The 570,169-nt window shown below is 49.4% G+C and overlaps 13 protein-coding genes and 1 long non-coding RNA gene across 41 annotated transcripts in view; 7 read left to right on the top strand and 7 right to left on the bottom strand.

Moving 5' to 3' along the window:
* LOC123355754 (tyrosine-protein kinase ZAP-70) overlaps window positions 1-53,047 on the bottom strand; it is an 84,297-nt gene extending 31,250 nt beyond the window's left edge. For 2 of the 4 annotated variants that reach the window (XM_044998390.1, XR_006575194.1), the window contains exon 1: window positions 52,725-53,047. In XM_044998390.1, the coding sequence (XP_044854325.1) occupies window positions 52,725-52,874 (150 nt within the window). In that variant the 5' untranslated portion in view covers window positions 52,875-53,047. Of the gene's footprint in view, window positions 1-12,254; window positions 12,377-52,724 lie in introns of those variants that run through there. The other 2 variants (XM_044998394.1, XM_044998392.1) reach the window with 2 other exon arrangements.
* The window catches only part of ADAMTS10 (ADAM metallopeptidase with thrombospondin type 1 motif 10), a 132,913-nt gene extending 9,536 nt beyond the window's left edge, over window positions 1-123,377 (top strand). Inside the window, exons 3-27 of one of the 3 annotated variants that reach the window (XM_044998388.1) lie at window positions 21,768-22,045; window positions 39,056-39,394; window positions 50,826-51,190; window positions 59,723-59,882; window positions 64,653-64,870; window positions 66,854-66,937; window positions 67,489-67,634; window positions 72,426-72,469; window positions 73,981-74,086; window positions 78,180-78,326; window positions 82,396-82,526; window positions 88,613-88,716; window positions 91,234-91,379; window positions 91,546-91,609; window positions 92,821-92,923; window positions 107,800-107,933; window positions 109,458-109,581; window positions 110,094-110,174; window positions 112,811-112,974; window positions 113,429-113,555; window positions 114,518-114,647; window positions 115,785-115,989; window positions 119,090-119,266; window positions 120,811-120,967; window positions 121,477-123,377. In XM_044998388.1, the coding sequence (XP_044854323.1) occupies window positions 39,307-39,394; window positions 50,826-51,190; window positions 59,723-59,882; window positions 64,653-64,870; window positions 66,854-66,937; window positions 67,489-67,634; window positions 72,426-72,469; window positions 73,981-74,086; window positions 78,180-78,326; window positions 82,396-82,526; window positions 88,613-88,716; window positions 91,234-91,379; window positions 91,546-91,609; window positions 92,821-92,923; window positions 107,800-107,933; window positions 109,458-109,581; window positions 110,094-110,174; window positions 112,811-112,974; window positions 113,429-113,555; window positions 114,518-114,647; window positions 115,785-115,989; window positions 119,090-119,266; window positions 120,811-120,967; window positions 121,477-121,586 (3,315 nt within the window). In that variant the 5' untranslated portion in view covers window positions 21,768-22,045; window positions 39,056-39,306 and the 3' untranslated portion in view covers window positions 121,587-123,377. Of the gene's footprint in view, window positions 1-21,767; window positions 22,046-39,055; window positions 39,395-50,825; window positions 51,191-57,222; window positions 57,492-59,722; window positions 59,883-64,652; window positions 64,871-66,853; window positions 66,938-67,488; window positions 67,635-72,425; window positions 72,470-73,980; window positions 74,087-78,179; window positions 78,327-82,395; window positions 82,538-88,608; window positions 88,717-91,233; window positions 91,380-91,545; window positions 91,610-92,820; window positions 92,924-107,799; window positions 107,934-109,457; window positions 109,582-110,093; window positions 110,175-112,810; window positions 112,975-113,428; window positions 113,556-114,517; window positions 114,648-115,784; window positions 115,990-119,089; window positions 119,267-120,810; window positions 120,968-121,476 lie in introns of those variants that run through there. The other 2 variants (XM_044998387.1, XM_044998389.1) reach the window with 2 other exon arrangements.
* Window positions 123,378-129,923: 6,546 nt separating this feature from the next.
* On the top strand, window positions 129,924-180,063 carry MYO1F (myosin IF). 2 transcript variants are annotated; one of them, XM_044999104.1, is made up of 28 exons: window positions 129,924-130,088; window positions 141,719-141,856; window positions 150,796-150,885; window positions 151,790-151,884; window positions 155,738-155,825; window positions 156,435-156,524; window positions 157,596-157,727; window positions 158,250-158,384; window positions 160,210-160,342; window positions 160,870-161,066; window positions 162,099-162,179; window positions 162,798-162,884; window positions 163,371-163,457; window positions 163,888-164,055; window positions 164,957-165,042; window positions 165,956-166,037; window positions 166,126-166,232; window positions 167,188-167,286; window positions 167,469-167,613; window positions 168,826-168,940; window positions 170,464-170,633; window positions 171,217-171,362; window positions 171,820-171,966; window positions 173,135-173,283; window positions 174,406-174,489; window positions 175,423-175,624; window positions 176,205-176,371; window positions 178,620-180,063. In XM_044999104.1, the coding sequence occupies exons 1-28, from the start codon at window positions 130,086-130,088 to the stop codon at window positions 178,694-178,696; spliced, it is 3,300 nt and encodes a 1,099-aa protein (XP_044855039.1). In that variant the 5' UTR covers window positions 129,924-130,085; the 3' UTR covers window positions 178,697-180,063. The 2 variants fall into 2 exon arrangements, with proteins under 2 accessions (XP_044855039.1, XP_044855040.1); XM_044999105.1 differs by lacking the exon at window positions 129,924-130,088 and having other exon boundaries at window positions 141,771-141,856; window positions 150,791-150,885.
* A 6,196-nt stretch (window positions 180,064-186,259) lies between these two features.
* ZNF414 (zinc finger protein 414) lies at window positions 186,260-212,655 on the top strand. Of its 6 annotated transcripts, XM_044998922.1 has the most exons (9): window positions 189,049-189,203; window positions 202,326-202,479; window positions 203,989-204,099; window positions 205,322-205,429; window positions 207,371-207,476; window positions 208,204-208,742; window positions 209,777-209,827; window positions 211,163-211,321; window positions 212,182-212,655. In XM_044998922.1, exons 1-9 carry the CDS (start codon window positions 189,201-189,203, stop codon window positions 212,256-212,258), a joined length of 1,308 nt encoding a protein of 435 aa, XP_044854857.1. In that variant the 5' UTR covers window positions 189,049-189,200; the 3' UTR covers window positions 212,259-212,655. The 6 variants fall into 6 exon arrangements, with proteins under 6 accessions (XP_044854860.1, XP_044854857.1, XP_044854858.1 ...); XM_044998923.1 differs by lacking the exon at window positions 209,777-209,827; XM_044998925.1 differs by lacking the exons at window positions 189,049-189,203; window positions 209,777-209,827; window positions 211,163-211,321; window positions 212,182-212,655 and adding an exon at window positions 186,260-186,409 and having other exon boundaries at window positions 203,992-204,099; window positions 208,204-209,770.
* A 6,633-nt stretch (window positions 212,656-219,288) lies between these two features.
* LOC123355996 (acidic leucine-rich nuclear phosphoprotein 32 family member B) lies at window positions 219,289-233,035 on the bottom strand. Of its 2 annotated transcripts, none has more exons than XM_044998904.1 (7): window positions 232,893-233,035; window positions 226,494-226,643; window positions 224,630-224,752; window positions 223,896-224,097; window positions 223,394-223,512; window positions 222,810-222,855; window positions 219,289-221,256 (listed from the first exon to the last, which is right to left on the bottom strand). In XM_044998904.1, exons 1-7 carry the CDS (start codon window positions 232,944-232,946, stop codon window positions 221,168-221,170), a joined length of 783 nt encoding a protein of 260 aa, XP_044854839.1. In that variant the 5' UTR covers window positions 232,947-233,035; the 3' UTR covers window positions 219,289-221,167. The 2 variants fall into 2 exon arrangements, with proteins under 2 accessions (XP_044854839.1, XP_044854840.1); XM_044998905.1 differs by having other exon boundaries at window positions 223,394-223,509.
* Window positions 233,036-254,294: 21,259 nt separating this feature from the next.
* Window positions 254,295-275,876, top strand: ACER1 (alkaline ceramidase 1). The gene is made up of 6 exons (XM_044998970.1): window positions 254,295-254,387; window positions 265,932-266,046; window positions 266,785-266,923; window positions 270,888-271,025; window positions 273,123-273,260; window positions 275,708-275,876. Exons 1-6 carry the CDS (start codon window positions 254,295-254,297, stop codon window positions 275,874-275,876), a joined length of 792 nt encoding a protein of 263 aa, XP_044854905.1.
* On the bottom strand, window positions 263,861-298,880 carry LOC123356035. Its single transcript, XR_006575277.1, has 5 exons — window positions 298,807-298,880; window positions 294,923-294,969; window positions 274,970-275,064; window positions 273,247-273,390; window positions 263,861-264,278 (listed from the first exon to the last, which is right to left on the bottom strand). It is a non-coding gene; the product is annotated as an uncharacterized LOC123356035 (long non-coding RNA).
* Window positions 298,881-301,954: 3,074 nt separating this feature from the next.
* Window positions 301,955-360,928, top strand: MLLT1 (MLLT1 super elongation complex subunit). Of its 5 annotated transcripts, none has more exons than XM_044998973.1 (14): window positions 301,955-302,024; window positions 306,966-307,146; window positions 317,844-317,926; window positions 331,967-332,110; window positions 334,394-334,519; window positions 336,781-337,326; window positions 346,404-346,491; window positions 348,030-348,141; window positions 350,611-350,710; window positions 353,116-353,187; window positions 354,023-354,085; window positions 355,835-355,906; window positions 356,461-357,404; window positions 358,480-360,928. In XM_044998973.1, exons 1-13 carry the CDS (start codon window positions 302,013-302,015, stop codon window positions 356,587-356,589), a joined length of 1,728 nt encoding a protein of 575 aa, XP_044854908.1. In that variant the 5' UTR covers window positions 301,955-302,012; the 3' UTR covers window positions 356,590-357,404; window positions 358,480-360,928. The 5 variants fall into 5 exon arrangements, with proteins under 5 accessions (XP_044854908.1, XP_044854907.1, XP_044854906.1 ...); XM_044998972.1 differs by having other exon boundaries at window positions 346,395-346,491; window positions 356,461-356,814; XM_044998971.1 differs by having other exon boundaries at window positions 346,395-346,491.
* A 4,176-nt stretch (window positions 360,929-365,104) lies between these two features.
* Window positions 365,105-421,021, bottom strand: ACSBG2 (acyl-CoA synthetase bubblegum family member 2). 7 transcript variants are annotated; one of them, XM_044998270.1, is made up of 15 exons: window positions 420,994-421,021; window positions 390,369-390,486; window positions 384,040-384,119; window positions 383,252-383,490; window positions 381,950-382,038; window positions 380,948-381,068; window positions 380,014-380,094; window positions 379,027-379,176; window positions 375,030-375,206; window positions 373,937-374,118; window positions 373,489-373,722; window positions 371,473-371,690; window positions 369,604-369,743; window positions 368,262-368,508; window positions 365,105-367,048 (listed from the first exon to the last, which is right to left on the bottom strand). In XM_044998270.1, exons 1-15 carry the CDS (start codon window positions 421,004-421,006, stop codon window positions 366,939-366,941), a joined length of 2,199 nt encoding a protein of 732 aa, XP_044854205.1. In that variant the 5' UTR covers window positions 421,007-421,021; the 3' UTR covers window positions 365,105-366,938. The 7 variants fall into 7 exon arrangements, with proteins under 7 accessions (XP_044854205.1, XP_044854206.1, XP_044854207.1 ...); XM_044998271.1 differs by lacking the exon at window positions 420,994-421,021 and adding an exon at window positions 401,993-402,119; XM_044998272.1 differs by lacking the exon at window positions 420,994-421,021 and adding an exon at window positions 401,997-402,063 and having other exon boundaries at window positions 390,369-390,489.
* Window positions 421,022-422,343: 1,322 nt separating this feature from the next.
* RFX2 (regulatory factor X2) lies at window positions 422,344-520,249 on the top strand. 5 transcript variants are annotated; one of them, XM_044998276.1, is made up of 18 exons: window positions 422,344-422,540; window positions 467,683-467,792; window positions 471,340-471,429; window positions 472,171-472,250; window positions 473,652-473,916; window positions 483,599-483,673; window positions 489,194-489,375; window positions 493,949-494,068; window positions 496,805-496,920; window positions 498,828-498,946; window positions 499,264-499,376; window positions 503,145-503,296; window positions 505,532-505,629; window positions 506,697-506,846; window positions 508,076-508,284; window positions 508,754-508,907; window positions 516,476-516,518; window positions 516,797-520,249. In XM_044998276.1, the coding sequence occupies exons 2-18, from the start codon at window positions 467,688-467,690 to the stop codon at window positions 516,904-516,906; spliced, it is 2,181 nt and encodes a 726-aa protein (XP_044854211.1). In that variant the 5' UTR covers window positions 422,344-422,540; window positions 467,683-467,687; the 3' UTR covers window positions 516,907-520,249. The 5 variants fall into 5 exon arrangements, with proteins under 5 accessions (XP_044854211.1, XP_044854210.1, XP_044854213.1 ...); XM_044998275.1 differs by having other exon boundaries at window positions 467,680-467,792; XM_044998278.1 differs by having other exon boundaries at window positions 422,346-422,540; window positions 467,680-467,792; window positions 473,652-473,742; window positions 516,797-520,247.
* Window positions 520,250-524,440: 4,191 nt separating this feature from the next.
* LOC123356085 (CD209 antigen-like protein E) lies at window positions 524,441-529,926 on the bottom strand. The gene is made up of 6 exons (XM_044999061.1): window positions 529,848-529,926; window positions 529,119-529,223; window positions 528,081-528,245; window positions 527,581-527,732; window positions 526,253-526,362; window positions 524,441-524,636 (listed from the first exon to the last, which is right to left on the bottom strand). The coding sequence occupies exons 1-6, from the start codon at window positions 529,924-529,926 to the stop codon at window positions 524,441-524,443; spliced, it is 807 nt and encodes a 268-aa protein (XP_044854996.1).
* A 6,591-nt stretch (window positions 529,927-536,517) lies between these two features.
* On the top strand, window positions 536,518-544,819 carry LOC123355724 (la-related protein 6-like). The gene is made up of 4 exons (XM_044998312.1): window positions 536,518-536,705; window positions 537,041-537,217; window positions 539,422-539,632; window positions 542,650-544,819. Exons 2-4 carry the CDS (start codon window positions 537,051-537,053, stop codon window positions 543,709-543,711), a joined length of 1,440 nt encoding a protein of 479 aa, XP_044854247.1. The 5' UTR covers window positions 536,518-536,705; window positions 537,041-537,050; the 3' UTR covers window positions 543,712-544,819.
* A 3,651-nt stretch (window positions 544,820-548,470) lies between these two features.
* PRR22 (proline rich 22) lies at window positions 548,471-552,773 on the bottom strand. Its single transcript, XM_044998953.1, has 3 exons — window positions 551,869-552,773; window positions 551,566-551,628; window positions 548,471-549,816 (listed from the first exon to the last, which is right to left on the bottom strand). Exons 1-3 carry the CDS (start codon window positions 551,990-551,992, stop codon window positions 548,642-548,644), a joined length of 1,362 nt encoding a protein of 453 aa, XP_044854888.1. The 5' UTR covers window positions 551,993-552,773; the 3' UTR covers window positions 548,471-548,641.
* Window positions 552,774-567,431: 14,658 nt separating this feature from the next.
* DUS3L (dihydrouridine synthase 3 like) overlaps window positions 567,432-570,169 on the bottom strand; it is a 13,844-nt gene continuing 11,106 nt past the window's right edge. Inside the window, exons 11-13 of one of the 2 annotated variants that reach the window (XM_044998951.1) lie at window positions 569,580-569,768; window positions 569,328-569,456; window positions 567,432-567,631 (exon numbers count right to left, since the gene is read on the bottom strand). In XM_044998951.1, the coding sequence (XP_044854886.1) occupies window positions 567,559-567,631; window positions 569,328-569,456; window positions 569,580-569,768 (391 nt within the window). In that variant the 3' untranslated portion in view covers window positions 567,432-567,558. Of the gene's footprint in view, window positions 567,632-569,327; window positions 569,457-569,579; window positions 569,769-570,169 lie in introns of those variants that run through there. The other variant, XM_044998952.1, reaches the window with a different exon arrangement.

Here is a 570,169-nt window from a genome sequence, read left to right as displayed (position 1 = left end):
GCCAGCAGATCCAGGCGTGACACTACCTTTTTTCGATAGCTTGTTTGTCACTAAGCAGTGGTGCTGTTCACGTTTATGAATACAGACGGTTGAGTGGCTGGAATGGAAGCCATTGCCAGCCGGGGCGAAAGCCAGCAGAGCCTGGGGTGCATTCATCAGTTCTCTCGTCTTTGTATGGAATAAACCTTTAAAAAGTTGCTGTTTTAAAAAGAAGTGGACACCTGGCCCCCCAATGCAGCTGCCCCTGGCAAACGAAGGAGCCAGGCATCCTGATTGTGCTGTTATTTATTTCAGTTGGCATCTCAGTATCAGAAAAATGTCAACGAACTAGCAAAAATTCAGAGAGGAGCATTAAAACTGCTGAAGGGCTGGCGGGACTGATTTATGAGTATAATTCTCGTGAACTAACTATGCACATGGTGTGTTGGCCAAGCATGACTGAGGGGAAAATGTGATAGCCAACTCCAAGTGTCTGAAGAGCGTGATCGCTAAGGAGAGAGAGGAGGCAGTTTGTTAACCTATTCCAAGGGGATATTATTAGTAGGAATGTCCTGGTATTAAAGAAAGGAAAATGTAGGCTGGTTATCAGGAAACATTTCCATTTGAGCATGGAACTGTCTCCCCGAGGAAGTGGTGGAAGTCCTATTACTTGAGTCATTTGGAACTGGACTAGAAAATATACTGTAGGGAATAATCCCACATTGGCAGGTACTGGATGGGATGAGCTAATAGGACTTTCCCATATCTGATTTCTGCAATTCTATGAGTTCCACCTGGGGAAAATGATTCTCCGGATTTCTAATCTTGGCCTGAGTGTAATGTGAGGCTCGGCGAATGCTCTGTAGAAAACTCTGGAAAAGGTTCCATGGAGAGATGTTCTGCTTCCATAAGTTGGAATTCTGTCATCTTTTCTGCTGGCTGTTAAAGGGCTTGAACTGACAGCCCTGAAGAACAAGCTCCCCCTTCCCTGGAAGGCGGCTCAGCCCTGACCTACAAGTGGAGAAAATCGAGTTCAGCCTCAGTGATCTGATCAGTCCTTAGCCTTTGCGTTCTCTGTGCTGCTGGCCCCGGGTGTCTGGCTTGAGTTACTCCAAACCCTTCTTTGCTAAGATATTTATTGCCATTCTGGAGCCAAGTCAATCTTCCTAAGCTTTCCCCATGGCCCTGCATGCTTGGCACCCTAGGCAAACTCACCGGGGCCGTTAGCACCGCATGTTTGCAGTGGGACATCCGCTCATAACAGGTCCCAGCCCCATTCTACTGCCGCACAGAGGCTGCAGCTAAAATCAGCAGCCAAGGGTTAACGTTCTCCCCAGCAAACCCTCAGACCTCTGTCATCTCCAGCCACACCCTCCTGCAGTGCCCAGCAACGTCCAGTTATTTCACCAATGTGCAGGCTGCTCCTTGGCTCATCTGGTAATAACCCATGAAAACGAACTCTCCTGGGGGAACATTATTGCTCAAGGAACTGGGTTTTCGCCACAGAGCCTTTCACCTCCAGGTCACTGGATTGAAACCAGTCCTGATGAGACATGATTGGCTGTTCCAGGCTGACAGCTGTTTGGTAGCCCATGGGGGAAATATGTTTGTTGCCTCGGTCTGATTCATAGTGGACTCGCGTCCCCATCGCAACAATTAGGTTGACACAACAATCTAGTTGACACCCCCCAACACACACCCAGAAGAGAGTCCAAGAACTGAATTGACTAAGGGGACTGAACTTGCCCTTTGTGGGAATCCTTCCAGGTCACAGTGAAGTGTGTTGGTTGGAGGGCATGTTGAAGCTTGCCCTGCTGCAGCCTGGTTGGTGGTGGTTTTGTGCATAGAGAGAGGACTTTGGGGTCCGATTCTCAAAAGCACTCAGCATTGGCTTAACTCGGCACCCAGTAACGTCAAGGTTAAAACTCCCCCTGACTTCAGCAAGAGCTGCATACAGCATTGCGTGCATCTGAAAATCCCCGGCCGTCTCTGGCACCCCTCAGTCCAGAAGGAGGAAGCTGGATTGCGGGAGGAGGGGATGCAGTTCTTTATAACCATGGGGCCTTTAGCCAGTCTCTTGTTCATTCATGTGCCCGGGCAGAGTTCCTCTGGGCAGTGTCCTTTGGACCTGTTCTCTGCCCGGTGTCCCCCTCTGCACCCCCTTGCCTATCTTGACATTCATTGTCCTCCATAATCTGTTGCTTTTTGGACTCTGTGGCCCTCCCTTATTTGAGGGGGGGGTGGGACAGTTGTCGTTTTGGTAGGCTCCACCCACCAACTCAGGGCTCAAGAAGGCTGGCACCTTTGTCCAATGCCAAATTCACTTAAAAAACCAAAGAACGCTTTAAATAATGATCATATGGCCATGCTGACATCTCACCTAGGGTGACCAGATGTCCCGATTTTGGGGGCTATTTTTATATAGGCTCCTATTGCCCCCCACCCCCCATCCTGATTTGTTACACTTGCTGTCTGGTCACCCTAATCTCACTTCTGGTTTCGCGCTCTCTGTGTGTGATCACAATCTCTCCAGATAAGGAACAGGCCATATATGTGCATTTATACACACGAAATGTTCAGCGTCTCAGCTTTTTCCACACAAACATCCCGGGGGGTGGGGGAGGGGGTTATGACTTTCACTGTGAAGTGTCACAGTGTTGAAATGAGAAATTCTTCTCGGTTTTCCATTTGCCCTAGTGACCTCAAAGAGGCTCCAGTCTGGTCTGCTGGTGAAACGCGCCGTCGGAGGCGCTTTAAGCAGAACGACGGGAGGGAGGCAGACGGAGTAACAGAAAGGCAGGGAGAATGTGATGAATCTGTCTTTGTCTTTTTAAAATTGACACCACTGGCGTCATGAGAAGCAGGGGTGGATGAACCAGTCTGGATAGTTTCTTACGAGACGTTGCCTTAATGGCCTCTTGAAGGACTTTGTCAAAAACATTTGGAAAGTCCAAATAAACGTATTCATTCATCAATTTTACGGTCTCATGGGACCCCAACGATCATCTAGTCTCACCTGCTGTCTAACAGAGGCCAAAACCTTTCAGGGAGGGTAGAATCAGATCAACCCACCACATTAATTTCACACATGCCACCAGACATTCATTCTGGACTAGTACAAGATTTGAACCCATGCCCTATAGGCGATGGGCACCATCCCCGTATCCCACCTGATGAGCTGTTCATCTCCCCTCTCCTGCTCTTTGTCATTTCATTCTTCCTCCACAATGATTTTGCCACACACAAAAGATTTCTAAGCACTTTGGGATGGTACATTTTTGGCTGAATAATCATTGGTGCTAATCCTCCTGAAAAGTCGAGATTCGTTAACATTTTCACTAATGGCCAGCAACTGTCCAGATACTGGCGGCTAATGGATAACATAGCCCCAGGAATCTGCAGGCTCAGTTGTTTTACTATGCAGCCTGCGGAGGTTTGCTTACCCCGAACGCTGTCTGAATTGGGATTGTTCCAGGAGCCCCTGGAAGAATCCAGCTCATCCCGTAGAATCTATCTCCCGACTGGGCCTTGTGGAATTCTGCAAGCAGCCCTGCCAAGTCTCGCTGCAGATGAAATGGAAGGTGCAATGTCCTGCTTTGGTTTTAACCCTTATGTTTTGAAGGATTTTTCAGTATGTGTCAAGGGGAGTGTTAATTCCTCTCCTCCTCTTTGTGAAAACTCGCTATATTTCAGCGCTCCCAGCTGGAGAGCCCTGGAAGGAGCTAGAGAAGAAGGGCCCTTGAGAGCCAGGGGTCCTTTCCCATTGACAGACAGATTCAGGGTAGATTATACCAGATACCACGGGAAATTTGTATTTCAGAAACATTCACTCAGTATTTTTCTTTACTGGCTGCCCGACATGTCTCTGTCATGTGGCTGTGCACTACCTTAGAGGCAGGTGAAGTGATTACTTGTTCTGCAAAGCACTTTGGGGTCCTTCAGGATAAAAGGTGTATTTATTTATATAGCAAGAGAGAATAATAATCATAATAATTAATAATGTACTGGGATAGAAGAGACAGGCACTGCCCCAAGGTGCTGCACCTACGTGCCTCCGGCCTGGACTGTTTTTGCATAATTACCCCCGCCTGTAAACCATCCCGGCTTCCCTTAGGCTCCAGATTAACATCCTAGCTGCAGTCCACCCGCATCCTAGCAATTGCAGGATCAGGGGTGTAGGTCTGGTCTGTGCTAGGTAGTGTCAGTTGGCACAGCCTTGCATGCATCCGCACTTAATTCTGCGTCCTGCTCACACAGCTATTCCCCTACTCCCGAGCGACGTACAACCCTCTACCAGCAGAGTGCCAATGTGGACGTAGAAGTACCAGTATGAGCAGTCCTCCGACAACAATCCCACAGTGCAACTGTCCCTTCAGCACTGCACTGCCTGGTAAAGGCTTTGAATCCTGCTGCCCATGGGTGTCATATGTACTTCTGGGCAGTAACACTGACAGACTCCAGTAATCAGCAGGTGGGCTTGAACCTGAGGTCTATGGAGCTTCGGGCATCAGTCTCTACTGCGTGAGCTAAAAGCCACGGGGCTCTTAGCCAGAGCTGCAGCAGACTCATTAATTTCTAGATCAGTGGTTCTCAACTGAGGTATACGTACCCCTGGGGGTACACAGAGCTCTTCCAAGGGGTACAGCAACTCATCTAGCCGTTTGCCTAGTTTTACAATAGGCTACATAAAAAGCACTAGCAAAGCCAGTACAAACAAAAATTTCATCCAGACAGTGACTTGTTTATACTGCTCTATACACTAGAATGTAAGTACAATCTTTATATTCCAGCTGATTTATTTTATAACGATAGGGTAAATGAGAGAGTCAGCAATTTCTCCGTACTAGTGCGCTGAGACGCTTGTGTGTTTTTGCGTCTGATGTTGTAAGCAAGTCGTTTTGAAGTGAGGTGAGACGTGGAGGTCCGCAAGGCAAATCAGACTCCTGAAAGGGGGACAGGAGTCCGGAAAGCTGGAGTGCTACTGCTCTAAGTGCCACTAGAGGGGGACAAAGCACCACATCCAGCAGCCATGGGTTACACAAGCCTCCCATTTTAAAAGCTCAGTGGGTTGCTGCCAGCAACGATCTGTTACCTGCTCCATAGGTGCTGGAACCGGGGGCGCTGCCGCACCCCCTGGCTTGAAGTGGTTTCCATCAGATACAGGCTTTACAGTTTGGTTCAATGGCTCTCAGCTCCCCCAGTGTAGAAATTGTTCCAGCGCCCCTGCTGCTATCTTTCTCATCTCTGCAAGCATGGCCCCTGCTCAGCCTCCTGCTGCTGCATGGCCCAGGAGTGAGATTCTGGATCGTCTTGGGCTGTGGGCAGAGTAGCATGCGCAGGCCCAGCTGCGGCACTCCCGCAGGATGGGGGGAAGTCGGTGGGAGCTAAGCCCCTTGCAAGAAAGGCTCAAAATCATGTATGGCCAGGGTCAAACGTGCAAATTCCTGGGTTCACAACTGCAGTGAAGTGGGCAGAGCTTGTGTGACTGTTTCTGCTCCCGAGGGCAGATGTGACACTTCCTTCTGGCTCTTGAAAAATAAGTCGTATTGTCCTGAAACCAAAGGAAATTTAACCAGGATCCGCTTTCCACTGATGCCACTGGGAATTTTGCCATGCCCTTTGATGGGAGCAATATCAGCCCTGAAATGAGCTACCACCAAAGTCATGTTTTACCATCAGATTCCCATGCGGAATTTGGCCTAGGAGCATTAAATGTCTTTAAAAAAATCCAAGGGAAGATTTTTAGCCAGCGCCAGCCAACCATGCGTTTTCCATTGGACAGTAGCTGAACTTCCAAGGTGACTTTGTGTCTGTTCGTTCATGTATTATCCGTGCACTTGTGGAACTTGAGAAAAGTTGAATAAAGATGCAGGGCCAGATTCACCAGTGCAGTGCCGCAGAGGCGCTGGAACTGGGGATGCTACCACACCCCCTGGCTTGAAGTGGTTTCCATCATATGCAGGGTTCACAGTTTGGTTCGATGGCTCTCAGCCCCCCCCCCCACTATACAAATTGTTCCAGCCCCCCTGCACTCCAACTGCTTTGCACTGCCCCGGCAGTTATAAATCCACATTAGCTGGTCAATTCCCCAGGCTCATGGCTCCTTTGTGTCAGCAGAGCATGGTAAAGCAGCCAGCGCGTACTGGTGAACGTGACCCTGATTAGTTATAAACCCAAAGAACTCTCCTGCACCTGGTCTGGTGCTTGAACGATAGGCCTCCCCCGGAGAAATACCTTGCAGCAGGGAGTCCCAGGTCTTGACTTGAGCTTGCACTCCAGGGTTAAAAATAGCAGTGGAGACATTCCCGATTTGGACTATGAAACCCAGGCTCTAAGGCTCTCTGCTGCAGTGGTTTTGTTGCATTGTCGCCATACCATAAGGAAATTAGGCACCTGAATCCCACTGAAAGTCAATGGGCCCCTAATTCCTTTCGGCTCGTTTGACATCCCAGCCTATGTGGGAGTTGTGTGGAGAACTAGATGAAAAATGGTTTTCCTGTCCTGTGAAAATTTTCAATATATCAAAAAACTTTCCCAACCTGAATTGGGACAAAAAGGCCAAATCTCAAAAATGTCAGGAGGGGAATGTTCAGGTCAATTGAAATGTTTCATTTAAGATTGAGACACACAGGTGGGTGAGGTGATGTCTCACCAACAGAAGTTGGTTCAATAAAAGATATTGCTTCAGGCACCTTGTCTGTCTAATATCCTGGGACCAACATGGCTACAACTACACCCAAGAACATAAGAGCGGCCAGACTGGGTCAACCAAATGTCCATCTAGCCCAGTCTCCTGTCTTCCGACAGTGGCCAACGCCAGGTGCCCCAGAGGGAATAAACAGAACAGGGAATCATCAAGTGATCCATCCCCTGTCGCCCATTCCCAGCTTCTGGCAAACCGAAGTCATTTCAATGTTGACAGTTTTTATTTTTAAATTGTTAGTCTCATTTTTAATTTTGAAAGGAAAAGTCATTTTAAACTAGAACGCTGGAGATTTTTGTTTATAAATGTTGAAATGTTCTGTTTTGACCATTTGGAAACTTTTTTTGACTTTTATTTTCTAGCCATAAAATTAGTCGAAACTGGCCATTTTCCGCAAAAAGTTTCCAATTCAACTCATTGGTGTTTGTCGACCCAAAACCCACTGTGTTTGAAAAAAGCCCAGCCAGGTCTCTCTGGGAGTGCTCAGCACCCTTGAAAATCAGGCCATTGATTTAGGTGCCATAATATGGAAGGACGGGATGTTCAAAAAGCCTATGGGAGTTAGGCACTCAGTCCTACTGAAATTTAATGGGAGCTGGTTCCTTCGGATCTCTTGAAGAATCCTACGCTAGTTGCCTAACATTAGTGGGCTGGGTTTGCAAACAGTGAGGCCAGATTAAGAACAATTCAAGGCAGCAGCGAATGTAGGGCCTGACTTTCATTTACACCAAGGGGCCTTAATATAAATAAGAATCAAACTTCCTGTGCTTAGTCTGCTTTGAAATACTGAGGCTGGTTACGGAGCCGTGGGGGATGGGTAGTGCACAGAGGAGAGACCTGAAAGCTTCGATTTTGGTTGAGGTTCTAATGGGGGCAAACGAAAGAGCAAGCCAGCGCAGAACTAATCATCAGCTGGGACTAACAGCAAAAACAGATCAGCTGAGCCCACCGGGGCTGCTCCTTGAAGACCCTTAAGTCATACGCTTAATTTATAGTTGAGGCGCAGCTTAATCGGCAGCCAACACAAGTAGTGCAAGAGCTGACTAATATTCACACCCGTAGCGAGTGATCTTTAGATGCAGGCTGGGACCCCGGTCAGTAGATCCTCGGGTCATTGCGAGGGCTGACTCCCCACATCCAAATTGTTGCCCTGGGAGCCTGGAGGAGAGCACACCACTGACGCCGTTTTCTAAGCAGAAGATTTTTTTTCCCTTTCTTGTTCATCTCCAAAGATGCGTGTAAAACTCACATTAACGCACACGCTTAAAAGACACGTTCGTGGGCTCTCCCCTTTTTTTTTTAGAGGGCAGCGTTAAGACACCAGGGGGAAAAGTTTCAAACTTCATCAGCTCTGCTGCACTTGCAAAACGTTCTGGGCACTCACATGCAAGCGGATGTTTGCACGAGACCAGCATGCATTTGTGCAAAGCAGGTGACTCCGTGAAAACGGATGTTGGTGTACGCTAGTTGCTGTTTCTTGTGTGAAAGTGTCCGTTTTGAGTGTGCAAATGTGCTGTTAATTTTTTGCAGGCGGGGCCCATCATTTGTGGAAGTGGCTTGGATGCTGAATTTTGAAGTATCCAGCCCTTAACATCTGCTGCATGGCAAAGGCTGAGAAACATTTTTAGCCCTGATTCAGGGAAACTATTAAGCATGTGCTTAAGTTTCATTGTGCTTACGCCCCAGGAAGCCAATCTTACGTGCTGCCTTGAGTTGGGATGGTCTCCTGTCCGCATTGGCCATTCTTAAGGCTTAGACACAGCTGCTCATGGACTAAATTCCCATTGCCAGTCTGCCCTGCAGTCCTCTTGCTGCATGTTGTGCACATGCCCAGGGTATGTCTACACGCAGAGCTGGGTGGGGGGGTGATTCGCAGCTCGAGGAGACCTACTGGTCCTAGCTCGCATCGCACCAACGTGTAGCCACAGCTTCACAAGCAGCGGGAGGGGCTAGCTATGGTCTGGGATGAAGTATCCCAGGGGAATCTCAGATCCCCCCCATAGATCCCACCTCCTGTGCTGCAAACCACACCCTAGCAAGGAGGATCTCTCTGTGCCCAAACAGCTGACAATGCCACAGCAGAACTGTCATCGCGGCAACCCTAACTAGTTGATCTCGGGGATACTTTGAAATAGTAAAATGCTTTGTGATAGTTGATGGTCTGACAGACAAATAACCAGCCTGTCTGAGTTGTTGTACTGCCCAGAGATGACAGCCGATTACAACCCAGCTCCACGCCAGCAGCTAGCTGGAGGCAACACATTAAAAATGGCAGGGATCTTCGAGGACCTAACATTGAGAGTGCTTCTGTTACATCTCGTTGGCCCATGCACAGAGTGAGGGCATGTGCTGTGATGGTGGTCAGGCCTCAAAGCTACGTCCCCCTGGGCTGGGTCAGTACTGGACTGGGAGATTTTTAAGGGACGTCAGGCTCATGAACTGGCATTTCCAGTTCACTAGGAGGCCCTGTTCCCTTTGGATCAGCAGCGAAGCCATGCTCCTCCAGGGCAGTAGGGATGCTAGGGGTGGAGACTTTCAGAAAAGGCGCATAGCCTGGGCCATCATGTGTGGTCATCAAAGGTCCATGGTGATTCTTACATAAACAGGGGTGTTTAACCACCATGTACGTGGCAAAATATCCACTTGGATAAGAACATTTTTTCTGCCTCTCCCTGCAGTTTCACGTGGCATCATTCACTTGCTGAGTTTTGTTCTCTGTTAAGAACGGTTGCTGTCTCACCCCAGAGCGGGCTGCATTTCATTGGTAGCTGAAGCAACCCCAGTGCAGTGTGTGAGGTAAAAGGCATTGAAAGATCAGTCTCACTGGACAATGCAGATTTATCTTAGAGACTTAGCTGGCCTCTATCACGGCAGTATCCAAGCCCCCCACAATCTTTAATATGTTTATTTTCACAGCCCCCCTCTGAGGTAAAGCAGGGCTGTTCGCCTTTTTCAGAGGAGAACTGAGGCACCAAGTGTCTGATATAAGCTCACACAGGGAGTTTGGAGTAGAGCAGGGAATTGGACTCTGATCTCCCAAGACCTAGGCTGATGTTCTAACCACTGGCCCATCCTCCTTCTTTAGGACCTGTCCTTTCCAGGAGAGCGTCTAGCATTCCTTCTTTTCTCCCGCTGCAACTAATGAATAAGTGACATGAACCTCATTCTCCTCTCCCCCATACCGGCTGCTTGTATCTACAGTAGAACCTCAGAGTTATGAACACCAGAGTTACGAACTGACCGGCCAACCACACCCCTCATTTGGAACCGGAAGTGCACAGTCAGACAGCAGCGGAGATCAAAAAAAAGCAAGTACAGTACAGTAGTAATGTAAAAAGTGGGTAAATGTAAACTACTATCAAAATAAAGGGAACGCGGCGTTTTTCGTCTGCATAGTAATGTTTCAAAGCTGAATAAGTCAGGGTTCAGTTGTAAACTTTTTGAAGAACAACCATATGTTTTTGTTCAGTTACGAACAATTCAGAGTTCTGAACAGCCTCCATTCCCGATGTGTTCATAACTGTGAGGTTCTACTGTACTTTTCTCTAGTCTAATACTCAGACCGTAATCTCTCTCGGTCAGGGACCAACGTTTCCTTCCAAGGATGTAAGGTGCCTTGCAAATGGGCCCTCGATCAGGGCCTGGGGGTGGTATTGCAATAGAAACGAAATCATTGATGATAATTAGTCAGGATGAACTAAATTTAAAAATACAGATTAACCACTGGGAGGCAGAGGGAATGATCCCAGACAGACACATGATACACTATGCAGCAGAAGTCATAATGCTGACAGTCCGTATGTTGCAGTCTGTCTAATACTTCGTGATGGAAGCTGGGATTAACAACGGTTCATAGAAAAGCAGGTGCTCTACAACATATGTGGAATTTCAAGTTATTTCATATTGATTCCCCACATTCTGTCTAGAAAGCCACATCCCAGTGGCCCCAAAACTGGTGTCCTGCAACACACTTACATAGGTCTTCACCTAGATGGATATCAGCAAATACAAGCTTCTCTCTCTTTCTCCCCCCCCCCCCCCCGTCCTCCCCCTGGTAAAATGGTTCAACCCTGACCTACAAGGCCATCATTAGGGGTGACAAATGGTTCAGTCCCAATGGCCTGGCCGGTCCCTGACCTCTTTGCTTCCTGTGCTGCTGGCCCCATGCGGCCAAGGTTTGTGTTAGTCAAGACCCAGCCTTGCTAAGAGATTTACTGCCATTCTTGAGCCAAGCCAATCTTCCCAAGCCTCTTCGGTGCTGCCTGACGCAGTGCAAAACGTGACATGGCCCTTAACCCGTGTCCCATGAACGTCATGATTACAGGCTAACTTCTCAGTGGGACATCTGCTCATAACAGGTCCCAGCACAGAGGCTGCAGCAGAGATAGGTAACCAAGAAAACCCTCTGCCCACTCCTTCATTTCCCAGGCATTGGCCAATTAAAGGACAAATGTGCCCAGGGCATTGGTTGGTTAAAAGACAGGTGCCAAAGGACAGGAGTGACCTTGTCCTGTTTTGTCTCCTAATTATTGTCTTGGTGGAAAAGAACCTTTATAAAATGTCATAAAACCCCCAAGTTAACACTTAATGCAATTGTGGCTTAATGCCGATTTGTTTATGAAATTGTGTCTTCCTCAATTGTGGTGCCAAAGCATGTTACAGGAATATCAGCATGGCATACAGGAAGCTTTGCCATTCTTCCACACCAGTGGAGAAAGGATAATGAATGGAAAAAATATAGAAATCAGGCACAGTTGACAAAAATCTGCTTTGATCACCTAATCCCACCCCCCTGCCAAGATAGGAGCCTTCCCTGTGATCTTTTCTCCAGTTCTTTGTCCTGATCTACTTATAACTGACCCACCTTGATGGGGTTTCCACTGCTTCCCTTGGGAGCTTATTCCACGGTCTAACAAATCTGACCATTAAGAAACGTTTCCGGAAACTTAACGTCAAATTTCTTTCGTTCCATTTTTTTCCATAACCCAAGCTCGAATTGATGGGATTTTGCAATGTTTCCTGTCTTCAATAGACAAGTGCAGAACAAGATGAGATGGCAAATAAATTTAGGGAAATAGATGAAAATTTGCCAACAGCCTGTCTTGTGGAGTATAGTTTGTCGATATTTGTAGGTGGAGAACCTACGAAGGCCCCCTCTTTAAAGGTGTCAGGGAATCTCAGCCATGCTCTCCTTCCTGTATTGCTAACTGGGACCAGGGCTTCTGGCTAGATCCAAGTTAGATGGGAGAAAAGGCTCTGGAGGTGAGTCCTGGTATGGAAAAGTTTGAGAGCGACTGGGTAAAAGGATGTCAGGCCATTTTAATCCCTACCCCAAGCTGTCTACCTCCCCTCTGTTTTAAAAGAAAACTCAGGGGGCCTGAAACACTCGAACCTTCCTCCAGTTTTGTTGTGCTGCACCACTCCTGAAATCAACAGAGCAACCCTAGGGTGAAACTGGAGCCATGCAGCGGTGAATCAGGCTCAGTGCATTCGCAGTGATACTTAACAGGCCCTCAGTGCTCTGAGGACGTAGAGAAAGATATAAGAGAAGGGACCACGCACTGTAGCTTACCTGACTCTGCAGATGGGGCGAGGGTCTCGGCTGGATTTCTTTACATCAAATACGCAGAACGAAAGCGAACGATATTCCTGGGTGTAAAAGCAACGTAATGGCTTCAGAAGAGAGCGAGAGGGAAACAGGCCACATCCCATCCCCTCTGCTGACTGACATTCGCAAACCCCCGCCTATAGGTTTCTTTGAAATGTGACCTATTTCCTTGTCGCAAAGACAGGAAAGGAAAGAAGAGAAAAAAGCTCTGCAGCGTTGAAGGGGTACAGAGTTCTGAGAACCAGCCCGGCATGGTTGCATAACTGCCTGGTGCAGAGGAAAACAAAATCAAATGTGCCCTGCCTGGAGAGCAAAGTTCATCCACGGAGCAGATGCCATCCGGGAAATGGGCCCTTTGGCACAAATGCACCTTGCTAACATGCCACGGCCCTTCACTTGGAAATCACTGGGGGGCTAGAGCACAGGGAATCTGCACCTGGCCGCTCCACTGAGACCGCCAGGAAAGGGCCATTTGTATTGCCCCGCTACGGCTTTTTGGGATCTGACACCCGTTGTAACGATGCTGGTTCTGGCGGGACCCAACTGAGAGTGCCAATTCAGGACAAATTGCTTAAAGCAGGGCAGGTACGGCCCAAGGCTGGGGTTTTTCCACCTCTAAGGCAAACCAAACCAGACAGACAGAGAGGACTTTGGATTCACCCCACTGGCTAACCACAAGTCGCACAAGCAATTCCCTTAGATACTCCAGTTTGCTAGTATCACCACCAGTGCCACTCATTATGGGGATGAATGGTTATGAAAACCAATGCCCCAGTAAAAGAAAAAAGGTTCTCTTGATCCCAAAGGACCAAGCCCCAGACCCAGGTCAATATACAAATCAGATCTTACCCACAAATCACGCTGTTGCCAACCCTTTAGAATCTAAAGGTTTATTCAGGTGAGAGCTAGAATTGGTTAAATGGAATCAATTACATACAGTAATGGCAAAGTTATTGGTTCAGGCTTGTAGCAGTGAGCGAATAAACTGCAGGTTCAAATCAACTCTCTGGAACATCCCCAGCTGGGATGGCTCCTCAGTCCTTTGTGTAGAGCTTCTGTTTGTAGCAAAGTCCCTCCCGAGACAAGATGGAGGAGCTGCAGCAGCTTTTTATAGTCTCTTGCCATGTGGTCTCTGCTTTCTTTGTCCCAAGGACGAGCTGTCCATCACACGGCATGGAAAAACCTCAGAGTTCTGCCTAGAGGCATGTCCCTGCATGTCTTGCTGAGTCACAAGGTGTATCTGCTGTCTCTCAGTGGGTCAGTTGTGTAGCTGATGGTCCTTAATGGGCCATCAAGCAGGCTAGGCAGAGCTGACACCAACTTGTCTGGGGTGTAACCCAGAAGCACAGCACAAGTTTGAAATACAGACAGTATAGAACCAATACCTATAACTTTAAATACAAAAATGACTCATGCACACAGAGAGCATAATCATAACCAGCAAACCACAACCTGGTCTTAGACACCTTATTTGACCCCCTTTATACAAGATTTGGTGCCACGACAGGAGCTTGGTTGCCACAATGATCTATATGGTTACAGTTCATGTCAATAACGTCACACCTGTCCACTAAGAGCTGATCTGAGATCCACCAAATCCATTTCACGCTGAACAGCCTCAGATGGGAAAGACTTACAGTTACCCCTGCACTGGCTGTAAATCCCTGTCTGAGAGGTGAAAGGCTCCACATCCCATTACTGATCCAGCCATCTCGACTCTATTTGTCAGCAGGCAGACCTCGCCTCCTTATGAGAAAAGCTCTATGTACCTTTACAGACGGTAGCAGTAATAACCGTAGCTCATTGCGAGCACCCAGAAGGCACGTCGGGAGGATCTCATTCTGATCAGTGCCTCTTTCTCCGTGGTCTCAGAACAGTGACCAAGCTTTGGCTTTGTCCATCTTCCGTGCTGCTGCATGGAAAAGACCCAGGATAACGGTCCCAGTCCTTTGGCTCACAAATCCCCTTGCTGCCGTTTCACTGAGCATGCTGCAGGTATTTCACATCCTGGTTCCCCCAGAGCCCCACTGGTGCTGAAGGAGGCAACGGCTCCTTGCCTTGGAAATCTTGGTCCTGTGGATGCATTTTGGTCTATCCTGTTCCTCCTTCAGATGGCTTTGTTGAGCCCTCTCTGAAAAGGCGCGCAGCAAAGGCCCTGTCTACACCACAGTCACGGTGTGGGGAACAGAGTTTAGCACCTTTTGCCACCAAAATCCCAGCCTTTGAGGATGTAGGAGATGCTGCATTGGCTCTTAGTTGTATTTGGATTTGGGATTTGGTCCTCTTCATAGGCCGCCTTCCACAGAGGGCAGCACAAGCTTCTGAACAGATCTGACTCAATCCACTAGAGGGCAGTGGTCACATAGTCCCTTCCACCATACGAAAACCAGCCTGGGCCTCCCCAGTGACCGACATGGTCAAATAACTTCTGGGTTTGGTTTCTGTCTGTTTAAGGAAGGGGGCTGAGATGTTTAGTGGAGGGGTTCTGAACCTGGGCGGGTCACAACCACCCTGCCCTTCTCAGATTGGTCCGAGCTATATCCCAGCTAGATTTGGAGAGTGATTCCGGGGGGAGTCCCGGTATGGAAGAGGGGAGAGGGTGCAGGTATGGAAAATGTTGAGATACACTGGTCCAGTAGTTTGAGGTTTAATCCACTGATGTTTTAAGGTCCTCGGACGCGTGCAAACAAGGTCCTAGGACGGAAAGCATATGACAGACCAGCTACCCATGAATGTTTCTCCTCACCACCCCCACCCCCATGGGGTTTTATTGCCAGGTTTCAATCTGGGATTTCTTTTCTCACATTTAATTCTGCAGCAGCATGAGATTGTGACCACCAGCCTATATTAAAGGTTTAACACTAAACACAGGACTGCTACGCTGCATACCATCCCCACTCAAAACTTCATAGCCTCAGTAGAGATAGGACCCAGATCTTCCTGCTTACCAAGGAAGCAGTGCATTTGCGCTAAAGGGAAGCCAGGGATATCTCTCGGTAGTATAGGACAGTGGCTCTCAACCAGACTATTGTATCCTTTTAGGAGTCTGATTTCTCTTGTGTACTCCCCAAGTTTCACTTCACTTAAAAACTACTTGCTTACAAAACCAGACATAAAAATACAGAAGTGTCACAGCGCACCATTACTGAACGATTGCTGACGACTTTATTTTTACCATGTAATTATGAAAAAAATCAATTGGAATATAAATATTGTACTTATGTTTCCATGTACAGTGTATATAGAGCAGCATCAACAAGTTGTCTATATGAAATTTTCATTTGTACTGACTTCGTTAGTGCTTTTTGTCTAAAATAGGGAAATATCTAGATGAGTCGATGGACCCCCTGGAAGACCTCTGCGTACCCTCTGGCGGTATGTGTACCTCTGATGCACAGCTGGGCAATTCTGATTCCTCCAGGAGAGGGCAGTGGTGTGTATGCACATAAACACACACACACACACACACACACACACACTGCTCATGTCTCTGCAAACACGTTCACAGCCCAGTTACTGACTAAGCCCTAATTACACAACACATCACAACCACACCAGTCAGTCCCACAGCCCCTGCAACAAGATGACAGAAACATACATCCAGAACTTGGCAGCAGAATGCATACTTTAGCAAGAAATGTTCACAGTCCTGCAAGCCTTCCAACAAAATATAGCAGGGTGACATATTTTCATACATTAATCCCAGACCCATCAATATAATCCATAAATGATTCCCATATGTTTGCCCATCACCCTCCTCTGTCTTGTGCTTTATAAATCACCGTCTCCAGCGACGCTGTGTAAATCAGCCTTGCTACCTCCCATTCTGTTGCCTTAAAACAGTTCTCTCTGCCACCACTGAGAGCTGAGACGCCTTCCTTAATTCAGTGCGCTTCAAGCCAGAACTATGATTAAGGATGCACGCGGCTGGATTAGCTGCCGTGTCCAACGGCCTCAGCCAGAGCCTGTCCACTGGATCTCGTGGGCTTTGGGTCTGGCCTCCTGCAGATTCTTGGATTTTTAACAACCCAGCGTCCTCTCAAGTTGCCCCAGGAGACCGTCCACGTGCATCGATATCTATGCTTTGGCCAGCTGAGGAAGACAAGATGATATCCATGAATCAGGGCCTCATGGGGGAAAAAGTAACGCACAAAAAAACTCAGGGGAACCGGGTCATCTGGATTCAAAATCAACAGGCTGATGAGGTGAGGAAGGGAAGCCTAGTGGTTGGGGAACTAGCCAGGGGTTTGGGAGGCTTGGGTGGCAAATCACATTGTTTCTTTGGGCCTCAGTTCCCCGTCTATGAAATGGGGATGTCCTACCTGCTGGGTGTTGAGGATAAATCCATTAACAATTACGAGGTGCGTAGAGATTCTGGTAACTGAGATGGTATAAGTACCATAGCATGCCATAAGTACCAGGCCTCGGGGTCAACTCACTCTGATTGCACACACTGGTGGAAACGGAGCCGCTCCCGATATACATTGGGAGATCAGAGTCAGGCTTTGGTCTGATTATCCCAAAGGGCGCTGCGGTAAGGGGTGTTCTTAAAGGGTCCCGGTGCTGCTGAAATCCTTTCCTGGGAACTGATCAAAGGACGCAGAGGAAGGAAGCCAGCTTTGTATAACAGGAAAAATGGAGGTATTTGCACATGAGGGAAGTGAACCATCAAGCTGAATTTCAATGTGCGCAAGGGACTACCGCCATCTCAGTGTGTTATTACGTGCAGGATGCTGCACAGTACAGGGACCCGAGGGTGATTGAACATACCAACCTTACTGTCAGCCTGAGCCAGTCATTGCCTGTTTAGCCTCAGCCAAGGACCCTTTCTCTCCATGGTATTCGCCTGCACATTTGTCCTTGTTCAAAGCCCCCATTAGGCCGGGGCAATAAACCACGTCCCCTTCCGGCCACCCTGTCAAAGCCATTGGTCATTCGATAACACTTCCAGACTGGGTCTTTGTTCTCCCTAGTGACAATACAACTTTGGAGGTGTAGTTCGGGTGACGTCAAGTGACCTGCACCAAACACATTTAATCACCTCCATGACAAGGAATACCTGAGATTAATGAAACTGATCGCATTTTTTTTTAAATGGGATCTATTTCTCCCTATTGGTGCTGTTAGCTTGCTTCCTTTTTGCATTTCTCTCAGCTCAGGCTATGAAAATCAAGGATGTGAGTTTCACTTTTTTTTGGTAGTCAGTTTCACTTGCAAGGGCTCAGCCCTGCAACTTTTGGGTGGCAAAGGTTGCTGGGAGCGCGAGTTGCTGCTGCTGCTGTTTATTACAATAGCACCTAAAGGTCCCAAGCAGGTCCTCGTTGTGCTGGGTGCTGTACAAACATAAAAAAATCCATGACTTGAGATGCTGACAATTTAGATGGCACATGAAGTGTGGAGAAAGTACAGTCAGGTGATCGGGATGTTGGCTGGCGCATACGTTAGGTCCAAGGCTTTTTGGCTGAGGGGATAGCTGGGTAGACGGGGATAACTGAAGGTGGTAGAGACCATGATCTCAGCACAGAAAGACCTGGTTCCTGATTTTATTTCGCTGTGCAATAAAACGATCACAACACAGCACCAGGCCTCTGCATCACACCCTTCTTTGTGTCGTCTTGTCGGGATGCCACATTCCAACAAAAGGACGCAATGTCGTGACACTGTGTTGCAGAGCAACATCGCAAGACCTCAAATACTATCAGGGGCTCTTTAATTACCCTACAAGCCAGAGCTGTGGGGCAGCCCCCTGAAAACTCAGGAGCACCCCACAGATTTGGGAGCAATCTGAGAACAGTAGCCAGTGATGATGACAGCCGTGTGCGTCATCAGGCTGCATGTGATCGTGTTTACAACCTTTCTAGAGGGACGGGATCGGACTCCGTACAGCTGCTCTGCGGGGACTCCGCGTTTCACTACAGGTGACAACTAAGCAGTCCGGACCTTAGAGCAAAAGTTTCTGTTCAGGCCAAATGCAATGTCATGTGGGGAAAATGTGAGAAATCCTGAGGGCATTTGAAATAACCTGAATCCTTATGTGACTATTGCCAGTTGTGGCCACACGAGGGCGCAGTGTAAACTGCTTTTTAGGGCCTTGCTGATTCTTTGGCTCGAAACTGCGAGGGTCCAAGCTAGTGAGGTTGCAGCAAAGCCAGCGGAGTGGGATTTTGGGTGTCTCCTGGAAACGGGCCCCAAATTCTTCATTGCGAGAGGGAGAGGCTCCCGAAACAACGGTGCGCGTAGTTAGTCGAACGGCAAGGTTTGCGTTCCAGTCCTCCCCGACATCTTCATTTTGTCACCGCTGCCCTCTACTGGAGAGAATCTGAACTGTACAACTGTGTGTCTGCCGCCAAGCACTGCTCTCAGCTTGAGGGAGGTTCTCCGTTTGCTTTAGCGGCAGAGGCCTGTGCTTTGGAAGGAGCCGGAACTGAATTCTATCCCTGCTGCTGCGGATTTGCAGGATAGTCACAACCAGGAAGCTCCTGGATGCTCCAGCATGAGTCACCTTAGGCCTGGCCAGTTCCTAGGGTTGGCGGCGCTATTACCAGGGGCGAGAGGGGCTCTGGTTCATGCCAGCCGGGAAACCCACTCCTCCCTTGGTCTGTGAGTGACAGCCAGTGCCAGCCAGGTGCCCTGCGAGGAGAGGGAGACTGCGTGGGCAGAAGACAGAGTCCCCCAGGATGGCTCTGTGCTCAGATGCAGGGCTAGGAGGCTTTGAGCATAAGGCGGATGATGGTACGTTAACCCTGCCCCCTTGTATGTTACAATATGGTCTCTAGCGGCATCTCTGGAGATCAGTTGAGATGCCACAAAATCCAACCTCCAATACAAGGAGAATCTCTTCCCCCAAGGGGGGAAAACAAGTATCGGGGGGAGAGAAAGCAGGGCAGCAAATCCCTGGGCAGGAAAGGTGTATGTCTGAAACCTCCTTTCCTTGCAATGATACATGAAGTGTGCTTGATGGCAAGCTTTAGCAGAGAGAAGTCATTCGAAAGTCCTTTGCTGGCTTCAGGCCACGGTCAGTGCAATTAGCGAGTTTTCCCCTGGCCAGCAGCAGTTCCATTCAACAATTAAACCCCCAAATACTTTGTTTAGCTGCTCTTTTATGCATGTACTTTGGGGGCTTGCACAATGGCCAAAGCAGCGTGAACTGTATGGAGAGGAAGGAAGGAAGCCACTCTTCCCACCCACCAAGGGAGCTGGCCAGGACTCCAACCCAGCAAGCACCTCCTCTTTGAATTGCTTTTATTCAAGAAATGGCCAATTCCTTTGGGCTTTTAATGTCCGTAAATGAAAAGGCATTTTCTTGCCAGGCGTTTTCTGTGCTCCAGTGTCGCCTGGTGCAGAGACGCCGGCGGCTCCGACCTCTGCTGTCCATGCTTCCAAAGTAGCCATGTGTGTGTTACCTACCCGCCAGAACGTCAGCCTCTTGCTGGGGCTTTCAGAAGGAAATCCTGGCTGGGTTCTATACAGACATCAGGGTCCTTGGCTGAAGGGTGAATAGGCAGAACCAGCCAAGCCACTTGGATTAAAGGATGTCTTCCAGTCCCCAGAGTAGGGCTTTTATCTTGTATCGCAGCGGCTGTCAACCTTTCCAGATGACCGCCCCCCTTTCAGGAGTCTGATTTGTCTTGCGTACCCCAAGTTTCACCTCGTTTAAAAACAATTTGCTTACAAAATCAGACATGAAAATACAAAAGCGTCAGAGCGCGCTACTACTGAGAAACTGCTTTCGTTCTCATTTTTACCATCTCATTCTAAAATAAATCAACTGGAATATAAATATGGTACTTACGTTTCAGTGTACAGCACACAGAGCAGTATAAACAAGTCATTGTCTGGATGGAAATTTTAGTCTGTACTGACTTCGCTAGTGCTTTTTATGTAGCCTGTTGTAAAACTAAGCAACTATCTAGATGAGTCGATGGACCCCCTGGAAGAGCTCTGTGTACCCTCAGGGGTATGGGTACCTCTGGTTGAGAACCACTAGTGGGGCTTGTATGCCCACTAAGTCACTGCACCTGATGGCTCTTTTCTCCAACATGCCATGGTTTGAGCTAGGAGTGTGGTGGGCTGCGGGATTTTGGGAGGCAGGCACCCTTTGCTGCAGGGTAAGGGGCTGCAGTCCTTCATTCCCCAGTTCACCCTCTCTGTCTGCTCCTGATGATCCCCAGCAGTCACAAAACCCTGCAGCCTGTGTTTCCACACTGGTCGGGATAGGCCATGTGGCCAAAGTGACCCCTCTGAGGCAATAGGGAAACAGAAGGAAATTCAGAGCTAACCTTGCCAGGCTAGCAAGCGATTTAAGTAGCACTGTCACTAGCAGCAGAGAATGTGCTGGGTCAGCTGGGCCCTGAACTTTTCCAGCAGGCTGGTGGGGGAGACTTGAATTGTGGACAAGGCTGAGCTGAAAGGGTGGCAGTCCCCCAAATGATGGACCATCAAACTCAGTGTTTGGGTATTGAACTCCAATGCCTAGTAATGAGTTGGAGAAAGGATGTTTTTGTTAAAGAACCAACCCTTTTCGTAAAGGGGTGAGAGCTCATGATACAATTCCTCGGAATGGTCCAGGGACGACCAGATTTGATGTTTCTGATATTTCTATGGTTAAATCTTCAGTGAAAAAGAATCGTAGGCGTTTGGGAGGGGAGGGCCTTTTCTTTATTCATTGTGGAAAAGGAAAGCAGCCCAATTTTTAAAAGATCTATTGCACATCACAGATCCATTCCTCTACTTCAGAGGCTCTCAACTTTTCCAGACGACCATCCCTCTTTCAGGAGTCTGATTTGTCTTGCGTACCCCCAAGTTTCACCTCACTTAAAAACTGCTTGCTTACAAAAATCAGATATAAACATACAAAAGTGTCACAGAACCCTACTACTGAAAAATGGCCGACTTTCCCATTTTTGCCATATAATTATAAAATCAATCAATTGGAATATAAATATTGTACTTGCCTTTCAGTGTTATAGAGTTGTATAAACAAGTCATTGTATGAACTTTTAGTCTGTACTGACTTTTCTAGTGCTTTTTATGTAGCCTGTTGTAAAACAACGCAAATATCTGGATGAGTTGATGGAGCCCCTGGAAGAGCTCTGCGTACCCTCAGGGGTACACATACCCCTGGTTGAGAACCGCTGCTCTAGTTTCCTGGTCATTCAGTATTATAATTATTTACCATCTGTAATTACAGTCGCCCTTAGGAGCGCCCGTCATGGAGCAGAACCCCACCATGATAGGCCTGGTACAAACACAGTGCAAAAAGTGGGTCCCATTAATTCAAGTCAGGGATGGAGTGTTTCCTTTTAGAACAGGGAAACTGAGTAGTTTTATTTTGTAGCAGGAAAGGCCTGCCTTCTTTAGTGATTTCATCAGTCTGGGCAGGGCTTTTATGGCCTTGTGGGGTTTTGACTTTTTTGTGTGTGTGTGTGTATCCCTGGCAAAATTCCTGAGTGAGCGGTGATTTTTTTTTTTTAACAGCCCCTATCCATGCTGCCTGCAAGCTGCTCTCTGATTACCGCTCACTTCCTGAAAGGAGACTTTTCAGCAAAGCCTCTCACTCAAGAGCTGCCGACCTCTGACAGAAGAAGGCTATTCTGCTGTGACTTGAGGAAGAACGACACACACACCCGCAGCCTGGAAAGTTTCTGACACACGCAGGAGGGAGAGAGACGCTTTTGGCTGCGGCTGGGAAGAAGAAGAGACCCTGACAGACTAGAAGGGGGGAACAGAAGAAAGAGGGGGAAAAGATAACCAAGGTAATTCGCTTTCTTAATAACGAAATCTTTGCAGAGCAAATTCTCAGAGGTTGGGCTTGTGGGGGTTATGGGAGGGGGGTTATGCAGATGTTCTTTGAAATCCAAACGGTCTCCGGTTGAAGGAATGAGGCTGAGGAATACTGCATGCTGGAAAAACATTTATGAGAATGAAAACCATGTTCACCCGTCTCCAACATTCAGAGTTTCCATAAAACCTCTGGGTTGTGTTTCAGAGCGGCTGCAAACAGCAGGAGTCAGGCATTTGCTCTCGCTTGCTCCCTGGCTCTCCCAAACACACCAGTCAACTGCTAAGCCTTCTGATTGCACGCTTGTTTGTTCTAAAAGCGGAGTCCCTGTTGCAAAGCGGCTATGGGGTGAAACTCTCAATTACCAAGCCCCAAAGCTGTAATCGGGCTGCAGAATTATATGTTCTTAGCTGCCCTGGTTCCTGAGAATAAGCACACATTGCTTTCTCTCTCTCTCTCTCTCTCTCTCTCAACTTCATGAGCTGCCAAGGCTTCCTTTCCCTCTTCTACTATGTGGCTTATAAACTGTCTGCCCCCAAAAAGCTACAGTGCCGCTAATTTTGTGAGCCAGCATCAGGCATTTGGCAGTTCGGACTGGTCATATGTTTCTCTGCCTTGATTATATTTTTAAAGGTGTTTTTTTTCTAATTTAATCCTCCGGACCATGTTATTTTAAACATCAAGGTAAATGTTAGCTATGGTGAAATGCCAGCAGATTATCTCATTAGGGTTGGTGGAGCTGCACTATAAATAGGAAGGCGTTTATAAAATAACCTTGGCGATCACTTCCAGCAAAATGAAATCAAGAGAGGCACTGAATGCTGGACTGGTGTGAGCACTGTGGAAGGGCTGCTACCCTCTGACTTGGGCGCCAACTAGGGGCGTGCGGCAAGATTTAAATTTTCAAACTGGGGCCAGAGCTGTTCTCAGCAGCGATTTGGTCCAGTATCACATTGGCTGTAAGCCTTGAGTTTCTCTAATGGCAGCCGATACCGATTTCCATGGGAGAAGACTCGCTCTCATCCTCGGACACACCAGCCAGACGGGATTTCTATCCCGGGTTTATCCATTTCCGTCAGTAGGGTTTAGACTTTGACAGCTCAGGGTCTGGCGTCAGCTGTGCGGAGGGTCACCAGGGTTCTTGGGGTCTGTGATTTCTGTTGGTCTTTTGGTTTGGATCCATCATAGAAGCTTGGAAGCTGTGGGAAAGGGAAAGGACTTATTGGGCCATCTAGTCAATTTCCCCAGCCGGCGCAAGATTCCTCCTGACCGTCTGTTCGCCAGGGCTTTTCTCAGTCTCGTTTTAAATGTCTCCATCAGTGACACTCTCTCCACTTCTCTTGGGAGACTGTTCCGCTGAATGATAGTTTGCAGTGTTGTTGCTGTATCTGTGGTGGTCCCAGCCGGTCCCGTGCTTCCACAGAATTATAGACAGGTGTCATTTGCTATGGGGCAAGGGGGCAGTTGATCCCCTAAACCTTGGTTTGCCCCTGTGCGACTTTTATAGGTCTATATGCTTCATTACGTCTTCCACCCGTACCCCCACCAGGACTTGCATGACATAATATCACATATTATGTTCTCTTTGCTGCCACAGCTTTGTCCTCGCCCAGAATTTTTCTGAAATGATCCCCTGATTATAGACCTCGCTGGCAGGGAGAGTTCCTTATATTAAACATACCACGTGTTTCCTTTGCTCCGTTTCATCCAATTATCCTCAGTTACACCCCACTGGGCCTCCCTGTACGTTCCTTTCCCCTCCTTGATGCTTACACCTTCCAGACACTTATTTGGTTCTCCGGCCCTACTCGCTCTTCGCCGTATGGTCAAAATCACACACATTTTGTGCTTGTGAGCTTCTGGGTGAACCAGCCCCTTTGCCCAGTTCACAAGGACAAGGCACCGGAGGCAGAAGACTTGTCATTTGGGCACGGAATGCCCCAAACAAAACCCACGATAAAGAGAGCTGTTAGATTCAGGGAGGGCATTAGCTGCCCCGGGGTATACAGATCCCCCCCTCCCATACAAGGAATATAAATGTGCTTTAAGCAGCCACGTGGAATAACCAGCAATGCTTGATTTCCTGTACCTAAAATGTAGAGGTCACAGGTGTTAGTTTAGGCAGCCGGCAACACCAAGTGAAAAGAACCCATTGGCCCTAAGAGGGGTCACCGAGCCCCTGACAATGGAGGAATAAAATGCTCTGCCGCTCAGGAGGAGTGGGGTGACCCAGAGGGGGAGGGGAGCATTTATGGCCACGGTCAGTCCTGGCTGCCCACCGGGTGAGGACAGTGCGGCTTCGAGGCAGCCTCAACCAGTGGGGGAGTCTTTTGACTTCAGCGGGAATTGTATTGGGGCCCAGTGAGCAGAGAACATCAGTTAGTGGGATGGTTCCGCCCCCCCTTAACTCTGAAAACCTCCATAGACCAACTCTGAGTTCATTCCGAGCCAGAAATGCCACGGGAAGTGCCTCTCCGCCGTTTGTCACTTCCCAAACCCCTGTGTCCCGGAAGCACAGGGGCAGTGCCAATCAGATTAAAACCCCCAGGAAGCGAACCAAAGTTCCTCAGCTTTCAGAAAGGTGCAAGGCAGATTTGGATTTTTATGGTGACGTTTAGGCTCAGATGTCTGGGTGATGCAGGAACCAGAAAGAACAGCTTGACTCTCAGATTCCGGGCAAGGTTTGCGGGGTGGCTAGTTAGGAAAACCATCTTCTGGTTTGTAAGCCGATCAGATCTGATGTGGAATCATTCCAACGTGAGAAACACGGGAATCCACAGGGCCATTTTTAGGGTCAGTCTCCAAAGCTGAATCACATTGAAACTGTCTTCAGACCTAATCCAAGGTGTTAATAGTAACTGAGATGAGAAATACTTAGCTTGATGGTATCCCTTCACAATCAGCATAACTTCATTGAAGTTAGTGGAGCTGCTACATCAGTTGACACCAGCTGAGGATCTGACTGTACTCCGGTGATGCTGGTTGTTTGTTTTTTGGTTTCGCTCAGCATGGGCACTGAAAACATGGGCCAATGCTGTCGCTTTTGGGTTTCCAACACTTCTTCACACAACGCACAGTCAATCTGTGGAACTCCTTGCCAGAGGATGTTGTGAAGGCCAAGCCTGTAACAGGTGTGATAGACCCAGGACAGTTGGGTACAACAAAGTAGTCAAAGGCAGATATACTGGCCCCTGGATTAGCAGTTTTCTGTTCCCTGACTGACCAGAGCAGGGGCTGCTATAGACTAATGAGAACACCTGACTCCAATTAACCTGCAAAGAGTCAGGTGAGTCCATTAAGGTAATGTGAACACCTGACTCTAATTAAGGCCCTGCTGATACTATACAAAGGGCTCACTCCAGTCAGGCGAGGGAAAGCCAGGGAGCCAGAGGAGAGGAAGTGCGGCTGAAGGGCTGGTTAATGAAGACATCCCAAACCATTGGTAAGGGAGCTCTAAGGTAAGGGAGAAGCAGGAGAGCTGTGGGGAAGGTGCCCAGGGAAATGTAGCAACTCTGGCAGTGAAAGGTCGGCTGCCAACAGCTGCTGCCATTAGGGTCCCTGGGCCGGAACCCAGAGTAGAGGGGGGGCCTGGGTTCCCCCCAACCTGCCACTACAGGAACAGCTCCTGGGAAGGGAAGACAGGCCCCTGTCAGGACAGGAGGCTAAACTGTTCTGAAATAAGCCCTAGAGACAACAGAGACTGTGGGAGTTCTCTCACCAACCTCCTTGCTGCCTTATGAAAAGGGCTCAGTAGACTGTAACCCTGGCCCTAGAGAGGGAAGGGCTACGTGGAGGGTCGCAATGAGCCACTGAGCCTAAACTGCCTAGAAGTGCGGGACCCACAGTGACAAGGTCAGAGCTCTGCCACACAGGGTTCAAAAAAGAACTAGATACATTCATGGAGGATAGGTCCATCAATGGCGATTAGCCAGGGGTAGTGTCCCTAGCCTCTCTTTGCCAGAAGCTGGGAATGGACAACAGCAGATGGTTCACTTGATGATCACCTGTTCTGTTCATTCCCTCTGGAGCACCTGGCATTGGCCACCGTCAGAAGACAGGATACTGGGCTAGATGGGCCTGTGGTCTGACCCAAGATGACTGTTCTTCTGTTCCATTTTCAGTTAATTTTTAAAGAAAAAACAAATCACTAACAGGATTCTGCTCCTTTTAGGTTTGCAAAACCCTTCTGAATGCAAAACCTACATAGATATTGGTCCTAACATGAGTTGATCTTAGTGCCCGCAATACCCGGAGTTTTGCCATGCAATGGCACCAGGATTTCACCCTTCAGTTGAAACAAGAACAAAAGAACTAGTTCAGTCCTCTCTCCAGCTATCAGCCCCGTATTCCAAAGTGATGAACCGCGGTGTCTCGTTGGTGACTGGGCATAGATAGCCTTTGGGTTGCAGCTACCTCGTTAGAAACCTACATGTTTTGGCAAGTCAAAGCATTCTCTGCCGTGTCTCATCAAATCTAAATCGTTTGGCTGACATGCGTCCTCCAGGAGACAGCCCACAGACGGGGGAGAAAAGGACCCTAAAATCTTGGCAGGTGAGAGCCATCGGAGCTGACCGCTCATGCGCCCATCAGGAGAGAGATTTGGAGCTCAGAGCGGGAGGCAAGAGACATGACCTGCAAACCCCATGACTCCATGAGATTCATATAGAAGCCAGGGCCCAGCAGTGTGACTCCCCATTCCCTCTGCAATGCTTCCAGGGCAGCACTCCTCCTCACGGCCGTACCGTCGCTGGCTCTCCTGCTGCTCTAAGGTACCTTTCCCCTGCCCTCCAGAAGCTGCTTGGGCCAGCGTTGACTCCAGCCTTGATTTCCACTCAGCAATCTATTGGGAGTTGAAGAGCGTGGGTGTTCCTTCCCTCACGCTCCTCTCTACTTCCAGCTCCCTCCGTCCGACACGCTCCCCTCATGATGCGTGGGACTTTCAGCCACCATCTGTCTGCATCTGACTTGGATGGTGTACACCTCAGGGCAGTGACAACACACGTTTGCACAGGGCCAAGCCAGAAAAATAATAGTGAGAGTTGCAGTGCCATGGAGAAGGAAGCCCTCGGTCAAGCAAGCCCACCCTCAACTAGTGGGGGACCGGTTCCCCGCAGTGTATTGTCCAGGCCATTTGTAAGTGATGTAAACAATGAAAGCAGTGACCAGTTCCCTCCTGTCAGCCTCGCAGATCTCAGCAGTAAGAAGCTTTTCCTGCTATTTAGTGTAGATTTTCCTTTGCTTAATTTCATCCCATAGGTCCTAGAGCGGTGATACTCACTCAGAACCCCCTAACCGCGCCCCTCAGCCCCTCCCTAGTGTTACTTTAGTCAGCTAGCACATCCCAGAATAGTCAGAGATTCTAAGGGCAGAAGGGATGGTTGTGATCAGCCTAACCTCCTGCATAACATGGGCCATAGGATGTCCATGAAATTAATTTCTGTTTGAGCAGAGCCTACAGTACAGTCTTGATCCAAAAATTGCCAGTGGTGGAGAATTTACCAGTACCCCTGGTAAATTGTTCCAGTGGTTACTTACCCTCCTGTTAAAAACTCGTACCTTATTTCTAGACTTTCTGCTTCCAGACATTGGATCTTATTATATCTTTGTCTGCTAGATTGTGGAGCCCAGGATCAAAGTTGACTAGATGACCTCCTGAGGTCTCTTTCAACCCTGATATTCCACAATTCTATGATTCTATTATTCTAAGTTCTGTTCACCAAGCAGGTACTTATGGTCTGTTATCAAGTCACCCCTTAACCTTCTCTTGGTTAAGCTAAATAGGTTGAGCTCCCAGAGTCTCTCACTAGAAGGCCGATTTTCTCATCCTTCGATGATTCCCGTGGCTCTTCCCTGAACCCTCTCCGATTTATCAACATCCTTCTTGAGTTATGGCCACCAAACTGGACACGGTATTTCAGCAGCGGTCGAACCAGTGCCAAGAGGAATAACAGCCTTCCTACTTGCGCGTGCCCTGTGTGTGTATCCAAGGGTGACATTAGCTCTTTTGGCCCCAGCCCTGGGAGCTCCTGTTCGGCTGATTATCCTCCATGATTCCCCAGAGGTCAGAGTCGCTGCATCCCAGCCCAGTCTCAGGTTTTGAGTACAGCCGTGCACCCACTTTAATCTGGCTCCACTTGCTGCCTTGGAGCATCACTGTCCAGCATGAAACAGCTGCTGCGCTCCACTCCAGAGGGGGCGAAGTGATCGCCGTGCATGGCGGTTAAAATACATAGGGATGACAGGCGCGGTGGAGTTGCAAGGCACTGCCCTAGCTCTCGTCCTGTGTCCCCGCGTCGGGCTCGGCACTGAAGTTCTTCGTCTGAAGTAAATCAGCGGGACTTGTGCTTGAAAGAAGAGATCGAGACGCGCTGTGGTGGGCCGGTCACTGTGCCACCCGGCGAGCCTGTGGGCTTGAATCTCCATGGCCCTGCACCTTATGCAGGTATTAACACCCGGGCACAGGGGGCGTATAAGGCTACCATGGTCGTCTATATTGCACAGGTGCTGATGGCTGCACAAGGCTCTAGGCAGTGGAGAATCAGGCCATGAGATTTTGTTTGTAGGAGGGGCGGGTGGGGGTGTTTCGCTGCCTGTGTAGAACCATGAATGCTCCATCCTTTTCCGAGCCTTGACACAGTTATTGCGAGCAAAGGAGAGCCGGCGACACTGCTGGGTTTCACGGATGCTGCGGGTGGCCAAGGAAGGGGGATGGGGGCAGTGAGAGGAGTGGGAGGGAAGCTGCCTTCACTGACACCCAAGAAGGTGGTGAGTCCATATTTCCTGCCCACACCGAACCCCATAAACTGTAAGGAGCATAGTGGGGCCATTCACAGTTGCACACAGTGCAGCTTATGTCAGAGGACGGGATGCCAGAGCCGGCGAGCCCACTGAACTGCAAACTATTAAGCAGTCAAAGCTCCAGTTTATGGGAGCGGGTGCAGGGGCCACAGAGCTGGTGTGGAGGCCCTGAGTGCCAAATGATCAGTCTGCACAGTTGAACGGTAACGACTCGAGCAGGTGTTTGTGGCTCTGGATCCGGTGGAAATAGGGTTTGCTGATTTTTTTTTTATTATGGTTGTATCCTGAAGCTCTCTTTGTCAGGTGAGACTGTAATAAACACATGCGTGCACACACACGCACACATTCCATCTGTCCCATGTTCTCACACACACACACAAACACACACGTTCCATCTGTCCCATGTTCTCAGACACACACACACACACACACACACACACACACACACACGTTCCATCTGTCCCATGTTCTCTCTCCACACACACACACACACACACACACACACACACACACACGTTCCATCTGTCCCATGTTCTCACACACACACACATGTTCCATCTGTCCCATGTTCTCTCTCTCACACACACACACACACACACACGTTCCATCTGTCCCATGTTCTCTCTCTCTCACACACACACACACACACACACACGTTCCATCTGTCCCATGTGTTCACTCACACACACACACACACACACACGTTCCATCTGTCCCATGTTCTGACCCACACACACACATGGAATCACCGAATCGTAGGACTGGAAGGGACCTCGAGAGATCAGCTAGTCCAGCCCCCTGCACTCCTGGCAGGACCAAGTCTTACATATACATGTCAGATGGGCAGGGCTAGATTTTCAAAAGAACTCAGGGTCAGATTTTCAAGTGCTCGGCCCTTATAATTGTGTAGCACACCCAGCACAGGTGGCAGACACAGACACGTGTGTAGAGAGATTTATCTGTGTAGATGGAATACATACCTAGTCATGCAGGCATGGGCGTGGCATATACACGGACAAACACATGTAGTTGGTACACACACACAGAGACATACATGTGTTTAGGTGGCACACATGCAAAGATGGTGCACAAGAATATAGATGGCACACATACGTGTGCATGGATGACACACACACAGGCAGAGATGGCACATACCCTTGTATGTGTAGATGGCACACACGGACTTACACTCTTATGCATAGATGGCACACATGTGCATAGAGGCATGCACATGTGTGGATGGCACACGGACATATAAGTGTCGGTGGCACCTACACACGCACAAGCCGATGTGTTGATGGCCCACACGCTTGTACAAAGGTGGCGTGTGTGTACCCACGCTTCGATGGCATGCGCACACGCCGATGGCAGATACGGTCGCTCAGTGACTGCCTGTTCTTTTCTTTTTTTTCACTGCCGTTTTGTAACGGCTGAAGCCAGTGAGGAGTGTGGTGGCTGGGGGCCAGCAAGTCTGGGTCACATGGAACGGCTCCAAGCCATTGCATAACTCCTGTCTGAGAGGGGACCTGCCTGGGAACGCTTAGCTTCATCTCCTTAAAGAAAAAGACGTCCCGAGGCCGGTGTCTCCTTGGAGGGCAGGAGCTTCCTGCATCACTCAGTCCACAGCTGTCTTATCTCTGGCCTAGGGGGTTAACCTGGGTGGACCAAGGACTAGGGTTCAGACTGGGTGCGGACGCTGCCATGTGAGGCAGGACAGGAGGCACTGCCCCCACATCTACAGCACCTCCCAGATCAGGCTCTCAAAGCACTGTACAAGGGAGCTGGACAAGTAACATGATCCCCGTGGGACAGATGAGGAAAGCAAGGCAGACAGGTCAAGTGACGCCTCCAAGGTCACAGAGCGGGTCAGTGGCAGAGCAGGAAAGAGATCCCAGGACTCCCTTGCCCCCTGTCCTGGACTCGGCTGCCTCCCACTAAAATGCGGTGCCTTCTGCCCCAGGCCTGGGGGAATCAAAGCCCTGGTCTCCTGGCTGGCGTTCTCTCCCCAGCGAGGGCTGAGTTCTTAATGACTTCTCCGTTGGCTCCTTGCTTGAGGCTGTGTGGGGAGGGAGGGAAGCGAAGGGTAACTGCCTTCTCACCTGTGGAGCCCGAACGGGCCTGCCGGGAGCTTAGGAGAATGAACCCAAACGCGTTAAACTCCCCGTGCTGGCCGGCAGCCAGGGCAGCCCCGGAGAGCTGCGCCTGTCCAGCGTTGCCCAGCTGGACTCACCAACGCCTTCAGTATCTTCCTAGAGAGCCAGGAGCGTGCAGGACGCAGGGAGACAGCGGAGCAGGAGCCATGAGAAATGGGATCTGCTCGGAGGGCTCCATGTCAAAGGCAAGCAGGCAGGTTGGTCTTGAGAGGCTTTTTCTAACCCAGCTATTCCCTTCAAGTCCTTATGCCCTCACCTTGGCAGGCAGGAGACTCTCCGGCTCTGAGCCTGCTGGTGTCTCCTGCGATCCTCCTTCTCTTTCAGCTCCTTATAGCCCTCCTGCACCCCCAGAGAAACGGATCCCAGCGCAACCAACCGGGCTGTTGCGGCCAGTCCAGGCGCTCAGATACTGCCATGATCGGCATCAGCAGAACCCCTCAGCTAGACAGCCACCTGCAAGGTGACACCACCACCCAGGGGTATAGGAGACTCCAGACAGACGTGCACACCATTCACTTCTGGGGCTGATACTTTCATTTCCCTGATGTGTGAGTGGCAGGCCGGTTGCCTTGTTCCGCCAAGCTGGAGCCAACAACTTGCTACATTTGAGGCATGTGAGACCTTCGCAATGAGAGGCAAAGCTACTTGATGGGGTTTGGATTTGGTTAAAAACTCAGAAAAGGGCTCATTTCCCTCAACAAAATAACTAAAACAAAATTCAATTTTAAAATTCCCATGTTTTATGAATTTTTCACTTCAATACAGACCGGTCTAGCTGTGCGTCTCATCCTGCCGAACGGATTCAGTCGCATGGAGCCAAACGGCCAGTCGGATTCAGTCGCATGGTGCCGAACGGCCAGTTGGAGTTGGTGACTTGGTGGTATTGCACCATGCTACCAAGCCCAGCAGGACAGCCTGTTTCTCCTTTCAAAGAGCAGAGAACAAAGATGCACAGTTGGTTGATAGGAATGAGTTTGTCACATGTCTGGGAAATTTATGTTTAAAATAATAATCATCCTAATAAAGAGAGGCTTGACAAGGGGGTGCAGCCCTTGAGGATGGTGTCCTCTCTGTGGTGGGTTCACTGGTAGCTTAGGGGTGCTGTGCAGGTGGGCCATGAGGAACGAATTAAGGGCTGTCTCTGAAGATCCAACCATGACCTCCCTTCAGCTACTGCCTGGCAAAGCTAATAGCGGCTCTGGCTTTTGGCTTTCAAGAAATGCCAATCCCCCGTTAAGCAATTTGGAGTTCTCTTGATCACAAATTTCTCAGCTTTCACATTTTATCTGAGTGATCCCTGCAGGTTTTTTCCTTTCATAGGAACACAGAAATCAGACCAATGGCCCAGCTCAGTGGCTTATTTCCATCAGTGGACACAACTCCAGTCTTCAGAGCTGATAATGAACAATTATGCAATAATCTGTGATATTGGCCTTGGTTACTCTATAACCCTGAGCAGAGTAACACAGACTAGGTTTGGGACTGCAGTTTGGGACAACACAGAACTATCCTTCCTTCACCTTTTGACTGGATTGGTCCATGTCTGGGAGCCATATTTCAGCAAAGGCTCCAAACCAGAATTGCTAATGAAAGGCTGGTTTTCAGAGAGAAGAGATTATGATAATCGCTGGATGAGTCTATGGCTATTTGGGTGAACTCTGAACCTCTCCTGCTGCAAGGTCTTTGCTTTGCAACAGTCCTGGGTCCTTCCTCGGTTCAAGTCCTTGTTCACCTACAGTAGCATCTTTCTGGTCTTGGTCATTAGCAGTAGTGATAGGAGTGGAGCAGATTGATGGGGCAGTTTGGTTTACGGTGATTGTTTATGATGAGAAATCTTGGAGTAAGGAAACTATCCGGCTGGATGGTGCCTACCTCTGGTACTTATGGCCCTGAGCACCTCAATCTTTCAGGCATTGATCCTCCCAGCACCCCTGTGTTTTGGGGAAGTGCTATTTTACTGAGGCACAGAGAGACTAAGACTATGTCTACATTCCCACTTTTGTCGGTCAGGGGTGTGAAAAATACACTCACATAAGTTTCACTGACAAAAGCGCTGATGTGGACGGCGTTATGTCGGCAGGAGAGGCTCTCCCACCGACACAGTTTCCGCCGCTCGTTGGGGGTGGTTTAATTACGCCGGCAGGAGAGCACTCTCCGTCGGCACAGAGCAGCTACACCGGAGACCTTGCAGAGTTACAGCTGTGCTGCTGTGAGGTCCAGAGTGTAGATATCGCCTGGGTGATTTGCCCAAGGTGACCCAGGAAGTGTGTGACAGAGCAGGGAATTGGAGCCAGGTCCCACAAGTTCCAGTCTAGCACCTTAAACCCCTGGAACATCCTCCTCCTCTGGGCTGTGTGCTCCCGATCTAATTATATCGACCACCCGCACTGGATCTGGGCAGCAGACTCGGGGCATTAACTGAGTGCTCTGTGGTTGAGTTCCTCTGGTTTTGAGAGTGTATCCAGCCTGCATGAACTGTTACTGCATTGCGACGGCGTAGACAAAGGCCAGGTATGACCCATTCATTCATTATTTAGCTAAGAGAACAACACTGTCTGGAAGTTCTGATTCTGGAGCTTTATGTTCGCCTTGTTTTCAGCAGCTGACGCTGCACATCAGGGAAGGTGTGTTGGTGGAAGGGGGATGGGGAGGGGCTGGCAAGAGGGGCTCACAAGTATTTCCTCCCACCGGGGCATGCTGGAAGCAGAAATCTGCCTTTGTCTTTATTTCTCGAAAAGGGAAAGGGACACCTGAGCTCATAAATTGCAACCGCTGGATGAGAAACCTGGAACCAGCAAGCCCCTGCGTCTTTAAAAGCATTTAAGTTCCTCTCCTCTGCACTAGGAGGCACCTTGAACCTTCCTCTTGGGCCAAATCAGAGCCCATCTGCTTTCTATTACCTTCCATCCAGCTGCCTCTGAAGCCAAAAAGCCAGGCTTTCAGGGAATTCTGTCTGCAGACCCGATGTTGAAATTAGTAACAGTTGTCCTTTCTGTCTGTCTGTCTGTCTTTCTGTCTTTCTTTCTTTCGAGCCAGGGATCCAAACAGCCGCCTTGTACTCATGCCACAGCCCAAGAGTTCACACAGCGAAATCCACCTTGGCACCCGCCGCGGGGAGTGTTCGCTCTCAGGCAGCGCCTGCCAAGTACAATGAATTCCTAGGAAAGGAGCAAATCGGAACCGACCCAAGTGAGGCAGGCACGAGACCCGGAGAGGTCACGCTGTACCCTGGACTTCTTGCTTACTGCTGGACATGGCCCCGCCTCGTAAGATCCGAAGAGACTGCTGCACCCCCCCCCACCCCCCCGTGCACAGATCCGGGGTCTTCCTGCCTGTTTGTGCCTGTGTATTATTGACATCCTGAAAGCTAAAGCTTGACACGAACGTTATGGAAAACTTTATACATATTAAAGAAACTGAGGAGCCCGCTGGTCTTCCAGCTTCCCTCCTCCTCCCCTTCTTTCCCTCCCATGATAAAGGGTCATTGGGGGTCTCAGAGGTGGAGTGCTGTGGAAACGGGGATGCTTTTCACCCCCCTGGGCATGAGGGAATCAGTGCTTGGGCCCTCTCCCCCTCTGCCGTTCAGGGGAATTTTACAGCTCTAATTCCCAACCTGTGGTGCTAAAAACAGGCTTTCCTCCCTGTGAGGTCAAGGGTTGATGGGCTCTCCCTGCTCTCTAGCCTCTCCCAGGCTTTGATGCCTTTGGGGATGAGGGCGCTGCTAACATACATGAGAGGGAGAGGGAGGGAAAGATGGAGGGGATAGGAGGGAGGTCAGAAGTCATGACCGCTGCAGCTCAGGGTCCTGGAGATGTGGAAGAGTGACAGGAAATAATAGCCGCTTTGAGGAAGCTGGTTCAACAACGGAAAAACAAGACAAATTAGGAGTGTAAAGCCCAGAGGAAATATACTTCAGCCGAGAGGCTTTCTGTCCAGAAACCCTGGAAGTAGGACAAAGTTTAAGAGCTGGAATCTCAAAGCTTAATAGAGTCTAAAAATGCTGACTTAGGAGAGCCAGAGCATGCTGGGCTCTTGCTTCCCTTCTCGCTTGTGCAGTTTCAATCACACAGCTTTAAGGGGAATCACGACGGACAAGCTCTGAGGTTTTGCGTCAGTTTGGCTGCATGATTACGATTGCTGCTCTCTTAAATTGACTCTCCGTTCACCGGTACAGCTGGAGGTCGTGTTGCGATGTGGCAACGTCACTAGGTTGGACGCCGCTACGTCACTGCCTCGTGATCCCACAGCATGGGCCTCATCGGCCTTACATCATTGAGAGGTGGGATCAGGGATAGTCCTGCCTACCAGCCCCCCAGATTTCTCTGTTCTTGGTGACCAGAGGAACCCAAGGTCAAGCTTTGGCCAGCTATTCTTCGGCCATGTACTTATTTCACTGAGGCTATGGCATAATTGGGAGATGATGGTTTCTGCGTAGGATGCGACGGGCATGGACAGTTGTGTTCTATCTGCATACACTTGGCATTTGAACCCAGGGTTTCTAATAGTCTTCTCGACATGTGTGAGACGATAAAACCTTGTAGGACTCCTCCGATGAGAACCCAAGAGACAGAACTGAAGATACCCATTACAACTCGGTGGGTTTGGACTGAGAGGAGAGCCTGGTGCCAGGAATGCACTTCCCCGCTGTCCATAGCAAAGAAGCGATCGTTTAATAACACAACCAAGGTCATCTCTGACCCATACTTGGCCTGCCATTTAAAGGGATACAAAATGTTGATGGCAGTCAGGTGTGGTTGGAATCGTAGCTTCTCATCCACCTTATTTAGAAATGGGAGGTTAGACACCAGCCTACAGATAGACATACTGGATAGTTGGCCAAGTGTGTGTCAAGTGATCATTTCTTAATTACTAGCTGGAGTTTTCCAGGCTTTGAGAGGGAAGACATCTACATTCATCCAAGGAGACATAAATTAACCAAGGAGCCCAAGAGTCCTTAATAAGCCAAACAGGGCATGGGACAAAGTTGCATGCGGTGCCTCTGAGATCTTGCAGTGCTTCCAGGACTTCATCCGATATGAAGAGTCCAAATCCATGGGGACGGAAATGGAATCACGGGTTCTGTATGTGTCCATCGGTATACCTCAGGAGTCCTCTTGGATTAGTGTGACCTGATCTGAGATGAACATTCTTTGCAACAAATTTCTTATGCCTCTGTCCCCGGCTGTTCACAGTTTTTGTTATTGACCTTCGTGCTTCCTTCCTTTCCGCAGGTCATCTGAGCACCATGGGTGTCTGTGGAGTGATAGGAAGGAGACTTTTGGTACTAAGGTATCAATGACAGTGGAAAGTATGTGGTCCAAATGTCTGACCAGATCTCCATGCCGTGGCCACTTATTTGGTGGCCAGTTTCTTTTAGGATGTTCTGAAAGTTGGCGGGCTTCCTGAGTCTGTATAGTCAGACTATTCTCAGTAGGGAGAAAGAGCTGACGCTAGCCTGGATGAGTTGACTGTCTGACAAGGACTCCCAGTACCCAAATCCAGGCTAAAGATAAGGTCTAGAGTGTGACTGGCCAAATAGTTAGACTTGGAGACTCCCTGGGAAAAGCTCTGGGAGGAGAAGGTTGAGATGAAGCTCCATACCAGTTTCTCAGAGGAGCTGCTCGGGCATGCACTGAAATCAGGAAGCCTTGGGGACTCCAGCATCATGCCTGGAGAATATTTCTCTCAGTTCTGCCATTAAATCGCTGCTTTTTGGAGATCCCAGACATTGCTGGATTCACAGGCCACATGAATGGAGGGGAGGGATAGCTCAGTGGTTTGAGCATTGGCCTGCTAAACCCAGGGTTGTGAGTTCAATCCTTGAGGGGGCTATTTGGAGATTTAGTTGGGGATTGGTCCTACTTTGAGCAGGGGGTTGGACTAGATGGTCTCCTGAGGTCCCTTCCAACCCTAATGATCTATGAATCTATAATGGACTCGGGGGACATTGTTCTCTCTCAAGGGATCCTCTCTTGCATGGAGGTGGGATGGGAATGACACAGCCACCCTGCCCCAGGCTTGTCTTTCTCAGTTGGTAGTGGACAGAGTAACCTGAGAGGACAGGGTGAGCCATTATGGGGGTTGTGATGTTAGCTAGCCGTGATGCACATCATGGGGAGGGAGCAGGGTCGGCTCTAGGAATTTCGCTGCCCCAAGCACGGCAGCACGCTGCGGGGGGCGCTCTGGCGGTCGCCGGTCCCGCGGCTCCGGTGGACCTCCTGCAGACGTGCCTGCGGAGGGTCCGCTGGTCCCGCGACTCTGGTGGAGCATTCGCAGGCACGCCTGCAGGAGGTCCACCGGAGCCGCGGGACCAGTGGACCCTTCGCAGGCATGCCTGCGGGAGGTCCACTGGAGCTGCCTGCCACCCTCCTGGCGACCGGCAGAGCGCCCCCCGCGGCATGCCGCCCCAAGCGCGCGCTTGGCGCGCTGGGGTCTAGAGCCGGCCCTGGGAGGTAAGGTGTCAAAGAAACTCACAAATTACAGCTGGCTCTGCACCATCTCCTGTTTTCCCCAGACTCCCTCTAGTGTTCACAGATAGGTAGTGCATCATTCTGTCTCTGTCCAATTAGTATTTGACGTAACAAAATATTAACTTTCGTAGTGCCTCCAGGAGCCACTTATGGGACTAAACACAAGATCATGGTATTTAAATTCTTGGATGGTAGAAATACCCCAAGGAAGCTGTATCTTTGGTTTATTTTATCTTTCTAAAGCAAAATTAACTCCCCTAACCTAGGGCTGCTCTACACTGGGGGCGGGGTTCAAACTAAGATACGCAACTTCAGCTACGCTATTTGCATAGCTGAAGTCGAAGTATCTTAGTTCGACTTACCTGGCCGTCCTCACGGCGGCGAGTCGACTGCCGCGGCGCCCCCATTGACTGTGCTTACTCCTCCTGCTGAGGTGGAGTACGGGCATCGATTAGCGGATCGATTTATCCAGGCAAGACGCGATAAATCGATCCCCGATACATCGAACACTACCTGCCGATCCAGCGGGCAGTATAGACGTACCCTAAGAAACATAAGTACAAAGCACAGAGCAAAGTACAAAGCACAGGTTTCTTCCCGTTCCTGCAGAATGCACAACCCTACTGTGAACCTCAGGCCATTCCCTTTACCCATCACCTGCCATCCTCCTGTTAGCAGAAAAGCTCGTTCTATTTGAATTCACTCGTTCTTCTATACGGCCTATCTTCCTCAGCCTTTTGCCGGAGCAGTCACACGCTCTGTCTGTTCTGTAGCATCCCAGCCTGTCACCACAGATATGGCAGTGACGTTCCAAATGCTGCACGATGCTGCAGCGGGACGGATTTGAACTCAGACCCTTTACTCCACCCTGTGCCTTCCACTTCTGCTCTGTCCTGTTTCTCTCTCTCGAGATCTCTGCTGCGGAGCCAGCCAGCTCGCTGTCTTGCTGAGGGGGTTCTCTGAGCGGCCGCTTCTGAAGCTCAACCCTTGTGCCGCCTTCAAACGTTTCTGCCAGAGCAGCCGCGCTGTGCCCGCGCTTGTTGTTTGTTTTTAAGCGATTGGGTAGCGCTTGGGCCTGATTCTCCTTTGCCTGGCGCAAAGCCGAAAAAAGCGGGTGAAGAACGATTTATCCCACATTGGCGGGGCAAAGGGGCCTCAAAGTGGGCGCAAATGGCAGTTGCCATCACTTTAAGGTCCCTTTACGTGGCACAGGCGGTAGACGGGACCTCGGCGTAGCCGAGCGTTCAGGCCGGTGGGTGCCAAGGGGGTACAGTGCCAGCCACTCTTCACCGGTGGAAATGATGACCCAGAGGGGCCGGAGAGCAGGCCCCTTGTCTAACATGCTATAAAATGACGTGGTTGATCTAATTTATACCCCTCCCCCTGCCCGCGCCCCTCTTTTCCTTTCCTTCTCTGACACGTTCACTCTCCCCTTCCTGCCCGCTCTGCTTTCCCTGCCTTTTTCTCTCTCTCCTCTCCGTCTCCTTTGTTCCCCTCCCTTCCCGCTCTCCTTTACTCTGCTTCTCTTTCTCCCGCTCCCTCGCCTCACCCTCTCTTCCGCAGGGGCAATGCCACCGAGAGCCTTGGATTCTAATTAGCACATGTTGAAGCCATTACGCCGGCCCGGGTACAGCGCACTGCAAGGACGCCATCGGCTTCGCTGCTTTGGGGAGCGCACGGAGCGGCCGAGGATGCCTGGGAAGGGACCGAGGACTCCTGTCTCTACATAAGCAGTGGCCCAAAGAGAGACATGTTGGGACAGAGCCCTTTAGGCTGGTACAAAGCTCCCCGCGCTGAGACGAGCATCGCTAACCATGGCAACCGCTTGGAGGCTTCTGACGTGGACTCTCATCTTCACCACAGCTGCGTGCGACTCTCCCGGCTACAAATTCCACTCACAAGGTAGGGATTTCCCACGGGGGCGGGGAAGAGGGGCTGGAATTGTGTGCCGAGGGGGGCAGAATCCCTAAGGCTGGCTCTAAGGTGGGAAAACCCTGCGAGCTAGGCCTGCTGTGCTAGTCCAGCGATTCTCAACCCCTGGGGTTACTCAGAGAACTTCCAGGGGGCCCATCAACTCATCTAGAGATTTGCTTCGTTTTACAACAGGCACTAAAAGGCACTAGCGAAGTCAGTACAGACTAAAATCCCATCCAGACGATGACTTGTTTATACTGCTCTGTGTATGAAATGTAAGGACAATATTTATGTTCCAATCCATTTATTTTATAACGATCAGGTAAAAACGAGTGAGTCAGCAATGCCTCAGTAATAGCCCGCTGTGACACTTGTATTTTTAGGTCCGATTTTGTAAGCAAGTAGATTTGAAGTGAGGTGAAACGTGGGGGGTACACAAGACAAATCAGACAGTTACCTGGAAAGCTTGAGAGCCACTGTGCTAGGGACCCACCCCTAAAGTAGGGGAACCCCTAGAACTGGCTCTGTTACACCTGTGGCCTAGTCATAGACCCCTGTCTGCCTGTGAAAAAGAGAGATGCTTTTCTTGTGGGATTTAATGCCCCTTGATTTTAGGCAGTGCTTAGCTAGCAAACCGATAAGGGTTGTATCAAGCCCCAGGATGACAGCTAGGGAGCGCAAAGGTAGCTGCCTGTTAGCAAGAGGAATGAGGGAGCTCGCATTGCACTCCAGTGGAGTGGAGCCTCCAGTAGGAGTAAGAGCTTTATCGCGAAGAGCCTTATGAAAAGGGAGACGCGTGTGTATGTGCATATTGACACGTGTGTTTGCAGGCATTTCTCTGTGTGTGCATGTCTGTATATGCCTGTATTAGCATATGAATGGACATGTATAGGTCTGTGTCTGTGCAGATGGCTGCAGTTGCGTGGGTGATTTTATGGGCTTGAGTGTGCTTGCGTGTGGGTGGGCGGGGTGTCCGTCTGTGTACTTTTGGGAACATGTGCATGTCATCTGGCGGTGAATGTATGAGTGCATCTATGAGTTAGTGTGTGGTACTGCAGGCCGGTTGTGTCTGTCGGTCTGTATGCAGCGTGCACGGGTTTAGGTGAACGTGTGCAGGGGTTGGATTATGCCCAGGGAATTGTGTGCACTCCGGGTGATGGGGCTAGCTGCAGCCGGGCTAAATTCAATGCTGTATTCAGGCCCCTTGCACACACGCCTAATGCCATCAGGCTGTGGTCTGCTTGTTACATAGAGTTCTAACGAAGAAAGGACAAAGCCACGAAACTATTCTGGGGTCTGAGTACAGTCTGAGTGCCACATCTGTGCTCCAAATCCGTGGGACGGCCTCCTCCAGCTGCAGCCCGCGCAGGGGTGAACCAAGAGGTGACTGAAAGCAGAACCACCACCGACGCTGTGCAGTTCATAGTTTTATAAAGGCAGAAAAGAAATTTAAGCGGAAACAAACACGGTTCCAGGTGCTTTTAGCCAAAGGCTCTGGCAATTCCTCTTCTGAATGTTCTGGGCTTCCTGCATCAGTGAGTTCACACCTCGCTCCAGCTGCATTACCTTATTCGCTGCACTAAATAAACTCCAATGAAAACTTAACTACCCCACACAGTTCTGCCAAAGCACCTCAGTCCTCACCTGGAACAACACCTGCTGCCAAGCCTTGACCCCCGACTCAGTTCTGTCAATGCATCTCAGTCCAAATCTACAGTACCCCGTGCTGCTCCAGTCCTGGGGTCCGGTGCAGTTCATTCAGCGCATCCAGGGCCGGCCCACGACATTTGAGCACTTGAGGCGAGGAGCTCAAATGACGCCCCCATGCCCCCTTGCTTGGGCCAAAACTTTGAAAGGTCTCAATTCTGCCTTCTTCCTGCTCTACTTCTCTCATGGTGCTGCTCTGCTACCTACCCCAATAAAGGAGAACTAACAACTTAAAATGCCTTACTTAAAATTTTTGAACAACACTTAACTTTCAAACACCTGAACAGCAAATGTAACACTGGCATTTTTATCTGTTTGAATAATCAAAGTGGTGCTTTCCCTGCCTTCTTGATTGCAAAGACGTGAACTGCTTCCTGAAGGTCCATAGTCTGGGCCAGCTCATGCTCCGTTGAGACGGTCGCAAGGCCGACCAGCCTCTCCTGTGTCAGTGTGGAGTGTAGACGTGTTTTTATTAACTTCAGCTTGGAGAAGCTGCGTTCTCCACTGGCAGCTGTTACAGGAAGTGTTAGAAGTATGCGCAGAGCAACAAAAGCATTTGGAAAGAGGGTGGTCATCTTATTGGTGCACATATATTCCAAAACAGCCTTTGGAGTTGATCCTGCTGAAATGTGTCTTGAAAGGGCTTTCAGTTCATCACCTAAATCACTCGCATCAATATCACGCATGTCATCATGTGTCAACACTGTCTCTAGTGCCCTGCATTGCTGGTGTGGGTCTTCTTCAGGTATAGTGAGGAGTTTGGGAATATCATACAACATCCGAGATGTACTACCGTGTTCCTTGAGCTGCATGAAATGTTCTTCAACTGACTGTATTGCACAATCTAGCACCTGGTTAAAGAATTCAACTTTGAATTGCTCTTTGGGGTCTCTTATGGGATTATCTCATGCCTCGTAATCCAAATGTCATCTTCCTCGGTGACTCTTGTATTCCTGAATGGGTGGGAAAACAGCTTCATGTGAATTTCCTCTGCCAATTTATGTGCGCTCTTCAGAACATTTTGAAATCCCTCATCTGAGTGGTAAGACTGTAGGTCTCACTTTGCTTTGTCCAGTTGTCCCATTGCTCCAGATATCAAGGTCACCACCTTGGAGTCTCTTGCTTACAACATCTATTTCAAGCAGTAGGTCAGGCCACAACACTAAGCCACACAGAAATTTGAAGGTATGTATGTTTCTGGTGATTCCATTTCCCTCTGCCACTGTTCTCCCACGACTGTTCCTGTCATAGCATTATCCCCCATAATGGCAACTATGGCGTCATCTATCTGCCCATTTGTCAGGAGAGACTTTGGTACCTTGTAAGAAGGAAACACGGATAGTGACCTGGCTGGAGGCTCAAGCTGAAGAGGAGGCTGCAGCACCCGGAGAGAAAGAGAGGCCCTGGAGAGACAGCAAGAGTGAGAGCGGCAGCAGGGCAGGCGGCAAGCTGCCAAAGGGGACCTCAGGCCTGGAAAGAGCTAACCCCCAGAGCAGCCAGACGGAGGCGCCCCCCGCAATGAGTGGATCCCCTGACACTCCCCACTTGGCAGATGTGGAAACTGGGGCACAGAGCAATTAAAAACCAACATTTGCAGAAGCACCCACTGGTTTTGGCCTGTGTGAGGTGCCCAAGGCAGTTCGGTTAGTTAGCATCCGAGTAGGATTAGAACTCAGGACTTCTTAGCTCAGGGGGGTGTGTTTTTCTAAAAGATGTGCTCGAGTTTAAGCAGGAATTATTTCTGAGCAGTTCTCTGGCCAGTGTTACACACCGGATCAGACTAGATGATCAGATTGGCCTCTTCTGGCCTTGGAATCCATAATATCCCTGTGCTCCAGTCACTAGAGCACACAGCCTTTCATTATAGGTGGGGCCCACGTGTAAAGGCATTTAGCCTGCACTCTCAATTGTGGAACATTATTCTGGTAGGATTTTGCTGTGCTAGGCATGGTGCCAGAGCAGTAATCTGATAAGATCCTGGTTTAGAGCAATCCAAGCTGCTGCCCGTATGGTGAGGAAGGGAAAATTCATGGGATAGACGTCCACCAATTTATGGTACCACGGACAGTTCCTGTCACTTCTGCAAACTAGAGAGCTGTTCAGATGCAATCCAGCCCATCAGTGGAGGTGTAGCTCAATGTCTGTCAAAGGGAGCCAGATTATGATGGGAATAGGCACTATTTTACTCCTGTGTTTGTAACCCCTGTGACTGCTACTGGAATACTGTGTGCAGTTCTGGTGTCCACGATTCAAAAAGGATGTTAATGAACTGGGAAGGGTTCAGAGAAGAGCCACGAAAATGATTAAAGGCCTGCAAAACATGCCTTATCGTGATAAACTCGAGGAACTCAATCTATTTAGCTTCTCAAGCAGAAGGTTAAGGGGTAACTTGTTCCCAGTCTGAGTACCTACACGCAATGAACGTTCTAGCAGAGAAAGGTATAACAAGATCTGATGGCTAGAAGTTGAAGCTAGACACATTCAGGATTAGATCATTTATAGACAGACTGGAGAGGAGTGAGGTGAGAGGCAAGGAGGCCAGGATCGGGGACTGCAGTAGTCAGGGTTTGAGGTGGTGAAAGCCGTTCTGTGGGAGTGTGGAGGAATGGATGCCCTAGAGACAGAAATGGCAGGATTTAGTGGCAGTGTTGGTGTGAGCAGAGGAAAATAGAAAGCAGTGGGAGATGAGTTGAGAGATATCACATGCACAGATGAACACGAAGAGTCAACACAACTTTTGTAAAGGGAAATCATGCCTCACCAGTCTATTAGAATTCTTAGATAGAGTCAACAAGCAGGTGCGCAAGGGTGATCCACTGGATATGATGTACTTGGACTTTCAGAAAGCCTTTGGCAAGGTCCCACGCCAAAGCCTCTTAAGCAAAGTAACCAGTCATGGGATAAGAGGGAAGGATCTCTCATGGATCAATAACTGGCTAAAAGATAAGAAAGAAAGGGGTAGGAACAAATGGTCAGTTTTCACAACTGAGCGAAATAAATAGTGCTGTCCCTCCGGGATCTGTACTGGGACCAGTGCTTTTCACCATATTCATAAATGATTTGGAAAAGGAGGTGAACAGTGAGGTGGCAAAATGTACAATGATACAGAACTACTTAAGACAGTTAAGTCCAAAGCGGATTGCAAAGAATTACAAAGGGATCTCACTAAATTGGGTGATGGGACAACAAATTCACAGATGAAATTCAATGCTGACAAATGCAAAGTGATGTGCATTGGAAAATATAATCCCCACTGCACGTACAAAATGATGGGGTCTAAATTGGCTGTTATCACTCAAGAAAGAGATCTTGGAGTGAACGTGGCTAGATCTGTGAAACTATCTGCTCGGTGTGCAGCGGCAGTCAAAAAAGCTAACGGAATGTTAGAGACCGTTAGGGAAAGGATAGATAATAAGACAGAAAATATCATAATGCCACTGTATAAATCCATGGTACGCCTGCACCTTGAGTATTGTGTCTAGCTCTGGTTGGCCCATCTCAAAAAAGGTCTATTATAATTGGAAAAGAGGCAAAGAGGGGCAACAAAAATGATTAAGGGTATGGAACCACTTCCATATGAGGAGAGATTAAAAAGACTGGGCCAGTTTGGATTAGAAAAGAGGTGACTAAGGGGGGATAAGAGAGAGGTCTATAAAGTCATGACTGATGTGGAGAAAGTGAATAAGGAAGTGTTATTTACCCCTTCACATAACACAAGAATATGGGGTCACCCAATGAAATTAATAGGCAGCTGGTTTAAAATAAACCAAAGGAAGTATTTCTTCACACAGTACACAGTCAACCTGTGGAACTCCTTGCCAGGGGATGTTGTGAAGGCCAAAAATATAACTGGGTTCAAAAAAGAACTAGATAAGTTCCTGGCGGATTGGTCCATCAATGGCTATTAGCCAAGATGGTCAGGGACACAGCCCCATGCTCTGGGTGGCCCTAAACCTCTGACTGCCAGATGCTGGGCCTGGATGACAGGGGATGGATCACTTGATAATTACTGTTCTGTTCATTCCCTCTGAAGCACCTGGCACCAGCCACTGTCAGAAGACTGGATACTGGGCTGGATGGACCATTGCTCTGACCCAGTGCTGCCGTTCTGTGTAGCCGAGCTGCCTCAAGGCAGGGGGTCCCAGAGCAGCCTGAGCTTTGGGGGCCGGAGGGCATTTTTCTCACCCATCCAGTATGAAGTGTGTGAATTGGCTGCTGCCGGTGGTAACAAGGCCAGGGAAGCTCTGGCTTCCTTTAATCCCATAATCCCAGGCGACCATGCGGCGGTACGAGGTGCAGGAAGTGAGAAAAGGTCCTGGGCTGTCTGGAACGAAGGGCGCCACTTGGCAGGGAGCTCCTTCCTGCCTCCCCCTTCCCCGTCACGCTCCCTCTCTTCCCCTCCTGGGGCCGCCTCTTTCTGGTCCCCCTTCACCTCTTTCCGTCTCCTCCTTGCTGTCTCCCTTCCTCCCCAACACTCCCACTCTCTGTCTGCTGCTTCCACTCTGTCTGTCTCTGTCCCCCTCCTGGCACCCCCTCACGCTCCCTGGCAGATGCATTTCCCCTCTCTAGGGCAGAGGGGAGATCTGAGCGTGTTCCTGCCGTCCAGCCCGAACGGCCCAGCAGGTTCTGTTCCCCCAGGTCTCTCTCTAGTAATGCGGTCGCTGCTGGAGAGCTTGCGGGAAACAGCAGGCGCCTTATCACCTGTGCAAACCCCTTTGGTCCAGATGGGCACAATACTACATGTGTCACGCCAAGGTCTATTAATACAGCATGAGTGGCTGCAAGGAGAGAGAACAGGACTGGATTTTCGGGAAGGAACGGGGCTGCCTAAGGGCCAGAGAGGCTTGTTCTCCTGCAATGCTGGGCAATGGAAGAGGAGGGGCCCTGTAATGCCAATGGGTGGGGGAGCCTCTGTAGTCCCCCAGGATAGGAGGGAACAGGGGAGCCCCTGTAATGCAGCAAGGCAGAGCTGGATGGGGAGCCCCAGCAGTGAAGCAGGCCGGGGGAGCAGGGGAGCCCCTGTAACGGAGCAGGGCAGGGGGATCGGGGGAGCCCCTGTAATGGAGTGCGGCAGGAGGAGCGGGGGAGCCCCTGTAATGGAGCAGGGCAGGGGGATCGGGGGAGCCCCTGTAATGGAGCAGGGCAGGGGGAGCGGGGGAGCCCCTGTAATGGAGCAGGGTAGGGGGAGCCCCCGTAATACTCTAGGGAAGGGAGAAGCACAGGAGCAGGGGCAGATTATCTAGAGTTGCTAAACCATTTTCCCACAGAAGTGCAGCCTGTGAATTGACAACACCCCTCTAAGCTCGACCACCAGCCAGCCGCTCGCTATTACGCAGGGCTAGATTCCAACCGGAGGCCTACAGCTGAGAGGCTCTGTAGCCGATTCCCAGCCCCCAGCATTCTCAGCCCTCGTTCACGGGGAGCTTTCGGACGGGATTGCCTTGCCGGGGGTGAGCTTGCGGCACGTCGGACCAGCCCAGGAAATCAGCTCTCTCCCAGGAACTGGGGGGCAGGTGGAGATCCCTCTCCTGACACCTACCAGTTCCACCTCTGTCGCTGCTTGAATCTCAGGGGTATAAGAGTAACTTTGCCCCTCTTCCAGCTGGGGATCTCAAAGCACTTCCCACACCTTAATAAATCCTCATAGCCCCTATCAGGCAGGCTGGCGTTTTTATCCCCACTTTACAGGCTGATAGATAGAACCTCTCTGTGTCTGTCTGTCTGTCTTCGGTACACTAGATTGTAGCTGTTTGGGGCAGGGGCTGCAAGGTACAGCAATGCTGTTGTCCCTATTTTATTCATAGGAAACTGAGGCACAGTGAGGCTAAGTGACTTGCCCATGGTCACACAGGGAGTCTGTGTCGAACCAGGGACTTGAAGCTGGATCTCTCACAGCCTAAGCTAATGCTTTAGCCACTGGACAATGCACCTTCCTGTTCTGTGATTAGCGGCACACAAGTCGGTGGCAGAGAGCCCAGCTCCTGGCTCCCAGCCCGCTGCTCTCACCACTCCTAGCCAGGCTCCCTTCTGCCCATGTGGCAGGCTGGAGAGACCAGAAAGAAAAACAAAATGTTTCCGGTAGCAGCAAGTTTCTCCAGGCTGCCAGTCATTCCTTAGGTGGAAATAGCTTTTCCTGTTTGCCCGGCTGCATCGCACAAGATGTGGTCTGGTGTGGGGGAAGCCGAGGCAGAAGGAGGGAAAATAAAACCATCGCTTCTGGTTGGTCAGGCCAAGGAATAGGTGCCAGAGGGGTTTATGGTTTGGAAGGTCCGGACGTGACCCCTAGAGCCCGCCAGTAGGAAGGATTGTTCCATTAGCAGTAGCCCAAGAAACCGCTCTGTCAAGATCCCACGCTGGAAAATGCATTCGAAGGAGAGTAAACGTTCCAGAGCTGGGCATGTGGTGACAGCGTGATTTGGAGTCCAGATTTACGGTGGCTTTGAAGATGGGCATTGTGGAGCTAGGCAAAATGCAGCCACCTCAGGGCAGCCTGGCTTCTCCCCGGTGGCTTAGAAAACAACAAGGAAAAGGATGCAAACCGTACAGCGAGTCCCTTGGACAAAATGGGCAGGTGAGTCCGATAGGGTAGAACTTCTCCTGATCCTTGCCATGAATAGCTCATGCTTCAGGACATAAATCCGCCTCTAGCTACTGGGGGTTAGGAGGACGTCCCCCGCAGGTAGATTACAACGTGACTGGATACTGGGCTCGCTAGAGCACAGGTCTGAACCACTCTGGCAATTCGAGAAGTTTCTCTAGAGCAGTTTTTTCCAAACTGTGGGTCATACTGCCGAGGGGGGGGATCATGAAACATGAAAGAGCATCAGGAGGTCATGAGATGTGCATGCTGCATTGCGAGGGGCAGCTGCTTGCCCCACCCTAACTGTCTGGCACTGCCTGGCTGTGCCATGCTTGGGTTGGCACCGCAAGGTGGCGGCAGGTGGTTCACCTAGACGCAACCCGAACCCAGCATGCGTAGTCTGGTCCCACGGCGTCCCGGTTGGGTTGCGGGGCTCTGTCTCAGACCCTGGTTAACACAGGTGAGCCCAGAGGGGGTCGTGGCATGAAAAAGTTTGGGAACCGCAGCACTAAAAGTTACATGGAGCCAATCTTTTTGATGGAGAAAGATGTCGTGTTCCCCTACAAGTGCAGTCAGACGTCTAGGACTGGGACCTTGTTAGATCACATATGCTAAGTGGTGGTGGACTGTTTTCAGAGACTGAAGCATCGGAGGAGGCGGTGGTAGAGTGCAACAAGTGGCTGACATGGCAGAAGTGCCTAGTGGGGAGGGTACTGGCTGGGGAAGGTTCTATTCTTGATTGTGCCACTAGCCTGTTGTGTGATCTTGAACTCCGGTTTCCCTCCCCCGTGTCTCTCTTATTTTGATTGTAAGATTTTCAAGGCAGGGACTCTGAGCAGGGTTTTGAACCATGCCTATCACAACAGGGTCCTGATCTCTCTTGGTGCTACCATCATATAAATGATGATGATAATAATAGTAATTAATAACAGTGAGCCATCAGGACCAGATGGTACATCCCAAAGTTCTGAAGGAACCTCAGCCTGCTGAGCTGAGTTGCTAACGAAAAAGCACAATCACTTCTCAAAATCGATGGCTCTGCTGAACAACTAACACAGTGGCTCTCAGCTACTGTCCCCCTTTCAGGGGTCTGATTTGCCTTGTGTACCCCCAAGTTCCAGCTCACTTACAAACGACTGGCTTCCAAAATCAGGCATAAAAATACATAAGTGTCCCAGCGCACTATTACTGAACAAAATTGCTGACTTTCACATTTTTACCATATAATTATCAAATAAACCAATTGGAATATTAATATTGTACTTACATTTCAGCAGATAGTAGATAGAGCAGTATAAGCAAGTTATTGTCTGTATGAAATTTTAGTTTGTACTGACTTTGCTAGTGCTTTTTAAGTAGCCTGTTGTAAAATAAGGCAAATATCTGGATGAGTTGTCTTCCAGGGGGTGCATCCTCTGCCTGCCCCCAGGGGTATGTGTACCCCTGGTTGAGAACCACTGGACTAGAAGGTAGTTATTGTCCTATCTGTCCTTTAAAAATTGATCATGGAAATTGCAGAGTAGCACCCTTGTCTTCAGTACCAGGTTGTAGACAGTCAATGATTGTTTGGTCAAAGTGTGTGTTTCCTTCCTTCTTCTCAACATAATGCCCTGGGTTTATGATTTCATTCGCTAAACCATTAGTCCACCCTCTGTGCTTTAGTGCACAGCTGTGAGACCTTCCCTCTAGGACACTAATTCTCAGCGTTTGCTGTTCTGGGACCACCTTTCCCATCCCAGGACCCCTGTTCCATCTAGCGGGGAGCCCTGGCCCATACAGCAATATGGGAAAGGCAGCAGGGTGATCGTGATCCCTTGACACCTGTTTGCAAGCCCAGAGCCCAAGGGTTTGGGTTTGGTCCTGCTTTGAGCAGGGGGTTGGACTAGATGACCTCCTGAGGTCCCTTCCAACCCTGAGATTCTATGATTCTATGAAATGAACCCCTGATCTAAGAATTTCAGAAATAAATAGCTGGAATTTGCCAAAAGAGAATGTGGCTCTCTCCAAGTGCTGCACACTCAACTGCCCCTTTGAGTTAATCCTAGAAGATAGATGGGAAAAGCCCTCTATGGTCATTCAGTCCATCCCCTGGCCAGAGCATAGGAGGTTCCTCACAGCGGGCCTTTGTTCAGTCGAGTTTAAATAACGCAAACAATCAGGCTTCCATCCTTGCCCTGGGGAGACTGGTCTGCAGGCTAATACAACTGAACTGTAAGGAATATTGGCCCAGTTTCCTTTGCTTGGTTTTAGCCTCTTGTTCCTAAGGTGTGTTGCTCCCCCTCTGGTATTTACACCTTTCAGGAGCTTCTTCCAGCCTCGTGGTCACTCTCTGGATTAGCTCTGCCTAGTTAGTACTTCTTGTGCCAATCAATCCTCCCAGTCTGCCTTCAGCTTTCCAGCTTACCTGGCTCCCATTCCTGTGGTGTCTGAATACCTGGCAATTTGTAACGTATTTATCCTCACAGTGCCCCTCTGATGTAGGGAATTGTCCCCATTTTAGAGATGAGAAACCGAGGCACGGAGAGACTAAGTGACTTGTACACGCTAGCGCTGACTTCAGCATAACTTAAGTCGCTCAGGGGTGTGGAAAAGCCGCCCCCCCGAGTGACATAAGTTACTCCGACTTAAGCGCTGGTGTGGACAGCGCAATGTTGGCAGGAGACGCTCTCCCACTGACAGAGCTACTGATGTTCAGGGAGGTGGAGTCATGATGCCGATGGGAGAGAGCTCGCCTGCCAGCATACAGCGTCTGCACTGGCAGCAGCTACATCAGGGCAGCTGTGCTGCTGCAGCGATTCTAGTGTTGAGGAGTCCTAAGTGACTTGCCCAAGGTCTCACAGGAGTCTGTGGCAGAGCAGGGGATCCAGGTATCCTGCATCTCAGGCTTGTGCCCTAACCACTCAACCATCCTTCCTGCCTCCACTGGGCCATCCTAGCTATTGATCTGTGCAGCGCTGGGTGCAGTGCTTTAGCTGCAATCTTACCAGAGCTCTATAGAGAAGGATGGTCCTCTCCCTGATTTTGACATGCCCCTGCAGCTGAGAATTGCATTGGCTTTTACTCTGCCCCGGGTCTCCTGGCCTCCCCGTCTCTCCAGAACGTGACTGTCACTGTGTTTGCTTTGCCCTCCAGAGGAGTTCCTCTCCAGCCTCGATCACTATGAAATCGCTTTCCCCATCCAAGTGGACCAAAACGGGGACTTCCTCACCTTCGACATGAGAAGCCCGCTGAAGCGGCGCTCCCGGCGCAGCCCGGGCTCCCTGTCCTACGAGGCCGCTGAGCGGCGGGTCTTCTACAAGGTCTCCGCCCACCACACCCAGTTCCTCCTCAACCTGACCCTGCACTCCAACCTGCTGGCCGAGCACTTCACGGTGGAGTACTGGAAGCGGGACGGGGTGGACTGGCAGCACGACTTCCACGAGGACTGCCACTACGCGGGCCACTTGCAAGATCAGTACCTGAACTCCAAAGTCGCCATCAGCAACTGCAATGGACTGGTGAGCTTCCAAAGGGATCGTAGGACAGGTCCTCCCGGTTTGCCCAGCCAAGGGCGGTATCAATAATTAGGGTTGCCCATAAAATGGAGCAGATTGCAGCTTCCCTGATCTTCGTTACAGAGGTGCAACCTACTAAGGTGACTGGTCCCAGCATTCAGTGCTCTGTTGTGATGTGCATGGCCAAGCGGGCAGAGCTGAGATGGGACATTGCATGCTGGGATCCATCGTCTCCATTGGCCGTAACTCTCTCTCTCTCAAAGCTGAGGGTGACTAAAAGCTAGTCGAAGGCCCATGGAAGCCAGTCAGTTTCCATTGATGTCAATTGGCCTGGGATAGGGAGACCTATAGACCCCACTCTGATTACTTTAGCTGCCGGAGACCCCAGCCCTGTGCTCCTTTGCCTCTTTCCGACAAACAAACGCTGCGTTCTGCATGCGCTAGTGAGCAGTGAATTCCAGGAGGGGGCAGGACGCTGAGACAAGCCCTCAGAAAGTAAGTTGCTGATCCAGACCCGTGTAGTTAATAAATTGTCCTTAGAGATTGCCACCCCGTTGTGTTTAAACTGCTGGGGGGGAAAGGAATTGCCTAGTGGTGCCAGACGGCTGGATTGCAAACCTTGCATCGCCCTGCCCTGACAATGCCTTCGTGAGAGACGGGGCAGTGCTGTCACATTGTGCTGTTAACCCTACCAGGCGGGGATGCAGTGTGTCGTCTGAGCGGAGTCACGGAGAGGGTATATTGTGCGTATGCTGTGAGACTGTCCAGTATCCCTAGTGCCTTCTGCTGGACGAGGGCTGAGTCCAGCGTCTCACTGGTCACATTAGCCTCTACCTTGTTACCTTCTGCTTTCCTTCGATGGCAGGTGTGGTATCTCTGGGGCTTCCCCATACACGGGGCTTGGTGCTGCTTCCAGAGAATAGCTTGCCAGAGAGAGGGATGGAACACACATACTCCGCAGTGGGGTAAACACACATAGGAATTGATTTGGTAGGCCAGATCCTCCTTTATGCCAAGGCCCCTCGGACAGTGTAAGGGCATTAACGAGGGCATGAATTTACACCGCCTTTAATGCAGCTTTACGTTGCCATTGAAAAGGCCCTAATGTAATGAGAATCTGGCTCGTTATGTCAAGGATCCTTTTACCATGTTTCCACCCCAGCCCTGGCACCAGGGTTGCAGCCTGGATACTTTCCCCCTCCCCAGATTGCTGTGTCGGAGCGGGCTCTCCATGCGTCTGAGGGTAAGCGCTCCAGTGATGTCCTAGTGGATTTACTAGGACTCAGAGGGTGAGCTGGTGGGTGCATTGGGCACTGCTGGCTCATAAGGGATCTGGTATCAATGCCTTTCCCACAGTGGCCCACACGTCCCAGGACACCTGGTGGCCAGACAGTGCTTTGACCAAGCCCAGAACGTCCCAGGGGAATGGACGGGGGATGGAGAGATCCCGATGACAGACGAACGCCCAGCCCCTCCTTGGGAGGGTGCAACAGGGCAGGAAATAAACCCTCTGCAAGCCCAGACATCTCCCCATTACCTGAGTGAAGTCCCGCTGTCCTGGGGAGCTTATGGACATCAGTGTGGGGGATGGGGGAAGAGAGTCCGGCTGCTTTGGTGGGGGGAGTCTGGTAACATCCAAGCTGCACCCAGCCAGGTCACAGGGCGGCCTTCTGGGGAGTGACCCCATGAGGCACCGAACCCCCCCATCACCCCCTCACTCGGCCGTCGTCCTTCCTCCCTGGGCCCTCAGAGTGCAGGCAGCTAGGGCTGCTTGGGACAGCAAACAGAATCCTAGGTGCAGGGCCGGCTCCAGGCACCAGCGAAGGAAGCAGGAGCTTGGGACGGCCAATACAAAGGGGCGGCACGTCCGGGTCGTCAGCGGGAATTCGGCGGCGGGTCCCTCAGTCTCTCTCTTCCTCTTAGAGCTGCCGCCGAAGTGCGGCCGAAGAGGAAGAGAGGGAGTGAAGGACCCGCCACCGAAGAATGGAGCAGCGCGATTGAGCTGCCGCCGATCGGCTTTTTTTTTTCCCGCCACTTGGGGCAGCAGAAAACCAGGAGCCAGCCCGGCCTAGATGGCAAAAGCGTCTCCCCCTTCCCACTCTGCTTTCTCTCCTCACTGAACAGAACTGTCCAACTGTCACTCCCAACTGCCCCGGCACCCCCAACTGCCAGGGCACCCTCAGACCCCGGCAGACCCCCAGTCACCCGTCACCACCCCGACACCTTCACACCCCAGCACCCACAACTGCCAGGGCACCCTCAGACCCCAGATTCCACCTGGCAGCCCCCCAGCCACCCGTCACCACCCCCACACCCCAGCACCCCCGACTGCCAGGGCACCCTCAGCCCCCGGCAGCCCCCCAGTCACCCGTCACCACCCCCACACCTTCACACCCCAGCACCCCCGACTGCCAGGGCACCCTCAGACCCCAGCGTTCCACCCGGCAGCCCCCCCGTCACCCGTCACCACCCCCACACCCTCACACCCCAGCACCCCCAACTGCCAGGGCACCTCAGACCCCAGCATTCCACCTGGCAGCCCCCCAGCCACCCGTCACCACCCCGACACATTCAAACCCCAGCACCCCCGACTGCCAGGGCACCCCCAGACCCCAGCATTCCACCCGGCAGCCCCCCAGTCACCCGTCACCACCCCCACACCTTCACACCCCAGCACCCACAACTGCCAGGGCACCTCAGACCCCAGCATTCCACCTGGCAGCCCCCTAGTCACCCGTCACCACCCCGACACCTTCACACCCCAGCACCCACAACTGCCAGGGCACCTCAGACCCCAGCATTCCACCTGGCAGCCCCCCAGTCACCCGTCACCACCCCGACACCTTCACACCCCAGCACCCACGACTGCCAGGGCACCTCAGACCCCAGCATTCCACCTGGCAGCCCCCCAGTCACCCATCACCACCCCGACACCTTTACACCCCAGCACCCACAACTGCCAGGGCACCCTCAGACCCCAGCATTCCACCCGGCAGCCCCCCAGTCACCCATCACCACCCCAGCACCCCCAACTGCCAGGGCACCTCAGACCCCAGCATTCCACCTGGCAGCCCCCCAGTCACCCGTCACCACCCCAACACCTTCACACCCAAGCACCCCCAACTTCCAGGGCACCCTCAGACCCCAGCATTCCACCTGGCAGACCCCAGTCACCCGTCACCACCTCGATACCCTCACACCCCAGCACCCCCAACTGCCAGGGCACCCTCAGACCCCAGCATTCCAGCCGGCAGCCCGGGCCGAGTCACCTGTCACCACCCCGACACCTTGAGACCTCAGCCACCCCCAACTGCCAGGGCACCCCCAGATCCCAGCATTCCACCCAGCACCCCCCCCCCAGCCACCACCAATTGCCAGGACACCTCAGGCCCCAACATTTCACTCAGCAGCCACCCATACAACCCCAAACCTCTTCCCCTTCCATCTCTCTCTCTCTGTTTTCCTCTCTCTCACCTGCTACCTCTGTCTCCAGTAAAATACAGATGGAAAAGACCTATTAGTTCATCCAGACCCTGTCCCAGGGGCCAGTGCAAGATTGTTCCTTATGGCCGACATGCCCCATGCCAGGTACATGTCCTCTGACTTCCTGCACCCATTCACACGGAGCAGAGTTGAGAGGAGATGTAAAGTGGCCTGTACGTTAGATGTTGCTAAGCTGGTGCCAGTTGGCGTACGTTGTACATGAAGGAGGTAGAAGCTGGATGGGTGTTGCAGGAAAAGCAACTGACATGAGGAGAGAGGCTGAAAAGGGGTAACATAAATCAGGCCATCCCTTGTTCTCTGAATTTCCTGGTATTCCTCCTTGGTGCACCCACCGCTGCCTCAGCATGTAAGTTACACCAGCTCACACCCACTCAGTGATGTATAACTCACACCTTATGTCCCACTGATAATTACATAGATACACGTTGACTCATATTGCTAGTTACCTGTGCATACACACACACACACACACACACACACACACACACACACACTCTACCCTGATATCTAAACCCTCACTGAGACATCTACACCGCACTCACAATCATCTGAACACACATGCAGATCTGAACACATCTATCTCCCGTCTCCATTGCTACCCACAAATGCGCACACATCCCGGGACTGAGAGCTGCCTCATGCAATGTGCTCTTTGCTACTCTTCATTTTGAACAGAATAAAAGTCACCGAGGCTTAAGTTGTCGGAAGCGAAGGGCAGAATGGTCAGGATTCCAAAACATGCACAGGCTGTTAGCTGCCAGCAAGGCAAGGCCGCCAACAAGCCTGCAACGAAAAACAGCTGGAGGCGGCAGAAAGCAGGCCCAGCAGCTCTCTCTGCCTGGGCCCTAAAGGGGAACTGAAAACCTTGCATTACACAAAGCAATATTTCAATCCACTGGCTGCTTGGGTTCCCCGAGACCCAGGTGCATGGGAGCACCAGAGAGAACCTCAGCTCAGAGGGAAAGAGTTGAAAATCACACTTTCCTTCCCTCACCTCCCATGACCTGAGTTCACAAGACATCATTCCTCCTGCTGCTGCTAGGCACAAGGAGCAGTGCAGTCTGGTAGTTAGGAAAGTTGGCTTGCAAATCAGTATGCCTGCATTCAACTCCCTCCTCTGCTGTTGAATGGCTGCGGGCCTTGGGTAAGTCACTTTGCTTCCCTGTGCCTCAATTTCTCCATCTGTAAAAAAGGGGCTAATGCTACTTACCCTCCTTTGTGAAGTGCTTTGGGGGAGACAGGCTAGGTATTAACGTTAATATTCACGGGGAGGCACAGCCCGTGGAATTCTGAGCTTTTGACAGAGTTTAAAAACGTTCCAGTTCCTCCTTAACGCTAATTATTAACGGGTTTGATAAAGGATTTGATTTAACTGGTACATGATTCCTATTATGAGTTGTATTGCAGTAGGGGCTACAGGCCTCCAATCCAAATCAGGACCCCCATTGTGCTAGGAGCTGTACAAACCCGGGGTAAAAAACAGCACCCATTGCTGCCTCTGCCAAAAAGAACCCCATGGTTTATAATCTTGCCGTCGAGATCGGGACTGATAAAACCCTATGAGCCAACATTGTATCCCTGTAGACAAATACATACCGTAGATTGTAAGGTGTTTGGGGCAGGGATTGTCTTTTTGTTTGGTGTTTGCATGGCACCTAGAAGAGTGGAGTCCCGCTCCATGACTGGATCTATTAAGTGCTACTGCAATACAAATAATAATAATGATTAATAAATACTCTAGTGATTGGAGCTGTGTAAACACTTCAGACACACAGACAGCCTGTGGGGGCCCTCCTTTGCGGTCAGTTCTATCTGACCATCAAGGACTATGGAATTCATTATTGTGCAACCATCTGGGTTTCTTTCTGAATCTTGAATTGTTCAGGCCTTTACCTTTGGAATGAGCAATACTTGGGATCAAATCCTGCTCTCGCAGTGGTGTGAATCAGAGTCATTCTACTGACTTCACGGGAATTAACTCTGGGTTTTACACCAAGGGACGTAAGAGTAGAACTTGGCCTTTTTTATCTGTTGATGGCGGAGTTAATCTCCTGATTGCCACATTTTTACTTAAGACTGGGGGGCGGGAAAATGACCTTGGAAGTCAACATAATTCGCTACCCATCCGAGTTAGACCCAAGATCTCTGCTCTGGTGAATATCCCCCACCTCTGGCATTATCTGATTATCACTACTGGCCCCTATGTCTAGACTGAGCCTGTCTGTCTTTCTCATTTTTATGAGGCAGCCCATCCCCCTAGTATTTGAACCCCTTAGAAACTTAGCCCCCCAACTCCAAACTTCCCTGTATTTGGGGGAAGTTTGGATCCAGAGCCTAATCCAGACGTGAACTTTGTGGCTTGGATCCCTCTCGAGTCAAAACTCGTAAGAATGACAAATCAAGGCCCAGTCCTCCAAACACAGGTGTGCTTCACTTTACTCATGAAGCTTATATAATAATCCCGAGCTCTGACACCGCACTTTGCATCCGCAGATCTCAAAGCACTTCACAAAGGGAGGCAAGTGGCGTTAGCAATATGCCGTGTAAGTGTTTGCCGGCTCGGCGCTCAAACCCTCCCAAGCCTGGCTGCCAGCGAACGGGATAGACTATTCAGAGCCCATCCCTGCTCTGCAGGTGACTTGAGCAAAGCGCAGACAGGATGTCCGGCTCATCTCCCCCACAAACCGCAGCTACATCTCGAAGGACTCCGTTCCGCCCCCTTTCAGCAGCCAGATGTTATGTCGGCAACCCAAGCCACTCAGCCTGGCCCGTTGCACAGCTGCTTTTGGACCCCAGAAAGGTCAGAGCTTCACACACGCACGGGCAGGAGAGGCGGTGGCATCCCCTGCACACTAGAAACTCTGCAGTGGTCCCAGAGATGATGTCCTGGGCAGATCAGTAGGGTCCTTTTCTACCAGCACACAATTTCCAGGCAGTTCTGTGCTCTCCCTTCCCGCTGTTCCACCATAAGCCGGCGGTGACCTCCTTCCCCCTGTCCCACAAAGCCAGCAGCCAGCTGGCTTCGCAGGCCGACGCTCGGCTTTCTGTTGGAATCCTCGCCAGGCTAACCTCACACTACCTCGCTTGTGTATGAAAAGGTGGAGCCGGGCCAAGAGCAACAGAGCTTGGTGCAGAAGGAAATCCCCCAGCACTCGGTGGAGATGGGGACTTCGCGGCGTGCACACTGCCCTGATTCAGCTTTCATAGCGGGGAGAGGCGGGAAGGAGGAGACAGAGAGAGCCCTATTAAGGAGGCAGCATAGACCCCCGAAGAATGCTCACCCCAACTTTCCCAGCGATCATTCTTTTACTTACATAGCACCTTCCATGCAAGGATCTCAGTAGGGTGACCAGATGTCCCGATTTTATAGGGACAGTCCCGATTTTGGGGGCTTTTTCTTGTATAGGCTCCTATTACCCCCACCCCATCCCGATGTTTTACACTTACTGTCTGGTCACCCTAATCTCAGGGGGCTTTATCGATTTCCAGTCTCACCCCACAGAGCAAGAAGCTTGGGGCCAGAGAGGTGATGTGACTTGCCAGAGAACAAGCAGTAGGAGAGCTTGGAAGGAAACCCAAAGGTTGCTGTTCCCAGGGCTATGCTTTAATTATGAGCACCGAGAGGAAGCATGGCCCAGTGGTTAGGGGATTAGCTGGGGAGACTCGGATTCAGTTCACTGCTCCACCCCTGATTTCCTGCGTGACTTTGGAGAAGTCGCTTGGGGTTTGTCTACCTGCACAATTAGTCTGCGGCAAGCTGGGCTGTGAATCTCCCACAGACGGACTGTCCTGCCAGTTCTTTAATGCCCTTTGATCTATGCCTGTTTCCAAAAGGCTCATCAAAGCGCATTCATGAACTGTTAATGCGCACCAGGGGATCCACATGGACAGCTGGTCCGCGGCAGGCTACTGCAGGGCAGATTCACCCCCCAACTTGCTGGGAGCTCCTGGTTTGTGTAGACAAAGCCCTAAGTCCCATTCTCCCTCCATTCGCCGATTGTGAAGTGGGGTTAGCGGCACTTGGTACCGTACCGGGGTAGGGCGAGGATAAATACATTCACAGTTGTGAGGTGCTCATGTGCGGGATAATGGTGACCATATAAGCACTTAAGAGAGCGAGGCTTCCCCCAGGCCATGCAGAGCTGAGCTGATCATAGAATTTAGGCTGGCAAAAATCCTTGTAGGTCACCTCGACCATTCGTCTGGCCTAACGAGCCGGGCAGGCTCTAGGGAACAGTATTCGCAGGCATCCTGCTGGTTCTGAATTGCATTTCGAGTGGTCCCCCACCCTCGCTTGACTGCTTTTCACGAGGGCAGAGTTTTGCTTGCACACCTGTTTGCAGAAAGCGAATTGTGCAGCCACCGCTGAGATATGTTCAATCAAGGACGGGGGAGGGGAATCAGAAGTGGAGGTTGGTCCGGGACCAGAAGCAATGCTCTTCCGTTGACCTAAATGTTCAGTGTAGACCAAGCCTTAGCTGGCCAATCACCTAGTGTGAAGGATGAAACATAATGAGGAGCCTGTGTGGCCCAGTGGGTAGACACCACCCCCAGCCTGGGGCTTTTGAGACCTGGGTTCTGTTCCCATCTCTGCTGCTGGATGGCTGGGTGACTTTAGGCTAGATTTTCAAAGGTATTTAGGTGCCTAAAGAGGCAAACAAGTGCCTAGTGAGATTTTCAGAAACATCTAGGTCTAGTCATCGAAATACCTTTAAAGGGTTTCCCTCCTCTGTGAAGTACTTTGAGCTTTATGGATGAAAAGGACCATATGGGAACTAGGTATTACTTTGGCTAATACTGAATATATGAATGCTCCCAGAAAACAGTCATAGTTCCACAATCAACCCTGGACTACGCTCGCAAGCAAGGCTAAGTTGGTTTAAGCTCTGTGTGAAGGTTCAGTTCTGTTCCTATTTCATCCACAGCAGCTGATGCCTGTGACCCTCTTTGTCCCCGGGGGGGTGGAGTTTTGCGATGGGAGAGAGCGCCCTGCTTCCCTCCTCACTGCCCCCTCCCTCTCTCCTTTTACAGCACGGCGTGATCGTTGCCGACGAGGAAGAGTATTTCATTGAGCCTCTCAGCCTGGGAGTCAACGTGAGCACAGGGAGTGAAGGCGAGGGAAGCCCCCATGTTGTGTACAAGCGATCGTCCCTCCAGCACTCGCACATGGACGCGGCCTGCGGCGTTTTAGGTATCGATGTCGACAGACAAACCCTCAAATCCTCCCCAACGCTGTGATATTCACTTCCACGTGTGCTAGATAATTCCACTGATAGAGCCAGATTTCTCTCCCGTCCATGAGAACCTGGAGTTGCCGAGCTTGTTTCAGAGAGGCCAGGAATGCTGAGGCTATCGCACTGTACCTCTGTCCTCTTCTAATGCTTAGGCCACATATAAAAGATCACGAGTCAGCTACTGCCTGTAAACTAATGGGATTGGTTCTTTAGCTCAAAGAGATTTTAGATCCTGAGGTCGTGAGTTCAATCCAGGCAGATGACTCAACTAGGGACATTGTTCCAAGTGCCCGTACAGGGACTAACCCTGTACACATGCCATAGTCACCACACAGGGATGAAGAGTCCCTTTGGTGCCAGCAGGGATTACATGAAGCTATGATAGTTATAGGCAGGGCTGGCAGCACCTGGCTGTTATTAAGGTTCCCTGACACTTTCCATTATAAGACCCAGTTTCCAGTTGCTTGTAACTTGACATTTCAGCCCACGCAGTTCAGCCGTTTCCGAGATTGGGTGCCGTGAAAAATGTGTTGCTTTGGTGACCTTTTTCTTTGAGAAGCTTTAGCAACCCCATGCTTTGTAGCAAGGACTCGAAGTTTGGCAGGCGGGTGGCCTTTGCGTCAGGGATGTGGCTTTGCTGCCCTCATGAAAATCCACCCAAATTTGGCCAAGTGATAAGCCTTTGAAAAATTCCAGTGTGCACATGCTCGGTGGAGACTTTCTAGAGCTTTGGTGTTAAATTCCCTGAAGATTCTGTCCACACTGAACAGGACTTGCTGGGCCAGGTCTTGGTTCAGGCGTTGGAACTGAGAGCTGGGAGCCAGCCTCAACTGTGGTCTCAGTGCCCTCCCCCCCCCCCCCGCTGAGCCCAGGCACGGGGGGGAAAAGGAAGCCACCTGACTCAAATACAGAAGGGGACAAGAGCCGGAGTGAGGGCTGGGGTATTAGATTGGGACAAGGAGCTTGGAGGTGTTTGGGGCCAGACTGAGACCGGAGGATGGCGGGAGGGTTGAGGGGAGAGGGAAACTGAGGCTGGGTGTTTGGGTGGGGGAGACTGGGAGCCAGTGGGTGCAGGAGAGATTGAGACTGGATGAATAGCATGCCGCGAATAAGCCCTAAAGGGACCCACACTGAACAATGAGGAGAAAAGAAAACATGGACTCGTTGCTCGTTAATGGAGCACCGTCCATCCCATGCACTCAGCAAGGCAGGGGTGCTGTGGAAAATTAGCATGTGCTCATGTAATTAAAGGGTGCACATGCACACGGGGATAATGATGAATAACATTCTGAAAATGTGTGAGAGAGAGAGCAGAATATATACAGTTAGGGTTAAAGGAAGGAATCCCTCCTCATCGCACGCCCTCCCCTCGCAGTCTGAGAATGAGCCTCTGAACTGGTGAGCATGAGTGTCTGTGTGACCCCGATACCCCCAAACCATAGACCTGGATCCAGACTTTGCATCTTAGGTGCCATCTTGAGCATGTCCTGTGCGTGCGGGTATCTGTGTGTGCCGGTGAGTGTTTGTGGGCCTCTCTGTTCTGGGTGGGTGGGTGAGCGTTGTTACGTTGGGGTGAGCACAGCTGAGGTGTCTATGCACGGTGTGAGGGGGGACTGTAGATTGGGTGATTCTTTGTGGGGGGTTAGGTACACGGTGGGTGTGTCTTTATAGTACCAGGAGTTTTGGTGCCTGTGGGGGGAAGGGTATCTGGGGGGGAGGTTCTGTTGGGGAGGGGGAGCAAGGAGGGAGGTTCTGTGGGGGGGAGGGGAACTGGGAGGGAGGTGCATTGTGTGAGTATCTCTATGTTGGGGGTAGGGGTCTTGTCTCTGTGTGGATGTGTTTGTGTGAGGAGGTGTGGGGTGAGGTACTGTATGTTTGGGTGAGCCACTGGGGCTGAGTGTGTGTGTGTGTGTGTGCTGTGTCTGTACTGTGTCTGTGTGTGTGCTGTGTCTGTGTGTGTGCTGTGGCTGTGTGCTGGAGGCGTGCTCTGTGTATCAGTGCCTGGTGTTTAGGGGCACGGCACACCCTGGGTAGAGGAATGTCAGTCCGCGTGCGGATGGTGCCGCTCCACCCCTCATCCTGGATCTGTGGCCCCGGCTGTGGCGAGTTGGGGCTCTGCCCTCCATTTGCCAGGTGGGATGAGCCCAAGGCCTGGCCCATGTTTGGGCTGGAGCGTTACACTTCCCTTTGTCAGTGTGAGTCACATTTGCACTGCTCCGCTGTCGGATGCTCCATGGACAGGGTGAGAACACCGGAGCCATTCACAGGAGAGAAACAACAGCTTCCGAGAGGCGCCGTGGGCTCTGGGAGGCATTGGGAAAGGAGGGCAGTTATATATTTACCTTCCTTTCTTACCCCTCCACTGGGAGACCCTCCCCCTTCTCCTCGCCATCGGTGCTCTTATGAGCGGTGCCCTAGAAGAGAATAAGACAGGACTCCTTTAGAGGTGATGAACCCCCATATACGGATGGCCCAGAGGGTGCCGGTAGAAGTGTCCTTTCCAGCTGCCAAACCTTGTGCCGACCTCCATTCTGCAGAACGATACTGAACCCCGGCCTATGGGCCCCATTTCGCTATCACAAATCATTTCTGTCGTGCCAGCCATACCAAGCCCCAGGGCCGTGCAATCACAGGTCTGTGATCAGCTGGCAAAGAACTGCTCCCTGCCACAGAGAGCCTACAGACTAAATGATCTGATTATGCATCCTATTCTAATGAACTGTGTGGTGTATGCACACGTGTGTGTAGAGATGAAGAACAGTGGTTAGCCTGTGAGCTGAGTCACCTGCGCCCTGTTCCCTGCTCTACCACAGACGGTCTGTGTGACCTGGGCAAGCCACTTAGCCTCTGTGACTCAGTTCCCCCTCTGTGAATGGGGGAGAGCAGCACGGCCCTGCCTCCCTGGGGTGTGGTGAGGAGAAAACATTAAAGATCGTCAGACACTTGGATATTATATATGTACCTGAAATACATAGTGTGTGGGGTAGGTCCTGCAGTGGGAGGGGAGATTCTCCTTTCAGGCCAGGGCCTCTGTTTTGGGAGCAGGGGGATCTGAGATTCATCCCCATTGTCTGTAGTGTGTGGCAAGGCGACAATCCCAACCCTAGGCTGCCCTGGGTAGGCTCCTGCTGATCGCACTAAAGGAAGACGAAAGGAGAAGCTGCCCTGCTACAGGGTTCTCTGTCAGGGTCAGAGAATGCAGAGAGGCGGCGGCTCCCTGCTGCCCCAGGCCCTTGGCAAGTTTGAACGTCACTGCAGGATGCGTTTGACCCAGAGCACGTAACTCCAGCATCTCCCTGACCTGCTGAGGAAGCGCGGTTCTAAGGGCTGGTGCCTGAGGAGGGGTCTGAGGCGAGCTCCGTCCCACCTGTGCCCGCTGGAGCGTCAGGAGACGGCCTGGACTCTCCTGGCCCCGCGTTACGCGAGGCAGCCAGCAGAGTCCCCTTGTGCTGACTCTTTGCCACATCCCCCGGCTTCCAGACGAACGCGAGTCTGTTCCCAGTTGTTTCTTGGAAAGCAAAGACCACAGAGTAAGAGCCACGGGCCAAATACAGCTCAGAACAACCACAGCACAACTGGCTGCAGCAGCCACACTCCCTCCCATCCCCTGCACCCCGACCAGCCTCGCCGGTGTGCAACAGAGAGCTCCTCCCCGTCAGCCCCAGTGGGCTCGCCCAAGCTGCCGCAAGGCAATGACGGAGAGTCACCTCTCCCTGATGGCCAGAGGCAGCCGCATTCCCACCCAGGAGGACGTTATGGATTGAGCCCCACGTCAGGACAGAGAGGACATGAATTCGCCCCGCCTCTGGTTTCCCAGTCGGTGAGGTCAGTGGGAGCATTGACCGCAGCCTTCCAGCAGACCGCAGCTCCCAGAATTCCTTGCAAGAGTCTTCTCCCTAGGGGCAGTCACCATGCGTGTTTGGCGGTGGGGAAGGAGCATGCCCAATGAGGTTGAACCCATTGAGAGGCAGCCAGTTGGGGGGCAGAAGGCTCGGTGCACCAGCTGGTGGCACCAACTGCTCTTGAAGCTTGCAGCAAAATACCACAGTCCTGCTGCTGCTTCGCGGGACGTCCAAACGGCAAAATAAAACCTCCAGCAGTGAGTCTCGGAGCCCAGGTCAGTGGACTCAGGCTCCTGCTGCGAGGATAAAAATAGCCACGTAGACGTTCCCGCTCGGGATGGAGCCCAGGCTCTGAGACCCACCCTCCTCACTGGGTTGCCGAGCCCAGGCCCCATTCCCCAAGCGGGAATGTCTCCGCGGCTATTTTTAGCCCTATTTTTAGCATGAGCCCTGCCAGCGCCAGTCAGTTGAGCCGGGCTCTGAGATTCGCTGCTGCGGGGTTGGTTTTTACAGTGTAGACGTACCCTTAGAGGTTGCCGCTCTTGCTGCAGGGGGAATCCCGAATCTCAAACTCGGGTCCCGGCAGATAAAAGGGGAAGAAAATGATTTGCCGTGGCCTTGTTTTCAGGTTATTTCTTTGTAGTTTCTAAATGTGCACAGCTGACGGAGCAGCGCTCCCACGGCGGAGCAGTGCGCGGGCCACGCTCTGGCTCGGGATAGCGGAAGGTGCCGCCCGCCTCAGCATTGAAGTGCAAGGGCAGATGGCGAGGAGGGTGGCTCCCAGGGCTGGGCAGCAAGGGGAACGGGCAGGACGGGGCTGTGATGACTCTCATTCACGTGCACCAAAGCACACCCCAAAGCCAGAAAGCCCCTTTCTCTCCTCAGATGAGAAGCCCTGGAAGGGGAGACCTTGGTGGCTGCGGACGCTCAAGCCCTCCCCTCTGAAACCATCGAGCAATAACAGCCAGCGAGGCCAGCTGCCCCTGAAGAGATCCGTCAGCTCCGAGCGCTACGTGGAGACCCTCGTGGTGGCCGATAAAATGATGGTGGGCTACCACGGGCGGCGGGACATAGAGCAGTACATTCTGGCCATCATGAATATTGTAAGTGTTATACCCATATCACGGCCCCCCCACGGCCCCTGTGGCCCCCAGGATGGGAGCCAGGGGGACAGCCGTGTGCCCACACTGCCGGCAAACCGGGAGAGGCTGCCAGGGAGCGGGTGGGAGGTAGACTGCAGAGTGCTGCGCTCAGAGGGCGCCTCGTCTCCTGGAGGATCATTGGCAGCCCTGGGGCAGGTCACAACCTGAGTCTAGACGTGGCCTGGTCGGCCTAAAACACGGTGACCCAAAACCCAACTTGTGTATTTGCTGGGGAGGGTGGATCACAACAGGCCAGACTGTGCCTGTATCTCACTCGGCCAAGCGGGGCACGGTAACTGGGAGAAAGCTCCGCTCCCGCCTCCTTGTTCAGGCGGGTAAGATCGACCCAGCCAGCTCCTGGGTCCGGGTTTGGTGTGGGGCAGACCCAGTGCTCCCAGTGCCAGCACATGGATAGGGAGAGGCTAGAGAGCCGTGGGGACTGGGCGGACCCTTTGGAGGCCCGCAGTGACTTACTCCCCACCCCCAGGGTGAGGGGTGTCGGGACAGAAGGCCCTCCGCAGCTATTGCTGGGGTGGAGCAATTACATGCCACATGTAGCCCATAGAGACCACTTCTGGAGTCGGGTGTGAATGTATCTGACTAGGAATGGCAAAGTCTAGCCCCACACAGCTGTGCTGTAGGGGAGTGGTTGTCACCCTGGGGGTCCATGGACCCCTGGGGTTTGCAGACTATGGCTAAGATTTCCAAAGGGGTCTGCACCGCCATTCGGAATGTTTTAGGGATCCGCAAATGAAAAAAGGTTGAAGCCCCCAGCCATAGGCTAGATCTCATAGCGGGGGACCAAAGCCATTCTCTAAACAGCACCTCCCTTATGATCCGCACTGCGAATGGGACAGGAGAAAGGGCAAAACACGTGGGGAAACAGAGGGGCCATCATTATGCTTCAGGGCATAAGCTGATTGACATGAGGGTTAGGAAGGACTATATCCCATCCCTCCGTGCAATGCTGCTCAGGTCTCCGGGTGAGGTATGGACAGGGAAGGCCTGCCTCTGCAGCACCTAGCGATGGCCAAATGGCCGCCTACAACACCGCGGAGAGGATGTTGGCTGAGGGGTTCTCTGCGACTCCGGGGCCTATTTCTGATTCTCCCTCTGTTCACGCATCCGGGCAGAGTCCCTCCGGGCGGCATCCACTGGCTCCCTTGACACCTTCGAGGAGCAGTGAGCGCTGTCCAGGGTTCTCTGCTCCATGGTCCTCTTGTTTTCACCCTTTGACCTTCACACCTGCCCTTGTTATATTTTCTGTTGTCCTCCGTAATTATTTGAGTTCCTGGGCTCGGTGCATCCTCCCCAGAACCCAATAGGACCAGGTGTGGATTATAACAGAGGCAGGATACCAGGTGAGATGGATTAAGGGGATGCGCTGGGTGTGCTGACTCCTGTGTTCCCGTGAGAAGAGACAGGCTGGGAAGTTGTTGACAGCAGGTGTGAAAGCCTCTCTTTGCTGGCTCTTTGCCCCGACCCCTGCAGGACACCGTTTAGCTAGACTTGGGGCTTGTTCTGTGTGTAGTTTCTGATTGTTCCACGTGATGTAAAACACTCCCCACGTTGTTCCCTGCACCTATGCATGGTCCTCAGCAACATTCAGACCCAAGGATAATGCAGCCCCAAAGCCAGAGACCTTCACCCTCTGAGCTCCAGCAGAAGATCCATAGAGGTGGCGCTTTCTGTTAGATTCAGGGCAGAACCAGAGCCCCGAGCTGAACACCCTTGGCCTTTGTTAGGTTCCGAAATCCAGTGTGATGGCTCATATATCTTGAGTTCAAGCCTCCTCACAGTGGAGGACGAGACCTCTACACACCAATAACGCTTGAGCAGACCTGGTTCTTTCCAGCAGAAAGCAGCAGCGTGCACGTAAGATGCCATCTCCCCAGTGCTGAGCTCATTTTTAAGACTTGTCTTTTCTTGTTTCTTGGAGGTCAGGTTGCCAAACTTTTCCAGGACTCAAGTCTGGGCAATATTGTCAATATCCTTGTGACCCGTCTGATTCTTCTCACTGAGGACCAGGTAAATTGGCAGCGGAGCTTCTGGCTAGTGGGGGAGCTTTGCCAACCCCGCCTCCCTCCAACCTCGCTGTGCAGTGTAGTCATGACCCCCTGACCCGGCCGTGCTGCCCTGGCTTTGTGAAATCTTGTATTTTAACTGTGTGGTAAAGCTGTGAACTGCTGCTGAATGGTCCAGGTTCCATGCAGCGTGCTCAACAAAGCAGGTTCTCCCAGGTGCAGCACGCCTGCTGTGCTAGAGACCAGACCACGTTTGTTCAATCAGAACTCACCTGCCATGCCCCTGAACGGACCCAAGTATTTACTGGGGGCTTGATTCTCTGTTCGGACAGAGTGGAGAAGGGGTTGCTGCAGGGAGCCAGTTGCAGTTCTGCTCCCAGACAGGTCCCACATCTTCTGCTGTACTTTCCCCACCTCTGCCCGCCAACCAGTCCATGCCCACAGCCCTATTGTCCAATGGGACAGGGAAGCAGTGCTGGACTTAGCCCTCGCTCATCTAGGGAGGGGCAATGCACCTTCTCCATGTCACATGCTCTCCTCTTGCTTCCGTTCCAGCCCACCCTGGAGATTAACCACCACGCTGGGAAATCCCTGGACAGTTTCTGCAAGTGGCAGAAATCCATTGTGAACCGGAATGGTAATGGGAACGCCATCCCTGAGAACGGCATAGCCAACCACGACACCGCCGTGCTGATCACCAGGTAAGGCCCTCGCTGCTGGGCTGTGCTCTCTGGGTCCCTCTTGGCTGCAGAGGTGACCCAGACACTCCCCCAGGTGTTGCCCTCAAACCTCTTGCATCCAGACACAAACCCACCTCTCCTGAGCATGGAGCTGCTTTACCCCGTGGCTCGCTGGCCCTTCTGGGGCTATAGGCTAACGCCCGAGCGAGGCTTTTGCCCAGGCTGGTAACCCACTCGCTTCGCAGTGAGGATGCAGGCTAAACCACGGGAGTCCTGACAGTCCTTCGATGCCTTCCCAGAATTCACCTGGCCTGGCCAGAAGGGTATGTGCTGAAATCAATGGGGTATAAGCACATGCCCAGGTGCTTTGGGCCGTACTGTTCTGCCTGTGAAAGTGTGACCACAGTGCAGATATGAGAACTGTGCAGGGTTTCATTAACCCGGGGCATTGTGTCACGGGCTAGCCCCACCTGGAGCGCTCCCCTGAGGCACGCCATGGCACAACAGGCCCGTCTGCCTCAGTGTCCCCCGTTCGGAGACCCAATAACTTTACTCCAGGTTCTGTTGCCTCAATAATACCCCTCCCGATCGAGTTTATTACAAAATCGTTGTGCAAAAATCCCAAAACATCAGTCCCAACCCATAGTCCATTTGTCACCTCCTGCGCATGGAGTCCTTAAAATCTCAGGGCATCTAGGTCCTCGACGCCCCACGTTCCACTCTCCGGTGTCTTCTGCCATACCTGGCTTGGTCCTCTCCTGTCCTTCTGCCAGGACAGCCACCCAAGTCCTTCCAGCTGCTCCTATTTCCTTCCGAGTGGGACCCCCACTGCCTCTCTTCTAGGAGATCATCCTCACCAGGGGAGCATCCCTCACTCCCCCAGTCCTCTCACTCTTCCCCTGGGTCCAGCTCGGCAGCGGGGAGACGTCAGCAGATAAGTTCCTCCACTGCCCCGCTGCCTTCAGCCTTCTCCAGCCCTCGGCTTCAGCTCTCCGGGTTAGATGTCAGCAGGCAACTCCCTCTTGCTGCTCTCCTGCCTTCAGCCTTCTCCCAGGAACCAGCCGCAACTTCCTTCGGGGACCTTTCAAAGCCCCCAGGTCTCTGGCATCTCTCACCGGCCCTGTCCTGAGTGACGCAGTCTCTGCTCTACGGCAAGCCCCAGGTGTCTCTCAGGTGTCCTTGTCCCCATCTCCAGCCTCATGCCGCTGTACTAGTGGTTGGCTGGGGAAACGTGCACCAGGATCCAGCCCAGGGATCCTACAACCCCCAGCCAAGGTCTGCTCAGTCCAGCTCCTCGGTGCTGCTTCCATGGGCTTTTCTTCCTACTGTCCGACCTTTGTCAGACCTTCTCCCGACAGCCTCTCTAGGTTCTCCCGTCCTGCAGGGCTGGGAGTCTCAGGACTCGCCCCTGGAATTCCCCACAAAATCCCAAACTAAAAGTATAAACATAAACCGAATTCTGCCTTGCTTGGGCTTGACTTTTCATCCCCCTCATTTTCCTGGCTCTAGTCCTCGTTTAAAGGCCTCCTTGCACCCTCCCCTGAAGTCTAGCTCCTGCCCTTTTATCAGGGCTTTACCACTGGCGCCTGCTCCGTTGTTCCCAGCAGCTGCTTCCGCCCTCTCCTTTCTCGGGTTCACCCTGATCCTTTATCGCTGTCCCGCCCTCTTGCCTGGCCAAACAGGGCGCACCTGTTCTGGCACTGGGATGCTGGACCTGCTTTGTGTTCTGGATCCAGCCACCTGTGACACGTTGGCTGAGCAAGACAAAAGCCGGGGGTCCCTGAGAGCCCAGGACTGTGTATGGGGCGTGAGACTGGCATGTCAGTGGGTGCTGACAGGCACGTTTGGAAGACTTCGGCACAGCTGCTCGATGCTCACCCTCAGCCAGCACTGGCTGCCCCTCGCCTACCTGGATGCTCAGTTTTAATGGTGGGGGGCTCGGGTTGGATGTCCCAAGTTTGGGGCAACTGCGGTGGGCTACGTGCAGATGGTGTGGGGTGGGGGGAGAGGGGGGTTGCACGTTCCTTTTTCCTCCAGGAAGCGAGGCGGGAAGGTCATAAAATGAAAGCAGCAGAGCAAGGAGTCTCCAAGCAGGACCCGATTCCTGCTGGCCTCCCCAGCATGCTGCACACTCGCTCCAGTTCCCTTCAGCCGCAGGAGCTGCACGGAGCCTGGCTCATGTCAGGGGAGCTTGTGAAATTTTTGATGGGGGGGGAGGGGCAGGCCAAAGCCCTGTCAGCCCCGACTTCACCTTCCCTGGCTCGCAGCGGCTGCTGCGTGTGGGACGCGGACGCTGACTCCGAATTCCTCGGCCTCCTGCCAGATGTTTGAACTAACCCTGAGAGACTCTCTGGGCCCAAGTCCCCGGGGCCAGCTCCCGCGCCAGCCCTGGGAAGGGCCTACCGCATCTGGAGCTGTCTGTAATAAATTCCCTCTCTCCCGATAACATCTTGCTGAGCTGTGGGCTTTTTTCCTCCGCCGGAGACGTGTCAAGTCAGAACCTCCGAAGGCTTTAGCGGAATCCGCTCGAAACAAAGCGGCGAATGTTTCCCCCTCGCTCGGTTTCCTGTCGGGGGCGAGGGGTTTGGCCACGTGGAGCGAGCGGGGAGGCCAGAGGGCCAGGAGCCATCTACCAGCAATTGTCACTCTTAACCCATCGCCTGCTGGAAGCTGGTTTTCTCCCGGGTTTCGGGGTCTGTGAGGCAGCCAGTGGTAGCGAGGCCGACTTATAATGCTGGCTGGCATGTGAGCTTCCCCCCTTCCAAGGCTCTGTCCGGACTCAGCATCCTCCACCCTTTGAGCCGATGCACCTCACTCCTGACCAGCAACACCCCTGCTATTCCAGCCCACCCTCCACCATCCTCTTCTCTCTCTGTCACGCGCACACACGTATAAAAATTCAAGCAAGGCCCATGCCACTGAATTGTTAGTTCCCAAAGCCCGTGAGTATCCCTATCTGGGGCTTAGCTCTGGCCTTTCTTCGTACCTCCCCCCCGGCCCTGTGCCCCAGGTGAAGGAATCCTGACAGACCATATGCATCACGCTCCTCGCCTTGAAGCTCAATGGACTTGGGCTGGGTCTGACTAACGGGGAAAGCGGATTGCAGAGCCAAGCCCCATTCCAAGCCCTCTGACGCCTCCCCCTCCAGCCGTGCTGAGATCAGGCCGGCCAGGTCAGGTCAGGTGGCCCAAGAGATCTCCACTGTCGTAAAATTGTCCAAAGCGGCCATGAGTTTGCTCAGGTCCCCCCGTCTGAGCCTGGGTAAAGGAGTCCTCCGGAAACCGAGGCGCACAAAATGAGCGGCTGTTTTGGGAAGCGTAGGCCTTGCTGTAACCTCCCTGTGCATCGTTGTCCCCACCTGTGAAAGGTGGCTCACAGGGAGCCTGAGGGGGATACATTCATTGGGGCATGTGAGGCTCTTGGACACTCAGTGGACAGGGGCTATGGGAAAGGCTACTGGGGAGCAGGTGGTGCTTAATTTGTAGTTAAAAAGGTGCTGGGACTCAAGCAATTTTTTTACATTCACAAGCCCAGAGGCGCCGGGGGCTCTGAACGGCCGGGCCCAGAGGCGCCGGGGGCTCTGAATGGCCGGGCCCAGAGGCGCCGGGGCTCAGCCCTGGCAAACCCTGGCACAAATTAAACACTGGGAGCAGGGCCCCATGGGTAGTAGGTGGTTCAGCAGGAGTGAGGTCAGTAGAATAGGTGCTGTGATTGGCCATCCGAATCGCTGCTCACTTCCTTCTTTCAATCTTGGCATCGTTTTCTTTTCGATCAAACGAAATAAGGAGGGTATTTTCCAGCAGGAGGGGCACTGCTGCTGCTCGGTTCCCAAGATCTCCTGGCATCTCAGGGGACGTCTGCACTGCCATAAACAACACCACGGCACCAAGTCTCAGAGCCTGGGTCAATTGACGGGTTTGCAGGGCTTGGGCCGCGGGGCAATGTGGACCCTTAGGCTCAGGCTGGAGTCTGGGATCTCATGAGAGGGGTGGGTCCAGGGGTGGCTCTATGTTTTTGGCCGCCCCAAGCAGTCATGCGCGGGAGGCGCCCCCGAGCCGCGGGAGCAGCGGACCTCCCGCGGGCATGACTGCGGAGGGTCCGCTGGTCGCGCGGCTCGGCTGGACCTCCCGCAGCTGCGGGCGGTTCGCTGGTCCGGCGGCTCCGGTTGAGCTGCCGCAGTCATGCCTGCGGGAGGTCCAGCTGAGCCGCGGGATCAGCGAACCGTCCGCAGTCATGCCTACGGGAGGTCCACTGGAGCCGCCGGCCGAGCGCCCCCTCCGCAGTCATGCCTGCGGCAGGTCCGCTCCTCCCGGGGCTCCGGTGGACCTCCCGCAGGCATGGCTGCGGCAGGTCCGCCGGCCCAGCCTGCCGCCCCCCCGGGAAAGGGCCGCCCCAGGCGGGTGCTTGCCCCGCTGGGCTCTGGAGCCGGCCCTGGGTGGGTCTCAGAGCCCAGACTCCAGCCTGCGTGTCTACACTGCAGTTTTATAGCTGCGTCGTCTGAGCCCCATGAACTGGAGTCAGCTGACCCAGGCCAGTCGCAGCCATGCAGTGCAGTGTAGACAAACCTTCAGAGACCCAGGCTGTGATAATACAGGCACTCAGAGCAGCCGGATGACAAATATCCAAAGGATTTGTGCTCACTTCTCCTAGGGCAAAAGGCCGGGAGGCTAAGATGCTTTGGCAATTAGCCAGAAAACCATGCCCCTTTTTTTCCATTGGGGGGAAACTGTGGAGATCTAATGAAAGCTGCCATCTCTTCAGCCTGCACAGTTTTTTTATTTAATTTCATCTCTTTCCTTTCTTATCTTTCAGATACGATATATGCATCTACAAGAACAAGCCATGTGGCACCTTAGGTAGGTAAGAGCCCAGCTCAGAGACTCTGTTGTAACTAATTCTTCACTCTTATCTAGCGCTTTGCGTCAGTAGAGGTCAAAATGCTTGACAAAGGAGATCAGTAGCCCCATTTTACAGATAGGGAAACTGAGGCAAAGAGCGGCAAAGTGCCTTGCCCAAGCTCAGCCAGCAGGCCTATGATAGAGCTGGGAACAGAACCTTGGTATCCTGAGTCCCTGTCTAATGCTTGATCGTCTAGGCCGCACTGACTCCTTACTTCAACGAGTGTTAAAAAAAATCTACTTAGTGCCAAAGGTCTGGTGACTGGCTTTGGCCCATTTCACTGTTCTATCCCTTGTTCAGTTCCAGCCCAGTGACTCATTCTGAAGGCTGGTCAGCAGCCCAGTCTCTCTGGCTGCAAAGGAGAGAGCTAGGACTCTGTTGTGATGTACACGAAGGGAATTCTTTATTGCCGCTGCTGGACACAGACCATGCAGTTCTCTCTGGCTCTGCCCTCTTATACTGCCCATACACGGGGTCTCCGTAAGTTTGGTCTAAACTGAGCGGTCATGGAAGGGAGGGCTGAGTATACTCCCCCAAAGTAAAATAGATGGGATGGATCTCAAAGAAACTTCTTAGAGGCTTGGTGGTCCAGCTGGGAGGCCAAGAACCGAATGGGCCGTGGAGGACAAACTCCTCACTCATCGTGGGATCGTGTCCTGTTCTGGTAGATGGGTGGGAAGCTTGCACCTGCTCTGTAGGTAAATAGAGGGTTCCCTTGTCTCAGTATGGCACCTGTCGGTAGGAAGCTATGCTCTTAACAAATAACCAAAGCCCCCCCCTCGCCCCGCTGCCTTGCTTCTGACTCCACGGGTGGAAGGGAGCCCGGCATTGAGCCTGGGGCATCCTGTGTGCAGAGGAACTGAGGAACCCAGAGATATTCCGGGGTGCTGAGCAGCACAGATGGACGCAGGTTTGAGTCTAGTGGTGATGGGTGCCGACCAAACCCCCGGAGCGGAAAGCCCAGGATGTGGGCTTTGTCTCTTTCCAATGGGCAGCGGCAGGATGGTGGCTTCAGCCCTTTATAGACGGATATTCAGTCTGCTGAAAACAGGCCTTGGATGGGCCTTTCTGTCCCCACTGGGCTCGTCTGGTGTGACCAGCTCCACTTCCTCACTGTGTAGACAATCTGGGGAGCAGATCTGAAGCCTGGTGGAGTTTTATTGGCGCTTGGTGTTTCCAAATCCTCCTGCTGTTCCCAGCCATCTCGCGGCAAAGCGAGTTTGTGGCCAGCACTGGGAGTCGCTGGAGACCTGGGTGCCAGAGCCCAGCAAACCACTTACCCCTCCTGCTCTAGGGCCTGATGCACAGTCCACTGAAGTCAATGAGAAGAGTCAGGCCCTCCAGGCCAGGTTAACGCGCCGAATTAACATTAAGCCCAAAGCCGGCTGTTTAACCCTGAAACACGGCTTGTGGCCTCGCCACCAGTGCTCCTCACTGGCCCCGTACCAACCGCAGCTGCCTTTCCTAGGGCTGGCCCCGGTGGGAGGAATGTGTGAGCGAGAGAGAAGCTGCAGCATCAACGAGGACATCGGGCTGGCCACTGCCTTCACCATTGCCCATGAGATCGGCCACACGTGAGTGTTACACCCGGAAGCGTTCCCCCGGGGAGCCGCTTAACAGGAAAGACCTCCCCTTTTTGCCTGCTCTCACCAGTAGCCAACTGGAGAATCGTCTTCAGCGTAAAGACCTTGGAATAGCCATGCGAGGTGGGACCAGCAGTCCATCCAGTTCAATATCCCACACCCATACCAGATAGGCTAATGTCCCCACTCCAGGCCAAAGCAGATCACACCAGTAGTGCATGTAGACAGATCTCACTTCTTGCTCATACTGGGCCAGGCCATTGGTCCACCTAGTCCATTGTCTTGTGTCCAGCAGTGGCCAATGCTCTGTGCATCATAGGAAGGCTTGTGATGCCTAATGCACCTGGACCAATGTACAACGCTATACCATGGGGAAGGGAAATTTCTTCCTGACCTTAGTGATGTGCTGGTGTCCTGAAGCCTAAGCACTAACAGCCCCTTGACACTTTATCTTCTCTTGTGTAAACTTTTGGAGTAGGGACTCTTGTTTATTATATGTTTGCACCGCACCTTGCACGGTGGGACCCATTTACCTCACAGGCACTTGCTCCTCAGTAGAAATATTTAATCATAATTAATACATTTATTCAAATAAACACCTCCTCGTTTTTAATCCTGCTTTGCTATATGCCTCAGCAATGACAAATATCAAGAATGACAAGAATAGCATCCCGTAGTTATGTAGGCTAAACTAAGAGCAGTCAAATCTCATGCTCCATGTCTTCAGCTGCCACCTCCATGGGTCAGGAAGGAATTTTTGCCCCACATGCTTTCATACACAGTTATTGAGGTACATTGCGGGTGGTCAGGATTATTACACTATCCTCTGAAGCTAGAAGCAGGACACTGGACTAGGCAGCCCAATGGTCTGGTCAAACAGAGGAAATGCCATATTCCTATAATACTGTGTTACAAGCCCAGTGCAGAGTGAGTCTCATTAATTTGCGGGAGGGGAGAATATTAGTCATTAAGGGACCAATCCTGTGAAATGCTGTGGAAACAACTCCTGTTGCCATCAAGAGGAGATGCTCTCGCCGGATCAGGCTCTTTGCACTCATTACTCACAGACTTACTTTACTTTAGACCTTGGTCCAGCCTGTGCTTTGCTGCACATTGGGCTACCCACATTTGCCATCCTTGCCTGTCAACTGCCCTTCTCTCCAAATCCTCCCATTTCATGTTGAGGAGCTTGATGTCGTTCAGAACTGTTCGTTTCCATGTTATTCGCGGTCTTCCCCTCTTTCTTCTTGCGTTTTCTGGCTTCCATTCAAGGGCGGTATTTGGTAAGTGTTCCTTTTCCATGTCCCAGCCACTGAGGTCTTCTTTTGTAGATTATTTGTGAGAGGGTGCCTTGTCCAATAATTTTTCTAACTTCTTCATTTGTCTTCCTATCTCTATATGTTACTCCCAATATTCTTCTCGGACATTTGTGATGAAATGCATCCAGCTTTTGCGTATCTTTCTTGGTAAGTTGCCCTGTCTCACTGCTATATGTTGTGATGGTGATAACAATTGCTTTGTACGCACTTTTGTCTCAATGCAGTTTTGTCTCAAGGGAGATATTTCTGAGTATTCCAAATGCAGAGTTTGCCTTCCTGATTCTTCTTCTTGGCCCTGGTCTACACTTGGGGGGGAATCGATCTAAGTTATGCAACTTCAGCTACATGAATAACGTAGCTAAAGTCGACGTACTTAGATCGACTTACGAGTCGACTACTGCCACTCCCCCATTGACTCTGCCTGCGCCTCTCGCCAGGGGCGGCTCTAGGCATTTTGCTGCCCCAAGCACGGCAGGCAGGCTGCCTTCGGCGGCTTGCCTGTGGAGGGTCCACTGGTCCCGTGGCTTCGGCAGACCTCTCGCAGGCGTGCTTTGTCGCAGGCATGCCGCCGAAGGCAGCCTGCCTGCCGCCCTCGCGGCGACCGACAGAGCGCCCCCAGTGGTTTGCTGCCCCAAGCACGCGCTTGGCGTGCTGGTGCCTGGAGCCGCCCCTGCCTCTCGCGGCACTGGAGTACAGGAGTCGGCGGGAGAGCACTCGGGGGTCGATTTATCGAGTCTAGACTAGACACGATAAATATACCCTCGCTGGATCGATCGCTGCCTGCCGATCTGGTGGGTAGTGTAGACATACCCTTATTATTTCCTCAGAACTAGTACCCTCTTGGCTGATGGTACTTCCAAGATACATAAAATTGTCCACCTTCTCCAGTTTCTCTTCTTCAATTTTGACTTCTGTCCCTATAAGTCCCCATTAACATGACTTTACATTTCTTTGCATTGTATCTCAAACTTATCTTCTCCATTGCTTCTTTTACTTGATTTGTACCTTTTTGTAGTCCGTTGGCATCTTCACTGATAAGAGTGATGTCATCAGCGCAGCCTAGATCAAATATCCTTGAATTGTTCCATTTTAGGCCATATGTATCACTGTCACATTGTTTTAATCCATAATCGATGACTAACATAAACAAAAAAGGAGACAAAACGCACCCCTGCCTTACACCTGTCTTGATACTGAATGGCTTAATCATAGAATATCAGGGTTGGAAGGGACCTCAGGAGGTCATCTAATCCAACCCCCTGCTCAAAGCAGGACCAATCTTCAGCTAAATTATCCCAGCCAGGGCTTTGTCAAGCCTGACCTTAAAAACCTCTAAGGAAAAACCACCTCCTAGGTAACCCATTCCAGTGCTTCACCACCCTCCTAGTGAAAAAGTTTTTCCTAATATCCAACCTAAACCTCCCTCACTGCAACTTGAGACTATTGCTCCTTGTTCTGTCAATCCCTTTTCCATATTAATGCAGCACTTTGAGTTGGCGTAGAATGCCTTCATTGTGTTAATTAATTTTGTTGGAATTCCATATTGTTCCATAATTTTCCACACTGTTTCTCTGTTTACACTATCGAATGCCTTTTGAAAGTCCACAGAATCGATGGCATGACTGCCTTGAAGTTCAATTGTGTTCTCAATAATCCATCTCAGGGTGAAAATAGCACCTGTGCATGATCTCCCTTTTCTAAATCCAGATTGTTGTTCACGCAGGATGGTATCCATCTTTCCTTTCATTCTGTTCAGGAGGACCACTGCTAATACTTTTCCTGTGACAGATAGAAGTGTCACTCCCCTCACCTTTCTTTGGTAACTTAATTATGATAGCAAGGGTCCATTCTTCCGGCACTTTCTCCTCCGTCCATATTTTGCTGCAGAGTGAACAGATGACTCGTTCTGTGTCTTCGCCTCCATATTTAAGCATCTCAGGATGAATGCCGTCCAAACCAGGTGCCTTGTTGTTTTTCAGCTCCGGCAATGCTTTTTTTACTTCTTCGATTTTTACCTCAGATACATCTCTATCTAGGTCTAATGGTTTATCATTGTTAAATTCCAGTCTTGTAACTGGTTCTGGTTGGTTTACCACTTCTTTGAAGTGTTCCACCCATCTATTTTCTTGTTCCTCCTTGACAAAGCAGTAAAGAAACAGTGCCAAAAAAGATAAGTTAGAAAGTAAGGGGAAAGAAACAATACAAGAACAGTCTACATGGTCCTGAAACAATTAACAGGATATGGAACTCAGAGACTAGAGCTGAGTAAACTCCTCCCCGGTCCATCTCCCTCCTCCCAGACGAGTCCCACCTCCATCCCCCTCCCACTCTTTGACCAAGTGAGGTTCCTCTACCTCCCAGTGAATGCCAGAACACAGCTCCATACAACCCCCCAAATCTTCTCTGCCACCAGCCCTGTCTCCCCACTCAGCCATGTGGTCAGATCCTCGCTGTTCTTCCATGCTTTCCCACTCCTAGTCCCCCGCCTGAGGGAGGGATCAGAACCTGGAAGTGGTGGGAGGCCCGGAGAAGAGGGCGTACCCAGGAGGGGCAGGAAAAGCAGACCGGTTGCACTCTAAAGCCCCCACCTCCCAGGGCATCTTCCGTTGGCCCAGCATCCCTCACTGGCTTCCCCCAGCCGAGGAGCCTGGCCACCTCGGCATCATCCGGCTTCCTGTGGCTCTGTGCCCAGACACGCTGGAGGGACATCAGCCGCTCGTAACCGCAGCTCGCGTCTTTGTCGTTGTTGTTGTGACCTTTTCCAGGTTCGGCATGAACCATGATGGAGTCGGCAACGGCTGCGGCTCCCGCGGGCAGGAAACGGCCAAGCTCATGGCTGCTCACATCACCATGAAGACCAACCCTTTCGTATGGTCGACCTGCAGCCGGGATTATATCACCAGCTTCCTGGAGTAAGAAACCTGGCCAGCCCCACCCACCCTTCCCCTGCCCATTCTCATAAATTACCCCACGTGCCTCTGCCCCATTTGCATTCTATTCCCTGGCTCCCAATATTCAGCCCTTTCCCAGCCAACAAGGCATTTCCCCTTCTCTCTGTACATTTGTCTGTGGTTTGCATTATCCTCTGCTAATGCCACTCACCCTCCCGACTTACCTGGCCCTGCAGCATCCAGACCTTTCCATAGAGCCACACAACTAGCAGGAATTTCCCAAACGAACCACCAGCTTTTTGAGACCTTTCAAAGGATTTTGGTTGAGCTGGGAAGTGCGGAGAGGGGTTGCGTGTTGAGGAAAGATGCTGGGGAGATGCAGCTCCTCTCTTTATCCACACAGCATGGGCAGCAGCGCAACCAGCTTCCCCCATATGCTGTGGATGGGGATTTTCAGAAGTAGCTACGGCAGGGGTGGGCAAACTTTTTGGCCTGAGGGCCACAGCTGGGTGGGGAAATTGTATGCAGGGCCAGGAATGTAGGGATGGGGCAGGGGGTTGGGGTGCAGGAGGGAGCGTGGGGTGCAGGAAGGGGCTCAGGGCAAGGGGTTGGGGTGCAGGAGGGGGCTCAGGGCAGGGGCTTGGGATGTGGGAGGGAGTGTGGGGTGCAGGAAGGGGCTCAGGGCCAGGGGTTTGGGGGCTCAGGGCAGGGGGTTGGGATGTGGGAGGGAGTGTGGGGTGCAGGAAGGGGCTCAGGGCAAGGTCTTGGGATGTGGGAGGGAGTGTGGGGTGCAGGAAGGGGCTCAGGGCAAGGGGATTGGGGGCTCAGGGCAGGGGATTGGGGTGCAGGAGGGGTCTCAGGGCAGGGGCTTGGGATGCGGGAGGGAGTGTGGGGTGCAGGAAGGGGCTCAGGGCAGGGGATTGGGGTGCAGGAGGGGTCTCAGGGCAGGGGGTTGGGGTGTGGGGTGCAGGAAGAGTTCAGGGGGATGCGTTCCTGCCCAGCACCACTTCCCTCAAGCGGCTGCGGGGTGGCAGTGGCACGCAGTGGGGTTAAGGCAGGCTCCCTGCCTGGCCTGGCCCCATGCCGCTCCCGGAAGTGCTCAGCATGTCCGGCAGTGGCTCCTGGGGGTGGTGTGGGGCAGGCGGCTCCGCCGTGCACGGCCTTCACCTGTGGGTACCACTCCTGAAGCTCCCGTTGGCCGCGGTTCCCCCTTCCTGGCCAATGGGAGCTGCGGGAGGCAGTGGCTGCAGGTAAGGACCATGCACGGATCCCTCTGCCCCCTCCTCCCCCAGGGGCTACAGGGACGTGGTTCCGGCCGCTTCCAGGAGCGGCGCAGGGCCAGGGCAGGCAGGGACCTGCCTTAGCCCCGCTGCGCCACGGGGTTGGCAATCCCGCAGGCTGGACTGAACGCCCTGATGGGCTGGATCCGGCCCGCGGGCTGTAGTTTGCCCTCTCCTGAGCTAAGCAACTTAGGAGCCAAGGGAGAGATTTTCAAAAGCACCTTTGGGGATTTAGGTGCACAAGTCTTAGTTACTGTCACCAAGATTTGTGCACCAAAGTTCCTTCAGTGCTTTTGAACTTTTCTCCCCTGAGTCCCGTTGAATATCGATGGGACATGTGCTCCTAAGCCTCTGATGTGCTTTTGAAAATCGTAGCCCATCCTAGCAATGCACTGCAGTTCTGCTCAAGCAGGGCTCCCAGGGGCAAGAAGGCTCCGTTTCTGTGGCCATGCAGTCCTCAGCTTTCCTATCAAGCAGGGGTGGCTCCAGGCACCAGCGCTCCAAGCGCGTGCTTGGGGAGGCAAGCTGTGGGGGGCGCTCTGCCGGTCGCCGCTAGGGCAGCAGGCAGGTTGCCTTCGGCGGCTTGCCTGCGGAGGGTCTGCTGGTCCTGTGGCTTCGGCGGACCTCCCGCAGGCGTGCCGAAGCCGTGGGACCAGCGGACCCTCCGTGCTTGGGGCGACAAAATGTCTAGAGCCGCCCCTGCTATCAAGGAGGCGCTGGTTAGCACCAGTTGTGATGCGGGGTTGTTGGTGTGATGTGGACCCTGGTCTCTGCTAGAAAGATGATGCCGACTTTAAACTGAAGCTGGATAGGCGCAAACAGTGTACTGGGGTCATCAGCCACTGGTCCAGTCTTAGAATGGTCCAAGCATCAGAGCCCTCTAGAGTAAGGGGTAAAACAAAGACTCCTCCAGTTGCAATTTTTAAAGACTGTAACAAACACAGACCTTTCCGATGGGACCCCGAGGGCGTGAGTTTTCCTCCCCATGGCTGGGACATGAGGCTTTACCATGAAATTCCAGTTCTGGCAGCTCGTCTTTGGCTGCAGCGAACTCCTTCTCTCTTAGACCCTTGATCTCTGCACACACAGCGTGGCAAAGAGCATTTCCTCCATAGTGCTGGAGAAATGTGGCCTCACCAAAGAGGTTTCCGTTGTTGGCACAGAGCCCTGGAGGGTCTCAACTGGTTGGCGGGGGATGGAGAGTTGACTTAGCCCCCTTGGCCATCCCTTCCATCCACCCCCAGTCAGATGCACGGACCTGCACGGTCCTCTTGTGCCACAGAGGCCATGGGAGTGATGACTGGAGACTTGATTTCAGAAAAGAACATGGCAGCAAGGAGAGACCGTGGTGCGGGAGGGAAAGGCAACGTTCCTGCAAAACTTGGGCGTCCCCACGATGGCCTGGCAAGCTGGGAAAAGCAGGAGTGTTCCAGCCCTTGTTCATTGTAGCATTTTTGTGCCATGCGGCTCCTTCTGCGTGAGGAGCTCCAGCTAACTCCAGGCACGTGATGCTGGGCACTAGAAGCACAGAAGCTCTGTGCTCAGACCTGCTCCTTCCAGCCATGCATTCTCCATCGGCTCTGATACCCAAGAGGCCAGCTGTCCGAGTGGGTAGCTTAGAGGGGTGGGCAACAAGACACACAGCCTACAGGCCGGTGCTTCAAACCCAGTGTCCACAGAACCACACTTATATACCGAAAATTAAGGACGTGCGTAAATGCTTTGCTGAATCAGAGCCTAAATCCTTTCCCCTTACAGAGGGCAGATCTCAGAGCACTTTATCAACATTAAGTAAGTCCCAAAGTTGCCCCTGTAAGGTAGGTCAGTATAATTATCTCCAGCCTACAGGTAGAGGGCTGACTTTTCAAAGGGGCCTATGGGAGTTAGGCACCCACTAAAAGTCACAGGGAGTTGGGTGCCTCACTCCCCTGGATACCTTTGAAAATCCCTCCAGAGAGATTAAAGCCGACACTTGCAAACTCGAGTGCCTAAACTTAGTCCATATTTCGGTGCCTAAATGAAAGCGGCCTGCCAGAGGAGCTGAGCACACTCCAACCCGGCCACAGCCCATAGACGCTGGGTGTGTTCAGCATCTTCAGACGCTCAGGCCCAAACATGGATTCAGCTGCCTAAGTTTAGGCCAACCTGTTTGAAAGCCTTGCCCTAGGTGACTTCTCCAAGGTCACTGGGGACAGAATCCAGTTCTCCTGGCCTTGTGTTTTGGTCACAGGACTAACCTTCCCACTCCCTTCCCTTCTCTTATCCTCTTCCTGCTGCCTGGGGGCCCGGAGTTCATCAGTCCAGACTTCCCAATGGGTAGACCTGAAACCCCAGCACCCTACAGCTCTAGAGTTCAAGGAAAGCTTGAAACTCAGATCCAGACTTTGCAGGTTGACCCCAACTCCAATCTGAGTAGCAGGAGAACCAATCTGACGCTCTAGGTCCCTGTGTCTCTGGTATCTCCACTGCCGCCATCGCTGTAGTATTTGGGTCCTTGCCAAAAACTCAGATGGAGCCGTTTATGAGGTTCAGAAGAGTTTGGTTCAATTGTCGTCCTGTTTCATGTCATTTTCCCAGCAGCCTCTGCACTTCCCGGCTCTGTCTGGAGGTGGAGGTGCTGAGAGACCTTGACAAAGCCTGTCCCACTGAGGTTTCCATCCCAGCTGTGCAGACTCCAGCTATTTGGAGAGGTAACCCAGGCTCAACTCCAAGCCGGTAGCCGTTTGCCCATCACTCGTTCTCAGCTGGCTGGTTCTAACCCCATTTGTCTGCACAGGTTTCCCATCTGTGATTCTCTGTTTCTTCTCCAGCTCAGGCATGGGACTGTGCTTGAACAACGCTCCTCCCAAACAAGACTTTGTCTACCCAACGGTGGCTCCCGGGCAGGCCTACGACGCGGACGAGCAGTGCCGTTTCCAGTACGGAGTTAAATCTCGCCAGTGTAAATACGGGGTAGAGAGCCTTCCTGCTTTACTATCGGTTCTGAGGGGGCGGAGGGCTGGGCCGCGAAGGGCTTGGGCCATCGGGGCCGTTCTTCCACCTCCCACGAGGCTTTGCTGGCTTGCGTGAAACAAAAGCGCTTTCCCCGTTAGCTTTGCTGTGACAGGGCGGAAGGGGCCAGGTCAGATCTGCGAAGGGCGAGCTCAGCTGAGCTCGGTTTCCATCCGCTCAGCTCTGGCGGAAGCAAACCACTCGCCTGAGTCATCCGCTGCCTAGGGAGCACCACAGTTGGCGGATGATGGCCGGGGTTTGTTCACACTGGTCATTTTTGTCATTATTATTGGGAGCTGGCTGGAGAAATCCCTCGCGCACACGCGCAATTAGGAGGAGAAACCCCTCCCACGGGAATTCTTTCCTGGGGAGACGGACAGATACACTTCACAGAGGGTCGGTCTCTCTCAGATGAGACAGTCCCAACAGTGAAAGAACTTTGGGACATTAAACCAGACGTTGCCTTTCCCCGGAATGCCCCTCCGCCTCCTTCACACTCAGCCAGTCAACTCGGGGGGAAGCTGCTGAAGCCAGGGAATGTCTGCTGTGGAAGGCCAGACTCCTCTGGAGGTGAACTGTATCAGCCACTAGGCCTGTCCCTGGCGTGCTGCCTGACATAACTGATCCATTCCCCACCCGTAATATGTCCGATTGGAACTCCAGCTGGAAGGCCTGTGCACCAAAGAGATCATTGCGGTATGTGAAAGGCCCAGCTTCCCAAACAGCGCACAGAGGATCCGCCTGGGTGGGAGGCTGAACCCAGCAGGAAGGTGCCTCCATAGCTTTGCTGTCAGGCTGGAAGGGATGTATCCGGCCAAGTGCAAGCTGCTCCTGTTAGCGCCATCACCCGTGAGCTAGTGGCGGGAAGCAGGCCTCACCCTAGAGGTGGAGGGATTCAGAACTGACTCACTTCCAGCATGAAAGGTAAAAGACTCAGACCATCCCAAGAGGAAGGAGAAAAGATGGGCTTAGTGTTGCCTTTCAGCCTGGGGGAGCGGTTTGCAGGTCTCAGAGGGCGCCGCACGATGGATCTGTTGGAGTTGGGGAGGCCAAGGAGAAACGAGGAGTGAACTCCAGGGGCTAAAGTAAAATGACCAGCTCTGCCCACCACTGGTGGGTCCGTGGGGGGAGCCAAACTAGGGTTAGAAAAGAAAAACAGCCGGGAAGAAAAGAGAGTAAGACTGGATCTTGATTTCAGTTACACCAGTGTAAAGCCAGAGGAAATCCACAGAAGCCAATGGAGTGACTCTGGATTTACACTTGTGCAACTGAGATCAGAGTGGCCCATCACCTGCTCTAGAAATGCACAAAGAGCCTCTTGGATGCATTTCACTTACTGCAATTATGACCCGGAGAGCGATTCTCTAACGATGGCATCTCTGCATCCATCTGCAGCTCCCACAGCAGTTCACTTTGCTTACAAGGCAAAGTGAGTTTCTTTTTCACTGGCAGCCACCACCAGCTCATTGTGAGGATCCAGTGGCCACACTGGTTTCTCTCTGCTTCTAGCATCATCAGCAACCGAAACGATTCTGAAATCAGAACTTAACTGGTCATTTGACCTGGTGCTCAAGACAGAATCCTGCTCACCCTCCTGCAGCCGTGTTGGCTCTGTGGGACTGGCAGGATTAAAACAGATGATTATCAATCAGCTCGGACTCATCGGGAGATCTCACTGGGGTCTGTAATCTAGCAGCGAAAGGCAGAACAAAAATCTGATGGCTGGAAGCTAAAGCCAGATTCAAACTAGAAATAAGGCCCACCTTGCTAACAGTCAGGGTGATTATCCATTGGAAGAAACTACCAAGGGAGGTGGTCGATTCTCCACATCCTGATGTCTTCAAGGCAAGACAGGAGGCTTTTCTGTAGATTCTGCTTTAGTCAAACACAAGTGACTGGGCTCAATGAATTATTGAGGTTGGTTGAAATGTTATGATCTGTGTTATACAGGAGAGCAAACTAGATAATCTAACGGCCCCTTCTGGCCTTAAAATGAATCCATGAACAAGGGTTGATCCTAGCAGGGAGGCTTTGCTGATTGTTACTGTACTTGCAAATGTGGAATGGAACCTTTCCGAGTTCACACGCCCATTTCCCAGCTCCTTTTTAGCTTATGTCGATGCTTCCTGAGTGAAAAAAGAAAAACAAACACCTGCAGTATTCTAGAGTAATTGACCCAAAGACTACAGGTGCCCGAGGACCTCCACATTCTTCTTCACCTTAATGAATTCAGGTAGCGTTCTGCCCGGAACAGTGACTATAGAAATGGTAAAAAAAAAAAAAAAAATAAGAGGAATCCTTGTGGCACCTTAGCGACTAACAAATTTATTTGGGCGTAACAAATTGTGTCCATCGGAGCCATGTTTGTTTATCTCTCTGTGAGTCTCGATCCAATGTGCCCCGTTCAGGTGTGAAAAGATTTCTGTTCTCCTTGTCAGCCCTGAAGCCTGAGATCTGAGAGCAGTTGGGTTCTTTCCTTCTGGCTCCTCATCACCAGTAAGGAAACTTGTGTCCTCACATGACACCTTTGCAGCCCCACTGGGAGCTCAGTTGCAATAGTGACGGGCATCGTGTAAAAAGCAAGGTGCTACTGAAAGATTTCAATGGTAGCCATCTTAGTCTGTATCAGCAAAAAAAAATGAGGAGTCCTTGTGGCACCTTAGAGACTAACACATTTATTTGGGCATAAGCTTTGGTGGGCTAGAACCCACTTCATCACCTTCTTGTCAACTGTCTGTAATGGGCCACTTCAAAAGTTATTTTTCCTCCCTTGGTATCCTGCTGTTAATTGATTTATCTCGTTTGACTGACCTAACACTTGGTAAAGCACGCCCCATCCTTTCATGTATTTATACCCGCTCCTGTATTTTGTACTTCAAGCATCTAATGAAGTGGGTTCTAGCCCAGATAAATTTGTTAGTCTCTAAGATGCCACAAGGACTCCTCTGTTTTTTTTACAGAAAGATTGTCTTCCAGTTCTGCCCTCTGTTGTCTGTCTACACTGCATTGTAAACCTGGGTCTCCCAGCTGTGCTAACCTGTCCATCCTGCAACACAGACCACTTAACTCGGGTTTGTGGCTCAACCTGTGTCCACATTGCAAAATGACAGGGCTTGGACCCAAGTCACAGTGGGACGCAGGCTCTGATCCACTTCCCTAGCAGGGTCCTAGGAGCCAGGTCTTAAGTGCTGGGTGACCCAAGTTAGACTGATTGGTGTGGGGACCGAAAGGGGCCTTGGGATCAAACTGGAGTCAACCTGGGATTAGGGTGCAGTGTAGACATATCCAGTGATGCCAGTGGAGCCTGTGCCCTTCAATGGGCTGCCCAGATGTATCTGGTAGAAGCTCATCAAGCAATTCTGTTGATGCACAAGAAGGAGCAGACTCCCTCTCCCATGCCTGTATTGGCTCTGCAGGGCGAACAGGCATGAAGAGTGGTAGACACATATCAATAAGCAGAGATGATTTCTCCTTCCTCTAATCAGGGGCAGTAGTGATGTTATTGGCTGGGCTTTGCCTAAGGGAGTTAGGTGCCTGCCTGCATCCCACTGAACCTCAGTGGGAATTGGGTGCCGGACTCCTTTACAGCCCTTTGAGATGCCCAGCCTCTGTAGGGTGTTGGGTCATTACTGCAGGATACTATGGTATTTCTTTATCCTTAGTCCCCTCGTATGGTAACGCCAGTAACAGTGGGAGAAGCACCACAGTGTCAGATTCACGTCCTGCCCCCTTCGGCACCCACTTGCTGAACCAGTTCATTTATCGTCATGGGGTGTCGGCTCCTGTTCCGAGTGCTGCCAAAGGATTTCCTACTGAAGCGCTCAGATAAGAGAGGAAGGCGTGATTAATGGCCTGTCACCTGACTGCAGGCTGGCGGCCTGCGTGAGTGTGGCACTGTCAGCTCTTGCCGCTTTGGGAATGAGGGGGAGGCCAGAGATTGGGAGGGTTTTGCCTCGTTCTCTATCAGCAGCACCGGTAGAGTTGCCAACTTTGGTCGGACATATTCCCGGAGGTTTCATCAACCCTAAGCACTGGGCCTGTAGTGCTGAAGAGCTATAGCTTGCTAAGGCCTCCGCTCTCCTGCTCGGATCGCAGCCAGGCCTGCCTGAGAGCGTGATGTGCGTGCCACTGGCTCCTCAATACTGTAAGCCCCGGGGCTCCGAAGAAGCCCTGACTCTGGTGCACATGGCACTGGATTCCGAATCCCATTGTCCCTGCATCTCTGGGGGAGGCCCAGCCGCCACCTTCCCTAGATCCTGAATCCCATTGGATCCTCCCTCTGTATCAGCCAGTGGCCTTCCCTCCTCTGCTGCCGACCTCCTCCCAGCACCTGGTCATCATGGCGACTGTGAGACTCACCAAAGCAAGTCCATGCTGCCACAGCAAGTGCTGGTCCCCCCCTCCCCTTCCTGGGACACTGCTAGGCGGGTCTGCGGCTCTGTTCATGCCTTGTAGTGGCTAGAGCAAAGAACTCAGCTGGTAGGTGGCCGTGTTTTAAGAGGTCTTGCAATCCACGCCGTAAAGCCTTTATTCACCATTAGCATATCGGATATCCCTACCCCGCTGGGGCTGGGTTAATGGAGGGTCATGGCCCCTTTAGCTCCTGTTCTCACATTTCAGGCCGTGTTTCTACCATAATAAAAAAACCTAACTACAGTATCATTTTGTTTTTAATACCCACAAACCTAGATTAACTCCCCCCTCTCCCCAGGGAGTCATTTGCTGTGTAATGCTGAAAAGTTCAAACAGGCTTGTTCTAATAACTATAGGGCCACCACAGAGATCCGGCAACCAACGCAGCCACCCACCTCAGGTGCTGCGTTGCGGTTTGCAGGTGCTGAAGTCTGGATTTAGAAGATTGGGGGCCAGAGCAGGTTCCGAGGCTTCTGCGTTTTCCAATTGAGCAGCTGTGACGGATTTGCAGAGTCTCTGTGATGGAACTGACTTTTGGGTGGGTTTTAAATGGACTGATGGGAGAAAAGGCCCAGCCGAGGGGAGCTTTGCCTGCCTGGAGCCCATGAGGGGTCCTGGTGGGACTGGGCTTGAGAACCTGGAACTTGGATAGAGAGCTGCTTTGAAGGAGGAGTGGAATTTTAGGGCCGAATTGCACTCAGGGCAGGACCTGATGAGAGAGAAGGAGACTCTAAACCCAGCCTCCCTCTCCTCCAGTCCTGGCGCCAGTTCAGCACCTGGCATAACTGAGAGCCTCCTAAAGGCAGATCTAAATTCTTCCAGCTGGAACAGTCCCTTAAGGACCGTTACACCATCTGGGGACAGTGGTAGTGCTGGGACCCTCCCGCTTCAGTGCACTTCCTGTGGTGTTTGCGGGAGCCAGGAGAAAAGTGGCATAAACCATCGAAACCAGCTTGACATCTCTTGGGAGTTCCCAGCTGCCCTGTAAACGCAGATCTCCATCCACCTGGCACCAAGAGGCTGGCCAGGATCTGTTCCCTCGTGTTCATAACTGAGACCCACAGAAGGAGACATTCCCATGAGCATCACCCCAGAGGGGAAGGACTGGGAGAAGGGGAAGGGCTGGACACACTGGGTTAGAATCGGACGCACCAGGTAATCCGGGGAGACACTTTTTTGGCGAGGCATCCTCTGTTAAAAATGGAGTTCAGATGTGCAGGGGGCACAGTTCGTTGCCTTAGTGCCACTTTGGTGCTTCCAACGCAGGTGTCCATCTTTGGAAACTCTGCTCCCCTGTCTCCAAATGGACAATGAGTGGTGTCCAAAGAACCAGAAGCATCCTCGGGCCAGATCCCAAGAGGGGCTGAACTCAGCGTGCATTGCGAGGGCTAAGCACCTCTCCAGATATGATCCCGTCTTTGTATTTTCCCCGCTGAAAATGTTTCCATTACTAGAATGTCCCAGACCAGCTGGAGCTTCTCAAAGACACCAAAGTGCTGCTACTGCAATCCTAGCTGCTGCTAGCACAAGTGATTCCTAATCTTGGCTCTGTTTGTTTCTTTTTTTCTTCCTCCTCTGCTCCCCCCTCCACTCCCATCACCGACGACATCTCTTTCCAGGAAGTCTGCAGTGAGTTATGGTGTCTGAGCAAAAGCAACCGCTGCATTACCAACAGCATACCAGCTGCTGAGGGGACCATATGCCAAACCAATACCATTGAAAAGGGGGTAAGGAAACCCAGGACACCAGCGTGAGTTGACAATGCCTGGTCGAAGCAATTTTCCGATGATTAGCATGATTATTGTTGCATTGCTGAGTGATTTGAAAGCACTGTGTGCCCACCCCTGCCTCTTGCATCCTAGTGTGGAGGGAGTAGACTGGGAGATTAAGGCTGGAATCTACCAGGGAGCATCACTGAATTTCAATTCATTTTATGCTTAAGTGAGAGACTCTATACCCCCCACCCGTGAGGCCCCAAAATCCAGCTGCAGGTAGGCCCTGTGGTGTAATGGGTAGACTCAGGAGACGCTGGTTCTGTTCCCACCTCTGGCTTGCTGGGTGGCCTCAGGCAAGTCACTTATCTATGCCTCAGTTTCCCCTTCTGTAAAGCAAGGATAAGGGCTTGGGAAGCACTTTGAAATCTACAGATGAAAAGGGCTAGATAAAGCTTGGTGTTATTAACCCTTCACTTTTTCCGGTCAGCTGAAGCGTGGACAGTTTTGGTTGCGTTTGTTGCCATGACTATTTATTTGGAAAGTGAGTTGTGATTTGGCAGCGTCCGCGCCCCCTTCGTGTTCGCTCAGAATTTCCACTGCCGATAGTCCAGGGAGGAGACGTTTACGCCTATTCGCTGAGCGCGAACGTCAGTCGGTGAAATTGACGGTCGTCAGTCACGCTGGGTTGGTAAGCTGCATGCCACCCAATCGGGGAAGAGGCTCAATACCATGTGACTCGCCAACCCAGCGTGAATTTCAGAGCTTGACTCCTGAAGGCCTCATGCAGCCAGGGTGACGTGGGTGACTAAAGCTGGCTGTTAATGACTAACGAGCCCTTTGCACGCTGTACATGATGGAGAATCAGGCCCTGAACATTCCCAATGAAATGGACGTGAGTTTTTCCAATAGAGGGGAATTTGTTGCAAAGAAATTCAAGCATCATTTCAAATCATCAATAGGTTTGAGAGTTTCAGGCAGAAAAAGAGGCAGAAATTGACAAGCGGGTTGTTCCTTGCGAACTGTCCGCTCAGCTCAGCTGTAAATCAGATTGAACGGTATTAAACAGCAGCTAGAAGCTGGGCATCCATGCTGGTCAGGGCTCGCCACACACCATGAGAAAATGTGTACCCATGATTTTTTTTCTATTAATTTCTTCTTTTTTTTACCCTTTTCTACCAGTGATTGGCAGCTTTCTAAAGAGAGGCAATGTGTCTAGGAGTTAGAGCACCCAGAACTCCTGGGTTCTATTCCCAGCTCTGACATAGACTCACTATATATCCCTGGGCAAGTCACTTCACCTCTGTATGCCTCAGCTTCTCCATCTGTGTTATGGGGGTGATGGTACCGATCAACCTCACAGGATGGAATGTGAGGCTTAATGTATTAATGGTTATGAAGTGTTTTGAGGGTCTTTGGTTGATATAAGCTTCAAGTGAATGTTGCTTTTTCAGAACCCCTGTTAGCTGAAGTTCCTGGTAATCCAGTGTTTGGATATCTCCCTCTCTGGTTTGCTTGCTGGGCCAGCCCCTAACCTTGAATGCCTTGCTAGATCTGCGCCTTCGGGTCTGCACTGGCTTTTCCCCTTTGGGCTGGTGGGGGAATAAGGATCCAGGTGTAGGAAGCAGCAAAGGGGTTTTGGCTCTCAGAGATTAGGCTGAAGGGGAAAGAGCCGCGGTTGATTTCTAAGTGGTGCATAAAGACTTCTCCTGCCTACTCTCTTGATTTACCAGCCCTCTGGGTCATGGCAGCCCTGAGATTTCTGGGTAATCCAGATTCGACTCTCTGTGGTTATTTTCCACTGGACTGTCGTCGTTGCTCTCTGGGAATCCGTTCCTGTGGGGTGTCTGGTACCAAGAGCTGCTGCTGCTCAGGACTGGCCCCAGGGTCCAGGCTGTGCTACCCATGCTGCTCCTTGGCACCCTCTATGGGCAGACCGCGGAAGAGCGGGGGAGGGAGACATGATTCAGAGAAAAGAAGGGCATGACTCTGGGGTGTTGGCGCTGATATCGTCTTTGCCCCGTACGGCTGGGCAGGTTTCTTTCCTTCCTGCACTGCTGCTGGTCAGAATATGCGAGTGCTGAGATGAACCGGCCAGCTAGCCCTGGGCATGGGGAACGCGTACATGGCCACTGTCTGCCTCAGAGGCTGGATGCAGCCTGGGGCTGCCAATCCAAAGGCTCACAAACAGCAGTGGATCATGGCAGGAGAGTCAATCTGGGCCCCAATACCTCCACTTTTGCCCTCCCCCCCCCCATGCTCTGGAAATAGCGGAAATAGGGCCCCTCTTCCCTTTCCAAAGAGCTGACAAAATTCCAGAGCCCGCCCCGCCACCCCCTAAAATGCACCTTGGAGGCCTCCCTGTCTGACCCATCCCTGCACCTCCACAAGCCAGACTGGGCTCCGTGCTTAGTGTCCCGAAACGTGTCTCGCCTTGCTCCATCCCGGCCGTCCCCTGGGCTGAGGCAGGGCGGGGAGCTGCCTGGGAGGGGGCCGTGTGCTCTTGGACGCTGACGCTCTGTGTTTCCCCAGTGGTGCTACAAGAGGGAGTGCGTGCCCTTCGGTACGCGGCCAGAGGGTGTGGACGGTGCCTGGGGAGCCTGGTCCTCCTGGGGGGAGTGCAGCAGGACGTGCGGGGGAGGCGTATCGTCATCCATCCGCCACTGCGACAGCCCGCGGTAGGTGAACTGCTCGCGCCGCCGAATGCAACCCTTCGCCTCGGGGAGTACCCTGGCTCGCTGCCCCGCCCGGCCACCGCTGGCGGGGAATGGAGCAGCCATGTGCCCAAGCAGCGTGATCCACCCCACTTAGCCCTCTCTCTCCCCTCTTGTTCTCTGTTGGAAGGCCGACCATCGGAGGGAAGTACTGCCTGGGCGAGCGGAAACGCTACCGGTCGTGTAACACCGATGTAAGTAGCAAAAGGCCTCTAAGGGGGATGGTGGACAGTGAGGTTGACGTGGATCTGCAGCGGGAGACAGCAACAAGCCAGGCCAAAGCAATCGGGGGAAGGGTTCCATCACAAACCAGGGAGATGGTCGTTCCTCTCGGCATGGCTGGGTGCTGGGCTGGCATCCACAGAACCAGAAATACAGTGACAAGCTGGGGGCAGTGCGGAAAAGAGCCATGAAACGATCAGAGGGATTCAGTTGCGACCGAAGCTTGAAAGAGTGACGTGGCTAAGTGATGAGATGTCATGGCACCAGCTTACACATACCCGCGGGATGGGAAAGGAGCTATTTGGTGGAGTCCCTGGAGTCAAAAGCAAGGAACCAGGGGGTGAAATTAACGAAGAAGAATTTGAGGAGAACTCTCTGACTCTGAGATAATGCTGATGACTTTGTTGCAATAGCAGCGGCAAGCCCCGGTCAGGGATCACAGCCCCACTGTTCTAGGGACTGAAGACAAACATAATAAAAAGTCCCTGCCCCAAATCTTCTATTAAACAGCAAGGCAGTGTCCCAAGGGAAGGGGTGAAAGCCTCATAAGAGGCAAATGGAAAGTTAACCTAAAACGACTAGAAGGTGTCTGGTAGAGGGTAATCCTGCATCTGTCCCAAGGACAGTGGCTGAATGGCCTAGAACAGTGGTTGTCAACCAGGGGTACAGGTACGCAGAGCTCTTCCAGGCAGTACATCAACTCATCTAGATACTTGCTTAGTTTTACAACAGGCTATGTAAAAAGCACTAGCGAAGCCAGTACAAACTAAAATTTCATACAGACAATGACTTGTTTATACTGCTCTATATACTATCCACTGAAATGTAAGTACAATATTTATATTCCAATTGATTTATTTTATCATTCTAGGGTAGAGATGAGAAAGTCAGCATTTTTTCAGCAATATCGTGCTGTGCCCCTTGTGATTGTGTGAGCAAGTCGTTTTAAAGTGAGGTGCGCCTGGGTTTAGAAAGATGCCCCTCCCATGCTACAGTTGGCCAGGGACATCACTGGCAGGGGTTGTTGGCTTTCCCCTTGACGTGCCGATCGTTGGCCATCGTTGGAAGCAAGATGCCCGTGTAAAAGGACCATTCCTCCTTGTAGGGCTTATGCACGAGTCACCCCGGCTCTCTGCTGGGCTCTAGGGAAGCCACTAATCTCACCTGAATCTGTGCCCCGCAGGACTGCCCGCTAGGCTCCCACGACTTCCGAGAGCTGCAGTGCGCCGAGTTCGACAACATCCCCTTCCGAGGGAAATACTACACCTGGAAGACGTACCGAGGAGGTGAGTGGCACAGGACTTGTCCAGCACTGTTCCTCTCGCTGCTTCACCTGCGCATCTCTGGGCCTCAGTGGCTCTGGCAGCCAGAGTTGGAGCAGAGTCTTATTAATAGGAGGTTACTCACACCTTCTGCAGGGATTTGCAAATTCATCAAATGTGCAGATTCGTCAAGTTTGCAGATTGGCAAATTTCATCAAATCTGTCTTTCCATGGGTCCCCCATTCCTGTGGCATCCCAGTCCCTTTTGAGAAGCTGTCTGCATCCACATTTAGAGTGACTCTTGCGTGACAAATAGAAACATGCTTCACTGATTGAAGTCTTGTTCTCCTCCGGCAGCTGACTGCTGGCGTGATGACACCACCCAGCAGTTCTCCTGCTCTTGTTCGTGTTACTCTGTGCAGCTGCTTTTTAAATTCCTAGCTATGCAGACTAAAATCCAGCAGGAGAGGAGCTGTTTAGTTTATTTCTTTGGATCAGATTGTTCCTTAATCTCTGAGTGGTATAAACAAGAAGACCAGAGACAAAAACAGGAGTTGCTTAGTGACTGAAACCACTGCTCAATTTAGTTCACTACCCAGCCTCTGGCATTGGCCAACACTTGATGGCACTGAGGAAAAGTGAAATCCTCCCATAATTAAGCTAGATGAATAATTGTTTTTTGTTTGTTTGGTGGCCGAACCAAAAAATTTGCGGGGGGTGGGGGGGAGTATTTTTGAGTTAGATGAAATGACAGTTTTTCAGCGTTTTTTGTCAGAATGTAAAACCAGACAATTTTTTGCTTTGGGTCGAATGAAAAAACAAAATATTCCATTTATGGGTGTGTTTTACCCTCCGGGGAGATTTTAAGATCAGTTTCGCTTCATTTCGAAACGAGATGTTGTTTCAAAATGAAAAGTTGAACCATTTTCTTTTGAAAAATATTGAAATGTTTTGACTTCAACAGAATTCCACCCACCCCTTGTTTTTTTTCTGGCCTAAACTATTCGACCGAAATCCGTGAACAGTTTCAGTTGACCTGAAGTTATCATTTTCAGCAAATAAACTATTTGCTGAAATGTTTTTGCCCAGCTCTACCCATAATGCCCCCAGCCTCACTCTCACGCACAGATTTCACGTTTCAGCACCTGGCATTTTAGTCTGTGCTCAGCCAATTGGGGAAGAGAGCGGCGTCTATCCTCTGAACTAGCTGGTTGCTAGCAGGGCTCCCACTTCTCTTTGGGCAGTTCTAACGGGTCTTGTAGAAGTGAATGGCTAACGGGAAGGTGGGAGGGGGAGATCTATGTGGCAGAAATCTTTCCAGAATGAGAAAGAACAGTGCGTCTCCTTCATGTACTTAATGAACTCGACTGGGGGACTCCTTTGCAGCTGTGTAAATAAGCTTACTGCCCCGGGGGGACCCTGCACCAGGAACAGCTGTGCTGAGGCTGCAGGGGATGGATCAATAAAAATGTAATAAAATGGCAACGCAATAAGTCAGACAATGACCCTGAGGGATTCCATGGTGGAAAGTACAGTTGAAATACTTGCCTGGACCTCTTGCTCAGTCCCAGCTGAGAGATAGGCATGGCCTGGTGTCTGACTATGAGGCTTGGTGCAATGAACCATTGGCTGGTTGCACTTCATAGAATCTCAGGGTGAGAAGGGACCTCAGGAGGTCATCTAGTCCAACCCCCTGCTCAAAGCAGGACCAGTCCCCAGGCAGATTTTTACCTCTGTTCCCTAAATGGCCCCCTCAAGGATTGAACTTGCAACCCTGGATTTAGCAGGCTCATGCTCCCTCCCCGCTCCTGCATTCCAGTCCACCTCTCTGACCCTCATTTCCTCTGTGACCTTGAGTAAGACGCGTCCTTGCTCCTTGCCTCAGTTTCCCCATATGAAAAATCAGACGATAAAACTCCTCTTCCTCTGAGGAGGACACGAGACATCATAAGTTAATGTCTGCAAAGCACTGAGGAGTTGTCTCTCTTTAAAAACATCCTGGTTTTGCTTTTGGCCTTGATGATAACTAATAATAATAATAATACTTAGCTCATATGCACCCTGTTCATGCACAAACTCGAAAGCTCTTTGCAAAGACAAGTCAGTATCATTGGGTCTGTTGCACAGATGGGGAAAGCCAGGCACGCAGAAGGGAAATGATTTGCCTCTGGTCATGCCAGCAGAAGTGGGAAGAGGACCTAGGTACCCCAAATCCTAACCTAGTGTCCCAGCTACTGGCTAGCTTTTCGCCAGGTAGTCCATCTCCCTCGGGAATAGCTAGGGAGCACTGTGTACAGTGTGATAACGCTGTCTAGTTTACAGTGACAGGGAGCATGTTGAATGGTGACTGTTGTCAGTATTCTTAGAGGAGACTCCTGACCACCAAAGTGCAAGAAGGGGGAACCGAGGACTGAACGGCAAAGGCTGACTGGGCCCCATATGAAGGCCCCAGAGGTCAGTGGGGACGGTGGCGCTATCACAGCTGTTTGGGGCATGGGAATATCAGTGGCTGGTCTGAGGTGACCCCGCCAGTCAAATCCCCGAGGATCAGGGTAGCTCAGAGCGAGTGCTGCTGGGTGTCCTTTGGGAGGCGTGGGAGCAAGTCTGCTGGTGCTACCCCAGAGGGGAACCTGCTACGTGCCTGTTTGGAGGAGGGAGAGGTTGTCTCAGGCCATCCCATTTGCGTCTGATATTTTCTCCCCTAGCCCCATGTTGCAGCAAGACCCCGTACCACAAAACCCTTTGCTCTGCTCATGCTTCGGAGGCGGCACCAGTTCCCTCAGAGCTTCCAAGGATCCATCAGGGATGATGCTCTTCTCTCCTTATCTCCCGCCCACCTGGCCTGGGGTGTTCTCCAGCCGCTCCCTCCTGTCTGGCTGCTGGGTGGAGAGGGATTCAGTCCCCTTCTTCTCTCTCCCAGGCATCAGTCCCACCAATGGGACATACTCTGCTCTGTCCTGGAGTCTTTCCTGAGTTCCCATAGTGCTCTCTGCTCCTTCAGCTGGTGCCATCTTGGGACTGAGCTGCCTCACCCTGCGGGGAAATCTGGTACCCAGCACCTGGTAAAGCCAGCTCCAAGTGCCTCTGGCTCCTTATTCCCCCTTCCACTAGCCCCCTCAGAAAGGCTCCTGTCCGAGGTAACCAGCTTCAGCTCTCAGATCTGGGCCGACTCCCACAGCAAGGTGTCCTGCGTGTTATTGCACCGGGATGCCACCTTTCGCCAACATGGCTGCCATTGTGTGGGACAGGGAGGGAGGCCCTGTGCTGGGCAAGATCTCACCTAGGGCCAACCCAGCAGGCCCAAGAGCTGTCTTTATTAGCAAGGTTTAAAGGCACAGAGCATCCCCATGGCTCAGCTGGGGGAGGGAGCCGGTTTCCAGGGAAGATAGGAGCAGTCAGCTGAGGGCCTGGCGCCAGCTGCCGGGTCACTGGCGAGTTGAGGTTGGGTTTTGCCTGGGGCCGGTACGGCGTGTTTTCCTGGTGGTGATTTATAACGGTTCTGGAGCCCAGACCCTGGGAGTGCAGGATACACAGACCCAGCGAGAAGCGCTGAGCTCAGCCTGTCCGAGTTTAACAGTCAGCAGATACCTCTTGGAATGTGGCTTTAATTGTTTGTTTATTTTGTTTTATTCGCTTAGTTATTCATTTTGCTCTTGGCGAACGTCAGAGCCAAGGGAGCGGGGAGCAGCTCATGGGGTCGGGGTGGGGAACCAGGGTCTGCTGAAAACAGGAGAGATTGCTCATCATAAGCTATTCTGCACTTTAATTCCTTCTGGGGGAGGTAAGAGGGGGACGGGCGGGCAGCGGGAACAAAACACGTCCTCTGCGGCAAAGCATTGTGGGTAAATGCAAGCACCCATGGCCGTTTGTTCTTATTGACTTTGGACAGACCGGACCAAAGCCAAAGAACACACATCTTGGTGTTTCTGATGAATGTTTCGTGGATCAGCCTAGTTTTCAACCTTTGGAATTTTCACACCATTTACCCATGATCCTTTGTTGCTCAGGAGCTTGCGTCCCATCAGTCTTTTTGGTCTCCCATCTGCCTATGAGCTGGTGCAGAATAACAGCACTAACATTCGCTGGAAAGCCAGCAAACCCGCACGGCTCTGCCCCGAGAAGGAGGTTTCTTACCCAGCAAACCCACCCCTGGGGTGTATTCAGAGCCATGGCAGCTCAACGCAGATAAGCTTTCAGCCCTATTCACCCTGCAGAGCCAACCCAGCTGGGGGAGAGTGAGCTGGATTCTCTCCTGGCTCAGCATGGCCAACACAAGTGGTTACCTCCAGTCGAGACGCGGGGCCAAATTCTGATCTCATTTAACCCATGCAATCGCAATGGAGTCAAAAGGTAAGAGAGGGCCAAATTTGAAGACAATAGGGTAACAAAAGATCTGCCATCCTCGTGATCACGTTGGGCCTGATTCTTCTCTCGTTTATACACTTTTACACCTGTGTAACCCTATTCACTTCAGTGGAACTACTACTGGTTTATGCTGCTGCAGGAGGGAGCGGAACCAGGCCCTTTTTTTGTATGTTGCATCCCCTGGCCTCTTTCATCTATCTTTGGCTTTTAGGTTTGTGTGTCCTTTGGCACAGGGACTGTTTCTCTAGGTTTGGAAAGGGCCTAGCACTCTCTCAAAATTAATAAATAGGAATAATAAAGGAAGGCAGGATTCAAGCTAGTGGATCTTTATTTCTGGCCAGGATGCATGAGAAGGGAAGGGTCCCGCTTGAATCTCAGAGCCCAGGTTGAATTTGTCGTGTTGGTAGGTATAAAAAAAAAAAAAAACCAACAAATAACCCATATCCATAGAGTTGACGGCCAGAAGGGCCCATTAGATCTGATCTCCTGTATAACACAAGCCATTAATTTTCACCCAAATATTAAACCCAAAGGCCTTAGTTAAACACTAAACTATTTCAGTCCTCAGGTGGCTGGAGTCTATTCCACAGGCAGAGAGCAGGAGAGATCAAAGTGCCCATCTGTGCCCAACGCCTTTGAAATGGCAAGGAACTGATTAGATGAGATACACCCAGATGAGCCCAGCAGGTGAACCAAGCTGCACAGAAAGGCGACCCTCCCCGCCCGCCCGTCATTCTCATAAACTGAGCAATCTTAACATGGAGCCTGATCCCACTGTGCCATTTTCTAGAGTCACCGTTCGGAGCAGGACCACTTCGCAAGGCTCCAGATGAATCCCGAAGTCACTGGCTTCTCAGACCAGCGCAGGCCATGTGACATGGTCGTACCACTCAGCAGTGGTGTTACTCCTCCTAGACATGGCAATGCTGCTCTTCTCCGGGCATGGTCACTTCAGCTGGAGTCAGAGCCAGGACCAGGTTTTCAAAAGAGCCCGTCACCCAGCACTGACCACGGAGAACAATTCCCCCTTCCATTGAGAACAAGGGGAGCTGCCAGACGCTGAATGCTTATGAAAATCTGGCCCTCAGCTCCCACATGGGGGAAGCCCAAAGTGCGCCCCGATCCTTAAAGGAGCTTCCCGGGATCCTACAGTACGACCAGCCCCTGCCCCTGCAGTCAGGAGACAGCCGATCATCAGCAAAACTTCCTTGCTGGTGAATGCAGCACATGAGCCATTTTATAGAATCATAGAACTGGAAGGGACCTCGAGAGGTCGTCTAGTCCAGTCCCCTGCACTAACGGCAGGACTCAGTATTATCTAGACCATCCCTGCCAGGTGTTTGTCCAACCTGCTCTTAAAAATCCCCAATGATGGAGATTCCGCAACCTCCCTAGGCAATTTATTCCAGTGCTTCGCCACCCTGACAGTTAGGAAGTTTTTCAGTTGATCCAGCCAGAAAGATGCGGGTGCAAGCAGAGGTGAAAGTAAGCCGGTCCGGTACAGTCCGGTGTACCGGCAAGAGCCAGTACGCTGTGCCAGACTGGACCGGCTTCTGCGGCGGTGATTTAAAGGGCCCAGGGCTCCAACCTCTGTGGGGATCCCTGGGCCCTTTAAAGCACCGCCGGAGCTCCGACAGCCAGGCTCCCACAGTGATTTAAAGGGCCTGGAGCTCCACGGCAGCCAGAGCCACAGGCCCTTTAATTCGCCCCTGAGCCCTGGGGCTCCCAGGCGCCTCCGCAGCTGGTAGCTCCAGGGTGATTTAAAGGCCCTGGGACTCCCAGCCACAGCCGAAGCCCCAGGGCCTTTAAATCTTGAAAGGCCCCGCCTCTTCTGGTTGAGGCCCCGCCTCCGCTCAGGACTCCGGCGTACCGGTAAATCCTTTAAGTTACTTTCACCCTTGAGTGCAAGCAAATATCCCAGGTAACACAGTGAAGTGCCTTTAGTTGGGACGAGCCAGATCCAAACCCCCTCAAACGTGGGGAGAATTCAGAACTGGGTTTGAATTTTGCTGTTTAGAAATGTGTCTCTCTGAAATTCACAAGCCAGTTAGGTTTCCAGCAAGCTGCCAGCTAGGCCCCTGGGGTCAGAGATTTGGTCTCTGGCTGTTCTCCCACTAAGCATGTTCTCAAAGCCCCCTCCCAGAATGGACTTTACGATTCTGGAACTGGGCTACTCCCCCCTGCCCCACACACATACACCGGGGCAGAACTCCCTCCTTCGCCATTCCTTACTGAATGGCCTGGGAGCGCTGCTGAGCCAACACCCCTATTCCACAGCATCCCGTGCCAAGGGAAAGAGAAACCGCAGCATCAGAAACCTCGGAGAGCAGCAGCGACAAGTTGCAGTCGCTTGGGTTCCCCTGCCCACATCCCCAGGCAGCACCTGCTTTTACACACAGGGTGGGGAAACCCGCCTCTCTGAAGTGTAATGGTGAAAGCCCGGTGCAGCCACCAGTGAGAGTCAGGCAGGTCGGGACGAAGCACAGAAGACCGAGATGGCAAAGGGCTAATAGGCCCCGTGCAATCCAGCTGCTTTCTTCCACCCGGCTACGCCCCGTTGGTTGTTAGTATCGCTGTTATTTCATTCATTTGCATTGTCCTCGGAGGATCTCCAAACCCTTTGCAAAGACTGAGAGCCTGTGAGGTGTGTCAGGGATGGACCGAGACCCTTTGATCCCCCACAGAAAGGCGTGGGGGGTGGAGTGAGCCAGCACTCTTCAGCATTGGGACAGGAAGTGAGGAGTGTCACAGGAGCTCAGGGAGGCGGCGGGTGGGAATGGGTTAAACGGAATGGGGCAGACCCAGCACTGTCTGTCCTTGCGATCCCATTGGAGTCTGAAGGCTAAACTCTGCCCTCGGGGACCACGTCACTGGTTCAGCTGGTGTAAGTGAATGCAGAGTTCGGCGCAGTGGAATGGCCTGGCATGTCAGCCACGGGAGAATTCGGCCCATTGCCGTAACTCAAGTTGGAATTTGGCCAGGACACCAGGATTAAGGCTCCCCACACACTGTGAACTTCCATTTCACCTCTCAGCTGGATGACGGTATCTACAGAGCAGCACCGCACCCCCTAGAGCCGGGCTGGGCCATTGCCACCTACTTCCTAGCTGGCACCTCTTCTTGCTGCACTCAGTCGTTCCCCAGCCAAATACAATCATGGCTGGGCCCCGCTGTTTACATGATCACAGCAGCGTGTAGCTTGGCAGCAGCCCACAAGCTAGCCATCGGGGACCAGTTCATTTGCACAACAGCTCGCATGTTTTCTTCTCTTTAAATCTTCCATCCGCTGAGGAACCAAATACATAAACCACCACCAGAACCCGAGCCGTCAATCCGGAGTAACTCCGCCAATGGGGTTTACACCACTGCCGGGGAGATCCGAATCGGGTCCCAGCCGCAGAGGGGTGGCTTGTTTGTGCCCTGCTGGACGGCTAGCTCGTCTGCCTCGTGTCTGTACTGCATGAACCGAATCCGGAGTTGTCAACGCTGCAATACTATAAATGGGCATTGAGGGTGAAGGGACGAGTCTTTGTGCTCCATGGCCCGGGCTGGGGCAGAGTGGCCTAGGAGGGACCATCCGTGTGTGAAGGGGGACGATCAGGATGCATGTGGCTAATGCCAATAGCAAGAAGGCATCAATGAGCTCCCTGTTTTCTGGCTTAGAAAGGAGCCGAGTGGCTTTGCTCTGTGGCCTGTTTGTTTAGTTCTCTTGGAGGCTGCGCAGGGCAACCGGCCAGTGCTGCCACCGATTTGCAGGAGCGCAGCCTGTTTGCCATGAGCTTCCTTGGACAAATACAGCTTGGGGAGCCGTCGCCGAGCAGCGTGCATAGGGGCTGATCCACTGGAGTCAGCGGAAAGACTCCCAGGGACCTCGGTAGGCTCTGGACGAGGCCCTGAGTGAGTGAGGCAGAAAACCATGTGGGAGGAGGAGGTGGTTTCTCTCTCCATTTCACTTAAAACCCATTTTTTTTTGTTTTTTTTTTAAAGAAAAGCTCTCCCAGCTGCAAGCCTTTCTCAAATCCCCCGCCAAACAGCTGGCCAGGGGAAGGTGCCAATGAACCATCATCTGCTCACAGAGAGATTTCTCAGACCATGGGCCATCCTGGGCTTTGGCAGGGAGCGGGCTGCGGGAGGCACCCGAGATGTGCTTCCTCTCAGCAAAGCAGCTCTCCCCCTCCCCCCGCAGCCCCCTCCAACCAAGCAACTTCATTCCAGCCTGTCGGTTTGTAAGGGCGGTGACCCCTCCACACTGGAGCCCAAGCCATAGGGAACCAGGGCGTGAGGCATAAAGGGGGATGCATCATAGCCATGGGGAGGCATCATGGTCCCATGGTGAAATGTTGTTCTGCGTGTATCAGTGGCTTTCAATTAAATGAGGGCCCCATGTGCCAGGAGCTTCCCAGACACAGAGTAGGAGACAGCCTCTGCCCCAGGGAGCTCATCATCTAAACAGACAGGACAGGCCAAGGGCAGGAGGGGAGACACACATAGGCAGTGACTTGCCCTTGTCTTGACTCCTTGTCCGCTGTCCTTATCTACAAGACAAACTTCTTGGGATGTGGCACAACTTGACACTAGCTGCTTGGTATTTGCATATAACCATAGGGAGTGGCTGGTACAAGCAGCCAGGGAAAGGGCAGAGACCACCACTGTAGGATCTTCTGTTCCATTTTATCCCGGAGAATTCACCCCGGTGAGCAGATCTCCCCTTCTCTCCCTGCAGTGTCCCAAGCCGGCTTGCTCCCTTCTACTGGGGGCATTTTGCCCATTGAGCCGGGCAAATGGGTTGTTAATTTGCCTCACCGGTTACGACCCAGTAGATCAAAACAAACGGTTTCCAGTTTTACTTTCCCATCAGATAAAGTAAATAAGCCATGCACGTTTAGCACAAGGCCGGGAGGCCTGGGATTTCATAGTCACCTGAGTGGACTAGCCTGTTCAGCCAGATTGCCTGGCTGCTGGCTGGCGTCCCTGTGCACATAGCCACCGCCAAGACATGACACAGGATGCTGGTGTTCCATCGGCACGTTAGCCTAAAGGGAGTTTACCCCTGATTGACCTGCTAGGAGCCAGACTGTGCTGGCCTCAGCTGGAGGTCTCGCTCGCTCGCTTTCTCTATTTGCTGATTTCACTTGGAAAGAAGGTCGAATTCTGAAGGATTTAAGCAAAAGAAAAAAAAAACCAACCTCCTCCCAGGCTGTAATGTGGAGAAGCCAAGGAGGAAACTCCAGAGCCTCCCCGCAGAGCAGGATTCATACCTGCCAGCTTTTCCCTCCCTCTCGCCCGAGTTCTTACGCCCTGCGCCATTCCTGTAGGTGCTGCAACAAAGCCGGGGCAAAGGAAGGAATTTGGCCGTCACGCCACCAATCCCTGATCCCTTTTTTCCCTCTTCGGCATAGAACGTTTTTCATTCCCGTTTTCCGTGTTGGCTGCTTTGGTGAGCCTGTGATGGTTACGCTTTGGGCCGGTTGCTGCTGTAGGCTGAACATAGGACAGCAGCAATAGGAGAGTATTATAGGAAAGAGCGAGAGGACCCCACAGCTGCTGAAATGGAGAAGGAGACAGAGAAGGGGGAGGGAGCAAGGCTGTGTCATGATTTAGCTGCTTTACACGGGGGGAGGGAGGGTTCTACATTTGGTCTCACTTCTCCTGCAGGGGAGACTGACACAAGGAAGGCAGGGGGTTGCGTGTGTGGAGCAGTTTAAAGAAACATTTGCAAGTCCTGAAGTGAGACCGCTGAGTCTTTGGCTGGTTCTCGGTCCCACCTTGTTGCATATTCAGTCCCATGCTCAAGTGATGGAAGAAATGAGAGGCTCCCTTCAAGATGTGGATACAACAGGAAAGCGAGTGGCTCTGTCTGGGGCTGAAGTTGAACAGGCAGGGTTGACTTTGTGTCTGTCACTATGAGGTGATGCTGGGGGGGACAGGAGTGACACCTCTGAAAATAACCAGCTCTGAAGCAAGATGGCGGACAGGATTTAACCTAGAGAGCACCAGGGTCAATTAACCTGCTTGGACAAACTGATAGGTGACAATTCAGAAGAGGCCCTCAGTATCTCTGTGCAGTTCAAAGACAGGCGTGCTCCAGACACAGCAGCGGCAGGCGGAAACGCCCAGGGTCTGGATATATTATTCAAGATACAACATCGTTCCGCAGATCAGTGACTTCTCCTCCCCTTGATAGGGCAGGCAGCATGGGACACCTCATTGTAAAGAAGCCGTCCCAGAGGCAGAACTGGTGGGAGGCTTTGGGGATGGAAGGAGAAGGAGGGGAAGCTGCAAGGGTTGGGGTGGTTTTGTTTGGAAGTGAGAAGAGTAAGACAAACAAGGGTATCAAATACATTCAGTAAAGGCCAGTCAAAGGTGCTCCTGAGCCCATGTCCGGTCTGGGCAGCCACTGAGCCCTTGAATTAGCCCAAATCACTAGTCCCTGTCCTCGCGGGAAGCCACCACCCGCTGGCACTAAAATATGCCGAGTAACAGGATGCAGACTTCTCTTGGACACTGATGTCTCTCGGGGAAGGAACTCTCGGACACAGGAGCTTTGGGATGCTGCGGCCAAGAGAATTAAACTAGCAGCAGAGGCCCAGCTGTCTCAAGGGCTAGAGGGTGGGACGTTGAGCCTCTGACCTTCAAGTCACAAGTTCAAATCCACCCAAGGGGCGTAGCCACCTAAAGGCCTTGCCCAGCTGACGGCTGCTTGGTGGCCTCCATGAAATGAGTTGGTGACCCCAGTGGAGTGCCCAGTGGATGGGGGTCGGTGTGACAGTCTATCACCACTCCTGGTGAGTTCAGGCAGGAAGCTGAGGATTCAATGGGCCGTGGAGTCTCTCTCCTTTCAAAAGGATCCCCCAAGCCAGCGTTGAGACACATTGCGGTGAGCGGGAAGGAGAAGCGTGTATGGCTCCTGCCCATGCTGTCCCTGGCCTGTGATTTGACTGTAGCACTGTCAGTCCAGCATTTTTCAACATCCTTCAAGGACAGAGGGGAGGTCAAAGCAAAAGAGTTTCGGTAGGTGATAGTCCTTGGCTCTCAGAGAGTCAGGGATAATGCAGCCCCCTTCACCAAGTGCCTAGCCCAGTTGTCATTCTCAACTGCTTTGCCTGGAGCTAGCTGAACTCCCCTCTAACGTCCCCCCGCCTGACTTCCCTCTTCCTTCCCCCTCCATCTGCTTTCACTGAACTTGCAGGCTCCCAGACGCAGCTGGGCCGCCTCGTCCCTCCATCTGCCCCTTTGATGTTCAATAACGACTTGCAGATTTCGGTTGCTGAGGTTCTCACTAAGCTAGGTGGTTCAGGAAGCTGCCAGGGTCCTTGCCCCAGGGGATGCCTCTCCGCCCGGGTCTCCTACATGTTGCTGACCTCCCTTAGGATACTGCAATACTGAATGAATGCTTCAAGCACAGGTCCAGTCACGGAGGAGAGAGGAAAATTGTTTTCTAGCCAGTATGCGCCTCTTCTTTTCATCCCCAAACACTAGGAATCTGCTTCTGCCATCAGTCTAGTCCCATACGCAGCCTTCTTCCGAAACAGATCGGACCTGCTCATCCCTCTCACTGATCTCCCACTTCCTGCTAGGCTGTTTCAGATCACTCATGTAGTCCTGGCTCCGGGCCCTACCAGAGGAGTGAGGCCACTGGTCCAGCCCGTCCTGGGTTCTGCCAGTCCATCTGGTCTAACCTTGCCACTTGGCTCAGAATTTGTTCTCTGGATGAAAGTTCTTCTGCCACAATTTCTTCCAGAATTGAATCCCATGGAAAATCTCTCAGCTCTCCTGCTTACTCCCAATGCTGCGGAAGAAGGTGCAGGAGAAATCATAATGCACCAGTCGGTAGGAGACAGGGTACAACCTTCCAGTCACCTGCAGATGGTCAGCCAGCCCCTGAAGGTTGAGATCTTGTCAGATGACACACCATATAGTATCTGCTTCAGGCCCAGTCCTGCTCCCTCTGCTGGCCCATAGGAGTTTTGCCAGTGACTTCCATGAGAGCTAGGCTGGGCTCAGAAATGCTGATGGTTCACCAAGGGGATGAATGTCAAGCTTACCTGCCTTGCACTGTTTCCCTTTCCTTTGCCCTTTCCCCTGCCCTGTCTTGTTCTTCTTAACAACCCCACCTTCCCTGCCCTACAGACGAGGGCTGCTCCAGGAACTTCGCCCTCATGGCTGGCTGTGCTCATAGAATCATAGAATCTCAGGGTTGGAAGGGACCTCAGGAGGTCATCTAGTCCAACCCCCTGCTCAAAGCAGGACCAAACCCAACTAAATCATCCCAGCCAGGGCTTTGTCAAGCCTGACCTTAAAAACCTCTAAGGAAGGAGATTCCACCACCTCCCTAGGTAACCCATTCCAGTTCTTCACCACCCTACTAGTGAAAAAGTTTTTCCTAATATCCAACCTAAACCTCCCCCTCTGCAACTTGAGACCATTACTCCTTGTTCTGTCATCTTCTACCACTGAGAACAGTCTAGATCCATCCTCTTTGGAACCCCCTTTCATCAAATCCCCCCTCATTCTTCTCTTCTGCAAACTAAACAATCCCAGTTCCCTCAGCCTCTCCTCATAAGTCATGTGCTCCAGCCCCCTAATCATTTTTGTTGCCCTCCGCTGGACTCTCTCCAATTTATCCACATCCTTCTTGTAGTGTGGGGCCCAAAACTGGACACAGTACTCCAAATGAGGCCTCACCAGTGCTGAGTAGAGGGGAATGATCACATAGGAAGGGATCCCCTCCCCGCAGTGTGGGATTCGCTTCCCCTGGGATTCCCTCTCTCCTCCCTTCTACGCAGCACATTCGAGCGGCTTTTCCCCCATTGCGAATGGCCCAATATCCTTGCCCTGCCTTCTGCACCTGTAGCTGAAGAGGGTGGAACTGGGTGGTGGTCTCATGACAGCGCAGCCTCCTCCAGGGGCGGGGAGCAGGGCAGGGGGGCAGCGTTAGAGAACTAAAATGGTTAGCATCACCCCTTCTCCCTGCTCCCCCTCCATCTCCCCTTCCATCTTCTCCCCCTGGCTCCATGGCTCCCATCCTGCGAAGGTTTCAGGCCCGCCTAGCCTAGGGAGGCGAAGCCTGGCAGGCAGGGTGTGAATTCAGCCCTCCAGCTCAGCTCCGGCCTGCGCTGGCCAGAGGTGGAGCTAACCCAGCTCCGGGGTGAGTCTGTGCTGAGATGCCCGCAGGTGGCATGGGCAGATCAGGAGTTTACTCCCCCGCCAAGCTCTCAGCAGGCTGAAAGGCTGCGTCTTGAACCCGGACCTCTCCCTCCACCCGCACCTTTCTCTGGTGCTTGACCTACAGTGGGGCGTGGGGGGGCGGGTAGCACCTCTGAGCCCCGAGGTGCACGTCAGACCCACCTGTGAGTAGGCAGGTTGGCCCAGTGGCCGGGGGTTTAGCTGGGGGCTATTCCTGGCTCTGCCTATGACTGGCTATGGGAGGTAAGTCTCTGCACCTCCCACCCTTTGACTGCTCTATTTAGCTTACAGGCTTCTTGGGGCAGGGGCTGTCTCTCGCTGAGCACCTGTACAGCACCTAGCGCGATGGGGTCTGGGGTCTCAGGGCGCTGCCGTAACACAACAGCAACGCAGCGGGGGTGCTCTTGGGGCTCCCCGCTGGGTGTGTCACACAGGTGTGCACTCTGAAGGGAGGAGGGGCGAACCCTGGCTCCCTGGGAGCTGGGGCTCCGTGCGGGACGAGCCCGGAGGAAGACCACCCTCTCAGGCCGGAGAGCTGCACGGGTCGGAGTGGCTGCTCCCAGAAGGCGAGCTGGAGACGGCGCCCTCAGGGGGCTGGCTCGGCGCCCTCAGGGGGCTGGCTCTGCCCCCAAGCCCCACAGGGTAGTTAGTGAGCAGCTGTGACGCTGCTCTGAACCTGCTGCCTGGCAGTGGGGCCTCCTGACCCCGCGGAGGAGCCTAGGCCAGGCACAGACTGGAGGGCGGGAGGAAGATGGCTGGAGGGGAAGCTCCATCACTAGGGCCCTCACCAAATTCACCCCCATGAAAAACGCGTCACGGACCGTGAAAATCTGGTCTCCCACCATGAGATCTGGTCCACCGTGCGCTTTTACCCTACGCTATACAGATTTCCCGGGGGAGACCAGCACTTCGCAAACTGGGGGTCCTGACCCAAAAGGGAGTTGCAGGGGGTGACAAGGTTATTTAGGGGAGTTGCGGTATTGCCACCCTTACTTGTGTGCTGCCTTCAGAGCTGGCGGCCAGAGAGCGGCGGTTGTTTGCTGGGTGCCCAGCTCTGAAGGTGGCACCCAGCCAGCAGCAGTGCAGAAGTAAGGGGAGCAGTACCGCAGCCCCCCCTACAATAACCCTGCAGCCCTCCCCCCCCCACTCCTTTTTGGGTCAGGACCCCTGCAGTTACAACACTGACCTTTCACATTTAAATAGCTGAAATCATGAAATTTACCATCTTTTAAAACCCTACAACCATGACATTGACCGAAATGGACCGTGAATTTGGTAGGGCCCTCGCCATCGCTCCTCTGGCTGCCGCTGTGCTGGAGCAGGTGGAACTGCCTCCTTTTCTCTTGCAGGGGGCGTGAAATCCTGTTCTCTCAACTGCCTGGCCGAGGGCTTCAACTTCTACACGGAGCGGGCAGCGGCCGTGGTGGACGGGACGTCCTGCCGGCAGGACTCCAATGACATCTGTGTCAATGGGGAGTGCAAGGTACGCGCCGAGGTCGGGGGGTGCTGGGGTGAGGCGAGGGCTCCCCTGCAGGCACTCAGACCCTCTCCTGCGCTCTGCAGGCCCCTCTCGTGTGCCTTGGCTGTGGGCGGGGAGAGCAGCTGCCCCCTCACGGCAGAGCAGTGAAAGAGCACAGCCAGCTACTCTCCCACTGGCCCGGGGTCTCATGGACTCAGCCTGAGGCCGAGGTCCCAGCTCTGCTGCTGACTCTTTGTGACCTGGAGCAAGTCAGCCCACCTCTTGTGCCTCGGTTTCCCCATCTGCGGAGTGCGGGCAATAGCCCTGATGTACCCTACCCGGGAGGGCACTGTGTGTGCTTAGCATTACCGTGGGAGAGGCTCAGGGCCTGAGGCCTCCCCCACGTCAGTAGCGCCGCACGCTGCCCTGAGAAGACGAGCAAAGCTTTCACGAGCTCTGGGGAAGGTCTGAAGGACCTGAGAGTCCCTCCCGGATCTGAGGGGGCATTGCTACGTGAGCAGGAATCTCTGGGAAGCTGGAGGTCGGCCCAGCCTGTCCCTTCCAGCTGCCGGGGCCTGTGCTGTGAAGGACCCCAGAGCACGGTGGAAGCCTGTCAGGAATCAGCCCATCACACAGGGGCTGCTAATTATAAGCACATGGCGTCTCCTCCGTCCTCCCTTTGAAAACGTCGCCTTCTCCCTCTTCCTCATCCTCCCTCGGGGCAGCGGCACGTTCCGCCTCCAGCAGATGAGCGTTCAGCATCAGGGCCCGGAGACACGCTGGCCTGACCCTGCGCCCGCAGTGGGAGGTCCAGGACCCAGCAAGGGCGAAGGGCCCAGCCTGGCTGGAGGCAGGAAGGACCGTAGAGCCTCTTCTCGTGAGATTTCCTCTTTCTCATGAGATTTGCATACCCAAGCCCTCCAGATAGCCAGGCCAACACCGGCACGTGACAGGGGCTCCTCCACCTGAGTAGCCCCATCGCTAGCCTGGGGCCGGCATTAGCCGTTGCAGGACCGTAGAGATCTGGGGCATTTCCTTTGGGGAGGGTGAATCCAGCCAGCCATGGAGGGCCAGCACGAGGCCTGTGGCAGGGGGAAAGGGGGCACCCCTCGTACCCAAATGGCCTGGCCTGGAGAGGGAGCTCCCGAAGCTCCATGGGCCAGGAGCCTTCACGCAGGTTGTGCAGAGGACGCGCTGAATCCTCCCGCCAGGAGGGAGGGTGGATTCCATCAGGGTATCCCCCACACACACACACTCAGCCCTTCACCCTGGGCGCTCGGGGCGCGGATGGGGAGAGGCGGATTTCGTCCTTGGGCCCCATGCTCACGCCCCGTTCTCTTGCCAGCCCCCAGGGGTGGCAGAAAGCCAGGGGAGCCGTGCTGAGCCCCCACGGCTGTGAGGGGTAGGGGGCAGGAGTAAAATGGAGGCAAAGGGGACGTTTGAACCCCCCCCCCCACATGTGATACCAGAATGGCCCTCTGGAGGGCTGGTCAGTGGGAGGCCAGTGCCCCCTGCAGGCGGATAATCCCCCCTGCTCTTTCCCTCCAGCACGTGGGCTGTGACCGCATCCTCGGCTCTGACTTGAAGGAGGACAAGTGCCGCGTGTGTGGGGGCGACGGGAGCACCTGCGAGACCATCGAAGGCATTTTCAACCAGTCCCTGCCCGATGGGGGTAAGGAGCGTCCGGCCCAGGCTTGCTTTACCTGCCGCTCATTTCCTTCTGGTTCAGTGCCTTTATCTCAGGAGATGGGGGGGTCGGATACACCCATGGGCTCCCTGGGGTGGGGTGGCGGGGGTCGGGTACATGGGCTCCCCAGGGTGGGGGATGTCGGGTACACCCATGGGCTCCCTGGGGTGGGGTGGCGGGGGTCGGGTACGCCTGTGGGCTCCCCAAGGTGGGGGATGTCAGGTACACCCATGGGCTCCCCGGGATGGGAGGGATCATCGGATACACCTGTGGGCTCCCTGCACTGGGGGTTGGATATGCCTCTGGGCTATACTGGGGTCTTCGACTTGATTTCCCTTGGTGGGGTTCAGGATTCCTCCTCCCCACCCAAGTTGCGCTGGGCTCAGGTGGTCTCCCCCCCCCCCGTTCCCCCCCTCACAGTCTGCCCCCTGCAGTCTCTCTGATCCCAGCCTGGCTAGGTTTCCCTGCTAACCCCACGCCCTGGGCTTGTCTTCCAGGTTACAAAGAGGTGATCTGGATCCCCAAGGGCTCTGTGCACATTGATATCCGGGAGCTGAATCTCTCTCTCAACTACCTGGGTGAGAAGACAGCAGGGTCTGCAGCCCAGGGGTGACGCTGGGGGACAGGGCGAGTCACAATGGAGCACCAGTGAAATGCCAGTTACATGCCCGTTCTGTGCCAAGGCGCCCCTCTCTGTGGGTGCTGGGTGGGCAAGACCTGCCTGGCAGATCTCCCCTGGGGGGGTGCTGGGAGGGTTTCAGGTGCCAGCCTGAGGGGCAGTAGGGGGAGGTATTCTCGACACTCGGTAGCTAACCACTGAGAAAAGCTCGTCCCGTTCCCCAGAGGTGGCATTGGCGGGCAAAGCCGTGGTGCCTAGCGAGGTTTGCAGGGCACGATGGGGGAGCTGTTTCGGGGCCGGTGGGGTGTTTGGGTGTGGCGTAGATGCCCCCTATCCTGCTGCAGCTCCGCCTCTGTTCAGCAATGTAACCCGACACAAACTCCACGTCCCGGCGCTGGCCCCGGCTCCTTGGCACTTCCCTCGGAGCCAGCATGTTCGGCTGGGGGTTCAAACTCAACTGTCTCGCTCGGCTTTCCAGCCAGACGCTGCCTCGTTGCTTTTCTCACGCGATCGGCAGCCGTTACAGCGAGGGGAGAGGAAGGCAGGGGAATGTAAACATCACCTGGCAGGTCACCTGCAGCTCTGCCAGGGGAGCTTGAGCCACGGCAGATTCCAGAGCCCGCACTGAGGTCCCCTGGGAGGGAGCTCCCTAAAGCTGGGGTTTCCCTGCAGTTCTGGGGGAGCAGCATTCGCTAACAGGGCCTGCGCTGGTGCCAGACCGGGTAAGGGACCCCTCTGGCCGGCTCCCTGGTGCTGCTTCCAGGGGAGCAGCGTCCTGGACCAGAGCCTGCCCTGGTGTCAGACAGACCGGGGCTCCCCATGTCTTTCCAGTCCATCAGAAACGAGTTGCTGGTACATCCACGTCACCGGGGAATGATCCTGGCTAAGGGGCAGGCTGGGATTTTACGTCCTCCTCTAATGGGGCCCGCCTGGCGGGGACACTTGTGAGCCCATCACACCTGTGGAAAGGCACCACCCAAACTTGCCTCTGTCCCCGGAGTAACAGCCGGCATCTCCCCCTGCGTCCAGCACCGGCCCGCAGAGTCCCCTGCACTGCCTGCTTGTCCGGGCTGTGCTCGTGAGATTTCCAGCCTGGAGGGGAACGAACCTCCCCTGCATTTCTCACCAGTGCGGGACCATCCACCCTGCCCCAAAGCATCGTGGGAAAGAGCATGTTAACAACAACAAGTGTGCAACCATGAAAAACTTAACCGTGGGCCTTAGTGTAACACACAGGCTTTGTGTGTGTGAGAGAGAGAGATCGTGTCTCCCTCTAGTGACCGTCCTCTGCGACTACAACAGCCAGCTGCTCACTCCCCATTCCTTTAGCACAGGCCCTAAAACAGAGGTGGGCAAACTTTTTGGCCTGAGGGCCGCATCGGGTCTCGGAAATTGTATGGAGGGGCGGTTAGGGGAGGCTGTGCTTCCCCAAACAGCCAGGCGTGGCCCGGCCCCTGCCCCCTCCCCCTCCCCGCTTCTCGCCCTCTGATGGCCCTCCCCCAGAACTCCTGCCCCACCCACCCACCTCTGCTCCCTGTCCCCTGACCGCTCCAGAAGCCCCCACCCCTGGCTGTCCCCCGCCGCCCCATCCAACCCCCCCCTCTTCCTGACTGCCCCCCAGGACTCCTGCCCCCATTCAACCCCCCATCCCCACCCTCCGACCGCCCCAACCCCTATCCACACCCCCGCCCCGTGACCACCACCCCGAACTCCCCTGCCCTCTATCCACCCCCCCCCTCCCCCCGCACCCTGTCCCCTTACCCGGCTGCCTGGCAGGGAGCTGGGCCACGCCGACACCGCGCAGCACAGAGACCGGGTCAGGCCGGGCTCTGCAGCCGTGCTGCCCCAGGAGCTCGCAGCCCCACACCCAGAGCACTGTGCCGGCAGTGGGGCGCGCTGAGGCTGCGGGGGAGGGGGGATAGTGGGGGAGGGGTGAGCCTTCCAGGCCAGGAGCTCGGGGGCCGGGCAGGAGGGTCCCGCGGGCCGTAGTTTGACACCTCTGCTCTAGACGCTGTATTTCGGGCCTGGAAGATCTCGAGTGTAGTCCCAGCGGTGCGTACGAACTGGCATGTGCTAGGCTGTTGCCCTGGTTACCATCCCTAATGCCACCAGGATGGCTGGTAGGCCCTGTCCCACCATGGCATCTTTAGTGGGGCCCAATGGCTCAGGCATAGACTGTGAATTCAGAGACTGGGGGGCTGTTCCCAGCTCTGCCCCTGGCCTTGACCAAGTCACTTAATTTGCGTGCACCTCAGTTTCTTGATCTGTAAAATGGGGACGATGGTACTTCCCCGCCTTGAGACAGTGGCTGAAGAGCACTGGATGGCAGGCTAAGCATCGTTATGGTGTCACGGGGGGGGGGAGGAAATCCCAGTGCCCAGATACTATGATGAGGGGTGTATTAGAAGCCATGTCCCATGATTCCCATGGCAGAGCTGCTCAGGGGGCCGGGGGGCCATGTACAGAGTTGCTTTCAGAGAGAATCGATAGCCTCCGAGCTTTGCCCATTAACTCGGTGGGGGGAGGCAGTGCATGCTGGGAAATAGCCGGCAGTCCCCTCTGCACTGAGGACCCTCTCCTTGCCTGTCCTTCCAGCGCTGAAAGGGGAGAACGACGAGTATTTCATCAACGGGAAGCTCTCCATCGACCCGCCCAGGCGCTTTGACGTCGCCGGGACGACGTTCCACTACAGGAGATCTCAGGATGACCCCGAATCGCTGGAGGCCTTAGGACCTACCAATGCCACTCTCATTGTCATGGTTGGTAACGGCCCTTTCTGTCCCCCTGGCCTGCCTGCCTGGCCATGGCTAACCCACCCCAATCGATTATCCCCCCCCTCCGGACACACGCACCAGAGTTAGCGCTCATCAGGGATACAGGGACACCGTAGGGGCCAAATTCTTCTCAGATCTCTGCTCCGGAGCGGAGGGACCATTACACCACAGAGCCAGACTTTGGAAAGAAATCGAGCTTTCGCTGCCCTGGCTCCATGGTCCCTCCTGATCACTGCTCTTCACGCTGTGCCGGGCCAGCGTAGATGGATATCGACTCCCAGTGGTTTCAGAGCTGGGAAGGCAGGGGAAGCCCAGCAGTCCTTGAAGAGCTTGGAGAGCCTGGTGGGGGTCCTGAGACGCACCACGAGACGGGCCCATGGTCCCGCTCGGCTCCGATGGCCTGTGGGCCCCAATGCACTGACAGCCCCTTTCTCCACAGGTTCTCGTGCGGGCAGAGCTGCAGGGGATTCAGTACAAGTTCAACGCGCCCATCACCCGAGGCTCCTTGACCCAGTACTCCTGGCACTACACCCCATGGACCAAATGCTCAGCTATCTGTGCCGGGGGTGAGAGGTTTGACTGTACTTTGGCAGGGGTCGCGGTGTAGTGTCTGCAACTCCCTTGACTTCCAGGCACAAGACGCCACGCACAGGGACTTGCTTTGTCTAATGGGGCTCTCAGACCAGGACCTCACACTCAACTGCTTGCAACTCAGTGTCAGTCAACAAGGCTGCATGGACAGCAGGTCTTGTCACCTATCCAGGGCGCTGTTCTTCGGCTGGACCCCAAGAGTGGCTGATAAAGGTCACTGGGTTGAAATGATACCCTTGAAATTCAATGGCGTTGGTCTAATGGTCCCCTCTGGCCTTTAAATCTCTGCATCTGTGAACTGGTCCTCCGCAGACAGATGCTTCCCAGAATCCTTTGGGCTCGTTCCGGTGGGAGCTGAAGCCGTGGTTTCTGTGGGGTGTCTGCAGAACCTGGCTGCGAGAGGCTGAGCAAATATTCAGAAGAAGACAGAGGCGGTTTCACAACCAAGGCTGAGTGATCTTTCAGCTTTTTTGTTAGGGGCCTTGGTTTTGCATGGGGCAGCAGTCCTCTGCAAGGGGAGTGCAGGACAGCACCCACCCCCCCTCCTCCCCACTGCTTTTCCCTAATCCTGCTCAAAAAGAGAGATGCAAAACTTTCCAAACCAGTTTATTTTTCTGGGTGCAGGAACCCCTGGATCAAATGCCCTCACATTTTCTCTGCAAACTTTGCCCTGGGCCCTGACCTGACCTACCAGTTTTCAGCCCAACCTGTCAGGTGCTGTAGATTGTAGAGATGATGGAAAACTTGGCTTTAAATAGAAACTTAGGGGCATCCTTGTCTAGTGATTGTGCCCTCCTGTAGACGCCGAGTGAGCAGCTGGGCGGTGCATCACGCCTGCTGACTAGCCAGCGGGGGGTGGGGCTGAGCGGTTCTAGACTCTGGCACCAGGATAGAGCTATTTCTCTCTTCCTTTTCCCTTCCTCCACCTCCCCCGCAGGCAGCCAAGTCCAGTCTGTCGTATGCAAGAAACAGGCCGACAGCTCCACAGTCTTCAACCATTTCTGTAGCCCTGAAACCAAATTACCTGAGAAGCAGAGGCCATGCAACACTGAGCCATGTCCGCCCACGTGAGTGCGGTCCCCGGTCTGGGAAGGGTGTCTGCTGTTGGAGGTCACAGGGCATGGGGCGGCTGGGCTGGGGTTCTTAGATGGAGAAGCAGCGCTGGATTGAGGTGGAGAACGGATTTGGTGCCTGCTCTCTCCCTGAATCAGCAAAGCAGGTTCCCCCATCTTTTTTTCTTCCCCTGAGTCAGTTCCCCGTCTTTCTTCCCTCTGGGAGAAAGGCTGATCCGTTCCAGACATGGCCACAGGCACCTGGGTGGAGTCGCATCCAACCTCTGGGGGTGATGATCATACTCAGCAAGGCACCACTGGGCTCCCCAGAGGAAAGGTGTCGGAGGATGGCACAGGTGTGGGATTATGTTATCTTTCCGCTCTGTCACTAATAATAAGACCCAGCGCTTTTCACCTCCCAGTGCTTCACAAAGGAGGACAATAGCATTGTTCCCATTTTACAGAGGTGGAGACTGAGGCACAGAGCGGCAGTGACTTGCCCAAGATCCGTGGCAGAGCCAGGGCTAGAACCCCAGTCCCTATCCGGCGCCCTTAGCCACTAGACTAGTGCAGGGGATGGGCTCAGCGAGGGTGTGGCTCTGCTGGCCAGAAGGTCCAGCTGTAAAGCAGCATTTCTCTCGAGTCATTGTGCCCCCGTCCATGTGCCCCTCTCCCTCCAATATTAGCACCATTTCTCTGTGCGTCCCCTTTAGAAACATGCACAGACGCAGCCTCGAAAGTGGGTGTCACTGTCCCCGCTCTACGGGGGGAAATGGAGACATGCGGAGATTAAATGACCGGTGCAGAGCCAGTCGGTGCGAGGCCGGGGGGAGCCGCGGGGTATGTGCACACAGCCTGTGGGAGCCAGCCTCTCAGCCCAGGGGGGGCCGACAGCCTCAGGCTACAGGACCTGTATAAATAGCTCTGTAGCTTCCGGACCCGAGCTCCAGCCCGAGCCACAGCCTCAAAGCACTGGCTACTCAGCTGTTTTCAGAGCCGTGCTAGCCAAGTCCCTCACCCCAGGCTCAGAGGCTCGCTGCACGGGCTGTGCAGATGTAGCCCGGGGCTGCGGGCTCCTAGTGCCGGGCTCAGACAACGGCTGCCCACGGCCAAGCCTCGCTCCTAGCCGCCAGCGCTTGTCTCTTTCCCCAGCTGGGTGATCGGGAACTGGTCCGAATGCAGCCGGAGCTGCAACGAGGGCGTCCGCACCCGCAGCGTCGTCTGCCGGAGGAAGGTCGCTGCCACCGAGGAGAAAATCCTGGACGATGGCTCCTGCGCCCAACCCCGGCCCAAGATGCACGAGCCCTGCAATAACCAAACGTGCCCCCCAGAATGGGCTGCTCTGGACTGGTCAGAGGTAAGGGCCCCTCATTTGCACAGGCTCTCGAAATCCACTGGGTCCTTTCAGCTTGGGTCCTGCTGAGCTCCATTCATTAGGGCAGGTCAAGGCTCTCCAGGGCCTCTGGGGAGGGGGGGGGGGGGTTCTGCCCCACGCAGGGCACAGTCCTGCACTGACCAAGGTGATGGACTAGGTGAGACCTAATGGGGCTTTGCCACTGGGTGGGAACCTGGGTGACTTCAGTGTCTGCCCCACGCTGAGCACCTAGGCTGCATTAGGCCCTAAGAATGTCAGAACGGCCAGACTGGGTCAGATCAATGGTCCGTCTCGCCCAGTATCCGATGTTCGAAAAGCAGCCAGTGCCAGGTGCTGCAGAGGGAATGAACAGAATAGGGAATCACCAAGTGATCCATCCCCTGTCGCTCATTCCCAGCGTCTGGCAGTCAGAGGCTAGGGGGACACAGAGCATGGGGTTACAGCTTGGCTAAGAGCCACTGATGGACCCTATAATAATGGCGGCCTTCAAAACATTCCTGGCAAGGAGTTCCACAGGTTGACGGGGCGCTGTGTGAAGAAATACTTCCTTCTCTTTGTTTTAAACCTGCTGCCTGGTCATTTCATTGGGGGACCCCTAGTTCTTGTGTTATGAGTAAGGCGACGTTTTAGTCACGGGTATTTTTTGTAAAAGTCATGGACAGGTCGCAGGCAGTAAACAAAAATTCACGGCCCGTGACCTGTCCGTGACTTTTACTATAGACCCCTAACTAAAATTGGGGTGGATGCTGTGGGTGCTCGGGGGGGCAGTTCGGTGGCACCGTGGGTGCTGGGGGAGGTGGCCCAGGATCCCGCTGATGCTGGGGGGGCAGTGGCATGCAGCCTGGAACCCCCACTGATGCTGGGAGGGGGAAGGTTGGTGGGGCCGGCAGGGGCTCCCCACCCGGTCCACGTGTCCCTGCTGCTCGTAGGCAGTGGAGGGGCCAGGGGGCTCCGCGCGCTGCTCCCGCAAACAAGCCCCAGCTGCACAGCTCCCATTGGCTGGGAACCACAACCAATGGGCGCTGTGGGGGCGGGGCCTGCAGGCACAGGCAGCTCGCGGAGTCCCCTGGCCCCTCCACCTAGGATGAGCTGTAGGGCCATGCCAGTGGGGGCCAGAGAGCCCCTCGCCCCAAGGTAAACTCCCCCCCACACCAGCCAACCCCCTGCCCCTAGCTCTGAGCCCCTCCCACACACCCAATTGCTGCTGCCGCTGCAGAAGTCACAGAGGTCACAGAAAGTCATGGGATCCATGACCTCCGGGACAAACTCGCAGCCTTAGTGATGAGAAGGAGTAACTGACACTTCCTAGTTCCCTTTCTCCACCCCAGGCATGATTGTATAGACCTCGGTCCTATGCCCCCTTAGTCGTCTCTTTTCCAAGCTGAACAGTCCCAGTCTTATTAAGCTCTCCTCAGACGGAAGCTGGTCCAGCCCCTGACTCGTTTGGGTTGTGCTTCTCGGGACCTTTTCCAGTTCTACGTTCAGACATCCTCCGAGCTGGGAGGGCCAAGACTAGGGCTTCATTAGCCGACATGTCAAGCTAGTGTTACCGCAGATTTATGAGAGCTAAGAGAGCACAGAGGGTCAGGACGTCCCTAGCCTGTTACGACCCCAAGTGAAATGAGTTTGGAGTCTCAGCCCCGAGTGCCGAAGCGGCGAGGAGGGAGAAAGCTCGCTGGCTTAGTGGCTTGTCTCAAGAAGGGAGAATCCGAAGGCACTGAGCTATCGCTTTAGAAACTCTGCTCGAAGAGCTCCCCGCCCCCTTCGAAGCAAGGCCCTGTGTGGCACCGAATTTACAGAAGGCGGCATTATTCATTATTATTTTTGTATTACTGGAGCTCCTAGCAGCCCCAGTCACGGCCCAGGACCCCACTGGGCTGGATGCCATTCAAACAGTGAAAGGCCAGTCCCTGCCCCAGAGAGCTTCCATTCTGAATAGACAAGCGACACCCCTGGGGCACAGACGGCTGGGGGAGCGCAAGGAAACGGTGAGGCTCTCCTAGCCCACGTGACGGGCACTGGCCTCCGCACAGCAGCCGCTCAGCTGTTGTCAGGCTGCTGCCTTTGGAGAGGACACGGAGATGCCAATACTTGACAGTTACTGGGCCCGATGCTCAATGGGTGTAAATCGGTGTCGCTCCATTGACTTCAGTGGCGCTGCGCCCGTCCACAGCAGCTGAGGATCTGGCTCCCTACACACAGCTCCTTTCTTCTGAGATCTCGAAGCGCTTTAGCCAGGCATCATTATCCCCAGCTGACAGATGGGGAGTAGAGGCCAAGTCTCCTGATCCCACTCCTCCGCTGCTCTAACCTCTAGGCCACGTTGCTGCCGTTCTCAGTGGAAGTGCTCAAGGCAGAGCACCTCCGGCCAAACTGGGATAATTTAGCTTGGAGAGACCTGACTGCAGTATTTAAACTAGCCAAGGGTAATCGTCAGTTTCCACTGGCTTTCCCTGGTGTTACTGGAGAGATCAGAAGGAGGGAATTAAAGGTGGAATTTCCTGCGGAGAAGCGATCAGATGCAGCAGGCTGCTGTTCGCGGGAGGAGGGCCAAACGGAATGACGGGGTCAGATCTTGAGCTGCGGATTGCCGTCGTTGCGCAGGAGTCAGTTGGAACTACATTGCGTTCCAGCAGCTGAGGACCCCGCCTGCTCTGTGTAACGTCATGCGTGAGCCTGTGCTGAGCAGGGTGGGAGTACCTTGAGCTCACAAACTCAGCTGTGCTGAGGGAAGGGATCCCACAACCATTGGAAGTTACCTGCATGACCCATATTGGCCTCCCGGAGTTGGGATCTTAGAATCCTAGAAGTGGAAGGGACCCCGAGAGGTCATCTAGTCCAGTCCCCTGCACTCGTGGCAGGACTCAGTATTATCTTTGTGACATGGTGCCTTCTTCACTTGGGCACTGGCAGGCTCAAATGCGTGGGTGTCAAAGGACACGGGGGGGGGGCTGCTGTTGCTCAGACTTTACCTTGTACGCCCTTGGGTGGAGAGGGAATGGGGAGATTCTTCTCCGTACGGCCTGAGATCACTGTATCTTTTCTTCCCTGTGCACCCTAAATCTGAGCCTGCCCTTTGCAGTGCACCCCGAGTTGTGGGCCTGGTTTCCGCCACCGCATCGTGCTTTGCAAAAGCGGCGACCACAGCACGACCCTGCCGCCCTTGCAGTGCCCAGAGAATACCAAGCCCCCGATCAGCATGAGATGCAACCTGCGGCGCTGCCCGCCCCCGCGGTGGGTGACTGGCGAATGGGGAGAGGTACTGAATGATCTCCTGCCGGAGTCCCGGCCCACTCGCTAGCCTTGGGGTGGGGAAGCCAGGAGATCTCCCAGGTGGGACCACCAGGGGGTGCTGCACCACAGGGAATTGAATAATGCAGCATGGGTGGAAAAGCGAAAGTACCAAGGCCGCCAGGCAGACACTGACTGACCGCGGCAAACAGCCCTGCCCCAGTCCCTTTGCCCGCAGGCACCTGTCAGCCTTAGAGCAACGTCTGCCCTCCGCTGTATCCGTACGGCCCCATCTGGCTCCTAGGACACGTCTACACTGCAATAAATAACTTCCAGCTGCGGGGCTTGAACTAGCGGTGACGAGACGCGGGCGTCCAGGCTGAGACCCACCCCCCTCGTGGGGGTCCCGGAGCCCAGGCTGCAGCCCGAGCCCAACGTCTGCACTGCAATTCAACAGCCCCACAGCCCGAGCCAGCCGCGGCCGGGCCGTGTAGACGTGCCCTCGGAGTCCGCAGACAGACACCGGGCTGCGTGCCGGGCAGCGCTCTGCTTCCAGCGGTCGTCAGCGCAGCGGTGGGCGTTGGCTCCTGGCTGGCCGGGCCACTCCTGCCTAGGCCTGGCTGGAGTCCCTGCTCCAGGGGTTTGCTGCCTGTGCCCCTGGGACTCCTCTCTGCCGGGCTCCGCTCTCTGCCCTGCTGCAGCTGCTCAAGCCTTGTCTCCTGCCCGGTCCCGGGGGTCCCGGTGCTGTCTAGCCCGCTGGGCAAATGAAACGCCTCCCTTGGCGAGCTCGGAGCCGCTCCTTTGCCACCTTTGGGGCTCCCTCTCCCTGCCCCCCTGCCCCGGGGTAGGTGGAGCGTTCGGGCTGGCTTGTGTCCCAGCCGCCAGGCCCCCTCCTGGAGTCAGCTGGGCACCTTCTTCCCACTCAGCCCTGAGGTTTCAGCACCTGCCTCTTCCCTGCAATGGGGAGAAGTGGGACGAGGAGGCCACAAGCCGTAGCCAGGTGGGATCCGGGCAGATAAAGGGGAGAGGTACCCTTAGGTCTGCTCCTCTTCCCTTCCCAAAGGGGGACCCCACCCCCTTAGCATCCCAGCCCCTTCCCCAGGAGTCCAGCCTTTGAACCCCTCTGCTAGCAACCAGTACGGGATGTGCAGCCAGGGAACTTGGCTGATGGATCTTCCCTCCACTCAGGCACAGGCAGTGCCCCAGTTACTGATGGGGGGTGGGCGGCTGGATTAGCAAACGTACCGAGAACTGGGCTCTGCAGGGCAGGGCAGGGTGGGGGTGGAGGGTTGGACTCGCCAACATAGCAGCTATTTAGGGGTGCGCAGGGGGAGGGCCAGTGGGCTTGGATCAGGCCTATAAAGGCAGCTGGCCTGCAGTGATCAGCTCCGTGCACTGGAGTCCCTGTAGCCAGCTGGAAGCAGCAATCTGCAGCCATCAAGGGTTGGGTTAAACACACTGGCCAGGCTACAGCCCTGGGAGAAGCCAGGCCCAGCCCCCTCCCCATTAGCAGGGTGTTGTTAAAGAAGAACTGCAGGGCAGCTCTGACTCTGCGCTGTCCCCCCTCCCCAGTGCTCTGCGCAGTGCGGCCTGGGCCAGCAGAGACGCTCCATCCAGTGCTTGACCCACACTGGGCAGCCGTCCGGCGACTGCGGGGAGAACCTGAAGCCTGCGGGCATGCAGCAGTGTGAAGCTAGGTGCAAATCCGGACCTACCGAGAGCCCCGAAGGTACCGGCCGCCCTGGCCACGCAGATACAGGAGAGCTTCAGCTCGAAATCCTGCCCATTGCTAACAGCCGGGGTCAAAATCTCCCCTCTGGGTCCCTGCTGACCCCAGGATCCCTGCGCGGAGCGGTGGGGTCTCAGTAAGGGGCGCTCGCCCCTCTGGGTCAGCGCTGAACCTGTCGCCCTAGTGGGTGGAGGCTGAAGTGGCTCCTGCATGTACACTTTGTCCGGCTGAGCCTGCCAAGCACTGGGGGACCCCTGGGAGGAGCGGCCTTGAGCTCCCTATAAGATTCACCTTCCCGAGCTCGGTTCATTGCCCTTGTGTGGGGTTCACCCCACTTGCTCCTTGTCAGCCAGTCCCTGGAGCCTGGGCCCTGGGCTACAAAACTTTCCAGGAGTTTGGGGCAGTTCAGCTCGGGGGGTGGGGGGCTGCTCTCTACCCTCCCTACGTAGCCTAGGCTCCCCCTGTGCGTAGCGGGGTCTCTCACCCTTTTCCCTCTGGGCTCCCTGCAGAGTGCAAGGATGTGAACAAGGTCGCCTACTGCCCCCTGGTGTTGAAGTTCAAGTTCTGCAGCCGGACCTACTTCCGACAGATGTGCTGTAAAACGTGCCAGGGGCATTAAAGGAGCCAGGCGACCCCTGTAGGAAAACTGGAAGGCGAAAGCAATGCCGGAGGGCAGCCGAGCCGTGCCGTTCCCCTCCACCCCCGACCCCCGGGAATCTCCAAAGGATTCAACCCAAACACTGGTCGTGCTTCTGGAGGGAGCCGGCAACACCCCCCCACCCCAACCCCACAGGAACCCCAGTTAAATCGCTGCCAACGCGTGTGCCACTCTGGAGACAGGCAGCACAACGCACGGGAGGAGCGGGGAGATCTCTGCGGCCACAACGGAGCCGGTCACCGCGCCGGGAGAGGGCAGAGCTGGGGACAGCGTGGCAACAAGGACATTACTTGAAATTCTGACATTTGTTATTTATTTAGTAGCACAGCTGGGTCCTGCGGGCACCAGCCAACAGCCTCCAGACGGTGCCAACAGCCCTGCCCGTCACACTGGGGAGGGCAGGGCAGTTCTCAACAGCCAATCAGCATGCTCTGGTCCTGCCCTCGCCTTGCTCCGTGCCCAGTCTCCTGAAGGGCATCGCTGTCCACCTCCAGAAAACTGAGCATGCCCCATGGCTGCCATGGTGCTGGGAAGCAGGCCTCGGGCAGGGGAGGGGGACTGAGCGAATGGAGCAGTCCGTCCTGCCCAGCGCCAGCAGGAGCCCAGAGAGAGCAAGAAGAGGAGAAGGATTTTAGCTGTGTGGTGCATCAACATGCCAAGGACAACCCTTGGCTTGTGCCTTTGGGCTTCTTTGTGATGGATGAGGCAAGGTTGCTGGGGTGGGAGGGGCAGGATTGTTTGGTTCATTCAAGCCTTGTCTCCCCTGGAAGGCTCTGTGGATGACTGGAGAACCGGTCGGATACTGATTGTCCCCAAGGAAGTGACACCGAATGAATTGGGAGGGGAAGATGTGTTAAAAACATTGGTTTTCTGAAGCCTTTTGTTATTATTTGTATCACAGGGGTGTACCTAGAAGCTCCAGCTGAAGTCAGGGCCTTGTGGTGCCAGGTGCTGTATGTATACATAAGAGACAGACGAGCTTCCACTCTAAATAGACAAGACAGAGAAAGGTTGGAAGTGGAAAACAAGGAGGAAGTGATTTGCCCAAGGTCACCCAGCAGAGCCAGGAATTGAACCTGGGTTTCCTGAATCCCAGGCCAAGGCCCCACCTACTGCACCCCACTGCCTCCTGCAGCATGGTGCCTTAGCAGCAAAAAGCACAGCTTTCTCCTGTCCAGGTTCAGTTAGGACTACGAGCGCTCCCAATCCACTTCTCCAACCCCTCCGTGGAGCACCCGCAAGAGAAGAGCACACGTCATGCTCAATCAGGTTCTGCTGCCGTGCTAACAGGGGGTGTCATTGTCCTATGATTTTCCCCAGCTCTCCATAGAGTCTTCCAGGAAAAACAGGGCTAGACAGGACCTGAGTTTCCAGCGTGAAAAGAACATGGATTTTTTTTTTAAATCACATTTTTCTGCATCATAATGAAGCAACACAAGGCCCGAGCCCGGGGGATCTGTTCCATTTGCAGGAACGATGAACATCTCCCTTGCCCCAGTGTCTCTAGCTATTAATATACCTGCTACAGCAGCAGCATCCACTCACCAGCCAATCACAGCCTCTCAGGTGCTGGGTGGCTCCTGATAGGCTGGCGCATGGGTATTAATTGTCTTCCTTCCTGGTGGAATGTTCCATTCCAACGCTTACTCGGGGGGGGGGGTTGTTTTCACGATTTTATATACATATATTGTAACAAAAATTGTTTAAAATACTAACTCTGAGAAGAAGGCGCAAAATAACGGCATGATCTATAATAAAGGAGTAGCTACCATCCCGGGCAGCTTCTGGTCCGAGTGTCATTGCTCAGCTGGCCCTGCACGTGCCTGGATGGCCTGGGGCCTTGGGCCGGGCATTCAGCTGCGTCCCAGTGGCCCATTCCAGGCCGCCCTCCCTCACCCTGCAGACTCACCCCCCGTGCCCCTCCAAACTTGGGGAGCAGGACGTGTTTTGGATTGACATAGGATTGTGCACCTTTGCCATCCCTGTCCTCCCTGACCCAACCAGCATTGGTGGGGTTCCCCCATAACTCCCAGGCAAGAGAGGATTTAAAAGCGTTTACTGTCACGGTGGGGAAGTGGACTGGAAAAATTCCTCCCTGTGGTCTCTGGAGCGGCCCGGGACAAGGCGAGCTCTGGATCGCTAGAGGCGCAGAGGAAGATGGATGATTGCTAAGCCTGGGGGGACTGTGGGCAGGACGTGTTGCATTTACGCCTGCTTGGCCTCCTTCATTCTGCCACGTGACTCGCCTGCTTTTCCCTTCCCCTCCTGCCTTGTCATTGGACCCCAGCCGGCTGCTCCTCGCAGGATTGTCTCAAGGCTTCAGCCCATAGGAGCTTCCCACCCATCTCTGGAGCAGACGACTCCTATCCCTGCACCATACACACATGCCACGACCCTGAAGGATGGGCCAGGACACCACGGTGAGTGGCAGGTAGGGAGTGTTTTACCTGGATTCTGCCTGGCTGGAATGAGGAGAAGGGCTGAATGCAGCCAGTCTTGCGATCAGGCAGGAGCAAACACTGAGTCTGTGAGAAAGTTGCCAGCTCAGCTCAGCATCCTGAGGCTCCCAAAGATGTTATATGGCCAACTCCATGCGTTCAAAAATCAGGAATCAGACCCTCCAAAATCACAAGATTCTTTTACCTAGTAAAGGGGCGGGGCTTTTAATTTGCATTCCCATTTCTGAGCCTTTCAGGTGCACTCACCTCACATTTCCCATCGCTGTTGCCATGAGGGCTGGAACCTTTTCGTTTGAAACCAACGTGGGGATTCTGACAAACTAGCATGATTCCAGGAGCTGGGGCTTGAAGAAAAACCCCAGATATCACCAGCGCTGGCAACACTACTTGCCTGTGCCTAGCAGCAAGGATCAAACCTGAGGTGCTTCAGGAACTGGCCTGGCTGATTCAATAACCGTCACTGTTGTCCTACTTTAGATGTAGCCAGATCATCTCAGGAAGGAGACCTGCCTGTAGGAACCTGCCGTGCGGAGCAGTCATCTGCCACTAGATGTCCCTCCGCATCAAAGCACAACACTCCTCCAAGCCTGAACTGGTTCAGAGGCAGGAAATCCTGCTTTCGTCTTGTTCCACATGAGAGAAACAAAAAATCAAACCATCACTCGCTGTGGCCGGATTGCCAAGCAGAAGGCTGGGTTTTTTTGGTGCCATTTTAGAATGTTTCCCATTCTTTCAAATCTAACGGCAAAGCCTAAGACTCTAAAGGACCCTTAAAAGCAGCAAAGAATCCTGTGGCACCTTATAGACTAACAGACGTTTTGCAGCATGAGCTTTCGTGGGTGAATACCCACTTCTTCGGATGCAAGACTTGCATCCGAAGAAGTGGGTATTCACCCACGAAAGCTCATGCTGCAAAACGTCTGTTAGTCTATAAGGTGCCACAGGATTCTTTGCTGCTTTTACAGAACCAGACTAACACGGCTACCCCTCTGATAAAGGACCCTTAACGCAGTGGTGGAGCTAAGGCCTTTCGTTCGTTTGATCACCTCTCGTTCCAGCTTCCCCACTGGCCAGATTTATGGCTGCTTTGGTTTTATGGGTGTTACCCCAGCTCCCCTTGAAAGGCATCGAAATTCCCCATCCCACCACCTTCCAGGGTTTCAATGACCCCCCTCGCTGCGTTGTAGGAAAGGTCCCTGCACTGCATGATCACCTGTGCGCAAAATGAGAACTCGAGCATGTAAGGGCCTGTCTGTACGGGGGATGTATGTACTGATGTAGGTACAGCTCTGCAACATCCTTCCTCCCACCCACTAGTGCAGACATCCTGCACTGATGCACTGTGGGGCTGACCCCGTCTGGCTTACTCTGGTTTGCCGCTGCGGTGTAGAACTGCAGGGATGCAAATATCCCCAGCATAGACAGGCCCTGAGGTCCTGGTTGCATGCTAAAGAATTGCAGGTGCGGTGGGTCCCCCAGTAGCGTTTAGGGGCTGGCGTTATAACCCTGTTCTTACCCACGGGCAGGGATTTGTCAGCGGGCGGGTGGAAATTAGGAGACTTATTCCAAAATATGGCCCTGTGTGCGGAGCAAGCGACGCTGATCTAATCGGTAGCAGGAGGGTGGCCTGACCCAGCTCACCAGCATCACGCTGCAGAGACACAGAAGAACAACGCCCTTGTTCCGTGGGTCTTGCTGTAGTTTTCAGAGCTTGGTAGTTCAGTTAACCCCGGCTGCTTGTTTATTCTGGGTTCCTCCCTGCCCGGGGAGGGCGTATCACAGAATCACCCCTTCGCTTGCAGAGATATAAGATGCTCCTGAGATAAGCTCTTTGCACCTGCTGAGCAAGGACGACAGCAGTGCATGTGGCTTTCCGTGCGATCACACGTACAATCCAACTCATTCCACGGGTGTTTCTTCTCTTTGCCAAATGCTGATAATTATCCCGAATGAGTGATGGCCCCCAGCTGTGAAAAGGGGCTAGTCAGGGCAAACACAAGCCAAAATGTTCAACCCTGAGGGCTGACAGTTGGACCCCTAAATCCATAGGTGCCCTTCCCCCGCTGGCTTTCCTCCGGGCCTCATTTCCTTAAAGAGCCTTTCAAACCCAATCCGAAATAAGCAGCGTGATTCCCACCCCCAGCTCCGGCTGGTTTGTGCGCATTCAGCGCCTCTGCAAGTCAGGCTGCCTCTCCATCCGGGTGGCTGCGTCCAGCTGGAGGGGTCTCGCCCCGGGCAGCCGAGTTTGGACGTTTTTGACGACAGCCCATTTGAACGACAAGTTCCGCTGCGGGACTTGAGCCTGGTACGCGAGCAAAACTCCAGCGAACCAACAAAGCGACTGGGACATATTTGCCTGTCTGTTTACCTGCCCGGAGGTCATTAATTCCTCCTGGGTCAGATAGGACAGTATCGTTTCCTGAGCATCCAGCTGCACAAGGCTATGACAATAGCCCAGTTACAGGAGCTCTCATCTGACTCAATAGGCGTTTCTAAAGGCCCATCTCTGTCTGGCTATTTATAGTGCTCCACACATGGGTGCACCTCAGTGCCGGCCATTTCCTGTGATTGTGAGTGGTTCTTGGTTGATCATTTCCCGTTGTTTCTGCCCGGACAAGGTTAGCTGGCATGCAGCTCTCCTGCTGCCTTAGGCGTGTCAGTGGGCTGCCGGACTTTTTCGCTGGGATTTGGTTTCACAATCTCCTCTCCATCATGCTGCAAAATGTCTGTTAGTCTATAAGGTGCCCCAGGATTCTTTGCTGCTTCTCCATCATAGACACCCGCAGAACTGACCAGCATGACAGAACCCTTTCATGTGCCACCATCGGCGCAATGAGGCACGCATCAGCGCAAGGCACAGCTAACCGATGCCCCAAAGGCCCAGCCCTGTCCAGCCCCCTCTCTCCTGCAGGTTGAGAATAAGGAAGAGAAAGTTCAGGCCGGTCTTGTTCGCTGGGCCCATGAGCGAAATCGCTCAGGCGCCGCACAGAGGACAGCTCCAAAGGGCAGGACAAGTCTCTCCCCAGGCACAACCCAGCATCAGCGTCCTCCTCCAGCGGGGGCGGCAAAGCTGGTCGTTATCCGCCAGTCCTGATTTTGCCAGCGAGATCAGGAGCAGCCTTTGGGGGTTTTACAAGAATGTGGAGCCAAAGAAAGGCTCGCAAGCCCCGAACTGCCCTGTTTCACCCCAGCCCCAGCCCTGCTTCATTCACGTTTGACTCAGCCAGTTTGCCTGCCCGCCCTGGGCGTGAGCGTCTCTAGGTGGGAGAGGGGAGGCCCGACTCCAGAGCCCAGTGCTGGGCCTCTCTCACGAGGCTGCCGACGAGGGGGACAAGTGGGGGCTCCCCTAGGAACTGCAGCAAGTTCACCCACACTTTGCACAGGCCGGCCAGAGCTGCGCGACAGGAGCGGCTTTTAAACACTACTGCTCGGGGTCAGGTTGGCACTGGCTGGAAAAGACACACACACACACACACACACACACGTGTATGTGCACACGTCACATACATGCCACCTATTTACACGTGGGCACATGTACACGCACACACTTGGCAGGTCACCTTTAAAGTGCAAGTTCGCAGACTCCTGTAGACTGCAGCAAACGACATGGGCCACTGGCCCAAGGCCCAGGAGACCTGCTGTGATTTGACGCTGACGCTTTCCCCTTGTCCCTCCCTGAGGCCAAGCATCAAATTGCCCCACGAGCATGTGATGAGCTGAACGACCTGCACTGCTACCTGTGAACCTGAGCCTCACACGGGCTAACGGGGAGTCCTCGCCACAGACAATGGACCAGCTTTTACGAGCATGGAATTCAAAGACTTTCTGAACAAAAATGGGCTTAAGCCTGTTCAAACGTCCCCATCTCATCCAGCCTGCAGGGACTCGCAGAGAGGATCTTTAAAGAGGGGGTGAAGAGATGATTTGTGGCAGCTCGGGGACGAAGCTAGCTCGATTGCTTTGGAAACACAGAACCAGTCCGCCGAGTGCGCTGGGTGTGAGCCCACCTAGCTATCGATGGGCAGGAAGATAAGAGCTCGTGTGGATCTAAATCCATCCCAGCCTGGGGAGGGAAATGCTAAGGCAACAAGATTTCCGAAAACAGCCCCATGCCTATTACGCTAAAGACAAAGAGCTGGGCCCAAAGGCCGTGGGCTGCGCCCCACGTTTCAATGCAGCGTCGATTCCGGGTACCATCCTAGAGCAAACTGGCCCCTTGTCTTTTCAAGTCCAGTGAAGTGATGGTTGGATTGTAAGACGCCCTCCGGAGCAGACTGACACGCAAGGACCACAGCCTCTGCCCTTGGCTGGCGGCCACCTGGAGGAGCCGAGGCCAGGAACAGATGCAGTTTTGCTGGGGGTGCCCGAGATGGGGGTATCTACACAACTGGTGGACCAGGAGCCTGAGGCAGTTGGACGACTACTCCCCACCGCCGCAGAGAGGCGCTTCGCTGTGCATGAGAGAAGAGCCCCTGGTTATTTGCACGGCTACATCCAGGCTGTACATTGAGAGGGAAGGGATGCAGTAAAGTGGACCCCAGAGTATTATGGGCTGGAGCCAGGCTCCACCCCTCCCTGACTTCCTGGTTAGTTGGCAGGTGATGTCCCCCACTGTCTGTCTGCAGCACAGACGGTCACATGTGCTGCCCCTTTGCAAAGCGGGAGGAGCCCCAGGGAGCTCCCTGGCTGGGCCCTTATGAAAACTGGCCCCTAGTCTCCGCAGCAGGCAACACCTCGTGGGGCTGGGCGGGGACAGTAGGTTGTGATGTGACAAGTGGGCGGGGCTTCACCAGGGGCTGCTTTAACAAGTGCATTAGCAGCTCCTGACTGAGCATGCTCAGAAGGGCTGTGGCTTTATCAGCGATGGCCCTGTGGCTCGCACCCAGGATCTGAGCAGCCCTAAACATCAGGGGGGCTCGGCCTAAAGCCGGGATCCCTGCTCCGGGGCCCGTGGTGTGTTACTGCAATGAACTGGCTAGTGTGTGTGCACATACATGGACCACTGCCCTTGAGCAGATGGATTAGAATGATTCAGCTGTGTGGCATAGGCCCCGTACTGCTTAAAGGAGATTCACCTGTAGCAGATGAGGCGGGGCCTGTGCTTTTGGAGCGGGGGCAGGTGCGTTCTGCCCCGGCTCGGCTGCAGCGTGACACACGGCAAGGCTTGGGAAGTGCTAGGCGGCCATGGATTTGTTCCAGTTTTAGCCACGCCGTTTTATCAAGCGTGGTCCCAGCCGCAAGCCGGGCTCCTGGCCTAGGGCTCTGTGCAGGCGGGTGTCAGAGCGCAGCCGGCTTGGAATTATCTCTGCAGCACACTCAGGGAAGCCATCGGTTCTGCAAACAGGAAGGGGAGGGCAAGGGGGGGGGGTCAGCCGCTCAAAAATGATCCGGGAGATTCTGCTTCAACTTTGCACAAGCCAGACAGTCGGTAACGAAGCCATAGTCCGCTTGGGTCAGAGACCCTCCCCCCGGCGGCTCATTTCAGCCCAGCATCCATGGGAGTGGGAAAACAGCTGCTTAGGGAGGAAATTGTTTTGTAATCTCAACTTCCAGCAGGCACTGCCCGGAGCCCCTCCAAAGCCATAAGCTCGCCCGGCAGCCCGCTGCCAGCTGCCTCCCGAATGCCAGGCTGCTTGAGGGCGCTCCTGGGGAGCTATTCCTGCTCCACAGCCCAGCGATGGGTCCCTTTGCCCCCCACCCAGGCATGGGTGCCCAGTGGGTGCTTCCCCATCCCCAGTGCCAGTTCCCACAGGTTCCCCCCTCCCCTTCACCACTCAGCTTCAAATGAGGAAGCGGGGGGGAGGGGTGACAAAGGAAATCAGTCCTCGTTTTAGTTGCACTTTTGTCACTTGCTGCAGAAAAGCCAAGTGAGGCGAGTCAGTGTCAGGTAGTGACCATGTTCCCTGATCCCCAGTGACAGGAGCCCAGAGCACCACCCCCACCCCACCCCCCTCTCCGGGCAGCAGCAGAAAGAGCAGGATCCCCAGGCTGCAGGGACACCATGGTAAGTAGAAAAGATTGGATCCATGCTGCAAAGGCCAGGGCACTGCCCCCTGCTCTGCCGCTGTGGGGCATCACTGCACCCACTGGGGTCACTGCACCCTCCCCTGCCCCTGCGCCCACTGGGGTCACTGCACCCTCCCCTTCCCCTGCACCCACTGGGGTCACTGCACCCTTCCCTGCCCCTGCATCCATTGGGGGTCACTGCACCCTTCCCTGCCCCTGCACCCACTGGGGTCACTGCACCCTTCCCTGCCCCTGCGCCCACTGGGGTCACTGCACCCTCCCCTGCCCCTGACCCACTGGGGGTCACTGCACCCTTCCCTGCCCCTGCATCCACTGGGGGTCACTGCACCCTTCCCTGCCCCTGCATCCACTGGGGGTCACTGCACCCTTCCCTGCCCCTGCATCCACTGGGGGTCACTGCACCCTTCCCTGCCCCTGCACCCACTGGGGTCACTGCACCCTTCCCTGCCCCTGCACCCACTCGGGTCACTGCACCCTTCCCTGCCCCTGCACCCACTAGGGTCACTGCACCCTTCCCTGCCCCTGCACCCACTGGGATCACTGCACCCTTCCCTGCCCCTGCACCCACTGGGATCACTGCACCCTTCCCTGCCCCTGCACCTACTGGAGTCATTGCTCCTCCCCCCCCCCAAATCTACCAAGGTTTCGCTGCCTGCTGCACCCCGCCCCCCACCACTGTATCTCTAGCCCCTGCAACCTCCCCATCCCCCACACAGGAAGGTGGGGGCTGCACAAACCCCTCCCTCTCCCCAGTAACGCCCTGGTGCTGCCAGGTGAGCCCCTATGGGGCTGGGGCTGGGGCTGAATGAGAATTAACGTCCCTGCGTTGTCCAGGGCCGCCGGGGAGGGACAGGGAGCGGGGGGGGGGTGCTGGGGAGCCCAGCGGGCTGGATGCTGACAGCGGGGGGGGGGATGTGCTGCTTCCAGGCCTCACGCTGGCCGTTGTTCAGCTGGATTCTCACCCGCGGCTGCCCAGGGTGGGGCCCGGCTGCTGGGGGCTGTTTGCGCTGGGGGGAGGGTCGGCGCTGCACCTGGGGGCTGATGGCGATGGAGGGGTTCGGGCAACGTGGGGAGGTTATGGAAGGTGCTTTGGGTTTCCCTGCCCCTGCCCACCAGGGCCCGTGAGCTACCAGGGGGCTGGAGGGCCCCTGACGTGCTGGCCCTGCTGCTGCGGCTTTTCAGCAGCACCGACCTCTCCAAGCGCGTAGAGACACGGCAGAGTCCACAGCTCCTGCTCTGCCAGCTGCGCAGGTGTGAGCCCTGGCGGTGCTGCAATGGGGGCCTGGTGTCAGGAGGTGCCACCTCTGGGAGCTGCTCGTTGCCCAGCTACTGGGCATCACAACACGCCCGAGAGGGAGCTCAGGGTTGCCCTCCGGTGATACCGATGGGAAGGCCAAGGCAGGGGACGCCGAACGTCCTGGCTCAGAAAAAGACGTGGGGGCATAGGAGAGAGAATCAGCCAGACACAACGGGGAGCTGTGGCCGGCGGGGCTCATGCGATCCTTGGACGCATAAACGGGAGTCTGGAGTGGTAGGCGGGAGGTTATTGTACCTCTGTATTTGGCACTGGGGCGACCGTTGCTGGGAACAGTCCGTCCAGTTCTGGTGCCCACAATTCAAGGCGGCTGTTGAGACGTTGGAGAGGGGTCAGAGAAGAGCAGAGAGAATGGCTGAAGGATTAGACACATGCCCTATCGTGACAGATGCCAGGAGCTCAATCTATTCAGCTAACAAAGAGAAAGGAAAGGGCTGATTGGATCACAGGCTATAAGACCTGGGGGAACCCTAGGCCTGTACTTTAGCCTCAAGACCATCTCTCAAGGCTCTGAGCAGCTGCCATCACCAAGGAGCCCATCACACTTTTTGGAGGAGTAGAATTTGCAGGCAAAATTCCAGCTTGGATCATCCCATTCTGCCTCCCCGGGACAGGACACAGCAGCAAGTGTGAACGCAGAGGGGGGGGCACGACCGATGCTGAGGCAGCGGCAGGCCCTGTCTCTCGGGGGGACCATAGGGCCCAGCCCCACGCGCCAGGGAAGCTCAGGCCTTTTCACAGCTCCGCATTCTTTGGGCCTGGTTGTCCCCCGCCGGGCACCTTGTGCTGCCGTTTGCACCAGCGAGAGTGACGTGAGGTGCCGGCCAGGGCGGGGCCGTCAGGCCCAAAGACTGGCGAGATGAGAAAAGGCCCCTGCAACTCCCCCCCGCCTCCGGTCCCCGGTGTGGGGAGCAGTGCGAGACTTGCCCCTATAGCGAGGCCTTTGGCGTCTCTGGTTTTAAACGACCCCGATGATGGGGCTTTCTGCCCCCCGCCAGCCTGGCTGGTCTCAACTGAAAATAGTTCTGAGTTCTCAGGAGCCCCTGAATAGGTGAGATGCCAGGTGCCTCTGTCCCAGTGTCTGCACAGAGCTGAATCTGCCCCGGGTGCCTGTTCTCAGAGCCGGCTCCATACAGACAGTGTGAGAATGGTGAGAGGTGTTATAAAAAACCCAAACCCCTGAACAATAGCAGCAGCGGCACGGTGCACCGTCTCAGAGTGTCTGCGGTCAGGCTGATACACGCAGGACTCCTCGCCCAAGAGATCTGCTCCCTCTGGGTCTCCCAGCCTTCCCCTGTCCTGCCCTGCAGAGCCGGGGGGAGCGAGCCAGAGGCGTTAGCGAGGAGATCAGTGCGTGCGTAGCTGGCTGCCCCGCAGCGCCGATGCCTCCCTGCCTCTCTGAGCACCTCAAGGCACGTCACATAGCCCTCCCCCCCGGCGAGGCGAGTCAGGGGCATCAGCCCCCTTTTTGCAAATGAGGAAACTGAGGCACGACACTGGTCTGTGACTAGCTGAAGGCCGTACACAAAGTCTGTAGCAGAGCTGGGAACTGGGCATTTGACAGCCCCGCCTCTGAGCTCTCACCTCAAGGTTACTCATCCTTCCTGTCACTCGCACTCATGCAAGGGGCAGACAGAACACAGCTGGGTTCTCAGGTGCTAGGTGGGGTTTTGTGCCGGGGCAGTTGATTGGTTTTGATTGGTTTTGATTTCCTGGCTGGTAATGCACTATCCCCTTCTCGGTCTTTTGAATAGTTCAGGGGGTATTAGGGCTCTGGCTGCCCCGCTTTCGGCAGTGAAACTTTGCCCCGATTGGCGCTGTCTTTGTTTTTCCTTCTTGCTTTCCTGACTGGAACTGCACTTTGATGGTGTTTAAGGGCCCTGGGGACGTGTCAGATCTGTGCAAAATATCCGAGCCCTTGCAGGACTGGGGTAGGCAGTTAGCAAATATACATGCCGGTGACAGCCAGTGATGAAGCCTCACTTGTCAGCCTAGGGCACAAACAAGTGGGGCTCGAATCCCCGCTGCCCTGCGTATCGTGACGGCACTGACGCCATCGATTCAGCAGTATTTTACACCCTCTGCGTCCTGTTGTGAACGGCTGGCTGCTCAAGGTGCAGCGTAATGGGGAATCAGGCCCCAGGTTTCGTTATTAGTGTTCACCCATCGCAGCTAACAGATGAGTAACAGCCACTAGACTCACACCTAAAGGCCCACTCCTCTATGGGGGTGTTGGATAAATGGCCGGAGTTAAAGCCAGGCAAACTCACAGGAGAAATAAGGCAGAGAAACAAGCCAGGGTGCTTAGCCAGCAGGACGCGCTCCCAAGGGAAGTGGTGGATTCTCCGTCTCTTCAGATCCAGACTGGCTGCTTTCCTGGAAGCTGTGTATTAGTCAAACCCACGTGACTGGGCTCGGGGCAGGGGTAATCGGGTGAAATGGAACGGCCCGTGTTATACAGGTGCTTAGAGCAGGTGATCTAATGATCCCTTCTGGCCTTACAAAAGCGGTAAATCTGGTCTAGACTCATTGGGCTGGGGGAATGCAGGAAGGCACCTGCAGTCGAGCTGGGATGACACTAAACCTACAAACTGTATCGCAGTTAAATGTGGTGGTTTCAGAGAGAAATAGCAGCAGAAGAGAGAGAAATGAAGAAGCGAAATTCCATCGTCTGGTACCTCGTGTTGTCATTTGCACCAGTGCAAGGGGGGGCGTGAAACACAACCTCTCCCAATCACTGGAACGTCAAATCAGACCCCCTGGCTTCAAGCCAAGGGTCCTCGACTCAGGTCCTCAGAGGTACTTAGGTTCCTCACTTCCATTGGACTCAGCAGCGGATTACAGATACCAGTGGGAGGCCAGGCCAGCCCCTGGGAGCCTTACAGGAAGCAGAACCTTTTCTAATTAGGGTGATGCGCACAGTTATCGATACGTATGTATTTGTGTTGCAGTCGTGTCTTGGCACCCCAGTCACGGACCAGGCCCCTGTGGTGCCAGGTGCTGTACACCGAACTAAAAGACAGTCCCTGCCCCAAAGAGCTTGGTCTCTGAGTCACGTCCAGGGATCTGAAAGGCCCCCACTGTTGAGAATGTAGCAGAAAAGGACCCTGGTCGGGCATTTTCTGACCCCTGGCAGTGAGGGCTGAACGCTCCCTCCTCCCAAGGGAGGGGGGCTGCATATATGTGACCATCTCACTGAAATCATCCGAAATGCTGCAGGCAACACTTTCAAGCCCTAGTCCTTGAGTTCTGGGATTTTGCAAGAAGCTGGGCCTGAGGTTTGTGCTGCGACCACAGGGTGCTGCTGAGGAAGGAAAAGGGGAACTGGGGGCTAACAGTTGTGAAAGCAAATTCACTTATTGCCCCCTTCTCGGCTGATAGTTACTTAAATTTGCCAGTAAGGAGGCTGGGGCCAGAGCCGGGGTCTCCTGATACCCAGCCCTATGATTTAAGCCCTAGAGCAGAACTTCCTTCTGGCCAGGCAGAGAGCTCGCTCTCCTCCAGCCGTGCGCCTGTGAGGTCCCTCCGCAGGCCTGCCTAGCGTGGAAGGGCCTCCCTGCACTCTGCGGCTTTAGTGTGAAGAATGAGTCAGACACACAACCTTGCGTTCACAGTTTGCATGGGCAGGGGTCAGTGTGTGACAGGGTGAGCGTGCAGCTAGTGGCCAGCGCTGCAGCCTGCGCATCACACGCTCCAGACTCTGCCACTGATGCGCTGCGACGCCTTGGGTGCGTGACTTGCAGTGTGACCTCCCTGTGCCTCGGTTCCCCCACCCGTAAAAGGGGGGTACCTGACTCCCAGGGTACGGTGAGGCCTAATTCACACATAGCTGTAGAGGACTTTGAGCTCTTCCAATGGAAGGTGCTGGAGAAGTGCTGTCATGGGGACCATTCCTGCTCCCGCTGAAGCCAGTGACAAAACTCTCATTGAACTAAACGGGACCAGGATTGTCCCATTGCGGCTGTTTATTGAGGCACATTAACTCCGTAAAGTTTGGTCAAGAAACAGTAAGTTGTCTAGATCTAAGGTGAGAACCAGCCATCTGGCTGGAGTCCCACAGTGCCAAGTGCATGGCTGAAATGGCTTATGAGAGCATATGGGTGTATTATTGATCAAAAGCCTGTTCGTGATACAGGAAATTAAACTATTTACCTTAACCCTTTAATGCAGCAAGCTCAGGCTGCCCACACCAGATAACACCACTGGCCTGCCGAGTCTGACCAGTATCCTGGCTCTGGCAATGGCCAATCCCAGAGATCTGAGAGGAAAGCCATAAAGGCCCATAATGCATCTGGCCCTTTGCGAATTGCTGTGCATGGAAGAACAATCCCTTCCTGACCTTTGTCAGGACCAGCTGACCATGCCCTGAAGCATGAGGCTCGATTAGCCCCTTGCTTCGCTTGCACAGTTATAAATGCTACCAATAGTCATACAACAGTCTGGCTAATAATAGCATGCCAGGAAACCAGCATGATTAATCTGAACTATGAGCCCATCTTCACTGGGTTTCTTTTATAACGTCTTACTGGGAAGAAAGAGAGTGGGTGATGGAGGAACTCAAACAAGGAACTAGAGAAAGAGGGAAGAACAGGCTGAGTTCTCTAAGGGTCTCTCAAAATCCTGCGTACACAGAGTCCTGCCTGCTAAGGATCCCTGCTGCCTAGCAGCAATCCTGTGACAGTTCCGTCTAGAAAGAGTTTTGTGCCCCGGGTACCCGGAGGGAGGTGGAGTTGGGTTTATATGGAATAACAGTATTTTTTTTTCATCATGACTCATCTTCACGCCTGGTATTAGAGCCCAACGGCAGGTCCCGCGGCTAGTAAGAGATGTGGCTGGGGTCACTGGTGGCCTCCATCTGTCTCCACCTAGGGACTGTAACATTTCCCCCTCCCTCACCCCCCCTGACCTCATGTGACTCAGGCCTAAGGACAGGAGGGCGGCCACGCTGACGTCAGTACAGCTGCAGCAGGGCTGAACTTGACCCCTGAAATCATACTGTGGCCTACGACGAACCCCAGGGTTCCCTTGGACCTTGCTATCCTAGTCTGTTCTGGATAGGTTCTTACTCCGCGCTCACCCCTGTGTCCGAGCACCTTCCAGTCGTGTATTAAGCAATTAAACATGGTTCAAAAAAGGACTAGATACATTCATGGAGGACAGGTCCATCAATGGCTATTAGCCAGGATGGTGTCTCTAGCCTCTGTTTGCCAGAAGCTGGGAATGGGCAACAGGGGATGGATCACTTGATGATTCCCTGTTCATTCCCTGTGGGGTACCTGGCATTGGCCACTGTCGGAAGAGAGGATACTGGGCTAGATGGACCATTGGTCTGACCCAGTCTGGCCGTTCTTATGTTCTGATGACCAGCATCTGCCAGATGTTGGTTGGTCTCTCGACCTCTCCCCAAAAGACGCACGTGCAGTGGAGTGTCTTGGTTTTTTGGTAGGGTTTAGTGGTGGTGTTGTTTATAACTCTACACGGGGCTATGTGGTTATGTTGGAGAAGGCAAGGGCAAAGAAAGACCCCTTGCGCTTGGAACGGGAGGTGGGGAGGTTTGCGATGGGCCTTGGTTTCTGGGGAAATTCATTCCACAGTCTCAGGCCAGCCCCCGAGAAAGTTCTGTCTGCTGCACGAATCAGCTGTGCCCTTATTGTAGAGCGTTCGATTGGGCTGGAGGGGGGGCATGGTACCACCATTGTCAGCTCTAAGCCTTCATCCTGCAGCTTTAGGCACTTTCAGATTGCCTGGGCCCAAGCTGGGACGTGCTTTGAAGATAAGCGTTGAGACCTTAAATTTGATTTAAAATTCAGCGAGGAGCCAGTGCAGAGAGCAGAGGACAGGTGTGATGAGCTGACAGTAGCCTGTGTTGCTGCAGCCTTCTATACAAGCTGGAGCTTCCTACATACCGAAGGCTTCATGTCCATGGCTGCATCCAGCCGAGTAGCATCTGCTGGCCCACGCGGCAGATGACACAGTGGAGAAGGTACAGGAATGACAAGGATGGGAAATGGGCTGATCCGCACAAGTGGATGCGACCTCATCAGAGAATGCCTCCCACCTGCTGGTAGGCGAGGTCCGGCTGCATAGGAGCGGTACATGTGACAGAGGAGGGGACAAAGGGAGCAGGTGTTTTCCTGTGTGAATCCGCTGGGAGAGGCTGGATGCTTGGGCCAGAGTACGTGGCACAATCTGAAACCATGAGTCCAAAATCAGCTCTGTGGCTCCAGGAGAGAGAGGAAAATAAAGCAAAAGAGGAAGAGAAGAAAAAGGGGAAGCGGAAGAAACAACTGGCTGACGGGAGAAGTGAAAGCTGGTGCTGCTGCACGTCAAGTGAAAAAAGGAAATGCTGGAGCAGCAGCAGCAGCAGCAGCAACATGCAGAAGATTCACTGAGCTAGGGACTGCCGGATGGTGTTGGTGAAACACAGTGAGATTCACTACAGCCATGAACTGGGCTGGACAGGAAGAGACAGGCTAGGAGTGACCAAAGCAGGGTCAGCCTTGAAATAAATAAACGGTTGTACTTTCTACAGCTCCGCCCTCATACCAAACTCCTCCCACCTGCCCAGCACCACCACCATGTGATACCAAAACAAGATGCTATTCACAGCGGGTTGAGCAGCCCATCACACCATAATAACCTGGATTCTTTCTTGTCTGCTTTGACCAGGTTCTAAGTGATGAACAAAGTTGAAATTTAAATTGTCATTATTAAGTTTCAGAGTTAACACTCTATTAAGATAACCTCTCTCAGAGCTGTTGTTTCAGGCTGCCTGCAGACTCAGGCAGGCATCATTGCATTAGTTTACACTCGGGTCACCCTCTGGAAGGTTTTCTTTGCTGGCTTAAGTATTAGATACTTTTTTTAATGAAAGCTTAGCACAAAATGGCAGCCACCAAGGGAAACTAACTTGGCACAACCCAGCTCATTCTGATCCCCTATGAAAGTCCTAAACCCCAGGCCACAGCTTCCCTCCCAACCAGCTGCCATGGGAGTACAAAGATAGACAACCTCAGAAGACTTCCTCCGTGATGCACTGAAAAACAGAAACAAGCAATTCCTACTCCTCTCTCACTGAGGGGAAATGATGAATTATACGTATTAATGGATCTGTCCTGGAGGGGCACCGAGAAGCCACGGCCTCGATGGACTGAGCACTGTACCAACAGCTAACACACAACCCCAAAGCACTTCCAAGCTGAGACGCAGATGCAGAACGGTGGTTAGGCTCCTAACTTCTAGTTCTATGATTCTGTGGCGTCGGTGGGAGTTACGAGGCTCAAAACCCTTGTGAATCTGGGCCCAAGTGTCACGGGGAGACTGGTTCCTTTAAGAGGGAACAGGTCCGGTTCACCTGCGACTCGTTGGCTGCCTCCCATTGGGCCCTGATAGGAGGCACCTGGCCGCTATAACGAGCCATGCGGCCGTTCAGGGAGAGTCACAGAACTATAGAGCAGTCGGGCTGGACGGAACCTCGGGAGATCATCTCGTCCAGCCCCCTGCACTGAGGCAGGGCCAAGCAAACCAAGACCGTCCCCTCACAGGGGTTTGTCCCACCTGGTCTTAAAAATCTCTGGTGATGGGGATTCCACAGCCTCCCTTGGGAGCCTGTTCCGGAGCTTCACTCTCTCGAGTTAGAACGTTTCTCCTGTCGTCTCACCTAAGTCTCCCTTGCTGCAGATGGAGCCCATTGCTTCTTGTCCTGGCTTCCATGGCCATGGAGCACAATCGATCACTGTCCTCTTTCCCCCTTAGCATGTTTGAAAACTTACCAGGTCCCCTCTCGGTCTTCTTGTCTCAGGACTAAACACGCCCAGTTTTCTTTAACCTCTCCTCATATGCCAGGTTTCCTGAAACAGGGCAGAGGGTGGGCCAAACTGGGCATTTCTCCCATTTGCTCTTGCCATCCGATCACCAGTTGGCAGGAGCAAACTGAACAAATACACAGTTTCGCCACCTCAGGGGGAGAGGGGGGTCTCAGAGCCTGGTAGGGGCAGGCGGCAGGTGGACTCGGGCCACCTTGTGCACAGGGGGGAGAGGAGGGCCTCAGGGTGGCCCAGCGGGGACAGGAAGCAGGGGGGCCCGGGCTAGTCCTGCGTGCTGGGGGAGAGGAGAACCTCGGGTAAGCCCCAAGGCAGGGAGGACTCAGGATAGCCTGCATGCGGGGGGCACTTCGGGCCAGCCCCATGGGGGTGTCCTGTTTTCCCTTTGGGAAAATATGGTCTCCCTAGCGGGGGGGTGGGTCCCTGAAGAGAGTGGCAGGGACCTGGGAGAGCAGGAGTTGCAAGCCGCTGGGAGGGAAGAGGAGCTGGTGTGACAGACCTGGGGTGGAAGAGTTCTGCGGGGGGCACGAGGGTGACCCCGCAGGGGGGATCTGCCGGCGGAGGGGCCACGGGCGTGGAACTCTGTTGGAAGCCTGCTCAGAGGAGCCCTGAGGCGAGGGTTGAAGGGGAACCGTCAGAAGACGTGTGGTCAAAGGCCAGTGGTGCGGAAGCCCCGGAACAGGAGCGTGGGAACTGCGAGGCGGGGTTTGTTCACTCTTGGGTGGAAGGCCGTGAGAATGGGACCGGGAAGAATGACGGAGGAACTGGGTGCGACGCAGCTGGACAAGGCTTTGGGGTTAGGGTGACCAGACACGTGTGAAAAATCAGGCTGGGGGTGGGGAGAGGGTAACAGGCGCCTGTATCAGACAAAGCCCCAAATATCAGGACTGTCCCTATAGAACCCCTGTTTGGGACTGATGAACTATCTTGCTCTGAGAGAGCTGCTGAAGCTTGCAATTATAAACTATGCCTAAGAGTGGGCCTTTCATAGACTCAGAGAATCTCAGGGTTGGAAGGGACCTCAGGAGGTATCTAGTCCAACCCCCTGCTTAAAGCAGGACCAACCCCCAACTAAATCACTGGACTTGGAGGAGGACATATTTCCTTTCCCAACCAGGTGAGATGGCTGGTGATTGGGTCCATAGGGAGAGGATGGGCAGCTCAGCCAGCCCCAGTGACAAGGGGAAACTGAGGCAGGGCTCATCCTTTGCACTGTGGCTGGCTGCCAGGGGTGCCCTGGTACGGAGTGAGATCACCATGTTGGAGTCAAGAGACAACTGGTGGAGACAGGCCGATATAGGATGTGGGGGAGCACAGGACACTGGTGCTGCACAGAGAAGCATGCTTGTTTGCGAGTGTTTGATAGCGCAGTGGGGTGAGGTTTGTACGCAGCACCTCCCGGCTTGCAGCCCAGCAGGGTGGAAGTGGGCTAACGCCAAGGTTGCCACCTGGCCAGGGCTTCCCAGGATTGTCCAGTTTTTGAGGTATTGTCCCAGGAAATCTGTCAGGGCGCTCAGTACACGCTGCCTGCTGTCCAGTCTGATGGGTCTGGGCTCATCCCAATGTCATAGACTCTAGGACTGGAAGGGACCTCGAGAGGTCATCGAGTCCAGTCCCCTGCCCTCACGGCAGGACCAAATCCTGTCCTGGTGTTTTGTACCTCAGAGGTGGTAACGCCAGCTAAAGCGCCAACTGCAGTCGCTTCCCTCCTGACTTTGGACGGCTACGGGGGCCCAAACGAGGCGGCTTGGTGAGGGTGGGCCTCCCCAGCTTGTGATTCGCAGGAGGGGAAGGAGGCTCTGGCACCGGGACGTCCCGGGAGTTCAGATTCTGCAGAACATGGCAAAGCCTGCACCCGAAACAGGCCTCTGCTTTTCCCTTCGCCCCGACACCTGCCCAACCCTCATTCGTTTCCCCAGAGGAGCCTTTTGAGCTTTTCTGATGGTGTTTCGCAGCAGGGCCCCAAAAGCGATGTGTCCAACAAGCGCTGCTTGCGTAATACGGGCTAGGCCCATCTTTGCAAGCCCAGGCAGGCGGGAGTGGAGGAGTGTGTGTGAGGGAGATAACGGTGCTTGATTTAAATTCAGGGGCAAATTCTCTGCTCTTGCAAATTGGTACGGCTCCGTTGACTTTGCTGCAGCTGCGCTCTGTTTTACTAGCAGAGACTTTCGCTTTTAATAGCTTCGAAATGAGTTAGAGCCATAAGTAATAGTGACACTTGGCTCTGATGTAACTCCTGGGATCTGAACGCACCTTATAAAGGGGCCCGAACGTTATTATTCCCAAGTTACAGATGGGGAAACTGAGGTACAGAGGTCACCTGGTGAGTCAGTGGCTGAGCAAGGAGCAGACACACACACACGGGTCCTGGCTCGCAGACCCGAGTCCTAACCATTGGACCGCGCTGCTTTCTCGAAAGCATCCCCTTTGCATTGCTGTCGGCCGTAATTCTCTCCCCTCTCTCCACAGGGTAGCAAGGAGCGGTTTCACTGGCAAAGCCACAATGTCAAGCAGAGCGGCGTGGATGACATGGTCCTTCTCTCCAAAATCTCCGAGGATGCTATTGTGGAAAATCTTAAAAAGCGCTTCCTGGATGATTACATCTTCGTATCCTTTCCAGGGGCCGTGCTGGGCGTGAGGCATCTCATAGAAACCAAACCAGGCCACCCCTGGGGCGGTAAGGCAGTGGAATAGTTCTGGGGTCTGGCCTGGCAATTCTAGGTTTGCCCTTTATGGGCGGGTCCAGCGGTGTCCCTGTAAAGGGGGTGAGCCCCGGCTCTTTCATCAGCAATGTCCTTCCAGGGTTGGAGATGCAGGAGGAAAATAGTCCCCGGTCGTCGGAGGCGTAGGGATATCTCCTGTGAGTCTCTGAACAATACGCAGCAGTGGATGCAGGCACTCGCAGACGCAGCCACAAAACCAGCTGCCGGTCTCAATCCGTGTATGGAAGCTCCTGCTTTTCGCATAGGAAGGCTCGGGAAGCAATGACACCTGGTGTTTCTGAAAGGCTGAATGGACCAGTGCTCAGTCCATCTGGGCCACTAGGGGCAGAATTTCCCGGCCCTCAAAATCAGGGCCAGAATTTCAGAGGAAGTCAGCTCCCATTTACGCACCAAAACAAGCGCCTGGCTTTTCAAAAGAGCTTTGCCCACGGGGTGCTGAGCTCATTGAAAATGTGCCGGGGAGTGTCTCAGTGGGTGTTGCTGGGTGCGAAGCGCTTCTGAAATTCCAGCCCTGAGGTCTTTTGATATTTTGGCCTTCAGGGTTAGCAATCGGGCCAGGTGCCCTTGGCAAGCTCACTTCCCCCAGATCTGCAGGACGGGCTCAGTCGGACCCATGGCCTCCATGTCATGATGATCTGGCCATTCGTAACTCACCGCTTTCTCCTACGGGCCCCTCGGCTTGTGGGAAATACAGTGCTGAGAACGATCACCGGCAAGCAGAGCTGTAACAACTGTCCCTCCTGCCCCGTCCTTATTCCCCCGGGGGGCTCCCGTACATGGGGGAAGGAAACCCACGTATGAAAAGTAGAACTGGTCAGAAAATGGGGGCTGGGGCAGGCAGTGCGCTGAAAAAATGTCACTCTTTGGTGAAATATTTTGGCCAAAAAACAAAATATTCTAGCTGAAACGGGGGTAGCAGTGCCTCATGGGAGTTATAGTTCTGGTTACTTATGCTCCCGGTCTCCTCTTTGGATCAGTTGGGCTTTCGGGCCAGACTACATCTCCCATGATGCATCACAGCCAGGGTCTCCTTCCCCTCACCAATAAGGTAGAAAGCAGTACATCATAGGAGATGTCATCCAGCCAAAAAGCCTGGCTGGCCATAAGAGGAATACAAGGAACCTGAATATAGCTCCCATGGTGCACCACTTTCTACCCTGTTGGTGAAGGGAGATGGTGAATAGGAGTCTCTGGCTGTGATGCATCATGGAAGATGTAGTCTGGCCAGAAAGCCTGGCCCATAGAGACGAATGGGAACATACGCCACTGAACTGCACCCTTCCCACGAGACGTTTTTAATTGAAATGTTTTGGGTTTTTACGAAATATCTAAGTTTTCTGCAGAAGCTGAATGCTTTTCACACATAAAAATTCTTTGGTTGAAAACCCAATTTTCCGTCAAAAAACAGTTCCAGCCAGTCCTAGCGAGAGCATGCGGAACAATCTCTTATATTTGTGGCCAGCCCCGTGCAGCGTCTGTGTAAATTCCCCAGTGCAGAGGGCTGGCTGGCTGACACGAGGTACCAGGGTGTGGGATAACTAGGCTGACTGGAGCTGGGAGCCAGTCTGCCGGAGGGGGCGTTATAAAAGGATGACTATTTACACAGAAGCACCAGGGCAATGGTCATGGAAAAACACACCAGCACCTCAGTTATGCCTCTGCGGTTTTGGAGCTGGCTGGAACACCTGAGTTTGGCATGGGCAGTACTGGAGCCTACAAAGAACGCAAGACTGAGTGACAGAAGAATCCAGAACCTGCACCAAGCGGAAAGCCTGCACGCAAAGATGCATCACCGTAAAAGAGTTGAATGTATCCCTGATGGGAGCCAGCGGCCAGCTCCTATGAGCTCCAGCCTTCAGACAGACAGCAGGAGCGCACCAGCTGCAACAGGGCACGGGAGAGAGGCATCCTCTGAAACATCTGGGGCCTACACCATTGAGGTACCTGGCATGGCTCCCCGATATGAACGGACAGCCAGTGCGGAGTATGGAGCATAACGGAACATGCGCCCACTGCCCTGCTCCGCACAGAAACCTGTTCACCTATCGTTTATGCTGCTGATCGACTTCGTGCCTTTCAGTCTGCTCAGATACACAAACCACATCGGTCAGTTTCACTTCCTGGCTCTCATCCCTCGGCCAGCACTTCGGGGTTTTGGTTCCCAGCACTGCAGGACACGTTATAAAACAACACCGATCATGAAATAACGTTTCCATTTAATAGCTGTTTGGAGTCAGGCCAGTGTCTCTCTGCGGGCCTGGTTCTGTGCTGCCCTGTGACTTGTGCCACTGTGCAAAGGGATGCGAAATGTTCCCTGAGCGGAAGGGTTTGTGTTTTGCACTCCCACCGCAATGAGTGCACAAGAGGCAGGATGATGGAGAATTGGGCGCTTGCTGTAGTTAGGGGTGAAGGCTTTATCTTTACAAAATCTAAACGTTGGGCCTCCGATGCAGTGACAGCTGCTGAAGGATTCATTTCAGTTCCTCATCCCCTTATCTCCGGAGGACTGGCTCACGTGGCAAGATCTGCACCCCCACTAGATCTGGGCACTGGGGCGCTATTCCTTGCCTCCCTGCACCACCTGGCAAATTTTGCAGTCAGTCCCTACATTCAGGAGACTGTTCTGCTTCCTTCGTCTCTGTTTCAGGGAAGGTGCACTGAGCTGGGAGCCAGGAGACCCAGTCTCGTCTCTTTCACCCACTGCTGGTTCTGTGCAACCTTTACAATTGAGCAAAGCTTTGTAGCGCTCTCTATGAGACAGGCAAGTGCTAGTCTCTTCATTTCACAGACCAGGTAACCTCTGACCGAGCTGAGAACAGAACCCAGTTCTCTGGCATAGCACACCCAAGGCTCAGCCACACTGTGTTTCAGAAAGTATCTGCCCATCTATGTGCTTGGCTATTCTCTGTGCCACCACCAAGGCCACGCTCCTCTCCCAGAGCCAAGAACAGAACCCAGGAAGCGTGAGCCCTGCTGTTTTTCTTTCTGCTGTCTCGCAAATAGCTCTGCAACCCAGGATGACTAATATTTTCCTCAAAAAAAAAAAGGCAGCAACCTCAGCTAGCCACCCTGAGCTAAGCTGCACAATCCCTCTCAAATCCAGCCCCTGGGCCTTTGTGCACCACACCAGAGCTGCTGCCAGACAGGTCCTGGGACGGAACCTCCCATGAGGGCTCAAAGGGAGGAAGCAGGGTTATTATTTCTTTCCATGTGGTGTCCTCCTACCTTGCACCCCCAGCTGAAGGACTTAGGCTCTGGGGCCAGCACTGGAATCCTTCCCACATCCCAGTGCCAAGCCCATTAGCCCCCAGCCCAAAGTTTCTTTGCAGACGGAGCTTGCCCTGGGCTCGGCCAGCCTCACCCATGTGCTCCGCGGCACAGGCAGGCAGCCCTCGCTGGCCCGGTTCCAGCCCCCGGCCCGCTGACACAGCTGTGTTTCCTGTCAGCCCCTCACCTTGGCGGTGTGGCTGTGCTCCCCCACGGCACTGTGACCCAGCGGCTGACTAAGGCCTCTCGAGCGGCCCATAGCTGCGTCTCTGGCATCAGCCGTTCTAAAGCACGATGCTTTGCTCTGCTCCAGCCAAGGCTGTTTCTAAAACAGGGACCTTTGCTGAATGCTGGGTCTGCCCTGGTGCACCCAGCACGCTCGGCTGCTCTGGGGGTCTCGCTGATTGCACACGTCCCTGTCATTGGATGCCAGCAAAGAGAGCGGATCCAGCTGAGCACGCTTAAGGAGCGGACCCCGGCGCGACCCTTTCGTGGACCGGGAGCGCTCTGCGGCAATGTTGGGTCGGGGAGGGGAAGCACTTCCTGGATTTAAGGACTAGGCCAATGGACTCCGAAAGGAGCTGCAGCTGTTCCTCTTCATCTGGCATGTAAGGATGGCAGCTGGCTCAGCAGGGCTGAGGGGTGGGGTGTGAAACAGGAGACGATAGAGTGGAGGATTTTGCAAGGTTATGGGCAAGCTGATTGCAGCTGTGCTGATGCGTCTCAGTCCCTGCCCTTTAGCACCCCCTGCTTGTCCAGTCCTGGCCTGCCACACGGCTCGGCCCAGGCACTCCAGCCCTGCCTTCGGCGCCTCCTACACTACAACAGGGGTCAAAAAAGAACTAGACAAGTTCATGGAGGACGGGTCCATCAATGGCTGTTAGCCAGGCTGGGCAGGGATGGTGTCCCTAGCCTCTGTTTGCCAGGAGCTGGGAATGGGCGACAGGGGATGGATCACTTGATGATTCCCTGGTCTGTCCATTCCCTCTGGGGCACCTGGCATTGGCCACTGTTGGAAGACAGGAGACTGGGCTAGGTGGACCTTTGGTCTGACCCAGTATGGCTGTTCGTATGTTCTTATTCATAGAATCATAGAATCTCAGGGTTGGACGGGACCTCAGGAGGTATCTAGTCCAACCCCCTGCTCAAAGCAGGACCAATCCCCAACTAAATCATCCCAGCCAGGGCTTTGTCAAGCCTGACCTTAAAAACCTCTAAGGAAGGAGATTCCACCACCTCCCTAGGGAACCCATTCCAGTTCTTCACCACCCTACTAGTGAAAAAGTTTTTCCTAATATCCAACCTAAACCTCCCCCACTGCAACTTGAGACCATTACTCCTTGTTCTGTCATCTTCTACCACTGAGAACAGTCTAGATCCATCCTCTTTGGAACCCGCTTTCAGGTAGTTGAAAGCAGCTATCAAATCCCCCCTAATTCTTCTCTTCTGCAGACTAAACAATCCCAGTTCCCTCAGCCTCTCCTCATAAGTCATGTGCTCCAGCCCCCTAATCATTTTTGTTGCCCTCCAGTGGACTCTTTCCAATTTTTCCACATCCTTCTTGTAGTGTGGGGCCCAAAACTGGACACAGTACTCCAGATGAGGCCTCACCAGTGCCAAATAGAGGGGAATGATCACGTCCCACGAACTGCTGGCAATGCCCCTACTTATACAGCCCAAAATGCCATTAGCCTTCTTGGCAACAAGGGCCCACTGCTGACTCATATCCAGCTTCTCATCCACTGTAACCCCCAGGTCCTTTTCTGCAGAACTGCTGCGTAGCCACTCGGTCCCCAGCCTGTAACAGTGCATGGGATTCTTCTGTCCTAAGTGCAGGATTCTGCACTTGTCCTTGTTGAACCTCATCAGGTTTCTTTTGGCCCAATGCTCCAGTTTGTCAAGGTCCCTCACACAATGAAGGGACCTAGACAATTCACACAATGCACAGTCAACCTGTGGAACTCTTTGCCAGAGGATGTTGGGAAGACCAAGACCCCCTGCTGTCCCAGCCCTGATGCCCCACTGCACCTCACGCTGACCTGCCTCGCCTCCATCCCTAGCCCAGCAGGTCTTTGAGGACCGTACGCAGCCAGATGCTCGTCTGCAGGGTCTCTGACGGCCGCCTGGCCGTGGGTGTTGATCCTGCCTCTATCAGGGCTGTGGCGTTAAGGAGCTCGCTGCGATGGTGATCGGAGGAGACAGCACAACCCTGCAGCGTCACTCTTTGCTTGGCTGCTTCCTTGCTCACCAGACTGAAGACATAAACTCCCTCTGACCTTATATTTGCTTATCACAGGGTCTGACCCATAGAGGCATGAGACTGAGCCTGGCCCTGTGCCCAGACAAGGGCCTTCGCCGTCCCAGTGGCCATCCAGAGCGCTCCTTTTGCTCCCGCGTCCCATCCCTGCTAGGAGGCGGCCAGCTGGCAGCAGGGAACTCTTTCGAGGCCTGGCTGAGCACCGAATTCCCCGGCTAGCGGGCTGGGAACGATGTTCCCCCGCAGGGGCGAGGGAGCAGTGAGCTACGGCAGGTCTCAGGGAAGAGCAGCGCACCAGAGACAGCGCGCGCTCCGCTCGAGTGGGCTGCGGTTTCCACCCAAGGCAAGGCTGTGTCCTTACAAGGCCGTGCTCTGCGACAGCTCAGGGCGGGTTCTCCTGCCTGTGACAGCAGCCGGAAGGGCTGGAGTGGGCTCATTTGTTTGGGTTTTTTTTAGAAAAGAAAAGAAAAAAAACCCCCAGAAACCTCCCCCTTCCTTTTTTTTTTTCTCTGCTGCTGTGTAAGGACCCAGTGTTCAGCCATGAGTCAGTCCAGAGCACTTCTGCATTTCACAGGAAGCACCAGCCCCTCCGCCTCCTCTTCCTCCCACTTTCCCATTCCGTAAGAGACCCGCTATTCCCCGCGGTCACACCGTCTCCCGGGGGACAAGCCAGCCCTGGCCTCTTGAACCACGTGGGCATGAGAGGGACAGGTCCTGCTGGGACGTCTGCCGCAGGGAGTGAGGCTTCTCCTAGGTGTGTGAACCCACACACCTTCCCACCGTAACACCCACCCTCCTCTCCCGGACCCCTCCATTGTAACGGTCCCCCCTGCTCTGCTGTCCCCATAGCCCCTCACTGCAATACCCTCCTGCTCACCACCTCATATCTCTCCGTCTTTGGGGTGTCCAGGGCATGGGCCTCCATCTTTGGTCCACCCAGGGCAGATCTATAGGAGGGACAGGCGGAAGGTGCAGCTGTAGGAGTCAGGACACCAGGGGTCTATTCCCCAACCCCGCCCCTGGCTCACTAAGCAAGCCGTGAGATGGCTCTGTGCCTCAGTTTCCCCACCTGTAGAGGGAAGGTAATTGTACCCCCTTTATAAAGGGCTTTGAGACCTATGAAGTGCTGCGTGTCGATCATAAACAACTGGGCAAAGTGCACACAGGGTGTTGTAAATCTCACTCGTTGGACCCAGATCTTCAGCCCGCATGAATCCGTGTAGCTCGACCGACTTCAGCGGGGCCCTGGCGAGTTACACCAGCTGAGGGTCGAGCCCGTAAAATTCTCTCCATTGCAGGGATCTTGGGGTTTGCTTCTGGCACATGCGAGGATTTGTATAGGCCTTTTGTGCAGACAGGCTGGCTGTACGTGGGGCTCACTAGGAAGGAAGGAACTCGGGCGACCAGGCAGGCTGCAGAAGGCGGCTCGGGTGAGCATCGCCGAGGTGGCCGGAAATCGTGGTAACCTGTGATGAGCAGCAGAGTGCTCCGTCCCGATTGTGCTCCACGCGGACCCTCCCCTGAGGACCCTGGCCAAGCCACAGTGACTGGGGACGCTGGAGGATGCTACTGGCAAGAGCGGTGTGGCCCGTAAACCTCCAGGCTGGAATGACGAGGCTCTACTCCTTGTGCAGAACCGGGCCTCCTGCTCCCTTCATGTGGCACAGCTGTTTCACCACATCAAAGCCGTGCTGGGGAACGCCCTTCCAAAACAGGCTGCGATTTTCACCGCTTGTGTTGCCTGCTACATACTCTCCGGGGAGGCCACAACTCAGAGGTGGTGGGCGCCTACAAACAGGGTCATCACCTGGACCTGATTTTGCAGGGCGGCTCCTGTTTTCATGGGCCTGTCCTGGGCTCTCATCCAGTCCGAAGCTGCAGAAAGCTCCTGTTGAGCTTGGGTAGGAAGTGAAAACTCTGCAAATGCATCATTAGGAGAGGTCTTTAGAAGAGAAGAGCCACCTTCCACTGGCCCATCTTCGTCCAGTGCCTAACCTCCTGCTGCATAGGACATGACCACTGGTCCATCTAGTGCAGTGTCCGTTTTCCAATACAGGACTATCTCAGCTGGCATTCTACATTTATGTGGTGGCAACACAGCCTCACTGCGGGGTGATGTCATGTGAGCGCAGCCCATTTCAGGATTGCAACAATAACGCTTTGTTGTTCTGCAGGACAAGGCTTTGAAGGGAGGCCACCCACCAGGTGCTGCTGGGTGAGGACGGGCTTCGGGAAACCTCCTGGCCACTAGTGCGCCGCAACTGGGGCCCGATTTTCAAAAGCGCGCAGCTCCCCCTTAGGCACCTGACGTCAGTGGCCAGCTTTCCGAAAGAGCTCAGCGTGACAGCTGAAAATCCAGCCCTTCTCCAGGTGCCTAAATGGGAGCTGAACCCCTGAAATTTGGCCCTTGGGTGTCACTAGATCTGATTCTCCTTCTGCCTTTTGAACTGGTCCCAAAGAACAAACTCCTCCAACATCCCCCCTGGTGGAATTCCAGTGCCTGCTTCCCGCAGCCCCATGTCAGGAAGCTGCCAGGCGGGAGAGGGTTGTGCCATTAGCTCTCTGCAGCCTGGCTCTTCCCTCACCATGAGGAAGGGAGGCACATCCTGTGTTTTACTTGCTGCCAATGCTGCTGGAACTAGGGGGGCTGCCGCATCCCCTGGCTTGAAGTAGAAATAACAAACACCAACTCCATGATTCCCCTCATCAGCACCCCCCGTATACAAGTTGTTCCAGCACCCCTGCTTGCTGCTGCCCCTTAATTCTCCTGCTGATCAAGGTGCCGCATCATGGCCCCTTCCCCCGGGATGGCAATCGGTGTGACCGGTCCATGGCCCCAGGGTTAGAAGGAGCCAGAGAAGCCCAGAACGGTCCATCTGCCATCACTCTCCTTGGGCCTTAACTGCGCCATGGGGAGCTGTCTGCAGTGAGCCACCCAATAAGCTGCCAAGTTCCAGGGGTGGGGGAACCATGTGTGTAGTGGGGGGAGCCATTGAACCAAACTGTAAACCCTGGATGTGATGGAAACCACTTCAAGCCAGGGGGCGCGGCAGCACCCCTAGTTCCCGCACCTCTGCCAAGTTCTGTTCCAGATCCCAAATCCCCCCCAGGTTTCAGAGTTGGGGGCGTAGAGGGTCTGGACCCATCTCTCGTATCAAAATCCTCACCATGCACCCGAATCTACCGTGGTCCTTTTGGGTCTTGTTGGCTTTGGGTACCGGGGCATGTCTGGGGCATAGGGCTGGGTGGGAAAAGGAGGAACGCGAGGGAAGCTGACGGACCCTTAACAAACAGCTCAGACCTACATTGGCTCGGTGCTCATCTCAGTCAATCCCTTCAAGCAGATGCCTTACTTCACGGACCGGGAGGTTGAGCTGTACCAAGGAGCGGTGAGGAGGCCGGCTGGTCTTGGGGGGTAGAACTGGGGCGGGGCTGTCTGACATATCTCCTTGTTCGGGCTACTCTGTCTTGTGCCTTTGGATGACGTGCAAGGCGCAGACACGTTTCTAACTGATTGTATAAACGGGCCCCAGGACTGGGAGTCAGGCAGCCTGGTTCTGGTCCCAGCTCACTCTGTGATCTGCTGGATGATCATGAGCAGCTCCCTGGTTGTCTCTGTCCTTTCCAGCTCTGGGACCTGTCGGGGTTACTGCAGTATAGATTTCCAAACACAACCTGTGTTAAGGTTGAAAGTACATATCAGCAACTTAGGGTAAAAAAAAATTACTGAGCCGCTGCTGTTATTCCAAAAAACAATTTTATAAGCCCAGGAACTTCAGCGTTAAGGTTGCACTAACAAGAAACCTTAATTCTGCCCTGAAGGGGGAAAAATATGAAAAAAATCAAATGTGTCTTTAAAAATCAGTTTAATCTAATCTGGAGTCACACACGTTACCATGCAACTGTCATACTTAGTGGTTCTCAACCTGCGACCCACGGGCTGCTTGCGGCCTAATCCGCAAACAGCGGCGGCCCACGTGACATCCTCAGGGCCGTAAAGGTCGTGTATGTGTTGTACGGATGCAGCCCGCGTAACACAGAGTGCTGCGTACGCCGCCCACAATGGTACATAGGTTGAGAACCACTGGTCATACTTGTATAGTTACCACATGGCATTGCTATAAGGCAGAGTTAAGGTTGTTTGAGTGCCTACCTGGAGAAGGGAGGTGGAGGATGTTTGTCTCTTATCCTCCCAGGGAAAGCGCTGCGCCCCGAGAGGGTTCTGGTTTATGCGCTCGACTCTGCGTTGTCGTTAGTAACCATTATTCTCGTCGTCCGTTTGTTGGCCTCTAGGCTCAGTACGAAAATCCGCCCCACATCTACGCTCTGACCGACAACATGTACCGGAACATGCTGATCGACGCAGAGAACCAGTGCGTCATTATCAGGTAGCAAGGATGCCGCCTCCCGGATAAGAGAGACGTGGGTGGAGGAAGTGGGGGTTGATCCCAGCTGCTGAGCGGGGTCGGGTCTGTTTCCCAAGGACCCCATATGTGCCCCACAGGGAGGACGTTGGCGATTCATAGAATCTCAGGGTTGGAAGGGACCTCAGGAGGTATCTAGTCCAACCCCCTGCTCAAAGCAGGATTCAGTCCGTGGCGGGCTCAGAGCCAGCACTGAGCCAATGCCCATTGCAGCGCTGCGGGGAGTGGTGCCGTTTTGGGAGAAGTAAACCAGAAGAGTGGGGCTGGCATCCTGCCCCCTTGGGGTCATTAGAGATTCCACGACACTTTTCATATGACCAGGCTGGTGTGTTGGCTGAATTCCAGTCCCACCTCCCTACGTTCCTCTTCCGGTTTTGACTGGATCCAGCCTTCTTCACTTCCTCTCCTCCGTCGCTACGCGCCGGTAAGCCGCAGGTAGGCTGCTTTGCAAAGGCAGCTGCCCAGCAGTGGCGGGGTGCGGCGAGCCCCGGGGATGTGTGTCATCTGCAAAGTGCTCGGCGATGGAAAGCCCCATCGAAATGTGAGGGTTGTTATCAAAGGAACTTGCAGCCGTCCTGGGCTCGGCACTCCCAGCAGGGAGCGCGTTGGTCCGGCGTCCAGGGAAACGCTGGGCTAGGAGCGGGTTCCACAAACCCACCAAGTGCCCGCCTGGCGCCAGCCCCCTCTCTCAGGCATACTCAGAATCAGTCCTCCCTTTCCCTGGCCTGCACCGCGTAGTGAGCCGTCCGGGCACCGCCGTCACCAGCCATCCCCACTAGGCCTGTACCCGTTAAAGTTCCCAGAACGAGCTTCCGCACCAGCCTAAGGGGCAAGTCAGAGCAGTACAAGCTAAGGCGGGGGAGGGCAAACCTTTTGGCCCGAGGGCCACATCGGGCTTCCAGAACTGTACGGAGGGCCGGGCAGGAAGGCTGGGCCTCCCCAAACAGCCTGGCCCCCGCCCCCTATCCGCCCCCTGACTGCCCAGAACTGACTGCCTGTCCACCCCCTGTCTGCTCAGAACCCCTGACCCGTCCAACCCCCCCTGCGCCTTGTCCCCTAACCGCCCCTCCCGGACCCCCCGCCCCTAACTGCCCCCCAGGACCCCACTCCCTATCCAACCTCCCCTGTTCCCCCATCCCCTAACCGCCCCTCCTGGACCCCCCGCCCCTAACTGCCCCCCGGGACCCCACCCCCATCCAACCCCCCTGTTCCCCGTCCCCTAACTGCCCTGACCCCTATCCACACCCCCACCCCTAACCGCCCCCCGGGACCCCACTCCCTATCCAACCTCCCCTGTTCCCCCATCCCCTAACCGCCCCTCCTGGACCCCCCACCCCTAACTGCCACCCGGGACCCTACCCCCTATCCAACCCCCCCTGCGCCTTGTCCCATAACCACCCCTCCTGGACCCCCCACCCCTAACTGCCCCCTGGCACCCCACCCCCCCATCCAACCCCTCCTGTTCCCCATCCCCTAACCGCCCCTCCTGGACCCCCGCCCCTAAGTGCCCCCCAGGACCCCACCCCCTATCCAACCCTCCCTGTCCCCTGACTGCCCCGACCCCTATCCACACCCCCACCCCTAACCGCCCCCCAGGACCCCACCCCCCATCCAACCCCTCCTGTTCCCCATCCCCTAACCACTCCCTTGGGACCCCACCCCCTATCCAACCCCCCCTGTGCCTTGTCCCATAACCGCCCCTCCCGGACCCCCCGCCCCTAACTGCCCCCCGGGACCCTACCCCGTATCCAACCCCTCCTGTTCCCCATCCCCTAACCGCCCCCCAGGACCCCACCCCCTATCTAACCTCCCCTGTTCCCCATCCCCTAACCGCCCCTCCTGGACCCCCGCCCCTAAGTGCCCCCCAGGACCCCACCCCCTATCCAACCCCCCCTGCTCCCTGTCCCCTGACTGCCCTGACCCCTATCCACACCCCCGCCCCTAACCACCCCCTGGGATGCCACCCCCTATCCAACCCTCCCGTTCCCCATCCCCTGATCCACACCCCTGAACCTCCGCCCCATCTAACCACCCCCTGCTCCCTGTCCCCTGACTGCCCCCTAGAACCCTCTGCCCCTTATCCAAACCCCCCCCCCCATGCCGCTCAGAGCAGCAGAACTGGCAGCCGTGCCACCGCGCTGCCCAGCAGAAGCTCACAGCCCCACCACCCAGAGCGCTAGCAGCACGGAGAGGTGAGGCTTCAGGGGAGAGGGGACAGCAGGGGAAGGGCTGGGGGCTGGCTAGACTCCCCGGCCAGGAGCTCAAGGGCTGGGCAGGACAGTCCCGTGGGCTGGATGTGGCCCACAGGCCGCAGTTTGCCGACCTCTGAGCTAAGGTGGGGATTTAAACTGCTATAGTTATACCTGTGTGTCTGGACGCTGGTACAGCTATCACAGTTTTAACTATACTATATAGTGGTATAACTGGCTAAACTTTCCCATGTAGACAAGCCCTAATGTATTTCCTCTCTCACATGGACCCACCGCACTGCCACTTTTCATGCTTCATTATTCAGAAAGATCATGGCTTGCCTGCATTGCGCTAGGAGCTGTACGTACAGCTAATAAAAGACAGTTCCTGCCCCCAAAGGCTTTCAGTCTAAGCAGACAAGTCAGCCAAAGGTTGGGAGGGGAAACTGAGGCACAACGAAGGGCCGTGACTTGCCCAAGGTCATCCCACGGGTCTGCAGCAGAGCCGGGAACAGAGCCCAGGTTTACTGAATCTGAGTGGAGCGCTCATTGCTAAAAGCAAATACGCCCGGCCGGGACGCAGAGGACGGCAGCTCAGCACAGGAAGTGAACTTTACGCAAGTGGTTTGTCTGTTTGAATATTGCGAAGAAGCTGCCCGGATGTGGGGCAAGTCCAGAGACTTCCCTTCTAGGCACAAGGCACCAAACCGAATAACAATTTCAGGCATCTGCCTCCGCCAGGAGCCAGAGTGTGCGGCGCTTGGAATCTCGTCACCCACCTTCCGCAGGGATGTGCAGCCATGAGTCCATATCGCAACACACGTCCGCTCCCCCTCCACTGCAGTACCAGGCCCAGGGACCAGGAAGAACTAGTCAACTCAGAACTGGACCAACTTCCTGTACCCAGCAGCAGCCCCCCTTCCGCAGCCACGGAGAGAATACGGAAGGGGCTCCGAGTTATAAAACTATGCACCATTCGCATTGCACTGGGGCAGAGACCCCCAAGGGAAATCTGGCCCCCTATTGTGCTGGGCCCTGCACAGAAAGAGCCAGAGCCGGTCCCTGTCCCATAGCGTTTACCTAAATAGACAAAGGATGGACAGGAAAACAGGCCCAAAGAGGGCAGTTGAGTCACTGTCTGCGCCCCAATCTAGGGGAGGAAGGACTATTCTGTCTTTGGGCAAGGAGGTACCGTGGCGGATTAGCCACTGGGCCAATGAGATCTGTGCCCAGGGGCCCCGTCCAACTGGGGGGGGGGGCTGGAAAAATGGACGCCCCTGCACATGGACCCGCTCTGCGGCGCTCCTGCCAGGAAGCAGGGTCGGGGCGCGGGGGCTTGCCCTGCTCCGCCTGCCCGATGCTCCTGCCGGGGAGAAGGGGAAGCCCCCGTGCCCCGACCCCGCTCCCTGGCAGGAGCACCGGAGGGCGGGGGGCACTGCAGGTGGAAGGGGTAGGGAGGGCCCCCCTTTGCTCTGGTGCAGAGCCTCACACAAGCGTAATTTGCCTCTGAGACCCACAGTAGGCTACGGGGTCAGTGAAAGCTCCAGCAGGGCAGTGATTCGCTCTGGAAATGTAGACACTGGGCAGGTTATTTCACTTCCCCCTGTTTTGTTTGAATGTTTCTGCAGTGGGGAAAGCGGGGCTGGAAAAACGGTGGCAGCCAAATACATTATGGGCTACATTTCCAAAGTGTCCGGAGGCGGCGAGAAAGTGCAGGTACGGCTCCCTCTGCAGCCCGGGCTGGCTCTGAGCCTCTCCCTACTCATCTTCTCATCACTCTTGTTCTCCATTTCCCCCATCTCGCTCCAGCCCGTCCTTCCCTCCCACCCACTTTCCTAGGTTTGAAGCGTTTTTCTCTCTGCCAGAGGGCAGCTCCTTCTTCCCCGTCTCCTGCAGCTCCTCAGCTCTGCCCGCTGAGATCACACTAGGCTAGCCCGGGAAAGGTGATGACATACCAGGCACCAGACCACGCTTCCTCTTCAAACCCCGCCCTGCATGCTCAGAGCTGGCAATGCCTGCCCTGCTGTAATCCAGGACTTGGCGCTTCCAAACCAACCGCTCCCAGCCGAGATCCGGCAGTGCCCACATGCACACCAAGAAAGAGCCGGCAGTGTCCGCCCTGTGCCAGCCTGACATGGAGCAATGCCCTTCCATCCTACCAAATCTGCTCCAAGCCAAGAGCTGGCAATAGTCCCCCGCCCCTAACCCATGCAGTGCCACATTGCCAGCTTTCTGGCAGCCCTTTGCCATTGCACCTCACCAAGCTGCAACTAGTCCCCCATGAGCCAACGGGCCCGCCCCGATTGTCTTTGCTCTAATCCTCAGCACGTGAAAGACATCATCCTGCAGTCCAACCCTCTGCTGGAAGCCTTCGGGAACGCCAAAACCGTCCGGAACAACAACTCCAGCCGATTTGTAAGTCTCCGGGGCCAGATTTCACTGCTGGTTGGTCCCAGGGAGGCGTGTGCAGAATGGGAGATGTGATCGTCCCATGGGAGCCGCTGGTATCCGCAAAAAGAACAGGAATCCTTGTGGCACCTGAGAGACTAACAGATTTATTTGAGCATAAGCTTTCGTGGGCTAGAACCCACTTCATCAGATGTAGCCCACAAATCTTATGCTCAAATACATGTGTTAGTCTCTCAGGTGCCACAAGGACGCCTGTTCTTTTTGTGGATACAGACGAACACGGCTGCTGCTCTGAAACTGGTGACTGGCTCATTCCTGCAGCCCTCCCATCCCCTGGGGAGTTTGCAAGTCTGACAGGGACAGAGCTGGCCTGAAGCACAAGCAAAGCAAGTGGCTCCTCGGGGCCCTTCTCCAGGCTGCATGTGCCATCTCGGAGTCCCACAGACTGGCTTCTATCCCTCTCCACTACTGGGACTCACCGTCAGAGCCCCATACTCCCACCAGCACGGCTCCGTTCCCCCGTTCCAGCAGCACGGGCTCTTGCTCGGGTCACTGCCCGTTGGCAGGCTGGCTCTGGGGAGGGGAAGGGCGTGGGCGGTGCAGCCTGGAACGGGATCAGGGCCGTGTTTGTAGGAAGGACCTAACTAGGCATTGCCGTTGCGGAGGGTCAGCACCTCTCAGGATTGGGCCCCAGATGAAGGGAAGGAAAGAGAACGCTTCAGGGGACAGGAAGAGAGGCAGAGATGAGAGGACCCAAAAAGAAAGACCTTCCCCCGCGTCCTGTATGTGGCTGTTATTTGTTTTACGGTAGCACCTAGAAGCCCCGATCAGGAGTGAAAAGCTTGGCGTGATGGTGCTGTACATACATGTAATTAAAGACAGACCCTGCCCCAGAACGCTGCCAGGGACAGGAGACAGCAGGTGCGGGGAAGACAAACACGCTGAGGCCTGGGAGGAGGTGGGAGAGACTCCCATAAACGGGGTGGGGGGTCCCTGAAATGAGACGGCCCAGCCTCTGCTGATTCCCAGAGTACTGCCGCCCTGCAGCCTCATGGCTGAAATGTCTTCGCTCGGCAGGGGAAATACTTTGAAATCCAGTTCAGCCGGGGCGGTGAGCCGGACGGAGGGAAGATCTCCAACTTCCTGCTGGAGAAATCCAGGGTGGTGAACCAGAATGAGAATGAGAGGAACTTCCACATCTACTACCAGGTACCCTGACAAACCCGGGGGATCTGGTGCTGGGGCTCACGGGGGGGTCAAGGGGGGGGGTGTGAACAGGAGTGTGAACACGGCGGAGTGTGACTGTGTGTATCAGCATGGGTGTGCATGACTGACTAAGAATGTGTGTGTGTGTGTGTGTGTGTGCGCGCGCAAAACGTCTGTTAGTCTATAAGGTGCCACAGGATTCTTTGCTGCTGTGTGTGTGTGGGCAAGTATGTGAACGTGCACATGCGTTCATGTGGCCGTCGTCATGAGTGTGCAAATGGACACGCCTGTGTATTGGCGTCCGTGCCGGGAAAGGAGCACGCGTGCCCCTATGCTTTTACGCTGGCGCGTCTGGCGCAGAATTGCGCCCTAGAGCGGCTGGTCGGCCTGGGTTTCTGGCTGAGCAGGAGACGGCACTCCAAGGGGGGGACAGACAGCCCCGGGCTGCAGAGCAGGGGAACCCCGAGGGGCCGGTTCGTTTCCAGGAGCTGACCCCAGCCCTGCATTCTTCCCCGTTCCCGGCAGCTCATTGAAGGGGCCTCCCAGGAGCAGCAGCAGAACCTGGGGATCATGACCCCCGATTATTACTACTACCTGAACCAGTCCGAAACCTACAAGGTGGACGGCACCGATGACCGCAGCGACTTCCACGAGACCATGGTGAGTGGCCCGTGTGCGGGGGGTGCTCACAGTGGGGCATGTTAGAACGTGGCTCTGACCCGAGCTGTACGGTTTGGGCTGATCTGACCTGGCCCAGCTTGTGGATGAAAACGGGACTGAGCTCCAAGAAGGCAACTCTGTGTGCCCCATCTTCTGCCGCTCCTGAGGCCCTCCGGCCCCTTAGCCCAGAGGGACTGGCTGGGGCTGAAAGAAAGGGCTGGACAGCCAGGTGGGAACCGTGGCAACCTGCCTGCAGCCACATGCCGGATGACGGCTCCTCAACAGGACAGGCTAGGGGGGCTGGCCCCCCAGCCCGGGACTGGGCGTGTGCTGAGAGCCCGCAGACAGGTTGGGCGCCCCGCGCGCCCTCTCAGAGACGGGTGGGGATCTGGCCAGCTACCCAGTCTCTGAACCAGTGGTGCCGCCAGCTCGTGTTATTTTCCCAGCATTCCCATAGCAACCGAAAGCCGCAGGGGTGGGCAAACTTTTTGGCCCGAGGGCCACATCTGGGTATGGAAATTGTATGGCAGGCCAGGAATGCTCACGAAATTGGGGGGGTCGGAGTGTGCGAGGGGGTGAGGGCTCTGGCTGGGGGTGTGGGCTCTGGGGTGGGGCCAGAAATGAGGAGTTCAGGGTGTGGGAGGGGGCTCCAGGCTGGGGCTGAGGGGTGGGGTGTCAGAAGGGGTGCAGGTTCTGGCTGGGGGTGCGGGCTCTGGGGTGGGGTTGGGGATGAGGGGTTCGGGGTGCAGGAGGGTGCTCCGGGCTGGGACCAAGGGGTTTGGAGGGCAGGAGGGGGATCAGGGCTGGGGCAGGGGGTTGGGCTGCAGGAGGGGGTCAGAGGTACAGGTTCTGAGCAACGCTTACCTCAAGCAGCTCCCAGAAGCAGTGGCATGTCCCTTCTCCAGCTCCTAGGTGGAGGCACAGCCAGACAGCTCTGTGCACTGCCCCATCCGAAGGTGCTGCCCCTGCAGCTCCTATTGGCCACAGTTCCTGACCAATGGGAACTGCAGGGGCCACGCTTGGAATGGGGACAGTGTGCAGAGTCCTCTGGCTGCCCCTACACATAGGAGCCAGAGTGGGGACATGCCTCTGCTTCCAGGAGCCATGTGGAGCCACAGCACATGTGGAGTAGGGCAAGCCCCCAACGCCGCTCCCCGGCGAGAGCTCGAGGGCCAGATTAAAACGTCTGAAGGGCCAGATGCGGCCCCCGGGCCATAGTTTGCCCACCCTTGCCTTAGGGGCAAAGCTGCCAAGGGCCTCCAAGGTCGACACAGCCACATATGTGTACAAATACAAGATCAGAAGGGCCCTCCTGGGTCACTGGTCCAGTCCTCTGCTGTCGTGGGCCACCCCATCCCATTCATAAATGTGTCAAGCTCCATCTTAACACCAGCTAGGTTTTCTGTGTGAGGCAGATACCCTGGATCCCAGGCTGTTTTCTACACGTGCTTGGTCCTGTCTGCTCTGCGTGTGCAGGAATGAGCCCCTGGCGCTTTTTGGAAGAGGAGCGTCCTCTGCCAATGTTAACCAACCAGTACTGCGCAGGGTGCTACCTGCCACCTCGTTGCTGTCTTCCCACCCCAGAGGTGGCTGCTTTTCAGTAGTGCTGCCTGTTTGGTGGTAGATTGATACAGCAGGGTTGTTCGTGTCCGGGGTTCACTATGTCCTGGAAGCGGATGTGGCTTTCTTCTAAATATTCCATTTCAGAAATGGTCACGGGGGATTTCTTTTTGCTGGTGCTTTTATTTTCCAAATCTTCCCAAAAGAAGTTTACAGCCGTAATACCAGGGACGCAGGCTGATGGGATGCTTTCTCTGCCCCCTAGAACGCCATGCAGGTGATAGGCATCGCCCGCGAGGACCAGCAGCTGGTGTTACAGATCGTGGCGGGAATCCTGCACCTGGGCAACATTAACTTCCGAGAACAGGGCAACTATGCCCAGGTGGAGAACCCTGACCGTGAGTACCATCGCCTGAATCCATCCCCCCTGGGAAAGGGCCAGCAGAGAAGACTAGGAGACAGCTGAATGGGCAGATTTCCACCCAGTGTCAGGGCAGATAAGCAGCTTACGATATCCAGGCTGGATGTAAAACTGGCCTGTTTAGTTAATGAGATCAAGCGGAGGTGCTTTTAACAATGCTTTGGAATGATTTGCAAATGCCTTACGCGACAGGTCTCAAAGCACAATACAGACATGGCTGAGCATCACTGTCCCCATTTTAGAGATGGGGCAATTGAGGCACAGAGAGAGGAAGTGAATTGGCTAGTGGTGACTCAGCAAGACATTGGTAGAGCCAGGAATAGGACCCAGGAGTCCTGGCACACAGAACCCCTGCTCTAACCACTAGACCACAGCCACCCCTTGTCCATGGGGGCATGGCTGAGCTGGGGAACAACAGCCCCTGTTCACTAACGGCAGAGGGAGGGAGTTGTATGGGCTGGTGGGGTGTCTAGAGACACCCTGACTTTCACTCCCTGTGTGCAGTGCTGGCCTTCCCCGCCTTCCTGCTGGGGATTGATAAGGACAGGCTCAATGACAAGATCACGAGCAGGAAGATGGACAGCAAGTGGGGCGGCCGGTCGGAGTCGATCAATGTGACCCTGAACGTGGAGCAGGCGTCCTACACCCGCGATGCCCTGGCCAAGGGGCTCTACTTGCGGGTTTTTGACTTCCTCGTGGAGGTGAGGGTCGTGCCCCAAGCTGCCCGGGTTAACCAGAGCCTGTGGGTCCCTGGCTCTGTGTTAAATCTCTTCTGTGGCTGTTCCCGAGTCCTGGCTAGGAACCTGGGGGAGATCAGCCCCAGGATGGGACGCCCCTTGGAGATTGAGTCCCATCTACCCTGGGGTGGTTACAGGCTTCCCATCTCACCAGCCGTGGGTCCAGCAGCTGCTGCCTGAAGAGACCCATGGCCGGGGTTCCCCAAAGTCTCCCACCCGCAAACTGCCCCAGCACTTGAGGGGAAGGCAGAGGATGTGATGGTCCTTCCTCTCCCGCTTCAACCTGTCTCTGAAGCAGCAGCTGCTCCTCCTCATCATCAAGAAGCAGCTGCTGGCCCCTCCCCTACTGAAGTCGTCAGACCCATGTCTGAGTATGGGGCAGGGCTTCACTCAGACACGAAGGAGAGAGAGAGAGAGAGAGAGAGATACAGGGGGTGTATGGGGATGGATAGATAGATAGATAGCTAGCTAGATAGATAGATAGATAGAGGGGGTGTCTGGGGATGGATGGATGGGGATAGAGGGGGTGGATGGGGATAGATAGATAGATAGATAGATGGATAGGTAGATAGATGTGTATGGGGGTGGATAGATAGATTAGATAGAGGGGGTGTATGGGGATGGGGGTGGATAGATAGATAGATCCACCCTCCAACACACTTGGGATTAGCAGCTGTGAATGGTGTGTTGAACTGTGACGAAGGGGATGGGTCTGACTTAGATTTGACATTCTCCACTGGGGCCGATGTCCCTGGGGTCGAAGCAGCCGTTGTGACTGGCTCCCGTTTTCGGTGCGATGTGAGTAAGGGGCAGGGTTTGGCTTTCGCCAGGGTCCCTCTCCCTTCCCCCAGGGCCAGGGCCAGGGTCAGCCCAGAAGGACACAGTGCAATGTGTCGGAGAAGTAGCCCTCCTGGTGCTGAAGCTTCTCCCTGTGCCTCTCCCCGTTCTCTCTCTCTCTCCCGCTCACTCACGTTCTCTCCGTTTCTTCCCCTGCAGTCCATTAACAGGGCCATGCGGAAGCCCAATGAGGAGTACAGTATCGGGGTGCTGGATATCTACGGCTTTGAAATATTCCAGGTACTTGTTACACTTGAACGCAGGTGCCGGCTCCCCCCACCCGTAGGGCGCGGTCACGCCGGGCAGAACAGCTGAGAGGGAAAGGGGGGTTCCCCTAGACTGCCAAGATGCAGAACCCAAAGGTACCTCCCTTCCAGAGTCACTCTTTCCCCACTAAGCCTTTTCCCTCTCCCTCCACCTGCCACCCCCCTCCCCCGGCTCCATCTTGGCACCCCTCAAAATGCTGGTCTCCTCCTCGGGGGTCCGCTGTTTTGGGGACTGTTGGCCTGTGAGTCTGCCCCACAGCTGTATAACACCCAGTTCTGCACGGACCAGCCTGCCAGCTGCCCCTCCTGGTGCCCATCCTCCCCACTGACTGGCCCTGGAGCCAGTGGCCATCCCCTAGATCCCCATGCCACTGTCTCCCCTTGCAGGCCAGCTGGGGAGCTAATTACCTGGCCTTGCAGTACCACAGGGACCCACCAGCCTGGGGAGGGAGAGCCCCGTCTCACGGGGAGCCCCCTGCAGAATGCCCCATAAGGCCCAACAGGAGCGACCCGGGAGCAGCAGGGTGTGAGTGGGGGGAGCTGACCTCCCAGCTGGGATCTCACTGTTTCTCTCTCCTTTATAACGCTGTAGAAAAACGGCTTTGAACAATTCTGCATTAACTTTGTGAATGAGAAGCTGCAGCAGATCTTTATAGAGCTGACCCTTAAAGCGGAGCAGGTACGGTGCACACCGGGGCGGGGCGAAGCGCTGTGGGGCAGGGGAGAGCGGAGACGGGCCTGTTAAGGCTGGAGGTTCTGAAATCAGGCGATTTTATGCAAACGAGCTAGTGCTCTGTTTGCATAATCGTGCGTGTGCATTACCTCATTTGCATATGGCCTTTTCTTTCCCCCCTGGCAGAGTCTAGGGAAACGGAGGGGAGGGGGCTGCTAGGTGCTTGGCACTTTTGCAAAGCAGGTGCTTCAGTACGGATGGAGGCACTTCACCTGAGGCTCCCACTCCTGAAAATCTTGGCCCAAAGGTCCTGAATGCGTCTGCAGCAAGCCCAAGGCCCAGAGACAGTTTTGCGCCTGTGCATAAAAGGGAGGCAGGCGTTTTGCTCCCCAGGAAGGAAACTGCCCCCCCCCCCATCAGCCTGTGTCCCAGCTGTGGGTTCCAAAGCGCCGTCCTTGCCTTGCACAGCTGGATCTCGCTTGTCTGTTCTAGGAAGAGTATGTGCAGGAGGGGATCAAGTGGACCCCGATCCAGTATTTCAATAACAAAGTGGTGTGTGACCTGATAGAGAACAAGCTGGTAAGAGGGGGGAGTTCTGCTGTCCTTCCCGGCGGGGGGCAGTGCGGGCTGGGGGGTCCGTCCCTGAGGAAGGTGCATGACCCACTGGGCGCTGAAAGGGACTGAAACCCCTGGGCAGGGTTCAGCTGCAGAACGGCAGCACTACGCAGGGAAAGAGCCAGCCCTGGGGAGTGACTTTGTTCCCCCCTGCTCTGCATAAGGGGTTAATTGGTTTGACCTAAGTGGAGAGTAACCCCGTATCAGCACGTGGCTGGGCTGGATGGGCCAAAGCCTGGCACTGGGATTGGCCCACAGGCCCAGCATTCAGGGACAATCCCTGACGCTGCCATACCTGCATTCCCTGCCCCGCTCCTGGCAGTCGCCCAGGTTTGCAGGTCAGTGATGCCGCGAACACAGGGCCCCTCATCCACGTTCCTGCCCTTTCTCCCAGAATCCTCCTGGGATCATGAGTGTCCTCGATGACGTCTGTGCCACCATGCATGCGACGGGGGAAGGGGCGGACCAGACCCTCTTGCAGAAGCTCCAGGCAGCGGTGGGAACTCACGAGCACTTTAACAGCTGGAACTCGGGCTTTGTAATCCACCACTATGCAGGCAAGGTATATTGCATGGGCGCCGGGCCTAGCGCCATGGCACACGGGCACCCACGCGAGCACCCGGCATGGATCCCTGTCCGCTCACGCTGCACATAATCCTATGGGAGTACACACACATCACATGGACACAGCCGCACACCCCAGGGATCCCTGGGTGTATGCACGGAATGGGTAGGAAGGGTGGTCTAGCGGGGAAGCTCCTAGGGGCTGACTTGTGTTTGTACAGCACCTAGCGCAGTGGGGTCCCGGTCCACGGGTGGGCTCCGAGGTGCTACGATAATACAACTAATAATACATAGGGCACTGAGCTAGGGCTAAGGACACCTGGGTTCAGTTGTGCCTCTGCCACAGGCCCCATGGGTGAATCCCTGAATCTACCCTGTACCTTTGTTCTCCATCTGTAAAATGGGGATAGCACCCCTAGGTCACAGGGGTCACGCGTGATGCAGGTATGATGGTGCTGAGGGCCAGGTAAGTGCCCAGAGAGAGAGAGAATGATGCACACAGGTTGCGTGGATAATGTACAACTATCCCATTGATTCCCGTGTATATGTGTGGATAGGCACCATATGGACACATGCAGTTATTACTGCTCCTAATTCATAGGCTGCATTTAGTCAGGCACCTCAGCAGACATCTGGCATCAGAGGCATTTGTACCAGATCGTCCTGTCAGGGAGCGCTCCCCACAAACAGCCCACAAACAAGCCGCAGACCCAGAATGACCCGAGGGAAACACGGGAGGGATAACTCGGAACAAATACAAGACATACGCGACCTGCTCATGGGCCGTTTGACGGCAAATGTGTATTTCTTCCAAAGCGCCGGTCGCTGCGGCTCACGCAACCAGTTGATCTGGTCTGTAGAGAACCGTCCCCGGGCTGATTTCTGACTTTTCCTTCCAGGTCTCCTATGACGTGAATGGCTTTTGCGAACGGAACCGGGACGTGCTTTTCACCGACCTGATTGAGCTCATGCAGAGCAGCGAATTGTGAGTGCCGCACTGGACATATAGCCGGGCCCATCACAGGTGTCTTCTCAAAGTTCCTGCCCTGAGTTCTGTCCAAGTGCAGCCTCCGAAAATGCCTGAGTGTAGAGTGACCAGACGTCCCGATATTTAGGTGTTTGTCCCGCGTCCCGACCGATCTTTGTCCCGATATTTCACTCCGCTGGCAGCACTCGTCTTTTTGCTCCACCGTCGGACCCCCACACCCATGTGTCCCGATATTTTCTTCCTCTCATCTGGTCACCGTACCTGAGTGCAAACTGCTGAGATGAGCCGGAGAAACAAGCCCGACTCCACTCGGCGAGCCCTGTCCCGACAGGGAGGACAGGACAGGGCTGTGACACCTCCCTACCCGCAGGGTGGAGCCCGGCCTTCCCAGTGGCTTTCTCTCCCCTCTGTCTCCCACGCAGCCCTTCCCCAGAGCTTAATTGAGCTTAACCCTTTCCTGGCCTCGGACAAAGTGGTGCCCGAGCCCCCTGGGTTGTACACCGGCCTGTTGCACAGCAGCTCTCAGGGGTCAGGGAAGCACGTCCCCTTTATGTGCAGCATCGTACCAGTCTATTAAGGGAGCGGGGTCGGGGCAGCTCATCTTCCTGGGGTGCATCAGGTATTAGCTAGTGGACACTGGACTGGATGGACCAGTGTTTGGTCTGGTAGCACAGCTCCTATCTTCCTGCTGCTGGTCAGCCCCTCTGGGAAAATTCGGGGTAAAATTCAGCCCTGGTGTAATTCAGCCCTGGTAAAATTGAGCCCAGGTGCGGCTCCCACGAACTTCAACAGCATCTGCACCTGCCTGAGCCAGAGCTGAAATGAGTTCCTGGAGCTGGCCAGACCCAGCGGCGGGGAGCTCAGTGGGTCCGCGGCGGTTTCCCGCTGGTGACTGTTTTCTGCCTTTCAGTGCTTTCATCCGGATGCTTTTCCCAGAAAAACTAGATGCCGACAAGAAGGGCCGACCGACCACGGCCAGTTCCAAGATCAAGGTACGGGAGGAGGTTACGGGAGAGCGTCTCCCTTCCCTCGGGGAGCCGGTGAGACTGTTAACACTGTCGACGTCGGTCTTTCCAACAGAAACAGGCCAATGACCTGGTGAACACCCTCATGAAGTGCACGCCACACTACATCCGCTGCATCAAACCCAACGAGACCAAGAGACCCAAGGACTGGGAGGAAAGCAGGTGAGAGGGGCCTTCGCTGTTCATTGCTTGCATTACAAGTAGCGCCTAGCGGGCCCATTGCGCTTGGAGCTGCACGTACACATCGTGAGAGAGAGTCCCTGCCCCAAAGAGCTGATGGTCTAAACAGAGGATGGGAGGGGAGTCACCTTCCCCAAGATCTCAGAGGAGCTCAACAGGAATGGCAGCTGGGTCTCCTGCCTCACACACCAGTGCCTCTACCCACTGGGCCAGACTGCTCCTCACTGCGAGCGTGTGAGCAAGAAGCCAAAGATTCATTACAAGGCAGCGCCAGGGGACTGCCCGCAGATCCAGGCCATGGTTCAAGGCAGAAAAAACATTTATCTGCAAACAAGGTCCTGACCACTTTGATGGGGGGTCGGGCATTTCATCTCTTCAGGCGCTTTGGACAATCCCGCTATCCTCCTCTTTAGGGGCCTAATTACCGTTATAATCCTGGCCCCTAGGAGCCGAAATGTAATTGAAAATGAGTCACTTCTGAAAATGGGCCTTGCACTCCTAAGTCCCTGAAGCCCTTTTGAAAATGTCACATGAGGTTTTTTTTCCATCTCTCGTTTCTGTGATTCCAGACAGGGTTAGTTAATAATAATCATGAATCATTAATGAATACTTAGCTTTTAGACAGCGCTCGTCATCAGCAGATCTCAAAGCTGTTACAAAGGGGGAAACTGAGGCACACCGCTGCGACGTGACTTGCCCGCAGTCACCCAGCAGGCCAGGTTAAGTGTAACGCTCGTGCAAATACTCACATATACTCCTCCACACATGCACACGCTCCCTCTCTCACACTCTCGTGTACATGCTCACCCACCTCACACATACGTTGCCAGCAAGATTCAGCAATATCCAGGTGGCGCCCGCCCCAGTCCGAGAGTCCGTCCGTTGGGCACGTCAGTCACCTGTGCTGAGCGTCTCTCTTCCTCCCGTTGCTTTGCAGGGTGAAGCACCAAGTGGAATATCTGGGGCTGAAAGAGAACATCCGCGTACGCAGGGCGGGATTTGCCTATCGACGGGTCTTTCACAAGTTTCTACAAAGGTAAGGCCGCCTCTGTGAGTGCTGGAGGGACCCCCGAGCGGTGCACTCTGCCATTGCGCCGGGAATCAGTGCAGCTAGATCCTCACCTGGCCTGGGAGCTCCAGAGAGGACCTCTTGTTTCTGAAGGCATCTGAGCCGCAGTCACCGAAAGCCCGTCAGCTAACGTGCCCCTTTCCCGGCAGGTACGCCATCCTGACGGCCGAGACGTGGCCGTGCTGGCGCGGGGATGAGCGCCAGGGCGTGCAGCACCTGCTGCGGTCGGTTAACATGGACGCCGACCAGTATCAGATGGGCCGAAGCAAGGTCTTTGTCAAGAACCCAGAATCAGTAAGTGGCCCATCTCCCCTAAGACCGGAGCTGCCTGCTGCAATGTGGGTTCACCCACTGCCCCCCAGGATTATCAAGGATTCTAGGCAGGGCAATGGATGTGCTTAGCAGCCCCCATAAAATCACCCGGCTCCATCCAGCACAGATGCCGGAAGGGGTAGCAGGTCACCAGCCATCACCACGAAATTGGGGCAAAGTAGGGTGACCAGGTGTCCCGATTTTATAGGGACAGTCCCTATATTCAGGGCTTTTTTCTTATATAGGGACCTATTATCCTCCATCCCCTGTCCCAATTTTTCACACATGCTGTCTGGTCACCCTAGGCAAAGGGCCTCCCGCCTGGTGTCTGTGACTCTGTGTTGCTCTCTCCCAGGGCTGTCCTGCAGCTAATGGGCTGAACTTCAGCGGAGGGGATCTAGGGCAGGGGTAGGCAACCTATGGCACGCGTGCCGAAGGTGGCACGGGAGCTGATTTTCAGTGGCACTCACACTGCCCGGGTCCTGGCCACCGGTCCGGGGGGCTCTGCATTTTAACTTAATTTTAAATGAAGCTTCTTAAAAATTTTAAAAACCTTATTTACTTTACATACAACAATAGCTTAGTTATATATTATAGACATATAGAAAGAGACCTTCTAAAAACGTTCTAAAATGTGTTACTGGCTCGCGAAACCTTAAATTAGAGTGACTAAATGAAGACTCGGCACAGCACTTCTGAAAGGTTGCCGACCCCTGATCTAGCGAATGAAGCATTTCCAAGAGAGGCATGTTCGGCAGAGAGCTCCCAGGCTCGTTAATTTGCGGGTAAACACCCAACATTAGAGGGTGTAAAAAAACGTCAACCGAATCAGTGTCAAATGTTTTCACCAATTTCCCCAGCCTTCGGCTCACGGGCGCTCGGCTGATGGGTAGAAGGGAGGAGGCTTCGGGGAGGCTGCCCTTCTGGTTTCCAACCCCTGTGGGGAATGAAGAAAACAGGGCGCAGCCCCCCTAAAGTCAGCTTGGTGTCCTCTCTCATCCCGTGCAAGCTAGAGGGAGCTATAGCTGATACAGAGAGAGGTTTCGATGAGATGGAAACCTGTCCGTCTGTCTACTCAAACCATTTCTGCAGCCCCTAAGGAGAGCAGAGGTTGGCTCTGTCTTGCGACCCCACCGCTGCATAGGTCTGGCTGGGTCTCACGTTCCCTGCGCGTTTGTGTTTTGCTGCCACCAGCTCTTTCTGCTGGAGGAGATGCGGGAGCGGAAGTTTGATGGCTTTGCCCGAGTTATCCAGAAGGCCTGGCGGAAGCACATCGCCATCCGGAAGTACGAACAGATGCGAGAGGAGGGTAAGAGAGCCGAGAGCTGCGCCAGCAGACCCAGGGCGGGAGATTCTGTGGAGACACGGAGCGGGGAGCTGATACAACCTGGGGTAAAGTGCATGTACCCTGGCTGGGTATGTCACCTTCTCGCCCGCTGGATTGCACAGGGAGGAGCAGCTGGGGAGCCGTTCGAGGGGGGCGGGGAAGCAGGCAGGGCACAACGTTAGCCCTTGCCAACGTTTGACAATGGCCTTTTCAGAAATTTTAGTTTAAAAAGCAACATATCTAGCATTTGGGGGACTGGGACGCAGAACTCCTGGGCTCTATTCCTGGCTGTGGGTCTGGAATGAGAGAAGTGGGAAGCAGGACTCCTGGGTTCTATTCCCAGCTCTGGGAGAATGTGTGGCTCAGGGGTTAGAATAGCGGGGACTGGATGGTAGGACACCTGGGTTCTATTCTGCCTCTGAGAGGGAGAGAGGCAGGGCCGCCCAGAGGGGGGGAAGTGGGGCAATTTGCCCAGGGCCCCACAGGGGCCCCCACGAGAGTTATTTGGGGGCCCTGGAGCGGGGTCCTGCTCCGGGGTGAAAGGTCCCCCTGCCACCAAATTACCGCCGAAGCGGGGTCCCCCCGCCACCGAAGTGCCGGGTCTTCGGTGGTAATTTGGCGGCGGGGGGCTCCCGCCATGGGTCTTCAGGGCACTTTGGCAGCAGGTCCCAGAGCGGAAGGACCCCCCACCACTGAATTACCGCCAAAGTGGGGAGCCCCTGCCGCCGAAGACCCCAGACCCCTGAATCCTCTGGGCGGCCCTGGAGAGAGGCAGGGGATTTAGAGCAGTGGAATGTGGGAGGCAGGAATCCTTAGCTCTTTTACAAGCTTTCTGTGATTTCCTCTGTGTTTTCCAGCAAGCTACTTATTTCTTCCATGCCTCTGTCTCCCCTGAGGTGTCATGAAGCTTAGTTAATTAATAAACGTTTGTAACGTAATATGGAAGCGCAGGGTATTCCTACTTGTACTACTAATACCTCTGCAAATGTTTACTAATACTCTCAAATTGTGCATGCCAAAAGCGAAAGGAGATATACAAGCACCTAAAATAATGGTGCAAAGAAGGCCAGGCCTGCACTCCCATTCACCCCGTCCCACAACACAAGCATTAGAGGGCAGTGAGTGTCATTAAAAGTTACAAACTTCAAACAGCTAAAAGAAAACACTTTATGTGACGTATAATTAACCTGTGGAACTTGCTGCTGCAGGATGTTATTGAGACAAGCAGCTCAGTAAGATGGGACATTTATCTGACCAAGAATAGCATTTGCAGTTAGAATAGCTAGGACAAAAATCTCATGAGCCTTAAATGCTCAGGCTTCAGGGCGTACACTGGGGGTCAGGAAGATATGTCTACCCTCCTGGCATAGGGTTGCACAGAGAAGTACTCTGTGGAGTTTTAACGCCGTCCTCTGAAACCCTCCAACACGGGGACGACATACCTGCCTGGACGGGCCGCTGACCCGCTCTGCGACTGACTCTTGTTGCTGTGTGTCCCTGCCCAGCTTCCCACATCCTGTACAATTTCAAGGAGAGGAGGAAGAACAGCATCAACCGGAATTTTGTGGGCGATTATCTGGGCATGGAGGACAGGCCTGAGCTGCGTCAGTTCATGGGGAAGAGGGAGCGGATAGACTTCGCCGACTCGATCACCAAGTATGACCGGAGATTCAAGGTAAACGGACTCGTCCGGGGCGGGCAGGGATGGGGCGGGGAACGGGATTCCTCCTCCTCACCCAGGGGCGGGTGCCGAGAGATTCCTCTCGGAAAGAGAGAGGCAAATCCCAGGCTGCGCTGTAGGGACGGGAGATCTCCTTCTTTATAGTCCTCTCCAGGGCCCTGCTGTCCGTGGGCTCCCATACCCATTCCTCCGGCAGGGCTGCGGTCAGTCGGGTCCCAGATGTGTCCATTGCTCCCTGCCCGGGAGCTGGCAGCCGCCCGGTTTTTAAAGGCATCGCATGAAAATGGGATCTGCTTACCCCTGCCCCAACAGAAACAGAGAGAGATTTTGGAAGGGCCTGGGAGCGGGGTGGGAATTCTCCCCTTCTGAAGTCTGCAGACAGTGACTGGTTTAACCACCCCTGCCCCAGCGATGACCCCAAAGTACTGACCTCCCCTCCCCAGCTTTGCCCGCTGTTGCCCTGGGGTCACCGGTGCTGCTCCCTGTGAGACGTGGCGATTGACTCCCCGGGGTCGGTCCGGGCTCCTCCCGCTGGCGCTCGCCACCCCTCACACGGCTGCCCCATCTCTCCCCCCAGCCCATCAAGCGTGACTTCGTCCTGACCCCCAAGTACTTCTACCTGATTGGCCGCGAGAAGATCAAGAAGGGTCCCGAGAAAGGCCAGATCAAGGAGGTGCTGAAGAAGAAGGTGGAGATCCAGGCCATCTGCAGAGTCTCCCTCAGGTGACCTCTGGACCTCGCCCACCCCCCAGCCCTCTGCAAGGTCTTGGGACTTCAAATGTGGGTCTGGTTGCACCCCCAGGAGTCCTCAGCTTTACCCCCCACAACCAGGGAACCAACCCACTGCTATCGCCTCAGCCCTATAGGCACCCAGCTCAACCACTCCTACCAATGCCCCGGGCCCTCAGCACGGCGCGCATTGGTGGGCTGGCTCTCCTGCTGTCCCCCAGTCTCCCTTCCTCCTGGTGGAGGTGAAGACGTCACAGACCGGGGCGGGGGTGCCAGGAAGGGGTTGCATGGGGAGGCCCCAGGCGAAGCGTCACAGTCCGTGGACAGCTTTGCAAATCAGCAGCTCCCTGGCCCTTGTGATCTCCAGTGGGTCCAGGTGGCCTCCAGCCAGCCCTAGGGTTCCTCCCAGCTGGGCCCTGACGCCCTCTTCTCTGGTTCTTGGTCTGGCCAGCACGAGGCAGGACGACTTCTTCATCCTCCACGAGGAGGAAGCCGACAGCTTCCTGGAGTCCATCTTTAAGACAGAGCTCATCAGCCTGCTGTGCAAACGCTACGAGGAGCTGACCCAGCGCAAGCTGCAGCTCAGCTTCGCTGACACGTGAGCGGCGGTGGGGCTCCTGGGGCTGGGAAGGTGGGGGCAGCTGGGGCCCATCTGCCGCTCGGCTCCACCTACTGGAGAGCCCTGTGTTCCCAGAGCTGAGAGGGGAGTGGGGGCTACTGGTTAGAGTGGGGGGGGTGATTGGGAGGCAGGACTCCTGGGTTCAATCCCCAGCCCTGAGAGGGGAGTGGGGGCTAGTGGTTAAAGTGGGGGTGGGATTGAGAGGCAGGACTCCTGGGTTCTATCCTCAGCCCTGAGAGGGGAGTGGGGTCTAGTGGTTAAAGTGGGGGTGGGATTGAGAGGCAGGACTCCTGGGTTCTATTACCAGCTCTGAGAAGGGGGTGGGGGCTAGTGGTTAGAGTGGGCGGGTGATTGAGAGGCAGGACTCCTGGGTTCAATCCCCAGCCCTGAGAGGGGATTGGGGGCTAGTGATTAGAGTGGGGGGCCGTGATTGGGAGGCAGGATTCCTGGGTTCTATCCCCAGCCCTGAGAGGGGAGTGGGGTCTAGTGGCTAGAGTGGGGGGGCTGATTGGGAGGCAGGACTCCTGGGTTCTATTATCAGCCCTAAGAGGGGAGTGGGGTCTAGTGGCTAGAGTGGGAGTGGGATTGGGAGGCAGGACTCCTGGGTTCAATCCCCAGCCCTGAGAGGGGAGTGGGGTCTAGTGGTTAAAGTGGGGGTAGGATTGAGAGGCAGGACTCCTGGGTTCTATTACCAGTTCTGAGAAGGGAGTGGGGGCTAGTGGTTAGAGTGGGCGGGTGATTGAGAGGCAGGACTCCTGGGTTCAATCCCCAGCCCTGAGAGGGGATTGGGGGCTAGTGATTAGAGTGGAGGGGGCGTGATTGGGAGGCAGGATTCCTGGGTTCTATCCCCAGCCCTGAGAGGGGATTGGGGGCTAGTGGTTAGAGTGGGGGAGTGATTGGGAGGCAGGACTCCTGGGTTCAATCCCCAGCCCTGAGAGGGGCGTGGGGTTGTAGAATGGCTGGTGGGGGAAGTCATTAGTTTCGTCTGGGGGCTCTGTTGAGAGTAGCGGGTAGTTAGGAGAAGCCTGTGGCCCTGATTTGTCAAGTTCAGTGGCACTAGGGCTTTTAAAACAAAGACCCCCCCACAGGTGGGGGGGGGCCCTGGTTGGACCCTGAGGCCTGACAGCCTTTCTCCCCACTTGCTCAGACTACAGTTCCGGGTGAAGAAGGCAGGGTGGGGTGGAGGCGGCACGCGCAGCGTGACGTTCCTGAGGGGCCAGGGCGACGTGGCCGTCTTCAAAGCAGGAGGCAAGACCCTGACGGTCAGCATCGGGGACGGGCTCCCCAAGAACTCCAGTGAGTGTCGGCGGCGGGTCCTTTGGCCTCGGGGGGCGGGGAAGGGGGGCTGTTCTGTCGAGGTTCACCCGGAGGACGGTGGCGCTTCTGCGCCCTGGTCTTTGTTCTACCGAGCGCATGTACGGAGCCAGGCCTGTAGCGCCCGGGATAAACACCGACCGCAAAATAAAGAGGCCATTCCGGCTGGGTGATGGCACCCCCCGCGAAGAGCAGCGCAGGCCCACGCGGAAACCCGCTGCGAGCTGGGTTAGCAGGGGCTCCGCTCAGCGCCTGGTGTCCTGCACTCTCCAGTCGTGGGGTCAGGAAGCATGTCGCACAGTTTGGGCTTCAGGACTCTGTCCCGCGTGGTTAGAGTGGTGGGGAGGCAGGACGCCTGGGTTCTATCCCCAGCTCTGGGAGGGGAGTGATGTCTAGTGGTTAGAGTGGGGGGGGACAGGGAGGCAGGACACCTGGGTTCTATCCCCAGCTCTGGGAGGGGAGTGATGTCTAGTGGTTAGAGTGGTGGGGGGACATGGAGGCAGGACACCTGGGTTCTATCCCCAGCTCTGGGAGGGGAGTGATGTCTAGTGGTTAGAGTGGGGGGGGACAGGGAGGCAGGACACCTGGGTTCTATCCCCAGCTCTGGGAGGGGAGTGATGTCTAGTGGTTAGAGTGGTGGGGGGACATGGAGGCAGGACACCTGGGTTCTATCCCCAGCTCTGGGAGGGGAGTGATGTCTAGTGGTTAGAGTGGTGGGGGGACATGGAGGCAGGACACCTGGGTTCTATCCCCAGCTCTGGGAGGGGAGTGATGTCTAGTGGTTAGAGTGGGGGGGGCTTGGGAAGCAGGACGCCTGGGTTCTATCCCCAGCTCTGGGAGGGGAGTGGGGTTGTAAAATGGCTGGGGGAGGTGTCATTAGTTTAGTCTGGGGGCTGAGTGGAGCGGATTTTCCCCTCTGCTGACTGGGAAAGGGGGACATGCCGCCGCGGGGCAGCAGTGCAGCTTGCTCGGCGAGTTAGGAGGTGGAGGAATGGCAGGTTTTACTGGCCCACCACGCTTTGCAATGAGCCAAATATGGACTGACGACGCCCTAATGAGCTTGGGCCCAGCCCCCATCCACCCTGCTCTCTTTTGTCCCAACAGAGCCCACTAAGAAAGGGATCCAGCAGAGCAGAGGCCACCGCAAGCAACCGGCGCCCTCCAGAAGTGCCCCACAAGCCCCAAGAGGTGAGGCGGCCAGAGCCAAAGGGGGGCCCTGCCTCAGGGGCCATGTGAGAGCCAGGCCGCACTGAGCCGAAGGCGCCCCCAGGACCCCCAAGGAGACGGGGGGGCCTGTAGCCCAGCTGGACGTTACCGTCCAGGGCTGTGAAGCCGTGTCCGTTCCAGCCAGGACATCAGGGCTTGTGGCTCTACGCAGGGTCCCCTGCACCCTGGGAACATGACCCCTCGGGGCTACCAGCCACCTGGGGGCGCTCAGGGGCCATCCCCCAGCAAACCTGCAGTGGGGGGTGGGGGCAGGAATGAATGGCCCCGGGGACTGAGAGGGGGATGGAGAAGTTTTGCTTCTTGGCACCCAAAGTTGCCGCCGTCTGACGGCTCTTCAGTGGCACGTGTGAAATGAGTTGCTAGTTCTCAGACCCTGTTGAGCAGGTGTCCCTGTCGCGAAAAAACAACTGTCTCAGCTGGTTCTGGCTGGCAGGCCTGGGGCCAGCCTCCGCGGAGGGGCCAGGCTGCGGCTACGGACGCTGAGCTCCCATCTCCGCCCTCCGGAGCCCAGGTCAGAGGCGGCAGTTTGCCTGGAACTGTCCCTCTTCGGTGGAGAACCAGAGGGCTGCCTCCAGCGCGGTGGATTGGGTCCAGATTAGGCAAAGGCACCTCAGCAGAGCCCCCCACCCCATTTCGGAAGTGCGCAGAGTGTCCACGGAGGGGTTAGTCCACGTCAGAGAATAGAATCAGAGAAGATTAGGGTTGGAAGAGACCTCAGGAGGTATCTAGTCCTGGCTTTACCTTTTCAGCCCCTGGATTGGGAACCAGGACAACCGGAATCTAGTCCTGGCCTGGCCACTGACTCAGATTCCCTGCCTGGGAAATGGGCTACGGCTGAATGGGTGGGTGTGAAGTATTACAGGGTAACCGATCCCCGGCCGGTGGTTCTTTCAGGGACCTGCAGGAACGGCGCTGCCCAGTTTCCCCGTAATGACAACCGGCAGCGGGAGCAGATGTACTCCACGACCCAGAAACAGGTGCAGGGGCCTCCTGCCGCCATGCTGCCCAAGCAGGGCGTGAGCCGCCGGACCAAGGCCAGACCCCCCTCGGAGCAAAACTTGGAGTTCCTGAATGTGCCCGACCAAGGGGTGGCAGGGTAGGTGTTGCGAAAGCCGGGCCCCTCTGCGCCAGCCGGTTAGAGAGACTGCGTGCTGCCAGGGCCACTCCCAGGGTTCTCCCTCGCCTGGGAGCCGGGCCATTTGCTCTCCTTTTTCTAATCCTGCTGCATCCAGCCGGGACACAGCGCCGCCTGCCCGTTCATCGCGGTGGGGGAGATCAGCAGCACCGGGCTGTGTGACCTTGCAGAGAGGAGCCAAGAGGACAGAGAGTTTCTGTCACGTCCTTCTCCCCTGCAGCTCTGCCCCCCGGGCGGTGACCCTACCAGCGCCCATGGGAGACCTCGGGGGAAAGTCCAGACAGTGGCACTAGGGCCTAAGCAAAGAGCGCTGGAACCTGTGTGCCCCTCTGGAAAGCCTCGGGGTCAGGATCAGGTCTGGGGGCGCGGAGGGTCTGGGGAATCCACCCACAGGCACTTGTGACCCTCCTGCCCTTGGAAGGGAAAGGGAGCCTGCGCTCCGTGCTGGGTCCCCATGGCCCTGTTCCCGCCGCGTTCTGCTGCTGCGCGGCCCCTGCGCGGCCCGCGCTGAGCGGGTGCCTTTCGTTCTCTGCCCCTCCAGCATGCAGAGGAAGAGAAGCGTCAACCAGCGGCCCCCTCCGGCGGGACGGCCCAAGCCCCAGCCCAAGGTCACCGGCCCGCGCTGCCAAGCGCTGTATCAGTACATCGGGCAGGACGTGGATGAGCTCAGCTTCAACATCGGTGACGTCATCGACATCCTGCTGGAAGGTATGTACGAGAGACCTGCTGCGCCCCCCCCCCTCCCCAGACCTGAGCAGGGGCTGGCAGTGCAGCCCAGTGGGCGGAGGGATGTAAGGAAAGGAGAGGAGTCTATGGACGCAGCAACCCCACCTTGCTGTAGCCTCCTTCCGCCTCTGCAAGCTGGGCTGCCGGGGGATCAGAAGGTGTCTCTGGGGCTGATTGGCCTCGTCCTCGTTTCTTTAGAGGTCCCTCCTGCCCTGGGTCTGGGCTACACACAAGCCATCAGCAGGGATGTCCAAAGAGCGCGGGATCCTGCTCGGTGCTGTTTGCTCAACGCAGGTGGTCTTGGCATGAGGGACGTGGCTCTGTCGGCTAGCTGGGACACCCTCTTCCCTGTCCCATGTGGCCTTTTCTCAGGGCGATGGGACATGACATGCTTTTTGGCTGCCCGCTTAGCGGCTTTGCATGGTTCTCGGACTCTCTGGGAGCCTTTTCCATGGCTTAGTTGCTTTAGAACCTCTCCATAGGCCCCTTAGGAACATTTCATCTTGATTGTCCTCCGCCATCGGGGCTTCAGTGCCAGCCACTTGTGCTCTCATGAGCAACACATTATTTGTTGTACCGTCCGGCTGGTTTCTCTTCAGTATATCTGTGTATGCCTGGCGGGTTAATGCAGCACCGGCACTTCGCCTTTCGCTGCACAGAGGAGACATCCACCACATGGCGTGGGTTGGATCCTTATGTCAGGGACATTCCAAATGCTTCCTCTCCTCCCGCCAAAGCATTGGCCTGAGGATTAGCTGCTTCGCCTCACAATCACGTGAGAGGCTGCTGTCTAGGTAAAGGAACCTGGACACGGCACCCAACAAAATATCGTTAAACTGGGTTACGGTGGAGGATATGGGTCACCTACAGATGGATGCCTCAGGCGGACAAAAAGACTAAAGAACCAAAATGAAGACTCAAGACCAAAGAACTTAGCAGAAGCATGGAACCTGTTTGCAGAGGCTGAAAAATTTAATGGAGCCATTGGGTGCAGCCATCAGGGAGTATTTCCGTCTCAGGGTCCCCGCTGCCCTTCGTACCAGCCGTATTGAATACCTATTCACTTGTTCAGGAGTGGGACCCTCGGAGGACAAGCAGAGCAACCCTGGCTTCCTGCCTCTGACCAAGGAAAATGCACCTGCTGAATTGTCATGTACAATCATCTTTCCTGTGTTGTGGTCGTGGAATTAACACACAATGTCGGGGAAGTGTGAACTACCAAGGACAATCTGACTTCCCCAGGGAGTCTGCTCATAGCCTCAGAGGCCTTTCTTTGCTCCCTGCGAGCCACTGGGAGGGGTTGATGATCAGGGCCGGCTCCAGAGCCCAGCGGGACAAGCACCCGCCTGGGGCGGCCCTTTCCCGGGGGGGCGGCAGGCTGGGCCGGCGGACCTGCCGCAGTCATGTCTGCGGGAGGTCCACCGGAGCCCCGGGAGCAGCGGACCTGCCGCAGGCACGACTGCGGACGGTTCGCTGGTCCCGCGGCTCGGCTGGACCTCCCACAGGCATGACTGCGGCAGCTCAAGCGGAGCCGCCGGACCAGCGAACCGCCCGCAGCTGCGGGAGGTCCAGCCGAGCCGCGCGACCAGCGGACCCTCCGCAGTCATGCCCGCGGGATGTCCGCTGCTCCCGGGGCTCCGGGGCGCCTCCCGCACATAACTGCTTGGGGCGGCCAAAAAGGTAGAGCCGCCCCTGCTGGGAGGGGTTGATGATGATGTGCGCAGTTGTATTTCTGTAGCTGGCTGGAAAGCGATCTGTTTGGAGAACATTTCACTCATCGATTTCTAAGGCCAGAAGGTATTGATACGATCCTCTCTTCTGACCTCCTGCATAACCCAGGCCAGAGCACTTCAATACAAGCCATAGGATTTTGTCATATGGTTTTGCCGGGGTGGTAATCTTGGCACTTCAGGTTAAATTGGACAAATAGTTTCTAACCCCTTCCTAAAAAGGGATGAGTAACAATCCTTAAAAAGGCTGCTCTCAGCCAGGCAGCAACTGAGCTATGCTCTGGGTTTGGGCTGCACCTATGTAGGCTTGCCACGGCGAACCTTGGGTACGTGTACAACTCTGCCGTAAAGCCCACCAACCAAACACATACCTGTACCCAGCTCTCCGTCTCTCGCACACCCCGTCCAAGTAAGCCTGAGGTTGCAGGGCACAAATACCGCGCCAGTGGCATTGCTCATATCCTGCACTGAATACTAATGATCCCGTTGCTTTTTTCCAGATCCCTCCGGATGGTGGAAAGGTCGGCTTCATGGCAAAGAAGGGCTCTTCCCTGGGAATTACGTGAAGAAGATCTGAGTGAGCCTCGGTCCGCAGGCTGCCCAGACGGGTGGAGCAGAGATAGACGTGAATGAATTCATCCAACCTCATCTTCTGATAAAAAGAAACCAGGCCCTGCCCGGTGAGCACCGGCTCCCCTTGCCAACTGGGAGGGACAGCTGCAGGCCAGATGTGGAGCAGATGGACAGCTCTTCAACAGCCAAGCATGATGCAGAAACTATGGCACAAGCGTTGTTTGGAGTCCCAGACCCAGGCGTTGTCAATTACGCTTGTATTTAAAGTTGGGCGGGTGGGGGCGGAGTTAACGCCAGATGGCTGCTGGGCGGCTGCATGTTGTGCCATTCTGCTGAAGCTGCCACTTTACCGAGTGCTTCGACTCCCTTTCCGGTTTCCTTTCCCTCGCTGCGTGACTCTGCTGCTCTGCTGTTGTCCGTGACCTGGAGCAACGTCGCGTTGTCCGCCGAAGTCACCTGCACTGATTTCTGTCGCGAGTTAAGATTGTAAGCTCTTTGGAGCAGGGACCAGCTCTTTGTTACACATTTGTACAGCTCCTAGCACAGCGGGACAGGAAGACTACAAGTAGTAAGTAAGAATAATGTTGTCCTCACTTATAGCAGTGGTGACTTTGACCGTGTGACTCGGCACATAGCACTCATACGTTGTTGCTATTGCACACTGAATCCTGACCCTGGAGCTGTGGGGAAAGCAGAGATGGGGGAGCCGAAATCCCCAGGAATTTCAGCCACGGTTAATCCCAGCCATGGTTAACGACTGATTTCCGCAGGGCCCTCCCCGCAGTGATATAGGAACTCTTGCCTCCAAGATGGTGGTTCCCACCTTAGTACAAACCCTGGGACCAACACCATGGGGATGCTCTTCTGAGACTGCACAGTTACCTCGAAGAAGACGATTCTGTATCTAGATTTTGCTGGAGGGTGTGGAGCAAGGAATCCAGCCGTTCCCGCATGATAGCTCAGGTACAGTCTCCTTTCGATACGTCTGAGCGGCGCGGCGTTATGCTGAACTGCTCGGCCAAACCATGCGGGCCCCACAGGGGATCTGGATGCGTATTCAGCAGGGAATTCTAACAACGCTACCTCCAGAACAACACGGGTCTAGGCGAGAAAGTGACACCCTGGGGAACCCGGGGCCACAGAACCGTGTGCGCGTATTGCTGTTATCTGACTACCTGGGGAAAAAGTCACGGGGAGTATTTCACTGAAGCGCTGAGAGCCAGTTTTTCTTTGGGGAGGGGAGTTTATTTTCAGGCAAGTCAGGTCATACAGCCCTGGTTGCCTGGGATGCTCCAAAATCACTGGCTCGACAGATGTAGGGATTTGTCATGACTAATAAAGAGCTTGGACTGCCCCAAATTAGCAGATCAATAAAGGGAGAATTTTGCTTTCTTTTGTATGCTGGGTTGACTGTGAATGGATGTTCATCCTATATCGTCAGAGGATTTTGATTTGTCTTCATGAGTCTCACCCCTAGTAAAGTAGGAGACACAGACTGAAGCTGGGAAAATAATTGTTCCGAATTTGCATTGTTCTTCCCGTGCAAATGTCGCCTCCAGGATCTGGGAAATGGGCTTTGTTATTTTGTCTGGGGGTTGGTCCTGCTTTGAGCAGGGGGTTGGACTAAAATGACCTCCTGAGGTCCCTTCCAACCCTGAGATTCTATGATTTTTCTCCGAATGCTTTGAAAGCTTCTCAGCACAGACCCCTCCGCGCTTCGGCTGGAAATCGTTTCACATTCCGTTGATGAGTCGTTTTTGTGGAGAAACAAGGTGGCAAAACGATCCTTGTGAGTTGGCTAAAACTTTTGCCTCGTTCCTGTTTTTCTGACCTGACATCCGTGAAAACTGGGAGCGGGAGTCTCTGCGGGGGTCGGGAGGAGCTGGGCCCACACAGGCAGTGTGAGAGGTTCTGCTGCAGGTCGCGCCGATTAAGTTGTTCCATTCTAACGAAATAACTGAATCGCCCACTATTCATCGGGCCGGAGAAGGAGCAGGAATCGCTCTAGCCCAGCGCTAAGGGGCCTCACCTGAGAGGTAGCAGATCCCGTCTCCTCATCAGGCAGAGAGGAGACTTGAATTGGGGGGGGGACGGAGGGGTGTCCCAGGTGAGTGCCCTAACCACTGAGCTAAAGGATGGAAGGGCGGGCAAGCTGCCTTTGCCTCCTGGTTGCTGTTTTGTGTGGTGTTAGGCAGCCTCCGAGCATGTCTGCTGCATATAAGTTAGGGGGCGTACGTGCCGACTTTCTAATGTGCCAGGGGGTGCTCCCCAGGCCCCGCCCCCACTCCACCCCTTCCCCAAGGCCCCGCCCTTGCCCCCTCCTCTGAGCACACCCCGCTCCTCCCCCCCGTTGATCAGCGGGGCGGGTGGGAGGCGCTGGGGGGAGAGGGAGGCCTGATGGGAGGCTGATGCTCAGCACCCACCTTTTTTCCCCCCCGTGGGTGCTCCAGGGCTGGAGCACCCACAGAATCAGCGCCTAAGGGAAGGAGCACCTGTCGTACCCAGTTTGGCATCTCCCATGGGCTCGCTTCGGCGGCTCCCGGCTCAGCATGCTGGCTCGCATTCGCAGGTACCCGTCTATCACACGGGGCCCTGAGGCGCCCAGCTCAGGCTTTGCGGAGCCCAGGGGTGCTCCGGTGAGTTTCTAGTTAGATGTTTGCAGGCTCAGCGTCACAACGCCCAAGTCTCTTTGTGGAGCAGGGCCTCACTGGCTGGGCTACTCCGTGTGCCTTAAAGCCCGGGTTCTTTCTCGGCTCTGACAAATTGTGCTCTCTCCTCTTCTCGGGGTCTTATGCTGTTTGCAACAAGGTGGAAATCTAATAATTAGCTCACCTTCTCCATAGATCTCAAAGCCCTTTCAAAGGAGGTTAGTAGTGTAAGCTCCCTTGTACCGCTGGGGAAACTGAGGCACGGAGAGAGGCAGTGACTTATCCAAGGTTCCCCAGCAGACCTGTGGCGGACCCAGGAATAGACGCCAGGTCTCCTGAGTCCCAGCACAGCACTCTGTCCACCAGCATTGACCAGGAGGAACCGTTCCTTTTTTTGCAAGGCCTCTCGATGTTTGCTGACGTCTGAGAGCTGGGCATGAATGCAGGAAGGCCTGACCAGAGGGGAGCGTGAATCTGGAGGAACCCCAACATAGCGATCTCTCCCTGACCCCCACCCCACCCCCTGCATGCTCCCAGCCCTTCTCCCAGGACTTGCCTGCTCCACCTACTCACACACACCCCATGGTATCCCCTGCAGCCCTTTAGCCCGGAGGCCTCCCATACTGCTGTGACCACCTGGGCTAGTAGGAAGAGGAGCTGGGATGTTTGGGGGAGACTGAGACGGGTAATTTCAAAGAGGGGGAGCTGTGCTGGGGGCAGGGATCAACCCCTCCAGGCCTTAGTCCTGGCGCCTCATCTTTCCCTGGTACCAGCTGATGCCTCTGTGCCCGGGAGAGGGGGCAGCTGTGTGTGTGTGCTCCAAGCCACCGGGCCCATGTGTCCCACACACACACACCCCGGCCCCACTTCGTATGAGCGTTGGGTCTGTCTTCACTGCAGCGTTAGCCCAGCCTCACGGCCAGGTGTGGCCCCAACCCCGTCCCGTCCACACACAAAACCCTCTCTCCTGAGTGCTTGGGGGAAGGGGGCTTATACCCAGGCTCCCTGGCCCTGGGTTAGAGCCCAGGTGCTGCTTTCACTGGCTGGGACCCCTCCCACTTTGCAGGGAGGACACGAGTTAAATCACTCAAGTACGGACAGTCCTCCGATGCCATCCCACAATTCCCTCCCCCCCCCGCCCCCCAGACACCACCACACCCCCCCCCCCGCATGTGCCCAGAAGGACAGTTACATTCTTCCACGGTTCAGTGGGAAAGAATCAGCGAGCGGCTCATCTCCCTGCGGCACGAGGGCCCACGGGCTCTATTCCCCGGAAGTCCTGGCGACGCACAGGGGTGGGGAGCGCCACCCCGGTGAGGAGCCAGGAACTCAGGCAGGGCTTTGCAGTGTGTGTTTCTCAAATGCGGCCACCATAGCCGCATGGGCCTTTCGTGCCGGGTGATTGTGGGGGGGGCCAAGCATCACTTTTCCCAGTAAGCGACTTACGAGCTAGCAAGTCTTTTTTAAAACAAAGCAACCAAAAAATGCAAAAGAAACCACAACAAAAAGACCAGCCCGTGCAAAGCACCTTATTTGTTTCTATTCTGTTTAGGTCCCGTAACGAACAGAGACGACGGTACAGTATTTTTATTATTGAGGCTGCAATAAAAACAAAATTACGGTCCGGTCATGGCTACGTGCAGATTTATTTATTTTTCTTGAAGTCGATTAAGTGCGTTAGGAAACATTGTCCGAGCAGCCCCAAGCGAGAGTTGGTGGCCGCTCTGTGAGGCCACCGAAAAGTTTCTTGTGAGACCCCATCGCCCAGGTTAACTCTGTAGTGAAATATTCCCAGTGTTCAGCAGGTCGGTCAATGGCTATTAGCCAGGATGGGCAGGGACACAGCTCTGGGTGGCCCTAAACCCTTGACTGCCAGATCCTGGGACTGGGCGACGGGATGGAGCACTCGATAATTGCCCTGTTCTGTTCGTTCCCTCTGCAGCACCTGGCGCCGGCCGCTGGTGGAAGACAGGACGCTGGGCCAGCTGGACCATTGCTCTGGCCAGTCTGGCCGTTCTTACGATCCTATAACGCGCCCTCGACAGAACAGGGAAATGGGACGATTGGGCCACCTGACAGGACCTCTCTTGTATTCCTCCAGCCGCTCCGTGCCCGTTTGGCGTTTCCCATTGCTTTAGCTACCCTGCCCCAGCCACCGCCGCTGGAATTCTGCCCGCTATGGGTGCCCGCCCGTCAGCACCCCAGTGGCCAAAGTACCTCTTCCACACACAGCAGGCTGGCCTCAGACTCCCCCGGCGCCCACCCGCCCCTTCCCAATGCTCCGTGGGGGAGTGGAGCGCTGCGCCTGCTGGTGCTGCCCAAGGAGAGGAGGGTATGTTTGGGGAGCAGGGGGTTTCTAAGGGCCGAAATAGCTGGGTAAAGACCATAGGAGCTGTGGGGTTTCACTCACTGCAGCCGCCTTTCCTCCTTCTCTGTATCGTTATGCAAATGTGTGTAAATTTGCAATCTGCTGGTTGTGCTTTGAGGTGCGCAGGCAGAAGGTGATGAAAAGGTCCGTTCTAGCAGGCGTGGCGCTCCACTGCCTGTCTGGCCAGCACAGGGGCTGGAACTAGGGGTACTGCTGCACCCCCTGGCTTGAAGTGGTTTCCATCATATACAGGGTTTACTGCAGGGGTCAGCAACCTTTCAGAAGTGCTGGGCCGAGTCTTCATTTATTCACTCTGATTTAAGGTTTCGAGTGCCAGTCATACATGTTAACGTTTTTAGAAGGTCTCTTTCTATAAGTCTATAATCTAGAACTAAACTAAAGTAAATAAGGTTTTTTAAATGTTTAAGCAGCTTCATTTAAAATTAAATTAAAATGCAGAGCCCCCTGGACCGGTGGCCAGGCCCCGGGCAGTGCGAGTGCCACTGAAAATCAGCTTGTGTGTAGCCTTTGGCATGTGTGCCATAGGTTGCCTACCCCTGATTTACTGTTTGGCTCAATGGCTCTCAGCCCCCGCCCCGTACAAGCCGGCCAGACGGTGGACTAGTAACCCCTCCAGTCCCGCTTTCTCCCCGCCCCCAGTTCTGCTCCCCATCCCCGGGAGCCCCCTCCCCTCACTTTCAGCCACAAGCCTGCCAAGCAGGTGCTCCACCCCAGAAGTGATAGGGTCAATGGCATTTTCTCCAGGGCGGGGCAGCCTCTCTGAGGTCACGAGGGGAGCTGCAGGCACAGGGGCTGTGGGAGCTAGTTAGGGTGACAGGCACTAGGGGTACTAGGTGCCTGTATAAGACAAAGCCCCGAATAGCAGGGCTGTCCCTATACGATGGGGACATCTGGTCACCCTAGCGCTAGTTCTCTCTAGGGCAGGGTAGATCCTCTCTCTGAAGGGGTGGGGAGTGACAGGACACAGGCACAGGGGTTGCTGGGAGATTGGTCCCCCCCCCCCCAGGATGCTGCAAAATTGACTCTGGCGACTTTGGAGAAGGGGAGGAAGGAGATGAAAGAGGGGGCAGGGGACAAGGGATGGGGGGGAGACCAAAGGAGGGGGGCGGGGGACAAGGGGGGGATTGCTGAATACTTGGAGGAGGGTGGTGATTTATAAAGCCAGACGGGACCATCTCTGACCTCCTGTATCACACGGGCCAGAGAACTGCCCCAAATAATTCCTACGGCCGATCTTTTAGGAAAACATCCCAGCTGGAGATGAGAAGGGGGTGGCTGAGTAAATGGCCAGCAGGGCCCTGCAGTGGGGAGGGCTGAGTGAATATGCCTGTGGGTGCGGGGACAGAATACGTGGAGGGGAGAGATTGGTCCCCCGCACTCAACAAATCCCCCCCAGACCTCCACTGTGCACCCACCGCCACACCCCTTTCAGGATCCCCACTGTCTTAGTGCAGTGGGCGAGGGCTGTGCTGTCTCTGCATGTGACGGGGCTGGGTTCAAAGCCTGCGGATAACCCACAACGTTAAAAAAAAAGAAACAAACCCTAATATCGTTTACCCTAAATTACTGATCTCCCTTCTCAGCCTGATCTCCACCTCCGTGGAGCTTTCGTCAGGGAATTTCCTTGTTAGGTTTAATTAAAAAGCATCCATGAACACTAAACAAGAAGCCCAGAGAGGACGTTACCCTGGGATATTGCTAATGATATGAAGTACAGCATAATCTTTAATTCACTACAGTTAACACTAGATGGCACCATGCGCCCAGCTAGAAACAGCCTGGATCCTCACCAGGCAGGAGGTGAAGCAGAAGCAAATTTTTAATCCCTGGTGCTATATTCAGCTCAAACCTCTTAGGTCCCCTTGGGAGCTGGGACAGTGCCCCACCGTTATAGTCATCAGGGGAGGAGGTGCCCCAAATCCTGAACAGACACGGGAGTCTGGATGCTTTGCTGCACACAAGGCCTGCATGGCTTTTTCAAGCAGCAGCATCTCCCTGCTAAAGAGCTGCTCAGAGGTCAGCAGGAGCCGGAGGTGGCCTGCTCTGCCCCACCAGGCCGCAAAAACCCCTGGCAGGGGCGATTCTGCAGGGAGGGGATATGAGGCCAAGGATGTGGCTCTCCCCCATGCCGCACTCCAGGTCCCCCAGATCTGAGACCTTCACGCATGGGCATGGTGGGGATCATCTAGTATTAGCAGCATCTGCTCCATTTTACAGATGGGAAAACTGAGGCACAGTGCGGCGATGGCCCAGCTCCTCAAAGCTATTTAGGTGCCTAACTCCCATGAGAATTAGGTACCTAGATACCTGTGAGGAGCTGGGCCCTTGTAACTTGCCCCAAGGTTGCACACAAAGCCAATCAATGACAGAGGCAGATAGCACCAGGTCTCTTAGATCCCTACTCGGTCACCAGTCAACTATGGTTCCTCCTAGTGAGGTCACTAATGCATCACAGCAGTAAATGCTGCTTAAACATCTGCATAGCTGGGTCGCCCATCTCAGTGCAGCTATTGGAGTCACATAACCCCCTGGGAGGGTGCACGGTAGGCTGTTGCTTCCAGTGATTTTTCATGTCTTCATTATTTATAAACTGACTGGCTTTGGACAAATCAGATCGGGAGGGGAACGGCTCGGGATGCCATGTTGAACCTGAAGCCATTGCCTGAGGCAGAAGGAAAAGGTTAGTTTGAGTTACTACAGAGAATTCTTCCCTGGGTGTCTGGCTTGGGGGTCTTGCCCACATGCTCAGGGTGTAACTGATCATTATGTTTGGGGTCAGGAAGGAATTTTCCCCTGGGTCAGATTGGGAGAGACCCTTGGGGGGGGGTTCACCATCCTCTGCAGCACGGGGCCTGGGTAACTTGCAGGTTTAAACCTAATGTCAGTGGTGGATTCTCTGTACTTTGAGGTCCTTACACCATAGAATAACAGGGTTGGAAGGGACCTCAGGAGGTCATCTAGTCCAACCCCCTGCTCAAAGCAGGACCAATCCCCAGGCAGATTTTTGCCCCAGATCCCTAAATGGCCCCCTCAAGGATTGAATTCACAACAATGGGTTTAGCTTACAATGCTCAAACCACTGAGCTATCCCTCCCCCCCAGCTTTGAGCACTTCAGTAACTCAGCCAGACGTTATGGGTCTGTTACAGGGGTGGGTGGGCATGGTTCTTTGGCCTGCAACCTGCAGGAGGTCAGACTAGATGACCAGGACGTTCTCTTCTGGCCTTAAAGTCTCTGAATCTATATTGCTGCTTGGTAGCACATGCTGCCCCTGCCACCTAGAGTCACGTCTGGTAACAGCAAAAACTACCCCATGGAACTTCCTCAGAGATAAACACGCCCTTGGTCTGGGAATAACTGGAGAAACTTCGGCCCAAAGGGCAATTCAGAAAATGTACAAATGCCTGAGAAGAAGGACTCAGTGTGCATTAATCATAGGCCTCTCCAAGGGGCTGATGGCAGTAATAGCTAAGCATCTTCTGTACCTTAATGACCAACGGCTCCTCATGGGAGGGAAGGACGGAAGGGGTGTTATCGCCATTGAGGAGCAGTGGCCTGTCCAAAGTCACGCCGCAGGTAGAGCCAGAAACTGATCCCGGGAATCCTTTTAACCATACTAACCCCTAGCTCGTCACTAGCCCTTTGCAGCAGCAGCTCTCAAAGCACTTTACCAGAGAGGGCAATATCATTATCCCCATTTTACAGATGGGAAAACTGAGGCACAGAGCAGGGAAGTGACTTAGCCAGGGTCACCCAGCAGGCCAATGGGAGAGCTGGGAATAGAAAAGCCACCAGGATCTCGCTTAAAGGAGCACAGCTACTAACCATGGGGCCTATTCTCCCTTCAGAAAGGTTTGCACAACTCCCACTAAGAAAAGCACAAAGGTAACCTAGGGCAGGATCTGGCCCAGAGGTTTCTTCCGTATCTAATAAACGCATAAACATCAGTCTCAGCCATTCATCTCATGCCTGCGAGACCCATTACTGAGAGATACTGAAAACTAGACTGGACAAAGCAGTGGAGAATTAGTGGAAATCCCTCACTATCTAGTGGATGACCCAGGTCAGCGGGTCGCGGACTGGAATGGGGCCCCATGTGAACATTTTCTAAGGTACCAGGATTTTACTGTACAATTACAGCATTTACACAGCATTATGCTCAGCTGCAGTGCTTGGGGGATATGGAGGGGCGGCTGCTGGTCCTTTTAATATTGAGAAAATACATCTTTGGCTTTGGCAAGTGTGAGAACCTAATATTCTCCTTTTCTGTCATCCAGTATCCGTGAAAGCCTTTCGGGGCAGAGGCTGTGTCTCGTGGTTCTCTTTTTGCCCCGTATCTAGCACAACGGGGCCCTGGACAGGATTGGGGCCCGGGGGGACTTCTGCAGTACAAATAGCCGTGCCAATTCGGCCCAGTCAAGCCTAGCAAGTTCTTAAAGAACCTCAAATGTAATCACAGGGTGGGCTTTTCAAAAGTGCCTCAGGCAGTGGCTTTACGGGTGACCCCTTTCACACAGCGAGCCTCTGAGTGCGACCCCCCCCTTATAAATTAAAAACACTTTTGTATATATTTAAGCCACTATAAATGCTGGAGGCAAAGCGGGATTCGGGGTGGAGGTTGACAGCTCATGACCCGCCATGTAATAACCTCGCGACCCCTTGTTTGAGAACCCCTGGCCTAAGGCAACGGAGGTGTCCAGTTCCCACTGAATGCGGCTGGGAATGGGGTGCCTACTTCCCATAAACTCTTTGGCAAATCTTGCTGCTAGGCCCCGAAGCGGCAGAGGGTCCATCTGCACGGACCTCGTTGCCGTCTCAGGGCTGTTGTGAGATGGGATCAGAGCCCGGGGCTGCTCTTAACGCACAGGCGTGGGGGCGTCTCTGGCGCCTGGCCTTGCACAGAGCAGCGCCTGCAAGCGAGTGCCACCCCCACGCCCGAGACAGACACCCGAAAGGTCAGGCTGCTGCAGCCATTTTCTGCAGCTGGGTGTGATGGGTCGGTGCACAGATGCCACGACGTGCATTGCCCTAAAGAAACGCCGGGCGCCCCTTGGCCTGTGCGGATCTTTTTTTATTGGCACCATCAGCTCTGGCCTGTTAAAAAAAAAACAACAGAAACTAAGGGGAAAAAAGGAAGCAAAGGAGAAGCAGGACAGAAGCACATGAGAGACACAATCATGTGATAGGAGAGCGGAGTCACCGCCTCTGGGGTTTGTGCTGGAGTCTTGTCAACTCCAGGAGTCCCCCCCCTCCCCCCCTTTGCTCAAGGAATCTAATCCCTCACTTCCCTTCTATACCAAATCCCTCCCCCTTCCCCCCCCCCCCATCACCCTCGGTCTCGCGACAGCTGCTTAACATAAAATGGCTACAATGTAACATCTTTGCCTTTTGATGTCTCTCGCGGCTGCTCCGGGAGAATTGGGGATCTAAAGCCAGAACAAAAGCCCCTCCCCTGCGGGACCTGCCAGAGACATGGTAGGTGGACTCGGCTAGCCCAGGAGCAGCCTTTCCTGTGCGTGTGTGTGTGTGTTGGGGGGAGGGCCCCCCCCCCTTCTCCTTCCCACCTCCCTGGTCCCGGCCGGGAGAGACACGAAATAAACAAGCCCGGTGCAGCAGAGGGAGCCTGACACTGACCAGAGGCAGCTGGGCTCTGCCTGGGAAATGCGCTAGAAGGGGCTGAAAGTAAGTGAGGACCTGGGAGGTGCTGGTTTAAGGAGGGGGGGGGGGTCTCCCCTCCTCACCCCCACTAAGAGAGAAGCAGGTCATGCTAAAAAGGGGGGGGTGTTATATATTCCCCCACCCCCTTTAAAAACCACCGCATTTGTGTTTTGCAAAAGGAGAAAATGTTGCCTCATCTGCTGGGGGGGGCGGTTTGAAGCCCCCGGGGGAGGAGGGGGCAGGGCCGAGGGGGAGGGGGCGCTCTAGGGGACCGTATGTCCTTTGGTTACCATGCCTGGGTCGAGGGGGGGGGGTCCCGGATTTGGATCCAGGACCTTCTAAACTAGCCCACTGGCCAGCAGCTTCTGCACTCAGGGGGGAAAGGGAAACTGAAACTGGCTTTCAGCTGAGCCAGGCAGATGGCTCCGGGGGGGTGGGACCCTTGTACAGGGGCCCGGTTACTACAGCCATTCTGCCCCCCCTCGCCTTAAGGATGATTATGAGCGAACATGGTATAAGGGATCCACCCTGCCCATTGTACCCTCCCCCTGTCTGTCACACGGACCTGGAGTGGCCCCTTTTTTCTTAACAGGAAGCTGCTTATTTCATGTTGATTTTTCTTTCCTCTTTTTGTAACTCGTCTCTGTTTGAAAAGACCCCCTCCCCCCAACCTCGGTTTCTCTCCCCCACCCCTGATTGACAGCACATGTTAGCTGGCTCCTTGTCCCAGAGCTGCCTGCACTGGCTCTGTTGTTGTCCTAGGGTTGCTTGCAGATGTTCTGGGATGCTACAGTTATTCAGAGGGCTCAGGGCGGCCTGAACTGGAGGTGGCTGTCAGGCATTGCTTGCACGTGCTGTGACAATGGGTGAGCTGCTGGATGCTGCACCGGTTTGGGGTGGTGCGGCTGTTGGTAGGGAAAACGGGGGTTTGAGCTTTTGTTTGGTGGTTTTTTTTATCGGGGGGGGGGAAATTCTCCCCCTTGCCCCCTATTGCTGTAATGTCACATGTGTGTGGTGAAGTATGGACGCATAGGAAGGTCCCGCAAGCTGAAATAACTTCAAAAGGGCCCTGCATGGAAGGAGGCTTCCTCTGCAGATCAATTTGCAGGTTAGCACAGGGGGCAGTGGCAACAGAGCACTGTCAGATGGGGGAGAGGAGAGAGAGAGAGAGAGGCTCTTAGGAGAAGGTTTCAGAGGGGTAGCCGTGTTAGTCTGTATCAGCAAAAACAATGAGGAGTCCTTGTGGCATCTTAGAGACTAACACCTTTATTTGGGCATACAGATTTTATTTATTTATATTTTATAATAAATATTTTATTTAATAACTTATTTATGCCCAAATAAATGTGTTAGTCTCTAAGGTGCCAGCAGGACTTCCCTCCCCACCACCCCTTTTTTCTTTCCTTGGGAGAAGGTGGCTTTACTGATGATGATCGATCATATCATCTATTCTGTTTCCTAATGCCTGATTATTTGATTTCCATGACCAAGTGTGTGAATAGGCAGAGATTAGTGATGAAAGGTTCCAAACTAAGGCCTGGTCTACGCTTAAAAATTATGCACTATAGGTAGGTGGACGTAAGCCTGGTGTAGATACAGCGAGGTCAATGGCAGAACTCTTCTGCCGATCTAGCTACTGCCTCTCGGAGAGGTGGGTTAACTACATCGAAGGAAAAACCCCTTCCATCCGTGTAGGAAGCATCTACGCCACGGCGCCATAAGATGTGCCACTGTAGCGTAGACCTGGCCGAGGTGAGCTATGAGGAAGGATTTGAAAGAAGCAGCATTTTCAGAAGGACTATTAAAAAGGTTGCTTAGGGCAAGTCACTTGACTAGGGGCTATTAAAATCTGGCACAGAAATGGTGAAAGCATCATAAATTCAGGATCCTGACATGCAGCCCTCTCTGAAAATAATTAAGAGCAGGGGAAACGCTGTAATCCACCATCACGGCTGCATTTATTCTGGAGACTAGATCTTGAAATTAACACCCAGGTGTGATCACGGCTTGGTGCAGAGGGGGTTTCAAACCAACTCTGTGTGTTCCTCTCACTAGCACAGGTTAGATGCTTCATAAATAAGAGCGATCTCCACCGAGAATGTATTTAATCACAAATGCAAAGGTCTTGTCTTTTCCCTTCATCGTTTTCATTTTTAAAAAAAAAAAGGAAGGAAGGAAGAAATCTACGTTTAAGGCTGAAATATTAATATTGCAAATAAGGAAAAACAAGTGTCGTCATCTGGATCCATTACAAACTGTAGATTATGGCGTTGAAGTTCGTGGTCATCCCCATGCGATAATACAAAACACACGTGTGGGAGGGGGGATGAGCATGAGTCAAGGAGACTTTGGAAGAGAAATCTGAATTATCTCACTTTCATGCAATTTGAGCTCGGTCGTAGTGTTCTTTTAACACAGTTATTTTTATTTAACGTGTACGTAATTAACCCCGTGATCCCTGGTCTGCTTGTATCCATCAAGAAAGGAAAAGGCTTAGCTGAGGCAAATTTATGCTTTCCAGATTGAGCAGGAAACACTGAGCGAGCAGCCGCCAGAGCTGTGGGTTGAAAGCTCAGCAGAACGATCAGTGAAAAAGCCATTCTGCTGTCATAGCATTTATTTCCTGTATCTCTGGTCTCCCTTCTCTTTTATTATGTTTGCAGTGAGCGATCAGGAGTCCCTGGTTCCAAACCCTTTGTCTCTTATCTCTGCGTGTGACAATGTGTGTTTCAGAAATTGTATTAAACCTCTAGCTGCAGAGCATGGTGTAGATTCTCAAACAGGATTATTTGTTCCACTGCTGTGGATTTGTGAATGTCTTCTGTGTCAGCTGGTCTGAATGAGCCCTCGTGTTTGCACTGGGGGGCCGAGCCGTGGCCGTTAACAGACGTGGCATTGGGGACTTCTCTCCTAGTTAGGGCTGCGTGGTTGCTCTGAACAACCTCCCCCAAGGAACGTTGGTTTGGATTTTGTAAAGGACCGTGTTTTGGCTGCAGCTGTTCTAGTGAGAGAGCTCACTAGTGAACGTCTCTTGGGGGAAATGGTGAATACTTGAAGAAAGTGACTTTTGAATTAGCGCTCAGGGCTGGAATCCTGACTCTAACGGTGTGTCCACACGGCAACCCGAGGCAGGATTGCAGCATGGGTCGACACATGTTAGCTGCACTAGCACTGCTAAACAGAGCAGTGAAGACGCAGTGGCACGGGCTACGGTGCAGGCGGGCTAGCAACGCAAGTGTGTACCCAGGCTCCCGGCATGCTGGTACGGCCCATGCTGAAGCCTGTGCCACCACATCTATGTCGCTGTTAACAGTGCTAGCTCAGGTATGTCTGCCTGTGCTGCTGTCCACCTCTGATTGTGCTGCAGACGCACCTTAAGAGTTAAGGTTTGGAGGACAGAAATACACCAAGGAGTTATGGCCCTGATGCCCATGGCCCCACGCCTCGTGCAGTCACACCAGGGCAAGGTCCTGGTCTGATCTGGCGGCGGGCCGAGGACGAGGCCTGTAAAACACTCCCATTCTGATCTGATCACGTGCTGCACCTGCTTTGCACTGAGGGTAAACGGGTGCAACAAGGAGCAAGGACCTGGAGAACTGGACTTGGGGAGTTTGCTGTTCTGTACCAGATGCTGAAATTGGGGCTAAACCGCAAGGGAGATCAGGCCTAAAATTCTCTCTCCTTTCTCTGGCTCTCAAAACACAGTGGCCATTTGGGGATGAGCTGAAGCAGTGTCCAAAGTGAGGAACTAGGATCTGAAAAATCTCCCTATTTCAAACACCCTGCTGCCGCGTCCCTTTCTTAACTCGGAACGTTTTGTGCCGAAAACTGGATTCTCCCCCCGCCCCCTTCCCACTACGCAGGCGCACGCTCGCTGCTTCCTGTAGGGCTTAGAAGATGCTCATTCCCTGCCTGAGATCGAACCCCTGAAGAAAGGAGGCTGAATAGTTGTTGCCATAGCAACGAGCGGTACTGCTCCCAGTGGAGAAGCCTGACCTGGGGTGCTATAAATCAGCAGGGGGATCTGGGAAAATCTATGCCAAGTTATCTTCCCCTCCCCCCGCACCCCACCCCAAATCGGCAGGGTTTTCTCCATCCTCTTCCTCCAAATCCGCCGGGATTTTCGGTGATTCACTGGGTTTTCTCCGCTCCTCTGCCCTGTCGATGGCGCGCGGGGCCATAAGGCTCGTGGAGAGCCGTTGAGAAATACCCCCGGCTTTCAAATGGAAGAAAAGTTGAGGCTTGCTGGTCCCTCCCCTGCAAATAGGCCTCGTGCTCCGGAGCGGAGATCTAAGCACCTCGATGGCCGGGTTCTCAACCTTTCCCTTTCTGAGGCTCCCTACCACCACCGCCGCCATATGCAATAAAAACTCCACGGCCCGCCTGTGCCCCAATAGTTTTCTGCAGATAAAAGCCAGGGCCGGTGTTAGGGGGTAGCAAGCAGGGCAATTGCCTGGGGCCTCACACCACAGGGGCCCCTGTGAAGCTACATTGCTCAGGCTTCAGCCCCAGGTGGCGGGGCTCAGGGACCCAGGCTTCAGCCCCATGCGGCGGGGCCTTGGCGTTCTGCCCTGGGCCCCAGTGAGTCTAATGCTGGCCCTGCTTGGAGGCCCCCCTGAAACCTGTCCCCTCATCTCCGGCTCCTCCTGGGGCCGTCCCTGGCATTGGGGTTGCAGCTGGACGCATGCAAACCTGGCCTGCCGCACCCGTGCAAGAGGTAACGGTTTGCTCAGTGCGGGCTGCGTCATGTGGCTGGACCGTTTGTGCTCGGCACCTGGAGGTTTACGCTAGAGCTGGTGGGGAACCTTTGAACGGAACAGTTTTCCTTTGAAATCCAGACGGTTTTGTGGGAGCTTGTTAACGTCAGTGTAATTTTTTCGGATGGGGAAGGCAAAACGTTTCATTTTGACAAAGTTGCTTCCGTTTGCTGCTTTAGATTTTGTTTCTATTACACAGTGTTTAATTTTAGGTATATTTAGTATATGCGGATTGAGTACCAGTAAAAATGAATCAAACGATGCTAAAGAAACACTTTTGATGCTATTAGGGTGACCAGATGTCCCGATTTTATACGGACAATCCCGATTTTGGGGCCTTTTTCTTATATAGGCACCTATTACCCCTACCCCCGTCCCGATTTTTCACACTTGCTGTCTGTTCGCCCTAGATGCTATCGAAATGAAATATTTTGAGGGTCCTGAATCAATTTTTTGTTTGTTTTTTTTACTTTTTGTTTTGTCGGAAATTCTGAAACTTTGGTTTTTCGTTCCCAGTTGGAATAACTTTTTTTTCTAAACGTCTGACTTTCCCACAGACCAGGAATGCCGGGTCCCAGTCAGCTCCAGTTTTTTCACCGGTGCGAAGGGCACGCTTCAGGCCTGCTCCAAGCCCAATGAAGCTGATACGAAGACGCCCATTTGCTAAAGCAAACTTTGGAGCAGGGGCTCAGTGAACGAGGAGCCCTTGTCTCATTGCATGCGCAACTTGCATGGGGGATGGGAGCACAAATCCTGTTGACGTACAGTGGGACTTGTGCTCCAGAGTCAAACGGGTGCTTTTTAACATCCCAGTTTAACCACTCCACCTTAATATTGTGCTCACCTTGACATATAACCTTAACTCTGTCCCTTTGTGTATATGCATCACGATACAGTCTTGTATCGGTCACATGCTGTTCCTAAATTTAATACTATGCAACTTACATCTCACTAGCCTGTAGGGGATAAACCTAGAACACCAAAGACTTTCAGTGTGTCTGGTTCACGCTACCCCAAGACTAGATATAGGATGTTTCAAGGACTGTGCCAATATGTTGTCCTGTCCTGCTCCTTGTTTGTTCCACCTACCTGTTGTCTTCTCTCTTAAATTTTAAACTCTTTGGGGGCAAGGGCTGGGACTTATGTGGTCCATCCAGTGCCTAGCATAGTTGACTTTCAATGGGATTTAGATCAGAAGTGCTCTTGGAAAACTTAACCCTTTACCCGAAGGCACATGCACAAGTGGGGGCAGGGGCAGAGCTAAGGTGGTATGTGCAGACTTCACTCTGGCAGTCAGGTGACTCCGTGATGCAGCCTTCGTGATCTCTCGATGTAGATCTCTGTGGAATTCTCTACACGCTTTTAGGTTAATTTTCGCTGGAGGTGATTGTTGGTCTTTGTTCCTTGTGTGTCCGTGGGACTGAGCCGAACCAGCCTTTGGGACAGTCCAGTGTGGACTGATCAGGTTGGGCTGAATGATTGACTTTCCCTAAGACTTGTCTGATATGCAGCATTTTTATTCTTTCTACCTCCGGGAGGTCATTTGAATGTTGGCACGTAGGGATTTTTTTGACCTGGTAGTTCTCACTTCTGTTGTTTTAAAAAATTACCCCCGCAGAGATTGTACAGAGATTGTGGGGGGGGGAATTTCCAACAGAAACTGATGATAGCAAATGCACAGACCCACAAGCTGACCCTATTGCTAATGGTACTTTGTGTCTCTTTACTCTACATTTCCAAGAGAGGAGATATGCTGAAAAGCTCACGGCGTGAAAAGCGAACACTCACTGGGGCCTCAGACCCCTACTGGGGGTTGGGGCAAAAATTCTTCCACTGCCTGGGGAAAATCCCAGCCTAAGAGTGTAGAGAGCACAGAATTTCCAGCCCCTGTATGGGGTTTGGGAGGGGCGGGAGGGGAAACAGTTCTGATCCCTCAGGGCAGCGGGGGCGGGGGTGGCAGAGGCACCCTCTGAGCTGACTAAGTCCCAATTGCCCCACTGAAAGATTCCCGCCTTTGCTTGTGTGTGGGGGTTGTAGCCTGCTCGGTTCCACTCAGGGTCAGTGGTTTGGTCCAGGGACCACTCGAAGGCGTCCTTGATAGATGCATAGCCCTGTGAGGTGCCCCATGTCTCACCATGTGCCCTGTCTGGTCCCCTCCTTGGGATTTACGGACATGCTTGGAATGTGTCAGGGTCACTTCTGAGTAGTCCTCAGGCTCCTGCATCCCAGCTACTGCCAGCCAAACTAGCCAATAAGAGGCCTTCCTCTTACCACTAGGAAGGTACGGGCATCCCACTGCTGCCACCAGTGTAACTGGAGTGCTGTGATCACTCACCTTTGTCCTGGGTACCACTTCTCAGGCAAGTGTTGTAGGCACCTGAGTTGCTGGGCCCAAAGGCTTCTGCACCTGATGGGTCCCAAATATCCATCTACCAACTGCACACACCCCCCTACTGCACCACTGGCTCCCTGGCTCTGTCCTTACTCCTCCCTGACTGTCCTCCCAGAACCTTCCTTTCCTGGCCTCTAAGGAGGAGAAGTAAACGAGCAGGAGCAGCAGCCTCATTGTGCTGACCTGTGACAAGCCCAGGGAGTTTCTGGCTTTAAAGGCACAGAGTGGGCAGGTACCATAAAACTGTTGCTGACGGCTGCAAGAGGCCCCCAAACCAGAAAGCGAACAAGCTGAGCACCCTAACTCTATACAACTGGCATCTGGCCTAAGAGGAAGGCAAGGCCGCCTAGTGGATAGGCCACTGGATGGGGACTTGGGAGATCCCAGTTCAGTTTCTGGCCCTGCCACTGGTTTGTCTGGTGGTCTGCAGCAAGTCACTTTGCCTTCCTATGCCTCAGTTTCCCCAACTGCAAAAGGAGGCTAGCGATTTCTGTAAAGCACTTTGAGCTCTCTTGATGAAAAGAGCTAGCTAATAGCCAGATACGGGGCTTTTTGGTTTTTTGTTTTAAATACAAACCCCAACGTTAAGCAGCCGGCCTCGGATCAGTACATTTTTCAGCCCCAATCCTGCCAATGCTTAACTGTTTGTGGTGAACAAAAGGTGAGATGTCACCGAACCATAACCTGGAAGTATTTTCCTGCACTGTACCTGCAAATGGGAAGTCGCTGGGCATCGCAAGGATGTGCTTTGCCCGGGTTCCTCCTCTTTGTCGCTTTTACTTTTCCACTGAAAAATCCATGAGGGGAATACGGCTGACCAAGACAGGGGGTCAGAGGGGTGCTTGGGCGGTGGCTGCCCCACAAAGGTTAATGAACCTGCTACGGCCCTTTGCTAGCAGGTGGCGGTGTTGTTAACTCAGGCAGTGGGGTGTGTGCTTTCCCAACCAGAAGTCCTAGGTTCAATCCCCGCTGCTGACAACTCCCATACAGTGCAGCTGGGTTTGAAGCCACGTGTTAATTTGTTGGGGCAAGGCCCTTATCCCCTTCCATCCCTAGCTGGCACGGGCTGCGATGCTTGTCGCTGCACTGGGACTGCATTTGCTTGGGGGAATCCCTACCCCTGACAGACTCTACTGCAGCATGGCAGGAGGAGAAACAGGCTCCTCTTTGTGCACCACAGAGCAGGCTTTTAAACCGTGCTGCCTCTGCACAAACCAGGACCGAGCTTCTGCCCGCCATCAGCCTTGCTGATCAGAGGCACCTTAGCGGGGTCTGGTTCTGTGAGGTACCAGCTGCCCCAACACCGAGCTAAACGTGGCAGGTGCCACACTCACTGGTGGTTTGCAAGCGGCCTGGGCGTTCCTGGCAGTGCGGGATTCATCTGTGGCCCTTCTGAGAGGAGTGGTTAGGGTGCTAGCCTGCCATTTGGGAGACCCAAGTTTAATTCTTCGCTCTGCCACAGGCTTCCTGCGTGCCCATGGGCATGTCATCTGTAAAATGTCAAACCTCACTGGGTGCTGGGAGGAGAAACACATGGGATACTAGGGGGCTGTGGTGGGTATCCAGGGGATTTTGGCAGTAGGGAGCCTTGCACCTCTAGGTCATGGGTTCAGATCCTGTCCAGGGCAATAATGATCAAAAATCATTCATCTGATTACTGGTCTGCATGAAAAATGAGTTTAATGGTCACAAGCCAGTTCCTACTGGGACAAGTGTCCACAACTGGCAGGCCAGGATCGAGGAGGCCATGGAGCGACCTCTGTGACCCTCCCGCAGTGGTCAGGGCTGAGGGGTACTTGGCTGCATTCAGGCCTGGTACAGAGTAAACACCAGGCTCTCCTGGAAACAAGTTAGTGAGTTGCTCCATGGTGCTGCCCTGCTCTTGATGTGCCAATGTGAACTAGTTACTCGCCCATGCCAGGGGAGGAAGCAGCCCCACTGGCCCAAGGACATCTGCCCAGGCAAACTAGGAATCCAGCTCCAGCATCCCGCACTGTAATGGTGGGCGCTTTGCCCGGAGTGGACTGGCCCAAGGGTCTCCAGCTGGACCTGCCCTGTAGCTAGCAGTGTCGGCATTCGATTTTCATCCCTGCATGAGAGTCTGAGCAAAGGGGGAGCTCGGGCACCTCCTTGTCCCCAAGCAGCTGGGCTGCCCTGAGCCCTCCATGGGGAGAGGTGGGGCATTGAGCCTACTGATGGGATGGCATGGGGTCCCCTACACACCCCTGTCCTCTAACTCCCACTGCTGCCTCCCTGCGCAGGTGGGGGAACAGCCCAGTTCCTGACATGAGAGAGGCATTCACAGCCTTGAGTTTCCAAGGCTAATGCATCCACTGGGCCGGGGCCGGACCGTCTGAGGCCGATGTGGCTCTGCAGGGGTGGTTGATCTCAGCACCGTCCTGCAGAGCTGTCCTGCTCCGACAGCTTTGGGGAAATATCATTTGGCAGCTGAGCCTCGTTTAGATGGTGAGCTTCTCGGGGCGAGGACTGGCTCCGCATCTCTGCACAGCACCCTGGGGTGGGTGGGTGGGTGTGGAGGTGTGTGTGAGATAGATGTGTTCCCTGCCTCAGCTCCCCTCTGCCTGGCAGCTGCCGCTCCCCAGCGCTTCTTCATCCTTGCTGCCGCTAACGGAACTTAAAATGGCTTTTTCAAGACGGTCTGTTTCTAATAGGCTTAGGCTGGGACCCACGGAGGGAAGGCCTATTTCCCTGGCGGTGTGGGGGAGAGAAAGATAACACAGGCTCCCACAATGCACTGCCCGTCATCAGCTGTCCCGGCAGGCAGATGACCAATCAAGCCAGTGACTCCTGCATCTGACCCACCTTCCTTGCCACGGGGAGGTGAAGGGGATTTTGCAGCCGATCTATGTACTCCTGGCAGGAGCTTAGCTGCAGACGCTGAGCTCGCTGATGTCTTCGATGCTGCACATGGGGAAGACTTTGCAAAAACTGGCTGCTGGTGGGTGCACACCTCCGAGGCCAATACAATCTGTTGGCGCTTGCACTGTGGGTTTGGGTGCATGCGCTGGCTGGGAGAAACAGGCTATCCTACAAATGCAGGGTATCTTAAAAATGGCCTGTTGGGGTGCTCTGCAGAAGATCTGGATCCTGAGAAAATGCGTAGAAGCTCAAAGAACTAGAACATCCCTGGGGAAAAAGCCCTCTTGCTTCCAGGCACACCCCACCTCTAACTGCCAGAGGGTGGGGAAAACATCCTCATGGGCATATTATTCCTGAACTGTCCCCTAGGGAGGTACTTGCAACTTTGCATTGCCAGAGATGGGGGTGTGGGCTAGATGCATAGACTATGGGTAGGTCTACACAGCAAGGAAAAACCCACAGCTGGCCTGTGCCAGCTGACTCAGGCTCGCAGGGCTGTTTCGTTGCTGTGTAGACTTTTGGGCTGGACCTCTTGCCGAATACACCAGTGACCTTTACAATGCGCTCTTGAGGTCCAGCCACAGAACAATGTCCAGTTTGTTTGTTTGATAAGACCTGTGGCCCAGTTTTGTGAGAGTCTCCTGGTTTTCAGGACTATCCTGGGCTCTGGCTATGGCTGGCCAAGATCCTGGGTTTAGCTCGGCTGCCAGCATGCCTGGCCACCTAGAAAAGCAGGGCTGGAAGAGAGGACCTTGAGAAATCAAATCCAGCCCCCTGCACTGAGGCAGGACCGAGTAAACCTTGACCATCAATGACAGGGGTTTGTCCAACCTGTTCTTAAAAACCTCCAGTGACTGGGATTCCACAACCTCCCTTGGAAGCCTGGTCCAGAGCTTAACTACCCTGAGAGCTGGAACGTTTTTCCCTAATATCTAACCTAAATCTCCCTGGCTGCAGGTTAAGCCCATTGCTTCTTGTCCTGCCTTCAGTGGACATGGAGAACAGCAAGCAACAACCTCTTTTGTAACAGCCCTTAACGTGTTTGAAGACAGTTATCACGTCCCCCTCCTTCAGTCTTCTTTTCTTAAGACTAAACATCTGAGTTTTTTAACCTTTCCTCAGAGGTCAGGTTTTCTAAACCTTTTATCGTTTTCGTTGTTCTCTTCTGGATTCTCCGATTTGTCCACCTCTTTCCTAAAGTGGGGCACCCGGAACTGGACACCATCCTCCTGCTGAGGCCTCACCAGTGCCGAGTAGGGTGGGACAGTTAGCTCCTGTGTCTTACATACAACACCCCAGAATATTGGCCTTCTTCAAACCTGCATCATATAGTTTTACTCCTATTAAATTTGTGATCCACTGTAACCCCCAGATCCTTTTCAGCAGTACGACCACCTAGCCAGCTATTCCCTACTTTGTAGTTGTGCGTTTGATATCCCCTCCTCACTTCCTACACAGAGTACTTTGCACTTGTCTTTATTGAATTTCATTTTGTTGAATTCAGACCAATGCACCAATTTGTGACGGTCGTTTTGAATTCTAATCCTGCCCCCCAAAGTGCTGGCGACCCCTCCCAGCTTGTGACATCTTCAGTTTTAATAAGCATCCTCTCCACTCCGTGATCCAAGTCACTAATGAAAACATTGAACGGTACCAGACCCAGATCTGACCCCTGTGGGACCCCACTACAAACGCCCTCTGAGTTTGGCACTGATCACTACTCCTTGAGAGCGGTCTTTCAACCACCCGTTTTATAGTGACTCCTAGTGTGCTTATGAGAGCCTCATGTGCGACAGCCTTACTGGAATCAAGAGATCCCCCATCTCCCGCTTCCCCTCTATCTGCTGCGCCCGGAACGCTGTCCAAGAAGGACATTCGGTTGGTTTGACGTGATTTGTTCCTGACTGATGCTGCCATCCCACACCCTGGCCTGAGGGAGCAGTATAGGGTGACCAGATGTCCCAATTTTCTTATATAGGCTCCTATTACCCTCCCAACTTTTCACATTTGCTCTCTGGTCACCCTAGAGCTGTACAGCCTCCACCTTCACGGGCCCTGCCACCTGAGCCTGACCCAGCTTCGTCGGGGCAGGTCCTTCACCAGACCCTGCAGGAGCGGCAATTCCCCCCCGCCCTCCACCAGCCGTCCCCTCCAGCAGCTCCCCCTTCCTTCCCTTCCCCAGCACCGCTCTCTCCTGTCCACCCCAAGGGCCTTCCGCCCAGCCGCTGCCCCCCTCCAGCTCTGTTCCAGCCACGCTGGCCTCTCCTCGGTGGTGGGGGACGAGGAGCAGGGAGGAGTGAGCGGAGAGAGAGCAGAATGCTGGTGGGCCAGGACCATTCCCTAACATGCCTCCCCCTCCCTCTCATATCATCCCTGTGAGCCCCTCCCCATTTGATGGGCCTCCTGTCTTTTCGCTGAGGAAGTCTGATGCTCCCATGGGTCCTGTGGCCACAGGTAGTGGTAAAGCTACCTCCTTAGCACCCAGATGCCCCAGTAGCTGGGTAGCAGATAGGTGGAGGGCGGGGATGGAATTGGTCACTGCTGTCCCAGCAGCTTTTCCCAGGCCACGCTAGAGGGGCAGGGCAGGGGAAACTAAAATGTTTTAAGGAGCAGCTGGTTTTGGGGGGGCAGAAAGACCCTGCTTTTTGGGGGCGGCTGGCCTGGCTCCCAGCTCCGACAGGCCACGCTGCCATGTGCAGCTCTGTATCCCTCACCAGACTAATCAGCCCCGGCCTTTCCAGCCTCCCCTCATACAGAACCTTTCCCCTGCCCATCTCGGGGCCTGGCCCTGCCAGCTCTCCCCTGCTTGAGTCCATCACATCTGGCAGCTGGGGAGGGACGGTGTCGGTCTTGCACGTTGACGAGACCTCTCCGTGCACGGCTGACTTTGTCCCCTTGTGTCTGGTTTAGCATCACCAGGAGAAGAGCCCCTCGCCAGTGCCCAGGATTGCCCGCTCCGCCACGGCGCTCGCTTACCACGAGCACTACGCCTCGCCCGGCCCCGTCAAGAGCAAAGCCCTGAAGACTGAGAAAGACGCGGCGTTGCCCTCCTTCTCCTTGGGCGGTAAATACGTTTCCGAGGGAACAGAACCATCGGTGGGAGACGGGGAGGGTGGATGCAGGTTGCAAGGCGGTTGGCGTGGGAGGGAAGAGCCACGGGCAGCGTGCGTGTGTGGAAAGCCCCCGCTCACAGTAACGCAAAACCTGAACCCGTCGTGTGGGTTTGCCCCACGAGGCTCTGGTGAGGGAGGTGTCAAACGTGGGACCCGCGTGCAGAATTCTCCTGCTGAAGCAGCTGAGCACGCCTCTAGCACCTCTAGGTCTCGGCTGTCACCTCCCACCTGTGTTAAGACAGCATGTCCTTCTTCAGGGTCCACAGAGGAGCGCCAAGCGGTCTCCCTTCCAACCCCCTGTCTTCCCATTCTGAAACCTTTCAGGCTTGGACGGGGCCAAGGACGGGAGGGGCAAGTGACTTAATGGATCAGACTAAGATGATGGAAAGATCTCTCCAGCTTCTCTCTTGGAATTATGGGAGAACAGGGAAAGATGCTTTTCCCACTTGAAAACATTTCCAACCCTGTTCAGACTAGCTGAATGTGGACCTACACCACCCCCCTGCCCCCATCCCAGGTTTGGACTGTAGCATAGCCCTGGTGGTGGTGAAGATCTAGTGTATCACCTTAGTTTTCAAGGGGGTGGGATCCATTTGGGTCAATGAAAATTCTGACTTCCAAAGTGCATCCTACACGTGCTCCGTAGGAGTCGTCCCTAGGCTAGAGACGCCAGTGTGTAGAGCTGTTCGGGGCATGCCCTTCTTGGATCCCAGGGGCTAACAAGCTTATTGCAAAGAATCGTTCTTTGCTCCAGAGCAAACGGAGCTTCAGAACTTTGTGCACGAGCGGGACATTGGCTGTTAAATGGCCTTGAGGCCTTGGTTCCTGCTGGCCTCCAAAGGTGGGAAGTGGAAGAGCTGGTTTCTTGCCCCCAGATGCCCTGTGGAGGAGCCTGGCCGTGGCTTCCTCCCCGTGCGGCTCACAACCCTTTCCGAGGCGTTCAGGCTGGGAGCCGGCGTCAGGAAGCTACGGGCCAGAGCCAGGCCGGAATGACGTACTCACGGGGGAGGTCTGCAGTGCGGCTGGCCTGTGCCAGCTGACTCGGGCTAAGGGGCTGTCTAATTGCAGTGTAGACCTTGCAGGGTCCTAGATCCTGGACTCCTGAGGCCAAACATCTCCACCGCACTGCAACAGCCCCATAGCCCGAGCCCCCCACGCCCGAGTCGGCCGGCACGGGCCAGCCGCCGGTTTTGAATTGCAAGGTAGACAAACCTAGATGCTTCCCATAAAAACCCAACACCCAGGTTCAACTTGAAAAGGGATCCAAACGCTGAGAAGCATGGAAGTGGCCTTGATTGAAATATCCCACTGTGCCTAACGCGCTCCTGTTCTGATGGCCTCTGCCTGGCATTGGCAATCGCTTTGCTATGCACTGGGCAACGTCGCAGCTCAGCCTCGCCAGGCTGCCGGGAGTTCGTCTCAGGTGGCCACGCTCCCGTTGTAACTCTGGATCTCTCCAGCAGGCTACAATGACCCGGCTGTGTCGGGCAGCCAGATGCACCCAACCGGAAGTGGAGGCAGCGGGGCACAAGCTCAGGACCTGCGGCTCTCGAAGCGCAGACCCCTCCCAGGTGAGCTCAAGGGAGTAGCAGTGCAGGGGGGGGGGTAGAACTGTGATCCCAGCAGGTCCACTCTCTTCCAGCCGAGGGCACCGCTCCAGGTATATTCAGGGGCACGACTGTTCATCTGTTTTCTTTGGGGAGACTAACTCGAACTTGTCCCTTAAATGTTAACCTGGGATTCTTGCTAGAGAAGGGGGAGGAGTTCGGGTTCAGGCAGGGCGGCTCCAGGCCCCGGCATGCCAAGCATGCGCTTGGGGCGGCATGCTGCGGGGGGCGCTCTGCCGGTTGCCGGGAGGGTGGCAGGTGGCTCCGGTGGACTTCCCACAGGGACGCCTGTGGGAGGTCCACCGGAGCTGCGGGACCAGCGGACCCTCCGCAGGCACGTCTGCGGGAGGTCCACCAGAGCTGCGGGACCGGCGACCGGCAGAGCGCCCCCCATGGCGTGCCGCCGTGCTTGGGGCAGCGAAATGGCTAGAGCCGCCCCTGGGTTCAGGCCAGGTTCCTTTCCTGTATTCCTGGGCTAATCAGCTAAACTCTTCCTGTTCGGCCTGAGAACTGTCCCAGCGAGAAGACCCAGAGGGGCGGCGCTGGAGGAGGTGGCAAGGGAAAGCGGTGGCTGCCTGGAGCAGGGGAGAGAGACCAGGCAGTGGCAGGAGAGAGGCAGAGGTGGGAAGAAAGACGGGGGGGAGGGACGTGATGGAACATTTCTAAAGGCTTTGGACCCTTTGTCTCTGGTCCGAGCAGAGCCCAGGCTGATAGGGCCTGGAACCTGTTGCCATCTGACCGCTCAGCAGCCTGTATGACATGAGTTCGGTGGGTCTCATCAGGGGCAAAAATCACCATTGCGCTCAGTGTGAACTGGCCCCGTTGGTTGCTCATCTCAACAGAGAGCCCCCGCCTCAATGAGCCATTGGGGATCCCCCCAGGTCAGGGGTGAGGTATGCTGTGGGGAGAGCAAATGGCCATTGCCACCCTCTGCACCCCTTTCCTGGGTGACTCCAGCATGTTTCACATCTGCAGGATCTCGGGCCCAGCTCTCTGCTGGAGAGGCAGCCTGCCGCGCCCTCATGGGTGAGTGTGGTGCATCGCGCCCAAGCCAGCTAATTCTGATGCCAGCAGTAGAGGACCAGCGAGGCCGTGCCCTCATTCTGGGAAGGAGGGAGGACATGAAGGCGGGGAAGTTATTGGGGCTTGGGAGAGAACTGACTCCAGTGGCTCTCTCTCCTTTCAGGGAAGCACTACCAGTGCTCCAGCTACGGCTGCAAGCTGGCTTTCCACAGCATGCAGGAGCTCATGGATCACATGAGAGTCCACTACAGACCCACCCAGTCCCTGGAGGGTAAGGCCTGGTTGCGTATCATCCCAGCGGGGTGCTGGGAGAAGGGGGCCTTGCTGCCGAGAGGTGGGGTGTCAGGACACCACATGCTAGGGCAGGCTGGATGGCCGAGATGAGGCGGCCTGGTTATCCCTTCCCAGTGCTTCCTCTGCGGCATCAGCCCGGCTCGGCTACTTGTAAAGCATCAGTTTGCTGTTGATGACTGAGCAGCTGGTGAGGCGGCTGTGGGTTGCGTGTGAGCACTTGTTGGAGCGGTGATTGTCCACTGAAGTCACATGGTATTGCTACCCACTGATGGGCTGGCAGGGAGAGTGCAAACTCGTAGGGTGCCAAAGGCCAGGTTTACAGGTGCTGGACTCTCCCAGGAGCTCAGGTCTCAGTTGCTCCAACAGGGAACAACGGGAGACGCTGGATCCTCTGGCCGTAACTTTTTCTAGCAGTACGTGGGAATGGGAGCTTGTAGCACTAAATCTGTGTTGTGTTTCAAACGCCTCCCACCCCAGACAGTGTGAACCGGCACTCGCCCAGCCAAGTGTTCGCAAACAGCAGCTCCCTGATCCCAAACACTCACCGATGTGCTCCTGCTGCTTGGGCGCGAGATCAGATCTGCCCCTTGGCTGTCCAAGGACAAGCTAATTCACTAACGTTCCCACCCCCAGGTTCTCTTCTGCACCCCCTCATCTTATTAGCCACTCGCTGCCAAGCCGCTGCGCTGCTAAACTGTCCAATTAACCTGGGGGGGGGGGTTATTTGGGGTTTTTTTGGGGGGTGGAGGAGTTGAAATTTCCCTTGTGTGATAACAAGGTCCCCTGCCCTCTCTGGCAAATGCAGTAACTCCTCGCTTAACGTTCTGGTTATGTTCCTGAAAAATGCAACTTTAAGTGAAACTATGTTAAGCGAATCCAATTTCCCCATAAGAATTAATGTAAATAGGGGGGGTTAGGTTTCAGGGAAATGTTTTTCACCAGACAAAAGAGTGTGTGTGTGTGTGTGTGTGTGTGTGTGTGTGTGTGTGTACACAGTACAAGTTTTAAAGAGTTTTAATACTGTACACAGCAATGATAACTGTGAAGCTTGGTTAAGGTGATGGAGTCAGAGGGAGGGCTATTTCCCAGGGAATACCTTACTGCTAAATGATGAACTAGCACTCGGCTGAGCCCTCAAGGGTTAACATGATGTTAATGTAGCCTCACACTCTACAAGGCAGCACAAATGGAGGGAGGGGAGACAGCATGGCAGACAGGGACAGAGACGCACACCCTGTGTGAGAGAGAGAGAGAGATGCACACTGCCCCTTTAAGTACACTGGCCCCACTCTAAGTACATTGCCTTTTTAAGTAGATCAGGAAGCTCCCTCCATCCTGAGCCCTGTCATGTCCCCCCTGCTTTATGGAGATGGGGTAAGCGGGGGGGGCAGGAGCAGGGAGGAGAGGGACACCCTGACATTAGCCCCCCTCCCCCTCCACGCCGCAAGCAGGAGGCTCTTGGGAGCAGCTCCAGGGCAGAGGGCAGGAGCAGCACATGGCAGTGGGGAGAGGGACAGCTGAACTGCCGGCAATTGATAGCCTGCTTGGTGGGGTGGGGGCTGCCGGTCCACCCTGGTTCCAAGCCCCCACCAGCTAGCTCCACCGGGCTGCTCTTTCTGCCAGCGGTGGACAAAGCAGGCGGCTGCCAAACGACGTTATAAGGGAGCCTTGCGCAACTTTAAAGGAGCATGTTCTCCGCTTGGTCAGCGATGTAAGGGTGTTAACCGGGCCGACTTTAAGGGAGGCGTCCCTGTGGCCGTTCTGCGTGTGTTCACAGAGGTGAGCAGGGTGCGTGTCGAAGGGGCTGGGCTCCCTAACCGTTGCGTAGCTGGTTCGAAAGAATCCCTCGCTCTAAGCTGAGAACGTTGTGGACCTGACTCTGGGTGTCCCGCTGACCCCTCTGCCCCTCTTCTGCCAGGTAAAATATTCCACTGCCCCACCCAGGGCTGCACGGAAACTTTCCCCAGCATGCAGGACCTGGTGGCTCACATGAAGGTGCACTACAAGCCGAACCGCTACTTCAAGTAAGTCCCCCTCTTTGGGTCACAGAAATAAGGCCCCTTCTTCCCCTCCCTCCCCGACCCCTCTCACTGGTCCCAGCTAGTCCAGAGCCCCCAGATCTCCTAGGCAGGGCACTGCACCCGCCAGACTGTTCTCCAGTGTGCCAAGCAATGGGGCTCTCTCCTGCGGCTTGGGGGACAGCTCCGTGCTGTCCCTCTGCTTGTGCCGGGGCCCTTGTGGGATGCAATGGGCCAGTTCTTCTCCCTCCTCAGTGTTGGCTTTGTTCTCTGGGCTCTAGAGTCCCGCAGCCCAACGGGACCCGCCTCCGAGGGTCGGGGTCTGTGCAGCCGCTGCCTGTTCCGCTCCTGCCGGCCGCGGCCGCCGTGCTGGGCTGCGCATGCCAAGGTGGCGGCGCCTCTGGCTGCGCAGCAGGGGGTGGCAGCTGACAAGAGAGGGGCACGCGGCCGCTGGCACTGCTGGGCCAACCCCAGGGGCAGGAGGCAGCTGCAGCACTGGCTCCGGTTTGTGGGGGGGGAAGGGTCAGGTCAAAGAAAAATGGGTCAACCTTAGTGGAGTCTGGTGGGTTTGGGCCCAGAGCTATACGCTGGCCATGTACCTGGGATGGCTCCTTTCTCCACGAGAGAGATTTCCTAGTCCGCTCGGCTCTTGGCCTCTCTGCTGAGCTTGCAGGCTGGCAGTTTCCCCTCGGGCCGGGCCGTTGCGGACTCGCCCTGTCCTGTCGCTCCCCAGGTGTGAGAACTGCCTGCTGCGCTTCCGGACTCACCGCTCCCTCTTCAAGCACCTGCACGTCTGCTCCGACAGCGCCAGCAGCCCGGCTCCGGCGCAGAAAGCCGAGAGGCCCCTCCCACCTGCTACCTCCGGACTGGAGAAGGACCCCCCGGCCAAGCCGCTGGAGGGGCTGCCCAAACTCCAGAGCGTCATCCGGCACATGGAGAAAGAAGCCATCCTCCCCAGCATGGACGCTGTCTCCACCGCCGTGCCAGCCTCACTCCCCACTAGTCTCCCTGGTCTCCACGGCTCCCTGGAGTCCATGCCCCTGGTCTCTCCGGCCTCCCACCCGTTCCCTCTGCTGGAGCCCTCGCTCTTCGGGCCGTCGTCCTTGACCCGGTTCTCGGGCCAGCCTCACTCCTCGGTGCCGGGGCCTTTCCTGTCCTACATGCACCCCTCTCCCTACAGCTTACCTCAGGCTTCGGTTCAGCATCGCCTCAGGCCGTATCTGCCCAGCCAAGGCCTCCCCGTCTCCAACGCTGTGTGGAAGAAAAGTCAAGGTGAGAACACAGGGCCAGCAGGTAAATCTGTCGTCTTCAGCTGGGAATCCCCCAGGCTACAGCAAACCTCCTTCCAGGCTCGCCCCAGGCTGCTGCTGCGAGAACCCACAGGCGGGCGGGGAGGCACTTCCAGCCGAGGACGCTACCCACCAGCTGCCCTGTCCTCCCTGAGAACCAGACAGATCCCACTTGCTCAAGCTCCCAGATTCCCTCTGTCCCGGGCTCCATGGGGTGGGTTCCAGTGGCCATGTCTCCACCCCTCATCCCAACATCTCGCCCCCACCAGACAAGCTGCTCCATGGGGAAACTTGAGAACAAGATCCACGTCTCTCCTGGAGGGCTCCCCAGATGTGGGGCATGAGGCACGATCCCCTTTATCCTGCTCTGTTTGTCTGCCAAGGCCTGGGGGTGTATTGGGCTGAATCCTCCGCTGGCTCCACCAACCTCCATGGAGATACCGCGCCAGTGGAGAATTCGCCTCTCGTTCTGTAACCGAGGCCGTGACACCTCCCGGGCCTGTTCCTCCCGCCAGCCTCTGGCCGCTGTGCTCAGCTGGTGAGCCCCGCTCCCTTTCCCGTGATGGCCATCGTCGGCCTGCGCTGGGGACCCCTTCGGCGCAGGATACGGCCCGGCGACAGGCTGCCCGGCGACAGGCTGCCCAGCTAACGCCCTGACAAACCTGCGGATGGTGTGAGCACCAGGACGTGTTCCTGGCTCTCATTTGCTCCAGTGTGAAAGTCCCTCTCGGTGCTATTTAAAAAAAAAAAAAAAAAAAAAAAATCCCCCTTCAGCTCCCCCACATCCCCCCCAATCTCCGTCCCGCTTCCACCCCCTGGAACTGTCCGTGGAGTCCTGCGGGGGCAGCGCCTGGAGTGATGCCCCCTGGTCCCGTCAGCCTTGTTCTGAAAAGCCAGTGGCAGCTGCAGCTGGACACAGCTGGCATCCGAGCCAGGGCCTCTCGGTCGCTTCCCTCCCCCCCCAGCCAAGGGAGGGGAAGGCCTAATGCTTGTCTCGCCCCTCGATTCCCTTCGCAGGTGTGTGCGTCGGCCCACGCCTCCCATGCTTTGGCTCAGGTGTGACTTCAGGTTAGTGCGGCACCTCTCGGCTTTGGGCTGCTCTCTGGTCCCTGGGTGGTGCTGCTGTGCGGTGAGGGGGTGACCTGCCCTGGGAACTGGGGAACCCAGGGAGAGTCAGGGGAGGGCTTGAATTAGCCATGTCACCCAGGACAGCAAGGGGCACTTAGTCCTTGGAGGGCCCAAGGGCACCACCCAGGGGGCGAAACACCCGCGATACCTGTGGTTGAGTGGCTTAGTCCAACAACGTTCAGTCCCTCTGCAGCACCTGGCATTGGCCACGCGGTGAAATGGCCCAGGGGTCTGACCCAGTCCGGCCTGCAGCCCCATGCCCTGACTGCCTGCAAGCTAAGCAGCACCAAGACAGCTCAGTCACTGGAGGGGAGACCTCCGAGCTCCTCGAGAAGGGACGTAATACAGAGGCCTGGTATTAAACTGCTGACGTACCTCTAGCTGAGAAGGGAGGGTGCTGCCTGCCCGGGGGGCGGGGGATCTATCTGGCGGTGAGCAGCAGTTGTCTGGGACTGACAGCTGCTGTGGTGTCTTGATGGACAAGACTTCTCGTTTAAACCAAACCCTGGGTGGGGCCGGCTTTGTTACCCTCAGCCCGACTCTGGGGGCGCTGGCCTTGATATCTGGGGAGGGATAGTGGCCCTGCAGTTTCTGGGGACTCCGACCATTTACCCCCCCTCCACTCTGTACCGAGCAGGGATCGTCCCGGAGGCCTGGCACCTCTTGGAAGCCGTGTCAGCCTGGCCTGTCCCTGTTGGAGCCTGTGCCAAACCTGGGAGGCGTGGGAAATCAGCTGCTCTTCTGTGATACTAGGGAGGCTTGGATTTCCCCAGCCGAGCCAAGCATGTGGGAGCGAAGGCTTTGGGCAGGGGAATGACCTCCCCTTTGGGCCTTAAACTGGAACAGCCGCTGGCCCCAGCCCCCGGTTCCTTTTCTGTGTTGGGGGCATTACAGTAGCAGCGAGAGGCACCAGAGACCCAGGCCACTCTGCCTGGTGATGCCCAGAGAGAGACAGCCCCTGCCCCAGAGCACGCACCATCTCAAGACCAAGACAGACCAAGGGCAGGAGGGGACCAGCTGGTCAGTGGCAGAACTGGGAATAGATGCCAGGCGTCCTGAAGCCCAGTCCAATGTACCATGCTGCCTGCCTTGGCCTCTGGCTCTCCCATTCCCACGGCCGTCAGCTGCTGGGTGTGTTTCAGGGGGCACGGCCCAGGTGCTGCCGGCGTGGTGATGAACAGCTGCGCAGGCCTGGGGGAAGGGGATGCCCGTGCGATTGCTGTCCCAGGGCACTAGCAAGTCAACGCACACGCTTTCCACCCCCCTGTGCTGCAGGCCACTCCTCCAACAGCCGCATCGTGTGGGAGCACACGCGAGGGCGCTACACCTGCATGCAGTGCCCGTTCTCCAGCGCCACGCGGGAAGAGATGACGCTGCACATCGACGATCAGCACAAGAATCCACCCCTGCCCAGCCGGCTGGATGGAGAGATGGGTGCGGTCCGGTGCGGGGAGCTGGGGGAGGGGGGGAATCTGCCCTGCTTGCTGGTGGGAGGAGCTGGTTGGAGCTGATCTTGGGACCCTGAGCCCCAGAATTCAGCCGAGATTCCTTCGCGTGACAAGTGTTCCTGTGGTCTTAGTGGGAGGAGTGGGTCATATCCCAGCCTCCCAAAGCCACACCCTTCCCAGAGCCTGACAGGGCTGGAGTCCCGTCCCCTGTCTCCCCCCGCGACTGAAGAAGCAGGGAGCCTGGCTTGGTGAGGTTTAGGTGGGGAGGAAAACTTCTCTGAGTGATCTAGGCAGGGGACTAAGCCCCAATGCACAGGGACTGGAGAGATGTGGACACTGCTAAAGCAGCCTGAGAAATGGCCCCTGATCTTAACTGCTTCCCTACTTGTCTCTGAGCTGCACCAACTCCATCCTCCACCCTGGCCGGGAAACCTGCCCTTGCCCAGCTGTCCTGGCCAAAGCGCTCCCATAGGGGCCAGTTTGGGGGAAGGGGAACTACTCCAGCTCCACCCACAAGCCCAGAACAAGTGGATGGTTCCTACCAAACTGCAATGACCTTGGACTTATCATTAGGCTTCAGCATCAGTTGAGGTGCCTGGAGCAGATACGGGCCTGGGCCGTTCTGCAAGCTCCCAAAGGCAGTTGTATTGGACCCGACCAGGTTTTCTTGGTCACCAGCTGGGCTCCGCTGAGATGCAGCAGCAGGGCGTGAAGCCAGAGCGCTGGCCCCATGCAAGTTGGAGGCCATGCACCCAGTGCCCCACTTGGCCCTAGCCTCTCGAGCAGCTGCCCGGGAGCTGGTGGATTTCTTAGCGCTGATGGTTTTCCCTTGTGCTTCTCTTACAGACTTCGGTGTCGGCCTCGCCTCCTTCCACTCAAAGCTCCCGCCGGAGATGGAGAACTCCCTCTACTCGCAGCTCTGATGCTCCTGCTGAGCCAGGGGTGGGGAGGGAGGGAGGTGTGCATGGGAATGCCATAGGACCAGGGGTAGGGAAAAGCCAGTGCTGCAGCAGGAACCTACCCCCCTCTTCTGCTGGTGCTGTGTTTGCACCCCTCCCCTCACCTGTAGCCATGCCACTGACTTCAAGCTGTGCACTGCAAAGAGTTTGGGCAGGGAGAGGCTTTTTCTTGAGGTTTTAGGTGTTTTTTCTTTTGGGAAACTTAAATTTAAGTCCTGGAAGCTTGTGTGTCCCTCCCTGCTCCAGATCGTATTGCTTCAGGCACAAGGGTTCGCTGTAGAGCCTGGTAGAGTTGCTCAGGAGTTAGTGGACTTCTTTGCGGGGATGAGGTCGCTAAGAAATAAATGGGAATTGGACAGAAGGGTCTGCGTCTGCTCTGCGTGGTGCTGCCTTGGGCATGGCCTCTCCCCGGGCGTGGAACAGGGGGCTGAGCAGCAGGGCTCGAAGCACAGGCTGCAGCTGGGTAAAGACGGGTCTGAGTTTCCCTTGGGGGATGGCGTTGGAGGCGGGAACCCTGCATGGGGAGGGCTCGCGGGGAGGGGGCCTGGCGAGGCAGTAGCCTCAGGGCAGGATAATTGATTTGGAACAGGGTAATGGCAGGGCCTGGCCTGGCCGAGCCACCCCTGCTTCCCTCAGAGCACTGTGCCAGGAAGATGGGGACACGGCCAACCTGCAGGATTCTGCTTTTTGGGGAGCAGGAAGCTGACAGCACCAGGGAGCTGGCCAGGAGCAGGCCTGGTGTCTTCCGCTGGCAGCGCCTGCAGGCTGGGACCTGCTGGGCAAACACCCAGCGCCTCTTTGCCCTTTGGTGCTTACGCTCTAAGAAAACCAGGCAGAGCTCGCTGTGCCTCCCAGCAGGGGAGACAGAGGCAGAGTGGGGGTGGGTCTGGTTTTCAAAAGGGCTCCCCCTTCCCCCCCCCAGCTCTGCTGCTGTGTGAAACTGGCCCCCTCAGTCTGCACCTTGCTGGGATCTGAGCCTGGCTCGAAATCTGACCCTCAGGGACGTGCCCAAAGCTACGGCTGCAGAGGGTTTTTTTCTGCCGGCTGGTTAATCCAGCTCTCGGGGACGGGAGAGCAAGGGCCCAGAAGCCGCCTGCTGAGCCAGCTGGATCTAGCCGAGGGGGGAGGCGGACCTGGCTACGGTGTGCAGGGAGTGGGATTGAGCGGGATCAAGTGTAACCCCAGGCTGGAGAGACGGGGAACTTCCCTCCACTCCTGCTGCAACTGGTTCATGGCCCAGAGAGCAGCAAAGCGCTGCCTTTGCCTTGCAAGCCAGGGTCACTGATGGTAGCAGGAGCCAAACCTGGCAAGAGGTGAGAGGGGATTTTGTTCAGTAAAACCACTTCAGCCTGGCCAGGTTAAAATCCTCCCTAGTTGAGGGGTGGCTCGTGATCTCATGGCAGCCTGGTTTAAGAAAACCTAAGCTGCTGCCCACCGACCTCTTCTAAGGCCGGCCAGAGGCTGTTTGTCTCACACGGGGGTGGGGTAAAGAAGATAGGGAAGCTGCAGCTGTTTGGCCTCACTTGTTAATTAGTTGTAGTGACGGTGACCCCCTTCTCCTCCCCCATGCCCAGTGTGTTACATGCACCTCGGGAAGGGAGAGGGCCTGGGCCATGGATCTTACACTCATGACACTAAGGAGGCAGCTCGCTGCCCAGAGAGGTGCAGGGCCTTTTCCCCAGCAGTTACTCTGTGCCAGCCTCTTGTTTACCACCCACCCACCCACAGTGCTCCAGGAGCAGCCTGGAAGCAGCTATGGTGCTAGGTTCACCATTCATAAGAAGGGCCAGACTGGGTCAGACAACTGGTCCATCTAGCCCCGTGTCCTGTCTTCAGACAGTGGCCAGTGCCAGGTGCCCCAGAGGGACTGAACAGGGAATCATCAAGTGCTCCATCCCCTGTCACCCCTTCCCAGCTTCTGGCAAACACAGACTAGAGACACCATCCCTGCCCCATAGCCATTGATGGACCTATTGCTACCCTCCCCCTATGAACTTAGCTAGCTCCTTTTTGACCCCTGCTAGGCTTGGCCTTCACAGCATCCTCTGGCAGAGTTCCACTGGCTGTTTGGAGGGGAAAAAAACCACTTCCTTTTGTTTGTTTTAAACCCGCCGCCTATTAATGCCATTTGCTGACCCCTAGTTCTTGTGTTAGGAGCTGGAGTAAATCACACATCCTTGCGTATGTTCTCCACCCACAGCATGATTTTATAGGCTCTGCCTCCCTCAATCACAGCCCTCCTCCCTTCGGCATGTGTTTCCCAAGCTAAAACATCCCAGGTCTTAGTAGTCTCCCCTCATATGGAAGCTATTCCATCCTTGTCATCATTTTTGTTGCCCTTTTCTGTACCTTTTCCAGTTCCAATGTATCTTTTCTGAGCTGGGGCGACCTGCTCTGCATGCTGTTTTCAAGATGGGGCACATCATGGCTTTATATAGAGGCAATTGATATTTTCTCTTTTATTGTCTATCCCTTTCCAAATGAGTCCCAACCTTCTGTTCACTTTTTTAGCTGCCCCCACACATTGAGGGGCTGTTTTCAGCAAACTCTCCCCAATGCTTTCTTGCATGGTAACAGCTAATTTAGACCCCATCATTTTATACAGATAGTTGGGATTACATTTTCCAATGTGCATCACTTTGCATTTATCACTGAATTTCATCCACCAGTTTGGTGCCCTGTCACCCAGTTTTGCCAAGTCCCCTTGTAGCTCTTCCCCGGCTGCTTTAGACTGAACTATCCTGAGTAGTTTTGGATCATTTGCAAATTTTGCCACCTCGCCGTTCACCCCTTTTTCCAGCTCATTGAGGAAGATGGTGAATAGCACTGGGCCCAGTACAGACCCCTGAGGGGCACCACTACTTATCGCTTGCCACAGAGCAAAGCGCGTCCCTTGAAGGGGTCCAGGCACTATTTCACTCCACAGGCTGGGGCTGGGAAATGCAAATAGTGGCACCTCTGTCCCACGTTGCTCTGGGCAAGCCACCCCCACCCCCACCGGCCAGTGTGAACACTCAGCAGAGGACTGCGCCAAGCTGCTGGAGTCACACACCACCCTCTGGGTAAGGGGCAGGCTAATGCAGCAGGGAGGCTGGTAGCCACAGGGTCTGCCCCAGCCCTGGGGGACCTTGGAGAAGTTTCTCTTGCTGGGCCTCAGCTGTAACATGGATTTAATACTTGGCTACCTGGAGCATGGAAACTGGCCCTCAGTCCTGCGACTCCACCTCCCACCCCCCCTTCCCCCCCAAGGCTCAATTCTGACTCTGCTCATATTTGCCTTCACTAGGTGAAGCTGATCAGCTGCCAGGAACTCGGCCAGTACAGCTGGGCAGATAGTACCCAGCTCTACTTATCCTTCCCCCACCGCTCAGCTGAGATCAGCAGGCTCCACCTGAGCACAGCAGAGGTGCTTGGGGGGGGGGGGAGGTGAGGAGGGGCACACCAGGAAAGCACTTTGAAGAGGTTGCAGCTGTAGTGCAGGCCCTGGTTGAAGCTTCACCCCCACCCTTGGTCAATTCAGGAGGCTCCTGGAGACGTCCGCAACACTGAGCTCTCACATAGCTGCATCTGCTAGTGACGCTTGCTCTCCTCACCCGGTGGTTGGGAGACACTATCCTAGCCTGGTGAATGATGCTCTGGCATCACCTATTCCAGGCTTTGTCCCCACTCAGCTGGCCCATAGCAACACCATAGTCCTGGGCAGGAGGCAACCAGCCCTCAGGAAACCCTTAACTCAGAACGCTGCGCCCAGCTCCTCAGCGACACAGCCCAACGTGAGCACCTCAAACCTGGCTGCAGCTCTCTCCACTGGCTTTTCAGGCATGCCGGGGCCTGGGCCACGCACATTTCTCCAGCATAAACAGAGGTTGACCAGTAAGACAACTGCAAAACAAAACCCTACCAAAACAAACCACTCCACACACCCCCAAGCCTCCCCCGGGAAAGAGGACAGGCGCAAACAAGCCAGAGGATGCAGGTCACATTGCTTGATGCACTAGTGCGGGGGTCTCAAACTTCCTGGCACTGTGACCCCCCCAACAAAAATCACTACCACCCCAAGAGGGAGGACCACAGCCTGAGTCCGCCCAAGTGCCACCGCCCTGGGTGCGGGCAGGGCCAAGCCTGATCCTCACCGCCCCAGGCAGGGAAGGAGTCAAAGCCCAAGGGGGCCTGTAACCTGAGCCCCACCGCTCCAGTCAAGTCTAAGCCAGCCTGGGCGACCGCATTAAAAGGGTTGTGATGAGGGAGGTAAAACAGGAAACTGTTGAGCATTAGTCTTACCAGTTAACCCACCCTAACGCTTAACCCCCAGCCCCTCCCCCTTTCATTGGTTAACCGATTAAATACTAACACGGTTTCAATGGTGCCTAGGCGTGACCCGCTTTGGGGCCCAGCCCCCCAGTTTGAGAACCGCGGCTCTAGTGGGAGGCAGTCCCGTACCAGTGATGGGAGCCATAGGGGAACTTGGCCAGTAGGTCCTAGGGGATTGGGGGAACGCTACAGTCATCTTACACAGGGCTAGTCAGAGCCGAGGGGGAGGCAGCCACTCCCCCGACCCCAGCACTGGTGGTGAGCAGTTCCTCCAAGCCCATGAAGGGTTAACTCCCCTCCATCCAGCAGCTCTCTGTACAGGCAACTCCAACGGCAAAGCCTTCCTCAGCCTTGCCTGTGGCAACTACACCCTGCATGAGTCAGCTCCCAGGGGTGGGGAGCAGCCCCAGCGCCCATGGAATTCACATAGGAGAGGACGTCTGAGACAATGCAAAGGCAGCAAGAAGCCAGCACAGCAGCCGGCTGCGTCAGTGCAGAGCTGAGGGTGCACCGAGCGCACTCCACCCAGAGAGAGGGCAGCTGTAACATGGCTGAGCCGAGGGGCTGGGTTGCGGGAACAGCTTCGGCAAGTCCGCTGGGGAAGGGAGAGGACATGCCTGTGTCTCACAGAGCCCGGTACCACAGCAAAGGGTATTTGGGCCAGATCCAGGAGCAAATACACTGGCGATCAGGAGGAACTTCCTGCCAGTCAGGCTGTGGGACCATCTCTCCAGGGAAGGACAAGCAGCTCCCTGGAGGCAGCAGCAGCCTGGCTGCCTCACTGAGCTTGGGCAAGTCTCTTTCATTCTTGCACCTCCATTTAACCTATCACCTTTTGCCTGATCTATTTAGACAGCAGGGTCCTTGGGACTGTCTCATGTCTGTACAGCACCTAGGACACAGGGATCCTGATCTGGTTCGGGACCTCTGGGCAATACTGTCATTAAATATTTAAGAGCACTGGCCCTTCCCTTTGCACTGAAAAACCAAAGGGGGCATCCCAGCCATCTGACAGGCCACACGCTCCTTTTCCCACCAGCTCCCAGAATCAGCCACATCCCTGCTGGTGCGATGAAGGGAACATGCTACTCAGCAATAGCAGCCTCGCCCCACACAGCGAACTGGCCAGGGGCGAGTGCTGGAGAGCAGCAGGAAACAGAGTGGGAGCAGGGATTGTTCACGGTCCCTCACCCCCCACCCTGGAGCCCAAGCTAGTCCCTTCCCCAGAGATCTGCCCACCTGCTAGGCTAGGGGAAAGCCCAGCCCCCGAAGAGCAGAGCATGAGATTTGCAGTGTCCTTGATCAGTGCTCTGACCCCAGCAAAGGGCCAGAGTCTCCTGTTCGCCACCAGAAGGGAAGGAAGTGGGTGTCTGACCACCAGGGGGAATCAGAGGCTGGCAAAACGGCCTCCCAGCAGCCTAGAGGTGGGATCGGAAACTAGCCAAAGTGGCTCTGCAGCGGCAGACCAGTGCTCAGGACCTACTGCAGAACCCATGGGAACGACTCTAGGTTGTCAGCCCATCCTTCCTAGGGGCACCTGCTTCCCAACTTGCTGCTCTTGGGTAAGTGTGAGCACTTGATTTTGTCCTTGTGCAGTCATGGTTGCCGGTGCTGCCTCCCTTGCCACCCTGCTGTAGCAGCCAGGCCTTCTCCTGACACCATAAGGTAGCTCGGCTGGCCAGAGCAGCATGCAGGATTTGGGGGCCCTTCCAGATCCCAGAGGAAGAGTTTGATCAGTCACTATTGGGATGCAACTTCCCCTTGTTTACAGCATGATGGGGCATGGGGAACCGACTGTTTAAAGCCAGCAAAGCCCAATGCAATATACTAGAACCACCCTGCCACTGTTATGGGGGAGGGAGGAAGATGGAAATCCAGCTGGTAAGGCCTTTTCCATCTCATTTTAGGATGCTACACTTCCTTTGCACCCAGAGTGGCCCTGGCAGTAGGCTGCAGGGCTTGAGTACAATTCCTCAGACAGGGTTATTGGAAACCAAGGGTCTTTTGCAAACCAAGACTCCTAAGGCATGTGAGTGGTCTAGGCACCATGCTTGGCCAGTGTGCCTTTAAGCACTTGGCCATGGGAAAATGCTTCTGCAATGTGGGGCAAGTGTGGATTCTACAGAAAAGCCAATCATAGAATCTCAAGGTTGGAAGGGACCTCAGGAGGTATCTAGTCCAACCCCCTGCTCAAAGCAGGACCAATCCCCAGACAGATTTTTGGAGCAAAAATCTGTAAGTGGCCCCCTCAAGGATTGAACTCATAACCCTGGGTTTAGGGGGCCAATGCTCAAACCACTGAGCTATTCCCACCCCCAAGCAGGATTGGAAAGAAACCAGGTCTTCCGTTCCAGCAAAGAGAGAAATGAAGGCTACATATTATTTCAAGAGTAAAAAGCATATTTCTAAGCCTGAGATGATCTTTATACATCATGAAGCAGCAATAGAGAGCTTGCGCCTACATTATTAGCTATGAAAGATAACCAGAGACAAAGTAATCACTGGCTTCCCAGAGAGATCCTGGCACTCACAAGAAAAGTTGGCCATAAACTGTGCTTCTAGATTGAGGAGTCCTGGACTGAAAACCCTGCTCTGAGCAAGAGAGTGGACGAAACACTCCCATGTGTCTCACCCAGTGCTGATTTCCCCAAGGAGCAGTGAACACACCATCCATTACAATAGGTTTTTAAAAACTGAAGTCTTTATTAAAAGTTTTATCCAAATTTTGTAACAAAAAAGATACAAAAGGGGTGAAGATCCTTATTTCTGGGACTAATCTGACCAATCGAAACCTGACAGATACTAGGCTAATATAAAATCCATACAATCTGCTGAAAAAATGCAGGGAAAAAATTAAAAATATCAACTGCTGCTCTGAATTTTTTTTTAAATTCCTTTAGCATTTATAAGTTACTCAGTTTGCATTTTACAGGAGAAGTTTATCTTTGAATGGTTATAGCTACTGTACAATGCAAGAGACAAGGGCAAGGCTAGAAATCCAGATGTGCTGCAGTACCCAATGCACCTTTGCAAACATTGCTTTTTATAGGAGGGGTGTGAGATTTTTCTCTTCTTGCTGCAAGAGGAATACATGTAACTGCTGGGGGATGACATATTTGTCTGCAGTGGCTGAGGGAGAACCCTGTTAAGTGCCAATGCATCTGCATTAGTATAAAGCCTCAGGGAACACCCCCATAAACCTGGTTAAAAGGTAGTTGCTCTCCCCCGCTCTCACCAACCTATCTGAGCAGAGATCACTAGGCACTCAATACTGAAGGGTTGGTTAATGCCCTTTGATTCCATGGAGCCAAAGCTCTCCTTAGAAACTAACAGATGTATCATGTGAACACAGGTCAGAAATCCCTTGTTGCACTTGGCAGGATTCCACCTCCCTGTTCTAAAAAATGCCTCCAACAGGTCAGAGAAGCAGTGGCTCCACTCCTACGGGCTGGGAGTGAAAGGGAAGAGACAGCTGTCACAGCACATAGTGCATAAATGGGAACGAGCGGGACTTCTCATCACTCTGAAAAGGAAAAGGGGAGGTGTACATGCACCAGGCTAGTAACTGAGGCCACCGTTGAGAGCTGTTACTGGCTAGCCAGAAGGACCCTGAGAATATTTAGGCTACCACGGTCTCCCGGTGAATGCCGATTTAGGTGCATCACAGTAATAATGGTTAGAGTGTGTTCTGTACAGTGAAAATGCAGTTTGGTAGCAGTGCAGTATCCCCTTGCCTGATGTTTCCTATTCTTCCGTGAAGGTGTAGGTTGGCAGAGGGTGGAGAAAGCCTCCTTATGGCAAGTGAAGACATTCACAGCTGCCAACCATAATTACTTTGCAGACATCCAAGAACTGAAAGCTACAAAGAAGTGGCTAATGGGTAAAAAAAATTCCAGTTTATAAAAGAAATAGGAAAGCAAGAGACAAGGCTACTGCAAAGTTCCTCCTAACAGGTCTGAGATGCAGCAAAGAGCAGATTCTCTCAGGGACCCAAGCCCTTTCCCCTCCCACCCCCAATCGCTAGAGTATCTTCAAGCATCTCCAACTATCACACAACTGTTATTTCAGTTCACCTTGGGTGACTGTTTGCTTTCAGAGTCCACTTACACAAGCAGAGTTTGCATCCGCTGCACAGAATGCTCGCAGCTTCTTCAAATGCTGGGCTGAGGACATGCATGCTGGGGCGGTGAGCGTTCATTCGCCTCTTGTGGTCATGTGGGATGGCAAAGGGTTGTTGGAGCTCTCGGTCCCATGTGGTAAGGTTGATTTCAGATATGAGATGCTCTAGGAGGAGAACTTTTTTTTTGCAAAATGCTGCGCAAACCACAGAACGGAGAAAGCCTTTGGTCATAAAATACTTGTGAGAAAGTGAGGCTTGTATGGAAAGATTCCCCTGAACGCCTACTGTATTCTACGTCTTAAAAAAATATATTGTGGACACTGCAGCCATACAAAAGGGGGAGGGGCCAGGAGAGGGGGATTTACAGTCTCACATGGACACAATGGGGAGGTTAGGACAAGCACAGTCATAGTCCGTAAAACTGATTGGCTCGCTAGGATTATCAGTCATCCTCCTCATCCTCTTCATCTTCTGGATCTTCCTCTCCCTCATCCTCTAGATCTCGTTTTCTCTTCTCTCCCTGTGGAAGGTCTGCAGGGAGGGAGGAAGAATTAAATTCTATTCGCAGTCTTGCAGAACAGCATTTGATCTCATTCTTCACAGGCTATTTAAGCTACACATCTTGCAGGGGAACAAGTATGAACTAGAATCACAGCAGCTGTTGGATGGAGTCCCACCCACTGTTCCATTGTACGTGGCAACCAAGCAAAAGCCTTGGGCAAGATTTTCCAGTGACGAGTGCTTTTTGGTGCTCTTGAGATACTTCAGAGGGCCCAAATTTTAGATACTGTGGGCACCTGAACTCTAAATGTCCTTTTTCTCAAGGTGTGAAATTGGGCACCCAAAACCGGAGGCACTTAAAATCACCACTTTTGAGACTCTCTGCCAAGCTTATTCTTGGAGATTTGTCATTCAAGAGTTGTGCCAACCTCCATTTTCCTATAAATACCCTTACAAATATTTTAATCAACTATACGCAAGCCCATCCAGATCCAGTCTTCAACTATCTAGGGGACTTACGTCAAAGTTAGAAAGGAGATGCCCAGTGCTTTGTTGCCTAGAGTGACGCGAGACCCTAGCTACAGTCTAAAAGAAACCACAGTTCCTAGAACAAGCACTTTATAAAAATGCTAACACAGCAGAGCTTCCATTAGACCCTCTCCTCCTTCCAGAGTATTATATTGAATTACACAGAACTGGGATATTTTGCCAATCTACCTGATCAGCTTTTTAGCAATTGACAACCTATTAATACTGACTGTTTTAAATGTCTTGGGAGGGTGGTATAATGTAGTTCTAGTGTTAACCAGTTTCTCTTGGGCTGTAGATTCATGGTTGGTCTCAGGTCGAAGCAGTCTTATTTTGGTAAGTGTGCAAAGTCAGGTCAGCCATTTCCCCGTAAGTCGCAAAAGAAACAGGGACTCAAGGATCTGAGGCTGGAAGCTACAAAACATGGCTTGTTTTATAGAGCTCATGGAGGAAGGAAAATGGATTCTACCTGAGAGGGATTTAGTCTGAGTTAGCTGCACTGAATGTTCACTCAGCATGTTTACATTAGCACACTCAGATCTCACCGCCCAATAGCGGTTTAAAACAACAAGCACCTGCAGTTAAAGACATACCAGGTCTTTTCCCTTAAATGTGCAAATCAAATGCAAAAATCAGTGCAGCATTATGGCTGGAAAAACTATCAGTTAAGGAAACTCAAAAGTTAGTGTTCCTAATGCTAGACTGACCACAACACCACAGTATGTGCAGTTTGGGACTGATGTTTAGTGCAACTAATACATTCCCATGGCGCACACAGGATGCACTGGGTAGTAGAGTGGAAGCCCTAACTTTGAATTTTCTGACTTGTGTGCTTTGTTTCCCAACCTCAATACTTAACATTTTATTTAGCTATGGGGCAGTGTCCTGGTTCAGTGGTGACAGGAGCAAGACTTCCTTGCCATAAAAGATAAAAGTGCTTAGTTCTATTGCTCAGGCCCCAAAAGGAGACAGTGACTGTTTGCATCAGAGTAGTGGTAGATTAATGCTACCTTTGTGAGTGCTGCATCTTAATTAGGAGAATTAGATCTACTCACCCTCCTCACCTTCATCGTCATCTTCATCCTCCTCATCCTCTTCCTCCTTGAGTTAAAATAAATAAATAAATAAGAATCTGTGTTTGTACAAGGACCAAGATCCAGTGACTAGAGATCTAATTCCTTTTCCACTCCAATCATTCATGGTCTCTTCAAGTGTGACTTCAAGAGGACATTGCCTTCTGGCAGCACAGGAACTCAAAATGGCCAAGTAACAAAATTAGCCCCCCTCCTTGCACCCTGATGCCTGCTCCCCTTCCTCATCCTTCATCCCACAGGGACAGGAACTTGTGGGCACAAAGAGAAATTGTAATGCCGCCTGGAAACACAGCAAGGTGTTTCCACCCTCATACCATCCCTACCTACAGCATTAGGAATCCAGGCATCGCTTCCCAGAGCAGCTGACTACCTAGGAAGCTCTTTTCTTGAATGAGACTAGCCTCAGGCAAGGATACAGATACTTGGCCAGATTACAAAGTTTCTCAGGAGGACTGATTTTCATCAGCAAGGGTACAGATGAAATATTTACTGACAGGCAGCCCCAAAGGCTCACACTGATGTCAAGCCAACAAGAATAGCCTCACCTCATCATCGACTCCATCTTCTTCCTCTTCACCTTCCAGATCATCTTCATCCTCCTCTTCGTCATCAATAACTTCCTCATCCAACTCATCTTCCTCATCATCATCCTCTTCCTCACCTTCTACCACAACAAAGGGAGATGAGTGGGTTCCCCACCAATGTGCTCAAAGCAACACACCAGGGACAAGGAACCAGGAAATGCAGCCAGACAGCTTTTGGCACAGATGTGCCAACTCATAAAAAGCAACTAACCCAGAACAGCCCCACTGGCATTAGGTAAAGCCCTGTGCCCACAGAACAGACCTACGCATGGGAGGTATGTCAACTGACAAGCCCAGCTGGTTTAAATCAAGTTTGGTTTTCCAGTTCATGCCTGGGGGAGATGGGATTACCAAAGATTAGACTTTGGCAAGGAGTTCACACCACTACTGAGGTGGTCGGTGGGGGGTGGCTAGTGAAATAGGTGGGAGGCAATTACAGAGAACCACTCCAAGCCCCCTTTACCTTCTCCGTTCTCATCATATTCATCATCCAGCCCATCACCATCTGCTTCAGGGTCCGAGTCAGGGGCCTCCTGGTCATCGGCATCAAACCCATCCAAGTAGGTGAGCTGGGGCAGAAGGGCAAACATGCTCTCCCGGTAGTTGATCAGCATTGTCACCTCGCAGTTGAAGAGGTCCAGGCTATGCAGATTTGGCAGTTTCTTCTGCAAAGATTAATTGTTAGGCCATTAGGAGACCATTCTGGTAAACTTGCTATGAGCAAAGGGATGAGGGAGACATTAGGATGTGCCTGGAGCAGGGAGTTTACTACCTGACCTATAGTAAAGTAACTCTTTCATGCATACTATTTTTTGTAATATGTGCCCCCTAGAAAACCTAGGACTGATGTCAGACACCCCCATGGGGGCCAAGCAAGTCATCGCCATGATACACCCAGGTGCCACCTACCTCAAACACTGCCTGAACCCTTAGGAGTCCTTTCCCAGGTGGACACTGAGCACACTACCATCCACGGTTTTGCTCATCCAGCCCAATTTCATGTTCCTTTAGCAACTGGCTGCTGGTTTTCCAGACAGAGGAGCCCAGCCACATATTGGGCAACTCGTCAGTTCACATTAGAACCATGAAGTGCTGCTGGAACCGTTATCAAGACTGGTTGACTTCAGCTGCACCCACATGACGCCCAAAGGAAACAGCCTCTATCAGTTAGATCCATGCACAGGGCCTTTCACTCACCAGGGGCTCCAGGGTGTTGATGTCCTTGATCTTGTTGCCACTTAGATTCAAGTGGGTCAGGTTAGGGGTCCTCTCCGCTAGAACTTCAAGGCCACCGGAGATCCGGTTATCGCTCAGCTCCAGCTGCCAGGAAATATTTAGATGCACTGCTATAGAGGTTCTCAACTCTTGACATTGGTGAATAACACTCCCATCTGCAAAATGGGAATGTTATTCACCCAAGTCAAGGACTCTCTAAGGCCACAAAGTGAGTCAGAGCATGGACTCCTGTGTTCTGGTCCAGACTCCCAACCCCGTTCTCTAACCACTAGAACTTGCTACCTATAAATTGCAGATTAAGAATCCATTTTAACTTCATTATGTAACCCACAGCAGGCAAACATGAGCCCCTTTCCTCCCCCGGAATATTTGCTGTTTGGAAAGGGAGGGAAATAACGAATCAGGACAGGGGATTTGGGCAGTTTTCCAATACAGCTCTGACACCCTCCCATCCCTAACACAAACAGCGGAATGATCATGTCAGGAGGGAGCTCTATTGAACCCACTCAAGGCCGTACATGGAACACTAGTAACAATCCCTCAAGTTAAGAAGCAGTGCCAAAAAATCCAAGTTAAAAGCAATAATGTCAGGTTTACTCCTCCACTCTCCTACATGCCTGACGGGGGGGGGGGGGGGGGGGATCACTAACACTTCAGCTACAAGGGGCATGTTTACACCAGTCAGAGCACAAGGTCAGTGATATGAAATGGCCAAGGATCTTTACAACCTTGGTTACACGGATCCTTTCTTCCAGAAGATTTCACACCGCGGCATCTCCACTGGTGGCAGGGCTACTGCAGACAAGACTCCAGGCAGCTGCCTGCATTTCAACCATTGTTTCACAGAAAATATGGTAATGCTTAAAATGCCAGCAGCCACCCTGGAACTCACTCCACCCTACCACATGCAGCCACTCCAGAGGTGTCTGCAGTGGTGGAAATTTTCAGAAAGAAGCTAGCATAGCCAGCCATGCACAATGAGGTAAGCTCCAAAGGCAGTGTTGCTCTGGGATCAGAGTCACAGGCATCTGCTAAGAGCACAGCGCTTTCCAGCAAATTGGGGTCACATGCACATAGGGTGATCGCCATCAGACATAGCATCTTCAACCTCTAAAGGGAGGACTGAAGATTATTAAATGGTTAAATGAGACTGTACAGTCATTCTGCTTGGTTATTGCTCCCACATCTATTTGATTAACCCCCATATAAACATTATGTGCAGCAAAGCAGCGCCTGAGAGGCTCAGGCCCCTTCCCCCTACTGCTGAGTGATGTAAGGCAGCACCCACAACAGGTGTCAGCAACAAGTTCCCATGCTAGGTTAGCCGCAGGTGTAGAGAGGGACACGCTGAGGGCAGCAAGAGTTGAGAAACCACCGTGAAAGCCTGAGATGAAGACGACCCCTGGGCTTCTGAACTGGTGCCAAGCCAGCTATTAGCACCCAGGGACCAGCAACCGAATTTTTCTAGTGTGGTCCACGCATATGGGCTAGAGGGAGATTAATTTAGGCTTCAGGCCTTCCCTGCTTTTTAAGAAATATTTCTTTAACATACTTCAGTTTGGAAAAAGATTTTTGCTCAGCACTTCAAAGTAGTAAGGTAACTGCAGCACCAAGCGGCATGAAGCCCCTATGAGAGGGGAGGCTGAGGGAAGAGGCCAAGATCCTCAGAAGTGGTCTCTAGTTTGAGGACAGCTATACAAGGGGATGGAGTAATCGCTATAAGGACAGCTCAGCTCTAACGCCAGCCGCTACTGCCCCATTTGCCAGAAGACTCATGGTAGGGCTTCACAGCCTCACGTCCGACTGGCACCACCCCTTAGTTTACCTTGCGGAGCTTGTTGAGCTTGGGGAGATTGGAGACAGACAGCAGGTTGACGTTGATCATGCTGAGGAACTCCAGATTTTCAAAGTCCGAGGAAAGGCCGACGATCTTCCCATCGTCCGAGCGGCAGTTATCCAGCACCAGCTCCTTCACCTAGAGAAGGAAGGAGAAACACTCAGGAGCTGGCACAAGGAGCCATCATTGTCACTTACAACTGCTGGAGTCTCTCAGCTCTAAAAATCAATTTGTATTAACCTACCAAATTAACCCATTAAGATCAAGCTCCTGAGTGGGACCAATGTAAGATTGAAGCATTATGCACCGGTCTAAGGCACCAATACCAAATAAACCCCTCTCACCCACCCTGCTAAGGGTGTATGCAAGTAATCCACTATTTGTAAACCAAGTTTACCTTAGCGTGGGTACAAGGTGCCAGACTGGCAGTCCCTAGATACCACAGTCCTACCCCCAGTTCAAGTACAGGCCGTGATAAACTTCACTGCCACTATGCCATGTCACCAAGATATGGCGGGATCATCTCTAAAAAAGGTTCAGTCTCTGTGGTCCAGGTAATTTGTGGCATCCGAGCAGTGAATGTTAACAAGGGCATCAAAACTGAGCTGAACTGAAATATCTCAACTCATTTCATATAAGGCACCAAAGAGCTTTCCTATGGCAATTATTTTCACCCAGATTTGAAACTACAAGGTTTTATCCAGTTACTAATCCCCTTTGGGTCCCATCTTTCCATTCATCTGGATTTCCCCCTTACGCTGGAAAATCTTTTAAAGTAGCATTTCCAGCCCGGCTCAACGGCCATACTCTCCATCTACTTTATGCACTAGTCCCCAGCCAGCAGGGTATATGACAATTCCTCTGCCCTGACTCTTTTTTTTTTTAAACAAAGTTTGTAAGATGGCCAGCTCACACCCAGACCTCATATACACTCAGTATTTACCACAGTAAAATAATCCACTCCTTTCAATTGATGCAAATGCATCCCACAGCCACACATGCTGCTTCTGATGACTTGTCAGATAGGCAAACATGCATGACAAGAACCCCAGAAACGAGCAGGGTTCAGTCCCAGTACTCCAACAGCAGTTGTTACAGGCTCAATTTCCAAAATGGGCTCTTGTCCTACATGTTCTTCAAAGCAGGCCAAAAGTCACATCCTTGGTTAAAAAACTACAGACGCTCTCCAAACTCATCCTTTGAATCCCACCTCCTCTGTAGCAACTACAGCTTTTGGGTGGACCAACCATCAATCAGAAAGTTGCTTTGAAGGTGTTTTGCTTGGTTCACATTGACCAGAAAAACTGTTTAACCCATTTTAGAATGATCACATTAACCCCACATTTAAAGACAGTTTCTTAACAGGCACATTAACCACTTCTAAAGAAACTTTAAAATTGGTAGTGGGAAGAGTTTCTTAGAGTCAAGCAGCAAGCACAAGCCACCCTCTTTGCCACTTCACATACTTTAGTTTCTTTTTGCTTGCAACATTGAAGTAATGAGTGAATATGAATGACTAATGTGCTGCAAAATGTAAAAACAATACTCAGTTTGTAAGAGACCCAGGGTACCCTGCAGTTGGTTTTAAGTTTTATACTCCAGTTCCTGCTATTACTGCCTCCCCTGCAATCCCACCATCTAGAAAGCATTTTGTCTAGCCCTAGTCAGGTCCTATTTAATGCCCACAATTGTCCTTACGTTCCTAGCCTTATTTAAAGTTGATCCACACCATTCCTCTGGCTTGCCAAAGAGCAAGACCTTATCTCCCTACATAAATGTCACCTAGACTGCAAGGTTGTCCCTAGGTAAGAGGGAAGCCTTGTTATAAGCAAAGCCTGGTATTTATAGCAAGTCAAGCCAGCACCCATGAACCCAGGCATGAAGGACAAAGCACTTCTGAAGGATGCAGGAGTCCAATGCTCAAGATTCAGCTAGTCAGCTGTGTTGTCTAAGCACTCCAGCAACAATGCAGTTGAACTGGCCCCACCAGAAGGCGGGGGCAGCATTCCTTGCTTGGCTAAGGAGGTGCTAGCCACCAATAGCTTTGCAAGGCAAAAGATCTTTCCAACCAGCTGGTTGGCTGAACAGCCAAGGCAGTGAGCTTTAGCTCACGAAAGCTCATGCTAAAATAAATTTGTTAGTCTTTAAGGTGCCACAAGTACTCCTGTTTTTTTAGAAAAGGGAGAAGTTACTCAAAGCCATACAGATCAACTCCTCTCCCCAGAGATCAGGCATTACCAGAGATCCCCCATTCTTTATGCTGACCCTCCCATATCTTGTTGCACCAGCCATCCCCAAGAGACTTAACTCCTCCCACTGCAGGAGGACTCAGTTTTGTAGGGCAATTTCATCTTGAGACCAACAGCAAGGATCTCTCCTACCCAAGTCACAGCACTCAATGTCCACCTTATGCCTTCACATTTCCCTATATTAAGAAACACATAGGAACAGCTCCCTTCTCACACCCAACATATTCAGTTACATTTGGGGAAGACGAGGGAGGAAGGTTAGAGTTCTTTATTCCTTTCCCCATGAACTCATTTGCACTAGGTAGAGAACAGTAATAGCAGCAAACCCTGTTCTGCTAGCTTGACTTTTCCCCAGTTCACAAGGTGAATTTTTCAGCTGCCCCAATTCCAGACAGGGAAGAATCACATAACCTAGAAGTATCTCAAGCAGAGGTGGGGGAGAGGGTCAGCTCTTGATCCCTAGGGCTTGGATACTGGGCAGGACATCCCCTCTTCAACCTTCAACATGAGAAAGTTCATTTTCACAACCCTGGGGGTTCAGGTGGTAAGCTGAGCAGCAGGAACCCCTGTACTCCTTTCGGTAGCCTGGAAACTCAGCTCCACTCCTATTACTACTGCAAGGTGTAGCCGCAAGCCCAACACCTGGACAAAAGCCAACTAGAATTGGGGTGGCTACAGCAGAGGATCAGAGCAGAGCATCATTACAAGATGGGGGAAGAGTGCAGGGGAAATTCAAGTTAAGTGCCCCCAATGAGCACTGGGGAAACAGTTTAGCAGCCTCCTGCTGCTCTCTAGAGAACTGGGTCTAAGACTAGCCAGAAGGGAGCCACAGTGCCAACAGGCTGGCCAAACATAGGGAAACCTAGCAGAGAATCAGACTAGATTTTAAACAGGCCGTAAGTCCCTTCCAAATTGCAGGTTACATCACCAGGAATTCCTGCAGATCAACAGGCAGGTCAGGTTGTTCCACTCTTTTTACCAGGGACCAACTAGGGAATTTCAAATGATTCCTCGCCAGCTGAACTCAGTCTCAGTAGTTCCACCATCAAGGCAGATCTGCCTAGCTCTCTACTGCACTGAGTCCCAGTGACTTCGATACCCTCCAGTGCTTTAAAGGCCATCAATGTTTTCATTCTTCTTTCTCCAGAAGCCTACAAACACAGCCCTTCAGCTGCCAGAGTCTTGTTCGCTCTCCAGTTGCTTCCAAAATCTCCTGCACACTCACCTGCCATTCCCGGCCATGACAATACCGCTGCTGAGACTGTAGCAATAATGATTTTTGTACTACACCTAGCACAGTGGAATCCTGGTTCATGACTGGGGCTCCTGGGAGCTGCCACAACACAAATAACGGCACAGTCACTAATGTGTCCTATCTATGCTGCTGCTTTATTGTTTACATTTCACTCCTTTTGCTCAGTGAAAGACTGAACAGTCACTTGTCCTTTCTTCTGCCCATATGTTAGCCCAATGCTGCAATCCTGACATTGCAATCACCGCAGTGCAGGGATAAACCTAGCAAAATACTGGCTCCACTTTATTTCATGAACATGTTTTTATTTTAAAAATTGCAAGAAGCCCATGGTATTAACAAAACCAAGTCTGGGGTCTCAGCCGTCACACTGGAGCATGGATCTACCCCATTCCTTCACCAGTTCTCTCTGAACCCCCACTCCCATACTACTCCCAATGCTCATCGACAGCATTTTTACAAGGTGGTGAAACAGCTAAGAAACCCCACAAAAGCCAGGTTTGAGGAGCCAATCATCCATTTACCAGTGACAAGCCACCTTGGCCCTCATCTAGACTAGCACAAAGGGTGTCATACCCCCACACCAGAAATGAGTTTGCTCAATAGTGCTAACTTAACTGTATTGAAAACCCCACTAAAAATGCAGCCAGTTCAACACCATTAGCTCCATTTTAGAGTTAAAAACCTAATCAAGTGTTAACTGAAAACCCCACTGAACACCAATGTAGACACAATCAAGTTGAGCCGACTCCTAGCCTGAAGAAAGGGGTTTTTATTCTTAACCTAGACAAAGTCATTGGTGACAATAGTCCCAACTTCTAGTAACTCAAAAAAGTGCCCACTTGAACCACATGCAAACAATTAGGGGCGGGAATGGAAGAAAGAAAAGGGTTGTATTAGCCTGGGCAAGCTTCAAAGCCAAAACCCTGATTCAGAGTCCAGGAACTGCCCCTGCCAAGCATCAGTGGAATCCATTTTTGATGTCATAAGACATCTGGTATATTATTTTCACAAGCAGTCCATGAAACCAGCCAACACTCACCACAAACTCTGAACAGGGCAGGAGGCCTGAAATAAATACTACAGGGGGCATCAAAGCGTCAGAGGAGCCAGGTGCCACGCATGGTGCAGTTAGGGAAGGCCATGAAGGGTAACAGGGAGGAGGCAAAGCAGTCATGACATGCTGAAGTGCGCCAGAGAGACTCAACAGGATTATTCATGTGGGTGACGTGGAGAAAAGCGAGGAGACAGTTTATTGAATAAAGCTCTCAAATAGAAGAGCTCTGTGCACAGCTACACTGAGTGGGGAAAGGCCAGTCACAGTACAAGGAATAAATACCAGTTAAAAAAAATTACAAAAGCCCTGGGCTCATTTTTAACCCAGTAACATCAAATTCTGGGGCAAGAGACGTATGGAACCTTCTCTGAGGACAGATCGAACATGTCTGAGTGCCACACGTGTGTTTCAGGGGCCCATCCTCACTGGCAAGTAACCTGTTCAGGGTAAATTAAAAAGGCAACACAGTCCAGGAGAGAACACGGTTAAACATCATGGGACTGGGCAGGGGCCACCAGATGCAAGTTTTACAAACGATTTAAAAAAAACCATGTTCTAGAGCCGGGGTACACTGAGGTCTTCCAGGGGGTCCATCAACACATCTAAATATTTGCCTAGTTTTACAACAGGCTACATAAAAAGCACGAGTGAAGTACAAACTAAAAGTTCATACAATGACTTGTTTATACTACTCTATGTACTATACCCTGAAATGTAAATACAATATTTATATTCCAATTGATTTTATACCTATATGATCCAAATTAGAAGAGCAATTTTTCAGTACTAGTGTGCTGGGGCACTGTGTGTTTTTAGGACCAAACCCGGGGTGCACGAGACCGATCGGGGGGACTGGAAGGGGGGCCGAAGTCTGAGAAGGTCCCGCTGATCACGGGCGGCCACGGTTAGGGCTTCAGGCAAGTCACGCTTCGGCCATGTTAACAGGATCTGCATTTCAATAGCCATGAACACGAGTTCCCTGCCACGGCGGATGGGCCCCCGCACACCATCCGCTCCGGCTGGAAAGCGGCTCCGCTCCCTCCCCCGAGCTGCCGCTTCCCCCGCTGAGGAGACTTCGCCGTCTCGGTTTTCTGGAGAAAAGCCCCGAGCCCCACGGCCCGCCCGGCCATGCAGCGCTGGGACAAGCCCCGGCCCCTCCGCACACGTGCGCCGCTCGGCTCCGTCCGCGCACCCCAGCACAGGCCGCTCGCCAGGCGCCCGCGGGAAACCCGCCGCCAAGCCCGCCGGGCCCCGACTCGCCGCCGCCGCCGCCCCCGGAGCGGGGCCGCCCGCCGGGCTCCCCCAGCTCCGCCGCGGGCGCCCCGAGCCCGGGAACGGCGACACCCGCCCCGCACCCCCCGCGCCGCGCCACGCACCGGCACGAGCGTCCTCCCCACGCGGGACCGGGACAGGCAGCCCGCGGGCCCTAACCGGGGCAGGAGCCTCTCCCTGCCCCCCCCCCGCCCCCGGCCGGGGCCTCTCCTGCCCCTCCCCCAACTGCCCCCCCGCCCCCGGCCGGGGCCTCTCCTGCCCCCCCCCCGCCCCCAACTGCCCCCCCCGCCCGCCCGGGGCCTCTCCTGCCCCCCCCGCCCCCAGCTGCCCCCCCGCCCGGGGCCTCTCCTGCCCCTCCCCCGCCCCCAACTGCCCCCCCGCCCGGGGCCTCTCCTGCCCCCCCCGCCCCCAGCTGCCCCCCCGCCCGGGGCCTCTCCTGCCCCCCCTCCCCCAGCTGCCCCCCCACACCGCCCTGAGGGGGCTCCCCGCCCCACACGGCAGCCGCCGGCCAGGCGGCCCCGCGCCCGGGGACACGTGTCGGGGGCGGCCCCGCTCACCTCCGCCGGCTTCTTGTTCCGCAGCTCCAGCGTGAGCCGCTTCTCCATCTCCATCCTGCGCCGCCGGCCGCGCACCTCAGACCCCGCGCCGCCGCCCGAGCCAGGAGAGCGCCGCCGCCGCCGAGCCGCTTATATAGAGGAAGGCGCCAAAGGCAACAAAGGGGGAACCTACGGGGCAGCGCCCCCTGCCGGCCGGGACCCGCCCTGCGCCACCTCGGGCCGCCCGCCCTGCGGCGCCCCCTGCCGGCCGGGACCCGCCCTGCGCCACCTCGGGCCGCCCGCCCTGCGGCGCCCCCTGCCGGCCGGGACCCGCCCTGCGCCACCTCGGGCCGCCCGCCCTGCGGCGCCCCCTGCCGGCCGGGACCCGCCACCCCGGGCCACCCGCCCCGCGGCGCCCCCTGCCGGCCGGGACCCACCCTGCGCCACCTCGGGCCGCCCGCCCCGCGGCGCCCCCTGCCGGCCGGGACCACCCCTGCGCCACCTCGGGCCGCCCGCCCTGCGGCGCCCCCTGCCGGCCGGGACCCGCCCTGCGCCACCTCGGGCCGCCCGCCCTGCGGCGCCCCCTGCCGGCCGGGACCCGCCCTGCGCCGCCGCCCTGGCCCACCCGCCCTGCGGCGCCCCCTGCCGGCCGGGACCCGCCCTGCGCCGCCCCGGCCCCCCCGCCCGCGGTGTCCCCTGCCGGCCGGGACCCGCCCTGCGCCATCTCGGGCCGCCCGCCCCGCGGCGCCCCCTGCCGGCCGGGACCCGCCCTGCGCCACGTCGGGCCGCCCGCCCTGCGGCGCCCCCTGCCGGCCGGGACCCGCCCTGCGCCGTCGCCCCGGCCCACCCGCCCCGCAGCCCCCCCTGCCGGCCGGGACAACCCCTACGCCACCCCAGGCCACCCGCCCTGCGGTGCCCCCTGCTGGCGGGGATTCACCCACTGTGCTGTGGCGCCTCCTGCTGGTGGGCGCCTGCCAATGCACCATGTACAGCCACCCCATGGCGCCCCCCTGCCAGCCAGAACCCACCACTGCGCCATCATTCCACGGCTCCCCTCCCAGCTGGGACTCAGCCACTGCGCTGCCACCCCGGCGCCCTGCGGCATCTCCTGCTGGTGGCCACCTGCCACTGCGCTACCTCCTGCTGCCCTGGTCCACCCGCCCTGCGATGCCCCCTGCTGGCTGGGACCCACCACTGCGCCGACATTCCACGGCACCCCTCCTGGTCAGGACTCACCAGAGTGCTGCCCCCTGCTGGCGGGCACGTGCCACTGTGCCACCTCTCTGGCCCACCCATCCCATGCGCCTCCTGCCGGCAGGTACCTGCCACTGCACCGCCACCCCTGCACATCCACCCTGCGGCGGGCCCCTGCCCGCCGGGACCCCCACTGCCCACCAGTCTCTATAATCCAGTCACCTGACACGCCAGATCAGACCATCAATCCCTATAGCCTTGTATCTCTATAGCCCAGGGGTTCTCAGACTTTTGTAGTGGTGACCCCTCTCACATAGCAAGCCCCCTTATAAATTAAAAACACTTTTTAATATATTTAACACCATTATAAATACTGGAGGCAAAGCAGGGTTTGGGGTGGAGGCTGACAGCTCGCAACGCCCCCATGTAATAACCTCATGACCCCCTGAGGGGTCCCAAACCCCAGTTTGAGAACCCCTGCTATAGCCACCTCCCATGCTGTATCAGATCATCAACCCCTATAGCCCCATATCTGACCGCCTGTCATGCCAGATCAGACCACCAGGCTCTGTAGCCAAGTCTTCTACCTCTGGCAGGGGCCAGAAACTTATGCTTCAGGGAGAGGCAAAACCCTCCCATACTCAGGCTGATCTCCAGGGAATTTTCCCAGGAGGGCCCGAGACTTGGCCCCTGTATCCCAGACGTCTCCAAGCAGGGGGAATCAGAGGAGACAAGTGGCTCCCACAGAAATTAATACTCAAGTTATTGTAGCCCAAGAATCCTGGGGAAGGGTGAATATGTTGTGGGGGGGAGAAGCTTTTGTCCACTGGATAAACTCATGTCTTATGACCCCTTCCAGCCTCCTTCCCCCATGGCACAACAGCCCTCTGGCCATGACAGCAATTGTCTGCAGGGCAATATTAGGAGAGTGTTTGTGTGTTTCATGGGAGAAGGGTTTCACCAGCTGACATCTCGAGCTGGTGTAGCCCCAGTCTCACCAGTTCAGAGTCTGGCTCCCTGGGCCTGCTTTTCTACCTGCCCCACTGCTTGGGTCAGACCCCTCCACCATGTCAGCAGGAGCCTTGTACACCCTCATTGCATAGGAGTGAGTGACTGATACATGGTCCCTGGCAGGCACCAACCAGGCCCGCTGCCAGCTTTCACTCTTCATTTCATCTCGCGTTCCCAGCTGTTCTGTTCCTCTCCCCCCTGCTGCCCCAGCACCTCATCCTCCTCTCCCCCTTCACGGGTCCCCTCCCTATGCAGGGCATCTTCGCCGGCATCTCCTTCCTACCTTCATCACAGCATGGATGCCCTTTAGCAGGTACACTACAGAGTTTTAGGTGCGGGGGGTGTCAGGGCCTGAGAACGGGGTCAAATCAAGCAGCTCATCAGGCTGATGTGAATTAAGGTGCCTCAGTTTCCATAGCCAACAGTACATAAGGGAGTGGTGTGGCCAGCATCACACCTACCCACCTTTGAGGTCCCTACCTGTATGGGTCAGGTACCCATTTTGCAGTGGGGGGAATTCGAGGTGGCCTTTCAGTGAGATCAAGCAAGACACGAACCCACGACCACCACAACTGTAGTCTAGCCCGTTAACACCCCCACCCCCCCGTACCTCAAAGTTGAGAGGGGGTGGGGGAAGGGAATCAGCTGCAGTCCATGGCACTCTTCCCTGCAGCTCTGCCTGATTTCTGTGTAAATTAAAAAAATCAGGCCAGGAGACAAACAGCCTGAAACTGTATTAACTCCTTAATCGAGATCCCCTTGGTGGCTCCTCCTGCTGCAGAGGGATCCAGCCAGTGCTTTTGTAACTCACGCTGACCTAGCCTGGTGCTCTGTCTCCTTCTAGTGGCTACTCTAAAAATAGAGATCTTTGAGTCTGCTACAGCCTTCAACTGTGGCACATGGGCTCTTGATCTGAGGGGCAGCAGATGCTCCTGCTTTTCGATCGAGTCTGAATTGCCACCCCCTGCAGATGATGAACAATCTACAATCCAGGGGTGTCACCTGTAAAATGGGTATAATGACACTGTGTAAAGCACTTCTAGAGCTGTGGCTGAAAGGTACTTTATATAAGAGCTAGGTACTATTGTCTCAATCTAGACATAGAGCAAAGATCTAGGTTTCATAAAACAAGGTCCCATTAATAAAGAAATGCCTGGATCCCAGCTGGGTCATCCCCTTCCCCTGGGACCTTTACTTGACAAAGCAGCCTTGTATGGTCCTGATCCATCTCTAGTGGAGCTGCTGGAAGATCTGCTGCATAGTTCTGCTCTGCTTCCTAATCTGCATTTGTTTTCAGGTCCTTTCAACAGTGCTTTTAAGAGTAGTCTCCTGTTCTTTTTTCGAGGACAATGCTCCTTTGCCTGCTTCCCCTTCCTTTTTCACCACCCGTCATCCCAGCCTGGCTTTAGTGCTCAGACATTTGGGATTCCTTAGAATATGTCTACACTATGAGCACTACAGAAGCACAGTAAATCCTGCCCTTGAGAGGCAGTAGTTAGGCTGGGGGAAGAATTCTTCCATTAATCTAGTGTGGTGTCTATACCAGGGCTTATGGCGGCTTAACTACGTCTTTCATGGGTGTGAATTTTTCACACCCCTGAACAACATAGGTAGAGGTCAACCTAAGTTTTAGGTGTAGATCAGTCCTTACACTGGGTTTATTATAAAGTTGAATTTTGGCCTTGTCTCTACTAGAAAAATTGCCCTGATGTAACTAAATTGATTTCGAATCAGTCTAGTTAAATGATACAAGCCCCTACTGGAGAGGCACTTTAAACTTTGCTTCCATGGATTTAGCTTACAATGGTAATTTACCAACAGAATTGACACCAATTTAAGGGCTGGGCTATTCAGGATCGTGAACCAAAATAACTATATTGGTGGTAATTCCTGTTGGCAGCTGTTTCAGTGCAAGTCCGTGTGTGGACACTTATTTCAGAATAAGAAAGCCATATTTTGGTATTACTAACACCATTTTTTAATCGATTTAGTCATTTTAGTTCCAGTTTCCATGTAGGCAAGCCCTAAAATCAAAGTGAACACCATCCAAAAACCAATCACCACAAATAATCTGACATAAATGGCTGTCTCTGAATTATGATGGCTTTCTGATCACACAGCCTCAAAATAAGAACATAAGAACTGTCAGACCAGATCAAACCAGTGGTGCAGACAGTCCTGTATCCTGTCTCTGACAATGGCCAGTACCAGATGTTTTAGAACAGTGGCTCGCAAACTTGTTAATTGGTGACCCCTTTCACATAGCAAGCAAGTGAGACCCCTATCATAAATTAAAACCACTTTTTTATATATTGAACACCATTATAAATGTTGGAGGCAAAGCAGGATTTGGAGTGGAGGTTGACAGCTCGCGACCCCCCATGTAATAACCTTGTGACCCCCTGAGGGGTCCTGACCCCCAGTATGAGAACCCCTGTTTTAGAAGAAGGTGTAAGAAACCCTGAAGTAGGTAATTATAGAACAACCACAGGAAAATATCTTCTTAACCCCCATTAATTAGAGGCTGGCTTATGTCCTGAAGCAGGAGAGTTAATAACTCTCCTACTTTTTCCCCCTAGCACAATGCTCTATGCGCCCATTATACACCTAAATATCATTGGTAAGCTCTTGGCCTCAAGCACACTTGTAGCAGGGAGTTCCACAGGTTAATTCACTTTATTAGTTTAGATTTGCTGTCGTTTCATTTCATGGAATGCCCCCTTGTTCTTGTATTATGAGTCAGCATGAACAGAAGTTCCCAGTCAATATTTTTCCATCCTGTCCTCTTCATTTCTGAGCTATAGAAAACAGACTCAGTCTTTCCAATTTCTCTTTACCGGGAAGTAATCACCTCCTACCTCTGAACCCACTTGTCTTCTTCCATATCTTTTTTTGAGATCTGGTGACCAGAACTGGACTACGTTTCAAGGAAAGGAATGACAGCATTAAAAATCCAGAGCAAAGCTATTTTTAAGGGGCACCCTCCCAGCATGTTTCATTCCTGGGACAAAACTCTCATTTGTTTCACAGTGTCTGATTCTTTCTTTATCTGATCAATTGTGTCTCGGTAGCTCCTTAGTGAGGAAAGGTGGTGAGACATCAAACAAGGGATGTCTCTTAAAATACAGGATGAAGGTTCACCTCCGAGCTCAGGGGTGGGCAAACTTTTCGGCCCGAGGGCCACATCTGGGTATGGAAATTGTATGGCGGGCCATGAATGCTCACAAAATTGGGGGTTGGGGTATGGGAGGGGGGTGAGGGTTCCAGCTGTGGGTGCCCTGGCTCTGGGGTGGAGCCAGAAATGAGGAGCTCAGGGTGCAGGAGGAGGGTCCGGGCTGGGGTGTGTGGGGAGGGTGGGGGCTCCAGCTGAGGGTGCGAGCTCTGGGGTGGGGCTGGGGATGAGGGGTTTGGGGTGAAGAAGGGTACTCTGGGCTGGGATTGAGGGGTTCAGAGGGTGGGAGGGGGATCAGGATTGGGGCACAGGAGGGGGTCAGGGTTGCAGGCTCTGGGCAGCACTTACCTCAAGCAGCTCCCGGAAGCAGCTGCATGTCCCCTCTCCGGCTCCTAAGCAGAGGCGTGGCCAGGTAGCTCTGCGCGCTGCCCTGTGCACAGGTGCTGCCCCTGCAGCTCCCATTGGCTGTGGTTCCTGGCCAATGGGAGCTGCGTGGGTGGCACTTGGGGCGTGGGCAACGTGCAGAGCCCCCTGGCTGCCCCTACGCATAGAAGCTGGAGCGGGGACATGCCTCTGCTTCCGGGAGCCGTGCGGAGCCACAGCACATGTGGAGTGGGCCAAGCCCCAGACCCTGCTCCCCAGCGGGAGCTCGAGGGCCAGATTAAAACATCTGAAGGGCCAGATGCGGCCCCCGGGCCATAGTTTGCACATCCTGTCCTACCTGATCCCACAACCAAAACCTTTGTATAGGGATGCACTATTAATTATTATTATTTATTTATATTGTGGTAGCTCCTATGAGCCCTAGTCTTAGACCAGGACACCTTTGTGCTGGGCGCTGCAGAAACAACATGATGGTCCCTGCCCCAAAGAACTGACAGTCTTGCTGCCAGTGTTGCCAACTCTTGCCATCTAATTGCAAGTCTCACAATATTTGGCATTTTTCCAAAAGCCCCAGCTCCTGGAGGCACGTGATTAGGTGAGAATCTCAGCTTTCACTAAAAAAAAAAAAAAAATACGTTACCGGGTTTTCTCTGATGGTTGCAAAGAAAAGCTTGAAAATATGACCTGGTTGCGCCCTAATGACTCAAGAAAGCAAAAAGCACCCAAAATTGATTAGATAAATTGACTGGACCCTAACTCATGCTATTATAATACTTAGGGTTGGCAATACACATAGCTTCATAGGCTTCAAGGCCTGCTTTGCTGGTCCTTCCGGATCAGTGTCCTCCCTTCCTTTACTATCAGAGACACCGACGCCCAGATCTCAGCTGGTGTGAATGGGCCTAGCTCCGCTGAGTTAAGAGCCAGCTGAGATTCTAGCCCTGAGCTCTTCGCAATCAAAGTTTTTCCTAGGCTCCATTGTACCTGCAGAGACGTCCTGGGACCAGTAAGCGGAGCCATTTCCAAGCAATGTAAAGTGAGATTATCTTGCAGTGAAGCTCAGTTCAATCTTCTCCTAGATCAGGGGTGGGCAAACTTTTTGGCCCAAGGGCCACATTGGGGTTGTGAAACTATATGGAGGGCCTGGTAGGGAAGCCTGTGCCTCCCCAAACAGCCTGGCCCCCGCCCCCTATCCGCCCCCTCCCACTTCCTGCCCCCTGACTGCCCCCCTCAGAATCCCTGACCCATCCAACCCCTCCTGTTCCTTGTCCTCTGACTGCCCCCTCCAGGGATCCCTGCCCCTAACTGCCCCCTGGCACCTCACCTCCTATTCAACCCTCCGCCCCGCTCCCTGTCTTCTGATTGCCCCGACCCCTAGCCACATCCTTGCCCCTAACCACCCCCCGGGACCCCACCCCCATCCAATCCCCCCTGCTCCCTGTCCTCTGATTGCCCCGACCCCTATCCACATCCCCGCTCCTAACACCCCCCAGAACCTCTGCCCCATCCAAACCCCCCCGCTCCCTGTCCCCTGATTGCCCCGACCCCTATCCACATCCCCGCCCCTAACCACCCCCCGGTACCCCACCCCCATCCAACCCCCCCTGCTCCCTGTCCCCTGACTGCCCCGACCCCTATCCACATCCCCCCCAACCATCCCCCGGGACCCCACCCCCATCCAACCCCCCCTGCTCCCTGTCCCCTGACTGCCCCGACCCCTATCCACACCCCTGCCCCTAACCACCCCCTGGGTCCCCACTCCCTATTCAACCCCCCCGCCCCACTCCCTGTCCTCTGATTGCCCAGACCCCTATCCACATCCCCGCCCCTAACCGCCCCTTGGAACCACATCCTCGCTCCCTGATAGGCCTCCCAGGACTCCCACGCTTATCCAACCACCCCTGCTCCCTGTCCCCTTACTGCCCTGACCTCTATCCAAACCCCCACCCCTAACCGCCCCCTGGAAACCCCCCCATCCAAACCCCCCCCCGCTCCCTGTCCCCTGACAGGCCCCCTGGGACTCCCACGCTTATCCAACACCCCCCCCCCGTTCCCTGTCCCCTGATCACCCCCCAGAACCTCCACCCCATCCAACCGCCCCCTGCTCTCTGTCCCCTTACTGCCCCCCCGGCCCTTAGCACCCCCAGCACCCCCACATACAAACTGTTCCAACACCACAGGACGTGAGGTTCCCTGTTCATGGAAAGCGGCAGGGCACAGTAAATTTCTCACTGCCACTGTGCCTTAGCCCTGATCTGGAGAGACCAGCTCTGCTGCAGAAAGAGGAGTTTGCTCTTCATGGACCGTACCTTCCTTCCTCTCTCTATTAAGGCTGCCAACCATGGGACCAGCAGGTGCCAGCTGGGGTGAGGACAGGGGGGGTAGTTTTGTCATGTGGACAGCTTGGGTAAGACCACTGACTTGACACACACACACAGCCTTCAGATGGAGACAACCTTTGATGGCTACCAACCTGGACTGAAAGCAAATTGGTGGCCTAGAAGTGAAAGGAACCTCAGCTGTCATCAGCCCCCCTCAGTCCTTTAGACCACGAGTGAAAATAATTTGGTGGCACTTGTTCAGTTGCCACCAGGCGACTCTGTGATGCTTCTCCACCATGACTAATGGTGAGGGCATAGCAGCAAGTGATAGAAACCTGGTACTAACCCTGGCTCTGCCACTGTACTCCTGTATCAGTTTGGGAAGTCATTTTCCCATGCTTTGCCCGTTCAGACTGTAAGCTCTTCTCAGCAGATCCTAACACAAAGGAACCCCAAATGTCATTATTACTGTGTAATAACAAATAACTATAACAACAATGGCTCTGAGGATGGACATTAGGTTGGACATTAGGAAAAACTTCCTAGCTGTCAGAGTGGTTAAGAACTGGAATAAATTGTCTAGAGAGGTTGTGGAATCTCTGTCATTGGGGGTTTTTAAGAGCAGGTTGGACAAACACTGTCAGGGATGGTCTAGAGAATACTTAGTCCTGCCTTGAGTGCAGGGGACTGGACTAGATGACCTCTCGAGGTCCCTTCCAGTTCTGTGATTCTATGATGAATCCCATTGTGCCAACAGACCACTCTATTGACAGTCAGGGTGACATTATAACAACTTATTGTCTTTCACCTGGTGGCTCCCAGACACCCTCTCTCTCAACTTTGTCCTCACAGGTCACCCAGTGACCAATGAAGCAGGAGGCAAGGCAGAGTGGTGGAAGTCTTGGGGGAGTGAATCTCTCCTGAGTGTGAATGTCTCTCCTTTCCTTCAAAACCTTAGGTGATGTTCACGCCCTGCCCACCACCTAGATCAGGGGTCCCCAACCTTTTCAGGACCAGGGACCGGTCATGCCTGCGGAGGGAGCGCTCGTCCCGCGGCTCAGCAGGACCGCCCGCAGGCATGCCTGCGGCAGCTCAACCGGAGCCGGTGGACCTCCCACAGGCGTGCCTGCGGGCGGTCCAGCTGAGCCGCGCGACCAGCGAACCGTCCGCAGTCAAGCCTGCGGGAGGTCCACCGGAGCCCCGGGAGCAGCGGACCTCCCGCAGGCATGACTGCGGAGGGAGCGCTCGTCCCGCGGCTCGGGTAGACCTCCTGCAGGCACGCCTGCGGGAGGTCCACTGGGTCGGTTCGCGGCCCGGTTTGTAAGAGGCCGCGGCCCGGTACCGGGCCGTGGACCGGGGGTTGGGGACCCCTGACCTAGATTATTCACAGACAACGCCTGATGGCATGCTTGGGAGATCAGGCACCTGGTTCTTTTCTGGACTCTGCCACTCACTTGCTATGAGAATCTGGGCAAACCACTTCATCTCTCTGTGCTTTAATTTCCCCTCCAGACAGGGGCAGTCACACCTTTCCAGCTTTACAAAGAGCTTTGGGAGTGTCCGCTGAAAGGTGTTATGCAATTGTGAAATGTTATAAAGTTTTTACAATTAAGACCTAAAGATGCAGGCTCCAGCTAAGTGAAAATCCCCCAGGGGATCTTATCCTTTGCCCATATGTTTACATGTAAGAAGGGAAGACAAATCATTAGCCATTTCACATCTACGTATAAACTTGGGACTTGATTTTATTTAAGGGTGTCCTTCCACTCTTTGGCTTGTCTATTTAGTTAGCTTTCCATGGCAGTAATTGTCTTTCACTATGTGTACGTACAGAACCTAGGACTGTGAGGTTTTGATCATGACTGGGGTTTACAAGTGCTTCTGTAATATGATTTCTTCCTTCTGAACTAGATGGTTCATATTTTTAACTATAAATGGGAAGCTTCCATTCTTCTAGAGAGAGAGAGACAGATGTTTCTGCTTGGCATCCCATATTCGCATCCAACAGAGCCTCATGGGATACAGAAGTGGAAGTATCCATGATTAGATATTTTTCCACCAAAATGCTATTTTGGCCACACAAAAAAAACCAACCGCAGGTTTGGCAACATCAAAACATTTTGCAAATTCATATGAACTTTGCCAAATTGTTTCAATTGGGAAGAAGGACTTTGAAATAAAATCTGAAAGAAATGAAGCTTTTTTATTTTTTTAATTCAAAACAGCTTTTCGTTTTGCAATTTCCATTAATTAAAAAATAATTTAAAAAGATGAAAAAATAATCAAAATCAAATGTTTGTCTGATCCCAAACTATTTTTTAAACTTTTTGATTCGCCAAAAAGTTGGAAAAGTTGCATTTTTGGTTTGACTCCAAATTAATTTTTTTTCCAACTTTTTTTGGAATTGCCAGCTGACTGAACAATCCACTCTTCGCCCACATCGATCTGTGGTGCCTACTTCGTTGTGCGAGGCTTGTACCCAACTACAAATGTCCAATGCTACAGATGACATAGCAGTGTGAGACCCTGTGCAAAGTCATGTCTTTGGTGTGATCTCACTAGGTTGGTGCTTTAATTGGGGCTTTAATAAACCAGATAATTATTTACTTAATTCGAGCATCTGAATTGAAATCCCTCTTGGGTTGAATGCTCCATGGATTTAAGACACAGGATACATCAGACTGTATTAGGTTACTGGTTTAACTGGTATAGTACCTTGCCTACAAGGGTGGCTAATAAAGTAGCAGACCTATTATGCAATAATGCAGTATGTAGCTGGAATGGTGGAAAAATTCTCGGAGACCCCTATAGCAATCAAGTGATTGTTGGCCTAGCTTGAGATCTGATAAGTTGTAATGTGGCTTCTTGCATCACCACAGATGCCATGATGTTGTAAATGGCAGGAGTTCCAGGCATTCAAGTTATAAAAGCCACACCTTGCACTGAGTGTGATCTGTCGTCTCCTTTGCCTCCACCTCTGTCTTTGCATGGTCTGCGGCACGGACCTTTCCCTGGGCAGCACCACAGATATTTAAAGTCCTATAAAAGGAATAATAATGGGCCAAGTTGTGTGAGACATGCTTGTAACATGGTGATACGGTTGCTTTTCCCAGCTTTGGAAAGGGCTTCAGGACCTGTTTGTTATTATTATCTCCAGTTGGGCCATAGTGTGCTAGGTGGCTTCCAGAGGAGAAGGCATGGTCCCTTCTCCATGGAGCTCATGAATAAAGAGCATTATATACTGTAAGTGCTAAATATTATAAAATACGAGGTAACAACACTACAGGGTCATATCACCTGCAGCAACTGAGGGGGACCTTCCGCTGCTGAAAGCAGGGGACCTTCTGAAGGTGAAAGCAGAAGCTGTTTCTCGTTGAGCTAAAGTATCATGCCCAGGAGAGGAATAAATAGCAAACCACTATATGGCACCTATCCATTTGAGATGTGGGAGGGACGCAGAAAGAGACACATTGTGATACCATGTGTGACAATGACTCATCAGGGTTAACTCAGGATTTCATGGGCGGGAACTTTCCTTGCTAACAGTGTAGATAGTTGGATACACTCTGTTATTTAAGGTTAGGTCGGAGGAAAGTTGTTATTTGGGCAAGGACTGACCAGTGATTCCTTTGGTTTGAATCCAGAGTTCCCCTCTCCCTTCAGGGGGGGAAACTTGTTCAATCTGCTGGCTCATGGAACCTCCTGGGTTCCTTTCCCTCAGATCAATGCTACCAAAACAAAACAATAACGTCCTACACACACAGTCACATCCCTCTGCCTTGGAGGGGTGGAGAAAGAAAACAGACTTTGTTATTCCGGCTTTACACATATCTTGACTGTGTGCAATGCTTAGATACCGCAGTGAGAGCTGATACACAGAAACCTAAGAGAGGCAGTCAGCAAAGAGGCAGTGTGGTCTAGTGGCCAGAGTACTGGAGTGGGGTCAGGAGACCTTGGGTCTATTCTTATCTCTGCTAGGGACCTGCTTTGCTCTGACTTTCATCCTGCCTCTGTTTCCCTCTACTACCCTGTCTAGTTAAAGAATACGTTTTTCTCAACAGGAATTGTTTGGACAATGCCAAACCCAATGGAACCCAAATCTCAGTTAAGGCTTCTGGTGCTACATTATAAATAATCACAAGCAATGGCTCAGAGGAAGAATGCCACTGTGCAGAGAGAACATCTCCTGACAAGCAGGGCGGATATGACCACAACACGTTGGCTCCAGACACCCTCCTCTTCTCCAACTTTGCCCACCTACATACCACTTTAGGCAGCAAGGCGTAGAATGGCGGAAGTCACAGGGAGAGAATCTCTCCTGAGCCCTGCGTGTGATGCACCTTCTCGTCATTCAAAATCATAGGTAATTTCTGCATCAAGCCCATAACTTTCATTCGAGCCATAGCATGTCATTTAGCAAAACATCCAGTCTTGACTTAAAGACCTCAAGTGACGGAGAGTCTACCACATCCCTCAGAAGTTGGTCCAGTGGTTAATCCCCCTCACTATTACAAATTTTGCATCCGACTTCTCATTGGAATTTGCGATGCAGCTTGTGCTGTGTGTAGACGCTGAAAGGGAACTACACGGTATGCACCAGATCTTCCAGAACCGCTTCACACCCATTAGGCACCACAAACAGGCAAAGACACAACCCCCGACAAGTTGTTCTCTTCTATTCTAGGATTAGGCGCAACAGAAAAACTTTCTGCTTCTCCTCCCCTTTCGAGCCGCTGACTTCTTCCTACCCTGCACTCCCCTACCTGCAGCCAAGGACACACACACGGCCTTGTGGGCTCTGCTGAAATCAGCTTTCAAATTAGTCTAGCCCCACCCCCCCTAGCAAAAATCCTCTCTGTGTCCCAGCCCAGTGCACCTTCCCCCAGGCCAAAAGTTATTTCGATGGGGGAAAGGACGTGTGATGGCTGCTATCTTGGCTAACACAATTGTACCAGGGAGCTCCAGAGCTAAAAGCATGAGCTGCTGCAGCTTGAGCTAAAGAGTCCAGGCTTCGGAGCACATGGTCGTAGCAGACTTGCATCCTCTGCAAATCAGGCACAGAGGACCCATAATTAGGGTGACCAGACATCCCGTTTTTAAAGGGACAGTCCCATGTTTAAGCTCTCCTGCAGGTGTCCCGACTTTTTCTTAAAAATGGGCAAATTGTCCTATATTTTCTGTCCCCCCATCAGTACTGGAGGGTCCTGCTGCTGGCCAGATCCCTACTCGCCAGCCACCTGCCCAGCAGAGGTGAGTGGGAGGGTCCAGTAGCCGACGATGGGGGTGGGTGGGCAAGGCTGGTGGTGGAGTGAAGATGCAGCGCGCTGGGCCTGCCAGTCCTCCTGCTGCCTCCATCAGCGCAGCCCCTGCTGCGTGCCGGCTTTCGGCTAGCAGGGCCCCGCCCCCTGTCCCTTTTCTGGCCGGCACTGGCTGCACGCTTTGAGTGGCAGTGGCTGGTGAGTGCGGGCACCCATCGACCCTTTCCGTGCTCCTCCCCTTGCTGTCTTTTTAACAGAGGCTCAGTCAACTTGATGCTAATTTGAACGTTTGTACTGCCTAGTTGATTGATTGCTGTTGACCTCGCTTGAATACGAGTAATTTTATCATGTGTCCCGTATTCAGCATAGGGAAATATGGTCACCCGAACTAGATGGGGAGGACTCTGAGTTACTACAGTGAATTTTTTCCCAGCTGTCTGGCTGGTGGGTCTTGCCTAACCGATCACCATATTTGGGGTCAGGAAGGAATTTCCCCCCAGCTCAGACTGGCAGAGACCGTGGGGGGTTTTGACTTTCCTCTGCAGGATGGGGCAGAGGTCACTTGCTGGAGTGGGTGGGTGAGGTTCTGTGGCTTGCGATGTGCAGGAGGTCAGACTAGATGACCATGATAGTCCCTTCCTGTATAAATGGCTCACAGACTTTAACTTATAAATGTCCAGTCCTTTTCTGACTCCTGCTAAACACTTGGCCTCAGCGAGATCTCATGGCAGGGAGCTCCACAAACCAACTGTGTGTGGTGTGAAAAAGTATTTCCTTTGATCAGTTACCAGTTTGCCACCTTCTGGATTCACTGGATGTCCCCTGCTTCTTACAGCGAGAAGAGAAGTTCCTGCTCTACTCTCTCCACGCCATTAATTACAGTGCATTCTTTTATCATGATGCCTGGAGCTGACTATGCTCCAGGTTCAAACCCTCTTATGATTGTTGGCTCACTTATTTTGCAGTGGTGCCCATCGCCCCAGGCGGGACTGGGGTTCCATTGTGCTGGGTGCTGTACAAATACAGATGAAGACACAGTCCTGGCCCCAATGGGCTACCTCTGCTCACCTACTTGCTTGCTTGTGCAACCCACTGGTGAGTGCATAGTGTCCCATCTCTGGCCATTGGAGGTATTTGCTACTAGCAGTCACAGATGGGGCGCATGGTATTGTAGGCAATCTCATCACACCATCCTCTCCAAGGCATCTGACTCTATTTAAGATCCATATTTTTATTCATAGGGAGGCTCTCTGATGGACAGTTGCACATGTGGCTGTGGCCAGAGATTAGATGGTTTGGGGAGGAAATGATTATAAAGAGAGTTATCTTATGACAAAATGCCACCTTCCGAAAGATCCCCAATCTCTTTACTCAAGGCTCCAGCAAAGGATCTACATTGAAACAGAACGACAAATTAATTTCCCTTTTATTGTTAATGTGCAATACAAAAACTTGCTGCTATTAGAAAAATGTGACTTCTCCTCCTGGGGAATTGTGGTATAAATATGGACTGTCCTTATGAAGGAAAAGCTTTCAAACCACGTCTGTACACAAGAGAAGCACCAAAAAGAGGACAGGTATTGAGAAATGTGGTTACTCTTTTTAGCATACTCAGAGGAGGAGGAGGGATCCCCAGCCATCAAACCATAATCCTTAGCCAGGTTCTTTGGATAAGTAATGTACAATGTGTAACTTTGCCTTAGCAGGAAGTTTGCAGGTTTTTATGTTTGGAGCGGGCTATGCTCCATTTTCAAACCCCATGATGATTGTTGATCACTTATTTTTGAAAAAGGACGGGATAACAAGAACATTCAGAGTGATAACAGGAACTAGTAAATAAATAAACCAACAGGACGTTTATCAAGGGATCTAAACCCATCTGCTTCAGAGCATGAGCCAGATCCTAAGTAACGGGGTCAGGAGGAAACAGGCAGGTTATCCTATACTTGCCTACTGCATGGGGATTTTTAACCTTCCCTTGAAGTAGCTAGGGACAGGACACTACATTATATGGACCCTGCTCTCATCCAATCTGGTAATTTCTGTGCTGATAAACTGACAGTTCTACATGCTCCAGTAAGTACAGCTGGTCAACATTGTTCTCACAAAAGAGTTTTCATCAGAAAATTTGTTGTTGTTTTTTAACTGAAACTTTTGCGAAAAATATTGACTTTTTGGGAAGTTTTCATTTATCACTTTTTTTTGGTGACATTTAAAATCAAAATTGCTTTTAGTTAAAAGCATTCTCAAAAATGTTCTGTTTACCCAAACCTGAGTTTTGTTTTGTTTTTAGTAAGTGGGAAAAAAAAGTAGTTTATCAAAAAATCACATATCTGGAAGTTACAAACAAATTTTGAAAAATTTGAAAAATGGATTCTGTTTCAAACTGCAAAATGGAAACAACTTCAAAGTTTTGGTTTTTGTTTTGGTGAAAAGTGTCATTTTTTTTAAAAGCAGCTGTACCAGTAAATCCGAATAGGACAGCCCCTATCATATCAATAGCAAATAAAAGATTATAATGTTTGTGTGCATATGCATGCGGGCACAGAGGTTTTGAAATGGTTTCTGATTACAGCTGCATCTACTTTTCCAGCTCACGTTCTCCATCCCTCCCCACACCCTTCTGGCTTAGAGATTTAAACCCTCCAGCCAACAAGTTCTCTTTGGCAGGCACATTGGAAGGTCTGGACGGAGGGTGCTGCCTTCTCCTCTAGAGGCGTTCCCCAGAGATGGAGCAATAGTGAGTTCGTGCTTCCTGGCTTCCTCAATGACCTCATATAGTGGGTGCTCCTTTAGAACGAGAGCAGCAAGGCAGGTTGTAAGTGACTCCAGCATTGCCAGAAGCACCTTGCAGCTCTTGATATCTGGCTGCTCAGTGTGACAGCAGCTTTGGCTGGTGTGAGAGGAAATACAGGTAAGACCCAGCTAAGAAGCAGACAGCAGGTGAGCAAGCTACCTAGAGCTTCATTCAATAGTGTTGCTTAGATTTTCTTTCCCCTTTCACTTTATTTAAGGATTTCTTCACCTGGACTTTCTCTACATCCCTCATGCTAATAGCTGACAGAGGCTTAAGTTGCTGGGAGATGAGTTATCTACACTGTGGGCCTGATTCTCTCTTACCCTGCACCTGGTGCAGTAATTTACACCAGTGCAAAAGTGAGCGCAAACTGCTGCCAGGTCAGGATGGAATTAGGTTACATCCACTTTGCTTTGGCAACGACCACACAAAAAGCAGGACCATGGAGAATGAGACCCACTAATAACCTTCATCTGCTCCTCCAACGTTTGGTTTTATTTCCAGAGTCGCATTCCCACTCTCACCGAGGAACTGCATGAGTTTAATTAAGGTAGAAGTATCTTAAACATCATCTGCTAACCTGGAGCAAAATAAGAGACAGAAGTTTATTCACAGCCAGTTTGTTTGTTATTATTGTACAGTAGATGATGTGAGAAGCTGTTGGTTTTAATATTACATTCCTATTTTCTCTCCCTTTGAACTTCCCCATGGGGATGCAAATAAATCAAATTCAGGTCTCACTTACACTAGTATAAATCTGAGAAACTGCATTTACTCAGTGGAGTTGCTCTGGATTTCACTGGTGTAAGTGGCAGCAGAATTTGGGTCCCATTTCAAGGAACACGATCAAGATACAAATTGTACTATTTCCCCCGCCCAAAAAAACGTTCCCTTCACTCTTAGATTATTAAAACTGAAAAGGCTAAAAAAAGACAAAGACAAAGAAATCAGATGTAATGTCCGTTGGGTGTTTAGAAGATTTAAAGCACTATGTCAATGCCAAGGTTTATGACTCCACATTTTAGACTTTGCAGAGCTAGGGAAGTGTAACTAGACGGGCTAGTTTCTGTTGTGTATCTGGTCAGTTTCAGTCTGGGAGTCTTATGCCCTAATGTAAATCTATTGGATTTGCATTTCCAATAGTTACTGTAGGAGAAGGTTTAACTACTGAAAAACATCCACATAGCACATCTATGAGGGAATTCTGTTTGCAGTGGCTGGGGCTTTCAATGGCATCTAAGGTGCCCAACTCATTGATTTTCTGTAGATATTGGGTGCCTGCCTCTCAGCCATTAGGTTCTGGGTGTCATTTTCACAGGTGCCTACGTGACTTAGGAGCAACAACTAAGGTTTTAAAAAGTGACTAGTCATTCTGGGTATCCCAGTTATTGGGTGCCCATCTTGAGATGCCTTAAACTGAGCCACCACGCTCTGGAAAATCAGGCCCCTTTATGGCATCTATAGTGGCATCCCCCAAAATCAGTCACCCATAGATGCTGGTACTAGCAGGTGCTGCCACAACTCCTGGCTTGAAGGAGTGATAACAACTCAAATACATGGCTTCCACCTTCAGCACCCTCAGTATAAAAATTGTTCCTGCACCACTGGCATCACTTTTGAGAGTCTTGACCACAAGTCGCACGCAAGGCAATGGACCATGTGCTCCTGACACTCAGGCGCTTCTGAAAAGCCCATGCTTTGTAACTCATGTTTTACAAAACTCAAAATGCTGTGCTTAAACTGCCATTTAGGATGCTTTAAAACAAACAAACAAACAAACAAAAACAAAAAACCCAAAACAAGTTAGATGGGTCCAGTTCCAAGGAAATCTAGGCAGCTGGAGGCACAGAATTTTTAACCTGCCAATGTCTGAATGTGTCCCTGCATCTCAGCTTCTAAGATATGAGACAACCAAACAAAAAATGCAGAATTGCTTTTAAAAACGAGCGGGAGGGGAGAGGACTATGAAAGTGATAGTGTCCATCTTGGGAGCAGGAGATCCCTTGGCTTTTGGGAAGAGCAGGATAAAAGGGGGTGAATTTTCCAACACCTCCTTTTTCAAAACGCAGCATCTGCAGTCATCAGGCTAGTTTGGGGATGCTCGACACATGAATGCTCAGGTGAAAATCCCTCCTAGACTGCTGAGAGCACCATGTCACTGCCAGGGAAGGTATTTTCCTCAAGATGTGCACTAAGGCAGAGATTCACCCCTGCGCAGTGGTGCAGCATGATGCCTCTGCTCCACATAAACCAGGACTTAAGTGATGCATCGATTTTCTGCTAGGGGCCTGCGCAGGGGTGAATTTCACCCTGAGTGAGGACCATGATCTCCACTTCAAACTGACCTAGAGCAGTCTGTAGCTTTGCTTAGTCACTGACCGATTTACCCAATGAGCAGAACTCATCCAACCCTGAAAGGTAGCTAACTTTGCACTTTTCTCCAAGCAAGATGCTCCTTTGTCTAACTGCAAAAATGATGTGAACTTGGAAGGGAGAATGAGCGGAAACAATTATGGGGTTGAAACAAGAACAAGTTAAAAATGACTTAGACAAGTTAGATGCCTTCAAGTCACCAGGGCCTGGTGAAATACATCCTAAAATACTCAAGCAGCTGACTGAGGAGATATCTGAGCTATTAGCGATTATCTTCTAAAAGTCATGGAAGACGGGAGAGATTCCAGAGGGCTGGAAAAGGGCAAATCTAGTGCCCATCTATAAACAGGGGAATAAGGACAACCCAGGGAATTATAGACCAGTCAGCTTAACTTCTGTACCTGGAAAGATAATAGAGCAAATAATCAATTTGCAAACACCTACCTAGACGATAATAAGGTGATAAGTAACAGTCAGCATGGATTTGTCAAGAACAAATCATGTCAAACCAACCTAATAGCTTTCTTTGACAGGGTAACAAGCCTTGTGGATAGGTGAGGGAGTAGTAGCTGTGGTATATCTTGACTTTAGTAAGGCTTTTGATACTGTCTTGCGTGACTTTCTCATAAACAAACTAGGGAAATACAACTTAGATGGAGCTGTATAAGGTGGGTGCGAAACTGGTTGGAAAATCATTCCCAGAGAGCAGTTAGCAGTGGTTCACAGTCAAGCTGGAAGGGCATAATGAGTGGAGTCCCACAGGTATCAGTTCTGGGTCTGGTTCTGTTCAATATCTTCATCAATGATTTAGATAATGGCATAGAGAGTACACTTATAAGGTCTGTGGATGATACCAAGCTGGGAGGAGTTGCTTTGGAGGATAGGATTAAAATGCAAAATGATTGGACAAACAGGAGAAATGGTCTGAAAGAAACATGATGAAATTCAAATAAGGACAAATGCAAAGTACTCCACTCAGGAAGGAACAATCAGTTGCATACATACAAAATGGGAAATGACTGCCTAAGAAGGAGTACTGTGGAAAGGGATCTGGGGGTCATAGTGGATCACAAGCTAAATATGAGTGAACAGTGTAACACTGTTGCAAAAAAAGCAAACATCATTCTGGGATGTACTAGCAGGAGCGTTGCAAGCAAGACACGAGAAGTCATTCTTCCGCTCTACTGCCTGCTCAACCGGAGTATCGTGCCAAGTTCCAGGTGCCACATTTCAGGAAAGATGTGGACAAAGTGGAGAAAATCCAGAGAAACGCCACAACGATTAAAGGTCTAGAAAACATGACCTCTGAGGGAAGATTGGAAAAAAGAAAGGGGGGTTGTTTAGTCTGGGGAAGAGAAAACTGAGAGGGGACATGATAACAATTTTCACGTGCATAAAAGGTTGTTAGAAGGAGGAGGGAGAAAAATTGTCCTCATTAACCTCTGAGGACAGGACAAGAAGTAGTGGGCTTAAATTGCAGCAAGGGCAGTTTAGGTTGGACATTAGGAAAAACTTCCTGCCAGGGGGGTTAAGCACTGGAATAAATTGCCTGGGGAGGTAGTGGAATCTCCATCATTGGGGATTTTTAAGAGCAGGTTGGACAAACACCTGTCAGGGATGGTCTAGATAATACTTAGTCCTGCCCTGAGTGCAGGGGACTGGACTAGACGACCTCTCGAGGTCTCGTCCAGTCCTACGATTCTCTGTCTGGTGAGAGAGATGACCAGTGATGCTGGCAGCTGTTTTAGTGTTTACATTTGGGGAGTTTCTAGAACGACATGCAGCTCCTGAGCTGCAGGGGACAAGGAAGACGCATTCTGCAATTTGATGCATGACAGGAAGAGAAGGAGACTCAGGCCAGGTCTACACTAAGAAGTGAGGTTGACCCAGCTACATCTCTCAGGGGTGGGGGGAAAAAAAACCCACGTCGTGTGATGGAGTTAAGCCGACCTAATCCCTGGTGTAGGCAGCGCCAGGCTGACAGAAGGATTTTCCTGTCGACCTAGCTGCTGCCTCTCGGTGATGGGAATCGAACCCCTTCTGTTGCTGCCACTGCAGCCTTTCTAGTGAAGCCACAGGCAGCCTCACTCTGCAAACCAAGAGTGTTCACTGCTCCACTAGTTCCTCTTATTTCCTCTGAGTCCCGCCTCCCCCCCCCCTTTTTTTTTTTGAAATGGGCATTTCACATAATGGTAAAGCCAAACCCAGCCAGCCTGCCAGGAGGAATGCCTGCTCCGCTCCATAGAAACCAGAGATTGAGGGTGGCGGGAGCAGCCACACCCCAGCTCCGCTGACCATAAATGACACATCTAAAGGGTTCCAATGACCGGAAAACACCACGACAATTTCAAACCCTTTCTGAAGCAGGAGTCATCTGGCCTCTGGACACTTAACCATGGGGGTTTTGCACTGATTGCCAAATCTGGGGTCAGGAAGGAATTCCTCCACAGCCTGCAACTGGGGAGCAGGGGGCGCTAGTGAAGGGGGGAAGCTGTAATTAGAGAAGGGGCTCAAGCCATAAAGTCTGGATCCAGATTTCAACCCCCATCCCCCAAGTTTGGGGGAGTTTGGATCCAGGACTTTGGTTTGCAGCATGAGGCTCATGTCCATTTGCAGAATCTGGATCTGGCCCTACCCTGGGTTTGAATTAACAAACAAGGGGACGGGTGAATGGACCAGGGCTTATCTTCAGTTTAACTCAGTGGCACACCCTAGTTTTACAAGGAGTGCGGTTGCCAAGGGCTTGGATATTGGTATTTTGCTCAAACTGGCCGGTGCAGTGTGTGCTTGTGAACAGAGATGCAGGAGGGCAGGCAGAGCAGGTTTCACCTCTTCCCCGGTGGCGTGCAGTGCGATTATCCTCTCCGGGAACAACCTCACCAGCTTCTCTCCTTTGGCAGAGGGAGCCCAAAAATGCCGAGCGCATTCGCCTATCTCACCTCCGAAGTCGACTGGTGCGAAGGCAACTTCGAGCACTCTGAGGTCATTGCGGAGTATTACAACACGGTAAGTGTGAGCAGCCTAGGGGCAAGAACTCACTATGGCCTGCTGTGCAGTGATTGTGAAAAAGAGGCGAGTGGAGATGGGCTAGGCTGGGCAGGTCTGAGAAGTGGGCTTGTGCTTTGGCTGGCTCCGGGCACCCCTCTGCTTTGAATATCAGTGTTTTGGGAGAGTGGGTGTGGAAAGAAGTGCTAAATTCCAGGTAAATCATGGGATATTTATTGCTGATGAAAGTGAGGTGCTGACAGCATCAGCTAGGGTGATCAGATTCCCGATTTTATAGGGACAGACCCGACTTTTGGGTCTTTTTCTTATATAGGCTCCTATTACCCCCAACCCCCTGTCCCGATTTTTCACACTTACTGTCTGGTCACTCTAGCATCAGCTGGAGTTGGGGATCCAGGAGGTGGGTATGGTGCAGGGTTCCCACTCGGAGAGCTCTGCAAAAATCCTGCTTTTCAGTCCAGCAGGTCTTCTGCCAGTTGCTGTATACGCCATAGCGAGATTCATGTAATACGGAGAAAAATACATGAGTGGCTGAAACGCACTGCAAGCCAGCTTCTGAACCCAGGACTCCAGAAAGTGGAATGTTAATGCAGCAACAACCCACATCCCCACCACACTTAAGAACATTGCCAGGCTAGATCAGATGAGGAGGCCCATCTAATCCAGGGTCTTCTCTCTGATAGTGGCCAGGACCAGCTTTTTCAGGGGAAGGTGCTGCAGTAGGCAGTCATGGCATAACCTTCCCTGGGAATGTTTTTGCCTACCCCCATCCTCAATAGTTCAGGGCTGGCTTAAACTCTGAAGCATGTGGATGTGTATCCCTCTCCGGGCTCCTGTTTAATAACCGTTCTCATTCTGGACGTTCCCATCATCCACAGAGATGGTTCTTCCTTTTGTGATGCCTCCCAGTTTTAACAATTCCCTTAACACCGTACTGCAGCTTCCTCCTACTAACCCACTGCCAGCGTCTCCCATTCAATTAGCGCACAGTTCTCTATGGGTAAAGCTACGCTGCAGCTGGGAGCGAGCGTCCCGGCCCTGGCAGACAGACGTGCGCTAGCTCCGCTCAAGCTAGTACACTAAAAACAGCAGCACGGGCGTTGCAGCACTGATGGTAGCTCAGGCTAGCCAGCTGCATCTAAACCTGTCTGACCCCCTGAGTCCCAGCTAAGGTGGCTAGCCACTGCCTGTCCCACAATGTCCACACTGCGTTTTAGCCCACTAACATGAGCCTGTCTATCCAGGCTGGGGGCAGCGGCGGCTCCTGGCACCAGCGCTCCAAGCACGTGCCTGGGGCAGCAAGCCGCGGGGGGCGGCCTGCCAGTCCCTGCGAGGGCGGCAGTCAGGCAGCCTTTGGTGGCTTGCCTGCGGGAGGTCTGCCGGTCCCGCAGATTCGGTGGCAATTCAGCGGCGGGTAAAGCCGTGGGACTGGCGGACCTCCTGCAGGCATGCCGCTGAATCCGCGGGACCGGGGACCTCCTGCAGGCATGCCACTGAATCCGCGGGACCGGGGACCTCCTGCAGGCATGCCACTGAATCCGCGGGACCGGGGACCTCCCGCAGGCAAGCCGCTGAATCCACGGGACCGGGGACCTCCCGCAGGCAAGCCGCTGAATCCACGGGACCGGGGACCTCCTGCAGGCAAGCCGCTGAATCCGCGGGACCGGGGACCTCCCGCAGGCAAGCCGCTGAATCCGCGGGACTGGGGACCTCCCGCAGGCAAGCCGCTGAATCCGCGGGACTGGGGACCTCCTGCAGGGAAGCCGCCGAAGGCTGCCTGCCTGCCGTGCTTGGGGCAGCAAAAAAGCTAGAGCTGCCCCTGGCTGAGAGGCACAGTACCAGCTGCAGAGTAGGCATTACCCTGAAGTCCCCAGGATAAATTCCACCTTAGTGCAAGTGAAAAACAAATCCTACAGATTTCAAAGCGGTATTGTACCTGCTTGCACCAGAGCTGAGTTTGGTCCAGACAGAACGCCCACTTGGTCTACATCACCTTGGTCTTACACAACCCAGAAAATGTCATCATCAGCGCAAGTATCCCTACATTGCCACGGGCACCCACGGTCTGACTGACTAAGGCCTAAGCACATAACTTGCGCAGCAAGCGGCGGTGCATGGCTGCTGGGTGGGCCCAGATCAGACTGGGGAATAGCGAGCCAGGGCTCTAACATTCTTTACACTTGGGTAACTCAAGTCAGACACTTAGGCCAGAATTTTCAAATGTGACTAAGTGGTTCTCAGAGCCCCAGCTTGAGACCCTCTGAAGCGGCCTGGTTTCAGAAAGCGGTGAGCAATCCGCCCTCTGAAAACAAAGCTCCTTGGAAGCGTCTCAGACCTAAAAACTCATGAGTCTTGGCCCTGTTTTTTAGCACCTAAGTAAGTTCAAGGGTGGAAATGTCAAGAGACGGAGGAGCAGAGTCCCATTTCCAAAAGAGACTTGGGCTCTTCAGGCCAGATTGTTAAAGACACTAAAGCACCTAAAGATGCTGATAAGCACCTAATGGGATTCTCAAAAGGACCCAAGGCCCTGACCCTCAAAGGCACTTCGGAGGGAATCAATGGGAGTTAGGTGCTGAAATACCTTTGAGAAGGTGGGCCCAAGTCACTTTTGAAAAGGAGACTTAGGCATTGGATTGCGGAGCCAGGCAACAACTTTAAAAAACTGGAACTGAGGCTCTTAAATCCCATAGGCGCTTCTGAAAATGTCACCGTACGTGTCTCAATATGGGTTTAGGTCAGAGGTGGGCAAACTACGGCCCGTGGGACCGTCCTGCCCGGCCCTTGAGGTCCCGGATGGGGAGGCTAGCCCCCGGCCCCTCCCCTGCAGCCTCAGCTGACCGCGCCGCCAGCGCTCTGAGTGGTGGGGCTGCGAGCTCCTGCCAGGCAGCCCGGCTGCGAGAGCCGTCAGGTGTAGTGTATTAAATTGCTCCCTGTAGGAATGTGCTACTTATGGAGCACCAGGACAGGCAGCTGTAACTAGTACACGGTAAGTAGCACACTCCTATGGGGAGCAATTTAATACACTACACCAGCCCTCCATACACTTTCAGAACCCCCACGTGGCCCTCAGGCCAAAACATTTGCCCACCCCTGGTTTAGGTGCTTAACTTTCAAACCTGGATGCCTAAAGTTCTGACCTAACCAGGTTTGTCTTATGTCACTTCCACTAGCCAGGCCTCCTCCACGAGCTTGTCTCTCATAGGATGGAGAACGAGATAAAAGTATTTTTATACCCAGGTGCCCAACTAGTGAGACCAAGAGCGAATATAGATTATGCAGAGAGCGTAAACTTACAGGATTTGTTTTGGTGATTAAGCGGCTAGTTGTGTCCCTTCAGTTTGAACACGGAGCAACTGCTCAGAGAGAGAGAGAGATTTTTCTGGTCCTTGGGGGCACCTGATCTCACTTACTCCAATTGTACACTTATTAGGCCCAGAACCACAAAGGGATCATAGAATCATAGAATAGAATCATAGAATCTCAGGGTTGGACGGGACCTCAGGAGGTATCTAGTCCCACCCCCTGCTCAAACCAGGACCAAACCCAACTAAATCATCCCAGCCAGGGCTTTGTCAAGCCTGACCTTAAAAACCTCTAAGGAGGGATATTCCACCACCTCCCTAGGGAACCCATTCCAGTGCTTCACCACCCTACTAGTGAAAAAGTTTTTCCTAATATCCAACCTAAACCTCCCCCTCTGCAACTTGAGACCATTACTCCTTGTTCTGTCATCTTCTACCATTGAGAACAGTCTAGATCCATCCTCTTTGGAACCCCCTTTCAGGTAGTTGAAAGCAGCTATCAAATCCCCCCTCATTCTTCTCTTCTGCAGGCTAAACAATCCCAGTTCCCTCAGCCTCTCCTCATAAGTCATGTGTTCCAGCCCCCTAATCATTTTTGTTGCCCTCCGCTGGACTCTCTCCAATTTATCCACATCCTTCTTGTAGTGTGGGGCCCAAAACTGGACACAGTACTCCAGATGAGGCCTCACCAGTGCTGAGTAGAGGGGAATGATCACGTCCCTCGATCTGCTGGAAATGCCCCTACTTATACAACCCAAAATGCCATTAGCCTTCTTGGCAACAAGGGAACACTGCTGACTCATATTCAGCTTTTCGTCCACCGTAACCCCTAGGTCCTTTTCTGCAGAATAGGGATATAGGCTCTTAACTGCCATTGAAATCAATGGACATCAGGAGCCTAAATACCTTTCTGGATCTGGGCCTTACTTCTTTGACTGCAGTGGAGTCGCTCCCCATGAAGGTAATTTTGATCCACACTCAGTTTCAGCTCCCGATTCAAGAAAGCATCCCGTAAGTGGGTGTTTTGCTTGAAGCGTGTACTTAAATCCCATGGGATGGAAGCAGGTCCTTGGGACTGAAGCGTGTTCTGAAGTGCTGTCCTGGCTGGGAGTGGACTTAAGAACATTCATAAGCGCTCTCCTGAATAGGGCTCTTGTATTCAGGTGTAAGAGCCCGATCCTGCAAGGTCAAGGGGAGTTGAGGGTACTCAGCACCCCTCAGAGCAGGCCCTCAGCAAGAGGAAAATCAGGACCATCGTCTTCCTCTTTGCATCCACCGTAACTGGCCGTATTTCCACCTTTAAAAGCCATCCCTTCCCCCATAGCGCTGCTCCATTGAGCTTGGGGCCGTGATAATGCTTTCAGGTTGTGCACTGGCAAACAGACCCACACCTGCAAACACTCTCACGCGGCCTCCATGGAGAATGCGGCACAGCGTCCACTAACGAGATGCAACATTCAACAGATTATCATACGTTATCCAACTGGCAAACATGGGATTGAGTTGCTGGTGATGATAATGTGGCTGCTAGGCTACAGTTAGCAAACATTGCTTTGACCCGTTGCTGCAGGGCGTGGCTGGGCCACTATAGGCCATGGTGGTTAAAAGATCAATAAGCATCTCAGAAAAAATGAGGCCTCTAGGGTGGGGCTGGGCATAGGATATGGAGCCTTTCACCTACAGATCCATAGTGACCAAAAGTCACTGCCACCTGAGGGTGGTTTAGAGGCCCCCTGGAAAAGGAATTGGTGACCTCAGACCAGTTCCGTTTTCCTGTGGCAAGATTCCCTGCTCAATAAGGAGGCTGCTGGATCCTGCAGTGTCTAGTTTGATTCCCCTGGTACAGCCGGCTGTAGTAATCCAATCCTGAGCCAATACATGCCTGGTTCACAGGAGCAGAGTCTGCATCCAAAGGAGACAATTGCATTCACCTGGCCAGGCAAAGAGAATAAAAAGCCTTCCTAGAAACTCTGCTATGTGCTCATCTTACAACAGCTGAGACATGCCCAGAAAGAGAACTCTAATAACAAAGGGCAGGCACACCTGCTCCCCTAAAGGGGCAGTATAAAAGGGTGCCTCACAGGGTTGCTAGGCATCTGGTTTTCGACCGGAACGCCGGGTTGAAAAGTGACCCTGGTGGCTCTGGTCAGCACCGCTGAGTGGGCCGTTAAAAGTCTGGTCAGCGGTGCGGCAGGCCTAAGGCAGGCTCCCTGCCTGCCCTGGCTCTGTGCAGCTCCCCGGAAGTGGCCAGCACGTCTGGTCCCTCCATGCAGGGGTGATCAGGGAAGCTCCGCACGCTGCCCCCATCCCCAGCGCTGGCTCCGCAGCCCACAGGGCGGCACCGCACAGAGCCCTCTGGCTCCTCCGCCGAAGGGCCGGCCATGCCGACCGCTTCCAGGAGCAGTGCGGAAAAGCAAAACTCCTCATCTTCCCTAGGGCTAGTTTGCTTTGTCCTTTGTTCAGCTTTGGGCCTGATTCTCCATTACGCTGCACCCGATGCTGTCATTTTCACCAGTACAAAATGGATGTAAACTTGCCACCAGACCGGAGTGGCAGCACCTTATACCCACTCTGCAACGGTGGAAACAACTGCGCAAAGGGAAGGAAAAATCAGGTTCTCTCTTTATTTCTCTCTCTTCCATTTCAGTTTGTTTCATGATGACCTCAGTCTGCTTTGTCTTTCCTAGTAAGCTTTCCTCCTGGGTCTGGCTTTCTCCCGTTGTGGGTTTGTTGCTAGTCATTCATTTTCTTTGGAATTTTAGTGGTACTTGCTGCGGGCACCATTTCAGTGACACCAGCTGCCAATTATTCTTCTGTCTCAGAAATATCCCAGACTGAGGCAGGTGCAATGGTCACGTTTAGATAGCTACAGCTACTATCCTAAATCCATCTCTAGTCTCTGCTTTGCAAGCACATCTATGGAAATAGTGTGTTCCTAACTAGTCTAAGGTTGGCCTCCTCGCCAGACACAAACCAAGCCCAAGCTCAGAAGGGCCTGCAATCACAATTAAAACTGAACCCAACAGGTACACTTTCCTAGGGACCCATTTTTGCTTCCGTATCTCATCTTACATTATTTCTGTGATTTGTGTGAAATCACATAGTTTAAGTCTGTGGCAGAGCCAGGAATAGAAGAATCCAAGGTCCCTGTTCTCCCAAGTCTGGGCTCAGTTCACATCATCACATATTATTCATAATTATTAATTATAATCAATAATAAATCATTAATTGCAGTACAAGTACACAGCAGTCAATCAATATTTCCAAGACAGCAGGACAGCTGTAAACTCACATAGGCAAGTAACATAAGAACAGCCGGACTGGGTCAGACCAAAGGTCCATCTAGCCCAATATCCTGTCTTCCAACAGTGGCCAGTGCCAGGTGCCCCGGAGGGAATGAATAGAACAGGTGATCATCAAGTGATCCATCCCCTGACACCCACTCTGTTTCTGGTAAATATAAATAAGTGGGAATTAGATACAGATAAATGTATAAATGAAGAAAATCAATAAATCAATTAGAAGTTTGTCACCGATCAGTCATTCTGGTATCCACCTGTATTTAGGGCCTAATCCTGCACCCACTGAAGCCATTGAAAGATTTGCAATTGATTTCAACGGGAGCAAGACCGGGCCCAAAGACTGTGGGAAACTCAGGGTAAGGAATTTGGGCCAGATCTTTAAAGAGATTCAGGCACTTAAATCTGAAAATAGGCACCTAGTGGGATTTTCAAAAGGCGCACTGCTCCCGTGGCTCCTTGTACAGCACTGTGCACGTTGTTAACGCTTAGAGTCTGATTCTGCCAAGCACTTAAACCAATTGTTCCATCAAGAGGGTTTACTCCCCTGCATCTCTAGGAGAAAAGGGCATAGAAAGGTATCACAGCCAGATGCATTATCAGCGGCATCTCCGCCCGGCTGATGGTGGAGAAGAGAAACCTGTTTTGCTTTTCATGCTTGAAACTGAACTGATTTGGATCAAACTTTTTTGTTTGTTTGTTTTAAATTGCCTCTAGGCTCAGACCCAGCATGGAAAATTTCAGCACAAAAAAGGAACATGTTTGGGAAGTTATTAGCGGCTGGACAGAGGGGTTAGAATTGAAGTTGGAATTCAGGCTTAACTAGATAGCATAATGCCTCTCATACTGCCTATTATACCCAATGCTTTAACCAACTGGCCCGGCAATTGTTCTGCCAACAAAGTGCTGTGGCAGATAACCCAAGACCAGGATATATTGTGCTGAGGGCTATATTCTGCTCCCAGCCCCACTGGCGCTTCTCCATGCACCACCAGCATCAGCGACACTAGAGTGCCGGACCGCTGCTCAGGGCATTGTCAGGATCGCACAGGTAGAACCAACAGCAGTGTAGTGTGTCCACGCTAGCCAGCTTCCTCCAGGTGAGCTTCTGCCCTGCACGCAGGATTCTAATGTTCCACTGCACTCTGGGTAGCTCTTTTATTGGCAGATAGCATGGTCTAGTGGGTGCAGCATTGGCCTGGAAATCAAGAAACATGGGATCTATCCCTGGCTCTGCACCTTCTACAAGTCACTTCCCCTTCTACCTCATGTCCATCTAGATACAAACTGTTTGGGGCAGAGGCTGTCTCATGAGGTGTTTGTGCCGTTCCCGGCACGATAGGGCCCTGATCTCAGTTGGAGCCTCTAGCTGCTATTGTGCTTTTATTAATAATGATCCCACAGTTCTATGAAGCAGCAGCCTGCAGGAAATTTAAAAAAGCCTTCTACGATTCCAAGTGGACCGTGAGTGTCAAACTTCCATCACTCCCTGGGAATGACCACCATTTCGGGGGCATTTTCTCAAAATACAGGCTCGGTTGAATGGCCCAATCATCTTTGTCTCTCAGCTGAGGCATAATCTAATGAAGCCATCTGGTGACAGCTGAATTAGCGTAAGTGTCTGCTCGGTACATGCTAAATCTGTTCGTCCTAGTTCTATGATTCTAAGTCTATGCTGCAGCTGGAGTTGTATTTTCCAGCTCAGGCAGACATACACATGCTAACTTTGACTGAGATAGCAAGCTTAAAATAGCAGTGTAGCTGCGGCAGCACAGGCTAGCTGTCTAAGTACTTACTAGGCTCTTAGACGGGACTGTAGTCAGGGTGGCGAACTCATGCTGCCACCCAGGTCGCTGCAGATACATCGCTATTTTTAGCATGCTAAGTCGATCAGAGCTAGTACGTGTACATCTACCTGGGCTGGGAATTATACCTCCAGCTCCAGTGTAGACATGCCCTCTGATCATGGCTTCTTGTTGCTAATGCATAGGATCCCATGGACGGGGAGTGGATGGTGTCATGCAAAACCCTCCAGCTAGTCCCTCAGCCGACCCTTCATCAGCTTGCTTCATCGGTATTTGCTTCTACTGTTAGTAGCTTAAGCCCTGAGGGCCCTAGGGTGTCTGGTAAATCTGGCTTGTGAGCAATAATAATTGATTATGCTGCATAATCATTCTCAACCCACTCAGGTACAGCCTGGTGAGAAAGTGTCTTTGCTTTCTGGACAAGACCTGTTCTCTACCAATCACAGATGTAGTGGTTTGCTCTCTGCCCCCACCTGGCCAAATCCTGCTCCCTGTCATAGATCTGGGTGAAATATTTTCAGCAAATAGTAAATTTGCAGAAAAGTGCCTGGGGACTAATGTGGGTTGAATTTGGCAAATAGTTTCGGCTGAGAAAAAAAATGAGAAAAAATTTGGGGAGAAATGTCCAAAAAAATGTTTCATTTTGACATTTTCCAAATGAACAGTTTGGGCACTTTGTTTCCAATCCACATTTTAAACACTGCAGTCGACCCAAATGAAATTTTTTTTTTTATTATTTTGTGACTCGAGGAAAATTGAAAAAAATCAGTTCTGGTTCCCAATGAACGCGATCCCGTCCCCGGTTCAGCCATTGAACCGAAAAAATCAATTATTCACACCACACTCTCAGTTCCACCCTTGTTAATCCAGAGACAAAATGAAGAGCAAGTGAAGATCAGGTTTTTCAGCAGCACCCAAGAGAGTTCGATGCTCAGTTTCCATTGGCTTGCAGTGAGAGTCAGGCACCTCCCTCTCTATGGTGCTTTTGAAAATCCCATCCAGCTTGATTAACGCTCGCTGCACTGGGCAGCTAGAAACACGTCAATGTTTTACGTTTCCATGTGGGCCGTTGCTCATTGAGCTCCAGTTATATAATCATGAATGGGAGAGGAGGTGTGCCCAGGAGACAGTCTCACTATTAAAAGGTGGCCCAGAAGTCTAAGAACACCTGTGCCTGAAGGAAAATTCTTTGCGGCAACTGATCATGTCAGTTGAACCTGTTTCTTGAGCTTTTTTTCTTTCGCCAGAGAAGCTGACTCGGCTCTTGCAATGCAGGACGGATTCAGAGTCAGATTATGATATGATACAGTGTCTGAAACAGGCCCAGGCTGATACTACTGGATAGGTGTGCCTGGCAGTGGGACAAAGGTGTCATTTGTATGTACAGTCCTGCTCCGTTGGTGTCGGTTAGAGCATGAGATGGATTCCAAAGGAGTGGCTTGGAGATATCACCTGCTGAATGACCAGTTTCAGTCTGACTGGAATCTAGGGACAAGAAGAGCCTGACAGTTCTTGCTGCCTCTTCTGGTATTTTCCCTAGAGGAGATCCCCTGTCTGTGGAAATGAATTTAGTGCCAGTGAACAGCACTCACCTAAGCCATGTACAGTGCAGGCAGCTTCTTTGCAAAAATCTTCCACACCTGCACCTCTAGCCTGATCTGCAGCATGCCCTGTTACACCAGTCCAGGGCCACCTCGCACAGCTCTGCTAATGCTCAGTCCTCTCGGGAAGCAGCTCTGCTCTCCCGGTCCAGGTTTGCTCCGAAACTGAGACCGAGAATCTTGCCAAATGATGTGACCTGGACAAATGGGAGCCTACAACTCTGACTCACTCTCTTTGAGAGCTAAACCTGGATGTGAACCCAAGAGATGGAAAGCCAATGAGCTGACTCGTTCTTATAGATTAATTCCTGTTGCCATCCTCACCTTGCTTAGGAGTTTGGTGGAGGTCAGCTGCTACTTTCTAATTTTCTAAGGGTTCACTGCTGAGGGCTGTGGGCTGACATTATGGCCAACAATATTATTGGCCTCAGCATCTAACTGCCAAGCTTACTGCTCTCTGCTGGGGTGGGGCCTCTTTGCCCCATCACACCATCACTGGAGGTTTTTAAGAACAGGTTAAACAACGCCTGTCGGGGACGGTGTGAGTATAGGTGATCCCACCTCAGCGCAGGGGGCTGGACTAGATGACTTCGCAAAGTGCCTTCCACCCCTACAGAATTTCTGTGATTCTAAACATATTAAAACATGCTAATTACTCTAATAACATGTCATTGTTACAAAGTGCTTTGAAGATGGACTGGGAAGAGTCATCTTGTCACATTCATTTTAAAAAGTATGATTTACGGATGTTTATTTCTTCATGGGAGCACTGCTGTACTGAATAGCTGCCACCTCTCTCCCTACTCTCCACCCTCTCTCCCCACCCCACCTACACCCACACCCCTTGCAAATGCTAGTTCTTCCCCATCATGCCTTACTGGCCTCTTTATGCAAAGCTCCTCAGTCCCAGCCAACACCACCCAGCTTCCCGTGTGTGTTCAGGGCTCGCTGGGCAAAGCTGGTGATAGGGTGCCCAGGCAGCAAGTGTGAAAAATTGGGACAGGGGGTAGGGGGTAACAGGAGCCTATATAAGACAAAGCCCCAAATACTGGCACTGTCTCATCAGGTCACCCTAGCTGGTGGTACTAGCGGAGTTTGGGGAAGGAGTCAGGGGAGAGGGGAGAGAGACAGAGTGGGTGGGTGAGCACTGGCATATCTGTGGATATGCTTGAGAAAAGAAGCCAGTTTAATCTCACTGGGCCAGACTCGCTCCTGACACGTCTCCACTGGCTTGCATGGAATTACACCAGGAATCTGGCCCAAGGACGGCTCGCTGACTTCAGTCAGAAAGAATACGGCATTGCCCTCCTCCCCAGGAGTCACTCTACACTCATGTTCACCCCTGTTTTCTGACTGACACCTTCGCCTTGTGCATCTTTAACAACACCTCACTCTCATACAGTGCTTTTCGCTGGAGGTAGGGAGCCATTTTATAGAGGGGGAAACTGAGGTATGGAAAGGTGACGTGACTTGCCCAAGCTGACAGAGGGCCCTTTGCCCTTTAAGCTGGATGTGTGTGTTGCTTGTTGTTTTTCAGATCAGCAGTGTGAGTTTCTTCCTCCTTTTCCCCATCTTGCTGTACCTGAATCACCAATATGTCCAGCAGCGCCCCCTGTCCGCCTATAGCCTCTCCATCATGTTCCTATTAATAGGTATGTTTCGGGGTTATTAAAAGGCCTAACATAACCCCCATTGCCTCCAGCTTTCAAAAGGACCAGACTGGAAGTGACAAGGAGTGAGATTCTGTTCTGGGCTCCCCCTCCTGAGAGATGCTGCAAGAAGGACAGCGCCTGGGAGGAGCCAAAGATAGCTTCAGGCATCTCGGGCATGTCTACACTGCAGCAATAAGTCTCAGAGCCTGGGTTGATTGACTCGCCGGGTTTCAGAGCCCAGGCGTCTCCTGCCCCATTCTCATTTGCACTAAGGCCCGGTCAGAAGCACTGTAAAGTGGACGTAGTGTAAACAGGAATCAGGCCCAAGGGGTTCAGATTTCCCGTTTGCTGACTGCTGGCTCAGCAGAGGCGGTATGTCCTGTGCCAGGGATACACCAACCCCCCAACGGAGTGCCCAGAGTGACCTCCTCCCAAGGGAGTCCCACCCGGTTCTCCCCTACTGGACAGATGGGGCTGGACCCTAGTCTCCATTATAAACATCCAGCCCTGCCGTGTCCATTGGGATTGGACAGGAACAAGATTTGGCCTAGTGCAGGCACTGAAAGGCAGGGATGGGTCCTGCAACACAAACACCAAGGGGCTGGTGGGATGGAATTGAACGGAGGGATCCTCTGAAGCAGAGACTCTCCCCCAGGAATTGAAGCGGATTGTCTCCTGGAGGGGGTGCTGAGCTGGGCAGAGGAAGGTTATTAACACAATCAGCCTCCCCCATTGCAGGTATTTTCTCTATCTACTATCACCTGACCCTGAGCTATGTGGGGCAGCTGCTGGATGAGCTCTCCATTCTCTGGACACTCGCCTTGACGTACACCGTTTGGATCCCGAAATGTTACTTCCCGGGCTTCATCAAGGACAGGTACGACCTGGGCAGGACGCACGGTGCAGATTCCAGCAGCTGCCTTTGGGCGGGCTGTGACACTATATTGGACTCACGGCGGCAGCTTGGGATTTTTCATTGTGTGGTGAGGGCAGGGTTTGGGGGGACAGTCTGTCTTCCCCCTGCAGGCCAGTGAGACGGTCCTGATTGCGTTGCTGTGACTGCGCCCGGCGCTTTGCTCTCCAAGCTGAGCTTGGTGACACTTGGAGTTTGTCATTTCCAGGCGCAAGACGAGGTCGTCGGGAGTTCACCACAGAGCCGTGGGCGGGAGGAGCTGGGGAGAGACCTTGCAAGGGATTTGCATGTGAATGCCCCCATGCAAGAGCCCTATTGTTGTTCAGCAACGGGCAAAATCTGAATGGGCTTGCAGGAGAAATCAAGGGCGGTCATTGGTGACAGAACTCCTGCCACTGGGCTCAGTCCTGCAGGCCTAATGCAAGCAAAACTCCCACTGACTTTGCATCCGTCCTGCCTCTCCGGCCCTGCAGTTCCCACAAAGCAGAAGCAGGCCGTGCTTGCAGCTTCTTGTGGTCGTTTCCACTTTCTTTTCCTTTGGGAATCCCCAACTCTTCCGTGCCCACCCCAGGAGCCAGACAACCCAGCCTTACTCTCAAGGAGCCTTTTGGAAAATCCCTTCTCTCTCCCTCAGTCATGTGCCTACTCTCTGGGAAGCTTCCCTTGGAGAACAGACATTCTGGGGAGACTCTGTTCTTGGTCTTGCTCTCCTGGGCTCCGCTCTGTTGCTGTCTCAGTCCAACGGTCGCTCAGGTGACTCCTGCCCTCTGCCAGGCACAGCTCTGGGCTTCTCCAGGTGGATAAAGCATATCTTGGGTTCCATGCTGAGAGACCTCAAGGCAGGAGCCGGGTGCAAAGTCCGAGTCATCTACTGGTTTGGGCTCTGCAAAGGCATTCTGATACCATGGGCCCGTAGGAGCATTTGGTTCTTCGGGACATTTCTAACGGGCCCGTCCTGGACATAACCCTGCCTCGAGTTTCTGAAAGTGAAAAGGCCTGGGGAAGGGGGAGCGCAACAGAGCATGGGACTGTGCCACAGGGATCATTCACTCAAAGCCGGCTGCAGCAGGCCGGCCTTGTCCAGGGCAGGGAGCTGCCTATCCTATCCCAGCAGCCTGAAGGGAGGATTTTGGCCACTTGTCCTCATCTCCCTTCCTGCGGAAGATCCCAGAGATTCAGGTGGAGCAGCTACCAGAGAACAAAATGTTGTTTGCCAACATTTAAACACAGGGGTTCCTTCCAAGAGTGATTCAGTTAATAAAAAACACAAGGCTTCCTAGCCAAAGGGAAGCCTGTGCCGTGTATAAGGGACAGAAAGACGGAACCACAACCAGACAAGCTGGCAAAAGCAGGTGTCCACCACAAGGGGATAGATCCTGCCTGGTTGTAACCCTGCTTATGCCATTCTGGCAGTTCAAAGCTGCCCTAAGCTGACAGCTGAGGATTCCCCGTGAAATATGGAACTCCCAGGAAGCTGGTGCAGCCAGATCCATGCTGGTTCTCTTAGCCCTCCTCCACGGCATGATGGAGGCAAAGCCAGAGTGCACTGTGCTCCAGCAACCACAACTGGCACAATGGTCCCTTGGGGACCATTACAAGCTGCTGCCAGAACAGCTTTGAGGGACTGGATTCAACACTTCCTGACCCCGGCAGACTTGGGAACTGGGGCAGATGTACAGTTAACTTGCTCCCACCCACCCTCCCGTTGTGCCCTCCAGGGTGTCTACTTTGGAAGTGTCTGTAATCCCCGTGCAGTGCCAGTCACCTGCCCTCGCTGAGATGCCGTTGCTGTGTAGTCCTCGCCACCCCCCAACCTCCCCACCCCCAAGCTATGACTGCAGAAAGATCTCGGGAGAGACTGCTATGGTGATGGTAGCCCAGGGCAGACTTGCTAACCTGCTGGGCACTGTCACCGTGAATGTGCACCTGGGTCAGTTTGTGCCTGGGGTGACGGTTAGCCAATTTCAGCTAAGCTCTTCCATGGAGTCCCTCTGAGGCCTTGGGCAAGTCACTTTCTCTCTCTGTACCTCAGTTTCCCCATCTGTACCATAGGAATAACGACACCAACACCAACCCCATAGGGAAGGGTGGGGTCAGGCTTAGCTCATTCATGTGTGCAAAACACTGAAAGGTGCCAGAGAAGGGCAATGATTCATTAATATTAATTAGGGCTGTTGAGCGATTAAAAATATTAATCACGATTAATCGTGCTGTTAAACAATAATGGAATACTGTTTATTTAAATATTTTTGGATGTTTTCTACATTTTCAAATATATTGATTTCAATTACAACACAGAATACAACATGTACAGTGCTCACTTTGTATTTATTTTTATTACAAATATGTGCACTGTAAAAAACAAAAGAAATAGTACTTTTTAATTCACCTAATACAAGTACTGTCAATGCAATCTCTTTATCATGAAAGTTGAGCTTACAAATGTAGAATTATGTACAAAAAAACCTGCATTCAAAAATTAAACAATGTAAAATTTTAGAGCCCACAAGTCCATTCAGTCCTACTTCTTGTTCAGCCAATCGCTCCGACCAACAAGTTTGGTTACATTTGCAGGAGATAATGCTGCCTGCTTTTTGTTTACAATGTCACCTGTAAGTGAAAACAGGCATTCGCATGGCACTGTTGTAGCTGGTGTCGCAAGTTATTTATGTGCTAGATGTGCTCGAGATTCATATGTCTCTTTGTGCTTCGACCACCATTCCAGAGGACATTCCATGCTGATGATAGGTTCTGCGCGAAAGCAGTGCAGTGCTGACTGATGCATGTTCATTTTCATTCTCTGAGTTGGATGCCACCAGCAGAGGGTTGATTTTCTTTTTGTTGATGGTTTGGGTTCTGTAGTTTCTGCATCGAAGTGTTGCTCTTTTAAGACTTCTAAAAGCATGCGCCACACCTCATCCCTCTCAGATTTTGGAAGGCACTTCAGATTCTTAAACCTTGGGTCGAGTGCTGTAGCTCTCTTGAGAAATCTCACATTGGTACCTTCTTTGTGTTTTGTCAAATCTGCAGTGAAAGTGTTCTTAAAATGACCATGTGCTGGGTCATCATGTGAGACTGCTATAACATGAAATATATGGCAGAATGCAGGTAAAACAGAGCAGGGGACATAAAATTCTCCCCTGAGAAGTTCAGTCACAAATTAATTTACACATTGTTTTTTTAATGAGCATCATCAGCATGGAAACATGTCCTCTGGAATGGTGGCCAAAGCATGAAGAGGCATATGAATGTTTAGCATATCTGGCATGTAAATATCTTGCATCACTGGCTACAAAAGTGCCTTGCAAACGCTTGATCTCACTTTCAGGTGACACTGTAAATAAGAAGCAGGTAGCATTATCTCCTGTAAATGTAAACAAACTTGTTTGTCTGAGTGATTGGCTGAACAAGAAGTAGGACTGAGTGGACTTGTAGACTCTAAACTTTTACATTGTTTTGTTTTTGAGTGCAGTTATGTACCAAAAAGAAAATCTACATTTGTAAGTTGCACTTTCATGATAAAGAGATTGCACTGCAATGCTTCTTTTAGGTGAATAGAAAAATACTATTTCTTTTGTTTGTCATTTTTACAGTGTAAATATTTGTAATAAAAAATAATATAAAGTAAGCATTGTATACTGTGTTGTAATAGAAATCAATATATTTAAAATGTAGAAAAATATCCAGAAATATTTAATACATTTCAATTGGTATTCTATTATTGTTAACAGTGCGATTCATGGTGATTAATTTTTTTAATCATGATTAATTTTTTGAGTTAATTGTGTGGATTAACTGCGATTAATCAGCAGCCCTAAATATTAACCCTTTCAGCAATTGACTGGGAACTTTCTCCTCCCTGCATTGCTGTGAAATGTACAACCCCATGATACTCACCCCCATCTGTCTGTCTCTCCTTTCTCATTAGGACTCAGTTTGTCTGTCTGGTTGGCATCGCCACCGTTGTCTGCACCCTGATGTCATTCATCAAACCAACCTTCAATGCTTATCTGCTCAACAGCATTTCCCTCCATCTCCTGTACTTAACATGTCAGGAGCTGAAAAAGTAAGATGTGGGTTTTCTTTGTAGGAAAGTTTGTTTGCACTTTTATTGCATGCTTCTGCAGGGAAGAGTGCAGGGAGGTCTGGGAACTCTCTGCTCTGCCACTGTTCCCCTTCTTTAGAAGGGAAATAAATAGCACGCCCCTACCTCACTGTGTGTTGGTGAGGATAAAGACATTAAAGACTGTAAGATGCTCAGATGGGGTAATGAGGATTGTATAAACAGCTAAGATAATACCTGAGTAAGTCTCTCTCTACTCTAAATGATTGTATCCTAATTCTATTCTCCATGAGCCTGATCCAAAACCTGCTGATGTCAATGGAAAGACTGACACCAAGGGGCTTTAGAACAGGCCATCAGTTCCGATTCAGGTGTCCCTAGAAAGATACAGGGCCAGTGCCTGCATTAAGGCCCCAGTTCAGCAAGACATTCAGGTACCTGCTTAAGTACATCCCTATTCAGGGAAGTAATTGAGCATTTGCTTAAGTGCTCTGGTGAATAGGGATGGAGTGCTGTGCTGAAGTGGGGCTTAAATGACACAAAAACCTCAGACACAAGGGGGGTGAGAGAATATCTTTTACGGAACCAGCTTCTGTTGGTGAGAGATACAAGCTTTCGAGCTCTTCTTCAGGTCTGGGAAACCTACTCAGGGTATGTCTACACTATAGGGTGACCAGATGTCCTGATTTTATAGGGACAGTCTCGATTTTGGGGGCTTTTTCTTATATAGGCTCCTATTATCCCCCACCTCCTGTCCCAATTTTTCACACTTGCTGTCTGGTCATCCTACTACACTAGCGCTTTGGTTGGTATAACTTGGATGTTGCTCAGGGGTGTGAAAACACCACCCTGCTGAACGACGTAAGTTACACCGACAAAAGCACTTGCATCCGACAAAGTGGGTATTCACCCACGAAAGCTCATGCTGTAAAACGTCTGTTAGTCTATAAGGTGCGACAGGATTCTTTGCTGCCGTTTCTTTGCAGATGCTCAGAATCTAGTGAGCCGGGGAAGGGAATCTCCATTTGAGCCACTGATCTACAGCAGTGGCTCAAATCAAGCTTCTGTCAGTGTTCCCAATTTGAAGCTGTTTGATGGCTTCTGTAGTGTGGTCACAGTTCCTAACGGGCAAATGCCCAAGCACATGAAACCACCTGCACAACTGGTATGAATGCACCCTCCTGTTGACAGCCTAAGGAGTATGTTTACATGGCAATCCGGTGTTGCAACTGCAGCAGGTGTATACCTACCGGAGCTTTGTTCTAGTTAGATCACAGCTAGCTTAAGTAACAACAGCAGCAAAGGCACAGCAGCACAGCACAGGTTAGCCCGGCCCACGTTCCTAAGGCTACCACAGTTTCACTGCTACCTGAGCCACCTTTGAGCTAGATAGATCAAAGGGAGCTTGATATACCTCCTCCTCCTCATGCTGCAATCACCCCTCCTGACTTCCTCTGCCACTCCCCGCGCTGTACTTGTTCTGGGGACAGAGGCTGGTATTTTCAAAGGAGCCTAAGGGAGTTAGGAGCTGATAATAGTCCAGTTGGAGTTAGGTTTCAGTGGTAGCCGCGTTAGTCTGTATCAGCAAAAAAAAACCAAAGAGGAGTCCTTGCGGCACCTTACAGACTAACAAATTTATTTGGGTGTAAGCTTTCTCTAAGGTGCCACAGAGACACCTAGGTTTTTTTCCCCTCAATTAGAGTTAGGTGCCTTACTCCCTTAGGCTCTTCTGAAAATCCCATCTGAAGGTTTCCAGGATTGTCAATACTGCACATTTCATCATCACCAAACCAGGGTTTAATTTGTCATGAAAAAGATGCTGGGGCTCAAGCAATTTTTTTTTACTTTCACAACTGACGCCGCAAGCCCAGACGAGCTGGACTATGAACTGCCAAGCCTAGAGGCGCCTGGGCTCAGTCCTGGTGAAAATTAAGCACTGCGCACTGCCAGTTACATAAATAAAATCGTGTCTTGCTCTGATAGATCAAGGTTGGCAAATGAAATCTAAAACTCTTGCTTTTTAAAAATGTATTCTACACCGAAAGGACAATTTTCTCCTAACCTCAAGAAATCAATCTTTCTCCCACTCCTGTCTCCCAGGTGCAGTAACCCCCGTGTTCACCGCATAGCTGCGTTCATGGTCATGTGGTGGGTGCTAGCCATTAGCTGCTGGTTAAGTGACAAGTGGTTCTGTGGATTTTGGCAGAGGATCAACTTCTGTTACCTTCACAGTTTCTGGTAAGAGTGGCTGCTGCTTCTCCAGTGCTGCTTTGACTCAGTGGGAAAGTCGCTATGGGGTAAATCCATCTTGCTGGTTTCAGATTGGAATGCCCAGAGACAGCCTGGGGGCTCAGGAGATCAGAAAGCACTGGGGAGGAGAGGGGGGCATGAGATGCTCTATGGTGATATGAAATCAATATTAGGGTTGACAAATGATCCCTTAAAGTTATATTCTTCATTTTTAAATTCTTTTAGGCTGGGATTTCCAAAGGAACCTAAGGGAGTCAGGTCCCTAAATCCCATTGGATTTGTGTGCCTAACTCCCTTCGTCTGCTTTGAAAAGCCCAGCCTCAATCTTTCTTTCTCGAATTGGTTGAAATTTTTCTGAAGGAGCAGTTGTCTGTCAGGAAAAAGCTGATTCAACAGAATCGACACGTTCCACCGGAACGTGACGATTCTGTTCAAACTTTCTATGGAAACCAGAGAGACAAGGTGGGTGAGGGAATATCTTTTATTGGACCAACTTCTGCTGGTGAAAAGAGACAAGCTTTTGAGCTACACAGATCTCACCTTCCGATCTGGGAAAGCCCTTGTCTACACTTCAAATGCTGCATCGGCGCAGCTGCTGCGCCATAGCACTTCAGTGAAGACACAATCTACACCAACAGGAAGTGTTCTCCCATTGGCGTAGGTATTCCACCGCCCCGAGAGGCAGTGTGCTAGCTAGGTCAATGGGAGAATTCTCCTGTCAGCCTAGCGCTGTCTACACCGGGGCCTCGGTTGGTTTACGTGTGTTGCTCAGAGGTGTGGGTTTTTCACACCCTTGAGCAACAGGTACAACGACCTCATTTGCTCAAGCCTCAAAAGTGTCACAAGTAAATACAAGGTGGAACAGATTGTTTAGCATCTGTATTTAACACATATTGTAAAAGACCATTCGAGGTGAAGTGCCTAGTTAACACTGCAGACAGCCTGGATAGCTTTCTGGAAGCTCACCCACCTGCCAGTCTCCTCAGACAGCTGGGTCCCTGGGTCCCCGGTCTGCCATCTTCCTGGGAAGCTGGGTCCCTGGGCTTGGCCCAGAGTGTTTTAAAACATTCCCTCACATTTCTTCCAAAATGGACTTTCTCAGCCATTTCTGTTCTGCAGAAACACTCACACTTCTGACTTTTTGTTCCAGTTTGTGTCCGAAGTGTGAAACTTCCTGCAGGATGGAAATTCCTGTTCTTGCACAGCTCTATTTATTTGACACTTTCTACAATAAGGGCTGCATCCTGAGGTCCTGATTCAGTTTTTACTCAGGGTCTGTCTACACTATAGCCTATGTCGGCATAATTTGTGTCACTCAGGAGTGTGAATATTCCAACCCCCCGAGCGACATAAGTGACACTGACATAAGCACCTGTGTGCACTGCGCTATGCTGGCGGGAGAGCTTCTGCCACCGACATAGCTTCTGCCATTAATGGAGGTGTTTTTTATGCTGACAGGGACAGCTTTCTCCTGTTGGCATAGAGCTTTTTCACCAGACACGCTGCAGCAGTGCAGCTGCATCGGTACAATTGTGCTGCTGCCGTGCTGTGTGTACAGACATGGCCTCACTCTTTACTTACGCAGAACTCAGTGAATGTTTCTCACCACTCAAGATTTGGCCCTAACAATTGATTAAACACCGCTTAAGCCCTTGGCACTAGCCAAATGCATTCTTACCAAGCAGACCTTTACTTACACTGTTCTGATTAAACAGCAGTCTATGCCTTTTGCTTTCCATATGCTGAATCTCTTCTCAGGGAGCTGTATCAATTGTCATGTTCTCTGGATTCTCTGAATAACCGACAGTGAAGGAGAAGGATAATAATTTGCTTCCACAGGATTTACAGCTGCCTGAATGGGTCAGCCAGTTTGTTCAAAAACTCTATGCTCAGGGAGCATCTCTAAATCTCCCTCCTCCACCCACCCATACACCCGCACACACAGCTAAATATATGAGACCTGAGATCCAAATGATCAGGCCCTGAAATCCAGAACATACAAGGCCAGACAGTATATGATTTCTTGATATTTTGGTTTTGATCTAACTCTGTAGCTACACTGTGGCTGGAATTGTTCTAGCATCCTCCACATTATCAGGGCTCTAGCATGATTTCCCTCAGTATGGGCTGAGTTTTGGTTTGAGAATCGGAAGAGGGTAATGACTGGGCCAAGACCTCCGATGGTGTTAATTGGCCACTGACTTCAATGGAGCCACATGGATTTACACCAGAATCTGGCCTGGTTTGTGTCCAGCAAGGTGATCTAGTGTGTTCTTCATACAAACCCACACCACACTATCCTGGCAACTACCATGTGGCTGGAATACTTTCCACCATCCTACGGACAGGCGCTGTGTCATTGCAGAGAGCAAGATTTACTGGCTTTGGTGTTGCCACTTGCTTCATCTCACCCCCATTCTTTGTTTCTTTGCCAGGCATGTACTGATATCCATCGCTATCCTCTACTGCTGTCCCTTGTTTATCTACTTTGATTCTCGGTACGAGATACCTGCCTTTGAACCGGAGCTGGAGTACTGGCCTAGTGACTCCTGGCCAATCGCACTGCCCTATCTTGCTCTGAGGACACCTTACAAACGGTGTTAGGGCGAGGTGCTGCAGTTCAGATCCCTGTTGTGTACTGGGACGGGGAGGGGGAGGCATGCCAGAGCACAGCCATTTCCTGCTAAAATACCAAAATCTCTCTGTGTGTTGCTTTGAATGGCTATTTGGGTGCCACCATGGTGAGTGGGGTGCGGCGTCTGATGCTGGAGACTGACTGTGAACGTTTTCCTGAGGTCCTACCGTGCACTGATCCCCAGCGAGAGGGGCTGACCCCTGCTGGAGGAATCACACTAATAAAACAGAAGCCAAAGTGCTGGCAACTGGCTATGGGGCTGCTATGATTAACATTATTGTTATTTATTGATGTATATGCTACCTCTCAGGAGTGTTGTGTATTAAAGCTATAGACACTGATGACTGCCGGAACACGTCTCTGTACCTAACTTCACACCCCTTGTCTGCGAGTCACTTGCCTCCGGCTGCCATCTGATTCTGAGAGGGCTAGATTTGCCAAGAACTAGATGATGACTGGGTGCCCAAAGAGGGGCAAGGAACAAGGAGCCATTCCCTCTTACTGACCCTGGGTAAGAGCAGTCCTAGCAGCTCTCCGGAGCACAGGTGCTGCTCCCTTGTACTGTTACCCGTAGCTCTGATAACCCTATAGGGGGCATCCTTGGCGAAGCTGCTAACACGAAAGGCTTAACTGGACATGCAATCATGCTGTGTTCTCTAAGTGCATTCTCCCACCAGGCCGCGTTTCTGCAGGAGGGATGGAGATGCAATCTCTTCTCGAGTCCCTCCTATGGAGGGTGCAGCTGAGCAGCACATCCATCACGGGCCCAGATCCTACCAGGCACAATGTGGCCCTAAACCAACAGTACAGCTAGCCAGAAAGTGCTCTGTACAATTACAAACCTTACACGCATAGGAAAAATTCCCTTCACCCACTGCAGAAATGCAGCCATCTCTGTGGTGGGATGCCACAGCAACACTACACAGAGGCTGGGATCAGAAGGAAAGACACACAATTCTGATCTGATTCAGACTAATATTACACTGATGTACCTCCACTGAGGTTACTCTGGCTTTACACTGGTGTAACTGAGATCAGAATTTGACCCAATAAGTGGGTTGGGAAGGTGATTCTGTCTTCCTCTCTAAACCCTACGGTTCATTGTCTAGTACCAAGTCAGGAAACTGGGAGGGAATGGATCAGAAACAGTATCCACCACCCAGCTATACTTAGAGCACTTTGGGTTTATCCTTCTGTAGATATGTTCACTTGATTTCCCAGATGTAACCTCCCCTCCTGAGCTAAAAGACCTTCTCAGATTACACAGAGCTATTTTAAGACCCATTTCTCTGCTCTCCATGGTGGAGCCAATTCTAACCACACAAAATCTACCCTGAACTATCACCCCAACTTCCAATCAACCCAACATCCAAGAAGATTCTGTCCACTTTCACAAGGTGTTCCCAGAACAACGAGGAGCTGATCTAGCAGCAGGTATGAACCAACCCAAACCAGAGAATCCCAGGTGAGCAAAAGCTTCACAGATTCCCAAACCAAAGACATTCTCATAAATTCTGAATTTTGGAATCCCTCCAGCTTCCCACCCCTCACTCCCTCTCCCTGTGTTGCATGCACACCAAAGCTGATGGTTGGTTTTTGATAAGGCACATGGAAGTTATAGGGGACAAAGGGATTGGTCTCTCTGCCCAGCTGGGAGGTTGGATTAAGTACAGGACTTGGAGCCAGGAATTACCGGTTCTGAGAGACAGTGATTCCATCTGTGGCTTTGGGTGAGTTACTTCACCTATCTATGTTCTGGGTAATGGGGGTAATATTGCTGACTCACCTCCAGGGCGATTGTTAAGATTAATTAATGTTTGCACAGGGCTTTGAAGACATACAGCACTGGGTAATTGCTCAGGATGGTAATCATGCCTCAGGTGTTTGGAAAGTCAGATACACAAACCAGGATTTGTTTTGATCTGATATGAAGCACTATGTAAGTGCTAGGTATTATTTTTATTAAATGAAGTGAGTTGACCCATGCCTGGGAAACTTGAGTGATGACAGCATCTTCCTTTCCATGGCCCTCCCTACCAGAGGGAAAGATTTAGCAACTGTCAAATTCCCTCGCATCCCTAGGGAGCGGGGGGAGTCTGAGCTCAACCATAAGCAGCTACATGATTTAAAAAGTGTTACATCCTGTCTACACTAGTGGTCAAGCACGTGTTGCCTGACATGCTTTGAAAAGTGAGCTATTATCCTAGTCTAGACAGGGACTTAGCTAGCTAGTAGGTGTCAGAATTACTGTGCATGCACAGTCCACCTCGTGCACCTCTGCACCTGTTACCACTCCTGAGACAGTTGCCCACTTTGACATAATACCTACCCCTCTACCACACCCCTCTGACACAAGCCCCTCCAGACACACAATACAAGCCCCCAACCCACCTCTGGCAGAAACCTTATGAACTGAGCCGCCTGATACACACCCCCACGAGAGGAGTCACTGTCACTCTCTTTGTTTCACAGATGGTGAAACTGAGGCACAGAGCAGCCCTGCCCCAAGTCAAGCAGCATGTCTGTGACAGCTGGCTCTCCTGACACCAATCCACTGCTGGAACCCCTAGGCCACACTCCCCAGCATGCGCACACTCTCCCACCCGCTCTGCCAGCTCCTGCGCTCCAACCCCCTGTCGGCAGGGAAGGGCCGGCTCTCCTGGATTAGATTTCACAATGGGGACAGCGCCCGGTTTCTTTGCCTTTCCTGGGAGGCGAGAAGCAGCCTGGCTTTGACTGGGCAGCTGGATCCTCTTCTCTAGCGGGACGCTGCCAGCGAGGAGGGGGAGGCAGAGCACCAACAGCCAGCCCCCCAGAGGCCTGCTCATCCGCCACTTCCCCAGCACCACTGAGAGGACGAGGAAGAGCAGCGTGAGGAAGAAGAGAGCGACGGCCCAGACGAGGCTGTGGCTGCTGACCAGCATGGCGGAGAAACGCGAGAAGAGAGAGCCCAAGGGCCATGGAGTCGGCAGCCTGGGAAAGAGAAACCCACCTAGTGCCCGGAGAACACGTCACAGCCAAAACAGGGACTATGCTAGCCCTGGGGGCTATGGCGGGGGTCATGGCAGCTCCTGGAGCAGCCCAGAACCAGGGAGGGGCAAGGGTGGCTCAGAGCCACCCGCTTTCTCTCCCCCCACTCCCGGTCTGCAGCTCGGTACCTGGATTTATACCTCTCCAGCTCTCTTGCTACACTTCCCCCTCTCCTTCCCTTTACTGCTCTCCCTTTCTGTCTCCTTCCTTCCCCTTCCCCCACATGGCCCTCCTGGGCACTATCCCTTACCGCGACACTCTCTGGCCATGACCGAGCAGAGGATAGGGCAGCCACATGCTAGCCGTTGCCATCTGGGAGGGACAAGGGATGAACATAAGAACATACGAATGGCCCTACTTGGTCAGACCAAGGGTCCATCTAGCCCAGTGTCCTGTCTTCCGACAGTGGCCAGTGGTGCCCCAGAGGGAATGAACAGAACAGGGAATCATCAAGTGATCCATCCCCTGTCACCCATTCCCAGCTCCTGGCAAACAGAGGCCAGGGACACCATCCCTGCCCAGCCTGGCTAACAGCCATTGATGGACCCGTCCTCCATGAACTTATCTAGTTCTTTTTTGAACCCTGTTATGGTTTTGGCCTTCACAACATCCTCTGGCAAAGAGTTCCACCGGTTGACTGTGCATTGTGTGAAGAAATACCTCCTTTTATTTGTTTTAAACCTGCTGCCTATTAATTTCATTTGGTGACCCCTAGTTCTTGTGTTATGAGAAGTAGTAAATAACACTTCCTTATCTACTTTCTCTACACCAGTCATGATTTTATAGACCTCGATCATATCTCCCCTTAGCCGTCTCTTTTCCAAGCTGAACTCAGGCACTGGTGTAAAGCACGTTGGGCCCCTTGGATGGTAGGAGCCAGAGCGGATTTAAAGCCCCAGCAGAGGGAGCTGCATTGTGCCAGGCCACAGCCACTCCGCAGCCTTTTCTGGCTGCCTACACAACCATGGTGTTGAAGATGGAGCTGGGCACGGCCGTGTCCCCGGGCCTTTCTGGGTGATGACAGTGCTGGTGATGAGGTCGGGCAGAGATGTGCCGGCCGCCAGGATCGTCAGCCCCATGACCTCACTGATGCCAAAGGCTTCACCCGTCTGCAGCGAAATAGACACACGCTGAGGACTCAGTGGAGTTGTTCAGGCTGAGGAGAGGACACAGTTATTGGCCCCATCTCTCCATGTCCTCTCTGTGGGCTGGGAACGGCCTTGCCTCGCAGGGGCCACACTGCCAGGGGAATCTGTGTCCCTGCACAAGCAGCAGGAGAGGATCTCTGCAGACAGCTTAAAAGGTGGCTCTGAATGGGGAGCAGCTGCTGCAGTGGCTCACTCCCCACAACGTTACAAGCCTCCCAGAGTCAGGTAACTGTGGGTGCACTGAGAATGGTCAGGCCTTTCCCCACCTGTGGTCTCCCACAACTGAAGTACCAACAGAAACACGACATGGCAGACAGTGCTTCAGTGTGTTCACCACAGCACCGTGTCATCTCAGCGTGCTTTGAATGGGGTTAGACAACAAAGCCCTAAGAACACCAGTGCCCTGGTGACGCTAGCTCCAGGAGAGCTGCATCGGTGCCAGGGTCACTCTGCGAAAGTGCCAGGAGAGCCCCCATGAACACCAGACCTTTCAGCCCAACCCAGCTGGTTCCCTTTACCACCCACTCTGCCGCCACTAGATGTCAGCACTGCATGTAAAATTAGGTAAACATTTATGGCTCCAGAGAGAGGGACAAAGGTGCGAGAAATGAAACAGTGGGCCGGATGCTCCGCTGCCCTGTGCAGACGTACACGCCAATACAAAGGGGGACGCTGTGGTATTTTACACCCACTGTGCACTCACTTTACCCTAGTCAAATGAGTGCACAAGCTGGAAAACGGAGAATCAGATCCCCTGTCTCTGTCTGCCTGGCTCGCTGCTCTCTTTCTCTTCCAGTGTGTCTCTGTCTCTCTCTCTCTTTGTCTCTCATATTCCATCACTGTCTGTCTCTCCCTCTCCCTTTCACTTCTCCTCCCCATTTAACTCTCGCTCGCTCGCCCCCTCCCCCTCCCATTGCATTCTTCTGCTGCCTATTAATAACTTCTGCTCAATTGCACAGGCTGCCTGCTGGGCGCCCTCCCCGCCAATGGAGCGACCCAGCCCCAGCCACTCAGCATTCTGGCACCAAGTTCAAAAGTGCAGTGGGGTTTTTGTCCCCCTCCCCCCCTGCTCAAAGAAATGACTCTGTTGCCAGGTAACTTGGCACCGGGAGAGCTGGTCACCTATGCTCCCCGAGCCTCTTCCAGGGGCTGCCTGGAAGGGCTGTGCTGGTGGGCATGTCCCAAGGTCCCTAGAGACACACAGAGGCCATACAGGGAAGCAACAATCCCCAGACTCAGCGAGTCGCTGTGCTGGCAGCTTCCGCTGCAGACAACCCCAGAGGCACAAGCCCCTGCATCCGACTGTAACAAGGGATGTGTTCTAAGGGCATTTACATTAAAAATGAGGTCACTGCGCTTGAGTGGGTGCCCCAGGCCTCAGTCACAACTAGGGGTGTGACCAAAACACCCAGTCAAGTGGATCGATACCCGGAGAGGCCTCGGGGCATCTGAAACCTTCATGGGTTTTTGGATGACGCCGGACGCTATTGCCAAGGCTGTGTGCTGATCCCTGACCCTAGACACCTGTAAGAAAACACAAGGCTGCTCTAAAGGGGCTGCAGGGTGTGCCCCCACCGGCATCCTCTTGCAAGCGAGCTTGGGGACAGCAGTGACCGTGGGCTAAGCAGGGGAGTGGGTTCTGCAGGATGAACGTGACAGCCACGGGGTGCAGATCAAACTGTCATGCTTACGAACACATTATTAGAAAACGGATGGGATCGCCAGAGGGACAGTTCAGGACATCTTTCTCTGAATGTGAATGGATCTGTGTTTTGGACCAGGCACGGGGAGCAGCATGAATGGAGGGGGGATGTCGGGGTGCCACATCCTGCATGCTGAGTGCAAAGAATGACGCAAAGGGCTGTGAAGACACCTCTGTGGCCATAAGTGTTTTAAAGGGAGAACATTTAGGAGCAGGCAGGGTAGAGGCTGCAGACCCTGGTGAGGAGAGGGACTGCATAAAAATAAGGATCCATTCACAGAGGTTTGGCCAAATGATTCTCTTTGGTTCTAATACTCATAGTCCGTGTCTCCCCCGCCATACCCGCCATACCAAACATGTTGCTTTGGGTTTCAAGCTTCCCTGGTTTGCTGTTGGCATTCAGTAAGCCCAGCAGCTCCCCGTTACATACGTGCCAAGTGGGTGAGGGAGGGTCATACCTGATGAGCCCACCACACCGTGCGGGAACAGAGGCAGCCAATCCGCAGGGTGGAGCAGAAGAAAGGCACTGCAAAGAACGTGTGTGAGAACTGCAGGGACACAAACAACAGCGCTGAATCGTGAGGTTCCAGGGCACCAGACTCAGACACGCCCTGGTGCCAGGGCTAGGAATGCTGTTGCTCACATTTCCACCCTGAAACCATCTCCTCTCCCTTCCTAGCTCTCTCCTGCACCTCTGACCTTCCCTGGTGGCGGGATGAACTGGCATACAGAGCCACCAAAAATTCAAGCTGTTCCTCCAAACCATCCTGCCCTACCCCTATCTGCTGAGAGTCTTCCTTCCACACTGGCTGCCTGGGATCCTTGATCCCCCCCGTCCCCGCGATTCCCCTACCATGTAATTGGTTCCTCCCAGCCCTCACTATGGATATAAATCCATGTTGCCTAATTCATCACTGCCCTGCACCTGCTGTGCTGTCATTTACATCAGTTCCAAATGAGTGTAAACCACCAAATGCTCTGACTCAGGAGCATTTTGCACCGGTGTAAATGATTGTAGAAGGGGTGGAAATTTCAAAAGTGCTCAGCACCCACAATTAGTTTGTGTGCGCACTGGGGCAGTTACCCCGCAGTTGGGTGCTGTGTTGGCTGCCGGTCCGTGCCTTCAGGCAGGCAGACAGAGAGCTCCTGCCCCTTTGCCAGCCAGCCCCTAACTGAGCCAGACTCCCTTCTTTTCTCCCCCCTCCAGGCCTGGCATTGGCTACAGGTATAATGGGGCGGGGCTAGCCAAATCCACAGGTTTTCTTTAACGCCTGCTGTGCCAGACAGCAGTTTCTCCGCTCCCTCTCTTGGTGTTTGCCCAGGCCCTGAGATGAAAGGTGCTGGAGAAGAGCAAAGGATCAATGTTATCCATCTTCTGGGCCCACTCCCAAGGTCACCTAGCAGAGGCAGAGAATAGAACCCAGGTCACCAGACTCTGATGTCCCATCCCTGCTAAGCCCCAGGCTACTCTTCCCCTCATCAGCTCTTTAAGGCATGAGGCAAGCACATCGCACCTGCCCTCCCTTGGGCTACCGAGATGGACGCATTGGTGTAAACGACAAACAATGTAATGCCCTGGTGTGGCTTCCATTGCAAAGTGTGGGCTGAGCTCACCATGTTCCTTTCCACACAATTCACAGAAGACACTTTCACAGAGAGAGTCTCCATTAGAACCCCAGGAGGCCAGGTGACCTCAAAACCTAGTGCCGCCCCTACTTACTCCCAGAGCTGGGACCCCATGGGCTGCTCCTTCAGGGGACGGGGTAGTGCCTGCAACCGCCACTGACACCTTTCTCGCATCTTAAAAATGTAGGACTCAAAGGGATTTCAGCATGTCACCAAGTCCAGTTCCCTGCATTGAGGCAGGACTAAATATTATCTAGGCCAACACTGACAGATGTTTGTCTAACCTGTTCTTAAAAACCTCCAGAGACAGAGATTCCACAATCTCCTTAGGTAATTTGTTCCAGTGTTTAACTACCCTGGCAGTTAGGAAGTTTTTCCTAATGTCCAATCTAAACCTCCCTTGCTGCATTTTAAGCCCATTAGTTCTTGTCCTGTCCTCAGTTGATAAGGAGAACAATTATCACTCTCCTCTTTATAACAACCTTTTTTATTTACTTGAAGACTGCTAGCATTTCCCCCATCAGTTTTCTCTTCTCCAGACTAAACTAACCCAATTTTTTCTATCTTTCCTCACAGATCATGTTTTCTAGACCTTTAATCATATTTGTTCCTCTCTTCTGGATTTTCTCTGATTTGTCAACATATATCCTAAATAGTAGTGCACAGAACTGGACATAGTACTCCAGCTGAGGTCTTATCAGTGTTGAGTAGAGTGGAAGAATTACTTCTCGAGTCTTGCTTACAACACTCCTGCTAATACATCTCTGAATTATATTTGCTTCCTTTGCAACAGCATTACACTATTGACACACATTTAGTTTGTGATCCACTATAAACCCCACATCCCTTTCCGCAGTGCTCCTTCCTAGGCAGTCATTTCCCATTTTGTGTTTGATTTTTCCTTCCTAAGTGCAGTACTTCGCGTTTGTCCTTATTGAATTTCATCCTGTTTATTTCAGACCATTTCTCCAGTATGTCAAAATCATTTTGAATTCGAATTCTGTCCTCCAAAGTGCTTGCAACCCCTCCCAGCCTATTGTCCACAAATTTTATAAGTGTACTCTCCATGCCATTATCCAAACCATTTATGAAGATATCCAATAGAACCTGACCCAGCACAGATGTCTTTGAGACACTACTAGATATGTCCTTCCAGCTAGACTGTGAATCATTGATAACTACCCTCTGAATATGGTTTTCTAACCAGTGGTGCATCCACCTTATAGTAGGTTTGTCTAAGCTACATTTCCCTAGTTTGTTTCTGAAAAGTCATGTGAGACAGCATCAAAAGCCTTACTAAAGTCAAGATATATCACATCTACTGCTTCCCTGCTATTGACAAGGCTTGTTACCCTGTCAAATAAGGATATTAGGTTGGTTTGACATGATCTGTTCTTGACAAAACCATATTGACTGTTACTTATCACCATATTATCTTCCAGGTGCTTACAGACTGATTATTTCCACTATTATCTTTCTGGGTACTGAAGTTAGGCCGACTGGTCTATTATTCCCCTTTTCCAAATCGGTACTATACTTGCCCTTTTCCAGTCCTCTGGGATATCTCTCATCCTCCAAAAGTCCTCAAAGATAATCGCTAATGGCTCAGAGATCTCTTCAGCCAGTTTCTTAAGTATTCTAGGATGTATTGCACCAGGACCTGCCAACCTGAAGACATCTAACTTGTCAAAGTAATTCTTAACTTGTTCTTTCCCTATTTTAGCCTCAGATCTTACCCCATTTTCACAGACTACATTAGTCATCTGATCACTGCTATCTTTTTGGTGAAAACTGAAACAGAAATATGGGCCCCAGGGTCACTTCTAACCCTGCCCCTATCTCAGTCCTTCCCATGGGATTTCCTTCCCCTTACTCCCTGACTCCTCCTTCTAGGCCTGGGGTCACACTACAGGAAGATGACAGGCAGGAACATTTGATGGAATCTGGAAGATAATTTCAGACTCCGAACCCAGCTCCCCTGTGAGGGGCAGGACACAGGGAGAAAAATAATTTAGGAACAAGGGATGATGCAGAGGCAGAAAGTTAATTAAAATTCCACCCTCCACCTGGGGCCCTTTAGAGCAGAAGGAAAGCTCTAGCATCAGATCTGCCCTGGTGAGATACGGGGCAGGTTTGCACTCACTGACTCCCAGTGTCAGGAAGAGTGATGCAGTATCATTTCAACCGTACACTGGTGTAAACAAGAGAAAAAACTGACTCTTAAAATTCATTTTCACAGACTTTACACAACTAGGAATATGGGCATCCTTTTTAGATTAGGTTCACTTCTTATGATCAATATTTTATATTGACCCAAAAGCAACATGCCACAAGAAGAATTCTCACCCCTGGCTTTTCTGTTGCTCATTTTCAGGCAGTGATTTGTATGGACCCCAAGACCTGCAGCCTAATGACGAACCAAAGTAAAAAAAAGAGGACAGATCATAATCTGCAAACACTAAATAATCTAGCTGCTGGTTGCTAAAATCACTTTGTTCATTGCTGACCAATAGATGCAGTGGCTTTTTGTGGCCATGCACCTTGATGTCCCTATTATGGCATCATTATATTGCAGCATACACACAATTATATGCAAATGCTCACCACTTCTGAGCTGTTGACAAGTGATCCAGTGGACTGCCCATACAGTACAGTAATATATTTTCCACATACGTCAGATGTTTCATGACACGTTTCGCACATACATTTAAATGATATGAGACTGCATATAAAAATAAATGGGCAACAGAATGAATCTGGCCAGCATTTGTGATGTTTACAGAATGTATTTTAAAGGCATGAAATGTGGCCAAATTGATAGTATCCTCCATCTATATCAAATATTTGTGATGTATAAGAAATACACACACCCCACTGGTAAGTGTGTTTTACACTTGGGTGTTATAGCTCTAAGTAGGGAGATCTGGCTCAGTAGTTCAAATAGCAACTCATATTTATATCTCTAGAGGCCCCTGGTTCAACCCCTGGTACGGCAGCCATCACATATGTCCTACACCTTATGGCCCACCATGGGCCACCGAAACCTAGAGAGCTGTGGTTCTATGCTGCTGCACTGGATTCCAAGGCACCAGAGACAGCAGTTGCTGTTAGAAACACAAGCACTAAGATGCCATTATTCGGGTCTGTAACATTGGAAGCACCAGTTACAGTCAGAGCTACCAGCACCTAGCTGCCATATTGAGATTCAGGCACCCCAGAAATTCCAGTAATTCTGAGGTCTGTGGTCACTGCAATGCTGCACTGACACCTGGGAACCTCATAAGTTCAGTCCTCTGTGAGGGCTGAGAGTATCCAATTGCCATGCTGGCTCTCCAAAGGTATCAGAATTGACAGTCACTATGAGGACTGTGGGCACCGAACTCGGACACTAAGGCTTGGGGCATCAGAAACATCAGCCAGCGTGAGGACCACCAACACCAAGCTGTCTGAGACCTTCTGAAACACCAGCAAGCATGTAGGCCATGGTCAGCTATACTCCAGGGTACGGGGAAACACCAGTCACCATAAGTGCAATAGCCATGGAGATGCAGGGCCGCCCAGAGGATTCAGGGGGCCTGGGGTCTTTGGCGGCGGGGGGTCCCCGCCGCCGAATTGCTGCCGAAGACCCGGCACTTCGGCAGCGGGCCCCAGGGCGGAAGGACCCCCCGCTGCGGGGCTTTGGGGCACTTCAGCAGAGGGTCCCGGAGCGGAAGGATCCCCCGCTGCCGAATTGCCGCCGAAGACCCGAGGCGGAAGAAGCTCCAGGGGCCCGGGCCCCGCGAGAGTTTTCCGGGGCCCCCGGAGTGAGTGAAGGACCCCGCTTCCAGGGGCCCCAAAAAACTCTCGTGGGGGCCCCTGCGGAGCCCGGTGCAAATTGCCCCGCTTGCACCCCCCGGGCGGTCCTGTGGAGATGTTATACTCCAGGGCAGTATATTTTTGTATTGGCTTTTTTCAGGGGCTGATTCAAAAGGGGTGAAATAAACCTCCTCTTTTGGACACTGTACCTCTTTGATCCATGTGAGCAGTTCACCGTGGGCAGAGTTCTCAGCACTAGTCGGATTCCCCTGCCCGAAACTGCTGGTCACTGCCTTTAGGAGGTAGGGTAGTACGTGCTCCATAGAAAATAATATCCTACTTTCTGTGACCTTGTTTTTCTGTTAAAATGTTTGATTGGCTTATAAGTTATCAGGGAAATCCTTTTTTAGGTGAATTGTCAGCAGCAAACACAGTGCTTAAAGGTTGCATCAGTCTGATATTGCAATTGAGCAGCTTCCAGTGAGACTGTCATCAGAGCTAGCCCATGGATCAGCCAGAAGGAGGCACCTGTAGAGCAGATGGTGGTTTCTTCAGTACGCTATCACCCTCCCATTGCATCAGAACAGCATAAGCTGCCAAGTGCAAGTCATGTGATTAGGCCTTTCCATGGCAGGATTTGCTGTCCATCATGCAATCCTGCCAAGATCTCTCACATTCAGTATTAGATGCGTACGCCAAGTAAAATGTTCGTTGTGGAGGATCTGGCTGGCTCAAGGGACTGATAATAGAAGGAGCCTTTCCATCACTAGTTCAAATCCAGCAGAAATCTGTAGAGTGTGACCAAAAGTGATTACCGTTGGAGGCTGTTCAACAGTCTGTGCAACAGGAGTTGGGTGGGTCTCGGTTTAGATCCCAGTGGACAAATGGTCACATTATAAAACCAGCCTCACCTTCGGTCTTAATTGAACCTCTCACGAGCAGTCTCAAGCAGAGAGGTGAAGGACTGAACAGAAGTGGAAAACGGATGGTATGCCTTTCCTGCCCATAAAGCTGGGTCCCTCTAATTCAAGCACGTTAGCAGGGCAGCCTGGGGACACTTGCACTGCCTGTGCTGCATCTGCTAGAGACATGTTGTATTCATGACTGTTCATCTGGTTCTTTTCATCAGCACTAAATATACTGAAAGAAGAAAATAAATTCCATTGTGTTCCTACTTGCTAAGAAAAATTTCTCTCATCCTTCTGGCAAGGAGAGTGATTGCGTTTTTAACGTCTTTTGCATTTTTCAGTTGATATACACTATAATTTAGATTTTTCGCTACCACAAAAGAACTTAGTTACACTAACTATCTGACAGTGGGTTTTTTCCCTACTGAATCCCTCACTAATCAAGGTTCTAGAAGAATTTTCAAGCTGTCAGTAATTTTTCCCAGATGCAGCTCATAGTTGCTAAGAGTATCTTTTTGGCAATCCAATTTCTTGGCTATTAACAATCTGGGCCTTCACTATCCTGTGTGCTGGAGTTAAATATGTGCTGTGAATAGTGGGGGTGAAGAAGAGGCATTGCACTTCATTTTAAACAGTAATTCCTGAGAGAAGAAACAATATATTGCTGGGAATAAGCAGCTGATTAGTTTTTAAGAACTAACATGCTCATAAGATATCATGCATTGTCGGGATCATGATATACATCAACATGCTGGGAGTCCCTGAGTATCAGTACTATAATAGGGGGTATGGATCAGTGCTCACGTCACACTCCCCGTCAGTACCTGGCCTGGGCCAGGGAAGCTAATGATCAACTCAGCGGACCAAATTCAGTGATGAATCCTGGTCACATGCCACCTGACGCACATTGCACATACACTAAGAAGTACTAGAACATCAGAAGGATATATGGCTGCAGAACCAAAATTTCTTCATCCTGCCAGTTGTTTTCTTTCTCAGAACAAAGGGTAGTAACAATCTTTTCTCTGGCAACCAACATGGAAGTGTTCCTTGGAGATAGTGTCCTTCATTGAAGACTGTGGCATGAACCAAAGCAGCACACAGCCCCTCACTCTGCCCACAGTAACTGAATAATTTCTTGACCTGGGGTTCAAAATATTTGCTAAGTGTGTAAGAGGGGGATGTGATATCATTACTAGCAATACCACCCAGCAATTACATGTGCCAAGAGAAGAATGTTGAGTCCTTGTTAGTTACTGTGTTTGGGAAATCGATATGTATATCTACAAATATACAAACCAGAGTCTCTCTGGTTCAGATGCAGTTCTGCTATTTTTTAAGTTCTTCATCAATAATACCTAGCTCTTATATAGCACTTTCCATCAGTAGATTTCAAAGTGCTGTAAAAAGGAGATAAGCATCATTATACCCATTTTATAGATGGGAAACTGAAGCACAGAGAGGTGAAGTGACTTGCCTAAGGGCTGGAGATTAGTCTGTCCTTGGTATCTCTCCACCTCCAACAAAGTGATCCAGTTGCTCTTCTCCATCCGGTTACCTAGGGAGGTGGTAGAATCTCCTTCCTTAGAGGTTTTTAAGGTCAGGCTTGACAAAGCCCTGGCTGGGATGATTTAGTTGGGGATTGGTCCTGCTTTGAGCAGGGCGCTGGACCAGATGACCTCCTGAGGTCCCTTCCAACCCTGAGATTCTATTATTCCCTTTTCCTCTTACACATGAACATTGAGGAAGTTTTTACATGAGAGATTTTTCCAAAAAATATCCCTCCTGGACTAGTCCTAACACCAGTTTATCTGATGGTAGCACCAATGAGAACCATAGTGACCTGCTTGGCTACATAATCACCCACCAGTTTTAACCCTGGTGGTAGAACCAGTGGGGATTATTTTGTAAAATTCTCTATTGTGGGCAAGGCCCAAGTCAAGGATTTCAGAAGCAGAATCTCAGAAAGAAAAAACCTAAACAAGAATAAAGGAGATCTACCACACTGAATCTGCATATATGAATATGCAAATTAGGCCTCTGTTTCTTATCCATGGGCACTGGATCTGCTGTAGATGACAGCAAAATAGCAACTCTCTGCCAGAATACAGCCCCCAAAAGAAAGAAGCTAATTGGATTTGCATCACCCACTGCAAAACCCAGAAGTTGCTGGAATTAATATAAAGAAACAGGAGCTCAGCCCATGGTTGTCTTGGATGCTGAGACATTCAGCTGACAGCTCATTAATGTGGGACATCCCCATAAATTTAGAACCATTGAGAGGTCTGATTTGTCTACTAGCTATGCCTTCCCCAATGCTTTGTGCACATTAAATTCCTTATGCACTCCCATTTACTCATGCAAGCATTCCACCTTTGTGATCTTTTCAAATCTCATAAAGCACGAAAGGATAAGCACATCAATGAAGACCTCCAAAGAGCAGGCAGGTATCAGAGGAACTAATGTTGGTAACGCTGTTTTCTCTGAGGCTATAACTACACTACAGATACTACAACGTCCCCTGAGCAACATAGCTTGGTGGATCTAAGTTTTAGGTATAGACCCAGCCTGAGTCAGTGCTGATCTAATGCCTCAGGAACAGTGCTAAGGGATGTTAAATCGGGGCTGCCTTTCAGGTAACATACTAAGTATGTTTTTAACAATACAGGTCTTGTCTATATTACAACAATTATCTGGTTTAACCTCATGAGCAGAGAACAAACAACATTTGGCAGATGTTAGTTGTGTTGCTTAATGCACTGCTGGCAGGCACTCAGGGTATGTCTTCACTGCAATAGCTAGCTCGAGTTAGGCCAGGTCTACATTACAGACCTATATTGGTGTAACTACATCACTCAGGGGTGTGAGAAATCCACACCCCTGAGCGACATAGTTATACCAACCTTACCCCCCTTGTACGCAGCCCTACGTCAACAGGAGAGCTCCTCCCATTGACATACCTATTGCCTCTCGGGGAGGTGCCTTAATTATGCCAATTATGCACTGTACGTGAAGACAAGTCCTTAGTGTTCAAACCAACACTGGATTTACACAGTGATTTGATTAGCAGCACAGAGTGATCGAATTAGGCACTGATTAATTGTTGCATCCCCATAGCATTACTAGCTTCCTCATTTCAGCTTCGACCCCCTCCCTGACCCCTACTCTCAACAGGATACCTAGCTCAAGCTTAACGCGCCGCTTAACTTGAGTTAGAATTGTGTGTGTGTAGGTGGGAGTTGAATTAAGGGTAACACTCGAGTTACAACTTGAGCTAACTATGCTGTGAAGAGACACCCTCAGATATGATGGTGACAAGTGTGGTATAAATCCTATACAGAATACTTAAAAGCTTAAATTCCAGTTGAGCATATTTACATTCTTAGTGATGCATCCACACTAGCACTGGGCTACCCTGATTGTGGTACGTTGCTCTCTGGGTCTGTATCCCAGAATTCCTGGCACTGCTCACTAGCATGGTGCTATGCCTTCTAACTTCTGGGCAATTTGTGCTCAGTATTGTGAGACAGAACCAGGGCTACTCAAAGGAACTGTGCGGGGAGGAGGAGTTAAGGAATTTCCATAAATTCTTGTTGCAAAAAACAGCTCTGTATCCAGAAGTTGCTCGCTATGATATGGCTCACAAATGAACTTCACACAGTGTCCAGCACTACTGGTATGGTAGATGACTTCCAGCCAAACTGATGCCTGGACAGTAGAGTGCAGAAAGGTGACCAAGCCATTTTTTCAGTCACTGGTGTACTGTGGGACAGCAGTGGGAGGACTATTTCTATTTTATTGTGTTAGCACAGTAGTGAGATGGAGTCACACAAGCAAACAGTTGATTGAGCTAATTCCAGTTAAGGTTAACCCCTACAAGAAATCGGGATAACTTGAACAGACTTGATGATAAGTGAAAAGTCAACTGTAGCAAATTTGTATGTGTGACGGGCACATCCTACTGGATGAAGAACAAGTCAATTGATCTCTGCAGTCTAGACAAGGCCTAAGAGTTCACATTGCTCTATATTATGAACATGTAATGAGTTCGCATATTATGTAGATTTGTTATGGGTTTCAGATGTCATTACATGTAAGTGGTAGAGCAAGTTTTGCAATAAGAACAACCATGAATAACAAACACATTCTGAAAGCTCAATTTAGTATAAATGTTGGGCTACATTCTGCCCTCTTCCACCATGCAATTCTGTGATAAACCTGGAATTAGTCCAGATTTACAACCCTTTAACTGAGGGTAGAATTTGTCCCTTTGCCATACACACCTACTTAGTTTGTGATACTAATTTATAAGTGATGTATATTATACAGTGAGCCAACAGACACATTCTATAGTACATTTGGTGTACCTGCCTCTATCTACAGTATGGCCACAGTGGAAAGTTCCAGCATTAAGATATCAATTCAACTGATGCCAGTTCAAGGCCTTGGTCCTAATATTCCACATGATTCCTGGATCAAGCACATTATAGATCGAATTTTGATCTTTGGACTACTGAGACAGTTACACTCTCCTGGGACAATGGGGATCACAGACCCAAGGACGAAGTACGTGAGAGCAGGGGACAGTCAAGGGGATGAGGCTGTGGAACAAACTTCCAGAAATCAAGCGAATATGGTGGTTAACCACTGTTAAGAAATGCCATAAAACCTTTGTCTTGAAAAACACATTTCCATCATAGCAAAACTGTCACTCATAATGCTGATGTCCCACAACGCCCCCTCCCCAGAAAAACCCTATAACAACCAAACAAAAAAAACAAAACAAAATAAAACAAAAGCACCAATCACAAACCACTTCAAGCAGTGTTTTTACCTCAAAAAGGCAGGAGGAGCTACAGAGTCCATGAAGTCCACTAGGGACTTTTCTATTGCTATTGATTTTACATGGAAGGTGCTCAGATACTATGATGATAGGAGGCAGTATAAAACTCTAAGATAGATAGATAGATATGTTGTCAGTTCATTCATGTGGCCATAACTGCAGCATACAATCATTTAGAAACCTGCTTTCTTTTTGTAATGAAATAATGAAGATGCATTCAAAGGATAGCTTCCTTTGTGGTCATTTAACATCCTCAGATATTTTTCACAAGAGTAACGGGGGTTAATCATATTGTCCTGGCCAAATTCTAATTTGGGTAACTGCTTTCAACCTCCTAAACTCCCCTACAGTTTCAACAAAATGAAGTATTCTCTTGCTCTTCATAAATGAACAGTGGTGTATCTCAAGCTGACTGTGAAACCTCTGCAAAGACTACAGCTGATACAAATGCAGTTGCCCACCTCCTTTGTGGCTTAGGCTGAATACAGTAAGCCACAGTCCTACCACTGTGCTCCAGTCCTACCACTGGCTCCTTCTGCTGCTGCCAGTTTAAATCCTAATCTCCAAAACAATTAATGGATCAGGTTCAAGCTTCATTAGAGACCACATTTCAATCTATGAATCATCAAGGCAGTTATGCTTCTCTGAGACAATGCAGAACGAAACACTGAGGACTTGAGCTGGTCAGGAATGTCCTGGTGAAATGGTTTTATATCAGAAAATGTCGACTTGTTGGAACCAAAACTGTTTAAGAGAAGGGGTCAGTTTTGATGAATCTCTCAAATTGAACAGTTTTTGAAGAAAAAAAAAAGTCAAGCTTGTTGAAACATCACATTCTGACATTTTAGGGGGAGGGGAAATCATTTTTTTATTTCAAATTACTTTTTGTTTTGAAATCTTAATTAATTTATATTTTAAAAGGTACAAATAAAATGTTTCAAAAATTTACCAAAAGAAATGTTTTGATTGATTGGTTCCAACATTTTTCAGATTATTGGTTCATTAATATTTTTGAGATTCGGACATTTTGTCCTATTTTGGGACAGGAAACATTTCAAAATCTTGAAAACTCTCACAAGATGGAAAATTGTTTCCCACCTAACTCTACAAAGTATTCTTGGTTGAGGGAATCCAGCTATGGAATGAACTTCCAGAGGAGAGCAGATTAAAACAGAGTCTGACCACCTGAAGGAAATGCTGGACAACCTTCCTTTTTTATAAAGTTTTTCTATCATAACCAGAATGGTATTTACAACATCAGCCACTCCACTTCCCCCACCAGAAATCTCCACCCTTCCCTCCCCACGCAGAAAGATTTCTATAATCCATAACTGGTGTGCCAGAGACTCCAAGAAGGCCACACTGGATTTTGCTATTGCCAATCTATTTTATGTGGGAGGTGCTCATAAACTACAGTGGTAGGTAGATGTGCAGAACCTTAAAACAGATAGATTGATAGATTCTCTACTAGTCTTAGCTACATGCTTTACCATTAGACTACAACATAAGGGTGAATGTACCTCAGAAAGGTAGATAATTCCTCCTAATCAGGAGAAATGTCAGCAAAAACTGAGGAAAATCTCTGCAAAATCCCCATAATTTTCTCCATATTTTCCATTCTCTCCCACTTCTGCAATGTACTCGTGTCCCTTGTGACAAATCATTGTGCTGCTGTAACCATGGGTATATCTACATTACAACTGAAGGTGTGATTGGCTTGAGTAGGCATACTCATGCTAGCTTTCATCTAGCTAGAACAGCTAAAAATAGCAGTGAAGACGTGGTTACACCGTTTGCAGCCTAGCAATGCAAATAAGTACCCAGGGTCCTGGATAGGCTTGTACAGCCCATGCTGAAGCCTGAGCTGTTGCATCTTCATGCTAGTTTAGCAATGCTAGCTAGATTAAAGCTAGTACAAGTATGGCAAGCTGTAGTCGCACTTCTGACTGTAGTGTAAACTTACCCCACGTGTTGCAGGAGAAACATGGCAAACCTCACGCTCTGCAGCTTCTGTTGAGGGAGAGGGGAGATTATGCACATTAGTTACACTGAAGGAGTAATGTTCGATTTTTGCAGGTATATTTTGGAACCAAAACACGTTGACAGTGCTCCTTTAAACAAACAGCTGCAGGGAAGATGTTGTGTTCCCACTGTCATCCTGGGAATAGTTTAGAGACTATAGGTAAATAATGAGGATCGGTAGTTCCTTTTCTTTCATACTCAGCTATGATTTTTGTCTTTTCCTGCCCTCTGGTCCATTTTGTCATTCCCATGGCAGGAGCATTATCTGACCATTACTTGATGTCAGATCATTCTAGCTATCCTACAATGACGTGTATTTTCCTTCCTCAGCATGCCGTTTTTGGACTTGATCCCACATTAAGGATTGGTTGGTCTTGGCAAGGATCCTTTCCTCTCTTACGCTCCTCCGAAAGGGCCTGAACCAAGTCCCCTGGAAGTTAAGGGAAAGACTGTCAAATTAATTTCAGTGGGAGTTGGATCAGGACCTAGGTGAGAAGGGTCTCTCATACCTTTCTTAGCACTATCTTATCAAAATACTCATGCATTTTCCAATCTACAAAGATTCTAGGAAGTGTAATTAATTTGAATTTGTGTAGCAAGTTGTTCTGCCCACTTCCCTTGTTCAATGATGTAGAATGCAATTCTAAATGCACCACAAAATTTCCCCAAAGGGCATTTTTAAAGGTTTCCCTTGAAATGTAGTTCTACTCTGAAAAGTTATGCGGCCTCTGGCTTCATGGGGTTCTGTGACTCCAGATCACAAGAAAGTCAGTTCACAAGAAAGTAGCCATACCTACCTGAGGAAAAAAGGTGTATTTTAATGTGTCAACTAACACAAGTTAGCCAACTGGTTTTAAATGCCTAGTGTAGACAAGAGAGACAAGGTGGGTGAGGTAATATCTTTTATTGGACCAACTGTTGGTGGTGAGAGAGACAAGTTTTCAAGCTTACATGGAGCTCTTCTTCAGGCTAGGGAACTATCTTAGGGGAGGTCTACACAACAAAATTAAGTCGACCTAAAGTTATGTTGACATACAGCAACCACAGTAATTACATTGCTTTTGCATGTCCACACTACGCTCCTTGTGTCGGCGGTGCATGTCCTCACCAGGGGCGCTTGCACCAATTTAACTGTCAGTGTGGGGCAGCTTCTGAAAGGCAGCAACAGTTGATGTAAGCAATGCAGTGTCTACACTGACCCTGCATCGACCTAACTACATCAACCTAAGTGCTATGCCTCTTGCAGAGGTGGAGTTATTGAGTTGGCGTAGTGGGCAAGTTACATCAGTGGAGCTACATTTTAGTGTAGACACAGAGTTAGGTCAATGTAAGCTGCCTTATGTCGACCTAACTCTGTAGTGCAGACCAGGCTTCAGAGTGTCACAGCTAAATACAAGGTAGAGAAGATTGTTTAGCATAAGTAGTTATCATATATTTCAAGGGACCATTCAAGGTGAAGTGGCCCATTAATACCCCTCCAGTCACAGGGAGGAAAGGAAGGAAGGGAAAAGCAGCTGGTGGGAGCAGGGTTTGGAGTGGGTTATAGATTGTTGTAAAAAGCCATAAATTCAGATTCTTCATTCAGTTCATAATTTTTAGTGTCTAGCAAAGTCATTAATTTTAGCTCACAGGTTCATCTTTTGAGAGTGTGGTGCAAGTTTCCTTTGAGGATGAGGACTGATTGAGTGATCGCTTTGTGAAAAGTGTTCACCCACAGGTGATGCAGTTTTTGTCTTTTATCATTTTCCTATGCGAGTTCATTCTAGAGCGAAGTGATTGTCTGGTTTCACCCAGACAGTTGCTATCAGGGCTTTTAGTGCACTGGATGAGGTATACAACATGTTGTGACAGGCATGAGTAGGACCCTTGGATCTTCAAGTGTGCATTGTGGGGGTGCTGATCATTGTAGCAGTGGAGAGATATCTTCAGGAGCCTAGAGTTTACCTTGACCAGCTAAGACATATTAAAACTACAACTTGTTTTAAATACACAAGGATTTTAATTGGCGAGTTAATACACGTTAGCCACTCCATGTTAAAAGAATACAAGATCCTAGCTACACTGATCGTGTAGAGCCATCTGGAGTAAAAATCAATAAAACCTTATTTTAATCACTAAAGCCACAAATACGAATCAGAAGTACAAGATCTATAGAGTAACACAGTGCCATTTCGACATAGATTGGAACCATACTTTAAGAAGAAATTTTCTCTCTCAAAAGTTGACTATTATAACCCAACCTGTGCATCTCTCTAACATTAGCTTTCATGTTCTGGTATGAATTTATTCAAAACACCATCATTTTGCACACAAACTTTACCAGGGAGAAGACCGGATGCAATTTATTACCCCCAGACCTGGCTTTGAAGCATATATTTCTGACTAGTATGGGAGCAGAGCATCGGAGTAATGTCAAAAATCCAAAATTTGTTGAGAACCACCCCACTCATTAATTTATTACCTCCTTAGACCTCACTTCAGATGTGGGAATGTTCATGTTGTACATGCTACATACATTTTCTCTGCTAAAATCTTCCTCATTCTCCAGTCATTTCAGATGGCAATAGTTTTAACTGTGCTAGCTAGATTGGCTCTGTACTGAGTCCTTGATCTATGTTTTTTTTAAAATTCAAAATGGCCTGGGGCAGAGTACAGAGAGGTCTTTAATAAAATGAGAGCCAGAGAGGTCCCGGGCAAAAGGTCAGAAGAGAAAATGGCTGAGTTGTAGTGAGCACTGAGTCCAGGAACAACTGAAAGCCAGAAAGGAAACTCGTATTCAAAGCCAATGCAGGTGATCAAAGACAGGAAAGATACAATCCCTCCCACATTCTGAAGTGAGAGAATAGTCTGGCCATTGCATTGTGGACTCCCTGGAGTTTAGAGGGTGGTAATTTAGGAAAAGTGTTAAAGAAAGAATGGCAATATTTGAGATAAAGAAAGATTAAGGAATTAAAATATTTTTGACGGGAGCAGGCTCAAAGAAAAGAAGTATCCTGATAATATTCACATACAGATAAACTGAGAAGTTGACAATTTACAGAGAAGGAAGATGTAGGATGAACAGTTCCAGAGGAAGAATGACACAAATGACTTGTTTTGGGAGCAAAGTTTAAGAGATCAATAGTGGAGCCTGAGACAAGGGAAAAAGAAGACTCTTCTCCAAAACGGACTTCAGTCCTTGCAGCATGTAGATACTAAGGCCCTTATGATGACACTAGGAACTAACAGTCAGGACACGGGGCTAGAGGAAAAAGAGAAGTGTAGAGCTGGGAGTTATCTGCATGGAAGTGATGTTCACAATCAAAGCTATCAATGAAACCTCCCATAAAAAGCAACTCTATGGAGAAGAACAGAGAGACAGTCTTCAGACCCAGTTCCTAGAAGAGGGGTACATGGAAAACTAAGAGTAGCAGCTAGCAGTGAAATTCAAACCAGGGGACAGTGATGGAGTCATTACTGTTACTTTGACAACTGAAATTAAATACTTCTAGTCCATTTTGCTCTGCAAACATCTGACATCAGGCTAATGAAACTGTTTCTGTGTCTAGAATAATTTAGAATTTTGGTTAATTTTTTTCAGATGTCACTAACTTACCCATATTTTCATCCCTGCCTGTTCCCTATGAGTTGGCTACACATACTATGTTAATGGATGACATGTATTTTTGTATGTTCCCCTACAGACTTCAACAAACTTTCAAAATGTGATGATAGTCAGGGGCTTATTTGGAGCCTTACACAACTGAGGAAAATAACTTGTCTTCAAGGCTTAAAAAAATTAAAAACTTTTGTTTTTTTGGTTGTAAACATGACACTCAAACTCACCAGCTGCGCTGAGAGCCACATCTGAGGAGCTTTTCTCAGTGAATTGCCTGCCACAGACAACAGTTCCTTTCAGGAGCCTCAACCACAGCTGGGCTGGTGGCTAGTAACTGCTGCATCTAGCACAGCTGGGCCTGTGGCTCATTTGCAGGAGTCACTTCATATGATGTTGCCTTGCCAAGGCTTCTTGATGTGCAACTGAAAAGTGCAACCAACTTTTCTGTGCCATGTTTCTCGTGCACGCTAATCAGCAGCACATTGCCCTGTCCCCTACTGGACTCATGCGTCCCCATGGAAGATGAAGGGCAGTTTAGCTCAAGATGACACACTCCATGCTGAGACCAGCGCCTGGGGCACGTAGGGAGCGGTGCTGTTTCTGGTGCCCTGTGTTCTGGAGAGGCTCTGCCGCCAGCTGGCTGAACTGGGGTGATCCATTTTGGGAGCTGTTGCTCTTGCCCTGGTGGGATGGGACCAGGGACCCTGCAGAGCTGGCGCAGGCGGGGGGGTGACAATGGGCATAGTGGGGGGGGGGGTGCTGAGAGCCATTAAATCAAACTGTCCACCCTACAGATGATGGAAACCACTTCAAGCCAAGGGCTGCACCAGCCCCCCCCAGTGCCAGCACCTGTGGGGCAATGGGAGCCGCGGGTGGGAGCACCGGGTTCCCCCCGGGAAGCACCAGCCCCCCCAGTGCCAGCACCTGTGGGGTGACGGGAGCCGCGGGTGGGAGCACCGGGTTCCCCCCGGGAAGCACCAGCCCCCCCAGTGCCAGCACCTGTGGGGTGACGGGAGCCGCGGGTGGGAGCACCGGGCTCCCCCCGGGGAGCACCAGCCCCCCCAGTGCCAGCACCTGTGGGGTGACGGGAGCCGCGGGTGGGAGCACCGGGTTCCCCCCGGGAAGCATCAGCCCCCCCAGTGCCAGCACCTGTGGGGTGACGGGAGCCGCGGGTGGGAACACAGGGCTTCCCCCGGGGAGCACCAGCCCCCCCCCCAGTGCCAGCACCTGTGGGGTGACGGGAGCCGCGGGTGGGAGCACAGGGCTCCCCCCGGGGAGCACCAGCCCCCCCAGTGCCAGCACCTGTGGGGTGACGGAAGCCACGGGTGGGAGCACCGGGTTCCCCCCGGGAAGCACCAGCCCCCCCAGTGCCAGCACCTGTGGGGTGACGGGAGCCGCGGGTGGGAGCACAGGGCTCCCCCCGGGGAGCACCAGCCCCCCCAGTGCCAGCACCTGTGGGGTGACGGGAGCCGCGGGTGGGAGCACCGGGTTCCCCCCGGGAAGCATCAGCCCCCCCAGTGCCAGCACCTGTGGGGTGACGGGAGCCGCGGGTGGGAACACAGGGCTCCCCCCAGGGAGCACCAGCCCCCCCCCTAGTGCCAGCACCTGTGGGGTGACGGGAGCCGCGGGTGGGAGCACAGGGCTCCCCCCGGGGAGCACCAGCCCCCCCAGTGCCAGCACCTGTGGGGTGACGGAAGCCACGGGTGGGAGCACCGGGTTCCCCCCGGGAAGCACCAGCCCCCCCAGTGCCAGCACCTGTGGGGTGACGGGAGCCGCGGGTGGGAGCACAGGGTTCCCCCCGGGAAGCACCAGCCCCCCCAGTGCCAGCACCTGTGGGGTGACGGGAGCCGCGGGTGGGAGCACCGGGTTCCCCCCGGGAAGCACCAGCCCCCCCAGTGCCAGCACCTGTGGGGTGACGGGAGCCGCGGGTGGGAACACAGGGCTCCCCCCGGGGAGCACCAGCCCCCCCCCAGTGCCAGCACCTGTGGGGTGACAGGAGCCGCGGGTGGGAGCACCGGGTTCCCCCCGGGAAGCACCAGCCCCCCCAGTGCCAGCACCTGTGGGGTGACGGGAGCCGCGGGTGGGAGCACAGGGCTCCCCCCGGGAAGCACCAGCCCCCCCAGTGCCAGCACCTGTGGGGTGACGGGAGCCGCGGGTGGGAGCACAGGGCTCCCCCCGGGGAGCACCAGCCCCCCCAGTGCCAGCACCTGTGGGGTGACGGGAGCCGCGGGTGGGAGCACCGGGTTCCCCCCGGGAACCATCAGCCCCCCCAGTGCCAGCACCTGTGGGGTGATGGGAGCCGCGGGTGGGAACACAGGGCTCCCCCCGGGGAGCACCAGCCCCCCCAGTGCCAGCACCTGTGGGGTGACGGAAGCCACGGGTGGGAGCACCGGGTTCCCCCTGGGAAGCACCAGCCCCCCCAGTGCCAGCACCTGTGGGGTGACGGGAGCCGCGGGTGGGAGCACAGGGTTCCCCCCGGGAAGCACCAGCCCCCCCAGTGCCAGCACCTGTGGGGTGACGGGAGCCGCGGGTAGGAACACAGGGCTCCCCCCGGGGAGCACCAGCCCCCCCCCAGTGCCAGCACCTGTGGGGTGACGGGAGCCGCGGGTGGGAGCACCGGGTTCCCCCCGGGAAGCACCAGCCCCCCCAGTGCCAGCACCTGTGGGGTGACGGGAGCCGCGGGTGGGAGCACCGGGCTCCCCCCGGGGAGCACCAGCCCCCCCAGTGCCAGCACCTGTGGGGTGACGGGAGCCGCGGGTGGGAGCACCGGGTTCCCCCCGGGAAGCACCAACCCCCCCAGTGCCAGCACCTGTGGGGCGATGGGAGCCGCGGGTGGGAGCACAGGGCTCCCCCCGGGAAGCACCAACCCCCCCAGTGCCAGCACCTGTGGGGCGATGGGAGCCGCGGGTGGGAGCACAGGGCTCCCCCCGGGGAGCACCAGCCCCCCCAGTGCCAGCACCTGTGGGGCGCTGGGAGCCGCGGGTGGGAGCACAGGGCCCGCCCCCGGGGAGTGACTCCCTCTGCCCCAGGCCCCACGAGAGCGGCCGCCCTCCCGCCTAGCGCCCCGACAACGGGCCCAGCCCCCTCAGCTCCACGCTGCCGCCCGCCCGCCGCCTCCTGCTGCCTGACCCCGGCAATGCGCCGGCTGGCCACGCCCCCACCCGCCTCCTATTGGCCGCAGCGCCGGCCAGTCAGCGGGCGGCAGAGGGGGGCTGGCGATTCCCGACGGAAGCGCCGCCTCCTGGAGGCGAGCTGAGCGCCCATTGGCGGCGGAGGCTGCCCGTCCGGGCGCGTCTGTTTCCGGTTCCGTGGGGCGGGCTGGAGGGGGGGGAGAGGCAGGGACTCTGCCTGTGAGTGACACACAATGAGGCGAGGGGCCGCGGCGGGGCCGTGAGGGGCCGGGACCGAGCGGGGGGAAGCAGCGGGCCCAGCCATGGACAATCAGGTGAGGAGGAGGAAGTCCGGCGTCCCAGACACGGGGAGAGTGAAGGGGCGAGAGGCCCCTCGCCCCCTCAGCGGCATGGGGGGGAGGGGCAGCAGCCGGGCTGTGGAACCCCTCCCCTCAGAGTCATAATGGGGGGGAGGGGCAGGAGCGGGGCTGTTGCCCCCCCTCCCCTCAGAGTCATAATTGGGGGGGAGGGGCAGGAGCGGGGCTATTGCCCCCCCTCCCCTCAGAGTCATAATTGGGGGGGAGGGGCAGGAGCGGGGCTGTTGCCCCCCCTCCCCTCAGAGTCATAATGGGGGGGAGGGGCAGGAGCGGGGCTGTTGCCCCCCTCCCCTCAGAGTCATAATGGGGGGAGGGGCAGGAGCGGGGCTGTTGCCCCCCCCTCCCCTCAGAGTCATAATTGGGGGGGAGGGGCAGGAGCGGGGCTGTTGCCCCCCCACCCCTCAGAGTCATAATTGAGGGGGAGGGGCAGGAGCGGGGCTGTTGCCCCCCCCTCCCCTCAGAGTCATAATGGGGGGGAGGGGCAGGAGCGGGGCTGTTGCCCCCCCTCCCCTCAGAGTCATAATTGGGGGGAGGGGCAGGAGCGGGGCTATTGCCTCCCCCATCCCGTCAGAGTTGTATTTAGGGGGAGGGGCAGCAGCAGCAGCAGCGTTGTTGCCCCCCCCTTCAGAATCATAAAGGGGGGAGGGGCAGCAGTGGGGTTCTTACCCCTCTCATCCAGTGCTTAATTTGTTCTAGGGCTTGCTAGGGCTAAACCCTGGCACTTTTCGGCTTGGCAGTTCAAAGCCCCGGCACCTCTGGGCTTGCTGCATCAGTTATGAATGTAAAAATACGGCTTGAGGCCTGGCACCTCTTTCATTACAAATTAAGCTCTGGTTGCCCCCTCAGAGGCATAAAGAGAAGGGCGGCAGCAGGGCTGTTCTGCCCCCGACTGGTCCCCTCAGAGCCATAATGGGAGGGAGGAGCAGTGGCAGTAGGGCTGTTGCCTGCTCCAGAGGAGTAATGGGATGAGTGGTAGCAGGGCTATTGCTACCCCCTTCTCCTACCCAGTGGCATAATGGGGGGGCAGGAGCGACAGCAGTGTTCTTGTGCCCCCCCCCGCCTAGTGGCAGGAGCCCTCCCATCCCCTCAGAGTTATAATGGGGGTGGGGGCGCAGCAGTGGGACTGTTTACCTCCTGCCTCCACAGAAGCATAAGGGGGAGCACGCACAGGGGCTGTTCCTCCCCTCTTCAAAGGCATAAGGGGACAAAAAAGGCCAGCTGGGTTATTGTCTCCTCCCATCCCTTCAGAGGCGTAGTGGGTGGGGCAGGGGCAACAGTGCGGGGCTATTGCCTTCCCCTGCTCTCTCAGGCATAACTGGGGAAAGGGGAAGCAGTGGGGCTTTTGCCCCTCTGCCCCCTCAGAGACATGGGGGGGGATGATACAGTTGGCTTGTAGCCAGCTCACAACCTACCCAGACATGGGAAGGGGGGGTATGATGGATAGCAGCAGGCCTGTTGCTCCCTCACTCAGACATGAGGAAAGAAGGACAATATCAGTAGCAGGGCTCTGTATACTGCCCCCTCCCAGGATGAATGAGCAGAGCGACTGCATTGCCTTCTCTAGGCATTAGTTTGGAGGAGGATCAGTGTCAGCATTAAGGTTATTGTCCTGCGACTCTCCTTCACTCAGGCCTGCTTGAGGGGAAGTCATGTCAGCAGTAGTGCTATTGCCCCTTGTCAGACATTTGTGGGGGGAGAGGGAGAAGAGATAGTGTTATCAACATGGCTATTGCTGGCCCTGGACATGGGGGGAGGCCCTGCATTCTCAGAACAAGTATTATACCCTGCTTGGCCAAATGGGAGATCAGGGCTAGAAGTTTATTTCAAGTCATCTTTTTTATTTCAGATCATCATTTTTCCCTAATCTTTTTCTGTGTGTCCGTGTATGTCTTTTGACTGGAGTGTAACATATCTGCACAAATACAGGCTTATGAAGTCATACGGGAGGCTCAGTTAGTGCTTGATTGATAATCCATAAGGAAGCGAGAATAGGTAGAGTTGATGACTTGAAAACAATTGGTACATAAAAAGAAAACTAGAGGGGGGGGTTGAAGACTTTCAGTAAAATATTGTAGCATATATTCATCCCCCCCATCACCAGTTGAACAGGGCTTTTTGTTCCCTGGGGGCATGAGAGGAATCTCTTCCTCCATAATTTCAAATGGGGCAAATTCAAATATTTTAGGAAGGGAGGTTTTATTTGGTTTTCCTTTCAGCTATTAACTGGACCTGAAGAGAATGTTGAGAATAATTCTCGCTTGAAGCCGTTCTTTTCTATATTTAATTTTCCCCTCATCCATGTAGTTTTAGCTGAGAACTGCATGGGACTTCTTCCTCACTGAAACTGAGGAACCTCCATAGGGTTGATAGCCATTTATACTTCTCTGAAAAGTAGTGTGTGTTGAATGAAGTAGCAAAATTTAAGGTGTAGTTGAAGCTACAGAATAAAATGAATCTGCTGAAAGGAATTCCTGTTTGAACATCACGGGAAATATCCCAGATAAACTTGCTTTCAAGAGGTTTCCCCCATGGACGTCAGAATTTAGGTAGACTATCTACACAACGGTGCATCACCATGTACTAGGTTCCTGTGTGTTGATTAAAACTCTGTTTGCCATTTTCCTTGGACCTTCATGATTTTTAAGCCTAAAGAAAGGGAAGCATTTGTTAGGAAACAGAAATATCAGACAACAGAGCACCTTCGTCTTTAATACTGAGGTGCAGCCCATGGAAATAACAGGTCCTAACGTGCTGAAGAAGAAAATGACCGAGTAAGATAACTTTAAGAGGAAGGCGACTCGAGAGACAGACATTGGTAGAATGGATTAAGCAGCTAATTAGAAGAGCTGGTTCCTGGGTTTTATGGTTGTTGCATGAACTGCTGATCTCTGAAAGTATTTGATGGTGCAGATGATAGCTTGGAAGAAAAATTTAAAAATCTTTTTGCCTTAGAGAAACAATTTTGAAGGTTGCTTTTGTGGTTGAGCTACTAGACTGGGACTCAGGAGATCAGAGTTAAATTCCTGGCTCTGCTATAGATTTCCTGTGTGATCTTCAGCAAGTAGCTTAGGCCAAGATTTCAGAAAACACTCTGATTTTTGGCTGCTCTAATTAAGACTCCTTAAAGGGTCTAGATCAGGGGTGGTGAAGCTTACTGACCCACTGAGCTGCATATGACAATATTCAGAAGTTCGAGAGCTGGGGCGCAGAAGCTCTAGCCCCGCCACTCCACTGCAAGGAAGAGGTCCCGAGGTGCCCCTCCCCACAAGTCTGGTAGGTGGAGAATGGGCAGGAGCATGGGGGCTCTGTGAGCCGCACTTTAACGATAAAAATGCTGCATGTGGATCGTGAGCCACAGTTTGGCCACCCCTGGTCTAGATTATCAGCAATTTCTGATGAAACACCTTCTGAAAACCAAGCCCCTTCAAAATGTGTCAAGTTTGAACACTCTAAATCACTATTGTCATACTCTGAGATCACCATTTCACATATGGAGAAAATACCCTGATCTCATTTGGGGCCCCTGCATGCAGCTGTAATACAAATAATAACGTTCTCCTTAAAAATGCCCATCTGAGACTTGACTAGGTTACACACACAATTTATAAGTGAAATCAAATCCCTTATTCCTCCTAAATCTTAGTTGAGTGGGGATCAGAACCAAGCACTGCCAACCTTCATGTGGGTTTGAACTTCTTGGTTAATCTTACACTAAATTTAATAAAATGATCAGATGGTCTTGGCAATTACATTAGTTTGTATAGGGCGCATACTTCAAACTAGAGTAGTACGTACATGCACATGTTCTCCGGTGATTCTCTGGCTCTTCAAATCTCTCATGAACCCTTTTGGTGTGCTTTAGTTTTTGTGTAATTAACACTTACCTTCCCTCTCCTTCATCAACCTACCTCCTTCCACTGTCTCCGAGATATAACTGGTCTGCAGTAATCTATGCATCTTAATTTAATTTCAGCTGGTTTTTTTTCTCTATGTAGTGGGCTTTTTTTCTACTTGTATGGGTCACTATACACATTTTTTCTAGTGTTATCTGTTTAATATTTAGACTAGACTTCAGAAACTTTAATGGGGACTAGGTCCCCATAGTGCTGGGTGTTTTACAAATACATGCAAAAACACAGTCCCTGCCCTTAGAGTCTTGTGATCCTTTCTTTGAAAGAGGTTACATAAATTATTTGGTAAATACACAGAACATTATGGTTACGTTTTTTGGTACATTACACGATTCTTCTGCTAGCAAACACAATAGTGTATTGACTGCATAAGTCCATGTACGTGTAGGACATGTAAATCAACTAATGTATGAAACTTATAATGCTACTAAAGTCTAGTTCCTATGAAAATACATGATACTTGTGTCCTGGAACTTTACTAACTCAAGTGCTGTCAAAAAGCATTACTGTAAAAAATTTTTGTGGGCTTTCATAATATTCTAACCCAGTGAGCAAATGCCTAATATTCTTTTCAAGATTATTTTACTAACTGCAAATGCTGTAAACTATTGGGATCTGAGAGTCCAGTTGTTCTGCCTCTGTCTTCCTGAATGATAAAGATTGTGGAGTCAGAACTTAGCTTACAGCTTAGTTGATGTATCTGTCTTCTATAGCTGTATTGACTCTGCAGAGTTAGGTGTGACTCAGGTGCACACAATAGATTTATGATGTTAGAAACCATTTTCACGGTCATTTTTCTTACTGACCACAATTTAGTTTTAAAGAATCACCATGATCTTCTGTGGCAACTTAATTTCATTGTGATACACTTAATTTTCCTCTTGTTCTTCTGATAATTAGTACCTTCTGTCTGTAGATCTCAAAGCTTTGTAATACAGTGGCATCTGGCCTGTATTGACCAGTGTCCCACATCTCTCTCCCTTTCTAGTGCACGGTGCAAGTGAAGCTGGAGCTGGGGCACCGAGCCCAACTCCGGAAAAAGCCCACCACTGAAGGGTTTACTCATGACTGGATGGTATTTGTCCGTGGCCCAGAACAATGCGACATCCAGCACTTTGTGGAGAAGGTGGTCTTTCGGCTACATGAGAGCTTCCCTAAACCCAAACGTGGTGAGTGTGCATGTTAACCATCATGCAGTCTCCTTTCTCTGGGGAATAGTCATGCAGTCTGGATCTGGCATTGCACTGTTGTTTCTGTGGAACATTAAGGAGAAACAGAACACACATTGCATACACTTGAGTCTTGAGCTTTGCCACTTTTGTTTGAGGAAGATTAGAGAGAATGTGACCTTTCCTCTAACGAAAGGGTCAAAGGTGAAATGCTTCCTCCCTCTTTTTTTTGTTACTGAAGCATTAGTATATGTGTGTTTTCAGAGCACTTAATGCCAAGAGAATGGGGACAAATGACTATCATGTTACATGATGGGAAGTGCCACTGGTGGTTATGCAGCTGTCTTAAGGGTATATACTTTTCATGGTTATTTGTGAGACTCTCATCCTGTGAAAAACAACTTGAAAGGTTATTGTTCTGTCTTAAACCTGTGCAGGTAAAACATATAATGATTATGTCTGTCACAAGTTGGTGGCAATAAAATTGATGTATGGTAGGAAACTGGACTGCTGAACTAGAAACAAATTTATAGAAAGACTTGAATAAAAGTTGCAGTTTGCTGTGCTGGGATCCTTGTCAGCCAGCATAATTACCTTATAACAAGCATCTTTATGATGACTATACATCTTTCTTAACCAGATTACAGTGTCACCCAGCACTAAAAATGGTAGTTTGTTTTCCCCTTCTTGATTCACACTTACCTTAAGGTTCACTGTCATGCCAACCTGCTTTTCACCAAAGAGGGGTTGGAATAGAGGGATTTTGCAGTGCATCTATGCTATTCCTAGCAGGACTCTGGAGCTGTGCTCTGGCTCTGCTCCAGCTCCAGGAAAAAACCTGCAGCTCCACTGCTCCGGAGCTGCTCTGCGCTCGGGCTCCGCTCCGAAGCCCTGATTCCTAGATTGGCCTGAAGGGTTGTTGCAAATGACTCTTTCCCTAACCTGGAGCATGAGATTGCTGGCAAGGTCTGGACTGCACTGCTAACAGGTTATTTTAACAACTTTAAAATATTGTAGAAACAGTTTAGTAAAATAAAAAAGGCTGCCTGCCAAATAGTCTAAAAATCTGAAATCATTTCACGGTAGGATTTTAATGTGAAACCAGAGTTTAAAATAAAGTCAATTGACCCTTATTTCAAACTGGCTTTTTTATTGTTGGGAATGCAGGGAATTGTTGGGTTACATCTATTGGCAACCTTACTATAGAGTAAGAGTTTGGAAGTGGAAGTGGTGTTAGGTTTGAGAAAATTGCCATTTCCTAATAAAGCTAATAATTTAAAATTCTTTGAGTGATGGTCTCTATATGTATTCCACATGTGGGTGCACGTGTGGCATGTGCCTGAGTTTGGAAGTGTTTGGTAGCAGTGTCCTGTGACCCCCACGTGCGTAGTGTTTCCCCCCCTGCTTGGCAGCTGAGGGTAGAATAGGTTGTGTGGGTTGACCTCTCTCCAGTTCCCTCTTACTGCTGCATGGCCTGAGTCGGAACCCCTGTTCCTTTGTGCTCTTAGTTTTTGCAAAAAGAGTTACTTCTGTCCATTTGTTGTAGATAGTTGTATATAGTTGTAGATTGTAGTTTTAGAGTAGATAATTTAGTTAGTGATGGTTTTTCCACTATTTGGGGGAGTGTCCTCCCCCTCCTAGGACTATGCCTCGGATTCTGGGTTTTAAAAACTGTCTTTCTTGCCCTCGCTCAATCTCTGTGAGCGACAAGCACCAGAGATGCCTTTGTTGCCTTGGCGAGGCTCACATTGTGGCTTGCTGCTCCATTTTTAAGTTCTTCCTGCCTCAAACCTGGGAAGCTCAGGAGCTCTACCTTCATAAGTTCCTAATAGAGTAGGCTGTACGACCACATGCACACTCGGATATGGGACCATTGGACCCCCTGTACAGTGGCTGTCACCAGCGGTGAGTGCCCTTACGAACACCTTGCAAGCCCTAGGTCCAGCGATATCGAAGACAGACAAGCTCCAACATAGGACTCTCTCATGGGCACAAGAGCAGATCTTTGCTGCAGAGTGTTCCCACGCACAGCTTTTCCTACCTGAGCTGGGCCGGTTGGATGAGATGTCGCGCACAAATCTGGCTGGACCAGCACACAGGCTTCTCTGGATGGAGGGTAAAGCTCTGTGCAAACAGGATTCAGTGGTGACCCTGGTACCTGTGTGTCCGGAGTGCCCACTGGCATGCGCACCTCCTATCCTGCCATTGTCCCCGTGGCTCCTGGAGAAGCTGGCCCTGCAGATGCCACCAGGGCCCTCTGGTATCTCCACGGGCACTGCAAGGACTCCTGGCTGCTTGGAGCCTCTCTTGTCAGCAGCAGAGCTGATGCTCCCATACCCGCCATTTCCTCTTTCTGGACCCTCGCTTGCCTAAGATGTCCCACTCTAGAAGACTAACCTCTTTTGCTGTTGCCAGACAGACCCCACACTGCGGCCCTCCTGTCTCAGTGGTTCGCCCACTGTCAGAACTATCCTTGGAGTCAGAGGAGTTTTTGGAGCCAGAACCCTCGTTCTCCCTGAGGTCGCGCAGCACTTCAGACTTGTATCCTCACCAGCATACAATGCAGCAGCAAGGGTCTGGTGCCATTACCTACCGCATCTGCAGGACCTTTCCCCTTGGCCATACTGGGCACCCTCGCACCCCTACTGCCAACAGCACGCACCCTCCCAGGTATCCTATTGTGCCTCCCCTGCTCCTCCACCAGGACTGTTGATCTCTGAGGAAGAGGCAGATGTTGAGCTGGAACCATCTGCTCCGCCGATCCCAACTGCTGCTTGCTCTTCCCTGGATGAGGCGCTTATTTTCCTCTCGCTTTCTCTGCCAGACAACCACTGGCAATATCGGGATATCAGGGTAGCAGCAGATCTGGGGATTCCCTTGGAGGAGATTCAGAACCAACAGATTCAGCTCCTGGACATTCTCCAACCTCAGGGACCCTCTAGCATGGCACTACCTATTGATGAGGCCATCCTTCAACCAGTGTGGGCAGTGTGGCAGACCCCTGCCTCCTGTGTCCCCACACCGAAGCAGGCAGAGAGGAGGTTTTTGGACCTGCTAAGGGATTTTCTTTTTTCCCATCCACCCCCCAGCTCTCGTCGTCCACACAGCAGCAGAGCATGCATGTCAGCATCCACAGAAGTTGACCCCTCTAGACCACGCAGCAAACCACATGAACCTGCTGGAGAGAGAAGTGTATTCTTCAGCAGCACTACAATTCTGGATTGTGAACTATCAGGCTCTGCTAGCCTTGTACAATTTTAATAACTACATGAGGCTAGTAGAGTTCCGGGTCAAACTGCCACCAGACCAATAGCGGCAGTTTCAGTCGCGGGTAGACAAGGGGTGCCTAGTGACCAAGGTTGGCCTATAGGCGGCTGTGGATGCGGCTGATAAGTCCCCTCACTCTCACAACTGGGGTTGTCATGCAATGACATTAGTGGGTCCAGTCATCAGGCTTGCCCAGGGAGGTCCAAAATACAGTCGAGGACCTCCCCTTTGATGAGAAAAGATAGTTACACGACAAAATGGATGAATCCCTTCATTCGTTGAAGGATTCCAGGGCCACGTCACCACCTCTCAGTGTGTATGTACGGTATATTCTGGCGCCATGATGCAGACAACAGAGGCAGCAGTTCTGTGCTTGCCCCCACACTTCCTACTCATCCCACTACTAGCGTCCGCAGGAGGCCCCACATAGGCAGCACCACTCTCAAGAACCTCGCTTCCCCATCTCTTCCACAACTGCCTCTGCCACAACCACCTCCTCGACCTTCTCCCACCAGCAGTCAAAAGCTCAGTTTTGACATGCTAATCGACACCTGAGAACCTCCCCTGACACCACCTGTGGTGCCCCATGTTGTCTTTGGGTATCGTCTTGCTCTGTTTGCCTCCAATTGGGGCAAGATCAACATGGACATATAGGTACTGGAGATCATCCACCATGGATGCTCCATAGAATTTCTCATTCCCTGCCCTGCATCAGCTCATTTCCCTACTCCAGGGAGTCATAGAACATCTCACCTCACTACATGGGACAAGGTTTTTACTCACCATACTGCCTCATCCGGAAGAAGGGCAGAGGGTGCCGCCCCATTCTTGATCTTCGGGTGCCGAACACTTTTATCAGAAAGTCCAAATTCCGTATTGTGACGTTGGCATTGATTATCCCGTCTCTTCCCCTGTGGCTCTCAACATGAAGGATGCCTAATTCCATGTGGCTGTTCACCCAGCACACTGCAAATTTCTCTGTTTTGGGGTAGGACACAACCACTACCAATTCCGGGTCTTTTCGGCATAGTGACGGCTTTGTGAGTCTTCACAAAGTTCTTCCCTGTGGCAGCAGCACAAATGCACCACCGTATGCCCCTACCTAGATGACTGGCTCCTTGTCATGCTATGCTGATGGGGAACTCACCTCTGACATCCTTGCCCTTTGTGCTCTCCTGGAGTCTCTAGATATTTGCGTCAATGAGGAAAAGTCATTGTTGATATCCACACAGACAATCCACTTTATTGGAGCATGGCTCAACTCCATCACGGCCTTTCTTCCAGTGGACTGAATCACAACACTGACGACCGTTATCATGGGCCTGCACTTCAGGTCACGCACCACAGTCTGATGGTGTCTCTCTCTCCGTGGATATGTGGCAGCCTGCACCTATGTGACACCACACGTGTCTGCACATGTGTTGCCTCCAGATGTGGCTCCTCTCCATCTATGGACTATATTGTTCCCCAGATTGTGCTGACCTCTGTCACATGGTGGACCGATTCTTCCAAGGTCACTGTCAGCACCCTCTTCATCCCTCCCACCCCACAGGCCACCATCACAACAGACGCCTCTCTTGTGGGTTGGGGAGCCCATTTAAACCATCATGCAGCCCAGGGAATGTGGATACTACAGGAAGCCAGGATGCATATAAACATACTAGAACTGTGGGCGGTCTGTTTTGCATGCCAGGCATTTCTTCCTCATCTGGTTCCACCACATTCAGTTGCTCTCCGACAACAGTGCAGCAGTTGTGTACATCAACAAGTAGGGCAGTGCCAAGGCTCCCTCCCTCTGTTCCAACTCTGTTCACCTTTTGGAACTGGTGCATCAAGCACCATATGAGGCTCCAAGCCATGTACATCCCAGGCATCCAGAATTCACTAGGCCACACGCTCAGCAGGATTCTCTACCTCAGCCACAAGTGGGAGTTGCACAACGCCACACTCTGGTACCTCATCAACAAATGGAGCACCCTTCAGTGGGACCTCTTTGCCACTTAGGAGAACCAAAAGCTCCCCTTTATTGTTCTAGGGGAGTAATAGGAGAGGACTCGCAGGGTGACACTATCCTCCTCCCCTGGACAGGTGACCCCTGCTATGCCTTCCCCCCCATCTCCCACAAGTGATACACGAGAACCCTAAAGACCGGGTAACAATGGTACTCATAGCCCTATTCTGGCCCTGTCAATTCTGATGCATGGACCTCCTAATACTCTCCACCCACACACCACTCTGCCTCTGAGCACTTCTGGATCTCCTTGCACAAGATTGGGGCCGGATCTGGCACCTCAGTCTGGGCTCTCTTCACCTCACGGGTTGGTGTTTGGATGAGGTTCGAGGGTAGATAGGGCATGATCCAGCCCAGTGCAACACATTTTTTTTTAAATCATAGCAGGAGGGCATCCATCAGGGCCTGCTACTGAGCTGAATAGAGATGCTTCACATCATGGGCTCACCACCACTGAGTGCAATATCTATACCTATTGTCCTCGACCTTCTCAATCTCAAAACATCGGCAGTGCTCAGTGCCTTTTTTCCTCCCATGGGTGGCACCGCTCTGTTTACACACCCGACCACCATCAGTTTCATGAAGGGTTTACTTAATACCTTCCCGCCAGTAGTCAAACCCACCACCCACATGGGACCTTAACCTTGTTCTCTCCACCCTAATGAAGCTACCCTTTGAGCTGCTGGCAACGTGCTCCCTCTCCCAGAAGGTGATATTCTTGGTAGCCATTACCTCAGCTAATGTTACAGTGAACTGGTGGCTAGGATGGCAGACCCCGCCCCGCCCTTACACTGTATTCCACAAGGACAAAGTGTCCTTACGACTACACCTAAAATTCCTCCCAAAAGTAGTGTCAGAGTTCCACCTACATTGGTGCACCCTCCTACCTGTTTTCTTCCCCAAACCACACGCCTCCTACATAAACAGGGTCCTGCATTCCCTTGATATCTGCTATGCACTGGCATTCTGCCTCCACAGGACTTGCTCCTTTTGCACATTGCCAAAACTATTTGTGGCCATTGTGACCGATCCAAGGGCCAAGCGCTCTCCTCCCAGTGAATCTCCAAAGGGGTCTCGGGATGCATCCACGCATGCTACACACAATCCAGTGTACCCCTGGCCTGATGATGGAGTCAGCACACTCTACACGAGCACAAGTTCTCTTGGATACAACGGAGACCATGTGGAAAACTCCTGCCACCATTTTGGCAACTTGTAAATGGGTGATAACATATATCCTCCCGCCCTCGAGACTCAGAATTTTTGTTTTCCCGTCCCCACCTAATTCCCTGCTTCTGAATGCCATAAATGAGAAGGGTAGACAGCATTACTCTAGGTCTGCTCCTTATGACAAGGACCAGAAAATGTCCTTTTTTGAACAGAAGGCCTACTCATCTGCAACTCTCCAGTTTTTAATCGAAAACTATCAGGTGATCATGGCCAGGTACGTGAATTGCAACAAGTTTGCATCCTTTATTGAGCACCTTCCAGAGGAGCATAGAGAATGCTTCTAGGCTGTCTTAAGGAGGTTCTGTTATTAGTCAGAACCTCTCTCCAAGCATCTTTGGATGCTGGAGACGCTGCTGCTAGATGCATCTCCACAACAGTTGTTATGTGCAGGGCATTGTGGTTCCAGTTGCCAGGATTTCTGAGAGAGGTTCAGAATATAGTTGAGGTCCTCCTGTTTGATGGTCAGAAACTCTTTTCAGGAACTATGGACGTGTCCCTGGACACCCTGAAGGACTCCAGGGCCACATTGAGGTCTTTCAGTATACACTGTCCTGCTAAATGTTGCCTTATTTGTAGATCTCAAACTGCCCAGAGATTGCACCCAGTACAGTTCTCTGGTTTTTACAGAACCACCAAACACACTAGGAAAAGAGATTCCAGAGGAAAAGAGCTTCCCATCATCCTTCAGCTACTACCTAATTATCATTGAAACAGCAATTTTCACAGGTTGATTTGAGAGCTCAACTCTTCCCTCACGTCTAGTTTGCAAGCTGCAACCTTTTGCCTACCTCCCCACTTCTGGAGGCTGCCTTTCCTATTTCCAGCAGGCCTGGCAGCATAGTACAACAGACAAGTTGGTCATAGTAGTTATAACATGGTGCTACACCATCTCCTTCATGTTTCTCCTCAGGGACCCCTTTCATGAGACTATATTGAGTCAAGAAGTATTCTCCCTCCTTTGTTTAGAAGCCAGTGAATGGGTCCCATCCCCTCACAGGTGGAAAGGGGTTTAATCAAAGTATTTTCTTGTGCCAAAGAAGGATGGAGGGTGGAGGCTGATGTAGATCTAAGACAACTGAACAAATCCCTTCACTTCCACTCAGATGGCTCTCTCCCTCTTCCAGGAGTTGGATCTCCAGTTAAATGTAAAAAAAATCCAACTTAGCCCCTGTACAGAGAATACAGCTCATAGGGTGCATATTTGGATTCATTGATAGCCAGGCCTTCCTTCCCACAGACAGATTCATAACTTTGTCAAATCTGGTTGGGACAATTCAAGGAATCCCCCATTCTACATTAAGGAACTGTTTGCTACTCCTGGGTCATATGGCAGCTTGCACCTTTGTGATGCAGCATGCAAGATTATGCCTCTGCTATTTTCAGGGCTGGTTTAGGGGGACCTATTCCTCAACCAGAGATGACTTGGACAAACAGGTTACCGTTCCCCTCTAGATGAAGAACTCCCTGGGTTGGTTGACAGATCAATTCAATGTCTACACAGGCGTCCATTTATCCACCCAGCTCCAACAATAACAGTGACAACAGATGCATCACTGTTATTGTGGGAAGCATACCTCAACGCATTCACAACTCAGGGCAGATGGTCACCTGAGGAAACTGGTCTTCATATCAACTTATTAAAACTCAGGGCAGTCAGGAATGCCTGCCTTCAGTTCCTGTCCCTCATCAAGGGCAAATCAATCAGAATCATGATGGACAAACAAGGAAGAACAAGGTCCATCTCTCTGTGTGCCGAAGTTATGGAACTGGTGTATTAGCCCATCAGATTGCTGTTTACCTTCCTGGAGTTCAGAATGTCACAGCCGATATGCTCAGCAGGTGCTTCTTCCAGGACTATGAATGGGAGTTGGACTCTCACATCCTTCATGGGATATTCCAGAGGTGGGGACTTCCTGTTGCTGGATGTGGAGAATAGGTGTACCTGTGGAAATGCCCCTTATTCTGCTCAAGAGGAGGTCTACATTGCCTTTCTTTTGAGAGACCCTTTCTCCTTCCTTGGACAAATGGGGCTTGTTCTACACATTTCCGTCCAATACCACTAATTCTAAGAGTGATGAACAAGATCAGGCAGGAAAAGGCCAGGGTTATCCTTGTTATATTGACCAGACTGAGGCAAGCTTGGTATCCTTACTTGCATCACCTGTGTGTCCAATCAGCGCTCAAGCTTCTGACTTTCCCTAATTCCTCTCCCAGGATGCGGGTTGTGTGCTTCACCACAGCTTAGGGGGTCTTCTGTCTCCAAGTATGGCTCTACATGGTTCCCGGGATTAGAGTACTCCTATCAAACAGATGGACAAGTATTACTAAATGGTAGAAGGCAGTCAACTTGAATTACTTACCTTCAGAAATGGAAGAGGTTCAACCACTGGTGTCTGCCTCATGCCTTGTGCCAGAATCTTCTCTGCTCTCAGTTGTCCGCTGGACTTATTTAATGAACCCAATTTTCTTTAACTAGTAAGGTTCATCTCACCGCAATATCAGGATTTTATTCCCCACTAGAAGGGTTTTCTATTTTTACTCACCTTATGTCATTGAGATTTATTAAGGGTCTGGGGAACCTTTACCCCAGGGTTAAGAATCCTACTCCAACATGGGATCTCAACCTTGTACACAGATATGGGGGCCGCATAAAGTTTGATCTGCTTCTTACTTCACTTATCTATGAAGATGGCCTTTCTAGTAGCTATATTTTTTTTCAAGAACAAGATGTCCCTATGACTGCACCCAAAGTTCTTACCCTAAGGTGCTGTCAGATGTCCATTTTAACCACTCTATTTATCCACCAATATTTTTTCCTAAACCATATAAATCTCAGTGGGAAACTTCCCTTCCCATAGATGTATGACAGGCATTGATCTTTTATCTGGATAGGACCAAGCAGTTTTGGAAATCACTTAGACTCTTGTCTCTATCGCAAAAAGATCAGAGATCCATGATCTCTTCACAGAGACTGTCACGCTAGATCTCTGGGTGTATTACTGCTTTCTGTGATGCAGCTGGTGTTTTGCCTCCCCAAAGAACTATGGCACACTTTTTATCAAATCACAGGCAATTTCCATGGTGTTACTCAAAAACATTCCAGTATCTGAGATATGCGGAGCTCCTACTTGGGGTTTGGTGCATACCTTTTCTAAATATTATGCCTTAGTCCCAGGGGCGGCTCTAGAAATTCCGCCGCCCCAAGCAGGGCGGCGCAGCGCGCCGCTCGCGCCACCCTTCCCCGGTCCCGCGGCCGGGGCAGAAGTGGCTGCTGACGGTTCCGTGGTCCCGCGGCTCCGGTGGAGCATCCGCAGGCATGCCTGCGGGAGCTCCGTCCGAGCCGCGGGACCAGCGCACCCGCCGCAGTCATGCCTGCAGCAGGTCCGCTCGTCCCGGGGCTCCGGTGGACCTCCCGCAGGCATGACTGCGGAAGGTCCGCCGGAGCCAAATGCCGCCCTGCCCCGACAATGCCGCCCCACGCGCCTGCTTGGCGCGCTGGGATCTGGAGCCGGCCCTGCTTAGTCCATGCTGCCAGATCTAGTGAGCCTGTTCTGGTGTACTGTCTTCAGTCTTTTGTACTTAATTCCGAAGCTCGCTTCTCCCTGTGAGGATACTGCTTGGGTGTCAACTGAAGTGGAGAAGCCCTACGGACACTACTTGAAGAAGAAGAAAAGGTTACTCACTTTGTGTAGTAACTGTGGTTCTTTGAGATGTGTGTCCTTGTGGGTGGTCCACTACCTGCCGTCCTTCCCCTGTGCTTCTGACTTCTTATTGGACACTCAGCTAGAGAAGGAAGTGAGTGTGGTTTCCCCATGCAACCCTATATACCTTCGTAGCTCAGCATGAGGTTGTATAGGGTGCATGCGCAGGCCGAACAAACACTACTAACAGAAAATCTCTGATTTGAGGGCTCAAGAGACCCACTTGCACCTGAAGTGAAGCACCCATAGGGCGCACATCTCGAAGAACCACAGTTACTGCACAAGGTGAGTAACCTTTTATTTTTGAGGGTAGCGGACGAGCAGTTTTCCTACCCCTAATTAAGCATATGATCTTATTCTGTATTGTTATAAAGGTCAAAGGTTTGCCCTGCATTGTCATAGGCTCATTTCTCATCCTTGTAATTGCTCTGATCTTGGATATTGTTACATTATGTCTGAAGCTAATGTTTGTTTTGCTTTTTTCTTAGTGTGCAAGGAGCCTCCTTACAAAGTGGAGGAGTCTGGCTATGCTGGTTTCATTATGCCCATTGAAGTATACTTCAAAAATAAGGTAGAGTCCTATTTGCCTCATTGTTTTGATTGCTTTGAACTGCATCAGACAGTTAAACTGCTTGGCAGTGACCATTTTGTGTTTTTTTTATTGCTCTGATAAACAGAAATTGCTCTGATTGTTGGAAGTTACAGCAAGCTTTCTGCCAGACTTTGAAAGGAAACACTCCTGTCTGGTAGAGAGAATGTTATATAGAAAGGTAATGTAAGGATAGTGTAGCAAGTTGTGCGCTTGTCTAAACACAAGTTGGTATAGTTGTACAGATTCCCAAGTGGAGGTGCAGTTATATTGATATAAAGGTGTGTATACCAGAATAACTTATTTGTCTTGCTATACAGGAGTAAACTATAAGCACCTTTTAATATTGGTATAATGTCTTCCACACTAAGGATTGTACTGCTATTTTTTTTTTAAATCACACCCTTAACCTAAATAGTTATACCAGTATTAATATGGTGTGTAGACACAAACCTAAGACTTGTGTGTCTTGAACATAGTAATTCACAGTAGATACTATAGATCTGAGTTTATGTTCATCCCAAAAGAAAATGCTAACTACTTTAAATCTTAAGATTCAGCAATAACAATATGAAAGTTAAAATGTGGTACAGTATTAGCTGCATACAATGAAGATACAGTTTAGTCCTGTCTTAAGTCCTATGCCACATGACTTAAAGAAGGTTACAGAGAAGGGATTTGTCAAACCCAACTTTGCACTCGGTGGTTGTATATTCAATTTCACATTAACTCTTTGTTGTGATTGAGTACTGAGCGTTCCCTTCTTTTGGTTACTACACACAAAATTTAGTGTGAATCAGTTGTGTTTGTTATGTATAATATAGCTGACACAAACCCAGAAAAGCTAGGAAATGAAACCATTAAGCCACCTAACAGTACATAACCTCTACTTCCTCACCCATGGGCAGATACCTTACCATTACCACAACTACTGTATACCACACACCAATACCGTAACTCTACCTATCTGCTTTCCAGCACCTCCTTTACTGAACACATTAGGCTATCTCCATCCTTGCCTTCTGCACCTCTCTTCACCACACTACCACCTCCCAGCACTATTAGATGTGAATGTTTGGTGTGTTTGTCTGCTTTCCCTTTGCAGCTTGTGGAGCGCTGACCTTTATTACTGAAGCAGTAATGAGCTGGTGAGCAAGTCCAATAAATGTCCCATGTTTTGCCACAGAGGGAGCACCTCTGACATAGCATTGGAAGCTTTTTTTGCCCAAGACTGCCATCGTTCTGAGGCTAGGACATGGGGAAGCCCAAGGCATGTAAAGAAAAGTGGGGATTGCAGTGCCTGGGGCATGAGGGTGGGTGATGGAAGCAGCTTTGCCCAGACCCACAAAAGTAATGAGATTTTAAATAGATAAAGTTTGTGACTTTTTTTCCTTTTCAATTTTTTTGAAGGCTTTTAGGTGAAAGCCACACCTCCCCCTCCCTGCACTCACTTCAGGTTCAGAAGTCACCTTTAAATAATCAAACAAAACTGTGATCCTTTCCCCTTTGGCAGCTGGGAGGGGACTCTCCTAATTCCTGGTGTGGGTGAACAGTCATTCACTTGCTCTTCACTTCTCTCCCCTATCTCTGTCTTTTCCTCTCTTCCATTTTCCTCCCATTCTTTTGCCCCACTTGCATTCTCCCTCCATGCTACCTTATAATCACCTGTCTTTCACATGCCCTCAGTCTCCCATCTCCCCACATTCTCTCTCCTGCACCCATACTCGATGGTCCTTCCTGCCCTCCATATTGCTTTCCCTGTCTTCCTCCCCTATTCACATGCCGTCAGTGTCCCCTCTTTGCCACCTAATGGCATAAAGGGCTGCCACCTTCCCTGAATGTAGCTTGGTTTCACCCTTTTGGGGAACAGTGGGTGGTGGTGGTCATAATTGCAAAAGACTACTTAAATCTCTTCCTTCACAGATATTAGGGACATGGTGTCCATCTTAACTGATAAAAGCAGGGGTGCTCTCTTTCCCATTGAGAACAGTGGAAGACAGTAGCCATTTTGAGGGTCTTTGCAGAGAAGGAAATGCGGAGAGGGGAGGAGGAGAAGAGAGGAAAATCCCAAAGATCTGGAAGTGGAGGAGAAACAGAAAAGAAGATTAGTAATCCTGCCCTCTCTTCCTTGAGTCCTGCAAATCGGTGGATATCCGTGGGCCATGTTTGCAGATCGGATGCAAATACAAATTTTGGCTTATAGGGAAGCATGCTTTCTCGCTGAGTGATGAAAGTGACGTTAAGGCACTGAACAAATAAATAACTAAATGTTTATTACTAAACCACTTGGGGCTGTATCCTCCCCAAGATCGCTGTGCAAACCTACTGATATCAGCGGCAGGTCTGCTATATATTGTGGGCACATATAGTCCTGAATTTATATCTCAGTTCATGGGTCATAATTAAATATGGAATTTGGCCCTCACTTCCAAATGTGTTTGATGCCCCTGCTTTAGCTTAGTTAGAAGTTTTGGATTTGATATAACAATCAGTTAGTGAAATGCTCTGTAGCCTGTATCTATGCAGGAGGTCAGACTAGATGATCACGCTGGTCCCTTCCGGTCTTAAAATCTCTGAATTTTGACAGTTTTGGCGAATGGTTGAAATGTGTCCACTTGGTGACTCAGAGGTGTTTGTTAGTTTTGACCCTCCTATTGTGTTCCTGGTGAATTGAGAATTATGACGCGTTTAGGCCCTGTAACAATACCACTTTTAATAGCCTTTTGAAAGGTTGAGGGGTAGGAGGGTGGAAACAAACTGGAGAGGCAGTGGACTTCTAATCCACGAGGGTACATCTTTTTCATGGGTTGCTTAAATTTATTTTTAATTCCAAGGTTTTAGTTTCTCCTCTAACTCTTCCACTTTCCCGTTTGGTTAGTTTCTGAATCGTTGCGAAGATGGGAAGCAGTGGTTGTTGGAGCCAATGTACTCTTTACCTTTTGCGTAATGAAGCATGCTGCCATCTAGTACTATTGGAGAATCTTACTTTGAGAGCATCTTCAATGAGCTTCATCAGGTTCTTCTGGGCAGCCTGGTATAAAGCTGCCAGTCAACTCCGTCCTCTGAATTTTCTCGCTGGCCAGTTGGAGTTTGGGAGAGTCAGCAGCCCCAGCACCACCATAGCTGGAGCATGTTTAATTCTGGTGCCTCTCTGAGAAGGCAGAGATGGCAGAGTACTGAAGGTGTTGTTGGGAGCTGTTCTTACCCCCAACCCCATGTGGCCCTGCCTTGACTGTGTGTGTTCACCTTCACTATACTGTAATTTGGTTCATCATGGGTGGGTGAATGATTAAATTCTTGTCCATTTGATTTGGAAAAAAGATCCTAATGATCTGAAGGCAAATGATTTGAGTCCTCCACAATGTCAGAGTAGGCTCTGTGGGCAATAAGACTTTCATACCGTAAAGGTGGGGGGGGATCCTTTCATGGCTAATCTAGTGCTGGTGGCCAGCTAGAGCTCCTGCCTCTGGAATCAAGCCTGAAAATAAAATGGAAGGTTCTCGGCAGATCATGTGAAAAGCAGTTTTGTGAAAGTGAAATTGACTAATAGTAACTGCCAATTCATTTGGGACTGTTTGACTGAAAATGTTAGCTTGCCCACTTCTATTTTTAAACCCTTTCTATTTCTTCCTGTAATTGGATCAGTATGAACCGGTTACAGTAAAGGCATTGCAATCTTCCTCCTACTCCTTCCCCAGAAATCTGGTGGTACTGAAATTTCTCACAGCCTGCTGCTTGTTTCCAAATACATATATCAGAACAGCACCCACTTAAATCTACAACACAAAATATAGGTACGGTTTGTGGTTTTCAACCACTATTACAGTGTGGACACTGTCCAAATGATTATAAACTATCAAAACTAAAGAACCAAATACAGTTTCACGTTCTACCAAGATCAGACAGAAGATATTAAAGTGATAGGTATCAAAAACCATTGCATTAAGACCTAAATAAAGTTTTCCATCTTCAAACTGCAGTGTTAAAAAGAGAGATGATTTTCAATATTTATATAATGGAATACATACTAAGAAGGGAGATGGGTGGGGAAGGAGAGATACCAATTTGGTTCTTATCCAACATTTTGCTTTTATTTAAGAGTTTTTTTACTTTGTCTAATATTTGTTTTGGAAGAAAACTTCTTTTGCATTAACAAGTCTCCTTCAGGGTTTGAGTTAATTGTTTATGGTGATCCAAAAGAGTGTAACTAGGAGAAAAGGGATGGAATGAGCAAAGGAAAATTTTAGGCTAAATAGCAGGAATCTTCCTGTCAGTGAGATGTATTAATTTTGTGGAATCGTCTTCCAGGGAAACTGCAGAGAACCCATTTTACCTGAGACACTTGAAACTTTACTGAAGAAAGTACTTTTAAGGTGCTGTAGGGGGAAATTCCTGCACAGATTGGGGGTGAGAAGGACTAGATTTGACCTCTTTATCTCTTATTTAATTGTAGCATGCTGAAAAAAACGAGTTTAGTTTACTATTTTATTTTGTTCGTGCTTTAAATCAGAACACCACGCTGTGATCTTGCATTTTTCAATAGCATTCCTTATCTGTTTCTTAATCAGCCCTGCAACATTTTCTAGTGGGCTGCTGATGAACGGAGCAATATTTGTACTTTTGTATTCATCTTACATTCATATTTGTTGCTTTGTTTTAGCCATTTTCTTTTTGGATGGACTGGAGTTTGTTCAGTATGGATATGTCTACACGACGAAATTAGTTCGATTTAATAGAAGTCGATTTTTTAGAAATCGATTTGATACTGTCGTTTGTGTGTGTCCCTACTAAGCGCATTAAGTCAGCGGTGGGCGTCCACAGTACCGAGGCTAACGTCGACTTTCGGAGCGTTGCACTGTGGTAGCTTTCCCGCAGTCTCCACCCCCCATTGGAATTCTGGGTTGCGCTCCCAATGCCTGATGGGGCAAAAACATTGTTGCGGGTGGTTCTGGGTACATATCATCAAGGCCTCCCACACACACACCCACACACACACCCTGGTGAAAGCAACCGCAAAAAATTGTTTCTCGCCTTTTTTTCCCTGGTTACCTGTTCAGGTGACATACCACGGCAAGCATGGAGCCCGCTCAGCTCACTGTCACCGTACGTCTCCTGGGTGCTGCTGACAGACGCAGTACTGCAGTTCTACGCAACAGCAGCTCCTTGCCTTTGCAAGTTGGCAAAGATGGTTACCGGTCATACTGTGCCGTCTGCTGCTGTCATGGGTGCTCCTGGCCGGCCTCGGTGAGGTCGGTCGGGGGCGCCTGGACAAAAATGGGAATGACTCCCCAGCTCATTCTCTTCTTTAAGTTTTGTCTAATGGAGATTCAGTCCTGCCTGGAATATCAGGCAAGCCTACTAAAGAACCAGAGAGGCAAACGGCCGCTCCGGGTCAGAGCCCCAAACATCCCGGAGAAATGATGAGCTGTATGCCATTCTAGAGGGTGCCCCTACAACAACCCCACCCATTGCTTCCCTCCTCCCCCACCCCTCCCGGGCTACCTTGGCAGTTATGCCCCCATTTGTGTGATGAAGTAATAAAGAATGCATGAATTTGAAACAACACTGACTTTATTGCCTCTGCAAGCAGAGATCAAAGTGGGGAGGGGAGGGCTGTTGGATTACAGGGAAATAGAGTGAACCACCATTCTGCATTTGCTCAGCCTATAGTTGGACTGCTCCTTACTACTGTCTAGGCCAGGGGTAGGCAACCTATGGCACGGGCGCCGAAGGCGGCACGCAAGCTGATTTTCAGTGGCACTCACACTGCCTGGGTCCTGGCCACCGGTCCGGGGGGCTCTGCATTTTAATTTAATTTTAAATGAAGCTTCTTAAACATTTTAAAAACTTATTTATTTTACATACAACAATAGTTTAGTTATATATTATATACTTATAGAAAGAGACCTTCTAAGAACGTTAAAATGTGTTACTGGCACGCGAAACCTTAAATCAGAGTGAATAAATGAAGACTCGGCACACCACTTCTGAAAGGTTGGCGACCCCTGGTCTAGGCTTCATGAGCCATGGGCGCAAGGGGTAGGCTGGGGTAGGTGCAACCGTGCGGTGCTGCCAACTGGGAGAGCAGCCTGAGGCAGAAGCCTCCAGCTGGCAAGATATTCCAGGCAGGACTAAATCTCCATTACATAAAACTTAGAGAGAATGACCTGAAGTCATTCCCATTTTTGTCCAGGCGCCCCCGACCAACCTCACCGAGGCTGGCCAGGAGCACCCATGTCTGCCCAGGCGCCTCCGACCGACCTCGCTGAGGCCAGCCAGGAGCACCCACGGGACGATGATGACGGCTACTAGTCATACTGGACTGTCGGCCATCCGCAAGGCAAGGCAAGGGGATGCTGCTGTGTAGCGCTGCAGTACCGCGTCTGCCAGCAGCACCCAGGAGACATATGGTGACAGTGAAAAAAGGCGAGAAATAATTTTTTCCTGTTCCTTTCACAGGAAGGGGTGGGAGATAGAGGCAAATCGCCTGGCCGCTGATTATGCGCAGCCAGACACCAGGGCTACTAGAAGAGCACAGTAGTGCGCAGTGCGCATCAGAGAAGCTTTGAAAAGTTCTGTTTTTCTCCTTGATTTAAAAACCTGCCCCCTTGGTTCACTCCACTTCCCTGTAAATAAACCGCTCTCCCCTTTGATTACCGCTTGCAGAGGCAATAAAGTCATTGTTCAAAATTCATGCATTCTTTATTACTTTGTCATACAAATGGGAGGATAACTGCCAAGGTAGCCTGGGAGAGGTGGGGGAGGAGGGAAGCACTGGGTAGAGTGGTAGAGGAGGGAAGGACAAGGCCACACTGCACTTCCAAACTTATTGAATGCCAGCTTTCTTTTCCTTGGGCAGTCCTCTGGGGTGGAGTGGTTGGGTGGCCGGAGCCCCCCCCCCACCGCGTTCTTGGGCGTTTGGGTGAGGAGGCTATGGAACTTGGGGAGGAGGGCTGTTGGTCACATGGGCTGCAGCGGCGCTCTGTGTTCCTCCTGCTGCCTGTCCTGCTCAACAATACGCCGGAGAATCAGAGTTTGATCCTCGAGTAGCCTGAGCATTGCTTCATGCCTCCTTTCATCACACTGACACCACACTGAGCTATCCCTCCCACATGGGGGGGAGGGATAGCTCAGTGGTTTGAGCATTGGCCTGCTAAACCCAGGGTTGTGAGTTCAATCCTTGAGGAGGCCACTTAGGGATCTGGGGAAAAAATTGGTCCTGCTAGTGAAGGCAGGGGCTGGACTAGATGACCTTTCAAGGTCCCTTCCAGTTCTAGGAGATTGGTATATCTCCAATTATTACCTTACCTTATTACGTCTCCTCTCGCGTCCCTCCCCTCCTGTCCTCTTGCGTTCATTTTGTGCTTTCCTGCACTCTGACATTGTCTGCCTCCACACATTCTGCTGGCCTCTTTCAGTGTGGGAGGACTGCATGAGCTCAGAGAACATGTCATCGTGAGTGCATTTTTTTTGCCTTCTAATCTTCGCTAGCCTCTGGGTTGGAGATGATAGGGGGAGCGTTAAAACATTTGCAGCTGCAGGAGGGGAAAAAATAGTATTTAAAGAGACACATTTTAGAGAACAATGGGTACACTCTTCCACGGTGAACTAAGCTGTTAACATTACATAGCACGTATGCTTTCTTTACAAGGTCGCATTTTAACTCTTATATTGAGGGCCTGCCGATTTGGTGTGAGAGATCATGTACCTTTGTAAATATTGTACACTCACCAGAGGTGCCTTCACTGCCTTCAAGGTCCGTGAGCCCACCTTGGGTGGGTTGGGAGGGTACTGGCTCCAGGGTAATAAACAGTTCCTGGCTGTTGGGGGAAACATTTTCTCCGCTTCCTTGTTGTGCGCTAATTTCAGCCGCCTCCTCCTCCTCCTCTGCCTTGTTCCCTAAATCCGCATCCCTGTTGCATGAGAGTCCATTGATGGAGTCAAATCACAGGGGGGGGAGTTGTAGGGGCACCCCCTAGAATGGCATGCAGCTCATCATAGAAGTGGCATGTCTGGAGCTCTGCCCCGAAGCGGCCGTTTGCCTCTCTGGTTTTTTGGTAGGCTTGCCTGAGCTCCTTAAGTTTCACGCGGCACTGCTGCGGGTCCCTGTTATGGCCTCTGTCCTTCATGCCCTTTGAGATTTTTTTCAAATATTCCAGCATTTCGTCTTTTGGAACAGAGTTTGGATAGGATGGATTTGTCTCCCCATACAGCAGTCAGATCCAGTACCTCCCGTTCAGTCCATGCTGGAGCTCTTTTGCCATTTTGGGACTCCATGGTCACCTTTGCTGATGAGCTCTCCACTCTGGGCAAACAGGAAATGAAATTCAAAAGTTTGCGGGGCTTTCCTGTCTACCTGGCCAGTGCATCGGAGTTGAGAGTGCTGTCCAGAGCGGTCACAATGGAGCACTCTGGGATAGCTCCCGGAGGCCAATACCGTCGAATTGCGTCCACACTACCCCAAATTTGACTCAGCAAGGTCGATTTCAGTGCAAATTCCCTCATCAGGTAGGAGTACAGAAATCGATTTTAAGAGCCCTTTATGTTGAGACAAATGGCTGCATCGTGTGGACGGGTGCAGGGTGAAACTGATCAAACGCTGCTAAATTCAACCTAAATTTGTAACGTAGACCAAGCCTATGTTTCTTCAGCCTAAGTTTTCTTGTGTGTCTTGATGCCTTTCATAGGTCTTCCAGTTTGGTGCTGAAGGAGTTATGTGGTGCCTAGCCCAACCGGCAGGAAGGGAACTTTTGACCGAGGACATATAAAACTGTCACAAGAACTTTAACCCTTTATTAAAATTTTAAAATGTCAGTAACTAATGAGGAGTAGGTGGTGGTAATTGACGGAGTGCAAATGGATGCTAGAATAGTGAGGAATCAAGCATAAGGCAATCCGATAGGTGACAGGTCGGGGGAGTAGAGGTGTCCATTGAATGGAACTCAAAGTGGTTGCAAATTGGTTAGGACATGTCTTAAGCTTTGCAGTAGGCTGTTCCTGGTCCGCTCCTTTAATGGTGTGTCAGGATTAAGGGATTGTTGTCCACGTGGAGTGGACAGAACCTCAGTTTCCAAGGCCTCTAATTGAAAAGATCCATACAAGATTAACAGCATGAAGGGCTGAGTTAACCCTTAGACTTGAACTTGAGTTCTAGCAAGTTTTAGCATTGCAGAGACACTGTTGAAACATCCCTGCTAACTGCCTTCTTGGAGAGTTAAGAGATCTGTCCCGTTAAGAAGGGACTTGGACTCTGCAAATGTTTTGCCATTCGCCTTATGCATCTGTTTGTCACTTCTTATAAATTAATCTTGCCACATATCTATTTGAATGTGCTTAGTTGGCTCTCCCTTTCTTGGCATACTTATCAGCATCAGAGGTTGGGCTCTATGTTGGGATCATTTGAGTCTACAACAGTTACCAGCCCTAATCTCAACAACTCAAGTAAATAACTGTGCTGAGTCCTCATGCCACATGTAGCTGAGGCCTGGGAGAAGAGCAGCAGTGCATGCAACTGTGCACCTAAGGCAGTTTCAGACAGGAAGAATGGAAAACCTAGTTTCTTATTTAGAATGGCTTTGAAGTCTGGCCTTGTAGACGTACTGGGACTTTCACTTTAGAATTGAAGGGTGAGTAGCCTGTAATAAATCATGTTGTGGAGGTGCTCTTGGGCTTTTCTAGGTGTTTGGAGAGTCCTGGGGGAGAAACTGGATGATCTTAACCTTTTGGGACTCACAGGGTTCTAAGCTCTAGTGGTCAGTAAACACAGCACTGAAGAAACAAATACTTACTAGCAACTCTCTGGTTTAAGGCTGCTTGCAGTCATTTCTCTGGTACGATACCTTTTTTATTTAAAAATGCTTGTTTTCTAGAGTTGAAAACCTGTGAGGTACCAGAGTAGCAGCCGTGTTAGTCTGTATCTGCAAAAAGAACAGGAGTACTTGTGGCACCCTAGAGACTAAAAAATTTATTTGAGCATAAGCTTTTGTGGGCCACAGCCCACTTCTTTGGATGCATAGAATGGAACATATAGTAAGGAGACAGAGATATACATACAGAACATGAAGCGGTGGAAGTATCCATATCAACTCTAAGAGGCTAATTAATTAAGATGTACCAGTGGCTCTTTAACATAGCACTGAGAAACTGGATTTTCCAAAACTTACCTTAGGGGTTCCTTAGGTGAAGATAGGGTCTTTAAAATCCATGTAATCTGTATGCAGTATGTTCACACTGTTTACCTGAGAGCCCCAAAACCTTTGTGCTATAGCACAATCATCTGCACATTAGTCCTCCTCTGGCCTGGGAAGCTAGAGACTAAAAACTTGACTCCTAAGGTCTCTCATGTTTGTTTTAAGGTTAACAGTGGCTTAGCTCTTAAGGGGAGTGGCGTCCATCCTCTCCCCCCCCTCCCCCCATGGCAAACGTCCAGAATCTGTGTGGTCTGAGAATTGCCGGCACTTCATTAGATCTGTTCTTGTATAACAGCAGCACTATACTGGGAAATGAAAGTGCAGGATGGGATCTGTAGTAAGACAGACTGCTGTGAAGTTGCTGAATGTTATGGACTGAATGTGACATGCATGGAATGCATGCATGCAAGTATGGGATCTTCTGAAAGGCTTCACACAGCTTCAGAAGGGTCCCCTTTGCTATACTCAGTAGCATTTCTTGAAGCATTGCTTTCCGGGATGGTCCTAGGAAATGGAGTATCAATATACAGGGTGATGGACAAATATGTACAATGGTGAAATGGATTGGTGCTGTCCTGCTGTGGACAAGAATGCATCTGAAGAAGCATATGCCCAAATAAATCTGTTAGTCTTTAAGGTGTCACCGTACTCCTCGTTGTTTTTGAAGAATGCTTGGGTAGCTGTAGGGCAGTCTGTGTGGCATACTCGCTAATGAAATCTGGCATAATGGAAATGCAGCTTCCAGCCATACTAAGCCTTATCTTGTGACCAAACAGTTCATTGTTACATAGGAGAAGATCAGGACGTTTCCTACGGTCAGAAACATGAGAGGGTGTCTACTTAGCCTTCAAGAGTGTCTGAGTCACTGGCAATTGTCATCTTCTGGCCATGTTCAGCAGCACTGATTTTTGAAGGATCTCTGAGAGGGATTTGAGTAATAAGAGCCTATCAGGGTGATGACTGTAGTACCTAAACAAAGGGGTAGGGTAAAACAAAAGGACTAGGGAGAGGAGGACACCAGTGTGACTCTCTAGGGCAGAGGTGGGCAAACTATGGCCCGCGGCCCACATCCAGCCCCCGAGCTCCTGGCCCGGGAGGCTAGCTCCCGGCCCCTCTCCTGCTGTCCCCTTTCCCTGCAGCCTCAGATCACTTGCTCTGCTGCCGGCTCAGTGCTCTGGGTGGCAGGGCTGTGAGCTCCTGGGGCAGTCCAGCTGCAGAACCCGGCCTGACCCGGTGCTCTGTGCTGCATGGTGGTGGCAGCAGCATGGCCCGGCTCCCCACCGGTGCTCCAGGTGGTGCGGTAAGGGAGCAGGGGGGATTGGATAGAGGGCAGGGGAGTTTGGGGTGGTGGTCAGGGGGCGAGGGTGTGGATAGGGGTCGGGGGGGGGAATGGGGTTGAATGGGGGCAGGAGTACTGGGGGGGGCAGTCAGGGGCAGAGGTTTCGGGGGCAATCGGGACAGAGAGAAGGGGTGGTTGGATGGGACAGGGATCCCAGGCGGGCCATCAGGAATGAGAGGAGGGGTAGGATGGGGTGGCGGAGGTCCAGGGGCGGTCAGGGAGCAGGGATGTGTGGATGGGGCAGGAGTCCGGGTGGGGGCAGATAGGAGGTGGGGGCTGGTCCACGACCCCCTCCCCTAACCAGCCCTCCATACAATTTACAAAACCCGATGCGGCCCTCAGGCCAAAAGGTTTGTCTGCCCCTGATGTAAGGAGCTAAAATCTCCCTTCCCTCCTTAAAGTAGGAACAGACTGTTAGTCTGAAGCAAGCTTCTGTGCTCCCTGTGTTTGTAAGAAAGAAGGGTCACTCTGGTCCTTGAGGCTTTTCCCTGTTGTAATAAATAGGACATGTCTAATCTCAGTGGTGTCATGGGGACACGTGGGCAGCAAATCCCCAGAGAGGAGAAAAGCACTTGAGATTATAGTTTTAAAGGTGATACATAGCCTTAAATAGGCAAATAGAGGACGGTTTCTCTTCCTAGAGACCACTATCCCTGCAATTTGCCAACTAAAACAGTTCTTTCACTTATTACCCCTGCCTGGGATGCAAATTGGGCCGGATGGGCATTCCATTCTATTTTTCTAGTGAAATCTGTTATTTTACACCTCCCTAGTAGCGCTGTATGCTACTTTAAGGATCATCATCTGAGAACTTCCTCGCTACCTCACTCAGGGCTGTGAAACATTTCACGCCCTGTGTGATGTAGTTAGGCTGACCTAACCCACACTGTAGATGCAGCTATGTTGACAGAAGAGGGAGAGGTGCATTATCTGCATTGACAGAAAAACCCTTTCTGTTACTGTAGTGATGTCTATACTACAGCAGCATATCTGCAGCACTGCATCTGTTCCCAGCAGTGACTGTATTGTAGACATACCCTTACTCTTATCTGTGTGTGTAATGTGATACTCCTGCAGCAAGCTGAGTCCTTCCATTAGCAGTAGAACTAGACACTGCCCTGACATATGCTTAGAGACTGATAAAGCATCACAATGGCTGAGAATTCCCCTCTCTCTAATGGCTGCACTTACGTTAGTAGCAGCCAAAAAACTAGCAGCCAGTGATACGTGAAAGGGATGCAGTCAGCATAAAACTCGTATTTAAAACCCTTATTTCTGTTACTAGCCTCACCTTGGATTACTAACTCCGTTTTAAACACCTGGTTTGTTTTACACCACTTACATTGTTTATTTTCTCCAATTGCGTTATGGTTGGATGACAAAAATAAACTTTTGTGTACATCTTCATTTCCTGGTTCTCCTGACCTAGTACAAGGAATCAATTGCAGGAGACAGGTTTTTGTTGGTTTTCATAGCACTGAAGACAAACAATATTCGTATTATCTTTTGTAAAACCTTTAACAATATAAACCTGGGAACTAAAACTAGTAAGTGTCTGTCCATTTGCTAACCTAGTATTATGGACTCTCCTAGTTCCTTGATATTACAAGGATGAGTGACTGAGGAGATGACACTCCTGCTTTTTCTGAAGAAGATTAAGGAATTGTCTACCTGTATGGAAAGAGTTCCCGCAGTGCTCTGCCCCATACTGTCTGTCCGTCCCACACAGCAAATGCATGAGAACTCTCTTCACTGATGCAGCAGGTGGAACAGAATCAGTTGGCCACAAATAGGAAAACAGTCTGACTTGTATACAGATCCCAGACTTCATCAGATAAAGATGGCTCATTTACAGTACTTGGAAAGCTGAAAGGACTAGGGCATCTGCCCATTCATCAGCTTCCACCCAACTCATTCAGTTTTTATTTCAAAAGGGATTTTGCATATCTAGCACTCCTTCCCTCACAGTGGCTAATCTTTCTAGAACCCGCACCCCTTTGGAGTCCAGGAGTTGTCCTTTCCCTAAATAATAAAGCAAAATATGTTTCTAATGGTGGTAACTATAGTTCCATTATTCTCCAAAGAGGCTGAATAGATAGATTGTGTGTTTGTACCAAAGAGGTGGAATGGATAAAATTTGCACCTTCTTTCTTGGACCTTGGATGCCTTACAAAGACCAGCATCCCTGTAAACAATCGATTTTAGCAGGTGTCAGTCAATATCCTTATCTATAGATTGTCACTCTAGAGGAAATTCATGTCTGAGTGTTTTGGTGTGAGGTATTGGCAACTGCAGTCATTGCAGGCATTTTAGAAAATGAGGTATTTGTACCTAGGTTTTGAAAACTCTGCGATCCCAAGATGAAAAACTCTGTTATGAATGTGACATTCATTCAAGAGTTTATTCAGTATTCCTAGGACTGACCATTTGAAACCTCTTAACCTAGCACACTTGCCAAAACCCTTCATGAGTCTTCTGCTTTCTTGGTTTTAGGAGGAACCGAAGAAAGTTTGCTTCACATATGACCTTTTCCTGAATCTGGAGGGAAACCCACCCGTGAACCATCTTCGCTGCGAGAAACTGACATTCAACAACCCCACCAAGGAATTCAGACACAAACTTATTAAGGCTGGAGGGGTGAGTGCCGGAAGAACCAGGGATGCGAAGAGACTTTTAGTGAAAAGGTGTAGCCTACTAATTCTATTCTGGGGGTTCTCTCTGTACTTGAGACCCAGCTGTTTTCTGATTAACTTAGCTATTTAGATACCCTTATTATAAACAATCTCAACTGGACACTTGCTGCATTTGTCTTGGGGCCATCCCAGATTCAGGTTCTGGTGACCTAACTGAAATGCTTGTGTGGCTCACTGATGCACTTGTATTTTCAGTATAAATTTGTCTGCACACTGTGCCAAGCCATAAACTTGTGGCTGCAGGTGCCAGTCTGTGGATGGTGGCATTTTATTTGTCCATCTGGCTGTTTTCAGATTGTGTGAGCTCCTTTTGTGAACTGGTTTGTGTCAATAACTTCCTCCAAATGTACCAATATACAGAAGGAGGCTCAAGAAAAAAGATATCTTACAGTGTCGCTATTCCTCTTTCCCACAAGTAGGCTTAATAGTTGGCACTTCTGGCCAGTAAGTGTCCCCTATTCCTGGCATCAGCTGCCTATCACATAGGAAGCAGAACCAGAGAGAAGTTCTGGGTGCCAGATTGTTTAAAGCAGGCTCAGAGGAGAACACGCCTCTGCATGTGAGAAAACATTCTCTCTCTGCACATGCTGGTGGGGAGGAGAGAGGAAGCATTTCATCATGTCTCCTTTTTTAAAGCTGGTATGTCTGCGGAGAGATTAGAAACATGAAGTTGGAGAAATAGAGACTGAATTAAAATGAAAGGAAAAGAGGAGGAGGAAATGGAGAGAGACACTAAATGCCAGGAGAAGCAGAAAATGAAGGAAACTGAGTTAAAGGAGAATAGGAAATATGGAGGATCAAGATTGTGTGATGGAGAATGGAGGCAAATAGTGGTAAAAAGAAGTGAAAGCAGGTGAGAAAGGAAAATGTGAAAGTAAATAGTAAAAGTAAAGTTATGGAGAAAAGGCTAGATAGATCCTTGAAAAGCTGCAATAATGAAGACATGGGCAGCCACAGTGGGTACATTACTGGTTCTGTGGAAATTGGTACCGAGGAATCATTCACTGGATATTGCCAAATAGTTATATAAGGTCTAAGCAAGTTACCGTGGCCCACATTCCCTGTGAGATCTGGCAAATTTGCAGTCAGGGTTCTAATATTTGACAGTGAGTCTTTCCCTTAGTCTCTTTCAGCTGAGGTTGTAATGTGACAGGGTTTTAGGCCTCACCTGATACATGACTCCAGTCCAGTCAAGCACCTTACTATTCCAGGTATTCCTAAATTAATTGCAAAAAGGTTGTCTACCTAAAACCATCTTTCTGGCCTGGGGTGGTAGAAATAGTCTTGTTCCATGAGGAAGTTTGTAAGCAGAAGATCCCAGAAGTGGAACTATTAATTTACTTGACTAAATTCTAAATCAGTCTACCCAGGAGTTCCCCACAAGTCCCACATCCTCCTGCAATGAGGATGAAGAAGAAGAGGCTTATTTCAGCCATAGGATGGTGCTGAGCACTATTTGCTTTTTGACACTTGTACTTTATAGGATTTTAGTCATGCATTTTTCTCGCACATCACTAAAATCATCAGATATCAGAGTAACATCGTATCTGGCCGTTATTTAGAAACTGGGTGGATCAACTATGAGTCACATCTGATATGACACATCAAAAATCTTATTGGTCCCATAGCTCATTGGCAAAAAATGTGGAAGAGATTTCTTTCAGCCCCAAATTCTCAGGGGAATTACTTTAGCCACATAGAGAGGAGCCTAAGGACATTCTGGCCTCTCATGGCTGTCCATATGTTGTGCTTTTGATCTTGCCAATAAATTGTTTTTCATGGACGTTTTTTAGCTGAAAGAATCCAACTATTTCATATTCTGTGAAATCTTGCTCTCCCCTGGCCCCCAGTTTGCCTCCAAACTGTTTAGGGCATAAGAGAGGCTGGTGCATTTTACTCTCGGTGTCTCCAGACTCTCTTGGTCATAGCCACAGTTATGCATCCTACTTGTACACAGGGTGCTGAAGTTCCCCTTGGTGGAACTGAAACTTGGCATTGCATCTTGCTCCCAAACTCATCCCTTTGAATGTTCTCTGTTTAGACATTGTCATTGGAGCTGGGAATCTTAACTGGAATTATTCAGGAGATCTCTTACCTCTTTAAAGGGAAAAAAGACCTAAATAATAATAGTCAGAAATGATCAAAAGTTACTTGCTGAAGAGTACTCCATGTTAAAATAGTCAACATTTCTCCTTACTTGTATATCACTTCTCTTCTTTATTACTAGGTGATGGTAATGCCAGAAGGAGCAGAAACGGTCTCCAGGCCAAGTCCTGACTACCCTATGTTACCCACAATACCGCTCTCTGCCTTCTCTGATCCCAAGAAGACCAAACCATCCCATGGGTCAAAGGTCAGTGAGGCATGCTGCATTTATTTTTGAGCATTGGAGTACAGGGGTCTGTTGCTGGAAATGCACTCAAAAGTGAAGTTTCCTCTGTAGTAACTAAATCTGATTACTTACTCTAAGCATCTGGGGTTTCTTCTTCCTTAGACTGTAGTGTCCCAGGCAATTTGTGTTGTATTTGCTCTGTAGGATTGCCTTCCAAGCAACAGCATTGTGATTTCCTCAGCTTTTAATGGAGGAGGTACAGCACTCTGTAACCACTGTTGTCATCCTCTGTACCTGACATGTTAACCCTTTAAATGCCTCCGAGGAGCTTCGGTTTCCTTTCTAGTAGCTCACCTACACAGGCTATTATTTAATCCCTACCTAGTATAGTGACCAGTGCTTTGGAAATTCATAGATCAACATGTCCCTAGTGGAGTCCTATTGAGTCCACTGCTCCTGTTACTCTCTCTCTCTCTCTCGCTCGTCCAGAATGCCTTTAGAATTCTTGTGACTTCCTGGCCTCTCTGAAGAGATTTTGAAAAATTAAAGCTGGCAGGATTTGTGAATATTTGTGAACTAAGCCTACATGCTCAACTGCTAGAGCTGATATCTTTAACTGAGGCTAGTAAAGCTTTCTTTTAAAGTCATTTCCAGTTGTTATAACTTGTTTCCATATCACTGGATATAGAGTAATTGAATTCAACTTTTGCCCCGTCTCATGCAATAGCTGTGGTCAGAGTCCCTGAGGAATTCAACCTCCTAGCAGGAAGGAGAGGTTGACTAGAGAATCAAAACTTACTCTAGCGGTGTGAATGCTTGGCCATGTAAAGAGCACAAGATGTGCTGTACCTGATCAGGCCAGTGGTTTGAAGATTTTGATATGCTGCCTGCAGCAATAGCTAGTTCCCAGAGGCTCTAATAGAAGGTGAAATTCACCTTTAGCCTGAACCAGCCTAATGCAGCTGACCTTGTGTAGGCTTTTGTACATAGCAAGGGCAATTCTCTCATGATCCCCACAGGCAATGTGCCTTGAAGCAGATTGCATGTATTCTGTCGGTCTGCATAGCTACAAAAATTAATGGCCAAACCGAATGCCCAAATGACCTGAAGAAGAGCTCTGTCTAAGCTCAAAAGCTTGTCTCTTTTATCAACAGAAGTTGGTCCAATAAAAGGTATTACCTCATCCACCTTGTCTCTCTAGTGACCAAAGAGTTTATTCCATGCTGTAATCCGGTCCTACTATGTTTTCTCCATTCTTCTAAAGTTACTGTATTTTGGCCGTGTCCTGCTTCTTATAGGCTGCAACAGGGAAAAATTATTTTGGATCATGTATTGCTTGTCTAATAGTGGCTGGTTTGATTTTTGGACCGGTATTAGATAGAAAATGCTGAATCGGGAAGAATGACTATGGCCATGTCCACACTAACAAGCTTAGAGTGGCGCAGATGTCCCAATACAGCTGTGCCGCTGTAAGATTGCTCATATAGCCGCTCTATGCCGACAGGAGAGAGCTCTCCCATCGACATAATAAAACCACCTAAACGAGCAGCAGTAGCTATGTCGGCAAGAGAGTGTCTTCCGCTGACGTAGTGCTGTGCACACGAGCACTTATGCTGGCGAAATTTATGTCGCTCAAATGGGTGGGTTTTTTCACACCCCTGAGTGACATAAGTTTTGCCAACATAAGGGGTAATGTAGACATGGCCTAAATTAGAGATGCTTTCTCTCCTGTCCCATTCCATGCAGTCATTCCATACATTCCCCTCTGTCCTGCTTCCATGATGGCAGAGCAGTGTGTGCGTACTAATTGGGGCTGTCATCCAAAAGTGGCAAAGGAAAAGGACTCCTCATTATGCATTTTTATCCCCTGAGATAGGCAGGTCCCTACTGAGTGGGTGTGTTTTGTACTGCTTGTTAAGCTAAAGATCTGCTGTGGCAGGAAGCCTTGGCTGTGATACAGGTGTCAGAGACCTCAGTCATTTTCCTAAGATCCAACATAGTATTAGTTTCATGCTTGATAGGTAAGGCATTTTTGGAGGGGGATGGGTGTGATCACAGCTTACTCTGGCAGGGTAAAAGATCTAATAAGTCTCTTCCATTGAATTGTTTTGTTCCTAAAATGTCTGTTTTAAAAGGACAGCTTGGTATAAAAGTTCACCTTATGTTTAACACTTACATGAAGTAATATATTCTTCACCATAGTCTGTGCACATTTGGATTATAGTGCTGTACTGAGTTTCAGGTTTTTACGTAGCTTCTGTGTTTCTGTCCCTAAATTTTAGGATGCAAACAAGGACAGTAGTAAAGCATCCAAACCACACAAAGTAACCAAGGAGCATAGAGAGAGGCCAAGGAAAGACTCTGAGAGCAAAAACTCCTCCAAAGACCTCGAACGAGAACAAAGCAAGCCTTTGAAAGATTCCTCCAGAAAACCAGCTGAGAACAAACTGCCTAAGGACGAGAAAGCACCTCCTAAAGCTGCTTTCAAGGAACCAAAACTGTCCCTGAAGGAGACCAAACTGGAGAACACTTCTCCAAAGGGTGGACCACAGCCGGAGCCAAAATCTTCCAGCAAGAGGCCCTCCAATGTGGAGTCACCAAAGCCTAGCGCCAAAAAGCAAAAAAAGAGCAGCTCCAAAGGGGTGAAGAACATCCCAGGAACTTCTCCCCGAACCGCGTCTTCCTCATATCCAGAGAAGAAACAAACCAAGGAGAAGATGAATGCCAAAGTGGAGAAAGTAAAATCTGAAAGTGAAGCCAAGGAGATCAAAAAACCCGTGGAGATGGAGGAGTCAAATTCAGAGGATGAAACTTCTTTTAAATCAGAGGTGAGAGAGGGTTTTTCTCCTACCTGGCCTGGTGGGCATGTTGCTTGGGTTTCATCATGAAAAAATGCAAGCTAGATATAGTCTTTGATCTAGTCCTATTGCAAAGAGGACTAGATGAAAGTGAGATAATGAACTGTTAATGCGTGATAGTGGGACCTCAGATGGAAGGGGTGAGCTGGGCCGGGGGCTAGCATCCTTGAGCCCATGGTTCACCCACCGCCCATGTGTCTAAGTTATGGTCTGTCATTAAGATTTAGTTTCTTTGCAGTGACATTTATGGTACATGGTGTAGATCTGAATATACCTTCAACTTCTTTGGTGATAACATCATGATTTTGTGCCCTGGTCCCAGTTAAAGAACTGAGTAAATAATTTTTCTTTCGGAAAAGCATCATAAATGTAAAAATAGAATGTAGTGACTTGTCTGAGGCTGATGGCAAGAACAGAGAAGATGGTACCATTAGACAGACCTCAGAAACACTACCTGATGCTTGCTAGCCTAGCCAGAGGACCAAACTTACTAAGCGAAGGGTTCTTCTACAGATAGGCACCTGCAGTGGCTCCAGGATCATCACAAGGCCTCGTAATAAAATTAATGTGTGGCCCCAATCTTGGCTGAGTAGGTTTAGTTCTGTGGTGTAGATGTCTGGTGCTGCGATAAGCTCTACACCAGTGGTCCCAAAACTGTGGGGCACACCCCTTCTGGGGGGTGCAGTGGAGGAACATGGGGTGGGAGGCAGCAGGGCCTGGGCCAGCCGCCATGGTGGGCGAGGAGGGGGACCTCCCAGCCCCGCTCTGCCCCAGCTCCACTCTGGCCCTGCCTCTGGCCCCCACTCTCAGCTGCCGGCCCACAGCCCCCACTTCGGTCTGCAGCTCCGCTCTCTAGCCGCGGCCCCCTGCCCGGCCACATCTCCGCTACCGGCCAGGGCAGGCCCAGACACACTCCATTACTGGTAAGGCAGAGGGCGGGGGGGGAGGGGGGAAGACATGAGAAAAAGTTTGGGTACAGCTGCTCTACTCCCTCTTTTCCTACTGCCTCTCTCTCTGAGCTAGGGTGCAATTCCCTGCTCATGTAGACATATTCGTGCTAGGTCTCATCTGAGCTAGTGTGCTAAAAATAGCTGGGGAAGCATGGGTGCAGCGGCACAGGCTAGCAGTACTGAATACAGTCCGAGTCCCATAGGTACATACTTGGCACACTTAGCTCAGGCTGCTGCTGCCTGTGCCAACTCAGCTATATTACTATTTTTAGCACGCTAGCTCTGATGAGAGGTAGAATGAGTATATCTGTGTGAACTGGGAATCACACCCCTGGCTCAGAGTGTAGATGTAGCCTTGGTAAACTGAGAGTTCCATTCATTCGTTATCTCTCCTCTGTTTTTGATGGCTGCTGGGAGAGGCGAAAAGCCACTTTTACTCTCAAGGATGGTGGTTTACCTGTTCTGCATTGAATCACAGGAGCCCTTGGAGTGCTCCATTGGTGTATTCTGTGATTTGCTTTTCTGCCTGCGTATTTCAGGCAGAGAGCCGTAGAGGACTGGACCATGGATAGGACATCACGTACCCTCATGCCAATTTGGCTGGCTATGGCAGAGGGCATTTTTTCCAAGCCCGGCCCTTTGCATGACTTTTCCTTAATATTTTGATTCAGCATTAAACTCAGGAAGGGCCTTGGTGAGAACTGCATGGCATTTGGAAAATTGAAACAAGTGTGCAGAGAGCAGCATTCTGATTGTCCACTCGGTTTCCTGGTGGAATGTCCATGCACCCTGCCGCTCAGGATGAAGCTGGTCCCAAAAGAACTCCCTCCTTCCTGTTTAGAATGGGGTATAAAATGGTTTAGCTTCCCTCACTGTGGCAGGACGGTGGTCTTACCCACAGCAGTACGTAATACAATGTTTAGATCTAAATAAGAGTTATGATTTTAAATTCTATTGTTTTTATAACAGCCTCAATGAGAGGTGATACTTAAAAATAAACAGCTAGAGAGGCTTGTTGCTAAGTTAGCATTGGTGTTGACAATGGTCTGTAAAATAATCTGAGCCCAAATTTTGGTCAGCTTCTGGACACTTGCCAGAAGACTAAGGGCTACACCAGAGGTGGGCAGCCTTTCAGAAGTGGTGTGCCGAGTCTTCCTTTATTTACTCTGATTTAAGGTTTTACGTGCCGGTAATACATTTTAATGTTTTTAAGAGGTCTCTTTCTATAAGTCTATAATATATAACTAAACTATTGTTGCATGTAATGTAAATAAGGTTTTTAAAATGTTTAAGAAGCTTCATTTAAAATTAAATTAAAATGCAGAGCCCCCCGGACCGGTGGCCAGGACCCAGGCAGTGTGAGTGCCACTGAAAATCAGCTTGTGTGCCGCCTTTGGCACGCATGCCATAGGTTGCTTACCCCTGGGCTACAGTCCATATGCACAAAATTGAGACAGGTGTAGCTGTTGTTTTAAATATGGGGCTGCAGTTATGAAACATATTTGAGCAGTGGAAATTGGCAAAAGTAATGCAGCCAGTTGCAGTTGACTTTATTCATTTGTAACTGTAATCACATTAGTTAAAATGCTCTAATTTTTTTCTCATTCTTTTATCATGGTTATGTCAGTCATAATGTACAATATCCATCTGAGGAGGATATAGATAGAGGGACTTCAGGAGTGAAATGTTGACTTACCTGCCAAGTAGAAATTTTGGTTTTTAAAAAAAAGTAAAGGGGAAAAAAAAAAGCATTGTTACCCATCATCACTTATTTGTGTTTCAGAAGCTCAGAAGCTTGTCTCTCTCACCAACAGAAGTTGGTCCAATACAAGATATTAACCTCACTCACCGTGTCTCTCTGGTATCCTGGGACCAACACTGCATGCTTCACATATAGACATAAGAAATAGGATGTGGTTGTAAGATCATGTGTGATATGATCACCTGACATTCATGGATAATCCCTGCCATCCCAGGGAAAGGCAGAAAAGACTCCAGCTAATTTGTCTTGGAGGAAGTTCTTTCCAAGCTACTCCCCGTCCTCCCCACCCTCCCAATCAACTCAGGACCCATGTTTGAAAAGGCTTACTAGTCCTGAAAGCAGTCCTGGCAGGTAGTGTGCTGATGGGCCTTTAGCATGATTTTTATCAACCAAACCACTGGAATTACCTTTTTTAATAGTCTAAAACCTTAATCTCTGAGATTCACAGCATTCAGAAGCTACAACACACTGGTTTCTGACGTCAGCAGTTCTTGAAACAGTGGCCACCAAAAGTGAAGGTCGTGGCAAGAAAAAGCAAGACAGTAATCATGATAACCTGACTAAACCTAATAATCTCCAGCTCTGGCTGGTCGTGACTCAAAACTAGAATACTGTTTTTCCAATGGAATGTGGCATTGTTTCTACCCCAAGTTGGAGTAGCTGTCCTCAAATTCTCACTAGCCCCTTGGAAGAACAGTACTTTTTTGGCACCGATCTAAGACTGAACCCCTTGCCAAAGTAACTTTCAATTCCTGGCAAATTAGTATGAATATCAGAGATACAATGTAGGTGAGGTCATATATTTTATTGGACCAACTTCTGTTGGTGAAAGAGACAAGCTTTTGAGCTACATGAATGTTATAACCATTGAAAATACTTTTGGGTGTAATTTTCTCATTTCTTGTGTTGATATAACTTGTAGAAATATTAATGTGCATGGTGTGTATGAAGGGGAGGGCTTCCCCTTCCCTAGTGCCATCAGAACAGATATGTGCAGAGACCATCTCCCTTCCAGGGCACTGGGTCCAATCTAGGCAACTCCTTCCCTCAGCCATGTGGGCTCAGGGAAAGGAGACATGCCCAGGGTGGAGTCAGTCATCGAACCAAGCCATCAGAAGCAGCAACAGCAGCAGGTACCTATGGACTCTGGGACATCATCTGACCATGCCATCTACAGTTTTCATTCTGGACACACTGTCTTCTCTGCTGCTTAGCTCTGTGCTCCATTCCCCTTCCCCCCCTTCTGAGTCACTTTGCTAAACCCTTCGTGCTTTCCTCATTACCGCTCACTGCTTAGTATCCCCTTCCCTTTGGCTATTAATCACTTGCCTTTCCTCCTAATGCCACCACTGCCCCTTACTATGGGATATATGAGCAAATCAAGTAAAATAAACCAAGCGCCCCATGGAAATTACAAACAAGAAAAACAAATCATGGCACTAACAATGTTTTATCACCATAACGTCTTTTATTCTGGTAGGATATTTGTCCCTTTCTTCCATCCCTTGTCTGTTTAGATATTACACTCTTGGGGGCAGGAATTGCCTCTTATTGTGTGTTTGCATGTGGCGCTGTGTGCCTGGCACACATTGGTGCACCAATCCTGTTTGGAACCTCGAGCTACTATTGCAGTAGGGTTTTTTGCTGCACTTCCATAATGAAGGAGCTGCAGTTGTGACTCTATAATTAAGGTTGTAAGATGGTTTCCATTATCAATCTCATATTTATTACCATAAACTGTCTGACTTTTTCTGGTGAGTTGGAGGAAATATTTAATATATAGGAGTTTGGGAAAGCAATGTGTTTCTCAGTTTTCAAAATGTGTTCCAAAGTTTATTTGTTAAAATAGCATCCTAAACATCTTAGTCCAGAAGTTTCAGGTTAGTTTTATTCAGTCAACTTGAATGCAGCTAAATGCATCACATTATATTTACAAAGGCTAGGGGCAAAGTTGAGTTTCTCATTACACAAAATTGAAGCTGAGAGCTCAGTCCGTCGCTGATCATTTATAAACTCTGGTGGCTAAGCAAAAATATAAAAAACAAAATGGTAAGTTTGAAGTCAATGGCTCTTGTTCAATGAACCTATAAATTCACTGCACATCTTTTAGATCCTGTAAACTCTGAAAGTCAAATTGCTAGTGGTCATTGTTCTGTTTTGGGCTAAAGAAATTCCAAGCTCCATTAATGGAATTTGTATATTCTGTGAGTCAAGAAGTCCCTGTTCAAGAAATCTACAAGCTTAATTGAAACAGGTGTAGCTTGCAGATTCAGTAAACCTATTCAGGTGTCAGTGTGCATGTAAAACTACCTATGCAGTGTATATATAGGTTATGTACAATATGCATGTGTATAGCAGGGAATGACTATTCCATCAATGATTTTTGGAAATATAAACAATCAACATTTTAAGTGGAATAATTTTCCTGGAATTCACTGTAGCCAGTCTTATTCATAATGCAAACTCTGAACTCTTTAAATTTTAAAGCTGCTAAAACATGTACTGATAAACTGATATCTATTTTAAGAGCATGTATAAAAGTGAGGGAGAGATCACTCCCACAATCTGGAATGACATGAAGTGGAAATCTCAAAATAGACAAGTAAGAGTTGGGTCAGATTGTTCTAAAAGTAAAGATTCCTCTTCTTCCAGACTTAATATTACATTCTTCTCTATAGGTGAGGTGTTCAGTGACTCTCTAGACCAGTGGCCCCCAAAATATGGGGCATGTGAAGGGTACTTGGATAGGCCTCTCATTTGTTCTTGAGACTGAGCTTTTATATAAGGAAAAAAATTTTTCTAGTGGTTATGGTTGAACAGAAAATATTCAAAACCTGACGACAAGTGTAACATACAGTGGTGTCTGCCTGAATTTGCAAAGAGCCTGAAACAACAGTTTTGAGGTGTGAATTTCCCTATTTAAACTGGTGGGAACTAAATCAGATTACAATAATAATTCAGATGTTGACACTAACTATTTCACGGCTCCTCACGGTATGTAAGAGAGAAAAAGTATATTTATTAAGGTCTATGCCAGCATTTTCTGAAGTTGTGGGAGAGCATGGCATGAAGGATTAGCTGGGAGGCAGGGGAATGGAAGATGTAGAAGATGTGTCTTTTAACAACATGTAGCAGAGTTGCAGGGGACGATGTGTGAGATTGGCTTCATTTTTCCTTAGTGAAAGTTCAGCTTTCACAAGTTTAGGAAACTTCAAAACCATGATCTTTCTATGAATTGGGGATGCTTTATTCCAGATACACAAACATAGATAGTTAGAAACACACACAATTCCACCCTGGATGGAGTGGGGAAAGGCTACTTTAGGTGGTAAGGGAGTAGATCTCAGATGCAGCAGGTGACAGATACTGAGGAATATTGCAGGAGGAAATTAGTCTAATCAGTTGTTCTACAAAGACAAATATTTCACTCAGCTGTTAACTTCAGCCCAACTTTAAATTGTCCATGCTCACAATAATATGGCAGGTAGAACCTCGTCCAGTAGTCATAAACCCACTCCTAAAACAATCTCCTTGTCTGAGAAGAGGCCATGTAATTGGAAAATAGCTTTGCCATAGTCACCCTTTAGTCAGTAGTTTGGTATTTTTGTGTGCCCAAAACTATTGATTGAATAGGTATCGGCTGAAACTAGCTTATATGATCCCATGTCATAAAACAGAGACCCCTTAACCTAGGGTAATTTGAAACTGTAAATGCAAGACAAAAAGACCTTGTCATTCAGGACAAGAGCTTCCCGCTGAGTGAAGCATTTTAAGCATATTTCTTTGATATTCTGCAAGGAGTAGAGTAAACTGTAGCAAAGTGGTGTGCGGAGTGTGGCTGCCTGCCTTAGTAAAGTGGGCTGGACCAGGGAGAGCATGTAACACCTGTGCCGTGCACTCTTCACTGGTTGCCAGTCGCCTGGGTACATTCAAGAAGTTGGTTTTACCATCTATACATTTCTAAATCACTTGTAGCCCATGTACCTCAAACTCAGTACCTCCCTGTGACTCAGCACAGCTAGGGTTGCTGGAAAGTCTGGTTGAAAGGGTCCTGTACAGTGTCCAGTCAGGTTTTCTGGGTTGGGGAGGGATGTGAGGAGGCTCAAGTGACCGGGGAGAAGGAAGAGGAGTGAGTGGGGTGGGGTCTCAAGGAAAGAGGAGGAGCAGGGGGAGGTTCTAGTGCTCCTGCTGTAGTGTCCGGCTTTCAGAAATTAGAAAGTTGGCAGCCCTAAGCACACCTCCTTGTTCACCTGGAATGCTTCCGGTAACTGTCCCAGGGAGGCTCAAGGAAGCAGGGGGCAGTGTGAGTAGTGTGGGATTTTTTGCTTTGTTTTTTGTTGTCTCCTTATTCTTGGGGAAATGTTTGTAATCTAAGCTGTGCAAAGTGTGCCCAGCTACTGGAGTGCTGGGTGCCTCCCAAGTGTTTGAAATAAATGGATGCTAATGAATGACCCTTCCCCTAAGCAGTTAGTTGTTTATGAGGCCAAGAAGGTGCAGTGCAGAGGAAGAACACCTGTTAGTTGGTCAGATACCAGAGTTATCAGGGTGGCTCCCAGTTCAAAAGCAGCACCTTGGGAAGAGTAGCAGCACCACCTGTTCCCAGCAATCCTGAAGGAGCTCTGCTGTAGTTCTTTGGTTTCTGCTTAATAGGTTTAATCCTCATCGGCAAATAAATGTCTCGTGAACTTTCTGACCCTTGCTGCTATATGCCAATGTATCAAATATACCCAGTGTTAAAATGTTTACTTTGCCATGGAATAAGTTGTAACTGCAGAAAGATCGTATTTAACACTTGTATTTCCCTGGATTTGGTATGAGATACATGCATCTCTGGTGTGCTAGATAGTAAACCTACAACAGAAAAATAGAGAGAGAAAATACCTTCATTGCCTTCTTTTGCTAATGTTAAAAGCTGACATGCATGTTGCCGAGTCCACAGCACGCTCCTGTATAGATTAATGTTTCCTGGTATATACAATATATTAACCAATAGACAAGCCGGACTTTCAGACTCAGTATTCCATTGCATGAAATAATAACCATTGGTTTTCTAGGAGTATGCACAAATTAAAATGCTGTTACCTGAGAGAACTACCAAGAAATAACACTGCATTCTGTTACACAGAGGAACTTTAAGTAAATCTAGACCCCCAAAGGACTCTCTCTTAAAATGATTTGTTGTAAAGATTATTGTAATTATCTCTTTACTTTCTGCTGTTTTGGACTAGCATGCTTGATTTAGCTTTGACTGCCACCTTGTGGTCGCTGGTACTAAATAATGTGAGTGCTCTGCAAATATCTGATGCTACATGAAACACTGTAAAAAGATTTTAATACTTAATTTCCATATGTTACTAATAGCACCTATTAAAACTCCTATTTACTTGTCACAATTTTATACTGTTTGCTGCTTGTATTTCTGCTTGGAGGAGTGTCCCTGAATTTGATTTCACCTGTTTGGTCAGTTTCATTTTCAGGTTCTTTGTTGGAGGTGGCAAACAATTCAAGGGAATATTTGCAAGGGAGTATTTAGTTGTTTTCCTTGGCATTTTTTAAAGATGAAAACATTTTTATTAATCTTGGCTTTTGTTACAATTTCTGTAAAAATTTAAACTAGAGGCATATCACAGTTGTCTTGTAAAGCAGTCACTGCTTAGTTTAAAGATGTACTGTCAGTTTAAAATATATAGTTCTAAATAGAAATATTCTTAGTTTAAAGAACAATTTAGGGTATAAGGATTAAAGTAATTTTAAACATTTAACTTATTTTTCATGATTTATGCTAGTTGTTTACTTTTTGCACTTCATCTTTCACAGTGAAAATAGACTTTGTATCCAATTTCACTTCCAGGTTGTCACGTACTATTTCATGCCTTTTGAGATGGTTTGAGACTCATTAGCGCGGGTGGTGTGCATTGGAAGCTTGTGCTGCTGCTGTTTCAGCTGTCCTGGGGCTACATAATCCCAAAAACAATCAGCCCAGAATAGAGTGACCAGAGAGCAAGTGTGAAAAATCGAGGACCCTTTTTTTTTTAAGGAGTGTGGGGTATATAGTTGCCTATATAAAACAAAGCCCCTAATATTGGGACTTCTGGTCACCCTAGCTAGTCCAGAACCTTTCACTAATATTAATTGAAATTACATCTTTTTATGTTTTTTAAAAAAATTAGTGAGCAGTGCTGTAGATAAAGCGATGTAGAATGGAATGATGTTGTGACGTTCTTGATCACTGCTAGACCATGTTGCATTCTTTTCTGTGGATTGAAAGGTTAAGATTTTTTTCTCTTTTTTTTTTCTTTTCTTTTTTTTCTTTTTACCTTCTATGGGGGGTGAAGTCTGTCCACTCCAGTCCTTCCAACTCCAGTTCCAGCTCAGACTCCAGTTCTGACTCGGATTTTGAACCATCTCAGAAACACAGTCAAGGTGTGTTGCAAGAAGTGATATTCTTCAAAAACCTTCTCACTTGATTTGTATGAAGTGTTTTTTTACCATATGTTACAGTCCAGGAATTCCCAACGGGGATATAATAGAGGCTAAGGGGGGATATGGTAGAGGTTTATAAAATCATGAATGATGTGGAGAAAGTGAATAGGGAAGTGTTATTTACCCCTTCACGTAACGCACGAACCAGAGGTCATCCAATTAAATTAATAGGCGACAGGTTTAAAACAGAAGGAAATACTTCCTCACACAATGTACAGTCAACCTGTGGAACTTGTTGCCAGGGATGTTGTGAAAGCAAAAAGTATAACTGAATTAAAAAAGAATTAGATAAATTAATTAAATAAGTTAGATAAATTCATGGAGGATAAATCCATCAGTGGCTGTTAGCCAAGATGGTCAGGGATGAAGCCCCATGCTCTGGATGTCCTTAAGCCTTTGATTGCCAGATGCTGGGACTGGATGATGATTGCCCTATTCTGTCATTCCCTTTGAAACGTCTGGCATTGGCCACTGCTGGAAGACAGGATACAGGGCTCGATGGACCATTGGTTTGACCCTGCATGGACATTATGTTATCCTTTTTACACCACCATTCAACAGGCAGAAGTTAAACCTGCTTCCTAAAGATTATATAAAGCCAAAGATGTAGCTTGGTTTTGCTAAATGGAATTGATGCATGTTGCATTTACTATGTGATTTTATGCAAGGGAAGTAGTAGTACCTTATGTAAACAAATATTTGTTGCTTTGGTAGTTAATCTGTGGGCACTAAATATCTCTGGAACTGGCTTTTTCCTGCACAGTATGTTGGCTTCTGCTTTTATTTAATCTTTTAAGAGTTTTGTGATCTGTTCAGTTTGAGGTTTTAGTTTGTAAATTTGTTCAGTGCTGACTAAAATCTCGTGGCATCACCAGGCATATGACTTTATCCCACAAACTCAGTTTGTCCCAATTAATAGAAATTAGAGATGGTAAAGACCTATTAATTATATCAAGTTCATCTCCTTGCCAATGCAGGTGTGTTCCCCTTATTATATTTCCAGTGCTTTGTTCTGTCCAGCTTTAATTACTCAAAGAGATGGAGCATCCACCACTACTTTCAGCAGTCATAACAAGCACTGTGGTGCTGCAGATGCCACTTCTTGGGTGACACTTAAAACTTGCCTGGTGCGCACACTGTGAAAAGTGTCTGTTTTTATTTTAACACAAGCAGGGGAGTAGGGAAAACCCTTTAACTTTTAAGAACTTTTTTTTAATGTCCTTTTTCCAGTGAACTATGTTAGAAAACTGAATTTCAAACACTTCTTCAGTCTTGAGAAACACAAGCTGTGACATATCCTTGGATAGAACTTAAACATCTGTGACACCTGTCTAATAAATCGTGACTCTTCTGGGTTACCTTAGGGATAAACTAAGCCAAGTTTAGTTCGTAGCAGTCAAATAGGATTCTGTAGCAATCATGCTGAAGACATTTTGCATCTGTGTTAAACTGCTTTCCTCCCTTACCTCTAATCTCAGGCCCACTGCGCTCCATGGTAGAGGATCTACAGTCGGAGGAATCGGACGATGATGACACCTCTTCTGAGGAAGAGGCAGCAGTCAAAGCTAACCCAGTCAGCCGGGATTCCAGGTGATAAGGGGATGAAAGATACCTAGTCACCTCTTCGTTTTGCTTATGTTTTTATGTCTATGTAACTTCTGTGACTATAATTTTGTAAGAGAAAGGAAACGAGGGCACTGCCATGAGTGCTGAGTGGGGGGGTGGGGGGTGGGGGTGTTGAAAGGAACAAATTCACGGAGGTTTAAAGAAGAGGGCCTTGAGCAGTATTATGTGCTGCTAGACTCAAGGTCAATGAAGTGACTAAGGGGACTTGATATGGTAGAAAGCCCCTTAGACTTGAAAAGGAAGAAGTCATTAGAGTCTTGTGGGAGCTGTTTCACTGGAATATGGAGGACAGAAGTTGAGCTGGAAGAATTAGAGGAGAGAGACGAAGGGGATGAGGTCAAGGTGCTTGGAAATAAAGACATGGGCGACAAGGCAATGAGACATAGAGGTTGACTGAAGACTTCTGCAGAATCTAGGCTTTTTTAAGGGAAACCTTTAAACCTTCCGCCAGTGCAGTGTTGTCCTACTGAGGCTGCAGGCAGCCTGTGTCGTTCTTACTTGCTTTGCATTGCAGTAGCACGTAGGAGCTCCAGTCATGGACAATGGCCCTTCAGTGCCAGGCATTGTACAAACAACAAAATAAACTCCCCTCTCTCACCTTTCCCTTTAATCTCACTGCAGTGTTGATACTAAGGCCTAATATTTGTGGTGGTGGTGTAGCCGTGTTGGTCCCAGGATATTAGAGACACAAGGTTGATGTGGTTATATCTTTTATGGGATCAACTTCTGTGAGTGAAAGAGACAAGATTTCGAGCCACACAGAGCTCTTCTTCAGGTTCCAAAGCCTAATGATATTTTAAATGTCAGCACTGACTATTTAATTGCTGATGGTTTAATGGAGGGGATGCTGTAGAGGTAGTGTGAAGCCTGTGGGCATTGGGGGTGGCATTGGGAACTTGGAGATGCTGCAGAGAAGAAAATGCAGAAGGGATGGCGTGGGGGGATACAGAGAAAAGAAGAGATGGAGTAGAAATAGTAAGGATCCCAAAGGGAAGCGTAGCTTTCCATGGAGTGATGCTGGAAATGACTACGGTAATGAACAGTTGATTATTAGTAGTAGCAGCAGTAGTAAATATTTATTTTATGGTAACACACAATCAGGATTGGGGTCCCATTGCGCTGGGTGTTGTAGAAACACAGAAAAGAGACCGTCTGTGGCCTGTATGGGACTTACACCCTAAATATACCAGATGTTAAACTATCATTAACGAAGGGAGAGCATAAAGGCTTTAGAAGCACAAGCCCAGTTGACTTACAATGGGATTTGTGCTCCTAACTTCTTTATTGGCTTTGAAAATCTTTTCCTAATCTTTATTATTTAACAGCATATTCTAGGCTGTGACCATGGCAGGGGCTCTGCTGTGGACTGGAAGCAGTAATTCATCCTACACTCAAACCATGACTTGGGAACCATAATTGAATATGAAATTCATCTCTTTCCACTGAATGAGTTTGATCTGGAAAGACTAGAGAAATGGCGAGGCTGGCTGGCTGTGTAATCTTCTCCTTACCTCAGGTTACCAAGACACAGCCCAGAAGTGATTCTAATTCCTGCTGCTGATGCTCGCTGATTAGACTGTGCTCCTGCAGGACTTGGCCAAAAGCAGTTTCCTGTTTTAGTCAATGGAAATAGTTGGGTTTTGTCTGTCTCCCCTCAGGATATGCTGCTGTAGCCAAGAGCTGGAATCTCATGTTAGACACATGAAATCAAGCATTTAGCCCAGTGGTTCTCAAACTTTTTTACTGGTGACCCCTTTCACATAGCAAGCCCCTGAGTGCAACCTCCCCCTCCCCCCACGTATAAATTAAACACTTTTAAATATATTTAACGCCATTATAAATGCCGGAGGCAAAGCGGGGTTTGGGGTGGAGGCTGACAGCTTGTGACCCCTCCCCCCCCATGTAATAACCTCATGACCTCCTGAAGGGTGCTGACTCCCAGTTTGAGAACCCCTGATTTAGCCCAAGCTACAAAAATATACTTCTTTGATTAACTTCTGTCTATATCATAGTGACCAAAAAGGAGTGTGGAGGTTTCTAAGGGTCTGTCATTTATGGTCAACCTGTATTTAAATACAGTTGAAATTGTGGTGCTTTTGCATGTTTATACACTGAGATGAGCCTTCAGTGGAAATTTCATGATTTTCCTCCCTATTCATTGTAAATGTTTAGTGCTACTTGTGTACAGGACCAACAGCTCTGCAAAATGTTGAGCTTCTGTATGGGAACAAGTGCAGTAGCATGTCATCATTCGGAATTTATTATTCATTCTGAATTAGATTGAAATGTGCTGTATTGGAACTGCACGTTGACCGGAACAGAACTGCAACCTAAACTACAAAAAGATGATTTTTGATTCATGTATTTCTCTTATAGCTAAATAGCAGTTTCCTACTAACTGGTGATGTTAATTCTATGCTACTTGCTTCTCAGATTGAGTCTTAGCGACAGTGACAGTGACAACAGCGCGGACTCCTGCCTGCCGAGTCGAGACCCCCCTCCCAGTCAGAAACTACCGCCAACTAATAATAAGGTACTTGCAACGTGGGTATCGACACGATGCTCCTTTATTGGCTTTGGCTTGGATCTGCATCTCCTAAATAGGCAAGACTGAACACTCTGGGAGCTTTGCCTGTGGAAAGAACTGCAGGATTAGGCCCTTGAAGGGCTCATGTTAATTGGGGGAGGAGAGACACTATCAAACTTGACATCTAGTCAATTTCAGAGTTTAGAATTCCAGGTGCTACACCTGCTTGTGAGACTCCCTGCAAATTTCCCTGGTTTGACATTCACATTTTCTGACTTCTTAATTTTGTGTTCTCCCCAAGGCAAACTGGCTACATACAAAGTAAGCAAACTGGAAAATAGGAATAACTTTTACTCTAGTATCTTTCAATTACGGTAATCTGAAGTTAATTGTAACAGTAGTTGATGTATTTTGAGTCTGAAGTGATTTGTTGTACAGTCTCTCTTTAACACAGTGAAATATGGCTCCTTGGAACTCAGTGATGCCAAGGGAACTGTGTGGTGATGGAGAGTAAATTAGGTACAACCATTAATGTGAGTTGCCAGCCAGAGATGTCAGAATTTTGGGTTGCATCCTATCTCATTGCAGCAATGATAAGACCATAGCATATTGCATGCAGTTCTTAGCATCTTGTCAGCAAAAGGGCAACAAATTGGATGGAATTCAGAAAAGAACTGATTAATTTTTATATTGTAAGCAAATCTCTCCATCCCCTCATTAAATAATTGTTTAATATTCCCCTCAGGAAACAAAGGGTAGGAATAAATTGTCAGTTTTCAGAATGGAGAGAGGTAAATAGCGGTGTCCCCCAAGGGTCTGTACTGGGCCCAGTCCTATTTAACATATACCTAAATGGTCTGGAAAAAGGGGTGAACAGCAAGGTGGCAAAATTTGCAGATGATACATAACTACTCATGATAGTTAAGTCCCAGGCAGACTGCGAAGAGCTACAAAAGGATCTCTCAAAACTGGCTGACTGGGAAACAAAATGGCAGATGAAATTCAATGTTGATAAATGCAAAGTGATGCACATTGGAAAACATAATCCCAACTATATATATAAAATGATGGGGTCTAAATTAGCTGTTACCACTCAAGAAAGAGATCTTGGAGTCATTGTGGAGAGTTCTCTGAGAACATCCACTCAATATGCTGCGGCAGTCAAAAAAGCTAACGATGTTGGGAATCATTAAGAAAGGGATAGATAATAAGACCGAAAATATCATATTGTCTCTCTATAAATCCTGTGAATACTGTGTATAGATGTGGTCGCCCCATCTCAAAAAAGATGTATTGGAATTGGTTCAGAAAAGGGCAACAAAAATGATAGGAGTATGGAACAGCTTCCATATGAGGAGTGGGTAATAAGACTGGGACTTTTCAGCTTGGAAGAGATGATGAAGGAGGAATATGATAGAGGTCTAGCAAACCATGACTAGTGTGGAGAAAGTATATAAGGAAGTGTTATTTACTCCCCATAGCTCAAGAAGTAGGGGCCACTAAATGAAATTAATAGGCAGCAGGTTTAAAACAACCAAAAAGGAAGTATTTCTTCACACAGTGTACAGATAATCTGTGGAACTCTTTGCCAGAGGATGTTGTGAAGGCCAAGACTATAACAGGTTCAGAAAAGAACTAGATAAGTTCATGGAGGACAGGTCCATCAGTGGTGATTAGCCAGGATGGGCAGGGATGGTGTCCCTAGCCTCTGTTTGCTGGAGCTGGGATTGGGCGACGGGATGGATCACTTGATGATCATCTGTTCTGTTCATTCCCTCTGGGGCACCTGGCATTGGCCACTGTTGGAAGATGGGATACTGGGCTAGATGGTCCTTTGATCTGACCCAGTATGGCTGTTCCTATGTTCTTAAACACAGCTTAGATGATGACTAAAGAGTGCTTACAATTAGCTGCAGGGCAAAAACACCAAGATGGAAAAGAATTTTTTGGGAGGCCCATTAGAAATAATGTTGTTAAACTAGTAAGTGGAAAATGCATTCTAAACATCAGAAGCAGTTTTCTAAGCGAGATCTCTTGAATTGTGGATTGTTAAGGGATGGAAGCCCAATTGCAAGCCAGTGAAAAATGGGCAAAATGCTAGACTTACCCTGTAGGGAACAATTCAGTGCTACTCCTAGGGAATGGCCTAATGACCTACCAGGCTATGATGGCCATGGTTTCCTGACAGGCTTCTCCGTAGCTTGTTGGCAGTGTGAATCAGTTTGCCTCTGCTTGCAGTTGCCTGGGGCGCCATTCGTAAAGGACTTTTTAATTGTAAACTTTATCATCTACTTCACTGCCCAGGTCAGGCAGAGGATTTCCTTCCATTGGATGCTATGCAGCCAAACCATCACAGTTCTGCCCTGCCTGAATTATTTTTGGTCACAACCCACTATTTGTTTTCCCTTCAGGCCTCTGGAAGAAAGAGTCCAGAATCTTGCAACAAGCCAGAAAAGATCCTGAAGAAGGGAACATATGACAAGGTACTTTTGCTTAGGGTAGGCATAGCATAGCATTGTGGGATACAGGAGGACATTTCTCCATGAAAACGAGCTCAGGAGGAGTACTTGCTCCCCACACTGAAATAATTTTGGCCCATTAAAGGCTTGCACCCTGAAATACTGATGCTGGAAGTACCGGCTCGAACTGAGGTGATAGAAATGTTATAAGTGTTTAAGAAATGAACCCCACATCCTTTCCATGTGTTGCCTCTTACAATAGTTCTCTCTTACTTTGGTCTTTGTCGTTCCCTTTGGCCACGGTGACAAGGCAGTTTATAGCTGTGTTTGATCTTTGCCAGAATGTTAGAATGGCAGTTCGATTATTGTTTCATGCTCTGCTTGCTCAGAGCCTTGCACTCCTGAGATCTTTATTTATCTCAGTGGATGTCCCTTCTTTCTCCCCTCTGGGGCAACTTAATCAAGTTTTTTGAACCACACACACTATTTAGCTTACTGAGATGCTAAACAGTCAACAGTGATTGCCTCATTTCTTCACTGTTCTGAAAGGTCTCAGTGGGAGAACTCTTCCTATGTAGAAATCCTTCCAATGGCCATTTAATACCTTCATTTCTGAGCCACACATCATATTACTAAAAATCAAGCCGGTTTCTCTTCTGCTTTAATAATATTCAGCCAGAAGAAAGGCAATGTTTAAATATTAAAGACAATGTGTGCTTGTGATCTTGCTAGCAGAAGGGTCAGAATACACACTTTCAGTGGTCAGCGTAGAGTGTTCTGGGTGAGACGCTTGTCCCCAGGTGAAACTTCAGGTGCTGTGCTAAGGTGTATCTCATGACTCATTTCTTTGCCTTGGTAGGATTGCTTAAATGAGCTCAGTTTTGCTGGTACATGCATGAATAACTCTGGGACAGCTTTACAGGTAAAAAAATCTGTCCTCTGATTGAAAGCACTAGAACAGTGGTTCTCAACCTATTTACCATTGTGGGCCGCATATGCAGCTCTCTATGTTATGTGGGTCACATCCACACAATATACCTACTACCTCCCCCCACCCCCCCCAAAAGGTTGAGTATTTGTCATATGACAGCAATACGATTCAAATTGATATAGTACCTTTCATTTCAATACTGGCAAATGTCTAGCAAAATAAAACATTAACTGTTAAAATTAATTTTACTGTAAGGGTGGCCTGGCGTGGTATATTGCCACCCTCACTCCCGCGCCGCTGCTGATAGCGTGACTGCGGAGCCCGCCTGCAAAGATGGGGAGCCCTGGCTGGTGCGGCATGCCCCCCAGCCAGGGACTGTCCCCATGCACCCAGCCCCCTCACCCAGGGACTTGCCCCCCAGCCAGAGAATGCCCCCACTCATCACCCAACCAGCCTGGGATTGCTCTCCCTACCCCCACTGGGCTGGCATACATGGTATTGGACAGAATGCCCTATCCAAGGCAGAATGGCCCCCCCCAGGGACTGTCTCCTTCTGCATCCAATCCGCCCCCCAGCAGTTGCACCCCGCGCCCTCCCTCCCTCCCCCCCCCCCCCGCAATCAATCTCCCCATCCAGGGACTATGCCCCAGTATCTAACCCCCTGTCCAGGAACTGCCCCCAGCCACAAGTTTCCCCCACCTAGGGTCTGTACCCCATATACTGGCTGTACCTTCACCCTGTGGCCCTAGTCCCCTGTACCCTCACCCTGCAGCCCCAGCGCCCGCTGGTTTACCATCTTGGCAGCACACAGCTCAGCGTGCTCTGCCCGCCTGCCTCTGCGGCCCTAATGCTGGGGAGCCTGCTCCAGCAAGGGTCACTGGACCCGCGGTCCTGTGGAATGGCGGTGGGACACTGAGCACCCTGGCCTCCTGATGCTGCTGCTGGGCCTGATCCTGCACCTCCCCATTTTTCGCTCGCACGTGCCCCCCTGCCAGCTCTGCAGGTGCCCCTCCCACCCTACGGATATCACGTGGGCCGCAGCTGTGCGCCGATTGGGCTGCAGGTTGAGAACCACTGCACTAGAGTGTGCTTACAGAGATTTGCCCTCTTGGCTGGCTTCCCTGAAAGTCTGGTCTGATTCTTAAACAACTGAAGTGGGTGAGGGTATAAATGTCCCTGTTTCCCGGAGGTGGTATCAGTGAAACTTCCTGGGGAACAATGATTTAAAAAAGTTTCTTCCTCAGTTTTGGTTGGAAGCTTAATATGAACTGTCAGTGTATTGCTAGAATCCTATCATAGGTGACACACCTACTTGGTATTGTATTTTGGGGGCACAGGTGAGCATTTAGCACCCACTGCTCATAGGGCACTGACATGGAAGTTCACCAAGAGACATTCAGCCTGATGCTGGGGTGCTCTAAGTTCAGAGGTTCAGATCACTTCTCACAAGCCATTTGTTTGGAGGGAGACACTTAGTGGTGCACTATGAAACATACCTGACTGGACCCAACGCAGCTGGATTTCAGTCAGTTTAATTTCCAAGTGGATGACAGTTGATGAATTAGACTTCAGAGGAGGGGCTGGGAGGTTTTGGGGAGAAATGGGAACAAAAAAGTGACAACAGGCCCTCAAGCAGCTGCCCAACATTTTCATTGGGGAAGTAACTGCTTTGCTTCCCCGGCAGTGCTGGAAACAGGCCAGACGCATTGTTTTATTCCTTTTTACCCGTCTCTTTCACAGGCCTACACGGACGAATTGGTGGAGCTTCACAGACGGCTAATGGCGCTGCGGGAACGCAATGTACTACAGCAGGTAGAGAGAGTGTCGGTTTTGTGTTAAATTACAGCCTAGATCCGTGTAGCGTAGGTGATCGTCTCACATCACTGCTCTAACTCAGACCCTTTGTGTTTTAAGTGGCACTTGTAATTTTCCGTTGCAGTGGGTGGTTCACCACAAGTGACTGATCCCTCTTTATTAAAGCAAAAAAAAAAATGTAGAAAGAAGCCAGATACGCATCGAGAGCTTGTATTAAAAAAGGGTTGAAATGTAGGCGTGGGAAGGGTCCCATGTACTATCTTGTTCGAGCCATACCCAACTTGGGCTCCTTGGAGCATCCAGAAAATTAAAATGCCTCAGAGAGATTTAAAAGGAAATGGCCGCCCAGTGCCTTTTTTCAGCTTGAGCCTGCAAGACGGCAGGAGAAATGATGTTGGCTTTTTTTTGTGGCTGGGCATCCGTCCCTGCCAGGAGATAAGTTCTCTTGTGAGTGTGAGGGCAAGGGACGGGGTTTGATTGGGCCAAACCGACCCTTCCTTCCAGTGCACTAGGTATGGCTGAATCTGAGCTCCTTGTTCTTTTCTCTTCAGATTGTCAATCTCATTGAGGAAACTGGGCATTTTAACGTTACCAACACAACCTTTGACTTTGACCTTTTCTCCTTGGATGAAACGACCGTCCGTAAGCTGCAGAGTTATTTGGAAGCAGTGGCAACATGACGCTTAGCCTTGGAAGCGGGCTGCTTTTGAAACCAGAAATCCCATCTCTTGGTACCAGGAAATAAACCCGTGGAACTAGGCCTTTTTACTCTCTCAATTCACCCGAAGCACTGCCTTAGAGAACAGCCATGCTCTGTGAATGCACAGCCTGCTGCACTTTTTTCAAACAAGCACCCATATTGCTGAGTCTGTCCTCCCTCGCTTCGTAAATACACTTGAGCACAGGTACTGATTAGAGCAAAAGATGTGCTGCTCCCAACCACACAAGAGTGTGACCTTTTTTGGTTTTACTTCAAGAAATTGTGTCATTAAGAATATGTTTTCAGGTGTCTCTGAGAGCTGAAGAAATTTGGACAATGCTTTCTTCGCTGAATCCAGGGACCAACTTGCCCGCAGAGACTCAACTAAGTTAGATTTCTCCCAGCTCGGGGAAGAATTGTTTGTGCTGTGTAAGCAAGATTGGCTTTTACAAAGCTAGCCATGTGACTTGCAACAGAGAATGCTTCCCAATGGGTCCTGTTGGTCTGTTGCAGAGGAAGTGGATAGTTGTCGCTTTTGATCATCTGCAAGTTCTAGAGCGGTTTGGTACAACGTATTGTCTGTAATCTGATCCCTGGAAGGCATCGTTTCATATGCAGAGTGCAGGGCCTTATTCTGTGTTTCAGCTTCTCAGAGAGACTGAGTTTGTGCTCTTTGAAGAGGCGTCCAGAATCTGCTGTCTCCCACTGGGGTTTTGAGACTTCTTGTTGATCCAAGCCCCTAAACAAAGTCTCACTCCTTTCAGTCTGCTTTAACTGTAATAGGACTACAAAACTGTAAGCTGTATATTTTATATATATATATATATATATTATATATATGTATGTACTGTATGTATAAGAAGGGCCTAGTTGGGTCTTAAGATTTTAAAGGTGTGTTTTTTCTGTTATGTTTTTTTTAACGATAATGGCAGGGGATGGGGGGTGGTTAATAAGATTTGACTTGTTTGTTTGTTAAAATGCCTCTTGTGAACAATTTTTAGTGTATGAAAGCTGAACAGCGATCTTCAAAGCGTTTTGTGCTCTGGAAGGGACTTACCTGTCTCACTTTCATTCTTCAGTGTTTGAATAACTTTGCCAAAAGATGTCATTGGTTCTTGTTCTATGTTCTCATGGATGAATTTTTCCTATAGTGGCCTCTATAGTAGTGGCTATACTCTGGGAAAACCTAAACAAGGGAGTATTTTATCTTGGGACACCTTTAGAAAACTAAAAGATCTTGGACCAAGTGAAGTCAGGTTTTTCTCTCACCTGTTCAAAAGATGGCAGGAAATGGCAAACACTAATCCTAGTTAAACTAGCATTGACTTCCAAATGAAGGTGGGGAAAATACCTGTCATGTCTTCAGAAATATATTAAACCCTTATTTCCTAAAGTCAGTATTTTTAAAGAAATAATTTTCACTTTTCCAATCAAGTTTTAAGCTTTTGCCAGCTGTAAATGGACTGTTGGCAGAGAGCTTTGGGGAAAGCAACAGTTCAGAATAACTCAACACAAACAAACCAACCTCTTTAAAAGATCCACGTGGGAGCTGGATGAGGTATAAAAGATCGTTCTAAGGCTTCCCCCATGTGCTGTCCCACTTTCCAATATGAAATTGTAGTCCCTTGTTTTGGATGTTCCCTTTCTTTATCATGGAAATGTTGCAACTAATAGATTTAAGTGGCAATATAATGATAAGCTTGTTTGAGTTGGGTCATGTTGACCCGATTCCTGTTAATTTTGTCTATCTGTACCATCTGTCACATGTCTTTATAGAAACGTCAAGCTCATGCTAGGTCTAGCCCCTGTCACGCTGACGGTGATCTTATCTGTTTTGTTTTTCCTAATGGACATTTCCACGCCTGGATAGAAACCGTGTACAAGAATGTGCTATGGCAAGGTTAAGAGGATTACCAGGAAAGGATGAGACTACAGTACTATCTCAAGCTCTGCAACTGGATATGGCTAAGTGAAGGAGTCGCACGAGAGACTTAGCTTTTTAATGTTCTGCAGATCCCTTGGGCTGTTCAGGGCTTAGAGAGTACATTTAAACTATAAGAGTAGTCAGTGCTTGTTGAGACTATTTTTGATGGAGGGAGTGAATTCTGTAATGTTGCATTATGTCCAAGCCCACTCCCAAAACTTTTTGGGTGTATGGAGAATGGCTCCAGGTATTCAAAGCCCCAAAATAACCTCACTCCAGAGACTCTAGCCAAGGGATGTGCGATGAGTGAGGCCTTCCCCTCTATGAAACAGTAACAGCAACAGTGTTAACTGAACTGTTTGTGTGGAAAGTCCCTAAGACTTTCACCTCCTCTCTTCTCCCTAGATCAACTTCCTTCCCTGCTCCCAAATCCCATTTCTAAATCAACTTCACCCCTAGCGCCCATACTTACTGTATTGGTCTTGGGACTCCGTAGCTTCCAGATCTATAGCACAAAGGACTAGAGAGAGGCACGCAGACACTTCCCATCGTATTAAAAACAGAACCTTCATTGTGATGCTCCCCAGCTGGGCCAAGGAGCAAGAGTCTTGAGGCTGTCCCTGAACATAGCTGTGCCATGTGGTAGTGCCTAGGGCTCTACCTTGGCCACTGTGCCGTCTGTCCTGGATTTTTACTTTACTTGTGAAATTTAACAAGTATTACTATTTCATGGGAATCTTTTTTTATAAAAGGTATTTTACATATGAATTTTTTAGACTGTTTATAATAATCTGGGAAACCTGAAATGGAAATGTTCCCCCAACAATAGTGTTCTCCTTTGTGTGCGCCTGCTGGTTGGTTATTAACAGTACTTTGTTTCTCACAAGTACTTTGCCGGTATTTTACCAAATCATTAGTTTTTTTGGGGTGGTGGTGGTAGGATTGGGGACCACATGAGGAATGACTCTGCAAACAAGGAAAAATTGCTTAAATCGTGGACCTCCCAACCTTTGTGTCCCCTCTTAGTTACATATAAGAAAAGTTCCACTTGTAGATTCTCTAGTAGGCTGACTGGTATTCTGAACATGCCATGTACAAGTATTTGTGGATAAAGTGTTTGTTCTTGTGTCACTCTTGAGAGCATGGATGGATAATTGTAAAATAGAAAGGAGATTTTGATACTGCTACTGATAGTACCACTACAAAACTGTACGACGATGCATAGTAACGTGCATTGTTTTTAAAAAAATGCAATTGTCTGACTGTTTTAGCCATAATGATTTTTCCAAGGAAAATGGACAAAACTCTAGTTTACTCTAAATGTCCTTCAGCTCGGTATTAAGGGTGTGTACAAGTAATGATTAACCTGAAGGCTTTCAGAGTAATGTGGATGTGAGATCAGGGCATAGCTTTTCCTTTGTCCTTGGTCTATATATAAAAGGGGTCAAGAATGCTGTCCAGTTGTCTTGGTCTGATCTGTATTAAGCCTTGAGGCTTTCATTACTGGCATTTACTGGAGAAACGGACAAAAGGTTGTGACCAGATCACAGAATGCCAGTTAGGAAGAATATTGGACACAATAGTCGTGTAAAACGGGCTTCGATGTAGTCAGCCTGAATATATGGAAGTGCAATGATTTAGCCACAAGTTCTTATCCTGCTCTCCATGGTGGGAGCATCAGAACTAGTAAGGAGCTAGGATGCAACAATCTAGGACCAGTTCTTGTCAGAGATCTTTAACTTATTTTGATGGTAAAACATTTAAACTTCCCCTTATGGAGCTTGCCCCATCATATTCTCTGCATGCAGAGACCTGTGTCATTATTGGTTCAGTAAATTTCAAATGTAATGTTGTCCAATGGCCACTAATGGCTTTACATGCACTATAGCACAGTTGATATACTCAAAAGAAGCTTCCTTTATCATTTCAGGTGCCTGGCACTTGCTAGTTGACATTTTGAAGTGTCAAAACTAGACACAACCATTGTGCACCTTGTAATGGTTATTACTTTTAAAGATAAATTGAAATCAGATGGGTATTGCTTTCATGAGGCATGAAATAGCCATCAAGAACTAAAGAGATGAGTTTGCACTCCGAAAAGTGTGTAAGTACTTCAGCTTCTAGATTTTTAATTGTATTCTCCCTGAAACCCAAGGTATTAAATACCTTGTCATTTGAAGATATGAAAGGTTGTGCTGGGAAATGAGTTCTTCACTCAACTAAAGAAATTCATCTGGCCCCCAGGATTAAAAGAGAGAAGAAGAATGTTTGTAATAAGTTACAGGATTGTTTCTGTCCTGAATTTTAAACTTTTTGTTAAATTTGTGGAATTATGGAGGAGTTTTCTAGAAAAACGTGAAATAAAGTAAGATGGAAAAGTAAAAATTAAGGGGTATTTTGTTTCTCTGAACTTCATTCCTCCAACTTGGAAAGGAGATGCTCTGTTAGAGAACGACCTCTACTTTGTAAATCTGCTTCGGAAAATATTTCCCCCTCGAGAAATAATATGGAAACAGTGGCCTTAGCTTAAACTTGAAATAATCAACTTAATGTGACTCCTGCAACTCTGCTCTTACAGCAGTATCAATAATACTTGGAACAAATATTAACTATAATGGAGCAAATGACAAGCCTCTAGAAAACACAGAACGGTAACTGCTTGACAAATGGAAAAGGGCACAAGTGCTAAATGTTATCACACTTCTGAGTTATGGTTCACCCTTCTCATATAACTAATCTCCACCAGTGTGGTTGGTGTGTGTGTCGTGCATTCTGATCTGACCTGTACTGGCCATAAAGGAGCAACTTGTATAGCAATAATTGTCAGTGAGCACTCTACTGTCCAGGCAGCTTCTGCTTTTTAAAAACGCTTTCTGCTTATTTTTATGAGAAATGCAGGTCTTATCTGCTCTGGAAGAGGCTATGGGACACAGGAACTTGGGATGATGATACTAGGTACTAAGGAAGGGAAATGTGAGTGAGAGGGAAGAGAGTTTAAAAGAATTCAAGTTGTAACATTCAAAAATTTCACCCATGCGAAAGAAAAGCTATCTAGGAACCAACAGATTCTCTCCCCCCCCACCCCATCACTGCAGTAAGACTACCCTCAGACTTAAGAATTTATGTTCACGTGACCCCTAAAGAGAGAAGAATTATCCCAGTTTTACAGTTGGGAAACTGACTTGTCCAAGGTCAGAGTCTGTCAAAGCTTGTAATCAAACCAGGCCTCCTGAGTTCCCAGGTCAGCATCTTAACCTCAGGACTGTGCCATCTTTGTTAGAGGCTCCATCTTCCCCCCTCCTCCTCCTCCTCCCCCTCCCACCGCCTTTCAGCAAAACCAGTGAAGTCCAAACTTGATATTTAAGTTGGCAAAACAAGCAGGAAAACTCCCCCAGCCTTTGGCTGCCTTTATACAACACAAAATGAGATGGAATAAAACCCAATTGTCTTTCCTTTCCAGGTCACCATTTAAAGATCTCACTACTTGTTTACCTTGGAAGTTAAAGTATTTGCATGGATTTGAAACTGTATGTTGGCAGGTACAGTAGTAGAATTTTATGGTGAACATTCAGTGTTGTTTATTCTACTGTAAAATCTCTTGTAATCAGTCACACTAGGACCATTATTTTCTATGGGGTTAGAATGTTTTCTAATGTGTAAGGATACTGTTTCTGGCTGGAATTAAGAGTAGTGTTACTAAAATTCCCCCTAACAGGTGTGTTCAATATTGTATTAAGGTTTATAAACCTTAGAATGCACTGCTGGATTAAGCACTGCACACCTGTGTTTATCCCTGCTTCTGCCATATGATACTACCTTTGTCCTCTTTGTTCCTGGGCAGTGAACACACCCTAATAGCAATGCATAATAAAATGAATAATTGCAGGAGGCAACCTGAGGACAAACGGATATAAATTGTCAGTTAGGAAATTTAGGCTTGAAATTAGACGAAGGTTTCTAACTATCAGGGGAGTGCAATACTGGAACAGCCTACCGAGGGAAACAGTGGGGGTGAAGGACCTCCATGACTTCAAGACTAAGCTAGATAAGTTTATGGAGGAGATGGTATGATAGGATACCAGGCTTAGTCAATAGGTTAATTAAGTAAGTGCCACACTGGTAAATAGTACAATGGGTCAATATGATATGATATTCTTAACCTTTTTCCAGAGGGTATGGCTGGAGAGTCTTGCCCGCATGCTCGGGGTTCAGCTGACCGCCATATTTGGGGTCGGGAAGGAATTTTCCTCCAGGGTAGATTGGCTGTGGCCCTGGAGGTTTTTCGCCTTCCTCCGAAGCATGGGGCAGGGGTCGCTTGCTAAAGGAGTGGGGGGATCGGCTAATGTGGCCTGCATCTTGCAGGAGGTCAGACTAGATGATCATATTGGTCCCTTCTGATCTTGGATTCTATGATTCTAACCTGCCCTGTGACTTGTCCATCAGATTTAACAGCACTGGTAGCAGGTTGGTTACAGGGTGGCTGGCTCATGCTCTCAAACACAATTCTCCATGATGGCAGGACACTGCCTGTCTCTATTCCAGTGGTTCTCAACTTGCAGCCCAATCAGTGCACAGATGTGGCCTGTGACACATCCTCAGGGCCATGCAGGTAGTATATATACTGTGTGGCTGCAGCTCACAGTGGTAAATAGGTTGGAACCACTGATCTAATCTAACACTCAGTCTCCCTGACTGCAGGTTACAGTCTGCCACAGACAATACAAATGCTAAATTAAGACCCAATTTTCTACATGGATTTAAAAACCATTGACTTAAGGTAACACTTAACTATTGTGGCTCTCCTTAGGGAAACTTTTCCACATGTACTGTCCAGCCTTTCTTCTGTAGATTCAACTCCCCTGGGCTTTGAGTGTATGACCAGGAAGCCTGCTCTATGATTGTGCAAGTAAGCTGAATTTTTCCAGTAGTTGCTTAGTGAGTATTGTCATGGAAGTATTACCACATGTGCTACCTGAACCCCTTTGACAGTTGTTTAGCTAAAAAAAATAGTTCAAGTGTACAGAATTCTCCCTGCTGCCTCATCAGCATTGAGCACCACACTTTAGGAACATCACTGGGAGCCTGGCTCTGAGTTAAAGAGCATTCTGCACTTTATGTTCAAGCAACCCCAGGAGAAGATTTTGGTGCCCTGGCTCTATTTCCTCATGTAGTAAGAGGGGGATTGGCAGTAGTAGTAGTGTCACCAGAAGAAAGGAGAGGCTGATGGGGAAAGTCTGTCCCCCCCCCTTGTCCATGTAAAAAGGTGTGTGAAAGGTAGATCAAGCCTTGAGTCAGGTGATGTTTTGTAAATGTGACAGCACTCTGCACTCCAGGACAAGGCTGTAAGCATGTATTTCAAAGAGGTTTTAGATAACTATCTATCCAGAGCTAAGGCTTATGAGTCAGAAGAGAAACCCAGCCTCTTTCCTTGTGGGCAGGTTCTTTACCTTCCTCAAAGAGCTGAGTGGAATTTAATTGCCTAAAACCCATCTAAAGAAATTAATTCTTCAAAAACCAATCCTGTCATTGCTCTTTTCCTGGAGTTCATAATGATTTTAATCACTTTCTAAAGCTAGTATTTCAAGGTAGCTGAGTTGAAGTGCAGCAAGAGATCTGGGAGCTGCAGAACAGCAAGGGAGAAAGGACATTGAAAGTAAGGTGCACAGGCTCTTTAGGATGGTATTTGAATGGAGTTTGTTTACAAGATCCATCCTATTCCACCCCCAAACTTTAGGGCAGCTAGTGTATTTGGTCATAGGTTTCAGAGAGGTAGCTATGTTAGGCTGTATCACTAAAAAGATTGAGGAGTCCTTGCAAGTGGGTTTTAACCCCCAAAAGCTTATGCCCAAATAAATGTTAGTGCCACAAATACTCATTCTTTTTGTATTGGTCATAGCACGCTGGTGTATATGGTAGAAATTTCTATAATGCTATTGAACATCTACACCACAATTAAACAGCCCCTTAGCCTGAGTCCAAGTCACCTGGCACAGGTGGCCAAATGTGGTATTATATGAAAGTGGGTACATTCAATGTGTTGTCCATTAAATACTCAATTCTCCAGTGCTTTGAGTTTGCTCAGCTTCTACTAGCTAAGAGTCAGCTATAGGGCCCCATTAGTTTGGGCTAGTCACTGTCCACTACTTGCTTTTAGGCTTCCTCCTCCCTAAAGCAGGGATTAGCTATGCAGGAGAGGCACTGGGTCCTTGCATTTAAGTTCTAAAACCTGACAAATAAAGATTCTCCCCCTACTTCAAAGGCAGTGAAGGTTATGTAAGTCACTCTGGGGAAAAAAATTTTGGGAGAATGTCAGCACTATAACCAAACAGGATGTCTAGTACAGGTGGTGTTTAGTGGGTGAATCACCTCACCTCTCAGATTTTATAAAGCTTGCTCTTTCTGTACATCTGTTCTACATCATTTACTATCCCATGAACCAAGATAGATACTCAGCTTCCCCTTCACTAGTTTGCTGGTCCAAGATCATTTAAACACACACAAGCTTCATTTAGTGACATTTAACTAAAATGTCGTGTGGTAAGTTACTGAAATGCTATTTAAAAAAGACAAATGAAGTTTAGATGTTTATTAAGCATTCATTAACAAAGTTCAGACATTTCACACTTGTCCCATAAAGAACAGTTACAGAAGACCAGTCAATGGGAATAGTGCATAGCACTTGTACCAAATTACAAACATATGTACAGATATGGAATCTTCACTGTTAATTCCAATTTGTGAATTCTTGTATAAGTGCTTTAAATTCCTTCCCTAGGCCCCCTGCCAGCCATCTTACAGATAAAAGGTTTAAACACAATAACAAACCCTGATGTGGCTCAAGGGATGGCAAAGTTATGTTTGCTATACAAATCAGAATAGCCATGTAATCCTTGTTTGCTGAAGATGCCTTACAGTAATTATTCATATACACATTCCTCTGCCTGACACATGCACTCCAGGCACTCGACAAAAGGTAATGAACTAGAGAGACATCAGTAAGAGTAAACTTTAAAAGTAAATAGAATGATTGCACTTTTGTCCAATCCTTCAGACTCTTACATAGTTCATACAGTGGTGATCATGATCACAATACATACAAGTTCCTCAAAAAAATTAGACCTTTAAACATTTAAACTCCCTGAAATTTAGTTGGAGTTAAGCCTTCATATGATAAATTTCTGCAGGACTGTGTCCTAACAGGAGGGGGTAATCATTTATCTTTACTCCTCCAGAGAGAGCGAGTAAACTGATATGCCTTTCTGCTCAGGGGCACCTTGCCCCATGTGAATAGGTTCTGCAGTAGTTTACTGTAAGCATCCATGAATTCAGTAACAGTTGCTTGCTTCTGTAGAGGGGCCTACAGTGCAAGACAGCTTGAAGTTCTAGAAATGCAGCACACCATGTAGATACTTAATTCCCTCCACACACACACACACTCCCCCCCCCCCCCCACTAGCAGTTGAACCTCCCCCTAATTAACTAACCCTTTTGCCAGAAAAGGCAATACCAGTCACTGGAGCATTTCCTAGTTTTCTAATACATGCATTAACTTCTCTTTTCAAAAGAAGACACCTTTAAAACAGTTCAGTCCATTACAGTCCTAAAAGTGTATTTGCAAGAAGTCATTAAGACCTTTTCCTCAACCCCCTCAAGTGTACTATGCCATAAAAACCTACACGTTCAAGACATTCTATGATTGTAGGACAACTGAGGAACACATCAGAAGGGACAGGATTTTGACAGTTCTATCAGACTCCCTTTGCTGGAATGCTTCTTACAACACATGCAGAGTATAGTTTCAACATGTTTATGGCTTTGTGAGATCCCAACCAAAAAGTCTAAGCCCGTATTACACAAACAGTGAACCAAGTAAACCTGTAATTTACATACAGTATGCATACAAAACCTTTATATGCTCTGTGTATAGTTTACTTACAAATTTCATTGCTATTAAAAACGTACCCCAAGCCCTCAAGTGCAACACTATAAAGAAACCAAGGTTCCTGCTTGTTTTACATTCATTTTCTGACAAAATGACTTTGGTTGAAAAATAAGTTACAGCATGGTTTTTACAATACAACAAGTGCCATGGTACTATTTAAATATTTTAACTAACTTTTGCTGAGATTGTATTTGCCCATATGCAGTGGGCAACTGATTAGATGGACTTTTCCTAATGTCCATGGTCATCTCAAAGAGAAACGAGACATTAGTGCAGTATCGCTAACTAGAGTCAGGAATGTATACAAATATTCAGTGACTGCAGGGCTACAATATTAAACCTGGTTTATTTCAGAGACCCATTTATTCCTTCATTTGGGAGTTGAAGCAACAAAGAGCACGCACACTTATGCAGCAGAGGAAGAGTTGGAGAACTGGATGTTGAGAGCTGCAGTGTTCCAAGGTTACTTTGAAAGCGGATTTGCTGATGTGGCTGCCACATCAGTGTAGAAGTGGTCTATTTGGTCTTTATACATCTTTGCTACAACAGGCCTCTTCAGTTTCATTGTTGGACCTGTAAGAAGAGGGTAGTAGTAGTATTTTAATTTTTATTTATCCTAAAAAGGCCAACTCCAAAGTTTACTCTTGAAGCAAGGCTGTCTGCTGATTCTAGAGGAAGGCACAAAGGGCAGTTGGGCAGCCAACTTGGAAAGTCTCCCTTAGTTACTATGGTTTCCCCATCTTGGAAAGGGACAATCACTGGACATCAACTTCATATGCAGGGTGGAAGGCACAACAAATTGTTGCCTGGGGCAGTCTGTACAGGTGGAAGGAAGCAGCAAGGCTGCCAGTCTCAGAGCCAGGGAGAGAAGGCTTAAGCCCTGTCTTCCCACACCATCTATACTGTCCAGGGGGTGAAGTGAACAAATTCCTGGTCTTGGGCCCCAGCCTACCAGCCACCACAGTCATTTGTCAGGACAAGACTTGAAAGATTCTTGGTGAGTGGGCACCACAAAGGGGGAGGTGCACGACAGCCTGAGCCAGCTCACTGCAATCCTCCAGGAAGGAGTTGAGGCTCTGGCACATTCATTAAAAGAGGGTTACAGTATTCAATTGTTAACATTAACCAGGTCCCCTCACATGGTGCAATTAAGAAGCCATGCAAATGGCCACCTACTTGTGCCCCTCAGGTCCAAAAGGGTAAACTACTGAAGTGGGAGCATGTACCAGAAATAACTAATTCCAAGAAGTGCAAATTATTTCCATGCCTGGGGGGGAGGGGATGTTCACTTTGAAGCTTGGACTTAGTATCCAAAATCTTATTTGTTCAACTGCTGCAGATGTAGCAACAAGTTGTTACAACAGGATGATACCAGGATGCAGGTGGTTACCAGCAAGGCTTGCTGGGTGTTGGGAATGAAACATTCAACCCATCCCACTCTAGGATTAAAGTCACATCCAGTTCCACCCACAAGACAGACAGCATCTCCTCCCTTCACTCCTGTCAACCAGAAACCTCTGGTTACTACATGTCAGACTTAGAGTGCCAGAAGTGGCTCTTGTCCAACCTACCCAGCTGACAGGCTCCTGCAGTCCAGTTGCTTGAGTGTCCAGCACAGTGGAGCACACACGCTGTACACTCACAGGGCAGGTCAAGACTGCCTTTAGTATCATACATGCAAGAGATCACAGCACACAGGACTTCAGAGCAATGAGATGTACCACCACCTAGTTTGAAATCAGGAGTCCCGCATTTGTTTCAATATGCAGTAGCCCAGGTCACTTACCTAGCTCTCCACCAGCAATTGAGAAGTCCTTTTCTAGAAGGACCCACTTCTGTACTTTCTGTGCATTTGAGATTGCTTTCTCATTGACCAATGCAATTCCCTTCTGGATAGCAGCATCAACAGCTTTGTCTTTGCCACCTACAATGTCTGAGACTTTTGTAGCTTTGCTGCCTAATCTGAGACAGTATGCTACGGCTTCTGGAGTAAGGTCATCCTGCGGTTCCCCTGTTTCTTCGTTTACATTGCACTGTAAGAGGAAGGACAGAACATTATTTCACTGGTTCAACAGTTGTACATTAACTACACCATAGAAAAAAAGAGTAGTTCTTTTCTACAGTCATTGTTATTTAACCCAGAAAAGTTATTTTCTATTACCTTGGCTGATCCTAAGCAGGCAGCCAGAATCACATCACCTTGGTGCAATAGTTTACCAATTCACTGAAGCCTAGTAGTTGAAGGAGATTATGTTCAAGTGAAACCCCTCAGATCTCAGCATGTGAGAACAAAAAATTGTTCAGCACCTGGGCTGCTCTAGAAGTAGGTAGAGAATTTCTATGACTTGTTATAGCTACAGTTGTGGTTCGTGCTCTCTTCCCCACTGTTAATTATTGGGGGCATTTCTAGCCTTAGAAAAAGAAATCATTGAATCTGGGAGAGGCAAGCAGTACTGAAGTACTGACACACAAGAATGCAGCACAGGCTTTCCATACTGCTTTGTCATGGTCTCTTAACAGCTCTGTACCCAACAGCTCTTATTATGAGGAGTGGGAACTGGCCTCCAGAAATCTAGAGCTCAATCCTTGGTAAAAAGATTGAAACAGGCATTTTGCAGGATGTTGAGCTTGTCATTACCAACCTGGGAAACTTTTAAAGCAAATCAGATTTAAAACAAAGAAGCTACAGCTTGTTACTGCTATGGTGGGAGAGGTTTGGAGAGGAAATCTAGGAGACCACCACATTTTCCCTCTTGCATCTTACTGCTTCCATGTCCTCAACTCCCTTCTATTTTGTGAATATGTATATTCAGAGAGAGAAATTGCACCTCTTCATAACCAAACTATAGCCATAGAATCTAAACATGAAGTCAGAGTTGCTCCCATGTACTACTTAAAGTCAGGTCCTTGTAATGTAAGGTTACAGCAGGACATGCTGTTTGGTGTTGCTTAGATTAGGTTGTGAAATGCTTATTTGCAGGTATTGGATATGATTTCAATCCTTTCATTTGACCATGACAAGCCCTTTTAACTCTTCTGCTTCCAGAATGCAGCCAGCCATTCTGGCTAAGGTGATAGCTCATCTTATTTTCTGGCTACTTATCAGGCGATAAAAGAAAGAACCATACCTTCAGAGTTAAAAGCATAGCAAGGAATTTTGCTTTGTCGCCAACTACCATAGCATTACTAATTATAGGAACAGCCTCCTTTACAGCATCTTCAATTGGAACAGGAGGGATATTCTCCCCTCCAGCAGTAATGATGAGCTCTAGAAGACAGTTAAGCATATATATATGAAAATGTGATCTCTCTGCAGTTCCAGTTGTGCTTTTTGTGAAGTGTAGGTTTCAGAGACAAGTGGACACGTGCAAGTGCTGTAATCTTTGCACCTTAGCCAATTTCTGTCTTGTAGCCACAAGTGATAATGTGTCCCTAAAAGGGAATTTAATAAAGACATACATGGTCTACTGTGCTATTAAAATATAGCAGTGAATAACAGATTTGAAATTGCTGTAGAGGGGAGTTTTTCCACCATGCACTGGAGAACTTAGGACTCTGCAGAATTTAAGTACAGTTTAGTATGTAGTACATGGGGCCTTGAGTATCAAGTTATTTCTGTGAACCGTTCAACAGCTTAGTATGGCAAGATTCCCTGGGACAAATGGTCATCCTGACTTGGAAAGATTCTCCCCATCCTAGTTGGATCTGCACATTAGGAAATCCTAAAGAGGAACTAGCCCCCCCCCCCCCCCAAGCAAAGAGACTAGCTGTTTGTCTGCATGCAAAGAACAAAAAAGTTCAGCCCCATCTACCATTAAATTGTTCTCTTCCCCTTGGCCTTACTTGTGCTTAGGTCCTGGGGAGAATTCACCATCTGAGATTATGGAGTTTGAGCTCTTGCTGTAGGGGTCATTTGGAGCCATGAAGCTGTTGGTACCTGACTGTTCACCACTCTTTCCCTTGAAGGAAAGGTCTTGGGCCATACTTCTACACCCCAGGCAGAGGGGGGACACCCTATTTAACCCCGTCCTTACCAGACCTCTAGTGCTGGTAGCCAGGCATCAGAACTGAAGGGGGACCCAGAGACAGATTCTTCCCTGTCTGTGCCAATGCAGAGGGATGCCTGTTTGGTACTCAAGACCAAGCATGTGTATTTGGGGCGGGGGGGGGGGTAAGATATCAGTCTAAAATGCCCTGGAGCTGTGAGACATGAGGGGGGACATTGCTACAGTGGCTCTGAACTAGGCAGTTTCAGACCCTTTGGGAAAAGGATAAGGGGCCTGCGGGAGATAAAAGTTAGTTCTTCCCTTACAGTAGCATGTAGGGGGTACAGATACCACATCCCCATGCTAGCATGGGTATAAATAGCTGTCTAGATGAAGGAAGAGAGAGATGGGTGAAGTATATACACACCCCAACCCTAGGGGAGATACCCTATACAACTGCAATATGGCCAAGCAGTGCCTCCCACATCTACACTATTTTTAGCAGTATAATGTTCTACTGCCAGCATTTCCCTCCCACCCCCTGGACCAACCCAAAGTACGCTTGTGCTACTGACAGCACAAAAAGGTGGATGGAGCAACTATTTGTCTCTCTGAAGAGGACACACTAGATCAAAAGCAGATCAGTGATCTATTTTTGCATGTGTCCTATAGTAACTTGAGTTAATCAGGTGTCCTTCATAGCAAGGAGTTATATATACACACAGGCCACTCCCAGGAACTGCTTCACTTAATACAATTTTATATCCAAATAGCTGGCTCATCTGACTGTGAAGGTGGATGATGTGGTAAGCGCTAATGCTACCATAGCCTGTTGAAATAAAGAGTTACTTTGTCAGCCTAGATTCCCTCAAGTCAGACTACAGCTAGCAAAAGTCAGCTTTAGACAACTATCCTGTTGCCATGATAGAGGCCTGCTTAGCTTGCAAGATTTAACAGTTCATAGCACAGGAGGGTGCAGCCAGACAGTTCAAACCAAGGATGAGATATTACCTTTAATTCTTCCAGTGATGTAAAGGAATCCATTCCTGTCATGCTTGCCAAGATCACCTGAATGTAGCCAGCCTTCTTCATGAATTGCCTCTTTGGTTTTATCTTCCATGTTCAAATAGCCCATAAAGATGTGTCTTCCTGAGAAACAGATCTCTCCACTGCCATCGCTGTCAGGCTTGTAAATCATTGTCCGGCAGCCTGTAATCTCTTTTCCACAGCTAAAAAATGGACACATTCTCCTTAAGATTCAGTATGCTAAAAAGCTAGGAATCTAACAATTCATATCAGTACCACTTAAATGTAAGCATTTGCACAAAGGTCATGAGACGTATACTCCGGTTGTGGTGTCATGTCTTTCAGCAAGGAATTCATTTATAAGCTGCCTGTCAGTGTAGTGTAATGAGACCTACAATGGATCAGATATTAACCAGATTAGTACCTACTAGACCAAGGGTGGCCAAACTTGTGATGCTTTGAGCCGCATACAATAATCTTCAGAAGTTTGAGAGCTGGGTGCATCTGCTGGAGCTTGGTGCTTCACCCCCACAGGAGGTGCCTGCCAGGGCTCAGGGCTTCAGCAAGTTTGGCCACCCCTGTACTAGACAGGCCAGGTCGACACTAGGAAATTAAGTCACTAACTATGGCTATCAACTGGCCAGCAGGAAGTTTAGACTTGAAGTTAGACAAATGTTTCAAACCATTGGAGGAGTGAAGTTCTGGAACAGCCTTCCAAGAGGAGTAGTGGGGGCAAAAGACATATCTGGCTTCAAGATTAAGCTTGATAAGTTTATGGAGAGGATGGTATAATGGGATACCCTAATTTTGGCAATTAGTCTTTAACTACTAGTGGTAAATATGCCCAATCGCTTGTGATGGGGTGGGATCTGAGTTACTACAGAGAATTCTTTCCTAGGTGTCTGGCTGGTGAGTCTTGCCCACATGCTGAGAGTTTAACTGGATTGCCATATTTGGCATCAGGAAGGAATTTTCCTCCAGGGCAGAATGGCAGAAGCCCTGGGGTTTTTTTTGCCTTCCTCTGCAGTGTGGGACACGGGTCACTTGCTGGAGGATTCTCGGCACCTTGAGGACTTTAAACCACGATTTCAGGACTTCAGTAACTCAGACATAGGTTAGGGGTTTGTTACAGGAGTGGGTGGGTGAGATTCTGTGGCCTGCATTGTGCAGGAGGTCAGAAGGGACCATTATGATCATCTAGTCTGACCTTAAAGTCTGTCGGCTCAGGGATATGAAAAATCTAGACCCCCTGAGCGACTCAGTTAAACAGACCTAGCCCTCAGCATAGACAGCACTAGGTTGACAGGAGAATTCTCCTGTTGACCTAGCTACCACCTCTCGGGGAGGTGGACTACCTACACTGATGGAAGAAGCCCTCCTATTGGCACAGGTAGTGTCTTCACTGAAGTGCCACAGCAGCCAGGCTGCAGTGTTTTAAGCATAGATCTGCCCTTGGTTCTCAAAATATTGTTCTAGAATCCCTGAGGTTCAGAAAATTGGAATAAATACCTTCATTGTATTACAAAACACTAAATACCCTGGCTTTTGATTTCAAAGATTAATATATTCACACTGATCTCTTAAAATTACTGGATGTATTAAACTGTATCACGAAGAATGATTGTGTGCCAAAGTTATGAGAAACAAAAAGACAATTCCTCTTTTACAAGTTTCTCTATCCCTCCATTTCTCAGTTGTACCATCTAGAGAGCCTGGATGATTTCAGCTTTAAGACAGAGCTCCTGTTCTATAGGAGCCACTGGCAAGTCCCACCTTTCCTGTACCTCAGCCTCACAGTTGAGAAGAGCTTGCTCCCAATCCCCTCCTACTGGTGGCTAGCTGATGCTGGTACAGGCTGAAGGAGGGGAGCTGCCTGTCTCAGCAGAGGGCAGCAGTGATCCAAGTTGTAGATAATTAGTTTCTCTCATACCAGAAACTCTCAAGTTCTTCTTTACTCAAGAGTCAGCTATCTAGTTCCTCTCCACAATGAGGAATACATACCTACTGATTCTGAATGCATCTGGAAGAGAGATGGTGTGAGGTCCAGAGCTCTCACTCATGCCATACAATTCATACACAGGGATGTCAAGACTCAGGAAGAACTCCAGAGTGTCTCTAGTAATCGGGGCAGCCCCAGTGTAGCACTTTGTGCATCGATCCAGTCCAAGACCCTTCCGAACTTTTTTATACACCAACTGCCTGGCTAGACGGAAGTTCACTGGGAGTTCAGAAGCCCTGTAAGAGAATTGAAAGAGGCTCAGGTTAGTCTATCTTGTCATCCTAGACAGCCAAGCTTTACTTAGTTTCAGAAGATGCTCTTAACTTTTTACTACAGACCATAAATTAAAGATAATCCTGCATATTACATTTGCTAGCATCCCATCAGATTAGAGCATAATATGCTGTTAGGATCTACAGACTGCATTTAAATGGCTTTTAAAAAATTTACCCATTCATCCGTTTCAGGTTAGTTTGTAATCCTACTTCCTTAGCCCATGCTGCCACTTTTCTTCTGAGAGCAGATGATTTTGCACCCACAGATTTCATTTTTTCTTGTATTTTCTCCCAGACACGAGGAACTCCCATAAAAGCTGTTGGTCTCACCTCCTGTAAGGTGTCTATCAAGCTGCCCTAAGTGAAGTAGAATTTTAAATGTTTAAAACCACTTTTGTTCAGAAGATGGTTTCTCGTTGACACCTAGATTTCCTTCCAAAAGCCACTGATGGCTTGAGTCAACACTGATTACTAATGAGTAGAGTACTCCATTCCTACAGTACACTCCCATCTTCAAGGGGCACAAACCCATAATCAGTACCCATTTCAGCTTTCAGGAATCCAACTCACAATATGCCATAGTGCCACTACACTGTGGACTCCAGATTAGTGTCAAAAAGGTAGGTGCTTCCAGAAACCAGCCTCTTGTGCTCAGCAGTTAGTCTAGCCCTGAAACATTCATACTAGCCCCCTTGCCTTTTTGTATTGCTAGCAGCATGGAGAGGAGTTTGCTTTCTGAGTGCTAGTCACAAACTCTGGTTTTCAACAGCCAGGGCATGTTAGTGTCCCTTGCTTGACTTCAGATGCAAGTGTGCCAACTATGCATCAAGGGCAAAAACCTGGCCCTTCACATGACAGGGTAGAGATTTTCTCCTGGGGAGATTTGGGAGTATGGCCAGTAAACCCACTGCGCTACCCTTCTATTAGAAAGAGAAGTTGCGGAATAGAGTGCCTGGAATGACATTCAAGGACCCAATATATTCATATAGGTTCAGAGTGCCTGGTCACCTTATCCATCTTTGTACCATAAAGCAGAAAGGTGAATAGATGTCAGAGTTACTTGCTGTGTGTGTCAAGTTCAAGGGTCTGTTTTAGGTTACAAAACCAGTGTTTACTATTACTTGGGTAAGCGTAATATGAGCGTCTCGGAATTTTGTCAGCTTTGTTCATGGACAACCTAGGTTTCCTCTTGTGAAAACTGCTAAAAACACCTGAGATACAGCCTGTTACTGTGTATAAGCATCTAAATTAAGTAGCATGGTCTTTACCTTCAGTGCATCTGGTTGAGCAAAGAAAACTTGTGCACCAAATGTTATCGGCAACCAAATATCAATCATTTGAGCAGCAATATGACTGAGGGGAAGGTAGCTGATCACCAGCTCCTGTTGTTCGGTAGCTTCTGTCAGTCGTACGTAGCGCCCTGCTGATAGTGAAGTCCAAGTTATCTGAAAACAGAAGCACCTCATGGTTACCATTCACACTAGTGGTTCTGAACAAGTTTGCAAGGCACAACACTGATGTCACTCTGCAGTTCACAACATTAAATATCTAAAAGTATGCTTTGTGGGTTTTAAATCCACTAAACATTTCACTTCACTGAGTTTCTCTCTTTTCCTGGTCTTTGGCTAGTTTGAAACTTGTGTTTAATTTAATCAATTAGAGCTCATTCTGATTTCCCCTCAATCACTTAAGGTTAAGTGGGTAACAATTAGATTACTAGATTCCAAGGCCAGAAATGACCACTGTGATCCTCTAATCTACCTCCTGTGTAACAAGCCATAGAACTCCCAAAATAATTAATTCTTTTTGAACTACAGATGTTTTTCTAAAAGATCTGCTGATCTTAATTTACTAGTTGCCATTGATTAAGAATCTACTAGGACTCTTGGTAAATTGCTTCAGTGGTTAATTGCCCTCTTAAAAATTTACCCCTTATTTCCAATCTGAATGTCTCTAGCTTCAATTTCCAGACACTGGATCTTATACTTTTGTCTGCTAGACTGAAGAGACAATCAAGTATGTGTTCCCCCGTAGGTACTTGTAGGCTGACCAAGTCACCCCTTAACCTTCTGTGAGGCTAACTAGATAGTGCTCCTTGTGGGGGATTCATGAAGGGACTCGGGTGTCGCAATGCCTAGAAGTTAGGCACCATGATGCTCAGCATCTAGAAAGTCACAGGAAAACACAGATCTCCACAATGCCAAGTTAGGCACCTAAGCTTCCTCTATAACAAATGGGGAGAGATAGGCACCTAAGAATGCAATTCACAAAAACCATGTTAGGTGGGAAGCCTGCTAAGACAGCCAATGGGAGATGCTTACCAGAGAGTGTCTCCTAACCCCTGCCCCTCGGTGATAGGCACCTATCTCTGCTTAGCAATCCATGAATGGGAGCCGTCCATCTGGAGTTAGGCAGCTTAGGCACCAAAGTCATGTCTCATGAGAATGAGTTAGACTCTGCCCCACTCTACACAAAGTGGCTGGAGGGGGTGATGCCCACCTTACAGCTCAGAGGTTGGAGCATGCACCTGGGAAACAGGAGCTCCAGGTTCAATTCCCCCTTTGGCAGAGGGGGAGAAGGGAGCATGTGAACAGGGGTATCATAACTGTGCTCTAGCCACTGAGGTCTGGGATATTTTGATGTGGGGCTCCCTCAGTTTCTCCTGAGGAAGCTGTTCCACTGTGTAAATGAGTGACTGGACCCAGGAGGTGAGTGCCCTAACCACTGGGCTACACAGTCAGTCATTCCCACTCTTGTCCAGTGACTGCCCCACATCAGAATGTTTTATAGCTCAGTGGTAGAGCCCACCTCAGCCGTGGGAATTGCACCCGCATCTCCCATAATCCAGGTGAGTGCTCTAGCTATTGGGGCTAAAAGCTAAAGTGGGCACCACCACTACCCCTTCCTCCAAGGAGATTCTGAATGAGAGCTTCTCCAGTGGGCTTGCTTGGAGGCCACCTATGAGATCGGCTTTCAGCCACTATAGCTGCATGCAGAGCCTAGTCTTTCCCTGATTTGAGAGTCACTATCTAGACTGGGCTTAGGTGGGAGATAAGCATCCAGATGCCTAGATGGAGGCATCAGTGCACATGTCCAGAGCATGAAACACAGGCGCTGAGGGAACTTTTACCCTGAACAAGCTTAGACACCAAGTGAGAGTTTCAGCACCTACAGAATTCAGCAGGAGTTGTATGGATCACACTGGAGCTAAAACTGGGACTTGGACTCAAGGTGTGGGATCCACAAAACTACTCAAATGCCTATCCCTCCCCTCTTTTTGAATTGTGGATACAGTAGTCCAGCCATGGTCACAGCAGTGACCAATTTAAAAAATAAGTTAAACCCCTCTAGTCTTACTCAAGATTCTCCCATTTATGTATCCAAGGATCGCATTAGCCCTTTAGGTCAGTGTCACACTGGGCGTTCATGTTCAGCTGATTATCCCAGGAAGCAATGACTCAAAGATTGGGGTCATGGTGACTAGAGCCCCCCCCCCCCCCATCTGGTATTATGGTCTACTTCAAGTAGATGTTCAGCCCCCTGCTACTGGAAGGGCAGGGGTAGGCCTCCCCCCTTATATTACCTCTTCTCAGGGGTGACTGAAGGCATGTGCCATTTATACTCTGAGGAAGCAGAGAAGGAGTGTCACTTATGGGCAGTTATTTCCATCATCGCTCACAGCAGGGCAGTCTTGCCCTTTCTGACAGGCTATTGACTAGATAGACCACTAGTCTGGAAATTCTCACGTTCACTGTTGGGTCTGCTCAGGCACTAAGAAAGCATCTTGGATCCAGTACTGATCAAGAGAATTGGGCAAAGACACTTTGTGTACGCAGGAGCTACTTACAAAGAGAAAGCAGAGATTAGACCTGCCATGGCATCTCAGTCACTTTCTCCTCAAATTGCCTTCGTCTCTGTGGCCAATACTATTCTGCTTTCAGTCTACAGTCACTGTCTGGGAGATTGCTTCAGTCCCAGCTTTTGTACGCTTAGGGCTTAAGAAGGGTTTCAAAAAGCAAACTGTATGAACTTGCACCCGCAGAAGACAGTCATGACCACAAAGCAAGCCTGTCCAATGCTTTTGAAGTTAGGCGAAAGCCTCAGTTTTGGTCTGACCCATACTTATCCTTCCTCACACACATTAGGTGTGGCCCTTGAGTCCAAGCACTGCACTTTTCAGAGGCTCTCTTGGTATTTTAAGAGATTCACCAGCTGAACAAAGTATAATCTCAAAACAGATGTTAGGGGGCTTATTCCTTTACCCTCTCACTTTCCTGGTCCAGAGAGCAGCAATACCTGAAGTCCAAAAGTGCAAACAACTCGATGTTTATTGGGGTGAACTTCCAGCAAGTATGTGTCCCCCCTTACCAGCTCTGACACCAGAGCCTTGCCGGTGTCCCTGTTCCCATCCCCCGCTTAGCAAAACATGATTCCAATTCCCCCCCGCCTTACTTCCTGATAGGAGATGCATATTCTACAGTCAAACAGATTCATGAGATGCTCCTGATTTGACCGTTTGTGTACTTTGAGACTAGTCAGCAGCAAGGTGTGTAAAACAGCACTAGTTATACTAGGGAAACAAGTTATCCCAAATTATTTCTGTCACCTCTATGCAGAGGCCACCATTGAGAGGAGTGTCTAGGTTAGTGGCTCTGCCATCCCATTGATGGAAGGTGAGAGTGTTAGTCTTATTTCATTAAAATAGCGCACCCCCCCCCCCCCATGAATGTTGGCCAAGGTTAAGCTCTGTAAAATGGGTACACTGATCATTAGATCTCACAGCTCTTATGTCTCTTCTTTGTAATTTGCTAGCTATTGGGCCCTACTGTTCATTACTGCTACTAAATCTACAAGAAACCCAGCAACAGTTTCAGTGTCCTGATCTGGGTTATGGAAGAGTTAGTCTGTCACTAATGTGACAAATGGTTCTCTGTATTTAGAGGACAAAATATGCCTAGTATTTCTTTTCCCAGGGATCTATTCTGACTAAGCCATGGGTGCTTTGGACATATACTTGTGGGACATGACAATATAGGCAAGATTTGCCTCACTCTGACCAGAAGTAAATGAATTTTGACAAATCTTGCCTAAAAAAGTGGTCTTGAAAAGAGAAGCCGTTTCCAAGTCAATTTGTGTTTGTTTCAATTATGTCCTAGTGTTAAAATATTTTGGCCATTCTTCCAACCTCAACACTATTTAAAATAGAACATCCCAGAAAAATCTGAAAGGCAATAGCAGTTTTTACTTGTAGGCAAGAATACTTACATTATCATGACTGAGCATAACTCCCTTTGGCTGTCCAGTTGTTCCTGAGGTATATATCAGTGTACAGCATTGGTTAGGCTTCTGGGATTCAATGATCTTATCAAGCTGGGAATCTGGAACGTCACTGCCAAGGCTCATAAATTCACTCCACTGCATTCAAAAGTAAAGAGCTTGGTCAGGCTTTATACCCTCTTTCACATATGCAACTAAGCTGTCTGGAAGGAGTGGGGTGGGTGGAGGGATTTAAATTGGTGAAGACCACAACTGTTTTTCCAGTGAAATTTCATAGTTTTACACATCTAATTATATCTTCACTTAGTCCATGGAGGTCTTTCCATCAAGAATTCACTTCAATTATAGTAGTGGATACAGCTGTGGATACAGGGTGTGCATGAGAGAAATATGGGGGTGGCCCCAGCATTGATTTTGTTCTATTGACACATGGAGACGGACACATTTTGCGGGAGTAGTTTTACGGGAGCTTCCTGGGCTGGAGTGATGTTTTCATTGAGTCTTGAATGTGTTTTGTCTAAGGGCTTATTTAAAAATAGGACTGGGAACTCTTGCAGGAAAGCCATTTTTGTGCTTTATTGGCAATGGTGACCCTCCAGGAGAATTGAGATAATGACCTACTTCTCCATGGTTTCTGTGTAGTCATTACATCCACGCTACACAGTTGTGAAGTTACCACTTGTGAGAGTGGAGAATTCTTATCTTGTAGTATTCCCCCAACCTCCATCCACTGCATACAAGTGTGAGCAATTAATGAAAGAACATAATAGAAGCTCAAGAACTTTCCCCACCCCAATGAACAGGGTAGGGCCTCTCCATGGGTGAGCCATGAGAGATGGCAGTGGGACAGTCAGTATTATTCACTACAGCTGAGTGTTGAAAGGTGTACTTAGCAGCAGCAAAGTGTAGCTAGTTATTCAGAGTCATTTAGTATGCAAGCAACACCTCAAATGTTACTTAAGTAACATTACTTACAGTGTAGAGATTTGGTCTTTTCTCCTTAAGCTCTCCATTGTACTGGATGATTGCTTTCAGAAGAGGAAGCTTGTGCTGAACCTGCAGTAAAGAGGAAGCAAGGTATCAGAGTAATCTAGTGTTTCTTGCACCTTCCTTTCAGCTTGAAATAGGCAACAGAACTTTCTGATGTAGTCTGAAGACAATAGCTTCATCCATAATTGAAAATGCAGCCACCTTTGGAGTGGAGAATATTAATGCTACTTAATGATTGAGAATCCAAGAGGATTCTCGGACTATTTGAACTGGAGGAACTTCAGGTAGTTAGAAAGTAAATTATCCAGACTGAAGTTTTACAGGAACACCTTGATTTCCAGAAAGCATCATGCTATTTTTAGTGATGCTTAATTTTTGCTTGTGGTATTCTGTGACTGTTTCAGAGCCTTGACTAGGAGTGTAAACCATGTGTTTAACTTCAACTTCCCTTCAAAGTTGCTTTGGCTACCAGCCTCCACCCATCCACCTCTGGTAAGTAACAGCACAGGTTGGATTGTCCAATTTCAGTTTTAATGAGATTCCAGTCTTCATATTGACCATTGCAATCACCTTTTCACTCTAGTCCCAAATTGGTTTCCCTGCCCACTCACTGGAAGGCTGCAAGCATTAGTGAGTGTGTACACTCCACCTTATCCCTTTAGAGTGCTACACACACCAGGTGCAGTTGAAATTGCAGGGGGAAGTGGGAGTTCTGCCATCTGCTGTACTGTCAAGTCCCCTTCCATCCCCAGCCCAGAAACAACCGGCATTTCTTGGTTTGCCAGAATAAATGACTAGAAGAGAGGGAACACACCCTACAGTAGAGCTAGGGATGTAATTTAAATACTTGCTTGACTAACCCAGCCAAATGCTTTCCATATGCCACTGCCACCCCTTAACTCTATAAAAAGATATTTACTTCTAGGATTTTCTCCAGCTGTTTATGATTCTCCACAACCAGGATATTAGCGCCACAGTTCTCTGCTACATACTGGCAGGCTTCAGGAGAGTTTGTGGTGTAGATGCCAACAGCAAAACCACTATAAATAAATCAGAGTTAGAGGGTAACTAGTCAAGGATTTCAGCCCCAGAAGTTGGCTTCTCTACAGAAGAGCCTTCCCACCTGGAAAAGTGCTCCAGGATGTAAAGACAGATTAATCTAAACTCCTTTTTCGTAAGGAGACTACTTCCTTTGTGTTAAGTTCTAGAAATTAAGATTCCATTAATGAAGATTTATAATTTGTGTTTCCAGGAGCCACAATATACTAGATTGTCTTTGCAGAACCTCAGCTCAATTACAGGCCTAGTAGTCCCCTCCCTCCCCAACATGAAGTGCAATGAAACAATCTTTCAGACTAGCATATTATTGCTTCAGCTCAGTGTTATGGAACCACAACGTCCTCTAATCTAGTGGCTCTCAACCAGGGGCCACGAGCAGGTTTCAGGGAGTCCGCCAAGCATTAGACTCGCTGGGGTCCAGAGCAGAAAACTGAAGCCCGACTGCATGGGGCTGAAGCCTGAGGCCCTGAGCCCCACCATCCCGGGTGGAAACCGAAGCCTGAGCAACTTAGCTCTGTGGAGCTCCCTGTGGTGGGTTGCCTTGCTTGCTACCCCCTAACACTGGCCCTGGTTTTTATATGCAGAAAACTAGTTATGTGGGGGGGAGGGGCTCGGAAAAAGCTTGAGAACCCCTGCTCTAATCAAGCTATACATGTATCCCTCTAGTCTGGCTTGTTCATTTGTTATTAGAGGTACTAATGATCGTTAAAGAGGTATAATCTAGAGTCTACTCTTTATTTGTAGCTAAATTTGTTTAGAGGCTTTGACATCAACAATTGTTTCATCATGTTTTTAACATCTATTGGCATCTGAAAATGTAATAGTCTTTACAGTGCCAGTGCAAGCTAAATTGGTTTCTTACCCAGCAAGAATAGCTCCAATGTCAGCAATAAACCACTCTGCAGAATTAAATCCCAAAATGCCCACTCCATGGAAACGCTCCAATCCCAACTGTAAACAAAGATCAGATAGGATAGGACTTATTTCTCCTGGAAAATTAAATGCCTTAAAATGAGTTAAGCCATACGCTAGCAAGTGTACAGTGGCACAGCTGTACTGGTGCGTTGTAAGAGGACTTGTGTAGCCGCTCTATGCTGACAGGAGAAAGCTCTCCTGTTGACATAAAACCACCTCAACAAGCGGTGGTAGCAGCTTCTCCCACCAACATAATCCTGTGCACACCACCACTTTTGCCAATGACATGTAGGTTGCTGGAGTGTGTTTTTTCACACTCATGAGCAACATGGTTTTTCCAACATAAAGTGGTAGTATAGACATGGCCTTAGGATTCACATTAAAGAAATTCCCTGAAGGATTAGCACAGAACCAACACACAAGTTGTTTAAATTTAGTCTTAAGATATTGCGTTTTGTTCAATGCTGACACAAAGTGCAAATGCAGACTTCCAGCAAGTGCAATAAGACCACTTCATTGGCATGAAGTGATACATTATAGTTTAAAGACCAGATCAGGAATCAGAACTCCTGAGTTTAATCTAGACAGAAATCAGCTCCCTCTGTGGACTTAGGCAAATTTAAAAAATGGCAGAAACAAAATTAGTAGGAGACACTTGCATTTAGTACCTTACATAGTTACTTTGAAAGTTAGTCACATTTTTTAATTAAAAAATGTGACTATCAGTAACTGAAACAAAGTTTTGAAGCAACTTTTCACTCATATACAAAGGTCACTTTTTCCAGTTTGGTTATTTCCTTCGTTTTGAGATTTTTATAAACGGACAAAACATTTCATGGACAGTAGGAGACACTCACATATAGTGACAGCACTGTCAAGCAGAAGCCCCTGCCAGAAGCTGAGAAGTCTAATAGCAGCCTGACCTCTTGGAACCAGACTTGAAAGATAACACTCTCCAGAACAATCACATCCTTGGTTCTCATTAGTTATCGCAGCAGAGTACACACAATAGAATGAGGCTTGGCTGGTAAGTCTGAGAGTTCTGTAAGGTTGTCTTGAATTTTTGAATGTGGAGGGAAATTAAACATTTAAATAATAAATGTGTCCAGAAATAACCCACATTTTTAGAGCTAAAAAAGTTACATAACAGAATAAGCCAGGTTTGGAGTTTAAGTTCCTTTGAGGAATGTTATGTATATCCATTACAGAGTGACAGTGGATGGGTAAATAAAAGTTCTACAAGACATACCTTAATAAAGCTTTTTGCTGCCTTCCGACATTCCTCATAGTATTGCTTATAAGTTTGCTTTATCCACTTGTCACCCTTCTTTGATGCAAGGGCAAAATAGTCACCATATTTTTTAACAGCTTCCTGGAATAGTTCATGAACAGTTTTTGGTGTCTCACTACCAATACCCTGTTGTTCTAGCCTTAGTTTAACTTCTCCATCCCGTCGTGTTGTCCATAGGCCTGAGGCAGGGGATGAAGCTAGAATTTAATAAAATAAAGGTGTTAATGTAATGCCTTGCATTTAGATTTCCTTCTGCCAATGTGAATTGTCACTTGTTTTGTACTTTGGGCAAGTTGGCAGGTAGGTCAGATTCTATTTTGAGACTGGAGTTTTGCTGAAACCTGAACTATATTCAAACTGTGCAAAAGAACAAAACGGGGAACCTGAAACCTCTCCCTCCCACTACTACTTTCACGTGCCCTCTAACAAGGAGAGTGCTAGTCTGCCAAAAGATGCTTGTACAGGACCAGCTGGCACCCTCCTATGGAGGCCAAACTCATTCACTGCCTCTGCCCCAAGGGGCTTATCCACTGGCACACAGTGTAGTGTAACATTTACCCTCCCTGAGGACCACCACCACTGCAACCCAAGCTAAATTCAGCATTGTCTCCTGAGAAACCATCCTGCAGGTTAAGTTTCTTTGGTTTTATAGCATACAATTTTGGAAGGCAACAATTTTAAAAAAAGTTTAGAGCAACTTATTTCATAGTTTATAACAAATGATTATAACAAATTCCTTTGCTTACCTTTGGATCTAAACATATCTAGCTGAGATTCCTCAGTGTTAGTCTCTTCAGTTATTTCAGCACTATGGTCCTCAACAGTTCTGCAAGCAATAGCAAGTATTAAGTATTGGATGTTATTTTAGTACATTGACCTAAGTGTACAGCATATTCTCACAGTTCTCAGATATTCTTTTCACAGTTTCATAATTTAGTTATGCTAATCCCTTGATACCAGGAGGAGGATTTTCCTACTATATTGTTGGTCCCCAATATTCTGAATTTGAGTTTGTTGTTCCTTTTACTGACAGTGTATATGGGGCTAACATAGCAAGACAGTCCCAGCCTCAAAAAGTTTACAATCTAAATCCAAAGTGTTTTTGTTAACACAAGTTGGAACACAACTGATTTTGACCCTAACATGAACTGATTACTTGCATTTCCAGGCAAGCTGTGGGTGAACTCATAAGCTTGGCATCCACTGGCAGCTAGGAAGACTGGCACAATTGGAAAAAAGAAAAAAAGGACTTCCCAAGTTGTGGACTTAAAAAAGCAGATGCCAGAAGTGGAGGATCTCTTTTCTGCTCCTTCTAGGGAACAGGTCTTCCCTACTCACTACTACAGAGAGAGCCAATCCAGGACACTTGGCCCCAGCAGCTTTCCCTCCTTACCACTCAGATTAGTGGTCACCCAGCACTCTCATGAAAGTCCCTAAGAGGCCCCCCAACTTCCCTCAGAAGGATTCAGCTGCCTGAAAGTAGGTAAATTTTCACAACCTCCAACACAGCTTTTTCCTCAAACTCTAGTATGCTTCAGGCCATCAATAGTCAACAGAAACCACCACATGTCAGATGTATCAAAGGAAGGTGAAAGAAATCCCTTTGGTCTGGTTAGTCCATTAAGGGAAGGTTGACACATCTGGCATCATGTGGTAGGAGTCAAAATTCTCTTTTATGTGACTCAGAGGATCTCTTGCATTCCATCTTATGGACCTGTGGGATATAAACATTCATGCTTCAAAAGAAAAGCCACCCATTAACTGTTTGCCTCAATAGTGTCTTGACATCTCTTCCTAGCCCACCATGCATCTCCAGATGCTTTTTTAGAACATTACACCTGCCCCCCCCCCCACAAGTCCCCATCTCCTCCAAAAAGCCATGGAAGTAGCTTCTCACAAATCATACAATGTTTGATACCTGTGTTATGTGGCTGAAATAGCCACCTAACTAGTGTCTCACCATTTTTATGGTCAACTTAGTCTTAGACATAACTTTGAGGCAATGATCAGAGCTCGAGTGAGTCAGGCAAGCTACATAGTTAGGCTGTGAGTTGGTCATGACTTTCCGTGACCTCTGTAGCAGCTGGTGTGGCTCGCTCTGGGGCAGCCCAAGCTCAGGCAGCCCATGGGGCATTCGCACCAGCTGCTGCTGGGGCAGTCTCAGGCCACTGCCCGCCTGCCCCCCAGCAACAGGAGGAGATTTGGTGTGGGAGTGGGCGAGGGCTCTGGGCAGCACTTACCTTGGGGGGGCCACCCCAGAAGTGGCAACATGTCCCTTCCTCCCTCAGCTCCTAGCTCTGTGCACTGTCTCCGCCACTCCCACTGACTGCAATTCCCAGCCTATGGGAGCTGTGGTGCTGGCAGCACAGAGCTAGAAGCTATGGGAGGGACAGAACCTGCCAGCCCCGCTAACTCCCCCAACAGCACTCGTGGTGCCCCCCCAATATTTAGTCTGGGTATAGTACAAGTCATGGACAGGTCACAGGCTAAAGTTCCCTCTAAGCTATGCAACAGCCTATTAAGTGCCATGCAGGCACTCAGGGCTGCAGTGGGGAGAGATTCCTCCCCCCAGCCTGCACCCTAAACCCCTCATCCCTGGCCCCACCCTGGAGCCTGCACCCCCAGCATCTCAACCCCCTGCCCCAGTCCTGAGCCTCTCATCCCCAGCTCCACCCCAGAGCCCACACCCCCAGCCATGACCTGTCTATGACTTACTAAAACTAGAAGCGACTAAAACATAGCCTTAACTATAGTTAATTGAGTCATCACCATAATGGTTAAGGGGTCATCCCATCATGGTGCTGGGCAACAGCTCTCCTCCAGTTTCAACCTTGCTGGAAGACAACTTTTGTAGCAGATGGGGAGCAAGTGAACTCCACTGTACCCTCATGGCTGCTGATAGGAATGGAGAGACTTGGTATTCTTCTTCTCCAAGACAGGTTTATTTATCAGACCTTCATTCTCTGCCCTCATTAGCCAGATATGTTTGGCATAATGAAGAATCTGCCAGCAGTCACATACCTCACCTTCCAGATAACTTAACTGGAAGCTGAAGTCTGGCCTGGCCTTTGGGGACCCATGTACCACTCACCAGAATGAGATCCCTTGAGCTACAAGTATAACGGTCCTGCTCTCCTAGTAGTCATATGGATGGTACTTGCTCCCCTGCACTCTACAACACGCCATTCATACAGTCACCTTAACTCGTATTAGTCAGCCATGACTGCCAGATAATCTAAATAAAAGTAATTCCCCCTCCCCGCCCCCAGGGATTGAATATTCCCTTTTATCTTGCCTTCTCAAGTTGCCTTCCTGTTTCTCTAAAATCCGTCACTCTGACATCACTGTGGGTTCATAGGCAGGTGAGCACTTCATGTCAGTACTGAACCATCACTCTTCTCCGTGAGAATTCAGCTAGGGGAAGAGTCCCACCTTTTGTTCTGTTAAGTACTGATCCACAGTTTTCAAGTGAGGGTATCCCTCGATGTCCACTTCCAGAGAATTTTCTGAGCAAATGCCAGTCTTCTAGAATTCACTAGGTTCTTATGACATCATTGACTTCTGAATTCTAGGCTGTCCCTGGCTCTAGATTTCAACTTTGACCCTACATGCAGGCAGGGTCACTAGGACACTAACTGTTGCTATAGAAATAGCAAATCGTAGCCAGATCATTGTGACATACAAGAGTCCTGGCACATGACTGCCTGTAGACAGGTCTGTAGTTTTAGCTGTTGGCTTTGGTATGAGAGAATGTTGGTCCCAGGCGTGTTTCTGTTCCTGATTCAGTCAGAATTCTGCCCCCCACCCCAAACTTCTAGTTTTCCCCCTTTTGGAAGAGAAATTGAACGGTTCTTAAAATGTAGTTTTCTGGAGAAAAACCATAGCACCTCAAATGCCAGTATGTGTATCGCACTGTAAAAATGAACAAGCTTGTTCATTACAGTATAGAGGTGACTGTTTTAATTGCCAGTCAAGCAGATGGAAGGAGGAGGGGAGTTAAACACAAGTGTTGACATTTTACAGTTAGTACATTCAAAACCAGTGACAATCAGTAAAGTTAAGTTCTTGTCCCCATCCCTAGTGTTCCATGGGTGGGTGCACAATTGCTGTATTTGGAGGCTATTCTCCCAAGATCCACCAAAATAGAAGGATTTAAACAGATTCTAGTCTTTCAAACCACTGCAATTAAGTCTAAGGTAGCTATTTTGACAGTGCACAATAAAACAAAGCTTGCTTCTCCCACTATGTTTCCAATCCAGAATCAGGAAAGGAGGAAGTAATCAAGTCTGTCCCTTTAGCTTGCTCTGCAAGCTATGGAGTCTTAGCTGTGGGGCCAGCATAAAGTACACTTCATATCAATTTGTACTTCTATTGACAGATTGGCATGGGTAACCGTCACTAAGAGTTCATTTTGCTGAAGTGGTTGTGCATTTGAGAGTAGTTTAGGAGGTGAAAGCAAGGGGGAGGGGGAAGACAGACTAAGGACTGCTTTAATCAGGCAGGTGGGTACATAAAACTGAAGGCCAATGAGAGGTGGCAGAAACTTCACTACTTGCTAGGGCATCTGGTAGATGTAAGCTAGCAGAGGATATATTAATACTGCTAAATGGATGCAGAACCACTGAAAAGCCAGACTGGTCATACTTACTGAATCTTATGGATCAAGCAGTAAGGCCACATCATTAAGAAAATAGGAGGGGCAGTGTTGCAGTATTTGCAACTAGTAAAATTTACTCTATTAACAGTACAATGAGGTAGCTTATTAATGGAAAGAAGTTTGGGAAACTATCACAGGGCTAACATGGTTTGATATTCACTAGCAAGATGTGGGTGGTTTTTCTAGCAGGTTGTGGCACTGGAGTACACAAACACATACTATCACAGCACAAGGTTTCCTTTTGATTTGGCCTGAGATTTTCAGGCTCTCTCCATGGGCTTCAAATAAAGCAACAAGATTTTAGGTGGAGTCTCTGGAGAGTTTGGCACTTAAATCCCACTAATTTCATTGGATTTGGGAGCCTAATTCTAAAGCTCCTTTGGGAAAAAAGATCCCAACTTCTCCAGCAGCAGTTGGTTTGACAAGGACCTTTATGCTATAATTATGCAGGAGCAAGTGTGAATGAAATATAATCTTCTGCTTAAATCAGCCTTAACTGAAGATTAAACTCTTTTGCAAGGCACTTCCCCATTGGCTAGGGTTCAAGGCTATGCACAAATCTTTGTTCCAGGCCATCTAAATTAGGGAGGGTTTTATGGGCCAGGGAGTCCTAGCAGACCATAGGTTCACCTGACCAGCTACAGAGTTCTCACCTCAAACACCACAGAAAAATGACAAGAAAAGAAGCCACAGGAGTGGTCATATGACCCTCCCCTAGGGTTACTAGACATCCCGATTTTATCAGGACTGTCCCAATATTTACTTGTTTGTCCCGCATTCTGACCGATGTTTGGTTGGGACACACACTGTCCCAATATTTTGCACTCTGGCACCCAGGCAGAAGGGGCTCACGCCCTCTCCCCCAACTCAGCCCTGCCCCTGCCCCATTGGATGCCTCCCCAAATCCCTACCCTGGCCTCACTTCTTCCCCAAGCATGCCGCATTCCTCCTCCCCGCTCCCTCCCAGGCTTGCACAAATCAGCTGTATGGCAGCACAAGCATTGGAAGGGAGGGGGGAGAAGCAGGATGCGGCAGCCCGCTCAGGGGAGGTGGAGGTGAGCTGGTGCTGTGAGCTGCCAGTGGGTGCTCAACCCCCACCAGTTTTTCCTATGCTCTGGCGGGTTTTTGTTTTTTGCTCCGCTACCAGTGACACCCCCCCAGGTCCCAATATTTCATGTCTTATTTGGTCACCCTCCCCTCCCCAGCAGTATGTTTCAGGGCAGCTGTCAGATGTAAATCACTGTGGGGCAGGGGACAGGACTGGGGAAGACCCAGCTGGTGGCTCCTACCCTGCGCCTGGCTCAGCTGCTAGTCCTGGCTGGGCTGGGGAGGACGGGACTTCCTGTTCCCCTGCACGGCATCCGGGGCTGGGTCACACCCACCCTAAGATTTCTCATCCAGCCGCAGGAAGCTCTGCAAACTGCCCCTGCTTCCTGCACCCATCATTCCTCAGCTGCAAGGGGAGGGATCCCTGTACAGGGAAATGCTCCTTCATCTGCCCAACCCCCATGCATCCAGACCCTCCTGCTGAACCTCACCCCCCACCCTAATAAGCTCCATTCCTCCTGCACCTGGACCACCCAGTTGAGCCACCTGCACCCAGATCCCTACCCCACTGATCCCCACCCACCTTCACCTGGACCCCCTGTAGAGTCCCATCACCAATGAACCCAGACCCCTGCCCCAACAAGCCCATGCACCCAACCCCCTGCCCCGCACACCTGGATCCCCCACTTAGCCACCCACATCCAGATTGCCCCACACAAGCCCTCTCAACCCACACCTGGATCCCCCCCCCCCCCCAAGCCCCTCCACTCTTGGATCCTGCCTGCCCACACCTAGCCCGGAGGGGCAGGGGTGTTTCTGGGGTCCTTGCGCATGTCAGGGTTGGGTGCAGCCTCACCACTGAGTCCATGTCCTCAGTGGGAGCTGCACAGTGATTTCCCACCTCTGTGCAGCAAAGATCCCCATGACTTCCCTCATATGAGGGACAAACAAGATGTACTTTCCTACATCCTGGAGATTTCCCTGCAAACAGCCAATATTTGTTTACACTATAGCAACATTCTGTAATACAGAAGTGCTAAGTATTAGACACAAATAGCCAATGCCTTTCTACAAATATAAATTCTGCCAGAGAGTTAACATTAAATGTATACTCTTTTATAAGAGAAGTTCAGTCTGCCTGTACAGAATGCTTTTTGAACATACACTAGGCATTTGGTGCATTTCAGAAGCTAGTCACTGCACTATGTAAAGCAAGTTCTATTCTGCTTTTACTTCCTCACAGCATTAGATTTTAATAGTACAAGCCCATGTTAATTTAGATCATGGAAACTATCAGTTGTCAATCAAAAGGGAATTAATCCAAGTAGAATTTAAAAAATTAAAAAAATTAAAAAAAGAACCTGGACAAACCTGGATGGAGAGTTCACCATGACATCACTAAGAGACACCTCACACGACACTGGAACATCCAGGTTAGAGGCTGCATCTGCCAATACAGTACCCATTTCTGATTCAGACAGCATTGTCCCTGCAAAAGATTAAAGTGACAAAGTGATAGTTTAAAACAGCTTTAAGGAAACCAGTTCGTCAACATTGTGTTATCTGAATAAGCCAATTCAAACAACTGTCACTGAAGGCAGCAATATTTGTATTTGCAAAGATAAAATAAGATTCTTTATCTGGTCCAGTAGTAGGATGGCACTATAGAATATATTCTATGAGATTTAAGAATTGTTAAATTCCCCCCCAATTCATTTTTAAAACAGTCTTTAGTTGAACTGCTTACAATTTTGAACATTTCATTAAAAGGTTCCCATTTATATCCTACACTGTTTAGCCAGAAATACTGAATTTAGATTTTAACCCCAAAAAAACCTAACCAGAGTTATGGTTTAGAGTCACACAGTGCATTGTCTGTGCTTTTGTCCAGTCCTTCTCCTCGGCAGTGTCAGCATAAGCACAGATGTGTAACATCCTTTATTTTTAAACTAGCGCCCACCAGGAAGAGCGATAGCATCTTATGTCATGTGTTCTCTGCATTGCAATTGGAAGTAGCCCATCACCCCACTTTTCTCCTTATATGGAAAGGCTGATCATGTGTTTGTTCCGCCTCCCCCCTGCAACACCAGCACATGCAATTACTTTCTTAGAGGATGCTGGATAGTTTCCTTTTTCCTGCCTGGAACATGTTCACAGCAGCTGTGATGTGGTCACAGCAACAGGGTTACTGTACCTTAGGCAGTCAAGAGAGCCCTTGCATGCAAAGCGTCCATTACATTTGAACACAAAGTGTGCACAATTCATTTTTGTAATAATGACAGTTTAGTAGCTGCCTTCTTCCTGAGTGGGTTTCATAGTCAGCATTAAGTGAGTGTATCGCTATTTTGTCTTAAAGGTTGAGTTTGTGCATCTAAATTAACCTAATGCTAGAAGAAGGGTCAGTTTTACTTGAGCTTTGCATTAGTCAGTACATAGGCCTCAAACTCAGGATATTTGGGTTGGGCTTTATTTGCTCAGAAGAAAATCATCCTATAAAAAGGAGGAAAACACATTCCTGTTTACTCCTTTAAGAGTCATACTTCACCATACTAATATATTAGTTTTTTTTTTTTTTATCATGCAAGACGTTGCAACAACTTTAAAGTTGTCAATATAAGGCACCACTGATAGCATAAAAAACCATGTATCTGAATTTTAGGTTAAGGGCTGATTGCTTTCCTCTAGCTAGTCATGAAGCAGAGTCTGCTGAACTGTGGGAAGAGGGTAGTAGTGGCTCTGAATCACTTTGCTGCATCAGAACAACTCTTCAAAATATACTGTACGGCTACTTCACCATGGCCAATCTATAGTATGCTAGACTCTTATCCCAGCAGGAAATTCTTACAGGAGTTAAGAGATAGGAGGACAGTCAAGCCACCAGCATGGGAGATAAGGTGTGACAATATGGGAATTCTCTGAAATATCTGTTATGAAGCCTTTGTGTCTCGGTTTCCCTCTGCACTTTGCATTGTAAAAAAGTTTAAGTCTCCTGCTCAAACAGCATAGGAAGCATGAAGGTGTGTCACCTGATGGTCTGAGTGGAAGTGCTAGGTCATTAAAGACTGGCTCAAACTGACCCCAAGTCAAATCAGAACATCCAGCAAGACCGAGACACCTCAATGACTGAGCACAAACATCTAAACAGCAGGAAGCCCCAGTAAGTGGAACTTGTGACTTAAACTGGAGAACAAGGTGTCAGGTGACTTGAAGAAAGGAACTTTTTGGAGAGGCTCAGGAGCCCAGACCTGGGGAACAAAAGAGGGAATGGGGTCAGAGGGAGAGAAGAGAGAGAGAGCACGTGCATGCCAGAGATGGAGTCCATCACAGCTTGGCTGGGTCCTCATGGCACTGGTTTGACCAGGGAGGTATATGGCTTAACTTCTGCCTCTCTGTGCTAACCTAAGGATTAGCAGATTGTTTAAGTCACCTGGCATAGACAGATACATTGTTTTAGGAAAGGCAGCCTGTGTTACTGTAAACAAAAACACAAAATCAAAAACCACCCCACCACCCCCCAGCATTGTGCCCCAAAGTGGCACAATACAAGTCTCCTGCAGTAGTTTGGCTTGGCTAGATTTGCTGCAGGGAGCAATGAAAGAAGGCCCAGTCTTGAGTACTTAGTTCCACAGGGGCAGGCCCATGTGGGTGCTTGGGGTCTGGCACACTAGAAGGGGTCACTCTTGGAGATGGTTACTGGCTGGGCCTAGACCAGACCTTGCGACTCCATAACATATGAGGAAGAGCATGGACCTACGAGCATTATAAAGTCTTGCTCCCTGTATGTTTGCTGGCAAAGTAGATTCATCCCAGTGAAACTGTAAGTAAGTATCTGGGGTTTCTAAACCACACACCCCACCTGAGCACATGAAGAGTAAGTGAAATAAAGTTGGGCAAGGAGTTTTCACGGAAGAAACTGGCTTAATATCCTAGTTATCCATATAGACTAGGATTTCCAAGGGAGTCTGAGGGTGTTAGGTCCTCATCCCATTGAAATTCAGTGGGTTTTGAGCACTTAACTCCCTTAGGAAATCAAAGCCATAGTTACAGTTTTACTGAGTTACACATTTCCTTACATGGTTCCATTTAGAACATCTAGTCACTTCTTCACCACACCAGTAACAAATATTTGCTCAGGTATTAAGTTACCTATAAATCTGAAGTGTATAACTTACCTAGCTTGGTGAAAATAGTGTTTTAAAAGGTTACCATAGTTGTGCTAATTGTAGCACAACTGTTGGTAAATAACTTGGCTGCCCTTGTATAAATTCTTAATATGATCATTTAAGAAAGACTGATATTTCTCTGCCTTCATTTCATTTAGCGCAAGTAGTTTAAACAATTTGTCAATGTTTAGCCACTGGATTGGGTAACTGAACAGAGGGCTTTGTCTACACCACCACTTGTCAGTAAAAGTTTTGTCGGTCATGGGTATGAAAAACCACCCCCCCAGACTGATATAAGTTTTGCCGGCAAAAGTGCTGGTGTGCACGTTATGTCAGCAGGAGAGGCATTACCAACCTCTGTTTCCACATGGACTCAGATGTCAAGTCCACTAAGAGACTACAAGTCATATCCAAAATATCTAGAGATGAGAGTTTGCCTGCTCTCTCCTGCACCCTTGTGAATTCAGTTAAGGCTATTCTGCTCTGGGGGGAAGCCAGTAACCAGATCTTTCCTCACTACCTGAGTCACAGGCTGCTTAGTTGAATGTCTCCATGTTGATTCTTTATGTTTCAACAACATTTCCGCCCCCCCCAAACTGGTTAAGCTTATAGGGCTGTTTAAACTCCCTAACAATTTTGATTTCAAATGAAATCTTTTCTAAGCTATCCACACTGGGTCTTTCTGAAGCAAGGCCAGTGGATTTATACACATTTGAAAGATTCTGTCCATTAGGTACCAACACTTTCCTCAGAAGAGAGAAAGATTACTATCAACAATGGCCCATTAAGAGTCAGTGGAAACAATTCCTTTTTAAAGACTTCACCCAGAAATTCATTTCCTTCTGCAATATCATGCACTGCAACAGGCTCTGAGCTTTATTTATGTCCACAACTGAAAGCAAACAAAAAACCTGCTAGACTTCATAGTTAGATTTAAAAACATTCTTTCCTGCTACAAGTTTCCACACTGTCAGTAGGTAACAGTCAAGTTACCTTCATGCTTTTGTGCCCTAGCTATATCACATCACCCTGATCAGACAGTGTTTTCACATCTTTACCCAGCAACATGCTAGCAAAAGGCAAAATAGAAGCACTAGAGACCAAGCAATTCTGGGAGCTATTTATGGCATCAACTGGATACAACCTAGTTGCAATATCATCCCTAGCAGACACAATCTTAGGACCACTTCCTTCCTGGGCTTTAATTGTATCCTTCACTGTCATAATTCTCCACACTGGTCACAGGTAAGGTATGGGGTACTTGGGTTCCACTAACCTTGCCAACAATCCATCACTTACCAAGACTGTACCCTTTTCTTCCTCAGTTAGGGGTTTAACATGATCACCAACTTTAATCTGCTTTAGAGAAACATTTCCCTGAACTTTATCTAATGCCAGATTCACTTCTGAGACACTAGACAGACATAGGAATTTTTTCCACATATACACTGCTTCTTTGCGCAGAAGAACAGCCATCTTCCTCAGACAAACATTTGGAGAAACCCTCCATAGGCAAATTCTTGCCCTTAATAGACACCGGTTCAGGGATTATTTCTTTCCTGTAACTGGTTTATGTCATCAACTTGACTGACCAAAGTTTTATCATCCCCAATCAAAAGATGCTTAAGTTATAGCTGGTGTAAGGAAGCTATTGCCTAATGTTTACCACCATTCCATTCAATATGGATTCTGGTTAAAGGCACACTTTCAGTAAATCCAGAAGATTACAATACTCATACTCTGATTTGGTAAATCTTCCTCTGACAAAATCTGTTTTAACAAGAGAGTGTTAGTTGTATTTTGTCCTAAACAGCTTTTACCATTGACTTTTACATTTTTTGCACAAGTTATGGGATTACCTTCACCTGAGTCACAGTAAAAGTATTTGCATAAAGGGGGAGTGTTGGAGGTAAATTTGGTTACACACACAGCTTCGTGTCAAACACACCAATATTGTCACAAACTGGATAGATTCTATCCCCATATTGGTTGAGAGGAACTTGTTTTTCTGTATGATACAGTTCCTGTTCCTTTGTTCTCTTGAACTGGAGCTTAAGTCTGTCCACTTTTGCCTTTGCTTCTAGTTCCTGCAATCGAATATGCCATTTTTGTTCATGTTCAAAACACAGGCACTCTTTCCGCAGCTTCTCTTTCTATATCAGCCTTTTTTTGGTTGCTGCTTTTGTTCAAGTTCTAGCTGCTGGTTTCTCACCGCAAGCATTTTCACTGGGTCTGCTTCCTTATCACTGGCAATTAACAGATTTCAGTTCCTGCTCTGGGGCCGTTTGCTTAAAATACAACCCTCTCTGTAAGCACAGTTCCAGGCTTTTTCCTGTCAGGATCTTGATCATGGATCCTTCACTGTAACTGATTTTTAACCATTAAACTCGTCAATCTAATTTTGATATTGGAAAGTGGGTGGTTCTGATCCAAAAGCCCAGTTAACCTGTGGTAGTGTGCATCCAAGCACAACTATACTACTGTTACCGGGTCCTAGTGGGGAGCCAGCTGTGGTTACTCAATTATGGTGAACTGCAAAGAATGGAGCAGACAATCCCCAAAAAGCTGGTGGATATTCCAGTACTTAGATTCACCAAACCAGAACAAACAGCTTCTTTATTACGTTACTGGTTACTCAGACGTCCAAACACAGTTCCCTTACAGTGATCCAGCCTCAGGCCCCCCATGACATATGATGGAAAATTTCTGTAATTCTTATTAACTAAACTAAAATGTATTAAACAACAAGAGCATGGTTAAAAGATCAATATACAGATGAGTTCAATTCATTGAGTTTCAGATTCACAGCAGAGAGGTGTGCTTTGTAGTTGCAAAGAGTTCCTTTAGAATTCAATTTATAGTCCAGTGTCCAAATCTCACATTCAGGGCGTACCAGCATAACTAGGACCTCAGTCTTGCAACTCAAGCTTCCCATGAGAAGTCTAAGCAGATCCGAGATGACAGAATCAGGACCCAAGGATCTTTTATACAATTTCATGTCTTAACAAGTTGCAATTCCTCAGGGAACAAAAAGGTAATTAGGAGGATTTTGAAGGAGGTCCATCACCAGTATTTAGCTATACAATTTAACATAAGGCCATTCACAGTGCATTTCAAAGAGATGAATACTGAAATATCCCATGTTTACAATCCATTTACAGGATAGGATTTTTTTTTGACCTCTGAATTATCAGCACACAACAGACAGGGACTGTCGATCACATTGTCCATCCTACTCATACATATGTAAATACACAAACATGATCTCCCCACATGTCTTCTGTGGGTTATTCATTTTGCAGGACGTTTAACCCTTCCTGGCTATGGGTCACAATTGTCAAGGCTGGATTTATGGTTCAATAGTCTACATCCACACTTTGCTACCCCTGCCCCCTTCCTCCCTCTGACTGGAAGTGTGTTAACAGGTCACTTCACCGTAACACATTTCAAGGGACTAGTCAACTACTTATGCTTATGTTCCACCTTGTATTTAGCTGTGGATTAAGTTTCCCAGCCCTAGGCTGTCTACACAGACATGGCTATGAAGTCACAGCTCCAGCACTGGGAAAGAGCTCTGCTGGCACTGTAATGAAACCACCTCCACAGGGGAATGGCTCCCAGCACTGTAGCACTGTCTACACTGCCACTTTACAGCACTGAAACTTGCATCACTCAGGGGGGTGTCTGTATTAGAAGTGCTGCATCAGTGCAGATGTGCTGCTATAGTGCATCTGGTGAAGATGCTCTATGCCTGGGGTGGCCAAACTGACTCGTAGCCACATGTCTCTTTTACAGTTAAAGTGCAGCTTGCAGACACCCCCCACCCCCACCTACCAGATTGGGGGAGCAGCTTGGAACCTCTGCTTTTCAGTGAGGTGATGAGGTAGGGGCTTCTGCCCAGCAGGGAGTGGGAGTCTCAGGGCTTCTGCCCCACAGGATGCACCTATTGGGGCTCAGGGCTTCAGCAGGAGCCAGGCTGAAGATACATCAGGTGTCTCCCACGGGGCTGAAGCCCTAAGCCCTGGCTCTCAAAACTTTTGAAGATGGTTGTATGCGGCTCAGAGGGTCAGTAAGTCTAGCCACCCCTGCTCTATGCAGATGAGAGCCTCCCATTGGCATAATAAATCCACCTCTGTGAGGCGCAGTAGCTATGTTGGCAGAAGCAGCTTTCCTGCTGATATAGCATGGGCCACACCAATGCTTAGGACAGTGTAAGTCAGTGTTCTCAAACTGTGGGTCAGGACCCCAGTGTGGGTCATGACTCTCAATCCCATTTTCATGGGGTCATCAAGGCTAGTATTAAACTTGCTGGGGCCTAGGGCCAAGGCCAAGGGCTAAACCCGAGCCCCACTGCCCAGGACTGAAGCCGAAGCCAGAGCCCCACCGCCTGGCACCAAAGCTTGAGGGCTTCAGCCCTGGGAAGAGGGGGCAGCTAAGGTTACATGCCCCTTGCCCAGGGCAGAAGCCCTTAGGCTTCAGCCATCACCCCCTCCCAGGCAGCAGGGCTCAGGCTTCAGTCCCCCTTCCTGGGATCATGTAGTAATTTTTGTTGTGTGTGCGTGGCGGGGGGTTCAGTGCAATGAAGTTTGAGAACAGCTGGTGTAACTTATGTCACACCCTACCCTGAGCAACATAAGTTATAAGTGGTAGCGTAGATCTGGTCCCAGACCTGGAGCAGAGCTCTGTGTAAGCTGGTGTCTCACCAACAGAAGTTGGTCCAATTAAGAGACTCTCTCACCCACCTAGTCTCGCTAATATCCTGGGATTGACACAGCTACAACACTGGATGCTGGAGCAGTCTAACTTTAAGAAGCACCCTGGAAATATTTCTGAAACAATTGAACACACTGAAAATAGCTACACCAGACAGGATAATAATTTCAGCAAGTTGGCCAAAACTGAACCAAGAGAAGCTTAACGATGTCTTAGTCTAAGTATTGGAACTTTAGATCAGTTAATATTTCAGTAACATCACTTCAGAGACTGTACTATTCGAGCAAGAAAGGTACTATTCGGTTATTGTATTAAAATTAAATTTGGCCTTAATATTTAGAGCAGCGTGTACCTTTACAAAAGGCAGGGAGTAAAGGTTTCAGATTACATTGTTACTAGTGCAGAAGTACTTTATATTTATGATTTTAACTCTTGATCTCCTTGTGCAGAAGGCACCGAATTAGAGGAAGTTAAGTAAGCCTTTATTTTCTTGTATGTGACCCTAATGGGTGGAGGAAGGGAAGCACGGGTTTCAGATGATTTTTCCTGCAGTTTCTGGTCATGTACTGGAAAGTGGGTTACATATGGGAAATATGACAGTTGCTACAGCTTCCTCACTCTCTCTCAAAAGGTTCTTTGTTGATTTACAGCAGGGGTGTCAAAAAAAGATTGTTTTGTGACCATAATTATAGTTAACATTTCAACATAATTATGCTTCAAGAGGTAAGCTACATGGGAAACTTTGCTAAAATTCCCCAGCACAGCTTTACCAGTAGGCTATTTTCAGTTTGTGCGTTTGACAGCACATTAGACAGGGGAACCTAAATTTGACTATACAGTCAGTTTCCCTTTTTGTTTGAATGGGGTTCCCCCCAACCTCAGAAGCAACTTTTTGAAGCATGAAGCTGCAATTTTAAAACCACAAAACTTGAGAGGACCACCAGTGTGTTGGTGTAGTATTCAAGACTATCCCTTCAACCTGAATTTTTAACCTGACTGAATTTCAAGTCAATGGTACCCCTACTGAGTCTTTAAAGGTAATTTTAAGCTATCTCACTACTGATCATTTCAGTTTCTACTAAAAAATTATAGATTATGAGACGGGAAATATAGGTAGGCAGCTAGTTGTTGCTTAGGGAAGAGTAATAGATGTAAACCTCTCCTCCCCCCCTCTAAAAATTAATCTACTTTATTCCTGCCCAAAATGGGAACTGGAAATTTATCCCTTCTGGGTGCCAGAATCCCCAATTGACTTCTGACCAGATGCTAAAACCTCTGTTTTCTCTGCCTACCCTCCCAAAGATTCTGTATTGAAAAATGCATACATTTATTGTACAAGAGAACTGTAGGGTGAAAAGGATATCCAGCACACGAGGGGAACTGGCTAGATATGCAGCCTGAACTCCCTACCAGTGAAATTTGGTGAGCCATCACAGCAAGTGTAGTAATTTTTGTTCACTAGTTAAGGCTACACTGCAGATATAAGTTAATTAGTAGGAGCTGGTTAAGAATAAGATTCCTTTTTCTCATTTAACTTTAGTTTATAAATCTAATCGCTCATAAATAATCTAGATCAACAGTTGTGGTCCATGAACCACTAGTGATCTGTTTTCAGATTAGTGATCTGTTGAGACTGCATAGTTACAGGTTTCCAACTTCCCTTGTAATCATTTGCTAAGCCACCTCGCTTACACAGAACAATGTTAGAATAGCAGTTTCTATATTTGCCACAGCAGTGTTTTATGATAGTTACTGATAGAGATGGCAGTCCATGTTACCACAAAAACAGAAGGGGTGGTGTTCCCTACAGCACAATTATGAGGTGAGCCACATGAAAGACTCAGAAACCCCGAGTTAGATACTACTGTGACCATTCTATATCACGATCCTACTTAACATCTGGATTTAGCTGCCAAATAATAGTTTAGAAAAATGTGGAGTTTGTTACTGAATGCACAGAGGACATTTAAAAAAAATCCTGGTATGAACTATTAATTTTTGGTGGTTGCAGAATGTTCTGAAGTTTTATACCAATGTTAGGAAAACAGTGCTGAAATGACTAACACTGCAGGCTCCTTCTGCAGTATCATGCAAGTGTAACCTGATTATTTCAGCCAATAGACACGTTACAAGTCATCATTTTGTCACATGATAGTTTCCAGATGGTGAATGAATAAGCTTAAAGGTTACCAGAGAACATTAACCTGTTGTAGATGTCATAAGTGCACTTCTGCAGTCTGCCCGCCTGCATCAGGAAGAAGTACCACAAGTTACTCACACAGATGGAAACAAACACTGATAACATAGTTTAATACTAATGAACATAGGGAGCACAGTTTACAGTTTATAGCCATCAGCTTTTTCCACAGGAAGTTATGTATGTGACAGGAAGTCTACTAGTGATTCTTTGACACAAAGCTAAATTGATATTGTTTCAATATAGGCAGATGAGATCTCTCCTCTAGGGACTAACAAAGCTCAAAACATTTTCATCCAGAACTGGAAATAGGCAGTTAACTTGTAAAAAAAATTGCACCAGTTTCAGAAGTATACTGGCAACAGTTTTTACAAGACAGCTACAGAAGAAAGGGTATAATATATACGAAGCACAACCTACACCATTTTTGCAGCAGAACTTCCTCAGCATTGGTTAGTTACCATTGCTAACCCTCTGTTTTAAAAACAGACTATGAATTTTCCAAACCTGATCAGATATCACATTTGATGATGTCAGTACCAATTAAGAATATGGGAAACATTAAGATTTTAGAGTTTAGTTCAGCAATTAGAGAAATACATGAAGTCCTTTTAAAGAACTGTCTCACACCTTTAGAGAGCCACCTGAGCCACACAAGTTATTAGACCTCACCCAGGCATAGCTCTGTTTTAGTATTTGCATAACAAAGTGTCAACAAAAACAAAGGTCTGGAAGCTAGGTAGAGAAGCTGATAAAACAGGTGACAACCACAAACATCCTGGCAGATTCCAAATGTCAGGTTAGAGACTGTTTTTGTAGCTGGGAGGCGTAAGTCCTCCGAGGGGCCTTTTGAACAAGCGGATGGCGCGCATCAGAAACGCGCTAACAAGCTGCCAAGGGCTCATTGTTTGCGCCATTGGGGGAAGAAGGGAATAGAATAATTTCCAGTTCTTATGAGACACACAACAGCTCAAGAGCCCCAGATGAGGTCAGCCCCCCCCCACACACACACACAAGCCCTGGGAGGGGAAGCCGGACACGTGGCACGGTTACAGCGCTTTCCCCTTCGTAAAGCGCCGTCCAGCCAGGAGCTCGCCCCAGAAGTTTCTGTCCACCAACGCCCCGACTTGGCTGTGGGAGGGGAGGCACCTGCCTTGCCAGCCCCGCCCCTCCCCGAGCCTTCGTCGAGCCGCTGCTACCAGGCAGGGCTGTGGGGGCAGCGGGCAGCGCTCGCCGCGGCGGAGCTTCCAACAACGCGGCTTCCCGCCCGCGGCACGTCCCAGGCACTGGCGCTACCGAGCCAGCGCCTACCCCCGGGCGGACGGGACGGGGCAGCTGCAGGGGCGGCGCTGGCAGAGGCGCGGGGCGTGTGGTCACCAGAGCCCCGGCCAGGCGCCTCACGCCGCCGCGTGGGACGGAGCGGCGGCCCCCCAGCGCCTACCCACGGGAGGAGAGGAAGGGAGCAGGGAACCCCCCCATCGGCCCATCCCCCCGGGGGGAGCAGCCCCTCCATCACCAAGCCCTACCTGGGGGGGAGGGAAGGGGCAGCCCCTTCATCCATCACCGCCCCACCTGGGGGGCGGTCACATCCCGCCCCGTCACCTGAGGGGGTCAGGGCAGCCCCGCCATCGCCCCCCCTCCCCCGAGGGGGCAGCTCCATCCCTCCCCGCCCCTGGGAACCAGCCCCAGCACCCGAGGAGGGGGGGGTCAGGGGCAGCCCCATCATCCATCGCCCCCCCCAGCACCCGAGGAGGGGGGGGTCAGGGGCAGCCCCATCATCCATCGCCCCCCCAGCACCCGAGGAGGGGGGGGGTCAGGGGCAGCCCCCGGGAACCAGCCCCATCCCCTGAGGGGGTCGGGGCAGCCCCGCCATCGCCCCCCACCCCGCCTGAAGGGAGCAGGAGCAGCCCCCGTCCCTTTACCTGGGGGTAGGCGCGCGCCGAGCCGAGCCGAGCCTCCTCTCCGCGCGGCAGCACTGACTGGCTGCCTGTAGGAGGCACCAGGTGCCTTAAATTTAGAGCGCTCGCGGGAGGGGGCGGGGCGAATCCCGTCCCCCCAGCGCGTCCCCCCCGGCCTCGTGCCGCTTGAAAGGCCCGCGCGCGCGCCCCCGCCCCCGGGAGCGCGAGCGCGATTGGGTGAAGCGCCTCTCGTGAGAGGGCGGGGCCGCCAGCGAGCGACGCCGTTTCGGAGAGGCCCGACTTTTTCCGCCGGCAGCCGCCAATGACGTAAGCGCCGCGCTGCCGTAGCCCCGCCCCCTTCTGTAACCCTCGGTCGTTGACCTCCCCTAGACCACGTGGAGGCTGCCTCCGCCCCCCCGGCAGGCGCTTGCGCAGTTGCTCAGGGGAGATGGGACCATTGGAGGGGACCCGAGGAGCTGTTACAGCAGCGGGGGATTGGCTCGGTTAGCATCGATTGCTTATAAAGCTGATGGTTCTAATCAGCCAGGGGTAGCAAACATAGGGTGGCCCTGTGCATGATTAACTGCAGTAATTCATCCCAGGCAGGCGATGGGGAACAAACAAAGCAGAACAGTAACAAAGCCTATAGTAATTTATTGCAGGCCAGTCGCAGGTGCAGTAACAACTCTTGGAGAAGCTGGTGAGTCCCATGATAGGGAGTGATAAGTGGGTGAAAGTCATGAGGCTGTGCAAAATGGGCCATATGCCTGACCCCCGATGCCTTCTGGTTAATGTTTTCCCTGCCTTTTGGGGTATAGAAAGTATGGGCCCCCTATCAACCTCTCACGAGAAAGTCATGCTGTTTATAGGGTGCTGTGCAATGAAAAAGCCTCAGAATATGATACCATAAAAGCAACCATTTTAGATCAGATGGGTCTGTCAGCAGAACAATACAGCCAGAAGTTTTAGGCAGCAAGGTGGTCACAGGGCAAGACCTAGGGGCTTTACACAAATTCTTGGATTGGACCACTGGGTGGCTGAGGCCAGGTGAGTGAGGAATTGGGGAGATCATGGATTTCATTATTTTGGAACAGCTTTTGCAGTGCCTCCCCAAAATCACTAGGTCTTGGGCACAGAGGCATTAACCCACTATTCTGGAAGCCACTATTAAATTCACTGAGTTCATGGAAGCTGGTGTCCCTAGTAAAACAATATGTTCATTTAAAGAACATGACCTGGGGAGGAAAGATGGGGTACTACTGCCTACAAAGTGCTGAAGAAGAAAAGGAGACCCCCCACCCACAAACTGCCAAATTATTTATCAATGTGGGGGCTCAGGACAGCTGAAAAGGGACTGCCCCTATGTGGACTACAGTAACTCCACACTTAACGTCATCCTGGTTAAAGTTATTATGTCGCTGATCAGTCAGGGAACATGCTCGTTTAAAGTTGTGCAATGCCCCCTTATAATGCTGTTTGGCAGCTGCCTGCTTTGTCCACTGCTTGCAGGAAGAGCAGCCCCTTGGAGCCTGATGGGGGCTTGGAATCAGGGTGGGCTGGCAGCCCCCTCCCCCAGTTCCCTGTGCAGCTGCTGCCCAGCAGGCTGTCAATTGCCAGGCAGTTCAAGTGCCCCCCTCCCCCGCTGTGTGCTGCTCCTGCCCTCTGCCTTGGGGCTGCTCCTGGGAGCCTCCAGCTTGTTGTGCACAGGGTGGGGGGGAAGAGGGGTGCTGATGTCAGGGTGTCCCGCTGCTGCTTTCCTCCTGCTCCTATACCCCATCTCCACAGAGGAGGGGGGACATGACAGGGCTCAGAACAGAAGGAGCTTGCAGGCAGCAGCAGCTGTGGTCTCAACTTCTTGATCTACTTAAAAAGGCAGTGTACTTAGAGTGGGATCAGTGTACTTAAAGGGGTAATGCATGTCTCTCTTTCTCTCTCTCTCACACACACACACACGAGTGTGTGTGTCTCTCTCTCCCTTTCTCTCACACAAACACACATGCTGCGTGTCCCTGAATCGCGCGCGCACACACACACACACACCACACCACACCACACCACGGAAAGTGGAGGGAGCGGTGCGCTCCAGTGGGATAAGGCTCATCATCACATTCAGTTTCCACAGGGAATGATGGCACACACTGCCATGCATCTGTTGTGTCTCCTCCCTTCATTCATGCTGCCTTGTAGAGTGTGAGGCTCCATTAACAATGTGTTAACCCTTGAGGGCTCAGCCGAGTACTAGTTCATCATTTAGCAGCAAGGCATTCCAACCCTCTGCTACCGACAGGTCCTGCCTCTCATTGGGGGTGGAATATTTTTGTCGGCGGCAGAGCTCTCTCCTACCAACATAGAGCGGCTATGCAGCACACCTTTTAGCGGCACAGCTGTGTCACTAAAAGGTGTGTAGTGTAGACATAGCCTTGGTGTGTGTCTCACTCTGTGGGTACGTCTTCACTACCAGCCATATTGGCGGGTAGCAATCGATTTCTCGGGGATCGATATATCGTGTCTCATCTAGACACGATATATCGATCCCCGAACGCGCTCCTGTCGACTCCGGAACTCCACCAACGCGAACGGCGGTAGCGGAGTCGACATGGGGAGCCGCGGACGTCGATCTGCGCCGTGAGGACGGTAGGTAATTCGATCTAAGGTACTTCGACTTCAGCTACGCTATTCACATAGCTGAAGTTGCGTATCTTAGATTGATCCCCCCCCAGTGTAGACCAGCCCTGAAACAGCAATGTTGAACTACTGATACAAGTTACAGTGTTTACTTTCTTCTTAAAGGTGCAATAGTTACCCCTATATACAGCACAGTACTCTCTTCCAATTTTCTACCAAAACTATAGTGTCTCTAAAAATAAAAATTATTCAAATCCTAATATGCATATCAAATGTTGCAACAGAGAGCAGAGTAGATGTTTCCGCTATACAATTAGAAACTAACTAGCAACATACTGTTGCTTTCAGTTCAGTGCAGAACAAAGCTCATAGCCTGCATCTACACTAGAAAACATTGTAGCTGCAAACATTAGCCAGCCTTAGCAGCAAGAGCAACAGTGGAAATATTGAACAGCAAAAAGGTAGCGTGGCCTACTAGATAGGACACTGGACTCAGGTAACTCTCCTTCCATGTATGACTCCAGAGATGCTAAGTAGGGCTAGATGATAAGATAGCAAAAATGGCTGAGTCTCATCTACACTATAACTTCCGTCATTCCTGCTACTGGTGGAGCAGTATGAAGCTAAAAAGTTTGCTATGATAGACAAGGCTACGTGCAGCATAAAAGATCTATCTCCAGTGAAGGAAAGTGTGTCCCCACCTGTCTTTTGTTATGATTCTACAGTCTCCAGAAAGTGGAAAGGTAGGAAGCCAATCTCTATGTCTCACTCCTGCTGTCCTGCTACCTACAGAGGAGAGAGACTAACCGACACCAACTTCCTCATTTTGAATGTGACGACAAAGAGTCTTGTGGCACCTTATAGACTAACAGACGTATTGGAGCATAAGCTTTCGTGGGTGAATACTGCGTCTGACGAAGTGAGTATTCACCCACGAAAGCTTAAGCTCCAATACGTCTGTTAGTCTATAAGGTGCCACAGGACTCTTTGTCGCTTTTTACAGATCCAGACTAACACGGCTACCCCTCTGATATTGTAAATGTGGTAACTTTGTAGTAAGGAAGCCAGCCACCCAGCAGCCTCCTCACACAGATATTAGCTGCTAAAGAACCTAATGACATTTGCCTATTCATCTGAATTTTGAACAGAACATCAGGATACTGCACTTTTTTTCATGACTACAGTTTGCCTGAGTCATTGTGTTGGAGGCTGACTCCAGTGGTCTGTTAAGTTAGACTTCACTGCCAATGATCTAAAATGCTCCCGATTACTGATACAGCAGAGCATATAAGCAGCATTTAAGAAATTGGGAACATAAAGCCTATGGTCCATTTGCTCCTGCATCTGCCTTTGTCCTGGGCCAATACCTACTGTTTAGGGGAGGAATATGGAATGCTTGAGAATGGAAGATGATCTGGTGGCACACTCCAGCAGAGTGCCAGAACCTCCCTGGCCCCACCTCTTCCCTCCCAGTGTCCTGCCCCCATCCACTCCTCTTCCCCACCTGTCTCTCACTGCCTCTTACCCCCGGCCCTGGATTTAAAAAGGGCTGGGTCATTTTATGACCAATTGGTAATAACTTTTGTCCATGTGCCAATTAAAGCTAATCTCTTTCATTGCAGAGTGTAAATTCATCCCCTACAGCTGTTGGGAACAAATCCTTCTCTCCTGGGTACAGTTGCCCCAGTAGTCAGCTGCATTGCAGTGGAGTGTGCTTTGCTCTAGTCTGAAGAATTGCCAATAATACATACACCTTCCAGCCAAGGATCATGGGGAGTTTAACAAATATGAATTTATCTTCACGGTCCCCTAGTGGAAGATAGACAAGTGTTACAGTCTCCATCTGACATATATGGAAGGTGAGACACAGAGAAGCAACTTGCACAGCATCACACATTGTCAGAGACTGGGACATGGGCAGTCAGGCCTCGTGGTTGGAGCAGGAATTGGTAGCCAAGAATGGGAGCTGAAGGTCAGAGCTGACCCAGCCCTTTTTAAATCAAGCCCCAGTAATTAGCTCTGACCCCTTGGAGCAGTGAATGCCACAGGATGGCTATAGCCTTCGTGAAATATTTCCCTCTATTGCAGTGTTTCCCAAACTTGGGACGCTGCTTGTATAGGGAAAGCCCCTGGTGGGCCAGGCTGGTTTGTTCACCTGCACCGTCCACAGGTTCGGCTGATCGTGGCTCCCACTGGCTGTGGTTCCCTGCTTCAGGCCAATGGAGGCTGTGGGAACTCTGAGATAGATGTGGCTGGTTGAGGGACACTCCCCCACCACCAACCTACCATCCACATCAAGGTAAAATGACAACTTGCTTTGTCTACACCAGGATTTTGCAGTATGTTAGCTAGCTCACCGTAACACACCCACTTTTTCCTGGTGTAAGCACAAGATATAGGGCCTGGTTCCCCATGCCCTGCAACTAGTGCAGTCATTTACTGCATTGCAAAATGGGGTGATATGCTACCAAATCAAGATGGAAGCACTTAATGCCCACCTTGTGCCGGTATAAATGTCTGGACAAGGTGCAGGGTAAGAGAGAATCAGGGCCTGCTGTGTTTGTATCTGTAGATCTCAAAGCACCTGACCCACTTGACTATGTTTTACAGATAACACAAGCACAGCAGATGTGAAGCTGTTTATCAGAGAGGGGCTGTGGTTCTCTGGATGCAGGTGGAGCCTATTGCCTCAGAGAGCAGTGCTCTCTTCCCAGCTCTGGCCCAAACTTCCTGTGTGATCTAGCACAAGTCACTTAACCTCCCTGTGAATGGGGGAAGTACTGTTTGCCCTATGTTACCTTCCTCCCCCCACTTAGAAGCTTCACTAAATACATGTTGGACTGTGCAGAGAAAAATGAAAGTAAAAATAGCACCTTCTTCTTTAGCAGACTGTTCCCCATGTGGAGTGAGTCACATCTGCAGACTTAAGAAGCAGAGCCTGATCTAGGTCACTTTTTTCTCATGTTTGTTTTGCAGAGCCAATGCAGAGTGAACTGGAGGCTGTTCTGACTCACACGCCATCCACGAGTTGTTAACTAATGTTCCTGCTGCAGAATCATTATCACTGGTTGCCAGCACCCCAACTGCACTCCCGGCCAATGACATGCAAGATAACTGGAAAAATGTAAACCTGGAAGCTGACAGATCTAGAGTTAAGTGCAGCACAAGGGAATACACAAACTCAGGAAACAAGATGGTAAACAGCTTGGGAGTCAGGAAGAGGTGATGGGAACAGGATCATCCTGGTCACAAGATAGTTTCTAAACATAAGCAGGCCTGACTGTCATTCACAATAAGGACTCTACGCCAGTGCTTCTCAAAGCTGGTTCCCCGCTTGTTCAGGGAAAGCCCCTGGCAGTCCGGGCCGGTTTGTTTACCTTCTGCGTCCGCAGGTTTGGCTGATCGCGGTTCCCATTGGCCGTGGTTCACCGTCCCAGGCCAGTGGGGGCTGCGGGAAGCGGCGCGGGCCAAGGGATGTGCTGTACAGTGACCAGATGTCCCAATTTTATAGGGACAGTCCCAATTTCTGGGACTTTTTCTTATATAGGCTCCTATTACCCCTCACCCCCGTCCCAATTTTTCACATTTGCTGTCTGGTCACCCTAATGTGCTGGCTGCCCTTCCCGCAGCTTAAATTAAGTCACTGGAGCAACCCCTATATACACCAGCTGAGAATCTGACCCTACTGAGTCAAGTTCAGGTCACTCTGAAATAATGACCCTTTTGCAGTCTGATTCTCACTGCAGTAGAAAGAGAGAGCCTGGAGCATGGCACCTGGTGCGGAGCCTGAGGCCTGAACCAAAGTCAGCAAAAGTTCTATAATGAGCAAAAGTCAGGCCCTGTCAAAAAAGCAGATGCTTGCCTGCAAGTTCACGGTCTGGTACATGAACTTGGCTCAGGCAATGTTAGCATTGCTAAAAACAAACCGGATATGTAAACACATTCCAGACTAGCACAACTACACCCCAACCAAGCACAAGATCAATGGTTGGCAGAAGTGATGAATAGTGAGTGATGTTTTGTCTGAAACATCAGGAGTAAAGTACAAATTCAGGTGGTGAAGGGGAGGGGGGGGCGTCTATCTCGCCTTAACCCTTTTTCAGCCTAGGGGTCAGCAAAAAGTTCCATTGCTGACTGAGCTGAGTCCTTGCCACTGGGTACTCGTGTGTTAGTATACCTGCAGATATTGATCCAGGGAGCTAATACTGTATCTTGAGGGCAATAGCTGGCTGAGCACCTTTGCCACTGAACCGAGTCTGTGGTCTTTCTGGGTCTGCAAAAATGATGAGGGGGCTGGAACACATGACTTATGAGGAGAGGAGAGGCTGAGGGAACTGGGATTGTTTAGCCTGCAGAAGAGAAGAATGAGGGGGGATTTGATAGCTGCTTTCAACTACCTGAAAGGGGGTTCCAAAGAGGATGGATCTAGACTGTTCTCAGTGGTAGAAGATGACAGAACAAGGAGTAATGGTCTCAAGTTGCAGAGGGGGAGGTTTAGGTTGGATATTAGGAAAAACTTTTTCACTAGTAGGGTGGTGAAGAACTGGAATGGGTTACCTAGGGAGGTGGTGGAATCTCCCTCCTTAGAGGTTTTTAAGGTCAGGCTTGACAAAGCCCTGGCTGGGATGATTTAGTTGGGTTTGGTCCTGCTTTGAGCAGGGGGTTGGACTAGATGACCTCCTGAGGTCCCTTCCAACCCTGAGATTCTATGATTCTATGATTCTATGCTGGGCTAGCTATCTGCGTAGAGCTGAGACAGCACACGGAGAAAACAGACACACGCACGTCAGCTGAGAACTGTCACAAGCACTGTATAACACGAAAGCCAACCATGACCAGCTTATTTTTTTTAACTCTGCTTTCACTATCTTTACTATGCCCCAAATCCTGTTTGTTAATTAAAACATGTTATGAACACATTCTAACACAACCTGTTTTCCTAGTCTGGATGCAGCCTTTGCATTGTTGTTTACACTGTACAAAGTGAGTGCCAAGTGGGTATATGATTTGCAAATGATTTACACCCATGTTGCAAAGGGGTAAAAGTCTACAAAACATGGAAGTCAGTGGAGAATTGGGCCCAGAATTTCTAGCCTATGTTAGTCACAAGCATATATGCTCTTGAACAAGAATTTTGATGGAAAATTAATTTGATGCAAAATTTGATACAAGCAATTCACAAGAGCGGGTCTATTTTCAGAACTCCAGCAAAAACAGCGGGTCCCAGCAGCTTCAGCTGTAGTTAAATCGATCTAACCCCTGGTGTAGATGCAGCTAGATAGATGCTTCTGTCCTTCTAGATACTGTTGCTTGGGGAGGTGGTGTTCCTACAGAGACAGATAAACCGCTTCTGTCACTCTAGGCTGCATTTACACTGAGGTTATGCCAGGATAGTCCCCGTAGTAGACATGGCCTGAGTCAGGGGACCCAGTTACCACACAGTTGGTCCCTGACTCAGCTGCAACAGGGTTAAAATGTTAACAGCCCAGTTAAAAGGACAAGGTTAAATCCTGTCTGTGCTCAACGTTTGAACTGTGTTGTAACTGGGTCAGAGGACAACCGTGTTGTATTGAGACTAGGGAACAGCAGTGTTTGAAAGCAGGTCTCCTCATTAGGTTAAAGCTAAAGTGTAGATGAGCCCTTTTTGTCTAGGACAATTTGGACAGAGAGCTGATGACTCAGTTACAGGTGTATTGTAGACAAGGGTTAGGCCCAATGGCCTGTGATGCAATGTTAGATGGGGTGGGATCTGAGTTACTACAGATAATTCTTTCCTGGGTGTCTGGCTGGTGAGTCTTGCCCACATGCTCAGGGTTTAGCTGATCGTCATATTTGGGGTCGGGAAGGAAATTTTCCTCCAGGGCAGATTGGCAGAGGCCCTGGAGGTTTTTCGCTTTCCTCTGCAGCGTGGGGCACGGGTCACTTGCTGAAAGGCTCTCTGCACCTTGAAGTCTTTAAACCATGATTTGGGGACTTAAATGGCTCAGACACAGGTTTGATACAGGAGTGGGTGGGTGAGATTCAGTGGCCTGCATTGTGCAGGAGGTCAGACTAGATGATCATAATGGTCCCTTCTGACCTTAAAGTCTATGATTCTATGAGTTTAACTCAGCCCCAAACACATTAACAGTCACTAGAGCTGGTTGAGAATTTTTTGCCACGATATTTATTTGTTGGAAAACATCAGTCTGTCTAAACAGACACTTTCCACAGGAAAGAGTCAGATTTGATGAATTTTTAAACTTGAAAAATTAAAGTTTTGAAATTGTCAAGTTGGTTCCTTTTGACACTTCTAAAATGAAGAATTCCAGCTTTCCACTTCAAAGCAACTTTGTTTTGAAATTTAAGCTAATTTTAGATTTTAAAAAAGTCAAAATTGAAAGACTGTTGAAATTACAGAAATAAAATGTTTCAATTTACCTGAATTTATTGTTATTTTTTGGTTAATCACATTTTTTTGAGATTTCAATTCTTCTTCCTGATTTGGCATGGGAAATTTTTTCAAAATCCTGTTAGTTTTTTTTCGTGGGACAGGAAAATTGTTTCCAGTCCAGCTACAAGCCAGTCTTGTCACAAAGCCAGCTTTATTACAACTACTACTATTTGGCTTTCCCCCCAGAAACAGCTACCTTCCCATGGCCTCAGTCTTTCATTCTGGGCGTTGAGCAATGTTTAGCCATTGCCAGTATGTCTGTGGTTAAATTGCAAACAAAGAGGAAGTCAGTTCAAGCTATTAAATTAGAAAGGACTTCTTGTCTCTTACAGAATGGTGTTGAAATGCTCCATTGAAATCATTAAACACTGGTCATCAGCCCAGTGCCATTCTGATACTGAGGGCTTGTCTATCTTAGTGCTGCCTACACACAAAAGTTACAGTATATTGGCTTAGTTAAATCAACAAACCTATTTCAGCTGAGTGCATTGACACTGTTAAGCTTGCATTGCACAAGTGACATTGTATTTCAAGGCTTGTGTTCATAGGACATCATGCAGCAGTAGTTTAACACTCTAAATGGGTAACAAAGTCCTTTATACTGCCTCCATGCCCACTGCATTCTGGGAAACTTGCTGTGAACTGTGGGATAACTACGGTATCTGAGGGAATTATGGGAGCAGGGGTCAAATGTCCATTCTCACTTTCACAGGATTCCAGAATTCACTGGTGCCTGCACTATTTCCAAATTGATCTCTGCCCCCAAGGATGAGGGCCAAATGAATGTAGTGCTTGCTAGAGGAATCTGCAGGCTGAGCAGCCTGGTAGAAGAGAACCTGTGCTTTGATGTGGCTCAGGTACTCCTATAAGATCTAGCTTTGGAGTAGTTATACTTGGTGGACCAATACTTTTGGGCTGGCCAATGAACACTGAATGGTTGAACTAGATCACTTTGGGGGGCCAACCATGGCTGCAGAAGGCCATGTTCCTGGAATTGTGGGCTGAGGGCTCGGCTACTCTCGAAACTCCAAAGTGTTGCCGCGGGAGCGCTCCCGTGGCAGCGCTTTGAAGTGCGAGTGTGGTCGCGGCGCCAGCGCTGGGGGAGAGCTCTGCCAGCGCTGCAGGTACTCCACCTCCCCGAGAGGATTAGCTTACAGTGCTGGGAGCCGCACTCCCAGCGCTGGGGCACTGTTTACACTGGCGCTTTACAGCGCTGTAACTTGCTGCGCTCAGGGGGGTGTTTTTTCATACCCCTGAGCGAGAAAGTTGCAGCGCTGCAAAGCGCCAGTGTAGCCAAGGCCTGAGTTTCTCCCAGCCCTGAAGCACAAGAACACCAGAATGAGACTATCCCTCTGCTTGGAGAAGCAAATGGCAATCTCACTATGAAAACATGGCACCCCAGATTACTGTCAGTATGCGGGAAGCAGTTTCAGTGACGCAGTTGCAGTGGAGGTCTACAAGACTATTCAGCTCCTCTGGGGTTCATTTTGATCAGCCAACACATTTTCAGATACAACTTGCCCTGTCTACATTAGAGTTTTACAACTTGTTTGTTAAAACATTTTGTCATGTTTAAAAAATACACTTGCTATCCTAGTCTAGACATGCTCTGTCTTGCACTGGGTGTTATTTCCCTCTGTGCAAAGTGGATGTCAAATGCTACCGGATCAGACCGTGACATTTTACACCCCATCTGCATACACTTTGCACAATTATAAACGGTGGCACATGTGAAAGAGCAGGGAAGAATCAGGAACAGAAAGTTCTTAGGTAGTACAGTAAACTCAGTATGACTTTGTTAGGGCTGGTCTACGCTGGGAACTTACATCGGCATAGCTACGTCTCAGGTCTGGTCTACACTACAGACTGAGGTTGACATAAGGCAGCTTACATTGACCGAACTCTGTAAGTGTCTACACTACAATGGGGCTCCTACCGATGCAAGTTGCCCACTACATCGACTTCATAACTCCACTTCCACAAGAGGCATAGTGCTTAGGTCGATACAGGTAGGGTGACACAGTGTCTGTGTAGATACTGTGTTAGTTACATCACCTGACAGCTCAGAGCCCCACCGCCGGGGCTGAAAGCTCAGAGTGCTGCTGCTGCCTTTCGCTGAAGGAATGGAAGGAGAACCTGAGCGCTCCCCCTGCCCCAATCCCGCACAGGGAGGCAGCTGGGCTCGGGCTCTCATTCCCTCCCGCCAATCCCTCACTGGGAAGCAGCAGCTGGGCTTTGGGCTGGCAGCTGGTGGGGCTCCAGTTGTCAGTGCCCCACGTTGTCAGTTACATTGGTGGAAGAGCTCCTGGTGAGGACACACACTGCTGACGGAAGGAGCTAGTGTGGACATGAAAAACTGCAGTAATTACTGCGGTGGCTGTATGTCAGCCTCGAGTATGTTGACTTAATTTTGCTGCGTAGACAAGACCTCAGGTGTGTGAAAAATCCACACCCCCAAGAAATGTAACTATGCTGACCTAACTCACAATATAGACCAGGGGTCTCAAACATGTGGCTTACAGAGTTATTTCCTGTGGCCCACCAAGCTCCCCTCCCCGCCAGTGCACCACATCCCTGCTCCTCTGCCTACCTTCAGGCGCTTCCTCCCGCCAAACAGCTGTTTGGCAGCGCTTAGTGTTTTCGGGGGGGGGAGGGGGGGGAGAGCGGGGAGCCGCACACTCAGGGGAGGAGGCGGAGAAGAGGCAGGGCAGGGGTGCGGACTTTGGGGAAGGGGTTGGAATGGGGGCAGGGAAGGGGTGGGAAGAGGCAGGGCAGGGGCAGGGCCTCGTGGAAGGGATGGAATGGGGGCAGGGCCGGGGCAGAGTGGGGGGCTTTTGTATCTTTATATTAAAAGGTGTCAGCGATGTGGCCCTTGGGCCAATGTACTAGTCCTCATGCAGCTTTCATGGTGATTTGAGTTTGAGATCCCTCGTATAGACAGTGCTAGGTTAATGAAAGAATTCTTCCATCAACCTAGCTACCATCTACCTGCAGTGATGGGGGAACCTCTCCGGTCGGCATAGGTGTGTGTGTGTATACTGAAGCCCTACAGCGGTGCAGGAGCAATGGTGCAGCTGAGCCACTGTAGTGTTTTCAGTGTAGATCTACCCTTAGCATGGCTGTTGAGGCCTTCAGCATTGGAGCTAGTTGAAGAAAGGTTTTATGTTGAGAAAAAAATTGAAAGCGATGAAAATTTTTTGTTTCATTTGAAACTTTGAATTTTTTTAAACAAAAAATTCAAACATGTTTTCAAAAAGTTTCACTTTAGCCATTTGTCACTTGTTTTTTTTCACCTTGGGAAAAAAAAGGTGAAGGGTAAAAAAGTGAACGGAAGTGGGGTGCTTTTTCCCTCCACTGATATAAAAACATTTTTTTAATGTTAGTGAGACAAGGTGAGTGAGGTAATATCTTTTATTGAGCCAATGTCTGTTGTGAAAGAGACAAGCTTTTGAGATACACAGAGCTCTTATTCAGGTCTTTTAATACTGAATTGTTTCACAGAAAAACTTGGAATTTCAAAGGACCCAGCATGATTCCACAAAACATTTTCATTTCTTCAAAACACTTTTTTTTTTTGCCAAAATTTGTTTTAAGTTGAAACATTTCAACCAGTTATATTGAGCACACATTAACCAAGGGATTAGATTTTAGTCACTTTACAGGTCATTTTTAGAGAGAAGTGTGCCCTCTTGTGTCTGACTGGTACAACTGCAGTTAACTATCATTGATTAGACTCTTCCTGTTGGTATGCATACTTCCACCTTTTCATGTTCTCTATATGTATAAATATCTCCTGTCTGTGTGTTCCATTCTATGCATCCGAAGAAGTGAGCTGTAGCTCACGAAAGCTCATGCTGTAATAAATTTGTTAGTCCCTAAGGTGCCACAAGTACTCCTGTTCTTTTTGCGGATACAGACTAACACGGCTGCTACTCTGAAACCTGGGAGTATGGTCTGTTTTATCTACTCCCATAGCAGGAAGATCACTGTGTAATCATTAACAATTTTCTAGAAGTAGAAGACTTTCACTAAATAGATGTTGGTCCTGAAGGGGCTGGAATGGAAGTGATGAGATCTGGCTTATGCAACAGATTCAAGAAACGGAAGAATTTATTACAGTGACCAGCTTGACACACAATGACAAGCTTCTAATTAAAAATGATTAACAAACCTATGATTACTACCCAGTTCCCAGCAAGAATTGGCTAATATCCCAGGCTTTGCTGTAGGGATTTACTAAGGGATTGTGTGCTGGACATAAGGGAGCATTTCTGGCTACTACGAAGCAGGATGGGACAGGGCAGGGGGCCTGATCCTCCTCTACCTTCCATCTCATGCAGAGGGTACAGAATGCTACCATATCAGGATGACAGTACATGTATATATGTCTACACAAGGTACAAAGCATGCCCTGGGACTAAAGTACCATATACCTCTGTTTTACTAGGACAGTCCCAATTTTTCATAGTTTTTCACTTTCACTGTTCTATTGTAAAAATGACAAAGGCACTTAATTCACTTAGGCATTTTACCCATAACAGCCCAGTGTCCCAGGAACATTTGGAACACCTGAAATGTCGCACCTGTTCATTTCATCAATCACAACATTTGAGGTTCTTCCTAACCCAAAATACTTATTTAAGATGTTCAGCTATAAATATGTAGAACATGTTCTGTGTTTGCCTGGAACAAACGTGTTTGGGGTAAAGAGAAAACCTGAACAAGCACATACACTATCAGAGCTATTTTGTTTTCCAGAGTGAATGTTAATGATACCTATTCAGTGTTTCATTATTAAGACTGCATGTCTGTAACGGAGGTCATGGAAGTCACAGATTACATGACTTTCCGTGACCTCTGTGACTTCTGCAGCAGTTGGTGTGGTTGGCCCTGCGCCGCTTCCCACAGCCACATCGGCCCGGAGCAGCAAACTGCGGCCAGTGGAAGCCACGCTCTGCCGAACCTGCAGATGCAGCAGGTAAACAAACCGGCCTGGCCCACCAGGGGGCTTATCCTGGCAAGTTGTGGGCCAAAGGTTGCGGATCCCTGAACTAAAGTATGTTTACACTACGAAGCCTATGTCAGCATAGCTGTAGTGGCATAGGCCCCTTTCTCTCTCCCCCCCCACCTCGCACATGCCGTATACGCTAACAGAAGGAGTTCCAAACATCGTTAACAGATGCCCTCTTCTGTCAACACAGCTGCATCTACACTGGGAGTTTTGTCAGCATGCCTACATAGGTCAGGTGTGTAGTTTTTTTTCACACCCCTAACATAGCTATGCTGGCATAACTTTTAAGTGTACACCAAGCTTGACACAGCCCAAAAATGTGGAGTGCGCAAAAGTGGCTTAAAGCTCTGGTCACAGTTCAAGGCAACAGCACCTGCATTCCCCTTCCATGGCCCAGCAAGGGCACCCACTTCTAGGCTCCTCAGCTGTCACCTTTCTTGGGCGGAGACTAGGGTGACCAGATGTTCCAATTTTACAGGGACAGTCCCGATTTTTGGGTCCTTTTCTTATATAGGCTCCTATTACCACCTACCCCCGTCCTGATTTTTCACACTTGCTGTCTGGTCACCCTAGCGGAGACCCACGTCTCGTTCTCTCCTGATCATGGCTTTTTCCAGGCTGCACAGTTCCCTGCCTATGCTGTGAGATCCCCAGAAAGCCAGACTGCATAAACCAACATGCAGCTGCCATTTGCTTTCTCCTCAGAGACTATAAACAGCATAATTGTCCACAGTTGTGTTCCCACACAGCTTTTTCTAGGGAAGCACATTTATTCTTAAGGAGAAAGTAGTACTGAGAAAATAATAACAAGTAGGGATGTAAAATATTAAATGGTTAACCAGTAAGCATTAGTCTTACCTGTTAACCCACCTTAACCATTAACCCCCAGCCCCAGGCCAGCCAGCGCAACCCCAGCTCCTCTCCTTTTAATCGCTTAACTGATTGAACAATATAACTTTAAACGTTTAAATGGTTAACTTTTAAAACAATATTTAGATCCCTAATTAAAAAACCTACATACATGCTAGAAAGCTTACCAGATGCCTCCTCAACTTCAATCCTTACAACCCTTCTCAGAAAGGACACTCTGTGCAGGAGGGCCTCAATCCTATCTGTTTGCTGGATCAGAAAGGAGGCCTGCCTCTGAGCCAATTTAAATTCAGAGCCTAAGAAAATGTGCCTAATCACCCCTCAATGTTTTTAGTTCCTGGAAGGCTGTGGTCCACCTCCCCCATGGTATTAAGTACAATCCCTGGCCCACGATGATACATAAAGTTAATACAAACAAAATCTCCCAAAGATATTGCAGGAAATTGCCATATCTATCACAGCTTCCAAACCCAAACACAGCAATGGAGCATCCTAGAAGGTTCACCGACCTTGTTCGCTGTGTGTGCGCGCACACGTGGTGGTGGGGATGTCTTTCAGATAAGACTTCAAAAATTAAGGGCCTCTGTCTATACTGCATGGACATTAAAGACCCCAGGTCCTGACTCTCCATCATTCTGTACCTTGTGCACTCATTTACAGTGGTACAATGCAAATGTAAAATGCTACACCCACTTTACATTTGCTTTGCCTGTTAGAAATGTCTTCATAAGGTGCACGGCAATAGAGAATCAACCTCCACTTCCTCCCCCACTTTTTTAAAGCTAAAACTCAATTTTCCTAACTCTGAAGGATGAAGCTCTGAGTCAGCCCTGCTGGAATTACAGTTTGCAATTCCCTGGCATTTAAGGATGTCAATCCTGATGTCTAGGGTAAGCCACCAGCCTTGCTGCACATCATTGTGTGTATGTTTTATAACAGATGGAATGAAGAATGGAATATCTGCCATCATTTAAAACTATGTAACAGTGACTGTACAGATCTGATTTAAGATAACAAATTAAGATAATATTGTCCCCAGGATGCTAAATATGGGACAATTATGCATTTGGGCAGTTCTGAAGCAGTTATGTTTGATTTGTCCCCATGGTGAGGCAGTACATGTTCCGACTTATTTTTAAACCAACCTACATTTATAATCTCTGCTTTAAGAGCAAAACCCAATTTAGCCTTAACCATGAAACCATGACTAGTGCCTCCATAATAAGACGACTATAAAGACCCCTTCATTGTAGAGAGAAACTTTTCAGAGTCTAAACAGTGGAACCATTTTAACCTTTCCAAGGGTTTAAACTTGCCACACATCATGAAATATAAAGGAAAATGACAAAAAGCAATGTCAGTGTTTCCATCAAAGACCTCATTTCTCAGGGAACAGATATAATACTGCAGTTCAGGTGAAATAACAGAAAATAAGGAAATTTGGCCATTCGTTGTAGAAACTGAAAGAATGTTCCCAGAACATTGTTAAGGTCCCTTCCTATGCTGTGCAGTGATGGTCTATAAATGGGTTACAGGCTGTTCTTTGCCACTAACCTGTCTGACTGCAGAATCTAAAGAAATCTGCAAAATGGTCCAGAGGTCCATGCTACGTTAACAGTTGGGGGTGGGTCTCAGTTCCAGTCCTTTTCTCTCCAAGGCCAGCCTGAGTTGGGAATGCTGCAGCTGGTCAATATTAATAGCAATACGAGTTACTCTTGCTACCTGGAGAGGTCTATGCCTGCTGATTTGTTTTTATAGTGAACAGAATGCTAATTTCTGTCCTGCTTAGAGGATGCTGCCAGGGTGGGCATGTTCCAAGAAGGAACAGGACTTGTGTCCTGCCTTATTGCAACAATATTTTTTCCCCCAGGAAGAGTCTCTTATTATGGGCCCAAATCTTCTAGTCTCCATGCACTTAAAACTCCCACTGGTGTCAACGGAATTTCTGGAGGTGCACTGATTGGAGGACTGGGCCCTAAGGTGTTAGAAGATTAAGGCTTCAAACAACCCTTTTCCCATTTCACACAACGAAAACCTGCCCATTCTCCTTGGGGGATACAGGAGCCCCAAAGATCCTCAGCAAGTAGGAGGAGTGCAGTGTCAGCAGCAGACTCTCCTTTCCTCTGTGGCAGTCCCATCATGGGCACTCCACGGGGATGGGGCACCTGTTCAGTTTGGGAGGTGGAGCAGGGGCAGTCTTTGCCATTCTACCCTCCCTTGGAAGGGGATATCCGCACTTAGGCTGTTATTGTTTGAAGCAGTGTATCTCAGGCTGTGTTCACCTTTGAAGGGAGATTTGCACAGGTGAAGGCAGCCTGCCTAGAGAGAGAAGGATCTAGAGGAGCAGGAAGGGGGGATTCCTGGGATCAAAAGAGTGGGCTCTTCTGTGTCCCCATTTGAGGATGGGGTTTCAGGGGAATTCCACGTGATGACGACCTCTGAGTTTCCAACCTCTTCAGGGAGAGCACAGGTTAGCCTCTTGTTGGGTAACTTCTACATTTATACTCAGTGCAGAGGAATTTGTGCATTAAAAACAAACAAGAATAAGAACCCAGATGACTCCAGCTTTTGAGAATCTCTTTGTCCAAAGGTTAGAGATTTAGCTCCTGCCTGTACAGTTTGGTGTTTGTGGGTCTGTTTTTCAGCCCCACGGTGCTAGGCACTGCACAAACATATAAATAGTCCCAGTGTGCAAGCCTCATTTTGCAATGGTGCAGTATGTCTATCTTAGGTGTTTTCATCAGCATCATTATACTGCTGCGAATTTTCCTAACTCTAGACAAGCCCTTTTGAAATATGCCTTAGAAGTCATTGTGCAATCTCAGCCAGCAGATGTCTCCTTAATACACACTCTAGCTCAATTCACACACACAGCTTAACAGGGAAATGGACTTTCCATTAAAGCCATTCAAATTATATAGTCAGACATTCTGTATTTCCTGGCTGGTTCATGAAAACCTGTAATGCATATTCCACTTAGAAACAATTCTGCCAACACATCATTTGTATCAAATGATAGTTTACACATTTCATCCAGAAAGAACCCCAAACCAAATTATAAACACCATGTGCTGGATGTGCCACACCCAGTGCTGAGATGCAGCCGTGTCTGGGGTGAGAATGGCAGCTCTTTAACAGCATACAGCAACACTACACAACAGTATTTGCTCAAGTGTTATTTCTAAGGACATTTGCATTAATACAGGATCTCTGCTTTCTTTCTATTTTGGCTGCTTGGCTTCAACTCAAACTGTAATCCTCTGCTTGTTGTTTGTGACTTCACAATTGATTGCTATGGAAACAATTTTGATGTCATGGAGAATTATTAGTTCAGGTAGGGAGAAATAAGCAGCAAGAGCAAATACATTCTTAAGAAACAAAGAGCCTGTTTACATGCAAATGCCCGTGTGTGGTAAGGGGGTGAGGGAACAGAAATGCAGCTAATCTATAAGCAGTCCGTTTCCAGAGAGATTTGGCAGTTTCCAATAATGCAACAGCAGCTTTTTAATATTTAACTGGCAAGAATTTCACTTGTAAAAAATGCAAATAAACTGAAAAGTGAAGATTCAAATATCTAGTCAAATCTATCTATCCAACAAGCTTATCTATCAAGAGCCACTGACCTGCTGGGTGACTTTGGGCAAGTCCCTTCCACTCTCTGTGCCTCTACTTTCCCTCAACCTGTTACCTGTCTGATCTATTTAGACGGTAAACTCTTCAATACAGAGACCATCTTTCACTATGTTCACATACTGCACCTAGCACAAGATCTTGGCTGAAGCCTCTAGATGTTACAATTTGTAACAAAACAGATGAATTTGTAGGGAGAAAGGTGAAAAATCATAGTCAATAAGGGGAAATTCTAAATATGACTCATGGCTGTAGGCTGGGAACTTTGCATGTCTGACAAGGTAAGTAGGGGTCAGTCCTAGTCAGTGCATGGATAAAGGAACACCTACGTGGTGCTGGTTACTTAGAAGGCGATGTTCATCCCTGAGTTGGCACTGAAGCTAATGCCACAGCCTGGTGATGGAGGGGTGTGGAATGGGCTCTCTTTTGGATGAGAAAGGAAATTGAAGTCCTCACCAGTTATCTTCATCAAACATCTTGCCGTTCTCTTCACAAGAATAGGGGCATGAACTTGTGTCCTAGAGCAAAAGGGGGTTCTGCCTCTATTCACCAGTCTACCATCCACTTCCGTGCCTGCCCCATTTTGTTTCCCTTTCAGCCCCCCACAGATTCCTCTCTCCCAATTACCCTGTACCCCATTCTGCCCCCACAGCCCCAGACCTGCCTCCCCATGTCCTCTATTAGTCATCAACTAATTAGCCCGCACCAGTTCCAACCCCCATTACCCTCTCATCCTGCCCCCACCAGCTCCAACCCCCATTACCGCCAGCCCCACCCCATTACTCCCCCACCCTACCCTTACCCTCTCACCCCCACCAGTCCCTGCCCCATTACCCTCTCATCCCCACCAGCTCCAACCCCCATGACCACCCCATCCCATAAGTCCCCCACCAGTCCTTGCCCCCACTACCCCCTCACCTGCCCCATTACCCTCTCACCCCCACCAGTCCCTGCCCCATGACCACCCCATCCCATAAGTCCCCCACCCTGCCCCCTTGCCCCCACCAGTCCCTGCCCCATGACCACCCCATCCCATAAGTCCCCCACCCTGCCCCCTTGCCCCCACCAGTCCCTGCCCCCATTACCCCCTCACCTGCCCCATTACCCTCTCACCCCCACCAGTCCCTGCCCCATTACCCCCTCACCCTGCCCCATTACCCCCTCACCCCCACCAGTCCCTGCCCCATTACCCCCACCAGTCCCTGCCCCATTACCCTCTCATCCCCACCAGCTCCAACCCCCATGACCACCCCATCCCATAAGTCCCGCACCTTACCCCCTTGCCCCCACCAGTCCCTGCCCCCATTACCCCCTCACCTGCCCCATTACCTTCTCATCCCCCCCTGCTCCGACCCCCATTAGCCCGTTGCCCGGCCCCTTTACCCTTTCTCCCACAGCAGCCCCACCCATTACCCCCTCAATCCCGCCAGCCCCTGACCGCACACCCGCCCCATTACTCCCTCCCTCTCTCGCCCCAGGCTCCTGGGCGCTGAGGCTGTTGCCCGCGGGGCGGGGCGGGGTGGGGGAGGCGCAGACTGGCTGAGGTGGCTGCCCAGTTCCCGGGGCTCCGCGCGCCACCACCACCACCGCCCCCGCGCTGAGCTGAGGGGAGGCGGCGGGAGGGTCATGCCCCAGAGTGACGGCTAAGCTGACCCCGCCCCTGAACGTTCTCTCCTCCCTTCAATTGAAGCGCCAAAGCGCGCGCCAACTCCATGCCCCACCCCTACCCCCACCTGATTGGCCGGAGCCCGCCCCGCCCTCTATGTGAGCGACAACGCTAGGGCCAACCAGCCGCCGCGGAACCCAGGCCCCCGCCCTTCCTCGGGAAGCGGGCGAGGCCTGCACCTGACGTAAGACGAGAGGGTAGCAACAGTTGCCTCGAGACCCCGCGCGAGGCGCCATAGTGACCGTAGTCCTGGAGACTGTTACTTGCCAACGGTAGCAACACGCAGCCCCGGCAGCCGGAGCCCAGCGCAGCCCGGGGAGCCCGGCGGGGAGGGCAGGTGAGAGGGCAGGGATGGGATGGGGTCCCTGAGGGGAGGCGCCCCCACCCCCTTTGGGCTGCGACAAGACCGGCCCAGGGGCTGGAGTGACCCGGTGAGCGAGCTGGGGTGAAACTGGTTTGGGGGCGAAGGGCAGGAACGGCTTTGGGTTTGTGCGGGGTGGGGGGGTGGGGAGCAGGAGTGACTCCGATTTGGGTGAGGGGGGAGGAGGGGGCAGCAGTGGCTCTGGTTTGTGCTGCGGGGCTGGAGTGACTTTGGTTGGGAGGCATGGAGGGGGGCTGGAGTGAGGTAGACTAGTGTGAATTCGTGGCAGGGGGCAGGAGTGACTCCAGTTGTGGGGGGTGGAGGGGGCGGGAGTTGCTGGATTGGTGTGGACTAGTGTGACTCTAGTTCGGGGGGGGCCCTGGAGTGACTGGTTATAGGAGAGGGAGGCTGAAGAGTCTGTGGAGGGACAAGGAGGCTGGAGAGATTCTGGCTTATGTGGGTGGGGGCTGGACTGACTGATCCGGAGGAGTGGAGCTGGAGTGAATCTTGTTTGTGTGGCAGTGTGAGGGGACCTGGAGTTTATCTGACTTCAGAGGAGGTGGGAGTGGAGTTAATCTAGTTTGTGCCGTGGCTTCTCCCCTGGCTTTTGGCTGCATGCTATTTATTATTAATGTAACTTATTTTCCTGCTGCATCTTTGCAAACTTTTTCCTGTGGGTGTTGGGAGCTGTTGCTCAGAGGTTTCTCTGCCCAGCCCCTGCCTGAGGTATTTTTGGTGGGGGAGGCTTATCATCAGATGATGTACACACCACACTGGCCTCTTCTCTGTATTGGAGAGAGCCTGCCACAACACCACTCTCCTCCCAACACTTTCTCCTGCCTTTTCCTTTTAGTGAAATGTTGCCTTTAACCAACTGCATAGTGAAGGTGAATTAATTGTTCTTACCCTTTCTCATAATACAAGATCAAGGGGACATTCAGTGAAATGGAAAGGTAACAAATATAATATTGATTAAATGCTTTTTTTTTTACCCAATGCATATGTAACCTGTGGAACTCACTACCACAAGAGTTTAGCAATATTTTACAGGGGATTTGACATATGTAGATATTGAGAGCATCTGCTGTTTTCATTAGCTAGGATAAGATTGTATAAAGTATCTAAACTCTTGTGTTTCTGGGCATAAACAAACCTCCACTGATCGAGGTTAAGAAGAAACTTCCCCTGTGGGTAGATTATTCCTTAATTGTCCACTACAGAGTTTCTTGCGCTTTCCTCTGAAGCATCCAGTTCTGGCCACTGTGAAAGACAAGGATACTAGATAAAATGGAACCATGTTTCTCTGAAATATTTTTTTCCCATTTTTTTAAGGGTTTGGGTTTTACATTTTCTCTCATTTATTTTCTTTCTTTCTTTTCATTTAATTTTAATCTCTTTACTTCCCTTTCTTTTCTATCACTCTTATTCTGTAACTTTTCCAGTAACCACCATCATGCAAAATGATTTAATAGGTTTCTTTTAAACTTAGTTACCTTCTCTTTTAAACAAAAAAAACAACAACAACAACAACCCAACAAATAAAAATCAGCCTTGGGACTCAAGTGTGGCAATGAGTTGTGTTTCTTTACCCTCTGGTTATCTTGAAGGTGGGAAAATTGATACAAATGTTAGGGAGTTCAATACCTCTAATGATGATAAATTATTTCTTCCTATTTTTGTGCCCTGAATTTCACATTTTGATGTTTTGTTTTGAACAAAAGTGTTCCCTGAAAGAACAATTAGTTGGTACATAGCACTGGCCAAAGTAACCCATTACTACTTCTCCTTTTCACATTGTAAGTTTCTGGATGCATGGCATGAATGTAAATTAAAAAGAAGGAAAAATGGTAGCTGACTCAAGTAGCTTCTTTTTAAAGGAACTTGCATAAACATTGCTCCCTTTTTCCTCCTCCCCTTTTTCTCCTGGGCTTTTATATTAACTTTACATCTAGCGAAACTAGTTTGGTTTCTACCTGTCATTTATTTGATTTGATTCTCTGGAACTAGCAAGTCTCACTCTCTGTTTTCTCTGCAGTTTGAGTAATATGTGAAAATCTAAATAGGAACTTTGTGAAGCAGGTGCAGGCTATTCTTCACTTGATTGCTTCTGTTTATTTTGAATAACACATGTTGTGATACACCAAATATCAATGTAAGAGAAGATCCACCTCAAATGTGTCTATTTAAGACTGAGTTCCTGTAGACTGACTACATCATTCCATTTTTTAACTTAGATACTAATCATCCTACCTTTTTAATCTTTTTTGTTGAAAGATGCAAAATCTTGTTTGCTTATAGTACTTGAGGTAGAGTTGAGTGAATACCTCGCAACAAATGATATAATTTATTTTTCTGCACTTGGAATATGCACAAACAGATTATCGACTTCTTCAATTACATTGTTCAATTAACATGTTTTCGTTCAGTTTGTTTGGACTAAGAATAGTTTCCTGTAAATATACAATAATCGCTACTCAAAATAACTTGATTAACGGTGATTGGTCAGAAGGAAAGATAATCTTGTGCTTACAGCTTTGGACTTGGACTCCAAAGACTGTGCTCTAGTTCCTTAGGGCCAGGTTTTCAGTATTCACAATTGGAACCAGACTTTTAAAAGTACCTAGCACTCAGTAGCTCCCCCTGTAATACTTATGGCTACATTTTGAAAACCTGCTGCTGTGAGGTCTTTTTGAAAATCTTGGTATTGCCAGCACTGTTCAAAAGTCATGAGATTAATTTAAAAAGAAACCAGCATTTATTGTTTAAAATGTGCCTTCTGTTTTTAGAGCCTCTAGACTTCATGTTTTCAAGCTCCTCTCTGAAACCATGAGGGCTAGAAATGGACTCTTTTTAAAGGAAAGGTAAGAGTCTCATGTAATTATCTGACTGCAGGAGGTGGGGCTTTAAGAAAAACAACAAATATTGTGAGAATTGGCATCACTGACGTATTTCTCTGTGCCTTGGTTCCCAGTCTGTAAAATGGGAATGATACTGGTGCTGAAAGGATAATGAGAGGATGAATGTTTGTGAGATCTTCCAGTACTACAGAGGACTAAGGGAGGGGCATAGAAGGTTGCATGGTATTGTTTCTGTTCTCTGAAAGTCTGCACAAGCCCTTCTGGCTTGGCTATGCACAAATTAGAAATTTATTTTCTATATAATCTTGGGTATGTGACTTGGAAACTTGTTTTCTGTGAAGTTTTGTGCCAGTTCCGTATATCTCTTAAATCTCTGCTTTATCACAATAATACAGGACCAGACACGGGGAAGTTCTGAGTACTCACAACTTCCACTGAAATCAAAGGACGTTGTGGGTATTTGGTATCTCTCAGGATCAAACCCTTGAATTGCAAATTTATAACATCAGTGCTAAAGGGAAATAAATCACAGTTACTTATATTTAACCCAGACTGTTTCTTTTTATCCTCCACTCATATGATTTCTAAGCCAAATTTGTTCAGGACTGATATGAGACTGTCTAATCTCAATGGTTAACAACTGTTTCTTTTCTTGCTGGTTCAAAATTAATAATTGCATAGAAAAACAAATTACTTTGGTAGTTTTTTAAATAGCTTTATGTTTGTGAAACTTCAGAAGACTGACAAATCTTAACTTTAATAGAGACCTGGTTTCTTTTTTTAAATACAGTCTGAAAACATAGATGATTGAATTTATATTTTGCCCAATTGTCCAGAATTAGTACTGAAAATGTTCTCTGAACCAAAAGTATCATATGGAGCACAAAAACATATAATGACGAGGGCCTTGCTGATTTAATAGCATATATTAATGCTACACTCTTCAGCAAAAGTTTCTGCTGAAGACTGCTGAGATATATTTAAACCAGTTTCCCCCTCTCTGCTTTTCTAGAAACAAATGCCAGCACAGTTAAAGTCTGGAAGCATGCCAGCTGGAGCAAAGTGTTGTCCTGACCAGCATGCCAGGACTTGAAGTGGGGTGCTGAATAGACAGTCTAGCTTACTTGAGCATTGGTAACTGCAATCCTGTGATTTGAGATTATATTTCTGATATGTGAAACATACGGATTTTTCTTTTGTTCTGTCTGTGCTTTGAGACTAGGTATTTTGTCTTATTCCTTTATTCAATTCTTTATTCCTGTGTTCAAACACTCGCAAATCCACCTTATTGTCTGAGAACGTACTGGCGTTCTTCAGTTAAACTGTCCCAGTGTCGGTGTAGCATGTGAACTAATTATGTTGCCCATTAACAGATTCACATCATAATGTATCTTTTCAGGCTGAACCATGTACACATTAATACATTAGGTAACAGGGAACCCACTTATAGAGAATTTGTGTTCATAATGAACAATGCAAGACATGAATTATTCCTGTGCACTGCACTGTGCGAATCATATTTCCAGCTACAGGGAATCCTCAGCTTTGAATGAAGTTGTTCTATGAAAACCTGCTGTACTTTTGTCTCAACTAGCTATTAAAGAACAAATAGAAAATACCAAAATTCTGCAGACACCATTCAGCTGTTTGGTTTTTTTAAGCATGTTGAGTTGTGTTTAGACATATGATTTCATCTCTTGGATCAGTGAAGGAATTCTGTTACTTCCTCTTGTTTAAAGAATGTTCATATTTACTTCTGACAGGGAGGTAGTCCTTTTTATTCTGTATGAAGTTGAAAAGCGTGGGACACTTTTGAGGTGTGGTGATGAGACTAGAAGGAAACACTTCAGGAGATTTCTGTGCAATGTAAAAGTGGTAGGACTTCTGCCAACCATGACCGTCAAAAATTTTTGATTTGTGTTCTGTTGATTTGGTGCTAGGTAGGGTTCAAAGATCTGTACCAGTGCCAAATAAGGGCATTTGTAAAGTAATTTACATATCACAATGAGTCTAGATTGTTTTGTTATTGTTTAGAAGAGAGTTTATTCTCCCGAGCATAACGTTGTCTAATGCAGGAAGACTTCCCAGCCTAGTTGACTTCTACTATACTTGTGTTAATCTCTGCTAGAAATTTAGCCTTCTTAATAACTGGGCATTGCAGTTACACTTTCAAAGGGACCAGTATCACAAAACACTATGGTGAAGATGAGTGTGTGGAAGACATGCGCAAGTGTAATGAATCATCTATAGATACATAATGCAATCATATGTGGATACATACCTATGTGAGTATTTACAAAGTAACAGCAGACAAAGAAAACTGATGTTCACACATTCATCTTGTTCTTTTTGGGACATTTGTTAGAAGAATTATTTAAACGAGGAATAGCTTTTGGGACTGGGGATAGACTGTATAGATGTGATAGCACACGTGTCCTCACCATCACCATGTACTATCACTCATGATGAAGATGGACCCACTCGGCCAGATTCATCCCTGGTGTAACTCAGTGATGTCCTTGGACTTACCCCATGGGTGAATTGGGCTCACTCTTATTAACAAATACCTGGGAGCTAACTTCCAAAATCTTGTCCTATGTGTGAGGAAATGCATATAGATGTGTCCTAGGCCAAAATTGAATGTAGTCATGATCTTTGTGTCAGAGTCGGTATGTTATCCATTCAGCTTCAAAGAGTACAACTGATGAGACTGGTTTTTATTACCATCACAGCTATTTGCATGTTACAACTAAATCTTCTGATGGGCTTATTAGGTCTTCTGATATTAAAAAACAAACAAAACAAACCTGGGACACTCTGATTTTTTTTAAGGGATGGCTGGTTCCTTTGAAAGGAATGTGTTTATTTTAGTATCTTTTGAAAATGGCTTATTATGCTGAAACGGGCATTTTAGAGGAGATGATCATATACAGGTATTAGTGAATTTAGGCTGGAGCAACTGCACACCTCTTAGCCACCCACCTGTATCCAGAATGGCTAGTAAATATAGACTCTTGAACCCTAAAGTGAGGATTAGTTATAGGAAAAGATATGAGCAGGATGCAATATTGACCTTATGAAATTTTAAGTCTGCTTACTGGAAACAACCTCTAGTGTAGTAAAGCATGTATACACCTACTGAATATATATGAATATGCTCTCTGTTGCTTCTGCCTTCGTGGAAATGTTATTTTTCATTATCTGATTCTTTGTCTGTATTTGTGTGGTTTATTTTGATACCCATTTAGTGTGAATCATGTAGCTTTGGCTGCATCTGGCTCTAAACACAGATGGCTTCCCATTCCAGAACTAGATTTTAAAGTGTGCCCAGCTCGTATGTAAGTCGCAGGATGGAATTAAGATGTGTCCTGCATTAATGTACAAGTTGCTGATGGAACTTTATTTCTGCAGAGGTACTGGAGTTGCTAAAAGAAAGTGTCCTGGGAGACTTCATTATCTGTGTCTGACAATTCTTAATTATTTGTATTATGGTAATGCCCACAGGCCTCAATAAAAGATCAGGTGCCCCATTGTGCATGGCACTGGTACAGAGACATAACTAAGGCCATGTCTTCTACATTATGGACAGTATGGGGCTGTAGCTATGCTGTTGTAACCCTGTAGCGTATACACAGATTACAGCAATGGAAGGAGTTTTTCCATCAGTGTAGGAACACCACCTCCCCGAGTAATGGTAGCTAGGTTGACAGAAGCGTTCTTCCATCAACGTAGCTGCGTTTACAGCGGGGGTTAAGTCTGCAATTTTTACACCACTGAGCACTGTACCTATGTTGACCTAACTTTTAAGAGTAGACCAGGCTTAAGAAAGTTCCTGCCTCAGAGACCTGACAGTCTAGGAGTGTGACAAGATACGGCAGATAGAGAAAAGTACAGGGGACAAGGTGAGGTAATGGTAAAATGAACATATTAAGCATACTGAGTAGTAGCCTCAGCTCACCACCTGCCTAGGCATTGTCAGACTGCTCTTCAGAGTTAGCTTAAGATCCTATGGCCACCATGACAACCATGGGACTGTCCCAGACAGTTTCTGGCTCAACATTCAGCTGGCCAAACACTGGAATTTGGGTTTGGGGATGGAATTAGAGGTAACAGGGTAACTAATCTGTGGAATTTGCTGTTGGATGATATTGTTGAGGTCAAGACTTTTAGTAGGATTCAAAAAAGGATTGGCCATTGGTTTGGTTAAGAAGATCCACATTTATGTTAGATGGGGTGCAAAAAGGGATATATATACCTTCCTGCTTCAGGGCATAAGCTAATTGTTGACTGATGGGGGCTGGGAAAACAAGGATTCCCCTACGGCAAATTATTCCATAGTGTTGAACTTTGGGTGGGGAGGAGGTGGTTGTTTGGTACTTTTCTCTGGAGCACTTTGTACTGACCAGTGTCAGAGGCAGGTACCAAATTAGATGGGTTACTGGTTTGACCCAGTATAGCAATACTTAGAGGTCACAGACTGACCACTATCTTTTCAGTTCCGGGACAAGTGTAAAGGTCTTCTTTTGATAGCCCATCCTCAGTGACTAATGGGAATGTGCTAGGTTTCAGAAGTCTCTGAAGGAGAGCATTACCTTATCCACAGGCCACTCAGCCAGTGGATGGTGAGGCATTTTATAATGAACTGTTATCCTAAACTGTTGATGAGTGGCTGTTGAAGTGAGGGAAGTAGCCATTTAAATTTGCTGGTCACAGTGGTATTTTGATTGTCTGCCTCTGATGAAACAGGAGGAGACAATGATATGGCATTGGTGGCAGAAGTCTTTCTCACTGTGACCAATGGTATCCAAAAAGGTTTTGAAAAGATTATTCCATGGCTTTGAAGAAGAGTAACTTCACCTTCACTATAGCATAGCATTTGTTGGGCAGAACTGTACAAGGTAGTTAATCTCGCTAACTTGCGTCTGGTGATGGAGTATCTCTCTCTGAGGAATTTTCATGTTACCTTGCAGGTAAGGTTTCATAGAGTTTGCTTAAGCTATCTACCACTAACTTAGTAGAGCCCTGGGTGGCTGGCATAAAAGCTTTCTGCTTGGGTTTCAGCAGTGCCTCTTACTGAGGTTCTGGAGATGATGGAGGATGTGTGGGCTGAGAGTTAAGAGGGACAGGGATTTGGCTGGGGTAAGCCAACGTGGAGGTTCCAGGGCTTTACTGGAGTTGATTTTCAATTATTCCTCAAGGTGGGAAAGATGTAGCATCTGCTAATGGAACAATTTTAGATCTTTGTTCAGTTAATTGCTTGAGGTCAGTAACCTCTCCAGTTGTCATCTTGTCTCAAATATACCTTATCTGGTTGAAAAGGTGAGTGTGAAGAAAGTCTAGAGTCCTTGGATTTCCTTGGCCCTATTTAATGTGACCTTCATCCTGAGTATGGTACAGAGACACAACCCTGTTTTCTTTATTATTATTATTTATTTATTATGTATTTATTAATTTGTATACTTTAGCACCTAACAGCACTAGTCATGGACTAGGACCCCATTGTGCTTGGCTCTGTACATACACAGAATCTCTTCCTGGTGATAAATAAAGATCAGATATTTGTGCTGATTCTTTTAGGTCTGTCAGATGCCTCTAATACCATTAAGAAGAACAGGAGTACTTGTGGCATCTTAGAGACTAACAAATTTATTTGAGCATAAGCTTTCGTGGGCTACAGCCCATTTCATCAGATGCACACAATGGAACATATCTTTAAGGTGCCACAAGTACTGTTCTTTTTGCAGATACAGACTAACACGGCTGCTACTCTGAAACCTGTCATCTAATACCATTGACCATGAAGTATGGATGATGAGTTTGTAGAACCAGCAAGAGAAAATGGAATTGCTTGAGTGCTTTCTCTTCTTTGTGGGAGATCTGAGTAGTATTGGGCAACTTTTCTGCCTCTTCTGCTGAGTTTGTATGGGATTTAAGAAGATTAGCAAGAAAGTGAGTGTCATCTGCATATTGAAAATACTGCAGCCCACAACTCTATGTTCTCCGATCTGTCATTTGGGGTAGAGAGACTTACCTGCTATCTATTAGAGATTAAAAGCTAGCTGACTGAGGCTCAACCCAGATAATGCTGGGTAATGCTGATAAGGTGAAGAAAGCACCAGAAGGAATGGGAGAGATTATATCAGTCTCTCTGACTTCAGGAGTTTGTCCTTTTGTTATTCTCCAGAGGGTCTTAGTTATGGACAGTCTGGGCCACAACTCAGTGAGGGAAGCAGGAAGAAAGATTTAGCAAAATATGGCAAGTGGGTAAATCATCCCCCCCTCCCCGCTCTACAGTGCCATTCACAAGGAAACTAAGGTAGGCAGCCAGATTTAATTTTTCTCTTAGGCCAGATGTAACGGTCAATGAATCTATCCAGGTTCAGACAGGCAGTAAATTAATAAATTTCATTTATCTAGATTACGTTTTTCCTTGGCTAGAAAATAGAATTCTACACTAGCCTCTGAAAAGATGAAGATCACGAAAAACGCAAAGCAAGGAAATTCTGAGATAAGACAGCGCTCCTTATCTCAGCTACGTTGTGCTTGGGCATTACAGTTCTAAAGGTTCTGTGTAAGAATGCCCTTCTCTTTTCAACTCCTTTCTCCTGAGTTGTTTTGGGATGTACTGGCAATAAATTGACAGAACTTGAAATCCTCTCTGTGGCCTAAAGACTGTGTGTACACACACACACACACACACACACACACACACACACACACACACACACACACATTCTACTCATCTCTTCTTCAATTTCTGAATGTAAACATATTTCCTATTTTGTTTGAAATCAAAATCCACCCAGCACACGAAATGTGAATCTTATCAAATATGCATGACATTCAGGATGAACAACCATGCGGGGAGGTATTTCTTTAACAAGTGCAGATAATAAGAGGCAATAATGGCTTTTGGTCACCAAGTTAATTCTACAGAGTTGCCTTTTGCCTACAAATATTTATTCTTTTTAATATGATAGACACATTGCATTGTTCTCAAGGTTTGCACCAATGAGGAAAATGCAACTTCCTTGCTTTCACCCAGGTCTTCAAACCTTTACAGAAGTAGCAGCCTGCCTGCTGACTACATAGTTTCCACAAAGGATAGGAATAAATGGTCAGTTTTCACAATGGAGAGAGATGAACAGCAGAGTCTGCCAAGGATCTGTACTGGGACCTGTGCTGTTCAACATATTCATTAATGATCTGGAAAAGGGGATGAAGAGTGAGGTGACAAAGTTTGCAGATGAGATGAAATTATTCAAAACAGTTAAGTCAAAAGCTGACTGCGAGGCGTTACAGAGGGCTCCCACAAAACTGGGTGATTGGACAACAAAATGGCAGATGAAATTCAATATTGATAAGTGCAAAGTAATGCATATTGGAAATAACAATCCCAACTATATATATACAATGATAGGTTCTAAAATAGTTGTTAGCACCCAAGAAAGATCTTGGAGACCATGGATATTTCAATTAAAACTTCTGCCCAATGCGCAGCAACGGTAAAAAAAGGTTAACAGTATGTTAGGAACGGTTAGGAAAGGAATAGAAAATAAGATAAAATATCATAATGCTGTTATATAATTCCAGGGTGCATCCACACTTTGAATACTGTGTCCAGTTCTGGTTGCCCCATCTCAAAAAGGACTTAGTGGAAATGGAAAAGGTGCAGAGAAGGCTACCAAAGATGATCAGGGGTATGGAATGTCTTCCATATGAACAAAGACTAAAAAGATTAGGGCTATTCAGCTTAGAAAAGACATGACTAAGTAGGGGTATGATAGAGGTCTATAAAATCAGGAATGATGTGGGGGAAAAAATGAAGAGAGGGGTCACCCAGTGAAATTAATAGGCAGCAGGTTTAATACAAACAAGAGGAAGTACTTTTTCATATAACGCACATCTAGTCTGTGGAACTCATTGCCAAGGGATCTTGTGATGGCCAAAAGTATAATTGGGTTCAGAAAATACCTGGTTATGTTCATGGATGTTATGTCCATCAATGTGTAACCAAGATGATCAGGGTTACAGCCCCATGCTCGGGCAACTTTAAGGCTCTGACTCAGAAGTCATGACTGGACAACAGGGATGGATCACTCCATAATTGCCCTGTTCTGTACACTGACCCTGAAGCTCTGGTATGGGCCACTGCCAGAGACAGGATAAAGGGCAAGATGGAGCATGGTCTGACCAACTGTGGCAGCTCTTGTGTTCTTATGTATTTAAAGTAGAGGTTTTCCTAGGTTTACTTCCTTTCCCAAACAAATACAAGTAAAGTTAATCCCTCTTCATGGTCCAGGCACCATCTGTGCCATTTGTTGCCTCCTGAAATTGATGATGCACAATCATTATTTATTAACCACTGAGAATATGATGGGCACTGTAAAAGTAAAGACAGCCCTGGCTTTGCAGAACTTACAGCCCAGGGTATTAAAACATTGGCTACCAGGCATAGAGTTTACTGTTGCAATTTTATTGTCTTTTTATAAGATTCCTTCCAACAATAGACTGAGCAGTGTTTACGGATAGGGCCCTAAAAGACAAAACACACTGGGAGATCCAGAGCAGGGAGATAACTTGATATTTTGTCGATTATTATAACCGACTCGCTTTTTGCTTGAATCACAGAATTATTTGCTTGTACACTACAGCTATTAGATATTTATATAAGTTACTGGGCTTTTAGGTGTGTTAAAAGTTCATTATTATAATAGAATTGTTATAGCTTTAAAAAAAACTTCAGATATTTCCATTTCCATTCTTTTTAGTCTCTTCTAGATGCTGTTCATATTGGTATGATGCCTGTAACTTTAAGAGAAACCATTTCTACTGGACAAACAAGTAGTCTTCAAAATTCCCATCGAATCTCCTTGACTCATTAAATAAAAGGGCATTTTTTTTTGGTTCAGTATTGACTTGGTTTACTTATTCATAGTACAATTTTAATAAAGTGGAGTAAGTTGTTTAAACAATTAAACAACTGTCCTTGGGATACATTCCTTAAAATGATGAAAGCCAAGTTGTCTATTAACACCTTCTCTAGTGAAGGGGGTGAGATTTCAGTGCAGCCAGTGCTGGATATTATTATTAGTTAGTGCATTAGGTTTGCCTGGATTCTGGAATTTTGAAAGCAAGTCCAATGCCTAAGCATCATATATTAGAGGGATGTAACAAGCAGGAATAACTTTCTACAGATTCATTCTTTAGTGCTAATTATTAACTCAAATAAATAGCATTATCATTTTGTTATCATAGTGCTGAGAGGCCCCAGTGGGGGATTGAGGCCATGTTATACTAAGCGCTGTACAGAAATATAACGAGACACCGTCTCTGCTTCAAAGAGCTTGCAATTTAAATGGACAAGATAGAGAAAATAAATTCTCTTTGTCAGAGATGCTGGCTAATTCCCTTGTTCTAGCAGTAGTGTTTTGTTGGTCAGAGAAGCATCCTTATGGGATTGCAAGTCTCCATCCAGTGTTCTGCCTCTTCAACTGCCTGTGCTTAATCTTCCCTATTGATGGGGGTAACAGCTATAGACACAGACTTTTAGTTATAAGGAAATCAGTGCTCCTCTACCTCCTGGGAGTAGGAGGTGGAAAGAGGAGATGGGTTGGTTTGTGAAGGATTAATTAAAGTTTTTAAAATACTTTTGAGATCCTTGAGTGACCAATGCTTTATACATGCAAAGTGTCTATAATAGCTAATGCCTTGTAGCATCTAATGACAAAGCCCCAAATGGTATGAATGACCAAATTCTCTTTTCACGCATTTGTAGATTTCTGAAATATTTACATTTTGGGCTGAAACTTTCCAGCTATATAATAGAAGTGTGTGTATAAGTGAGTATAAATATTATAAATGTTTGAGAAAAGTTTATAGCAAAGTTTACAGAACATAATATTGTATGGACAAGCTTTTTCAAAAGATGAAAACAAAACACTGGTACATGAAACCATTCCAAAAGCAATCTAAACAGAGATAATTATTTCCAATCTAGAAATATTTTAGATTCCTGCCCTAAAACAGCAATATTTATTTTTCTAAATGCCATCAAATAACTGTATTCAGATATCAGTCAGACTGTAATCATTATTCATAGTCCCTGAAGACTTTTATCTAATGCTTTGACTTGTGATAAGTCTCCTATTAGTCTATTGTTATGGAATTTGTTATCATAGCTTTCATTTTGGCAGCTGTTTAGTTGAACTTATGTTCTGATCTCAGCCATGCAGAACATTGTTCATGTTATACATTCTGTGAATCCCTCTTCAAATTCTCCTCCACCTATATAAGACTACAGAATGTCATATGTAATCAATTTCATTCTAAAATTTAGTTTATAGCTCCTTTGATTTTTGTATCTCAGCTGTTATGGAATATAGACCCATTTTCCACTAAGTCTCTGGTTCAAATCTGTCCTACACTGGCAGTGACTGAAAGTCATTATTACTGACTAATAACTCGTCTGTGTGAAATGAGTTGATGATTTTCTACCAGGTTCCTAAGTGCCACTTATTCACATTACAAAACCATGTTTATAGCACCGTTGTTAGTGCCCTCAGCAACTCATGAATGCATACGGAGCTTGAGCAACCCTCTTGCCTTTGGAGATGGTGCTTCCAGGTCAGCACTGAGACATGCTAATGGGTTACAAAGCCCATGACTCACTAGGGCCTTGTCTACACTACAAGACTATTTCGAATCAACTTAGTTCGAATTTGTGGATTCGACCTTATGAAGTCGAATTTGTGTATCCATACTAAATACACTAATTCGAATTTCTGAGTCCACATTCACGGGGCCAGCGTCGACTTTGGAAGCGGTGCACTGTGGGAAGCTATCCCACAGTTCCCGCAGTCCCCGCTGCCCATTGGAATGCTGGGTAGAGCCCCCAATGCCTGCTGGGGGAAAAAATGTGTCGAGGGTGGTTTTGGGTAACTGTCGTCATTGAACCGTCAATCACGCCCTCACTCCCTCCCTCTCTGAAAGCGCCTGCGGGCAATCTGTTCGTGCATTTTTCTGGTCAGTGACAGCGTGGACGCCACAGCACTGCAAGCATGGAGCCCGCTGCGATCCTCGCTGTTTTCTCCTCCTCGCACTTTATCGTCCACCTCTTCCACATTCAGCTGCTGAGAAATTGGGCTACTTTTCAATGGTTCTGCAAGCACTGGGGGACCATAGGGGACGTTTTACCAACATGAACGTCGGATGGCCGGGCAAGGTTCCTGATGCGTGTGTTCTCAGGAACTGTGGGCTGCTCAGACGCCTGCTGGAAGGTAGTTTCTTCCCGTACCACGAAATAACTGTTGTGGATGTGCATTTGCCTATAGTGATCCTCGGTGACCCAGCCTGCCCGCTAATGCACTTGCTCATGAAGCCCTATACAGGCGCCTGGGACAGCGACAAGGAACTCTTCAAATACCAGCGAGCAGCGAGCAGCGTGACCTGTGACTGTTCAGTTTCTTTACAGAGAAGCTGAACCTGCCCCTGTTTCTTTACCCAGTTACTGTTGACTCTCCTCTTCGGTTAAATACCCCGTTCTCCCCGTTTCCCCCACTTCCAAGACACGTGTAAAAATAAAATACATGTCACACTGTTACTGAGGAGAGGTTTCTTTATTCATGACTTTTCGTTAAAGGGTTGAAACTGGAACGCAGACTGTGGTGGGTAGGGTGTGCGCTGATGTAAAGACCGCCTCTAAACTCAAGGAATGACAGGCTCCTGCTCCTACAGCGGTCCGCATTGCCGGACTGCTTGTTTCAACGGAGCCTGCCATCCCTCCTTTTTGGGATTCTGTGTGCGGGGGGCTATGTGGCCTTGTGACGGAGGAGGACGGATACAGATTCCTCTGCTGCGTGACTCAGCGGTCCAGGACAAGGACCGCTGTATAAGATCTGTAACCGCCCTCCCCCGCTGCAAAGTCACATCTCCCCCGCCCACACAGATCCTGGAAACCACCTCCCATACCGACCACGGTGCCTACTGACTGCACTGTGTGTGTGACCCGCTGCTGATCCGGCCCCTGTGTCTGTACCCTGGGAAAGGTGCCTGTCCTATGCAATTAGCAACGCACTTCCCCACGCACCCCATTCAAACACAGTCTTCAGTGAAAAAACATGACGGAAACAGTACTTAACAGCAAAGTATTTTTATTACTTAAGTACACAGTTATGGGATGGGACTGGGATTGGGACTTGTTTGAGTCCGGAAGGGAAGGACTTATGCAAACGTAGGGTATGAGAGCTTTTGGTTACTTGAGCACTCTGCTGGGGTGCAGTGACAGTATTCACGGCCCAGGGCGGGCATCCTCCTGGTTATTTAGGGTGAGGGGGGTATGTGACTTTGTGGCGGGGGAGGGCGGTTGCAGAGATACTGCCGGGAGCTCTGTCCTGCAGCGGTCCTGCAGAACATACACAAGTCGCCGGAGCGTGTCCGTTTGCTCCCTCACTAGTACAAGCATTGCTTGAGTCGCCTGCTTGTGTTCCTCACGCCACCTCTCCTCCCATTCGCTGTGTGAGCGCTGGTACAGAGAGACTTTCTCCCTCCACTGCCTCTGCTGGTCCGCCTCGGCTAGGTAGCAGCCCACACATTCATCGAAAATCATGTCCCTTGTCTTTTTCTTTCGCCGCCTAATCTTCGCCAGCCTCTGCGAGGGGGATGCTGTGGAAGGTCTGGAGACAGTGGAAGCTGTGAGATGGGAAACAGTTAGTGAATTCCTTGCAAAGATACTTTTTTGCGAACAATTAACTGAGTCTAGGCTGTCTCTGTGAATTTTTGTTGAGACCCCTGTGCCTGCTGTTGCACAAATCATTTGCGCGGTGGATTCTGGGTAAATGTCGCCAGTCATTCCTTCCTCCGGGAAAGCAACGGCAGACAATCATTTCGAGCACGTTTTCCATGAAATGCCCTGGCACACGCCATAGTGTGGCAACAATGGACCCTATTTTGCCTTTTGTGTATGTCACCGTATGTGTACTAGATGCCGCTGACAGAGGCGGACCAGCAGCGCTACACAGCAGCATGCTTTTGCTTTTGCATGACAGCAGCGATGGTTACCAGGCATACTGTACCGTCTACCATACCATGAACTGGTAAGAAGACGGTAATAAGATGGTCATGGTTACCTGTCCTTTTGCACTGCGCCATTTGGTGCTGTCATAAGTGCCCCTGGCCGATCAGCCAGGGGCGCAAAAGCAAAATTTGGGAATGACTCCCCGAGTCAATCCCTCCTTTTTGGGTATCTAAAAATAGAATCAGTCCTGCCTAGAATATGGGCAACTGTACTAGAGAACCACTGTATCATAGAACCAGAGAGCACAACTGCTCTCTGGCCAATCATGCATAAATTTTGAGCTGAATGCTATTCACAGGGTGTGCTCCTGAAACAACCCCAGCTGTTCATTCCGTTCTTCCCCCAGCCTTCCTGGGTTCCAATACCATTGTCCCCCCACTTGTGTGATGAAGTAATATAGAATGCATGAATAAGACACAGGTAGTCGTTTATGAGAAATGAGTGGAAGGAAGCCTCCAGCTGCAATGATAGTCCAGAGATGACATTAAGGGGTGTGGAGGAGGGAGCCAATCATCCCTCTGCTAGTCTAGGGGCAATTGAATCTTTTCTTTACAATGAAGGGTGGGGGCTGATGGAGCTCAGCCCCCTGTTGCAATGATGAGGACGGTTACCAGCCATACTGCACCATCTACCATGAAAAATTAGGACCAGGCGACCTTGATCGACCTGTCCCAAGCAAGTTGGTATGGTTACCAGTCCTTTTGCACTGCCCCATGTGCCAATAGGCTGATGATGAGGACGGGTAGCAGTCCTATTGTACCATCAGCCACCCATGGCGGGGTGGGAGGAAGGATGTTGTTGTTGAGTGCTGCAGCAGCGCGTCTATCTGCAGCATTCAGTACAGATACGGTGACATGTAAAAGAGTCAACAGAGGATTGTTTTCCCTTAAACTTCTGGGGGTCGGGGGGGGGGGTGCGTAAATTGCCGAGCTATGCCCCGACCCACCGCGGACACTGTGTTTGACCCTAGAAGCATTTGGAGATCAGCCAAGAATGCAAATGCTTTTCGGAGACAGCAGGAACTGTGGGATACCTTGCGTCCTCGTTCCCCTCTCCCTCCATGAGCGTCCATTTGATTCTTTGGCTTTCCGTTACGCTCGTCACGCAGCTGCGTCTAAGAGAGGTAAGAACTAATAGGATCAACTAATGTGATAAATATTGTATGTACATTGGAAGTTCTTTTTCCAGAAACCTTAGTCTAGTAGAGTACAATGGGTTTAGTGTATTTAAAGCCAACAGTGAGTTGAAAACAAATATTGGAAGGTAAAGAATTCTCTGTATTAATCCTGTTTTATGAGTTTATAAGAATACTTCTATTTTTCTCCTGAAGAAACACAGTGTACACACACAAAGAGGGATTTACAGAACAGGAGATCAAGGTTGTGGGCCAGACTTTTCTGTTCTTCACAAACTGCTTCAAGCATCATTGCTATAATTTTCTTTAAGGAAGAGAGCCAACAAAGACTCTTATAATAAATCACTTAAAATGTTTCCATGCATCTCTTTCTTGAGTAACACCTTTGAGAAATCTCTCCATAGCTTTCTGAAAACATGTCAGAGGTTGAGACTAGCTGGCTTTGTGGCATATAATGTACATGAAAAATACATCTTGTATTAATACTTTCCCCCAACAATGTGTCTATTCCCACTGGAGTATCTGTCGTATGAGCAATTTAACTGAGAGTACAAGCTAAAGAAGACTGGTGGTTTTGTCTCTATTTCTGGTTGAATATATATATAGGTGCTTCTAAAGTTCACATCAACACTATATGTGTGATGAATGATTGATATTCCCTAACCCCCATTTCTGTTACCGTGCTGCAGTTTATATTTAGCTGTGTGGATCTGTGTCTTGGGTGATTTGGGATGTGAGAAATGGTCTGAAGGAAAGAATTCTGGTGACTAAATCCATCCTTGAAATACACTTACGTCCTTTCGATCTTCAGCATCCTAGATTAGAATGACTAATTTCTATGCTTCTGTGCTGAGGTCATGATGTCTTTAATTACAGATCAGATCTTTGAGTTCACCTGGTTTTATTTTGTCTTCTGCTAACTAGCAGCTTACACCAAATGTACGTGGAGTCTAAAGTCATCTTACATATTACCTGAGTTATGATTTTTTTAAAAAACCTCTCCTCATTAATAATAAACAAATATAATTTGAGAGTGAACCTTTAGTCTGATTTAATGATCTTGTCAATTGAAAATATACACTTGATGAAAACTGTCACAGAAGTAAAGAAAGAACATAGTTTTCCCCACTGGCATGTATAGAGCAGTTTGTCACATTATTACCTTTTCTTTAAGGTACTAGCTTGGGACTACTTCATAAGCCATATAAACTTTAAGGTTTGACTACTATGCATGTAGTTAGGTAGGCAGGCAGTGTGTGTGCCTAAACTGTGCCAGCTTTCATTATTTTATTGTGAAACTCATATTTGTTGATTTTCATAATTCCTTAGCTTCTCATACCATGTGATTATATAAAAATGCAGGATTCTAACTCTTGTGGTTGTAGAGAAAAGCTTGAAAACATGTCTTGAATATCCTAAAACACTCATAAGCCAGAAGTCAATTTTAAAAGAACCCAAAATGTTATAAGTTTTTTAAATCATGATTTTTTTGGATTCTGATTCATAATTTTTGAATGCTTTAGGTTTTGGAAAATTGAGCTGAAAAAGGATTAGAAAAATCTACCCATTTGCCTACCAGAAATGGGAAAGGCAGATGGCATCATCTGACATATCTCTTACTAAAGTTTATTTTGACTGAAGTCTGATATCAAGTAGTATTCCAAACAAATATTTAAAGAAGAAATTACCCTATTGTTGATTTATAACTCTGTTGCGATACTTAGCTGAAATTAACAATGGTTATACATTTGTTCTTATTGGCAGAGTTCTGTTTTATATGTATGTTGTTAACGGCAATTATTTGTGTGTAGTATTTTAAGCCAGTTGTTTCCTGCTATCACATTAATGTGAAGCCTGTTTTCACTTTTCCTCCAGCTCAATGACTAACTCATCTCCGATTTGGAATTGTTTGTAAGTGGCTGCAGTGCAGTAAATATCTTTCTTCCCTTTTCCCCCCGACAGTTTTTCAATGTGGAATGCCTTGAATCTTTATCTCATAATCCATAATGGCAGGGGGGATTAACATATAAAAGCAAACTAATAATTTTATTTTAAAACTGATAATGAAGCTGACTTAGCCTGCTACTTGCAAAGACAGACAGCTGGGCTGAAGGTCTCCAGAGAGATGCGATACTCTTAACATAGTTTAAATATCCTACAATTCCTGAAGCACACTCAGTACTCAAATTCACTTGTATTAGATCAGAGTTTCTCAGCCTGTGGGTTGTGACCCAAAACTAAATCATTAGAATATGTCAAAGGATTGCAGGGCTGGCTAGGCTCAGTTCCTTTCTGTAGGTGTTGCGACCTGGTGCACAGGATCACAGCACTTCTTAGATTTGGCCCAGCCGTCCCTCTGTCATGACAAGGGCCAGCTGGGTCAAATGTGAGTGAGTGCTGCAACCACATGTGCCAGCTCATGACTCTACTCTCACAAATTTGGCCCAATCGGCACTCCATCAAGGGGACTGGACCAAACCTGAGCAGCGCTTCAATCCCAGATGTTACAATGCCTGGGGTGGGGAGTTGAGCCCAGCCAGCTCCATGGGATAGGGGCCAGGAAAGAGCAGTTTGTGTTGCATTCTCCAGTAAGTACCAGCCCCTCAATGTACCTCCCACCCTGCAACTGGGTGATGTCCCATCTTCCATACCCCCCTGTCTTGTCCTCCCAACCCCAGCCCCCCAGTGTGCTTCTTCCCCATAGGTAGGCAACTTCCCCTCTGTCATCCCATGCCTCCTAGCCCCCAGCCCCCCAGATCTTCCCCCACTGCACCCCCAGCCCCTTCTGTTCTCCAACTCCTTCCCCCAGCAAACCACCTTTACCCCTAGGACCCAAATTCTCCCCACCTCTTTACTCTCTGTCCCCCATGGACCATGTATGGGAGCAGTGTGTTTTTTGAGAGTGTTTTAGCTTGTTAACCTTCCCCCTCAGTTGCAAGTTGGGGGATTCTCCAGCTGTTCACATCTGGCTGGAGCATCTGGAATCCTAGCTCTGAGCACCTTTCCCTGCCGAAGGATCCTGCAGGAGAGGGATCCAGGTCTGGGACCATCTTAGGGGGTCGTGACAGGTCATCAAGATTTACAAATGGGTCCTGAGCCCAAAATGATTGGAAAAAACCACTGTATTAGATTACAGCCCGTTAGTGACCTGTGCGTCAATGAAAATAGAAAAGGGATACATATGAAGTTGATAGGAACTGAAGTCTAATATTTTCATAAATTGACTGAATTAATGTTTCCAATGAGTGTCCCAAAAAAGACACTCCTTTTCTTCCCCTCCTCTTCCTTTCATCTTCTTTGCCTTTCTGGTGCAGAACACAAAGGTCCATGGTTTGACTCCCACTGATCACCTATGTTGATTGGGGGGGAATTAATGCTTTCATGTCATAGAATTCCTCTTCCCATTTTCTTTAAAAATTTTCTTTAATGCACCCAATGAGAAAACATCCTTTAAAATGAAGTTTTGAATGTAGAGAGGTATAATAAAAGCTTTCCTCCTAAGCTGTTGTACCAACTGCACAGCACAGAGGGAACAGAGGAACAACAGTTAGTTCATGTGGGGTGGAAAGGGGAATTAGGTGACCGGGGTAAACTCTTTTGTAGCAAAAAATGCATTGAGAGTTTTAAGTTCCACACCAAAAGAGACAGAACCTTGGTTTTTTCAAATCTCCTCTGAAAGGACCTCCCTTCTCACACAACCACCAAACTTCATGGCACTCAGTTTATCAATAGCAGAAGAATGGTTGTTCAAGGGAGTCCAGGTATTTGTAGCCCAATGCTTGCACAACAGAAGGAACTGGATCGGGTGGTGCTGAATACAGTTATGGAAGATGCCTTCAAATCCTGCTTCTGATGCTACCAGTCTCCAGTTGCCACAGCTCAGATGAACATCCTCCTACCTTGTTTCCTCTTCCCAGAATGAATGTACCACTCACAGATTCATCCAGCTTTGATACAAAATTGATGTGGATTTTGTGACTCCCTTTTAAGCCAGTGCTGATGTCATTTCTTTGAGTAACACTGAACTTCCTTCTGCAGGGAATACAACAATAATCAGTTTGACTGACCTTTGAACTGTGGAATATGTTTCTGTTGTAAACTTGGCTGGACTTTCAGGAGAGTTCCCCTTCCCTTCCAGCACCTAATTTGTGGTTGCTCCATTTAGCTGCCCAAAAGGGGAGCTGAGCTCTTGAAAGATCCTTGTTCCCGTTCACTACGTGTATGCAGATGTCACAGTTACACAAAGAAGGCTACCATGTAAAGTTGAGTCTCTTGACTACTGGGGTGATCTGAATTTGCCAAGCTGTTATGTTTAAGTAGGTGAGATGGGTTCTAGCATAGCACGGGAAAGCCAGCCCAGCCCATGGTATTCAAAGGTGGGAGACAGTGTCAGAAACTAACAGCTATTGTGACAGGCTGGTGCTGTCTGAAATATGTATTAAAAAAAAAGAAACAAGACACTGTCCCAACGGTCATGTTTAGAATTATTCAGTGCAATTTTCTTTAGACATGTTAATTTACTGTGATCACCAGGTTGACATACGCTGTTTTAAGAACTCGCTTCTTCTCCTTCTGTTTCACTGATTAAAATGCACTATCAGTGTTTTTGTTGTTGTTAGTCTCTGTCATTGAAGGAGTCTTTTTTGTTAATGTTGTTGTGCTCTCCCATTGTTATCAGCTCTGCTGATTAGTTGTTGCTGCAAGTACAGTAACTTTGCCTTCAGCAGTGTAAGGCTATTCTTGCTGGGGAAGATTAGTTTGCCTTTTCACCCTTGCAAAATTTAGTTACTGTACTGCTTATAGTCCTCAAAAGTGTATTCTGCAAGGTAATTATAAGTACTTGTGACAGACTGCACATGAATATCCTCTTACAATGCCATCTCCACATGCAGTTCACAGAAGTAATTTACTAAATACCTAGTATAGAACTATATATTAGATTTTAGTTAACACTGAGACAATTCATTTTATGAGTGGGGGTTAATACTTAAATCTAGAGGTTCGTCGACAGCGCCATTTCATAAATAAACAAATAAAAATGATAGACTGTTCTGGTTCCAAATGTGTCACTATGGCATGTTTTATTAATGATTGCCTCTCTTTTCCCATCTATAAAATGGGTGTAGCACCACCTAATGCCCATCACTTGTCATGAAGCTTGTTTAATTGGTACTTTGTAATCTTCTGCTGTAAATTGCTATACAGGTGCAAGATATTGTAATTGCTTATTAATTCAGATGCATAATCCAGGAAATGTCTCTTTTTTACAAAAAAAAAGAAGACATTTTTTGGTTTGCCTTTTAAAGGAGTAGTATAGACCACAAACTTGCATTAAGATTGTGATACCAATAGAACCTAGGATACTTGAAAGAGAAGGCAAATATTCCATCTTTATCTTTTGTGCCAAGGAAATATGACATGTATGGTGCTACGTAATGGCACCAGTGGGTCCCTGGTGTTTGGGGCACAATGCGAGGAGTTAACAGAATGTTAGGAACCATTAGGAAAGGGATGGATAATAAGACAGAAAATATTATAATGCCACTGTATAAACCTATGGTACATCCACACTTTGAATACTGTGTGCAGATGTGGTCACCCCATTTCAAAAAAGGTATATTAGAATTGGAGAAAGTACAGAGAAGGGCAACAAAATTGATTAGGGGTATGGAACAGCTTCCATATCACGAGAAATTAAAAAGACTGGGACTGTTCAGCTTAGAAAAGAGATAACTAAATGTATGTGTGTGTGTGGGGGGGGGCTGCAATATGATAGAGGTCTATAAAATTATGAATGGTGTAGAGAAAGTAAATAGGGAAGTGTTATTTATTCTTTCACATAACACAAGAACCAGGGGTCACCCAATTAAATTAATAGGCAGCAGGTTTAAAACAAACATAACGAAGTACTTCTTTGCACAACGCACAGTCATCCTGTGGAACTCCTTGCTGGGGAAGTTGTGAAGGCCAAAAGTATAACTGGGTTCAAAAAAGAAGTAGATAAGTTCATGGAGGATAGGTCCATCGATGGCTATTAGCCGAGATGATCAGGGCGGTGACCCCATGCTCTGGGTGTCCCTAAACCTCGGAGTGCCAGAAGCTGGGCCTGGACGACAGATGGATCATTCGATAATTGCCCTGTTTTGTTCATTGCCTCTGAAGGATCTGGCACTGGCCACTGTCATAAGACAGGATACAGAGCTAGATGGACTTTTGGTCTGATCCATTATGGCCATTCTTATGAGTTAAAGACAGAATTTGAGGATTGCCTTTGGATTGCTTTTTCTTATTGGTTTGTATTTTGAATATAGTGGGGTTTTGTGTGTGTGTGTTGAGGTAGGGGTGGAAGGATATGTGTCTACTAGTAACATCTTCAGTCTGATTCCTTTTAAATCTCTGTAGAGGTGCATGTGTGCACATTCTTTACAACTCCCAGAACACATGCTTCAGCTTGTGGTCTCTTAATGTTGTTCCTCTACTTGTAAGCAAGGACATTCTTAGCATTCTTTCCAATTTGTATCGTGGCTACACAACATCTAATTATATTTCTTGACAACAACTAGCCAGGGAAGCTAAGAATTAACATTATAATGGGCCTTAAGATTTTGCAATTACTCAAAAATGATCTGTGTGGGGCCTGTAGAACACTTGGCTAAGTCCTGTCAACATCCTTTCTTGTTGGAGAGAGAAGTCTTCATTGTTTCCGCATTGGAAAATTGACTTGCAAATTCTCCATGTGAATTTATTGCAGTTACTATTGAGCTAGTAGTATATAGTTGTGTGGTGACTGGGTCTGATCCTTTAATGACTTCACACATGCGAATAGTCTCACTGAAATTTAGGATTACACTCACCAGTGAAGTATCAGAGGGGTAGCCGTGTTAGTCTGGGTCTGTAAAAGCAGCAAAGAGTCCTGTGGCACCTTATAGACTAACAGACGTATTGGAGCATGAGCTTTCGTGGGTGAATAACCACTTCGTCGGATGCATGTCACCAGTGAAGTTATTCACATGTGTAAATCTTGGGGTGTTTACTACAAAAGGGCCCAATCCTGCAAAGTGTTTGTTAATAGAATTCCTTGCTGTCGCGTAGCATTTGTAAGACCAAACTTCATTCAAATGAAAGACTGCTAGACTGTACAAGGCTCTCTGACTCCACGGCTGTTTCAGCAGACTCCCAGTTATGAAAATATTTAGCACAGAGCCTGTTGCTTAACAGCCGGAAAAATCCATTTCCTTTTTGCTTCGGAGGTAGCAGCTGTTTCACTTCCCCAAAATCTGTTTGATTTTGTTGTTAGCTAAAGAGTTGGGGTTTGTTTGTTTTTTATTTTTCTCTGTGGGGAGAAAAGGAGCAAGGGTAGATGTGTGATCAACCAAAGTGTGATCTCCTAGAAATGCAGCCGTGTAAGTATATTAACGTGCATAAAGAGCTAGAAAGATACTAGAGAGGGATGGAGGACAGGTAAACAATGAAGACAAAAACATTTATACTAGAATGGTTTTATTTTATAGTTCATATAGTACCACATAAGATCTTTTACCATAAATGCTGTGCAGTAACACTTATTAGTCATTTGTTTCTGGTAGGACACCATTTAATATTTCTGTCTATAATTTGTATCTGAAGTTGCCAAACAATTCTAAGATTGATCACCATGTAAACCTACTGTTCCTAGATGGTACGATACCTAGATGTTTCTGTCTTCTAACTCAGTTTAATTCCATAATTACATGATAATGCTGGACTGTGAAATTGCATAGTGAGTATCTAGGAATTTATCTTCGCTCTGTATAAAATGGCACTAGTATTTCCAAACAGGGGCAGCCCTAAACCTAGAAGAAGCTTTAGGTCCCAATCCTTTGATCCTTACTCAAGCAAAACTTCCACTGAAGTCAATTGGAGTCTAGCCTGAGCAGGGTAGCTTATTGTAGCTTATTCTTTATAATGCTTATATCCATATTGTTAGAAGTACAGTTGTTCTATCTCTCCCTCCCGCTCAGTTTGCAGGCTTGACGATGTCTCTAAAAAGCATATGCTGACTAGACATGAATGGGCAAATCCAAACTTCTGGAGCCTTGCCTGAGTATCTGGGTTGCATGCTGAGGCACAACTCATGGGGAGAAGATGGGAAGGAGACCTCCGCCCAAATCTGCAGACTGGCATCAGATCTGTTTCACTGAAAGAAGGAAGGATCTGACTCACCAACCCTCCCCCCCGCCCTTCACTCTTTATGCAACTCCCCAGATTCTTCCCTTACAAGTCTTCGGGTAGAGGAACTGCACTGATGTGGCCTGGGCCTCCTCTGCGTACCAGAAATGAGGTAGTACAAACATTGGAATTTAGAAACAAAAACAAAACAAAGGTAAAAATCTTTAATGGATGCTTCCATCCAACGGCTGCTGTATTGTGGCCCTTGGAGGCAAGCCACATGGGCAGCACCCACTGGCATCAGTGTGCCCACACCATAGGCAACACATGGGATTGAATGATCAAGATAACTTACCAGATGCATCTGGGGGAATCTCAGCAAACTTTGAGTGGCCTTTAGTTTTGGTCTTTCCAAATTAGCCTAGAAATCTGCTCCCTTTTAGGAGAGAGCACATTCTGCTGTAAATCGATGTCATCCTTTAATTGGAATGAAATAATAGTTACTACTTAATGCATATGAGCAACAATGCTGTTCTGGTTGCCTAGCAGCCAGCTAGACACACTGGAGAATAAAAAAGCCTGTCTGACTAAGCAATGTGGTTGGAGCTGGTTTTTAGGTTTGCGGGTGGAACCTGACCCAGGGAGCTCATATTTTAAGGATGGGGAGGAGGTGGGTGGAATTTCCCATTAATGGATATTTTAGTTCTAGCAGGATCATCAGTCTTCCCCTCCCCCCTGTTTTTCCTCTTCAGTTTTTAATGCTTTAGAAAAGGAATGAGAAAAATCTCCAAATTCAGTGCAAGAAAAAGCCAAGGACTCTCTTCCTTGTGCAGTCTGGAGATTATTAGTATTTCATATTTTTTCAGGATACAAGTCCGCATTTGCTGCAAGCTCCATGTGTGCTAGGAAGTGGCTGCTGTAGTCATCTTGGCCTAAGCCATCCACCCGCTTGCAGAAAAAATAGAGAAAACTGAGACTTTTTCATCTTTGTCTTTAGAGCATCTTTGTCTAAGAGCGTTTTTTCCTCCTGATTTTATATATACAAAAAGTTGGACTGACATGGTACATGCATAGACCTATTTCAGCATTGCCAACCCCAAGCCTTCAAAAATCATGAGTCGGACCCCAACAAATCATGCGACTGGTTTAGAAATCATGAAATTTTAAAAACAATAAATTTTTGGTTTTGTTTATTTGCCCTCCGGTGTTGGAGCCACTAAATTTTATATTTTCAAGCCTTTTTTTTACACAATCCTGAGGGCTAGAAATGGTTGGTTGGTTTTGTTTTGTTTTTAACAGAAGCTGAGATTCTCTAGTAGTAATATGACTCCGGCAACTAGGGCTTTAAGAAAAATGCCAAATTTCCCCACACTTACAATAAAATTGAAAGAGTGGACAACACTGCTATTTTAATGTCCTTGGTTTGGCCTTGTGACCTTTTTAATGATTTTAACGCTGGAATGGGGCTGACTGACTTGAAGGACTGATCAGAGTCTTTGATCCAGCCCAGGTCAGTAGTGACTACTAGCAGGTACCATTTCACACTGGCACTTGGCAAAAGAGTTGGTTGGTCTCAATTTAGTTTCTACCAGAGAGTTGTCCATCTATTGGACCCGTTCATTGGCAGCCTTTGTCGAAAGGCTAAGAATTAGCTGGACGTAGAGAGCAAACTCCCCCCCTCTCTATGAGCTGGCTCTTCCTGGTCAGAGCTAAGGCACGTTGGTGAGGGCAGCATGATGGAAGGTCATGCCACTTTTGCTTTCTCTCCTTCAGGGTTAAATAGAGGTCTCTGTTCTTCAGTTTTCAGCCTAGCACCTTTCATAGAGTTGTCAGGGGTTCCCTGTTTTGTGTTACCCTTTGGATCCCTCGTTTTGACGTTATGACCTACACCTCCATTCCTCTTTGTTCAGCTTTTGACTCCCATACTTAGTTAAGTCATGTTAAATCACCTGACAGAAAGGGCCTTTCCTTGCTTTGGAGTGGGCTCTAACCATTGATCCAAGTCATCAGACAGGCTGGCACCTTTCACCAAAGTTCAGTTCCCACCTCCTCCCCAACAAAAAATCAGCTATGAAGGCTGGAGGCTCTAGTGATAAAGATGCCCACTGCCCACTCAGAACACTTTTAAATAATGTTTTCTAGGACTTGGCATTTGACTGGTCCAAAAATAATTGGTCAATTAACCAGTCAAATATTGGTCAGATAATGTAAAAAAGTCAGATATTTTAAACCACTAATTTATTTGTAACAAAAAAGAGTAAGGCTGCATGATCTCCATCAGGCCTAGCCTTAAATACATATGAATGTGGAATTACAACACAACATGTAACTCAGAAAAATGTGAAACACAATGAAATGACGTTCTAAAAAATGAAAGAATGGCACCATGATGCAATCAGAAAAGTAGGCTGCTGCCTACATCAGGGCATTTTTGCTGGAATATTTGATAATATTTGACTGTTGCCAAAGAATTGGGGGTCAGCTGACATTATTTGACCAGTCAATTGAATGGCTTGCCAACCTTAGCATTTTCTTCTTCACACTCCAAGTCAATCTGCTGAAATAACCTGAGCAACATCAGGCCTGGTTACAGCTTATTTATACATGGCTGACTATTATAATGCTAAAGGATCTTATTCATAGATGACCCTACGTTTTTAATGTCTCTGTGCTGTCCTGTATTGCTGGATATTCTATTTCAGTACCAAAATTTACCATTAAGGTGAGTGTTAGAGATTAGTTCATGATGATATATCAGGCCTGATTCTCCATTACCCTTCACCTTGTGTATTCATTTACACCTTTGCAAAGTGAGTGTAAAAAGCATATTGGTAACCGGTCCCAATATGCATTTTGTCCCATTGCTGGTTTTATGCTTTTGGCGTATGTCCTCCAGTTTTGTCACCCCTTGCTTCTCTCTTGCCGTTTCAGTGGCCCTGAGCTCTGCTGACCTCCTGTCTGATTTACAGAGATAGGGTGAAAGTCACTCCAGTTTCTGTTAACACCACTTGGAACATCAGCCAGAAAGTGGTCACATGCTCCCTCTACAGTGCTACTAGGCCAAGTCATTCGTGGGAGCAAAGGACTGAACTCTGATTTCCCCCTCACATGGGATTGAACACAACTAGATGGCAGAAGATTGCTGAGCGCGTTGATTTGTGTCAGTGATAGTCAGTGATAGTATTAAAAAAAGCCTATACAGTTCAAGCATAAAATCTTAGTTCAAAGCATTAAAGCACAGGTTGTTCTAGGGAGTTTAATGCAATGATTTATGATCCTGTGGATTTCATTTCTGCTACTTATGATTTCCTGTTGCAGAAGAGAGAATGCCTTACTGTAATTCTGGCATGTTACATTGGAAGGCTGAGCTATCATTGGATAAGAGTCTGAAAAAAATCTCTTCCATTTTCATGACACGTTATTTAAAAACTCCTAAAAATCTCAAATATTTAGAATTAGCAACTTTTCCTATAAACTTAGCCTTTCATGAGTGTGAAGATGAACCAATGTCATGGTGACCTTAAAAGTGAATTAATTTTGGTTTCAAAGTCTAAGCTATGGGACAAATGCTGCACAGACACAGCTCCCACTGACTTTGGAGCATCAAAGAGCAGCCTGTGGCTTTAAGAATAATTAGCAAATGCATCAAAACTTTTATGTTTCAGTTCATGCCATCGTACCTATGATCGTGTTCTTATCTAGCAAAATAAAAATTAAAAAATATCCTGTATTTTTTTTTTACCAGCCATCTTAGCTCTTGCCTAAAACACTCTGTAAGACTTTACTTATTATGAGCAATGAATTCCAGCTTCAAATCTCACTACAATAATGCAGAATGTGGAGTTCAAATTAGTTTCACATGTTCACAGAATTCTGGAAAAAAAATATTTTCAGTGCATTTCTTCTCCGAAGCGTTACAGGACACAAAAACAGGCAAAAACTTTCTCCTCTAGGGCTTGTTTGTTTGCATGGTAGTTTTGTTTTTGCACTACACTTGCTGTGTTGTAGCCTATACTGTATACTTCCTGTAGAAGCTAGAAGAGGAGACAACTGCTTTCATAATGACTAGTTATTATCACCTCAAAGAGAGGTTAATTTGTTGATATTTTTAAAATAAAAGAGGGATTTAAGTGCTTCTTTCCTCGACATTTGCTTCTAAGAACACTGTCTGCCTGGACTGTTTTTATTATTTCAGAATAAATAGAATAAACCTCCCCCCTCCCCCCACCTCCTTAGTTACTATAGAAAAGAAATTATTTATCAGTCCTCCCAGGGCTTCTGAAAATAATCACTGACATATTAAGTGTGTTTTCGATCTGGTTAATGTGTGATGCAGGGGGGATAGGCTGGGGGATAGCATTGTTTGGTTTGGGAAGTATTCTCTCCGTCGCTGAGCAACCAGCCCTTGGAAACGGGAGTGGACTGTGTCACCCATAGCAACCGTTGTTACTCGACAAACAATGTGGGCCAGTGCAAACAGAGCCAAGACTGTAGGCTCCAGTTTTTAATTGAACATCTGCATGTGTTTTTCTCTGATTAAACGGTGTTTCAGTTTGATTTGTCTGTGACAGATATGCTTGGGCCAGTTTTGTGTGGTTATTTACAAAGTGCATGATTATCTTGTCCAAATTAATGCCTTTTGTTTATTCTTATGTGAAGTTGAGAGGGCATTTCCCCCTCCCATCTCCTGTAATCCATAAAAATAGTCTCAAAATAAGAACCCTGAGACATTTCTTGGTAGAAATAGATAAAGTTTCCTCCTGGCTGGGTATGTATTGCATAATTACTTAAGGTCTCTTAATCAGCTTGATAAATTATAAGCACAATCTTGATATATCAACATTGTGACATGTGAAACTTTTATTTCTTTTTTAATCCCAGTTTTGTGTTGCCCTTTATTGCATATATAAAATGGAAGGGGTTTTGGTTATCTGAATCCCTATTCCCCTCCACAGATTTGGAACCAGAGAGGTGAATGGGTCAAGGCTCCTCTTCTAACCCACAAAACATTAGAAGAATTTTTTTCCTGGGTAAATGATACAACATAGTATTTACTTCAGACTCGGTGACACAGTTGTTAAGGTAGGACTGTTAGACCAGTGCATAGTCTCGCAGGCTTTGTCTTTTCTTGTTCATCTGGAATGCAGTCAGTCTTTTTACCATTCTAACCCAAAAGGCTACAATGGCTTTTTCTAACTGAAGAGCATTAGAATGTGCCCTACAGAACTGCATCTCTAGTGTAGCTAAAGCAGCCCTTCCATTCTGTCTTCCTTCCATGAAGGATCACATCTCAGTTTATGGCTAATACAATAAATAGCCTTGTATTTTCCTTTTTACTTGGGTGGGTTTTGTTTAGCCCTGAGTGTTACAGCACATGCCTAGTTACCAAAAGCCTAATGAACAGCTCCAAGGATCTGAACAGGCTTTAACTTTCCCTCTGCTTGTAACGGAGCAACAGTCTGGAAAGTGATTTCTCTTGTTGCATTATTCGCATTTGGTCCTGCAATGAAACAGATGAAGTAATTAGCAATAGGGCCGCCCAGGTGGGGGCAAGTGGGGCAATTTGCCCCGGGCCCCACAGGGGCCCCGCGAGCCCTGGCCCAGCGGCAGTCCGGGTCTTCGGCCAGCATTTCAGCGGCGGGGGGTCCTTCAGTCACTCCGGGTCTTCGGCGGCATTTCAGCGGTGGGGGGGCCCTTCAGTGCTGCTGAAGACCCGGAGTGACTGAAGGGTCCCCCGCCGCTGAAATGCCGCCAAACACCCGGACCGCCGCCGGGTGAGTACAAGCGCCGCCAGCCCCCCTGAATCCTCTGGGCAGCCCTGATTAGCAACCCGTTGTGACTGGTGCCGCTGGGACCACAACACACAACCTGGGACTCTGAGATGAATGTACTTTTAAAAGTGATAAATTCAGCTGGAGAAAGTACATATTATCACAGAATTATTATTAATTTATACATTTTAAAAAAACTGTTACAAGAAGAGTTTCTCTTCAGCATCTCATTGGTCTGGTCTGATACCCTGGTCTGATACCCTGGGTGGACTTTACCATGCAGTCTGAAATTCTTTTAGTTGGTTGGATGTGTTTCTTTGAACTGGCCCAACCCTTCCCAGTTCCACTCCATAATGGAACTGTCTCTGCTTTGTTTGGGCTATACCTGACAAATGGGTTTTGAGCTTAGTTCAGGCTTCAAGAGGAAGCAAATCTATGTCTCATGTGCAAGTGGGTAGGTTGAGAAAGATGGGACAGGGAGGTCACCCAGGCAATTTAAACGGACAAAGGAAAGAAACTTGCTCCCAGTGTCAGAAAGTAAACAAGACTGCTTACCCGGCCTGGAAAAGGGGCTTTAGGAACTTTTCTCTTAAATAAAGCAGTTCCTTAATTGATTCTATCCTTGCTTAGTCTGCCCTGACTGACTTTTGAAGCTGTCCAGCACAGGACCAGAGTTTATGTAATAATAATACGCTGCCATTTGCTCATCCTAGATACCATATTTTTCAAACCTTTGCTGCCCCTGTGGTAGAATCTCTCCCCCAAGAGCTCCAGTTTGCTGGGCCAGTTGCTATTTTAAAATCTAATTTGAAGATTTCTTTTTATGAATGACCACAATTTATGTTTGTGGTTTGTTCGCCCGAACTCTCTGAGCACTCATGAATGGTGCTATGTAAATATAAATAACAATAATGTGTTGGCAGGAGATACTTCTGTGTTTGTTGTTCACCTGATAGGCATGACAGGGACAGCTGCTGCTGCCCACATCTAAATTGAAATACAGAACTGAGCCTTCTGCTTCACACTTAACTTGACCAGGGGCTGGCCAGCTTTCCTGCTCACTTAAAAAAAGATTGTCTGACCTAAACAAGCATAAACCAAGTACTAATGACCAGATAAGTTTAGATCAAGCTGGTCTGTTGGAGTCAAAATAATAGAGCAGGAGTTCTCAAACTTTTGGACTGGTGACGCCTTTCACATAGGAAGCCTCTGAGTGCGAACCCCCCCCATATAATTTAACCCCCCCCTTTTAAATATATTTAACACCTTTATAAATGCTGGAGGCAAAGTGGAGCTTGGGGTGGAGACCGACAGCTTGCGACTCCAACCCCCATGTAATACGCTCGCGACCCCCTGAGGGGTCCCGACTCCCAGTTTGAGAACCCCTGAAACAGAGTGAAATGCTGTTTCTCACTATGTGTAATCATCCTATAGAATTCTCTGCCATAGGAGAACCTAGAACAGCAGGGTTTGAAAAGGGGGCTCAGTTTTATAGCCAATATTTGTAGTTCTGCATCCTAAAATGAGGGTAATCAAATTTCACGTTTAAAAGGATAAGTTGATCACCACATGGCTCAGGAAAGAGCTTTCCTCGCCTTGTGTAGTGCATTGCTCAATTAGCCAGGGCCATTTTCCCCTTCCCACTTCCCTTTGAAATATCAAGTACTCTTCACTGCCTAAAGCCGGATACTAGACTTGAAGGACCAATGGCCCGATCCTGTGTTCCCGTCCTGTCAATATCATCTTGTTACATGTACAGTGCTATTTTCCTTTCCCCTCTTGTCTCATTGTGATGTGATAACAGTTCCTGTGTAGTTTGTATTGAAGTTAAATATGATTACCAGTATGAGGATCTGAAACCTACTAATTGGCACCTGTGTATCCCATGCCCCCTTCCAGAAATACTGTATATCCAAAAATAAGGTTTCCCTCCAGGATTTTAGTAAAAGAAGGAAGGCAAGTCACGACACAGTCTAATTGTCCTTTCCAAAGTGGGAGATGTTTAGAAACATGAGAGGCAAGCCTGTTCAACTTGCTTAGCGTTAGTACTGTGATTCGGGAACGAGGAGGGGCAAATAAGGGTATGCTAATTTCTTTGGGCGAAACCTTGGAGGCTTGGAAAAGGGAAAGAACAACCCGATTACCTAGGGCTTCATTGTTTCTGTAAACTTTCATCCCAATCTATTTACTTTCAATGCAGTATGTGTGGTTATAGTATGGGACACTGTTGGGTACTTGAGTCCAAAGTTCTACAGAAGCTAATCGTTATTAGACATGTTTGCAAGTGTATAATCAATAAATACCATTTGTCTGTATTTAGACATTCCTCTGCAGTATTTGCAACCTAAAATTGTGCTAGTGGAGAAGAAGGTAGAAATTGAGACTGACTAGCTTATTTTTCTTTGTCCAAGAGAAGAGAAGCTTAAAGAAAGAGCATGAATGGTGAAAAGTGAATTAGATCTTTAAAAATCTTCCAATATGAATACTTTTCAAATGTTTCTTGTCACGCAGGTGAGTAATTTTTAACCTGACAATGTGTCTTAAAGATGTATAAAAGTGTATTTGAAGAGTAATATGTTGATTTATAGACTGCTCTTGATTAGTAGCTGTGTCATTATCATAGATACAGGATAAAGAAACTATATTGAAAAGAAGCTATGTCTTAAATATAAATGTATGGAAACAAAAAAAAATAGTTTGAGACTGCAGCACTTTATCCATCTGCTAACTTTCTCATGACCAGTAACTACAATTTAAAGGTGAACTGAAAGGCCTAGGCATACTGTAAATCTGAGTGTGTGGTTCTGGTTTCCCCAGCTACAGCTGATAACCCCACTGACACCCAATACAGCACAAGAAGTTGCATTTCTCATGCTACATTAGTTGTCTTCAGTTGTAGCAAAAGAAATCTCTCTCTGAAATCAGGACTTGGCAGGCCTATAGAAAAGGAACAGACTTATTCATGTATTCATTTATCAAGCATGCTCAAGTCTGCATATGTATTGTATTAACAATTTGGGAACTGCTTCTGTGTCTATCTTTACAAAAAATTCAATTTTCCTTTAAAATTAGAACCCTTAATTTTCTGTTACTTAAAATATCACTAACTTTCTTTTAAGGGCACTTTGTTTTAGTCAGTGGAGTACTGTGGTTGGATGAATGGTTGGACAGCACAGTGGTGAGACAGACAATGAGAGTTTGGCACCTGATATCTCTTGCAGTTAGGGTGACCAGAAGTCCTGATTTTACAGGGGCAGTCCCGATTTTTGGGTCTTTTTCTTATATAGGCTCCTATTACCCCCCACCCCGTCCCGATTTTTCACACTTGCTGTCTGGTCACCCTACTTGCAGTATCATTTTTGAGTCTTCTGAGCCCTGGAGTTCAAATAGTTTAGGGTATTAGCCTAAGGTTGAAACTCAGCATGGTAGCAAACTGGGTGCGTGCTCATTAGCTTCTGTCCTTCTAAAAGCCACTGAAGTGGTGTGTTCTGGATATGGCTACTAGAATTCAGATCTGAAGGAGTTAAGTTCTCCTTCTGACATTTTTAAAGTTCTCTTCCTTAAAAAAACGAAAAGCATGTACAATGGATCACTTTGTGTATGGGAACTTCCTTGTGATTTGACTGCAGCTCATAGTTACTCTCCTTGCATTTAGGTTTGAGAGACCACACGTGGGGACTCATCAACGTCCTCCTGGCAGCATATGCTGTTGCTGCTTCTGCCACACAGTCAACTGACTCTTAAGGAAACCCCTCTTAAATTATCAACACAAAAAAGTTCCTAGCACTCTTCCACATCAGTGAAAGGGAAACGTAAAGAAACAATGAAGACCATTAAATTTCCCTGGCTCCATGATAATATAATATCTATATTACATGATTCAGTTCCATGAAATCCAATTCAAGACTGAGAGTGTATATGTAATATTAACTATTGCTATAAAAAGTCCCTTCCAAGTTTGTATTTTTCCATGAGGACCATGTTCCTGAAATACAGATATACTGCTTGGTGTCCTTGAAAGCCTTGAAACCCATGTTTTGGGTTCATCTGTGTTTCCAGGTAACTAGAGCTCTTACAGAAGCAGTGTTTTTTGTCTCTCTTAATTTAATTTAACTTAATCAATGGAAAGTTCTGGTGCCTTCTGTCTTTATAACATTCTGAAGCAATTTAATCAATTAAAAAGCAGCGATTCCAGAATCAGCTCATTATCAGGTTCCTTGCCATTTTCACCCTTCACTTACCTCAGGCTGTTGAAAGAGTAAACGCCATAACCCATAATTCACAAGAGCCCTTGGATGAGCCTGTTTTGCATGCCTGGATAATTCCACCTAATTCCTGAGTTCGAGGAACAGAGAGGGAAAGATCAGCCACAATTGAATGAACTATTTCAAACAACATAACAGTGTGCTTTTTGGATACCATAGTGAAGGGCATGTTAAAACCACACAGATATTTATAACTGGCTCCAACCTTCACCCAACTCTTACGGTGAATCAAGGGAAGGATTAAGGAAGAATTGTTGGGATCTGGACCCAGTGGTCAGGGCCGCCTGATGCAACGATAGGTCTCTGAATAGCTGGTGGCACATGAGTGCTTACTGCTGCTACTGTAGGACTTGAAGACAAAGATCTTGGGTGCCCTCCCACAATACCTTAAGTTGTGTGATCTGATGAAAGTAGAGAAGCACTGGCCCATGACTGTTCACTGCAGACACTGTTGACTGGCCTGGGGTTGGGGTGGCAGATCTTGGCATGGAGGCCAGGATTCTGATGGGCCTAGTTCTTAACATACTGCTGCATTTCCTGGTTTTATCTGAAAGCAGTAATAGGAGAGGCTATTATTTCCTGATTTTTTTTTCCCCCTCAGATCTGTCCATAAATCAGGAAATACTGTAGATCTCGCGAGTGTACCTGATTTTAGGATTTTCAGGCACATTGCGTTTTGCAGAAGCATTAAACCTCAGATGCTTAGCTGCCAGACTTTCAAATATTTTGAGGTGTGCTTATTACTAACAACCATGCTGGGAGCCTTGGCTCTTTATAGGCACCCTCCATGTTCTCTTAATCTAGAAAGTAACCATACTGTTTAGCTTTTATAGATTGGACCCATAGGAGGTTTGGCTTACTTCAGCTGTCAAAAAGTAATAAGGGTTTCGTTTCAGGTCAGTAAGCTTTTAGAAATGGGTAAACTGGAGCCAAACTTTGCCAAAGTTTTGGGGGGGATTTGGCTCTGGATTCTGGTTCAGAGTCATTTGCTGGCAGTTTGAAAGTGTTTGCTAATATGCTCCTCCTGCTTTTAAGTTCTGTGGACTGTGGAAAAACTTTCTTCCCGTGATCTGAATTTTAGGGAAACTCCTTGTATTTTTGTGACTGTGTGCCCTGGAGAAAAAGACTGATGAATGCGTTGGGTTGAGGGTGCAGGCAGGGAATAATCTATTTCTGATGCAGATATCTTGCATAGTTCTGGCTTAATTACTTGAGCTGATCTTGGTTTCATCTATTGCAAAACCATTGAAGAAGGTTTATCTCCTACACTTTATATGCTTCAGTCAAAATGCAATTAATTCCATTTCAGGGCAGTTTTTTAAATAGAGTGCAGGCCAAAAGTGGCAAGTGAAGTGGAAAATATTTGTCCACATGATACCTTCTTAAATAAGTGTGGCATAGTTGCTGTTGGAGATGCATAGTAAGTATTTATTGGTGAAGGAATAGAAAAACAGCAACCCTCTGCTTCCTTCTTACTACATATTTTTGATTACTGTGGAGGGTATTGAGAACTACTATCTTCCAAGGAGCGTATATATTGAAACTGTTTTAATACTTTTCATTTTTATATATGTACGTGGCTACAGACACACACTTTGGAGAAAATACCCTCTCAATGCCTGTTGAGAACATGATGGCCTGCTACTTGAAGTTATTTCTTCTGATTTCAGCTGTTACTGGTTCCTTCTTTACAGAAATAAATAAATAAAATGCTCTAAGCAAACTAAAACTGGATAAAAACCACAGAAGCTGAATAGCTTAGGCTTTTTTTTTTGTTTTTTTGTTCTTTTTAAAATTTACTCTTCCTTAAAAGTTCCATGCAAAGCAAACCCTGGTGTTAGCTTAGATTCTAGCAGCTAGTGTTAATGATGTCTCACCGTTAAGATTTTCTAAAAGTTAAGGATGTACTTTACGTCCGTCTACATATACTTTTAAAATATGACCCTTTAATGTAATTTTATGGTATTTGTCAAATGATATGGATAATACAGACTCGGTATTGCTGACTCCAAGCATTCAAAGTCTATGAGCCAAAAATCCCCTTGAAAATCATGATATTGACTTAAAAATATTGAGATTAATTTTTTTTTAAATTTATCTTCTGGCTTTTTAGCATGCACTTGGATCACATTTTCAAGCTTTTCTTTGCAACCATAAGGGCTAGAAATCTTTAATATTTTTTTTAAACAAAAGCTGAGATTCTCACATAACCACTTGTTTCCAAGAACTGGGGCTTTAAGTAAAATGCCAAATATTGTGAGACTCAGGATACAACTGGAAATTCTTTATACAACTTTGCATGCAGTGAGCATACTGGCCTAGAAGTTTAACTAGACTACTTTAAAGTATGCTGGGGCCATTTTGGTCTCTGGATGGCTCAGAATCAATGAAACAGCACAAGCTCTGCACAGCTGAAAATCTGGTGTGTACCTTGCAGTTAGGAAATATTACTTTTGATTAATGAACGTTAATGATAAATACAAAGGTTATGTGCAGTATTGTTTTAAAGAGAAATTGAATATGAAGAGGTGTTCGGAAATGCTGATCTTGACCTTGCATTATTGAATATGGATGCTGCTGAACTCATATCTTTTTGTTGCTCTGTCATGTCTACCTGTCCCATTTTCCTTCCTATTAATTTTTATGTAATATGGGTTATGTTTTTCCTTGGAACTCTATTGTGAACTGAAATTAAAAATAGGCAAAAGTCTGTCTGAGAGCCTCTGCTGTCAGCTACGGGTGGAGTACAGCACTTCATGTGAATAATTGTAATTGGGCTGTTTTCCACTGTTCTATCTTAATTTCAGATCCTCACATGAAGGGCATGAAGTGAAGACTTAGTATTTTTTAATATTCTGCAGTTCTAAATATTTAGCTTTGCTACTGACTGACTGTGTTTCATTGGGCAAGTTGCTTAACCAACTGCTTTTTATGCCTGAGTTTACCATCTGGTTGTAATAACTTGTCCTCAAGGAGATATTGTGAAGCTTAATTAATAGTTGTGAAGTGCTTTAAAATCCTTAGGAGGAAAGCATGAAATATAAAGTAGTAGCATTCCTTAGTATTCTATAAAAGTCTCAACCCAAATCCGCTCTTGCACTACTGAATTGTCCTTTATGTGATGTTCCACTTTACAAACTTTTCTTTAAACATTTTCCAAAATGATAATAAAAGGATTAAAAATATCCTAGAAGTTTAAAGAAAATCTGGTGGCCAAATAAACTTTAACATAAAGGTGAACTGAATGTTTTTCCCGACAAAATAGTTTAACATAAATTTCATCTCCCAAAATGCTCAAATAACTTCCTGAAAAACAATATTAATTCTTGTACTTTATAATGTGATATTTACATTGATTGTTTTGGATTGGGGAAGGGAGACATTCTCTCTACTGCTTGTTTATTTTTTCCTTATGTATTTCAGGTTAAAAAATAATAGAGAATAAATTAATGTCGTTGCTATGATGTATGTCAAATCTGCTATTGGTACTCTGGTTTCCATGGGCATCAGTGTTAGTGCCTCCCAACAATATATAATCCTTGATCTTTTTTGATATTTATATGTTCAGCACAAATAGCAACATCACAACTTTTTGCATATACTTCTTTGTATAAAAATAGTGTGTAAATAGGCATACCATTAAAGGAGTACCACAACGATTCACTTATGCCCTGGTTGTGAAAGGAGCTTAAGTGCATGGGACTACTCTCCTGCTTAAAGTTAGTCATGTGGTTGCATACGTTGCCGAATCAGGACTAGAACACTGGAGTTAAATTAATGAAATATTTTCTCATAGGCAGACTCCCTGCCCTGTCTCTGATCAGCAGTGATATTATATGTTGGAGGCCTCAGCATGTAGCTTAGAAACTTTAGTTTGGGTATTCGGGAGCTGATGCTCTGTTAAAACATTCTGGAAACAGATACTTGCAGTTCTTTAAGGCCTCAGTTTTGCATCTGGGTATCCCCACACAAAGTCCCATTGACTTCAGTGGAGCACTGTGTGGGTGCTGGGGTGCACCCATACATAGACAGTCAAGTGCAGGATCAGGGCTAAATTTACCTTTTTGTTTGTTTATTTGTTTTTGAGCCTGGGAATTGGTAGTGAGTGGGGTTTCCCTTGTTACAAAGTTAAAATAGACATGCATGAGGAAAGCTATGTAGTATTTACTCCTGAGCAGTCTATTTTTACTTTTATTTTTTCCTCACTGCAACCCTGACTGTGGAAAGTATTTGGAAACACTCATCTTTGTTTTCCCAGCGGTTTAAGGCACGCCTAGACGAGGTGGATTAAAATCAACAAGAACAATCATACTAAGGCAGTGTGCTTTATGAATTAAACAGTAAAAATTGGAATGTATGAAATTGCCCTGTCAGAAATTTTCAAAGTTTTTAATATTACTAGTCTTTCTCTAATGCCTTTGAGTGTTAACATTCTGAGGTGGATACCTTAGAAACACCTTAGATAGGAAACTAATTATCATTTATTTTCTTTACCAATGGGAAAATTGAGACACAGGAGAGGGGAAATGACTTGCTCAAGGTCAAAAGCAAGTTGGTGCTAGAACCAGAAATAGAACCCAGAAGTTATTAGCTTTTTCTGTATTTCCTTTCCTGTCACTGCTGTTTGCTTGGATACCAAGATAGCTGTGTGTAAACAGAAGGTTTCCAGAGTACAGCAGCCTCCTGCATCTGCCTTATTCATTTAATGATGTTGGGGGGAGGGATAGCTCAGTGGTTTTGAGCATTGACATGCTAATGCCAGGGTTGTGAGCTCAATCCTTGAGGGGGCCATTTGGGGCAAAAATCTGTCTGGGGATTGGTCCTGCTTTGAGTAGGGGGTTGGACTAGATGGTCTCCTGAGGTCTTTTCCTACTCTGATATTCTATGATTCTATTCCAGAATTTAGACCTTTCCAATCACTTCCGTAGTGGTGAACTGTGATGTCACAAGCACTGTATTGTTGCATTACCAAGTGAATTGGACAGAGTTTTAAAGCTTGCCTTAATCTGAAAATGAATATTTTTAAAAAGGCCCTTTCTTACTACAGAGCTGTGCCCCATGTGAGTGCTCAGAATCCAGTCTGCTGACTTTACTGACAAAAATAATTGACTTTGTTTTTATTCTTTTAGCCATGCAAGAGCCAACACAGCTGAAAAAGTCAGTTTTGGATTCTCTCCTGTCTTATGTATCATCAACTGATTGGAATTACAGTTGTTAACAAATCATTTTCACCTGTACAAATCTATTGAGACAAATGGGATTGCACAGGTATCACTTCATTAATTGGCTACCAGGGTCCATTGACCACTTTAAATAGTTCTGTTACTCTTTTCTGCTGATAGCTAACTTCAGTCTCGTCCTGATATCATGATCATACGGCTAATGTGGCTTGGCTGTCTGCATCTTTCTATTCTGTATGCCAAAACTAATAAGGATAATAGCAAAATGTGCATCATTGAAATATAGCAAAATTTGCATTTGAGCAACTGAGTCTGCATTAGGAGCAATTGATCTAGAATGCCATGGAATTGGTGCGCCGAGGACAGATCAGAAACCAGATAGAGGGATAAAGTGAGTCCCTTTACAACTTGTATCAAGCATCAGTTTCACAGAGGTGAGCAGAATTTCCAAAGTGCTATGTGAGAAGTTAGCAGCTGTACTCCTGTTGACATAAATCAGGGTAGTGCATCTGGACAAGGCTCTTCACTTTAATGCTTAGGCTTTGTGTTCACTGGGAGATGGTGTTCCAACACCGGCAGAAAAATTCCTTCCGTTGGTATAGGCTGCAGCTACACTAGCAGGCTGGGCCAGCAAAGATATGCCAACAAACCTATGCCAGTAGAGGCTGTGTAGTGTAGACATAACATTAGCTCTAAATGACGAGGGGGGAGGGAGGGCTTTCAATGGCATAAATGGGAGTTACGCATCCAGCCTCTATTGACTTTCAGTGGAAATTGGGTGCTTGACTCCTGTTTGTGCCTCTGAAAATCTCTTCTTTGGTGCCCGATGCTGTGCTTCTTACCACTGCCCTGGAACATTCAGCTCCTGTGAGTGCAAGAGACAGCTCTTCAGAGAGCAGGAGTCATCACTACGTGTAGGAGTTCTGTTTATCTTCTAGCCTTGTCAGCAGCACAAGTGAATCTTAGCAGCAGGCATAAACATATTTGCCTCTTCCGTTCCCAAGAAGCATGGAACAGCTTTGAAGGAAGGTGGAAATTATCCAAGGAGGTTTTCGCTCTGTTTAAAAAAAATAAATAAATCACTATGTAAAATGTTGTTCTGGGGCTCCAATCACATTTGCTCAGTTTACGTATCAATTACATATCAATGGCTTTTCTAATGGCCAGTGCTGCAAACTTCACTTGGGATCTGAAAATCCAGCAGGTTTCTCTGTGTTTATGGCATCATCCTCAGTAGTAAAGAGTCTGCAGTTGTAACAAATCTGACAATGTTGATGATGCAAGTGTGAGAAAATACGATCCAGCTCCCTCCCTCCTTCCTATCCCTCAGGGTCACTGGGAGAGAGAAACTTTTCAGTAAAGGTGAGTACATGTGACTTGACGGCACAGGGAGTAGCAGATATTTGAGATGGTGCCACTTTCACGTGGTTCCTCTTAACAAATATCTCTTCTAGACCAGGTGCTTCAGGATCTGACCCTGCCAAGGTCCCGAGCATCCCCTGCAAGCATCAGGCTCATAGAGGGCAATTTGATATTGGAGCAATATACTACTACTACACTTGAGATGTAGGCTCAGACAACACTGTGAGAACTCCTTAGGGAAAATGGAAATGAGAAAAAGGTGCATTTCTGATCCTACTGCATTATAAAGGAGCTCACAAATGAGATTGTTTCTTCTCCTTGAGACAGTTTATTCTCCTGTTTATAGTAATGTATAAATTTCTCTTCTTTGCCAAAGGTCTTGTGCTGGCCAGCTGTTTACCTGCAAATAACGTGGGCCCCAGGACTAGTACAGAGGTGATGCTATTCCGTAACTTCAGGGAGAGAATTGTTCTTATATATATATATAAATTTGTCACATTGTACTGATGCAACTGGAATCTTTTTATAAATAAATTTTTTTAGATACCTTTCAAAAATACATTCAGCCAGTGAGGCAAAGCAGCAGATACTTGATATAATGGAGTTGTATGTAGGGTTGTCAACTTTCTATTGGCACAAAACTGAACACCCTAGCCCCACCCCTTCCCCTGAGGCTCGCTCTCCCCCACCCTCACTCACGTTCACTGAGCTGGGGCAGGGGGTTGGGTTGCGGGAGCGGGCTCTAAATGGGGGTGTGGGCTCTGGGATGGGGCCAGAAATGAGGAGTTCAGGGTGTGGGAGAGGGCTCCGGCTGGGGTAGGGAGTTGGGGTGTGGGGGGGTGAGGGCTCCGGTTGGGGGTGCGGGCTCTGGGGTGCAGGAGGGGGATCTGGGTTGGGGGGGCTCAGGACTGGGAGTTGGGGATGTAGGAGGAGGTACAGGCTCTGGGCTGGGGGTGCAGGCTCTGGGATGGGGCTGGAGATGAAGGGGTTGGGGTGCACAAGGAGGCTCTGGGTTTGGAGGTGCTCTGGGCTGGGGTAGGGAGTTGGGGTGTGGGGGGGGTGAGGGCTCCAGCTGGGGGTGCGGGCTCTGGGGTGCAGGAGGGGGATCTGGGTTGGGGGGGCTCAGGGCTGGGAGTTGGGGTGTAGGAGGAGATGCAGGCTCTGGGCTGGGGGTGCAGGCTCTGGGATGGGGCTGGAGATGAAGGGCTTGGGGTGCACAAGGAGGCTCCGGGTTTGGAGGTGCTCAGGGCTGGGGCAGCTGGCCGCTTCTGGGGCACAGTGTGGGGCCCCAAGACAGATAGGTACTAGCCTGCTTTGGCTCTGCAGTACTGCTGACCCGACTTTTAATGGCCCGGTTGGCAGTGCTGACCGGAGCTGTCAGGGTCCCTTTTCGATCGGGTAGTCTACTCGAAAACCGGACACCTGGTCACCCTAGTTGTATGCAAACCTATTCTGCACACATTCCCAAGAAGAATGGAGTGTATATATGACTTGGTGCCTTGGAAGAGGATATGAACTATGATGAAGAATAGGACTTGGCTTTCTCTTGTTTCTGCAGTATTTGGTTCTTGGTCCTTTAGCTGTGTTTTGAGCAGTGAGCTGAGAATATATTATTTCTGTAGCAATTGTCTTGTCCTGTCCCTTTCCAGGAGAAACATAAAAGAGAAAATGACTCACAATCTGTTTGGGGCTGGGTGGAGTTGAGAGAGAAAAAACGTGATTGTGCAGGGTCAGAGCTGGTTAGAAAAATGGAAAAATAACTCTGAAAAATATTGAAGTTGTTTCCATTTTTTGTGGTCAAAACAGAACAATCTCTTGTTCCGTTCTCCAGCTTCCCCAACGTCTGTGACATTTTTGAAAAATTTTTTTTTCATATTGAGTATTTTAAAATTTCAGCATCCCTTCCTCCCCTGTGTTTCCCTTTTTTCCTCTTTGTCACGGAGTGCAATAAAATGAATACTATCCAGAGTTTGGGTTTTTTCCTCCATTTTCCTTTTTTTTTCCTTTTGCCTCAAACTTTTTTTTCCCCCAAAGTTGAGGAAGTTTTGAGAAGTTAGCGTCCAACAGAAAGATCTAAATAAAGGGAAAGAATGAAAAAGAGTGTTTGTGTGTGAAGAGACTCCGGAAGTCTTCATTCTGTTGCATTCACTGGCAAAAGGGGAAGAAGAGAGAAGAAACAAAACCTCAAGATTTGGAATGGACCCCCAGGGGGTTGGACTAGATGACCTCCTGAGGTCCCTTCCAACCCTGAGATTCTATGATTCTATAATTCTATGAATTTTTAAATCTTTGGTTTTGAGAAGAAACCAGAAAGGGAGTGAGAGTGTGGGTTTTTTTAATTTATTTATTTTACGCTTTCAGTTTAGAGATAAAAGATTTTTTTTTTTTTAAACAAAATCGGCTCCAGTCAGGGTATCCCCACCATTGCAGGAGCATATTACTTTCAGAGGGTACACTGAGATCTTCCAGGGGGTCCATCAACTCATCTAGATATTTGCCTGGTTTTACAACAGGCTACATAAAAAGCACTAGCGAAGTCAGTACAAACTAAAATTTCATGCAGACAATGACTTGTTTATACTGCTCTGTATACAATACACTGAAATGTAAGTACAATATTTATATTCTTATCAATTTATTTTATAATATGGTACAAATGAGAAAGTGAGCCATTTTTCAGTAATAATGTGCGGTGACACCTTTCTGTGTTGGTCTGATTTTGTAAGCAAGTAGTTTTTAAGTTAAGTGAAACTTGGGGGTATGCAAGACATTAGACTCCTGAGAGGGTACAGTTGTCTGGAAAAATTGAGATCCAGTGCTCTAACACACTGTGTCATTGTTACATTGCTGGGTATATAATCAAATTGTTTGGCACTTGGCTTTGTTTAAACACTTAGAGGTAGCTAAATGTGCTAAAACCGGGTAGGAAAGAAATTGTAGTTCTTGATCTTCAAGTATACTTCTGTCCCAGTGCGGAGTAGCTGCACTTCTGCTACGACACAACAATTTCCCAGTGCTATTTTTTGTTGTTGTTTGTTATATTTATATTCAGAAACACATTTTCTGCTCCTTCCCTTTCCTTCTCTTTCTGTGGAACAATTGCGTACATTTATCTTAATATAATACAGCAGTAACATAAGAACCCAAACTACAAAGAATCCTCCAAGTAGGGTGGTAGTTACCTTTCTCTGACAGGTCTTATACCTACTACTGGGATTTTATTCTTTTGGACTCTGATTACATGAGCTCCTTTTCTTTGAGAACTGTAAATTAGTGAAGTTGTCTCTTCTCTATCTGATCTCCTCTGTGCTCTCTCTCTAGCAGTGAGCATGCAGAATTCAGAGGGCGGATCAGATTCAGCGACTTCTGTGGCACTGCGTACTTCAGCGTCTGCTCAAGCTCCAGTAGTGCAGCCAGTGCCAGCCTCCCAGCAGGTAACGTTGCTACAGCAGTTAATGCTGTCTCCATGGAAAATAAACCTAATTTTAATGCTGAATATGCTTTAACTCTTGGCTCAAAGGATTTTGTTAAAAAAGAGAGAGAGAGAGTAAAAGTGGTGATGAAGCCTACCTAGATATTGCATTGATAAATGCCATAGAAATGTTTGTAATAAAAACATACACTTTGATTTAAGGCATGAGACTTGGATTTTAGTTTAGCCATGTTGCCAAGAAAACTCTTTCCTGCCAATTTGGGTTTTTGATCCATTGCAGTGTCCTGATGCCATTATTTGATGTGTCAATAAAAGCAATAAAGATGCAAATTGTACCACATTGTTTAAAAAGGCATCTCCTGGAGTTGAGATGTATCAAAATCAGCAGAATTTTGTGCGTGTGTGGGGCTGGGGGGCGGGGGAATCAGAAAACAAAACGTTGGGTTTTTTGGTGGAGAGGGGGTGATTTTGGAGGTATTTTCTTCACTTTTTTAGTGTGTATTGCTTTGACACGTTTACATACGTATAACATGTTTGAAAGTTTTTGTGATACTAGAAATATTGGGTTCTAATTTCAATCTGTGAATGAAAATTTTATTTGAAAATATTAAAGGGAAGTGATAAGAAAATTGAGGGTCTACTTATGTCTCTTAGCTGACCCATGAGAGAGTTTTTTTTTATATAACTGTTCAGAAAGGATGGGGAACAGGTGGAAGGATGGAGTGATTGATTGGAGAGAGAGGTGTAGCTAGTAGGTAAAATTAACTATCATTGGATGTTGAAGAGGGGAGTGGATGGAGTCGGGAACTGCTTGGACACTTGGTTGGCTAGAATCTTGCGCTGCCCACCTAGCAGAGTATAATGGCGTCCTGTTATAAAGTTGGCTCGCTCATCATATTTTTTGATCTTCAGCGTTGATTTCACCAGAAGGTTGTTTCTCATTCTAACGATTAAAGGATAGGAATATAATTAACGCCATCGACATGATTTAATGGAAAATAACTCTTGTCAAGCAAACCTGACTTTACTCTTTTGAGATTACAGGTTTGGTTGATAAAGGTAACTACGTAGATATAAGAAACGTTTGTATGGCATTTGACATAGTGTCTCACAAAATTCTGATTTAAAAAATTAGCACGGTATAATATCAATCAAGCACACATTAAAATGATTAAGAACTGGCTAACTGACAGATATCAAAAGTAGTTGTCAATAGGGAATCATCATCAAAAAGTGGGGTTGTTTTCTAGAGGGGTTCCATGGGAATTGGTACTAGACTTGACACTTCCACATTTTTATCAATTGTGGAAATAAATATAAAATCGATGCTGATAAAATTTGTGGATGACCCAAAGTCTGGGGGAGTAGTAAATCATGATGAGGACAGGGCAGGCATACAGAGCCATCTGGCTCGCTTGCGGGCCTGTTTGAACAAAATGCGTTTTAATACAGCCAAGGCAAAGGAACAAGGAATACAGGCCATACCTACAGAATGGGGAACTGATCCTAGAAAGCACTGACTCTGAACAGGATTTAGGGGTCAAAGTGGACAAGCAACTGAACATGAGCTCCCAGTGTGATGCTGAGGCGAAAAGAGCTAATGTCCTTCAGTGAATTAAGAGGGGAATAGTAAGTAGGAGTAGAGAGGTGATTTTACCTCTGTATATGGCATTGGTGAGACCAATACTGTTTATACTTTTGCTGTCCATATTTTAAAAAGGATTTGAAAAATGGGAGTGGATGGGGAAAAAAGAGCCGCAAAAATTATTTGAGGGCTAGAGAAAAGGTCCTAGAGTGCGAGACAGCAGAGTTCAGGCTCTTTAGTTTATCAAAAAGAATGAAGTGACAAGATTAGTATATACATGCCTTCACCAGAAGAAAATACTGGGTACTAAAGGGCTCTCTAGTCTAGCAGAGAAAGGCAGAACAAGAACCAATAGCTGAAAGCTGAAGCCAGACAAATTCAAATGATAAATAAGATAGAAATTGATGAGGGTGATAACCATTGGAACAAGAGAAGTGGTGGATTCTCCATTTCTTAATGTCTTCAGATTAAGACTGGATGCCTTTCTGGAAGGTATACTTTAGCCATATGTACGTTATGCCTTAGTCAAACTCAAGTTATTGGGCTCAACACAGGGGTAACTGGGTGAAATTTAATGGCCTGTGATATGCAGCAGGTCAGACTAGATGATCTACTGATCCTTTCTGGCCTTAAACTCTATGAATCTATGAAACAAGTGTTTTGTGTGGAGTGAAGTAATGAAAACAGATGACTCTTCTTAAGTAAAATGTAAACTTTGTCAAGAGTACAGCAGCAAGATGGAAAAGAATCGTGTTTCTCTTCAAAAAGTCTAGTAAATCAGATTATTCAGATTCATTTAGTGGCCCATTTGACCCTGAAGAAACATTGCTTATTAAAGGAATAGCAGAATATTGTTCTGGAAGAGCAGAATATTGAGTTTGATCCTGGAATATTGATTTTGGATGCCACAGATGTCATCGAAAGATACCCACACTAAAAATTTTAAATTGCTCTTCCAGTAGCTCTTCAACATTCGTTTCTCTCTAAAGCAATCTCTGTTCATCAACAACAGTTCAAATATGTCACAGGTCAATCTGTGATTATGCCATTAAGAACAACTGAAAGGCAAAGACTTAAAGGTTTCAACTTCTTATCAAGTTCTTTTATGCTAACATCACTTTTAATGTAGCACAAAAAGAGCAATTTGAAGAAGTGATTATCCAGGTCAAATTGCTTCAGTCTCCTTCAGACAGACTTAAACTTGCAGATCTGGTACTAGATTCTGCAAGAGAATAATGAGAGAAAAAAATATTAAAGGAAGCAGTAGGAAAATCAACTTTGACATTAGTGTACAATGGTTGTTCGGACATGGCAAATGATGCTTCAAGGATCCAGAATTAAAAATGCATTTCAATTTAATGTTGTTGGCTCTACATCTGAAAAGAGAGAACTCAGAAGGGGTTAGTGCTCATCATGGCACTGAATGGAGATCAATAAATGTATTTGCTTTGTTCCTTGTAGGGATTATGGCAGAAGTGAACTTTGAAAAAGGGTAGTGGTCTGGGGTAGCAGCTTTTGAAGAGTTTTCCCTGCATAGGAGAAATGCAGGCATGGGGAAAGACACAGAGATTTTTCCAGGATAGTTGTGGTTGACCTTTGTTTTAAGACCTGCTTTTATTAAGCAACCAGTTTCTGCTATTCCCTGGGGTGGCTGCTTAAACCAAGTTTCACTTAAAGATGGGCCCAACCAAACCATTTGGATCCACATCTGAGCTCTCCCCAAAGTTTAGGGTATTGGGTTTGGGCCCATGTCCAGTTTAACTGTAGTTTAGACTAAATGGAAAATGTGTGGCGGCTTTAGGAGAGGGAGTGTGTGTGGGTCGCCATACAGTATGGTGGGGCTCCTGCCTTTATTTGGGGATGTGGAGCAAATCCTCTAGTAAGTGTATTGCAGGAAATGTCCTAGCCTGAGTGTGGTGTTCTGGGTCTAACTGTAACACTGTGTCTCTTCTTATTTTTTCAGAGGGTTTTGGTTCAGACAACAAGCTCTTCTCCCAAAGGAGCACAGATGCAGCAGATCTCCATTCCCAGAGTTCAGCAGGTCTCACAGCAGGTAATATCAATGAAGTGGGGGAGCAAATGCTATTGCCATGCAGTCATTTGAAAGCAAAAACAACCTGCAGCCCCTCCCTTACCCACATGTCCAGCATGGGCTGCTTGAAACTATATAGTCTATCTCTTTAATCAATTAAAACATGGATTTTTTTTTTTTTGTAGAGCAGTGTCTGACCAGAGAACTTGAGATGGCAGGGAGAGCCATTTCCTCTGGCCTTTCATGTGATTATTCCTTATTTTAGACTGATGATAAAGGAGAGTCTCTCAAGGTTGTTTAAAGTTTAAAATCAGATTCTCCTTGGCACCTATCTTGCATCAGGTTTCACTTTATAGAGTCTAGGGAGAGATTGATTTTAAAATTATTTTTATAAATATTAAAAAATAATTATTTCCCTCTTCTGTAAAGATGACTGTCTCAAGCCCAAACAAGTAGTTGTGCTGGCGTAGTGTGTGTTTGCATGTACAGAACAGATGGGTGTGAGAACAGTGGTGTTTGTGCAAAGAATTGTCCATGTGTATTTTAGTTGTGTGAACTTCGATGTGAAATTTTTAAAAAGGAGGCCTTTAAAAAAATAAATACATTCCAAAAATAGGACAAATCTAAAGTTAAAAGTTAATATTCATTCTTAAACAGCTTTGAGTGCCATTTTAAATGCTAATTGCTTGTGTGTATTGTCTTCCATAACTGCTTGTCAATAATAATTCATCCAAAAACCCAGGATTGTCACATTTGTTTCAGGTGCAAACTGTGCAGCATGTGTACCCAAGCCAGGTCCAGTATGTGGAAGGAGGAGAGGCTGTCTACACCAATGGAACCATGTAAGAGTCTCTGTCATTCACATTACTAGGGCCAATAAATGCCACCCTGACAGATGTAAAAGTTCATTTTTCTTTCTTTGAGAGATGGAGCACAATTGTGTCTGCCCTGAATGGTGGAGCGAGAGTACACAAAAAGCCATATTCTCCACTTCATACACCCACCTTGCAGCTGAGTACAGTGTCGGTCCTTGTGCTCGCTCCTGTAACAAGGTTTGCTCCATTCTAGTGCTGCTGCAGGCACTAGCTCCCACAAAGGGGAGAACGAGCAAGAGGAGAAGCAGCACGCACTTCCCTGTGTAACGGGTGAGGCAGTGGCCATACTGCTTCTTTGATGCTGGAGACGTGTGTGTGTGTGTGAGACACAATTCCTCAAGTTGATCCCACCCTAAACCACATGGTCTACACTACCACGGTAAATCGATCTAACTTACGCAACTTCAGTTACCTGAATAACGTAACTGAAGTCGACATAATTAGATCCACTTACCGCGGTGGCTACACTGTGCTGTGTCGATGGGAGACCGTCTCCTGTCACCTTCCCTTATGCTTCTCGGGGAGGTGGAGTACACAAATCGATGGGAGAGTGCTCTCCCATCGATTTAGCATGTCTTCACCAGATCCGCTAAATCAACACTCACTGCAATCTACTGGTAAGTGTAGACGTGCCCTATGTAAATAGATCCTATATTCCTTCTCAAAACCCTTTTGTATCTGTTAGGGAGCTGGGGTAAATAGATCACCTAAAGGACTTAAAAACTTCAGACTCATTTTCAAAAGAGACTTAGGAGCTTCAGGCCAGTTCTACAATAGAAATTTTTGCCAGGACAGTAATGTTAGTTAGGGTTGTGAAGTTTTTGTTTGTGTTTTTAAAACAACATTTCTATACCAGAAAAAGACCTGGCATAGATGCAATTTTTGCCAGTTTAGCATATTTCATTTGGGGAATTGATACCGGAAAAAGCCCTCTTTTGACTTTATATAAACTGTGTCTGCACAGAGGGTTGTTTGGTAGCAAACATTTTTCAGTGTTGACTAGGCCTCAGTCTCATTTAGGCGTTTTTGGAAGTTTTCCCCTAATTTCCAAAGAGCCAGGCTGTCAGAAGGCTCCTTCTTGGGCTCTGGGCTCTGTCATGCTGTGCCCAACATTCCACCTCTGACAAAGCAAATGTTCCAAAGAGCTCTGGCTTGACGCCTGCGTCAGGGCTGTCATTGGAGAGATTAATGTTGTCAACTGACTTCTATATCTGAACTAAATTTTAGTAGAGCAAATCCCGTCGGCAATGGAGTCGAGGCTTTTTTAAAAAACTTACTGAAGATCACAGCGTGAGAGTGAAATTAGATATTTAAGCTCCTTTCCGTTCACATGTGCTTCACATCCTTATTGTATTGTTCCTTTGACAGCCGAGCCGCCTACTCCTACAACACCGAAGCTCAGATTTATGCCCCCAGCAGCGCAGCTTCCTATTTCGAACCACAGGGAGGTGGAGCACAGGTGACTACAGCGGCATCCTCTCCTACAGCCATTCCCTCTCACAGCATGGTGGGCATCACTATGGACATTGGGGGAAGTCAGATCCTCTCCAGCTCGGGAGCCTATCTCATTCATGGGGGGATGGAAAACACTAGACACTCTCTGTCACTAACTTCACGCTCCTCTCCAGCAACGGTATGTAGCCCTGAAGGTCTTGTCATTACAGGGCCAGGAATTGTTCATGGGAAACTGAAAGGACTTCAGAAAATAAATAAGATGTGTGTGTAATATATATCATATAACATGAGTGAGAGGGACAGAACACATGCTGGTGCAGGGCCGCCCAGAGGATTCAGGGGGTCTGGGGTCTTCGGCGGTGGGGAGCCCCCGCTTCGGTGGTAATGCAGAGGCGGGGGGGTCCTTCTGCTCCGGGACCCGTGGCAGGGGCTCCCCGCAGCCGAATTGCCGCCGAAGACCCGGAGCGGAAGAAGCTCCGGGGGCCCGGGCCCCGTGAGAGTTTTCCGGGGCCCCTGGAGCGAGTGAAGGGCCCCGAAAAACTCTTGTGGGGGCCCCTGTGGGGCCCGGGGCCTGGGGCAAATTGCCCCAGTTGCCCCTCCCCCCCCCCGGGCGGCCCTGTGCTGGTATGGTGCAAGATACCATACCAAGTAAGATCTCCTTACTCATGAGGTGAAGGGGTAACTTGATTACAGCCTCTGAATATAGACTTGGGGAAGAAATATTTAATAATGGGCCCTTTATTCTGGCAGAGCAGTATATCACGATCCAATGGCTGGAAGTTGAAGTTAGACAAATTCAGGCTGGAAATAAGGTGTAAATTTTTAACAGTGAGGGTAACTAACTGTTGAAACAATTCACTAAAGGTCATGGTGGATTCCCCATCACTGGTAATTTTTAAATCAAGATTGGATGTTTTTCTAAGAGATCTGCTCTAGGAATTATTTTGGGACGTTTGATGGCCTGTATTATACAGGGGGTCAGACTAGATGACCACAATGATCCTTTTGGCCTTGGAATTTATGAGTCTATTGGTTTGTTAAGTAGATCATCTCAAACACACGTTGATAATATCTTTATGCTGCCCTGTGCCATCATGTAGTCGGTATATGCCACATAGCAAATACAATTTCAGATATTTTAGAGTTTTAAAACATTTTTTATTGGGACTATATATTTTTTTGTGTTCCTCCACCTGTGACATCTCGTTCCGAGTTCCCATGAGCCCAGCTGTACTGGACTCTGGGATAAAAAAGCTTTTTTCTTTAATATTTAAAAATATCAGGGGTGTGATGTCAGAACTTTCCAGTCTTAAATGCAAGTGCTAATTGGGAGCTAATGTCCTATTAGAACACCGGTCATCTCCTTTTCCAAACGGCTGGTGTGTGTGGGTGTATATATAAAAATATGTAGATCTTATTACAAATGTATGTGGCTAGCACCCGCTACATTGAGGAAAAATGGGAACTGCTAATTGGTGAACGCTCTTGAAAACATGGCCAATAAAGTTCTCATTTCTAGCCATGCATGGTTTTGAAATGACAGACTTTAAATTTTTTGCATTTTCATGCCTAGAAGAGCTGTTGCTGATCCACAGCTGATTTTTGCCTGGTCTGGACCTTGAGCAGGGGTAATTTGTTTTTTGTTTTTTTGGTGGGAATTCCCACATTTCTGGAGAAAGAAGGAGGAAACATTTCTCCAGCAGGTTGTTTTTGAGATGAGGCGGGGAAGCCGTTGTTGGAAGCTGTTAGAGTAAATGCCAGGTGGAACAGGAATGGTAGGAATTCATTTAGCACATGCATATCACCTCCACCTCTGTGGCTTGTAGGTGTGTGTAAATACATAGATTTAATTTCAGATGCATTTGAAAAACAAAATACAGGGCCTTCCACTTATTTTAATCGTGTCTGTTCTTGTCATTTTGAGTCAAATAAGTGCTGATCTTGTCACCTGAGTGGGGATGTATTTTAGTCTGCAGAGCAACATGGGATTACTCATGTGTCAGGTGCTCTGATACTATGGTGATGAGTACAGTACAAGAACCTTAATAGAATTAAATGTCAATAGCATCAACTCACTGACAGGTCTAATTGCTGTAGCTGTCTTATCTTATGGGATTCTTCTTGGCTTTCTCTCTTCATTGGCTTCATTCAGGATTTAGGCCCCTTACTGTTGAGACAGATCAGCAGGAACAATTCCTTCTCTAAATAGCTCACTGTCTAAGGACAAATAGACAAGAAGACAGGTTAGCAGGAAGAAGAAACAACAAATAATTAAAAAAAAAAAGCAAATATCTATCTGAACTAGATTCACTGTAGGTAGCACAACAGAGGTGGGTGTTCAAAAGGGATGTAAGTGTGGCCAGGATAGGAGCCTTGCAGAGGGGCTCAAGAAGGGAGCACTGCATATGGAGCAGCAAGGAAGAAAGTGCAGAAATGTTCATGTTGATGGTTGAAGGTAGGAAAACGAGTGTAGTAGGTAGATGTGAACAACACAAAGTGAGACAAGTGAAAATAAGTGGACAGGACAGAGTTCCCTAGAAGTTTGAAAGCAATGACAAGAAGCTTGGATTTCCTGCAATAGAAGGTGAGGAGCCAGCAGAAGGATTCAAAGAAGGGAGTGACCTGATCAAATTGATTATCATGGAAAACGACTTTAGTTGCGCCATTTTGTATAGACTGAAAAGAAGGCAGCGGGGATGTTAAGGAGGAAGATATTATATCTTAGTCAAGATAGGATATAATGAGGCCCGGCATAAGAGATTCAGCTGTGGGGATGGAAAGAAAAAGGCAGCTCATGGTGATATTGAAGAGGAGGAAGCAGCAGAATTTGGGTGGCCTGGGTGAATGGGGAAAGACCAGGAGGGTAGTGGTGCTGTCAACAGTGACAGAAAGGGGGAAGATGAGTGTTTGGGAGGGGAGATGAATGAAGCTGACAGCAAGACATTCAAGAGGAGAGGACGAATTATCTTCATATGTGAGATCTGTGGTCAACAGCCAGCAGTCCCAAACTGGTAATAGCATAAGGAATGTTTCTGGTCTTAACTTGATCTTTGCTGGTAAAGCCTACTGAAATCCTGGCAAAGGGTTTACTTGTAAAGATTTGTGTGAACCTAAAAAACAAATAAGCATGTAAAACACCCACACCCACACCCACACACACTGAACCTCATAAGAGCATAAGAACGGCCATACTGGGTCAGACTAATGGTCCATATAGCCCAGTATCCTGTCTTCCAGCAGTGGCCAATGCCAGGTGCTTCAGAGGGAATGAACAGAACAGGTAATCATCAAGTGATCCATCCCCTGTCGCTCATTCCCAGCTTCTGGCAAACAGAGGCTAGGGACACCATCCCTGCCCATCCTGGCTAATCGCCATTGATGGACCTATCCTCCATGAACTTGTCTAGTTCTTTTTTGAACCCTGTTATAGTCTTGGCCTTCACAACATCCTCTGGCAAAGAGTTCCACAGATTGACTGTACATTGTGTGAAGAAATACTTCCTTTTGTTTGTTTTAAACCTGCTGCCTATTAATTTTATTTGGTGACCCCTAGTTCTTGTGTTATGAGGAGTAAATAACACTTCCTTATTTACTTTCTCCATACTAGTCATGATTCTATAGACCTCTATCATATCCCCCCTTATTCCTCTCTTTTCCAAGTTGAAAAGCCAGTTTTATTAATCTCTCCTCATATGGAAGCTGTTCCATACCCCAATCATTTTTGTTGCCCTTTTCTGTATCTTTTTTCCAATTCCAATATATCTTTTTTGAGATGGGGCGACCACATCCGCACACAGTATTCAAGATGTGGGTGTACCATGGATTATATAGAGGCAATCTGATATTTTCTGTCTTATTATCTATCCTTTTCCTAATGATTCCTAACATTCTGTTAGCTTTTTTTGACTGCCGCTGCACATTGAGCGGATGTTTTCAGAGAACTATCCACGATGACTCCAAGATCTTTCTTGAATGGTAACAGCTAATTTTCATTTATCAACCTCTCTGCATGACTGTGATTATGGCTGGAATAGTGATATTCTCCATCGTCTATAGCTAGAAGTTCTACCAGATGGGCTGAAAAGTAGGAATCATATGAAGTCATATGATGATGCCTATTCTAGGACAGGGGTGTGTGTGATGTCTGTGCTAGGAGAGGGTGTGTGTGTAATCAGATGTCCAGGGCAGGACAGCCTGATATTTTCATATCCATAGCTCCCCAGAACCCTTCTCTTCCTCTGGTCCTTTCTGAGCCCTAATAATGCAGATGATTTTAGCTCTTTGCTCAGGAAATGGGTTTGTACCCATTTTCACACTCCACCAATTAGTGAGTAGCAGTTAATAGAGAACTGTCGTCACCTTGTACACCAGTGTTAATGAAGTGAACCAGCAAAATCTTAAATAATGCATGTCTTTGGCTTGCCGGTTGACCTTTCTTGTGAGAGAACAAAGATCTAGTTCCTCTCTGTCCTGGGCTAAAGCTGGGATGGAAGGAGGGAAAGATACAGCAGCTGATTTTCTTAAAGCACTGTGCTGAACCACATTACCTTACACAACATATCTGCAGCCACCAACTCTTGCTGGTGGCCACTCTGAGAATTTTTCCTAAAATACTTAATTAACTTTAGGAAAAACAAATAAATACGCACATATACATGTCCAGATCATTGTAATTTATTTATGTAGGGTTTTTTTGCAGACTCAATAATAAAAATAATGTGCAGTTGTCGCTGCTCTTTACTGGACCTAAAGAAAATAGAAACAAAAATAAAGTGCTTTGCATGTTTTGATTGCTAGGTAATAATTCTGCTACTGTGAAAAGTGATATTTGTTAATATCACTTTTCACTGCAGACTTACTCAGCCCTGGCATGCTGGGGGACAAATGAAGCCCTGGATGAGGAGGTAAGTAAGGAGGCAGGGGGGCCAGGGGCAATGGGGGTCCGGAGGAGGCAACGGGGGTTGAGGTGATGGGGAGGGGAGTGAGTCTAGGGATGGAGCCCAAAACCCTGCGGCTGGGGGACAGAGCCCTGCTGCCTGGCCAGAGTCAGCCGCCCAGCACCCCAGGGCTTAAGCCTGAACCGCCCCACCACTGGGAAGGTGGGGAACTCTCACTGGCTGCCTGTTCCTACAGTGTTTGTGGCTCGGGAAGGGTGTAGGGACCAACCCCTGCAGGCAGCCCCAGGGGAGGAGCTGCTACTTTGCTGCCTCTCCCTCCCCCCGTCACAGCCCAGGAGGCTGTGGCTGCAAGAAAAGCCCCCGGTGGCCGCATGCAGCCACGGTGACATTTGAGAAACGCTGCTTTAGGCCACAAAAGCCCTGTGTCCGCCCAAAGCAATTGATATTTCGAGTTGCCCAAACTTCAGTGTCTCTTCCACTAAAGTAGCAAATCATGGCAGGGGCTGTTGTTGCCTTTCTGATTAAAAGCACACACCTTAATGCGGGGCTGTTAATATATCTAGGCACTTCCTACCAGCCTCTTCTTTTATTTATTTTTTTGGAAATGTAAAACGTAGCATGCACACTTCTTTAGGGCTGCGTTTATCACTGCACACCTATGAGAGAGACTTGCTGCTTGTCTCTGCATTACGTGGGTGCATATTCAATACAGATGCTCCGCTGTCTCCCTGTCTTGAACAGGGGAAGGAAACAGTGTCTCCCTATGACATTTTGACTCATTTCCTCAAAGCTACATCAGCAATCTGCCTGTGCTGATGAGTTTTGGTTCTTCCCAGTTATCACAGGACGCTGGAGATGTGTCTCAGAAACCACTGAAGCTACTGAGTCCTTGAAACTGGCCCTTTTTTGAGCTAGATAGTATCTTGTTAAGCTAAGGAGCACCGTAGTCTGTATACTGTGTACTGTATGTCACTGACTATTTTCTGAGTGGAAACAAAGGAATTTATTCTGCAGGATAGCGTACAGGAGGGAGGGGAGAACACCTAGGCACAGACATTGTTGAAACCACCTCTTTGGCTACTGAAATAACCAGATCCATTCCGCTCATTTAGGGCTCTGGCAGATTTTGAAAATGGGTATTGTTCTACTTTACCTTATGGCTCCCTTCTAGCATGCAGTGGGTCACACTATAAACTGCAGCATAGGGAGTAAGTTAACATATATAAAGGAGACCATAAGCTGGGTGATCTCCATTCGGATAACAAATGCAAGGCAAGCAACGGAGCAAGTGGGCTGTCGGCAACATGGTAACACTTACACCTGCCGTTTCAAACCGGCGATGTTCTGCATGTGTGATCCTGTAGAATTCTCTGTACCGTACGACTGCTAAATGGTGGCAGGTACAGTATGGGAGCCATCTTGGCCAAGTCACCTTTGGGAAAGAGAACTTGGTAATGATGCGTCTTCCCTGGATATGTGTTATTAGTTATTATGATGACGTGTGCCTTCTTATCCCATCGCCACTAATGGGCCAGGGCCCTACCAAATTCACTCTATGAGTAACGGAACACAGACCATGAAATCTGGTGTTTTGTGTGCGTTTACCCTATACTATACAGATTTCACGGGGGGAGATGAGTGTTTCTCAAATTGGGAATCCTGACCCTAAAGGGAGTTGCAGGGGGGTTGCAAGATTATTTTAGGAGATTGTGGTATTGCCACCTTTACTTCTGTGCTGAATTCAGAGCTGGGCGGCCAGAGAGCAGCAGCTGTTGGCCGGGTGCCCAGTCCTGCGCCCTGCAGGCAGCAGCGCAGAAGTAAGGGTGGCAATACCATACCATGCCATCCTTACTTCTGCGCTGCTGCTGGTGGCGGCTCTGCCTTCAGAGCTGGGATCCCGGCCAGCAGCCGCCGTTCACCAGATGCCCAGCTCTGAAAGCAGCGCTACCGCCAGCCACAGTGCAGAAGTAAGGGTAGCAGTACAGCAACCCCCTTCCAATAATCTTGAGGACCCCCCCCCAACTCCTTTTTGAGTCAGGACCCCTACAATTACACCACTGTGAAATTTCAGATTTAAATAGCTGAAATAATGAAATTTATGATTTTTTTTTTTTAAACCCTATGACCGTGAAATTGACCAAAGTGGACCATGAATTTGATAGGGCCCTAGCCATGAATAAAGAGTTGCTTGGGCCTTCTCTACTACTGCGCATCTAGCGGGGGAACTGGAGGGTGTGTACCTGCCAAGACCTAAGCTTGGGTCTTATTTGCTTCACTTGTAAACAACCAGTGCCCTCTGTCACTGACAGCTTATACAGCTCAGGGAGCTGCATCCCTCTGTTACCAAGGTCACCAGTTGTTGCAGAAGATCTGAGAGCCCTCTGTCCAGGTCTTGGCCGGTGCATAAAGGAAGGATGGTTTTTGACTATTTTGTTTTAAAATGTATTTATTTGTAATGTTTGGCTACACTTTATATAGGGGCTTTAGGAGGTCCCCATGTGGCAGAAACTCCACAGTTCAGTGCCAGTGGGCATGCCAGGGCCACACATGTGATGGAGCCGGGCACTTACGCCATCTCTGTGTAGTCTGGGTGCATAGGGAGGTGGGGACGTGGCCATGAGGCCCATGATTACGTCGATCCAGTGGTTCCAAACCCTCCTGGGCATTCTGGGAACTGGAATAGCAACTATGGAACTACGCTGGGATCCCCTGGCAGGCTAGGAGCAGTGGACTCTGCTCCCTGCCCTAAATATCTGTGCCATTCCCCCCTCGCCCCCCCAGCCTGCTTCTTTGGGCTTGGCAGGAGGGGTGAATTTCACCCTCCCTGAACTGGGCTCTTGAGGAATTGTCTTCATTATTTATTTATTTTTAACACCTTTTCTGTTCCTTTTAAGAAAAGGCCCTTAAAGCAGCTCCAGCCCCACCCCATGAGGAAAAACCCAAAAGGGAGATAAAAAACAAGCTGAAAAGTATTGTCATCTGACACAGAACGAGAGCGGTGAGCTCTCTGATGAGGATGTAAACAGGAGCAGCGGCATCGGCCTGACCCATCCCTGTAAGATTGTCTCACAAGGCACTCTAACCATTTGGGATAGGCTGGGCAGATACCCTTAACCCTGGCTGCATTTCAGTTCCTGCTTACACAGAGTTCACGGCTAATGGCATCTCTCGCTGGTAGAGAGAGCATGGCTACCAACACGGAGGGTTATTGAAAACGTGGGTCCCAGTTCTCTATTGTGTCGTCATTGACACCAGCACAGAGGTGCTGTGAGATAGCAAATCGGAACAGCAGCATTGTACGCCCACCCGGCACTGATGTAAATGACAGCACAAGGTGCAAGGAAATGGAGACTCAGACCCGAGATGGTCAAGATCAGCTGGTTCTCAAACTTTTCAGGTTGATGATTTCCCCTAACCCCCCTCCCCCCGCTTCCCATTGACTATGAAAGTGAGAGTAAAAAAATGTATCCATGAAATAAGCTCATATCATTTGTATGCATTTTGAGAGATTGACAGATCGTACTTGGCCTTGAAGGGCCAGGGAGAGGAGGGAACAAGATTTTATTTGCTTTAGATTGTAAAAAAAATGTCCGTGCCTCATGACCCCTCCTCCCCACATGTGCCTTTTGTAACCCCTCTGGGGCTTGCAGCCCACCAGTCGGGAAATACTGATCAAAGTAGCTGTTTTCCTTCCCCAAATCCTGAAGAATTTTGTCACCTGGTTGGGGTCTATCCCTTGCAGGAATACTCAGAAAAATGTTCTAGGAGATTTGGGGCTCCTCTGCTGCCTGTGGTGAGAAAAGCAAAATACACCTTTGAGTAACAAAATGAAAACTGTACAGGCAGTGAACCTGAGTATTCCGGTCTATTGCTGGGTAGATTGCCATCCCCAAAAGGAGCAGCTCTGACAATGAAAGGTGAATTGGCCTCTGCGTCAACTACTGGGGGTTTGCCTGTTCTTGGGCTTAATAGTCCCCTATAATTACACAGCAGCTTTCATGCTGAATGCTTTACTACAGACTGTCTAAAGGGGCTCCCCCGCCATTGGTTTGAAAGCCAGCAGCACTACACAGCAGGGTATTAAATGAGGAAATGCAGGATACCTTCTTTAATTGAATGTGCATGGACATCAAGGTAGGCGGAATGTAAATACTCAAGGTGGAATATGGTCAGGGTACCAGTGCTAATGTGCCTTCCGGTGGGTAGAGTGCCATGAGATCGTGACCATGGATGGCTGAGACACTGGTTTAAACTCTCACCCAAGTGCTGACACCATTCTGCAGCTCTGATTCAAAGGGGAGAGTGCCCCATAGTGAAAGACTTTCAGCACACAGGTCTTGCATCTAGCCACTGGCAAGGCCCACCTCTGGTTAGCCAGTAAGATACAATATGGCATACCACCAGGCTGTCTGATTTTAGAGTGATCCCTTATGCCCATTAGTGCATTTTCTGTAGTAGTTCTGCTGGATTCAGTATTTTGTTCAACTACTTTTAGTTAGTTTGTTGTTTCTATTAGTAATTTAGGAAATGCTAATAACCGAAGCTATTAATTTGGGTCCCACAGAGATGGGTCTGATGATAAAATGCACCATCTTTATGTGGTTCTCTATTTAGGCATGCAATAGCTCATTGCTACCAATGAGAATTTTTGGAGGAGTGATTCACTATAGTTGTGAAGGGAAAGGGGAATTTAAAATGCCAGTTCTGAAATGATCCTAGCTCCGTTCTTTCATCTTTAATATGTGTCCTGGCTGCACAGTTAGTTTGCATGTGTTACAATAACATTTCTCTGCTGCACCTTCAGCCCATAAGGGCTGTCCCTCATTTACCTTGCATCTTTGTCACGAGCCTGTTTATAGGAAGCATTAATCATTATTCAGATTATTAATAACGACAAATCTTGGCTGTTGCTAACTATCTGATTGCCTTTCTTTTCTTTTTTCTCGTGCACATTTTCTTTAGCTTGAAATGGCGATTGAAAATCTACAAAAAAATGAAGGGATTACATCACACAAAAGCAGTTTGCTCAACAGCCATGTAAGTTACTATTGGACTTTACAACTCCTTCCCTGCTTTGTTAGGAGCATTACTTATAGACGTTTTGTACATCAGCTAATCTGAGCAAATCAAAGCAGCCTAAGGTTTGGTGTCTGCACTCCCCACGGCAGCCCTGACCATAGAAACAATAGTGTGCAAAAGCCTGCAATGATTTTTACGTATGTTTGTCAAGATGCTCTGGATTCTGTTATCTGTCTCTGCCCCATGTTTGTTTATTTAATCTGCCTTGAAATGGAAACTGCAGGCACTTAGGTAAATGCATTGAGAGGTTTGTCTCCCTTCACTGGAAGTTTGCTGGAAAACAGTTTTGTAACGCTCAGCAGCAACACTCTGTATTGAATCGTAACAGATGGCCCCTACACCTTCGTAACAAAAACATAGTGTGTGGGTCTGTGTCTTGGAGTGCGTGCGCCTGTATTTCTTCTTTCTATAGCCAGGAAAGGCCTTGACTGTTGCAAAGCTATGCTAAATCCACTTGCTGGACCTTTCTGTTTCATGCTGATAGCAACCCTTTCTTTGCTTTGGGTGAAATTCACCCCAGTCTTCTGGGCCTATGCAAGGCCTTCTGTGTTATGTCTTCAAGCCTTGACCCCGCAAAGCTTAATTTTTAAGCACATAATTATATGGGGCTAAAAGGCTCTAATTCAAACTATGCTGAAGTCAATAGGAAGGTTCCCATTGAATTCAGTGGGCTTTGGGATCAGGCCCCAAGTGTGGTTCTACACTGAAAAGTCATGGGATAAAAATGGCACCTTTTCCCACAGTCCTGGTCTCTCTGTGCATTAAAGTCAGATCTGTTGACCCTGTTGGGGAACAAAAGGATAACTACCCCCCACCGGCCCTAGAGCAGTGGTGTAGCCAAGATGGGACATTTGGGTGGGTCCCGACTTCGGGTGGGCGGGCAGTGACGGGGGGAAGGAGGATCGGGCCTATCTCCCACCACCACCTCCAGCCGGCCTTGGGGGTGTGGGGCGGTGGATGCTCTGGCCAGGGGACCTCTGGGGCCCCAGGCACACACCCAGCTCTGGGAGGAGATGCCGCTCTGCAGCGGCAATGGCAGGCTGGGCCTGGCTCCCCAAGTGGCAGGATTCCTCCATTGCCGTGGGGTCGCCTGAAGCCACTGGGCCAAAGGGGCATACCCAGGGGCCTCAGCCAATTGGAGGGCCCCAGAAAGATGGGCGCCTCCACCCAGAGCTCCTGCTGGAGAGCAGGGTTGGGGCGCAGGGTTTGCCCTGCTCCCCAGCTGGAGTGTCGGGCTGGCAGAGCGGGACAAGCCCCCGACCCCGCTCCCCAGCTGGAGTGCCGGGAGGAGTGGCCAAGATCCCACGACCTGACCCCGCAGGAGCGCCAGGTGGGCAGAGTGGGCCAAGTGCCCGACCCTGCTCCCCAGCTGGAGCACCGGGCGGGTGGAGTGGGGCAAGCTGGGGCTGGATCAGAGCTGGGGCTGGAGGGTGGCTGGATGCTAAGTGGGTGGGCTGTGGCTATGCCCCTGTCATGCAGAACCAGCACAGCTCTGCTGTAGTGAACTGGACTTCTTTTTGGTTCACACGACAATGAAACTGTTAATTTAACGGTCCAGTCTGTCCTTTCGGCCCTGAGCACCCTCAACTCTCATTTGAGTCAGTTGGAACTGAGATCACTTAGCACCTTGCAGGATCAGGCCTTCAAATTCCTGTGTCATGAGATTATATTCATAGTCACACTCGTGCAACTCCACTGAAGAGCAGCACAGATGAGACTATGGGAACGTTTGCTGTTCAGAGTCAGCGTTATTGTTGATGGTGCATAAACTGGAAATAACCCAGCTGTTAGAGCGCAGGGTGGTTTAGATGACCTGGCAGTAGGAAAAATACATGTGTCAACTTGAGAACATTTTGATGTGGAAAAATATTGCAATAAATGTGGAATCCCACTCCGACCAATTTTTAAAATAGTCATGTCTCTGAGTAGAACAGCTTTCATTCTGGGGCCTGGGGCCAGGCCTGGCTATTCTGCACTACGGTGAATTTTACCAAAAAATAACAAAAAAAAAAATAACTCTACCAGTTTTATTTCAAGTATATCAACTTTTTATTTCTGAGTTATTGTAGTTAGTTTTCTGTTTGATCAGATTGTAGAAGAAATCTTCAATATTGCCTTCCCTAAGCAATTGCTTTAAACAATCATTAGGTTTGGGTTTTTTTAAATTGATTCTTTTTGTTGGATTTTTTGGTTTGAACCCTTAGGAGTCACATTTTTAAGCTTATTTCTGCAACCACAGGGTTAGAAACTTACTTTTATAAAAATGAAAGCTGAGATTCTCCTGTAATCACATAATTCCAGGAACTGGGGCTTTAAGATAAACACCAAAAATCGTGAGACACGCAATAAAATCACGGGAGTTGGCAACACTGAATCTCTTCTAGTATTTCTGGGAATTTCTAAAGAGCACGGCGGATAACATAATTTTGACTCTATGAAGAGCGGTAGGAGGACAGAAGGCCAAAGGGTCAGAAACTCAGGCTACCCAGCTGTGTCTGATGATGATTTAAATGTCCATTACCACAGGCATGTTCCTCTTTTTTTTCTGTGTGGAGGCAAAAATGCTTCTGACTTCCAACATTAAAAATAAAATAAATCTTTGAATCAAGAATCCTTTGATAGCTTCCGTGCAAGCATGTCCTTTTTTGAAATCCCTGGTAGGGTAGATAAAGTAATTGCTTGGTTTGAGTTTCCAGTATCATGAACAAGGATTGGATTTTTCTCTTGGCAGTTTGCCTTGAGCCCTCTATTTTAGAGAGTCCCCAAACCAAATGGTATCAAAGGGGGAAGGATAGCTCAGTGGTTTGAGCATTGGCCTGCTAAACCCAGGGGTGTGAGTTTAATCCTTGAGGGGGCCATTTAGGGATCGGGGGCAAGCTCAGTACTTGGTCCTGCTAGTGAAGGCAGGGAGCTGGACTCAATGACCTTTCAGGGTCCCTTCCAGCTCTGTGAGATGGGTATATCTCCATATATTTATATTTATTTAAACCTGGTGCACAGAGTCACAGCACCACTCACATTTGGCTTGGCCACCCCTCCATCGTGATGTGGGAGTGGGCAGCAGGGCGAAACCTGAGCACTGCAGCAACCCCCTGCACTATGTCGCAATGCCTGGAGCGGGGAGTTGGGCCCAGACCTATAGAACAGGAGCTGTCAGTGAGTTCTCCACCCTGCCCTGCCTGGGGGGCCTCCCCTTAGTGGTAATTTTTTTTGACGGGGGGAGGCTCAGTTTCAGATTTTGCCTCGGGCCCTCAGAAGGTTAACTCATGGCCACTGAATCTTCTAAATACATGTGATGGGCTAAAATGAACATGGATACAGACTCATTTAAAACAGCACTACTTATCTGTATGCTAGGAGTGCTTGGGTTCATCATTTGTTCTAGGTTCATAGATTCATAAGGTCAGAAGGGACCATTATGGTCATCTAGTCTGACCTCCTGCACAATGCAGGCCGCAGACTCTCACCCACCCACTCCTGTAACAAACCCCTATCCTATGTCTGAGTTATTGAAGTCCTGAAATCGTGGTTTAAAGAACTTAATGGCTACAGAATGGTTCATTGTAAGAATTTAGTGTGCCATTCTTGTTTCAGGGATCCCTGCAGATATGACTCCCTCTGCAAATAAGGGTGTGAAGTGATGTGGGTCACCATACTCTCAATATCTTTTTAAAAGAGAGCTTGAGACTGAAGGTTTTAGATTTTTGAAAAGTCTTTTATCTGTGGGATGTGTATACAAGAGCAGATAAGATGTTAATGCGAATGATGTTCCAACCAGCCCTCCAAAATACAGGGTTTAGAACAAATGACCCAAGTAGTCTCTTCTGGCCCTGGTATCTAGTGATCTGATCCAAAGCTCATTGAAATCAGTGGAAACAGTTCGCTGAATTTCAATTGCATTTGGGTCAGGCCCTACGATTTCCTGTTTAATATAAAGATATAAAGCCTAAAATATAGCTTTTAAATTTTTCTTGTATGCAGTAGCTCATAATAGGCTGAAGTTTCAAACGTTAGGCACTCAACTTGCAACTACAAAACATATGCATAGATGCAATTAGCAAATTCTGTGCACAAATGGAGTATGGTGCATACTTCAGGTCTGATTCTACTCTGACAGAAGCAAACATTGAAAATACCTCAGTTGAAATAAATGGGCCCGATTCACCACTGCACACTTGAGTTCTGATTTCAGTGGAGATACTGCTGTAAAACTTGAGTATCAAGTAGTGAATTAGGGTGCTAGAGATGCACTGCTATAAACCTGCTGTCAGGAAGATACAAGCCTTTGTGTGTGAGTAGGTATGTGTTTGCTGAACAGACACCTGCATGCACAAGTGTACAAAGCACTTGGCATGTGCTTTAATACCATTGACTTCAGGGACAAAGCATCCGCTTAAGGTTAAGCACATACTTGAATGCTTTGTTCTAGCAGGGTCATATTTTGCAGCTATGATTCTGGCTCTCCTGTTAGCTTTACATCAGTGTAACTCCATCTGCTTCAATGGAGTTACTCCTGATTTACACTAGTGTAAAGGGAGATCAGAATTGGGCCCTAGTTTTGAAAACGTTGGCCCAACATATCATCAGGAGTCTCCTTATTTTTATTAAAGGAAGTACCTTATCAATATTTACTCCTGGTTGTGCATCAAGCTTTTTCTCTTGCTTTTTTAAATTTTATGAGTCAATATTTGCTTTAAATTTGTACTCTTTTTATTTTTCTGAATCTGGCATTTAGCCAATTAGAGAGGCTTTACATTCTAATTCATGAACTGCGGTTGTGTGACTGACCTGCCCTTTCAAACAGGCTGAACATAAATAATTTATATCTAATTGCAAACTCTGATCAAGAGAAATGTCAAGAGAAGTAAAGTTCAGACAATACATTTGGAAAAATAGCTGGTAACGTGTCAGATTTTAAGGTAGGGTTTGGCAGCCATTTAGTTTGTTGTTTAAGGGGACAGTTTCAAGCTTGAAATTAAGATGCATTAACTCAAACAAGCTTTGCTGGCTGCATTAGCAATTGACAACTGCTAACAGACAGGGAAGCAATGTATTCAGATTCCTCTGAGATCTCTTTCCTAGTAAATAGCCTCAGGTATCATAGCCCTTGTTCTCCTTAACAGTGAGCTCATAAGACTTTTTTTTTTTTTTTGGCTTTTCCATGATTCGTATTCCCCTTGCATTCATGTAATTGAGTGAAGGGAAGACACCAGCATAAGTGGCAATGTATACTTGGGTGCTGTATGTGATGGCCTTTTTTGATTTCACACTGTTCCTACATCATGGAGGACATAAATATCAGATTGAAACACACAAGAGTTAGCTGCAGTTATGTACTAGCTACCAACCAGTTAAATCCTCTTGAACTCTGATCACATCAGGAAGGTTCTCCTCCCTTTTAAATTTTGTCATCTTTTTAAACATCTTTAGTCTTTCACGTGTGTGGGGTTTTAAAAAATTACATTTTTGTACATAAAGCTCCAGTGGCTGTTGGACAATTATGAGACTGCTGAGGGTGTGAGTCTTCCCAGGAGCTCGCTGTATAACCATTACCTGCGGCACTGCCAAGAGCACAAACTGGATCCAGTGAATGCTGCTTCCTTTGGAAAACTGATTCGTTCTGTGTTCATGGGGCTGAAAACTCGGCGCTTGGGAACAAGGTTGGTATAAAGGGGTTTGAGATTAGGGTTCAGTGGTAGCAGAAGCACATTCCCACCTTTCTTTGGCCCCTACCTGTTTCACTTTACCACTGTTTCTGAAAGGTCATGGAAAGGCCAATGAGCTGAAATGCCACTTCATTCAATTGAATGTTAAATACCATTGCACCGGACACGCGCTGCATTCAGTGACGTTGCAATGAGTAATGGATGAACGGGCAATGACTTGCCATCTTTTTTATGGTTATCACCATTTTAATAATGTGGTGTGAATTACTTGAGAGGCTTTGTTGTTTAGTTATCTGAGTATTAGGAGTCATGGATAATTCCCAGCTCTGCCATAGACTCGCTATTGGGAATTTAGGCAAGCTCCTTCACGTGTTTATATATATTTTATCCATCTGTAAAGCTGGTTTAATACCTCCTTCAGAGGAGTGTGTGAGGCTTAACTGAAGTTTGTAAAACCTCTGAGAGCCTCACAAAAGATGTCACAATAATTCAAATATTAGTCGTCGTCGTAGTGGTAACTGTTTTCAGTGGTTGCAGATTGTCCTTAAGAACGGCGGCTCTTGACTTTACGTTTTGCAGGAGGGAGAACTGCTGCCCTGTTCTGCCGCAATCTCTACCACAAAACGCTCCTCCCCTCCTGTCACTGGTGCTGCAGACCCACCCAACATTATTCACTGGTAACAGCTGTTTATTCCTAGGTCTATATAGTAACAGCCAAACAATATCTCAAATGGAAAATAGTTATTTTAAGCAATATAAGTAATCTTAACAGGTCATAAGGTAAGAGTCTTCTCTCTGCAGGAATCAGCTGTGTCATGTATTTGAGGACAAAGTTTAATTACCGTGGTGTTCCTGAATCTGCTCCAGGGCGGAGAGGCAGCCATTTTGCTGAAGAGATCTCATTTGGAATGCCTGACCATGTGGGGAGTGAACAGAGCTCATAGGCAGTTTCTTAAGCAGTCTTGATTCTGTTTTGAATTTTGGCTTAACAGTAATAAACCCTATTGTTTTCGTAGCTAAACAGTCAAGTTCAACTTTGGCTTCATGGTTCAGTGTTACAGCAGATGGGGAAACTGGTTTCCAATCTCACACCCTGTTCCACTCATCCCAATCAGTGTCACAAATGAGGTCCCTTTTCATCAAGATTGCTACCAGGAGCTGGAGACTTAGAGAATCGTATTGCAATTAAACAATTAGATTCTGAACTCACCAAAAGATTACACCAAAAGAATTCTGTTGATTTCAGTAGCGTTACTCGAGGTTTTTACTCCAGTGTAACCGAGATCAGAATCTGACCCCAAACCTTTAGATACAGACATGCTGCTCAGAGTTTTCTAATGGAGAAGTAGGCTTCTTACCTATAAAACTTCCAGGTGCTGGGCTGAGTCCCATGAGCGGAGTGTTCTTCTTTTTAAAAAGTGGGAGGACCCTAACTAAAAACAGAATAGGTTAACTTGAATATTTGTGTTTAGAAGATAGTTAAAACCCCAAATATGCATAGGGTGACCGTATTTCCCTATACTGAATACGGGACACCTGGTAAAATTACTCGTATTCAAGCAAGTTCAATGGCAATCAATCGTACAAACGTTCAAATTAACATCAAGTTGACTGAGCCCCTGTTAAAAGGAAATACTATATAGTTGGATTATTTTTATTTACCTTCTTATCTTTAAGGCTTTAGGGTTCATACGGGAAGGGGTGACATATATATACACACACACACACACACCCTTACCCCCACACACACACACGGGGAGAGGTGACACACACACACACACACACTCCCGTACACCTCTCTCACACAGTGGAGGTGACTGACCGACCCTCCCTGCCCAGCGCTCTCTGCCCTCCATGCCTGGCTGTGCCCCCAGGACAGACCCACCTCTCCTGGTATCTGGCACCGCATCTTCCCAAGGCAACATATGGGCAAGGGGCATGCAGGGTCACATGCCCACCCTCCCCAGATTTCTGCCAGGGTTCACACCAGAATGTGGCCAGCAGCAGCCTTTCGGCATTGTGCGGGAGGGAAGGGACGGGAGCTGCTTCCAGGTGCATGGGAGGAGGAGGAAGGGAAGGGATGACCTGGCCCGTGTCTTTGCAGAGCTCGTCTCTTCGCCCCCGCCCCGTCAGCTTGTCCCCTCCTGCCCGCACAATGTTGAAAGGCAGCTAACATCTCCAGGCTGGCCACCGACACAACCCAGCCGCCTCCTGTGCCCCGGCTACAGCGCGGGCAGGAAGGGGTTAAGCCCTAAGGATTCATTGTGCACCAGGGCCCAGGGAACCTGACTTCAGGGGCTTCAGCGAACCCGACCAGAGAGGTGGCTCAGCAGAGGAGGGTGCCTAGGGGATGGAGCACTAGGTGAAGAGGGTGCTAAGTCCCTGCCCCAGGGGCTGCTGTGGAGCCTACAAATTTGGGGCATAAACAGGCTGGAAATCGCTCCCCCTCCCCTGCCACTCCAGAGCTTAGCTGAGGGGCGGAGAGGTGCTGTGCAGGGCTTTGGCATATGCCAGGCTTGGCTCCTTCTGGCCACAGTAGTTATTTAACTTCGAGTCACAAGTTTAGGTCCACTGAAATGACTCAAATCCCTGTTTAACGGGTTAAGATAATAGCTATGTAAAATATATTACAATAGCTAGGCAGATAACACAAAGCTTGCAAAATCCTTCATTTCAGCAACAGAGAGGGCTAAGCATTCCAAAATCTTCCCTTTATAAACCCGAAGAGAATAATTCCTACCCCAAGGAGGGTTCCATGTAGAAAAACAGTTGTCAGACAACAGTTCCTTTCTCTAAATTCTCTGTCTGTGGTTGGGCTGTGAAAGCATCATTAAATTCAAGGTGTGTTCAGACTCTTCAGTACAGTGCAAATCATCACAGTTCTGAAGAGCACCAACGCGGGTGTCTCTGAGGCTGTAATTAGTGCTTTCCCATCCGTTTGTCCTGTCCCAGTGAGGACCTGCTTGGCCATCATTAGTTACCAATTGACAACTCTTGCTGCAGTCTGATTGAGCAGAACTACTATCTTTAGACATCCCGGCTGTGTAATTATCATCCTCATTCCTATAGCCAAGCACTGGGTAAATCTAAAAAGAACTCCTAGCTTAATGGGGATACTTTAATTGAGTCATCCATGTGCAATGCTGAAAGCTTAGGAGATCCTACAGAGCTGCACTGATCAGGCAGAGAAGAACTCCCAGCCATTCTTGCTCTTTCAAAATCTTGTGTAGGCTTAATTAGACTCGCAAAACTACCATGAAAATTAACTATCCCAGGTATAAAATCCACCTTCTGCCATGGTGACTGAAGATAATTTGGGGGCATGGGGTAAAAGCCGGGGGGAACAGATTTTTCTCACCCTCTGGTGAGGGGTCAATTAGGATGGTTTTATCCAATTTTATGTGTAGAAATCTAACCCCTACAGTGAAGTTCTGTTGCTGTATAAAGCTGTATAAAGCAGTCAGATTGACGGGTAGAATGACTCCAAGATCTCTGTGGCATTCTATATAAATAACAGTTTGTATTCTGACACTTACCTCTTATTCTCCAGTTGCCATTGATCGCTTAAAGGACAGGTCTCACCGGAAACCACCCTGTAATTAAAATGAAAGAGTCTGTGACCTGAAATGTCAATTGCAATTTTAAAAAAGTAGTTAAATTGATATCAACTGTGACATTTTGAGTTCCCAGTTGAGACAGGAGCTGAGAAGATCAGAACAGCTCCATTTTGAGTGAAGAGGTACATTTCAGCACCTCTGTGGCTCCAGAGTGCAGGCTGAAAGCCACAGGTGAGGGACCATGGAGGACCACCAGCCAAGAGCATTTCTCACTACAACATTCAACTCCTGGAGTGATATCTTGGCCCCATTGAAGTCAATTGGAGTTTTGCCATTGACTTCAGTGGGGCTGGGATTTCCTCTTTGGTGCTTTAAAGCACAGTGATGAGGATGTTATAAATTCTGATACAGAAAGAAACCTTCACTCCGTCACTACAAAGGGTCATGTCTGGCTACCACTGAAGTCAATGGTAATATTTCCATTGGTTTCCATTATTAAACGTAGATTTGGCTCAAAGTATTTTGACTTCGATAATCCGTTAGCTGCCTGTGAATAAGGTTTTATGACTAGATTGAAAGCAAGGCTGAAATGGGCCTCGGCTGCAAGATTTTAAATGTAGATGTCACTGAACAGTATTTTGAGACGCATGGTACCATATTTTCCCCAGAGTTAAGTGCCGTGTTCAAACAAATCTTGTAAAAGGGATCCTGGACTCTTGATTGCTTTCAAAGTTTGGGGTATAAACCCTCATCTCCAGGAGTTCAGCAAGATTTGAAAATAACATGTACACCTCTGAATGTGAAATTAGGTTCTTAATACGCTTATTCAGCAAAGTAAATCCATGCGAAATTGGCATCTGGGATTAGACAGAAGTTATCACGCACATTTATGATCCACAAACCATTAGAACTGTCAAATGTTTCACTGAAGCCTAAAAGTAAATTGCAATGCTTGTGTGCCATCTCCATTAAATATCTGACATCTATAGATTTTAATGTTCTACTTGCAGGGGAAACTCCAAGTATCATTATTATGGGATCCGTCTAAAGCCAGAATCTCCACTGAATCACTTACAGGAAGACACCCAGTATATGGCGATGAGGCAACAGCCCATTCACCAGAAACAAAGGTATGTGCCCACGGCTTCTCAGACCTGCTAGTTGTGGCAAAGGAAGCTGCAAGGAGCAAAACACTGGGCCCCACCTCAAACAGCAGCAGCAGGAGCTTGAGACTTTTAGTGTTGATTATTTGCAAAGGGACCATACACAGAGGGATAGCGCATGGCATAAATTAAGAACCTTGTGTAATTTAGTGATAAGGTAAAGTACATGGTATAGGGCAAGAGGAAGGCACTGTACTTAACAGAGCTTGAAGTGGCTGATACTGAACAAGGATAAAGAAGGGTCAAGGAGAAATTCTGATTCCACAAACTATTCCTCTTTGCCTTTTTTTGTGCAGCAAAGGCTTGGACTTGGGCTGCCTGTTGCTATGGTGAACACTAGAATATCCTTTTCACTGTATCCCAGTGACTCACCATTTTTAAGACCTCAGCTGTACAGTTATTTGTGTTTAGCCAATGGAAGGGGTCTTGTTTTTCTTTTCATAGACCAGCTAGTGCAAGAGGTTCAGATGGGGCCCAATCAGACTCGCATCTGGTAATTCTGGGTAAAATTAAATGAAGGTCATGATGCAAAGCAACTCTTGAATTGCCTCTTGGCAGCTTCAGCACTCTTGCTTCTGGTTGGAGTGAAGGCATGGAAAAATCTCAACTTTTTTAGTTCCCAAACAGCAAAAAAAAAAAAAAAAAGCTCTGCTGCTTATTCGCTGTCTGACCTTGAGCAAATCACGTAACTTTTCTCTCAGCCCCGGTTTCCCTGTCTATAAAATGGGGAGGATGATACTTATCTCAGATGGATGATGTGAGGTTTCATGAATATATGTATATAAAGCATTTGGAGAAGGTGCTATAGAGACACGAAATATTTTTATTGTTGTTTACATCCTATTTTTGCCTGATGCTTCCATAGTATTTTTGAATATTGGTATCAGGCCTCATCTGCAGTGAAATCTTGCTGCTATTAAAGAACAGTGGTTAAAAAAAACCCTGTGTGTAAAACAGTGTTATTTATCTAGAACACTTTTTAAAACCATTAACCTCCCAGTGTTTGGTTCGCTGTTAGGAACAAGCTTGTGAAACCACACTTAAACATTGTTTAAAACGCAATTATAAATAAGTGGTAAAGCTCTAATGCAGGCAGCCATTAGACTTTTACTGGTACTGCCTCACTTCTTTAACGGCTCACCCTAACATTTATTGCATGTCCGATATGTTAGGAGCGGTGGGGAGGGCCAGCTATCAGTTTACACAGCCCATTTGTAATATGAAGACGTTAATGTGCTTCATATTCGGGCTTGTAAATGGCATCCCAGGCACTTAAGCCACATTCCTGATTGTTGACCCTGAGAGGTACAATAAAAGCAACTAGTGCAATTAAAATAAAAATACATATCCGAGCCCCAGTCCCTTCACTGGAGCCAAATGGTTGTTTTCATTTTAGCATTCCCCCTCAGGCCCCATAAGTAAATGTAGGCAAACCATGAATGCACCTGACGCAAACTGGGACATCCGTTTCACGTCCACACAGTGTAGCAATAAGACATTAGGCCACCCAACAAGGTTGGCTTCCCCATGCCAATGTGAAATTGATTGGTCGTAGGCCATTCCTTGTGGGATTTGTCATCGTCACCAAGCCCCCCACCACAACTTGCTTTGATTGTCCCCTTCCCTCACTAGCAATCAGCAGACAAGCCAAGAATCAAATAGAACATGGAACTGAATTACCCACAAGCCCTAGTGGCTGTTTCTCCGGGGTCAGGGCTGAGGGGGGAGCATCTACTCTTCTGCTTGTACTCCATGGATAAGAAGACTCCAGGCCCCAGGGCAGTCAAACTAGAGACATCCACCTGCTCTACGTTCTCTTCAACCTCTAACAATTAAAACAAGCAGATACAATGCTTCTCTGCGGTTAGTCAGGAAATGGCCACTACTATTATTTATTATTTGTGTTGGAGTAGCACCTAGGGGCCCCACTCTGCTAGTCACCATACAATTGTGTATCATTTTGTTTTAAATGCAGAGCAATATAAATGACACTGCTGCCTTCCTGTTATTAACTCTGTGTAGAAACAAGCTGCATTTGATGCCACTTACACAATCTATTTACCTCTTTGGGATTATTTGAGATGGATAATTTGGCCAAATTTTATATTAAGAATACGTTTATAAAGGCTTAATAAATGCTGGATAGAGGTCATATTCATATCACATATATGAATACAGGTTTGTCGCATCTTACGCGCATTTAACATGTGCTATTTCAGCTTTACGCGGTCAGCAAAAACAAAACAAAAGAGAAAAATAAAATAAAATAAAATTTCAATACTGTACCTGTAGTGCGGGCGATTCCGCCCGCCATTACACTCAATGTAATTTTGACTATACATGATTTTCGCTTTATGTGCTGACTATGGAACGTAACCCCAGTGTAAGATGCGACAGACCTGTAATGTGTGTTATAGTTACAAGCACATCAGCAGAAGGTTTGCAAACCCCATGGTTATAAACCACCTGTTGATCTAACACTTGCTTAACCATTTATTAAAACAATTATTTATAGTTTATTAACCCTTTATAAGCTATTTATAAATGTACGCTGACATATTAAGTGACTTGTTTGTTGGTTTAATGCAGAAGTGTTATACTGGTATACGACTTTGCCAGATACCTCTTTCACTGTGTGTGTATTTGCACATTTTAAATGTGCATACTACCAAGCTGTAGTTTGAGGGTTTTTTATATTCCTAGGTATAGACCTGCACAGAAGATGGATGGCATAAGGGAGAGTGGATCCAACAGTAGCCTGCACACTACTCCAGAACAGTCAGTTGCAGCTCAAAGTCAACACCATCAGCAGTTTATAGGTGAGGAAATTCAACTCAAATTCCATGCTTCCTTTCAGTTTTCTCATTTCTAGGAAATGCTACTGATTTCCAACTTGAAAAGGCTTCACAACCCTGCTTAGCAGACCCAATCTATTGCCGTTCCAGGTGTCTGTTTATTTTCAACATTTGCCAAAGATATCCTAATAAGTACTTAATCTACCGTATCTTTTTTATTTTTACATTTGCAACTTCCCTCACTAACCCTATTACACCCACAATCTGCACAGCTTTCCTCAGTCATGCTGCAAAGAGGTCATGTGTCACTTCGGTTCTTAAAAATATATTACTTAGAAACAGCCAGCTTTCCTTGAAAATTCTCCCTGCAATCTTAAGATTCTACTTCTGCTGACTTGTGTGGGACTTCCCAGGGTGGGAAGCACTACAACCAGAAGAATGGAGCCCTTAACTAGTGATTTTTAAAATTATATTTACTTGCAGCTAGGTTTCCCATTCATTGAACTTTTCGGAGCCTCAGAAAGGCTCCGGTTTAAGATGAGTTGGGGGCAAAGGTTAAGTTTAATTTTATTGGAAGTCTTTATCCTGTCCTTAGTGTTGATGTTATGGCATTCAAATCAATAAGCTCCACCTTCTCTTTTGGATTTGGGGGATAGCTCAGTGGTTTGAGTATTGGCCTGCTAAACCCAGGGTTGTGTGTTCAATCCTTGAGAGGGCCATTTAGGGATCTGGGGCAAAAATCTGTCTGGGGATTGGTCCTGCTTTGAGCAGGGGGTTGGTCTAGATGACCTCCTGAGGTCCCTTCCAACCCTGAGATTCTATGCTTCCATTCCTCTTGATAATGGAAAAACTTGCAGCCCTGCAGAACAAGGGTAACAAAAGTCTTAATTCTAGCTCTTCCTGTGAGGATGACTATAATGAGAGAGGCAAGCCTCCAAGATGGTAGATTTGTTATGATTGCAATGCATACACACCTGATAGAAGCATGCACCTTGCACTGTCCCTTGCAAAGTTTGCATTCAATTCTTGGGGAAGCTCATATTTCCTATGACAAAGACATACTATTCAAGTCCAACTACTCTGGATGAGGTTCATGTCCAGCAATGCATGCATCTATTACAGCAAAACCTTAAGTAACCATTCAAGAGATCAACAAATATTTACTGCTTAATGGAGGTGGCCTTCTAATAATGGTGAATCCGAACTGTACGCTGTATACTTTGGGCAATCTTTTAAGAGGGGAGATTGCCTAATAAGGCTGGCCTCCAATGTATAGATTTCCGCATGTATGGGAGGAGAACTGGATGCAAGGCACACTGCCTACTAGTTGCCACAGTTCACCGCATTTTTTCTATTTAAGGAAGACTGTGTTAAGAACTTGCTGGATACCAGCCCCTCCTTCAAGGGAACCTAAGAGGAATGAAAGTGGGTACAAACAAGTGGGACCAACAGTTTACCCAATTACTTCCCAGTCCAACCTGTAGGTATGGGGTTGAGGTTTTTTCTGAGTAATGACACACAAGAACATGGACATCTCTGAGCAGTCTCTAAAATGCAGTTATACCTGTTATGTCTGCCATCCAATTAAATTTTCCATTGTACTCTCAAAATACCGAAAGGATATAATTCAGACTTCAGAGAAAAGCTAATGGGAACGCACATTATAGTGGTAGAAAGCATTCGTGTTTCTTTCCTCCTAGCTGCAATAAAAACATTTTCTTTTCTACAATGAATAATTGGACAGCGGTGTTCTTTTTTGGAAGTGACATGTTGAAGTATTGGACAATCAGTCTCAATTCACTAATCTCATTGTTAGTTATCTGAAATATGAAATGTAGCAACCGGCTGCTGCAAAATTGCACTTAATTCATAGTCTTATAAAACTATGAATGCCTGTTAAAGTTTGCCATCTTTCCCAACTTTTCTCCTAGATGTAACCCATGTCTTTCCTGATTTCCCGGCACCTGATCTAGGAAATGTCCTCTTACAAGAGGGGGTCACCATGAATGATGTCAAGATGCTACAGCTTCTTTACAGACGACACTGTGAGGTAACTATATAGACTCTGTTTGTTTGATCTAGGATCTGATTCCATAGTGTGCGCTTTCTACCCCAGTCCTGCTCTCTTGAGGAGTGGGTTCTGAACAGGAATGTTTCTGATAGGCTTGATAGCATAGTTCAAGTTATTTCCTCCCTGTTATATTCTGCTTATATTCTGCTTATATTCTGTGTGTTAAAACAACACATTGTAGATTGTTCTATTTTGCATCTAATCTAATCCAGTTGGTAGGGTATTCCACTTAATGAAGAAGCTGTGTGACTGAATGTTATCAGAGCATCTTATGAGCTGTCATCTTTAATTCTTAGGCAACTTTGGATGTTGTAATGAACCTTCAGTTTCATTACATTGAGAAGCTGTGGCAGTCCTTCTGGAGTTCTAAAACAACATCTAGTGATGGCTCTACCACTGTGCCTTCCAGGTAAATGGTTACACACTCACCCTTGCTAACCTTTGCATCACCTAAGTTTTACTAGTGTTTTACCTTAGAGATCATGAGTGATACTGTTTTCAGCTTCACGATTGTATTGATCTGTAAGAGTTCAGGATATTAACTACCTACCAGAGGAGGACCCTATTTTAGGAATAGAGTTAGAAGTATACTATTATAATTATATACCAGATGCAGAGGATTTTAGTACCTGTTTATCTGATGTGCTGTCACCTTTGATTACAAATACTAATCTAAAACGTGTTATTTTGACTAACAGGAATGGGTCACTGCTTTTGTAGAAGCCCGGTATAAGCAGGCATTTAGAACTGCATGCCGTTGAACGTTGTTACAGAATGAGATCAGAGAAAGCCAATAAGAACGTAATGACGTTCAGATAAACCGGAACTCATTCTTAATCAAATTGCCATAAAAATTAAAAAAAAAGAAAAAGCCTTTTGTTCTGGGGCAGATAATGACAAAATGTGCTGTTTTGGTCTTTTAATTGTATTCTTGCCTGGTTCTCTGTTATTTCCTATTCTTCCCTGTTTATGCGTTAATAACCTGCCGCCAAGGGACAGTGAGTGAAAATAGAGGAAACTGAAATAGTTGGAATGGTAATGAAAGTCTAAATAGTATCCACTTTCACTGACTGTATATAAGGATTTCAGATCTTAATGTTTTATACTCAGAGAAAGGACTAAAAATTTGGGAAATGGGGAGAAAAATCTCATTATTATTTTTTTAAATTTCAATGACATCTGCGTGATTGTCATAGAATATCAGGGTTGGAAGGGACCTCAGGAGGTCATCTAGTCCCACCCCCTGCTCAAAGCAGGACCAATCCCCAGGCAGATTTTTGCCCCAGATCCCTAAATGGCCCCCTCAAGGATTGAATTTACAACACAGGGTTTAGCATGCCAATGCTCAAATCACTGAGCTATCCCAAATCCCCTCATTCTCCTAATAATCTTAAAATTCTAACCCGATTATCCTTAGATACTGCCCGATGGATGGATCGCTGCAAAGAAACACTGTAACTGCAAGTTTCTTTTCAGATGTTTAGTTTAGGGAGTTAGAGATAGGGAAGGGGTTGGGGTACAGGAGGGGGTGCACAGTGCGGGAGGGGACTCAGGGAAGTGGTGCAGGAGGGGGTGCACAGTGCGAGAGGGGACTCAGGGAAGTGGTGCAGGGAGGGGTGCAGAGTGTGGGAGGGGGCTCAGGGCAGGGGGTTGGGATGCAGGGGGGGTGCAAGGTACAACAGGGAGCTCAGGGCAGGAAGGGTGCGGGGTATGGCAGGGGACTGGGATGCAGGCAGGGGGCTCAGGGCAGGGAGTTGGGGTGCAGGAATGGTTCAGGGTGTAGGCTCTGGCCCGGTGACACTTACTGGAGTGGCTCCGGGGTGGCAGCGGTGCACACCGGGCCAGGGCAGGTTCCCTCAGCCTCTCCTCATAAGTCATGTGCCGCAGCCCCCTAATCATTTTTATTGCCCTCCGCTGAACTCTCTCCAATTTGTCTACATCCTTTCTGTAGTGGGGGGCCCAAAACTGGACGCAATACTCCAGATGTGGCCTCACCAGTGCCGAATACAGGAGAATAATCTCTTCCCTCAATCTGCTGGCAATGCTCCTACTAATGCAGCCCAGTATGCCGTTAGCCTTCTTGGCAACAAGGGTACACTGTTTACTCATATCCAGCTTCTCATCCACTGCAACCCCTAGGTCCTTTTCTGCAGAACTGCCGCTTAACCAGTTGGTCCCCAGCCTGTAGCAGTGGATGGGATTCTTCTGTCCTAGGTGCAGGACTCTGCACTTCTGCTTGTTGAACCTCATCAGATTTCTTTTGGCCCAATCCTCTAATTTGTCTAGGTCACTCTGGACCCTATCCCTACCCTCCAGCGTATCTACCTCTCCCTCCAGCTTAGTGTCATCTGCTTAATAAATGATCCAGCACTCACCATAGCTCCTCTCCCACTAGCAAGCAAGTGGGACAGAGTCTTGAACATATGCCCAGCCCTGGCCCCCGATCCAGGTGTGGGGCAGGCAGGCTCAGCCTGGCAGGATCCAAGTGTGAAGGGCTTAGTGTGGGGGGATCCAGATGTGGAATGAGAGAGTTCTGTGTGGGGCAATCTGGGTGCGGACAGCTGGGGGCAGATCTGGATGCACAGGGGCTCATTGGGGCTCTGGGTGCAGGGGAAATGAGACTCTGTGAGGGGTCCAGGTGAAGATGATTGGGGCTCAGCCAGGGCATCCTCAGCCCCCCAGTGCAGTGATTTCGTCCTCATCTGCTGCTCCAGGCGCCTGAAATGATGTGACCGCGCCACTGGGGAGGGGCTCGTGACCACTCTTGCAGCTTCCCTTTGCTTCCCACCAGAAAGTCATTTTTCTAACTCTATTCCTAAAATAGGGTCTTGTAATTATGAGCAAGATAATGTACGGTTTCCAGGGTGCCATTTCAGGAGAAATAAAGTTACTTAGAAATACTAAAAAGAAGAGTAAAGACCCTTCTGCCCATGTATAAAGAGATATTGAGGCAAGTTAAATTGACCTCATTCACTTGAAAACAATGCTGTGTCTTTGTCACAGCATGGGACTGGCTTTTCCTCCATGAAACTGTTTTCAGTATTTAGTATCAGACAGGGCCGGCTCCAGACCCCAGCATGCCAAGTGCTCTTGGGGCGGCATTTTGCCAGGAGGGCGGCAGGCGGCTCCGGTGGACCTCCCGCAGGCATGCCTTCGGAGGGTCAGCTGGTCCCACGGCTTCGGTGGACCTCCCACAGGCATGACTGCGGAGGAGGGTCCACTGGTCCCGCGGCTCCGGTGGACCAGCGGACCATCCGCAGGCACGTCTGCAAGAGGTCCCCCGGAGCCGCGGGACCGGCGACTGCCAGCGCGCCCCCCCGCGGCGTACCGCCGTGCTTGGGGCGGCGGAATTCCTAGAGCCACCCCTGGTATCAGAGGGGTAACTGTGTTAGTCTGGATCTGTAAAAAGTGACAAAGAGTCCTGTAGCACCTTATAGACTAACAGAAGTATTGGAGCATGAGCTTTCATGGGTGAATACTGCGTCTGACGAAGTGGGTATTCACCCACGAAAGCTTATGCTCCAATACTTCTGTTAGTCTATAAGGTGCCACAGGACTCTTTGTTGCTTTTTTCACTATTTGTTTCCTGAGCAAATTTGGCACTGCTCGTATACAATACCGGGCAATGCAACATGTCACAGCAGTCCGCTCAGTGGCGGTGTGATAGTCAAAAGGAGTAGGTTGGACAGCAGAAAGGAGAGGTGTGGATGTCTGGGAATGGCCAGTCTCACTGTGAGGAACCGGATGAGCCCTTGCTTGTTGAACGGAGTGAAAAAAAATTGGGTTTTGAGCTGCATTTGTTTTAGAAAGAGGGGAATGGGCAATCACTGAGCCGGAAGCTGGCAGGCAACCGTTGTGGGTAGTTGAGTTGATGGCAATGAAGGACCAGCCTCTGAGAGAGGACTGGAGGAATGAGATGAGGTCCAGATGAGCCAAATGGGGTGTGTGGATAGGAGGTGAGATGCTGGTCAGAACTAGCAGAGACATGATACAGAGAGCTGAGCTCCCAGAGCTGATGAAGTCCCTACAGATGATCAAGCACCACTTCCTAAGAGGGACTCCAGAGTTTGTCTTTCACTAAAACCCAAAATGTGTTATTCTAATGAGAAATATGGAACAACTGTACGTGCATAAAGTGAAATGTGCCGTTAACACTACGTTACTCTTTGCCATGTAGTGAAGAAGAACACGAAGGGGTCATCCCAAAGGACAAGCTCATCACTCTGTGTAAATACGATCCTATCCTGAAATGGATGAGAAGCTGTGATCACATCCTGTATCAGGCCCTGGTAGAGATCCTCATCCCTGACGTGCTGAGGCCGGTGCCTGGTAAGTATGTTGTGAAGTGATCAGAATGGCATGGGGAGCCCTGACTCCTGCCCAACTTTCTTCTTTCTTGTGTGTGTGGTTTTTTTTTACTGTTTCACTCCATATTGTGCAATAGAAATAGATGGTTCACTGAGGTTGGCTACCATTTGCCATAAAGGCTAGTGTGGACGGGTTTTATTTTGTATTCGAGCTTGTATGTTATGGCAACAGTCGTCTCCTCTATATGGAATGATTCCCTTTTGGGCATCGTATCATGGCTCCTGGATGCCTAGATGTATTTTTCCATCTTTTAAAAATTCAGTTAATCACATTATCACAGCCTCAGGCTTTGGCCAGGAACCAAGTTGGAAAATGTAGGCTTAATACACATAGAATGTATTTAAGCATAATTAATCTGTGCTGAATGCTTCCGTAGAGATGTGTGTCTTTCTGTTGTCACATCATTATGGCCCATACTGCACATTATGGATTTTTTTCTCTCTCTGTATATATTGACACTGGTTTGGGAGATTAGCACAGGATGCAGAGGCTTTTACCCCCAAGGCTCTGATTCAGCAATCACTGAAAGCAATGAGAGTGAAGCACATGCTTATGTGCTTTGCCAGATCAATCCCTCATTCACTAGCTCAGACTCTGTCCCGGTGAATAGTGACCGAAAGATACTGCCAGCCCCTGTCTCCTTGGTGAGCTAATGGCATCAGTGCAGTCCCTAGTGGCAGAAAACCACCACCGTGTGCCCTTCTGTTGGCAGGAGAGGAAGGATGGTCTGGAGGCTTGTGTCCTAAGCTGAGACTTGGGAAACATGAGTTCAGCTCCCAGCTTTGCCACAGACTTCCTGTGTGACCTTGGGAAAGTCACTTGAAGCCAGCTTTTTAAAGGTATTTAGGTGACTAACTCCCATTGAAATGAGCGTGAGTTAAATATCTTTTGGGCCTTTTGTCTCTCTGTGCCTCGGTCCCCCTTCTGTAAAATGGGGATAATAGGACTTCCCTACCTCTGAGGGCAGTGAGGATAAATACACAAACCATTGTGAGATGCTCAAATACTACCATAATGGGGGCCAGGTAAGTACTTGAAGTGTTCGGTTTTAATGGAAGAGGCAAGGACCGAGTGGGTGATAAATGGCCCCTGTATAGGTGGGGTTGTATATGTCAGGATTGTTATCTAGGTGGCATGGCGAAGACTGTCTGTCACTGCCTGGCTTTGTCCGGGAATGAACAAGAAGGTTTGCTTCTTTAGAATTGCCAGGCCTGCCCCATTCACAACATTACATTGACTGAAAATGAAAACTTGTTTTTTAAATGCCTCTTCCCTGTTTGTGATTTCTGTTGTTCACCACAAACCCAGCAAAAATATATTAAAAAATGTTTTTTTGCTATTGTGACCTAGTAAATGAAAAGGAACAAGTGAAACTTGCTTTGATGCATAAACAACCAAAAAGGCACTGTAACAATGTAGCTTTACAATGGAGACGAGGCTAAACGTTTACTTTTGTTTAGTTGCCTCAATATGGATTTAACAGCCTGCCTTCAGGCACCCGGCTTTGAAAATGTTAACCAAGATCCTCAGTAAAAGCCTGACTCCACAAGTACCTATAGCACGGAAGCTTAATTGTCCTTATTGGTCCATTCTGGACAGAGAATGGACTCTGATGCTGGGCCTTATTGCTAATTACTATACTATACATGTGCATATCAAACAAAAGAGATTCACAGATTCCAAGGCCAGAAGGGATCATTCTAGTCTGACCTCTTGTATAAGACAGGCCACGGAACTTACCCAAAATAATTCCTGGTTGAACTAGATCTTATCTTTAAAAAAAAAATTATCCCATCTTGTTTTAAAAAGGCAAATGATAGCTTCAGTGCTGCGAACTTCTAGTTGTCTGTGATTTTCATATCCTGGCCCACACATGCACTTGAACATTATTATTATAGATGCCAGTAGTCTTTGAAAAGTTTCACATATGCCTCAAATAATAAGAGGGAGCTATTTAATTTGTTGGATAAAAATCACAGCCCGATGAATATATTTCAGTCTCCATTTTTTTTGAAAGACCCCAATGGACTGCATTCATCTGATTAATCTGTAACTGTGCTAGGCTCCCATGGTACAATTTCTGATCCAATAACTATTATCGTGATTTTAGTATCTCCCAGAGTAGTTCTAGGCTGACAGGTCTCATTAAAGCAATTTGGAAAAGCCTCTCTAACTATTCTGACTTCTCTCTTGCAGGCACCTTGACGCAAGCCATCCGCAATTTTGCAAAGAGTTTGGAAGGATGGCTGATGAATGCAATGAGTGATTTCCCCCCGCAGGTAGTCCAGACAAAGGTAAATAGCAGGTGTTTGTTACAAACAGGGGGAAGTGTTTTGTTATGATTTTGTGCAGTGGTTCCAACCCATTGGTATTTCAGGCTTTGGTGACTGGCATTCTGGGCCCACCTTAATGACATGCCTCTGCTTGGGCCTTGTTACACCATCACTGCTCACTTGGCCAGTTGGACATACTCCATGCTCAACTCAGCAGAAAAAACAGGCAGTGTTGAGCTGGAATAGCAAGATGTGGGGAGAGGTCCATGTCACGTTATCATGGACACCCAGATGGGGCGATATCTCCTCGTGGGATATATGGTCACAGCCACTTCATCTCATGAAGCATGTATGCTGGGGCCTGGATTTGCTATATCTAACTCCAGGCTTCAAATATAGTACTCAACAGCGATGATTAATTGCTCAGACACTGTGTTCATCGAGCACTTTCCGCATCCTGCAGTTGCAGATAAAACAGTGTGCAATTAGGCACCTGCAGTGGAATGATGCTCTACTGGAGAGAGAGCTGGAATGCCGGCAGTGATTGAGGAGCATTGGCAGGCCTTGTTTAACTGCAGCATCTCCTCTACTTGTCAGTTCTGCCAGCCTTTGATTTACATAAACACTAAATTGTCCAAGCTGATAAACATGGTCAAAGCTGCTCATTTCCCCCTCCAGTCGTATGTTTCTGTAACGCTCTCCCCGGCTGCTGACGTGGAGCCAAGGGTTCCACTCTGGCAACTCATTTAGACCAATGAAGTGACAGGATTTCCTTGGGAGGATCACAGAAATGGAGGGATGGAAGGGACCTTGAGAGATCATGAGGTCCAGTATCATGTCTACTCCTTCTCCTCTATCCATAAGGCCAGTACCCTTTCAAAGAAGAAAATTAGGTTGTTATGAGGTGGCAATGAGCTATTAACAGTGAAGCGTGCTAGCAAAGATCTATAAGTAGCAGCATCAAGAGAAGAGTGTTGTGCCTTTATGCAGTAGCCAAGAGTGGCTTCGTGCTTATGTCCTAAGCGTTTTGAAAGGTGTGTGTGTGTGTGTGTGTAATCTGGCCCTGTGGTGGGTGTACCTTTTTACAGGTTGGAGTAGTGAGTGCCTTTGCACAGACGTTACGGAGATACACTTCCCTGAACCATCTGGCTCAGGCAGCTCGCGCTGTGCTCCAGAACACCTCCCAGATAAACCAGATGCTCAGCGACCTCAATCGAGTGGACTTCGCCAATGTGCAGGTGACTTTTTGATGTTTCAGTTGAGGCCATGTGACGTGGTGCAGGGATTCTTAAACTACAGTGGCTTGCAGAAATCTGGCTGGCTAGTGCTGGCTCTGCCTTATTTCCAGCTATCAGATTGCACCGCAAGACATTGAAGCCTACATTAAATGCTTTCCCAGGATTGCTTTTCTAGGAAAGCAGTTGCGATAGGTGCCAAAGGGATGTCAGACAGTGGTGAGTAGGAAAGGACGTGTCCACAAGACAATCACTTTATAAAATGGGGCTCACGCTATGGACATGTTTGAGAAGCCTGGATTTTAGTGCTTTGGGCAGGGGACTGGGAGTCTCCTGAGTCTCAGTCCTGATTTTTAGCAGGTCACAACCTCTCTGTGCTTCCGTTTCCCACCCAATGAAAGGGGGACGCTAGTACTGACCTGCACCATAGGGTGGGTTCAGAGGCTTATTAATGTTGAAAAACCACTTTGATATCGGTTGGTGAAAGGGTTAATGGGTGGGATTTTCAGAAGTGCCTGTGTGATTTAGGAGTCTAGGTCCCTTTGAAAACCTACAGGACTTGTGCTCCTAAATCTCGCAAATGATTTTGAAAATCTCACCCAGGACTAAAGAGTTAGGTGCCCAAATCCCATGTAACTCAGTGGCAGTTTAGAACATAAGAACGGCCATACTGAGTCAGACCAAAGGTCCATCTAGTGCAATATCCTGTCTTCTGAGAGTGGCCAATGCCTGGTGCTTCAAGGGGAATGAACAGAACAGGTGATCATCCAGTGATCCATCCCCTGTTGCCCATTCCCAGCTTCTGGCAAACAGAGGCTAGAGACCTCATCCCTGTCCATCCTGGCTAATAGCCATTGATAGACCTATCCTCCATGAATTTATCTTGCTCTTTTTTTAATCCTGTTATAGTTTTGGCCTTCACAACATCCTCTGGCGGAGTTCCACAGATTGACTGTGCATTGTGTGAAGAAATACTTCCTTTTCTTTGTTATAAACCTGCTACCTATTAGCCCCTAATGAAGCATCTTTTGAAAATCCCAGATGTTGCTGGTACATACAGAAGTTCTAGTCATGGAGTACCATGAGCCAGAACGTTATTCTGCTGACTTGGAGCTTTTCCTTTGTCAGATATATGAGTCAGGATGCACCAAAAGCCATGAGATGGAATGACCAGAAGTTTTGCTCAGGCATGTAAATATTGATTTCTTCTTTTCCTCTTGTGCCCTTGGTAGGAGCAAGCCTCCTGGGTGTGCCAGTGTGAAGAAGGCATGGTGCAGAAGCTGGAGCAGGATTTCAAACTCACGCTACAGCAGCAGAGCTCCCTCGATCAGTGGGCCAGTTGGCTGGATAACGTTGTCACCCAAGTTCTAAAGCACCATGAGGACAGCCCCAGCTTCCCCAAGGCAGCTAGGCAGTTCCTGCTGAAGTGGTCCTTCTATAGGTATAGCTCTTTTTTTATCCTGGAAGTGTACATGCACCTGCTTGGGACATCTAAATACCTTGCTGCTAAATTGTATTTTGTCCATCTGCAGGCCAGACTTCAAAAAGAAAAGCCGTCCAAGGTCAATATCCCAAAACCTGGCTGCTGAAAGTTAGGGTCCTAAATCATGCTACCCTGGCATGAATGACTACACGAGTGTTTAGGGCAATGGAAAATCAGGCCCTGATTCTCTGTCTTAGTTCCCCATCTGTGAATTGGGGATAATAATCCAAATCTCCTTTGCTAGGGGGTTTGCGAGGCTAAATTAACTAATGTTCCTAAAGTGCTTTGAGATTTTGGGTGAAAGGAAGAATTTAACAATCGCGTAGTAGGTACTCAGCATTTCCCATGATTCTTCCCACTCTAGAGTTCTGAGATTCTGTGGTTCTAAAATGTGTCCAAAATGTTTTGTTTCCTAACCGTTCTCTAGCTCTATGGTGATCCGTGACCTCACCTTGCGCAGCGCTGCCAGCTTTGGTTCCTTTCACCTGATTCGCCTGCTCTACGATGAATACATGTTTTATCTGGTAGAGCATCGTGTTGCCCAGGCAACAGGGGAGACACCAATTGCTGTCATGGGAGAGGTGAGCGCTATTTATGCCCTAGTAACAGAACCCAAACTGAGCAGTGGTTAAAGGGACACCACCCGCACAAGCTACACTATGCTCTGAACATGTTGTATCAGCCACTTTTTCTGAAGGATTCACTAATTTTTGGCACCTCTGTTTTTGGCACCTAACGTGAGACACCCTGACCTTTCAGCTTCTTCCTATTGAATTACTAGGAGTTGTGAGTGCTCAGCACCTCTGAACATCACACACAAATTGGCTCAAGTTGGGTGCCAGATTATGGAAGTGCCCATTTGATGGCACTTTGGGGGAGTGTGTCTAAGACAACCCTGCAAGTTACATACCCAAATCCCATTGACTCCAGCTCCTCTAGCCCCTCAAAAACCTCAACCTCTGTGCGCAGTCAACCACTTCCCCTCTTTGGGTTTTTGAGGGAAAAGCATTTTTACAAATCACAACACTTAGTCATAAACCTAAACCCAGGGTTGTGAGTTCAGTCCTTGAGGGGGCCACTTAGGGATCTGGGGCAAAAATCAGTACTTGGTCCTGCTAGTGAAGGCAGGGGGCTGGACTCGATGACCTTCCAAGGTCCCTTCCAGTTCTAGGAGATTGGTATATCTCAAATTATTAACTTTATTAACTTAACTTTAAACCGACTGGATCTCAAGTTGATAGTGTCCCCTTAAAGCTTGCTGTCCACATAGAAAATATTCAGTAAGAAAGTTTCCTTGCTAGTATTAACATGCTAGAGTAAAACAAATACATTTAAAAATCTAATTTGCTCTTTGGAGTTTAGTTTGTTACTCTTTCCTTTTCCTGCAACTGACACAGTGAAACTAGACAAATCAAGTTTCACCATCTGTTTAGTTAGTTTCACTTTTTGATTCTGACCCATTAGTCCAGTGCTTAATTTTGTTAGGTCCTCAGCACTGCAGCAGATTGTTTAAATACACAAAAACTTGTTTTAATTAAAAAATAATTTGAAAACGGTATGGGATTATTTCTGTTATACTTTTAACAAGCCCTAATTGTGGGCTTAACTGTTTGACAGTTTGATTTTTCCTTCTTTAGACTCTTGTAAATATTTGTATGCGCCATAAACTTCAGAAGGAGAGGGATTCTTCATAGCATAAGAGAACTAATCCCATCTTTTCATGTACATCTCAGTATTTTATTGCTCTTGCTAACTTATGTTCCTACTACAGCTTTTTTTTTCATGGTCTTATCCAGCAGTTTAGCTGGTGCCTCCATTATTATAAAGTAATAAGGCACTGCAAGAAGTCAGAGAGAAGTATTTTATCATTCCAGGTGACTTACTAAAATAATAGAGGCAAGCAAAGTAACTAATGCAGCTGACTTAATGTTGCTCTTTAAAGGCTGTCTAAGCCCTGGTCTACTCTAGGGGCGGGATTGATCTAAGTTACGCAACTTCACCTACACGAATAATGTAGCTGAAGTCAATGTACTTAGATCAACTTACTGTGGTGTCTTCACCGTGGCGAGTCGACTGCTGCCGCTCCCCCGTCGACTCTGCCTGCGCCTCTCACCGAGCTGGAGTACAGGAGTCGACGGGAGAACGCTCAGGGGTCGATTTATTGCACGATAAATCGATCCTCACTGGATCGATCACTGCCCGCCGATCCGGCGGGTAGTGAAAACATACCCTTAGTGTCCATAGTAAGGCTCACTGTACTCTGCTACCTCTTTCAGTTGCTGGATACAGACATGCAACGTGAATGCTATTGATTGCAATCCAATGACTTCTGCTAAGAGCGGAGTAAACCGGCAGCAGAGAGGGAAGGTGCCGTGTGTGTGCCTGTGAGCATAGAGAAACCCAGCATCCTACCATTTGATGCTGACAGGTTGCTCTGCACAAGTTTGCTCTTGTTTAGTGCTTCAAGCCTAACAAGGAGCTCACAGATTTGCAGGCTGAGTTTAAGGTCCTGTAAGGTAGAAGTTTGGGCCTCACAGCTAGATACATTCTTTAAAAAGGGATGCTGTCTTTGGCAGGGACCAAGCGGTTATCCAATCCAGGATACTCTATCTTGTTGGAGCAAATTCACTGGGGATAAAAACTAGTCGTGTCTGGTGTCTCAGTGGCCTAGAGGAGTGGCAATAGGAGATGGAGCCTTTCACCTCTGACACCACTGCTTTGAATCTAGCCTAGGTACGTTGGTCCCTGCCCTCTCCCAGCTGTGCAGTGTTGACAATGTTCCTAGCAGACAGATGTCCACATCGCCAGCACCTCAACTGGCACTAATTGTGACCCCCTTAATAGATACATCCGAAGAGAGGCCAAGTATTGAATGGGCCATGGAGACTGAACACTCCTCTGTGCCCGAGTCAGCTGCTCTAGCTCAGCAGTGAGGCACTCTGAGGACAGCTCTCAGCTAGCGTGGTGCCCTTGACCAACGCTGACTCTCAGCAGCTCTCTTTGTCCAGTAGGTGGCACTGTGGCCATTCCAGCAGAAGAGCATCTTTTAAATGAAAGAAATTGCCTTGCCCAGAGCTGTCCGATCCACAGATGTAGAGTAATCATAAAAACTCGAAAGAGGCAAATCTGGTTTGCTTGTTTGTGATAGAGCAGTTTACTGACGGAGATCTACAGATGAAGAGCGCCATAAGAGGGCTAGCTATTATTAGCTATTACTGGTGCTCCTGGGAACTACAATAATACAAATAATATAATAATGCTCTGGGTATTACATTTAAAAAAAAATTTAGTTCCAAGTCTATAATAGTGATGGTCTGCTCGTGATTTCAGACATGGATAAGCAAGTTTCTCCTCTTACTTTAATGGAGTCAGTTTCTGCCTCTTGAGCTGTGTATGGGGCTTTGTGCATGTTGGATACAAGTTTGCTCATTGACTTAAATGGAAGCTGTGATGGGTTCCCCCCGGGTTGCCACCTGGAACTGGGGTACCCCTGAGCCCCCTGACCCACCACCCTGTGAGGCTGTGACAAGCTGCACACACGCTCCCAGTCTCTCACTTTCATCAGTGCGTAGGTAGGGACGCACCCAGCTGTAGTAATATGCAGACAAGCTTTCAGACCAGCCCCTGCATGGGAAGGGTATACAGCTAGGGCACTTACCAGCTTCTCAGGCGCACCCCCCCTCTGAAGGGTAAACCCAAAAGTATACCATCTTGCGCTGCACAGAGAGCTGTACAGCGTCAGCACATAAAATTCGCCCTCTCCCTCAATGTGGAGTAGGGTGACCAGACAGCAAATGTGAAAAATCAAGATGGGGGGTGGGAGGTAATAGGACCCTATATAAGAAAAAGACCAAAAAATTGGGACTGTCCCTATAAAATTGGGACATCTGGTCACCCTAATGTGGAGCGAGATGCGTAACAGCTTTCTGCCCCACATTTTGATTTCCACACACTGGTTTTAGACCAAACAAAAACAAGTTTATCAACTACAAAAGATAGATTATATGTGAGTATAAGGGATAGCAAACAGATCACAGCAGATTACCTCGCATATAAACAAAAACGCAATCTAAGCTTAATATACTAAAGAGATTGGATATGAGTAGCAAATTCTCACCCTAAATGATGAGTTAAGCCGGTTGCAGAGATTCTTAAAGGGCATGCTGCACTTACTTGCAGCTTAAAACTTCAGGTATTTCTTTCACAAGCTAGAAATCCCCCTAGCCTGGGTCCAACCCTTCCCCCTAGTTCAGTCCTTGTTCCTCAGGTGTTTACAGGAGTCTTTTTGGGTGGGGAGTCAGTGAAGAACCATGGTGATGTCACTCCCCTGCCGTAAATAGCTTTTGCATATGGCGAGAACCCTTTTTCTCCAAGCTTGGTTCCCACGCCTTTCAGTGGCAAAACACTGGTATTCTAAGGAGAGTGCAGTACCAGGTGATCTGGTCACATGCCCCTGTACTGGCATAGCAGCCATGACTAGAAGGCTGTTTGTAGCATCCTCAGGAAGGCTCCCTGGTGGGAGATTAGCTTCTTTTAAGACCTATTGTTCTCCCTAATGGCCCTTCCCAGCCAGACATCCAGACTGATTGCATTCTGCCTAGTGGGCGTACCCCAGGTGTAAACACATTTGTAATAGATGCATAAACAATATTCCTAACTTCAGATACTAAAATGATACATGCATACAAATAGAATAACCATATTCAGTGAATCATAACCTTTTCTGTGATCTCTCACATGATGTATCTTGCATAAAATACACTGTAGCTATGCCATAATCATATCAAAATAATATTACTGTGAAGAACACCAGGCGTAATGCCACAGGAGCTATACACACTCATTCATACGAGGCAACCAGGGCCGGATTAAGGTTGAGGGACCTCAGTATGAATGACGTATTGAAAAAAAAATGAAGACGTCATCAAACATTTCTCTACATACACATTTACATATTATTTATTTATGTAAAATGAACAAGTTTATTCTACTCCCACGACACTCAATTCTTCAGTTACTTCCGAGTAAGAGCTAGCACGAGGGATGCTGCGCTGGGCCTCCTTCCTCCTAGGTAGTGGAGTGCTTATCTGTCTGAGGATGAACACTGCAACATTCCCCATCCTGCTCATCTCTTTCCACCTTGTGCTTCTACCCTCAGCTCTCCGCTGGCACAGTGCAAAGCCAAGCCCTGCAGGTATTTCCCCCAAGCTATGGCCTCTACCCCACACACCCCATTGCACTCTCACTGCAGTCTGGGAGGCAGCCAGCCTTTATTATGTAAAAGAAAACAACTCCGATGTAAAATCCAGTTAAGTAGAGGAAGTAGTAGGGGGGAAATGACATTGGGTGGCATTGTATTTTAGGCTGTCTTGTTCTGAAAGCTGCCTCCCAGTGTTGCACTGGCTGAGGACAACGAATTACTGTTTTTGCATTGAACCCAAATATTAGTTGTGGGATGATACCCAGTTTGTGTAGTTAATCTCCAGTGATTCACCACATCAGGCCATTCTGTCACCAAGCTCTGCCACAATTAGAATCATTGAATAGAATCATAGGACTGGAAGGGATCTCGAGCGGTCATCTAGTCCGGTCCCCTGCACTCATGGCAGGACTAACTATTCTCTATTCTAGAATGTGAGAGCAGCAGCTGAGACATGAGGTTTTTTTAACATGAGTTCTGTGTGCACCAGTCCCCTACGGTTTGCATTTGTTTGTTTTAAACTTTCTGTAAGAAAAACATAACAGCTAGAAATGACACAGATCTTTAGATGGCTGCCCAGTCATGATAGTTAGCACTTGTGTGCTATGTTAGCTCTTCAGAATCGCTGTACAAACATTAAACAAACGATCTAAAGCTTTTCAGCTTTTGAACGACTAAGAGTTGATAAAACAGAGCTATTCCCTGTTGTGTTCTCAGCCCCCCTGAACAAAAAGACTTCATTGAAAATCAGCATCTTAAAAGAACCATTAAGGATCTTTCAAAAGAACAGTCCAACTAAGGCTTGTTACTTCAGGTCTGGTGTTTAAGGCTGGTGTAGAATGAAGGGAGAGCTTCCTGTTTTGTTGGCATTTGTAAATCAAGCAGTCCTTGCTTATTTTTTTTTTCTTCAAGTGCCCAGAGTTTAGGGGAGGAAAGTGAATGAGATTCTGCTTATACCAGGTGTGAGAAAGCAGAAGAGACCAAAATCTATTCTTGTGCAAATATCTGTTCTCCTTGAAGTCAGTAAGACTACACAGGTGTGACACTCAGCAGGTCTGTGTTCTCATTCCCTTCTCAACTCACACACATTCCATGTTTACCCAACATTTCCCAGTTGGGAAAGAAGCTAGTTTGAGTTAGGGCAGAAAAATGAGGACTAACTTCAGGTTTATTTAGCTTAAAGTTTTTGGAATGAAACTCAAAAGAAATCAAATGTGAGGTACTTTTCTGATGGATTGAACTGCTAGAGAACCAGCAAATGGACAGAACCTGCCTTTAGCCTATTCAGCCAGTCTTTCTATCATAGCCTGCTGAGAAGTGGATTCAGTGCCGTAACAAGGGCGAGGCATTTGCCTCGGGCGCGCAAAGCGGAGGGGCGCAGCGCAAAGCGGAGCAGCAGCAGCTCTACTGATGCCGCTTCTTCGGTGGCAATTTGGCGGCGGGTCCCTGAGTCCCTCTCGGAGGGAAGGACCTGCCGCCGAATTGCCGCCACCGCTTCATTCTTCAGTGGCAATTGGGTGGTGGGTCCTTCTCTCCAAGAGGGACTCAGGGACCCGCCGCTGAAGAGCCTGGAGCTGGCCCTTGTCTCGGGCACAAAAATCCCTTGTTACGGCTCTGAGTGGATTTAAAATCCATGAGAGAGGGGAGGGAGAAACCTACAACATTGTGTGTTAAGCATCCTCCAGTGCTTTTGCAACCCCTTAAAAGTACAAAGATGCGTTGGCCTGTGGAACTAGGCTGAGCATAAAGAAAGAACGTGGTTACCCTGTGCATCCCAGAACAGAAAAATACATCAAAGAAAAAAAATGGAATGTCTTTGATTTTTAGTACAGTTCAATACAGTATTGAACACAGGGCATCATAACTCTGAAGCCCCTCGACGGGAGGTTCTGTAAAAATTAAAGTGCTGATATCCAAAATGGGATGTTTTGTTTTTCCTGCAAAGGGGGTGGAAATTCATTCCTTATACGTGGGAGGGGCAGTAGTTCTGGCTGGAACTGGATAGTGTGTGTGCAGGTTCTGTGCAAGCTTCCCACCCTACCGCTCTGGTACTGCCTGTCCCCGCCCCCCGCCACCCCCTTGCCCTGCCCTGCCACAGGCACTCACTAGTTGTCCAGAAATGGGACCCAGCATGCATAGAAGAGGATGGTGATGGGCACTAGGAGCCAGGAGGCAGCATCCTGGAGCTGCCTGCCAGCCTCAGCCCAGAAGAGGGATAGAGGGAGCCTCTTCCCTCTAGGGTGACCAGATGTCTCAATTTTATAGGGACAGTCCCGATTTTTGGGTCTTTTCTTATATAGGCTCCTATTACCCCTCACCCCCTGTCCCGATTTTTCACACTTGCTGTCTGGTCACCCTACTTCCCTCCCTGACAGCTAAGCAGAGCTCTGAAGGGATCAGGGGGCAGTGCTCACTCAAACGACACGCACGGCTGGCACAGGTTCCTGTGGGAACCGGATTTTTAATGTCCGGTCACCAGTGTTAAGAGGATCCCTGGCAATGTGTTCCTGCAGCACAGGGAGATGCAGCAGGCTGGCTGCCGGCTAAGCGCCTTCCAAGCCGCAGGGGGCTGCTTTGCCTTTTCTGCTGGCAGGAGCGCTCCAGCAGGGCTGTGTAAATAAGCTCCCCCCCTCACCCGGCCGTGCCCCCTGTCTGACCAGTGGGGCCTAAAAATAGGAGAGCCTAAGGCTATAGTCGTATTAGTCTAATGGTTAATCTGGCCCTGGAGGCAACATCTGGCCTGAATGGTCTTGGGCAGCTCAAGTCCCTGACTGCTCAGCACCCCCTTCTGTGCTGCTTGGGAATTAGCTGCCAAGATTTGTAACTTCTGTTAAGTTCTTAAAATCAGCTATTAATTAAAATTGTTTTGAAACAGCTGACAGGTGAGCACTGCCTGTGCATCCAGGGGACTTTCTAAACCTCACTCATCCAAGTTGTTTTCTCTTTCAGTTCAGTGACCTTGCATCCATGTCCTCAACACTGCTGGATAAAGGTATCTTCCAGCTCTATTTTTCTCTCTCTCTCTAGAGGTAGCTCTTTTAAGTCAATATTCAGGTTCGTTTGTTGTGGGGCGGGGAAGCTTGTGGTCTGGGGACACGGTCAGTTTCCAGGGTGCCATCTCAGGAGAAATAAAGTTACTTGAAAATACTAAAAAAAAAAAAAAAAAGAGTAAATGAAAACTTGGCACAAGCCACCTCTGTCCTCTGGTTTAACCAAATTGCACCTTTCTATCCCCCAAAAAATGCTGATGCTGGGAATTGTCCTCCACAGATGACATTAGTGACCTTGGAGGCGAGGCAGACGCAGATTCCCGAAGTGTCGGCGAGCCACTAGTGAAGCGCGAACGTAGCGACCCTGGCTACTCACTGCAAGAGATCTAGAACGGGGACTTGGGTTTCCTCCAGCCAGATGAAATGTCTGAAGACTTTTGGACCCGGGTTTGAAAGTCAAGCCTGAATTGCCTAGTACTCGGCGATATTAGTGCCTCTTAGTTTATCTTAATGTTTACTTCTGTTCGGGAAAGGGTTTAAGGCCGTGTGAGCATGTGTAAAGGATGCAGCGGTTTGTGAAGAGGGTAGTAGTTTGTCCGTACAGGAAGAGTCGATTGGAAGCCTGCTTTCTCCATCTTTCTACATGTAAAAGGAGCACGATTGGTAGGTGAAGGGTGGTGGTTCAAAAAAAATTCACGAAGGACAATGCCTTCGTGGTTGACAATGAATTGAACTGCCTGGCCTTGGGATGCTCCCAGGACTGGTTGCTTGAGTCCTGTTCACCTGATCAGGTTGCTTTGGAGTAGAGGAGGTCAGATTAGGGATTAAGGGGGGCTTCTGTTTCAGGGGGCGGGGTTTGGGTTTCTTCTCCGCTTTTTCAGACTTCACTGTGATATGGAACTTGCACCAGTCAGTGCCCGAGAAGAACCCTCCTATGCCCTTTTGGGATGGGGCGTCCAGCCTGGCCGTTCACACTGTGGGATTACAGTACAACCTTCTCTTGTACCTACCCGGAGAGAAGGGCCCTGTGCTGTGTCTGTCTGACCCGTGCAGGGTGGTGCGTAGTGTGTAGTTTGGGCTTTGCATGACACAACTTTCCTACCCGATCCTCTGTTACTTGCTGTGTATTGCTGCTTTTAGTCCATGGCTGATTCTGTGACCGCCCTGTAAATGATTCAGAACTCGGACTCTCACGGGAGCGTCTGGGACCCTTTCCGTCTGATCTGAGATACCAAAGGACTTGGAGGAAACAGCAGCTGGTCACAACATTTGGTCTTTGCCCTCCATACTCTAATGCGAACAGTAACTGTAGGGAGAGAACAAAAGGAATAAGGTAGGCACATCCTCACCGGGATATTTCAGTGCAAGGCAGATTTAGGCCCAGAGCCTCAGCACCTGTTATAATTTTTAAGAGTCAGATCTGCTATGCTGCCAAAATGTTGAATGTAGGGGGGCGGGGGGCAGCTAACCCAGGGCACAGGCCCGGGGCATGAGCATGGATGCTGGGGTTACATTGCAGTGCCTTAGGGAGGACTGGCGCACCTGCTTTCCTCTGCCGTTCCAGTTTAAACTGGTACAGTAGTGCCTGTCGCTCGGAATACGAGGTCTGAAAACAGTAAATTAACCAGTTTCCATGTAGCATTCGTGAGCAAATTGTGGGGCACTTTGGCCAGGTTCATGCTCCACCCCACAGTGGCAACTCCCAGCCGTGTATCATTTACCACTGCAGATCATTCTCATTGCTGTGACCGAACACTGAACACATGTGGCTTAGAGAACTCTGTCCCAATGTGTTTATGTACACTGCTATGTCCTGTAGGGCTCATGTTATGTCATTACCTACGCGGTGTGAGAAGGGACAAAATTCTAGCATCAAACCAAACTAAAAAAAAAAAAAAGTGCAAATCTTTGTGAATAAATGCGGTGTCATAACTAGCTTTTATTATTTCTGATTTATGAGTATTTACTGTGAGCTTTCCCCAAACTGATATGCAAATGCACACGAGAAAGTATAATCTATCCACCATATAATACTCATTAATTCCAAAAGGTACTAGCAGTGCAGTAGCAATTTTTTTTAAAGGGTGAGAGCTAAGGGAAAGGAGGCTAGTGGCAGATCTTCCTACACTGGGCTACAGTACAGTTGTCCATGCGAGGGTGCTGTGTCTATATAAATAGGTCACAAACTCAGGGAGAGACATGGAAAAGTGTGACTTGTTTGCCATTCTTTACAAATTTAGTTCTGCAATGTCTACTGTCCTAGCCACCTCCGATGCAACCTGCAGTCTTACGTTCCCTTGCTCCTGAAGAATTTGATGTTAATTGCAGCGGTTCATCTTTGCAGCTTGTAGCCACTGACTGCATCAGACGTCTGCTTGCCACGTAAGTGCAAGTGAGAATACAGGTGAGGCAGGCCAGCTATTTTGATAGATGCCCAAACTGGACATGCACAAAAATCCCAGTTAAAAAAAAAGAACAGTAATAAAAATGTATTGAGCACTCAGAGCTATACAAGAACAAATTCTTATGGCCCCAGCTCCTTCTTTATCTGCCCAAACCCTACTGCCGTTGGCCGCTGCCGTAGCCGTTCAGAAGGCGAGCGTGGGGTCCACCAAGGCGGTCAGCTTAAAGCAAACCTGGTCACCTCACTTTTCAGGCTTAGCCTTTGGCATGTGATTTTTTTGGCCTGAGCCAGCTGCTGATTTGCCGTTGGAGTTATCTGCTTGGGCTACGGGGTTCTGTGCTGGGCTGTCTGCCATGAGAGAAGAGGATAGGACCACACAGTGAGTTGGCACCTTAGAGCCTTAATTACAGTAAATACTTTACTGCGCCCTCTCCAGCCTTTAATCATTGTCACGGGATGGAAGGGAACGGGGGGAGAGACACTGGAGACATGACAGTCCACCCCCTGGAACATATTCTCCTCCAACTACCATATAAACATGGTTCACAGAGGCAGGTGGTGGAGGTAAGAGAGAGGCCTTTGTACCTATATCAAACTATCTTTATATAGCCTCCCATGTGGCATCGATACAGCGGCAGGGCTTTGGCCCTGTCCAGGGAAGCTTTCCCTCCACATGAGTCTGAAAAACAAGATTGAACAGATGCTAAAAAGTTAGTGATTCTGTGCTGGCCACATGACCAGGGTGCACTGAATGCTCAGGTCCATTTCACGCCTACAGTCCAGCAAACGTACTCCCAAGTTGCTACTGTGCTGGCCAAATAATGAACACTCTCGGTGAAATGTCCTGTGCATGAGGCTTCCGCATCATCTCAAATGCTGAGGGAATAAATATCTACCTACCTAAGTCCTGCTACTGTCCTCACTGGAGCTACCTGGGGGAGGGATGAGAGCAGGATTGGACTCAGGAACTCCCATGGAGCTTAACCCCTAATCATCCATAGCCTATGGAGACAGAGCAGAGGGGAGCAGCTGGCTGGGCCTCAGCAGCCCTTTCACATCCCCATCAACCTGCCCTTTGGCGGGGACACAGCCCCTAGCATGCAGCTGCGGGACGGGAAGGCTGAGAAGTTTTCTGGACCCTGTGCTGGGGGCCCTGTTTCTAAACCCTTTGTGTAACACCCTAGACCGCAGATGCTGATTTGCTCACTTCCAGTAGTTTCTACAGAACACAGGCTTGCTGGCTGTGACTTAATTCTCTTTTATTTGGCAGCGGCTGAAATATGTAGATGAGTTGTTATTAACGATTAAAGTGTCAGAAAAGGCCAAATTTGGGTGTGTGTAATTTTTTCCCTTCCACAAGGAAAAAGGTGAAAGTTCAAAGCCAAAAAGGCTTGCACTTTGAATCCTCAAGAAACCAATGAAGCAGCTAGTCCGACAACGTGCACAAGTAACTTGACGAGGGAAGGCCCCGGGTCCAGTGAGTAGGGGCAGGTTAGCCAGAAGGAGTCACAGCTTCTATTCCTTGCTCTTATTACTCACCAGCTCAGTGATCAGCCTCCAGTTGTGTCTTTCTCTCCGCTTCTGTTTCTCTTTGTCTATTTGCAGTACAAGCTGTAGCCCCAAATGTGCACACCGCTCCGCACCCTGGAGCCACTCTTTTGGTTAGAGCTTCTAGCTGCAACTGTCATAATTAGGGCCCTACCAAACTCCCAGTCATGAAAAACACAGCACGGACTGTGAAATCTGGTCTCCCCCTGTGAAATCTGGTCGTTTGGGTGCTTTTACCCTATACTATGTAGATTTCACGGGGGAGACCAGCATTTCTCAAATTAGGGGTCCTGACCCAAAAGGGAGTTGCAGGGGAGTCAAGTTATTTTAGGGGGGGGGTCGCAGTATTTCCACCCTTACTTCTGCACTGCTGCCTTCAGAGCTGGGCAGCCGGAGAGCGGCGGCTGCTGACTGAGGGCCCAGCTCTGCAGGGAGCAGCGCAGCAGTGAGGGTGGCAATACCATACCAGGCTAGCCTTACTTCTGCACTGCTGCTGGCAGCAGCTCTGCCCTCAGAGCTGGGCTCCCGGCCAGAAGCAGCTGCTCCTCTCCAGCTTCCCAGTTCTGAAGGCAGCGCCACCAGCAGCAGCAGCGCAGAAGTAAGGGTAGCAAGTACTGCAGCCCCCCCTACAATAACCTTACAACCAACCCCCCACTCAACTCCCTTTTTGGATCCTGACCCCCTACAATTACAACACTGTGAAACTTCAGATTTAAATACTGAAATCATGACATTTATGATTTTTAAAATCCTATGACTGAAATTGACCAAAATGGACCCTGACTTTGTTAAGGCCCTAGGCCTAATGAACGGTATTGTCAGAGCACTGCTCACCAGCTCCCTCTTCAGGCCACTCAAATTCCATCACCCTAATGAAGTCACAGAAATGCTCTGACTTTAAAAAGCACCAGAAGTCAGAAGCCGGGTCTGCCCTCCAGCTTGACCTAGTGAGGAGAAGCGCATCCCCTTCTGAGACCAAACTGCCTTAGACATGCAGCAGCTGGGCCCGTGAAACACTTCGGGGTTGGAAAAGCTGGGGCTATGCAACACCGGGGTTGCGTACCGAGTTAGTGAAGGACAAACAGCTAGAATTTCAAAATGCCACTTCCTTCCTTTGAGGCCTTCCTGCTGGTTCCCCATCAGGTAGTTCTCATTCTCATGCTTCAGGGAAGCCTCAGGGCATATCACCCTCCCCTCCGCAAGAGTGGGATGCAGCTAAATCTTATTTTATAGAGAAAGGCGCCATGGTGGCTTTTTTCGATAAGCCAAAAGCCTCTTCGAGGGCTGGAGCCTGTAGCTGCCCCTTGCAACCAGTGCTCCTCAAGCGGTTGATTAGGAAGTTGCTCCCGAGTTACCTTGGTTTTAACGATTGCTTGAATGTTCCTTGTTCACCCGCCCAGCCGCGAGCAGCGTCGATTGCAGCAGCGCCAAAGGTCATTTTCAGCTGGAGCCCACGGCTGTGAAATGCATCCCCAGGAAAAACCTCCGTGGCCATCACACTTCATGCTTGGCGCTAAGGCTTTAACTGCAAGGCCTGCCACGTGTGGTGGCCCAATCTCAGTGTCTCAAGAAGAACTGAGTCACGGGAGCGGGAGAAGAGAACGTACTGGCCTTGTACTGGAGTCGGTGTCACGTGGCCCCATTGCTGTTACAACTTACAGCACTGAGGAAACTGACCTTCAGTTGCTGCGGGGTGTGACCAGTTGCTGCAGATGCTTCCTACCGCAGAAGAGCTGAATCAGAGTCTTGGGAAAGTCCTACTTACAAGCATGCAACGTGCTATGCAAATCTCCTCCCAGAAATGTGGCTGCAGACTAGGCCAGGGAAGTGGTTTGTATCACTGAAAATCCATTCAGAGTTGTCCAGGGTAGCAGCTCTCAAATCCCATGTCTCTCTGGCGCTCATCACTTGTTCCTGGTTTCCTGCTGCAGGCCATCAGGTCTCCACTCGCACTGCGCAACAAGCAGCTTCCAGTCTGGCACTTCCCCACGGTCACATGCTTGGTTCTGAAACCTTCGTATTTGAAAATAGTGTGTGTGTGCAAGCGGTACTAGATCCGTGTTGCCGTTCTTAAAGCATTCTGCACACAAACTGCTGTGGCCTCACAGCCTCCTTACCCCATTCTTATACCGATGGGGAAACTGAGTCACAGAGAGAGGGAACTTGCTCAAGTACACGGCCGAGCTGAGAATAGATCCCAGGTCTCTGCGTTCTATTCCCAGCCCTGCCACTGGCCTGGTAGGTGACCTTGGGCGAGTCACTTTGCCTCAGTTTGCCCCCTCTGTAAAATTGAGATGCTGATTTCTTGTGTAAGTCACTTTATCGCTAAGAGCCAGGGATCATCACCACCACCACCAGCGTAAAACACACACGCAAACTGGGGACTCTGATTCTGACAGGACGTAGGGGCAAAGCTGAAGAGATCTGGCTCGGCATTTTCCCTCATTTCCTCCTCCAACACTCTCTCTCTTTTTTTAATTAGACTCCCTTTGTCTCTTATTTAGAAAAGAAAAACCAAACCAAAGTGTAGCTGTAAAAAGCAGAGGTGGGGAAGGAAAACCAGGCATACATAAAGGCCTGGATATACTAAGGGACCTTGGTGGTGCAACACCTAATTTTCAGGCACCTAGCCACCCAGAGGAATCCACAAATCCTGGGTTAGGCGCCTGGGCTGCCCATTCAATACATGGGGAGAGAGGCCTTACCCCAGGCTCAGAGTTATCATGGGGGAGTCCTCCTGCAGCGGTTCTTTGGTGCAGAATCAGGAGTGCTCAGAAACCAGCACCTGTTCATATTCTCCTCTGGCACTAGTTTACTCCTGACACCATATCACATGCACCTTGTACACGCTTGGTTTCAGGGCTGCCTCTAGCAGGTCAGATTTCTGCCTCACATATGGACTTTCAGCAGATCGAGGGATGTGATCATTCCCCTCTATTCGGCATTGGTGAGGCCTCATCTGGAGTACTGAGTCCAGTTTTGGGCCCCACACTACAAGAAGGACATGGAAAAATTGGAAAGAATCCAGCGGAGGGCAGCAAAAATGATTAGGGGGCTGGAGCACATGACTTTTGAGGAGAGGCTGAGGGACCTGGGATTGTTTAGTCTGCAGAAGAGAAGAATGAGGGGGGATTTGATAGCTGCTTTCAACAACCTGAAGGGAGGTTCCAAAGAGGATGGAGCTCGGCTGTTCTCAGTGGTGGCAGATGACAGAACAAGGAGTAATGGTCTCAAGTTGCAGTGGGGGAGGTTTAGGTTGGATATTAGGAAACACATTTTCACGAGGAGGGTGGTGAAGCACTGGAATGGGTTCCCTAGGGAGGTGGTGGAATCTCCTTCCTTAGAGGTTTTTTAAGGTCAGGCTTGACAAAGCCCTGGCTGGGATGATTTAGTTGGGGATTGGCCCTGCTTTGAGCAGGGGGTTGGACTAGATACCTCCTGAGGTCCCTTCCAACCCTGAGATTCTGTGACTGGCTATAGAGCTGCCTTCACAGACAAATCACACCAGCCGTGTTCACTACAAGATCGTTGATGGACTGCCAAGTAGGGCTGAGGTTAGCTTCAATATGGGTTACACACACAGTATCACTGAGTGGCTGAACCCTATAATACAGTTTAGCCTTCCATTACACCTACCTACACCTGATCTGTGCCCAAAGGTAGAAAACGTAGGATTCTAGAGGGATTTTTAGGGCAAAAGTTTAGATGCCAAGTGAATTTAGGTGCCTTCAAGGTTAGGCCACAGCTGAGCAGGGGTTTTGTGGATCTCGGCGGTGCCTAGACCTAGGAGCTAAGCACCTAAGTTCCTGTGTGGATCTGGGCAAAAATACCCTTTGGAAAACAGGGCTGGACAACCTGTGGCTTCTGCCAAGCCACCTGCAAAGGTGAGTCCTTGGCACCCTCTACTGGGTGTTTGGCCATCAGGAGATTAACAGGCTCAGGAGTTGCCCAGTGGCATTCTGGGACTCTGCGTCATTGGCCACAATGAACAAGATTTTCTGAGTCAGAGGAAGCTTGGATGGTGAGAGTGACTGCTGCCTTTTCACAGATGTAGTACAAATGTTTGTAGCACTTGTCATCATTCCAGTTACGCAGTGGGTTGCGTTCGTTTGTCAGAGTTGCACAGTCCTCATTCTGATAGTTATCTGGCTGGGGATCGTACCAAAATCTGGAGAGAAAAATCCCCAAAAACATGAAAGTGTCAGCACCGGCATTTTAGAAACCAACAATGCAGATTTCTCTGCATCTCAGCTCTCCTCCCTGTGATGGGCCTTCCCCCTGGATGCAACACCCACTCAATTTGCCATAAAAAGAAAAAAAATCTAATCAAATAGTTTTGTTTGAAATTTTTAATGGAAGTAACTTTGGATTTTGCAGCTAGCGCTGGTGTCAGCCCAGCCGGCATTTGGCTCAGGAGCAGCTGTGTCCAGTCTGCTGCCCACAGCACAGGAAGGATGTGGATGAACCGGAGAAGGATCAGAGAATGATGAAAGAATTAGAAAACCTGCCTTATCCTGATAGACTCTAGGAGCTCAGGCTATAGCTTAACAAAGAAAAGTTTGCAGGGTGACTTGATCAGTCGATAAGTACCTAGGTGGCCAATATTTGATAATGGGCTCTTCAAAGTAGCAAGCAGATGTAGAGCACAATCAAATGGCAAGAGGCTGAAATTAAGCAAGTGCAGACTGGAAATGAGGCATATGTTTTATCAGTGAGGGTAATGAACCACTGGAACAATTTACCATGGGTCATGGTGGGTTCTCCATCACTGACCATTTTTCAAATCAAGACTGGAGGTCTTTCTAAAAGATCTGCTCTTCGTCAAACAGGAATTGTCCTGGGGCAGTTCTCTGGCTGGCGTGTGTTATACAGGAGGTCAGACTAGATCAGGGGTGGGCAAACTTTTTGGGGCGAGGGCCACATCTGGGTGAGGAAATTGTATGCAGGGCCGGGGCAGGGCGGGTGGAGTGCGGGATGTGGAGGAAGGGGCTCAGGACAAGGGATTGGGGCAGAGAAGGGGTGCAGAGTGTAAGAGGGGGCTCAGGGAAGGGGGTTGGGGTACAGGAGGGGTGCGGAGTGCAGGATGGGGCTCAGGGCAGGGAGTTGGGGTGCACGGGGTGCAGGGTGCAGCAGGGAGCTCAGGGCAGGTGGTTGGAATGCACAGGAGTGCAGAAAGGGGCTCAGGGCAGGGAGTTGGGTGCAGGAGGGGTGCGAGGTACAGGCAGAGGGCTTAGGGCAGGAAGTTGGGGGGCGGGGGGCAGGAGGGGTTTGAGCTCCAGCCCGGTGCCGCTTACCTAAAGTGGCTCCGGGGTGGCAGTGGCGCACACCAGGGCCAGGGCAGGCTCCCTGCATGCCTGCCCTGTCCCCACGCCACTCCAGGAAGTGCTACGGCCCCTGGGGGGGGGGGCAGAGGGCTCTGCGTGCGCACATGGAGCCCTTTGCCTCCCGGCCCGGGGGCTGCTTCTGAGAGCAGCGCCGGGCCCGCAGAACCACCAGGGGTAATCCCGCGGGCCGGATCCAAAGCCCTGAAGGGCCGGATCCGGCCCGCGGGCCATAGTTTGCCCATCCCTGAGCTAGATGATCTGGTGCGGGCAGGGCAGGAGGCAGAGCGGGGGACACGTTATCCTGTTTGTCCCCCCACAGTGCAGCTGTTGAATCAATGCCCGCTCCCACCTGTTCCCCTCCAGCGTTTCTTACAGAGCTGCTGCACAGCTGAGTGGGGAGATGTTTAGCGAGTGTCCTCCGGCCAGAGCACGCTGTGGAGGACCCTGCTGTATTACTTACTTCTCTTGGTTTAAGTCAGTGCCATCCACCCACTTCCACAAGCCTTCTTCGGCCACATCTGTCAGGCCAATCCAATAACTCAAATGCCTTGGCCGCTGGCTGAGAAAGACCTGGAGAAGGTTACAGACAGCGCCGCATCAGAGACGCTTCAATGTTTCTTCTAAGAAGCTCCACTCTGCTCTCAACCACAAATCGCACCAGGCCGCTGAACTGACAAAAAAAAGAGCCTTTTCCCAAAAGCATCCACTGCAGCAGGGGAAGGGACCCCAGCTGTCCCTGTTAATCTAGGAGAGGAGGGGTCCTTCACTGTGGTACGTGTGCTCCCTGCTTTTCATTCCCAGAGATTTTAGCCCTGTTTTAGTTCGTTAGTTGTTCTGTGATCCCTGGGCATCCCATAAATCAGAACCGGCTCCTCTATTGCAGTGGGTCTTAAGCTGGGGGAAAGAACAGGTGTCAGGAGGTCATGACCGCCCTGCCCTCCCCATGTCTGTCAACAAGGGAAAGGGCTCAATCTTGGGGGTCCCAGTATGGACAAGGTCAAGACTTTCACCAGCAAAGTCCTCCAGCGGCCTCAGTTCTGAGGCTGTTTTGCTGCTCAGCGCCTGGCCTGGTGCTCGAATGTGGCATTCCCCCACCTACCTCCTCGTGGGGCCTGAACTGGTAGCCCTGGTTACAGGCCACCCCAGAGCGCTCCCATCAGAGGGGGCCCACAGAACAGAGCTGGAGGAGTCCAGCTTAGTCCCTTCCTTCAGCGCTGGGGCCATATGAAAAATTCAGCTAGAATTTGGGACCCCCAGGAAAAGCTCCTCCCCCGGCACATCAGCCTGGGTCAACAGACCGATGGGGCCCTAGGCTCCTATTCCTCAGGCATGCCCCCCACCCCTGGGGGCCGTTCCGTGCCTTCAGGAGGTGGGTCTGCAGAGCCTTGACCACTACCCACGCACAAGGCCGAATGGCCAGGTAGCAACCCATGCATTCACCCCCTAGCCTGGAAGGAGATCGAGACAGGAAGTGGCTTAACCCCTTGCCCCTCAGGGGCAGGGGAGAAGGAACAATCCTGCCCCAGGTGAAGCAGCTCCTGCGCAGAAGTGGCTGCAGCATGTGCTCTTAAGCCCTGCTTCAGCAGCTAAGGCACACACAAGCCCTATGCTAAGGGTCACGGGACAGCCCAGGTGGAAATGCCTTGGGCCAGGGCCATTGACTTGGGGTTCCTCAGCGCTTCCTCAAAGGTCAGGCCCAGGGTGGGCTTGCAAAAGGAGGCATTAAAAAAAACAAACAAACCCACAACAGCCTTAGGAGGCGCCATGCTAATAAGCGGCTCACGTTACCTGCTCCTCCAGATCATTAATGATCACTAGATCGGCCTGTTCCTTCTGGCAGCTGCTCCTGCTGTTCCTCCACGGTGACGTAGTTGGAGAAAAGTAGTAGCATCGCCCTTTGTTTGAAATCCATTGGTAGGGGCACAAGGAGCAGCTGACGTCTGAGGAGGGAGGAGAGGGAAATTGAGCACTGCTTGGCTCAGAACCGGGGGCTGCGGAAGAACAACCAGCACCTGAACTAAGCTGTTGTGCCCCTCCCGCTGGCTGGGTAGCTGCCATCTCGGCTCCAGACCTTTGCCCGAGACAGCAGGAGAGAGGGGCCTTCGCAGCTCAAGTGGGCAGCACTGCACCTGCTCTTTCCTTAAGGCCCATGCACACAGGTGGGCGTTCGGAGCTGCGACTAGGGACTCCTGGGTTCTCCTTCCAGCCCTGCCACCGTACGAGCCACTTCCCTGCTCAAGGCTTTAGTTTCACCCTCCGTGAACCGGGGACAATGGCACCGTACTCACTGTGGGGCTCTGAGGTGTTGGAGGACGGGGACTCCAAGGCACAAATGTTTGTGTGCAACGTCCACTGCAGTAACTGGGAGTATCTCCCTTCCACTTGCTCCATTTTGCTCTTGGCTTGCTTGGATTCCTCTAGAAGCTGCGTGTTGCCAGCCAGGAGCCGGGAATCTAGCAGAGGGAGAAGACACCACGTTTGAGAGTGGCGGCCCCTTTCCAAAGGCAGTCTTCTTCAGCAGCGGTCTCAGCACGGATATGAAAGCTAGGCCAATTGTGGCCTCACTCGACGGCCTCTCCTGGCCTTTAAGCAGGAGGCTGAGTCAGTCTGAAAGGTCTGTGAGAACAGCGTGGGGAGTCAGGCTGCCAGAATGGACCTGCCTCTGAGCCCCAGCCTTCACACCAGCCATCTGGTTTTTCTGTGGCATTAAACTATTCTCTTTAGGTTGCTCTAACTGACCCCTCCAGCCTTGGGGATTTGAGGTGCCCATCACGCCAGGCACAGATTGGTAGCCCACACTAGAAGCCAGTTACACTTGAGGAGAGTCATTCAGGATGAAATTGGGGAGGTGGAGGAGATGCTAAGGGAAAAGGAAGCATTTGCTGGAGGCTTAAGATCTCAGATCTAGGGCTGGGGGGCAGAGATCTTCCTAGGAAAGGAGGTTCACCTAGACTAGAGGGACCATACTTTGCAAGTCAAAACGTGTCGTCCAACTATTTCACCACCGAAAGGTTGTTACCACATGACACACGTTGAGTCACCCCTGCCAGCTTCTGACACAATAGCTTCCTGGGTACACTGCTCAGAGGCAAGGATGTCCTGCTATCCACTAGCTCACTCTTGGGAACAAGTTTATCATAAAAGAGCAAACCAGCGCACTTAGGAGGAGTGTTTCGGGGGGGAGGGGAGACCCAGCAGACTCAGGATCTCTGAACACACTTCAGCGGGGGAAAGCACTGTTCTTTCCATTTAACAGGACAGGGGGAAAAAAACCCACATACACACAAAACCCCACAACCCTCATCCTTTCCATCAAAAATACTTACACAGGACACTCAGGAAAATTAGCGCCACCAGGAACAGCACACAGAGAACCACCACTATCGCTAGCTGAGCCCACAGAGACGTCTTCTGGGCAGGGGGCTTTGATTCTGGGCGTACAGGGAAAAAGGAAAGCAAAAAAACCCCACATCGGTGTGCATCTGGGACAGACCCTACGCAGTATCCGCAGCAGAAGGAAGAAAGTCATAGGCCAGATCCTTAGCACAGCTCCTCCAGCAGCATATGTTAATTTACACCAGCTGGTCCTTAGCATTCATAAATAGCTACAGCATCCAGTGTCCTGGTGCGACAGGCCGGGCTTGGGAGGCCCGAAGAGAATGTCTTATCTGAGCTTATTATTAAGTGTTAGGTAGCGTCTAAAGACACCCTCCCCCCTGAGCCCTGGCCCCCAGTGTGCTAGGTGCTGCACATACACATTGTGAGAGGCAGTTTCTGGCCTGAAGAGCTTCCAATCTAAATAGCCAAAATAGACAGAGGGTGGCAGGGGAAACTGAGGCAGAGAGTGGCAAAGGCACTTGCCTAAGATCATCCAGCAGGACAGTGGCAGACCCGGGAATAGAGCCTCGTCTCTTGAGTCCCAATTCAATGATCCATCCACTGGGCCATGCTGTCTCTATGCAACGTAACACATGGGGACGTTGATATTCCAAGCCCCTCCCCGGGGCTCCCACCTGAGAAGCACCTGTCAGGGTTCCCCTATGGCTGACTGTTACCTGCTTTCTTCACATCTGTTTGCTGCGATCTGGGAGGAAATTTCAGATCCACATAGATGACCTCATCTTCCTGACCCATCTTTCCTTTTCCCCACAGATCTGGGTTTCAGCTTCCTCCTCCTGTCAGACACCAGGCCGTGGCTAACGGAGACCGAGCACCATGTATCCCTCCAGAGCAAAAAGCGAACTGGGATCGAGGTAAGAGATGCAGTTAAAGGGCTGGGGTTGGTTATTGAATAATAAGATTAGCCATGTAAGCAATGGCGACCTCCAGGCCACAGGGCACTGCTTGGGCCAGGAAGGGTTTTCCGAGTCTGGGAGGGATTGGAACAGGCCAGCTGGTGGACACGGGTGACAGGCCCCCAGGAAACGTGCGTGTGGGAGACAATAGGAGAAGGACTGAACCCTCCCCCCAACTGCTCATTTCAGCACCTACACTCTGATACCTCAATTCAAGCAGCCGAGGCCAAAGTCTTACCTCGCGCATCCAGACGGGTTAGTAAAAAAGCCAGCAAACATCAGAGAACTTGATTTAACACCACCACCTTTTAACTAGCGCTTTTCCTCTGTCGGTCTCAAAACACCTCACAAAGGAGGCCAGAGACATCGCCCCCGTTTTACAGATGGGGAAACTGAGGCAGAGAGAGGGGACGTGACTTGCCCCAGATCACCCAGCAGGCCAGTGGAAGAGCAAGGAATGGGACTCAGAAAACCTGGGTTCTAATCTAGTGATCTGTCCTCAAGGCCATCCTGCCTTCCCTAAGACTAATGGGAGGCCATGTGATCCGGAGCATAGGGCACTAGACAAGGAGTTGGGAGACCTGAGTTCTATCCTGGCTCTGGCACTGACCTGCTGTGGGACCTTGGCCAAGTCACTTTGCCATTCTGTGCCTCAGTTTCCCCATCTGAAAAACAGGCAGAATGCTATTTGCCTCCTTTGTTAAATGCTTTGAGATCTCTGGATAAAGAACACCAGACAAGAACTAGGTAGACCAGAGAGGAAATATTACAGCAAGAATCCCAAAGAGCTGCCCCCATCACAGGGCAGGAAAAAAACCAACAAACCCACAAACACCTTGCAAAGACGAGATGCATGTTTAATTCTGCCCTCTCCCACCCTCCTCAGATCTACGGGGAAGTGAAAAGGGTCAGTCCCGAAGGAGGAACAGAAGACGTCTAAATAAAACCGAGGACAATGGCTCCCTCTTTCTTGAGGGCCCCTAGTAGGTGTCTGTCAGCGGAGCTCCCACCCAGTCACTGACAACACAAATCTTGCATGTGGCAGCTCCACCTCAGCAGCTGAACAGGGCTGGAGAAGGAACCCTTCTGAGACCAGGAAGCGGCTGCAGAGTCACCACCATGGTGGCACCGAGCTGGACGTTAGTAACTGGCTCACATTACTGTCTGGAATCGTTTTATTCCCATTCCCCCCCCCACCCCTTTTTAAGATGGTATTTCTGGAGTCGGTTGATCTCGAATCCTGTCACGTGACAGGGACATTTAGTCACGTGGAGCCAGAAAGTAAAGTGTTGGCTTCTTGCCAGCACACACCAATCTTAAGTCCTTATTCCACATGGCAAATCGTGCCATCAGATGGTCAGTGCTAACTTCGGCTGGACAGGAAGCAGTGAGTTAGCCAGAGGGGGGGCGTGCCCCATCTACCCAGACACTCTGTTAATACAAGACACAGGAGGCAGCCGTTCTGCACCAGCAAAGCCTGAGCTGTGTCCGGCTTCGGACTTCAAGAAAGATGTGACTGAACTGGACACGGTGTCCGGAGGAGAGCAACAAGAAAAGGTTTAGCAAACCTGGACTCTGAGGAAGGGTTGAAAGAAATGGACTAGTTTAGTCTAGAGCAGAGTTTCTCAACCTTTTTGATACCAGGGACCTGCTTTGTGCCTTCCTAAACTGTGTCAGGGAGATCTCAGGGACCGGCGCCAGTCCACGGACCGGTCACTGAGAAACACTGGTCTAGAGAAGAGAAGGCTGGGGTGGAGGGACCACACGATAACAGCCTTCAAATATATACAAGGTTGATATCAAAGAGGACAGTGATCGGTTCTTCTCAGTGGACATGGAGAACAAGGAATCAACTTAATTTGCAGGAAGGGAGATTTAGGTTGATAATAGGAAAAAACCATCTAGAAGGAGAACCAAGCCCTGGAACAGGTTATCTAGGGAGGTAGTGGAATCCCCATCCCTGGAAGTTTCAAAGAACAGGTTGGACAAATGCCTGTCAGGGAGAGTTTAGGTTGACTTGGTCCTGCCTCAGAACAGGGTTGGACTAGATGACCTCGCAAGGTCCCTTCCAGCCCGGCATTTCTAGGATCACGAAATAGCCTGCGTCTGCCAGGGTTGGAGGCAGTTCAGTGCCCGAGTTATTGAAGGCAGGGAAGGAAGGAAGGAAGGAGAAATTTAACTGTCAAGTTTCCCTCAGCACCGGAAACCCCATGCCACCCAGGCTCAGCCGAGCGTGGAAGTTGCACTAACAACCGGTCACGTTGCGAGTTCCCCATGCGCTGCCTCCACAGGTGCAGTGGGGCGAACTCCTCTTTCAGGAGAGACCCGTCGGGCTCGTTTGTACAGGCCCTTACCGAGGGAAAGCAGTCGCATTTCCGACACTTGGAAGAGTGAAATCTTGCTTTGCCCAAATCCCATCTCGGAGCTGACTTGGTTGGAAGGTTTCACCTCAGATTTGTACGTTTTCTTCACTGGGAACTAAAACGTGGTGCTTCCCCACCCCCACGTGCCCAGTGCAGTCCGGTGGCATGGGAGCATCTCAGACACACCTGCCCCAATGCCCCTCAATCCTGTTCTGCAGCGCCCCACTCTGCTCTTCCAGCCCTGGCCTCCCCATGTGCGTACAGCTCAGCCCAGGCTCCTGAGACCCGCTCTGTAACAGCCCCTGCTCATCCAGCGCCCCCCATACAGCTCTGCCAGTGCACTGCATACCTGACTTGCAGCCCTCTGCTAGCCCAGCCTGACCCCTCTCCAGCAGGGCCCAAGTCCTGACCCACAGTGCCCCCAGCTATCATCCCCTCGACCCACAGAGCTTACATGAAATACAGCCCCAGGCTCAATCAGTTTTGCTCGTGGGAAGCTGTAGAAGTCCCCCTCCTAACATGGTTTGAATGGAGAGCTGCTACCAGGGAGAGGTTGGGATACCAGGGGCCAGAGCTGCTGAGAGGGTACATGGCTTGTGCGCACATGGCCGCGGCATCACACTGATCCTGGAGCGTCGCCCAGGGGTGGGTGCACACACACAGGCCGTGGGGTACGGCTCTGTTCATGGCACACTTACAGAGAAGATCAATACATAACGACTCTTGCTGGACAGTTGCAACATAACACTACTTTATTCTTAGACCACAGCATCATTGCAGACAAGAACCCCCAAACAGGGAGAGACAAAGCAGACTGCTCCCTAAAACAGAGAGGCATAACTCACCCCACCTTACTAGCCTGGCTGTCTGCAGACTGACTGCTGCTAGCTCAGAACACGTGCTTCCCGACAGAGCTTCCTAAGCTGCAAGCAGGACCAGGAAAACCCTCTGAAATTTAAAGTGACCGCCTACAATGTTAAAACCATTTGCAGTGCACTGCAGGGACAAATCCCTTTGACAGCTTAAGGAGAAGGAATCTGTGTCCTCACAAGTCATCCTCTGTCATTGGTTTTTAACACAGGATGGGGTGGGGGATCTGGGGTTTTTATCTCAAGCCTCAGTGGCAATGCTGGGGAGCGTCACCCCTGGGTCCTCCCCTGAACAGCATGGCCAATCCTTTCCATTATGTTGCCAGGGTGAGCATTAGGCAGGCAGTAAACGGTGCAGGCTGGGCTTTACCTCCACCCTCCTCAGATGTAGGGGGAAGATGCAGAATTAAACACGCATCTCTTCTTCGCAGGGTGGGGGTGGGTTTATTTTTTTCCTGCCCTGAAGCAAAACCCAGCTGGGGTCCCACCACCCTGTCTCCCCCAAGCAATCAGTAAGACACTACATCTGTAACTGCAGTCCCCCCAGACACTGCACTTCCTGACCAACGTTACAACGGGAGGAAGCATCTATTCACTCAGCAGCATTAGGAGAACGGTTATGAACGTGGACCATTGAAAGCCAGGGCATTAGCATTTAGGCCCCATCAACAAGCCGAACTCAGACCCCATATCTGCCCCTCCCACCCACAATCCAGCCTCACCCTCAAGCTGGGTAAATGACGCATCCATCGCCCAGCCTAGCTCAGACCCGTTACCGCTATGGTCCAATCCCCATGCTCACCGTGGCCCATAGACTGCCCTACATGGGCATCTTTCTTACCTGCCAGAAGCTACCACCCAATCAACTCAGCTTTAAACCTCCCCAGCTGAACCCACTAAAGCTACAAAAGGGTTTAAAAGAGGGAACAAGTGGGGGAGGCAAGGGGGTGGATGGTTTGGTGGAGGCAGTGTTGTCTAGTGGTTAGAACAGAGGACTGGGAAGCAGGACTCCTGGGTTGTATCCCAGCTCTGTTAGAGGAGTTTTGTCTCGGGCCAGAGCGTGTGTGTAAAACCGGACTCCTGGGTTCTATCCCAGCTCTGGGAGGGAGCCCAGCCATGGGTCAGAGCTCATTATTCTGGCTGGTTCTGCAACCCTGTGTGACCCAGCCCACTTCCAGGCTTGGATGTGCTCTGCCCCCCAATCCCCAGCATGAAGATCCCTCTCCTTTGGCAGAGCTCGGACTGGGACCTGCCTGGCTTGGACTCCGCTCTACTTTTTAAGTGAAGCTAAAATGCAGACAATGGTCAGTGCCTCCTTGTCCGAATGCCCAGCAAACTCCAGCACTTACTTGGCAATGGCGTTCTCCGGTCTTCTGCTGTGGGTATGAGCCGCGCAGAGCGAGTGCTCAGACGGGCTCTCTTCTCTCCTCGGGCAGAGGAGCACCCTGGCGCTGCAGCTGGCCCCAGCACATGTCCTCCTGCTCCCTGAACTGTGTCCAAAAGCACCGCGGGGAAGACATTGAAGACAGGAGTTCTTGTTTCTTTAGCTGCCCAGTTCCTCTTTTAGGAGGCAGAAGGTGAATTGCTGATGTGGAAAAGCCCTTGAGTAACCAGCTCTGTGGGACGTCCCAAATGAGCGCTGAGTCCCCAGAGGCCGAGATGGGAGAGCCGTCCATCCACCACCAGTCTGATTCCCCTGTGGTCCGTTCCCCCGCTCCCTTGTTCCACAGCCCAGCAGAGCTCAGCGCATGGAACATTTAAAACTCCTGCAGTGCCGCCTCTGTGTTCCCAGTCCGAATTTCAATGCCTCACCCTTAGTTCTAGCCCCATCTATTGCTCCAGCTCTGATCTGCCCTGGTCCTTGCATCCGGCGGACAGTTCACAGGCCCGGCCCCAGCACGTGGTTACAGCTACTTAGCACGTTTTGTTATTTTTCTATTAACACATTATCAAAAGCGAGCTGGAAGCCGGGCAGACAAATGCACTTGTGTGGCACTTGGGGACAGAGCTGGCTGGGAATTCCCCTGGCACAGGGGTGGGGGAAGGCCAGTCTGGCATCCAGCTAGCCTGGCTGGCATCCAGGCAATAGGGTGCCCCTGGCATGGCGGTATTACCAAGGAAAGAGGCCTGGTGGAATTTAGAGCAGCCTGGGCGCTGCTCTGACCTGCTGGGAGATCAACCTGGGGCCAAGGACCCAGGGAGTACATTTGTGCCACGTGATTAGCACAGGTCAGACTGGGCCCACAATCGGGATTGGGGTGGGGGGGGGTTGTGTTTTTCTTTCTTCCCCACCCCCTTCCTGTATTGATTCCACCTCAGGGTTTCCCTCCAGCCATCTCCCACCTCCAGGACAGGAAAAGGCACCTGGTTCCCCTATCTTCACTCCCTGCCCCTTAGTGAATGCCAACCCCACTAGGCAGCTGCTACGGAGCGGCTCCTTCTGGTCAAAGCCGGGAACTTCCTGTGACAACAGCATCAGCTCAGCTCTAGGAGCCGACCGCAGGCCTGGGCTTTGTAGGTTTGAGCAGAAACCAGCTGCACCCAGGTTTCATTCGGGTGGGAGGAGACGCTTCTGGAGCTACCAGAGCAGGGCCAGCTCCACCCCCCTGCTCGAGCGTATTCCCTGCCGTTTAATAGCTTCCTTTTCACTGACGGGAGTGGACGCTGCCTGCCTGCCCCTTTACAGATGGTTCACGTGCCAGAACCGTGCTGCCATCAGCATCACCCGCCAGCCCAGGGGTGCGAAAAGGAACTTGGGGGCCTGCTTCTGTCTCCCTTTCTAGCCTTCACAAAGGGCAGGAGGCAGCATTTCAGCAGCTGATCTAAATTAATCATTTAAATTAGAGCTGGGGATGCAAAAGGCCCCCCAGAAAGTTCCCTGTCCCAGCAGAGTCACAAATGGGGCTCACCCAGCTTCTCCCAGTCTTGAGCTTAACATGCCTACAAAGGCAGGGTTAGCTCTGCAATCCCCCTGCAGCTCTGGCTCCCCTATAATATACCCGGTGAAAGCCATTAAAAGCCCTGAGCAGAGCTCCCAGGACACACCTGCTAGGAAGCCAAGGGCCTCTCGTCAGGCTGGGGCTCTGCCCTATTTCCTGCAGGAGTCTCATGCAGAGCAGGTGATGCTGTTTAACCTGAGAACACATTTCACCTGGATGCTCGTTCGCCTCCTCTTAGCAGCTAGGGCAGCTCCCAGAGCTCTGCTGTGTGGTTTCCTGGGTGGGCCTGGCTTTCATTATAAGCCAGTGGCCTAGGGGGATTCTCTCTCTGCATTGTTAGTAGGGCCAGTTTGTGGGTGGGGGAGGGAAAGGAAAAAACTTAGGGGTCTCTACAATGTAGCAGAAGGAGCTGGTGGGCTCTTAGTGTATCTTCACCTGGTGAAACAGGTAAGAAGCTGGTGTTTGCACCTGCTTTCTCCTGCCCTTAGGCTTGAACCTTTCCTAGAGTCCATCATATATTTCTTGGGGTGTAGTGTTGATCCCCGCTGGGGGAGGGGGGTGATATGTGCCCTGGGCTCCCAATCACACACTCATTGCAGTGCTGAATTTGTAATGAAAGAGGTGCCAGGGCTCAAGCAATTGTTTTATAGTCATAAGGGCTATGAACTCCCAAGCCCGGAGGTGCTGGGGCTTAGCCCGATCGCTAATTAACCACTGTCTCATTCAATACGAGGCATTTAAGCTGCTTGTGACTGTCCTCTGTATTTCTTACACCTGGCTAGATGAAGCACCATGTCGTCCCGTGGTTCCTTGGTGGCCCTGGGGCTTGGTTCCCAACCCAGGTGCAGCACCCCCATGCAAGTGCAAACAACTCCCTTTTCTACTCTGCACTTTCTTCCGCACAAGAGCCAGCCTCTCCCCCTGCTCAGCCAGGACGACTTCTTTGAGAACTTTGATGGGTATGTGTGTACTATCTATTTATCCTGGGGCTGCCCCTCCCTGATAGCCCTGGAGATAAGGCCCTAGGTATCTAGGGATTCCTGGCAGTGCCCTGCCGTATGCTGCATCTCCTAGAGGAACCAGCTCCGGGAGAGAGAAGGGAGTTGGGGGCTCCCTTCAGTTCTCTGCCTCTGCTGAGACTGCAACTGGTGCCCCGTGTCAGCTGCTGGGGGTTAGACCAAGACCCCAACACCCTTCACGTGAGCCTCCAAAAAGGCCTTGGATATTATCCGCCTCTGTTGGCGACTGATCTGGACTTGAGCTGGTTCCCCTCTAACCTAGTGCCGAAAGGCTGGAGTCAGCTAGTTCCCAGCAGGCTTGGCTCGGCAGCGTCCTGCCGCTTGGCTGGCCCTTTACCCCAGGGCACAGCGGGTGTGGAACGCTCCCGTGCTGAGTTATTACTGCTTTGCGTAGTACTAGCAGCTCGAGACCATTGGGGGCCCCTTGGTGCTGGGTACTGTCCGAACGCACGGTGAGATGGCCTCTGGCCTGACGCACCAACTGTCTACATGGATGAGACCGAGGTGCAGAGAAGGTCCTTGCCTGCGATCGCACAGCTGATCAGTGACCAAGCTGGGCCATGAGGAAATGACCCCATTATGGCTTTTAACCTATGGTGACAATCCATACTCTTCTCACCCGGCTTTCTCACGCAAGCAGGGAGCTACCCGCTCAGTGCAGGCTGGGTATCCATAGGACTCCTTCCCTGCACTACCCCCGGGAGTGGCGACTGTGTTTGTAACTTGGAAGCTCTCAGTGGAACCGATTCTCTGTGGGCTTCTGGTCCCCTTCTATTGTATGTATGCTGGCCAGATGCATGGACATGGGGGAGAATCCTGGGGTGGGGAAGGGAGTTGGTATCAAATAGGAGGAACTTCTTCCCAGCCTCTCCCTTAAAGAGCCTTGCCCCACCTTCAGCCAGGGTATCTCTGCCAGGGAGTTAGATACAAGCAAAGAAATGTGAGACTGGAAGGGACATCCACAGGTCATCTATTCCAGTCCCCTGCACTTGAGGCAGGACTGAATCTGGGACAACTCTCCCATTGCTAATTAAGGGGCTCTCCTGTTCCCCAGGGCTCTATGCCGACTACTACAGCAGAGATTCCCCCCTAGTGTTACAGGCTGAGAACTGTAACATGGGAAGGAGACCCTTCTCTCACTCCCCACTCCTTCAAAGTGACCCAGTTTCAGGAGATGGCGGGGGCTGAGGGGCATGGACGAGGAATTAATCAAGAAACTAGTTCTTGTAGAGATTGTGGGAGGGAGCCTGACTGACCCAACAGTTCGTCCCTCCCAAATGTACCATACCCTGGGCTTCCCTCCTTAGTCACATGGTGCCAAAACATTACAATGATGATCTTGCTTGCAGGGTATATCTAGTGGGCAGCAGCAGAGTCAGGGTGAGAACAGGTCTTATGGGTAGTACCCTGAGTATTTGCACCACAGCTAGCAATCAGCATTTCTTTCAAGAGCTAAATGCTTGACTGTCTTGCTTAACGCCATTTGCAATAGCACCAGCTGCTTGCATCCTAGTGTTGCAGTCATTCCAGAGACTATTCCGTCCCCTCTTGAAACACATCCTTGGGTATCTCTTGAGCTCCTGTCTAGGGTGCTTGAACGGCCTTCCCCCAGGTGAGCACCTCGACAGCCCATCTGCACAAGCAATAGTAGTAACTGGAACAGAGCCCTGGTCTCTGGTGTCCCAGTTCTGTTCCTTTAGCTGCTGCACCACACTCACTTCCCTAACCTTGTGGCCCAAATAGGTAGGGACACGTAGGTATCTTTCTATGCCCACCCAGTAGTAGCACTTCCAATCCAGAGCTGCGCTCCTGGTCTCTAACCCAGCCACTCCGCCGTCTCCGTGGCTGAGTGATGCTGACCCAGTCTGCAATGCAGGGGGGAAAGTGCTGTGTTTACCTGCACTGGGGGCTGGAAGCCCCTCTGGGATTCCCTTGTATTAATGAACCCTAAAGACGTTGCCTCGGTTGCAGCCACACCAGAGTACCTGGGTGTGTGTCTGTAAGTAGGTAACCCGGCTAGTGACAGGTGCCCGCTGTAAGTGATCCAGGCCCGTGTGCAGACCCAGCTCAAGGCCTGCGTGCTTGTTCATCCCAGCTGCAAGCACGGTTAACCTTGGGCGGGATCTCGGCTGTCTTGCTTGTAGGAGCTTCTATGACCTGAATGACATTTTTGGGGCTGACTCGTTCGAGTGCGACTCCTCGGTGCCCGACGCCCAGCTGATCCAGAGGATTGTGTCTCAAGTGGAGTTCTACTTGTCTGATGAGAACCTGGCCAAGGACGCCTTCCTACTGAAGCACGTCCAGAAGAACAAATTGGGCTTCGTCAGCATCAAACTGCTGACCTCCTTCAAGAAGGTGGGTGGTTCCCTCTTGCTGCTCACAGCCTGGTGCATGTGGCTAGAGCCGGGTTTCTCTAATGTGGCTGCATGTGGCTTTTCTTGAGGCCACTGCCTCCTGGGCTGTGATTGTCCTCCACCCCTTCCAAAGCAGGGCCTCCTCCCTGTTGCTCCTGGATGCCTCTGTTGCTCCTTGGTGTTGGTTGTTGGGGCCACCATCAGGGTTGGGTCCTGCCCCCCTCTGGAATCACCCGGGGGCACAACGCTGTAGGAGCAGGCAGCCAGTGAGTCCCCCACCTTCCTGGGTCGGTGGGGCTCAGGCTCTGGGCTTCAGCTCGGGGGTGGCAGGGCAGCAGACTCTGGCTGTGGGGCTTTAGGGTCCAGCCCATTGGCTTCGGGCTCCATCCTCTGGTCCTGTCCTCCCGCTGTGAGACTTTGGGCTCTAGTCGCAGGGCTCCAGCCCTCGCTGCCTCCCCCAGCCCCCGACATCCTGTCGCCCCTGGCCCTCCCCCAGGGCTTAATTTCTCCCCAGGCTTGGCGGGGCTGAGTAAGTCTGCTGTGAAAAGTGATACTTGTATGTTTGTTAATATCACTTTTCACAATAGACTTACTAGCTAGCAATAAATAAATTACCATGATTGGGACGTGTCTGTGCATATTTATTTGAGGAAAAAAAGTGAGAGAGTGGCCACCAGCCAGAGTTGGTGGCCGCACTCTGAGGCCACCAAAAAATTTGTCCGGAGAACCCCTGGACAAATGCCCCCTGGCCATTTCAAATGGATACAGCATTCCTCGCCCCTCCTCATCCTAAACTGCTGTGCAGCCTTGCTCTGTTATCAGTTGTGCTGCATTTCAGAGGTAGATGGAAGTGGGTGGCTTGTAAAGTCTTTTAGGATCTTTCGGGATGAAAAGTGCTCGATGTAGATGTTAAGATTTAACTGTTTGTTTGGCACAGATTTTCAAGAATGGGGGGGCCTCAAGTTAGGTTCTTAAATTGCATGATTGGCTCTGGGAAAGAAAAGCAGTCTCATTTTCAGAAGTGCTGAGAGAGAAGCAACGTTCATTGCCTGCTCCAGGAGGTAGTGGTTGTCCAGCACTGGTAGAAATGGAGTCCTTTGCTTGTGAGACTAACCTCAGGTTCCTATTTTGAGAAAAATTGGCCTAAACAGACGCATGTCAGCGGCCTTTTATGGAAGTCTACATAGTCAAGCTCTGACTCATGTTTAGCTTGTGGGTGAATGTTGTGTGTGCTCTGACTGTACATGATCAGTCTGCTTGAACACACACAGGCCTATCCAAACTGCTTCAAATTTGGTCAAACCATCCTCTGCTGGCCACAGACTGGACACGCTTCACTTGAAGCAGGAAGGACCTCGCTTTTTAAGGGTGGAGTGGTACAAGGGTGGTTAAACATTGGAATAAACTGCCTAGGGAGGTTGTGGAATCTCTATCTCTGGAGATATTTAAGAGTAGGTTAGATAAATGTCTATCAAGGATGGTCTAGACAGTATTTGGTCCTGCAATGAAGGCAGGGGACTGGACTTGACCTCTCGAGGTCCCTTCCAGTCCTAGAGTCTATGAATCCTGCTGGAAAGCGAGTCTTCACCTTAGCCATACCCAGTCAGCTGTCTGTCCATATTCAAACCAAGCAAAGGCACCTAACAGAGAGTGATTACCCACTGGTGGAGGTGAGGGGGAATCTACCAAGGGAAGTGTTGGGTTCTTCATAGTCTTCAAATAAAAAAAAAATTTCTGGAAGAGGAGGTTTAGCCAAACACGTTACTGGGATCAGTACAGGTGTAGCTGGATGGAAGTTTCTGAGCTGTGTTATGCAGGAGGTTGGACTCAATGATCTAATGGTCCCTTCCAGCCATACCATCTATGAAACCTCTGCTCCCTTCCTCCCCTTGAAAATGAGTTAGAACCAAACTCTGTGCTGCAGACAGCTGAGCTCTTCTCATTTCTGGCTACTGGTCTGGGGGGAAACCCAAGTGCTAGCTAGAGTTCTGTGAACGCAGCTGAGGGCAAAGAGGAGGAGCTTTGTTCCTAGAGGCCATAGTAGGGAAAGGAGGGGTGAACAGATGGGCTTTAGAGGACAGCAGTAGGAGAAGGGAACAAGGAAAGCAGAGGAACAGAGTGGGCTGGAGGAGGAGGAGGACATAATGGTATTAAAAGACCAGTTAAAGCACATCATCACTCAGCATGTGTTGGTGGTTCCCCAGAGATGTAACCTGATAAGCAATGGGAGGTTAGGGCAATCCTCTCTGGATGATGCATGCTATGGAAAAGCTATGAGAGCTGGGAAGTGTTCTTTCCCCCCCACCCCCGCTCCCCACACACCCTGTTTCCATAACTGGTGGTGTTTTAAGATGGAGCTTGATTAAACCTTTGGGGTTCTATGACTGGATTGCCTGCAATGGCAGGGGACTGGCCTCAGTGACCCAAGAGGCCTCTGCTGGTAACCCTCTGGGATCTCCGGCCCTGTTCCATTGAGCGTCGTGCGCTTCCAGGGCTCTGTCCGAATAGCCAAGGGCCAGGCGCATGCTGGACAGAGTCAGGGCACGTTCCTCCCAGGCAACATGCTTCAGCTCGGAGCAGGAGGCTCCCCTCCAGCAGGAAGAGGTAGGGAGTCACTCTCCACAGAGCGTTTGGACCAGGACAACTTCCGGACGCTCCCACCAGAGCAACATTTTTATTCGTCTCTCTCTCCCCTGGTGCTTCCCTCCTGGATCTGTTCCATACACAACTTTCCCACTGCCTGTCTTCTCAGCACAGAGGCACTGGGGGTGAAATCCTGCCCAGGGCTGGGATGGGCATAAAGGAAGCGGGAACACCATTCTGACTGGCTGCTTGGGGGGGGTGTGCGAAAGGAACCGAGGGCATGTGGGGAGCCGTGCCCCCTTTCCATAGCTGCACATGGACACTACCAGAGCTCCTGGTGCAGAGGGTTCTGTGCAGGTACATACCAAGAGTAGGGGGAGTCTTTGAATATCCTCATGGCAGGAGAACATTGTTTCCCTTTTCTCTTGCTGACAGGTGAAATACCTAACTCGAGACTGGAGGCTCACTCTCTACGCCCTGCAGTTCTCGGAGCTGCTGGAGGTGAACGAAGAAGGGACTAAGGTGAGAAGGAAAATTCCCATCCCGGAGTCTCTCCTGAGCATCCCACCAAGCAAGCTGCTCCTGGCCTGGAACCTCCTACCCCAGGAACAGGGAGTGTCGCCACCGCTCCAGAAGAGCTTCATTGAGACCATCACTAAAATGTTCAGCCCCTTTGGTGCCATCGCCTCCATCCGCATCCTGAGGCCAGGCAAGAAGCTGCCTTCTGACGTGAAGAAGTATTCCTCCCGCTACCCCGAGCTCCTGACCAAGTGCTGCGCCTTGGTGGAGTATGAAAACCTGGAGAGTGCCAGGAAGGCTTATGAGGAGCTGAACCATGGCCAGGGCTCCCCCGGCAGGGAGAGCATCAAGGTGGTTCGTCTCTCCGGGAAGGGCTCCAAAAAGAAGAGTGGAGATGACGTGGAAGAGGTGGAGCTGGTGGACCAGCTGGGCAGGAAGCAGCAGGCGTCGGAGACGCTGGCCTATGCCGCGGGAGACTCTTTCTTCTGCAGCTCTTCGGAGTCCGACAGCATGCTGGCTTCCCCTCCCGTCCCGATGCAGAAGTATCTCTCCACTCCGATGTGGTCCGCCTGCAGCCTGGGCATGAGCTTCAAACCGGGCTTCTTCAGCAGCCCTCAGGCCAGCCCTCTTCTCCCCAATAAAAGTCTGGCTCACCCCCACTGCCCTTCGCCCCTGGCTGCCGAGCTGGGCAACGGTGGCTCCTCCAGCCCAGATACCAGTCCCGAGTTCCGACGATTGTCCGATTCCTGCTGGGACAGCGGGATCGGCTCTGGCAGCTCATGGGTCCAGCGGCGACGGGTGGCTGCCCATAGCCAGTCTCTGGAAACCAGAGCTCTACCCTGCAGCAATCTGGCATTAAGAAAGATGCCAGATTCCTTTGGCCTTCGACCTGGAGTGATGCGCCTGCCCCATGGGCCAGATGGCACCAAAGGCTTCTACAACAGCATCGGGAGAGGAAAGCTGGTCCTAAGACACTAGTGTGTCGTTGTGGTTCTTTTGGTTTTTTTTGTTTGTTTGTTCTTCTCTCAAGTAAATTAACCTCTTTCCAGGGTCACTGGGATATCCGCTAACGACGTAAGCGCAGCCCTGCAGGAAGCTGGAGTCTGAAGTATTAGAAACTTAGGGGTTAAGAAGGATGGTCAACGAATAGTCGGCTTGGGAGGTGAGATGCTGAGGAAGAGGATGTACCAAACAACCACCATTTCTCTCTCGCTGTAGTGGCTGCTTCTGTCCATGTGCTGTCTAGTATCTAGACTTTCTAAGCTGAGCCATGCTGCTGAGATTTTATTGTAGCTAAGGGTTTTATTCCACTAACTCCCAAGCTATCCGCTACCAAATAGTTGCATGTATATCTCAGCCTGCACCTATCACTAGCAAGACTCAGGAACTTGTTCCTCTTTCTGATCCAGTAATGTAGCCTTCAGTTCTCAGAGCAATGTCACCTAGGGGGGGAGTTCATACCCTTTCAGAACCAGACTTTCAGGATGTGGCACTCTGTGTAACGGCACAGCTTGGCAGCAGATGATGTAAATAGGTTGTTTCTAAATGGAGTATTATCTGTGTTGACATGAGAGGTTATGCAGATGGAATGTTAAAATGATCAATAAAGAGAGTTGAAGTATTCCAGGCACCTGCTGTACCATTTGAGCTGTTGCTTTCTCCCTGCATCTCTTTCCTGGGTTCTCTGCAGGCTGCAAAAATATCTCCCTCTTTGAAAACTTTTTGCTTTCAAAATGAGTTTCCTAGCAAAGGGCTGCTCATTTCATCCTGTACCTAGGCTGATTCACTGCCTCCTGCCAGGGATTAAATTCAAGTCCCCCTACCCTAAAGGAATAGACACTTATCCCATAGACTCAGAGAATCTTCACTATTGGTATGGGTTCTATGACACAATTAGCAGGTCTGCCCTCTACAGGATGGAATCAGGGCACGGTTTCATTACTGTATCAGCCACTGGCAAGGTAATTTTGGGGTGAGAGTCCCTTCCCCACCCATATAGACTGTCTCCAAAGCAGCTTGTTTTGTTCGTTCAATAAAAAGGTGTCATGTTCTCTTCCCTAGAACCCACATGGTTGTAGACACTACTTCTGTGTCTGCTCTGAATATTGATCTTGGTAAAACTTTTAATAGGAGATCTGCAAAGGAGGGGGAAAAATGGGGGATCTATGGGGGGTTAGCATCCTTGCAGGGGATGGATAAGTACTTAATTATCTACCTTTCAGGGCTATAGCAAAGTTGAAATCACTAGTTTGCAACCGAGGATTCTGCATTGTTTTACAAAGTGCTTTCTACAGCCTGGTTAACACTTCAAAATTAACTTGCGTGAGCTACATTGCTCAGTGGTCTGACAAATTCACACCCCAGAATACTGTACCCTTGGTATAGGTGCAGCCAGGCCCATGGAAGAATTCTGTCAATCTAGCTCCTGCCACTCAGGAAGGTGGATTACCTACCTCAATAGAAGAACCTCTTCTATGGCAGAAGGAAGTGTCAACCCTATGGTGCTACAGCAGCGTAGGGTAGATAGAACCTATTTGCACAATAGTTCTTTGCCCATAACAATGTGGTTTCTCCAGGGAATTCTAACGTGGCTGCCTAATGTAATGGCATCCCTGGCTGGGAACACCAGCGGGGATCAAACCAGGTTGCCTGTACTGTGAGCCTCCACTACTTATGTGCTGAGGAAAAGTTCATTAACTCAGCAGTTCTTAACCTTTCCAGATGACTGTCCCCCTTTCAGGAGCCTGGTTTGTCTTGTGTACCCCAAGTTTTACCTCCCTTAAAAATAGGGTGACCAGACAGCAAATGTGAAAAATTAGGAGGGGGATGGTGGGGTAATAGGAGCCTATATAAGAAAAAGACCCTAAAATCAGGACTGTCCCTATAAAATTGGAACATCTGGTCACCCTACTTAAAAATGATAACAGGGCCCCTGGAACAATTTGTAGTGTGAGGGTGCTGAGAGCCATTGAACCAAACTATAAATCCTCTATATAATGGAAACCACTTCAAGCCAGGGGGTGCTGCTGCAACCCCTAGTTCTATGAATGATCGTGTCACCTCCTGCCTCAGTGAGGCCCCAGGCTCCTAGGGGCTGATCAAACATAGTGAGAGACAGTCCCCGCCTTACAGAGTTTACAGTCCAAACAAGACAAATAGTAGTAAAATGGAGCCTCTGCTAGAACAGATACAACTACATTGAATGAAGGTGTTTACAAACCCACCCTCTGAGTGCAGAAGCCAGGGTGCATGAAACGAAAAAAAAAAGTCAATAATTATTTCATTAACAACGTGGTAAATAACAAAAAGGTACCTTTGGAGGGAAAAAACAGAGCTGCATCTGTTTCACAGCCTGCAACTTGGAAAGAATTTCCCACTTTCAAAATGGTTTGTGAATTAATGTCGTGAGCCCCCCTACGATGAACGTGACAGTAATTGGATTTGCTGTATTTGATGCATATCATACAAAGGTACCTATTTCAGGGGCGGCTGTAGCAGAGCCGGAGAGGGATAAAGAAGCAGAGGCCACCTGAAATGTAATTTTGGGAACAGGTTTGAAAACAAGTGATTTTATTGTAGTACACAGTTTTATCTGTCAACATAAAGCACCTCTGCAGGGTCCTAGGTACTTGTAAAGCAAAGCTGTATAACGTACATACGGCTACATAAATAATCTTCACATAAACACTTGCCCACTGACCCCGTCTTTTGAAATATAAATCACCCAGTTCACTGAACTTCCACAACTTAATCGGCTCCTCCATCCGACCAACCCTTATCGCTGAACGTGCCCCTTTGAGGAAAAGCTTGGGCACTAGATGAGGCTTGTGTTTGCTCTGGAGCTCATCCGTTCTGCGCTGTTTTGGAACAAAGGAGGAGTAGTGAGTATCTGTATCTAGGCTCCCTAGATGGAAGATGCCCCCTGCCACCGGCTTAAGCTGGGGGCGCTGCTGGCTTCTGGGCCCCTGCAAATTGCAGCTGTGATGGCATAGCATGGAGACGTTAGGAGCAGGAACGTCCCAAGCTGTTCAGGACTTTATGGATCAAAACTCCTGCTATCAGTCCCACCTAGAAACCAATCAGGAGCCTGCACTGGCTTCTGAGCGGCGATGTAACAAGGTGTCTGCGTGAAGCAGTACTCTAGGAAGGAAGGAACATCAGACCTGTGATCCATCTAGTCCACTATCCTGTCTCCAACAAGGGCTAGTTCCAGATGCTTCAGAGGAAGGTGCCAGTGAACCCCTTGGAAGTGGACTGGTTCCCTTAATCTCAGAGGATGGCCCATTGAAACAGGCTCTCACCAAGTGAAGGAACAGTCTGCCCGTGACAAGGACGTAACCTCCACCTGCCCTATGAGGGCCAGTTCGTGGCCTGCTCTAGGTGAGAGCCAGAAAATGGCTGGGTCTGCCCCCAGGTTGTCATGGCGGCCCTGAGGTACTGAACTAACCCCCACGGGTCATCATTTGCATGGCCAGCGAAGTCATCCAGGACAATGATCCTCATTGGCTCCAACACCGCAGCAGAGGGAAGCTGGATCACCCCTGCCAGGTTCGGCACTGGTGTGATCTATGCACCAGGCCATCACAGCATTCACACAGTAAACGCACGATCGGTTGCACCCCAGACCCAGCTAGCAAGAAACAGGACGCAAGCTCGGGCAGAGGCACCTGCTGCCACCTGCAGACTCTCCCCACAGCCTCCAGGCAGTAGTAGGGTGACCAGATAGCAAGTGTGAAAAATCGGGACAAGGGTGGGGGGTAATTGGCACCTATATAAGACAAAGCCCCAAATATCAGGACTGTCCCTATAAAATCGGGACATCTGGTCACCCTAGGCAGTAGCGGCAGCAGCAGCCTTCATCTTCTCAACTACCTCTGCTGGGTCCCCTCCCCACTGCACACACCAGGCACTGCCGCCCAAGGACCTGGGGCCTCGTGTGCCCAGGGCCCCTGATGTGACCAGTTACATCCCGACTGTGGGGCACGTGGGTGAAGGGGAGTCACAGAGGAGGAGATCCCAGGGGTGGGCATAGAGGAGCTGCTGGGAGCTAATTCACACCCTGAGCCGTCCCTACTCGGCTCCTCTAAACGTCGTTCGAAGGGAGCCCTATAATCGTTACAGAGTCCAATCATCATGCACTCTGAGACCATGCAACCTGGTGCTCCATTGCCATGAACCCACGGTTCCACTTGCTGGATCCACACTCCCACTCTAGCTCGGGTTAGAACCCCACAGCTGGCAACCCACTGCCATGCACCCCGGGCTGGGCAGGCCTGCGGGGTTCCGTGCTTTCACTGAGGGCCTCCTTTCCCACTGCCCAGCACCTTGGATGGTCCAAGGGAGGGTGTCCAGTGGGGTGTCTACTCTGAGCATCCTGAGCCGTACTTGACACACCCACTTTGCAGGCTCTTAAGGCGCCCACAGCTGGAATAAATCCCCCTATTTGCCAGTTTTTGTTGAAACCGGCTTTCTTAGAAGAAGGAAAACCAGTTAATTTCCCCAGGGACTTTCTGCACCTCTGGGAATCAGCCCTCAACGCACCCCTGAAAGGCAGTTACGGTAACAGTCTGAATTAGTCGTGCACAGATAGATCTGTATTAGAAGAGACCTGCAACTCATTGACCAACTGTAATATCTGGGAATGATGAGTGACTGACGTTGGCCTCAATCTGGAGGGTTTAATCACCCTTGCAGACACATGGCCCGTTTTCATCTCCTTCCCCTCTGTTGCAGCATGTGGGACACACTTAGAACCTTCTCTTAAATGCGGGCACAGATTGGGTTTCTGGCTAGATCGCTTTTAATAGAATAATAGTAGGATGGTTCATTAGGCTCAGTCGTTAACTGCAACCCCCCAGCCCTACTCCAGCCCAGTTTTGCTTCCGTACAGCTGCTCCAATAGTGCTAGTCAGATGCCTGTCGCCGGGCATTCCTGCCTGTCCGATGTGCTGCTCTCCTCTGCAGAGGTAGGTTTATTTTTGCTGTCTGGCTGCTTTCGTTTCTTTATTGATGCGCTGCTGAGCTTCTCTTTTCCTTGGGGCTCTTGCCTGGGGTCCTGGAGCGACCCACTGTTTTGGGGCGGCTGCAGCACCCGCTCCAAATCCCACTTGGGGTCCTCATTGAAAGTTTTGAGGTCATAGAAATAATCCATGCTGGCCACCGTATTTAGGATCTCGGGCACGCTGTAGTCAAAAGACAGCAGCTCATCCGGCAGATTGAGGGACCGTATGTCGCTGGACGAGTCGTCACACGGGAAGCAGCAATCCTTGCTTTCGCTCTCGCTGGACGTGAGGGTGCGGCTCAGGTTGTCTCTGGAACCCTCCAAGTCCGAGTTAGCTGGAGAGCAATCAAACAGCTTCATGGCATCTTCCAACAAAACGTTCTCAGGCAGATCGAAGGGCTCCTCTGCGTCCAGCACTTCGCTGTCTTCAGCTACGAGGCTGTCCTGCAGAGGACATGACGCTGCCTCCGCCATCACCTGTGCGTTTGCAACACTGGGACTGGAAAGAGGGTTTTGATCTTCGATGCAAATGTCTGGGATCTGTGTATTCACTAGGAGGTTCTGGCTCATGTCATTTTCTTTGAGTTCTTCCCCTTCCACCTGGAAACTATCAAACCCTTGAAACTCTGGGTTGTGGGGATTTGGCCTATCCTTAAGGTGGCAGTAGGTGCTTATCTGGAGGCTCTGCTCATTCTGGCTGAGTCCAGGCAGCGATACGAGGAGCTGGGGCAGTTTGTTGTCATTGTTCTGACCATCTTCCTGCGGCTGAGGCATCTCAAGAAACTGAGAGTCGTGGAGTGGGTTAGGGACCAAATTCCCTTGTTCCGTCCCACTGGCGGGGCCCTCCTGATTGAAATAAGGCATGATGTATTGGGGGTTGCTTGGGATCGGGTGGTAAGGTGAGTAGGGGACAGTCTGGACAGGACTCTTGAGGTATCTGTGGGTGTCCAGAAGGTAAGCGCTTGGTGAACTTGAGCCACCCGTGAGTTTATAAACTGACGGTTGCACGAAATTGGTCATTGCCCATTCTATGCGATATATCCGGGGATCGAAAAAGCACCCACAAGGTGCCATCTGGAAACCTGGGCAACGGAGATAAAAATGTCATTCGTGGGGACCCCGGAGCCGACGAGTAAATAAATCCTCTGGGAGCGCGTGACTCACCCCCCAGCCAAGACCCGCCAAAGGCCAGATCCTCAGCTGGTATAAATTGGTGGTGTAGTTACGTTGACTTCAATGGGGCTGAGCCAGTGTACACCAGCTAAGGGTCCGGCACAAAGGATCAAGGTTCTGCTGTGGCCCACGTAGGAGCGTAAATTACACATCTGGGTACACATCTGGTCCGAAACCGGTGCAAGTGGAAAAATAGCATCACTTGCACAGATCTGGGGCAAATCTGGAGTCAGAGGGTGCAGCTCCCATGGAATCTCAGGGTCCAAGTGAACAGTGTAAGTTACATGTTTGGTGTAAACGGATCACAATGCAGGTGCCGTTGACATCACAGGGTGTGTCTAGGCTACCGGCCCAACCCTGTAGTGTAGACACAGCCTACACTGCTAGATTGGGATTTTCCATGGGTGTAGGAACACCCCCACCCTGAATGATGGTAGTGTTCCTCCATCGAAGTAGCTGCATCTCCACTGGGGGTTCGGTCGGCACTGCCATGTTCGTTAGGGATATATTTTTTCACACCTCTGACTGATATAGAATCATAGAATCTCAGGGTTGGAAGGGACCTCAGGAGGTATCTAGTCCAACCCCCTGGTCAAACCAGGACCAATCCCCAGACAGAATTTTACCCCAGTTCCCTAAATGGCCCCCTTGGGGATTGAACTCACAACCCTGGGTTTAGCAGGCCAATGCTAAACCACTGAGCTACCCCTCTCCCAAAACTGTTGTGACCTAACTTTTCCATGTTGACTAAGCCGCAGTGTAGCTTGCACTGATTTACTATTCAGATGGTGTGTGTGCAAAATGAGGGGCGCTTACACGCCAGGGAGGGAGTGTAAGGAAGAGCATCCGACAGGAGAGTGGAAGGGAAAGCAGACCTTCTCGCCGGATACCAGGCAGCTGACTGCCTAGCACCCTTTGTTATCCTTTACAGATGAGATTTGCAAAGGGTGAATGTCCACACCAGCCCCTGAAGGGGTTAAGGTGGCTAAATGGGCCAATTAACTGCCTAGGCGGCACCTGGAGGAGGAGCCAGGGAGCCATGAGGACTAATTGAAAGCTGAAGCTCACCTGAGCAGAACAGCCAGGGCTTGTATAAAGTCAGACAGCTGGAGGCCGAATGGGGCTACAGGGAGGAGGTTTGCAGTCACTCCCCCTGAGACTAGGGAGAGAAGGGTGCTAGGCTTGTAGGGAAGGACGTGCCTGGAGGAGGGTGGAGAAAGAGGTGGATAGAGGCAACATAGGAAGCAGTCCAGGGAAACCGCAGCAAGGTGTGGGACTGTACAGACCTTAGCGGCTGGGTGTAGGGTCCCCAGGCTGGAACCCAGAGAACAGGGCGGGCCTGGGTTCCCCTACCAGCCAGGGGGGAAGTGGCACCGTTGAGGCAGTGAACTGGAAGACTGCCTGGGACAGAGAGACATTGGCATGTACCCGCAGAAAGGGAGAACCAAGCCAACACGAGGGAGCAGTCGAGTCCTGAGAGAGAGTCGGAGTGAGCATCTGCAGGAAGAGGCATCAGATGGGCAGAGCTAATCCTCCTCTATGGCCACAAGGAGGTGCTGCGGTGGTGAGTAGCGCACCCCTGAACAGTGCCCAGGTCTTATGAAAATTCCAGTCGTCTTAATTCTTATGTCTTTAAATCTTATGTGTCCTCAACATACCTGCAGGGGGTCCAGTGAAAACGTCTTTCTCTTGACTTGGGGGATGGTACAGGTTGGATGGTCCTGAAATAGCAACACAGAAAAGTCACAAGGCCCCATTATGAAACGATGCTTTATTTGATGAACATTTTGAAAGGGTGTAAAATTATTAGCTTCAAAGGATTAAAGAAAATTGGAAGAGAGTGAAAAGGAGAGAACCCAGCAGTAGATTTCCTGAAGAGAATACCCAGGACTCATGAATCTGAGGGGGAGAATTTAAAAGAGGAGTAGGCAGCAGAACAGAGCATTAGTTCTTTTACCTACCTGATGCAGGGTTATCTGGAAGGACAAAGGTTTGAAGTGGCCGGTTTGACTGGCTCTCCGATTGATCTAAGGGTCTGGGACCATAGGCATCATGTTGCTGGTAGAACGGTTTTGGTTGCTGCATAATTGCTGTGTCAGTCTGAAGGACAGACAGGTTACACGACTGCTCTTTGGATGTATCTAGGAGAATTGGCTCCAGTGTTGCCACGGCTGAGAAGTTCTGTTTTGGTGGTTACTCAGGAAAGAATTCCAGGTAACAACTGAGGTTCTAAGTCCCTTAAAAGTGCTGAGATAGGTTACTCCAAAGGTAATGACTATCTGAGTTTAAGGTAGGAATTAAAAAAAAAAAAAATCAAGCCGTAAAAGTTAGATCCTGGGATTGCCTTGTCTGGGGAGAATGGGTGGTGTTGCCATGAGATGTTTCAACAAGGGTTGAAGTGTGACCTATAGGACATGGAGTTCTTGCAAGATGAGAACTGGTGCCTCATCTTTAATGTGGCGCATGCAAAGCGCCATCTCTTGCAGCTGAGCATAAAACGAATGTGTTGCTGCTTCATTTAATCCTTCAACACCTCAGCTAGTTCATCAGGTAAATCTCTGCTCCGTTTTCTCTCCCAGGCTCATCCGCATGTGCACTCCCCCATGCACTCTCTAGCGTCTCTCTCAGCTGTATCTGGCACAAACTTGCATTTTCCCATGGAACTTCCTGCACACATTCCCAGGAAGTGCAGGACACCAAAGGGGTTGGTGGGTGCTAACGATCCTCCATGCTCGCCGAGAGCTCATCTCCAGGGGTGGGATAGTAGCCCGTGTAGATCGCCCCTGCCCTGGGAGGGAGCACAGGCCAAAATGGGCTTAAGCCGTCTCTGAACGAATGCGCCGTAGCGGCCATCTTAGCTCCTTTGCTTTGTCCAAGGCAGCAGGCAAGAGCTTCCTTCCTGGTTGAGGCCACTCGGCGAAGTGCGCAGTGAGATCAGTGGGCCTGACACTAAATACCAAGGGTGTGGTTCTCTGTTCACTTACTCCGATGCACCCACTGCAGTCCATGGCGTTGTCTTCATGTGAGTAGATGGAGAAACCCACCCCCCTGCCCCGAGTGCTCAGCATTGCTCTGTCTGAAGTCCAGCAGGCAGGTGGCTCTGCTGTGTTGAGCTGGGAGCTTCCTCACATCCCGGGCCCTCCGGGAGACCTGGCTCACGCCAATATCCCAGAGGCCTGTGACATCACAAGGGCTCTGTGTATTCTACGGATGGAACTGAACGACTGCGGGGAGGATCCTTGCAAGGCTGGGAGATGGTGGCCTGACTGGCCAGGGTGAGAGGAGACGTTGGCATAGGAGGAGGATGTAATATTATTACCTTTGTCTTCAGGGAGTTTTTATGGTGATGTCTCACACACCACACAACAAAACCTTCTAGCAGCAGTTCCAGCTTCCTGTGTATTTTCCACAGATAATCACTCTTATGAACTCTAAGGAGTCCGGTGGCACCTTAAAGACTAACAGATTTATTTGGGCATAAGATGCATCTGAAGTGAGGTGTTTTACACACGAAAGCTTATGCCCAAATAAATCTGTTAGTCTTTAAGGTGCCACCGGATTCTTTGTTGTTTTTGTGGATACAGACTAACACGGCTACCCCCTGATCATATGAACTCTGCTGCAAATATTCTTAAATGTGTACTCCTACTTTATCCAGCTAGTCTTAGATAGATCAGATGGCCTGCCACCACACAGCATAGAGGTCTGTCCCCTTCACGGGGGCAGCTTGGCTTCACTCCCACTGACTGCAATGGGAGAGAGAGTGATCACCTTAACTTAAGGCAACTTCTGGTCTCCCTCCACCGAGAGCAAGGTGAGTTCTCTAAAGGAGACGTTATGCGCCAGTCTCCGCTTAAGGAGAAACTTTGGTTGCTGAAGAATAACAGCAGACAAACCAACTGTTCATCCTAAAGAATTAAAAATAAACCACCCAACTACACAACTGCGCCAGCTCTACTCAAGAGTCACCTCTCTGCTGACTTTTGTGCAGATAGAAAATGCCCAGGGAAATGACCAGGGACAAAAAGCTCTGACAAAGTGCAACTTAAAAAAAATTAATATTAAAATTACCTGACTAATTAATTAATGGATGAACTCAGAAAATCCACTTGGTACTTACAAAGTAAGTGGTGTGATTTTGGGGAACATATCCTGTACTCTTCAGACTCCGCAAAGAAAACATGACTTCATGTTCTCTGTATGTATAAATATGTCCTGTCTGTGTGTTCCATTCTATGCATCCGAAGAAGTGAGCTGTAGCCCACGAAAGCTCATGCTCAAATAAATTTGTTAGTCTCTAAGGTGCCACAAGAACTCCTGTTCTTTTTGCGGATACAGACTAACACGGCTGCTACTCTGAAACCCACAAAGAAAACACATCCCTCCTCTAAGTGGAAAGTGGTTTTAGATACATTGAACAAGTCTGATACGGTTGCTTGGCTGGGAGGAGGAATGAGAGCCCGATGAGTGAGGATGATGTGTACAGTTCGGAGTGCTTTGATAAAGGGGCCAGTGCATGGCACTGCTATAGTCAGAGAATAATGGTTGGAGTTTCATTTCTCTGGCACCCAATGGGGGCAAGTCCAAGGAAATCTCCGATTGTGATAAGAGATTTGGAAAATCAAAGCCTCTACCTGGAGAGTGACATTAGCTAAAAACAAAGGTGTGAAATGAGGGAGGCGAGCCTCCGTCAGATCTGCCCATCCTTCCCTAGCAAGAAGGTTGGCTTCTAGCAAAATCAGGGATTCAAAACTTAAGGGGGAGAAATTAAAAAGCACATATTCTCACAAGTTGTACTTTTTCCCAAGGTTTGCAGACCACATAAGTGTATCCATCAGCTACACCTGGTCACCTCACATCAATTCATCTTGCTAACCGACTTAAACACTGCAAGGGATTTTGCAAATTCGGGGGTTAAGGAGAGATTTACAGCTCCCATTTGCCTTCTTTACAAATGTTTTTAAATATGCAAGAGGAATATTAAAATAATTCATTGAATGCACATTGGCTTTGTAGTTCAGGCAGCTGGTATTAATTGTTGTTAAAGAAACAAACAAAAAGAGAAATTAGGGATTTCACCTGTTTGTTTCCAAATCAACTATTTCTGCACATTTTCCTCCCCCTCCCAAAACAAAAGATCTGGGGACGTGGAATCAGGTGAAATGAGACTGTGGACAATTTTGCAAAATAATTAGTTAAAATCATATCTGCGGTTTCACCCCACTCTGAAAACAACACTATATTTACAACACATTGGACTACCAAGATTATCCTCTCCTATTCGGGAGATGCCAGCCCTGGTTCTGTAGTTACAGCTGAGTTGAATTTTGCATTTAAAGCAGAGATTCGTGTTCTTTGTATGAAAAACACCCTGTATTCTCAAGAAAGTTGCAGCACTTACTCTGAGTACCAAATGCATTTACAAATAATCCCCTTCATTAGTTTGAGTTAAAAATAACTTTTAAATTTGGTACTGTTTTTGGTCCCAAACAACCTCAGCTCTGTTATTGTCTATTCATTCAAAAATTGGCAGAGAAGTGACTCTTGTGCAATAGGTAGATTTTGAAAATATTTTTTAGGATTAACGGTAATTTGTTCCTGTTCTTCATAATTGAAAGGTTCTCCTTTAGCAGAGGCTGAATACAAAAAAGGTCTATTGCGGAGAATTCCATGAAGAATCACCCTATTTCAAAATAGCCACCATCCCCCATTGTTGTCAATAGTTAAAGATGGCCACTCTGTGCATGAGTTTGGGCATCTGTTAAATGGGTGGAATTAGATGTACCTTCCTCTCAAGGGTGGTGAGGAGGTTTCATTAACTATCTGCCAAGTGCTTTGATGGCCTTGAATAGCCATGCCCCCTACTGGATGGGATGAGAACTGCTCAGCTGTGTGTCATAGGCCCCCTGCTGCTAATGTGGATTCTCCTTTAGCTGGTGCAGCAGGGTCTTTACTTTTGGAGCAGGAGGGCCTGAGTTCTGTCCCTGACTGGCCCACTGCCTGCAGTGCAGGGTAACCCCCAGAGAACTGCTAAGTGGCCTGCATCTTGCATGGCACTCACGTTTGGCAGCGCCACCTGCAGCCCAGATAGGAGAGACACCCCCAAGTCTCTGCCATTGACCTCTCGGGGAAGGTGCCCTCACTCCCCCACAGTCTCTCCACTTCTCTCTGCCCTGCACCTCCCACATGGGCTGGGCTCTTTGCTCAGCAGCAGCTGTGCTTCCTGCTGAGATGATGGCTGCTTCTCCTCCTTGATCCTTCCTGTGCTTTGCTGTGGTCTCTTCCCCAGCCCGCTCTGGGTCCCTCGCGGGAGGAGAGGGCTGAGGGCATGATGGGCACTGACCAGCTGACCTGGAAGATGGCCGGGGCTGGGTGCCAGGCCTAGCTGTGGTCCAGCCGGGTTAAGTACCTGGGTATGGGGCCCAAGGCCACTGCTGCAGCTCATGGGGGGTGGTTCCTGGCTGCTGTAGCCTCCGGGTTCTGGCTCCATAGACAGACTGGACCAGGAGGCCTCTTAGAGTGGGAAGAGGGGAGGTGCAGCCAGACCCTCCTGGAGCAGAGGGCCCTGTGTGGCCCCTGGATCTCCCTGTCCCAGGGGTAGTGGGTGCTGCTTGTATGTGGGGAGAGGCCCCCATGGCCTGACCTCTCTGTTGGGAGCCCCCTGATGGGGGAGACACATTCCTACCACTGGTGCAGGGCCCTGAGGTCTCCCCAGTCCTATAAGGAGTGTGGGGCACCAAGACCGCCCCTGCCCCATCGGGAACCCTGCCTGTGTGAAGTTAGAGAGCGGCAGGGCGGGCAGGAGGAAGGTGCCCAGCACACCGAAAGGAGAGCGGCAGCAGCAAGCTGGGGTGTCCCTCAGTCCGGGAGGAGGGAGCGCTCCCGACCAGCTGGAGGCTGGTCGTCGGCCACCCATTTCCCCACCAGAGGGCTCTTGTGTGGGCAACCCTCGCAATCAACGTGCCAAGCAGGGGGTACGTCTCTACTGGGTGGGCAGGGCTCCGTACCAAGTGCCTCATTCCGGCTGCGACGGCAGGGGGGTGCAATAATTGTGCTGTACTGTAGCCCACCAGGCAGTTGTTGGTACTCAGTCAATACTGTAGTTCAGAATTGCCACTCGGGTCCATGTTCTCCAGCCAGTGACACTGAGAACAATGACTGGATGGGTCAGCAGAGTAGGTGAGAGGAGAATATGGCCCTACGAGGGTACCTATTACTAACCTGTTTCTCAAAGTGTGGGGTGTGCTCCCTTCCGAGGCATCAAGGACTAGCCAAGGGCATTTGGACAGACCTCTAAATTGTTCTTCAGAATCTTCGCTTTCATTTTCTCTTCAAAAAAGGTAGTTTCTAGCTGTTATGGTTGCAAAGAAAACCTTTAAAACATGATCTGAGCTTAACCAAGTAAAATTATCTGGTAAAGAGCCGTGATTATCCAGACACATGGATAAAATTCTTTCATATACTAGTTTTCCAAATGTATCAAACTAGAACAAATTTACTTGGATAAAACTGGATTACTGTTGTGTCCAAAAGAAGTTCAGGACACTGGATAACTATTTTTAGAGCTTTTACTTTCTGATCAGAGGCCCATGTCTGCCTGAATTTGCAGAGAGCCTGAAACAAGCAATCTGATGTGGGACTTGCCCCAGTCATTTCAGTGGATGCCATCTTAGATGCCAATGATAATACTTGCAATGACAATCCTGACTATTTCACTACTCATTGACGCATGGAAGAAAAGATACGAAGGATCATGTTAGGAGATGATCTTCTGGGCTGGCCTTCAACACTGCATGGTGGGGGCACAATTTGTTTTGTTTTCCTGCGAGGAGAGCCCATCTTTTTTGGGAAACATATTATTAAACTACAGTAAATCCACAAGCAGAAACTGTGGCAAAGCACCACTGTACGTCTCCCTTCTGTAAGGGACAGGTTGTGCCCAGGCATTTTGTATTGCTCTTGCAGCTGTGGTGGGTCCTTCTGAGTAATTTCTCCTCCTCCTGCTGATGTGTGAGCTCCAAGCTCCCCTGGAGGTTTGGGTAGAGAGGGGAGACCTTTTGATATGTTCTGCTGGGGGAGCAGTCCATTGTGCCGAGAAGTGGCCCTAGCCATATGGGTGGTTTGGAGTGAAGCCCAGAAAGTGGGGGGGATTCTGGGCCAATTCGGGGAGGAGGAAGGGAGGTTTAGCAGCAGGTATTACAATTAAAATTGGAAAAGGTACAGAGAAGGGCAACAAAAATGATTAGGGGGATGGAACAGCTTCCGTATAAGGAGAGATTAAAAAGGACTGGAAAAGAGACAAGTAACGAGGGATATGACTGAGGTCTATAGAAACATGAGTGGTGTGGAGAAAGTGAATAGGGAAGTGTTAGTTACTCCTTCACATAACACAAGAACTAGCGATCACCCAAAGATATTAATAGGCAGCTGGTTTAAAACAAACAAAAGGAAGCATTTCTTCACACGACACACAGTTAACCTGTGGAACTCCTTGCCGGGGGATGTTGTGGAGGCCAAAAGTATAACTGGGTTCCAAAAAGAATTGGATCAGTTCATGGAGGATAGGTCCATCAGTGGTGATTAGCTAAGATGGTCAGGGTGTCCCTAAAGCTCTGACTGCCAGAAGCTGGGAGTGGGTGACTTGATAAATTGTGCTGTTTTGTTCATTCCCTTTGAAGCACCTGGCGTTGGCCTCTGTCAGAAGACAGGATACTTTTGAATCCCTTTGAGCCCCACCACGGGCTGTCTGGGATGGCTCATTTGAACAAACAGCCTCCAGCCTAATCACTGTTTTCCACCTTGTAAAGAGTCTTGTCTGCTTCCTTCCAGCAATGTCATGACTAAACCTGGCTGAGTCCAAGGCTTTCAGACATGTGCTCTTGGCACTGGCCTTTTAAAAACAATCCAATTTGAGGAGTCTAAACAAATAGCTGTTGCTTAGTACAGCTTGGCATGACATTAGGCTGGGATGGTTTCCTATGGGCCTCAGGCATAAGTGTCATGTGCCGAGATTAGGGTTTTACCGCTCTGGTGCCTATGGATAACTAATTGTGGAGCAATTGGCTTGCGGTGACATATGTGAGTTTGATGACATTTCTGTAAGTGTCACAGGAAGCTTGAAGTCCCAACTTTCTGGTGTGTTGGAGGAACTGGAATGTTGTCAGCATTAGTGGATGGAGACAGGGGTTCAAAGGGTTAAAACCTTGCCGTTGATATTGCTGGAGGGTTTACGGGGTAAGGACAGGAAGGAGAACTAGCATTATTTGCAAGAGAGGTGTGGGGTGTGTGTGTGTGTGTGTGTGTGTGTGTGTGTAAAGCCACTGGCCTGGATGCACTCCAGCTGCTCAGCTGTGTGCCGCAGTTCCCTACACTAGCAGGGAGTCCCTTTCAGTTCAGTTGCTAGAGGCCTGTGCTTTTGGGGAATAGGAGGATGGCAGTTACATGCAGTAGCCACAGTGTATGGCTAGGGTGAGCAGATGTCCCAATTTTTATAGGGACAGTCCCAATTTTTGGGTCTTTTTCTTATACAGGCTCCTACTACCCCCCACCCCCGTCCCGATTTTTCACATTTGCTGTCTGGCCACCCTATATGTGGCCTAATGGAGCCCTAAAGTGGTCATGAATTTGGTCCAGCCTCACGGTGCTGTGCTTGGCTGTCAATATTATCACCCTCTCGCGAAGCCTCCTAGAATATAACCTGGAGTATTTTCTTTTTAAAACGACCCTTTTCGCGCAATATTGTCCATCATCAAGGACTAGACACCCAGAGCCTGCTTCTCCGTTGCCCCGTGCCTTACGCAATAGGTTACGCCAGTGCAAAGCGGTGGTGAAAGGCTGCCATTCTGATCTGGTCGCCGTTCGCACCCCACTTTGCACTGGTGTAAACGACTGTACCCGGTGCAGTGCAGTGGAGAATCAGGTCCACAGTGACAGTGTGCGGGCGCAGACAACGCGACGCTTCGAGGGCAAGCCCCAGCCGTTGGGTTGGGATTCTGGTGGAGCAGGGATTCTAAGAACCCTTGTTGAGCATCCCCTGCCCTACTCCAGTTGGAACTGGATTTTGACCCGCTGGCTGGTTCCAGTCCATAGGCTTCATTTAGCTGCACCACACACATGGACGCAGTGCCTATCCAAGTATCCATAACACGGTCTCAGCCGTGACAGTATTTTCACGCAACCAACCACCGAGTCTCTAATAGGATCCTTTCCTCCCTGTATCGTTTCTCTGTCCCTCTGGACCCTTGTGATTGTATTGTTAACCTGAACGTGTGCAAACCATTCTTCCCGCTGAGAGCGGTTCTCGCCGTGCATCCGTCCGTGCTGTCAGGCTTCCCCCGTCGGCCTCTAATTGCTGCTGCCTGCTGATGTTGCTGGCTTGCTTCGGGAAGGTGAATTCTCGTGGTGTAACTTCCCCAACGGGCTCAGCATTTTGCGGCTTGAGAGCAGGCACACATCTGCAGGTAGTTTTCCTGCACCTTGTTGCTGGGTGACATGGAGATAATGCGGCAAGGGGAAAACTATTTTCCCGCTGACCCGAGGAATGCACAAGGATTTCCGTGGTGGCTGTGTCAGAGAATTCTCGTTGTGCGATCCACAATGCTATAGGTTTGTCGTGCTGGGGAGGAAACACAAATTTCACCCCACTGAAGGCTGCATTGGGTGACTTGCTAAGAGCCTAAGGGGCTGCACCGAATGTCAACTCTCCTCCAGTACAAAGATCCTTCCACCTTGAAGTAGACTGGCTGCATTGCATGCTGGGATCTATGTATGGTCCTGGTTCTCTGTCTGTTTGCACTAGTGCAAAGCAGGAATCACTCCAGAGAAGTCCATGGCGTTCAGACCCATGTGAGATCAGAACCAGGCCAGTCATGTAGCAGGCCCACTGTCCCTGCAAGCTGCCATGCCATATTAAGGGCGATGGTGCCCATAAGCCACATGGTAGAACTTTATGGACAACCTTTTGCCAGCCACAAGCTACGGTGGACTTTGCATTTGTAGAACTGCTTTCCACCATTGATCTCAAGGCAGGTACATGTGATTCCTATTGCACTGAGAAACCTAGGCAGCTGGTGGTTCAGGCCTGACAGTGAATTAGTGAGAGTTGGGCACAGAACCCACGAACCCTTGTACTTACTCCCCTGGTCTAACCACTAGACCGTGCTGCTTGCCTGTATACATACACTTAGGGCAGGTCTACACTACTGCTTAAGTCGATCTAACTTACTTCGCTCAGGGGGAGGAGGGACTGTGTGTGGAAAAAGCCCCCTCCCAAGCAACACAAGTTTTGTGCTGTCCACACTGGTGCAGACGCTCTCCTGCCGACATAACTTTCGTTTCTTGCCGAGGTGCAGTATTTATGCCAATGGGAGAGCACTCTCCTGTCAGCACAGCACGTCGTCACCAGATGTGCTGCAGCGGTGCAGCCGTGCCGATGTAGCACTGGAATGTAGACGTGCCCTCATTTAATGTACTGATAAAATATGCATGCAGTGCCTTAGCCTGATTCTAAACTTGAGAACTGCAATCTAAAAAAACTGTAATTAGTTCATTAATAATTTTTCAAGTCACCCGGTTAGCATATTCTCCCACTGCAGGAGATACTGCATCAGGGAAGGACGGGTTTCTTTTTGCCACCTTTTTCATTTTAGAAATAACACCCCCCCAACCCAAATTACCCCCAGCAGTCTGGATCTACTTGACCCCATCAGGTCCTGCTCTCTCCCACATCTTTCCTGCTTCCTGTGCAACTTTCTAGCTTCTGGTTTTGTTCAAGAGTCTATTCTGAGAGCTTCCAAAGCTGCTTTCCGGCCACCAGGGAAGCCAACTGATGCCACTAGTGATGGGAACACCAATCCGATGGGAGCCAGATTGAGATCCCGCAATGCATTTCACATAGACCATCAAATGGTAACAACTTTCAGTCACTGCTAATCGGGGCCATGTCTGAGTCCGTATCTCCTGAAGATGGAGCTATCCAGTTCCCTGCTGCATATGTGCCAGTTCAGCTGCCAGCAAATATGCTTTTCCGTAGCACAGAAGCTGCTAACGAAGATACTAATGCAGTCCCTTTCCTCCTCTGAGTAGCTGCATCAACCTCTTCATCTCCTCAGGATGCTCAGTGAAGGACAGGGGTGAAGCTCTCAGAATGCCCTTCGGACATACCTTATGTTCCTATAACTTTGGACTGCCATTGACGTATAGAGAGAGACCTAGGCATCCTCTAGTATTGTTTCAGGTAGGACCAACATACAACTGTTGAATTTGAAGGAGCTCTCTAATTCCCTCTACCTGGCTGGAAAGCTAATTTGCAGTGTAAGCCATTTCAAATGCAGGCAGTGCTGAAATGTCTTACCGGTTCCTAGCCACCCGTGTGATTCAGAGACATGTTCAAGGGATGTGTCAAATGGAAACACCTGCAACATGAAGAGCAAATTGCTACCAGATGGAGCATGCTCCTAAGGGAGGCAAAAGGCCAAGTTAAAGGATGTCCAGCTAGGAGAGGAGCAATTTCTTCTGTACTCTGAGCATGGGAGGGGAGTGGCTGTAATGATGTCTGGAAAGAAGGGGAAGAAAAGGTCTTGTGGTTGGATGCAAAGCTCAGCTCGCATGAGACTTGTGGTGGTTTTTGTTTTTTTAAAAAGGAAGGAACAGAGTTGAGGGTTTCCCCAGGATCTCCAGATCTCTGTGTGAACTTCACACAGTTTCAGGAGCCGTGAACCTCTTGAGCGATACTTGTAGGGGATTTCAAACTACCCCTCTGCTGTGTAATTGGTCTGGAGGCTTCTTCCATCCCTAACTAGTTTAGCACAAGCGGATGCCCCTGTATATACTATAGATTGTGGGCCTGATTTTTTTCCATTGCCCTGTTCAGTCAGTGCAAAGTTGGCATAAAACACTGCCCTGCTGATTTGCGAGCGTTTTACGCAAGGTGCAGGACGACAGACCATCAAGCCCCATGTGTGTCTATATTTTCATTCAAAACTCTCCTCTCCCCTTCTCTCTGCTCCCTTCCTCACAGACTCCTCTGAATGAAATGCAAACCATGAACATGTGACTCTGAGTTCAAGTCTGGAGCCTACATTGGTTAGTAGGTAAAACAAGTTTGCCTGGCCTCTACCCCACAGCTAAGGCATGTTAGGGTAGCATGGGAAGGAGATACAGGCTGATTCCACTTCCCACTCTAAAGGCAGGGGTCTCTCTGAAGAGGCAGACCCCACTCTTCCAGGGGAGCCCCTGAAGTTTCACTGAAGGAGGCAGACTCAGAAGGCTGGTTCTGCAGGAGGAAGCTCTTGCAGGCCTACAAATATCTTAGTAGCCAGCAGTGAGTCAGGAAGAACTTTCTCCTCTGGACAAGCCCAGGGAAACAGACGCTGGGATAAGTGGGATCATCTCATTATGCTTCTTGAAGGGCTGATCCAGCAAACACCTACTCATCCATGGAATCCTTTGAACTCGCACACAATGGGCCTGCGCGTGTAAGGATTTGCAGGCTCGGTGCTTTTGTAGTGCTGGAAGTGAGCTGGATCTGAAACTTAGGAATGGGGCCAGTCGGGCTCTGACAGCAGGACTGTCACAAATGGCCACTGATCTTGAGTGCCTGCTTGCACACACCTTACGGGGTCCCCAGTCAGGGCACCCAAAATCAGATGCACCCACAGGCAGTGGACTGATTATTATCCCCATATTGCAGATGGGAATCCAAGGCCCAGAGAGGAAGTGACTTGACCCCAGTTCTGCAGAGGCTCAGTCTACTGCCTTTTAACAACAACCCAATAGCAGCATTTGCATCTTGTAAATATTACTACAGAAATCCTGCCTCTGTCCCGCATCTCGGTCCTGCCTATTCTCTGCCTGTGGCACGTGTCTAGGCTCCTGTGGGCTGTCAGACGTTGGTCACTGGGTTTAGTGTGTAGGTGCTGCGTGGCGGAGGTGGCCTGAGATATGTAGGTCAAACTAGATGATTTGGTGGCCCCTTGTGGCCTTACATAGCAGTTACCGGCTCCATGTCATGTCAGTGTGGAGGACTGGATTAGTTCTGTGGCTAGAAATCTTTGGCCTCTAGTCTTGTCATGCCAATCAGCACATTTACACAACCCTTTATTCTGCATTGGCTTCTGTGGACCAGAAAGGCGCATGCAGCCCTGCCAGAGCCCATGCGCTTTGGGGAGCGAGAGTCTTGCAAAGGTCAGAGCCTTTGAAGTTGATCATCATCCTTGTGCAGGGTCCCCTGCTGTTGGAGTTGTATTTAAAGGGATTTAGGGGCAGATTAAAAAAGGTATGCGGGTACCTAAAGGTGCAGAAAGATACATAGTGGGATTTTAAAAAGCACCCAACTGGGTTAGGCACCTCGCTCCTATTGATTTCAATGAAAGTTAAGCACCTAACCAGCACACTTACATTTACAAGTATTTCTGTATTTGAAGAGACTTCTGCTTCGGTAAGCTTTTACCATTGCACTCTCTTTCTTCTGATTTCTAAAAGACAAAAAGCTCCTCTCCATAGGCTGAGGTACCCTTATATCAATGTACCAAGGCATTTCATGGTTAAAAGCTCAAGGGCCCAGCCCGAAAAAAATGCCTCCACCAGGCTCAACCGTTTAACCTAGGAGCCCCCTGTGTAAAAACCGTCGTCTCTAAGAACCCTTGCAGAGGAATGAATGGAGCTGTGACATATCCAAGCTGGCTGCATATTAACAAAACAGTGCAAAGCTGAGTCTGCCATAGTTTCTCTCCCCTGCCGTACAAGCACCAACATTGCTTAGCAGTTTTGCGGTATTATACAATATCTGCACAGGTGCAGTTTCAGCAGCATTTTTATGAACTCATTGCCTTTGAGGCAGTTGAGAAATTGACTTTTAATATTAAATACTAGGAAATTATTTAAAAAGGGGAAAGGGGAAACCCCCTATTAAATCGCACACCTTTGATTCATGTCATTAACTTTTCATGCTGTCTCATCGCCTTTTCTTGCCTGAGCTGCTTTTATGCAAGATTTATGATGTGCCTGTGAAATGCTTGAAGCGTATTGTGTTTTTCCCCTCCCATGACCAACTACAATCTAGTCACCACGGAGAATGATTTACATTTCATTTCCTTGCCTGAAAAGGCTATGGAAATATGCCCGCTCATGAGCTGCTGGAAGACCCTAGAGAACAGGGAAACAGTTTATTTAGACAACTCTACAGGTGAACACAGGGTCTCAATTTCAAAAGTGCTAAGTATCCCCAACTCCAATTTAAGTCACTGGGAGCTGCAAGTGCTCAGCCTCTCTGGAGAAACAGACTCACCACTGTTTAACATCTGCATGTGGATACTACGGGCTTGATTCTCTACTTGCTTGCATATGTTGTCATTTGTCTGTGCAAAGTGAGTGGGAAAAACTCCAGACTTCCGCATCTGGAGCATTTTCACTCTAGCTTTGCACAGGTGTAGCCCATGACATATGAAAGACAATGGAAATATCAGGTCCACGGTTTCATTCACAGACTTACTCAAGGTAAAAAGTGACAAGACAGGTGTGGAGCTAGCCAAGGTATTGTGCAAATGTTTTATGGTGTTGAGTCTTGGGGTGGGATTTTTCAAAAGCACTGAGGAGCCCAGGTCTTGAAAGTTACTAGGACTTAAGTGACTTGGGAGCCTAAATGCTTTTGAAGATCCAACTCTTTATCTCAACAGGGCACAGGAACATCATTAAAACCCAACGCCTGTTGTTCAGACAGTAGCCGCCGTAACAGGTCCATTTTAGGTATTCCCATCTGTGCAGTGAAGAGTGGCATTCCTAAATGTAAATTCTCTGGTCCAAATATCTTTTCTGTAGAGTGATTAAATATGTACTAAGGGTAAGCTGTTCAGCTGTAGTTCTACTTGGAAAAGGGGCATGTGAACACCCTTCCAGAAGTAACTCTGGAAAGGGAGAGGAACCCAGAGGGGTTCTCACCACGTGTGAGAAGGAACAACTGCATCTACATTTGTTGCCCTATTCGTTGCCATTTCTGCATCAGGATGGCACATGGCTTGTATGGACGAGAGAGGGACTGGAACTGCACCCACCTTTCCCCGCTATAATCCAATCACTGTGCAAGTGAGCCAGCACCACAACACTGATTCAGGAGTGTTTGCTGACTCCTTGTATATAAACATCAATGTGAGACTCCTACCTCACTTGGAAGGGATGTAGGTAAAAGTGGTACCTTCTGAATTGACAGATCTGCTCTAGATATGTATTTAGGGTCATATGTGGCAAACTGACTGGCTCGAATCAATTTCTATGGCTTTTACTCATGGTGGACCTGCAGACCCAATGACAGATATGGGAGAATGAGCTCGATTTTTGTTCTTGCCAATACATCTTTGACAGATCTGTTCAAATCCCAAGTTCAGAATCTTTTCTGCACTACACCAAGTGCAGTTGGGAGAGTTATTTGTATCAGGCTAGGAGTTTATGTATGGGGAGGGATAGCTCAGTGGTTTGAGCATTGGCCTGCTAAACCCAGTGTTGTGAGCTCAACCCTTGAGGGGGCCACTTAGGGATCTGGGGCAAAATCAGTACTTGGCCCTGCTAGTGAAGGCAGGGTCGCTGGACTCCATGACCTTTCAAGGTCCCTTCCAGTTCTAGGAGATAAGATATCTCCATTAATTTAATTTATCTATTGAAATGTGTCAAAATAATATACATCCGAATAAAATCTGGAGAGACTAAGAGTAAGGCTCTCCTGGGAGACCATGTAGGGTTATTTAATGGTTTGTATTAATCTAGCTGCCACTCAGACAAAAAACAAACCCTTCAACCACTGCACAATTGCTTTCTTTTTCAGTAAAAATGTAAATTGCCTCAGCAACCAAGTGTCCAATATCAATGTGAAAAAAATCTCTTCCCCTGACTGAACACCTAGAAGAGCTGAGGAAATTTAAATTCTTACTGTAAAAAGAAAGCACTTGTGAAATGGTTGAAGGAGTGTGTGTCTCTCTCTCTCACAGCTGGACCAAGCAAGGTTGCATTGATGCTAGTGCCCACACCATTAAGGTCTTTATCAACCTTTGCTACAGCAGCACCTACACAAGAGAGGTACAATGTGCACATGTGAAAGAAAGCTCATGTGGTGAATTGAGGCAAGCCACTGACCAACGAGCACTTTGTTTTTTGCACCAAAGGCCATGAGAAGGCTTTGGAGAAAATGTAAAAGTTACACAGAGATGATGGTCCAGTGATTACGGCACTAGCTTTGGGCCTGGGAGGTCCAGGTCCCTGCTCTGCGATGGACTTCCTGTGACAACCTGGGCAAGCCACTTGGCATCTCTGCCTCGGTTCCCTCACCTCTAAAATGGAAATAAAAAAACCTGCCCACCCTCCTGGGGGCTGAACACATTTAAGATTGTGAGGTTCTCAGAAACTATGGGTAATGAGAACCACAGAAGTATTGTAGCTAGAGAGATCCTTAGATGGAAGATGGGCAGCTTTCTCAGCCAGAACAGGCTGAGTTGTGACACTTGTCCAGTTATCGGATTGTGTAATGACAAACATTAACTAGACATTAAAAAACCATAAAATTTTATTTAATTTCCAGCAGCCAGAGGCAGATAATCCATGTCTCACCAAATACCGCTCTATTGCCTTCTCTCGCTGTGCCTGTTTAAGGACTCTTCCAATCAGTCTTATCTGTAAGAATTTGCCTTGTGTTTAGGCAGGAAGATAAAGTTTGTAGGTACAGGCCCCAAAAGCATCTCACTGCAACAAAACAGATTTGTATTCAAATACATTCAGATTCTGACAATAGCTCAGACTGACACACAGTCATGCAACGTGCACTCTATGGTAGGCTGTGTTCTCTTTGCAATAGGGACTAGGGGGTAGATATTCAATTTAGATGCCTAACTCCCACTGACATTCAGGTGCCTTATTCTCACAAAAGTTGAATTTGTGTCTTGAAACTCCCCATCCCACCTCTCCTTCTGCTTACGCTGTGCTCGACACACAGTTGGTGCTCATATGTTAACGACCGGATCCCTCAGTTGGTGTAACATGACACAGCTGGTGTAAATCTGTGTAGTCCCATTGACTTCAATGGAGTTGAGGATCTGTCCCATCAATACTACAGAACTCAAATAATATATTTAAGTACTCGAAGTTCACATTAAGGAATATTATGGTTTGTTGTCTTGTATATAAAATGTTTACAACCAAAATTCCTAAGACATCAATGTTTTATTAATGCAGTATCATCATAATTTTTCACAAGATGAGACATGTAGGCAGTGAAATCCAGTAGAGTGAGCAACTATGTACCAACAGACTATAGACCTTCCCCATGAATATAAAGCTACTTGAATGCAGAGCAGACACTGGATACATTATAACCACACTTCTGGAAGCAAGATAGTATTTAATTTCTCTTTTTTAACCTTGAAGGTGACAAGTATATTTTATTAAAGTGCAAAGAGACTTAAAATATAAAGTTTTAAATGTTTTCATACTTCCAGTGAACAGTATGGAACAGAGGAGCTAACTGGATACTGAAGTTGCAAGGCTCTGCTTGGAAAACAGCATTTACAAAACTTGGCTGAAATGTACAGAAGTTCTAGTAACTTGGTTGTAGGCAACTGTTTCCAATACTAACAAAATGGACAAGGATTAGCTCCCCCCCTGCCACCCCAGAAAAGGACAAGGCTGCAGCCATATTCCATTTTTGCTGCTTTTCTGTTTCCACGGGATGGAACATGGCAGCTTGCTACACTCTCAGAATGCCAGTTCACTTGGGGCTGAGAGTCTGCAGAGTCATTTTTTCAAGAAGTGTCTGTAGACTTTTGGATGCAAGAAAAAAGTCTCCTGAAGTCTAACGTTAATTCTGAAAACCTGCAGTGGATTGGAGAGGGGAAAGTCCACCAACTCCCCAAGCTGTGGAATTACCTAGATTGGAAGCTCTTTGGGGCAGGGGTGGTCTTTTTGTTCTGTTTTGTACAGCACCTAGCACATGACTGGAGTTTCTAGGCGCTACTGCAAGACAGATAAATAATATACTGGGTACTATGCAGTCAGTAATCTTGAAAAAAAAATCACATTAATTTTCCTCTTTGGTAACAGCCTTCAAATCATGGTCTGGGAAGCACACAAAGTGTCAATTCCTCTAGGTTTATATTAGCATCTCGGATAAGACTCATCACAATACAGGCATCTTAACTGAAAACCTACTGGAGTGAGGGAACTGTACCATTCTAGTCAGTTTCTTACTGTCACTTACTGTGCTGGGGAAGTAGACCACGATCCTAACCAACCCTACAGAATTCTCATATTGAGGTGGGGAGAGAAGGCAGGATAAAATATGAAGTTCCCATAATCTTTCCATGCCCGTATGATTGTGCATCATCTGGTATTTGAATATCACTATGACCAACTGTCTATTTTATGACAACTGTTAGCCATTTACCTTATTTTAATCCAGTCGTCCACATTTTGGCTTGCCATTAAGGTCTCCAGATAGTCTCTCCCCATGTAGTACGGAGGCCGCTCATTGATTTTCTGAGGTAGGTACTCCAATAAGCCAGCTGGAATATACCTCACAATGCAAATACATATATTAAATGTCACTGAATTTTATTATTCTACAAAATACTACAGTAGAGGCAGAGACCCAGCAAGAAAAAGGTTTCTACCAAAGATGTTTGAGAAAGCAAGTTACCTGCACAAAAATGACAGCCATTCCAGCATGAACTTCCTGGTTTTCTCCACCCCCTGGGTATCTGAACCCCAGTGTTCGAGGCCATAATTGGTGAAGTCTTTGAGAATATCAAATCTTTCATTGGAAGAGATGTCCCAGTGTCGCTGTTCTTTAACTTCAGTGAAAATCCAAGGTTTGATCAATGCCCCTCTGCGGTCAGATATGATTGGATCAGAAAGGAAAATGTATGTAACCAAAGAAGGGCTTTGTCCAACTATAAAACTGAAGTTTAGCTACAGACTTGTACATGTGAGACATGGGAGGACTCCGGCCAGACAGCATTTGTGTTACTGAGTTCCCTCCCCGTGGGCACAGGAAGAGTGCATTTCATTGTCTAGTTAAAGCCTCCTACAAACGCAGCTCTGGCAGGAGGATCTGACCACTAACAAGACAATCCAGCCTTTTCAGGGAATCTGCTGGTTTTCACCTTGACCAACCTTTAGGGCTCAGTTCTGTCCTCTTGCATGATCAACTCCCACTGATTTCCCTGGACGCTGCACCCCAGCAAGTGAGGGAATAACTGAGCCCAAACTATAGTGTTTTCCCATGTG

This window comes from Mauremys mutica, chromosome 24 (genome assembly GCF_020497125.1).
Source record: "Mauremys mutica isolate MM-2020 ecotype Southern chromosome 24, ASM2049712v1, whole genome shotgun sequence".
NCBI classification, from domain to species: domain Eukaryota; kingdom Metazoa; phylum Chordata; order Testudines; family Geoemydidae; genus Mauremys; species Mauremys mutica.
This window is presented reverse-complemented; position numbering and strand designations above follow the sequence as displayed.

Coding starts and splice junctions, on each gene's coding strand:
- MYO1F (XM_044999104.1), top strand. Junction 151,885..155,737: donor AACCAGTGCGTCATTATCAG/GTAGCAAGGATG, acceptor ATGTTTCTGCAG/TGGGGAAAGCGGGGCTGGAA. Junction 170,634..171,216: donor AGTATGACCGGAGATTCAAG/GTAAACGGACTC, acceptor CTCTCCCCCCAG/CCCATCAAGCGTGACTTCGT.
- ZNF414 (XM_044998920.1), top strand. Junction 204,100..205,321: donor GAAGCGCAGACCCCTCCCAG/GTGAGCTCAAGG, acceptor CTCTCCTTTCAG/GGAAGCACTACCAGTGCTCC. Junction 207,477..208,203: donor AAGCCGAACCGCTACTTCAA/GTAAGTCCCCCT, acceptor GTCGCTCCCCAG/GTGTGAGAACTGCCTGCTGC.
- LOC123355996 (XM_044998904.1), bottom strand. CDS start 232,946: ATGGAGATGGAGAAGCGGCTCACGCTGGAGCTGCGGAACAAGAAGCCG. Junction 224,098..224,629: donor TCAACACCCTGGAGCCCCTG/GTGAGTGAAAGG, acceptor TAATCTTTGCAG/AAGAAACTGCCAAATCTGCA. Junction 221,257..222,809: donor TGACGATGAAGGTGAGGAGG/GTGAGTAGATCT, acceptor CCCTCCCTGCAG/ACCTTCCACAGGGAGAGAAG.
- ACER1 (XM_044998970.1), top strand. CDS start 254,295: ATGCCGAGCGCATTCGCCTATCTCACCTCCGAAGTCGACTGGTGCGAA. Junction 266,924..270,887: donor CCGGGCTTCATCAAGGACAG/GTACGACCTGGG, acceptor CTTTCTCATTAG/GACTCAGTTTGTCTGTCTGG. Junction 271,026..273,122: donor ACATGTCAGGAGCTGAAAAA/GTAAGATGTGGG, acceptor CCTGTCTCCCAG/GTGCAGTAACCCCCGTGTTC.
- MLLT1 (XM_044998972.1), top strand. Junction 317,927..331,966: donor AAGTATACTTCAAAAATAAG/GTAGAGTCCTAT, acceptor TCTTGGTTTTAG/GAGGAACCGAAGAAAGTTTG. Junction 332,111..334,393: donor AACTTATTAAGGCTGGAGGG/GTGAGTGCCGGA, acceptor CTTTATTACTAG/GTGATGGTAATGCCAGAAGG.
- ACSBG2 (XM_044998268.1), bottom strand. CDS start 390,932: ATGTTACACATCTGTGCTTATGCTGACACTGCCGAGGAGAAGGACTGG. Junction 375,207..379,026: donor TTATGCTCAGTCATGATAAT/GTAAGTATTCTT, acceptor TTCTGTTTTCAG/ATAACTTGGACTTCACTATC. Junction 374,119..375,029: donor CTCAACCAGATGCACTGAAG/GTAAAGACCATG, acceptor TACTTCACTTAG/GGCAGCTTGATAGACACCTT.
- RFX2 (XM_044998276.1), top strand. CDS start 467,688: ATGCAGAATTCAGAGGGCGGATCAGATTCAGCGACTTCTGTGGCACTG. Junction 472,251..473,651: donor GTCTACACCAATGGAACCAT/GTAAGAGTCTCT, acceptor TTCCTTTGACAG/CCGAGCCGCCTACTCCTACA. Junction 473,917..483,598: donor CACGCTCCTCTCCAGCAACG/GTATGTAGCCCT, acceptor CATTTTCTTTAG/CTTGAAATGGCGATTGAAAA.
- LOC123356085 (XM_044999061.1), bottom strand. CDS start 529,926: ATGGGTCAGGAAGATGAGGTCATCTATGTGGATCTGAAATTTCCTCCC. Junction 527,733..528,080: donor CAACACCTCAGAGCCCCACA/GTGAGTACGGTG, acceptor CTCCCTCCTCAG/ACGTCAGCTGCTCCTTGTGC. Junction 526,363..527,580: donor TTAATGATCTGGAGGAGCAG/GTAACGTGAGCC, acceptor AACCTTCTCCAG/GTCTTTCTCAGCCAGCGGCC.
- LOC123355724 (XM_044998312.1), top strand. CDS start 537,051: ATGTCGTCCCGTGGTTCCTTGGTGGCCCTGGGGCTTGGTTCCCAACCC. Junction 537,218..539,421: donor TTCTTTGAGAACTTTGATGG/GTATGTGTGTAC, acceptor TCTTGCTTGTAG/GAGCTTCTATGACCTGAATG. Junction 539,633..542,649: donor TGCTGACCTCCTTCAAGAAG/GTGGGTGGTTCC, acceptor TCTTGCTGACAG/GTGAAATACCTAACTCGAGA.
- PRR22 (XM_044998953.1), bottom strand. CDS start 551,992: ATGCAGCAACCAAAACCGTTCTACCAGCAACATGATGCCTATGGTCCC. Junction 551,629..551,868: donor TCCAGATAACCCTGCATCAG/GTAGGTAAAAGA, acceptor TTGCTATTTCAG/GACCATCCAACCTGTACCAT. Junction 549,817..551,565: donor TTTCACTGGACCCCCTGCAG/GTATGTTGAGGA, acceptor TCCGTTGCCCAG/GTTTCCAGATGGCACCTTGT.